The sequence below is a fragment of the Heteronotia binoei genome, chromosome 21 (genome assembly GCF_032191835.1).
Source record: "Heteronotia binoei isolate CCM8104 ecotype False Entrance Well chromosome 21, APGP_CSIRO_Hbin_v1, whole genome shotgun sequence".
In the NCBI taxonomy this organism is placed as follows: Eukaryota; Metazoa; Chordata; class Lepidosauria; order Squamata; family Gekkonidae; genus Heteronotia; species Heteronotia binoei.
The window spans coordinates 55743305-56320020 of record NC_083243.1 but is presented as its reverse complement, the minus strand read 5'-3'; the positions used below and the strand labels follow the sequence as shown (position 1 = coordinate 56320020).

General features: G+C 42.8%; 3 protein-coding genes and 1 non-coding gene across 5 annotated transcripts in view; 1 reads left to right on the top strand and 3 right to left on the bottom strand.

The window, feature by feature from the left end:
• The window catches only part of SLC25A21 (solute carrier family 25 member 21), a 588543-nt gene extending 439050 nt beyond the window's left edge, over positions 1-149493 (bottom strand). For both annotated transcript variants that reach the window (XM_060262736.1, XM_060262738.1), the window contains exon 1: positions 149202-149493. In XM_060262736.1, coding sequence (XP_060118719.1) covers positions 149202-149274 — 73 coding nt within the window. In that variant the 5' untranslated portion in view covers positions 149275-149493. The remainder of the gene's footprint in view (positions 1-149201) is intronic.
• TRNAL-AAG (transfer RNA leucine (anticodon AAG)) lies at positions 20935-21001 on the bottom strand. Its single transcript has one exon. It is a non-coding gene; the product is annotated as a tRNA-Leu (tRNA).
• Positions 149494-154999: 5506 nt separating the features above from the next.
• Positions 155000-494210, top strand: MIPOL1 (mirror-image polydactyly 1). The gene is made up of 12 exons (XM_060262096.1): positions 155000-155210; positions 160610-160738; positions 266664-266886; positions 275608-275743; positions 280343-280448; positions 301572-301701; positions 308102-308135; positions 308395-308565; positions 355722-355829; positions 410830-410924; positions 446019-446249; positions 493328-494210. The coding sequence occupies exons 1-12, from the start codon at positions 155174-155176 to the stop codon at positions 493392-493394; spliced, it is 1467 nt and encodes a 488-aa protein (XP_060118079.1). The 5' UTR covers positions 155000-155173; the 3' UTR covers positions 493395-494210.
• A 67896-nt stretch (positions 494211-562106) lies between these two features.
• FOXA1 (forkhead box A1) lies at positions 562107-567720 on the bottom strand. The gene is made up of 2 exons (XM_060262697.1): positions 567538-567720; positions 562107-564771 (listed from the first exon to the last, which is right to left on the bottom strand). The coding sequence occupies exons 1-2, from the start codon at positions 567607-567609 to the stop codon at positions 563491-563493; spliced, it is 1353 nt and encodes a 450-aa protein (XP_060118680.1). The 5' UTR covers positions 567610-567720; the 3' UTR covers positions 562107-563490.
• Positions 567721-576716: the final 8996 nt, after the last annotated feature.

Genomic DNA, 576716 nt, shown 5'->3' with positions numbered 1-576716 from the left:
ACTGCTCTCCAGATGACAGAAATCAGCTCCCCTGGAGAAAATGGCTGCTTTGCAGGGTGGAATCTGTGTCATTATACCCTGCTGAGGTCACTTCCCTCCTGCATTGGTCCTCATTGTGAAGAAGGACTGTCCTTTTCCTAGGTAGAGGTTGCAGGGAGTGGGGAGGAGATGGAAAGCTGAAGTCAGATCAATTCCCTTACAGAAAACACCTGCCTTTAAGGCACATACTCTATGGTATACCATAGTACAACCATGCCAGGCCCCCTCCCCACCAAAAAAAATCACACCACAAGCACACAGAGATGCTAAATGCCACAAGGCTGAATACAACAGGAAGATAAATGAAATGCTGGGCTTCAGTGACTGCATGATCGCTGTCATGTTATGATGCCACAGCAAATTGATCCTGTGTGCCCAAGACCAGGGCACTAGCCCAGAGTCTCTTTCTAGAGCCCATTGTATTTATTTCCACAACAGGCCTTATTCCTAGTCAGAATATAAACTTCCACATACTGTAAGGCAGATCTTGGTGAATACAGACATTTTCTTGGTTATTATGAGATAGTTTCCTGTAATGGACTCCTAAAAAAACAGAAATTCACTTACTTGCTGTAATTGTTATATATATATTTGTTATATATATATATAACAATTACAGCAAGTAAGTGAATATATATATAACTAAAATAAGTCATTCCATCATAATTGAGAGTATAAATAAGAACTTTAAAAGCATATACATTAGTAAATGCTTCCTTTTTGTTCATTACTTGGGGAAACTTGCTTTTGCCTACCTCCACACAAATATAATTTTCTGTGTGCTTATTCATTAATTTATCCACAAAACTGAGTGGATTTGATGATAAACTGGAAAGTCATGTGATACTTATGACTACACCACTTGCTCATTAATATCTCTCACCAGGAGTTGTTTTAACATTCCAAACCCCTGAGCAGTTTTGGGTAGCTGCCATTTTAAAATAAATTAATGTTCTTCCCCCTTCTCCATCTTTTAATCCTACATTCCACCACTACCAACCCACCATCACTCTTGCCTGAAGCACAGAGAGGGAAGAAAATGTATTATAGAGCATTTCTGGATGGATAAATGATATGGTTATGATCAAATATTGTGAAGCTATGAAGTGCTAGGAATGGGTGATCATCACCACTGAGTTAATGAGAAAAGAACAGGTAGTTCAATAGCACCTTTATTTATTTTTATTTATTTATTCTATAACTTATACCCCGCCCTTCCCATAAAATGGCTCAGGGAGGCTCACAGCAAACGATAAAACAAAATACAGAGTTATTACATTTAAAAAGTCGAAGCATTTAAAACCTAAAAACCTTAAATTCTTAACATTAAAACTATACAGTATAATTCACAGAGATCTAATAAGCTACATTTATCCAGTCAGGCATAGGCTAACCGGAAGAGGGTTGTCTTACAGGCCCTGCGGAACTGAGTAAGATCCCGCAGGGCCCTCACCTCTTCCGGTAGCTGGTTCCACCACGTAGGGGCCATTGTAGAAAAGGCCCTGTCTCTGGTTGTCTTGAAACGGACTTCCTTGGGCCCAGGGATGGTGAGAAGGTTTTGAGTCCCAGGCCATATAGGGCTTTAAAGGTAATGACCAGCACCTTGTACCGGACTCGGTATATTATTGGAAGCCAGTGTAAAGTCCGAAGACCCGGCCGAATGTGCCCCCACCTTGGGAGGCCCAATAACAGCCGGGCCGCGGCATTCTGCACCAGCTGCAATTTCCGGGTCCGGCACAGGGGCAGCCCCATGTAGAGGGCATTACAGTAATCCAACCTCGAGTTGACCGTAGCGTGGATCACTGTTGCTAGGTCGTCGCGGTCCAGGAAGGGGGCCAACTGCCTTGCCCGTCTAAGATGAAAAATCGCGGACTTGGCAGTGGTCGCTATCTGAGCCTCCATCTTTAGGGACGGCTCTAGTAGCACCCCCAGGCTCTTGACCCTGTCCGCCGCCATCAGTGGCGCACTGTCAAAAGCTGGCAGGGGGATTCCCCCCCCCCCGGTCCTCGACGGCCCAAACAAAGGACCTCTGTCTTTGCAGGATTCAGTCTCAGTCCACTCAGTCTGAGCCACTCAGCCACGGCCTGTAGTGCCCGGTCCAGATTTTCTGGGGCGCAGACCGGTCGGCTGTCCATAAGTAGATAGAGCTGGGTGTCATCAGCATACTGGTGACACCCCAGCCCATACCTTCGGGCAATCTGGGCAAGAGGTCGCATATAGATGTTAAATAACATCGGGCAGAGAACCGCTCCCTGGGGCACTCCACAATTAAGTGTGTGTCTTCGGGATAGTTCCCCCCCAATCACGACCATTTGTCCCCGACCTTCAAGGAAGGAGGAAAGCCACTGCAAGGCCAGACCAACACAATTTTCAGGGTATAAGCCTTTGAGAGTTAAAGCTCTCTTCATCATCATTGGCTCCTGAAAGCTCTAACCTCAAAAATCTTCTTGGTCCCTAAGATGCTGCTAGACTTGAATCTAGCTATTCCACTGCAGACCAACATGGCTAACCTCTGAAACTATCTTAATGGGAAAAGAGGTCATCTTCTTAACAGAAGTTATTCCCATTTCTATGTTTCACCAAGTTTATGTATTGCCCTTTGCTGTTCTAGGGACAGGGAAATAGTATTATGTTTTTAATAAAAGGTTCATCATTAATACGAATTCATATGGGTTCTATCATTCTTATGAATTTATATTGCCTAAATGATTATTTCAATATTTATTTCAGTTAGGAATAAAATGGATTCCTGCCCCCCCCCCCCCGACAGCAAGTTACTTTCTACCTTTGCGTAATTTAATGGAAGTTTGATGGAATTTTAACTTAAGTCAAATTTGGGTTGTCCTAATTCAACCTGTTAAATATTGTCAACTGATCAACTGTTCAACCATAATCAAATATTGAAAGTGATCCATGTAAGCTACTAGATTCTGACAGAAAATTCCAAAGTATTTTACTTAAAGAATGACAAACACAGAAATATTGGTTGCTCTAATAGTGAGGTCAGATATAGCACAGGCAATCAGCAAATCTGATGCAAAGTCTGACCAAATAATATCAATCGGACTTCATGGAAAGCTATCAATATAAGCATCATTCAAGTTTATGCCTCAACTATAGATGCTGATGAGGAAAAAGCTGAAAGCTTTTCTGCAATTGCACAGGAAGAAATATATCATAAACCTAAACAAGATGTGCTGATAATCATAAGTCACTTGAATGCAAAAGTAACAAACAAAACACAATCAAATATTGTTAGAAGATTTGGGCTAGGAGCACAAAATGAAGCAGGAGAGTGACTCAGAATTCTGTCATGCTTCAGCAGGCAACCAAACAGACGATTGTACATGTGGACATCATTGGACAGCTAATTTATAGAAATGAAATATTTAGATTACATAATTGAAAAGAGAAGATAGATTCTGTCCACTAAAATAAAACCAGGAGCTGATTGTGGTACTGACCATGAATTCAGCAATTAGAATAAAATTGAAGAAAAACACCAAAACATTCATAGTGCTAAAAACAAAAATCATCATTCCTGTAGAGTTCAAAGACCATGTAAAAACAGATCTGCTTTACTGAATTCAAGCAGACATGACCAGAAGAACTGTGGGTTGAAATGAAAGATAATACCAAGGAAGAATGCACGAAGGCTATTCCTGTGTAGACAAAAGAAAAGAAAAGAAAAGCCTTGATGGATGATTGATGAAATTCTTAAAATTACTAAAGACAGACAAGAAGAAAAAGTAAAAGGTGACAGAAACAGAATCAAAAGAGAAAATGCAGTGTTCCAGTGACTCATGTGTAGCGATGAAGAGAACTAGTATAATAACCAGTGTAAATAAAACAGAATAGAACAAAAAGTGAAAAACAAGAGGCCTGCTCCACTGATCCAAGAATTCAGAGGGAAATTTAAAGCACAATTAGGCATGCTGAAAGATCAACACAGAAATACATTAACTGAACAGAACAAAATAAAAAAAACAATGGGATCAATACATCATTCAATTCAAAAGAGATAAAATAATGCCAGATTCTTTCCTAGAAGAATCTTTTGAAGAAGAACCTGGTTTTAGAAAGCGAAGTGAAAGCTGTACAGAAAACAACGGGGAGAAACAAATCATGAGGAGTAGATGGTATAATGTCCCCCTTTGGCTGTGGGTTCCCAGGTTAGGGTACTCACTCAGGCTCCTGTTCTCAGGGCCAATCAGCACAGACAAGCTGGTGCTAAACATCATATTTATTTGCAAGAAACAACTCAAACAACTAACAACATAGAAAAACTAAAAACTGAACAAAAGTGCCACCCAAAATCACATGGATATTAGGAGCAGACTTTTGCACTACATAGATACACATGTACAATAAATATATCACATCCCCCTTCTTTCCTTTGGTGTAGTTGATACAACTCAAATACTACAACAATGTAGAGTCAGAGGTTGCCTGCTTTTGCTGACATAACTATTCATGAAGATGCAGGGCTCAGAGAGCCTGTCATTCATAGTCCATCATTGTGTGGTCTTGCAGCTGCTTTAGCAAGGAATCACTGAGTGGTTCAATACCCCAAAACTGTAAGTTACTTTGTCCTCATCAATGGGATATGGTGTAGAGGCCAGAGGGAACACAGTAGTTCTGGAACGGGTGTTTGCCACCAGCATGTCCTTGCCCTCATGCCCAATTTTCTTGATGTAAATTTAATTGATTTGACTCACCCTAAGCCTGTTTTTTGGGAAGGGTGGCATAGAAATATAAAATAAATAAACAAACAAATACATAAATAGTGTAAAGGATCTGGATGTCATATTTTTGGAGCTGTAACAGCGTCCTTTGCAGTTGCACTGGGGCCTTTCCAACAGGTTTGGCAAAAATTGCATCCAGGAGTTTGTGGTCTGACTGGTCTATCACTTGTTCACTGAGCATGTACTAGTGGAATTTAGTCACAGTGAAAAGAACCACTAGAGATTCCTTTTTGATTTGTGCAGTTTTGCTCACCCTGTGTTAGTGCTCTTGAAGCATAAGCAATAGGTTGCTTTTGTTGAAATAGGCATGCTCGCAAACCATCTTTGAATGCGTCTGTTTGTACCTCCAGTTGCTGACACCAAGCCCATGAGTAACATTTTCACACCCTTTTGTTGCTCTGAATGCTCTTCCTTCATCCTGCACACTTTAACAAAATGATTTTTCCTTGAGCATTTGTAACAAGTAACTCCAAAAGCTGGACACTGTCTAGGCTTGTATGTGTTTCCATATTTGTTGCTAATCTTCTGTAGTTCAGCTAGGGGAGGCACTTGTGGTGGGAGGTCTGCTGGAGACTTGCACACCTGGTGCAAGGGGCTGGAACAGTTTCACTTTTGCTCAACAGCATGCAATGTTCCTTCTTTAGACATAGCTCTGGCCTGTGTACTTGTAAGAGCCTTTGTTCTGCAGGTATTGTTTGCCGGCTGGAGGGTGAGATAGAGTTGCCACATCCCCTTGGTGTCATGGTGAAGGGATTTGACGGGCATTCTGGGGATGGGTGACCACATCTCTGATACAATGACATCATCTGGAAGGAATATCACATGTTGATGTCACTGCTCACAGGGGAACTTCTGCCTGGACCTGGGGGCTGGCATCCTTAGGAAAAAGTCAGGATTTTCTAGGAGTTTCTCCAGGAGTTTGCAATCAGTTATACTAAATACAGTCTTGTCCCTTAACATGAGATCTGAGAAAGACAAAACTTTTTATCTTAGCTCAAGATCATCTATTCCAGCAGCCTCATTATATTGCAATTGCCAGAAATGATATCTCTCAAATATGGGGTTCTTTCTGGATTAACAATAGGTTGGGATGGGAAAGCCATTTAAACCTCAGACAGGGTCTTATTGTTAGGGTCTGCAAAATCTGTTATGTCTGGGCTTGTTTTATTATACCTTGCTGAATAGTGACTGACTGGGGGGCATGCCTGGACTTTTTCTAAAAAAAAAAAAAAAACAGTAGGAGCTTGACGTTTAGAACAATAGACCACTAGGATTATGAAATCCGCAGGCCAATTGGATGGGCTGCCCCAGAAAGCCAAAAGGGTGCTTGAGGTCAATTTAAAACTTCCAATAGTTTGGGGAGTGGGTGGAGTTTTAGTGTATATAACCAGGCTGAAGCTTGTGTGTTGCAAGTTAGTTTTTGCTGGAATCACTAGGCTTCTCAATCCCCAGGTCCCAGTGGGGGATCCCCCGTTTTTACAGGCTTCTCCCCGCCCCCAGCCACCTGGCTGGTGGGGGAAGCCCCTCCCCCACAATCACCATGTAGTTTTAGAGCTCCTGCAGGTCCATTTTTAAAATATGTGCCTTTAAGGCTGAGCAGGAAACAGGAAGGTCTTCGGAGAGCGACCCCTCCCTTTGTTTTGCTTTTGTTTTCAGATCAAGTAAAGTTCTGCAGGAACAAGACCCAGTAAGTATTTGTGTATGAGAGAGAGCAAGGGGGCAAGGGATTCCCTGGTTTGGAGGCCCTCCCCCCACTTTAGAAAGCGTGGGGGGGAGAGAAATATCTACTGGGCACTCTATTATTCCCTATGGAGAATGATCCCCATAGGGAATAATGGGGAATTGATCCACGGGTATTGGGGGATCTGAGGGGGCTATGTTTTGAGGTAGAGGCACCAAATTTTTAGTTTAGCATCTAGTGCCTCTCCCCAAAATACCCCCCAAGTTTCAAAATGATTGGACCAGGGGGTCCAATTCTATGAGCCCCAAATGCTGGTGCCGTATCCTTCATTATTTCCTATGGAAAAAAGGCATTTAGAAAGGTGTGCTGTCCCTTTAAATGTGATGGCCAGAACTCCCTTGGAGTTCAATTATGCTTGTCACACCCTTGCTCCTGACTCTGCCCCAATGTCTCCTGGCTCCACCCCCAAAGTCCCCAGATATTTCTTGAATTGGACTTGGCAACCCTAGGAATCACAATAAAAGGAGCTGATCATTATGCTTGGTATCCTCATCCTTACCATCAAACCCAGTACATACTCCTTGCAAATTATTGTAAACTTCAAGAGTTTTGTCTCTTATGCAGTGAAGCAAGATTGCAGTCTAATAATCATCATGCTCTTTTTCAGTCTTTGTGACTGCTAGGTACAGTTGCAACTTCAACCCCTAAATTTCCACACAAAGGATTAGTTTAATGGAGGCTTGAAATGCTCCATTGCTTTATGATGGATGCAGTGTGGAACATTCCTGTTCAATGCTGGAGACCCAAAGGAGATACAGACCAGCTTCTGGCACCATGTAATGTCCCCCTCTGGCTTTGGATTCCCAGGTTAGGTTACTCAGTCAGACACCCATTATCAGATCCACTCCGCAGAGACAAGCTGGCTCAAAATACCAGCTGTTTATTTGCAAGGAGACAACTCCAACAACCAACAATTTCAGCTAACATACAAAAACTGAACAAGAGCTCCATCCAATAGGACCAAATTAAATCATATGGATATTAGGGGAGGAACAGACTTATCTATTACACACACACACAGAGACACAATAAATGTACCACAAGCACAATTGAACTCCAAAGGGAGTTCTGGCCATCCTATTTAAAGGGACCATGCTCCTTTTAAATGCCTTCCTTCCATTTGGAATAATGAAGGATGGGGCACCTTCTTTTGGAGCTCATAGAATTGGACCCCTGGTCCAATCTTTTTGAAACTTGGGGAGTATGGTATGCTGAAAATGTGGTGCCTCTACCTCAAAAAACAGCCCCCACCTCAGAGCCCCAGATACCCACGGATCAATTTTCCATTATACCCTGTGGGAATTGGTCTCCATAGGGAATAATGGAGTGCCCAGCAGACATTTTCCTCCTTCCCCCTGCTTTTTGATGACCCTGAAGTAGGGGGAGGGTCTCCAAACTAGGGGATCCCCTGCCCTCACCTGGGGATTGGCAGCCCTAAATTAAGAAGGGGGGTTGATCATTAGCCATGACAGCTGAATGACATTCTGCCTTTGATTGTCACATGTAGTCGAGAACTGTCTGGAATGTCTCAAAATATTAAGACACCTTGATCTAAAGTATCACTGTCATAACCTACAAGACATTAGAACGTGCCATTTCTAATGCATCTGGGGGTTTGGTTATTTACTCACAGAGGATAATCACAAAATCCCCCCAAGCATTTCTAAACCTTGGCATAGACCAGGCAAAATCATGTATTAAGCAGAGAGTGTTAGATATAAAAAGACAAACAGATATTCTCAGTTCCTCAGACTATTTCTCTGCAGGAAACAGTAGATACATAGTTGCTCCTGCTGCCTACCTATACTTTCTTTAATCTCACAACACTGGAAGGGCGTTTACTTTAGCTAGGAGTATGTCCCTGCCATCTGCAGTAGTAGAGGGAAGGTATAAAGGAACTCCTTATGCCGTCTTTTCCTGTTCCCAGCCTGAAATAGATTCTCTGGAGCATATATTTTTAATTGTTCTTTTCATACGGCGAGCAGAAGGGAAATTATCAGCCCGCTGTTGGAAAGGTTCCCTGGCAGATCAAATAAACTCAAATTAGTTATCTTCTGTCAGATAGGATTCACCAAACAAGACAAATGGTTAGGTTCTGTTCCCAGGTTTATAAAGAACAGGAAAAGCGAGACAAATAAGCCAAACGCTAAATAATAAAGTGACTTTTTAAAATGGTTTAAAGGGTTATGTAATAATCTTTTAGATTCTTTTTTTACTGTTAGAACCCTTAAATCATCAAATTTCAACATGCAGATTCTTTGTGGGACTTTTTATAAGGTACTTTAAAAGTTGTTCTAGATCAGGGTTTCCCAAACTTTTCCCCTCCATGGCCCGGTTTTTTCCCCATGGTCCAGGTGGAAGACGCTCAGGGAGCGCTACAGAGACTGCGCACCGGCCAGGGGCTTTCCCTGCCCTCTATGATGTTTCTGAACATCGGAGAGGGATGGGGGAGGGCTTCTGGCCAACACGCAGTCTCAGTATCACTCCTTGATCATCCTCCGGGCACAGGACGATCAGGGAGGGATACAGAGACTGTGTGCTGGTCAGGAGCTTTCCCCATCCTTCTCTGATTTTTCCAAACATCAAGAGAGTTACAGGGGAGGGCTTCTGGCCAATGCACAGTGTCTGTAGCACTCTCTGAGTGCTACTGGCGAGGGGGGCAGGGGCTGGAGCATGGCTTGGCATGCAGCACCGAAGATAAATAGAGAGGGGAGGGGGCTGTCGGGCCACCCCGGTGACCCGGTATGGAGGCTTCCATGGCCCGGAACCGGGTTGTGACCCTGCAAATGGGAAACGCTGTTCTAGATTACTAAAATGTTCTGGTCAATGACTGTAATAATAAACTGACACTGAATCACAAAATATATGTGCTGGTATGGGCTTAACACACAGCTGATGATGTTGTGAAACAATTAATGGTGTTAAGTAGAAGAAAATTACCCAATAAATAAATAAATAAATAAATAAATAAATATATTCAGAGATATAGAGACACAGAGTATTTATAAGGTTCCAGTAGGATTATAGGAAGGAACACAAATAGTGCAAAGGAACTGAAGGTTGGAAGAAAAAGTAGACTGAAGTCACTGTTAAGCTAAAATGCATGGAGGAAAGTGATAAATGTATTAGGAGTTAAGCAGAAGAATCCTAAATGCATACAAAGATCAGATTTTATTATCTGAAAACTGTGAAAAAATGTGCAGACAGAAAACATTACTGCAGTTACCTCTCCTCTGCATGATCAGCAAACTACTCACTTTTAACATCAGTAAAGGGCTGGCAAACAAGATATGTGCAATTTACCACAATGAATCTCAAAAAGCACATGATGTCAGAGTTTTCATGTAGGTGGTCTCTGAAGGCAATATGTGGATTTCATATAACACAGATTTAATTTAAAATGTATATGGAAAGATGCAGCACATATGCACAGCACAAACCACAAAGATACAACCTCTGTATACAGATGTTTAACCTGTAACAGGACACATTCCTGAAAATTAAAGTTTAAATTATTCCCAGAGGAACAGCTGTCTGGTCAATCCCACAACTGAATTACAATATTGGGTTGCTATTAGGCATTTCTGGAGGGGAACTACTGGCCTCAAAAATATCTTTTCTCTTTTAACATGATTCTGATTAGCAATACTGCATGTCCCATAAAACCTACACTTGATGGGTAGATAGCCATCAAATGAGTTAGAGGACACTTTTGTCATTATTTAGTGCCATTGTGCTTTCTACAATTAAATGCTCTTCATTATACATGCAGGGAATTTTATAATAATAGGATGCATTCAGGAGATCAAACTAACCTTGTTTGGCGCTCTGCTCTAGCGTTCTCTCCCTCCATCCCTCAAACATGGAGTGTAATTTAAGGCTTTAAAGCAAGGGTGTCAAACTCATTTGTTATGAGGGCCAGATCTGATATAAATGAGACCTTCTCAGGTCAGGCCATATGTGACATAAAACATGCTGCCAGGTACCAGCGATAACACCTTTGCAAAGGACACTGACAAACACAATTAAAGATTAGGGTTTGTAGAGTCTTTCGGGATCAAGTGCCATGTTCTACTGGAGAAAGTCTTCCTTCCAGACGTTTCGTTCTCAGCTGCGGAGAACATCCTCAGTGGTGTTGCAGCCGGAGCAGGCGCTCAGACCTTCTTGGCTGCTGTGCATTGAGTGGGGCTCAATGCACAGCAGCCAAGAAGGTCTGAGCGCCTGCTCCGGCTGCAACACCACTGAGGATGTTCTCCGCAGCTGAGAACGAAACGTCTGGAAGGAAAACTTTCTCCAGTAGAATACGGCACTTGATCCCGAAAGACTCTACAAACCCTAATGATGTTACCAGCCGTGAAAACCTGAATTCTTTGATAACAATTAAAGATGTTTTTAAAAACTTAAAATAAAATATGCTTAACATATTAGCACTCTTGCAATATTTTGTTTATTTCTGGTAATTGACACCTCTTGCTCTGAATTATTGCATCAAAATCTGGAGATGATGTCTGTGCTGTATGTAGCAATCTTGAATATGCTGTTCATGTGTGTGCGTGTGTAAGTTGAAAACCAACTTTTGATTTATTGACATTCATTACAGAAGTCTCATGGCCAATGCTTTGAGCCTAAGACCCAGGGGAAAACATGAAATGGCTGGGCATTGTGAGCTTTTGTACATAGGGCTTTTTAATAGAAAAAGCCCAGTAGGAATTAATTTGCATATTAGGCCACACCACCTGATGCCAAGCCAGCTGGAACTGAATTCCTGTGTGTTCCTGCTCAAAACCCCCCCTGTTTGTACACAAGTTGCTTCATGTGTTGGTCAGCCAGTGGAGAAAATAGAGGCTTTGCTCTGTAGCTCCTGTCTGATTGAGCAAGCCTGGCAAAGCAAGCTGTGAGGCAAAAGGAAGCAAGAGAGAGAGGGAAGCAGGTGACATTGAGTTGCTTGTGGGCCTGATAGGAGCCCTCTGGGGGCCTAATCCATTCCATAGGCCACAGATTTGACACCCCTGCTTTAAGGCCTTGAATCAATTCCAGTTTGCCACAATATCCAAAGGCAGGTGCCTGGACAATTTGGAGTTTGGTTCCTTCCTACAAACTGGTTTTTAAACCACAGTATAGCACCAACTTAGAACCCTGATTTATGGAAGGAAATAAACCTCATTTTGCACAGTCACCTGCCAAGATCAACTCCATCCTTTCAGATTCCCTAAGTGAATTGCCTTCTGTGCCACCCTGGGAAGGGAAGGGCGGCAGCAGTGGCAACATGGACAAGGTGAATCCCCTCTGCCTGTCTTTACTGCCATTCTTGTGGGCTGTAGGGTGCAGCTTTGCATTTTTAAAATAGCTGCATCTGAAGCCTGTCCTGGGCCCCAGATGGGTGGAAGCAAGGACAGGAGAATGCTTCTGTCCCTGCCCACACTCACCATTCAGACCCAGGAAAAGCTAGACTTAGATTTTCCATTCAAAAGAACTGTCTTCTCTAGCAATTATTGTTCCTTGTTGCCTCCTCCCCTTACTCCAATTATAATTGTAGGGACACATTTGGGAAATAATACTGTGCCCCAATGATCAAGATGATGTGGTCTCTCCTCCCAAGAACCTGTGGGTCACAGAAAGGAAGAAAATGGATAGAAACTGGCTAGAGATGGCCTTACTTTAAAACAAACAAAAACACTGTTTCTCAGCCTGCTTTCAACTGTTCTCCTCTGCTCTTCCTTTCCTCTCCCTGTTTGCAATCAGATGTGCTCCACTTTAATTATTCTAAAGACATTTGATCCCTTATCTGATTACAGCTAGGGGAAGGGAGGGAAAGATAGGATGGCTGCTGGGGAAAGGAAAAGATGAGATGGCCAAGGAGCCTGAAGGCTACTGCAGTGAAAGCACTGTCCAATTATCAAGTTGCCATTTTTGCCAAACCAGCCCTGGAACTGGCATTTGCATGTTATGGAATTTGATTCAAGGACAACTGGAATTTGATTCAAGGCTTCCAAAGCCAAAATCCTGTTATAGTCTTAGACCCTCCACTGCAACAGATCAGGAATTAAACTAGTCTTACAGTCTGTGATGCCTAATCTGAATAGATATAGAAGTGGTGGGGGGTGTATTTTATTCTGAAATGTACATATCTATTTAAAAAGAAGACACAGAGGGGCAAAACCCCCAAGCTTTGCCAACCTGTTTTTTCCTACACTACCAATGCCCATTGACTTCAATGGATTTAGAAGGGTATATTTAGGGTTGCCAAGTCCAATTCAAAAAATATCTGGGGACTTTGGGGGTGGAGCCAGGAGCAAGGGTGTGACAAGCATAATTGAACTCCAAAGGGAGTTTTGGCCATCACATTTCATGGGACTGCACATCTTTTAAATGCCTTCCTTCCATAGGAAATAATGAAGGATAGGGGCACCTTCTTTGGGGGCTCATAGAATTGGACCCCCTAGTCCAATCTTTTTGAAACTTAGGGAGTATTTTGGGGAGAGCCACTGGATACTATATTGAAAATTTGGTGCCTCTACCTCAAAAAACACGGCCCCCCAGAGCCCCAGATACCCATGGATAAATTCTCCATTATTTTCTATAGGAATAAGTCTCCATAGGGAATCATGAGTACCCAGCAGACATTTCCCTTCCCTCCCCTTGCTTTCTGATGACCCTGAAGCGGGGGGGGGGGGGGGGAAGGTCTCCAAATTGGGGGATCCCTTGTCCCCACCTGGGGATTGGCAACCCTAGGTATACTTCAGCTTAAAATGGCACTATGAATTATCCAAAAGAGATTATAAAAATTCTGCCCACTTTTGCAAGCAAGGATTTTTTAAAAAACCCTCTTGTACCTTTATTTTACAGCTCTGCACTGGGCGGTGTGTGTGTGTGGAGTTTAAGCTCTAGCATCATATTTTGCTGGCCTGTTCCGAGCTGCTCCCCCAAGTCTAAATCAGGGGTATTTCTGTGCTATTCCAGCTCCAGCTTGCCACCCAAATCAGCTTTTAAAACACTCTTTGGCCAAACAGAGGCTATGGGATATAAACTATGGTTATTAGCTAATGTTTTCATAACTTAAAATATAAATATTATCTTTAACAATACATTTCACAAAAAAGAAATATAATGATGATTAGTCTCACTTATGGTAAAGGAAGAGGTAGTAGATCTACTCCAGAATTCTACTTATACTTTGCCACATTTTTGTAAACACAAAAACTGATGAGACATTTAGCATCTATCTTTTGACTAAATTTTTCTCTGGAGTTTAGAATTCTAGGTTTCCCTGTGCTTCATTCTAGGATTCCCTGTGCTGGAAAATCAAATTAAATGTCATTATATAACAAAAGACATTAGAGTATGTTAAATGTTGCCTTCTTAGATTCTCTTATTATGCAGGCAATGAAAATAAAGGCTCTAGGCATATCCACATTCCCAATTCATTTTGAGACTGTTTCTAATATTTAGTTGGTGCTCATTTTAATGGGGGAAAATAACTGGCAATTATTATATAATCCAGCCAATCAGTAGAAAGGATTTTAAGCTTTATATGTTTTTTTGTTTCTGCAAACAGCTGTATTTCATTTTTTGTAGGTTTTTGTTTTCCAAAATAACTTTTAAGGCATCTTTTTGTCCAAGAACTATTTAGTGCTATGTGGTCAGCAAATTAACAAAATCAGGAAAAAATACCACCAATCACATTTTGTTTTGTATTTTATATACATACATTCCCATTACATATGTATACATGGGCAGTCACCTCAATCCAGCAAGGACACACTGGATCCAGATTACTATTAAAGGCTGTTGAGATTTTTAAAAATGCTGTTGCACATGGATTCATATCGAGCACCCATGATGGCACACATGCATGTCTGTCCTGCTCTGCACAAGCACAGAGTTTTGCCATGTCACTGCTAAGGCTACCAACCATCTGTTTGGGACTTGGAAAATCAATCCTGGATTATCAGCACTATCATAGCTTTAGCTGTGATGTATGTTGAGTGGGGAGGAGACAATCCTTTATTACAATGACCAACAGGTAAGTAGTAGTGGCAAAGATACCTAGGACTTCTTTAATGGTTCAGACTTTGTAAATTAAATAATTTCACACTACTATCCATGGTGCTCCCCCAGATTTGTATCAGAATAGCATTTAAGAATTTCCTTTCTTAAATATACAAACTAATAGATTTCTTTTTATTTTACAGGAATTCACTGTTCCCAAGAGAACAGCAAGTTTACAAACACTTAAACCAAGAGGATGTACAAGCCTGGAGGCTGTAACCGGCCTACTAACAGCTTTCTTCCTGAAAACATCTCATTCCCACACTACAACTTTTCCAAGTAAAAACTCTTGATGGCCTGGAAGTCTTATGTTACTTGTGTTACTCATGTAATTCCCAGGAATCTTCTCCCCCCTCCCCCCCCCCCCGCCATCTCAGGCTGCACCAGAGACTTTGAGAACTGTGCTTCAGAATCCTTTGCAACATGGTAAGGTATCCTAAATTACCCTGCCCCTAAAAATATTGCTTCCCATAACAAGCGCTTGGATTGCTTGTATGGGAGGACTGAGATGTAACAATGATCAGTCAAAAGGAATTGAGTAGCTAGTTTAAGACTAGACAGGATTACTTGGGTAGCATCAGGTAGGCATAAGAGTTCAAGTTATATGAACTGGGGGCTGTGTTCTGTTGGGGCAAGTATACCAGTTGCATACAGAACTGTCCCCCACACCAAGTTTCCTTGGGGGGAGGGGGAAACTATCCATTGGCAGTATCCTTTCTTTAAACATTTCTAATGCCCAATTCACAAACTTTTTTCTCAGATACACTAGTAACATTTAATCAGGGATTTTTGAATAACCTTCTGACAATGTCTGGGGAAAAGATATGGAACACACTTGGAATATGTGCACACGTTTCTGGATGCCAACCACCACATTATATTGGAATGTATAAATGAAGAGTTTTAGAAAATAATATCAGCACATGGCCTATAGTGACTATAAAGTTCAATGTATAACCTATATGTTCAGCTTTGTGGCTTGCTACCTTTGTTCAGAAAAATAGAAGAAATCTAGTTAAGACTGCAAGGAACAATCGCTTTCTTTGATTAACTTCCATATTTTGGCAGTTGGCTGAACTGTCCCATGCATTGCACTGGATTCAACTAATCTGAATTGAATAACTCTGGTTTCATAATTGATTAGGTTCTATGTAAAATTGATTCTTCCCAGTTCTAAAATGCTATGAAAAAATAAAAATAAAACATTTTAAGCATACAAAAAGAGTAGAACTACTTCATTCCAAAGGCCACATCCTGTGGCATATGCATTTTCATCAGTATGTTTGTCTTGCAGACAAAATGAATATCAGATGGTGGGTTTGAAAAAGGGCAGACCTAACATGAGGTGATTAGTTTCAAAAACAGATTTTATTTTTGATAAATTATTACCAAATACAATCATCTGTTGATTGAGGACATAAAACAGATTGGTCATAGTATAACTCATTGGTTAAATGAAAAACGGAAATAATACGTTTATTTAACATGGTCTGGCATTAAGCTCCCAGAAGTACAAATTTAAGGCCAATAATTAAATTTTCAATATAAAGAAATGCATTTTTAAACAAAATGCATTTCTTTATATTGAGGTCACCTATTTCATCGTGGTTACTCTCTCTCTCTCTCTCTCTCTCTCTCACATACACACATTCTTTGAGTACATTGTTACATAATGCAATGTCATTTGCTATCTTTATTTCCCTCCCCTCAAAAAAAACAACAACAACAACTTGGGACCTCTGAGAAACATTTTGAATTCAGAGGTCCCTAGTGGGAAAAAATTAAAGACAGCCAATGACAGTACAAAATTTAATAATACTTATTAAATACATAACAATAATGTTATGTAACAATAATACTTACTCTGTAACAAAAGTAATGGGTTGGACCTTCTTTTCATGAAAGTTCCATTTCTCCTAGTGTGAGAGGATTTCTAACATCTGCCCTCTCTCATTGCAATCTCCTTATGGCGCATACCACTTTCACCACCTCTGAGGGCCCACCAGACTGTTTGGACTGTATTTCAAAAAGCGCAGACTCAGGGAGAAGGGGTGTTCCCCTCCATCACCAATGATGTGTTGTAGTTCTTAGGAGCCTCCCATTATATTACTAACTAGGAATAAGGCCTGTTGTGAAGGAAAATATAACAGGCTCTAGAAAGAGACTCTGGGCAAGTGCCCTCCCACCCTTTCTGTCTTCCCACCCACACAAGTTAAGGCATTCATTCCACCCCACCCTTGGTGTCTTCCCACCTCCAACATTCCATCACCACTCCTCATTCTAATACCACCCCCCAACCACCTCTTCCTCTCAACTACCCCCACTCCCTTGGCATGCCACTACCCCCACCTGTGACATTCAGTCACCTGCACCATTGCTGTCTTCCCAGTCCCCCCCCCCCATGATATTCATTCACTCCCCTTTGCTATCTTCCCACCCACCCCACAGCTGAAACAGATGCTGGCTTCCCCACCCCCGCATGCGTGCATGTGTGTTTGTGCCCCTGTGTCTGTGGTGGCTCAAAGCCCTGAAAGAGGCCCAGAATGGAAATAAAGAATAATAATTTTGGGAAGTGTGTGGGGGCATGACCACAGTCATACAGACGCTGAAGCTCAGCATTCCTTTTGTTTACAGTGAATTTTTGTAGCCTTTCCCTGTCATATTCAGCCTTGTGGCATTTAGCATCAGTGTGAACTTGTGGCATGATCTGGGTTTTTTTGCATGGCTTGGTTGTGTTATGATATACCATAGAGTATGCACCTAAAGGTGGCTACTTTCTATAGGGGAATTGATCTGACTCCAGCTTTCCATCCCCTCCCTGCAGTCTCTATGTAGGAAAAGGACAGTCCTTCTCTACAGTGGAGACCAAAGCAGGAGGGAAGCAGCCTAAGCTGGTTAAAATGACACAAAGCCCACCCTGCAAAGCAGCCATTTTCTCCAGAGGAGCTGATCACTGCCATCTGGAGAGCAGTTGTAATTCTGAGTGATCTCCAGCCCTCACTTGGAGGTTGGTAACCGTGGTTTCCCATGAGGAAATGAGATTTTACCTGTCTGAGGTCCCATTCCTCCTCAAACCTCACCCTCTCCTGGGTCCATCCCTTAAATCTCCAGGAATTTCCTAACCTGGAGTTGGCAACCCTATCTCCTCCCATTTATCTTCCCCTCTGACTTCAGTTGATCATCACCTTCCCCTTCCCTGAAGTCTCTATGTAGGAAAGGACAGTCTTTCTCCACAGTGGGAGGGGAACCAAAGCAAATTATGTCACTCTCTTACAACCCTGTTTGGTGCCAGTTTGGTGTAGTGGTTAAGTGTGTGGACTTTTATCTGGGAGAACCAGGTTTGATTCCCCACTCCTCCATTTGCACCTGCTGGAATGGCCTTGGGTTGGCCATAGCTCTCACAGGAGTTGTCCTTGAAAGGGCAGCTGCTGTCAGAGCCCTACCCACCTCACAGGGTGTCTGTTGTGGAGGGAGAAGATATAGGAGATTCTAAGCCACTCTGAGACTCTGATTCAGAGAGAAGGGCGGGGTATAAATCTGCAGTCTTCTTCTTCCGTGAGATGGGTTAGGCTGGAAGTCTGTGACTGGTCCAAAATTACTGTCACCCTATGACATGACTATATGTCATATAATCAACTGCTAAAGATTCAAGGTGATAGTTGAATTAAAATCTGCAGAAGAGTTAAATAATAAGTATGACTGGTTTCAAATGCAACAAATAAAAAGCTTGATGGAAAATGATATTAAATCTGATGGAATTAGATGTGAGCAAACGGAATTGGAAAGGGTTCTGCTTGGAGATAACGAAAAATTAATATTGAAAGTATATAAATTACTATTGAAATGGTCTACAGAAGAAGTAGTAAAATCTCAAATGATTAAATGGGCAATTAATGTGAACAGAGAAATACAAATGGATACATGGGAGTATCTTTGGAAGAACTCGATGAAAATATCAACATGTCAGAATATTAAAGAGAACTGTTTTAAGATGATGTATAGGTGGTATATGACTCCGAAAAAAACGGCAAAGATGAGTAAAAAGATGTCGAATAGATGTTGGAAATGTAAAAATCATGAAGATTCTTTTTTTCATATGTGGTGGACTTGTGAAAAAGCAAAAAAGTTTTGGCAGATGATACAACAAGAAATTTCTAAAATTTTGGGATAAGACTTTAAGAAAGTTGCAGAGACTTTTCTGCTGGGACTACAAATGGAATAATTTCCAAAAGAAGATAGGACCCTAATTTAGTATTTGCTCTCAGCTGCTAGGACATTGTATGCGCAGTTGTGGAAGCAAGAAAAAATACCAGAGAAATGGGATTGGATTGTGAAAGTTTTATCGTGGAGTGAGATGGACAAATTAACAAGAACTTTAAGAGACGATGATTTGGATGTGTTTAAAAAGGAGTGGAAGAAATTTAGAGGATACATAGAGAAAGAGTGGAATGTAAAAAGACATTGGACAATTTTTTAATATGAATATGAGAAAAGAAAGATATTGAACTTTGATTGGTTAAGGGTACCTTTATAACTGAACTTAAGTATATAACCTCGGCGGGGGTCTAGTAACGGAGGGAGGGGGGATTGGAAAATATCATATGGGTTAGAGATAGTAATGACATAATTAGATATTGTTACCATATGTTATCAATAAAATTGTTTAAACACAAAATTACTGTCACCCTGAACCAACTTGTCTCACCTGGTTTCTCAGTCATCCATCAGTCTTGAACAACTGGGGGTGGGGGGTGGGGGGGAAGGAATTGCAATGCTCATCCGAAAATCCTTTTCCTTTAGGGCACTCCCTGCCCCAAGGATCTCTGGCATTGAATGTGCCAGCTTAATGTGGAAGGCCAAGGAGAGTTTGGCTATCTGGGTGGTGTACTGACTGCCTGATGCACCACCAAATACCCTGCCTGCCCTGATAGATGTTGCATTGGCCTGGGCATTGAGCTATCCCAGGCTGATGATCCTGGGGGATTTCAATGTCCATGTTGATGATGTGGCATCTTCTCAGGCTCTAGTGTCCATGGAAGCACTGGGACTCTCCCAGTTTGTATCAGCCCCCACACACATCAGGCAGGCCATACACTGGATTTGACTTTTGGGATGGGGATACATAGGGATCTGATCATGCAGATGCAGTCCCATGATCAGACCATTTCACCCTGAAGGTCCAATTAGACATGCAAAACCATTCCTGCTTAGGCAGCGAGCATATTTATGCTTGCCTAAGCAGGGAGCCAAATGGACCCTGATTGGCTTCAGGAAGCTCTGGAGGATCTGATTCTCCTAGTGGGTCATTAGATGTGCTGCTCACAACTCTCCACAGTCATCGATGACATCACCCACCGGCAGCCTCACCACTGTTGCACCAAAGCAGCCCCATGTTATATTTTGGAGCTGTGGAGAATGAAGCACATCTATTAGAGTGAGTGGCAGCATAGTAGTGATGGAGAGGCAGGAGCTTCTTATAGAACATTTATGAAGGTCTATGAGATGGCAATAATGTCTGCTAAGAAGTTCTATGCAGCCTCTATTGCATCTACAAAGTCACGCCCAACTCAAAGTAATTAGAACTCAAGTAATTAGTAATTTGATCTTTAACTATATTGCTATCTGCCAAGCAAAATGCAGATAGCAAAATATTGGCTGTGAGGCTTTTGCAACCTATTTCACAGATAAAATCTTGTCTCTCCATCAGAACCTCCTGGCCACATTTGATACTGTGAGGGAACTGGAAGCCACTTGTCTGTTTTCAGGTCCAATTTTGGACCACTTCAGCTGACTCTCCTGGGAAAATGTTGAAAGGATCCTATCAGCTGTGAAGCCAACCACATGTCTCCTCAACCTGTGTCCATCCTGGCTGATCAAAACTTGTGGGGATGGCATTTGGAACCCTCTGGGTGAAATTGTCAATGTGTCCCTTTGAGGACTTTTCCAGAAGACTTGAAGGAGGCAACACTGGACCCTACAGTCCTGGCAAACTACCGCCTGGTGTCCAACCTTCCATTCCTCTGCAAGGTGGTTGAGAAAGTGGTGGCTGAAGACACATCTATCCTTGATCCATTCCAGTTTGGTTTCCTCCCAGGCCACAGGATGGAGACTGTATTAATTGACCAGTAGGGGATCAGAGGAATTGCCAGGAAAAAGAAGGCCCAGGTCATAGAAAGTGATATCATCACACTCCAACATCAGTGCAATTCTCTGGTATTTGAACATATATGAACATATGAAGCTGCCTTATACTGAATCAGACCTTTGGTCCATCAAGTCAGTACTGTCTACTCAGACTGGCAGCGGCTCTCTGGGGTCTCAAGCTGAGGTTTTTCACACCTATTTGCTTGGACCCTGTTTTGGAGATGCCAGGGATTGAAACTGGGACCTTCTGCTTCTTAAGCAGATGCTCTACCACTGAGCCACCGTCCCTTTTATAGGGTTGCCAATCGCCAGTTAGGGGCATGGGTTTCCCTGGTTTGGAGGCCCTCCCCCCACTTCAGGGTTATCAGGAAGGGGGTGTGTGAATCTCTGCTGGCCACTCCATTGTACCTTATAGTCCTCATAGAGTATAATGGAAAATTGATTCATGGGTGTTTGGGGCTCGTGGGGCTGTTCTTTGAGGTAGAAGCACCAAATTTTTAACTGGTGCCTCACCTCAACTCCCCCCCCCCATGTCAAAAAGATAGACCAGAGGATCCATTCTTATGAGCCCCAAAAGAAGGTGCCCCCATCCTCTATTATTTCTAATGAAGGAAAGGCATTTAAAAGGAATGTGGTTCCTTTAAATATGATGGCCTGGACTCCCCCAATCATGCTTGCCACAACCTTGCTTCTGAAGTCCACTCCCAAATTCTCCTGGGTCCACCCCCAAAGTCTCCTGGCTTCATCCCCAAAATCCCCAGATATTTTTCTGAGTTGGACCTGGCAACCCTAACTGTACATTGCCCAGAGCCCTGCTATAGCAGGGATGGGCAACTCATAAATCCAATAATAAAATAAAAATAAATAAAAATTTGGGCATAAACTCTATGGTAAATATGGCTTCTACCATAGAGTTTTTGCCCAGATACCAAAGCATCACCTGGATGTTGCTTGTGTGATTACAGCATTTCCTGTGCGATGGTGGTGATGTGGCCTTCCTTTTTCTCCTGGTAAGTCTCTCCTGCTGGCCAGCTGATCAACAGAAGGAGGCAGGGCCTAGTGACAGGAGACACCCCCCCCCGCCAATCTCTACCTGGGATTCTTACAACCTTAGATGCCTCTCTCCCTATCCCAGTGGACATTTTAAGATGGTTTTGTGATTTTATAATAGCTTCCTTTCTTTTTTCACCTCTGTTTCAAGTAGAATTACCAGCTCTGTGTTGGGAAATTCTTGGAGATTTTGAGGCTGGAGTATATAGAGGAAGGGTTTTGGGGAGGTGAAGGACTTCAGTACAGGTATAATACCATAATGACCAACTTCCAAAGCAGCCATTTTCTCCACAGGGACTGATCTCTCCCATCTGGAGATCTCCAGGCCCCATGTGGATTAGGGTTGCCAAGTCCAATTCAAGAAATATCTGGGGACTTTGGGGGTGGAGCCAGGAGACATCGGGGCAGAGCAAGGAACAAGGGTGTGACAAGTATATTTAAAGGATCACATTTAAAGGAACCACACACCTTTTTAAATGTCTTCCTTCCATAGGAAATAATGAAGGATAGGGGCACCTTCTTTTGGGGCTCATAGAATGGGACCCCCTGGTCCAATCATTTTGAAACTTGGGAGATACTTTGGGGAGAGTCACTAGATACTATACTGAAAATGTGGTGCCTCTACCTCAAAAAACAGTTCCCCCAGAGCCCCCGAAACCTCCGGATCAATTCCCCATTATACCCTATGAGAATCAATCTCCACATAGAGAATAATGCTCAGCAGACGTGAGAGGATGCAAGGACTACAAGTCCCAGCATGCACCTCGCAAAGGGAGACCAGACTGGAGCGAATAGCAGGCCAGCGGTGGGCGGGTCTTTGTAACTCGGAGGAAGGGAGAATCCTGAAGCCAGGCAAGGAAAGAGACACGATGCCGTTCCACCCCCCCACCCCCCACATCAGATTTTTAGGGAGTGGGAGATTAGGCTGCTAAACCAGGGGTCCCCCGGCAGGGCAGGGGGGTTGGGAAGCCTAATGTGGATGTTGGCAACCTTAAAGGCAGTAATCAAGGTTAGATTGAGCACTTCCTTTCCTTTCATCCATTCTGCTGCTCTTTGTACAATTGCCAGTCTCCAGGTGGGGCCTGGAGAGCTTCCAGAATGACAAGTGATCTCCAGACTACAAAGATCACTCCTGGAGAAAATAGCAGCTCTGGAGTCTATGACATTATGCCCTGCTGAGATCTCCCCAAACTCTTCCCTCCACAGGCTCCACCTCACAAATTTCCAGGAATTTCTTAACCCAGACTTGGCAACCATAGCTCTTAGTAGTGCCTTCCTTCCAGCTACATCATTCCTCTCCTCTCTCTCTCCTTTTGTCCACAATGAAGGCTGGGCATGCTGTCTACAATCTCTCTCCATCCTAGCTTAGATTGATAGCTGGAAATCTTTATCTTTCCAGGCTGTCAAGCATACAGTTCCTTTACAATAAAGAACTTTTTATTTCCCTTCTAATATAACAAACTGCAGTTTTGAACAGTTTCTGTTCCTCAGCAGATGGGCAACCATTCTGGACCATTATAACTTCTAAGACTTTTGTAAAAGTAGTTCCATATATGGACTATCACAGTAGTCCAGTATGGAACTCAAGGGAGCATGTGGAACTTTTGCCAGATCAGAGTTGTTTATTTTCTCTTTCTTTTCATGTAACAGATAAATAGTTCATTATCCACAAATCATTGCACATTGATCGATTCACATTTACTGTAGATCTTATTGTCAAAAACGGAGAATGCTCAGAATCACCAATTACAAATATTTAAAAATATTACATGTAAATTAGGACAGTTCAATCTCTCTTCTCTAAATCAGCATAATCTTGAAATAAAATTCAAACTAGGACTATACAGAGACAGAGGTGGGTCTAAGCAGTTCAGAACTGGCTTGATTTCCAAAAGCTTGAAGAGAAGACCTCTTTTCCTCAAGACCTCTTTTCCTCAGGCAGCTGGGGTCTCTAGGCTACCATTTACCTGCACTGTAAAAATGGCATGCTGCCCTTGGGGACACTGATATATATCAGGGTAAAATGTGTACTCTTTCTGACAGTAGATGCTTGGCCTTTGTGGAATCTGATCTTTAGAGAAATGCAGCATGAGACACCCAGGTGTCCCTGAAACATACTGGTCTTATTTCCATCCTTATCACCCAACCAGTTATAAAGAGGAACATTTAATATACATTTCAAGATGTAAGCATCAGATTTTTGGCTTCAACACAGTCCTCAGCTGTTTTGCATACTATAGTTATCTTCACCTCTGCTATTAATTTTTCAGAAAGTCAGAAGAGAAACATTGTGATGCCTGAATCTTACATTCAAATCACATTTTTATTTATGCAAGGCATAAACAGTTTAAAAATTAAACCTGATAAATTAGAACTACTAGGAACTCAATTTTCAATAATGAAATCTCAGATGATGGGAGAAGACCCACTTAGGCAAGCTTCCAGGCAGGGCCTTTTTTGTAGAAAAAGCCCAGCAGGAACTAATTTACATATTAGGCCACACCCCCTTATGCCAAGCCAGCCAGAACTGTGTTCCTGTGCGTTCCTGCTCAAAAAAAGGCCCTGATCCCAGGTAAATCCTTCAGTTGAGGAAAACAAGACAGCTACTGGCTTTCTCCGGGGATTGTGAGCTGATTTCCATGTCCATCTCTTTTAGCAAAAATTAATAGCAGAGGTGAAGATAACTATAGTATGCAAAACAGCTGAGGACTGTGTTGAAACCAAAAATCTGATGCTTACATCTTGAAATGTATATGAAATACGCAGACTGAGTTTGGGTCTCCACTCTTTTTTTAGTAAGTAAGACATGAACTGTGGGCCATCCTCAACTCCTAGTGCATATTGTACCATATTCAGATCACAGCTGTGGCACAGTTTCTAATATGAAATTGCATGTTTCCCAGAATTTTTCAGCCCTTATAACTGGAGTTCCTTTCCATTAAACATAGAATCATAGAGTTGGAAGGGACCTCCAGGGTGATCTAGTCCAACCCTGGGAATTCACAAATACCTTCCCCTAAATTCACAGGATCCTCATTTGCTGTCAGATGGCCATCTAGTCTCTGTTTAAAAACCTCCAAGGAAAAAAAAGCCCACCACCTCCTGAGGAAGCCTGTTACACTGAGGAACCACTCTAATGGTCAAGAAGTTCTTCCTAATGTTGAGCCAGAAACTCTTTTGATTTAATTTCAACCTGTTGGTTCTGGTCCTACCATCTGGCGCCACAGAAAACAATTCTGCACCATCGTCTATATGACAGCCCTTCAAGTACTTGAAGATGGTGATCATATCACCTCACACCTCTCAGATGGTGATCGTATCACTTCTCAGGGATTCAATCTTTCCTATTCTGGATGAGGTTGTTGTTATGCCTGGACCACTCTTCCCTTGAAGGACTTGTCTGGTAGCTTGCAAAAGATGACAGCAGGCAACCTTCTCTCTTAACATCTCACCTCTAGACTTTCACCTGGTATGCAAATACGATCAAAAGAGGTGTCATCAAATATTGCCCAGAGGCTTGTCTAGGGAAACTGATGCTGAAGGTGGAAATGTCTGGTTTTTGGCCATTCTCTTCCCTCTTTTAAATCCAACAATGCCAAAGATTAATTTACAGAAAAGGCAGTACAACTAACCCAGGGGTGGCCAAACTGTGGCTCAGAAGCCATACTGTGTGACTCTCAAAGCCCCCATTGCCCCATTGGCTGGCTTGTAGAAGGCATTTAAAGTTTAAGTTGCTTTCACAAATACCTCCCCACCACCACCACACACACACACCCTTCCTGCCTTCCTTCTGATGATCTGCCTAATTCACAGAATCAGCATTGCTGTCAGATGGCCATCTAGCCTCAGTTTAAAAACCTCCACGGAAGGAAAGCCCACCACCTCCCAAGGAACCTGTTCCATTGAGGAACCATTCCAACTGTCAGGAAGTTCTCCTAATATTTAGTCAAAAATTCTTCTGATTTAATTTCAACCCATTGGTTCTGGACCAACCTTCTGGGACAATAGAAAACAATTCTACACCATCCTCTATATGACAGCCCTTCAAGTACTTGATGATGGTGATCATATCACTTCTCAATCGTCTTGTCTCCAGGCTAAACTGGTTTATCCTATGTGAGTCCATAGTCAAAACTGTTTTAATCCCATAACACCCCTTTGTAATAGTTTTCTGCCATGTCTATTAGAGGTCACCAAACACAATAGACATTTTCACATGAACATTAATTTGCATTCACAACCCATGGGAAAACTAAGCAGCTTCCCTAGCTCAAATACATTGTTTCATTCACAACATCACAGCATTGTTCTAGGAACAATCACATCATAGTTCAAAGGGTATATCCATACACACTCAGGCTCTTCTCAGGCTCTCTCTGTAAGACTGTGAGACTGTGTGAGTCTGTCTATCTGTGTGTGCACAAGCATGTGTGTGTACATTATCTAGACATCCACTAAATTATACTCCCAACACAAAATTTGGTACAACTTCTTATTTGAGTGGAATGCTGGTTCATTCTGCTCATCTTTCTCCTTGAACCTCTGTTCTGGAATAGGTAAATATAGTCCCATCCAAGGCTTTTTTTGTAGCAGGAATTCCTTTGCATATTAGGCCACACTCCCCTGATGCAGCCAATCCTCCATGAGCTTACAGGACTCTTAGTACAGGGCCTACTGTAAGCTCCAGGAGGACTGGCTACATCAGGGGCATGTGGCCTAATATGCAAAAGAGTTCCTGCTACAAAAAAGCCCTGCATCTAATATAAGTTCCCTTCTTGTCTCTATAAGATGCTACCTTTATTTTCTGAACTTGTATGAGTGTTTATAGAGTGCTTAATGTTTGATTTTATTTCTTTTAATTTTTTTAAATAAAAACTATTTCATTAATTAAGGCCTGGTTCATGAGAATTATCTGAGGGAAAAATCCCCATAAACATAGGTGGAGATTAGGGTTGCCAATCCCTAGGTGGGGGCAGGGGATCCCCCAGTGTGGAGGCCCTTCCCCTGCTTCAGGGTCATCAGAAAGTGGGGGGGATGTCTGCTGGGCACTCAATTATTCCCTATGGAGACCGATTCCCATAGGGTATAATGGAGAATTGATCTGTGGGTATCTGAGGCTCTGGGGTGTGTGTTTTGATATAGGGGCACCAAATGTGCAGCATAGCATCCAATGCCTCTCCCCAAAATACCCTCCAAGTTTCAAAAAGATTGGACTAGGGGGTCCAATCCTATGAGCCCCCCAAAAAGATGCCCCTATCCTTCATTATTGCCAATGGAGGGAAGGCATTTAAAAGGTGATGTGATGGCCAGAACTCCCTTTGGAGTTCAATTTTGCTTGTCACAACCTTGTACCTGGCTCCACCCACAGTGTCTCCTGACTCCACCCCCAAAGTCCCAAGATATTTCTTGAATTGGACTTGGCAACCTTAGTGGAGATCCTGCTTGTTGACCCCTCTGCATAGCCTAGGGGTCTCCTGGTTAATTCCTTAACACACTCAGGAGATCCTTTTTAGATAGGTTTCTATCAATTTTTAGCAATTTTAATCAATCATCTGAATTGTTTCAGCAATATGACACTCTTGTACTGCAACTTTTTGATGTTTTTAGACAAGTGGTGCAAAAACAGTGAACTAAGTTTGGAGATAGGAGTAGTTGGTTTGATAATGAATGCCACCAAATGAAGTCTCATATCCGTGCTATCTATCATCAGTATAGGGCATCTGGGTCAGTTAAAAATTCAATTGAATCAACTGTATAAATCTAAGCAAGTGTCCTTTACACAGAAATGTTGGGAACCTCTTATCCACGCTACACTAAATAATGATACCAGGAAATTTGGGGCAGTGGTATCTGGGTCCTTGGGTCACAAGCATATTTCTTACAGTCTGCTTTCACCTCATGACTGGTTTGATTGTTTTTCAGACATTTTTAGGGAGACCAGAGTTAGCCCCACTGAGGACTCTGACCTTAATCTGGCTGATTGCCCAGAGTGGTCACAAGTTCAGCTTCAGGAGGCTGAGCTATTAATCAAGAGCATAAACCAGGGAAGGCCCCTGGGCCAGATGTTATTCCTCCTGAGCTGATCCAAGTGTTCCCTGAGTGGTGGGCCCCTTTCCTTGCTGCCTTGTTTATGATCATAAATATGACAGGTGTAATAGCTGAAGCCTGGACTAATGCAGTAATGGTCCCCGTATATAAAAACGGTGATTGCCATCTTCCATGTAACTATAGGCTTATCAGCTTGCCTTCCACTGTAGGGAAACTATATGCAAGATATCTGAACATAAGAACATAAGAGAAGTCATGTTGGATCAGGCCAATGGCCCATCCAGTCCAACACTTTGTGTCACACAGTGGCCAATATGTGTGTGTGTGTGTGTATATATATATCTGGCCAATAAACTCAATGTATCGATATCTGAATGACAAATCATGGATATACAGCAAATTGGTTTCTGTAGAGGAAAATCGACCCTTGGTCATTGTGTAGTGTTAAGCCACTTAGTGGGTAAATATAGGGAAGGGAAGGGCCCTAAGTTATTTGCAGCTTTCTTGGACTTCAAGGGTGCCTTTGATTCCATCCCAAGAGACTTGCTCTGGAAGAAACTTAGGAATCAAGGAATTGATTTGAGACTCCTCCTTCTAATAAAAAATGTACATGCTAATACAACCTACCAAATGCAATGCTCAAAGGAAGGTGATTTAACTCAAAAGATTCCAATTAGGCGTGGAGTTAAACAAGAATGCATTATAGCACCTTTACTATTCAACCTTTTTATTAATGATTTGGCTCCCTTTTTGAACACCATAGATGGGCATGGGAGGGGGAGGGGGTGGGCTCCCTCTTGGGTATCCTGCCCCCCTAAGGAAAGTGTATGCTCAATACATAGCCTCTCCTTTCCTGGTGTAGTGAACGCCGCGTGGTCACTGTCCGGCTATGCCTGGCAGATGGTCACTGCAATGGCCTATCCTGCATTACTGCATCCGTGGCAACACCTTCCCGCTGGTCCCCCCCGTTTCTCATAGAGTTTGCCACGTCATGGTGCGACCGAATGTCCGGCGGTATAACCGGATGGGCAGGCTGGGCTCACCAACCTCGCCAGCCAAGAGAAGGAAAACTCTAACATCAAACCCGGGCAGATAGAGCTAGTTAATGTAACACCTACCACCTGGAGGACTCGCTGCCGGTGTCCCGGCTTATTGGGCCATGGCAGATGACCCCAAGGTGAAAGGGTGGAGCCAGTACCGCGCACACTGTGCTTCACCTAAAAATTCCTCTGCGCAGGCCTGAAGAGCATATCCACATCCACAACCCACAACACACCAAGTCCTGCAGCAATGGGCAAGGGGCGAAACGGCAGGTGGAAGATGCCACTGGAAGCCGCAGTCCTGATCCTGCATGTAGGCGGTTCAGGGTATTGGTCGCCTGATGCTGACCTGGAGATGAAAGCAGTTTTCGGCAGCACCCTGAACGACCAAGCAGCCTTATCTAGGGACAGCACTGCTTGCTCCACACAGAGAGGGGCCTAGAAAAGGTGGCCTAAACAAAACTCATCTCCCCCACTCCAGTTAGCTAGCCGCGGTCAATGGGAATCCTTACTTGCGGTCGAAAAATAACAACAAAGAAAAGGCATGCACCTGCCTCACAAAGTGTGCAAAGACTAAAGCTTGAGTGTTGGAACATCAGAACCATGCTTGACACAGTAGACAGTGGTCGCCCTGAACGATGTTCTGCTCTAGTTGCCCATGAACTTCTCAGGTTGAATATTGACATAGCAGCTCTCAGTGAGGTCCGTTTCCCTGAGGAAGGTAGTCTTCAAGAACATGGTGCTGGCTATACCCTCTACTGGTCGGGTAAGTCAAAGGTTGAGAGCCGCCTTTCTGGCGTTGGCTTCATGGTCAGGAACCCCATTGCCTCCAAACTCGAAAACCTGCCAACAGGTCACTCAGATCGCATCATGTCCATGCGCATCCCACTTCAAAACAAGCAGCATGCAACACTCTTCAGTGTGTATGCCCCAACCCTTCAAGCAGATCCTGCAGAAAAGAACAAGTTCTATGCTGATCTACGCAACCTCATACGGAAGACCCCTACAGAGGACAAGGTGATCATCCTTGGCGACTTCAATGCCAGAGTAGGTAAAGACTCGGAAGCCTGGAAAGGAGTACTTGGCAAACACGGCATTGGCAACTGCAATGGTAACGGGCGCCTCCTGCTAGAATTCTGCACAGAGCACCAGCTCACCATCACCAACACTATCTTTCAGCAAAACAACAGCCTGAAGACAACCTGGATGCACCCACGGTCCAAGCACTGGCACCTTATCGACTACATTCTGGTGCGCCAGAGAGACCTTCGAGATGTCTTACACACCCGAGTAATGCCCAGTGCGGAATGTCATACAGATCATCGTCTTGTACGCTGCAATCTCCGTCTTCACTTTAAACCCACACCCAGGAGAGGAGGTATCCCTCGGAGGAAGCTTCAGGTTGGCAGCTTTCAGTCAGCCGAAGTTAAAGCTGCCTTCCAGGCAAAACTCCAGTCAAGAATTGAGGACCCCAGTTGCCCCACAGACCCTTCTCCAGAAGCACTCTGGGAACACCTAAAAACTACCATCCTGTTGATCTCTGAAGAAGTCCTCAGGTTCTCCACAAGGAAGAACAAGGACTGGTTTGACGAGAACAATCAAGAGATCCAAGAATTACTAGCGAAAAAGAGATCTGCCTACCAAGCACATCTTGCTCAGCCCTCCTGTCCCGGGAAAAAAGCAATCTTTCGCGCTGCATGTAGCAACCTCCAGCGCAAGCTTCGAGACATTCAGAACGAGTGGTGGACCAAGGTTGCAGAGAGAACCCAGCTGTGTGCAGACACTGGTGATTTAAGAGAGTTCTACGAAGCCCTGAAGGCAGTATATGGCCCATCATATCAGGCTCAGAGTCCCTTGCGTAGTACAGACGGCCAAGTGCTCCTCACAGACAAGGCATCCATACTGAACCGGTGGTCAGAGTATTTTCAGGTTCTCTTCAGTGCCAACCGCGTAGTTCAAGATTCAGCAATCCACCTCACCCCACTTCAACCAGTGAAAACAGAGTTGGATGAGATCCCCACCCTAGAAGAGACTGTTAAAGCCATCAAGCAACTGAAAAGTGGCAAGGCAGCGGGAGTTGATGGAATCCCACCAGAGATCTGGAAGCATGGGGGCACAGTACTACATAGCACACTTCACAAAGTACTTGTCACCTGCTGGGAACAAGGCAAACTACCACAGGACTTTCGCAATGCAATCATCATCACTCTACACAAGAACAAAGGGGAAAAGTTAGACTGCTCCAACTACCGGGGGATAACCCTGCTCTCCATCGCAGGCAAAATCCTTGCCAGAATACTCCTGAACAGACTGGTGCCCACCATTGTAGAAGAACTCCTCCCAGAGAGCCAGTGCGGCTTCAGAGCTAACAGGAGCACCACCGACATGGTATTTGTTCTCAGGCAGCTCCAAGAGAAATGCAGGGAACAGAACAAGGGTCTATATGTGACTTTTGTCGACCTTACCAAAGCTTTCAATACCATTAGCAAGAAAGGCCTGTGGCAAATCTTGGAACGTTTAGGATGTCCCCCAAGGTTCCTCAGCATGATCATCCAGCTACATGAAGACCAGCGAGGCCAAGTCAGACACTGCAATGACCTCTCGGAGCCCTTCCCAATGGGCACAGGTGTAAAGCAAGGCTGCGTTCTCGCGCCAACTCTCTTTACGATCTTCTTTAGCATGATGCTTCAAAGAACCGCAGTAGATCTAGATGATGACGATGGTGTCTACATCCACTATCGCACCGATGGCAGCCTGTTCAACCTGAGGCGACTAAAGGCTCACTCCAAGACAATGGAAAAACTTATCCGCGAGCTACTGTTTGCTGATGATGCTGCACTCGTCTCCCACTCGGTATCAGCTCTGCAGCATATGACGTCCTGCTTTGCAGAGGCTGCCAAGCTATTCGGCCTGGAAGTTAGTCTGAAGAAGACAGAAGTTCTCCACCAGCCTGCACCCCAGGAAGATTATCACCCTCCCTGCATCACTGTGGGTGAATCAGTTCTGAAGACAGTCCAGCAGTTCAGCTACCTGGGGTGCATCATCTCCTCAGATGCCAAGATCGACAAGGAGATTGACAACAGGCTGGCAAAGGCAAACCGTGCATTTGGCCGACTGCACAAAAGAGTGTGGAGCAACAAGCCCTCTTTTGCTTTATGCTGATGATGCTGTACTACTTACCCTCTTGTGCATAGGTCTGAAAAGGTTACTTTATCGTTTTATGGACTATTTTGAGTTAAACTCATTGACCTTAAATTTTCAGAAGTCCAAAATCATTGTCTTTGGGAAAGTGTGGAAACCATCTAAGTGGACTATAAGGGGGCATCATATTGAGCAAGTTAAAACCTTTAGATACTTAGGAGTGCTCTTCCACTGTAACGCTAGATGGGCTGCTCATAAAAAGGGAGTGATGAAATCTATGAATAATGACATATTAGCGATTACCCGGTTTCATTACTCTAAGGGCAACCAATATGTCCCAGCAGCCCTACAAGTTTTTAATCACAAATTAGTTGCTAAAATGCTCTACGGGGTACCAATCTGGATTGGTGCTGTTAATAAGGAAATAGAAAAAATTCAGTCTATCTTCCTTTGGAAAATCTTAGGACTTCCAATGTGTGTTTCCTACGCTGCAATGTGTCTTGAAACCAACCAAAGACTGTTAGAGTCTAGAGCATACTTAATGACATTTAAATTCTGGTTAAAATTGCATTTTAAAACCACTACTTATCCCAACTGTCTTGTTTCTCTAGTCATAATGGAGTTTCATTAGTCTTCTTGGCTGACAGAAAAGAAGAAAGCTATTATGGGGACAAACTTTGATGAGCTGATTTCCCTGTCAGAAAAACCTGCTTTTGTTTTACTTAAACAAAGACTCCTGGATATTGAGTTGCAAGAACTGCGTAGCCGTGTCTCTGGTAGATGTTCTCCTTTGAGAGTAGGGATTCGTCCTGTAGGGGCGATAGCAATGTACCTTTTCTCCCTTAGTGATCCATATATCTGCAGAGCCTCTAGTGGAATCTTGGCAACATCTCTTTCTTGCTTGATTTCCCCTAACCTTCGTAGCGTCTTCATGTTAGCTTGCTTTGGTGTCCTTCCTTCTGTTGTGCTGTATGGGAGGTTCAAGAAAATTCTATATTCCAACAGATTTTGTGGTTGTGGTTCAAGGGATATAGAAAATGCTGAACATGTTCTCCTGCATTATACATTTTACTGTGATATCTGTGCCATTTACTTAGATCCTCTTCTTCGAAATTATGAGGGACAATCTGATGGTGGTAAGACTCTTTTCCTATTGTCCTCTCATAACCCTAAGATTATTGAGACTGTGGCAAAATATCTGTTTTGTGCTTCTAAGAGGAGAGGAATGTTTCGAATGTTGGGGTAATATATGTTTTCTCCCTTGCTGATTGTGCTGTTACGCCAATAAAGGTTGTTGTTGTTGGGTGCCAAAACAAGTAGCCACCTTCTCAGTCATGGCACCAAAATTTTAGAACTCCCTCCCAGGAAGACTCATTTTTCTCCTTCTATTGTTGTCTTCCACCAGTGGGTAAAGATTTTCTTTGTTTTTTTTCATTTGTTTTTGGCATTTCCTCACAAATTCTGAGTAGCCCGCCTTTTTAATGTGTTTTTATAATTTTACTTGTGTTTGTATGTCTGTGTGCCTTCAAGTTGCAGCTGACATGTTCACCTCAGCAAGGGGCTTTCAAGGCAAGCAAGAAGTAGAGGTGGTTTGCCTTGTTTTTCTCTGCAGAGTCTTGTCTGGTGGTCTCCCTTCTTTCCTTGGTGGTCTCCCAGGTACTCCTTGTAGCTTCCAAGGAGTTACACAATCGAGTTATACCATGCTGCCTTCCCTCCATGTGTTTTCATATTATGTCTTGTTTAAAATATTTTACATCTATTTGTATTTTAAATACTTTTTAATCTCTCAAATGTTTTAAGGTTGGCTGCCTTGGGTACTTCAAAAAGGCCATATAGAAATGCTTTATATAAAACAAACAAACAAATAAAATATGCCATTTTGGGATAATATCACAAAAAATATTCCAATTTAAAATATGGAAAATATATTATTATGTTGAATCAAGAGCCCTGTGGCACAGAGTATTAAAGCTGCAGTACTGCAGTCCTAAACTCTGCTCATGACCTGAGTTTGATCCCCGGCGGAAGCTGGGTTTTCAGGTAGCTGGCTCGAGGTTGACTCAGCCTTCCATCCTTCCGAGGTCGGTAAAATGAGTACCCAGCTTGCTGGGGAGAAAGTGTAAAAGACTGGGGAAGGCAATGGCAAACCACCCCGTAAAAAGTCTGCCGTGAAAACATTGTGAAAGCAAAGTCACCCCAGAGTCGGAAATGACTGGTGCTTGCACAGGGGACCTTTCCCTTCCTTTCCTGAATTCACCACATCAAGATTTGTTGTGTAAAAACAATTTAATCTTTTCATCTTCCAAATCAATGGCTTCCAAGTATTCAATGTGGTTAATTTACAAATGAATCTTTGTCTTGATTTAAAGTGCCATACTAATCAAAGTGTTGCAGATGCCCCCAAACTTAACTCCAGGAGACTGTAAGCCACATCGAAGGTGTAATGCATCAGTACACCTCAAAGTTGAGGGAGTTGTCTGCCAGGCTGAAGCAGGGTATGGTCTTGACTAAGTTTACTTGGGAGTCAGCCAGCTTGAAGAAGCCCAGCTGGCTCATAGCAGCATGCTCAGCAGCAGAAGCCAACCCAGCCCAGTTTCTACCAGAAGGGGCCTTGACACTGAGACCCAGAAAGCTCTACAGGGGGCAGGAACAGCAAGCAGCAATCACCTTTTTAGAGGAGGTCAGGCAGGGAAGCCAGTTCTTTAAAGTTCAGGGGCAAGGGCCAGTGAGCAAGTATCCTTTGACCTAGGGCTCTTCCACTCCCCAGGACTGGGTTGGGGAGAGAGGACTGGCTGAGCTCTGGGTTGGACCTCCCTTGGGGAAGCTTTTAAAAGGTGTGCCCAGGAGCAGCCAGGGAGGAAGAATCAGACCCATTCCCTAGCAGGTGGCACTTGGCAGTTCAGTGTAGGGAAAGGAAACCCCCTTCTCTTGCTCTGTTTCAAGGCTGTATCCTGGAGCATTTGCCCAACAAAAAGCAACCCTGGAGAGTGAGATAGTTCTGGACACAGACCCAGCTCCAGTGGATGCTGACACAGTTACATCCTTCTAAGGCCATTGACTTCAATAGCCTTAGAAGGGTGTAACTCTGCTTAGGATTGCACTGTATCAATCTATGCTATCCAGCTTACCCATTAATATGGAAAATATTCTTCCAGTGAAATGAAATGTAGTAGATATATGGCTTTAGTATTGGCTGTATAACATAATCTGAACGGTATGATGGCTAATTGGCCATTTTGGTTTCATTTTGGAGCTTCAGTCACATAGAACCAAATATACACATAGTCTTAACATACAATCTTTGCCTCATGACAACACCACACATTACAATAGGAATTCATAAACAGATTTTCCTTCAAAAGCAGCCAAGAGGGAAAGACATTGTCAAGGCCACAACATAGGGAGGGGTGCACGGAGGGGTGCAAAATATTTCTTGCCAATGCCATATCCCCCACTAAAAATCAGTCTCCTGATAACTATTAGTTCCCAAAGGAAAACCTATAAGCATCAATTACATCAGCCTCCCCCGTCCCACACACACACCAAGGCTAAAAGCATCTAGAGGGGTTGATTTCTATTATTAAAGTTACATTCTGCAACGGTTCCTGATGGCGCTACGGGATCCCTGGCCCCCTGGCGATTCCTTGGATGATCTGGTGGAGTCTTGGAATGATAGGCTCTCCAGAGCCATCGATGAGATCGCACCTAGGCGTCCTCTGCGCCCATATTTAAAGCCGACACCTTGGTATAACCAAGAGTTGCGGCAATTAAAACAGGGACTCAGACAACTAGAGAGGCAATGATGGCGTACTCGAGACGAAGCGACTCGAACATCTTATAGAGAGATTATGAAGTCCTATGAGATGGCAGTCAAAACCGCAAAGAAAACATACTTTGCGGCTAAGATTGCATCGGCAATTTCGCGCCTGGCACAACTATTCAATATAATTCGGAATCTTACAACGCTGCCACAAGGCAGACCAAATTTTAACAAATTGGAGATTGGCTGTGAGGCTTTTGCGAATTTTTTTGCAGATAAGACTGCGTCGCTCCGCCGCGACCTCCCTGCCATATTAGAGACAGTTTGCGAACCCGAGGCACCGTGCCTGTCTTCGGATCATGCTCTGGATGGTTTCAGTGCTCTCAGCCTGGAGGAAGTTGACAGGATCCTCTTATCTGCACACCCAACAACTTGCAATTTGGACCCATGCCCTTCCTGGCTGATTAAATCCTGCCAGAGGGAGCTTAGATATCCTGTACGGGATATCATAAATAGATCCCTGAGGGAGGGGCACTTTCCAACACCGCTTAAAGAGGCGGTGGTCCGCCCCCTCTTGAAAAACACAACATCAGACCCGGCCGAATTGGCACACTACCGGCCGGTCTCGAACTTGCCCTTTTTGGGCAAACTTATCGAGAGGGCAGTGGCGATGCAGCTACAGAGTTTCCTGGAGGATGCTTCCGTCCTTGATCCCCTTCAGTCTGGCTTTCGCCTGGGCCATGGGACAGAGACGGTGTTGGTTGCCCTGATAGATTACCTTCAACGGCATCTGGACTGGGGCGGCTCGGCGGTGCTGATGTTGTTGGACCTATCGGCAGCGTTCGACACGGTCGACCATCAGCTACTGACCTGCCACCTCGCCGATGCGGGGATTCAGGGGTTGGCCTTACAATGGCTTTCCTCTTTCCTTGAGGGTAGGGGACAAAGGGTCGCGATTGGGGGTGAGCTGTCCCGGAGACACACGCTTGATTGCGGAGTGCCTCAGGGAGTGGTTCTCTCCCCGATGTTATTTAACATCTATATGCGCCCCCTTGCCCAGATTGCCCGAAGGTATGGGCTGGGTTGTCACCAGTACACTGATGACACCCAGCTCTATCTGCTTATGGACGGCCGGCCTGCATCCTAGAAAACTTGAACCGGGTGTTACAAGCCATGGCCAGGTGGCTCAGGCTGAGCAGGCTGAGGCTAACTCCAGCGAAGACAGAGGTCCTTTGCTTGGGTCGTCGTGGTCTGGGAGGGGAAATCCCCCTGCCAGTTTTTGACAGTGCGCCACTGACAGCGGCGCACAAGGTCAGGAGTTTGGGGGTACTATTGGAGCCTTCCTTAACGATGGATGCTCAGATAGCAGCCACTGCTAAATCCACATTTTTTCATCTTAGGCGGGCGAGGCAGATGGCTCCTTTCCTGGAGCGCGACGACCTAGCAATGGTGATCCATGCAATGGTCACCTTGAGGTTGGACTACTGTAATGCCCTCTACATGGGGCTGCCCTTGTGCCAAACCTGGAAGTTGCAGTTAGTGCAGAATGCCGCGGCCCGGTTGTTATTGGGGCTCCCAAGATGGGAGCACATTTGGCCAGGGCTCCGGCACTGGCTGCCAATAATATACCGAGTTCGGTACAAGGTGCTGGTTATTACCTTTAAAGCCCTATATGGCCTAGGACCTGCCTACCTTAGGGACCGTCTCTCCCCACATGTTCCCCAGAGAGTACTGAGATCGGGATCTCAAAATCTGCTTGTTATCCCCGGGCCAAAGGAGTCCTGCCTGCATTCCACCAAGGACAGGGCCTTCTCCATAACGGCTCCTTTCTGGTGGAACCAACTGCCTGAAGAGGTGAGGGCCCTGAGGGACCCTCTTCCGGCTGGCTTATAATTAACTGGCATTAGAAGCTGAGTGTAGTTCTGATAGACCACCGTTATATGTTTTATATGTTTTATTATTCTACTGTTTTAACTGTGTAAGTTGTTTTAAATTCAAATTATGTTAGATTTTTATGTGTTGTGAGCCGCCCTGAGCCACTTCGGTGGGAAGGCTGGGATATAAATAAACTTGAACTTGAACATTCTCTCCTTCTATGTGCCGTAGTCCCCAACCCAAATTGAAGAGTTCTGGCTGTTTTTTTAAAGTGACAGTATTTGTTGAGGAATCTACCTGTGGATCATCAATGTAAGTTCATGTAGCTTTGTTCTTTACAGCTCAAGTCTGTAGTGTGAACTACAGAATAAAAAACCTCTTTGGAGTTTTCGCATACAAATGATAATTGTGGTAAGATTGAGTATTATGTAATCTTGCAAGCTGCTACCCTTTCTAGGGAGATGTGAGCAGGACTGTCAACTTGAATCTCCAGACTGCCTGGCATAAGAAGAGCTTCTAACACTTAATTTCCATTTTCTCTTGATGTATCTTTGGATTTGCTTGAACAGCTGATATCTTTTAATCAATAATAATGCTTTTAATAACAACTTGGTAACCTCAATGTCTACCTTCTAAAAACCAGCATCCATCCACAATGCAACAGTAGCACCCTAGCATGCTGAATGGCTCTGACAGTTCAAGCATGCAATTTTATAGCAGTCTGCAAACAACACTGGGAATTCAGGGTTAAAAACCAAGCTGAAGTTTTGTCTTATATAGTAATGAAAGCTGACCAAGAGAGTAAATCAAATGGATCTCCTAACAAACTGAAAACAGCTGTTTGGCTAGCCTTGTCTCTGATTTAGGTTAGGTAATTATTGCTCCAGTGTGGTTCAAGGTTGTTCTGTTACTGAAATAGGATAGCATATGAAAAGCATCCAACTTCTTAATTTACTGTAGCATCAGAAATTCCACTGTATGCATCTAAAAGTATCTAGAAACATAATCGTCTATAGATATACCTACAGGCTTTTCTAAATGCCAATTTATTTTGCCTTTCAAGACACAATTACACAACACTTACTTATGTCATACTAAGGTAGAAGTACTAAGGAAATGATATTTTAAGTCTAAAATGCTAAGCCATTCCAGTTGTATTTTTGCATTATGCATCACATATGGACAATCACTTTTTTAAAGAGTGCACTAGTTGGACTTTGCAAACTAGTGATTGAATACCTACTTTCAACATTAATTCTGCAGAAAAAAACGACACTGGCTCCTGGAGTAAATCACGTTTTCTAGTTTAGCATGCAAACAGAGACCTGCGGATTTGAAGCTATTAAAATATTCAATGTTGGCAAGCCATTCTTTTAATAAAAACAGTTACATAGCATTTCTGTAAAATGAGTTATTCCACTAAATTCCTGATACTTCACAATCTTCACAATGATACTTCAGGCTGCTCTAATAAATAAATAATAATAATGTTTTAAAGAATGCCATTGACTAGTGGATGCCACAGAGTGAAGAAATACATATGGAAAAGATTTTTTTTTAAGGTATCCTAGCCAATTAATAATCTAAACAGTCAAGGAACTCTCTGCATTCTCAGTTTGCTTTATTAGCATTTTAGTTCTGGAAAGTTAGCAATGTTGGCTCCTGGTCTCACGCTGGTTACAGATTCTGAGTCACTTTCAGTTTACTAACCATTGCTGGAGTGAAGAATTTATTTAAAACATGAGTGAAAGCTGCTTAAGAAATACAGTATAGTTCCTCCCAGGAAAGGGCTACAAAATGCTCATTGCTCTGAAGATCTGGTTCAAGAATCAGAAGTTTCCAGTGGTAAGACTGGTGACAAATTATGATTACTAATAGGTTGTCTCCTACCTCTCCACTCAGCTAGCAGTGGTGTCTTCTTCTACCACAAGGAAGGTTAATCTAAAAGTCTCTCATGCTTTAGGAGGGTGCCATTGTTAGCTCAGTGGTACAGTTGGTACAATACTATATCATCATCATCACTATCACTTTTAGGGCATTCAGTATTCTTCACATACACAAGCACTTTATGTTGCATTCTTTACAACAACTAGAATCATAGAGTTGGAAGGGATCGCCGGGGTCCAACCCCCTGCACAATGCTGGAAACTCACAAATAACCCCCTAAATTCACAGGACCTTCAGTGCTATCAGATGGTCATCTAGCCTCTGCAAGGCTGGTCAGTATTGTTACCCACATATGTCACTGGGAGGGTGGGGGATGGGGGTGGACTTTTTCCTGTGCAAAGCTCTATAGTGAGTTCATCACAGAGGCAATCTCTGATCCCAGAATAGATTCAGGCTGAAATACTAAGCACACTTATTGGCAGCAAATCCCATTCAGTTTACTTCTGAAGTCAATGCAGTTTACTTCTTAGTATAAAGGCTCTGTCAGCCTATTAGCAGCTACTCTGCTCTGTTGGTCCTAGACAGCCAGCCCAGATCAAACAATGAACTGACTTTAAAATTAAAATGGAGCTATTACAAACATGCAGATTATACCTTCTGCACTGTACCCAATTCAGCATTTTACTTTATTTCCAATATTATGCTTTCTCCAAGATTTGATAAATTCAAATAGCTTCTCAGACAAAACACAAAGGAAAAAAGCCAACAATTTTTCTTCAACATAAACGTTTTAAAATTTGCCTGCATTCTATCTGTGTGGTGAATTAGCATGTATGTTTTCGATTCCAATAATGCAATTAAGTGTTTCATGGAAAGTGGGGGTGGGGGAGATTCCAATGCGCTGTAGGTTATTAAAAGGATCAGACATTAACTCTTACTCAAATTCTCTTGAAATGAATCATAATCTTACCATTAATATATATGGGGCTATATTCTACTGTTTTGAAATGGAAACTTAATCCAAAACCCTCTCTGCATGACTCTCAATGTGGGAATGATTCCCAGATCCATGCTATTTAAGTACATCAAGGGGAAAGGCTAACAAATGATGTTCTCACTATCAATTGTCTTGGATTAAAACTCTCAGCCAACCATCCCCAGAAAGTACTGCTGCATCAGTGTCCAAAGACTCCTTTCCATTCTTCTGACATTGTCTCCACTGGGAGTCAAGTCCCTTCACGTCAACAGTAGTTCCACCAGATATTCTGGCTTGCAACTGACATTACTTGGCATAGAAAGGACCAAGAACAGGTGGCTCTTATACAATAAAATGGATTTGTTAATATAGTTCTTTCGTCACTGCCTGCAAGAAATGCTTATGGCTCATTCACATTTTGGGCACAACCTAGTAGACATTGAGACTCTGCTAAAAGCAGAGGGTTCTATCCAATGCACTGCAAACTGAATGCATTTGTGGGCACAGATCTGTCCACAATTTCCTTTTCCCCTGCACCCCTATGTACCCTGATAATCCATTCCTAGGTGGGGAGAGGTTGAATGAATAGAATGGGATACAATGTGGAGGGCTGTAATTACAGGGAAATTTTTCAAAAATTGTTCCTGCTCCTCTTTATAGGAACTCTTCCATGAACAGAGCAAAATCTTGCATGGGTGGTGACCAAGGACACATTACTGTCTGTTCCTTCTCCCTGCTGAAATTCCCTGCATAGCATCTATTTATGTTCCCGAGCATCCTCTAGTCAGCTTTTGGAGTTGCAGAAGACTGTAGGAGAGAGATCAATTCACTGTTAGCACCACATTAACTTGCTTTGTGCAGAATCAGACACTGGTCCATTGAGATGCTAGATTTGAGTCCAATAGCACTTCAAAGAACAAACAAGGTTTTGGGTGTATAAGTTTTCAAGAGTCAAAGATCCCTTCACTCAATATGAATTCGAATCTGATGAAGGGAGCTTTTACTTTCATATGGTTATACCATCAACATTTTGTTGATCTCTAAGGTATTGCTGGACTAGAATTTAACTGCTCTACTACACAGCTACCCTCTGAAACTGGTCCACTGAGGTCGATATTGTCCACTCAGACCATAGAGTTGCCAGGTCCAACTCAGGAAATACCTGGGAAATTTGGGGGTTGAGCTTAGAGACTTTCCCATTCCCTAAAAAAGATATAGCAGTGCAGTTCCCCTGAATAGTCTTCATTTACTCATTTTCTTTTTTTACCTTTAAAGGTTTCCCCAGCAGCTGCTCTTCCACTAAATGAAAGTTAAATTTGTCATGCCCCTACAAGTCCCTTGCCATGGCTTTATTAAGGGGACACACACACACACACTAAGAAAGCAGCCAAAATAAACACAGTTTGCAAGCCCATGCTTTGTGATCTTACTGGGGCACTTTACTCATGGGAATTGTTGAATGTAACCATCTGCTGTATTTCAACCAGCATCTTCAGGTTAACACAGGAAAACAGGTAAGGAACAAAGCAGTCTAGGGGGTGGAGTTTTCCTCCATCCCATAATCAGATTCTAGTTTACTCTTCACTATCTATTTTACTATGCAAATGACTTCTGAAATGGAGAGACTGTATTCTCTTACTTTCTCACAGCTTCACCCACCCACCAGGAAGAGCCATGGGGCTCTGCCTGCTCACCCCATCCCCATCAAGCTTTCATTCTACTGAGATATAAAGGCACACACACCTTCCACAACACAAGCAGTTGCCAAGCTTCTTCTAAGCCTGCTGAGATTTAAAGGCACAGGGTGGCTGTTGGGGCAGGGCTCCCCCCTGCTAGCCAGCTAGCTGGCAGCGGGGAGGAGCCTATAAAACCGGGAGATCCCCTGCCCAGACCTGGAAACTGACAAGCCTATCAGACCAGGAGTGGACCTCCAGGGTCTTAAATCAAGATCTTTCATGCCATCTATTATGAGTACCCAGCTTGCTGGGGGTAAAGTGTAGATGACTGGGGAAGGCAATGACAAGCCACTCCGTAAAAAGTTTGCCATGAAAACGTCGTGTTGCAATGTCACTCCAGAGTTGGAAATGACTGGTGCTTGCACAGGGGACTACATTTACCTTTTTACTTAGGGTTGCCAAGTCCAATTCAAGAAATATCTGGGGACTTTGGGGGTGGAGCCAGGAGACATTGGGGCAGAGCCAGGAACAAGGGTGTGACAAGCATAACTGAACTCCAAGGGCATTCTGGTCATCACATTTAAAGGGACAGCACACCTTTTTAAATGTCTTTCTTCCATAGGAAATAATGAAGGATAGTGGCACCTTCTTTTGGGGCTCATACAACTGGACCCCCTGGTCCAATCGTTTTGAAACTTGGGGGGGTATTTTTGGGAGAGGCACTAGATACTATAATGAAAATTTGGTGCCTCTACCTCAAATAATAGCTCCCCCAGAGCCCCCAAAACCTCCAGATCAATTCCCCATTATACCCTATGAAAAACAATCTCCACATAGGGAATAATGAAGACGTTTCCCTCTCCTCCACACACACACACCCTTCTCGCAAATCTGATGTAGGGGATTGGCCTCTCTACTCACCAGCCAGCTTCTTCACAGCAACAAAGACACAGACACAGAAAGTTGAAGCCTTTCACCACCTCCGGAGGTGCAAAGGCACATGGTCCTTTGGGGCTGGGCAGAAAGCAGCCTGGGAAAGCTCCGGCTGCTGAGATGGAACTGGGTGGGAAGGGGGGGCAAGGAGAAGCTACTGTGATCCGAGGTGAGAAGGGAAGGGAAGGGAGGAGGAGAAGCATCGGGGATCGGTGGGAAGGGGAGAGGGGAAGCTGCTGGGATCTAGGCTGCGTGGGAAGGGCCGCCATTCCCCCCCCTCGCTTTCTGGATTTTTGGCGAGCAGGGGGAGGAGGCTCCAAATCAGGGGACCCCCGCCCAGGCGGAGGATTTGGGAAGCCTATTTTTACTACCAGTAGAGTTATCAATTCTGGGTTGGGAAATTTCTGGGAATTTTGGGGGTGGAGTCTGAGGAGGGTGGGGAATGAGGAGGACTTCACCATGGTATAAAGCCATATAGTCCACTCTCTAAAGCAGCCATTTTCTCCAGGAGACTCATGTCTGTACTCTGCAGTTTAGTTCTAATGCTGGGAGATCTCCACTTAAGAACATAAGAGCCATGCTGGATCAGACCAAAGGCCCATCAAGTTTAAAATTCTGTCAACAGAGTGGCCAGTCAGCTACCTCTAGGAAGACCACAAACAGGAAGAACACAACAGCATTATCCTGCCTGTGTCACCCAGCAACTGATTTAAAGAGCCATACTGCCTCTGGTACTGGAGAGAATAGATATGCATCATGATAAGTAGCCACTGACAGCCCAGTCATCTGTAAATTTGCCCACTTCTCTTTTAAAGCTTTCCAAGTTGGCAGCTATAACCACATCCTGTGGCAATAAGTTCCACAAATTAACTATATGCTGTGTAAAGAAATGTTTCCTTTCATCTGTTCTGAATCTCCCACCCTTCAGCTTTAGTGGATGACCTGGCTTCTTGTTTTATAGAGGAAGGAGAAGAGTTTCTCCCTGCCCATTCTTTCCTCACTACTTACACTTTTATAAATCTCAATAATCTCTCTCCTTATTTGCCTTTTTAAAAAGGCTAAACAATCCTAACCATTTTACTTGATCCTCAAGGTAGCTGTTTTAGACCCCTGACCATTTTGGTTGCTCTTTGATTGCACCTTTTCAAGTTTTACCATATCTTTTTTCAAGTGCAGACCAGAACTGAACACAATATTCCAAGTGTGATCTCACTACAGATTTGTACAAGGGTGGTATGATAGTGGCAGTTTTATTATCTGTATCTGTTCTAATTATGGCCAGCATGGAATCTGCCTTTTTAGACAGCAGCTGCATGCTAGGTCAACATTTTCATTGAGCTATCCACTATTATCCCAAGACCTTGGTCTGTTGCTATCAGCTCAAATCCCATCAGTGTATATGTGAAACTGGGATTATTTGCCTCAATATGTATCTCTTTACACTTGCTCACATCAAATTTCATTTCCATTTTGATGCCCATTACCCTGGTTTGAAGAGATCCTTTTGGAGATCTTCACAGTCCATTTTTGTTTTCACCACCCTAAATAATTAGGTGTTATCTGCAAACTTGGCCACCTCACTACTCATGATAGATAGATAGATGATAGATAGATGAATTTATTGTCATTGTTCTCAGCAAAAAGAGAGCAATACCTAATTCCACATCATTTATGAACAAGTTGAAATCCACTAGTCCCAATACATATCCCTGAGGGGCCACTGCTCACATCTTTCTACTGTGAGAACTGACCATTTATTCCTACTTTCTGCTTCCTGGTTTTAGCCAGTTTGAGTCTTTGATGAGAAACTTTGTCAAAAGCCTTCTGGAAATCCAAATAAACAATGTCTACCAATTCATTTCTGTCTATGTGTTATATTGACACTTTCAAAGGTTAGTGAAATAGGATTTACCTTTGCAGAAACCATGTTGGGTATTATTCACCAGGACCTGTCCCTTTATATACTTGACAATTTTATCTTTATTAATGATTTTCATCAATTTACCTGGAACAGATGTTAAACTAACCAGTCTGTAATTTCCCAGATACCCCCTGGATCTTTTACTTAAAATTAAAAATGAGAATTACATCAACCACCCTGCAGTTCTCTGACACAGAGGCTGAACTTAGGGACAGCCTGCATATCTTAGTTGCAAGATTGGCAATTTCACATTTGAGTTCTTTAAGGACTCTAGAATGGATATGATTTGGTCTGGCGATTTGTTAGTTTGCAATTTGTCTATAAATAATAGAACTTCCTCCCTTGTCACCACTGTTTGCCTAAGCTCCACATCCTTCTCTCCTGAAAACATCCATTCAAGAACAGGTACTATTTGCCTTACATCTTCAGCAGTGAAGACAGATGGGAAGAATTCATTTAGCTTCTCAGCAATCACCTTATCCTCCTTTAGTACTCCTTTAATTCCATTCCATTCCATTAATTCCATTGTCATTGGGGTGGGGAGGGGTGGGCTCCCTCTTGGGTATCCTGCCCCCCCCCCAGGGAAAGTATATGCGCAATACATAGCCTCTCCTTTCCCGGTGTAGAGAACGCCGCATGGTCACTGTCTGGCTATGCCTGGCAGATGGTCACTGCAATGGCCTCTCCTGCATTACTGCATCCGTGGCAACACCTTCCCGCTGGTCCCCCCCATTTCTCACAGAGTTTGCCACGTCATGGTGCGACCAAATGTCCGGCGGTATAACTGGATGGGCAGGCTGGGCTCACCAACCTCACCAGCCAAGAGAAGGAAAACTCTAACATCAAACGCGGGCAGATAGAGCCCGTTAATGTAACACCTACCACCTGGAGGACTCGCTGCCGGCGTCCCGGCTTACTGGGCTATGGCAGATGACCCCAAGATGAAAGGGTGGAGCCAGTACCGCACACACTGTGCTTCACCTAAAAATTCCTCTGCACAGGCCTGAAGGGCATATATACCGTCATCACCTGCGACTCCTTGAGCGCTTTCATCAGCGCTGCCTTCGCAGTATCCTCAACATCCACTGGAGTGACTTTGTGACCAACACTGAAGTCCTCAAGAGGGCGGAGGTTACAAGCATCGAGGCACTGCTGTTGAAGACGCAGCTGCGCTGGGCAGGGCATATTTCTAGGATGGAAAACCACCGCCTTCCCAAGATTGCTCTGTATGGCGAACTTTCCACCGGCCATCGAAATAGAGGGGCACCAAAGAAGAGGTACAAGGACTCCTTGAAGAAATCCCTTGGCACCTGTCGCATCAACCATCACCAGTGGTCTGACCTAGCCTCAGATCGCAAAGCATGGAGGCACACCATCCACCAGGCTGTCTCTTCCTTTGAGAACGCACGCATAGCTGGTCTTGAGGACAAAAGGAGATTGAGGAAGAATCGCACTGCTACAGCACCAACCCCAAATCAGACTTTTCCCTGCAGTCACTGTGGCCGGATCTGCCTGTCCCGCATTGGTCTTGTCAGCCACCAGCGAGCCTGCAGCAGATGTGGACTACTGCACCCTTCATAAATCTTCGTTCGCGAAGTCAAGCCGAGAGAGAAATTCCATTGTCATCCAGTGATCAACTGCTTCCCTAGCCAATTTCCTGCTCCTAATGCATTAAAAGAATTCTTTATTGTTGGTCTTTATGCTTTTAGAGACACAGTCTTCAAAATCAATTTTTGCATCCCTAAAATGCCAGCCTCCAGGTGGGGCCTGGGAATCTCCTGGAATTACAGCTCATCTCAAGACTACAGACATCAGTTCCCCTGGAGAAAATTGATGCTTTGGAAGATGAAATGTATGGAATTGTACACCACTGTGGTCCCTGTCCTCCCCAGACATCATCCTCAAATCTCAGGAGTTTCCCAGCCTGGAGCTGGTAACCCCACCCCCACCCCACCCCCAAAACGCACACACAGGGGGGACCTGGCAAACCTATGCATCCCTAATTGTCTGCTTGCATTTCTTTTGTGCAAGTTTTAGTCAGCCTTCCAGTTTCTGAAGGAAGACCTTTCCCCCACTATAATAACTTTCCACACCCTGCTTGTTAGCCATCCTGGTGACTTCTTAAACATTCCTGACCTGTAGTATACATTCTGACTGAGCCTCTAGTGACTCCCTTTTCAAAAGATCTGACCCTCTTGACTGTTCCTTTCAACTTTTTAAACCAGATTTTTTTCATTTCAGAACAGTTTCCTCTTTTGAAGTCAAATATGACCTTAGAGTTCCATATGCATGTAAATTAAATTTGATGCCATAGTGATCACTGCTTCCAAATGGTTCAACCACTCCACAACTAGGTTCTGGGCAGTACTACTGAGGATTAAGTCCAAGGTGACTTCCCTTCTGGTTGGGTCCATGACCAGCTGTTCTAGTGTGCAGTCATTCAGGTCATCTGGAAATACTATCTCTTTGGCTTAACTGAAATACACATTTATCCAGTCAGTACGACGGTAGCTAAAGTCAGTCATTATTACAATTCTTCCTCTTTTGGATCTTCACATCCCACTGGAAGGGTGGCAATCCTAACTACTGGGTCCTTTTAACTGAAGATGCCAGAGAGTTGTATAACTAGCAAATAATCTACTGCTGAGCCAACCTCCCAGTGAACTTGTCCAACTCAGTGGGACTGGAATTATTTGCAGCTAACTGGTTCAATCAACTTCATCAGGAAATCAATAGTGGGCTTAGACTAAAGTAACTATACATAGGGTTGCATTAAAAATCACATCAAACTTATTGAACTATTTTGTCAGAATATGTCCAAAACATATTCCACTTTTGCTGCCCACTATTAGTGACTGTCACTAGTTCCAGATTAGGTGACAGACTTCACATTCCTGGGATCCAAGATCACTGCAGATGGTGACTGTAGCCATTAAATTAAAATATGTTTGCTCCTTGGGAGGACAGCTATGGCAAACCTAGGCAGTATAATAAAAAGTAGAGACATCACCCTGCCAACAAAAGTCTGTATAGTCAAAGCAAAGGTATTTCCAGTAGTAATGTATGGATGTGAGAGTTGGACCATAAGGAAGGCTGAGCACAGAAGAATAGATGCTTTCGAATTCTGATGCTGGAGAAGACCCTTGAGAGTCCCTTGGACTGCAAGAGGATTAGATCAGTCAGTCCTAAGGGAAATCAACCCTGACTGTTCCCTGGAAGGTCAGATGCTGAAGCTGAAGCTCAAATACTTTGGCCACCAAATGAGAAGGGAGCGCTCCCTGGAGAAGACCCTGATGCTGGGAAAGACAGAAGGCAAAAGAAGAAGGGGACGGCAAAAGATGAGATGGCTGGACAGCATTACTGATGTAACTAACATGAATTTGAGTGGACTTCGGAGGATGGTGGAAGACAGGAGGGTCTGGCGTGACTTGGTCCATGGGGGTGCAAAGAGTTGGACTTGACTGTGTGACTGAACAACAACAAATTTGTGACCAATTAAATAACCACTAAACATGTTTCAATCTGTCTAAAACACTTCTCATTAGAATGCAATCTTCTATGGCCAAGAGTTCTCAGTGAATGGAAGGAATCTTCGGGACTGTTTCAATTAACATAAAATGTAACTCATGAGCCTTTTCCAGATTAAGTCAGTTGCCAAACTGGTCTGGGTAAAGGCTTAAGAAAAATTGCACACTGATGTATTTTCCCCATTCCAGTTTATCCACACACCCAAGGATTGGGCCTGATTCTAAGTTATATTATTATTCATCACAGACACTAAATCAGATTCTGGCAGGATGTTTTAGATCCTGTATCATGAATGCTGTGTCAGAAAAAAAACTGGTAACAAGTCACTCAAGCATACATTTATAATTATTTTACAGTGTGTGTGTGTGTGGCATGTGTGTATGTGGCATATATATATGTGGCATATGTGTGTGTGGGGGGGGGGTAGATAAATAGACAGACAGACAGAAATAGCATATGTATCATTTGGCAGATTTATATTATTTCTTCTTGGAAACCTATTAGCAAACATCCCTGTACTCAGACAGAGATTTGGGCTACTGCATATAAAGTGGCATCACAGTACTCTTGAGCAGGTTCGCTATTAAAACCACTGGGAAGAGTCTGGTGAATTTATGGCCAACCCAGCCCAAAGAGGGGCAGGTGTGAGCCAGAGGCATGGGAAAGGAGGGCTCACTGCAGTGAGGGACACACCCACACAGTCTACCATCACCTGCTCTGGTAAAGATGGGACATGCCCACCTTGTCTGGCCTCATTGCAGTGAGGGATGGAACAGACTGCTGGTCTCACCTTGCCTGGCTACACAAATTTGGCCATGCATCTCCTGCTTGGGGGTTGACTGTACAGCCTTCCATCTCTTCTTCAAGGTGTTGGGTCAAGGTGGGTTGGGGGTGGGGCCCTTTTCCAGGGCCCTTTTCCTCTCAATCTGCCCTGATGCTGCTTTAAAGAAACAACTTCTATAAAACTGACCTATGATTGAAAAAAAACTTTGCTTTATCTTGAATCTCAGATTCTAAAGTAGCTTTGTAAGATCTGAGCCACTTGATCAAAACTTGGTCTGTACCAATTGTAACCCACCAGCCCATCAGACACATATGAAGTTCTGGTTTTTGAAGTCCATTTTTGAAGTCCTGGCCAGACAGCAGAAACATGGCAGGTTTTATATGCCTGGAGTCTGTATTTGCTGCATGGAAATAATACAGGGAAAGTGCTTTATCATCTTGAGATTAATGAAAATGAAATTTACTACATCTGAGCTTCTCTGTAGCTCTTTCAGGCATATATATTTTAACTCTTTCAGGCATATTTTTTTTAAATTTAGCATGCTATATACTGCTTTTTCTTCAAGACTGATTCAAGAAAGCCTCAGTACTGATTTAGAGAATTTATATTCAAGTTCAGAAGCATCATAGAAACCAACGTAATTTGGGGGGGTATAAGCTAAAGCTCGCTTTGTCAGATAGAGGTCAGAATCCCTGCAGATCTCTACAGGGCTCTTACTATAGGGTCTACTGTAAGCTCTTGGAAGATTGACTACATCAGGGGTGTGTGGCCTAAAATACAAAGAAGTTCCTCCTACAAAAAAAGCCCTGAGTAAAATTAAGGACAATATACCATAAAAGTACCATACATTCCTGGCATTTAGAGATGTTCAGGTTCCAAAATATGATATAAATTACAAACATTTATCAGACATTCAGAGGAGCATAAAGTCCTTGTTTGGATTGTAAAAAGAAAATAAAAAGGAAAAAAAGGAAAAAAAGAAAAAGTGGAGGCTTGAGCTCTAGCAAACTAGTTTTGCTTCTCCTCAAAAATTCCCTGTATGTTCCAGGGAGAAGGTTGCAGCCTATTGCAGCTGGTGCCCATTGGGGTTGGTAGAGCAGAGGGATTCTACTGTACAACTAATTTGTAGAATACATAAAAAATGAAAATAAACTACATCCAGATTATGCTTTTATATATTGAGTACATACACTAAAAATATGCCAACAGAACCATACAAAAAGACCAGAAATAATTTGCTACACAGCCTGAGTGAGCAGGATATCTACAGCTGTTAGGGAAAGCACCCAACTCCACAAAACAATGAAACACAAAGTCAAGGGAAATTGGAGGGAGCCATGAGTCAAAATTTGGCTAAGCAGCCATTAGTGGGGAATCAATTGCTTGATCCAAGGAAAGCGGAAACCCGGAGGCAGAGCGACTGCTAGTGAGGAATCTGTCTCAGAGAGGTGGTGGGAAAGAGGAGCTGGGGGCAGGGCTGGCAACCTTGATTGGAGTAAATCCTACCAGCTTTTCTGTTCAATTTCACCCAACTCCCATCTTCACTGCAGCTCCCCATCTCCTGTAGCTTTTGTCCTCATGGTCCTCTCAGCCCTAGCATAGTCATTTTGGTGGTCATAAAGGGCCTCCCATCTCCCACTTTCACCAATAGAAAAACTGGTAGGATCAGATGTACCTTCTGTTCCTGCAGAAATTCCACCCAGCCCAAAGAGCTTGGTAGGTTTGTTGTTATTAAATCAAGAGAAGTCATTTTAGAAGAAAATACTATAAGGGAAAAAAGGATTTGGATATTTCATTGTGAAAAGCATTTAATGATCTATTGTATGTTATAAAGGGGGAAATGTTGCACAACTTTTGACTGCTTATGTGTAGATGTCAGAAGCCATCCTTCATTAAAAAAAAAATCCACAGCTCCAAAAAAAAATCCAGTGGTATCCAGATTCAGAGGTCTGCTTCGAGGTCAGCACTAACAAACTGCAGACGTGTTGAAAGATTGACACACCCAGCTCACTTAAAATGTGCTTTTGGTGATCATGATCATCCAACTCACTAAGGAACAAATTTTATTAAATAACTGTTTAGGTTTATTATGCCACAGTCATTCCTGAAATCATTACTCATGCTGAATGGCACATAACTATGCTCCACTGAAGTACTGCAAGAGAATCAGTTCATCTCTCTGGTGAGTACTTACATGGGTGGGCCCAGTGGCTTCACTGGGAATTTTCAAGTAAGCAATGGCTCCCAAATGCATTAGAATTAAATCTGACAAGATGCCAGAATTGTATTTTTCATATGTCTGGTATGCCACAGTCTTTTTATAAAATCAATACTACTACTAATCAAGTAATAACAAATAGGTCATTTTGTTTTTTGCTTTCTAAAAATGTGTAGAATAAAACTGATTTTCTATTCTGGATTGCAAAACATCTATATTTCTTTATTTCTCCAACAGGTTTGTCTGTTGATACTTTGGCTTAAGCGAAAATATTACACAATCCTTATAAAGTAATTACATTAACATGAGTAGAACTTGTATTGACATTTATTGATGATAAGAGTTTTACTTTCTATCCTGCTGTAACACCATCTTCATTTTGCAGACAAATCACAAGTGTTTACTATGTAGAAAATTTGGTCAAGCTGGTGTTTGACCTTTGACAAAAGCCTGCCCTCTGTCCGGCTATTCCTAACAAACTAGGCCCAAGACAATAAGCGGCTTTATAGCTATTAGCTATGTCAGTGTGTTTCTCCAGGAAGACCTCAAGCTGAAAAGCCAACATGCCTGACAACCACAGCCAAGATACCAAAGGCCGAAGCACTAGACATTGGAAAACAGATGGGAAAGCACACATGGCCACATCTGGAATCCTAATGGGCCACCAATGGTTCTCAGCTTAAGGAAGAATTACCACTGTTATTTTATCATCCCTAGTGCTAACTTAGCTGTTTATGTACAGCAATAAATGATTTTTTAAAAACATATTTGGGTCATTATGTCATATACCACCAGCAAGTAGGGTTGTTTTATTGTGCTTGGAGTAAAAATACACGGCATACCCAGATGTTAAAGGGAAGTTTAAAAACCTCTGACTCTTCTGCACTCATTCCTGTTGGCCAAATGGTACATTTTTAAAAGGGAAACGGAGAACTTTATAATTCATACTCCCATTTCACCAGTAAAATTTGCACCAGTATTGTTCCTATATAAGTTTGTCCTGCCAGTGAGAACATTAAACAGTAACTTGCTAAACAAAAAGAAAAGAAACAGCAGAAAGCATTGTTGTATTATTTCACTAATTTCTCCTGCCAGGTTTATACTTTACATTAATGAAAAATCTACAGCACAATCCTAAAGACACTTTCCTAGCAGTAATCCCCATAGAATATACCTCAGCAAGATTCTGAGTAAACCTGTTTAGGATTGCTCTTCAAGTTGGATAAAAAAAAATGTTCAGAGGATGCTCTCACATGTTTCATGCTTTACCTAGGGTTGCCAGCTCTGGACTGAAAAATACGTGGAGTTTTGGGGGGAACGGAGCCTGAGGAAGGAGGGGCTTGGGGAGGGATTTCAATAGGGTATAATGCCATAGACTCCACTTTCCTCAGAGGCCATTTTCACCAGGTGAATTGATCTCTGTCACTTGGAGATTAGTTGTAATCCCAGATCCCCAGACACCACCTGGAGGTTAGTCAGCCTAGTTTTACCTGAGATTGAAATTAGAAATGGGCATTTTCTGCATCTAAACATCCTAATAAATCAGCCCTGTATCGCTCATATTGTATACATATTGGATCATCCTCACAAACATGAGGAAAATTGGGGATTTATTTTGATTTTTATAATTTGTATTGATTTTAACTACAAAAAGAAGAAGCAGGAGCAAAGATACATAAAAGGGGGGAAAGGGCATGTACAGAGTGGGAAAAACAGAAACAAAAAAAGTACAAACATATCAATTATAATTCTACCTCCAAATAAAATACCTAGTTTGTTCTAACTGAAAGTATGAAGTTCTCCAGCTATTTTACCATCTTTGTCTTTCATTATATATATATATATATATTTACTAAACTATTACTAGCAATATAAGTCTAAACAATTCTTCTTCAACACAAGTAAGTATAAACAATTCAAAGCCATCTCGACACAAGATTGGCTGATTTAGCTTAACCATGTTAAGAGCACAGACTAATTTGTTAGCTTGACAATATCCTTATTAAAATAAGCACATAAAAATTATATCTTTATCCTTAACAAGTTAAAAAATACAACATAATAATTTTTCACCTTTTCTGCTGAGGCAGCTATCATGGTGGCGGAGCCTCAGGACATGCAAGAAGAACAGGAGCAGCTACCCCTAACTTCCTGCAAAAGTCCCATGCCGAAGGAAAACCCCTCCAAGGTCTTCCTATGGGGGCGCCCTCCAGCCACCTGATTCAAAGGTGCTGCAGGAGGACAATCTGCGGACACCCCTGAAGTCAGGGCGACGTATCCCTGAAGTAAAAAATTGGGGATTTATTTCAACTGGTCTTTATTGAAATTGCTGTATGCAACCTGAACATTGCATATATTGTGAAAACATAGGACCACACAAGACATGATGGTATTTTTGCATTCACCACAAGGCTGCTGCTATTTCAAAGTGATTTAAAAATGTTGCAAGGGCCAATACTGACTGGGCCTGAAGCAGGGCAGACTGAGGCACTCTTGACCACCCCCCCCCCACCTCCCCGTGTTCCTTTTCAAATGCCTAAATGGCTGCCAGAAGGAGTAGATCTGTTTAGGCTGCGAGAGGAACAAGAGTGCTTCAGTCTACTGTACTGTGGGCCCAATCAGGCCCTTGTGGCATTTTTAAATTACTTTAAAACCACTTTCTCTGTTGTCTAGATCTCAGGTCTAGTCTGGTCTAGACTAGGTTGCAATCCTAAGAACACTTTCCTGGGAGCAGGGCTTTTTTTGAGCAGGAATGCACAGGAACGCAGTTCTGGCTGGCTTGGTGCCAGGGGTGTGGACTAATATGCAAATGAGTTTCCGCTGGGCTTTTTCTACAAAAAGTCCTATGTGAAACAATGGTGATGTCTGGGGGTGTGGCCTAATATGTAAATGAGTTCATGCTGGGCTTTGTTGACAAAGAAGGCCCTGCCTGGGAGTAACCCCCAATTAATGAAAGGGGACTTACTTCCAAGAAGACCTGATTAGTCTGCTCTTTTAGCCTCGAAATTCAGGTATGAAAGCACAGTAAGACTGATTTAATGTAGCCTATTCATCCAATAGCAATGCCAAACCTAGGGCACATGTTGCATTATCAAAACAGTCCTTTCAACTATAATTTCCACCTGGCTAATTTCAATTTTACTTTTATATTGATTAAAACAATTAAATTGCTAATCATCTGGAATGTTAAATGTACAAATAATGACCCCAATCCAGAGACTGATATCCATAAAACCTATTTGAAACTTTGGTACAAGTTTTGTCCTGTTGGTTTCAATTAGATTGAAGCACAACTAAGTTTTTTAAAAAAATGTTTCCTGACCTATATGGCCCAGGCAAGCCTAATTTTGTCACTCAGAAGCTAAACAGGGTAGGTTCTAATTAGTACTTGGATGGGAGACCACCAAATCCAGGGTTGCTATACAGAGGCAGACAATATAGCAAACCACCTCTGAATGTCTCTTGCCTTGAAAAGCCTGTGACATCACTGCACTTTACATCGACATATACAAGGTTTTTTTCCTGGATTGAGACCAGTGTTTAAAAAGTGCAAACTAATTAAAAGAATCTGAGGAAGATGTATACTATGATAAGATTCAACATCCTCTGAATATGCCTAAATCTGTTTTTTTCCCCACTATCAGTAGCTCACTCTTTTCTCATTTAATATTTACCGTACTTTTTCAATGAAACACATTTGATCTATGTGAACTTAAACTGGAACCAGTGGGGCACCAGTGGAAGACACTTTCCAACATGGATCTCTTCCCACTCCACCCTAGCAAAGGAGATACCAGAAACTGCAGGACTTGCATGGAGAAAAAGCCATGTGGTCCAAATTCCCTTTTAGTAAATCTGCAGTGATGTTATCACCACCTGGGGCTTTATCTGATCTCAAACATTGGATTTGCTTGGTAATTTTTGAAATGGATACTGGTGGCTATGTGGTCCAATAGGCAGGTTGCCAGCTCTGGATTTGGAAATACCTGGATATTTTGAGGGTGGAGCCTGTGGATGGTGGGGTTTGGGGATGGGAGGGACTTCAACAGGGTGTAACAACATACAGTCTGCCGCCCAAAGTGGCCATTTTCTCCAGGTGAACTGACTGTGGTCTTCAGGATCACCTCTTTCCATATACCCCCTGGAGAGCTTTACACTCCATGGATCAAAATCTGCTCGTAATCCCTGGCCCAAAAGAATTCCACTTAGCCTCGGTCTGGGCCAGGGCATTTTCTGTCCTGGTCCCCTACCAGGTGGAACAAGCTCCCATTGGAGATTAGGGCCCTGTGGGGGCTTTTTACAGTTCTGCAGGACCTGTAAGACAGAGCTGTTCCACCAGACCTTTGACTGAGGTGGTGGGCATTTTATCAGTCTGTGGCCTCCCTGATGGAACAGCCCTGCTGAAATGATTTTGTTGAATTGACCCACTACCTTATGGTTGTGTTATCTGTTTTATAGCAGCTGGGGGATATATAGGGGGAGTAGATGAAATCTGATACTGCAATTTGCAGAATTTAAGTTCCTTTTTAGAGTGCTATATTGTTTTTATGATAATTAATTTTAACTCTGTATATTTATTGATCGTTGCTACCTGCCCTGAGCCCATTGAGGGAAGGGCAGGTTATAAATAAAAAATAACAAATAAATAAATAAATCTGATCAATTGTAATAGCAGAAGGTCACCAGATGTTACACGGAGGGTAGCAATCCTTTTCAACTGGCTATAATGCAGTGATTTAGGCAAAATTGCCTGCATGTTGCTCTGGTACCAGGGGAGGTCTTGCACAAATGGAAGTACTGCTGGCAGAAGTTGATGTAATGATTTCACCCACTTCTTCCTCATCACTGCAGTCTCCCCACCCTTCTTGTTCATGAAGATCACACTACTAACAACATTAGTTTTTCAGAGGTCTCAGTGTTGTTGGAGGAAGTGAGAGGTGAGAATGATTCATATCTTTGTGTTTATACTTTGTTAGATCCAACCACTGGTTTTCACAGATTATAAACAAATTTCTTGTAACTTTAATGTTTATTAAAATACATCTCAGATGAAGAACTAGAGATACACCTAAAAACCTTACCAGAAAACTTCATTTATATAAACTTCAGATGTGGCACAGTTACAGAGATTTCTAATACAAATAAATCTAAAAGAAATTGGGAGGGGATTTACAATCTGTTAAAACTAAAAAAAAATTCAAACAACATAATGTACAGTTTTAATTTTTAGTTCATATTCCTGCTATCTTGTGATGTGTAATAAAGTTAAAATAAAAGAAAATGTATATTTTAGAAGATATCTTAGAAAATTGCATTTCAGTTATTCAGTTTATTTAGAGCTTAAAAGAGCTAAACATTATTGGGTCATATCTAGATTCAGAGTTCATTTTCATGGTCTGCTTTTTAGTAGAATCCTACACTTACTGATTCCAATAAATGTGCTAAGATTAGAGTAATTCTGTTTAGGATTGCACTGTAATTTTATACACACTTTTACCTGGGAGTAAGCCATACTAAATTTGTTGGATTTGCTTCCAAATAGAAAACAATTTATTTAGATTTGTACTGTTAGACATCCTGGTGGTTGTTGTTATTTACTGTTGAATCAGTATCAGCCTAAATTATGGACTGAGAAATGTGTGCTTAGGAGTCAGTTATCAATGCTGTCAGAGATCACTGACAAATATTTCAAATTTGATGTAAAATCAGATATAAAATATTAATATTGAATATTCCATACAGATTCAATATTAAATCCACTGACTGATTTTCAATGGCAAAATTGCTAACTAATCTCAGAACTTTCTGGTAGAAAATAAATGCACTGACTACTATGCATGTTATTCTTTACCTCTAGCTGTGACCATATACGATAGCAGGGCTTCCATACCTCAGGTAATAGCTTCTGTACAATATGGAGCACACACTGTTCATTAGGCTTCAGAGGTAATTTTCAAGTGGATGAGCACCAGAAGAGATATATGTCAAAAAGGAAGGTTCTCAGAACATTAACACCCATTGTGTAGCTGAATTTGTGGGTCCCCACTTAAAATACATTTTTAATTGAGGAGTCTTATTTGTCCATATTCAGTAATGAAGAAAAAGGGCAAATCAAAATAATATTTTGCAAGTTTGCCTCGTGCAAAATATTTCCCAATGGATTGCATACTTACATTGCACTATATTAAACTCAAAGACTGGAGAAAAAGACTCTAGATAAAGGAACTGGTCAATAAACTGCAGTAAAATTAAATTAGATTAACTTTGCTGGTAGACTTTGAAGTATTTCAGGAAGACTTTCCTAAGTCTGCATTCCTGCAGCCCACAACGGCATGAAAATGTGTTTAAAAAATATTCACAGTACCTTTGCTACTAAGGAACTGCTTCTCAAAACAGTTTTTTCCTTGCTTGTTTTTCCTTCATAATACTCTCTGGGTAACCCTGATGTGCCCTGGAAAAACAGACATGTAAATTTGATACTTTGTACTTGTTGATGTGTCTTTTTAAAAGAACTAGCAGAGTGTAGCATGTGAGATTTCCTTGCCTGTTTCCACATGGCAGGTTAAAAACACAACTAAGTAACTACCCTAGACATCTATCTTGACTTCCAAGAATCAATTGTTTTTTAAAAGCTTTGTTTCAGAAATGTTAACAAAATTAAGCAATTAATTGACATTGAAGATCTAAATGTGGTGGGCAATATATGTTTATAATATCTGTATTTTTACAAAATGAATTATGCTGAATGAATAAAATCAATGTCTTTCCCTCCTGCATCCAGATATATCCTCAGTTACCAAGCAAACAAAGTTGAGGAGGGTATTTAAAAAAAAATAGCTTTCCATTTACTATTGTAAAAACCCCATAATACAGAAATCTACTTTTTAAACCTGGATCACATTGCTCTGGTAGGCCTAATTCTGAGAGATTCGTAACTGGATCTTCTCAGCATTTTAAAAACAGAAACGGTCACATGGGGTATCAGTTTGGACCAGGAAGTGATGAGGTTTAACTTGCCCATCCTCAATTCCCATGTCACATACAACAGAGGTTTGCTCATGATGAGTATAAGGCTGATATGTTGCAGTGTTCTTAAACTCCTTCACTCCATCATCATGCATAGATCATAATTGATAGGGCTGCCAAGCTCCCTTTTGGGGTGAGTTTTCCCCTGGTTTGCAGACCACCAGCACAGAGCTGGCTGGTAGGGGGATCCCTGCCCCCAAAGAGCTGTATTGACATGCGACATGCCTGACACAATGACATCACCCAGATGCTCTAGCATGGAGTTTTTATCTAAATCCTAGAGCATTTCCAGCACAATGTGTCCGCGGTGATGTCATAGCACTGCACGTGCAAAGCGTGTGAGAGACGACTCCCCTGCCAAGACCAAGGTAGGACTTGCAACCCTAATAATTGAAGACCTGGTTCTGAAAGTCCTATTTGTCATGATATCTCATTTCAAGCATGGGGGAAATTTGAGGGGGGGTTCTTACCAAGTGGGAAAGAAACTCTAGTCTGCATTATGGTTGCCAGGTCCCCCTGGCTACTCTTGCGGGATGGGGGGGTAGGGTTGCTATGTCCAGCTTGGAAAACTCTTGGAGATTTGGAGATAGAGACTGGAGAGGACAGGGAACTCAGATATGATGCCTTAATGTCCACTCAAAGAATCGATCCCCCCCCCCCCCGCAGGGGAATTGATTTCTGTAATCTGGAGATGAGCTGTAATCCCAGGGGGTGTCCCCTTCCACCTGGAGGATGGCATCCCTAGTTTGTACATAAATCTTGTAATGCCTAAGCAGATGTATAGTTTTGCAAATTAGGACTGACCCTCCCCCTTTAGGCTGTTACTAGTCTTGTAAAGAAAAAGAACAGGCCAAAGTTGGTTGCCCATCTTTTTCCCTTGCAAGGCTAATGACAGAATGGAGTTAAGGGGCTTTTGGGGGGGGGGGGGCAAAACTATGCAGTGGTGCATGCCTTCTCTAGCTGGGACGCAATGCAGCCCAGATATGGCTGCTGTTTCTCTTCTCTAAACGCTGGAAAGGTCTGATCACAGATTCCCCAAAGTCTTGGCTAATATCTGAGTATAAACTATTCAAGGAGTTTAATCCCGCACAAAATCTTCACTGATCAAAGGGATTTCTGTCAGCAGAAAGAAACTTTTCTCTCTCCCATAGCAGCCCAAAATTCCCTTCAAAACGCTATTCCTGGGAAACAGTAAAATGCATGAGGGGGTGAGAATCATTCCTCTTCTGAGATTTTCAGCTGGATCCAACCCAAAGACGTTCTACACCAGGGGTATCAAACTCATTTGTTATGAGGGCCGGAACTGACATAAAAGTGTGCTTTCATACAATAGTATATGTTCAATAGCATATGTTCTGTTCAAAAGATCAGCAATATCAGGTTAACAAAAAAGCATCAAAGGTGCACCCAAAGTGCTGGATGTAGGATCTCTGGAAACATCCTACTGCATTGAGGGCTCATTCTCCCCTGTTCATGGACGATGATCTATGCATAGCTCTGAACCTCTTTATGTATCATCATTGTTGGATAAGGGAAGAAGAATGTGAAGCATTTGGTACTCTACAATAATGGCTTTCAAGCTGTGATACAGCTATGGGTTCATTGGAAGCCCAACAGGGTTTTGTCATTGAGAAGACCAGTGACACTGAGCAAGTTTCCCTGAAAGATTATTTTTTCAGTATTATTGATCTTCTCTTCCAAAACATAACTGAAACAGAGGTGAGCAATTTATTCTGGGACACACTCAGTTCATGTGGGGAAACAGTGAGGCCCAATATGACTAGCCAGTCCCTTGTTTAAACCAGGTATTCAGTCTGGAACAGGTCTGACTATACTGTGCATACACAGGTATGTACAGAAAATGTAAATGTGAAAAGGTTTCACTGAAATTAGAAAGAATATCTGTGGAAGCATGCTTAATAACAACAGGGGGCTAGAACAAAAAGAAATTGACTGAAATCACCCATAACTTCCCTTCCTGGATCAAGCTCTCAAAATAAGGAACAGTTAATACCTTTGGGAAGGGAGGGGCATGAACAGCTGATTTCTGCTTTCTTGTTGTATCCTATAAGCTGAGGATTCTCCGAACCACAAGAGAACCCTCTAGTGAGTGTGTGGCACTAGAAGATTCATGGTTCATGATAACTTCTGATAAGCAATAGAAAAGTGCAAGAGTAAAAGTGTAAATAGCGGTCATTTAGTCATTTAAACCAAAGTAAAAATCAAACACACAAGGCAGGTTCCAGCATGCAGGAAACCACACTGTGTGATACCTCCACAATGTCTCTGAAGAATGCAAAGCATGGAATGGAGAGCTGCTCAATCAACAGTTCTTCAACCACCTTCTATTTTTGCAACTGGAGTAACACATTTTTCATTTGTAGAAATCAGGCAATAACTTCCAGGTAGACAACACACGGCTGCCTGGAATTTAAAAAATGATCTTATATAATGAAATAGATTTTGAAGATACATTATTTTCCTACTGAACATGAAAATATTTTTTTCTTGGTTCAAAATATAAGGGAAAGTTTATGCTGTTAAAAATATGCTAGTAATTCTCTACTGTGGGATTTATGAACTGCACAACTAACATATCGCTACTAACAGAAAGAATCCTAAAACTATGAGTAAGACTCCCCAAATCATGAGGGACTAATTATTAGAGATCAGATTTTCACATCCATCTCTCTAAAAGCAGAGATATATACTCACAAAAGATTACTGTATTCTGCAAGCAGCAAGCGCAGTAACATGCAACCTAAGCTGCCTATGAAAATCTCCACTTCCCCCAAACCAAGCCTGATTCAAAGGGAAAAAATGGCTCAATAATGTATCCCATACATGGCTTTGCTTCCACTGTGCTAGAATGCTTGTATGATGGCCCCATCTGCTTCCCTTCCTCAGAGGCAAGTTTTTCCCCTCTGTTTTTCTTTTCCTTTCTGACTGAGCAGCCCTAGTGATCCATTTATTTCTTTCCTGAAGAAATGTGACTGTCCAACCCTGTGTCAGTAAGATGTTTTACTGCTGGCTCACTTTCTTTGAGTGTTCTCTGACTCTTGTTTGAATACCAATTTTCAGTTTTCCAGAAGACTGGTACACTCTTTCCAGTACCCAAATCCCTTACCTTGGAACACCAGTATTTGTCTTGAGTTTTTAACTGACTCTTACAATCTCTAACAATAGTTCCTAACATCAGCTCCATTCTCCAGAGCTAACTTCCTGTTTGACCGAGTAGGAAAATTCTCCTTTCACTAGAAGAGCTATCCCCTTTCTTTGACTTGAGTGGAAGTCTTTGCTTACTTCCCAAACTTCCTTGCCAACTTTCTCTCAGTTCTCCTGTCTTTGTTAAAGTACTCTCAGTCTGGGCTGAATTCCAAAACAGTCAGTACTTGACTCTGCTAAGCTAGTACTGAAATCAGGCTGAATTCAGTCAAGGCAGAAATTTGACTGACTCTCTTCTCAGCATGCAGCTCTCAAGTCTTTCTTTGCTTAACTGATGCTAACCAATTTGATTCCTTGGAGCAGCCTGTCACTGAAGGCTCTCTGGCTTTGTGAAGAAAATTAACCCTTCACAGTTCTTTATCTGTTTACACAGTACTTCTATGCTTTTAAAAAGTGCAGTCCATCACAGCTTGCTTCTGGGTTAAACAAAGTCTCTTAAGATGGAAAAATATTCAGACTTTCCTAGTAATCAGCATCTCTTAGGATGTTTAAATACCAATTTTCAGCTTTCTAGATAACTTGATAGTCTTTAGGATACATTTCTTGCCCAATTCATTTCTATAGAGAGATTCTGAGTAACCTCCCTTTATTGCTATTCTAGTAATTAGAGCAATTTTGTACTACACATGTGTCAAAATGCAGCTTCCTGGGTAGTTTGAAAGGACCTTAATTTTGTGTCTGCCATTTACAGTACAGCCATTAAGGTGATATGCTAAAATAGAAGAGCAGGAAGAGGGCACAATCTCTACTTATGATAAAGGGGATGGGAACTTGAACAATAAACCAATTGGAAATATGAGATGGAGAAAGAAGGGGGTTTACTGACAAGTGTTCAGTAGAGATGCAGGTGCTAACTAGAGGCATCCATATATTCAACTACTAAGAACTTCTGAAAACCTCTGTTATAATCTAATTATAACAAATAATCTAAACTGAGGAAAATGATGATAGTTCAGGTATGGAACCAATTCAGAAATATTCAGATATGTCAATTGTTCTGGTACCTGATCGCCTCAGAGGTTAAAAGTAATGGGACCCAATAACTTCAACAGATATGTAACTGACAGGATTGTTTTCCAAACAGCAATGATACACAGATTTTGCCACCAAAGAAGACTGCTGATAAATCAGTCCATCCAGTGTGTTCATATAAGTCATATTGCTGTCACCCCTCACACCAACGAGCAAACAGATGGAGGGAAACATTTTGGTTACACATATATACATATTTTATCTATCTATCTATCTATCTATCTATCTATCTATCTATCTATCTATCTATCTATCTATCTATCTATCTATCTGTCTGTCTGTCTGTCTGTCTGTCTGTCTGTCTGTCTGTCTGTCTGTCTCTGTCTGTCTGTCTGTCTGTCTGTCTGTCAGATTTATATCCCGCCCTCCCCCAACAAGCTCAGGGCGGCTAACAACAGTTTAAAAACATTAGCAATTTACAAACATCATATTAAAAATAAAATATATACAAATATTTCCATACATATTAAAAATCTAAGATGGCAAGCTTCTGATTTCCATTATATTAGTTCAGCAAGATTGTTGATGCTGTAAGGCAATAGCCACCTCCCCCTAACCATTGAAAGCAAGTTTGAATAATTCGGTTTTACAGGCCCTGCAGAACTGTGGCAGGTCCCGCAGGGCCCTGATGTTTTCGGGGAGGGCATTCCACAAAGTGGGGGCTGTTACTGAGAACGCTCTGGCTCTAGTGCTGGTCAATCGAGCTTCTTTCGGTCCAGGCATCTTAAGGAGATTTTGAGACCCTGAATGTAGTGCTCTCTGGGGAACATATGGGGAAAGGCGGTCCCAAAGGTAGACAGGTCCCAGGCCATATAGGGCTTTAAAGGTTATAACCAGCACCTTGAAGCGAATCCGGAATGCCACAGGCAACCAATCTAATGCTTTCAGCACAGGTTGAATGTGCTCCCGTACAGGTAGCTCCATTAACCACCTGGCTGCTGCGTTTTGCACCAGTTGCAGCCTCCGAAGTTGAGTCAAGGGCAGCCCCATGTAGAAGGCGTTACAGTAGTCTATTCTCGAGGTGACCATTGCATGGATCACTGTTGCCAAGTCGTCGCGCTCCAGGTATGGAACCAACTGCCTTACCGCCTAAGATGGTAGAATGCAGATTTGGCAGTGGCTGCTACCTGGGCCTCCATTGTCAACAAAGGCTCTAGGAGCACCCCCAAGCTCTTGACCCTCGACACTGGCGCTAATAGCATCCCATCAAAGGCTGGCAAGGGGATTTCCCGCCCATTTGTGAAGAAAAAAACCCTTACAGAACATCGTAGTCACCAGCCTGGTTGCCAGAGCACCTGGAGAAGTAACTCACACACGTCTGGCTAGAGAGTGTGGGTTTGCCTATCTAGGCATGGAAGGGGCTTGTACAGTACTAGCAGCCACACCGCTACTTTAGCACTCTTTCACCGGTGAAAGAGTGCTAACCAGGAGAACAGATGGTTTCCCCGTCACTCTGTGTGACATCCATCTTGGCCGTGAAGTGGGAGAAGTTGCGCTGCCAGGAGCTATCCAGGCGAGCGGTTTTCAGCACTGACCATAGAATCCACCATGGGAGGCTAACACCACACACAGCTATCTTCCTACCATGCCAGACTCCCTTCCAGCGAAGCGAACGACTCACGTACTCACTAGATGTCACCTTTACAGCAATCAAGCTTATCCCGGGTGTGGACAACTGTCCAACCGCCACAGTCTTTGTCCAACGGAACTCTAGACAAAGACTGGTGCCAATGGAAGACTGATGAGAAGAAAGACCATCTCCACCCTGAGCAAGTGTCTTTGTGTAGACCAGGTGTTACCTTAGGCAGCAATTTGGCCACCTATTGTCACCATTGCATCTTAGTTCAACCACTCCCATGTACCTCCACCCCAGTAGTTTCACCTTTTCTTCCCCTTGACAGCTACCCTGGAGCACCCCACCTTGGCCCATTGTTACCTAGAGGTCCAATCAGGTAACTAGTGCCAAGACCTCATTGGCCAGGAGCAGGCAGCCAATTAGGTGTCCCCTCCAAGCCAACCATTAGCTACCGCACAAGTCCAGCCCTTATGGTCACTGCGGAGCCTCCCCTTTTTCTGAGGTCATGCACCAGCTGACTACATTCCTCCTCCCTTGTACCTCCAATCTCCTGAGGGCTCAAGGTAGTCCTTATAACCTGTGGCTTAGCTACCCACAGGTGTGCTTCTAGCAGTATCCCAATTCCGCTGTCTAGATCCATCCCCGATTCTGAGGCCTAGTTTTGGGTCCCCTCTCCCTCTTCCTCGTCCTCGCTCATTGCCATTGGAGCCTTCCTTGAAGACTACGATCGGTAATTATCACCCTGTTCGTTTACCCATGTGTTTCCCTATCTCTCTATCTAATTTTCTTAGGACTGTATGTATGAGTTTATGAGTATTTTATCTTGTGTGTGAGATCTATATTTTCTACAATAAATTTTAATTAATTTTACTTAATTAGTGTCCCTGGCATATTTGAGCAATAGTTTCTGGACGTGAAGCCTGTATACCTAGGCTCTGTTCCTTGTAAAGTCAAGTGCCCACCTCTCGGTTTTGAGGGCATTTCGGCTTACACCAGGCCACTGCGACTCAGGCGCAGGACCTCTGTCTTCGCTGAATTCAATTTCAGTCAACTCTGCCTGAGCCATTTCACTATGGCTTGCAATGCCAGGCCCAAATTTTCCAGGGTGCAGTGGGACTGGCCTCCCAACAATAGATAGAACTAGGTGTCATCCGCATATTGGTGACAACTCAGCCCATATCTCTGCACAATCTGGACAATGGGGCACATGTAGATGTTAAACAACAACGGGGAGAGGACCGCCCCCTGAGGGACCCCACACATAAGAGGATGCCTCTGGGATAACTGCTTTCCTATAATGACCCTTTGTCCCCGGCCTTGGAGAAAAAAGGTAAGCCATTGAAGGGCAGACCCCTGAATCCCCACGTCAGCAAGGCAGCAGGACAGAAGCCAGTGCTCGACTGTGTCAAATGTAGCCGATAGATCTAACAACAGCGCTGCCAAGCTGCCCCAATCCAGATGTCTCAAGAGATCATCCATGAGGGTGACCAGTACCATCTCCATCCCATGGCCTGGCTGGAAGCCGGACTGAAATGGGTCTAAAACAGAAGCGCCATCCAAGAATCCCTGTAACTGTACTGCCACTGCCCTCTCAATAACTTTACCCAGAAATGGCAAGTTCAACAGTGGCCAGGTTTGTCAATACGGCTGGGTCCGAAGATGGTTTTTTGAGGAGAGGGTGTACCACCACCTCCTTAAGGGGCATGGGAAAGTCAGTCAGGCATGAATGTGTGGGGAGTAAAATCAGAGTCACATCACCAGATAGTGGCTTGTTAACCCTTCCCCCAAGTATTTTTCAGTAAATCCCTCCTTGAGGTGCTGTTAGTCCCAGTAGGGAAAAAAGCAAGCTATATTATTAACTAACAAGATGATTCTTCATTTATTTACACATATGCTTGCCTATTTGTGTAATATGAAATTGAGGGGGTGAATATCACCTTTGTTAACTTTCAGGTTTTTCCCTCTCCCAGAAATCTTTCAGTAAAGAACTTCAAGTAAGAACAGGAGAGATGGTTTAACAGGGGAAAAATTGGTCTTAAAACATTTGCACATTTTGTTGCTGGCTGTTTGAATGCTTTCAAAAAAGGCAAGCTATAAAGTTTTCATTAAAGAAATACATTAAATCTCATTCTCACCACCTGTTCTCAAGAAAAGCAGGATGTTGAAGGGAGCTGATGCTGGAAGTGAATCTGACTGGGAGAAAAATGCTAAGATAGAAACAATGCAATGAGGTAAGGTATGGATGAAAACAAGGTTTATCTCCCCCTCACTCACAAACTATGCTTAAAAACAGACTTCCCTAACCTGGCTCATATAGCTGCACTTCAAAATAAATACAAGGGGTCCCTAAACACCAAAACTCTTATACCGGTGTCACAGAATGTTGGAAAAGGCAGTGTCTGATGTACAAAAAAGAGAATAAGACCTTGAAGAGGGCAACAAGAAGAGAGATAGGATAGTGAGGACAGCACTTTCAGTCCTTTAAGTGTTATTCCTTGTCTTTCTCTAGATTGCTACTCTTAGAGCAATTTTCTCCTTCTTCTCAGAAGTTCCACACTTAGTCTTATTTCTCTCTCAAATAGAGATGTAGTTAGGAACCTATCCCCGTCTCGCCTCTTTCTTATCAAGCACATTAGTTCCTAAATAAACTTTTATCTACTCTTTAATCAGGTTGTGCACCATTGCTGTGTTAATTACTCTGTCAACAGGAGTTATGGTGACCTAGATTAAGCACATCTCTGATTAAAGGTAGAAAGATTGGCAGAGGCTCTGGCACAAGAATGTGTGAACAAAAAAAACAAAGATGGTGACCTCCTGTTGTGTATAGCATGATCACTTGATAGATAGGCTCAGAGAGAGCAACTACCCAATTTTGAGATAAAGAATAAAGACCCATCTCATTGAAAAAGGCTTGTGGGGTGGCTGTTATCCAGATTAACTACCCAGTCAAGACACAGAGCAACAGATTACCTGGGACACGATTGGACAACAGAGGCTATTATCACTATTTTAACAACCAGACAGGTATTAACATGCCAACCACAAAGGCTGTTTGGGCTGAGTTTCAAGACAAGATGTTAGAATTAGCTGAGCAACTGAGAAGTGCAGGAAAAAAAATTCCAATGAGGATATGTTCATGTTAATTTTAATCAGTTTTGCATGTCTGACTTTGATTTTTTTAATCCACCTGAGGGAAGTGCCTATATCATCCCAAATTGCCAGTGTGAATCCAACCCATATTTCTCGGGGCCAGTTTCTGAGAGAAACTGGCTAAAGATTTGTGGTTACTGGGAGGAACTCATATTTACACTGAGAAAGTCCTGAAATTGAGAGAAAGCCAATTTTCACCTCAAAAATAAAAACATGCAACTGTTTTATACATAGGGTTCCCCAGGGCTTTTGTGGTAGAAAAAGTCCAGCATGAACTCATTTGCATACTAGGCCACACCCCCTGACACTACCATCATTTCACACAGGGCTTTTTTGTAGAAAAAACCCAGCATGAACTCATTTGCATATTAGGCCACATCTCCTGGCACGAAGCCACCCGGAACTGCATTCCAGTGCTTTCCTGTTAAAAAAAAAAGCCCTGGGATTCCCAGCTCCAGGTTGGGAAATGCCTGAGGGCAGGGTTTAAGGAGATGAGAGATTTCAGTGGGGAATAATGCCATTGAGTCCACCTTCCAAAGTGGCCATTTTCTCAAGGTGTTGAACCCATCTCTGTTGTCTGGAGATCAGTTGTAAAAGCAGGAGTTGTCCAGCTACCACCTGGAGGTTGTGCAACAAACAGAGAATCACGGCAGAGAGTGACAGAAGAAAACCTTAAGGTTCCATGATAACCAACCTCCAAAGAAGCAATAAGCCAACTATACAAATTTACAAGACAAACTTCTATAATATTCAAAACACTCGCAGACAAACCATCTTATAAACATACCCTGATATACAGAACACCTAAAGTGAAAACAAAGGAAGGACTTAGTCTTTGAAAATTCATGATAAACAGTCCCACATAGACAGTTGCTCCTGAGGAGACCCCATAGTGTATCTGAATAGTTTCAATTCCAAATGTTTCATGTCCAATTAAGTACTGTTCATAATCTTTTGCATCCTGGTTAAACTTTCTATGTTTTAACTCCCTTCAGTTTAGCTTCAAATTGTTTAACCTTTCCAGAAATTTCTTGCAAATTTATATCATAGGTATTTTGCGTGGACTTTTCCTTTAATGCATTAAGCATCATCTCTATCTCGGCTTTTGTCTTAGCTGCCTCTGCCACTGATCTTTTTATAACCAAAAGCATGAGATCTAATGAGCATTTGTTTCATATTGCAGCCCATTGGGCCCTAAATTCCTCATCCATTGTAAACATAGCAGGTGGTTATTTATTTATTTATTTATTTGATTCTACTTTTATCCTGCCCTCCCCGCCGAGGCAGGCTCAGGGCAGCTCACACAGACATGCATGTGCATGATTCAACGTAATAGTACAGCATTAAAACTATAAAATATAGAGTAAAATAGACATAAAATACGTTTAAAAATGTTGCAGTGCCATGATCTTTCATTTTCCAATTTTATAATTCTCTGTATAGCAGATCTTAAGTTCTCCTCTCTGCAACAGCTATATAGCAGATTGTTGTTGGTGGTTCACATGTTGCTATAAACTGTAGTGGCCAAAAGCCTAGTTCACAAATGCCTGGTGGAAGAGTGCCATCTTACAGGCCCTGTGGAACTGTATGAGCTCTCGCAGGGCCCTGACCTCTTCTGGCAACTCATTCCACAGCTTGGGGCCACTACAGAGAAGGCTCTGGCTCTAGCTGACATGAGCCTGGCCTCCTTAGAGCCAGGTATTGTAAGTAGATTTTGTGATCCAGACCGAAGTGCTCTCTGGGGAACATGTGGGGAAAGGCGGTCCATCAGGTATGCAGGCCCCTGGCCATATAGGGCCTTAAAGGTAAGAACCAACACCTTGAAACGAACCCGGTATGCGATAGGCAACCAGTGCAGCGCTTTCAGCTCAGGTTGAATGTGTTCCCATATAGGAAGGCCCATTAACAATTGCTGCGTTCTGCACCAATTGAAGCCTCTGGGTTCGAGCCAAGGGCAGCCCCATGTAGAGGGTATTGCAGTAATCCAATTTTGAGGTGACCGTGGCATGGATCACTGTCGCCAAGTCGCTGCGTTTGAGGTAGGGGACCAACTGCCTTATCAGCCATAGATTATAGAAGGCTGATCTGGCAGTTGCTGCCACCTGGGCCTCCATATTTAAAGAGGAATCCAGGAGCACCCCTAAACTTTTGACCTTGGGCACCAGTGTAAGTGGTGCCCCATCCAAGGTCGATAGTAAGACCTTGGTTCCCAGACCACCACAACTTAGGTACAGGACCTCTGTCTTTGTCGGATTCAACTTCAGTCGACTCAGCCTGAGCCACCCTGCCACAGCTTGAAGTGCCATGGTCAGATCTTCCATGGAGGAGTTGGACTGGCCGCCCATCAGTAGATAAAGTTGGGTGTCATCCGCATATCGATGACATCCCAGCCTAAACCTCTGGACGATCTGGGCAAGGGAGCACATGTAGATGTTGAACAACATCGGAGATAGAACTGCCCCTTGTGGCACACCACACAGAAGTGGGTGCCAATGGGACATTTCCTACCCTATCACCACCCTTTGTCCCCAACCCTGAAGGAAAGAGGGGAGCCACTGTAAGGCTAACTCCCGTATTCCAGCGTCGGCAAGGTGGCAGGTCAGCAACTGATGATTGACTGTGTCAAACGCAGCCAACAGATCTAAAAGCATCAGTACTGCCGAGCCACCTCTATCCAGATGCCTCCAGAGGTCATCCATGAGAGCAACCAGAACCGTCTCCATTCCATGGCCCAGGCAGAACCCAGATTGGAAAGGGTTCAGTACGGAAGCATCATTCAGAAAGCTCTGCAACTGCACCGCAACAGCCCTCTCGATAATCTTGCCCAAAAAAGGCAAGTTTGACACCAGCTGTATATTTGCCAATACGGCCAGGTCCAGAGATGGTTTCTTTAAGAGGGGGTGGACAATTGCCTCTTTAAGAGGCTGAGGGAAGGTCTCTTCACACGGGCCTTTAAGGCATAGTGGTCCGACCATGGCACCACATCTGCAGTAATTCGGTCCACTGTCACTTCCGCTGCAAAGACCAACTCCAGCATGTGGCCAGCCTGGTGCGTGGATGTTGTTTCATATTGAGAGAGTCCCAGTGCCACCATGGATGACACCAGGTCCGTCGCCTGAGTGGAACCGGCATCATCAGCATGAACATTGAAGTCACCCAAAACTAAAATCCTTGGGTGCTCCAACATCCAGCCTGCTACGGCCTCCAGAAGGGATGATATGGCACTGGTCGGTGCACTGGGTGGTCAATACACCAGCCAGACAGCCAAACTCTCTCCCACATCACACACCATGCTGACACATTCAATGCCGGTGATCTTTGGAGATGGAAGCGCCCGGAAGGAGTAAGCCTCCCGAATGAATGCCACCACCCCTCCCCCCCGCCTGCTAGTCCATGATTGGTGAAGGACCGAGAAACCAGGTGGAGCTAACTGGGAGAGAGCAACTGTCTCCTCATCTCGCACCCAGGTCTCGGTCACGCAAGCCAGGTTCATGTTCTGCTCTAGCAGAAAGTCCCGAAGGACAGAGGTCTTATTATTAATGCACCTGGCATTACACAACACCAACGTCGGAGGCAGGTGCTTCCACTTGGCCCCACCGTCTGCAACCGTTGGGATGGGATGCTGACTGGAAGGAGGCCAAGCTTTCTGATATCTCAGACTCCTTCCCTTAGATCTATACCTGTTCCCACCGCTGTACTTCCCCCTCCCCAGGAGCACCGGAATCCCCAGCCCATTCATCATCTCGTCTGATGGTCTCTGCAGCACCTCAAACCAAGCAAGTTATGGTGATAGCAGCAGTTGCAGAGAAATACAGAGAAAGCCCCAGACTGTACTTGGTATCCCTCTAACTTGGTGGTAACTGTCGATAATAGCAATGCCTCACTAATCTGTTAAACCTAACCCAGTGTTCCAATAAATTAAATTAATCTCTATCTACTAAATTTATAAAATCCTCAGTAGTGCAATTTAATCAAAACCACTAATTAGTACTCTCAACTATCTCCCAATTAATCAGCAACCTCTAATATTTAATTCAGCAGACAATTTCTCTTAAGAAAAAGAGGGAAGGGAAAGAGAAGGGAAGGGGAGAAAATGGGGAAGGGGTGGAGGCACAGGCCAATTTCCTACCTACTAAATTAACTCTCACTGTTGCCAGTCAGATTTAAATTAATCAATTAGTACTACAAATAAATAACTGGTAATTTAAATACACTAGACTCCAGTAATTAATTCAGTAGCCAATTCAGTAGTGTCAATTAATTATTAGTACTAAGCAGAATTAATGAAATACATTCATTGTCCTATGCAATTTACATTTAAAATTTGATTGCAGTTACAGTTCATCAGGTTAGCAGCAGTTTGTTAAAAAGCAGAGGTTAATATGCAATAGGTAATATGCCCAGCTTCATGGCAATTGATTAAGATAGAGGCTGGGATTAAAACAACAGTCTTCCAAAGTGCGAAGGTGTAAAGTGCATGAAGTATAAAGTGCAGTCTGGGTGCAAAAAGCAGATTTTCCAAGTAGCTGATAAAGAAAGATTGTAGCAGTTTGTTAAGCCACAGTTCGTCCAGCTACAACTCGTCCATATCAAATGAGTTCCTTCCGCTCTCATGCACCTCTGCACGGCCCAGCAAAGCTCCACGGCCAGCTGGTCAGCCTCCTGCCTGCCTGCATTCCCAGGAAATTTTGAAGAGGCTCCAAGGGAGAGAAGACTCACCCGAAGCTCCTCTCCACCGTTCTCCTGGGCTTCGACGGCAATGAGGCTCATCGCGACCGGCAGCCAAAAACCGGGCCTGAGCTGCAAGATGGCTGTGGCAGGACCTAGCTGCGCCGCCGAAAGGAACTCACTGGGACGAACCGTCCTGTATGGCCACCGCTCTTCTCTTGTGGCCCGGCACATCCGCAGTTGACGCCGCTGCTTCGGCAGTCCTGGGCAACCGAGGCAGGCCGACTCTGTAGTGGTGAGTCCCTGGCTCGCTTCCAGTCATAGCTTTTGGAGGCGCAGTGGTCTATACTAATTTTGCTTTGCCCCAGACTGCCATATTGCCACATTTGTTGTTTTCCTTGTTTATAAATATAATTGTCTCCGTCAGGTAGAATATGGGTAAAAGGCAGTGGGAGCTCTAGCACTGACATTCTGTGCATGCCGCCATGAAGTATGTTGGTAGGAAAATGTTTTTATATCCTTAAGCCTCTGGGAATTCTGTCCGCCTTACAATAATCCCTGAGAACTACCACATGCATGTTCCTTTTAGTTTCTTTCTTCTTTAAAAATTCCAAATTGGACCATTTACTCGTACCTTCTTCCTGGTAATCACCCACGGAAGCCGTAACAGTGGCTAAAATGTCATCCTTATCAGAAAAAGCTAAATAGTCTTTCCAGGAGGACATTCTCACAGCAAGTATGTGCAACAAACAGAGAATCATGGTGGAGAATGACAGAAGAAAACCTAAGGTTCCGTGATAACAAGCCTCCAAGGAAGCAATAAGACAACTATACAAATTTGCAGGACAAACGTCTATAATATTCAAAACACTCTCAGACAAACCATCTTATAAACATACCCTTATATACAGAAGAGAAAAAGGAGAAAAATTGTTTACACGCTCAATTTGAGAGTAGAGGGTTAGAGCAGAGTCAGTGTGGGAGCACAGAAAAAAGTTAAGGCTCGCTCTAGATTCATGTTGTTTGAAAAAGACGGGTAATTAGTGACATGGAAATTATCACGTGCATCTTTCAATTTTCTATTCAGAACATTGTGAAGAAATTTTGGGTTGCAGTTAAAAACATACTGGGATGTCAAACCCCACCCAGGATGGGTTTTAGAAAAGCTAAAAGTATTGGGGATCGTTTAATTAGAACAGATTTGGGATTTGGAAGTGAGACTGGCAGTAGAACAGGTGGACACTTCCATTGTGGAAGTTGCTCTGCATGTTCAGCATGTTTGCAGATTAAAGAATACACTGACCTTTAATCTGGCTACAAGATTACTCTTAAAGATACTACCACCTGTGGAACCAACATGTGTATGTATTTAATTTTGTGCCCGAATTTAAAGATTTATGTCAGGAGTACAACATGCATGATATGTACACGCATGTTGGAACACAAATTGCGCATAAGGAATAATGTGCCTGAGACTCCCCTCCTGGAGCATTTCTGGACTTTCCAGCATGATGTGAACACTCTTAAATGTTTTGTGGTTGCTAAATTTTCACCCAATATGTATTGTAAATGTGATGCCACGAAGTGGCTGTATCAAGAAGAAATGCAGTGGATTTTTTTCTCTTATGCCATTGGGACTTAATAATGAGTGGGATCTGTCCTGTTTTCTCTGAGTTTAATACAGTTTTGTTTCTAAGAAGTAATTTATATATTGATTCAAAAGAATTGGCAATCTACATGGAACCTATATGTGATGCACTGTACCTTTGAGAACACTGTTAAATATGCACACCTGTGTTGAAGTACTTATGGAAAATAATCTATGAGCACATTGCAATACTTTTGGAAAATTGTAATTTAACTGTGTGCAAAGAATTAAAATCTTGCCATGCTCTGATAAAGTTGTTGAAAAGTTTGTATATTTATAGGTGATGTATGCAGTGAAAGTATTTTAGATATGTTATTGATCTTTGAATAGTGTTTTTATTTATACGAGGGAATATAAAGTACTACCTCGTTGCTGTGTGATGCTGTGTACTTAACATATTTGGAATTTAAACTTTTCAAATACACTATGGATTCTCCTCAGGAGCAACTGGACCGAGGATTCCTTTGAATGTGGAAGGATTTATTATTGTCTATGTGGGACTGTTTATCATGAACTTTCAAAGATTATGTCCTTCCTTTGTTTTCACTTTAGGTGTTTTGTATATCAGGGTGTGTTTATAAAATGGTTTGTCTGAGAGTGTTTTGAATATTATAGAAGTTTGTCTTGTAAATTTGTATAGTATAGTATAGTTGTCTTATTGCTTTTTTGGAGGCTGGAGAGCCAGTTTGGTGTAGTGGTTAAGTGTGCGGACTCTTATCTGGGAGAACCGGGTTTGATTCCCCACTCCTCCACTTGCACCTGCTTCTAGCATGGCCTTGGGTCAGCCATAGCTCTGGCAGAAGTTGTCCAGCCCCACCCACCTCACAGGGTGTCTGTTGTGGGGGAGGAAGGTAAAGGAGATTGTGAGCCGCTCTGAGACTCTTCGGAGTGGAGGGCGGGATATAAATCCAATATCTTCTTCATCTTCTTCTTGGTTATCACGGAACCTTAGGGTTTTCTTCTGTCACCACCTGGAGGTTGGCAACACTATCTGTATGATAACTGAAAGAGTTGACAACTGAAATAATTTAACTTATTGAGCCCAGCATAAGCTGTGCATTACATGTAAATAGTTTGACTTAATAATCTCATTTCCCTGGCAATGAATAGAAGTTGTTATCCTGTTTCCTTGATGCCTCATATGAAATAACTGCATTTAGAAGGCCATATATGATGAACTCTGTCCACTTCAGAGGCTAGATTTTCCCTCCATTTTTCTGTCCCCTTGCCGACTAAGCAGCCCTGGTAATGTGTTTACTTCTCCCCTGAAGTAATATTGGCTGACTCACCTTGTGTCAGTAATGTATATTGGCTATCTGCTCAGCCCAGAAACCTGAGGGAAGGGATAAGATTGCCCTTTTACTCAAACCCTTGAATATGGCACTTGAGCCACTTTTAAAATTCCAAAACAACAAAATGATTTATTTAACATTGAGAGGAAAGATCAGGTGAAATCAGGGGTTGAAAATACTGAGGTAAAATCAGTACAAGCACATACTAATGGAAATGAGAGGTTCTTAAATTATTCACACTTAGATCTGTATATTGAAAGGCTTTTGTTCCAGTGTTTCCCCAAACACGCTAATACACTTTGAGTAATTGCTGACTCTGTATTGAACACCAGTACTCTTTTTGAGTTGTTCACTGACTTTTAAGTCTCTACTCGCAGTTTCTAATCACACCAGACCAGGGAAATCTGTACTCCTCAGAGATAACTCTCCCTATTTGACTGGGTAGGGGATGAATTCTTCTCTCTAGAAGATCTATCCCCTTCTCAGTTAAAGTAGGAATCTGACACAATTACATCAGCATACAGCTCTCACAAGACTTTCTTTGCTCAGCTGATGCCAACCAGATTGACTGGAACAGCCTGTCACTCAAGGCTCTCTGGCTTTGTGAAGAATGAACCCCTCACAGTCCTGTAGTTGTATGTACAGCACTTTTAACTTCTTTAAAAGTGCAGTCCATCACACCATGACTTCAGTCTGTCAGGAGAAAGCTGGGGTAAAGACCATTCTGGTTGAAGTACACAGCAGGCTACCCCTGTTTAAACCGTAATTTGACCTTCACAACACCGGTACTTCAGACTTAGCCAAATGAGCTTTTGTGTCCCTTCTGCTTCCATGAAAACATGTAAATTTTATGCTCCTATGAAAACAGGTTAATGAGCATTCCTAAAATTTGGACAAACCAATTAGATACTTATGAAAGGTTCCCTGTGCGAGCACCAGTCGTTTCCGACTCCAGGGTGACGTTGCTTTCACAGCGTTTTCACGGCAGACTTTTTATGTGGTGGTTTGCCATTGCCTTCCCAGTCTTTTACACTTTCCCCTCAGCAAGCTGGGTACTCATTTTACCGACCTCGGAAGGCTGGAAGGCTGAGTCAACCTTGGGCCGGCTACTTGAACCAGCTTTCGCTGGGATAGAACTCAGGTTGTGAGCAGAGAGTTCAGGTCACAGTACTGCAGTACTGCTGCTTTACCACTCTGCGCCATGGAGCCACCAGATACCTAAAGCATCCTTCTAAAACAAAGCAAACTGATGCGCATACACTTCTGCTCTTCCTAGCCTCATTGTCCGTGCACAAAAGGGTTAAAATATGCAGCTGGAATAAAACTTTTAAAAATGTGAATATTCAGCAATATATAACCTAAGTTAGTTCTTCCCATTTTTAATAAACTATATTTGCGCAGCATCTGTCCTGGCAACCAACAATTTAGTAAGTTTGACATAGACTTTCTTGTCCTGGAGTTAAATTTGGACTCACTCAGGTTTACTATTTTCTGATCCAAGTATCTTTAGTGACATCAGAGAGAATGTACACATCTGGGAAGGGATTTAACATAACAGCTGGAGGCAACACAGAAGGGGTGCTCACATTTTGGGTGTGACCACATAAAAATGTGAAGCCTGTTAACTACTTTTTGAGAGTTCACTTCTTCTATCTCTTTCCTAATACTGTTATACTAATTTATTAGCATATATTCTTTACAAGTTACTGTGAAATATTTTTGGCCTGCAACTGGATCTGAGAAATAGTATGACTATTGAATATTATATGACACAGTTAATTTGCACTGTCAAATATGATGCATCATGCCAAAAGAACTATAGACCATAAACCTGATATTATTGCAGTGTATTCCCTGACCAGCTCTCTACAGAGCAGATGTCAGGCTCCCTTCCCAAAGCCCTGCAATGTTTACTGCCACTTTCACTTTTTCATAACCAAAATGCTGTGTTAAGCAGGTCTCCTCAGTAGCAATACACAAAAAAGCCGTAAAACACATTTTCAAATGCAGCTGCACATTCTGCTCTATCCAACCACTTGTTTCATGTTCCCCTTATGACCCAACCAGCTGCTGCGAACTGGAGGGAAGTGTGACATTTTAAAGATGGGAAATAAAGTTGAAAGCTAGGTAAGAAGGTTACTCAAATCTTGACTGAATGTCACATTCACTGCAGTGTTGAGGACTGGAAATTCACCCCAACCACTTTTTCACTATACATTTTTTAAATTATATTTTTAAAGGATTATAATTATAGAGTAGACAGACATAAGAACCTTTCTTCCAGAAAACCAGAAATTCCATCCATATTACAATACTGTCAACATTTATTACTTATTGATTTTTATTTTATTGTTACCTGCCATGATGTTTTTGTTATATATGTTGCTGATATATGTCTTCATAATGTTGTGCTGGTTTTATTGGTTAATTGCTGCTGATTTTATGCTGATTTATTATTCTTTAAAATATATATGTCCCATCTTTCTCTCAGAAAAACAGAGGTCCAGGGTTGCTCACATGTTACATAAAGAATAAAAACAAAAGGGTGAATCCCACCAAACGAGAAATCCTGGCTACAGCCCTGATAAACCGAATCTTCAAACTGCTTAACTTTGGCTAACTATGTGCATGTAACTAAAGTGTACTTACAAATTAGCTGCTCCAAGCCATTCAAAGGAGGAATGGGGTATAAATTAACAGAAATAATAAATAAATAAATTTGTCTTAAATTAACAGCTACTAGTCTACATATGCACGCACAGATCTTGAAATCTGGATTATCTGATCTGGAATAAATATTCTGAAGCAAAAGTATTCATTTTGGATTGGGTTTACCTTCTCATAATGCTGATTGTCCTTTTTGCAGCAACAGCCCAAGGGTGCCTGGTGCCCTAGGCAGGAGCCCCCCGCTGCTGCCCCCCACAGCGCTGCAACGCAGCACCGTGCTCCATTGCACCACCCGCATGCAGCATGCCACCCGTACCTCCTCTGCCAGCCAGCCGCTACTGCCACCACCCACGCCTCCTTTCCCTTCCCTTCCTTCCCATTGCCTCCTGTGTGATCACAGCACAAGCCATGCCGCAGCCTGCAGGGTTCAGACAAGGCGCGCTGTGATCGCAGGGGAGAGGCGATGGGAAGGAAAGGAGGGCTGCCAGCGGCAGTAGCAGCGGGCCAGTGGAGGAGGCACAGGCAGTGACTGGTGGGCAGCATGCTGAGGGTGTGTGAAGGGAACGGAAAGAAGGGGCGGGTGGCAGTAGCGGTGGGCTGGCAGAGGAGGCATGGACAGTGGGCAGCACACTGGGGGTGCAAATGGAAGGAGCAGGTGGGCACTGTGGGGGGGCGATGGGAAGGGATGGAAAAGGAGGGTTCGGCAGCAACTGTGGTGGCGGCAGGCGGAGGAGGCAGGCAAACTAGGCGCTTGCCTGGGGCACCAGGAGGGGGGAGCCCAATTCAGTGCCCCCACCCTTCCGGTGCCCTAGGCAACCGCCTAATTTGCCTAGTAGGCAAGCCAGCCCTGCCCTTTTGGGACAAGCTAGCACCTCCTTGAATAAAAATGACAGAGGAAGGTGGGGAAATGGATAGCACTCTCCTACTATATCTCCTTACCCCAGACAAAAGGCTCGGGTGCAGTTTTCAGGATGATAGAGAAAACAAATTATTTCCAACCTTAGCTGAGAGAGAAGACCATTGGTTCCTGGCGAGGCTTGAAAGTGGCAGAAATATGCCTTTTATTCTGTCTTGCCCCCACCTCAGGCTTTTTTTGCGTGTTGGTTTGCTGGACATCAGGGCTTTTTTAGTAATTACAATAAATGAACTGGAACTAGTAGAAAAAGCTAAGCAAAAACTCATTTGCATATTAGGCCACACCCCCTGATGTCACCAGAAGTGACATCACCCATTCATAGGTTACTTTCTGCATATTGACACAGAACAGTATAGCGCCATCAGCTGCATTTCATTGATGTGTGTTCTCACTTAGCCCAATGAGACATCTTGTTTGGCCCCCCCAAACACAGCCAGAGAGAGAAAGCCATGTGTGGTGGAGCAGGCAGTGGCAGGCCTAGCATCTCCTGGGAGGGGACACCCATGGGTGGTTCTGCTTCTCTTGCTTTCTTTGCAAGCCCATTGGAGACTGGAGGTGGCAGAGAGGATGGAGTATGCAGTCTGAGATCACATGACTGCCCAGTGCCTTCCATCTGCTGGAGATCTTTTTTTTTTTAGCTAGAATCCTGGTCAAGCCAGCCAGAACTGTGTTCCTGTGTGTTCCTGCTTGGCAGAGTTGTAAACCAAAGGGGAAAGGCTAGCGGAGGAAGCAAAAATTAAAAGGGACGGTTCCTCCTGGTAAACACACAGATGCACCTCTTTGTGACTTTAGCAGCCAGCTTAACTTACACACAGAAAACACAAATCCCTACAGCCTTTACTAGGGAGGGTGGCTGCTTATTTCCCGTAGGACAAGGTGATAGGATAAGAGCTCTGCCCATCCATGCTTGCAGCACTGGTCCCATGCAAAAATCACTTCCCTTGGGGGAATTTCTAATGACTCAGAAAGCTGGCTCGGTAAGTCCCCACTTAGGGTCCTCCATGGCAAAGCAGGCTCAGCAGAACAGGCATGCCACTCTGTAACCTAATCAATCAAGCCTGGGAAGCAAGGGCAAAAAAAGAATCCAAGCCCAGTAATATATACACACACTCACAACTTTCAGGCTCCTCTGTTATGCTTCTGCTCTTATGCTACTAGTCCCTCGCATAGCTTCAAACAATAAGGGGATGGGATTTGTGTAGGAAAAGGAAGTGGCTTTTGGCCCATTCCACTTCATTGGGGGCAGGGAGAAGAGAGCCCCAAAACATACAATCTCCTCAGCAGCCGAAGACAGCCCCAAAGCACATGGTCTCCCTCCACTTCTCTCCCTCTCCCCACTTGATTGGGGCTGGATTAAAGCCTCAGGAAGGCCAGTTCTGACCCACAGGCTATACATTTGACACCCCTGAGACTGTCTGAAGACTGTTCAGAAGCTTAAATTGTTTCAGAATATACCAGCTAGACTGAAAACGTCTACAACCACTGTTAAAATAAATAGACTGATTTACTGGACTAGGACAGAGGAAACGTATTCCAATTCCCTCTCACCTAGGAAGTTCAATGAGTAACCCTAGAAGGTCACACCCTTTAAACCTCACTTACCTCACAGGGTCCTTGCAATGATAAAACGTGGAAGAGACAACAACACATTCTTCTCTAAGCTCTTCTCATGAAGCCAGATAAAAATACTAGTCACTTCTACACAAAATTCAGAGTCCTAGTTCTTAGCTATATAAAGCCCCAAATGGCTTACTCCTATATGATCCTACAAGAAAATTCTGGAAATGAAAATTTAAGATTTATTTAGAGATATACAGTACATCTTGCCCTGCCTGGTAAGGAAACGAATGAAACTAAAAAGGGAGTTACTGTATGTTTTCTGTTAATTTATCTTATCCTTTGATGAGGCCAAGGTTTTTACTAATGAGAAGCATATCACAGCATGTCTAGACAACAATGATATTCTTAGCAAGAGATCACTGTATTTCACTTCCATTTTACTTATGGAATACTTTTCTCCGGTGACAGTATTTCAGTCTTGAACTGTTTGTCTTAAAAATAGACATTAGAAGCAGTACAGGGATACCAAACTGAAGGTTATGTCCAACTGAACAAAAACAGCAATAAGTCTACATTGGATAAAAAAGAAATCACTAAGTGCAAGTACAGTTTATGTTCCCAAATCTCCTAACCATGGTCAGAAGGCAGGCTGATTGGTTCTCCTTTCTTCTCATTCCAACCCCTTTCAGTCCATGGTTTCTTTAATAGTAATATGGTATTATGCTTACATCAGCGCAAAAACTTGGGTAATGTTAATAAGGACTGCATGTTCAGATTTTGAAATCTGCATTAGAAGTAGGTTTGCAAATCTTTGAAGAACCTCATTACTGTTAATCATGGTTAGTTTGTGTTAGCAGATAGGAAGAAGAGGAAAAGGAAGAAGAGGAGGAAGAGGAAGAAGAGAAGGAGATTAGATTTGTACCCTGCCCTTTACTTGGAGTGCCAGAGCAGCTTCCAATCTGCTTCCCTTCCTCTTCCCACAAGAAATACTCTTTGAGGTACATGGGACTGAGAGCTCTCTCAGATAACTGCTCTTGAGAGAACAGCTCTGGGAGAACTGTGGTTAACCCAAAGTCAACCAGCAGATGCATGTGGAGGTGTGGGGAATCAAACCCAGTTCTCCCAGGTTAGAGTTCGTGCACTTAACCTTACACCAAACTGTCTCTCTATACCAAACTGACTACACCATAATAAAGTCAGTATGGAAGGACAGCAGTAATTTGTGTGTGAGACAAGCAGCAGCAACATGCAAGTCCAGAGCTCAGGAACTATGGATTAGACCACATCTACTTTTTGAAATGTATGCAGGGGGTGATTTTGACAACCCCCCACATGGACTCCCACCTCCTCTCCAAGTTATGGGGGGCTGGAATGTCCCCTTCTATGATTGTTAGCTTCAATATTTAGATCCAATTTACATATTTCCCAGTACTTGATTGCCATAAAACCCTAAAACCCACCATTTACACTGAAATTGCCACTATGCTGTACAGTCACCTTTCAACAGTTTGTTAGGCTACTTTAAGGCAACTGCAAAAATTAGTGTATTTTTTGCATTTTAAAGCAGGCAAAATAGTATTGAGTTTAGTTTTGAGGAGAAAAATGGTTTCAATGGGTTTTTGTAAGTTAGCATCTTTAGTTATTGTCAGCATTTTAGCATTGTAGTTGCTAAGGGAGAGAGTTAATTGTTTAACCACGGACTAAGGTATCATTTAGTCTATAACTTAAACAAGCATTGATAAAGTTTTTTACAAAAAAGATGCTATCAGCAAAACAAACAGGGTATTTTGTATTACTTCAAAGCATATTTATAATGTGTTTAGAAAAATTCAATGGAAACAGGAAAATAATGTCTTGATTTTCTAAACTTTACAACATCTGCTTTTACTTATGTGTAGCATTGTAAAGGTCTCTGGATTTCAAATGGATATTTTTCTCCCTTTTGTCTACTACCCTATTCAGCTATCTTCACATTATGCTATACACAGACACACATGGTCTCCCATTTTCCACTTGTGAATGTAACCACAGGAAAACCTTTCTTTTTAAAGTTTTAAATAAGATGTTATATATTACAGAGCATAAATGACATTTTAGCCAAGTACATTAAAAACATGATGGAAACTATTTTATTTAGAAACGCAGTTTTTACATTCTTTTTTTCCATTTTGAACAAATGTGCATGTCATCAATTTAGCCTTCTGTTTAAAACAAGTATTCAGCTATTTATGTTGTCACTTGCTCCCCCTTTTCCAAGAGGAAAGTTGTCCATGGGTAGCTCTACAGGATATCATCCATCATCCCCTTTGGATGGATGAAGAAGAGCTCTAGACACTTGTCACATCCTTGTAATGTCTACTTTATTCACAAATAAAGAAGCTGAGCATGATGAAAACCAATGGACTCCAAATATGACATCTCAATCCCTAATCCTTCATCAGGTTCCTGAGGCAGAAACAACACCCCACATTTTTTTTCAGAAGTTTCCTGAGGTCAAGTTACATGTTACCTGGGAGATCTATGAACAAAGTTCCTGGTATTAAAACCTGCCACAATATTATCACAATATAAATCTCACATACACAAGCTACTTATGGCCCAATTAGGAACAAAGACAGGTTTCCCCCTAATTTCTCTCAGCAGGGGAAAGGTTCATCTCTCCTGATTCCCCTCCCCAAAACAACTGTTTAATACTAAACTACATGTCACAGGCTTCCATTGCAATGTATAGTTTGCTTACTCTGCACAGTGTATGGGGAAAGGCTGAAGCTGTGGTAGAGCAGTAAGAAGAATCAGGTAGTAGGTGATGTGGAAGACCACCTAAAACCCTGAAGGGTTGCTGCCAGTCAGAATAGACAATACTGATCTTGATAAACCAATGGTGATAGATCAAGTTGGGTAGCCAATGTGTGACTCAGTACTGGATAGCTTCCATATGTGTAGATGAGAAAAGACAACAGCTGCCAGTTTGAATTTGGGAACAGAATAAAAGTCAATCTCAGATCCTACCTAACCACACACAAATAAATTGTGCATTAAAGAAAACCTTAACTCTCATTAAAGAAATATGAACCGATCATTCTTGACCATAGGAATCAACTCGCCTAGACACATAAAGTTGAACTGACTCAGACCTTTGGTCTGTCAGAGGTATGTCTACTTTGACTGGCAGCAGCTCTTCAGAGTCAGCCAGAGGTCTTTCACATTTTTTCTAACTGCAAATGCCAGGGATTAAACCCAGGACCTTCTGCCTGCAATGCGGAGGCTCTACTATTGGGCCACGGCCCTTTCCCAAAAATCAGCCACTAACATTCCTGCTTACAGTAGATTGGATCTCGCAAATGATCAGCAAAAGGCACTCATGATCATAGACCATTCCCTGCATTATCTTCTCCCTTACAGGCCCATCTGCAAGCCTGGAAAAGCTGATTTTCAGAGAGAATTAACATGCAGTATGGGAGGCTACCATGGGGATCAGCAAGTGAGTGAAATTGCCCTTCCTCCATCTTCCATCAGTAAGGCTGTGCTAACAGAAGAGAGATGAGAGGGCAATTCCCCTTCCCTTTTGCAATTTCATAAAAAGTACTGCAAGCTAGGAATCAGTTTTCCCAGTCAGATAGGGACGAAAGACCTTTTGGTTCTCATGCACCTGAATCACTGTGTTTTTAGCAGAAGAAATGTTGAATGTATTTACATTTTCCTTCCTTAACTTCATGGGAGATGAGTGGGAAAAATTCTGACATAGCTTAGTGAAAGGATGCATGCTTTTCATGTGAAAGGTCCCAAGCTGAGTTCCTACCCACATTCACTTATTAAAAGATCTATGTCAGCAGTGTTGGCTTTACATAAGCCAGAGACTTTAGAGAGCTATGGACAGCTAGAGTAAACAATATGAGTATAATATGAGTTAAGATAAGACAATGCCATGGGTCTAAAACCCATGACATTGTCTTGTATTTATAAATTTTATCAGCATCCAATAACCAGAAGCTGATCATTTTCCAGTGCAAAATTTCCTACAGAGCTAACCTGTGAACTATCTTCTGTCTTCATTACTTCATATGTTACTGGTGTGGCATTTGGATTCAGGAAATATTCAGGAAATCCATTTTCCCCCGGCTCCATTATATCCTATCAGGATCATTGGTCTCCATAGGGTATAATGGAGAATAGATTTGGAGCACTGGGGGAGCTGGGGTTTTTTTTACATAGATGCACCAAATTTGCAGTATAGCTGCTGGTGCCCCCCCCCCATTTTTTTAATTGGATCAAGAGGTCCAATTCTGTGAGCCCCCATCCTCCATTACTTTCAGTGGAGGGGGGGAAGTATTTAAAGAGACTGTGGTATCTTTAAATGCCTTATTATAGCTGCAATAAAATAAAAGTTGAATAATATCAGCTTTTATTCGGGCTTAGCTATATTGGTAGCCACAAAGAAACTCTAATTTATTTTCCTCTTTAAAAAACCTGAAAAATACCAGTAAGGAAATACCAGTAAGGTATTTTTTCACGTTTTGTTTTGTTTGTGTAAACAGAGGCTGGTAATGTTCCAAACCTTGATGGGCAACCATCTGGAGCCACCATGGCCTTTCAGCCTGCCTGCTGGTGATGTAATTACAGGGCACGGCCAAACCCTCCTGTTGTGTGAGCCCAACTAAGTCCAGGTCCCTGACCATGCATGAGACCAAGTCATGCTGTAAGACAGGGTATGTTCTAGACCCAATGGGCCCCCTGTCTGGACCCACAATGGCCTTTCTGTCTGCCTGCTGGCAACGTGATTATGGGGCATGTCCAAATTTTCATGGGGTTTTGAGCCTCAAAACACATTCTAGAGCCATGCCTGGCTTCATTTTGCTTGGGCCATGTCGAGGGTCATCACTTGACTGAGTACTGTCTTCTGTTTAGTGTGAGGGGGATGGTGTGGCTCATTAGAGGCCACCTAAGTCCAGATCCCTGAATAAATCTGAGATTCCTTGTAGAATGGGCTGATAATTCATTCCATCCCAGACACAACCATTCCCTCTCACTCATCCTGCTGGCAAAGTTTTTGCTGGGCATGGGCTCCTGAACCAAGGTGACTGCAAAAGGATAGTGACACACACATGGCCAACATCTTCCTGGGAACAGGATGTTGGCAGTAGGTTTGTGCTGGAGCCACCCCTTACTGTTGTGACCTGTCCTGTCAAAGATTGCCACAGACATCCGCTTGTAAACAAACATAAGGCAGGAAGGAAGATACAGTCACATTTCTGTGCAAGCCTTCTAACTGGCTGGAGTGTGGACCTAGGGTGAGGCAGTCACCTGCTGTGCAAGTAGCTCTGGGGCCCAGGCAGGGCAGATCAGGAGGGCTGGCCTGCCCAGTAATCATGTTGTCCATCTGCAGTTGTCCATGTACTGTTTAAGAAAATTGGGGGACTTCCAGTGGTCCCAAGGTAGGGGAAGCACCCTGTGTAAATTGGCAAAACATCTTGTGATGGCATTGGGGTTTTGGTGTTGGAGGGGTACCATCCTCTTTTGTCCAGATCACTGGCATTGTGATTCTGGGGGCAGGGCAGGCACAGCAGGCCAACCGAGTCCTCATTCCCAAGGCAACATGTCTTCTTCCCCATGGCTCCTTTTACTTCCCTGGCCACACCAGCCACTCACATCAAATCCCCTTATGTCCACACTGCTGGCAGGATGACTGATTGCAGTGGCATGCCCTTGGCCAGACATTCCTGGGAACAGAATGTTGGCCAGGGTGGGTGGATTGATCCAACGTCCCCACATAATGTGATCCATCCCTTTCTCTCCATCCCTGGGCTTTGATTGTTCGTTGTTGTGGCAGTTTATGAGGGCACAGGGTCTGTCATCACTGACTACCCATCAAGGTGATTGCCATAACTGCATTACCTGAATTTCACTAGAGACTCTTTCTAAAGTCTGGGTGGTCTTTTTTGTTTCCTTTTGTTTCCATCTTTTTCTCTTAGCTCCATTTAGCCCCAACTCCTTGAGCCCCATGTACATCCCTCTTAAGCTAGCTGGAAGCTGGAGCCTGGGTAGGGGACATGACACAGTGCACAAAAGACTTGTGGGAGGGGGGCGGTGCTTTCCTCAGTTCAAGAGCCCTCATATTCAAATTTTGTCATGGGTCCTATTAGAGAGCCATACTTTTTGTTGGTAGCAGGTTTGATCTGAAGCTACCCCCTCTGTTCTCATGATTTGTTCTCTCAAATATGGCCATGGTCCAGCAGTAGTCACACTGGGTGGGCCAGGCTTCAAGCCTTCTGTAACTCACTCCACTAGGTGATCAATGGCACATAGTCACTCATGCTCACCCTTATCAGCCATCATTTTCTGAGGGTTGCCATGGGGTGGCTGTCTATGATGGACTAGGTTTAGATCTGGCACATCACGGAGAGGCATTGTTAGTGTCTGTATTTGAAGCTAACAATGCCTTTGGTGGGCTGTAACTTGGCACCCCCCATCCCCCAAGTCAGGGAATGTAGAGAGGCATCATAGATAGGCCTACCATGAGTTTGATGCCTTTAGCTCACACAAATGGTTCTCCTGAAGCCACACCTGATATCTCTAGAAACACTTTCCTGCACCACCTTGTTTGGGGGTCTGTAATTTGGACACACAAACACCCCGAATCCAATATGCTTTTTCCCAAACCAGCTTTATCTTGTAGTAAAGAATGCAGGTGAAGTGTGTTAGAACCATATCTAGAAGAAATTGCACACATTTTTACTGCCCTGCAATGGTCTCACCTACACAGGGACCATTTTCCTTACCATCAGCCCTTTTTTGCAGCACTTTTTTTTCTCTATTAGGGAGAGGAAAATATTGTAAAATATATAAATTCCATGTTGAGATAGATCCACCTTCCACTGGGGTTAAATTTGAATTAAACAAGACACTATACAGATTTTAATCTTTTACACATAAAGAACTGAAATTATATGTCATAAGAGCTACATGCATTTATGTTAAGATTCACACTGAATGAGAAATAACATATGATTTTATGTAATGATTCCAATGACTGAATAAATTGGACTATGTATGAGAGAGACATTGGGAAAGAAACTATACAAGCAATCCTTGCCATAACAACTTGTTGATATGCCAATAGTATTAAACAGATTTCAGGATTATTCTCCTATGATTTATAAAATATTATTCTATTATTTAGTGCTGGTCTCTCAGTGCTAGTCAATATTTAAGAAGAATTCTTAGTGTCTAAAGGGAATTCTTACTGGAATTTGGCACATATTATCAGCTTCTTAAAAGATGATCTTAAAAGAATCTTAAGAGACTGTTTTCAAGAGGTCAGAGAACCAATGCAGAAACCCATACAGCTGGCTACTATCTTCAACCTCACACTTAGTTGTGAACTCTTGATGTACCCTCTGCAGAACTCTCTCATTTTTGCTATTCAAACAGCTGTCTTGTCTTGCTTAGAACTAGGGGATGGATTGGCAGTCTGATTATCACCAACGAAAGAGGGAACTGTTATTTGCTGACTTCTCCTCCCACCTCCTTACATCACAATCAATAATGTGTGAGAAAGCTGGCAGCATGGGGGAAAGGAAAGGGGTTGCAGCAAGACAAGGAAGCTGTATCCCAATAATGGAGTTCACAATGCCTTGGATTCAGCCCTAAGAACTCACTGGGAGAAGTGGACACAGAAGACGTTATTTCACAGGGGATCTTTGTAATAAAAGAAGAAATAGAAGAAAATTAGAAAATTCTGACTTTTTTTATTTAGAGCATTTCCATGCTGCAAATCCAGAACAAAGCTGCTGAAGGCATTGTTTTATTGGGATTTTTTTTTGGGGGGGGGGGGAATTAATGATACTTAAATGTACATGGGGCCATAAGGCAGCATCCCCTATAAATTTGCAGTGCCCCCAATTTCCCCCTTTAACTTTATTGATTAAAAAAACAATAGGGATTGTAGCCAGCAAGGGGATTTAAGATTCAGCAAACAATCAGGGGCAGGTAATAGCTGTAGCCAGTCAGGGGGCTTTCTTTCTGCTTGGATTAGCTTCCCCCTGTGGTTCTCCTTGGCACAGCACTTCAATTCCCAGAAGTTAACAGTAAACGAATCTTGGATGACTAGCATATAGTTCTGTAAATTGGTATGTTTTTGTTTTATTATATTGTCTTGTTTGTAACTTGAATTGTTGATTTTAAAATGTTGTTAGCTGCCCTGGGGCTGTATGGGGAGGGTGGGATACAAATCTAACATAAATAAACAAATAAATAAAATTTCTGAACTCTGCAAAGCAGTGATATGCAGCTCAGGGGTGAGTTAGTGTGATCCTTTGTCTACCCAGCTGGAGGCACGCAAGGTTGAAATGGGGGCTGCATGGTGGCAGTAGCTCCCTTGCAAGGCAGTTTCTGGCTAGCGTTATGGCAGTGCTATGGGCCACAGGGGACCCAGACCCACCTAGTGAAGAGGGGTGGCCAACAGGACTGGAATATGAGCGTGAACAGAGTTTAAATTCACACTGGGAGACTTTCTCTCTCTCTCTCTCTCTCTCGGCTTGACTTCGCGAACGAAGATTTAAGAATGGTGCAGTCGTCCACGTCTGCTGCAGGCTCGCTGGTGGCTGACAAGACCAATGCGGGACAGGAAGATCTGGCCACAGTGACTGCAGAGAAAAGTCTGATTTGGGGTTGGTGCTGTAGCAGTGCGATTCTTCCTCAATCTCCTTTTGTCCTCAAGACCAGCTATGTGTGCGTTCTCAAAGGAAGAGACAGCCTGGTGGATGGTGTGCCTCCATGCTTTGCGATCTGAGGCTAGGTCAGACCACTGGTGATGGTTGATGCGACAGGTGCCAAGGGATTTCTTCAAGGAGTCCTTGTACCTCTTCTTTGGTGCCCCTCTATTTTGATGGCCGGTGGAAAGTTCGCCATACAGAGCAATCTTGGGAAGGCGGTGGTTTTCCATCCTAGAAATATGCCCTGCCCAGCGCAGCTGCGTCTTCAACAGCAGTGCCTCGATGTTTGTAACCTCCGCCCGCTTGAGGACTTCAGTGTTGGTCACAAAGTCACTCCAGTGGATATTGAGGATGGTGCGAAGGCAGCGCTGATGAAAGCGCTCAAGGAGTCGCAGGTGATGACGGTATAAAACCCACGATTCGGAGCCGTAGATGAGGGTTGTCATCACAACCGCTTTGTAAACATTGATCTTTGTGCCTTTTTTCAGATGCTTGTTGCTCCACACTCTTTTGTGCAGTCGGCCAAATGCACGGTTTGCCTTTGCCAGCCTGTTGTCAATCTCCTTGTCGATCTTGGCATCTGAAGAGATGATGCACCCCAGGTAGCTGAACTGCTGGACTGTCTTCAGAACTGATTCACCCACAGTGATGCAGGGAGGGTGATAATCTTCCTGGGGTGCAGGCTGGTGGAGAACTTCTGTCTTCTTCAGACTAACTTCTAGGCCGAATAGCTTGGCAGCCTCTGCAAAGCAGGACATCATATGCTGCAGAGCTGATACCGAGTGGGAGACGAGTGCAGCATCATCAGCAAATAGTAGCTCTCGGATAAGTTTTTCCATTGTCTTCGAGTGAGCCTTTAGTCGCCTCAGGTTGAACAGGCTGCCATCAGTGCGATAGCGGATGTAGACACCATCGTCATCATCTAGATCTACTGCGGCTCTTTGAAGCATCATGCTAAAGAAGATCGTAAAGAGAGTTGGCGCGAGAACACAGCCTTGCTTTACACCTGTGCCTATTGGGAAGGGCTCCGAGAGGTCGTTGCAGTGTCTGACTTGGCCTCGTTGGTCTTCATGTAGCTGGATGATCATGCTGAGGAACCACAGGCCTTTCCTGCTAACGGTATCAAAAGCTTTGGTAAGGTCGACAAAAGTCACATATAGAACCTTGTTCTGTTCCCTGCATTTCTCTTGGAGCTGCCTGAGAACAAATACCATGTCGGTGGTGCTCCTGTTAGCTCTGAAGCCGCACTGGCTCTCTGGGAGGAGTTCTTCTGCAATGGTGGGCACCAGTCTGTTCAGGAGTATTCAGGCAAGGATTTTGCCTGCGATGGAGAGCAGGGTTATCCCCCGGTAGTTGGAGCAGTCTGATTTTTCCCCTTTGTTCTTGTGTAGAGTGATGATGATTGCATTGCGAAAGTCCTGCGGTAGTTTGCCTTGTTCCCAGCAGGTGACAAGTACTTTGTGAAGTGTGCTATGTAGTACTGTGCCCCCATACTTCCAAATCTCTGGTGGGATTCCATCAACTTGCCACTTTTCAGTTGCTTGATGGCTTTAACAGTCTCTTCTAGGGTGGGGATCTCATCCAACTCTGTTTTCACTGGTTGAAGTGGGGTGAGGTGGATTGCTGAATCTTGAACTATGCGGTTGGCACTGAAGAGAATCTGAAAATACTCTGACCACCAGTTCAGTATGGATAACTTGTCTGTGAGGAGCACTTGGCTGTGAGGATACCTTGTCTGTGAGGAGCACTGTGAGGAGCACTATATATATATAGAAAAAAAAAACAAACCTTTCCACTGTGGTTGAGGCGCGCTAGCAGTGTGAATAGGCAACCACGGACCGCTGCCAGGATTCTGCCGCTTCAATGGCAACTGTCTGATCCCTCTGAAATGGATTAAACTCAAGTGGGTTTTTTGCTGACGGGATAAAATTGTGTCAGTTTCCCAGTGTAAAATCAACCAGAAAGAGGGAGGGAGGGAGAGAATTAAGGGCTGTCAAATTACTTCCAACTTAAGCAACCCTATGAATTAATGACCTCAAAAATGTCCTATTGTTAGCAGATTTTTTCTGTCTTGCCAATTGAGGACCATGGCTTTCTTAAGCCAATCCCTCTCATATTGGGTCTTCCTCTTTTCCTGCTACATTCAATACTTCCTAGCATTATTGTATTTTCCAATGACTATTGCCTTCTCATAATGGGCAAGACAGCAGGACTGTGGAGACAAAAAATTACTCATAGTAATTTCAGAAATAAATACAAAATATTAGAAAGTACAACAATAATCCAATATGGTAAGACAGTGTAGCAAATTAGTTTAAACAATCAAAAAAATCAAAACATCTTGCAAGGCATCCACCATCAAATATAAAGTCTTCATAAGTAATGTCCTAGGTACTGGTAACATTCATATGACTATGTTTCTTTTCAGGTACCTCAAGATCAGGAGACATTGTATCTACAAAACCTGGAGCAAGGACCACAAACCCAACAATCATTTTGGATTATTTCTTTCTCAAGACCCCTGGTCCAGCATATATAATCTCTCAAATAGAAAGATTCACAGTGGAACAATAAAACAGAACCAAGAGCCTACTGGAAATGAGCAGTTGCTGTGCATGTATTGTGAGAAGGCTTTATTGTCAGTGATTGGAGTTGAAGGCTTTATTATCTTTGGTAGCTGGAGTGGACACCTTGGAAGATGTTTTGATTTTTTGGACTGTTAAAACTAATTTGTTACACTGTGTCTTAGCAAACCAGTTGGATTATTGTTGTACTTTTTGATATTTTGTATTTATTTCTGGAATTATTATAATTATGAGTAATTTTTTGTCTCCCATGGTCCTTGTTGTCTTCCTTGTGCTATCTTTAGTGGTTCTCTGTTACTGTTTATCACTTCTCATAATGGGATCAAAGTATAATAACCTCAGTTTAGCCATTTTAGCTTCTAGGGAGAGTTCAGGCTTGATTTGATCTCGAACTCAGCTATTTGTCTTTTTGGCAGTCCATTAGATCCAGAAAACTCTTCTCCAACACCACATTCAAATGAATCAACTTTCTTCGTCATTGTCCAACTTTTACACCCATACTAAGGCATGAATTATCTTGGACCTCACCTCAGCAACACATCACACTTTTTAAAAAACACATCACACAAGAATCCTTTTTAGTATCTTCATGGCTGCCCTTCCCAGTCTCAGTCTCCTTCTGATCTCTTGACTTCAGTCTCTCTTGGAGTGAAGGAATAGAAAATCATGAACAATTTCAATTTCTTCATCATAAACCTTAAAGTTCTGTAATTCCCCAATAGTCATTACTTTGTTCTTCTTGAAGTTCACCTGTACTTGTGCTTTGGAACTTTCTGCTTTTAACTTCCATCAGGAGTCATTTCAAGTCTTCACTATTTTTGGCCAGTAATGTGGTATCATCTGCATATGTCAAATAGTTAATGTTCCTTACTGCAATTTTCATTCCACCATCTGTAAGGAAAAGCCCCCTACTTTTCATACACATGGACATTGTGATCACCAGTATGGTTGCCAGGGTGCCTGGAGTTTTAACTCGCACACATCTGCTCTAAGAAGTGGACTTTGCCCACAGTTTCTAAGGCTTATGTGGATACTATAAGCCTCAGCTTTGCAGCAGCATTCTACATCTCAGGATGGGTGTTAGCCAGAACTACAGACGAGCTTCCAGCTGTTCCTTGTGTGCCCAGTCTTGGCCGCTGCAGTGGAAGAAGCCACGCCACCATGAACTGTACAGGCAAACTGTTTCCAGCCTGTTTCCATGAACCAAAGGCTAACACCACCAGAATCCATCTTGTTTTCCTGACTCCATATCCAACAGCTGCATAAGGCAATCAAGCATATCTTAGGCGTGGATCCTGCCAGACCACTCAAGCCTTTGTCCAACAGAACTCAGGACAAAGACTGGTGCCAGGAAGAAGACTAAAGAAGAGGAAGACCATCTTCAGCCAGAGCCAAGTTCCTTTGTGTAAACTGGGTGTTACCTAGGCAATGATTTGGCTCTCTATTGTCACCCTTTCAGATAAGTCTAATAGTCCTAAGCATCTCCCCACCCAAGTAATCTCTCTATTCTTCTCCCCAACTGTCATTTTGGAGCCTCCCCCTGGTCCATTTCAACCTGAAAGTTCACTCAGGTATCCAGGATCCAGGCAAGTCCATTGGTCAAGAGCAAGCACCCAATTAGGAGCCACCAATGAACTTTCTATTGGTTGTCGCAGTAGTCCAGCCCTTATGGTCACTGTGAAACCTCCCCTTTTCATGAGGTTACGTACCAGCTGACCACCTGTCATCCACCCCTGTGCCTCCCATCCCCTAAGGGCTCAAGGTAGTCTTTATAACCTGTAACACAGCTCCCCACATGTGTGCATCTAGCAGTACCCCAGTTCCGCTGTCTACATCCATCCCCGATTCTGGCCACAGTTTTGGGTCCATTTCCCCCGTCCTCTTACGTCACCATTGGAACCTTCTTGAAGACTACGATTGGTAAATATCACCCTGTTTGTCTACCCATGTGTTGTCTCTATCTCTCTCTCTATTTTTCCTAGGACTGTATGTATGTTTCATGAGCACATTGTCTTGTAGGTATGCCTATATTTTCTAGAATAAATTTTAATTGTTTTACTTAATTAGAGTCCCTAATATTCTTAAGCATTACTTTTCTGGACGGTTAATCTTGTATACATAGGTAAAAGATCCCTAGTGAGCCAGGTGCCCACCTGACTATTCCCCAACCTCGTTTTGAGGGCATTTTGGCTTACACATCATCTAAATCTAATCCAGCTTTCCTTATGATATGTTCTGAATATAGATTGAAATAGATAAAATACATCCTTGTTTGACAGCTTTGCCAATTGGAAAACATTCTATTTCTCCATGTTCTGTCCTAACAGTAGCCTTTTGTCAGGTACAGGTTACACATCAAAACAATCAGCTGTACAAATTATCAGATGTAGCAGTTACAGAGGCATGAAAAATCTTAATGTGTTTTACAATTGAAAGGGAAGGCCATGTTCAAGTAAAGTTTGTTTGTGTGTGGGCAGAGCACTATCAAATCTCAGCCAATTGATGGCTTAGTGACCCCATTAGGGTTTCCAAGGCAAGAGACTAATCTTGACATAACCTTCTGTGATCTCCCAACCAAAAAACTAACCAGGACTTGATATCCAGAAAGACACCCCTATACTGATTCCCAAGCCATGCACCCCTGGAATGTGATATTGCAATGTAACCCTAGAATAATAATATGACACAGCAATGCCCATTTGAATTGGAATGGGCTTTCTTGCGCATAAGGGAGAAAAATCCAGTTCCTTCTAGGCCCCAGGCAGGCTGGAATGATGTCAAGTCTGGTTGACAGGCTGGACAGACGTGGTGGCCATGTTGAAAGGCTAAGGAGCATCCATCTGTCTGCTCCTGGAAATGAAGAATTCCAGGCCCAGAGAGGGACACATAGTGGGCAGAGCTGTAAAAGTCCCTTCACTTCTTTTGGCAACCTTTTAAGTGTCAAAGCCAGGACCATGGTCAGCAGATCCAAAGAACAGGAAATATAACCCAAGCATAAGGAAATGTACTATACCAATTAACAGGCCAAGGGCCAGAGCCATGGAAGAAAGCCACTGTGTAAACCTTGCTTCACTATCCTGCTACTCTTACCATCAGAGAGAGGTAAGAGACATAGCACCCTCCTATCTCTACAGTAAGTCCTCTCAGAAGTTGTTTTTTTTTTAATGGCAGTTCCACAGCAACCCAAAAGGCAGGCTGTGTGAGTTCCAACCAATGGGCCGAGGACCACTGAACTAGGCCGACTCCTTTCCCTGCATCTTCCACACTTTGCATCATTTCAACGGTGGTAAGAATCTTCCTATTCCTTTCTCATGGCCTCCACATTATCCATGAAGTAATAATTATTTCTTCTACAAATGTATCTAAGAGTTTGATTTTGCTCAGCATAATGATGACATAGATTTTAATGGATCCAGTGTACTGGAGGAATTATTTTAAACAGCTGTTGTCATTTAAATATGGAACCAGCACACAAGCCTTTTCTTTTCTACACAGAAAGCAAGCAGTTAAATAGTTTTATTTTTCATGGCTTCACTTGATGAGAGGCTGGCAGTCATGCCAAATTATCTGGTGGGTTCATAATGTACCTCAGCAACAACCAAAGATGAGACCAACAAACGTACTCTCTTTTCAGGCTCAATCTGGAATTTAAATTAATGTTCCCAGGAGTGAAAGCCTATCTAACCATACCATCTAGTAACTCCAATTACATTTTTCCTTAGCCCAATCAACATTACATTGCTTAATTTATATAATATAAGCATAATAAAGGGGTTGCTTGGGAAGGATTCAATAATTAAAAAAATATATGTTTGCGTTAAGGCACTGAAGGGCTCTTTGCTTTGGTTGGAGATATGAGTTTTGTAGCAGCCACTGCAAGCACTATTCTGAGGAAGGCATTCTAGAAGGACGAGGGACAGTTAGTGGTTGACTTGTGTACTTCACTGAGTTGCCAGGAGTATTGTCCTTTTCCGAGAATTTTCAGGCTCACTAACTCCAGAGATTCCTGAATGAAGTGGATTGTTTAGCTCCATTCCAATCTGTTTCCTGGCCTGGTTATGGGTTTAAAACAGCCTTGGTTTCCTTGGCAGATGATGTACCAGGAGATGGACAGGATGAGTGTGACCCTATTAATTCTCATAGACCTCTCAGTGGCTTCTGATACCATCAATCATGGTATCCTTCTGGATCACCCTGTGGGACTGGGAGGCATTGTTCTGCAGGAGTCTGGTCCTACCCTGAGGGCAGTTTTCAGAGTGTGGTGCTGGGTGACTGCTGCTCTGCTCTTGGCCTTTTGCCTTTGGTGTTCCACAAGGTTCCATCTGTCTCCCAATTGTTTTCAACATCTATTTAAAGCTGCTGGAATAGATCACCCAGAGATTTGTGCTGAGTTGCCATCGTTATGCAGGTGATGCTCAGTTCCATCTCATGCTACCAGCAGATTCCAGATGCTTGGAGGCAGCTTTGTAGTGGATGCTTGGAGGCAGCTTTGTGAAAAGATGCTTGGAGGCAACTATGGAGTGGATGAGGGCTAACAAGCTGAAACTTAATCCCAATAAAGCAAGGTTGGTGGGGAGGGTCTCACCCAGATAATGGGTTATCCCTTGTTTTGGATGGGATTGCACTTCCCTTAAAGCAGAAGGTTCACACTTGGGAGTGCTCCTGGTCCCAGACAAGCTCTTGGATCCAGACAAGCCTGGATAAACAGGTGACAGTGTGGCCAGAGGTGAGCCAGCTGTAGCCCTTCCTGGACAGAAATGATCTTGTCACTGTGGTGCATGCCCTAGTAACCTCAAGATTAGATTACTGCAATGCACTCTACATGGGGTTGCTCTTGAAGACTGTCTGAAAGCCATAGTTGGTACAGAATGCTGCATCCAGACCAATAACTGGAGTGGGTCCTGGAGACCTACACTGCCTTCTGGTTTGCTTCTGTGCTCAATTCAAGGCACTTGTATTGACCTTTAAAGGCCTGTGCAGCCAGGGACGAATGTAGCTTAAGGACCACCTACTCCAATATGAACCTGCCTGTACACTCCACTTACACCTTCTGGAATGGCCTTGGGTTAGCCATAGCTATCACAGAAGTTGTCCTTGAAAGGGCAGCTGCTGTGAGAGCCCTCTCAGCCCCACCCACCTCACAGGGTGTCTGTTGTGGGAGGAGAAAATATAGGAGATTGTAAGGTGCTCTGAGTTCAGAGAGAAGGGTGGGGTATAAATCTGCAGTTGTCTGCAGTCGTCATCTTTGGAGGTGAGGTGGCAAGGACACCTTGTGAGGGAAGTTAGGCTGAGAGACTTCTGAGAGAACTGTGACTGGTCCAAGGCCACCCAGCAGGTTTCATGTGGAGGAGGAGTGGAGAATCAAACCCATTTCTCCAGATTAGAATCCACTGCTGTTATCCACTATATCACTAATCTATCATTTTAGTTACCAGACTATGAATTAAAATTTTGTGTACTTTGTTCATAAAGAAATATTTATTTCTGGTATAGGCTTTTACAAAAAAGTTCAAATCAAGATTCTTACTGAACCTATAACACATTGATTGTTGAAATACGATAATTATTTAACCTCCTGAATTTAATGGTGGAGTTAATTCCCTAAATTATAGAATTAAACTGCAATGGAATTCAAAAAAACAGAACAAAAATAATTCCTTGTGTTCCTGATACCCTGATCCTAAATATGCTTACTCTAATGTAAACTAATTGAAAACAACTGAATAATGGAAACACTGAGATATGTGGAATGTTATTTCAGATAAATGTCCTTAAGATCAAGGTGTCAAACAGACAAACCAGAGTTTGTTTAACATTCCTGCTGTAAAAATATTACTATACTTTCTGATTTTATGGGATTAAGAACTGTGTTTTATTTGTTTTGTTTTTTAAGGGAGATTAGGAATGAAGAATTTAACATAATTAAGGTATTTAGATATGATTTAACACTTCAAAATTATTCTGGGAAACTGGAAATTAAAAATTAAACTCTTTCCAAACACAGAACTACATGGGCTTCCCTACTATTTTTTCTCCTGTCAAAGTTACAAATGCAAATACTTGAATAAAACTCTACTAATTTTCTTCAAATCATAATTATCATAAGATAAACAAAGAACATGTTGAAAAAGAGCAGAGTTCTAATGAGTTAATGTAAAAAAAAAAAGCAATCTGCATGAAAGCTGGCAGCTTGTACCCTGACACTCATCCATCAAACCAAAAGTCTCTTTAATAAATGCCAATTACAGGACAAATATGCACAAAACGTGGCTAGCATAAGCCATGGGATCATTTCCTTCTGAGAAAATTACTGGTGAGCAAGACTTCCATGCAGTATAAACTACCAGTCTGCCCTACAGCAGTGGTTGCTCCTGCTCGGAATACTAAGTACTAATTGCAATTTCTTTTCTTTCTTTTTGTATTTCGTTGTGCTTTACACTTTTATAATAGTTTAGAAAGACACATTTTTTATACAGAACTGCAAATTCCTTCACAATTTGTATAAAAGCTGACCTTAACTATAAAGGGAGGGGGGCACAACATGCCTATAATGTATACAGTGTCTCTGACTTCCGCTGTAAATGAGCCTTTTTCCTAACTTAATCATACTCAAATTTCACCCCTTTTAAAGATCCTGATTCAAAAATGTTCTCTCATTCGCCACAGTCCACAAATTTATTCCATCTCTTCCTGCGATATTATACGTGCATAAATTAAAAAAGAATGGTCTTAAGTAAGGTCTGGATTTGACAAGAGTAGATTTCTTGCATTAATAATAAATGTTATGAACTGCTTTGTTAAATGGGGGAGTGTGTGTGTTTGAGACCCTCTGTTGAGTTTGATCATTGAAAGTTATAACAATTGAAAAAACATAAATGTAATGAACAATTAAATATTACAGTGGCATATATACATGGCAATGCATTAATGTTCATTCTTCCTCTCTCTAGGGAATTAAGAGCAGCATACATTGGGTCAGATCTCATAGTAAGTTTCTAATAGGAGATTTTTGCCAGTTTCCCTTCCTGCTGCAGACCACCCCCTCATATTTGTGCCCAGGGAGTCCTCTGTTTCCCAAGATCCACATTTCAGGGACTATTTTGGGCTGCAGCAAGATAGGGGAGGCAAAGAAATCCCTTCTGCCAACAGATAGTTACCATGGGATCCTACCCGCAGTCTTCCACTCCCTTGCTTTATCTGCTCAGCAACCATGCTTAGGTAAATTAAGCTGAAAGACCAGGATCATCACAGAGTTTCATGCCTGAATAGAGATTTGAACTCAGGGCTTCTTGATGAAACCCTGCATTCCTTTAAAGTAGGGGTGCTGAACTAATTTGTTATGAGAACCAGATCTGACATAAATGAGACCTTGTTGGGCTGAGCCACATCGGGCCGGGTGACACCAGGACCTCAGCCTCCTCCTCATCCAAGTCTTCTGTTCTTTAACTGGTCCATAAAACGTATACCAGCTGGTCAGACTATTGGACCATCTATCCCAATATTGTGTACTCCAACTATGAACAGCTCTCCATGGACTGAGAATGGTCTTTCCCAACACCTGCTACCTGAAATCCTTCAAAGTAGAGGTTCTGGGACTTTTTGTTTTATGTAAAGCATGTGCTTTACCACTGAGCTAAGGCCTCTCCCACACCTTCCTCCTACCATCAAGTGACTTAACTCTTCCATCAGGTTTGCTTTTGCCATTGCATTTGATATGTCTCCTGATAAAGTAGCAAGTTTTCAAGTATAGAATATCACAGGCCTACGTCTTGGGATTAACATCTGAGAACAAAGAAAGAAATAATGTTAACTAGACAAAGCAGCTTTCTAAGTAGCAGTACTTTCCACCAGTGTACAGTGACAGAATTAATTTATTTGAGGGCAACATTCATGTTTGCTGTACTTAAACAAAACACAGTATTAGACCCAGGTTGATGTCTTACCTAATTGACCTCCAACATGACATCTTCCATGGCACAGGCAGGCCTGTGCTATATTCACTTATTTCCACGTTGTCTGAAATTATGATGAATGATCTGAGCTCCATTCAATTATTGAAAAAGTGCAAAGAAACAGAAACAATGAAACTGGCAAAGTGTTCTGCATTCTTAAGGAACAATTTAGGCTAATTAGCATCAACTTCTCCCCCATTCATCATACCCCTTTAGAAATATAAACAAACTGTCAGCTCTAACCTAACAAACAGATCACTGAGCTACTTAACACAAATTATTCTTACATGAAAAAGCTCCTTCTCAGGCAATATTCTCCTCTAGGGCATCTGGGAAGCTGAGCTATTAAAATTGAAGACATATGTTTCAGTCAAACTTAACTTCCAGATTGTAATGATCACTGTTGTGACAGTTTTCAGTCAGCATACCAATTGCAAGCAGGATGTCAGACAGTTAAAACAAAAATGATGAAAACAATAGAGCTAAATCAGGCCTGGTCACTTAGTACTGTATTAAACAAGGTTAATTATCACACTGAATTTCAAGGTCTCTTCATTTATCATGTGCTTCAACTTTATAAATGGTTTATTTTATTTGCTGTTGAAACATAAGGAAGTTTCAGTACACATGGAAGGTGAACAAAATAAGACAATAATCAATCACAAATGAAGAAGCAACAGGAAATCTTCCACAGGCCGTCAACAAAGGGATGCAATTATAATCTCCTCACCTTTCGGCCATATTGTTCATGTACATTACAGCCAACCAAGCAACATACTGCTCATCAGAACGGGTTTAAAACTTAACAAAAACTCCAGATCCAATGCTAACACAAATATTGTCTTTGGGCTCAATCCACCTGGAAGTTTTTCTGCTCAAGTCCAAGTGAGAGGCACACAAGAGCATGGCAGATCATATGCTGACATCCATAAAGCTTGCACAGGGTAACATCCAAGTGGCTTATTTCATTCCTTAAGTTTACTTAAAGTCACAAGTGAGCATATACAATATGGCTCTGAGTTTTCCACCTATGTATATTTTGTATTAGTTCAGTTCTTGGTCTTATTTACTTTAGCAGGAAAACCTGCCCAAATTCTCAGACTCAACGTTTTGGCAAACTACAAGATCCCTGCTATTGTTGACCAGTAAATTAGTTCCTCTCCTGCCAGTTTCTAATACTGAGGGAATGTTCTCTGGGAGAAAATTTTGAGGACAGTACAGAAAACTAAATTTCAGCAACAGGGAAGAAAGATAAGGCAGGCATTTTGGAGAGTTATCTTCCGCAATGGGGTTTACTCCTGACAGTACTTTCTGCCCTTGGAAAATCTTTCTGCATTGGCACTGCTTCCGCTTAGGACAGTGAGGGTAGGAGATGCTGCTACATAAGTGTGTTTTGTACAGTAGTTGGAAAGGAACTCAGGATTTCAATCTTTTCTTCTAAGAACATAAGAACACAAGAAAAGCCATGTTGGATCAAGCCAATGGCCCATCCAGTCCAACACTCTGTGTCATACAGTGGCCAAAAAAATTATTTATATATATATATATATATATACACACACACACACACATACACTGTGGCTAATAGCTACTGATGGACCTCTGCTCCATAATTTTATCTAAACCCCTCTTGAAGCTGTCTGTATTTGTACCTGCCACCACCTCCTGTGGCAGTGAATTCCACATGTTAATCACCCTTTGGGTGAAGAAGTACTTCCTTTTATCTGTTTTAACCTGACTGTTCAGCAATTTCATTGAACGCCCACGAGTTCTTGTATTGTGAGAAAGGGAGAAAAGAACATTTCTCTACTTTCTCCATCCCATGCATTATTTTGTAAATCTCTATCATGTCACCCCGCAGTCAACGTTTCTCCAAGCTAAAGAGCCCCAAGCATTTTAACCTTTCTTCATAAGGAAAGTGTTCCAGCCCTTTAATCATTCTAGTTGCCCTTTTCTGCACTTTTTCCAATGCTATAATATCCTTTTTGAGGTGCAATGACCAGAATTGCACACAGTACTCCAAATGAGACCGCACCATCGATTTATACAGGGGCATTATGATACTGGCTGATTTGTTTTCAGTTCCCTTCCTAATAACTCACAGCATGGCATTGGCCTTTTTTATTGCAATCGCACACTGTCTTGACATTTTCAGTGAGTTATCTACCACGACCCCAAGATCTCTCTCGGTCAGTCTCTGCCAGTTCACACCCCATCAACATGTATTTGTAGCTGGGATTTTTGGCCCTAATGTGCATTACTTTGCACTTGGCCACATTGAACGTCATCTGCCACGTTGACGCCCACTCACCCAGCCTCAACAGATCCCTCTGGAGTGCCTCACAATTCTCTCTGGTTCTCACCACCCTGAACAATTTAGTGTCATCTGCAAACTTGGCCACTTCACTGCTTACTCCCAACTTCAAACCATTTATGAACAAGTTAAAGAGCACGGGACCCAGTACTGAGCCCTGTGGAACCCCACTGCTTACCGTCCTCCACTGCAAAGGCTGCCCATTTATACTCTCTGCTTCCTATTAATGAGCCAGTTTTTGATCCACAAGAGGACCTGTCCTTTTACTCCATGACTCTCGAGCTTTCTGACGAGCCTTTGATGAGGAACTTTATAAAAAGCTTTCTGGAAGTCAAGGTAAACAACATCTACTGGGTTTTCAAAGATTTCAGGTTTTCACGGCTGGTAACATCATTAGGGTTTGTAGAATCTTTCGGGCTCAAGTGCCGTGTTCTACTGGAGAAAGTTTTCCTTCCAGACGTTTCGTTCTCAGCTGCGGAGAACATCCTCAGTGGCGTTGCAGCTGGAGCAGCCAAGAAGGTCAGAGCGCCTGCTCCGGCTGCAACGCCACTGAGGATGTTCTCCGCAGCTGAGAACAAAACGTCTGGAAGGAAAACTTTCTCCAGTAGAACATGGCATTTGAGCCCGAAAGATTCTACAAACCCTAATAATCTATTGGGTTTCCTTTGTCCACATGTTTGTTCACCCCCTCAAAGAACTGTAACAGGTTAGTGAGGCAAGATCTTCCCTTATAGAACCCATGCTGAGTCTTCCTCAATAACCCGTGTTCATCAATGTGCCTACTCATTCTGTCCTTGATAATGGTTTCTACCAACTTTCCCGGTATTGAAGTCAGACTGACTGGCCTGTAATTTCCCAGATCTCCTCTGAAACCCTTTTTAAAGATAGGGGTGACGTTTGCTACCTTCCAGTCCTCAGGAACGGAGGCAGATTTCAATGAAAGATTACATATTTTTGTCAGAAGATCCACAAGTTCAACTTTGAGTTCTTTCAGAGCTCTTGGATGTATGCCATCTGGACCTGGTGACATTAGTTTTTAATTCATCTATCAGTTGTAGGACCTCCTCTCTTGTCACCTCAATCTGACTCAGGTCTTTCAACACCCCTTCCAAAATTAGTGGTTCTGGAGCGGGCAAACACTTCTCATCTTCCACAGTGAAGACGGAGGCAAAAAATGCATTCAGTTTCTCAGCCATTTCCCTATCCTCCTTCAGTAATCCTTTAACTCTTTGGTCATCCAAGGGTCCCACTGCCTCCCTGGCTGGTTTCCTGTTTCTAATATATTTGAAGAAATTTTTATTGTTGGTCTTTATGTTTTTTGCAATATGCTCCTCATAGTCCCTTTTTGCCTGCCTGATCGCAGTCTTGCATTTGATTTGCCATAGCCTGTGTTCCCTTTTATTAATCTCACTTGGAGTAGCTTTCCACCACCTAAAGGAGTCCTTACCTTTTGCAACTTCCATTACTTTGTTTGTTAACCATGCAGGCCTTTTCTTATACCTGTTTGTGCCTTTCCTAACTTGTGGTATATATTTATCTGAGCTTCTAGGATTGTAGTTTTAAATAGCCTCCAAGCTTCCCAAAGGGTTTTGACTGTATTTATCTTTCCTTTCAGTTTCCTCTTCACATGCCTCCTCATCTCAGAGAATTTACCCCTTTTAAAGTTAAACGTGGTTGTGCCGGTCTTTTGGGGCAACTCCTTATTTATACAATGGTGAAATCAATAACGTTATGGTCACTGCTCCCAAGCGGCGCGATCACTTTTACATCTCCCACCAAGTCTTGGGCATTACTTAGGATCAAATCCAGGATCGCCCCACCCCTGGTAGGTTCTGAGACCATCTGCTCCATAGCACAGTCATTGAGAGCATCAAGAAACTCAATCTCTTTCTCTTGACCAGAACACATATTGACCCAATCAATCTGCGGGTAGTTAAAATCACCTATTACAATGCAGTTTTTACATTTAGCCACTACCTTTAATCCTTCCATCATATTCTAATCGCCCTCTATCTTTTGATAGAGATAGGGTAGTTAAAATCACCTATTACAACGCAGTTTTTACATTTAGCCACTACCTTTAATCCTTCCATCATATTATAATCGCCCTCTATCTTTTGATTTGGTGGGCGATAACAAACTCCCATAGTTAAATTTCCTTTTGGGCCCTCTATTTCAACCCAAAGCATTTCTAGAAGGGAATCTAATTCTCTGACCTCAGTCTTACTGGACCATATACCCTCTCTGACATACAGAGCCACCCCACCTCCAACCCTTCCCTCCCTATCCTTCCGATATAACTTATATCCAGGAATCACCATGTCCCACTGATTCTCCTCATTCCACCAAGTTTCTGAAATTCCCACAATGTCTATGTTTTCTCCCAACACTAAACATTCCAACTCACCAATTTTACTTCAAACACTTCTAGCATTTGCATACAAACATTTATAATTTCCCAGGCAAGCTAGGCCCGCAACCTTCCTCCTGCCGCCTTGAGACTTTGGCAGACAGTCCATATTGTTTGTCACCATCTCAGTGGACAACTCTGATCCATTACCCGGTAGAAAAGTAACAGCTAACTCTTCATCTCTTTGAGATGAGTCCTCCCGAACCAGAGACATGTCATCTCCTGTCGGCTTTCCCCCAGACTGGCTTGTGAACCATGGAGGAAGGGGTCCCCACTTTTCTGTAGCTTCCACCCATTTCACTGAAGATAGAGAAGTCTTTCCATATATGTGCCCCAATTTGAATCATTATCCAAGTACGTATTCTCACATGGCTTGGAAAACCTCTACTGTGGCATAATGGAGGACTTAACAGTTGATGTCTCTGGGCTTAAAAGAAAGCAACTCTATTAAGGATTCTACTGTTAGTCTCAGATCCACAGTTAACCTTAGCGAAGCAAAATCAAGCAACAGACTTATGGCTAAATTGCTGTAATGGAGGGCTACCCTGTCTCTGTGAGCTTCCAATTTGCTGGCAAAACACAACTAGATTTTCCTTCTGCCAAAACAAGTTTCCTGCTGAGATGGGTTTAGCCTGAGGTTTTAAGTGAAATTGCCCAATAATTCCAGCTGACAGCTTCATGTACTTATTGAAACATGAACATAGTCATCTTCAGAATGGATACAAGATGTCTCAAATAATTGTAGAGATGAGGCGGGTGAGATTGTGCAGTAATCACAAAGCATTACAAAGTGGCAAGAGGGTCTTCTTACCTGCCACAAGGTGACAAAATCCATAGTTATGCAGATAGGAAGTGGAAAAACAGGTTCTCAAAAATATTGTTTGTCTTTAGAGTATTACTGGACTTGGGCCACTCACAGCCTCACAGGTTTCTTGTGAGGGCAAAATGGATGAGGGAATGTATGCCATCCTAAGCTTCTTGAAGGAATGGTAAGGTAAAAAAAAAAGGCTAAATAAATACTGAATAAAATCATGCACTATGAATTACTAAATACAGTTTAAAATCTGGCTTGAGCAGGAAGAAGAAATTCAGACTAATTTGGAACTTACTTGTGAATGTGAATCTCTTAAATTTGTGCTACCTATTGGCAAGCAAGAAAAACTGTATTTTCAAGGGTATAAGCTTTTGTGAGTGAACGCTCATTGCCAAGGGTATAAGGTGTTGTGAGTTAAAGCTCAGTGTCAGATCCACAGTTGCTGAACTAGAATTGATTAGAAGCCAGCTTCAGAGGGTAGCCATGTCAGTCTGCAGCAGAACAGCTATATTTAATTCCAGTAGTACCCCAGTAACCCAAAAACAAATGGGGGGGGGATAAACTTTTGAGAGACAAAGTTCCCTTTGTCAGATATCAGAAATTAAAAGCCAGAAATCGCTGGTCTTTAAGGCGCTACTGGACATGAATTTTGTTTTACAACTATGGATTAATACAATACCCACCTGAAACACACACCCACGGATTCTTTGCAGCAGTTGCAAAAGTGCTATAAGCCTAATTAAGTAAAAGCTGCTCTGCTGCTGATTTCTAAGCATTCTAACCCACAAACCTCTAGTCTGGCCACTTGCATTCAATTTGGTTTGGAATAACATGCCACTCAACAGCAGGAAGATGAGATGAAAGAACAGCTTGAAGTTGAAGATACTGGTTAAACATCAGCTTCCACTTCCTGGCAATGAAATCTATAGACTGTGAAGTAGTCCCTAAAGAAAGTGGTGAAATCTTGGACACTTGGGACCTTTTACATGCACTTCAAAAACTGTGATAATGAGCATAATCTTGCATAGGCAGAACCATAATAAACAAAAAGATTATTTCCATCTCTAGCCTTTATATTGGAGTAGTGGTTTAAGAACAAAGGAAATGCCGCTGGGTCAGTAGAATGATGGAAAGTCTTCCAGATTATGCTCCTGCTCTTGCTGCGTAGGAAGGCCAAGGCAGAGGCTTCTCAAGCATGGGATGAGCACTGATTCCAGAGGGACAGCTGTATCAGCATGTTTGGGCAAAAACTCACTCAAAAAATGAGTACTGTGGTCTCTTGAAAACTAGCAGATAGGGCCTAAAGGCAATGAAACACAAGAGGCAGAATTTGTCACATTTCTATGCAAGATAAATCACAGTAACCATCCAAAACAGGTGATAACACAGTATACTTAGACAGGTTTGTCAGTAGTATAGGAATTCTTTGGCTGGGACTCACTCCACAAAACTGAGAGGCTTATCCACACTCACAGCCACCTCCAACCCTTCATCCCTTACTAGATTGGCACCTTAAAAAGTTATCAGAGAACACCTTTGAGATAAAGCATAAAACATGGCTCCTTCAGTATAAAAGCTGAATTGAACAGTGGCCCCCAACCTTTTTTACGAGTATAAACAATTTTATTGGTAACATATGGTAGCAAAACTATATCAATACCTTACAACTTAAAAAGAAAAATTTATCTACCCCATATCTTACTTTTCCCCCACCCCTCCCCCCGTTATTTGACCCCCGCCAGTGTTATTAACTTAAAAAAAATATTAAAGGTACCCTTAACTATTAAGAAAACCAAAAGTTATATTCTTCTTTTAAAACTTAATCATTATCAAAAATTGTCCAATGTCCTTTTATTTTCCACTCTTTTTCTACGTATCTTCGGAACTTCTTCCACTCCATCTTAAAAACTTCCAAATCATAGTCTCTTAATATTCTTGTTAATTTGTCCATTTCACTCCATGTCATAACTTTTATAATCCAATCCCATTTTTCTGGTATTTTTTTTTGCTCCCACAACTGCGCATACAATGTCCTAGCGGCTAAGAGCAAGTGCCAGATTAAAGTTCTATCTTCTTTTGGAAATGTTTCCATTTGTAGTCCCAACAGAAAAGATTAGATTAGATTAGATTAGATAATTTTATTTATATCCCGCCCTCCCCGCCGGGGCAGGCTCAGGGCGGCTAACAGTAACAGAAAAGTCTCTGCAACTTTGTTAAACTCATATCCCAAGATCTTAGAAATCCCTTGCTGCCAAAACATTTTAGCTCTTTCACAAGTCCACCACATATGGTAGAAAGAACCTTCATGCTTTTTACATTCCCAACATCTGTCTGGCATCTTATTATTCATCTTTGCCATTTTCTTAGGAGTTATATACATCTATACATCATCTTAAAACAATTTTCTTTAATACTTTGACATGTTGCGAGTTTCATAGAGTTCTTCCACAGATATTCCCAAGATTCCATCTTTATTTCTTTATTTACATTAATTGCCCATTTAATCATTTGAGATTTCACTACTTCATCTTCTGTAGACCATTGTAAAAGTAATTTCTATACTTTTGAAATTAGTTTATCATTGTCTCCAAGCAGAACTGTTTCCATTTCTGTTTGCTCTTTCCTTATTCCTTCAGTTTTAATGGCATTCTCTACCAAGCTCTTTATTTATTGCATTTGAAACCAATCATATTTGTGACATCAAGAAGATCATCGCCGTCTAAATTATGGAACGACCCAGACAACTGGAACTGGTTTTAGATTCTTGTTTTTAAACTACTGTATAATTTAATTGTTGTTTTAATTTACCTTATATTGTATAATTTTATTGAACTGTTGTTAGCCGCCCTGAGCCTGCCTAGGCGGGGAGGGCGGGATATAAATAAAAATTATTATATTATTATTATTATTAATTCTTCAGCAGTTTTCAGTTCTATTTTTCCACTTTGTATTTTTAATAATTGATTATATGACAGCCACTTTTCTTCACCTATCTCAGCCGTTATCTTTATTACTTCAGCTGGCACTATCCATAAAGGTCTTCTCTCATCTCCATATTTCTTGTATTTTGTCCATGTATTTAATAAATTGCTTCTTATATAGTGGTGAGAGAAAAGACCATCTATCCTCTTTTTTCCATAATATAAATATGCGTGCTAGCCAAATTTATTTCGGTGACCATCCAACACTAGAATTTTTTTGCTTAACAGCGTTATCCATTCTTTCAACCACACTAAGCAAACTGCTTCATGATATAATTTTAAATCTGGTAATTGAACTCCACCTCTCTTTTGCATCTGACAGAATTTTCATTTTAATCCTTGGCTTCTTCCTAGCCCACACAAATTCTGAAATTTTCCTACACCATTTATCAAATTGTTTGGCATCCTTCACAATATGAATAGTTTGGAACAAATTCATTATCCTTGATAGAATATTCATTTTAATTGCAGCTATTCTGCCCAGCAATGACAGATTAAGCTTATCCCATTTTAGCATATCTTCATCCATTTTATGCCATAACTTCTCGTAATTATTTTTAAACAGATCAATATTTTTCATTGTTATCTCCATCCCTAGATACTTTACCTTAGAGGTAACTTCACAACCCGTTAGTCTCTGTAATTCTTGTTGTCTATTCATCTGCATATTTTTACACAGAATTTTAGATTTTTCTCTATTTATAGAGTCCCGCCAACTCCCCATATTCTTGTATTTTAATTAACAGCAAAGGTGTAACTTGTATGGGGTTTTCATTTATAAACATTATATCATCAGCAAACGCTCTGTATTTGTAAGTACATCCTTTTATTCGTAAACCTTGTATATCTTTTTCTTCTTGAATCTGCATCAATAAAATTTCAAGAGTCATTATAAACAACAGTGGTGAAAGCGGACAACCTTGTCTAGTACCTTTGCTAATTTTCATTTCTTCTGTAAGATCTGCATTAACACACAACCTTGCCCTTTGTTCAGAGTATATTGCTTTTATCATTCTTATAAAACTTTCTCCCAACTCCATTTTTTCCATTACTGTGAACATAAAGTCCCAGCTTAAATTGTCAAATGCTTTCTCTGCATCTGCAAAGAATAATGCTACTTCTTTTTCTGGATGTCTTTCATAATATTCTACAATATTTACAACAGTCCTAATATTGTCTCTTATTTGTCTTTTGGGAAGAAACCCTGCTTGATCTTCCTTTATAAAGTTTATCAAATGTTGTTTAAGCCGTTCTGCCAAGATTCTTGTAAATATTTTATAGTCATTATTTAATAACGTAATTGGTCTGTAATTTTTTACATTCGTGGCATCTCTATCTTCTTTAGGTATTAACGAAATAACAGCTTCTTTCCATGTATTTGGTACTTTCCCTTTTATTCTTATTATATTCATCAACTTCTGCAATTTTGGTATTAATTCGTCCTTAAAAGTTTTAAAATATTTAGCTGTATATCCATCTGGCCCAGGAGCTTTTCCATTTTTCATTGCGTTGATTGCTGCTTCAATTTCTATCTTTTCAATTGGATCATTCAAAACTTTTTTCATATTTTCAGTTAGGGGTTCTACTTTTAACTTTTGTAAATATTAATCCATCTTCTCTTTCTTTATTTTAACACCTTTTAACAGTTTGGCATAGTACTTGAAAAATTTTCTTTTTATTCCCTCTTGAGTAACCACTTCTCTTCCATCTACCACAGTTCTGTTAATAATTCTATTTTCTCTCTTTTTCTTCAATTGCCAAGCCAAATACTTTCCCGGTTTATTTGCTCCCTCAAAGGATTTCTGCTGAAGTCTTTTCAAACTCCATTCCACTTCTTTATTCAACAAGTGTCTCAATTGAGTTTGTAGTATTGTAATTTCCCTTAAAATTTTCTTTTTCCCTGGTCTTTTTCTCAACTCCCCTTCCTTTTTCTTTATTTCATTTTGAATGTCCAACAACTGTTTTTCTTTTCTTCTGTTGTCTTTATTATTCAAAGTAATGAACACTCCTCTCATTACTGCTTTATAAGCATCCCAGACAGTCTGCAAATCAATATCTTCTTTATCATTCACTTGGAAAAAGGCTTTAGTTTCTTTTTCTAGATATGTCACTGTTTCTTTATTCTGTAGCAAATCTTCATTCAGTTTCCATTTTCTCAATTTCTTGGACAATTTTGTAATCCACATTATTGGGTTATGGTCAGCCCCTATTTTAGGTAAAATCTCTATCTTTGTTATAAGACTTAAGTCTTTAGTTCCCGACAGCATGTCAATTCTAGAAAAACTTTTGTGTCTTGCTGGAAAAAAAAGTATAGTCCCGCACTTCAGGATTAAATTTCCTCCATATATCTTCTAAATTTTCTTGTTTAGCCAATTCAAAGAAATACTTTGGCAATTTCCCTTCTTTCCCATCATTTTTTCCCCTCCAGATCTATCCAATGAGTTCTTAACTGTTCCACTGAAGTCTCCCATTAACAATACTTGTTCATAGGTCAGTTCATCAAATTGTTGTGCAATGTCTTTGAAAAAAGCATCCTTTGCACCATTAGGCGCATACAATCCCAATAACAACTTTTTCCCCATTTAATATTGTCTCCATTGCTACAAATCTTCCGTCCTTATCTTTAAACACTAATTTTGGCTCCAATTCTTGTTTGATCTATATAATCGCTCCTCTTTTCTTCTGTTCAGCTAGTGAAAAAAATTCTACTCCCAATTGTTTATTCCATAAAAATTTATAATCCTTTTGTTTAATATGTACTTCTTGCAAACATATTATATTACAGTTTTGTTTCTTAATCCAATGAAATGTTGCCCTTCTTTTTTGTGGTGAATTTAGTCCATTAGCATTCCAAGACAATAATTTGTAATCCATCATGGTGCAAATTCTTTATTTTCTTCAAAAAATCTACGCAACTCCTGAGCATTTGTAAGTGTGACTCTTTTCCCCTGGAGTTCAAAGCTCAAACCTTCAGGTATAATCCATCTGAATCTTGTGCCATTGTCCCTCAATTTTTCTGTCAGCTTTTTATATGTTCTCCTATCGTTTACCACTTGCCTTGGCAACTCCTTCATGATTCTCACTTTACTGCCTCCCACTATCAGTGCCTTTTCAAAATTTTTATTCATGATCCTTCCCACCATTTCCTTTGTCATATATCTTATAACAACATCTCTTGGTAGATTATTTTTCTTGGCAAAAAGTGAATTCACTCTCTACATATAGTCATACATATTTTTAGTCTCTTCAGGATCTTCATCTAAAAATTCTGCAATTATTTTTATTATATATCCTTTCAAGTCACCATCCTCCACTTCAGGTACTCCTCTCAGACATATCTGAGTTTCCATCAATTTGCAGTCATGGATTGTCACTTTTTCTTGAATTTTCAACAAGGTGGAATCATATGCTTTCATTTTTCCTTCTACTTCCTGCACTTTCTTAGATGTTTCCCCAGTTTCCTTTCTGAGATCTTCCATATCTTTTTTAATCTCTGCAATAATTTCTTCTTTCGATTCATCTATCATCTTCCTTACCCCTCTCATCATTCTGGCTTCCATCGCGTCCAATTGTTCCTGCATCTTCTCCAATGAAAGAGCCCTTGTTCGGAGCCTCTTGGCTTCAGACATTTAAAAACACCAAAAATTTTAACCTCACAGATTTCGGATTTTTAAAACTTTTAAACTCTTCAAAAAACAACAAAATTTTAGATCACCGATTTTCATTTTGACTATCAGATTCAAAAGAGTAGGACTTGCCCTTTACGGCAAGCCCAATTTTGCCATCCTCTGAGCTCCCAAAGTCCAGATATTTATTTTTAAAGTTTTTAAATTTTCCAAAATGGCAGCCGCAACTTTTTATTACTTCTTGCAATTTCTTTTCCCTTTTAAAAATTTCTGAGGACCACACAAATAATATGACCAATAGTTCTTATCTTCTTACCCTGTTTTCAGTTGATTCCAACAATTTATACTGTCCCGAATTCTTTTTATAACAATGTTTATAATTTAGCCTCCCATCAATGGCCGCCGATGTTTCTCAATGGTATATATTCCTAGAGTAGGTTTTCTTTCCACTACTTCCTGTTTTTGTCACCACAAATTCACAAGGAGATCTCACGATACTTGATGTATTTCCTGTCTTGCTCAGATGTGCTGCAGGTCTGTTCCAGTATGACGATGTTGCTTTTACTTCCAAAACCGCAAGTAGACAAAACAATAAATTCCTTCTCACTTTTTAGCAGTTTTTAACACTGTCCTTTATATTTATAAAATCCAAATTTTGCCTCTTCCTTCCCTCTCTTTCTAAGCTCTCTATATTTTCTTTTCCCACCTTTTAACTTTGTCCTTTTAAGCTATAAATAGCTCCGGAATGAAAAAATAATGTTCTGTACCTTTTCTTCCAATTATCCAAGTTTCCACTGGTCTTTCAAAGCTTTAGATGTTTAGCAATGTCCAAGAAGGTTAGGATCCTGATGAGCTTATGTCAAATAAATGACTCTGGGCACTTCTGCAGACGATGACTATGCAACTTCTCCTGAGACCCCTCAAAGCCTCAAAGAAGTCACCTCCGGGGCTCCCTTTTAGCCAAGGTAAATCTCCTTAAAGTTTTCTGTGCATGTCTTGGACTATTCTCTAACTGAGAAAAGTAGGCAGTAGGCATTAATTTGCCTTCCACTACCCCAAACAGAAGTTCCAGCCTGCTCCTGTTATGAGAGACAGCTCAGCTTGGCATTTTCCTCCTCCGGAAGTCAGTGGCCCCCAACCTTTTTGACTCCAGGGACCTGTTTTGTGGAAGACAATTTTTCCATGGACCTGTGTGTAGGGGGTGCTATGCTGGGGGTTTTGTCACCCCAGGCTGCTCCCCACACCACATCCCTGCCCCCCATGGAGTCTTTAAAAGGGGGAGAGACTGGGGCTCTTTCTGCCTGACCGTCCCATTTAAAGACCCCCACCGATCTGCTGATTGGTGGAGGTCTATAAATGAGGGGTAGGCTAAAATCACAGCAGTGCTGCTCCTTCTGTTGGCCTGGGACCCTGCAAAGGGAGGCAGCCTTGGCGTGAGGCTGTGCTGCCTCTTTAGTCCAGGACTGCTCTACCTCACTCCGCAGCCCAGTTGCTGGCAGGCAACGGACCGGTACTGGTCCATGGCCCAGTGGTTGGGGATCCCTGGACTAGAGTGCCTATTTGTTTTGCATATCCATGACCATATTCATTTGTACTGCAAACACCTCATTTCCCCTTCATTTCAATGCTAAAGAAAAATCAGACATTCACAGAAGCAATTCAAGAAAGACCCAAAGGTGACTACAGCATATTAAAATACTTGCGTTAATGGTTTATTGTCTTAAAATCTTATGGACATTACCGTGAAATCTTGAATAGTGTTACATTAGTATTGCCAGACAACTTGCAGGACAGTTGGAGGTGGAAACAGCAGGGGGTTGCAACATCATCTGTACTATCAAAGATTTCAGGTTTTCACGGCTGGTAACATCATTAGGGTTTGTAGAATCTTTCAGGATCAAGTGCCGCGTTCTACTGGAGAAAGTTTTCCTTCCAGACGTTTCGTTCTCAGCTGCGGAGAACATCGTCAGTGGCGTTGCAGCCGGAGCAGGCGCTCAGACCTTCTTGGCTGCTGTGCATTGCTGCAATGCACAGCAGCCAAGAAGGTCTGAGCGCCAGCCAAGAAGGTCTGAGCGCCTGCTCCGGCTGCAACGCCACTGAGGATGTTCTCCGCAGCTGAGAACGAAACGTCTGGAAGGAAAACTTTCTCCAGTAGAACACGGCACTTGAGCCCGAAAGATTCTACAAACCCTAATCATCTGTACTGCTATGTTACTTCTGGGGAAAATCTGGAAGTAAAATATCATAGCTCTAGGAATCACTGGAAACTTTATGGTAAAGCCATAACATTTCTGGGAATCCCTAGAGCTCCCCTACATCACCTCTAGGTTTTCCCTGGAAGTGACATAATGTAGATGTTGTCGCCATGTTTAGTCCCCCCCCCCCTCCTGCTGCTGCTGCTTGGAGCAGTGACAGGCAAATAGGGCTGCCCGTGGGAGACCTCCAACCACAGCGGGAAGCCTGGCATCCACAAGTCACATGTGCCAACTGACTTCAGTGAACTAGAAAACTCTGCTTAGGACTGCATTGTTGTTATATTATAAATCAATTAGTAACTAAAGTGCCACAGTATTCTTTTATCCCTGACACTATCTTGTATCACATCCTTCCTGATGCCAGAGGTACAATGTAACCTGCCCATTCTCCACTGAACAGAGCTGTATCAATAAATCACATTAAACAAGCAAGCAAATGACCTTCTCTTTGGGCAGGCACTGCTATCTGTAACTTTCCAGAATTGCATTTTGACCAGTTCCTTTTCCAAGAACAGATAAACCATGTGCAGTTTAGGATTATGCACGTTGTTACAAATATATACAACACTTACTCAAAATTTTTGACTTTTGAATCAGAATACTTAGTAATCAGTAACAGATTCTTTCAGCTTTTCTGTTCTACAATAATATCAAATACTTTATGAGTAAACAACAGTGCAATCCTAAAGAGTGTTACATCCTTCTAAGCTCATTTGAAGTTAATGGGTTTAAAAGAGTGCAACTCTGCTTAGGATTTCTAACAAAAGGAGCTTTGACTTTCAAAAGCTTATACCTCCCAAATCTTGTTGGTTTCTAAGGTGCTCTTGGGCTCAGATCTAGCTCTTCTAATTAGGACAGCACTGTAATCATTATTGTTCACTTCATTTATATCCCACCTTTCCTCCCAAAGCTTACACAGGTCTCCTCTTCTCTATTTTATCTTCACACAGAAATGTGTGACAAAGTCAAGCAGCAGCCTTCCAAAGCAGAGTGGGAATTCAAACCCGGCTCTCCTGTTCCCTAGTCTGACACTCCAATGACTATATCACACTGGCTCTCAGTAAAAGTTGTCTTCTGAAACATGGACATACTGGTGCAACTGAAGGGGAAGTACTGGCTGTTGAATTTTGTCACAGGTTAATTTCACTGCCAGACAGTGATGTCTGTTCCTTCCCAAACGACTGAGAAAAGAACCACCCTCCCCCAAGTCTCATTTGTCTAGTCACTTGGGCAGTAACAACAAAGAGAAATAATGGTGAATGAATAAATGACATTTGTTCATTCATTGTTATTTCTGTTCCCCCACCTCCTCTCCTACTATGCCATGCAGCTGTTGCAGTAAAAGAAGGCCAGCTCCTGTTGCCAACTTTTAAGCTGTCTCTTTAATATCAATTTGATCTGTAGCAAATTCCATGCCATAAAAAGCTTCAGTTGCCCCTTTCCACACATTAAGCATCTGCTAAAGGGACAGGACATTTTTCTCCAGGCCATCTGGCAACCTTATAGTCAGCTGATGGGTTAGAATTGGATCAGGGTGGGGTGGGGGATCACCCAGCACCTTGGATAATATTTATGTGGCATCCTAGAAAATGGAAGGAGGCAGGAAAGTGTGAGGGGAGCAAGAGGGCCATTAACTACATGTCTGCCCACCCTTCACCTAACTGATGTTCTGCCACCTGGAGCCATAGAAGCCACCTAGCACAGGCTATGCAGAGGTGGGGGGGTGTAGCAGTAGGGGGTGGTGGCAGCATCAGTATCACTGTCCTTTGGAAGGAAACAAAGATGAAGGCATGGGCCTATGGCTCAGTGGCATCTGCTTGGCACACAGACAGTTCCATGTTTAATCTCCAACATTTCCAGTTCAAGGGATCTCAGGTAATAGGTGACATTCAAGACTTCTGTCTGAGACTCTAGAGAGATGCCGCTGGTCAAAGTACTGACTTTAATATATCAGTGGTCTGATTCAGTATGAGGCCAGCTTCATGTATATACAATAATGCAAACGAGCACACACAATAGTGAGCACAATTAAAACTATTTAAAACGAAAACAGAAATAATTGTAAACCTCTGTTTGACCACTGCCTATGAACAGTCAACCAAAGTTCATTGAAATGATGTAAGTGTTGTTGTGCAGAATCACTGGCCCAGATCTAGACAAGCATGCACACAAAGCCCTTCTACTCACATAAAAGGGGCTGCCATTCTGAAGTCAGCTCATTGCGCTCTCTGGGGTGCCACTGGGGAAGAATTCCTGATCTTCCAGGACTTCTTGGGGATGCAGACAAAAGGGAAGCAGACTGGGCAACATTATCAATTGCCCATAATCCACAATAGACTCTGTTTTTGTTCTTACAGCTTCTTAAATTTATCTTGTATCTCCTTAGTTAAGATAAATGCAAGATAAATGTTTCAAACATTAAACTATTCCTGAAGAATTTAAATGAGAACCCATATAAATTTAATGATCCAAATTATCTCTGTTTGAATTAGCCTGGGTCTTTCCATGGGGCGCATTTGACCGCATCTGTCCTTACCTAAGCCTCTGATTGTGGGAACATCGGGCAACTTCTGCAGTCTTGCTTAATCATCCTCTGGAGAGCAACAACTCTCATTTCCTGTCTGTGTCTCTTACCCAGCACTTTTTTTTTCTTTTGCTTTCAGGCAGAGCCTTCCTAAGAAATAGCTAAAAGGGTATTCACAAACCCATGCTAAGCACTCCAGAGTAAATCCCATTCAGTTCGGTGGACTTTAATTCCAAGCAAGTAGACATTCACATGTATTTCAAGGGCTATTTCTCAGGTGATTTTTTTTTTCATTTTGTCTATTCAGTCTTGGTTTTCACAGACTCTTGACATCCATTGCTAGCACTAGACCAACCTGTGCCCCAAACATGAGGTGCTTTTGGTACTACCTTCTAGGCAGCCAGATCTCCTATTATATCCAGCTCCCATCCTGAACTGTCTGTTCCCCACCATCAACAGGTTAATCTATAGAGTTTTTGGTGAATCCTAGAGAGTCATGCTGGCATGATGACATCACTTCCAGTTTGTGCCAGAAGTAACATTGCAGCATTGGCATGATGCAGATAATGTAGATCCCTGCCCCCATGCTCTCCCACTGGGTGTCAGCCCCATATTCATAGCTCCACATTCATAGCCCTATGTTATGTACTGAATGAGCTACCCTGAGTTTACTGCACTGAATTTATTGCTTCACAGTAGCTTTTGCGGGCATCTGGGAAATCATGGGATTTCCTATAGACTCCAATTGGTTTGAACTCTGAACAGCAACCAATGAGTGGTCTTGGCACGAAACTTGACCACCATGATTTGGTATGGGACTTGAGGGGGGACATTTCTATTGCATGGATACAAGCGGGGTCTCAGCCCCGCAGTGTTGTCTTAGAATGTTGTTACCAATAAAGCCAGTTCTGTGTGAACTCAAATGTATCGAACCCAGTACTTAACACCCCATATACCTAGCATGTGGTCTAGAACATAACAATTGTCTTGCGGGACCAGAGGTCTCTTTGCATTCTGTTTCACAAAGTGGTTAACCAGATGTCCTGGAGGATCAATGAAAAGAGCATAGAGGCCAAGGCCTTCTACTGCCATTGCCTCCTAGCACTTGTATTCAGAAGTGGTTGCCTTTGTCCTCTACCGCAGTAGCTTTTGGTGGTGCGGAACAGGAAGAAGAAGTACAGTTTGACATCACAATCATCTAGGAATCCCCCAAACTCTATGGTAAGACATCAATTGAGCTCACTCCCCGCATTTCCACTCACCACTCACTCAAGCAGTGGCAGGGGAAGGGAGGTAGTAGCAAGAGACCGCCTGATAAGTTGTCAACCAAAGGTTCACCACCTTTGGATATAGAGGCTCCCTTTAGCCTTCATGGCTAATAGCCACAGGTAGACCATGAATCTGTCTCAACCCCTTTCAAAATTATCTATGCTCATGCCTGTCCTCAGCAGCAAATTATGAACAGGTAGTTATTGCTCTACATTAGCTGTTAAATCTATATACTTTCATGAAGTTTGCCCCCACCTGCGGATAATCTGTGGATTGGGGTCACACTTACCCAAAACTGATTTTTCATACAAACTTAGGGATTCCCCTAGTTGGTAGAAAAATCTAAAATATTACCAAAAATGTATTGAGGGTTTCAATTTTCCCCAGATCAAATAACTGTCTTCGAGGGGCCCAGTGGTGGAGCCCACTTGGAGCCACACCAGGCAAGCAGCCGAAAACAGCAATGTGTGTGTATATGTGGGGAAGCCTTGGCAGGCCCACTAAGTGCTGTGCCAGATGAACCACCAAGAGTGGCAAAGTGGGAAGAAGTCTCAGTGGGCCTCCCTAAAGCTGCACTAAGTGAGCCACTGAGAGCAGCGATGTGGTATGTGTGTGTGTGAAAGAAGCCACACTGGGCCCTACTGTGGTGATGGGAGGAGTTAACCAAGGCGGTGGGCAGAAAGAGACGGTGATGGGATGGGGGGGAAGAGAGTGATGGGGGCAGGAAGGCAGAAAGAGGTAGAAAGAGTGTTACGTAGGAAGCAAAGACCCTTCTGCCTCTGGCATAACAACATTCTAGACATTCTAATAAGCTGATTTTTCTTACCTCTTACTTTATTAATTTGTGTCATATTCCATTAGTTTTCATGCAACAAATTTCTTCCCCTCCCCCAATACAAAATTAACTTCCACATCAACTTTGGTGCAGCTCCACTGCAAACAGTTCTGATTTTTGACTGGGGAGCCCTGATTCAAATGTTGGCTGAGAGAAATTAAGTGGGGCATGCAAGGGTTGAGCTAGACCTGATGCTGGGATTTCAAAGAACAGAGTTTCTGGGTGTTGTTGCTGTCTTCATTAGCAGCTGCACAAGGCCCCAATTTGGATCAGGATAATAGCATAGAGAAGAGGGGTGTTAACTCTTTCTTCTGAAATATTCTTGTCAGCCAGAAGTAATCTTGCTATTTACACACTTGAGGACAAAAATACAGGCAACAGGCAGATGGCCGGCACACTTGCCAAGTAGTAGTTCAGGTCCAGAAAATTAACACCCCATCAAACTAAGGATAGTTCCACAAGCACAAGCAATTCAGCCTTCAGGACAGAATTTCTCCATTACCCAGTCCAAGATGTCCCCCACCCCCCAAATCATGTTCTGGGGAGAAGGGGACAGTATTCTCAGAAACATTTTGGACTGCTATGGTAGGGAGGAATTATATTCTGCAGACAATCCCCAGTTGGGCAGGGGAACAAAGCAACTGCAACTGCAATTATCAACTTCCAAAAAATAAACAAGGAAACCAAAACTGATAAACTGTATCACAAAGTATTTATACACTTGAATAAAAACTAGTCATTCAATCCATTAAATTGTGCAAAAGAGAAAAAGAAAATCGGGAATCCAGAATCGGGCCGGTTCCATCACATGTCCTAACAGTACAGTTCTCATCCCCTTCAACAATCCAGTTGTTTGCTTTACTTCCAACACAACAATGAAATAAACTACAGTCACAGTGTGATGACAAATACTTCCAAGGATTTACATGTCTCTAATTATATTGATGTTCATTATTTTCTTTTTAAAGAGAAATGTAATCAAAACCTTAATGGTAAATAATACAATAAGGAGGGATATCCTGGAAAAATATATTTATAAGACATTAAGAATATTTTTGAAACTATGAAAGGGAGGGAAAGGAAAGGAAAGGAAAGGAAAGGAAAGGAAAGGAAAGGAAAGGAAAGGAAAGGAAAGGAAAGGAAAGGAAAGGAAAGGAAAGGAAAGGAAAGGAAAGGAAAGGAAAGGAAAGGAAAGGAAAGGTCCCCTTGTGCAAGTACCAGTCGTTTCCGACTCTGGGGTGAAGTTGCTTTCACAACGTTTTCATGGCAAACTTTTTACGGGGTGGTTTGCCATTGCCTAAAAAGCAGCCCCATGGCGCAGAGTGGTAAAGCAGCAGTACTGCAGTACTGTGGTCTGAACTCTCTGCTCACGACCTGAGTTCGATTCTGGCAGAAGCTGGATTCAGGTAGCCGGCCCAAGGTTGACTCAGCCTTCCATCCTTCTGAGGTCGGTACAATGAGTACCCAGCTTGCTGGGAGAAAAGTGTAAAAAGACTGGGGAAAGCAATGGCAAACCACTCTGCAAAAAGTCTGTCGTAAAAACGTTGTGAAAGCAATGTCACCCCAGAGTCGGAAACGACTGGTGCTTGCACAGGGGACCTTTCTTTTCCTTGCCATTGCCTTCCCCAGTCTTTTACACTTTTCTCCCAGCAAGCTGGGTACTCATTTTACTGACCATGGAAGGCTGAGTCAACCTTGGGCCAGCTACCTGAATCCAGCTTCCACTGGAATCAAACTCAGGTTGTGAGCAGAGAGTTCAGACCACAGTACTGCTGCTTTACCACTCTGTGCCACAGGGCCGCTTATGAAAGGGAACAGGGTATCTAACATTAAAATGATTACAAGTAAACAAGCCTAAATAAGAGCAAGAAGAAATAATAGGTGAAGTATCTTCACATGGATATGTAGGTGATATGGTGGGTTTTTTGTTTTGTTTTTATAAAGATGAATTTGATGGATTGAGGTGGATTGAGCAATTGTGTTATACAGAATTAAGTATGGGAGGAATTATGTCACTGAACAAAAGGAGAAGATATTTCACAGTAACACGGAACAAATTATTTCCATCTAAGTGGCTCAAGGCAGAATACATGTTGTCCCTCTGTATTATATATCTATACCTCTCATCAGTTACTTTTTGGATCCAACTGCAGAATGCACCAGTCCCTTACAAACAATCTATGATGAAGACTTTAAGGAAACTATGGAATTAACAGAAACTTTCCACATCATTAGGAGAAACAGTATTGTCCAACCCCTAGTAGACCCCCCAAGAGGTGTAACAAGCAGTAAAAAGGGTTTTTTTTAAAAAAAAAAAAATCTCAGATTGTTACTCTTGCCAGCCTGCCTCACCATATCCTCATCATGCCCTGCCCCAAACTAACACTCATAAGAATGTTAGCTGGGACAGTGACAGTGCACAGGACATTATAAGCAACATAATGTGCCTCAGGTCGTTTTCACACTCACCTTCCGCCGGCGCGACCCCCCTCTTCACCGTGCAGGATCTGCGCGGATTTCGCACTAAACGCTGTGGAGCACCCAGAAAAGCCGGAAGCTCCCGTCGCAAAAGCCGCGCAAACGGCAAACTGCTTTTTGGCAGTTTCAGTTTGAGCGGCTTTTGCGCCGGGAGCTTCCGGCTTTTCTGGCTGCTCCGCAGCGTTTAGTGCGAAATCCGCGCAGATCCTGCGCGGTGAAGAGGGGGGTCGCGCCGGCGGAAGGTGAGTGCGAAAACGACCTCAGTGTCATAATCCTCACTATGTAGGCTGGATTTTTCTCCCCCTTTCCACAGTACCAAACTTAATTGGGTCTTGGTATGGACAGAACTGGCTATCTTCACAAAGGTTAAAGATAAGGCAACAAAAATTACAGAAGCACAGTAACGTTAGTCTGTTGCAGTAAACACGAGGAGTCTTGTGGCATCTTCAAGACTAACAAATTTATTGTGGCATAAGTGAATGTTCATGAGTCAGAGCTCACTTCATCAGAAGTATGCCAAGGATAAATGTTACACAGTTCAAGAGAAAACGAGAAAGAAGAAGAGGTGGGAAAATGTTTCTCCAAACTGCAGTCAAAAAGGTTAGTAATAATAATAAACTTTTTATTTATACCCCGCCCTCCCCGCTTAGGCAGGCTCAGGGCGGCTAACAAGACATGGTAAAACCATGATACAAATAAAACAATATATAATATAATTAATAATTTAAACAGTAAAACCAATAAAACAATATGACATTATAATACAATCAAATTATGTGTAAGATGGCTCGGTGTTATTCTTATCAAGAGTTCCGTCTTAAAAAGCTAGCTGGAAGAGGGCAGTTTTGCAGGCCCTACAGAACTGGTTAAGATCCCGTAGGGCCCGAACCTCTTCCGGCAGTTGATTCCACCATTGGGGGGCCTTTGTAGAGAATGCCTGTTCTCTAGTAGTTTTTAATTTGGTTTCTTTTGGCCCAGGGATTTCGAGAAGATTTTTTGAGCTTGATCGCAGTGCTCTCTGGGGAACATATGGAGTGAGGCGGTCCCTAAGGTAGGCAGGTCCTCGACCATAATGGGCTTTAAAGGTGATGACCAGCACCTTGTAACGAACCCGGTAAACAATTGGCAGCCAGTGCAATTCCCGCAGCCCAGACTGCACATGTTCCCACCAAGGCAGTCCCAGTAGCAGCCTGGCTGCTGCATTTTGCACTAGCTGCAGTAGTAACTCTTACACAGAACAAAATAACCAAATATGAATCACTCCCAAGTGATGAAAAACTGACAAAGTGCTTGAGTAATATACATTGCCATCTAAAGATAGACACTTTCTGTAGTCAGTTAACCAATTCCTGTCACTAATGAGCCCAAATGCAATAGTCAAATGTACAAATTCCAGCTCCAACTTAGTGCTTTAGCACTGGAAACGCCTTGAAGCTGTGATACTTCTACAATAATACTTCAAGAAAGCCTTCATGCAGGTCTACCAAATACATATTTCTAAGAATAAAGCAGGATTCAAGTTGCACCTTTAAGACCAACCAATTTTTACTTAGAACGTAAGCTTTTGTGTGCTCTTAAGCACACTTCATCAGATGAGGAATCCAGCACAGTGAGCAAAGTGTGCTCACTGTGCTGGATTACTCATCTGATGAAGTGTGCTTAAGAGCACACGAAAGCTTATGTTCTAAATAAAAATTGGTTGGTTTTAAAGGTGCACTTGACTCCTGCTTTGTTCAACTGCTTCAGACCAACACGGCTGTCCGCTTGGATATTTCTAAGAATGTAGCTTCCCAAAGCATCTCTCTCTCTCTCAATTAAAGTACTTTCAGTTGGATCCTATGATCTGGGAATGCAAGGATCATGGATTTTTTGCCACCTTCCCCTCCCCAGCAATCCCACATGGATTAATAGTCCAAACCATCAGAGCTTTAAAGGTAAAAATCAACATTTTGCATATGCAGAAAATTTCTTAAAAGCCAATGTAGTTGGAAAAATTGCTCCTTCCAGCATACCCCCACATTTGCATTCTGGCTGCTGAGGTCTGAACCTGTTGAAGCGTCCAGACCATCTTCAAAGGCTAACCCATGATAGAGCTTCCTAAACCACTTTTCCAAAGCATATAAAACTGCAATCTAGGAGAGAGCTGCAGTTATAAAATATAACTAATCACACTGGCAGGAAAGCTATTGCATGCTTTTTTCATATGAAATCAGCCATATTAACAGGGACTTAACAAAATATGCACTACCAAAGCAGTTTTGCCATATACTGCACGCTCCACGACTTGTGATCTGGACCCTTGCCCCTCCTGGCTAATTAAGGCCTGCCAGGAGGAACTAAGATATCCTATACGGGATATTATAAATCGATCCCTTTCAGAAGGTGTTTTCCCAACACCTCTGAAAGAGGCATTGGTCCGCCCTCTCCTGAAAAAACCGTCATCAGACCCGGCCGAATTGGCACACTACCGGCCGGTCTCAAATTTGCCCTTTTTAGGCAAAATTATCGAGAGGGCCGTGGCAGTGCAGTTACAGGAATTTCTGGAGGACGCTTCCGTCCTAGACCCATGCCAGTCCGGCTTCCGCCCGGGCCATGGGACAGAAACAGTCCTGGTCGCCCTCATGGATGACCTCCGACGGCAACTGGATCGAGGCGGCTCGGCAGTATTGCTGTTGTTAGACCTATCGGCGGCGTTCGATATGGTCGACCACCGGCTGCTGACCCGCCGCCTCGCCGACGCAGGAATTCGGGGGCTAGCCTTACAGTGGCTCTCCTCCTTTCTTGAGGGTCGGGGACAAAGGGTGGCAATTGGGGGGGAACTGTCCCAGAGGTACCCACTCGATTGCGGAGTGCCTCAGGGAGCAGTCCTCTCCCCGATGCTGTTTAACATCTTTATGCGCCCCCTTGCCCAGATTGCACGGAGGTATGGGCTGGGTTGCCATCAATATGCAGATGACACTCAGCTCTATCTATTGATGGGCGACCGGGCTGGTGATGTCCCAGCAAATTTGGACCGGGCACTACAAGCCGTGGCTGACTGGCTCAGGCTGAGCGGGCTGAAGTTGAATCCGGCGAAGACTGAGGTCCTTTGCGTGGGCCGCGGCGGACCGGGAGGGGAGATTACTTTACTGGCCTTTGACGGAGCGCCACTGGTACCGGTGCGCAAAGTCAAGAGCCTGGGAGTGCTACTGGAGTCCTCCTATCAATGGAGGCCCAAGTAGCTGCCACTGCTAGATCCGCCTTCTTCCATCTTAAGAGGGCGAGGCAGCTGGCTCCCTTCCTGGAGCGCGTCGACCTAGCAACTGTAATCCACGCAACGGTCACTTCGAGGTTAGACTACTGCAATGCCCTCTACATGGGGCTGCCCTTGTACCGAACATGGAGACTCCAGGTAGTCCAGAACGCGGCGGCCAGGCTGTTGGAGGGACTACCACGGTGGGAGCCTGCACGGCCTGGGCTGCGCAACCTGCACTGGCTGCCGGTTGTCTACCGTGTTCGCTATAAGGTGCTGGTTATTACCTTTAAAGCCCTATATGGCCGAGGACCTGCCTACCTAAAGGACCGCCTCTCCCCATATGTACCCCGGAGAGCACTGAGGTCTGGTTCCCAGAATTTATTAACAATCCCTGGGCCAAAAGAAGTTAGGCTGAAGGCCACTAGGGAGCAGGCCTTCTCGGTGATAGCCCCTCGCTGGTGGAATGACCTTCCAGAGATGGTGCGAGCTCTGCGGGACCTGAATCAATTCCGCAGGGCTTGCAAAACATTTCTTTTTCAGTTGGCATCTGAGACATCTTGTGGTATTTGAGACAGAACCTGATAACGAACGAACAGATATTTAGCCATCTCATATACATCAGGACTATATTATTTTAGCACCTATTTTATATGTTTTATGTATTTTAAATAACTTATTTGTAATTAATGTTTAAATTGCTATGTTTTATGTGAATCATGGGACTCCCATGCCTGTTATATTGTTTAGTGTGAATCATGGGACCCCATGTCTGTTAGCCGCCCTGAGCCCGCTTGGCGGGGAGGGCGGGATATAAAAATAAAATATTATTATTATTATTATTATTATTATTACTTGCAGGGTGGACAATTTCTACCCCCAGCAGCTGTTCCCTGCTGACATTGCAGCAGCCAGAGGGAGAAAAAATAATAATTGCCATCAATGACAAATGTGACATCACTTCATGGAAAAATATGGAAATGACATCATGCCTTTCTAGGAATTACTGGAAACCCTATGGGGAAAACCCTATCACTTTGGGGTTTTCCTCTGAAATGTCAACAAACTGTCACTGATGGCATCCCCATATCTTTTTGCCCTCCCAGACTCCCACCTGTCTGGGCATAACCTGGCTACCCTGTGAGGAAAAGCCCCCTTTTCCCCGAACATCATAGTCACCAGTATGGTTGCCAGGGCGCCTGGAGAAGTGAGCTCGCACACGTCTGGCCAGAGGGTGTGGGCAAAGCCATCCAGGAACCTAAAGGGACTCATGTGTACAAACAGCCCAAGTTTGCAGGCATTCTAAACCGGTACAGAGTGCTTGCTAACGCGCACGGACGTTTCCCCGTCACTGCATGGGTCCGCCATGGAACGGAAGAAGCTGCATCGCCACGGATCTATCCAGGCGACCGGTGATGAAGCGCTGAACATGGAATCCACTGTGTATCGCTAACACCACTTGTAGCCATCTTCCTGCCAGGCTGGACTTCATTTCTTCATAGTGGGAAGCTCATGTACACACCCTGTGTCACCCTTAGCCCGCAAGCAACCCATTTGCCCCATGAATGGATTAACAGCTCAACTGTTGGTCCTGATTGTCTGGCAAAATCCTAGACAATGGTTCCTGCCCAGAAGATGATGGGATAAGAGGAAGAACATCTCCTGTCACAACCAAGTCTTTTGTCTACACCGGGGATACCTAGGTCAATATTTGATTCCCTATTGTCACCTTCCCAGATAATCCCATGTAATCTTAAGTATCCAGCCATTTCCATTCTTACCCTAGTCTAACACCTTGGAGCCGCCTCAGGCCATGTTGCAACCTGGAAATTTCCAGGTTCACAGGACTAAGGCGAAGTTCATTGGTCAAAAGCAAACACCCAATTAGGTGTCACCAAGGGACTCGCCATTGGCTCTGCTAATGTCCAGCCTTCATGGTCATCACAGAGCCTCCCCTTTTTCCTCCCCGTTGCCTCCCATCCCCTGAGGGCTCAGGTGAGTCCTTATAACCTGTGGACTAGCTACCCACAGGTGTGCTTCTATCAGCAGCCTACCTTCTGCTGCACAGATCCATCCCCGATTCCTGATCAGTTTCGGGTCCTTTCCCATTCCCTCTATTGTCACCACCGGAGCCTTCCTCGAAGACTACGAGAGGTAATATCGCCCTGTCTGTCTACCCTTATATGTTCCCCTATCGATCTATCTGTATTTCTTAGGACTGTGTGAATGTGTGATTGTATTGTATTTTTATCTTGTATGAAAGAACTATATTTTTCTAAATAAATTACAATTGGGTTTTATTAAATTAGAGTCCTTTTATTCAGCTGGTTGAGCCTTGTATACATTTGGTAAAAAGATTCCTAGTGAGCCAGGTGCCTACCTAACTAATTCCCCAACCTCATTTTGAGGGCATTTCGGCTTACAACCCTATCCCAATCAACTTCATTTTATTTAAAGAAAATATAATGTACAGACTGTTTGATGATTTAAAAACCAGACTGTATGTATTTTACCCAATCGAGCACCAATGCACTCCAATATAAGAACAGTTAAATTCAAGTCCAGTAGCGCCTTAGAAACCAACAAGAATTTTGGGGTATAAGCTTTTGCAATTCAGTTAACTTCCAGTTGTTTTTCAGCGACTTCCTCGTGTACAAGAGGACTACAGGTAAGCATGTTTGAATCAAATTCCAATGATGACAGAAGGAAAAAAACAACTACCAAAATAGACATACCAATGTATCTGAAATGACAATGAAAAAGTAATATTTTCCCCCTTTCGCACAAAGGCAAGGATATTCCAGTTGAAAAGAGAAAGAAAACTCAGAGATAATGAAACAGGATAAGAATACGGTATCACCTGTTAAGTTTCAATTTAATATTATTCAGGGATGTAGGCTAAAGAAACACCTGCACCCATAAACACAGTCTCAGCCACTAGAGAAACAAATAGATAGTATAAACTGAACAAAAACATAATCGCACACATGTTATTTCAGGCTTACATACTTCTTCAGAATGTTGTAAGTGTCAAAGATTTCACTTGCAAGGTAAAATAAGCACATTTTGGCAGTAACATAAACTGTTCGCATAATCACTTGGGGCTATGCTCTTGAAACTCCGGTTTGATGCCCTTGGAAAGTTCAAGAGAAATGCCTAGTTCTAAAATCAGATGCCATTTTACAAATATGCAACACATTAATCATATATACTGTTGGCATTTCTCAGCATTTCTAAAATATTCAACCTTATAGGTAATCTTACTCATGATCTGATATTGCTTTCTAAGTAAGGCTCTCTTCATTGGAAGCTTTTTAAAGTGATGCATTTCAAAGCTACAAGAACATATCCTTCCAATAAAAAGAACGTGTTCTCATTTTTAAAGTTAGGGATTAATATGTACAGTGAGCAACTACAGCTGTGAAGAATTTTGCTTTCAAAAAAACATATTAAATTTATCCCAGAGCACTATGAAATCAAAGTACCTCACCATGATTCACAAAACAGCAAAGCTGGAACAACCATACTTGGCCCCGCTGGAATCAATTGCTATAAAATACATAAATTCTAGCTGAATTCAACTCTTGAACCTTTTGCATTTCCAAGTGGCATAAGCCAATTGAACTCACTCAGCAGAGGTCATGGAAGAATAAACCCAATAATGAGCAGACTAAAGCATTTGAAGATAGACAGACACACAGACAGACAGATAGGATGTATACACAGAGACACTAAAGCTTCCTCGCCAACTTACAGACAAACTCAACACTATTTTGCAACAGCACACTATTACGCATTTGGGACTTAGTTATTTAATGATTATAAATCTTGTTGGAAAGGCCTGCCCACTTTACATGATGCAGTTATGCTGGTGGAGAAGTCAATAAAAATTAGATGGAACTACAATCAATAATGGTAATGCCTCTATTTAAAGAACATCTGGGCAAGGGCATAGCAATTGCCTTTTTAGGATACTTTTTAAATATCACAGAGCACAGAGAAGATGGGCTCTCCCCACAGAAAAACAATGCAGAAACATACAGCTCTACTGTCAGATTCCATAAGAGAGAATGGCCTCCTGTGAAATAGTATACTACACACAACAGTGGCACACTGATCATAAAAGAAGCCCTGGGTGGGGAGGCTGCTTCCCTTGTGAGTGAATTTGGATTATATAGATTGTACTGGAGACCATTCAACTGGAGAGAGGAATCAGTCCACATAGAGCGGCATAATGCATAAAATGGAGGGTTGCCAACTCCAGATTGAGAAATATCTGAAGATTTTTGAGATGGAGCCTCAAAAGGAGAAGGGTGAGGTGCAGGGAGGGATCTCAGCATAATATGGTGCCACAGAGTCAACCTTCCAAAGTGGCCTTTTTCTCCAGGTGAACTGATCTCTGTCGCACAGAAATCAGTTGTAATCCCAGGTTTTGGGATTACAACTGGAAGTTGGCAACTCTAGTAAAATGCTTGAAGTCAACAAGAGGCTGGGTCGTCTTTGGTTTATGCAAAATCAGATTACTTCAAAGGAACTAAGCGCCTGACTGACATTCTGCAGGACAATATGACCATTAAAGAAGTCTGACCTGCAGCTGCATTGAAACTGGAACCTCATCCTATTCAGTACATTATTTGCCGGTGCCTTTTAAGGTTTTATACATCCAACTTGTTTTTAAGTGTTTTATGATTGTGCTTAAATTTTGTACTCTGTTTAAATTTAGTATGGTTTTAAGAATGTTGTAACCTGCCCTGAGCCTGCTTGCGGGGGAAGGCAGGATAAAAGTCAAACAAAACAAACAAATAAATATGTTTCTCTTCTCTCACTTGGAAGTTAGTATGGGAGAGCATTTTGAAAAAGGAAGCAGGGCTGTACTATAATGGAGTAGTTCAGGTGGGCACTTTAATAAAGGGAATAGGATGGTAGTCCATTCTACTGTTTGTTGTCTATATTGTCTTGCTTTTGTTGCATTGTGTTCTGCTTTTGTAGTTCCATTTTCTGCACTGTTTATTGTACATCATACTGGTTTTGTTTGCACTGTTTTTTCAGTTTTCTAATTTTAGTTCCATTGCATTGTTTATTAGATGTCACATTTAATTTTTTATATTTTGAAATCTGTCTTGAATCTCTGTGAGAAAGGTGGGCTATAAATAAAGTAAGTAAATAAATAGTATGTGTTCTTTCAGCTTTCCAAACCTTTCCTTTTCTTAAGTGTGAGAAAAAGACCTCTAATTTCAGAACATCGTAGTCACCCGTTTGGTTGCCAGGGTGCCTGAAGACTCAACTCACACTCATCTGCCAGGAAAACGTGGGTTTTGTCTACCAGACTGTAAGGGGCTTATGTGAGTCCTAACAGCCACAATGTTGCAGCAGCACTCCGTGTCTCTGGAAGAGTGTTTACCAGGAGGAAAGATGGGTTTCCAGTTGCTCTGTGCGCTCACCATCTTGGCCTTTGCAGCGGAATAAGTTGTGCCGCCAGGAACTGTCCAGGCAAGTGGATTCCAGCCTTGACCATAGAATCCATATGGGAAGGCTAACATTACCAGCAACTATCTTCCTGCAGTGCCAGACTCCATTACAGCGAAGCGGAAGGCTCATGTACTCAACAGATGTCACCCATGCATAAGGCCATCAAGCTTATCTTAGGCATGGATCCTGTCAGACTGCCTAAGCCTTTGTCCAATGGAACCCAAGACAAAGGATGGTGCCAATAGAAGAGTGAAGAAGAGGAAGAACATCTTCATCTAGAGCCAAGTGTCTTTGTATAGATCGGGTGTTACCTTAGGTAGCAATTTGACCCTCTATTGTCACCTTTAGATAAGTTTTGATAGCCTTTTAATCACTTCCACTCCAATAATTTCACCAATTCTTTCCCTTAATTGTCATCCTGGAGCCTCCCCCTTTGGCCCATTGTTACCTGGAAGTCCAATCAGATAACCAGGGCCAGGTCTGCTCATTGGCCAGGTATGGGCATCCAATCAGGTGCCCCCAATAAACTGGCTATTGGCTACTGCATAAGTCAGCCCTTATGGTCATTGTGGAGCCTCCCCTTTTTCTGAGGTCATGTACCAGCTGACTACCTGTCATCCGCCCCTGTACCTCCCATCCCCTAAGGGCTCAAGGTAGTCCTTATAATCACTGTCTCAACTCCCCACAGGTGTGCATCTAGCAGCACCCCATTCCTGCTGTTTAGATACATCCCCGATTCTTGGCCAGTTGAGGGTCCCCTTCCCCATGGTCCTCGTTTGTCGCCATTGGAGCCTTCCTTGAAGACTACAATCGGTAATTATCACCCTGTTTGTCCATCCTTATGTTACCTCTATGCATTTCTCTCTATTTTTATTAGAACTGTGTGTGTGTTGTATGTATCCATTACCTTGTATGTATGTTCTATAATTTCTGTAATAAATTTTTAATTGTTTTACTTAATTAGTGTCCTTGGTAAATTTAGCAATAATTTCTGGAAGTGGAATCCTGTATACATAGATTCTAGATCCTTTTTAAGCCAAAGGTGCCCATCTGTCAAATTTCCCAACCTCTTTTGAGGGCATTTTGGCTTACATAAGTAAGTGGAAAAGATAACAGAAAGGCATATATCTGCTGAAAAGCAGGGCTTTTTTTCTGGGGGAACATGGTGGAATGGAGTTCTGGAACCTCTTTCTGGAAATAAAATTCTCAAAAAAAAGTTTAAAAATTCATGAGGAGCACCTGTGTGTTTCTCCTTCATCTCCCTCAAGAGTTCTGAAACCTCTTTTTCCAGAAAAAAACCCTGCTGAAAAGTGAAATATTGCAAACACAAAGATTATTGTTTTATACTAAATGTCAGTTGATTTAGAGTGCAGAAAAAAGATAGATGGCTGATATGGCTTACAATGACCATATCTTGCCAGTAGTAAAAAAACAACAACAACACGTCTACTAGTATGGCTACCATATCTGACTTCCCTAAAATATGGGCTAATTTGCATATTATGCAAATCAAGCATGTTAATTGATGTGTTATCTACCAGTTGGTTTACATCGCTTGTAGTTGTTGTTACAAAAAAAAAAGTTGGAGGCAGATCTTTAAAAAGTATCATTACCTGACCGTTTGTGATGCCAGGCTTTGCACAGGCTCTCTTCTGAGACAAAAGCAAACCTTGCATTGGAGAGAGAAAAGACTGAGAAAAGCCATACATTCTAAGGTCTCCAGTTCTGGTGCTCCCTCAGTACATGGTTCTGATACTGGTCATTTGATATCTAAGTAGTAGTTCCTATGTTCTTGTTACTTTTTATCCAAATCTTGAACCTTTGAAAGTTAAAACACACACACCACTGCCCTTAGCAAATGGAAATAGATAGTCTTCACAGTCAACTGAAGTAAAATTTGGACTGATGTTTTGTGAATACCTGCTTCCTGTTGATGTCAGTAGGGTTTCACTGGTTTCCATAAAAGTTACTGTCACTAAAGTGTGAACAGGACTGTGGCCCTAAAATTTAATACTAATTTAGTAAATCCTATCTAATTAAATGTGATTAACTTCCAAATAAGTATGTACATAAAAATTAAGCCTTAAAATCTTGAATGTCGAACAGCTAGGGGTGGCTTCCAACATAATACATTAAGACCATATAGAATAAATACAATTAAACACAATTAAAATAATAAAATATACCATAAAATGGGCGTCAAAGCTCTACAGGCTATAGGCGGCAGTCGTGGCTACGTGTCATATCAACATAAATGGTTCTTATTTACAGTAACATCAGTAGGCGCTCAGCAGTCACTGCTCCCCATAGCACCTTACCATCAAGGTGCCTTACCACAGCCTACATACCACCTTACCACAGCCTACATGCTGTTGTGTGGTCTGTTGCCAATTGCATGGACTACTGCTCTTGGATCTGACTTGACATATCTGTAGGTATGATGTTGTATCATTTTTGATGTGCTTCATTTTAATGTTGTTTTAATGCTGTAAGCAGCCCTGAGCCTGCTTGCAGGATAAAGTGGCATATAAATTGAAAAATTAAATTAAATTAAATTAAATTAAATTAAATTAGGGAGCTAGATCACTCTTGCTGGTGGCCTCAAGATATTAACCAAAAGCCATCCAGAAAAGCTCAGTGTTTTACAGGCCCTGTGGAAGTGTAGCAGTGTTCAGACTTGCTCAATGAAAATTTGCATGATGAAGATAATCAACTAATAGGGAATAATGCTCTTTCTTCAAAGTATTTAACATACAGCTATTAGAGTCCTACTACTCAGAAAGGTTAGTCTGAATTCTCAAGGTTTTTTTTTTTTTTTTTTTGAGAATTCAGATAGTTACTGAATCGTGATCCTGTCTTAAAGGAGTTTTAGATAGTACTAAGTAAAAAGAAAATAAGGCACTTTTATTTCGGTTTTTGGATAAATCAAATTCTTCCCAGTCTCCACAGCTTCCACAAAGACTAGAATTACCTGCCCTCTATCTACAAGTTAGCACCACTGAAGTTAGCTCTCTGTGACTTGCTCATGCACCAACAATTACTTTTTGGTTTTGAAAATATAAAGCTAACTTTGCTTTTCTGTTACTTTCATCTCTACAGGGCTGCTTCATTCGGTAAGGGTTTGCAGTTCCAGTCATAAGTTTTTTCTGTGGTTGGCCTAGTCCTTTTGAATGACCTACCAGAGTAGGCAAAGAAGGAGTCCTTACTAACTACTACAGTATTAAGAAGGCATGTAAGCCTGTTTTAGGATTGCCAGGCTCAGCAGAAGACTAAATGGGGTGGTGTAGGGGCAGCCATCAGTGACTCCATTACACCACTTCTGGGAAACCTCAGAAGTGATTTCACCCCCCTCTAGGAATCAACATTATTTCCTATCAATTGAGGGGTGACTTCACTTCTTGGGTTTCATGGAAGTGATGCACACTGTCACCAATAGCAAGGGACATTGTCTCTTTCTGGCATGGTCCACTGAGCGCAGGAGATGTCCCACCATCAAAAGGCACAATGAAACCCTATTGATGGAGGGTAAATTATTTCAGTAGATTTGTTGGTGCTAGTTCCAATGCTATGTATGTTTGTTATCCTGTGTGGTTTTAAATGTTTTGTGTTTTAAAATTTGTAACGTGTGTATTTTAATCTCTGTTTTAATTTGTTGATTTAGACTGTTATAATTTGTCTTTGCAACCCTCTTGTTGCATTGTTAACTATATTGAGCTTGAAGAATCAAGGCAGGATAAGTTTTAAATAAATAAAATAAGCTTTAAATGGTTTCTAAAAGTAATTTTAATGAATAGTATCTTCTAAACTATTTGAAACAAAAAAACCCAACCCTATTATACAATCATAACTGGATCTCTTACAGGCATGGCAGCTTCTGAGTGGGAATCCAAGCATTTCCTTAAGCATTCCATATATATCAATCACAGCTATGATTCCTCTGATTGGACAAAACAAAAGGAAAGTGGCCTGTAGCATTTTCAGTAAAATCCTAAACAGAGTTGCACTATTTTAAATCCGTAGGCTTAGAAGAGCATAATTTGTTTGGGATGACATTATTTGTTTTTATGTATGCAAATTTTATGAGTTTTTTTAAAATCAGATACTTATCTCTTCATTCAACCAAGAAGCTCAGCAAGTGTTGACAACTCCAGGTTGGGAAATTCCTGGAGATTGGGGGTACAGCCTGAGTGGGGGGGATTTAGGGAGGGGAGGGAGCTCAGTGGGGTATAATGCTTTAGACTCCACCCTCCAAAGCAGCCATTTCCTTCATAGGAACTGCTCTCTGTAGTCTGAAGATCTGTAGTAAATCCAGAAGAACTCCAGTACCCATCTGGAAGTTGGCAACCCTATGCATCAACCTAGGACAATGAGAACAGGAAAAAGTGATGGTATGGAAGCTGCCAGGAGAAGGCAAATAATAGTATGGGCATGGGAATATTGGGAGAAGTGTGGTGCCCCCCACAAGCCCTTGTAAGTTCCCCACAGTGCAACTGGGCCATAGCTTTCCTGGGAGAGAGTAGCCAGGAAAGCTGAAGATAGAGACAGATCAGCTGGCGTGTGAGAAGGTGAGACGGAAGCAGGAAAAGGAGAAGGGCTGTGGGGCTTTCAGGGAAGCTCCTTCAACCTTTACTCATAGGAGACCAAGTCCTATGAGGAAAGGCTGAAGGAGCTGGGAATCTTTAGCCTGGAGAGGAAGCGACTGAGAGGTGATGTGATCTCCATCTTCAAGTACTTGAAGGGTTGTCATAGAGAGGATGGTGTGGAATTGTTTTCCGTGGCCCCAGAAGGTAGGACCAGAACCAATGGGTTGAAATTAAATCAAAAGAGTTTCTGGCTCAACATTAGGAAGAACTTCCTGACCATTAGAGCAATTAGGGTTTGTAGAATCTTTCGGGCTCAAGTGCCGTGTTCTACTGGAGAAAGTTTTTCTTCCAGATGTTTCATTCTCAGCTGCAGAGAACATCCTCAGTGGCATTACAGCCGGAGGAGGCGCTCTGACCTTCTTGGCTGCTGTGCATTGAGTGAGTATATTGGGAATATATATTCCTTACTCAATGCACAGCAGCCAAGAAGGTCAGAGCATCTGCTCCGGCTGCAACGCCACTGAGGATGTTCTCCGCAGCTGAGAATGAAAACGTCTGGAAGAAAAACTTTCTCCAGTAGAACACAGCACTTGAGCCCGAAAGATTCTACAAACCCTAATGATGTTACCAGCCGTGAAAACCTGAAATCTTTCATTAGAGCAATTCCTCAGTGGAACAGGCTTCCTCAGGAGGTGGTGGGCTTTCCTTCCTTGGAGGTTTTTAAACAGAGGCTAGATGGCCATCTGACAGCAAAGAAGATCCTGTGAATTTGGGGTAGGTATTTGTGGGTTTCCTGCATTGTGCAGGGGGTTGGACTAGATGACCCTGGAGGTCCCTCCCAACTCTATGATTCTATAAGGGAAAGAATAGTGAGGGAGGGGGAAAGGTGATAGCCTCCAGAAGTTCTTGAGGGTTTCCTGCTTGTTAGCATATAATGGGTTTTTTTAAAAAAAATTACCGAGAAAATAGTCAATACTATGACACTAAGAACTTACATGAGAACAGTAGAATAAGAATTGTATGTAATCTAAATGCCAACCTTTGAAACAAAAATCATACATAGTTGCAAAGCAGTTATTGTATAACCGCTATGCCAGTTTTGTGAATAAATGTTATACCAGACATATTCAGTACCTCAAGTCAAATTCCTATATATCTTGGGCCAGACAAATGTGTCCCCCCCACTAAAAACACACACTAGTTTCACTGGAGAAGATCCTAATGCTGGGAAAGACAGAAAGCAAAAGAAGAAGGGAACGGCAAAAGATGAGATGGCAGGACAGTGTTACTAATGTAACACAAATTTGAGCAGACTTCAGAGGATGGTGGAAGACAGGAGGGCCTGGCGTGACTTTGTCCATGGGGTCGCAAAGGGTCAGACTCAACTGTGCGACTGAACAACAACAACAAAGTTTTGGTGAAAACAGTAGGTATATTTCATTGCACCCACAATCTGAGTCAAACACCCAAAGCCTAAGTACACACTGTCACATGAGGCAGAATGCGGCGTTGCTTAGATCCCACCCCTCTTTTTTGCAGCTTTAATATTATTTATAAGGAATGTTATCGGGTCATCTTTCTGTGAAATGAGGGAGTGGCTGCTTGTCTCCAAAGCATCTAAGCATGCTTGCTCCCTGGATCACTGTTTTCTAGGTCCTCCCTAGCCAGTGGCAGGGCATGTGTGGTAGGGTTGCCAGATCCAGGTTGGGAAAACTCCTACAGATTTGGAGATGGAGTCTGGAAAGGACAGGCACATCAGTAGGGTACAATGCCATAGAGTCTATCCTCCAAAGCATCCATTTTCTCCATGAGAACTGAGCTCTGTAGTCTGATTATGAGCTGTAATTCCAAAAGATCCCTAGGTCCCATCTGGAGGTTGGCATCCCTAAGAGTTTTCTAGGAAAAAAGATCATAGAATATTTTTTTGCCCAGTACTTCCAACACTTTAAATTCCATGTAGCAAAAGAACAACTCAATCACAAAAAGTTGATTTTTAATCCAGGGGGGTTTTGGGGGTTAAAGCAGTAAGTGACTGCATTTTGCACTAACATGAAGTTGACAAAGTCCTAGTACAGCCACTTCTCTGAGCATTGCACCAAAATAAACCCACACATGCATCAGAGAAGAAATTTAATCTCAGAACACTGACATATAGTTCTTAAAATTTCAAAATAAAGCACCTACCGCAGATGGTACAGCATTTCAAATGAAGATTAGCACTTTCAATTAATATGACTATGTATTTTCAACCAACTAATTATTATAATTGCTACGTACTGAAATATTTAAAAATACCTGTCTACTACTACTATAATCTTTAGAGGTCAGTTACATGACTGCTTGAAATCTTAATCACAGCTTATTTGGAAATCTCATTGAAATCAATAGGACTTACTTCAAAGTAAACATGGTCAGGTTTAGCCTGTTTGTTCAAATTAGAGAGTCTTCTACTACCAGTACTATTAAAAGCTTATTGAAGCCTTTTTCCAAATTGGGGGAGGGGGAGGTATAAATGACATGGCAAATTTACATTCAAATTCATGTGACTTCAACAATCTGGTTCTAATTTAACCCTGCAGTCAGAAACATTATTTTCATATGTAAACAACTGTTGCATAATTAGAACTTTTGTAGCATATAGGTTCCTGTAAAAAAAAAATCTACAAAAAGTTAAGAATGCCATTTAACAATGTGGTATGCTTCTAACATAAATCATTGATTAGTTTCTGCACTCCAACAGTCTCACTTATAAGGAAAGATTTTAAGGAAAATTTAATCTGGTGTCCAAATATAACATTACTTTAAACATGAGGTCATCTAAACATCTGTCTCCAATATATCCATAGGGATTTAAATCAAAAGTCTGCTAAACATGTACAATCATTTAGAAAATAAATAACAGAACAAATTTAGTCTTGATTATGATTATCATGCATTTTAAGAGGAAACATTTATTCTAATAAGAAAAGTCTGAATTTAAAGTTTATTGACATTAAAGTAAAATAGTTTCATATCAAGAATACAATGTTGATTTATATTTACTCTAATCTAGAGCAATATCCACTGTTTGATACTTGAGAAACAGGACTTGAGCTTTGACCATTTCAGTTTATATTCTGCATTATTATTATTTGAGTGAGAAGGCATTTTGCAAAAGAAGACTGAGCAAAGTTAAGCACTTTAACAGCCATAACATGTAGCACCAATCTGTCTCCACTTCTTCATTCCATGCACTACACCAGAGCCATTATCCGACAGAACACAATGTGTGAGCAGGGTCTGCCACCAGCAACAGCAGTCACATCTTCAGTTCACCACTCCTCAGTCCAAACTCTCATTCAACAATGTCATGAAAAGAGCCTTCTGAAAGATGGCAAAAGTCCTTATTCAGAAAGGCATTTTGGATTGTGAGGTGCTTGCTAATAGGATTTCTACTCGCTGTTGAACTATTTTCCTATTTTTTTTCTTGTATGAGTTTGAAGATGTACGTGCTTTATATTGAAGGATGTTAGCCACCCACTGACGGCTAATTTGGCAGGATACAGTTTAAAATAAATTTAATTCACTTGCAAACAATGTACAAGTGCCCTCACGTTCAAATTACTCAGGTAGTCCTAAACAGTTACACCTTTCCAAATGTGTCAGTTTTAACAAATTGAAAAGCATATAATTCTATTTAGAAATACACTCAAGTATATTAAATATGTGAGGTTTAACGATTAATCACAAACTTTTTGCAAGAACTATTATTCATACAGGGCAGTCCTGAACAAAGTTATGCTTTCTAAATCCATTGACTTTAGTGAATTTTCACTGGTAGCTGTGTAATATTAAGGAGAGTTAGACTTTGTGCTGGCTTGGATGCCAATGTACATTGCCAGGGCTTTTTTCCCCGGGGTAATGCACCAAAACAGAGTTCCAGAACCTCTTCATGGAATTCTTAAGAAATGTCTAAAAGTTCATGAGGGGCACCAGAGAGCATGACAGTCTTTCATCCAACAAAGTATGTTAAAACACGGTTGTCTCAAGGTCATCATTCAGAGTTAGGCACCAAAAGCAAGACCTGAAAAAGAACTGAGGAAGTTGGTGACATGTCTAAAGTTTGGTAACTGGTTTAAAGTAGAGGTAAGTTTGCAGCACATGAAAATAATACTGTTACAAAGAAGCCCATGTGCTTCTTCTTCATTTTCCTCTTGAGAGTTCTGGCACCTCTTTTTCCAGAAAAAAAGCCCTGTACACTGCCATCCTAAGTAGAGTTATACTCTAAGCCACTGACTTCCATAGTATATATAATATGAATGTGATTTTAAAAACAACAACAAATGAATCAGAACACTGGATGCATAAAAGCTTATGAGAACAACAAAGAATAAAGAAAAATCCACAGATATCTACAGAAACCTGTTATGGTGATCTAGAAGGTTGGAAGTTTGCCATTCCAGAAAAGTTAAGAACTTTTACGTGACAAGTGTAACAATTTGGCTGTGTTTATTACTAGCTTTAACAGGATTCTCTTCTTCTGCCAATAGTTACTGAGGATTTGACTTTCTGCTTTCTCCACTGCTTCCAAGTTTCATATTGTTTGTTTTAATTATTTCTGTCCTGCTATTTTATCACAGGTGCCAGAGGCACAATTAAAACAATTGAAATATGCCAGCATTTAATACATACGCAAAAAGTAACTTGGGATATTAAGTATCTTCTTAGCTGGCCTTAGAAATTTAGTACACCTTGAGCCATCTGAATATCTGCTGGGAGGACTTTCCATATATCAGCCTCCATTTCCCCCTTAAAGCCTCATGTCTGATGACCACCTGCTTTTATTTTAGATAATAGGGGGATACAGAGTAGGGCTTCAAATTATGATTGTAGTAATTGGGCACTTTTATATTGGAACAGGTGGCCTTTCAAATACTCATTTCACATGAAGTTGATTTTTTTTCACCCCTTTCTTTCCTAAAGGCTGGGTTGCAGAACTGCAGCCTTCAAACACAGGCTAACCTAATCACTGCCAAATCCATGCTAAGCTGTTTTTATGGACTCCCCATTGCTTGGAATCACAATTTGAACCATCACCTTCATGCAGTGCTATTGAGCTTCACCACCACTCAAAGGTTCCAGCTTTATAGCAACTTTAATCCTCTACCAGTTTCCACACAGTCCAACAACCAGCAGTGACATCAGCAAGCCTCCATACCATTGCCTCCACAAGGACAAGATCAATGGATTCATTTGTACTTATGCCTTGCTTTCATTTCTTTGCTGATTTGGATTTAGTGCTTAGCAACCAACTGAAATGTGATTTTTTTCTTGTATAAAGTACTGAATTGTTTGTCATGTGAGTGCACATTCCCCAGTATCCTTTCTGTAGCCAAGTCAGTCCCATTGTGGCAGGCACCTCAGATAAAGCCTAGGAATCCAAGATCTCCCCTTAAAAAGCCATATACCTCCCAGCAGCTTGACACCTATCTGACTTTCCTCAGTATAGTGTGCTAAAACAATGCCATTTGAGTATGATTACAGAGAGAAGGGAGTATTTGTTGCCCTGAAGTCCCCTTGGGGAGAAGCCACCCAGGAGGCCCCCGCCATTGCCATCTTGTACCTCTGATATATTAGACACAGGAAAATGGCAACTGGGGTCCCTCCCTCATTTTGAAAAGCATATTTTCTGCCTTTAAAGATAACTTTAAAACTAGCCATACATACAGGCAAAATACACTGCTAGCCAAGCCCAGAAGAGCCCCAAGGCACCTGTCAAGGGCCTGCCTTGGATGCCTGGTGATGATTTTAACTCCACCCAGCTGATACCTGTGACTGATGCACTCCCCTCCCAAAGTGATCAAGTAATCAAATGCACCCAGCATTTAAGCAGGCCTCCTGCCTGGTCCAGAGAAGCAAGGCATTAACTAGGTCAATTTCTACCACCATCCAAGCTAGGCTTTTACAAATTATTGTAATTCAGTCAAGTTCCCCCCACACCCTGCCAATCTCTCAGCAGCTCTACTCTACCAAAACAACTGGATTTCCCCCACCCAAATTTAAGCCCCAATTGTTCACCAGACAAAAAAACCTGCTGTTATTTGTTTTATTTATTTTGGATTTTATTCTTTGTATATTAGTTTAATGTAAAATCCCTGCCTGCAGATTGTAATGATCTGAGTCAAAACCAAAATTCATTGCCAATACAGGCAGCCTTTTCATCACAAAGACAGCGCATTTTCTGTGAAGATAGTTTTGAGCCAGTAGCCATGTTGGTCTTAGCAGAAATGCTAGGTTCAAGTGCAGTAGCATCTTAAGAGTCCCACAAGATTTCTGACATATAAACTTTCAAGAGTCAATATAAGACAAGACACAGGGAACTTGGACTCTTAGAAACTTGTGCTCCAAAAATCTTGTTGTCTCCAAGGTGCTACTGGGCTCGAATCTAGTTCCACATTTTCTGTGTTAACACTTTTCATTCCTAAACTCTTAAAAATCTTTTATATTTATTCAAATTATCTACTAAAAGCATATGGTAAAAGAGCGGGGAAGTAAAGACAAATTGTATAATTAACTAAATATATAGTTATAGTTCTAAAAAAAATTACAAGGATGTATTTCCATAGGTTCTTAGCATGTGATGGAGGAGGAAGAGGGGTTGAATATGACTCCTGTGTAAATAAAATTTGGTGGGTTAATTTTTCTCATAGGCCTTTATATTATGTGCTGTCATAGAGCTGAGAGACAATTCATTGCACTGTTAGTAAAAGAAAAAGGCTGTGTGCCAAAAAAATTATTTTGCTCTGTAAATGTGTTAGAGTCATTTTTCATCAAAGTTGGGATAAATCTCATATTCACCTGTAAAGGCAACAGGATTAAAACACAACTCTTGTTCTTTTCTCCATGGCTATTTAACATATTAGAGCAGCATTACACTGCCATCCAGTGGCTTATTTTATTCATTAGAGCACTTTTCTGTATGTGTGCCAGTATGTGTGCTAAGGTAAAGCAATATCTTAAATCAAAGAATATTAAACTATTGTGTACTGTTATTAATTTAATAGAGAGCTCATGGCCAAAATTCAAATTTGACCCATTACCTGTATACAATATTATTTTTTAAAAAAATGAGAAAGACCCTTAGATGGGGAAGCTTGTTCACACAAACTGGACAATCAAATGGACAGATTTAGTTAGCAAATAAGCTAGTGTTGAAACACTATCTCTCCTTCCACAGCAATATATTACTTCTCAGATAGAGACCAACTGTATAGCATCCAAAGCCACCATGCAGTTATCATTACTCAAAGATCCAATTTTGTAATACAATAAATAGTATAAATAGCAACATGAGACATACCATGTAATAATAAGCAGAGATATACCCTTCCATGTCCACTGAAGGCTTAGGTGGGTGTAACCAGGGCTTTGGGGTAGGAAAAAAAGCAGGAACTCATTTGCATATTAGGCCACAACTCCCTGATGTCACCATTGTTTTGCACAGAGCTTTTTTGTAGAATATTAGGTGCATATTAGGCCACACCCTATTTATTTATTTATTTTTCATATTTATATCCCGCCCTACCCGCCAAAGCAGGCTCAGGGCAGCTAACAGCATCATATCATCAACAATAAAATATAAAACAATCACCATCATATATCAATTAAAAATTAAGACAGGTTACGGTTTAAAATTTTGTACAGTACAGTCATAAAACAATAGTTTAGTGCTAAATCAGGCCATGACACCAAGCCAGCCAGAACTGTGTTCCTGCTCAAAAAAAGCCCTGGGTGTAATACTGCCCAGGATAATACTGTGTCTGTCCTTAAAGTATTGCCCATCAACTTTAGCAGATACTGAATTTTAAGTGTTACAGAAGGAGGAGAAAAAGTTCTCTGTCTCCATTTTCTCCTAAAAATCTCTGTTTTCCTTTAGTCATTTATTTTTCGAAACTGAAAAGCCAACAGGCTTTAGTCTTTCCTCATTGAACAGGTGTTCTAACTTCTTAATCATCTTGGTTGTCCTCTTCTGCACTTGTTCTAGCTCTGCAGTATCACTCTTTTAGATATAGTGACCAAAATTGTATGCAGTATTCCAGATGAGGCCACAATATAGATCTACACAAGGGCACTTTAACACTGGCCACCTTATTTTCAGTCCTGTTCCTAATGATCTCCAAAATGGAGCTTGTCTTTTTCACTTCTGCTTTTGAAGAGAAGATCCATTGAAAATGTACAGCATAAAAAGTCTGAATATTTCTTTTTTTTAAAAAATCCAATGGAAGAATGGGATGATTTGATGGAGCAACAGAAAAAGAAACGATTGTGAAATCCTCCCCCCCCCCCCCAACATACACACACTCACTTTGGAAGGAGTGAAATTATTGTGAAGATGTTCACTCCCAAACATCCTATTGTTAACAGCCATTCTCATTTCATTTCATTTCATTTTCATTTCATTTTATTCTCAGGTCTTGCATACTGAGGGCTGTGGTTTTCTTTACATAGTCAATCCATCTCATGTTGCATCTTCCTCTTTTCCTCATGCCTTCAATTGTTTCTAGGATGATTATCTTTTCTGTTGATTTTTGTCTTCTCATAGAGTGACCAAAGTACAATAGCTTCAGTTTAGTCATTTTAGGGAGAACTCAGGATTGATTTGATCTAATCCAGGGGTGTCGGATGTCCAGATTCTTTTCTTCCCCCCTCCCCTCCTGTCCTCACCCTTTGAAGCTCCAAGTTCCCAGCTCTTTCTTTTTCTTTGCAGGCTGAAGCAGGAAGCAATTCTGGGCTTGCAAAGCTGCAAAGAAAATGTGGAATGGACTTCCCATTAAGGTCTCTGTGTCCAAATAGACTACTCTGGGAATAGTCGATCTGGGCATAGAGACTTTAATGGAAAATCCATTCCATGTTTTTCTTGCAGCTTTGTCTGTGCTGCAATGTATTTTAACGGAGTAGAGTTCCGTTTCACTTTTCAGCATTTATATGGTCAGTTAGAAGCTGTTCCTTGCTGGAGTTGTGTGACCCGGCAAAAAAAGGGTTGATGCTTTGAGCCAACATGTCTTTGCTGAATGGATCTTAGAACAGGTGCCTAGTGAGTATTCTTACCTGGGAACCCACAGCCAAAAGGGGGTATTACACTGGAGAGCCATTGCCAATCTGAGTAGATCTGGGGGCACGGGGAAAAGTTTACAGTGCTCAGCCATTTCATGATTTCTTAAGCCCAGAGCATTTTATATTTTTGGTTTATATTTTTAGTTTCTGTTTTAAGCATATTTGTATTTTAAATAAAAAATAATGTATTTGATTGCATTTCTCTGTATCCTTCATAAAGTTTATATCTTCACTACCTGGCATTACATGTTATGATAATCATGGCCTGGCCCCACAAAGTCCAATTTATGTCAGGTTTGGCCCTCGTAAAAAATGAATTTGACACCCCTGATCTAATCTTTCTAGTGGGTAAACTGGGTAACTGGAAAATTTTAGGGAACATAGAGAAAACACCTTTTTTAAATGAATGGAATGTGCTAAGATAGCACACAGTGCAGGAGTTTGCAGCTTCTCTTTCACTCTTAGTGTATTTTCAGTTTTACTGGTAGAAAATGATGGCTTTTAGAGTGCAATTTTGGGAGGAGGAAGGAAGAGCCAACTGGACAGCACGCTGGCATATCTTGGATATACACGAGCGTAACCAGGAAATACATCAGCACAGTGGCCCATTGCTACTGCTCTGGCAGCACAGCAATTTGTCAGCTCCCTGTGCTGTTCCTGGAACCAAGTTATTCCAGAAAACTCATTGGCTTCTGAAAAAGACACCCCTTACCACACAGCTGCTAAACCCCTGGTGCCCCAAGAACCACAGGAAGCTGATGAGCACCATGCCTAGCACCAATTGGCCCCTGGATGAATGGCCTCTTCTCCAGCATGGACAATGGCAGCACCTGGTGGACAATATAAACTCTAGTCTGTTTGTGGGTAGGCAAAAGTCATGCAGCTTAGAACCTGGCCAGAGGCGGCCATCAGCTCCAGGACTGCAATATTGCCCATTGATGTCTCAGATGTGCTGACTGTACCCATCAAGGATAAGCTGATGAGAATGAAGGAGCCCACCCCTGATATGATCCCATAAGGCTCTGCTTGATCCAACAATCCATACCCACCTTGTGGAGCACTCAGAGTCCAAACTGACCTCGCCCCCCTGCTCATGGAGTACAGTTTTTTCCTGTGGTGGGGGGCTAGACAGCAGAGGTGGAGACACTGCCTTCTTGGTCCATCCCTGGTGTGGCCCATGGGTGTTGGTGGGAGGGATTATGTGGGTTGGGAAAGGAGGGGTTCCATGGAAGCACATCTTCAGTTGGCTGATGACCATGCAGATCAGAGAGTGGGCCTAGTTGTAGATGGCAGTTAGTTGGCTTGTCCAATGGTTGGGAAGAGGGAAAGCTGGTTAGAGGGATGGTTTGTATAGGGATGCCCTGCACCCCAGGGCCCACAACCATTCTCCCCTCCCCACAGACCTTGCCCTGCCACCTACTAGCATCCCTGGGTGATCTTTGCCCAGTAGGTACCCTGATGATGCTCCACACCTATCCTGTGGCTGGTGGGTATGGAGTTGCACTCTATAGGCCAGTGGTTCCCACAATGCATAGCCCCACCCTTGCATTCTTTAGAGATATGTTGGCATGGTTGTACTGGGCCATGCAGGTGGCAGTGCCAACCACCAGCCCAATTGGACCAAGGTGGAAAAGATGCTGCTGTGTTGGCTGGTTGTGGAGCATGTCAGAGTGGCTCTTGCCACCACCACGAGCAGCTCCACTATTTATTTTATTTATTTATTTTTATTTACATTATATTTATATCCCGCCCATTCTATACAGACTCAAGGCGGCTAACAGCATAACACAGACAGTAAACAAAAGTAATATTAAAACAATAAAACAATCAGATAAATGGCAATTGTGCTACTTCAGGCGGATCATGTAATATTTTCTTTCTCATGCACACAGATCCTAGGCAGTTAGTACTAGCGCGATGGATCCAGATGTGGTGGCAGCCCTCTCCCATTAGATGTTATATGCCATCTGAAACAGTTCAGTCTTGAAGGCCCTGCAGAACTACGATAAGTCCTGCAGGGCCCTGATTGCTTCCGGGAGGGTGTTCCAAAGTATTGGGGCTGCAACTGAGAAGGCTCTGGCTCTGGTGGAATTGAGCCTCTATTGGCCCAGGGACAGGCATAAGATTTTGAGATGTCCAGATTTTTCAGTGCTCTCAGGGAACATGTGGGGCAAGGCGGTCCCGTCGATAGGTAGGTCTTAGGCCATATAAGGCTTTGAAGGTTAATACCAGGACCTTGAAACGGATTCGGTACACAACAAGAAGCCAATAACTACTGCTTGTTGCCATGCCTTACAGTGCATAGCTGTGGAGGTCTGCCCTGGGCCAGTCACTGTGTGCATTCGGGGAGAGGGGTTTTCATGGCAGAGTTAGGCCTGGCTCACGAGGAGGATGCTCCTGCTTAGGTTCTGTGCTGTGTTAACGATGTGTGGGTGGGTGGCGGGGTTGGTAACTGTTCAGTGGCTTCCAGTATCAGGAGAGATTTTTACTTATAATCTATGTTGGATGCAGCTGGTAAAACCAGGGCCTACATCCAATATTCCTGATAAGAGACATTGTTCATCTACCAGTGTTGTGCATTTGTGAAAACTGGTCTGTATATTTCATTAATAATTTCCTGTAAGAGGAAAACAACATGCAAAATGCTGGGGTAGAACTTTGTAAGAAAAAGCCCCCTAGGAAAGTGCAATAATGTACATTCTAAAAGCACTGCTATTTTAGTGTAATAAAAAAGAAGACAAAGATATTACTCCAGATAACTTTGCTTCATCAGTATTTGTGGTTTATTGGAACTTAAAAAAAAAATACAGGATCATCATTGTATTGTACAAAAGCGCTTTGTATTGTGCCATAGTTTTGAACTTTAGGATAAAAAAAACTTGTGGAGACAGTGATCTGGTCTTTAAAATGAGTCTTTTCAGTATAATGTCTGACTATAGACATTGCCTTTAATATCTGTTGGAAAGGAAAGGTCCAGATTTTTCAGCCTTTAATTGTATGTTTCCCTTTCCTTGTTTACATAGGGAACAATGTTTATAGTTCTGTGTACAGTATACAAAAAGAAGTGTATATTTTAAAACATTTTTCAATGACTTAACAATTTTTCTGTAAATCATTTTTGGGCTTCTGCAGCTGTAGATTCTCTTTGTTAATTCCCTTGCTTGCTCATGCATAAGTGTATTTGCAATACCAAAATATACAGGTTTAGTATTTTTGCCTGTGATTGTTTTACATGTGTAACATTTTGGCTGAGATGTTAAACGGTGGACAAATACTATGGATGTGAATGTGGGAAGTAACTTTAATAATGTGTAACTGGTCCCAGGACCTAAGTTGCAATAATTACCTTCTTGCAGATTTATTTAACAATGATTTGTTGCTTTGTATGCAATAACGTTGGGTACAAAGATTGCGTGTAAAATCCAACAGGGAGCCACAGTATCCTATTGGCCAACCTAATGTTACAACTCCTTTGAGTTGGCCAAATGTAAACATCCTTAACTGAAAGTGTTGCGATGCAAGGGCTTGCATTACAGCTTCCTATAACTGAATGTGTTTGTGTAATAGTTCAATAAAGTTAGCAGTGTTAAAATATTCATTTTGGTGTTACCTGGAGTACCAGGGGAGGGGAGCCTGCCAGAAGTTAGCCTTGCCTAGGGTGCCAGATAATCTAGGGCTGGCTCTGGTTAGACTGGTAAAAGCACATTTCTTCATGCAAATAGCAGCAGCATAACACTCTAATGGTGGCAGAAGATAGGCTTGAGGGAACAATGCAGGCAAAAACTTAAGATTTACCAAGACTACAATACAGGGTTGCTGTAAACTCTCAGCCCCCTCCATACTCCAAACTGCTATGGGGGGGGGGGGACGGGACAAAAGCAGATTTCACATTTCTCCATTCTATTAAGAAGCAGCTTGAAACAACCAGTAAATCCAGTCTACAAACACAAGTATTCTTAAGAATCAATGACCAGTCAGTGCAGTTCTATGGTTCAGCCAAGATAGCAACCATTACGCCAGTGTCTGATAGCTATTATGAACACATATGACTGCTCTATACAAAGTCAAGTCATTCGTTCATGTAGCTCTGTACTGGTAGTGGCTCTTTGGCATATAAAGGTCTTTCCTAACACCTGCTACAGAAGCTTTCTACTGGGACTCTTTACATGCAAAGTACATACTCTGTTACTGATGACATCATCTAACAGTGCTCCTACCAGCACCTTCAATAACACAGTATAATTAGAGAAAGAGGTTGTATAGTGATGGCTGTTACTCCCATAGAACCTTTAACTCTACTACCAGCCACCACAATCATAACATCACTCCTTATGATGCCCTCATTATTTGTGGATGACAGACACAGAGATTGTATGATAGCATCACATACCCCATCCACACTCTCTTCTGTACACAAGGAACAAACACAATCCCAGGAAGAATCCATACTCTTTACTTCAGCACAATAGTTAAGCATCTGAAATTTACAAGTACCAATCTCTCTTTTAGACAGGATCCTCTTGGTAAGTCATGCACGAATTATATGGGGAATTACTAGGAATAAAGCTGTGGTTGGTGTTAAATGATATAATCATTCAAGAATTTGGGGAGGGACTTCTTCAGTAAACAAAGTATAATTTTGTTCAGAATAAAACAAAGAAAGGAAGGAACACAAAGCCTATCAGAGTCTTCAAAATAGCTCACCTAGCCAGCTTACTTACAGCTCTAAGTAAAATCTGACCTGGAACTACTCCAAATTCCAGTACCCTGGAACTGTAACAAAACATTAAGTAGACTTCTGACTATTACAATTGGTGATGAAATCACCACATCTATTAATACATTGCTTCTCTGCAACTGGTATTTTGAGAAGAGAATTTCCACTAGCTACACCATGGCCATCTTAGCTGAATCATACAATTGCACCAATATTCTTTTTGAAATATTTGACACTTTCTCTAGCACAGCACATTTGTGGCATTGATGAGCAGCAAAACTTTCTTGCAAAGCAAGTATCTGTCTCATTTGCACAAAGGGCAATTTCACAAGATTCTTTTCATTCATGAAAATATGGAGGCTAGAAAGTAACAGCAAGATTTCACATTGTTAGTAGTCTCTTTCTACAAAGGTAAACTAGAATGTGATTTAGATATAATTTTGCAATAATGTAATTTTTGACTTTACAACATATGCAACATAAATACAACTTGCAATTATAATAGCCACTGTATACCTAAGAAATTCATAATATTAATTATCTCTACGAAATTAAATAAAGGAGAATACTATCCTAATACTTTAAATACAATTATACAGGATGCACTTCTAGAGAGACTACTGTTCATTACAGGATTTGCAATGCAAACACGGGGAGAGGGAGCGTCAAAAGAAAACAGCCCATTAAGATCGCTGTACACAGAGTCTATTATACAGAAAATTCTCTTTTCCCAAAATGAAGCCAAACAAGGAACCACTGTATACAGGAACCAAATAACGACAAGCACGCCGTACTTCTGTGATACACAAAGTGGGAGGAGCAGGCATGAGAAGTCCGGGAAGAAAGCCCCATCGCTGCGAGCAGGCGGGCCTAACTCAATGAGCGACGAAGAGGGAGGCAGTGGGAAATGACCAGACTCTGGACTAAGTTTCGTAACAGGGAAAGTAGCGGGGGTGGAGCGGAAGCAGTCAGGCTTACTAAAAACACGGTCGTGGGCGGAAGAGCGAGTAGCTCGCGGGCTGGAAGAGGCTAACTTACCTGCCGAGCCTCCTGCAAGAATCTGGTGCGACGACTCGCGCCAAAAGCTTCTCGGGCGTCCGGGCTGGGTCATCTTCACGCTGGGGAAGACAGGCTGAGAAGAAACGTAAAGTGGGCCAGACCTCGTGCCTGACACGGAAAGTGTCGGGCCGGTGTAGGGAAGGGGATGCCTTCAGTAGAAGAGAAACATCCCTGAATTCGCACACAGCGACCGGGCGGAAGAAGGAAGGGAAGTGGAGAAAGCTGCTTTGAGCCCTACCCTTCGAAAAATCTGTCTGCTTGATCTCTTTCCAGAACCGGCCCCTCGGCGCTGTAACCTTTATACTATGCGGACAGAGGGCGCCTGGGACCCAAGCCAAAAGCAGTCCAATAGTCGGAACCTCTGCCCTGGAAAATAAACTTGTGGCACCTTAGTTTTGCCTAGTTTCTTGAACAAAAGCAGAGAGCGTAGAAGCGTTTGGCAGATATTCTTATATAGCAATAAGTCTTTTACTCAGCCAGTTATTAAATGGTCCAGTGTCAGTCAGTGTAGGGATAGCTGCTAATTTTTATTTTTCAGATTTATATTCTGCCCTCCCTGCAAGCAGTCTCAGGGCCTATCACAGACAAATAGTTGGGCCATTCAGCATCACATCAACAATAGATAAATAAATAATTAAAATTTAATTAATTAATAATTAAAACACATCAAAAGAGAAGAAATTAAAAAAAACAAACCAGATTGTACTATTTGTCATGTACACGGTTCCAAAACTGGTGCTGCTGGACTCTGTTTAATCTGGGCCATGTGGAAGTGGTGTCTTCAGCACAATATAAGCTGTTTTTTAAAGGTCTGAATCCCTCACTCTGTCATGGAAGCTTCCTGGGCTGTCTCAGTCTAACCTACCTCAGAGGGCTGTTGTGAGGACAAACAGAAGAGTGAACTGTAAGTCACTTTGATCCCCATTGGGGGCAGCAACAGGATATAAATAGCTATTTAAAATTTAAATATAAATCGAATGAAATAATAATAAAAATACTGGATGTAATAACTAAAGGGAGCTCCATCTTCAGAGCTAGTGAACCTCTGAATGCCTGTGGGGGGTGGCGTGCTTGATCTCTGCTCTGCTTTTGGTCCCACCTAGTTGACACTGGATGAAGCAGCAAGGTGATCTAGGTGAACCACTGGTCTGATACAGCAGGGCACTCTTTGTGTTTTTAACTGAAGTTACAAATGGGTGAAGAAGAGCAGAAGTTGTGAAAGGCCCCTGCCCCATTATCTGTGCTTATTAAAGTGCTTGCTAAATGATTATATATTCTGCACACTCAATGAAATGCAATTAACAAATGAAAGCTTGTGTCGAAATAAAATTTATAGTACCAATACTAAATGGAGTTAGACCCTTCTAATTATATAGGTTTAGAAAAGTATACCCCTGCTTAGGATGGCACGGTAAGCCTTAAGGTGGCACAAGTCTCCTGTTTAATTTTACTGTGCCAGGCTAACAGGGAGTGATCTGCCGAAAAGAATGCAGTTCCTCACTGCAATTTCATGCAGCCAGATTTTCTACTCCTCCCCACAGATCTCGTTTTGTCTAGGATTCTCATATGAGATAAGTGAAGGATGTGATGTATTCCTCCCTTGCCTCTCTCTTCTTTGCTGCAGTACTACAAAACAAACCACTGCAACTCCTTTACCCTTCCATTTTAAACAATGGCCCAAGAATACCAAGAACATATTGCTATAATCTTCAGCCAGAGTGGTTTTTCTAGTTTGTTATTTGCCCAAAGGAATTGTTTCCCTGAGGTTCATGGCTGGCCATCCATCTTCATATCTAAATGGACATACAATGATAGCTGTGAGGAAACTAGAATAAAAATAAGCTCTTTGCATCATAACCAGTGTCTCGACTGTGGTCAAATGCAGCCTTAAAGAACTATATATAGAAAGGTTTGATTATTTAACTAAGAACTGATTACTTAGTTAAGAAATGAATGCTGCTTGAAATTGAAGACACTTGCACCAGCAGGTAGATTCAATTTTAAGCTACATTTGTGCTGCTTATTGGTTGTAAAAAGTGGAACTAATGGAGCTGTGGGCCACTGCAGATAGGTAGATCAGGGGATAGATGCTCTTTACCCACACAAATGTTCCTATGCTGCTTCTGACCACTGGTGGGAATATTTTGTTGCAGCATGGAAAGGACTGATCTTTGTGGTAAGATTCTGCACATAAACCATAGCTGACTGGAACACTTACCACACCAATATGTTAGTGGCTCATGCTGTTCATTTATGTGACCTAGCCCTCTTTCCACACCATCTGAACCAAACTGGCATTTTCAAAATGCCTGGCTCAAGGAGGTTTCCCAGTGAAAACTTTGAAAACACCTGTTACTGGAATTCATAGTTAAAGAGGGCTTACAGGCAGCCTCTTTAGAGGCAGAACCTAAAAGTGGAGAAACCTCTGTATTGCTATTTCCTTAAGAGCAAAAGCATCCTCTTTGGAATTCTCTAAACTGATTGTATCTTCCAATGGGTTGGACACCTGAGTATACTATCTGTGTCAGTTTCTACAAAATGGTGGGAGGGAAACAGAGAAGTGGGAAAAGGAGAGATTATGAGGGCTTCAGTGAAGGGAAAGAGGAAATAGAGAGGAAGATGAATTGAGATCCCCCCAAGGCATTGAAAGACCCAGTCTTATCATCACTATGTCTGATGAATTCTTTCTACAAAACTGAGAAAAGCCCCAGGCTTGCAGAAAAATCTGGAAAAAAATACATTGGGAGGCTAAAACACTCCAAATAGTAAAAGCAGCACCTGTGCCTTTAAGAAATTGTACTCTGTTTTTAGGCAACCATAACACTATGCCAGCCTTGACTAGAGATGTAAAATTTCTGGAAATTTTGAAGCTTGTAAAAAAACTCCAATTTCTTCTCTTTTTTTGGGAAAAATTGAAAAAAATGCTACATTTTTGCTTTTTTCTTTAAGATTGAAAATCATTGTTACTTTAGAAACATAAAATATAACTATGGACATTTTTACTTGGCATGAAATTACCACAACTAGCATATTAAAAATATAGTGTATCCACATAATTATTACAAATAGAATTTACTTTTTAATAATAATATTTATTTGTAACTGTAACAAATGGAGCAACAATCTCTTGAACTGTTTACTAGTTTATGTGGAACAGACAAAAAAACCCCTCCACAAAACAATTTTAAAAATCCAGAAGTAACAGTTATTCATATTTCCTATCCACAGTATTAAATAAAAATTAAAAAACTCATTCTCATAAAAAGAATTGAAGGGGGGAAGTGTATAGAAGGGAGTGTAGGACTACATTTCAATGAATGGGCATGACTCAGGATTTGCTTGTCCTCAGTGCACAGAAATTAGAATAATCTGATACCATACATATTTTAGAAGTGATCTGGAAGATATTTGAACACCTTGTCTTAAAATATTTTATTCATCATGTTAAAATAAAATGTTCCATATTTTTGTTCTCTTTTTTTCAATTTTTTGGAAAAAAACAAAAAGGCTTCAGGAAAAAAACGGGAAAATATTTTTTTGCAGGCCTTCACATCTCTAGCCTTGACTGGTTTCTGTCAGTAAAAGGGCTACCTTGGCTTCCCAGTCCCATTCCTTTATCTTGCCCTAGAGAGAAGACTTATGGAGCCAGATCTGATAGCAACCAACAAGTGATTTACTACCATTCACTCAGTGGCAATCACCTGGTGACTTACACCTATTCCACAGAAGCCCCTGCATGAAAGCTACTGTGATGTAATAGTATCAGACAAGGATCTGGCCCTGCCATTAGGCAAACTAGGTGATTGCCTAGGGCACTGGCCTTCTGGTGCCCCCCCATGTGACTCAGTAACGTTATCTGTGCAGGGTGTGTGTGCCAGAAGTTAGCCTTGCCTAGAGTTCCAGACAGTCTAGGGCTGGCCCTGGATCTGGGAGATGCAGGTGTCACGAATGGATAACCTTGGGCCAGTCACTTAGTCTCAGCACCTGCTTTCTCAAAGGGTTGTTGTGACGATAACATGGAGGCAAGGGGAATGATATAAGCTGGTTAGGGTCCCCATTTGGGAGAAAGGCAGGGTATAAATGAAGCAAATAAAAATAGAGTTGAAGACGTGATGGATAAAGGGTGGGGGTTGAGGAGAGAAAAGGGCAAGGGAAAATGAGGATATGGGGGTTGCCAAGAGGAGGGGAAAGGGTTGAGGAGAGGGATACGAGGGAAAGTCCTGATCTTGTAGGTCCCCTACCATGCAACTTGCCTGGGCCTGGCCCAACACCTCAAAACTGGGTCATAATTTCCCTAGGTACATGCTGTCTGGGGATGGAGGAAAGAAAGCTCAATATTTGGAGGGGGGAAGATAAAGGTAGGTTGGTGGGTGGGTAGGAAGAAGAAAAGGAAGCAGAAAATATGGGGGGATGTTAAGGGGAGGGAAAGAGGAAATCATCTGGAGAGGGAATATGGGGAAAGTGAGGTGTGTTGCAAGTCCTTGAGGCTGTGCAACTAGTCCAGCAGCCTGTTCCATGTACCCAGGCCTGGTTTAGCAGCTGGAACCAAGCAGAATTTTCCCAGAGAGCAGCTGCCAGGAGGAAGGAAACAGGGAAAGCTGAAGATGGGACATATAAAGGGAGGTTAGCTGATGAGTGGTGGGAAGGAAGCTAAAAAGGGGGGAAAGCCTAAAGGGTCTTTCAGGGAAGGGAAACAGGAAGAAATCAGACGCCCTTAGTCCTCTATTTCTAAAGTGTGCTGTTTGTATTTAGACATTTCAGAGGGAAGCAGGGCATAAGTGGGGTCTCATCCATGTGCGGGGGGCAGGGAGAACTATACTTTCAGGATACCTCTCTCTCCATCGCCATGGGTTAAGACAGCATGCTTCTCATCTGCCTTGGAGAATATCCCCAAAAGCACATGACAGGAGGCATACAAGTTTGCGGATGGAGGAGAAAATCTGTGGCTAAACAGTATAGAATCTGGTCAGTCAATATCATGAGCTGTCCTGTAGAATGACTCTAAGGAGGAACCATCTCTTGAGTCTTACACCTGGCTGGTGGAATAAGTGGCTGAGCCCTCATCTGAAATGGGGAGGGGTGGCAAAGACCTCAAAATAATTATTCTGGGAAGTGCAAATCCCAGGGACTTGTTCCCAGATAAATAGATAGCAATAGCATTATACCTGAAAGCCAAATACAGCTTAATTTTGCCTCCCCCCCTCAAAAACTAGGTCACTAGAGTTCATATTTGTCCGAAGGTAATTTGTTAAATCTGTAACTTGTTCATGTATGTAAAGTATCTCTAAATCAACCTATGTTTCAGGCTCTGTGAACTCGGAACATGCGTTTTTAAAAATCACTTTTAAAAAGTGCTAATGTCATTAAAACATCTGGTACACAAAAAGGCATACATTCCCCTCTTACCCAGCTCTTTAATAATTCAGTACATTACCGCCTTTGTCTATTGTCCAGAAAAATCTACCAAATTGATATAGATAGAAAGACAAATTGATAATCCTCAATTTTTGCCAAGCGTTGACTAGTCTCTTCTTGCTTGAACAATAGGTTGTTTTTCCAATGAAAAGGCGCTTTTGTTTTTATCACTAGAGCCCGATCATGACACAGAAAGTTCTGTCGGAGGGCCCCAGCTGAGATTCATCGCAAATTTCAGCATTCTCTGTTCCTTAGAGGCACCTAAGGACAGGCCGGTGCAAATACCACCCGCCCCTCCAGTGTTGCCAAATGTCCCACCCCCTTACTGACCCAAAAGCCCCAGCAGTCTGTGCGGTCAGCCGACGAAATTCTCTGTTCCGCTCAGCTCCGGCGTGCTCCACTAGAGTCTCGGGAGCGCGCACCGGGATTCCCCGCCTCTCGACTCGTTCCGGTCTTGGACTTTTGTTGTGCCCGGCTGAGCAGCAGCGGCTGCTGGCACACGTGCAAGTACGCAGAGCTGTACCCTTCCCTGTTGTATGTTTGGCTTGGCAGGGTACCGGGTGACGCAGACAGGTAAACGGCTGCATTTCCACCAGGGCTGTAGCCAGAATTTGGAAGGTGTGTGTGTGGGGGGGACATTTACATTTTTGGGGGGACACTGATGCCCCGCCCAGTGCCTCAAACAACCTTCCCTCTAGTGGCTCCCTCCCTGCCTGCCTCTCTCTCTTGCCACCGCCCTCCCCCCCACAACCAACTTGCTGGGGCTGGGGGCAGAAGCAGAGCCCAGCCTAGTTAAAGGACCCGTGGATCAGCTGTTTCGCAGGCCCTTTAATTTGTGCAAGGGCTGGGGACTGCTTCTGCTGCTAGCCCATGCACTGTTTTAGTGGCCGGGAAGGGAGGGCTGTAGCGAGCTAACCACCGCCCTCTCTTCCCCACCAGTAAAATACCGTGAGGGCCGGCAGCAGAAGCAGGCCCCTGCACAAGTTATGGGCCCGCGAAACAGCTGATCCAGAGGCCCTTTTAAGTAGCAGGGGGGCTGAAGGCTGCTTCTGCTGCCAGGAGCAGCTCTAGGGCGAAGAAACCCTAGGCAGGCGACCCTCCCCCCAGTGCCCCCAGTCGCCGCACTCCGCTCACCCCCACCCGCTGCCGTAGCATTCCGCTTGTTTGCCCCACTGCAGCCACCCACCACCCCCGCCGCCACACTTTGCTTGCCCGCTGCCACTGTGGCGCTCCCCCACTAACTAGCCCTCCTCCCCCTGCTCGCCGCAACTGCTGCCAGCCCACGCACTGTTTTTGTGTCAGGGAAGGGAAGGAAGGGCTGTGGTGAGCTCACCAGTAAAATAACATGCGGGCCAGCAGCAGAAGCAGCCGACCCCTTCCCCGGTGCCCCCCAGCTGACATGCTCCACTCGCTCGCCCCCCACTGCCACCCCCTGCCACCATGCTCTGCTGGCCCGCCACTGCTGCGGTGCTCCTCCCACTCACTGCCCCTCCTCTCCCCCCTTGCCACGACTGCTGCCAGCCTGTGGCAGGGAAGGGAGGACTGTGGCGAGCTCACCACTGCCCTCTCTTCCTCACCAGTAGAATAACGTGTGGGCCGGCAGCAGAAGCAGGCCCCCATGCGAGTTAAGGGCCCGCAAAACAGCTGATCTACGGGCCCTTTAAGTAGCGGGGGGGGAGTGGCTGTAGGGTGAATAGGTCCTAGGCAGGCAACCCCCCCCCCAGCGCCCCTCAGCCGCCACGCTCTGCTTGTCCCGACTCGCTGCCGTGGTGCTCCGCTTGCTCCCCCCCACCACTACACTCTGCTCGCCCGCCACTACAGCACTCCCCCCGTGACTGCTGCCAGTCTACACGCTGTTTTAGTGGCAGGGAATAGAGGGCTGTGGTGAGCTCACTGCTGCTCTCTCTTCCCCACTAGTAAAATAATGTGTGGTCTGGCATCAGAAGCAGTCCCCAGCCAGTTAAAGGGCCTGCGGATCAGCTGTTTCACGGGCCCTTAACTCGCGCAGGGCTGGGGGCTGCTTCTGTTGCTGGCCTGCGCGTTATTTTACTGGTGGGGAAGAGAGGGCAGTGGTTAGCTCACCACAGCCCTCCCTTCCCTGCCACTAAAACAGCAGAAGGGGCCCCGAGCCCCCTCAAGCTAAAGGGCCTGCGAAACAGCTGATCGGTGGGCTCTTTAACTCAGGCCGGAGGTTGGGACTGTTTATTCCCCCCCCCCCACTCCCCGCTCCAGAAGCGACCTCTCCACTGCCCTGGAGCCATGGCAGAGGCCTCAGGTGCTGGTTGGGGCCCCAGAGTCATGTGCCCCCACAGGCCCACTCATAGCTATGGGCCTGATTTCCATCCAGACAGGGTCACTGGAGGGGCCATTGTCATGCATGGGATGTTACCACTCTTAGTAGCGGCTGGAGGATTATTTGGGACCTGCTTGCTGGTTCTTTGGAGGACAGCATGGAGCAGCTCCTCATGGGATGGTGTTTTACTCTTCAGCGAGGAAGGAAAGAGAACATCGACTTATTCCTGCCACCAGTTTCAATAATAAAAGCAAGCCTATATGACTTTCCTACTGTATGGTGTCTTGTTCCTATGTGGACTTTACTGCCAAAAATTGTGGGGATAGCTTGAAAAGGGGCTTAGACAAGTTCAAGAAAGCCAGGTTTGTCAGTCTATAATGGGTAAATGGAACCTCCATGTTTATAGATTCAGGTGCGTAGCCATGTAAATTTGAGTTCAGTGGCACCTTTTAGACCAATAAAGTTTTAGTCATGGTATAAGCTTTTGTGTAAATTGATGAAGTGTGGGTGCCCATGAAAGCTTATACCTCAAATAAAACTTCATTGGTCTTAAAGGTGCCACTGAACTTGAATTTTGTTCTTCATGTTTATAGGCAGTGTACATTGCACTGCTGGTTGCCAGTAGGTCTGATCCAGCTGTAAAAGGTAAAGGTAATCCCCTGTGCAAGCACCAGTCATTTTTTACTCTGGGGTGATGTCACATCACGTTTTCATGGCAGACTTTTATGGGGTGGTTTGCCATTGCCTTCCCCAGTCATCTACACTTTCCCCCCAGCAAGCTGGGTACTCATTTTACTGACTTCAGAAGGCTGGAAGGCTGAGACAACCTTGAGCCAGCTACCTGAACCCAGCTTCTGCCGGGATTGAACTCAGGTCATAAGCAGAGAGTTCGCTCTACCACTCTGCAGCTATACTTTTCCTCATTTCCTGTCACACTCCTTCCTAATGGGAGTTAGATGGACAAGTTTATGGTGGTTTGGACTACTTTAGAGTAAATTTTCAAGGGCAATGGGTGACATAATTCTGCTACTTTAAACATTTATATACACAAATGTATGGATAAACATATGGAGCAGATGTCCATCAGTGGTTATTAGCCTCAGTGTATTGTTGAAACTCTGTCTGGGGCAGTGATGCTCTGAATTCTTGGTGCTTGGGGGGCAACAGTGGGAAGGTTTCTAGTGTCCTGATCCCACTGATGGACCTCCTGATGGACCTGTTGTTTTTTTTGCCAGTGTGAGAGTGTTGGACTGGATGGGCCATTGGCCTGATCCAACATGGCTTCTCTTATGTTCTTGTTCCTAATTAAAATGGTAAAAGAGAAAAGAATAGTCCCGTGGCACACAGTGGTAAGCTGCAGTACTGCAGTCCAAGCTCTGCTCACAACCTGAGTTTGATCCCGGTGGAAGCTGGGTTCAAGTAGGTAGCCAGCCTATGGTTGATTCAGCCTTCCATCCTTGCTGGAGGTAAAGTGTAAATGACTGGGGAAGGCAATGCCAAACCACCCCGTAAAAAGTCTGCCATGAAAACATTGTGAAAGCAACGTCACCCCAGAGTTGAAAATGGCTGGTGTTTGCACAGGGGATTACCTCTACCTTAAAAGAGAAAATAGAGGGGAAATTCCTCCTCCCTCTTTCCACAAAACACATACTCTTTTTAAGCCCGACAGTGAGGAATGATGTTTGATGGTGTTGATTCAGATGTTACCTTTTTCACATACAAAGAGCCCAATGTGAATTAGTGACTTCTCTTTACCAGTCTCAGTTATTAATAGATTTATCAAAAACAGGCTTAGAGTTGCAAAGATCTGCTTGCAGATATGACAGTGGTCCCCTTCCCTGGCCACTTTGCTCAGTGTCACAGAAATAGGTTCCATATCCATATTAAAAACTAACATTTTAAATGATTGTGAGAACCATTAGGCTATGATAGACTTTACAGGCTGCTGCAAGCATTATTGTGGAGAACCAGATGGCTATTTAATAACTTTCTACATTGCAGTGTTACTGAATCTGCACTAGGGCTACAGTGGTGGGGATGAAGTTAATGTATCAGGCAGCACTTAGTTCCAAAGTAGAGCAACAATTGCCAGTGTTCAGTGTGGTCTAGACTTCAGTGTGGCCTAGACATCCAAGTCAATTACTCATTGTAAAACTAAATGCACTATTTAGAGCCACATGGAAGTTTTTTAAAAACACAATCCTGTTCATTGTAGAATTTGTATATAGCAAAGAATAAATAAAGAAAATTCATTTCATTCTATTGCACCTGGAATAATGATTTTTTAAATATCCATTTTCATGTATTGGGCTTTTGATAATGTGATGACTTTGTTTCTTTTGTTTTTGAGAGCAGGAGACAGGGTACCAGATGGCAGGATTTGCTTTGATCAGATTATTGAAAAAGATCAAAGAACCTCTTGAAAACACCTAAGAGGAATGAAGGAAAGGGTAGGGAAAGGAAGGGGGAAAGAACAGAAACAGGTACTTCTTTCTTTAACCCCCCCCCCCCATATTTTCTCCCATTTCCAGACTGCCAGTTTTATTTGGTCTTTTTCTAGAATAATAAAGTAGCAGACGTTCCATTTTGAAAGTGCTATTAGTATATACTTCTGTGCTCTGGAAGTCTCACTCCAGGTAGTTTATTATGTTGGTCTGTCTGTGAGTGACAGAGGCTGTCCAGACCAGGCAATCCACAGAAAAGATAGGGGTGTCTGTATTCTCTCTAAATGACTTTCCAAATATGCAGGAAATACGGTATGTACTTACAGAGTAATAAAAACAAGTCTCCCCCCCCCCACAATGAAAAATAACCTGAACTGATGTACAGAATGTTGAGAACAGTTAAAGGGTGAGGTGGATGAGATGACAAAATGGGCTTTGAAAGTGTACAGAATATGGAGGGCAGGGAGGATATATTGCACCTGGAATATATTTGCATTATTATTTGTTTTGGTAGAGACGTGTTTCATAATTAAGCAAAATATCCTGTTGCCATGATTTTCAAAGTGATTACTTAAAAACCTGAGGTCAGTGCTATAGACAATGTTAATCCTTGAATCTTCTTCCAGTCCAGTTTCTTCATGCTGGATAAAGTAGTAGGCCTCTTGGCTGAGCTCTGCCACTCTCGGTTGGTGTTTTGCTTTGAAAGTGCAGGAGAAGTGAGAGATTTTCTGGACATTTTTGGATTGAAATGTTTTTCAGTATAGTGTAGTGGCTAGAGAGTTGGACTAGAGACTAGGAGACCCAGGTTTGAATCACCACTCTGCCAGGGGAGTTTGCTGGGTGACCTTGTCCAGTGATATTTCAGTCAAACCTATCTCACAGGGTGGTTGTTAGAATAAAACAGTGGATAAAAGAACAGTGTTGCAAGTCATTTTGTGTGTCTCCAATGGGACACAAAATTCTGCTTAGAAAAATGGATTTTCACGAAAGGCAAACTTCTTTCTCCACATATAGTTCTACAGGAGCCGGTGGAAAAACAAGAACAAAATCAGGAAAAACAAGCACAAGGCCTCTGTAAAATAGGTGTTATACCTATTTTACAAAGGCCTTGTGCTTGTTTTTCCTGTATGCATTTTAAACCATAATGCATGTTCTAATGGGGGGGGGGGGTCCTCATTTTCTTTCCTTCTGTCAAACCAGTATAAGCATGTTCTTTGCTATATCTTGCTTTTTAGCTAACCTCAGGGAGAAATTCTCCCCTCATCCCTTGATTCAAGCTTTCTTGCTAGGAACTCAAGTGAACTACTTTGAATGGAATTATCTCTGTGTTCTTCAGTGTGGCCATCCATCCACCAGTAATTCAGGTAAGGACCAGAAATACCCTGAATGCTGCATGACAAGATAGTGTATTATTTTCTCTCCTGTCTGGATGAATATTTCAGCCATGGGTGTTCTCATATAGAAGACAGGGCTTAATGGGGTTTCTGGGTGCAAATGTTCTAACCCAGTGCAAGGTTGAGAGGTAGTGTCTTTGACCTTTAAGATGTATGATAGTTTAATTGAAATGTGCTGTGATTTGTGGGGAGGGAGAGTAGAAGGGAAACAAAGTGCAGCAGTAATTGTTAGGCCATGCAGTACAATAAATATGTTCTTCTGAAAACTAGGTGTATTGAATTCAACTGCTGGTCTCCCTGAAAAGATCAATTCATTACCTTTAAAGTGGAATATTAACATTAGGCCAAGCCAATAGTTCAATATTTCCTCAGTCTATTCATCTATCTCCATTAGCTAGGAATAATGTGAGAGCAAGATACAAAAATGTACAGTTATAGTATATAATTAACTTACTATATTTGGTATTTTTCCTTTTGGTTAAATCTGGGCTTTCTAGACATTTATGGTTGGAAACCTCTTATTTATCTTAGTGGTACCATTTTATTCTGGATGCTAAGGAAAATGTGTGTATGAAATTAATGTGGTCACTGAGAGTCATATATTTCATTTTGCAGCTGCTTCTCTGTACCATACAAAATGAACACCATAGTTAAAAATGCATAACTCTCAAGTAATCTATTCTTTCACCATCTTGTTATTGCTCAGAAACTGAGGTGCTTAATAGTAGTAATTTAAACACATAATTTGCTGCCTTTCCTAGTGTAAAAGGGCTTGAACCTCTCAAAAATGTTTTCTTGCTATATTTCAAAGCAAAGTTTAGATTTGGAGAGATTTTTCAGGTATACCATTTAAGGTTATTTTTCTTCTTCAGCAGTACTTTGGACCAAATAGAGATGTAAAATAGCATAATCAGTTATGCACTGAAGTTTTACATCCAAAGAATGGGCCTGCATTATAGTCTTTAGTGATATTTTCAAATGTTGTTCTTTTGCATATTAATGTATTTACTGATAACAGTAACTGCTATTTTCAAAGAGAAGCTTAATTTTGCATAAATTCTGCATATCTTGCACTTGTTTGCTTGCTTTGCACAATTTATTCTGCTCCTGTTATGGCGGGGTCGGGGGGAGGTACAGAAAGCTTCTGTAAGTTCTGCTGTTCTGCCCATTTATAAGGCTTCTTCTAATGTTTTCAAGACTATTTCCCATCCTGGTAGGCTGCAGACATTAAAAATGCATTTATTAGTGTGTATGTGCCCAATGCCAATGCATCCATATACCCACTATGCCTCTTCATGCACATTTTAGTTGTCATAATGAAATGTGATGGGTTGTTGGTTTGGTATTTGCATGTGCAATCTTTCACAGGCATAATCAAGTGTTGGGGGCCTTAAGTGCAAGCAAAGAACTAATTTGGACTACTAGTGATTGGATTAGATTACCTCTTTGGCAGCTATAAATTTGTAAATGAGCCTAATACACCGTCCTGTTGTAATCTCTTATGTTCAAAGCTTCCCCTGAGAATGGCTGCTTCCTGTGGTTTTCTGAAATGATGCTTGGTTAATCTGTAACTAGTCTAATAACAGTTGGTTGAGTGGATTGAATTTCTAAAATATCTGTATGCACAAGTTGGGGGAGTGATTTTTGCTTATTCCCCTCATCTGGGGCAGTCATCCAAATTTCCCTAAGCTTTTTCTGAATCCTGTCTAAAATATTCCATGGGAGCAGCATTTCATGGTACATTTTGGGCTGCATTGGGTGGCAGAGAGTTATGCTTCCATGAATGAAAATCCTTCCATCCATGGAAATGTGAGGTGGTATCCAAGTAATGATTTATTAATGAAAATTTAGAATGATCCTTGTCCTCAAGCTCTGCAGTTAAATACTACTTTTAAAATATAAAACATTAACTATTACAGCAGAAACACATCACTGATACTTAGCTTCCTCAGTAAATGCTTATAGATGGAAACTTATTCTGTTGTGATCAAGTTGCCCAATTTGATAGAAAATTCTAAAGATGAAGAGCCATTATTGACAACATTTTTCATACCCTTGTAGGAAATTGCAGTGCAAGTGCTAGGAGTTGATATTGCAAGCTGTAGTGAGTTCTAGGGTAGGGCAGAGAGAGACATGGCCTGCTAAATATATAGAATACAAGCTATTTATTGCTCTATCCAAAATAACAGCTGGGAAATTTATTGGCTGCTGAAGTACTGGTATCATCTGCTTCTGGTATTCCATCCCTACTGGAAAAACAGTCACTTTATTTAAAAATGGTTAAGGTATTTGTATACATTTCCTATTAGATCAAAGCAGCATACATGCAATATTGAAATAACTGAAACATTATAGATAAAAACAAAGTAAAATAACAAATGCCAACTATCTTTCCTCCAAAAGAGAGCCAGGGCTGTATAGTAGTTAGAGCAGGGGGGTCAAACATATAGCCCACAGGCTGCATCTGGCCTGTGCAGGGCTCAAATCTGATCCCAAACAACTTCCTTGCAAACTTGCTTCCTTTTCCAGGGCTGCTGATGACAAGTACAACGTACATTGAGGAAATTATTTTGGCTTATTCTGAAAAGTTTAAAAAAAAAAAAAAGATTGGATTTCTCTGTTCCTATCTGGATTTATTTTTTCCCAAAAGACCCTGATTAGGAATAAGAACACTTGGATTGGCTCTTATATCTTGCAGAGTGGAATGATTTCGGATGCCAAATGGTAATAGCACACATTGGTGAGGAGACAGGAAAACAAGCTCTCAAATCAGTCCAGGAAGTTGTATTGTCTTAAGCTTCATTATCAGTTGCAATTCAGCAGTCTCTCTTTCTAATGTCCCTTTGAAATTCCTTTGTAAAAGAAGAAGAATATGATGATGATATTGGATTAATACCCTACCCTACACTCTGAATCTCAGAGCAGTTTACAATCTCCTTTACCTACCCCCCCCGACACACACACACACAACAGACACCCTGTGAGGTAGGTGGGGCTGAGAGAGCTCTCCCAGAAGCTGCCCTTTGAAGAACAGCTTTGAGATAGCTATAGCTGACCCAAGACCATTCCAGCAGCAGCAAGTGGAGGAGTGGGGAATCAAACCTGGTTCTCCCGGATAAGAATCTGAACACTTAACCACTACACCAAACTGGCTCTCGATTGCACTGGTATTCTTAGGTCAGCAACTGATTGTTGTGGTTTCTAATTGCAGGTTTACGACAATCTATTCTTTGCATCCTGCTGGACTGAATCCTCCTGGATAGAGTTAAGACCTAGGTTTCCTGTTTCATTACCAATGCTGATATCTCTATGTCTGCTATCCTTCTGTATATCACATCTAATCCAATCAAGCCTGCTATTGTCATTCACATGCTATTGCCGTGTGGTATCTGAAATCACCTTTATAAAGTTTATATCTCTGGTACTTTGTGTTACATTTTATGGAGTACATGGCACAGTCCAACAAATGACATTTATGTCAGATCTGTCCCTCCTAACAAATAAGTTTGACACCTCTGGGTTAGAGTGTCTGACTAGGATCTGGAAGAGTCAGTTTCAAATCCCCACTCTGCCATGGAAGCTTTCTGAGTGACTTCGGTCCAGTTGCACACACTCAGCCTAACCTACCTCACAGAATTATTATGAGAATAAAATGGAGGAGAGGAGAATGATGTAAGCTGTCTTGGGGTCCTATTGGGGAGATATGAAGGGAATAAATAAATGAGTCCTGCTCAGAAGCCCAGAAAACAACTTCCTGAAGGCTTGGGATTCCCTGTACATTTTCAAGGAGCTTGTTCCACACAGTGAGAGCCACAACGGATAAGGCCCAAGCTGTGATTGATAGTAGGTGAGCCATCTTGAGTTGAGGAACAGCCAGCAGGTAGCAGACTGCAGAGCAATGTTGGTGCATGAGAACATAAGAGAGAAGATGGTCCTTCACAGTGCGTACAATTGTCACAGGATCTCTCTGTTATAAAGAGAGACTTAATCTAAAAGGAAGGGTTCACAGACTTTACATCATGAAGATGGCAAAATGTTTCAGAAAAAATATTTCTATTTCAGCATTAGTTTTTCTTTCAAATGCAGATGATGATAAGTTATAGAAGATTGCTACTGCAGTCTATGCTTGTTTGTAAGATGTAAGCATCTATATCTTACAGTTTGATGTAGTGCTTAAGTGTGTGGGCTCTTATCTGGGAGAACTGGGTTTGATTCCCCACTCCTCCATTTGCAGCTGCTGGAATGGCCTTGGGTCAGCCACAGCTTTTGCAGAGCTTTCCTTGAAAGGGCAACCTCTGTGAGAGCTCTCTCAGCCCCACCTACCTCACAGGGTGCCTGTTGTGGGGGAGGTAGGTAAAGGAGATTGTAAGCCACTCTGAGATTCAGAATGAAGGGCAGGGTATAAATCCAATATCACAGGGGTGGCCAACGGGAGCTCTCCAGATGTTTTTTTGCCTACAACTCCCATCAGCCCCAGCCAGCATGGCCAATGGCTGGGGCTGATGGGAGCTGTAGGCAAAAAAAACATCTGGAGAGCTACCATAGGCCACCCCTGCAATATCATCATCCATAATCATCATCATCATCTAGCTATCATTAATATTGTGGAATATGGTTGTTAATTTTTAAAAAATCACAATGTTCCATTGCCAGTAATTTTCACCTATAAAAAAGGGGGATTATAAATTTATATTCTTGATTTTTATATACAAAGCAGGTTTTTAAAATTAGCCTACGAGTATTTTAAGTTTCTACATTTGTATGTAACCATATATTAGAGGTGTCAAATCTCTGGCCCATCCAGAACTTTAATCATCCCCGGCTCTTTTCTCCCCCTTTCCCCTCCTGTTCTCACCTTTTGAAGCTCTGAGGCTGCTGAAGTTCCCAGCTCCTTCTTCCTTGTCTTTGTCTGCTTCAGCAGGAAGCTCTTCTGGGCTTGCAAAGCTGCAAAGAAAATGTGGAATGGATTTTCCATTGAGGTTTCTGTGGCCAGATAGATAGTTTATCTGGGCCCAGATACCTTAATGGGAAATCCATTCCATGTTTTCTTTATGACTTTGTCTGTGCTGCAATGTGTTTCAATGGAGTGGAGCTTAGTTTCATTATCCAGCTTTCCTGTGGCCAGCTGAAGCTTCTCGGAGCTGTGTCCTTGCTTTGTCACTGGTGCCTAGTGAGTACTCTAACCTGAGAGCTCAAAGCCAAAGGGGGATATTACACTGGCGAGCCATTGCCAATCTGAGTAGACCTGGGGGAGGGAGAAGCTTACAATGCCCAGCCACTTCATGTTTTCATACACTCACGGTATTATATATTTTTGGTTTCTGCTGTGATTCTTGTACTTTTTCTTAATGTTTTATTTTTTAAATTGCATTGCCAAATCTCACTATTCCCCCACCTTTCCATTTTAAACACAATCCTGCAAGAGCTTTTAAATAAAAAAAAATCTTTACTTGTGTTTGTGTCCTTAATAAAGTTTATATCTCTGCTACCTGGCATTACATTTTATGACACACACGGCCCAGCCTCACAAAGTCCCATTTGTGTCAGATTTGGACCTCCTAACAAATGAGTTCAACATTCCTGTTTATAAAAATGAATGGGGGTCCACACCTATGTTCTTATCAAATGGAAGATATTCTTATTTCATTGTGCTATTTAAAACTAATAAAACTGTATATACTCTATTATTGTTAGAACAAACCAATGGTGATAAAAGGCTAATGGAAGTACTTGAATGTGACTTTGCAGTGGGATGTGAAGGAGTTTTGATATCTATGTTAGGAAAATTTTGTATGCTTCCCTAACATAATTTTCTTGTGCACTTTTTGGTTTCCTGTCTTTGCACTGCTAGTGCATTTCCTCATTAGACTGGGAGCCAATTCACACAATATAGAAAACACAGGTTTGTTCTGGTATTCCATCTTGTGTTGGACATGAGTTGTAGGTTTATTTCTTCGCAGTAGGTCAGACAGCTCCACTAGGATTGTTTCAGGTTGGGAAAATGGTGCCTCTTCTCCATGCCTGATATGGGCCCAGTCCAAGTCAGATGCAACGTATGCAGGAACTGAGAACCTGAAGCTCATGAAAGACACAGGGTGGTAGGTTCTCATAATGATGGAATCTGCACCTGTCAAGCCCAAACTTGACACCATGGTGTTCTGAGACTGAAATCCAGATGTGTCATTTGGCCTCTAAAAAGCCTGATGCAAACAGATTAAAACTGCAGTGATTAAGATGGTGAGAAATGCTAATGGCAAAAATATGTAATCTTTCATTGAAATCTGCCTCCATTCCTGAGGACTGGAAGGTAGCAAATTTCACCCCCATCTTTAAAAAGGGTTCCAGAGGAGATCCGGGTAACTACAGGCCAGTCATTCTGATTTCAATACCGGGAAAGTTGGTAGAAACCATTATCAAGGACAGAATGAGTAGACACATTGATGAACACGAGTTATTGAGGAAGACTCAGCATGGGTTCTGTAAGGGAAGATCTTGCCTCACTAACCTATTACATTTCTTTGAGGGGGTGAACAAACATGTGGACAAAGGAGATCCGATAGATATTGTTTACCTTGACTTCCAGAAAGCTTTTGATAAAGTTCCTCATCAAAGGCTCCTTAGTAAGCTCGAGAGTCATGGAGTAAAAGGACAGGTCCTCTTGTGGATCAAAAACTGGCTAATTAATAGGAAGCAGAGAGAGAGTATAAATGGGCAGTCTTCACAGTGGAGGACGGTAAGCAGTGGAGTGCCGCAGGGCTCAGTACTGGGTCCCATGCTCTTTAACTTGTTCATAAATGATTTGGAGTTGAGAGTAAGCAGTGAAGTGGCCAAGTTTGCGGATGACACTAAATTGTTCAGGGTGGTAAGAACCAGAGAGGACTCCAAAGGGATCTGTTGAGGCTGGGTGAGTGGGTGTCAACGTGGCAGATGAGGTTCAATGTGGCCAAGTGCAAAGTAATGCACATTGGGGCCAAGAATCCCAGCTGCAAATACAAGTTGATGGGGGTGTGAACTGGCAGAGACTGACCAAGAGAGAGATCTTGGGGTCATGGTAGATAACTCACTGAAAATGTCAAGACAGTGTGCGATTGCAATAAATAAGGCCAACGCCATGCTGGGTATTATTAGGAAGGGAATTGAAAACAAATCAGCCAGTATCATAATGCCCCGGTATAAATCGATGGTGCAGTCTCATTTGGAATACTGTGTGCAATTCTGGTCACCACATCTCAAAAAGGATATTATAGCATTGGAAAAAGTGCAGAAAAGGGCAACTATGATTACGGGTTTGGAACACTTTCCCTAGAATGATTAGGGGTTTGGAACACTTTCCCTATGAAGAAAGGTTAAAACGCTTGGGGCTCTTTAGCTTGGAGAAACGTCGACTGCGGGGTGACATGATAGAGGTTTACAAGATTATGCATGGAATGGAGAAGGTAGAGAAAGAAGTACTTTTTTCCCTTTCTCACAATACAAGAACTTGTGGGCATTCAATGAAATTGCTGAGCAGTCGGGTTAGAACAGATAAAAGGAGGTACTTCTTCACCCAAAGGGTGATTAACATGTGGAATTCACTGCCACAGGAGGTGGTGGCAGCTACAAGCATAGCCAGCTTCAAGAGGGGGTTAGATAATATATATATATATATATATATATATATATATATATATATATATATATATATATATATATATATATATATATATATATATATATATATATATATATATATATATATAAATAAATTTTTGGCCACTGTGTGATACAGAGTGTTGGACTGGATGAGCCATTGGCCTGATCCAACATGGCTTCTCTTATGTTCTAATGGCAGGTTTAAGGTGTGATATAAAGGGTTTTTAGTATTTTTATCAGTAAGATCTTATCTGTGCCCCAGATTTCTCCCTGTGGCTTTGGAAGAAGAAGAGTTGGTTTTTATAGTTCACTGTTCTCTACTTTAAGGAGTCTCAAAGTGGCTTACAGTTACTTTTCCCTTCTCCCCACAACTGACATCTTGTGAGGTAGGTGGGGCTGACAGTTCTGTGACTGGTCCAAGGTCACCCAGCAGGCTTCTGTGTACATGTATTTGTTGGGTGGGTGGGTGGGAAGAGAATCTTCAATGTCCCCTTCCTTTGTACTGCAGCTATGATTTACATTGCCGCTCGCCCTAGAACTGCATTTTCAGGAGTCTGTCTCAAAACATTGAACACTTCTTTTTTACACTATTTTAGTTGGAAAGGAGATCTTCATTCCAAAGCAAAACATGAAAAATAGTGGGGAAAGTTCTATTCAGTTTCTGTAGTATTTGTTGCCACTAGATGGAGCTCTGTGCCAACAGTGGATGTCTTACCAGAGGTCATGTGTTTGAAGTATACCCATCAGAATCTAATGTTCTTGTAATAAACATTTTTAGGAGCAGAGTGTGAGAATATAGCTGGACCAAGTTAGAATGTTTCGGAAGAATTATATGGAGGGAATATGAGCTGAATAGAGTGTGTTCATAAACACTGGTTAACCTATGTATGTTAGCTTAAACATTTATGGATTGGAGCCCACTTCATCAGAAGCAAGTGAGCTCTAGCCCATAATAGCTTATAGTTTAATAAATCTGCTAGGCTACACCACTGAAATACACACAGAGAAAAGTTTGTAAATATAAAAAAATCCTTCAGAGAAACTAGCATTCACTGATTCAGTTTTGGTCTGTTTTTATGCTGGGTTGGGTTTTAAATACTGGATATTCCCACGGACGCATGAAGCTGTGTTACACTGAATCAAACCGTTGGGCAGACAAAGTCAGTATTGTCTACTCAGACTGGAAGTGGCTCTGCAGGGTCTCAGGCAGAGGTCTTTCATAGCACCTACTCCCAGATTTTTTTTAACTGGAGATGCCACAGATCGAAGCTGCAACTTTTTGCATGCTGAACAGATGCTCTACCACTAAGCCACAGTCCTTCCCCATTTTATTAATATCTTTTAACATTTTGTTTTTTTATTATTTTATATTTTGTAAGTCATCTCAGGCATGTTAGGGCGTATTAGGCATGAGAGGTTGTATAATTTTTTTCTAAATAAATGTCATGGTTAGTTCAGAAGGAATGTCTTCTAACTGTTGGTTTTTAAATGTCATTGCTAATGTCCAATGTGATGCCTTTAATATGAGACTTGAGTAATCCATTTCTAATACAAAAAAAAAAACCCTTACAAATCCTTGGTGACCTAGATTTGACTAGCACCATTATAGTATAATTATGCTGCTGAGCAATATCTGATACCACAGAAGAAAGGTGTAAAGTTTGTTTTCAAAGGTTGTGCATTTGGTTGAGTCATGTCATTGTGCGACACGCAGAACAGGACCCTGCACAAGTCTTCAGTGATATTTATGCAAGTATAAATTAACACATTCAGGCTTCAAGGAACAGTGTTAAATTAAGGCAGGGAGAGGTAATGTTTTGACATTTGTCAAAGTGATTGAACAAAACAACTTAGGATTCTACTGAAATCATACCTTTTCCCTTGTTCGGTTCGTTCTTTGATGGATGAAATGTATTTGAGCTGCTTATTTATTGGTTTGTAGAGATTAGCCATATGGGATTGTTTTTCCCTCTACATTTTGAATGCCATGGTATTATACAACTATTGTGCAACTATTTAATTGGCAAATTATAAGGGTAATGAAAAATAAATGGGAGAAGAGCTGCTGCCTAAGCTAATGCATAACAATAAAGAAAAGCTGTGTTTATTTGTATGTGTGTTTCATGTTTGAGGCTTAAGTGATACAACAGAAAATAAGTTGGTAAAAGTGTTAAAACGTACGGCTTCAGATGTGTGAGATAGCCATAGTTGAATATTCTCCCTTGAGAACATGTTTGAGGGCAGGGCTTTTTTTGAGCAGCAACACACAGGAACGCCGTTCCAGCTGGCTTGGCATCAGGGGATGTGGCCTAATATACAAATGAATTCCTGCTGGAATGGTGACATCAAGGAGGAGTGGCCTAATATGCAAATGAGTTCCTGCTGGGCTTTTTCTACCCAAAAAGCCCTGTTTGAGGGTATAGAGAGCTAGCATATGTGGGAGAAAGCTAAGCCAGAATTGTTTGCCTTGACAAGAAGTTCCTTTGGAAAACTTTTTAAAACAACAAAAAAATGGCGGAACATTAAGTCATTCATTCCCACATATGAAGTTGTGCAGCCCAAGAATGCTTTTACCACCTGTTCTATTTTTATGTTGTTCTTAATTAAATTTCATAGATTGCTCTTCCCCAAAGGGCTCAGTGTGGTGCACAACAAGTTTAAATACACAGGATAATTGATTTCAATTTACAATAAAAACAACAGAACTTTAAAATGACATAAAATTGTGCTTTTCTCCCTCCCAAGGGTGGATCAGAGACTGGTCATTGAGAAGGCCATATTGAAAGCCATTGCTATCCTCAGCCATAGGCATGGTAGTTTAGACCTAAAAGAGATTTACACATATAGCAGAATGAGGTAGGGAATCAGAGTGTACATTCGGTGTTACCCAAGCTGAAAAAGTAGCCGGAAAATAACTTATCAGTATTTATCAGCTGTTGTTTTTTTTCAGCTGGATGTAGAAGGGGATGTATTTTCAACTGTCAATCATGGCCAATCCCAGATAACCCCAAAAACATTTGGGATAATGCAGGAAAACAGGATAGCTGCAGTTAAATGGCATTTAAAGAGAGTGCCCTGCCTTTAAACACCATTATGGGTGAAGCTGCAGCTTCACAAACACGTTTAAAGGGACCGCAACATCTTTAAATGCTTTTGGCTCCATTATAGCCTATGGGAACCATTATAGTCAGGGCTCCCCATAGGCTATAATGGGGAATCTACCTGGGAATATCTGGGACTTTGGGGGGGGGTCTGTTTTTTGAGGTAGATGCACCAAAAATTCCCCAAGTTTCAAAAAGGTTGGGCCAGAGGGTCCAATTCTACAGCCCCACCCCCCAAAAGATCCCCCATCCTCTGTTATTCCCAATGGAGGGGGGGACCAGCAAAAAAGCAGGGACTGATGTCAAACCAGAAATTACCTGCAGTAGATTTTGAGTCCACAGAGTATCTGCAGTAGAAACTGAAGGGGGGGATTTTTGCAGAATCAGTGCCAGCTCAGGAAATCCAAGCCGGGGGAGGGGGCAGGGTTAGCAAGCCAGTGCATGCACAGAGTACCCAGCAGAACCAGTGCTTATACCCAACAGAACCAATGCCACTGAGGGAGGGGGCTCTTGGTAGTTGGTGATTTGATCCTTTGGCATGTAGATAGATGGCTTGCGAACCCACGTAATGACTGCATGGTGACTTGCCTGCCTGGTGTATTGTTTAGATAGGCTGGTGGACAGTGCTTGGGAGGAGCCAGTGGTCATGGTACATGTTGGCACCAAAAATGTGGGGAAATGTAGTTGTGTGATCCTGGAGGAAAAAAATTAGGCTGCTGGGCAGGAGATTCAAGTACAGGACCTCTAAGGTAGCCTTCTCAGAATTACTGTCTGTTCCATGCACAGGGCCAGCTAGGGCTAAGCAGGCACAAATTAGGACTCTCGATGTGTGGATGAGATGATGGTGTGGAAAGGAAGGGTTTAAGATTGTTAGGCAGTGGGATTTTTTTTTTGAACAAGCAGGATCTGTACAAAAGAGATGGTCTCCATTTGTCCCAAGAAGGAACCATGCTGGTGCTTAAAATTTAAAAAATGGCAGAGCGGTGTTTAAACTAAATCTTGGGAGGAAACGAAAAGGAGATGAAATTTTTGGGATGGCTCATCTCTAAGAGATGAAGGGGTAGGTGTTACTATTATAAAGGGAAATGAATTAGGATTGGCCACTGAGAGGGTGACAAACAACATTGACTGCCTGGCAAGGTCTAGAGCTGGAGTGTCAAACTCATGAAGGCAGGATCTGACATAAATGGGACTTCGTGAGGCCAGGCCATGTGTGTTATAAAAAGGAAGTTTGGGCAGCAGAAATATAAACTTTACAAATGACACAGACAAACACAACAAAAGATTTTTATTTTTTTTATCATTTGGAGAAGGCTACCCCTTTCAGTGGCTTGGATGGGAAGAGGGGGTTTCACTGCACTTAAATAAACAGACTGGAGAGCCAACAGTGCAGCACAGGGCTGATAAACTTGTGCTGCCTGGAGTGGGGAGCAAATCCTTTCCGCAGTCCACTCTCATGATCAGTGCACTGAACCTAGCACCCAGGAGAAAACATGAAATGCCTGGACATTATGAGCTCCCCCCTCCCCCCATTGAAGTGGCTGTCAGAGTCTCAGGCTGAAGTTTTTCTCATAAGCCACAGTCTGGTCCTTTGGAGATGCCAGGGAAAGAACCTGGAACTGTCTGCATGCCAAGCAGAAGCTCTTCAACTGAGCCACAACTTCTCTCCCCCAATCTAACAATCCCAACAAAGAAACCTAAACAAACACACCCCACTGTAGCAAGGCAAGGGGGAGAATTACAACTGATCAGCAAACAATAGCAATTGCTTCCCCTGGAGGAAATATCAGCATGGGATGAAGGAATTAACAGCACCACATCCCCACTGAGCTCCCACTTCCCTACTGAGGACTGATGTTTAAAGGAAATATTTAAAGGTGGTGCAGATTAAGCAGGGAATGGAAGGTGTAGATAGGAGCAGGTGGGCAGTAGGGAGGGTAGGGTCTGAGTGCTCATTTGTTCCAAATATATCTTCACTTTCCCCCCTCCTCTTGAGAAGGAGGGAAGCTGCTCCATGCAAACCAAGGAAATCAGCCAAAAAGGAGGAAGAGGTGGAGGTGGGATAGCATGGAGAGATGGGTAATCAAGCAAGCTGGTGTAAATCCAAAGACTTTTGCGAAGGGGAAGAAGATGAGCAGCTTCAGCAGCCCAGGGCTGCCTGTGCAACTGAGGCAAGCCGGCACTTTCATAACTTCCTCTGTATTACAGTTCGGGTTCCACCAGCCTATCTGTTTGCTGGTATGGTTAAATTTTTATTGCTGCAGCCATGGGGGAGATGATGACCCAAGGAAGGAGGGAGGGAAGGAAAGGGGGGGGTGGAATGTATGCCTGGTTAGCGAGGAAAGAGACATAGGTGAGGGAAGGGAGTTGTTGGCACATGCAAGCTGCTTCTTTTCTAGAAGAGGGTATAGTGTTCACACACACACACAGAGTGAGAGAGGAAACACCACCTTCCCCAGCACGCGCAACCTTTACAGCTGCTTCAGACAAGATGGAAAAAGAAATGTTTGCAACCAGAAGCAGAATAGCAGAGTCATTCTCTCTCTCCCCCCTCCCTAAATGTGTGAAAGAGACAAGTGTCTGCAGACAGTCCTAGAGCCCTGGGAGTGTATGATATCTCTACAAGCTGGGATCTCCGTCCCTAGCAAAAAAGATAAATAACTGGAGTGCAAAGCTGTATGGAAAGACCCATCTTTTGCTCCTCCAGACACCTTTCTCTCTACTCCTGGGACTCAGTAATAGCATTTTTGCTCTGCAGACAAAAGCCTGCTTGCAAGAGGCATGGCTCCTTCATCCTCAACAGCATTGTTGCCTCCTTATTCTCCCTTTCACCTTCCAGGGACCAGCTTAGGGTCCACCAAGCTTCCTCTCCCCTCTCTCTTCCTCTCCCCTGCCATGCTGACCCTGAGCTCCATCCATAGTCAGCCCTTCCATTGGCAAATTAGACATTTGCTTAGGGCACCGGGCTGGGGGGTGCCAAATTGGGCGCTCGCCCCCCAGTGCCCTAGGCAAATGCCTTGCCGGGTTGAGCAGTGGCCAGCTACACTTCTCTTCTGATCAGAAGGGAGATGAAGCAAAGCCAGCCAGCCAATGTGCAACTGCTGGCTTTGCTCCACCTCCCTTGGGAAGCAGAGCAAAGCCAACAGTTGTGCTCCACCTCCCTTCTGATTGGAAGGGAAGCAGGGCAAAGCCAGCAGTTGTGCACCGGCTGGCAGGTGCACAACTGCTGGCTTCACTCCAACTCCCTTCCTGGGTGCTTTCCCCACCCTTCCTTGCTGTGCGGGTGGTGGGGCACAGCCCCACAGGGCAGCACCTCAGAGCAGGGCAGCAGAAGGCAGAGAGTCTGCCTGGGGTGCTACACGCCCTAGGGCCAGCCCTGGCTCCAGCAACATGAAGTGCCACCAAACCTGCAGGAATGGAAAGGCAACCAACTGAAGCATGAGGGCAGAGAGTGGAAACTGAGTCCAACACAGCTGCTCACCTTTTAGGTTTGTCATTCTCATAAGAACATAAGAGAAGCCATGTTGGATCAGGCCAACGGCCCATCTAGTCCAACACTCTGTGTCACACAGTGGCAAAAAATTTTATATACACACATACACTGTGGCTAATAGCCACTGATGGACCTGTGCTCCATATTTTTATCTAAACCCCTCTTGAAGGTGGCTATACTTGTGGCCGCCACCACCTCCTGTGGCAGTGAATTCCACATGTTAATCACCCTTTGGGTGAAGAAGTACTTCCTTTTATCCGTTTTAACCTTTCTGCTCAGCAATTTTATCGAATGCCCACGAGTTCTTGTATTGTGAGAAAGGGAGAAAAGTACTTCTTTCTCTACTTTCTCCATCCCATGCATTATCTTGTAAACCTCTATCATGTCACCCCGCAGTCTACGTTTCTCCAAGCTAAAGAGTCCCAAGCGTTTCAACCTTTCTTCATAGGAAAAGTGCTCCAGCCCTTTAATCATTCTAGTTGCCCTTCTCTGGACTTTCTCCAATGCTATAATATCCTTTTTGAGGTGCGGCGACCAGAACTGCACACAGTACTCCAAATGAGACCGCACCATCGATTTATACAGGGGCATTATGATACTGGCTGATTTGTTTTCAATTCCCTTCCTAATAATTCCCAGCATGGCGTTGGCCTTTTTTATTGCAGACGCACACTGTCTTGACATTTTCAGTGAGTTATCTACCACGACCCCAAGATCTCTCTCTTGGTCAGTCTCTGCCAGTTCACACCCCATCAACTTATATTTGTAGCTGGGATTCTTGGCCCCAATGTGCATTACTTTGCACTTGGCCACATTGAACCGCATCTGCCACGTTGACGCCCACTCACCCAGCCTCAACAGATCCCTTTGGAGTTCCTCACAATCCTCTCTGGTTCTCACCACCCTGAACAATTTAGTGTCATCCGCAAACTTGGCCACTTCACTGCTCACTCCCAACTCTAAATCATTTATGAACAAGTTAAAGAGCATGGGACCCAGTACCGAGCCCTGCGGCACCCCACTGCTTACCGTCCTCCACTGCGAAGACTGCCCATTTATACTGACTCTCTGCTTCCTATTACTAAGCCAGTTTTTGATCCACAAGAGGACCTGTCCTTTTACTCCATGACTCTCAAGTTTTCTAAGGAGCCTTTGATGAGGAACTTTATCAAAAGCTTTCTGGAAGTCAAGGTAAACAACATCTATCGGGTCGCCTTTGTCCACATGTTTGTTCACCCCCTCAAAGAAATGTAACAGGTTAGTGAGGCAAGATCTTCCCTTGCAGAACCCATGCTGAGTCTTCCTCAATAACCCGTGTTCATCAATGTGCCTACTCATTCTGTCCTTGATAATGGTTTCTACCAACTTTCCCGGTATTGAAGTCAGACTGACTGGCCTGTAATTTCCCGGATCTCCTCTGGAACCCTTTTTAAAGATGGGGGTGACATTTGCTACCTTCCAGTCCTCAGGAACGGAGGCAGATTTCAATGAAAGATTACAGATTTTTGTTAGAAGATCCACAAGTTCAACTTTGAGTTCTTTCAGAACTCTCGGATGTATGCCATCCGGACCCGGTGACTTATTAGTTTTTAATTTGTCTATCAGTTGTAGGACCTCCTCTTTTGTCACCACAATCTGACTCAGGTCTTTCAACACCCCTTCCAAAATTAGTGGTTCTGGGGCGGGCAAAAAGTTCTCGTCTTCCACAGTGAAGATGGAGGCAAAAAATTCATTTAGCTTCTCAGCCATTTCCCTATCCTCCTTCAGTAATCCTTTCACCCCATGGTCATCCAAGGGCCCCACTGCCTCCCTGGCTGGTTTCCTACTTCTAATATATTTGAAGAAATTTTTATTGTTGGTCTTTATGTTTTTTGCAATATGCTCCTCATAGTCCCTTTTTGCCTGTCTGATCACAGTCTTGCATTTGATTTGCCACAGCCTGTGTTCCCTTTTACTAATCTCACTTGGACTGGTTTTCCACCGCTTAAAGGAGTCCTTCTTACCTTTTACAGCTTCCATTACTTTATTTGTTAACCACGCAGGCCTTTTCTTATGCCTGTTTGTGCCTTTCCTAACTTGTGGTATGTATTTTATCTGAGCTTCTAGGATTATAGTTTTAAATAGCGTCCAAGCTTCCCCAAGGGTTTTGACCGTATGTACCTTTCCTTTCAGTTTCCTCCTCACATGCCTCCTCATCTCAGTGTATTTACTCCTTTTAAAGTTAAACGTGGTTGTGGCGGTCTTTTTGGACAACTCCCTATTTATACAAACGGTGAAATCAATAACATTATGGTCACTGCTCCCAAGCGGCGCAATCACTTTTACATCTCTCACCAAGTCTTGGGCATTACTTAGGACCAAATCCAGGATCACCCCACCCCTGGTAGGTTCTGAGACCATCTGCTCCATAGCACAGTCATTGAGAGCATCAAGAAACTCAATCTCTTTCTCTCGACCAGAACACATATTGACCCAATCAATCTGCGGGTAGTTAAAATCACCTATTACGACACAGTTTTTACGTTTAGCCGCTATCTTTAAGCCTTCCATCATATTATAATCGTCCTCTCTCTTTTGATTTGGTGGGTGATAACAAACTCCCATAGTTAAATTTCCTTTTGGGCCCTCTATTTCAACCCAAAGCATTTCTAGAAGGGAATCTAATTCTCTGACCTCAGTCTTACTGGACTGTATATCCTCTCTGACATACAGAGCCACCCCACCTCCAACCCTTCCCTCCCTATCCTTCCGATATAGCTTATATCCAGGAATCACCGTGTCCCACTGATTCTCCTCATTCCACCAAGTTTCTGAAATTCCCACAATGTCTATGTTTTCTCCCAACACTAAACATTCCAATTCACCAATTTTACTTCGAACACTTCTAGCATTTGCATACAAACATCTATAATTTCCCAGGCGAGCTAGGCCCGCAACCTTCCTCCTGCCACCTCGAGACTCTGGCAGACAGTCCATATTGTTTGTCGCCTTCACAGTGGACAACTCTGGTCTGTTACCCGGTAGAAAAATAGCAGCTAACCCTTCATCTCTTTGAGACGAGTCCTCCCGAACCAGAGACATTTCATCTCCTGTCGGCTTTCCCCCAAGATTTAGTTTAAAAACTGCTCTGCCACCTTTTTGATTTTAAGCGCCAGCAGCCTGGTTCCATCCGGGGACAAGTGGAGACCATCTCTTTTGTACAGCTCCCGCTTGTTCCAGAAAGCATCCCAGTGCCTAACAAACTTAAACCCTTCCTCCTTACACCATCGTCTCATCCACACATTGAGACTTCTAATTTGTGCCTGTCTCTCCTGCCCTGCACGTGGAACAGGTAGCACTTCAGAGAAGGCTACCTTGGAGGTCCTGGCGTTAAGTCTCCCACCTAGCAGCCTAAATTTTTCCTCCAGGACCTCACGACTGCATTTCCCCACATCGTTGGTGCCAACATGCACCACGACCACAGGCTCCTCCCCAGCACTGTCTATTAGTCTATCTACTACACGTGTAATGTCCGCTACCTTCGCACCAGGCAGGCAAGTCACCATACGGTCAGTACGCGGTTTTGCCACCCAGCTGTCTACTTGCCTAAGGATCGAATCACCAACTACCAAAACCCCCCCTCTCCCCCTGCTCAGGGATGGTTCCTTGGCGCGAAAGGATTCCTGCTCACCAACCGAAGAAGAGGTCCCTTCTGAGGGCGCATTCCCCTTGTCCTCAGCACGGTGCCCTGTTCCCTCTCGACCCTCTCGCTCTCTGACAGCAACGGGGCTGCTACGTTCAGAGCGGGGCTCATCTAATACGCCCCCGAGAGTCTTCCCCAAGTGCCTAACTGAGCGTCTCTGCTTCTCCAGGGCAGTCACCTCGGCCTCAAGGGTACAAACTCGTTCCCTGAGGACCAGGAGCTCCTTGCATCGAGCACACACCCAAGACTTCTGTCCTTTGGGCAGATAGTCATACATGTGACACTCAGTGCAAAACACTGGAAAGCCCCCAACCCCCTGCTGGCATTCTATCTTCATGATATATATATATTAAAATATACAGTCCTCTTTAAATGCTGTTTGTTTAAGTGGCTCCCCTTCTGGAGGGTTGACTTACCTTACCTCAACTTACCTTATTGGGAACTTACCTTATTTGGAGAACAAGGAAATCAGGGATCTGGGTTCCTGGCCCTTAGAGAGCCCCTAGGCGAAGAGCCACAGGCCAAGAGCCCTTTAGCTCTCGCCTTTGGCAAGGCGCAGCTTAAAATGCAAAGAGGGTGGAGTAGAGGCACTCCTCAGCAATCAGCAGCAATCACTCTTAATCTCTTTCACCCTTAGGCCAGTCAACCAAACAAAGAGCAGTCAACCAAACAAAGAGCAGTTCCCCAGCTATCACACCTTAGAATTTTAGGCAGCCCCACAAACCTTAGAATGAAGTCCTTAGAATGAAGTCCTTCAAAACTCAGAAATTCTCAGCAATTTCTCCAGCTGTCTCAGCTATCAGAGCTGCTCTGCTCCTCTGTGAGACCTCTGTGACCTCTCGTTTGTGCCATTCTTGCCGCTCATCCCTCCTGCAGCTCCAAATAACAACGGGGGTGGGATGGGATCTGTGTGGGAAGGAGTGGCTTTTGGCCCCATCCATTTCAAGAGGGGAGGGCAGAAGAGATCAAGTGCAGGCTCCACTTGGCAGCTGAAATGATGGTTCCCTCCATCACTCTCTCCACCCCTCCCTCCCCACTTGCTCAGGGGCCATATTAGAAACTTTGGCACGATGGTTCTGGCCCACGGACTATACATTTGACACCTCTGGTCTAGAGGCCACACAGGATAAAGGTTGCAGGCCTAATGTTTCTGGAAGATTAAAGATGTTTATATACAAATGCTAGAAGTGTCCGAGGTAACATGGAAGAGCTGGAATGTTTACTGTCAGAGGAGAACATAGACACTGTGGGCATTTCAGAAATTTGGTAGGATGAGAATAATCAGTGGGATATAGTGATTCCTTGATATAATTATAAGTTATACTAGAAGGATGGGACAAGAAGGATCAGAGGTGGAGTAGCTCTGTATGTCAGAGAGGGTATACAGTCCAATAAGATTGAGAGTGTAAAAGAAATAGATTCACTTACAGAAACATTGCTTACTGGGTGTAGATAGTGTGCCCAAAAGGAAGGTTAGTTCTGGGAGTTTACCACCCATCAGATCAAAGGTTAGAGAATGATTTAAAAGTAACAAAATAATTAAGGAAAGCACACAAACAAAATAATTATGTCCTAGTAGATGATTGTAACTACCCACACATTGGTTGGGTCAATATTTGTTCGTCAGGATAAAGAGATGGGGTTTCTACATACCCTCAGTGTTTGTGCCATGGAGCAGATAGTCACAGAACCTACCAGGGGGAGATGATCCTGGACTTGGTCCAGAGTAATGCCTAAGACCTGGTGAGAGATGTAAATGTCAGCACTGGTTGGGAACAGTGACCATAACATTTATGTAAATAGGGAGCTACCAACACAATCACATACAAATTTAGAAGGGATAACTTCTCTCAAATGAAGGGACTTGTGATGAAGAAAGTGAAAGGAAAGGTAAGGAGAGCCAAATCCCTTCAGGAGGCATGGAGACTATTTAAAACTACAATCATAGAAGTTGAGATAAAATTTATATCACAGGTTAGGAAAGGTACAGGTAGTTACAAAAAAGGCCTGCATGATTAACAAACAAAATAATGGAAGCAATAAAAGATAAGAAGGATTTCTTTAAATGGTGGAAGGCTAGTCCAAGTGAGGTAAATAAAAGACTTTGGCAAATAAAATGCAGTCAGTTGATCAGACAGGCAAAAAGGGGACTGTGAGGAACATATTGCAGAGAATATAAAAACCAACAATAAAATGTTTTCAAATAAATTAGTAGCAGAAAACCACCCAGGGAGTCAATAGGACCTTTGGATGACCAAGGAGTTAAAGAATTACTAAAGGATTATGGGGAATTGGCAGAGAAGCTGAATTATTTTTTTTTTACTTTGTCTTCACTATGGAAGATGGGAGGTGATTGTCCACTCCAAAACTGTCAATTTTGGTAGGAGTGTTAAAAGACCTAAATCAGATTGAGATGACAAGAGAGGACTATGATTGACGGACAAATTAAAAACTGACAGTTCACCAGGTCCAGATGGCATACACCCAAGAGTTCTGAAAGAACCCTAATGTGGATCTCCTGACAAAAATAAGCAATCACTAAAATCTGCCTCTATTCCAAGGACTAAAAAGGTAGTCCCCTGTGCAAGCACCAGTCATTTTTGACTCTGGGGTGACACTGCTTTCACAACGTTTTCATGGCAGACTTTTTACGGGGTGATTTGCCATTGCCTTCCCCAGTCATCTACACTTTCCCCCCAGCAAGCTGGGTACTCATTTTACTGACCTCAGAAGGATGGAAGGCTGAGTCAGCCTCGAGCCGGCTACCTGAACCAGCTTTCGCTGGGATCGAACTCAGGTTGTGAGCAGAGGGCTCCGACTGCAGCTTTACCACTCTGCGCTACGGGGCTCTTCTTTAGTGATAAGCAATCACTAAAATCTGCCTCCATTCCCAAGGACTAGAAGGTAGCTAATGTAATCTCCATTAAAAAAAAAAAAAGGTTCCTGAGAAGAGTAGGGCAATTACAGGCCAGTCTGTCTAATATCAATACTGGTAAGTTGGTGGAATATGTTGTTAGAGATAGTAGGTACATTGATGAACAAAAGCTATTGAAGAAGAATCAACATGAATTCTGGAAGGGAAGATCTTGTCTCACTAACCTTTTAAAGTTCTTTGAATGATTAAACAAGCATGTGGACATGGGTGTCCCAAAATATGTTGTTTACCTAGACTTCCAGAAAGTTTTTGAACGTATGAACATATGAAGCTGCCTTATACTGAATCAGACCTTTGGTCCATCAAAGTCAGTATTGTCTTCTCAGACTGGCAGCGGCTCCCCAGGGTCTCAAGCTGAGGTTTTTCACACCTATTTGCCTGGACCCTTTTTTGGAGATGCCAGGGATTGAACCTGGGACCTTCTGCTTCCCAAGCAAATGCTCTACCACTGAGCCACCGTCCCTTTTTGATTAAGTTCCTCATCAAAGGCTCCTAAGTAGACTTGGCAGTCATGGGATAAGATTACAAGTCTTCTTGTGGATTAAAAACTGTTTAATTAAAAGGAAACAGAGTGAGTATAAATGCAAAGTTATCATAGTGGAAGGTGGTAAGCAGTGGCTCAGTTCTAGGTCCAGTGCTTTTTAACTTGTTCATTAATGATTTGGAGTTGGGAGTAAGCAGAGAAGTGGCTACATTTGCCATGACATGAAGTTGTTCAGAGCAGTGAAAACCAGGGAGGCACTCCAGAGAGATCTGTTGAGGCTGGACATCGGAATGGAAAATGAGATTCAACGTGGGCAAGTGCAAAGTAATGCACATTGGAGCCAAAAATCCCAACTATAAATACATATTGATGGGATCTAAATTGGCTGTAACTGACCTAGAGAGAGATCTTGAAGTCAAAGTAGATAACTCATTGAAAATGTTGACTCAGTGTACAACTGCAGAAAAAAAAAGCAAATGCTATGCTTGGGATCATTAGGAGAGGAACTGAAAACAAACCAGTTAGTGTCATAGTCCCTGTATTAATCTATGGTGCAGCCTCGTTTGGAATGCTCTATATAGCTCTGGTCACTGTACCTCAAAAAGATACTATAACACAAATGGCAACTAAAATCATTAAGGGAATGGAACACTTTCCCTATGAAGAAAGGTTAAAGTGGTTAGGGCTCTTTAGCTTGGAGAAAGGATAACTGAGGGGTGACATGATAGAGGTTTACAGACTTATGTATGGGATACAGAAAGTAGAGAAAGAAGTATTTTTCTTCCTTTCTTACAATATAAGAACTCGTGGGCACTCAATGCAGTTGATGAGCAGTAGGTGTACAACAGATAAAAGGAAGTATTTCTTCACGCAAAGAGTAATTAACATGTGGAATTCAGTGCTGCAGGAAATGGTGGCAGCTACAAGCATAGACAACTTCAAGAGGGAATTGGATAAACATATGGCGCAGAGGTCCACCAGTGGTTATTAGCCAGAAGGTATAGATGGAAGGCTGTGTCTGGGGCAGTGATGCTGTGTATTCTTGGTTCTTTGGAATACTGCAGTGTTAGTCCCTGAGTTGTCAGGAGAGAGGGAGGCTTATAAATGTGCATGAAGAGAAGTTTCATAATGGTATATTTGCTCTGTTTATTCTCACACATTTATAGGCCAGGCCTTACTCATTAACAATCTTTTTGCAATATGTTCACTTGCATATTTTTCTTGGAATGCACACTACCATATCATATTTATTGTTGGCAAAGCCTTGTCATGTATTAATCCCAATAAATATGTATATAATCAGTATTGCATATTTTGTTTTCAGAAACTTGGCTCAGCAAAGGATAACATTGATCTAGACTTCAATGTTTCATGCATTCTAAATAGTGGTAAATATCTTCCTGTGGACCACCCAATTTCATGTGATCATTGCTTTACAGAGATGGGCATTAACTGGCTGACAAACTAACATTGATCATGAATTTTGGCCTTTTCAGGGTTCACATGATGAAATTCATGAACTAAAGGACTGAAATGAAACTACCATGAATTTTGGTGCAGTTTTGTGATTGCTAATGACAGTTTCATGGAAAACAGATGAGCAGCTAGGAGCTCCCCACTGCTCTATTTGACTGGCCTCCTTGAACAACTTGACAGGGTATCCAGAGAGCATGACCTAGTAGTTATGGGTGACTTCAGCTTCCCTGATGTGTGCCTGGAGACAAACTCTGCAAAGCGTCCATAGTCATGCACATTCCTGATTTGTCTGGCCACCAACTTCCTTCAACAAATGGTGGGGAAAGCTATGAGAGGCTCACCCATACTTGACTTAATATTGACCAACAGGCAAGAGATGGTAGGTGGGGTGAAGGTGGTAGGGACCTTAGGGGGAAATGACCATGTCCTGCTAGAATTCCTTTTGCTGTGGGGGACCAAGGAAGTTCATAGCCACATAGGTTTGTTAGATTTCAGTAGGGCAGACTTTAATAAACTCAGAGGCACAATAAGAATCATTCCACGGGCAAGACTGTTGGAAGGGAAAGGAGCAACTGAGAGGTGGGCTCTCCTGAAATAAGAGCTCTTGCAAGCTCAAGCCATCACTATTCCAACAAGAAGGAAACATGGAACGGGATCCAAAAAGCTAGTGTGGATGAACAGAGAACTCTGTGGTGTGCTAAGGGAGAAAAAGAAAATGTTCAAGAAATGGAGGCAAGGATATATCCCTAAAAAAAGAGTGTCTGCAAGTTGCTGGGCACTGTAGGTCAGTCATCAGAGAGGCCAAAGCTCAGTCAGCTAAAGCTGGCCGGAGAGGTTCGCTACAACAAGAAAATCTTCAGATATGTGAGGAGCAAATACAAGATAGAAGAGGTGATGGGCTCACTGTTTGATGAAAATGAAGAAACCCCGACAGAGAACAGGGAGAAAGCAGAAAGACTTAATGCCTATTTTGTCTTTTTTTTTTTGCCTGAAGAAGAGAACAGGCTCATCCAGAGATGGTCGTAGGCTAGGCATGGCATCTGGGCTGCTGGTTGACATGGACAGAGCGGTACCTGAGTAGCACCTGGCTGTGTTGAATAAGGACAACCCACCCACCCCCGTCCAGATTTTGTGCACCCAAGAGTGTTCAAAGAATTTTATAGAGAGCTTGCAGAGCCTTTGTCCATCATCTTCCAAACCTTTTGGAGGATGGGGGATCTGCTACAACACTGGATGAGGGCAGATGTTATCCCAATTTTCAAAAAAGGGAGGAGGGATGACCCAGGAAACTACAGGCCAGTCAGTCTGACTTCTGTCCCAGGCAAGATACTGGAACAGATTTTAAAGGGATCAGTCTACAAGCACCTAGAGAACAACTTTGTGATCCAGGGAAGTCATTTTTCCCCAACAAGTCCAGTCAAACCAACCTCATTTCCTTCTTTGATTGAGTGATGAGCTTACTGGATCAAGGGAATGCTGTTGATGTTGCTTACCTGGATTTCAATAAAGCTTTTGACAGGTTTCCCTATTATGTTCTGATGGGTAAACTAGAGCAGGGGTACCCAACCCCTGGGCCGGGGACCGGTACCGGGCCGCGGTCACCATCCCACCCCCCTGTGGCGCCTGTTTGAAAAGGGCCGCACAGCCTCACTGTCCCACCCCCCCCACGCAGCCTTGCCACACACACATCCCCGCGGCGCCTCCTCTTCCCCCCATTTTCACCATTTTAAGGGCTGGGGAAGGGAAGGAGGCAAGGGAGGCACTTCACGGCCCCTTCCCCAGCCTTAAAATGGTGAAAAGGGGGGGGGAAAGGAGAAGGCAAGGCTGCACAGGGGGTGGCGGCAAAGGAGGGAGGAGGAAACGGAGGAAAATGGGAGTAGGTGGCGAGGCTGCACGGGGTCAAAGGAGGGAGGAGGAAACACCATGGGATGGGGGGGGAGGTTGAATTGGGTGCCCCCACCCTGTTGGCTCTGGAGCTGTGGTCTGCAGGCTGCCCCTGGGATCGGTCCCCAGGGCCAAAAAGGTTGGGGACCACTGAACTAGAGGACTGTGGATAATCAGATGGATAGGGAGCTGGTTGGAGAACCAAATACTTGTCAGTGGCATTTGTCCAAGAATAATTGTCAATGGCATTTCATCTGACTGGAAAGAGGTATCCAGTAGGGTGCCCACAGGGCTCAGTTCTGGGCCCAGTACTTTTCAGTATTTTTAGTGATCTGGTTGGAGAGGCTACTCATTAAATTGGCAAATAACACCAAACTGGGAGGAACACCAAACACATCAGATGATAGAGATAGGGTTCAACAAGATCTAGTTTGAGAGCCAGTTTGGTGTAGTGGTTTTATCTGGGAGTTTACCAGTTTGGTGTAGTGGTTTTATCTGGGAGAACCAAGTTTGATTCCCACTTCTCCACTTGCACTTGCTGGAATGGCCATGGGTTAGCCATAGCTCTGGCAGAGGTTGTCCTTGAAATGGCAGCTGCTGTGGCTTCTGGTCTGAGAATCCAGCTGGGCTACAGTCTCCTGAATAAGGGGAAACTTAATTCTCAGTTCAGGGTAGTAAAAAGCCTTTCTTTTAGCTTTCTGCCTACATTTCTCAGATAGAGATTTGTCCAGGATACGTATGGCAACTTTGAGACAGTTAACCTTGGCTAAAAATTAATCTTGGAGGAGATCTTTTTGAGGCTTTGAGGACCGCCGAGGAAGAGTGGCGTTTGCAGCATCTACAGAGGATTATAGAGCCATTTAATTGGCATAAGCCTGTCAGGATCTCATTCTCTTTTGGAACTGATAAACATCTGAAAACTGAGAAGACCGAAGTTGAAGCTGCATACTTGCTCCGAGGCTTTTTTAAGCTAATCTAAATAACATTGGAAGGTGGGAAAGACCAAATTAAAAGAAGGGGAGGTGAGGAAAATTTTAAAACTTGGACTCTGTTAAATTAAGGACTTTTAAAGAAACTGTGAAAGAAAAGATTTGTTTTGAATACCTGTGGTGGCTGACGTATGCATTGGTGTCATAGCTCTGCACTTGCAATCAACATAACAAGCACTCCAAGGATCGCGATAATTGGAGAACGTGAACTGGGGCCTAGTGAACCAGGAAGTAAAAGCTGAAACGGGACTAACAAAGAAGGTGAGAGGAGCAAGAAGGCGGCCTATGCTAGGAATTTTAACCATAGAGAAATTACGATCGCCATTTTGAAGAAATGAAAATGGTCAAAAACTGTTAAAAATCAATATTTAAGCTCAGGAAGGTCGGAGAATGGCGAAATTAGTCTCATTTTAAAGGGCAAGTTCTAAGCTATTAGATTTGGTGTTGGACTTTAGAATTGGAGATTTTTGAAGGTTTTTTTTATGTCAGAAGAAAGACAAACTCGGGCAAGAGCCCACTCTTTGGACAAAATGCAAAGTCAATTTGATGCTATGGAGGCTAGGATTATGAAGGGTGTGGAAAAGATGTTAACAGCTTGTAAAAAAGAACTTAAGAAGGACATTGGAGAAGTTGAAGCTGCATACTTTCTTTAAAAGCCCTTAAAAAAGAAATTGAAGATTTCAAAATTGAGGTGGTTGTCGTGACAAACAGAGTCAAGGATGTTGAAGAGAAAGTTAATGTACATGCTTCCACCTTATTAAAGCTACAAGAGAAGGTAACAGTTCATGACTGCAAGTTAATGGAAACCCAAGTGCGTCTGAGAGGAGTACCTGAAGGGGAGGAAACTGATTTAATGGAATATATGGTGAAAATAATTGCTGACTTTTTAGAGGAAGATCCTGAAAGGTCCAGGAACATGTTTGACAGTATGTACAGAGTCAATTCATCATATGCAAAAGACAAAGGCCAACCAAGAGATATAGTTATAAAATTAAGGACAAAAGACATGGCAGGGAAAATTCTGAATAAAAACTTTCAAAAGGCTCTGATAGTGGAAGGGAGCAAAGTCAAAATAATGAAAGAGCTGCCAAGACAAGTGATAAATGACAGGAAGAAATACAAGAGACTGACAGAGAAGTTACGTGCTGAGGGAACGAGATACAGATGGATACTACCTGAAGGTTTGGGTTTTGAGCTACGTGGAAGAAGGATTACAATAAGGAATGAGCAGGAGATGTGTAGCTTTTTTGAAGAAAATAAAGACTCTGCACCATAATGGATTACAAATTACTATCTTGGAATATAAATGGACTAAATTCACCACAAAAAAGAAAAGCAACATTTCATTGGATTAAAAAACAAAAATGTAATATAATTTGTTTACAGGAAGTTCATATACAACAAAAGGATTACAAATTTTTATGGAATAAACAATTGGGGTTGGAATTCTTTTCACTGGCAGAACAAAAGGAAAGGGGTGTGGTTTTTTATATTAAGAAACAATTAGAGCCAAAATTGATATTTAAAGACAAAGATGGAAGATATGTAGCAGTGGAAGTAATGATTGATGCAAAGAAAACGTTATTAGGACTATATGCACCAAATGGTGCAAAAGATTTTTTTTTTAAAAGATATCAGTCAACAGTTGGATGAAGTGTCCAAAACAATATAGATAGGTCTGGCCAAAAGGGCAATAACAAAGAAGGGAAATTACCAAAATCTTTTTTTTTGTTGGTTAAACAAGAAAGCTTGGAAGATATTTGGAGAAAATTTAACCCTGAAGTAAGAGACTATACCTTTTTTTCAGCAAGACATAATACTTTTTCTAGAATTGATATGTTATGGGGCTTTAAAAATTTGGGCCTCATAACTAGAAAAGTAGAGATTCTACCAAAGATATGTGCAGATCATAATCCAATATTGTGGACTACAAAATTGCAAAAGAAAACAAGAAGATGGAGAATAAATGAGGATTTGCTACAAGATAAAGAGACTGTGACATTTCTAGAAAAGGAAACCATAGCTTTTTTCCAAATAAATGATACTGATGATATAGATTTCCAGACGGTTTGGGATACTTACAAAGCTTTAATGAGAGGAATATTGATTACATTGAATAATAAAGATAAGAGGGCAAAAGAAAAACAGATGTTGGACATTCAAAATGAAATAAAGAAAAAAGAAGGGGAACTGAGAAAAAGACCAGGGAAAAAGAAAATAATAAGGGAAATTATTATTATTATAATTCCCTTATTATATTATAATAAGGGAAATTATATTACAAACTCAAGTGAGACATTTGTTGAATAAAGAACTGGAATGGAATTTGAAAAGTTTGCAACAGAAATCGTTTGAAAGTGCGAACAAACCTGGGAAGTACTTAGCTTGGCAATTGAAGAAAAAGAAAGCAAATAAAATTATTAACAAAATTGTGGCTAATAGAAAAGAGATAGTAGATCAAGAAGGAATTTAAAGGGAATTTTTTAAATATTATGCAAATTTATTCAAAGGTGTGAAAATAAAAGAAAAAATGGAAGAGTATTTACGAAATATTAAAATAGCACCCTTGACTGAATATATGAAAAAGATTTTGAATGATCCAATAGAAAAAACTGAAATCGAAGCAGCAATCAATGTAATGAAAGTAGGTAAGGCTCCTGGGCCGGATGGATATACAACTAAATTTTATAAAATTCTTAAAGAAGAGATAGTACCAAAATTACAAAAATTGATGAATACGATAAGAACAAAAGGGAAAATTCCAAATACTTGGAAAGAAGCTGTAATCTCATTGATTCCTAAGGAAGATAGAGATGTCACAAATGTAAAGAATTATAGACCAATTTCATTATTAAACAATGACTATAAGATATATACAAGAATTCTGGCAGAACGACTCAAGCAATATTTGATTAACTTTATAAAGGAAGATCAAGCGGGATTTCTTCCTAGAAGGCAAATAAGAGACAACATAAGAACTGTTGTAAATATTGTAGAATATTATGAGAAACATCCAGAAAAGGAGGTGGCATTATTATTTGTCCATGCAGAGAAAGCCTTTGATAATCTGAACTGGGACTTTATGTTTGCAGTAATGGAAAAGATAAATCTTGGAGAGCATTTTATAAGAATGACAAAAGCAATTTATATAGAACAACAAGCAAAATTGTGTATAAATGCAGATCTTACAAATGAAATGAAGGTGAGCAAAGGTACAAGACAAGGATGTCCACTTTCACCATTGCTGTTTATAATGACTCTTGAAATTTTGCTAAGGCAAATACAAGATGATAAAGAAATAGAAGGACTGAAAATTAGAGGATTCTCTTATAAATATAGAGCATTTGTGGACGATATTGTGTTTATAACTGAAAATCCGATACAAGTGATACCTTTGTTGCTAGCTAAGATAAAAAAATATTGAGACATGGCAGGACTTTATATAAATAAAGAAAAATCGAAATTTCTATGTAAAAATATGCAACTAAATAAACAGAAAGAATTGCAGAGTTTGACGGGATATGAAGTTACCACTAAAGTTAAATATTTAGGTTTAGAAATAACAATGAAGACTATTGATTTGTACAAAAATAATTATGAAAAGTTATGGCGTAAGATGGATGAAGACATGGTGAAATGGAATAGACTTAATCTGTTTTTGTTGGGTAGGATTGTTGCAATTAAGATGAACATTTTGCCAAGAATAATGTATTTATTTCAAACTATTCCGATTGTGAAAGATAGTGAACAATTTAATAAATGGCAAAGGAAGATCTCAGAATTTGTATGGGCTGGGAAAAAACCAAGGATAATGATGAGAATTTTAACAGATGCTAAAGAGAGGGGAGGATTTCAGCTTCCAGATCTAAGATTATATCATGATGCAGTTTGTTTGGCATGGATAAAGGATTGGATGATGTTGTTAATAAAAAACTCTTATTGCTAGAAGCTCATGGAAACAAATTCAGCTGGCATGCTTATATGTACTATGGGGGGAAAAAGATGGATTTTTTTTTCTCACCAGTATATTAGAAATAATTTGTTAAATACATGGATAAAGTACAAGAAATATGGTGATGAAAGAAAGCCGTTATGGATAGTTCCAGCAGAAGTAATAAAAATAACGGTTGAATCTGATGAAGAGAGAGGGTTGTCATATAATCAATTACTAAAGATCCAAGGTGATAAAGTTGAATTAAAATCTGCTGAAGAGCTGAACAATAAGTATGACTGGTTTCAAATGCAACAAATAAAAAGTTTGATGGAAAATGATATTAAATCTGAAGGAATTAGACGCGAACAAACTGAAATGGAAAAAGTTCTGCTTGGAGATAATGAAAAATTAATATCGAAAATATATGTTATTGTTGAAATGGTCTACAGAAGAAGAAGTAGTAAAATCTCAAATGATTAAATGGGCAATCAATGCAAACAAGGAAATACAGATGGAGACATGGGAGTATTTTTTTGAAGAACTCTATGAGAATATCAACATGTCAGAGTATTAAAGAGAATTGTTTTAAGATGATGTATAGGTGGTATATGTCTCCTAAAAAACTGGCAAAGATGAGTAAAAAGATGTCAGATAGATGTTGGAAATGTAAGAAACATGAAGGTTCTTCTTATCATATGTGTGGACATGTGAAAGAGCGAAAAAGTTCTGGCAGATGATACAACAAGAAATATCTAAGATTCTGGGATATGACTTCAAGAAAGTAGCAGAGACTTTTCTGTTGGGATTACAAATGGAAAAATTTCCAAAAGAAGATGGAACTTTAATTTGGTACTTGCTCTCAGCTGCTAGGACAATGTATGCGCAGTTGTGGAAGCAAGAAAAAATACCAGAGAAATGGGATTGGATTGTGAAAGTTTTATCGTGGAGTGAGATGGATAAACTAACAAGAATTCTAAGAGACTATGATTTAGAAGTGTTTAAAAGGGATTGGAAGGAATTTAGAGGTTATGTAGATAAAGAATGGAACGTAAAAAGACATTGGACGATTTTTTAATAATGAGTATTAGAAAAAGGTAGAATATGAATTTAGATTGTTATAGCTAAAGGTACCTTTACAAGTGAACTTGAAGTATATAACTTTGGCGGGAGTCTAGAAATGGAGGGAGGGGGGACTAGAAAATATCATATGGATTAGGAATAGAGATGATATAAATGGATATTGTTACCATATGCTATTAATAAAAGAAATGGCAGCTGCTGTGAGAGCCCTCTCAGCCCCACCCACCTCACAGGGTGTCTGTTGTGGAGGGAGAAGATATAGGAGATTGTAAGCCGCTCTGAGTCTCTGATTCAGGGAGAAGGGCGGGGTATAAATCTGCAATTCTTCTTCCTCATTTAAACACACTGAAAAAGTGGGCAGAAGTGAACAAGATGCAATTTAACAAAGATAAGTGCCAAGTTTTACATCTGGGTAACAAAAATGAGGAACACACGTACTGGATGGGGGATACACTTCTGAGTAGCAGTGTGTGTGAACAAGATCTGGGGGTAAGGATGGATCATAAATTAAATATGAGCAACCAGTGTGATGCAGCGAGAAAAAGGGCTGATGCCATCTTGGGGAGTATCAACAGAGGCATAACATTCAAATTACAAGATATCCTAGACCCAGTGTACACTGCATTAGTTTGACCACACCTGGAGTATTGTGTGCAGTTCTGGAGGCCTCACTTCAAAAAGGATGTGGGCAGAATGGTGTGAGTGCAGAGGAGAGTGATGAGGATGATCAGAGGCCTGGAGATTGTGTTATGAAAAAAGACTGAGGGACTTGGGAATGTTCAGTCTGGAGAAAAGGAGGTTGAGGGTGGATGTGATTGCTCTAAGTATTTGAAGGGGGCTGTCCAATATCTTCATATTTAAAGCCCTAAATGGGCGAGGTCCTGCCTACCTTAGGGACCATCTCTCCCCATATATTCCCCATAGGGTACTGAGATCTGGATCACAAAACCTATTAGAAATCCCCGGGCCGACAGAGGCGAGACTGAAGGCTACCAGAGAGCGAGCCTTCTCTATTGCGGTCCCCCACTGGTGGAACCAACTTCCTGATGATGTTAGAGCCTTGTGGGACCTTGCCCAATTCCGCAAGGCTTGTAAAACACTTTTTGGTCTGGTTTTCAACTGAAGTACAGAGCTGCTTAACATCATGGTATGGAACTTAGCACCAAAACTGTTTAAAAAATTGTTCAATATTTAAAGTACAGTTGTTAATTTTAATTGATCTTACTGTAATTGTTTTTATTGTATGGTTTATTGTTTTATTGTGGATTTAATGTTGTTGTTAGCCGCCCTGAGCCTGCTTCGATGGGGAGGGCGGGATATAAATGCGAAATAATAATAATAATAATAACAACAACAACAACAATAACAATAATATAGAGGAGGGCGGGGAGCTGTTCCTGTTGGCAGCAGAGGAGAGGACTTACAATAATGGATTTAAATTAAGGGCAGGAAGGTACCAGCTGGATGATAGGAAAACCATTTTTTACAGTAAAACCTGTTCAACAGTGGAATTAGCTACTGAGGGAGGTGGTGAGCTCCTCGTTACTGACAGTTTTTAAGCAGCAGCTGGACAAACACTTGTCAGGAATACTCTAGGCTGATTCTGCATGGAGCAGGGGGCTGGACTGGATGGTCTGTATGACCCCTTTCAACTCTTTGATTCTATTATTCTGTGAAACCACTGCTGATTTCTAATCCCTGTGACTTCCCATGCGAAGCAGAAAATGGGTTTAAATAGTCCTTTCTGCTGCCCATGAAAAACCACAAAGAACAGAAGGGAGAGTGTAAATGGAAGAGATGATGTGCCTTCTTGGAAGCATTTCACCCTCACCTTTCTGCTGCCCATGGCCAGCAGATAGGAGGGGTTGAAATGCCCCCTGGGAAGCACTTCACTGCCATATTTAACCCTTTGGTTTTGTTCCCCACCTTCAAAGCAGTGGGGAAGAAAACTGCAATGTTAAATTGCTGCAAGGCATTTAAATGCTCCTGATCTGCTCCTAGTGCTTCGAGGGGAGGAGCAGAACCAGAGCCATTTAATCAGGGGTCGTTTTATAGAAAAATAGGTGGTGGAGCTCATCCAGGGATTGTTATACAGCTGTACCTACTATTCAATGGACAAGGAGGTGGAACTCTCAGAAGGAGGAGGTGGAACTCAGAAAGGTTCAGGAGCTATGCTCCTATGAGCTCCCACTGAATCCAAGGCCTGCATTTAACCTTCTGATTTTTCTCCCCACTGCTTCAAAGTGGTGGGGAGCAGAACTTGAGGGTTCGAATGTCTTAGCTCTATTTCAATCCCTGCTATCTGCTCCATTTCAGAAAATGGATACAAACCACTTTTGCAGGGAGCAGAAATCAGGCATTTAAATTCTTTGTACAATAGTATGATATTCTTTAAAGATTTATTAGATCAGTTATAATCATGGGTGGAATTCTAGTAGGAGCTCCTTTGAATATTAAGCCACACACCCCTGATGTAGCCAATCCTCCAAGAGCTTACAAAAAAAGACCCCTGTAAGTTCTTGAAGGATTGGCTCCATCAGGGGTGTGTGGCCTAATATGCAAAGGAGCTCTTGCTAGAATTCCACCCCTGGTTACAATTTAAATTTTATTTAGTAATGCTTAACTATAATATGATGGTATATATTTTGTTATTATGGCTGAAGTTATAATTGTGAAGTTTAAAAGTATAAATAAAAAAAGATAAATCAAGTTTAAATGGCTCACAAGCCTATGTAAAATATTCAGTTCATGAACTGGCATGTCAGTTTGTGTAGGGTTATGATTGGGTTCATGGTTCAACCATAAACTGAACCGCAAATATACAGTTCATGCCCATCCCTATTGCTTTAGTCTTTCCCCCATTACAGAAAATTAACCACCCTGCCTATATGTATGTATGATCCATAAATTTTTAAATACCCTTGGGCTTGTTGCTGTGTGGTGATGTCATTCATGTTAACCACTAACCACTGATGAAAGTGGACGGGGCTTAGCATACATTAAGATGAATATAGCTCTAGCTTAAGGAGGTAAAAAGCTGTAAGAAACCCCCTTACTGCGCATGAATTTACAGTAACATTCATGTATTAGTGACATGTAAACTAAATTAACATGTATGTCCATCAATATTATCTATAGTAATAATTTTCTCATCGCCATGGCCAAATGGAGGATGACCATTCGCTAATATTTCTGGAACAAACGATTGGCCCATCAGACATCAGTAAGTGTTTCTGACTTCACTGCCCCGCCTACTCAGGCCCAGGAATGTTGAACAAACTGCCAGAAGCAGTCTTACCTCAGAAACAGCCACATCTCTTAGCTCTTCTCTGTCAACCAGCCTCAGAAAAGGCTACAGAGCTCCTGCGGCCTCAGGAAAGCCCCTATCAATAGCCCACACAGATGGCCTCCCAGTACATGCAGCTTCCAAAGGCCACTGCAATAGCCAGGGAGCCTGTGCCGCCTCAGATGACATAGCTGTCCCACCTTTACTGTCTTTCACTCCCTCTCTCCCTCCTCCCCTCAGTCTCACCCCAGGATGGTTGCCTGAGAAGGAGATAGGGAAGCCTCATTGGGATGTTGTTCAGATCAAAGGGGAAAGAGGAATGACGAGAATTTTGTAAGCTGCTTTGGTTCCCCCATACACACACACTGTGAAGAAAGACGGTCCTTTTCCTATCTAGAGGCTGCAGGCATGCCTGGCGTGTGGGAGCAGGCAAGGTAGATGGTGGCCTGGGGCGCTGTTGAAAGCCCCTGCCCCCACCTGCTCTCTCCTTAAAGGGGAAAGCAACCAGGTGGTGCAGCTTCTCTGAGCTTGGCTTCCCGTGGAAGTCGAGCTCAGAAAACACCCACACACACCTGCTCTCACCTTAAAGGGGTTAGTAGCCAGGCGGGGTGGCTCACCCACAGCCCCTGCTCAGCTTTCTCAGGTCTTCCCAAGATGGCTGAACAGGGGCTGCGGGTGAGCTGTTCCAGTGCAACACAGTCTCGGAGGTGTTCTGAGACTGCACTGTGCAGGCACCAGTAGCCCACCCAGCCCTCGTCTAATGCACTGCTGCACCTGCCCTCGTCTGCGGGCGGGGGTTTGCGGGGCCAGTTCAGACCTGGGGCACCTGAGGCCCTAGTGCCGGGCCAGGCTGCAGGGTTGCCAACTCCAGGTTAAGAAATTACAGATGGCACAGATAACCTCCCCTTGAGGTGTGTGTGGAGGGAATTAATGCCTTCACTTGGGTGGATGGGAAGACAGCAAGGCTGGGAGGCCACTCACCCAGAGGCCTTTAGTGGTACCTTTCCAGGTTGGTGGGAAATTCCTGGAGATTCTGTGGTGGAGTTTTAGAAGGACATATGAGTTAGGCCTTCAGAGTGGGATCTGCCAGACACAGGTTCTTGCTGTGGAAGCTGACTGGGTGATTTCAGACCAATCACAGACTTCCAGCTTAACCTGCCTCCCATGGTTGTTGTTCAGATCAAAGAGAGGAGAGGAGAATGATGTAAGCTGCTTTGGTCTCCCCTACACTGTAAAGAAAGATTGTCCTTTATCTATGTAGAGGCTACAGGGAGGGGGAAGGTGATGGAAACCTAAAGTCAGAGGGGCAGATAAAGGGATGGCTCCACCTAGGGGTTGGCTGCCTTACACCTGACTGCTTGCTACTGTTAAGCAGCAGCCACCCTGTGACAGCCACTGTGGTATAGAAGTTAGGGCTTCAGAGTGGGATCTGCCAGACCCAGGTTCTTGCTGTTGAATCTGACTGGGTGATTTCAGACCAGTCATAGACTTCCAGCCTAACCTGCCTCACAGGGTTGTTGTTCAGATCACATGAGGGGAGAGGAGAATGATGTAAACTGCTTTGGTCCCCTCCCTCCCACTGTGAAGAAAGATTGTCATTTTCCTGTGTAGTGGCTACAGGGAGGGGGAAGGCAATGGAAAGACAGCAGATGGTGGCTCAGTGGTAGAGCATCTGCTTGGTAAGCAGAAGATCCCAGGTTCAATCCCCAGCATCTCCAACTAAAAAGCGTCCAGACAAATAGGCGTGAAAAACCTCAGCTTGAGACCCTGAAGAGCCACTGCCAGTCTGAGTAGACAATACTGACACTGATGGACCAATGGTCTGATTCAGTGTAAGGCACCTTCATATGTTCATAAAGCTGAAGTCAGAGTGGCAGATAAAGGGAAGGAGATAGAGTTGCCAACTCCAGGTTAGGAAATTCCTGGAGATTTAAGGAGTGGGGCATGGAGAGGGTGGGGTTTGAGGAGGGTTGGACCTCAAACAGGTACAATGCCATTTCCTCCTGGGGAACCACTGGAGATAATTTGAGGTGGGGGGAGTAAATGCCTTCACTTGGGTGGGTGGAAAGACAGCAAGGGTGGCCAGCACTTGCCCAGAGCCGCCTCCTAGAGCCCGTTGTATTTTTCTTTATAACAGGCCTTTCTCATAGTAATTATAATAATACACATTTCCCTAGTTTGTGCCTGGTTCAATCCAACCTTTTCATGAATATAGCAAGTCTGTGGAATGAATCTCCACCTTCTTGCCTTCTACGGCAATAACATAGAACACAATATGAGGAGATGAGATGTGAATGTTATCTGACTGCAACTAGGGATAGGCACGAGCCAGGAAAATGGAGGTTCATTTTGTTTTGTGGTTTGTGGGGCTGCATGAACCACAAATCTTTATGAGATTCTCTGGTTACCTAACTGGTTTGTTTCATGAGGTTTGTGACTGGGTGATCTTGCCACTTGGACTTCACTTATGATGGTATGTGCCTTGCAAAAGTCATTTAAAAGGACTTTTGTAAGACACACTGCACGAGTGAAGTCCAAGTGGTGAGTTCACTTTCAGGTGAGCTCATCACTTAGACTTCACTCATGCACAGTGAACCTTGCAAAAACCATTTAAAGGGAACAGTCCTTTAAATGACTTTCCCAAGGCACGCCATTGCAGCCTCAGCTGGAACTCTTCTGGGCAGCCTGGTTCAAATTGGACTGCCCAACAGAGCCTGTAAGGGAGCTGTTCCTGCAGGGAGAACTTTCTGCTCAGGCTGGGCTGGAGCTCCACTGGACAGCCTGGTTCAAACAAGACTGCCCAACAAATCACTTCAGCAGTCCGTTGCAAGCAGGGGAGAGTGCAATGGATTGCTAAAATGGCTTGTATATATTTCAGCCTAACAGCTGACAGCACGCCAACCCTGCTGTTAGGTGAAAATGGAAGCAAGCCATTTCAGTGATCTGTCTAACCGCCCCCACCCCTTTCCCACCACAAGCCCCATGAACCACATGGAGCCTCATGCTTAGGGATGGGCATGAACCTCGGTTCACAAGTCATAACCTGGTGATTTTTGTGAGAAATTTAGGGTCATGGAGAAGTTTGTGTTCATCCTTACCTGCGACATATGTCACCCCATTGATCACCAGCGTTGATCTAATTGGCTAGACCAGTGTCCTCTTCCTCAGTCAAGACTTCAGGTGCATCCCTCTCAAAACTGCATGCTTGGTGGAAGAGGATGACTGTCCAAGATAGAAGAAGTATACTGTTCTTCAATCAAGAGTATATGATTTCCTTGCTAGAATCTCCAGTTTGAGGAGATCCACCAAGCAAGGAGAATTGGCAGAAATCTCCCTCACCCCACAGTTTTGTAGGAACAGAGAAAGCTGTGGGAATGGAGTAAAAACTCTTCCAAGAAGGGGTAATGATTTCTGCTTGCTTGAGATACACCTGTGTCATATCCCCTGCTGCTTCAAAGGGTTCCATTGCCACTGGGAGCAGCTTGGACATGGGAGCATGAGGGATTGCACTGGAAAGAGGAAGGTGGCAAAGATCCATTCTGCTAATTTGCTTTGTTTTGCTAAGGGTTGGACCCAGATCAATGACTAAAGCTGCTAAGGAACACATGGGTAATAATGCACTGGTGTCTTCCACCACAGTATGAGGAGGTAGACTTTGGTAGACTTCTAATTAAGAAAATTCAAGTATACATATTATTATTTGTTGCAAAGCCTGGAATTCTCTTTGTGGGATGAAAGTAGGAAATAACTGCAAAGATTTCCCTCTAGTTTTGGATTATCAGTACTCAGGGCTTTTTTTGTAGAACAAGTCCACCAGGACCTCATTTGCATATTAGGCCACGCCCTCTGACACCAAGCTAGCTGGAACTGTATTCCTGTGTGTTCCTGCTTAAAAAAAAAAAAGCCCTGTCAATACTGAATGAGACTGGAGTGCCTGTTTTTATTATTAAATTGCAACAATTGGAACAAACCTATTGATTGAATAGGCTATAGTGAGATTTTATTAAGAAAAGCTTTACTGGGTTCAAGGTAGTGGAAAAAATGCTTTCAGTATGTCCTAGTAAAGATCCTGTTTAAAACAAATGACACTATGTCATGTTCAGTAATATATCACTCATCAGCTTTATTCTAATTCTTTAAACTGAACAATTTCATTCAAGCTTGAAGCTTGTCTTTTCAAGCAACCAAGAGCTTCAGAACTTTGCCATCAAGCGTTGAGTTACACCAGCTGTTAATAAATTCTTGTGAAGTTCTATTTTAATTCTGTTTCTTCAGTTAACTGCTTGGTGTATGTATGGATGCAGGCCAGTTTTATATTTGTTTTTGAGGATGATGTTTGAGAAGCTCTAGAACTTTCTTCCTATTTTTAAAGATCTGGACTGACACTGAAGGTATAATAATGCTCCTCAACTTCTCTTAAGAATACTGGCATCTCAGTTCTGTTCTGTAGCACTATTTGGCTGTATGGTTTGCAATGGCTTACTTGATACTGTGCAGATAGACCACCTGTCAATAGCAATCCTGTTTCATTGATGCAGAGCAATATTAAGCATTTAACAGTTATGCGAATGTATTTGCTTATGATTGCCAAAAGGCTTTTTTATTGATAGAGGTAAGTAATTTTTTTCTCTCTTACATATTGTACCATTTGGCAGCTTTGTGTAAGATGTGAAATTGCCTCTTCTGATGATGGCTGTTGAAAGAATGGTGACATAGACTAACCTGGAGCATACTCTAGCCAAATAGTTGCTAACTTGGTTTTAGTAGTAGTAAATCTCTCCACCTAATCTATGGTACGCTAGCCCGTAATTTATTTATGATTAGGGATGGACATGAACCTAAAAAGGGCCGTATGGGGCAATCCATGAACCAAACCCCAAACAAGACTGAACCAATCTAGCAAGTTCAATTCCATCTTTCTTCCAATACAGTACAGTTTATTTATATGGTACCAAGCCAACAAAAAAGCAAAATAATTAAACAAATTTAAACATTGAAAGGCAAAATTATCCATGGTTAAAATAGAATAGTAAAATTAATAAAAGTATCAATGAAATCAATAAATATATGCATTTCTAAGACAAAGACAAGCATTACAAAACTTAGCTACCTTTTTGTGATATTCTGATTGTCATCTGAGAGGAGACAGACTACCTGAGCAGACTCTGTTAGCCCTTGCTTAGCCTTAACACAAGGGAAAATGTATTTAGCATGGGCTAAACTATACCAAGGACATCTTAGAAGCACATGTTTGATTGTTTCTATTTCTTGTAACTCACACTGGAAAAGTCTCTGAGCAAATGCCGTTTTCTTATACCTTCCTTCAAGAACACCAGAAGGGAGGGTTGGACATCTTGCCAGGGAGAAAGCTTTCCTCATCTTGTGATCCTTTAGGTTAGTAAGATAGGGGAAAGGATCTTTTTCCCAGCCAGGGCTTACTGTGGCCAGGAGAAAGGTGGTTGGGCCAGGACTTCCTGGAAAAGACTTTCCTTCCACATTTCTCCTGCCAATGGCTCACTGTGGCTGGGAGAAAGGAGGCAGGAACCACTTGAAATCACTATTTGATTTTGCTCCTTTCGACTTCAAAAAGGGGTAGCAAAACTGAAGTGTTAAACAGATCTCAGCCATTTAAACCTAACTGCAGTGTAGGTCTGCCTCTGAGCTGTTAGATTTAAATGGCTATGAGCCAGTTAACCTTTCAATTTTCCTTCCCCCTGGTCAAAGGGGGGGAGCAAAACCAAAGGACTAAATGGCTTGCAAACATTTAAATTTAACAGCTCAGTGGGTTCACCTTTGAAGCAAAACTGAAGGGTTAAATGGTTGCCAGCCAGCCATTTAATCCTAACAGCTGAGCAGCTCTACTCTGCTGTTAAGTTTAAATGGCTGGCCTCAAACAGCTGAACCAGCCAAAAGTCTAGTAAATGGTTGGGGAAGGTGCCTTCCCAAAACATAAGTTCCTGAATTCCAAACCAGCCCAAGTTCATACCAAATTTTGGCTTATGTGCTGGTTTGTGCCCTACCCTATAGAGAGCCCCATATATTGAACTGATAAGAGAAACTGAACTGAAATCAGATTTATGCATTGTGGAGTTTTGTCTTGTTTTTTGAAGAAAGATGCCTTATTGATTAGTGGATTATCAATAGCTTGCTGTTCTCTCCTTACCCCAGTTTCAGTGGGACAGCTAACTTGCTTAATGATAAGCTTTCAAGACCAAAAATCGGAAGATATAAAGGTTAAGTTACAAAGGGAATTGAAAGAGGCTTCTTCCAAGGGCTTGGTTATTCACTTGATTGCCAGCAAATGGTAGAGCCAGTGAATGCCAGAATCAGAAAGATGTATAGTCCTTGGATTGTTGACATGCAACACAATAAATTCCCCATGAATCTCACTTTACATTACAGCAAAGCCTTTTCTGTTTCATTATGCTATGAATTTTTGTTCATAAAAGTGAAATGCTTCTTTAACAAATATATCCCTTAAATAGATATTCTGGAAGTGAGCCATATGCATGGCTGGGGGGGGGGGAAATCAACTGTATGAGGTGGAAGCTTTAGATTAAGCTAAAGCCTGCATATGTTAAAAAAAGAAAGTTAAAATATAAAGGTAAGAAAAGTCAGAAAATAAATTATAGCTGTTATTAATTTTGAATTGTATTCAAACAGACATTTGTAGCATAGACAAAAGCTTATTACTAAGAGATAAAATTCAATTTTATTCTAGGATAATTGTTTTATGTATTTTACATTTATTTATAAGATTAGGATAAAGGCTTGGAATTCTCAATATAAATCACAGTATGGTCCCAATGGATGCCAAGGTCGGAGCATGAAAAGCCTGTCACTTAGAAAGCACATTATTTTTGAGGGAAATAAGAAGTGCATAAAATGAGATCTAAATCCATTGCCCTCCTCATAGCATACACTTAAGTTTTTTCGTGACTTCTGGGATGAGGTGGTTAAGTATATATGATTTCAAAGTAGGGCTATTCATATTTGTAATCAGAGACTCATCTTCTGCATTGTTAAGCACTGGTGGAACGTTTCCTGAGGCATCTTCAGGTTGCCCTGCACCTAAAAGGTAATGCCAGCATATGGTGGTTCTGTGCACATCATTCCTTTTCTAGATTCTTCTCCCATACTTTTGGTTGGATACTAAATCACCAAACTGAGAAAATATCATGAGCATCAGAATATTTCAAATAATTCTCTGTCTCTAGTTCTTTTGCATAAATACATTCAGCTGATATGAGTAATTTTGTCCATATATAGGTTTGTTTCAGTTATCTTTAAATTTCAATTATCTTTAAATATTCTCATTTGAAAACATCTCTGAGTACCTTGAGACTATTAGTATACTGGCTATCTTGCTCAGTTATGAACACACACATAATGCTGCTATATACGGAATCAGACCCTTGGTCCATCAAATTCAGTATTGTCTACTCAGACTGGCAGCAGTTCTCCAGGATCTCAGGCAGAGGTCTTTCATATCACCTACAAAAGATGGGTACTATAAAATGACATGCATTTAAGTACCTGCTTAATGCAGCCTTTTGAGAGAAGTACTTTGAGGCCCATAGAGAGAATTCAGGTTGTTGGGTTTTTTTCCGTTTCCCTTGAAAACTTAAACATGAAACTAGTCATTAATTTAGTATGGTTCTATCTTTTGGAAGTTTGAATCTTGTCTGACTTGTTGGTTTCAGAACCTCTTCTAATGTTAATTTTACATCTTCAAGGTTATCCAGTTACTTTTACTGAACTGAGGTGATATCTGAGACAAGGAGAATGCAAATATTCTTATGGTCATCATAACAACATTTCCTTTTGGGAATTATTTTCACTCTCCATGTTGCAGGATAAAGCCAGCAATAATGGTGGGATGTAACTATTATTCCCATGCTGCACTGAAGGTGACTGCTGTGTGAAAGCACCAGGTAGTGCTAATTAAAATACAGTTTTCCCCTTCAAATGTAATTTGATCCATTCCTTTGCCATCCTGGTAAGGCTAATATTTATCTCTACCCTGTTTTTAAGGATTTGAAGAAGTATTAGAGGCTCTGAAGGTTACTAAATAATGGAAGAATTAGGATTCTATTCTTTTTTTCTTTTTAAATCTATTTTATATTCCAAAAAGTTCTTCCATGTAATGGCAAATTCTTCTCTTTGTCATGTTTAATTTTACATCAAAACAGAGAAATGTTGAGCTTCATGCTACAAACTGTGCTTTAAAACCCATTAAAATTATTATTTCTGCTGTAAAGAAGCTGTTGTGGTTTACTGCTTGACCTTAACTTACCATATTATCCTTGGATATAGTTTGTACCAGCATTTCCAAAGTTGAGTTTCAGGACCTCTGGGGGTTCTGGAGGGTGCTTCAGGGAATCAGGTCCTTGGACAAAGGCATATCCTTCTCATTCTCAATTGACATTGCTCAACTTGGAATGGGGCAAAGACTCTTATTTGGGAAGATTTATTATTCATTTAAAACATTTATGTTCCTTTCCCCCACCCAAATATTTATTTATTTATTTATTTATTTATTTATTTAATTCGATTTATATCCCGCCCTCCCCACCGAGGCGGGCTCAGGGCGGCTTACAACAGAAAAAAGCTAACAAAAATCAATTTAAATACGTTAATAATTATACAATAAAATACATAAAAACCTAAAAATACATAAAACTCGCATCGATATACACTATGCTACGTTTCCTTAAATCAGTCTTTCAAATTTTCCAGTATTCAATAATCTGATGTTCGAGATTTAATATTCAGGCATTCCGATCACAATTAATTATATGCCAACCGGAAGAGAGTTGTTTTACAGGCCCTGCGGAACTGTTCAAGGTTCCGCAGGGCCCTTACCTCCTCCGGGAGCTGATTCCACCAACAGGGAGCTGCAATTGAGAAGGCCCTGTCCCTGGTCGCTTTCAGACGGGCCTCCTTTGGCCCAGGGATTGTAAGGAGGTTCTGAGACCCCGACCTCAGCACTCTCTGGGGAACATGTGGGGAGAGACGGTCCCTAAGGTAGGCAGGTCCCAGACCATAAAGGGCTTTAAAGGTCATGACCAGCACCTTGTACCGAACTCGGTATGTTATCGGCAGCCAGTGCAGTCCCCGAAGCCTCGGCTGAATGTGCTCCCATCTAGGGAGCCCTAACAACAGCCGGGCAGCGGCATTCTGCACTAGCTGCAACTTCCGGGTTCGGCACAGGGGCAGCCCCATGTAGAGGGCATTGCAGTAGTCCAGCCTCGAGGTGACCATTGCATGGATCACTGTTGCCAGGTCGCCATCCTCCAGGAAAGGGGCCAACTGCCTTGCCCGCCTGAGATGAAAAAATGCGGACTTGGCAGTGGCTGCTATCTGGGCCTCCATAGTTAAAGTAGGCTCCAGTAGCACCCCCAGGCTCCTAACCCTGTGCGCCGCTGACAGAGGCACACCGTCGAGGGCCGGTAAGGGAATCTCCCTCCCCAGACCATGGCAACCCAGGCAAAGGACCTCTGTCTTCGTTGGATTTAGCTTCAGCCCACTCAGCCTGAGCCATCTGGACACGGCCTGCAATGCCAGGTCCAGGTTTTCTGGGACACAGGCAGGCCGGCCGTCCATAAGTAGATAGAGCTGGGTGTCATCAGCGTACTGGTGGCAACCCAGCCCATATCTCCGGGCAATCTGGGTAAGAGGGCGCATATAGATGTTAAACAACATCGGGGATAGAACTGCTCCCTGAGGAACCCCGCAATCCAGCGGGTACCTCCGGGACAATTCACCCCCAATCGCCACTCTTTGTCCCCGACCCTTGAGGAAAGAGGTAAGCCATTGTAAAGCCGACCCCTGAATCCCCACGTCGGCGAGACGGCAAGTCAGCAACCGATGGTCGACCGTATCGAACGCTGCCAACAGGTCTAACAACATCAGTACCGCCGAGCCACCTCGATCCAGATCCTAAGGTTCCTCAGGAAGCAAACATCAAAACAGTAAAATATTTCAACATTAAAATAGCATTTAAGAAAGAATATGCATGAAACAAATCAATAAAAACATAAATTAATACACATAACTCCACAACCATGGAGATGGTCCAGTAACAGTTATTTGGGGGGTATACCAAATAAAAGAAGTTTTCAACCATGGCAGAAGACAACAGAGGGAGACAGAGAAATCTCCCTGGGAATGGAGCGCCAAAGTTTTGGCACCACAACCAAGAAGGCCCTTTCTCAGATTGACACTCACCTAGCCTTAAATGGTGGTGGCACCTGAAGTAGGGCCTCCATTGATGAATGGAGTGAATGAATAGGTTCATATGGAAGAAGACAGTCCTTAAGGTATTCGGATCCCAAGCTGTATAGGGGTTTAAAGATCAATACCATCATGGCCCTGGAAATGTATTAAAACCAGTGCACGTGGGACAAGACTATGTGATGTGGTCCTTACAGCCCAGTCAGCATTCTGACTGCAACATTCTGTACCAACTGTAGCTTCCAGACAGTCCTCAAGGGCAGCCTTGAGGTAGTAATCTAATCAAGATGTTACCAGGGCATGCATCACAATGGTAATATATTTTCTGCCCAGGAAAATCCATCCCACTGCCACCCATTTATCCATCAGAAGACCCAGATCCAGCAGCACTCTCAAATTACAGACCTGCTTCTTTAGGGGAAGTGTAACCCCAGAACAAGAGATAAACCATTTCCTCGGTCAGACTTACCCCCAACATACACACCAATAATAGCACCTCCATTTTGTCAGGGTTAAGTTACAGTTTGTTAGCCCTCATCAATCCATCCTACAACTGCCTCCTGGCACAGCCTCCCTGGAAGTTGCTGGTAGCCTGAGGTAGAGCTGAGTGTCATCTGCATATTGGTGGCAGCCCAGATTTTTGGAGGGCTTCTTCCATGAGTTTTACATGGATGGTGAAAAGCATAGAGTGCAAGATAGAACCTTTCAAGACCCAATAAGCCAGAGGCCAAGGGGCAGAGCTGCAGTCCTCCAGGACTGAATTCTGAAATCTATCTTTGAGGCAGGACCAAAACTACCACCACAGAACAGTGTCTCCCACCCAACTCTGCAAAGTGGTCCAGAAGAATACAGTGATCAATAGTATCAAAAGCTGCCAAGGGATTAAGAAGAATTAAGGGGGTCACATGTGGCCCGGAGGCCAATTCAGGCCCCCGAGGGCTCCTATCAGGCCCCTGAGCAACTGGCTGTCATTTGCTTCCTTCTCTCTATCTCTTGCTTCCTTCTGCATAACAGCTTGCTTTGCAAGGCTTGCTCAATCACACAAGAGCTACAGAGCAAAACCTCTATTTTCTCCATTGGCTGAGGCTCCTCCCTTGGAGAGGAAGAGGGGATGTCAGAGCATGTTTTTCCAGTCTCTCTCAATCGCACAACAGAGCTACTGAGCCAAGCCTCTCTTCCTTTTCCCTCCTGATCCCCTGGGGAAGGAAGGAGTGAGCCAGAACTTCCTTTGCCCATTTCCCTGTATCCCATAGAAGAGATGCAAAGAAAGCACCTTTAATACCAACAAGTGCTAATGTTTTAAGTATGTTTTAAGGATTTTTAAAATATATATATATTTGTGTTTGTCTGTGTTCTTTAGAAAGTTTATATCTCTGCTACCTAATCTTATATAGGTATACACATGGCCTGGCCTGTCATGGCCCATCCCAACCTGACATGCCCCAGCCCAGCAAGGTCACATTTATATCAGATCTGGCCCTCATAACAAAGGGGTTCAACACCCCTGCACTAGAGTGACCTAGGGTATTTCAGTGCCATAATGAGTCCTGAAACCAGATTGGAAGGAATCAAAACCATATGCTTCATTCAGGAATCCCTGAATGCCCAGCCCCCACTTGTTCAGTTATCTTACTCAAGAACAGTACATTTGATACTAGATAGTAGTTATTCAACTCTCCTGGGTCCAGAGTAGTGTTCCTTAAGAATGGACACACTACTGCCATTTCAAGGCAGGAGCAACAGAGCCAGTTTGGTGTAGTGGTTAAGTGTGTAGACTTTTATCTGGGAGAACCAGGTTTGATTCCCCACTCCTCCACTTGCACCTGCTGGAACGGCCTTGGATTAGCCATAGCTCTGGCAGAGGTTGTCCTTGAAAGGGCAGCTGCTGCAAGAGCCCTCTCAGCCCCACCCCCTCACAGGGTGTCTGTTGTGGGGGAAGAAGATAAAGACGATTGTAAGCCACTCTGAGACTCTGATTCAGAGAGAAGGGCAGGGTATAAATCTACGGTCTTCTCTCTTAGGGAGGCACTTACTGTCTCCCAGACCCAGGCTGCCAGCCCTCCCCCAACAGATTTAAGCTGCCAAGAGGGGGAAGGGTTGTACAAGCAGTTAGCAAGTCTTAAACTTCCAAGAATTCAGATTTGACAAGCTGTACAGTATCCCACACAACTGGACAAATTGGTATCCAATCCTATCACTGCTAATGAAAAGTCCAAATTGGAACAGATGTAAGAGATTTTAATCTGCAAAGCATTTAGCAATAGATAGACCAAAACCCAGTAGGCTCTTGGCCACTTGGAAGAGTTACTCATGTCTATACTGTGCAGATGCAGTGGTGGTGGAAAATACTGAGCTCTATCATATGCCTTGTTAGATTAATCCCAAGTGTCACTTTGCTGTTGTTCTAGCTATCTCTCTTGTCTTTCTATCATCTGTTGCCTCTCAGTAAACCAGGGGGCTGCCCAGGCTCTTTAAAAGGGCCTTGCCCAGCAGATGTGTCATGTGCCTGGGGCATTTCTTCATTATAGAGATCAACCAAGGCATTAACAGGAGTGCTGACCATATCCACAGAAAAATGGAATGGAATCTGCCCTCCCCCTTTCAAAGGGCTTGAATTCATAGAGCCACTGTTGCCCACAGTCTTTGATCTTTCAGATCAAATGAGAGTGATAGCCTGAAATCATGCTGATTAGTTTTCAGGATCTAGCAGTTTAGCTTTAGGAACCCTAATTGGTTGTGTGGTTCTAAGGAGGTACAGCCCTAACACAGTCATCATAATTACTTCAGGTATCAACTGAACTGGTTTTCAGTGCCAGTTGTCTGGAAAAATGAACTGCAAAAATGAACCACCAAGGAAAAAGGTGGTTCATTTTCCAGTTCCGGCATGGCGTGAGCAAACAAACTGGCTCAGTTTATGCACAGATGGCAGTTTGTGGATCGGTTCCTGCCCATTCTTAGAATAAATATATCAGAATTGGAGGTGGATGGACACTGAGCAGATATGCTCTTCTTAATTGTGGAATGTGAAGAGTAATTAACTGAGACCCTGTTATCATGTTTCATCTGTCTCCTATCAAGTGTCCGGTGTTTGGGGGGAAGGGGGGGAGGTTGTTTTTGTTTTTGTGATGCTGGTCCTTTTCTTATCTCTATGAGCAGCTCTGAAACATTTTCTCCTTCCCACCCCTTGCTGTCTTTAGCATAGTGTCTTCTCTAATACATTTACTGTAATTTGGATCAATGCCTCTTCAGTTGTTATATATAATCTGTTGTCCCATGAGATCAAATCTTTTAACCCATATGTAGACTGTGGAAATATTTTAAAGAACATTTGTGTAGCTGATGGTTCTCACTGCATTGTTTTGAGGACAGTGGAGGATAGAGGGCTTTGATGTTAAGCTTACCAGTTCCAGCTTGGGAAATCCCTGGATATTTGGGGCCAATTTCTGGGGAAGTTGGAGTTTGGGGAGGGGAGGGATTTCTTTGGGGATTTGATGCCAGAGTCCCCCCTCTGAAATTGCCATTTTTTCCAGGGAAATTGATCTAGGGGAGCTTATCTATGTCATCTAGAGATCAGTGTACGTAATTTTGTGAAATATCCCTACTTGAAGGCTGGCAACCATGCTGTATGGGGCTGTTCAGCATATGGCAGATCCTGGTGAGGGAGCGAGGGCTGAGGGGGGGGGGGGGTCACTATGTTGGACACTTTATTATATTTTCTGCTGTAATTTTATTTCCAGTCCTTGCTAACTGTGGGTGTATATTTGGGAGGGGTGCTTGTAAATTACATTGCTGAGTTGTGTCAGCTTGAAATATTAATGCCCAATTGATGCAGTATTAATAATTAGTCTGGAATTTGATCATTATGTTATACATTGCCAGCTGTCAACCTTTGGCTGTGTTGGCTTCTATGCACTACATCATCAATTAGTATTGAACTGTGCTTAAAAAATAATGGGGGCGTGTGGTTCTGGTCAGAAGATTCTATGCTCAGCAGGTTTTTCCTTTAGGTGTATTTTTTCCAGCAAGTTCTGCAATGGGAATTCTGCCAGAAACATCTCATAAAATGACATTTAAAATAGTTATGTTTTTTAAAAATTCTATGTTTTGTGTCTGTACTTCAGTGGAAATGTTAAATGGGTTTGTTGGTCAAATAAAGTTTTTTGAGTAATCAGTTATCAAAGTTTGGGTAGACATTTAAATAAAGCGTTTTTTAAAATATATATATATAGTCTAAATGTGAGAGTGTGTGCCATGCCTCAGCAAGAACCCTTTTTTCCTCTGATGAGTAGTTTTAGTATATCACTTTTTGTCAGAGATCTATTTTGGGAGTTTTGAACTACAATAAGAAATTTCTTAGCAATAGTTTGACCTTAAATTTACCTGAACTCCTCCCAAGTATGCATTCTGTAAAGAACTGCTTTACAAACAGTTCTGTCCTAATGAATGCTCACTTCTATTTTCTTTTGTTGTCTGGGGTAATACAATATGTTTTATGTCACACATGTCATTTTTATGCAGGCTTGCAGCTGATCCTTATTTGAGCTATAGAACAAAGCCAGATAAATTCATCTTTCTGGCCTTAATTTTCACTTCTTAAGTAAAGGAGACAAGTAATGGATTTAAAAAGAGGAATTCCTTACATTTTGAAAGAAAATGAGGATAGTCAGTACCATCTGCCATCAGTACCACTTGCAGGAAAGGCAAAATAGAAATCAAATAAATAAAATAACATATTTGTCATACATAGCTTTAAAATACAATCTATCTATATTTAGCAAACATTTGGGTTTCTGCAACAAATATTGCAACATAATTAACTCTTCTAGAGAAAGAACTCTGATGAGGTGGGCTTTAGTTCATGGAAGCTTATACCAAAAAGATTTTTGGTCAGTCTTGGGCTCAGATGTTGTTCTGCTACTACCGGCAATATAGGTTATTCATTGCATTCAAACTACTATCCTCCAGCAACTACTTTCTAGAATAACTGTTTCAGTTGCACAATTACAAGTGTATTTTCAGTTCCAGGGGGTTTGCATCTCTGTATATGTTTCCATATACTTTTTTTCCACAAGAGTAACCAAGTTTAACTGCTGAGTGAGTGCCAAATAGAGATGCCCTCAGGTTGTTGCCCAAGTTGCTTCATGCTGTTTTATACAGAAAAGATGAAGAAAATTATTCATCTAGCCTGCAGGAGGTAGCAATCAGTTGTTAACGGGCAGGACCACCATCCTCTCTGTGTTCAAACTTCCCAGGGTGAGAAGTTGTATGTAAAACTAGGGCTGCTGTATAAGTGTGAGATAAAATGTAAACAGTTACCAGGTCAGGCAAAACCTCCTCTGTATGTGTTTCAGTCCCTCCTGGAGCCACTTCAAATTGGAAGCCACTTCATAGAGGCTTTGTATTCTCTTCCTTGTGTCACCATTGCTTGAGGCACCTCTCTTTCTGCTTTCCCCACTCTCATGGTCTCAGTCCTGCTTTTGGCTAGGAGGGTATGTGCTCAAGATAAAGCGAGTTTCTCTGACACTGGGAATTTGAGCAGAAAACGAAATAGTGAATTGTTGTGTTAAGTGCTGTAACACATGTTTAGTAGTAACATTCTGAATGCCTGATATGGCATGGAAGTACATGTTATCCGACAATTCTATGATAATGTTGATGAGTATCTGCTCAGTTTGATCAGTCAGAAGTGTTTCTGAATAGTGGTGCAGTGGTTAGAGAGTCAAGTAAGACCGGGGGAAATCTGGTCTGAAATTGTCTATTGGCCTATGTGATATTGGGCTAACCAATCTCATTGGGGGTTTTTTGAGGATAAGATAATTGTATGCCGCACTGAGTTCTTTGGAATAAAGTTGGAATAAAAATGAGATAGATTAGACATACGTGGAGCAGACCATACTATGTTTCATTGACTCTGAGAGTGTCACTTCAGAACAGAGGACTAATGGTGAAATCTTGGAAGGATATAACTCATATAACTCTATTTAGGATTGTGCTCTAAATGGCATGGATAGCAGCTGTCTGTCTACTTACAAGATGTGAAAGGACTGAATATCCATCAGGGTAATAGATAATTGGCTATTTGTGGCTTTCTTAAGCCATCTTTCTTCAAAAATAGGATGCAAAGCAGGTATATACAGGGTCAGCTGTCAAAACATATCTGTTGAGAGAAGGCAACCCACATCTTCTTTTCAACTCCTGGGTGACAAACTTTGCAAACTGAGCCTCCAGTGTATTTCCTGATTTAATCATTATTGAACTTGTTTTTTGGGGTGGGTGGGGGGGATAACCCCAAAAGAAAAATTATTTCCAAAAACATTTGCTTAAAGATTTGAGAATGATAGTTGCCATGATGTTGCTTTTTAGACTCGCATTGAACCCTCTTCATTTTTTCTCATTCATAGTCCTGCCTCTTTTGGGGGGGGGGGGGGGGAAATAGTTGCTTATTTCGCTATTGATTGCACGTGGCATGGAGAAAGCCCTTAGGCCAACTAAGTGTCTTTCTACTGTCTATTAAATCCCATGTCACATTGACCTGAGTTGTAAAGTTTAAATTACTGTTCTTCAGTTCTGGCATGATTCCAGAAATAACTCCACATTTACTGTTTTTAAGCCACACAAACAGCAGGACACTCTGCCAGGAACAGTTGGAAGCTGCAAGAGCAGCTGTAGTCCATGGTTAGAGAACAAGGCTGGACTTTCCCAGCTAAAGCCCCTTGAGCCCCCTTTCAAGTCTCCAGAATTCATGTCCACACATGTACAGAGAGGATAACACACAAGGCAAAAGTTTTCAGGCCAGAAATATCTCTCCACACCATTACCTGACTCACCTTTAGACACCCCCCAGTGGGGGGAAAAATAATTCTGCCAACAACATGGGGAATAAGGTAGATAATGCTGCATTTGATGCCCAAGTTCATAGCTGTTTGTGTGTGACTTTTCTTCATAGCTGCAGCCTTTACAGTTATTTGTGTTTCTCTAAGTAATCTTCTTCCTTGTATATACTGTCATTGACAAGATGTTTTTTTTAGAACCCAGAAAAGGAAAAAATTACAGTAGCTCCACACTTTTCACATACATCTGAATCATTTCCAGCCATTACAACTGTTAGGAATGTAGCACTGGTTAGCCTATAATCTAATAAACAGTGATACCCTCCCCTCTAGATTTTCCACTCCAGTTGAAAACAGTGTGTATAGATGGTCAAAGAAAAATGGGAATAAATCCTCAAATGGAAAGGAACTATACGAATATGTAAGGAGTGACTGATAGCATTTTATGGCTTTTGTGAAAGGAGAGGCAAGAAATTGATGAACAAAACAGTACAATGGTTACAGTGTACATTATTCATCAAGGCAAGAAGTGTTACTAGAGAACAGAAAGAAGGTGGGACAATCATGATTTTTTATTGGGAAATGCTCAATGCAGCTGTGTCTTAGAATAGCTTCAGTTCCGAGTTGTAGTGATGATTAAAGAGGTGATTCAAATATGTCTGAAATGTAGGATCTTCTGTTTTAAGGTTGGTAGATTCCAGTCCAGTAGCAATTCAGAGACCAACAAGATTTTGGAGGGTATGATCTTTAAAGAGTCAAAGCTCTCTTCCTCAGATACCTGACTGGAATCCAGCTGTTCTGCTACATACCAACACAGCTATGCTCTGAAACTGTTTTAAGGTAGTCATTTTTTACTGTTTTAAGGTTGTCATTAAGTACCTTTTAGTCCTTTCTGCAATATAGGTCTCAAAATATCTGTTCTAGGCTAAGCTGAATCTTCTTTGGTTCATTTTTTGACCTTTTGATTTGCCTATAATTTTTTCTCATTCTATGGAAATACAACTCCTTTTGTGGAAGGGTTTGTCATTGCATCAAAACTTGGCACGAATCTGAGTGCTAAGAAAACAGGCTGTTTGTTCCCTCGGGAAACTATTCTATAAGCTAACCTTGCTTTTATATGGAGTACCCTCCTAGATTAAGTTATTTAGTTTAGCTTGCCCTGGGGCAAAACGTTTCAGGATATTTTAAAAGATTCTGGTATCTGATTAACATCAGGAATATAGTGGTTGGTTTTGGGTCCCCCCCCCCCCAGTCTCCACTTTCTTATCTGTTGATTTTGATATCTCTATAATACTTTATATAGTTCAAACACCACCTCAACATGGGAGGAATGGAAAAACATTTATTAGTCTGTGTACTACATTCCATGGTTGATAAATTATCATTTCTGTCAATGCTTCTATTGAATGAAGATAAAATAAATACACATTTTTAATCTACTTAACATTCACATGCTGAACCCTTAGATCCATACTAATAGACATGTCTTTATCTCATGGTTTAGTTTTCCTCTGCCTTTAATTGGTTCATGTTACAAGATGGCACAATATGACTTGATTGCTTGATAACAAAATGTGATCAAGATAACTGTACTATTGAAACTTCTCTTGCAAAGTATAGCAAAAAGCTATCACCCTTTTTTCTTTGTCAGTTCAAAAATCTAAATTCCAAATAGTCGCTAGTAATGTTAAAATTAGAATCCAGAAAGGATGCAAATTGGGTTTCTCATTCTCTTTCTATTTGTGCCATAATGTGTTTAGTCCATTTTTCTTGCCTATACCAGTTAGTTCCTTCAGCTGTACTGCATTTGGACTTTAACTTAGCAAAAGCATCTTTCTGTGCCTGCCTATTTGCTCCCTTTTAGACAGTGGTGAATATGGAGAGCCAGATCTTCTTTGTGGTGTCTGTGCATCACACTGATGGGAGAAGGTGCCAACGCCGATCACGATCGGTAAATTCAAAAGCTGCAGATTTCCGCGGACACGTCCCAGTGCGCATGCCCAGAAGCCCCACTGCGCATGCCCACTGAGACAGGAGTGGACATCGCGCCAGTTCTCTTCTGACCGCCGTTTGGATCAGTCGATCATCGCTATGGTCGGTGAACTTTTCTTCATATTCAGGATTTTCCTAGGATTTCCAAAGGCTTTCTTAGTATTATCTTTTGTTGTTTTCTTTAATTTTACTCCATGGGGTGAAAGGTGAAAAAAGAATTTTTCCCGCCCATTTCCCATTTTCTCCTCCCCCCCCTCCCCTTCACATGGAAAAGTGCTGGGGATTTTTCAAGAGGTGTGCAAAGTGGGGGAGTAAAATCACCCCACCAGCCGGCCACGCAGTCTGTTTACTTTGCCTTGGAGAGTCGCATAGAATGGACTCGTGCACACATTGTGCCAGATTTTCCAAGCATACCAGGAAGAATAGAGCGGCTCGTCTCGCAGCTGCCCTGATGGAACAGGCATTGTCTCCATGAAAAGCGTCTGCTCCAATGGAGCGAACCCACAAGCTGTCGACATTGGAGTCGGTCGATACCGACAGGCCCCTTTCCAATGCCAATTACCCCACTAAAAGAGCGGGCTCGGCCTCTAAGTCGAACTCCTCCACTCCTGCAAAGAGGCTAAAGGAGGATAAGGGAGCTCATTCGGAAGCAAAGAAGAGGAAGAAGACGGACAAGCTGAGACACAGCAAACCCGTTTCTCTCTGCTCTCCGGCATCGCCATTGGACCCGGCGGCTCCTATCATTCCGCCATTGAATCTTTTTGCCTCACCGGGTCGTCGGCTAAGCCCTCCAATGCTTGCTTCCATGTCCACCCAGATTGCTGTCTCTTCTGATTCCGATCGCGACTTGGATCTGATGCAGCGCTCCGGCGCGGAAGACAGTCCCCCCGAGCTGATCCACACTGTGGCTGAGACCCTTCAATCCCGAAGCCCACATCGAGATCAATCGGGAAGTCCTCATTGTGGCCGATCTCGAAGCCCTCATCGAGGTTGATCCCGAAGCCCTTGAGATCGATCCCGGAGTCTTCTATCTGATTGATCCAGAAGCCTTCAACGAGACCGATCCCAGAGCCCTCGGCATCGACGTCGATCCCGGGAATTGGGAAGAGAAAAGTCACCCAGGTTGAGACCAAAGGAGGACTCTCCATCTTGGTGTTTACCACCTCCATTACCATGAGATCAGCATCAATGGCAATATCTATATGGGTCATACCCGATGCCTTCGGTTTTTCCCTGGTTCCCCCCATGACAGATGGAATGGGACCAATACTCAGAAGCCTCCTGTAGATCCCGGACATCGTACAGACCTTCGAAGCAAGCTCCATCTGCTTCAGTGTCTAAACCACCCGACGCCGAACCGTCCCATCAGCAAAAGGACTCTGAGCATCTTCAGGCTTCTGAACGAGTCTCAGTGACGGACCCGGTTCCAGATCCACCAACACTCCCTTCCGAACACTCGGAATCTCCCACAGGTTCCCCAAGGTCCGTAGAGGGATCGATCCCGGAGGAACAAGGGGCTTCATCATCACCTGAAGAACATAAGAACATAAGAGAAGCCATGTTAGATCAGGCCAATGGCCCATCCAGTCCAACATTCTGTGTCACACAGCGGCCAAATATATATATATATATATATATACACACACACACACACACTGTGGCTAATAGCCACTGATGGACCTCTGCTCCATATTTTTATCTAACCCCTTCTTGAAGGTGGCTATGCTTGTGGACGCCACCACCTCCTGTGGCAGTGAATTCCACATGTTAATCACCCTTTGGGTGAAGAAGTACTTCCTTTTATCCGTTTTAACCTGTCTGCTCAGCAATTTCATCGAATGCCCACGAGTTCTTGTATTGTGAGAAAGGGAGAAAAGTACTTCTTTCTCTACTTTCTCCATCCCATGCATTATCTTGTAAACTTCCATCATGTCACCCCTCAGTCGACGTTTCTCCAAGCTAAAGAGCCCTAAGCGTTTCAACCTTTCTTAATAGGGAAGGTGTTCCAGCCCTTTAATCATTTTAGTTGCCCTTTTCTGAACTTTCTCCAATGCTATAATATCCTTTTTGAGGTGCGGCGACCAGAACTGCACACAGTACTCCAAATGAGACCGCACCATCGATTTATACAGAGGCATTATGATACTGGCTGATTTGTTTTCAATTCCCTTCCTAATAATTCCCAGCATGGCGTTGGCCTTTTTTATTGCAAACGCACACTGTCTTGACATTTTCAGTGAATTATCTACCATGACCCCGAGATCTCTCTCTTGGTCTGTCTCTGCCAGTTCACACCCCATCAACTTGTATTTGTAGCTGGGATTCTTGGCCCCAATGTGCATTACTTTGCACTTGGCCACATTGAACCGCATCTGCCACGTTGACGCCCACTCACCCAGCCTCAACAGATCCCTTTGGAGTTCCTCACAATCCTCTCTGGTTCTCACCACCCTGAACAATTTAGTGTCATCCGCAAATTTGGCCACTTCACTGCTCACTCCCAACTCTAAATCATTTATGAACAAGTTAAAGAGGATGGGACCCAGTACCGAGCCCTGCGGCACCCCACTGCTTACCGTCCTCCACTGCGAAGACTGCCCATTTATACTCACTCTCTGCTTCCTATTACTCAGCCAGTTTTTGATCCACAAGAGGACCTGTCCTTTTACTCCATGACTCTCAAGCTTTCTAAGAAGCCTTTGATGAGGAACTTTATCAAAAGCTTTCTGGAAGTCAAGGTAAACAACATCTATCGGGTCTCCTTTGTCCACATGTTTGTTCACCCCCTCAAAGAAATGCAACAGGTTAGTGAGGCAAGATCTTCCCTTGCAGAACCCATGCTGAGTCTTCCTCAATAACCCGTGTTCATCAATGTGCCTACTCATTCTGTCCTTGATAATGGTTTCTACCAACTTTCCCGGTATTGAAGTCAGACTGACTGGCCTGTAATTTCCCGGATCTCCTCTGGAACCCTTTTTAAAGATGGGGGTGACATTTGCTACCTTCCAGTCCTCAGGAACGGAGGCAGATTTCAATGAAAGATTACAGATTTTTGTTAGAAGATCCACAAGTTCAACTTTGAATTCTTTCAGAACTCTCGGATGTATGCCATCCGGACCCGGTGACTTATTAGTTTTTAATTTGTCTATTAGTTGTAGGACCTCCTCTTTTGTCACCTCAATCTGACTCAGGTCTTTCAACACCCCTTCCAATATTAGTGGTTCTGGGGCGGGCAAACACTTCTCATCTTCCACGGTGAAGACGGAGGCAAAAAATGCATTCAGCTTCTCAGCCATTTCCCCATCCTCCTTCAGTAATCCTTTTACCCCATGGTCATCCAAGGGCCCCACTGCTTCCCTGGCTGGTTTCCTACTTCTAATATATTTGAAGAAATTTTTATTGTTGGTCTTTATGTTTTTTGCAATATGCTCCTCATAGTCCCTTTTTGCCTGCCTGATCACAGTCTTGCATTTGATTTGCCACTGCCTGTGTTCCCTTTTATTAATCTCTCTTGGACTGGTTTTCCACCGCTTAAAGGAGTCCTTCTTACCTTTTACAGCTTCCATTACTTTGTTTGTTAACCATGCTGGCCTCTTCTTATACCTGTTTGTGCCTTTCCTAACTTGTGGTATGTATTTTATCTGAGCTTCTAGGATTATAGTTTTAAATAGTCTCCAAGCTTCCCCAAGGGTTTTGACCGTATTTACCTTTCCTTTCAGTTTCCTCCTCACATGCCTCCTCATCTCAGAGAATTTACCCCTTTTAAAGTTAAATGTGGTTGTGGCGGTCTTTTTGGGCAACTCCCTATTTATACAAATGGTGAAATCAATAACATTATGGTCACTGTTCCCAAGCGGCGCAATCACTTTTACATCTCTCACCAAGTCTTGGGCATTACTTAGGACCAGATCCAGGATCGCCCCACTCCTGGTAGGTTCTGAGACCATCTGCTCCATAGCACAGTCATTGAGAGCATCAAGAAACTCAATCTCTTTCTCTCGACCAGAACACATATTGACCCAATCAATCTGCGGGTAGTTAAAATCACCTATTACGACACAGTTTTTACATTTAGCCGCTATCTTTAATCCCTCCATCATATTATAATCGTCCTCTCTCTTTTGATTTGGTGGGCGATAACAAACTCCCATAGTTAAATTTCCTTTTGGGCCCTCTATTTCAACCCAAAGCATTTCTAAAAGGGAATCTAATTCTCTGACCTCAGTCTTACTGGACCGTATATCCTCTCTGACATACAGAGCCACCCCACCTCCAACCCTTCCCTCCCTATCCTTCCGATATAACTTATATCCAGGAATCACCGTGTCCCACTGATTCTCCTCATTCCACCAAGTTTCTGAAATTCCCACAATGTCTATGTTTTCTCCCAACACTAAACATTCCAATTCACCAATTTTACTTTGGACACTTCTAGCATTTGCATACAAACATTTATAATTTCCCAAGCAAGCTAGGCCCGCCACCTCTCTCCTGCCGCCTCGAGACTCTAGCAGACAGTCCATACTGTTTGTCACCATCACAGTGGACAACTCTGATCCGTTACTCGGTAGAAAAATAGAAGCCAACCCTTCATCTCTTTGAGACGAGTCCTCCCGAACCAGAGACATTCCATCTCCTGTTGGCTTTCCCCCAAGATTTAGTTTAAAAACTGCTCTGCCACCTTTTTGATTTTAAGCGCCAGCAGCCTGGTTCCATCCGGAGACAAGTGGAGACCGTCTCTTTTGTACAGCTCCGGCTTGTTCCAGAAAGCATCCCAGTGCCTAACAAACTTAAACCCTTCCTCCTTACACCATCGTCTCATCCACACATTGAGACTTCTAATTTGCGCCTGTCTCTCCTGCCCTGCACGTGGAACAGGTAGCACTTCCGAGAAGGCCACCTTGGAGGTCCTGGCCTTAAGTCTCCCACCTAGCAGCCTAAATTTCTCCTCCAGGACCTCACGACTGCATTTTCCCACATCGTTGGTGCCAACATGCACCACGACCACAGGCTCCTCCCCAGCACTGTCTATCAGCCTATCTACTACACGCGTAATGTCCGCTACCTTCGCACCAGGCAGGCAAGTCACCATACGGTCAATACGCGGTTTCGCCACCCAGCTGTCTACTTGCCTAAGGATCGAATCACCAACTACCAAGACCCCCCCTCTCCCCCTGCCCAGGGATGGTTCCTTGGCGTGAAAGGATACCCGCTCACCAACTGAAGAAGAGGTCCCTTCTGAGGGCGCATTCCCCTTATCCTCAGCAAGGTGCCCTGTTCCCTCTAGACCCTCACGCTCTCTGGCAGCAACGGGGCTGCCACATTCAGAGTGGGGCTCATCTAATATGCCCCCAAGAGTCTTCCCCAATTGCCTAACTGACCGTCTCTGCTTCTCCAGGGCAGTCACCTCGGCCTCAAGGGTACGAACTCGTTCTCTGAGGACCAGGAGCTCCTTGCATCGAGCACACACCCAAGACTTCTGTCTTGAACCCTCACCCTCTCACAGAGTAGCTGAGGAACAACCCAGCTCTCCGTCTGAGGACCTCAAATCTTATGGTGACCTCATTAGACGCATGGCACAGTCCTTATCGCTCCCCACGGTCCAACCTCAACCCATAATCACGGATAGCATTTTTGATATTGTTCAAATGGACACATCCACTGCTATAGATCTGCTATTGACCACAGTTATGTTACACACAGCTAAAGCTTCGTGGGATAAGCCTGCGTCCACACCTATTTCATCAAGCAGACTTGACCACATGTACAGAATACAGGAATCCACGGCCGACTTCCTCTTTAACGACCCCAAACCTAACTCTGTGGTGGTGGCCTCGTCATCGAAAGCAAGAAAGACGCATGCTTCTCCCCCTGATAAGGAGGGGAAGAAATTAAACAACCTAAGAAGGAATCTTTACTCGGCGGGCTCACAAGGGTTGAAAGTTGCAAATTACTCAGCCTGTATGGGGCGCTATCAATATGCTCTATGGGAGCAGCTTTCCACCATTCTGCCCAACCTTCCAGAACAGAGCAGGAACTCCATTAAGAAGATCCAAAAAGAGGGTATGACTTTGGCCAAACAGCAATTAAACTCAGCCAAACGCTTAGGCGATATAGGGGCGAAGACACTAACCGCTGCTATCACCTTAAGAAGGCACTCTTGGCTTAGATCCACCGCATTGCAGCCGGATATGCAGCCTTACATAGAGGATTTGCCCTTTGATGGGAACGGGTTATTCAGTGCCAATTCGGACTCCCTGTTGCAAGAGATGGATAAAAGCATCCGAACCTCCAGGAATCTCGGAGTTCCCACCTCATCCCGCCCGCAGAACAAACGCCCTTGGCCTAAACCATGGAACAAGAAGCCATTCTCGAAACCACCGATGGAGCAACAATGGAGGCCTAAAAGCACAACATCTTTTTCTAAACCTCCTTACAATCCTAAACCCAAGTACTCTTCTTCCTCTTCTCAATCTTCTCACCAGAAGGGGAACAGACCATCTAAACAGGGACTTTGACTGCCTTCCCCCCTGTACCTCTTCCCTCCCTTCTGCGTCGGACCATACCCGTCTTTTCTCTTTCTTTCAGGCATGGTCCAGAATAACCACAGATCAGTGGGTCCTATCCATAATCCGGAGGGGTTATATGATAGAATTCCATCTAGATCCACCAGTTCCGACATTCATCTCCACCAACCCATCTCACACACTGCGAGAAGAGGTCCAATCACTCCTTCACAAACACGCCATAGAACCAGTTCCAGCAAATCAAGAAGGACTAGGTTTTTATTCTCGGTATTTCACAATCCCAAAGCAAGATGGAGGTCTTCGACCAATCATGGACCTTCGAGCTCTAAATCTGTTCATCACCCATCACAAATTCAGAATGACCTCCTTACCCAACATCCTTCCCCTTCTCAATCAGGGAGATTGGATGGCCACTCTGGATTTACAGGACGCATACTTCCACATCAGCATACACCCATCCCACAGGAAGTTTCTCAGATTCACCATTGGGACTGCCTATTACCAGTATAAGGCCTTGCCTTTCGGTCTTTCCACGGCCCCCAGGGTTTTTACAAAAACAATGGTTGTCATTGCAGCCCATCTGAGATTGCAGGGTATTACTCTGTTCCCATACATAGATATTTGGCTCCTGGTAGCGGAGTCAGAATCTCGCCTAGTACAACACATCAACACCATTCTTGCCCTCCTGCAGGAGTTGGGTTTGCAGGTCAACAAGAAGAAATCTTGTCTTCAACCCTCTCAGAAGGTGCAGTTTATAGGAGCAATCATAGATACCCTGTCATGCAAGGCCTTCTTGCCAGCAAAGCGAGCAGACGACATTGTAGCTCTTGTACAAGTTTTTCTTCACAATCCCACGGTCACGGCTCTTCAAGTTCAACGCCTACTGGGCCTGATGGCTGCAACCATGACAGTTCTAGTATTTGCCAGATTCCACATGAGGATTTTACAATTGTGGTTTCTCAGACATTTCAAATGCAATGTAGACCTTCCCTCTTGCAAGATGTCCATTCCACAGTCAGTTTTATCCAACCGCACTTGGTGGTAACAGAGACATCACTTGCTAGATGGAGCTTCCTTCCACAAACCAAGCCCGACAATAACTATAACTTCAGATGTGTCCCTGTGGGGCTGGGGGGCGCATATGAATGGTCTCTGTGTGGGAGACAGGTGGCCCAAATGCCATATTACAGCATCACATAAACTTTCTGGAGTTATTGGTGATCCATCATGCCATTCTCTCCTTTCAGCCGTTACTCGTGAACAAGACAGTGGCAATTCTGACGGACAACACCATAGCAATGTCCTACATAAACAGACAAGGGGGCACAGTATCACGAAAACTGTGTCTGCTAGCTCTGCGCATTTGGGAGATTTGCAGAGAGATGGGCACGTCTCTGACAGCAATACATCTTCCCGGCAACCAGAACTCTAGTGCAGACTTTCAGTCGCAGGGGAGCCTCACTCCACGAATGGGAGCTCAATTGGGAATTTCTCCAACCCATCTTCCAGAAATGGGGGATGCCAGAGGTGGATATATTCGCCACTCGCAACAACAGGAAGTGCCAGCTTTTCTGTTGCAGGGGAGGAGTAGATCCTCTATCTCTGGGGGACGGCCTTCTGTTCCCTTGGCACCAGCAGCATGTGTACATGTTTCCTCCCATTCCATTAATCACCAGAGTAGTACAAAAAAATATAAAGGAAACACCCAAGAAGAATTCTCGTCACCCCTTGGTGGCCCAGACAACAATGGTTCCCTCCAATTCTTCGGCTATCCAAGGGTCTCTTCCATCATTTTCCCGTGGTTCCGAACCTTCTCCTATCTCATCAAGGACTAGTGGTGAACCACGATGTTCCTCATCTGAAATTAACGGCATGGAGGTTTGTGTAAATTTGTTATCTGTGAGGGCTCAATATGTCATCCTGAATAGCAGGAAGCCATTACACTCATAAATCCTATGCCTATAAATGGTCGCATTTCGTACAATTCACTTCAGCTTCTTCTGTTGACCCGAGTGTAGCAGGCCTTCCTATGATTCTTGATTTTCTGCTTACTCTACTCGACAAAGGGCTGTCGGTATCTTCGATACGAGTGCATTTGACTGCCATTTCGGCCAACCATGCACAGATAGAGGGGCATTCAGTCTTCACGCATTCTAACACCAAGAGGTTTTTACGTGGGCTTGTTAGATTATATCCTTCTACTAAGCACCCTACTCCGGCCTGGGATCTCCCGGGAGTTCCGCATGCTCTCACAGGGAAAACTTTTGAGCCAATGGCAACCTGTTCCCTCCAACTGCTGGCATGGAAGACAGCTTTCTTGGTGGCAATTACTTCCACGAGAAGAGTGGGGGAACTCGCAGCACTAAAATGTGACAATCCATATTTGCGTTTCACTAACGAGAGAGTTTTGTTGTGTCCGGATATCAAGTTCCTTCCCAAGGTGATTTCTTCTATCCACTTAAATATACAAATTTATTTGCCTGTTTATTTTCCTAACCCAGCTACTGAGTCTGAGCGGAGACTCCATGCTTTGGATGTTAACAGGCACTTTCCTTTTACTTACATCGAGTAGGTCCCTCTCGGAAGGACCCTAGGCTTTTTGTCTCTTATGCTCCAGCTTTACTGGGCCAAAGGATTTCATCTCAAAGACTTTCCAAATGGATAACTGACACCATAAAACTTTGTTATCTGTTGAACAAGAGACCCCTTCCAGGGCCTATCCGAGCTCACTCTACTAGAGCTATGGCCACTTCTGCAGCTTTCATGAAAGGTGTTCCTCTGCAGGACACTTGCAAGGCTGCCACTTGGTCCTCTCTGCATACCTTCATTAGGCACTATGCACTGGACCTTCATTTGTATTAGAGTACATCGGTGGGCCATGCTGTTCTTCATTCTCTTCCTTGCTGATGAACTGTTGCATCCTCCTCCAGGTAGGCTTTTAGCTTGCTATTCTCCCATCAGTGTGATGCACAGAGACCACGAAGAAGATAAACAGGTTTCTTACCTTTAACTGATGATCTTCGAGTGGTCATCCGTGCAGTCACACTACCCGCCCTCCTTCCCCACTGCTTCCAGTCCATTCTCAGAATCATGCAGTGGTCAGAAGGAACTGACGAGATGTCCGCTCCCATCTCAGTGCGCATGCGCAGTGGGCATGTGCACTGGGACATGTCCGTGGAAATCCGCAGCTTTTGAGTTTACCGATCGTGATCGGCGTTGGCGCCTTCTCCCATCAGTGTGACTGCACAGATGACCACTCGAAGATCATCAGTTACAGGTAAGAAACCTGTTTTTCGATATAGTGATTAAGAGCAGCAGAATCTAATCTAGAGAATTGGGTTTGTTTCCCCACTTCTCCACATGCAGCTGCAGGGTGATCTTGGGTCAGTCACAGTTCTCTCAGAGCTGTTCTCAAAAAGAAAGTTCTTGAAGAGCTCTCTCAGCCCCACATACCTCACAGGGTGTCTGTTGTGGGGAAGGAAAGGGAAGGAGATTGTAAGATGCTGTGACACTCCAAGTGAAGAGTGGGGTAAAAATCCAGTCTCTTCTTATCTTCTCTCTTTTTTTACTTTTCAATATAATATTCCTTCCTTCCTTCCCGTCTTTCGGCGCTCAGACATCTGACATTCATGTCTTTCGGCTCTCAAACATCTGATATTTCTTCTGTGTGTCTCTTATGCTAAGCAAGTTTGGCTTCCCCTATACTAGAGTTTAAAGACAATGTAAAGAACATTTGCATTACTAAGTTCAAATGAATGAGAACCAGAAGAACCATGCAGTGAAACCAGAGATACTATGAAGAAACAATGCACTAAGACTATTTCTGTAGCCCATAGAAATGAAAAGCCTGATGAATGGCTGATGAAACTCTTAATATTGCTGAAGGTAGACCAGAAGCAAATGTGAAAGGTAACAGAAATAGAACCAGAAGTTTAAATGCAGTGTTCCAGCATCTTGCACATAGATACACAGAGAAGTATTCTAATGGCCAGTGTAAAGAAGAGAGCAACAAAACAGGAACAAGAGATCTGTTCCACAAGATCCATCAAGTGGAAATTTAAAACATTATTAGACACACTGAAGGATTAACACAGAAATACATTAATTGAACAGGACAAAATAAAGAAAAGATAGGAACAATAAACTCAGGAAGTCTACAGAAGAGGTTAAAATATATCAGATTCCTTCAGAGAAAAACTCTTTCTAGAAGAAATTGCAGTTTTAGAAAGCTGTAGTGAAAGCTATTGGGATAAACACAGGGCAGGCTCTGCCACTAGGCAAATTAGGCATTTGCCTAGGTGCTGGCCTCCCAGGGGCACTGAATTGGCCACCACCCACGCAGCCTTGTAGCCAGGATTTGGGCAGTTGGGGACCTCAAATATTTTCAGGGGGCATTGCACTGAGGGGCAGTTGAGGCAGCCTCTGGCATGATTCCCTTCCCCTCCTGCTGCCTCTCACCACCACCTGCCCTTCCCCACCACTCAAATTGTGTGTGGGGCAGGCAGCAGAAATAGCCCTGGCCACCCCGCCAATCAGCTGGCTTTTTAACTCATGTGGGAGGCCGAGGCTGCTTTTGCTGCCAGCCCTGCACGCAATTTGAGGAGCAGGGAAGGGAGGGCAGCAGCAGTGAGGGCAGCAGAGAGGGAAGAGAAGGGACCCTTCTCTTCTCTCCCTGCTGCTCTTGCCACTGCTACCCTCCTCCCTTCCCCATCACACAAATTGCACTCGGGGCTGTTAGCAGTAGCAGCCCCGGCCTCCCAAGTGATTTGAGTGGCAGGGAAGGGAGGGTGAAGGTGGGCATGGTAGTAGGAATGATGGTAGATTGGGGGTCCTGACTTGGGGCCCCAGGGCCTGCCATAAGTCAGGGGCTGTGCCCCCACAGGCCCCCTCAAAGCTACAGGCCTGCACCCACAAGAACATGAACACAGTAGTGTAGGCGGCATGCTGCAGCGGCTAAATGGGATCCTGAGGCCAAATCTTGCCACTTTCTTCTCTGTAGCCAGAGAGGGCGCCAGCAAGGGGTGGCCATGCTGAAGCAGACAGAGTACATGTTGCTGGCTGGCACTGCCTTCAATCAACTCTGCTTCCCGCTGGCTCGGCGCAGCACCCTGCCACTTGCTGCAGTGCCTGCCTACCCAGCTGGCTTTTTCTGGGGTAAGCAGTCATCAGTTTGGTGTGAGGGAAGTAAAAATTCACTCAGAAGCGCTCTCCTCAACAGAAATAGAAGGTTGCTGCAGCACAGACCCGCAGCCTGCACACTGCCTTTCTTGGACACTCAGGCACCTTCCTTATACCAGGCAAAAAAGCAGGAAGACGTTGCTGGGATCCCAGCAGAGCCGTGCACTGGCTCCTACTGGCCTTACCTTCACTGAACCAGAGCAACTTCACCGCCCCAGTGCCAACAGACAGCCCTGGCCATAGTAAGGGCAGGCATGAGACAAGTTGTGGGATGGCTGTATGATGGCAGGAAAGCTGAGTGGGTGACATGATAGAGGTTTACAAGATAATGCATGGGATGGAGAAAGTAGAGAAAGAAGTACTTTTTTCCCTTTCTCACAATACAAGAACTCGTGGGCATTCGATGAAATTGCTGAGCAGACAGATTAAAATGGATAAAGGAAGTACTTCTTCACCCAAAGGGTGATTAACATGTGGAATTCACTGCCACAGGAGGTGAATTCCACATGTTAATCTAAGGCGCAGATGCCATAGAAGATCCTGCAAATAGAGGAAATAGGAAATGCAGTTAAAACTCTCAAGCCTTGTAAAATACTCCAACCAGAGAGCTGGTTATAAATGTTATAAAATCTTCATTGGACTGCTGGTCCCACAGCTAGCTATCTTATGTCTAACAAATAAACCTCATCAGGCATATAGATAGGTTTCTGTCCTTGTCCTGTGAAGACACATAGTAGGACTCACTCCATAGTTTCTGTTTGTGCTTCTCTGAGTGATCAGGCAGTGATTGTGCAAAGCAAAGGGATCATGTGTGTCTAGATAGCACTACCTACTGTTAGAGTGTACTACTTGATGCTCATTCAGATGTGGCTGTGTTCCCTGTTGCCCTCACCAGTGTCTGAGGGAAGGTTACAAGCCTGCAGATACATGGACTGTGCCTGCTGTATGGGAAATCCTACTGTTTAGAAAAAAGGTTGTTAACTGAGCAGTGGAAATCTTTGCAATTGGTGTCTACAGTGGGAGCAGGAGGTTATTCTTTGCCAAAATATTTCACTTTCAAGAGAACTTTCAGGAAATGGAAAAGAGGTTGTGCCAGCAGCTCAAGGCTGCTTTTGTTCTTGCCTGATGCTCATTCTGTGATTCTTACAAGATTATGTTTATGTTTATCTTTTATGTTTGTGTGTTATCAGTTGGCTATCAGTGCGGGGGGGGGGGGCACCAGAAGTTAGCCTTGCCTAGGGCACCAGATAGTCTAGGGCTGGCCCTGGATAAACAAATCACCAGGAGTATATAGGATATCAATAGAACTATTCCAAACCACATAAATGGAATCCATCAAAATCTTAACAAGAATATGCTAACAAATATGAAAAACAAAACAATGGTCCATAAACTGGAAATGCTGAATCTGCTTTCCAACTCTGAAAAGGGGGGATGTCAAAGACTGTAGCAACTATCAGACCATATTCATAATTTTTCACATGAGTAGTGAGGCATGACTAGTGATGCTCAAAATCTTACAACAAAAACTGTTACTGTATGTTGAACAAGAAATTCCAGATGATCATTCTGAATTCAGAAAAGGAAGAGGATCTAGAGATCATATTGCAAATTTATGTTGGTTGCTGGAGCATATGAAAGAATTGCAGAAGAAGAATTTCAGAAGCTTGTATTTTCAAGGATTACAACAAAACTTCTGACTGTGTGGATCATGAAAAGCTGTTGGCTTTAAAACAAATGAGTGTGCTACAACATTAATTGTTTTGATGTGCAACCTAGCCTCTGGACAAGAAGCTAGTGTTAGGACAGAATAAGGAGAAACAAAATGGTTCTCAATTGGCAAGTGGCAGACACTGATGTATTTTATCTCACTATCTGTCCAGTCTGGATAAAGAACATTTCATAAGGAAAGCTGGATCAGATTTAGATGAAGATGGACTGAAAACTGTGGGGAAGGAAGATTTGAGATATGAGATATACATTACCAGTAAAGAACTGAACCAACAACTGCTGCAGAGCAGAAGGTGCCAAAGCAGGTTTACAGGTGAACATCAATCAGTGATTGCGGAGGAAATTCATAATTAAAAGCTGACAATGAAGAGATTGAAACTGTTAAAATTTTCCATTCATTGGATCGATTAGCTGAAAGGAAGACTGCAACCAAGAGATCAGAAGGATACTGAGACTGGGAAGGGCAGCCATGAAGGAGGTTGAAAAGATTCTAGAGTGTAAGGATGTGTTGCTGGCAACTAAGGTCAAGTTAATTCATCCTATAATATTCCCCATGGATGTGAAATATGAACAGTGAAGTAAACTGAAAGGAAGAAAGTTGATTCATTTGAAATGTGGTGTTGAAAGAGAATTTTACAGATACCGTGGGCCGCCAGAAAGACAAATAAGTGAGTTCTAAATTAAATCAAGCCTGAACAGTGTCTGGAAATGAATCAGATCACAAACCAGCATGAACCTCCACAAACATCTTGAAAGTTTGTGTAAAGTTCATGCTGGTTGACCTGCCATGAACTTGACTTTGCAAAACATGAACCAGCCAAAATTAATAATGAACTTTAGTTCGTGAGCCAGTTTGTGCCCATCCATACCGGTGCTTGACATGCACCAGGATATGGGCAGGGGGAATGCAGCCATATCAATTCTCTTGGACTTCTTGATAGGTTTCAATATTTATTTATTTCGGTCAATTTGTAGGCCGCCCTTTCCCATGGTGGGCTCAGGGCAGATTTCAACATAGTAAACCATTAAAACTAACAATAAGCAGTCTTAACAGATAAATAGTAAAACAATCAAACAGAAAACAGATTAAAAGATTAAGCCGCAGCTCAGAGTTAGTTCAAGGCAGGATGGATGGCGATTCAGTCATGGAAGGTGTGGACACATCAACTGAGGCATACTTGTCCCAGCCTAGATGTCCAAAAATGTCAGCTGTATCAGCCCAATTTTAAGCAATCAGTGCAAGGAGACCAATTTAGATGGAATAATAGGATAAGGACATTCGCTTGCCTCAGCCATAGGCATCGCAGAACAGGTCCATCTTACAGGCCCTCCGGAATGGCAACAAATCTGGTAGGGCCTGCACCTCTACAGGGAGCTGATTCCACCAGGTCGGGGCCCTGGTCGAGGCAAGCCAGATGTCCCTTGGGCCAGGGATGGTCAGGAGATGTTGACTGGTCGACCATAACTACCTCCGGGGCTCATATGGAAAGAGACGGTCCCACAGGTATGCAGGTCCCAGGCCGCATAAGGCTTTAAATGAAAATACTAAAACCTTGAAGCAGATCCGGTACTCAATGGGTAGCCATGGATCACAGAATATTGATAACCATGGATCATGGTATCCTCCTAGATCATCTTTTGGAACTGGAACTGGGGGGGGGGCACTATTATGTAGTGGGTAGTCCTGAGAGTATGGTGCTGTAGGCAGGCCCATAGCCATGGACCTTTATGTCCCCCAACCCCCCTTGGACCTTTATGGCCCCTCCTTTCCCCAACCCCTGCTCTCTCTGCCACCACTTTTCTCCCTGTAGCTCTGGCGGCCCCCCTCGGTGCAGCACCTCCCCCTCCCTCCCACCCACTCACCCACCAGGTGAAACTGTAAACAGCAGGCTCCTGGAGCTCTTGCAAAGTGCCCCCTGCCAATCACATGTTCGGCTGAAAAAGCTGCGCCAAAGCTGGCAGTTCCTACACCAGCTTTCCGGCACGACCAGCAAGTATAGCGCTGGCCACCCCAGCGCTGAACTTGCTGATCGCGCCGGAAAGCCAGCTTAGATACCGCCAGCTTTGGAGCAGCTTTTCCAGCCGATCACATGATAGGCAGAGGGGGCACCTTGCAAGAGCCCCAGGAGCCCTCCTCTTCACAGTTTCTCCCGGTGGGTGGCTGGGTGGGAGGGATGGAGGAGAAGGTGCCACACAGAGGAAAGCGGGGCCACCAGAGCTGCGGGGAGAAAAGTGAGGGCCACCAGAGGGGGGCCCTCCATCCAAAAAAATTTTCCGTGGGCCCCCCCCAACTGGAATTTTCTGGCTACGGGCCTGGCTGTAAGGCTGCTGCTCTGCCCCTTTGCGTTTGACCTGTTTGGTCCCCCAAGGTTCCGTCTTGTCCCCCATGCTTTTCAGTATCTATGTAAAGTTACTGGGATAGGCCATCTGTAGATTTGGGCTGAGCTGGAACCAAATACGTAGATGACTCTCAGCTCTATTTTAAACTTCCTGCAGCTCCTTGGGAGGCTGTGGAAACAGTGAACAAGTGCTTGGAGGCACTTATGGAATGAGTGAGGGCTAACAAGCTAAAACTTAATCCCAAATAAACTGAGGTACTACTGGTGTGGGGTGCTCCTTGAAATAGGTTATCCTCTGTTTTGGATGAGGTTGCAGTCCCCTTAAAGGAGCAGGTTTATAGCTTGGGGGTGCTCCTGAAACTGGGCCTCTTGTTGGATAAACAAGTGGCAGTGGTGGCCAGGGGTGCCTTTTAGCAGCTTCAAGTGATGAAGCAGTTGTGGCCCTTCCTGTACAGAAAAGTTCTTGCCACTGTGGTGCATGCCCTAGTATCATCTAGATTAAATTACTTTAATGAATTCTACATGGGGCTGCCTCTGGAAGCTAGTTTTATATAGAACGTTGTGGCCAGAGTGGCGATTGGAGTGAATCATATGGACAATATCATTCCAATCTTGTTCCACCTAAACTTCCAGTTTGCTTCTGGGTTCAATTCAAGGTGTTGGTATTGATTTTTAAAGCTTCATACGGTCTGGTAACTACATGCTTTAAGGACTGTCTTCTCTTATACAAACCTTCCCACTCACTCCAGTCACACTTGGAGGCTCTGCTTTGGTTGCCCCTGTCATCTGAGGCTAGACAGGTGACAACCTGAGAATGGGCCTTCTCCATTGTGGCACCAAAACTTTGGAAGTCCTTCTCCAGGAGGACCTATCTGCATTCATCTATCAGTGTCTTTTGTCAGAAAATGAAGACATTTTTTGTTTTCTCTAGCATACCCTCATAATGGTTATTGGCCCTCCTACCAGTGTTATTTGCCTATGTGTTTTTACTGGAATTCTATATTTTAACTGTATTTTAATTGTTTAAATGTTTTATATTTGTCACCTTGTGGATCCTGATCGGGTAGAAACATGACATAAAAATGTTTTAAATAAATGAAGTGAGAGTATGAGATACACACCAACCAGAATACACTAGGAAAATGGGATCACTTTGTGAAAGTTTTTCCCTATTCTTTCTCAATATAAATGATCATCCGTTAATCAATCGATAAATCCCTTACTATTAGGGCTTCCATTTCCGCTGGGATGTTTTGAGTCTAACAGTCATCAAAGAACAACTACATTCTATAATGCTTTTCGATATCCTACACAGTTCAATCCTGTGCATGGTTACTCAGATGTAACTCCCTTTGAATTTGTTGGGGCTTTCAGCCAAGTAAGTATGCATAGGATTTCTGTTTCAATCTGTTTTGTTTCATTTTGGCCCTTATCCCTTTGTTCCACATACTGTGACAAATACAGAAGGTGAAGAAGACCAGCTGCAAAGAAGAGGGATAGATTTCATTTCTTCACTCTCAGTGGCATGGAACACTTGCAGCTATAAATTAATCCGTGTTGATACACATTTTAAACTAAGAGTTCAAAATTTGTTCAGGATGAACAGGGTGAATACAGAGCATTGGTATGTAACCATGTGACCTTGCTTTCTAAATTACATTCTCTTCCTTGCAATTGCTTATTACTTTTATTCTACTGTGCTTCTATATTACAAGTTATCTTTCTGCAGCTAGAACTGGTGGTCCAGGGAACTATGCAAAATTTGATATAAAAAAATGGATGACTTTTACCAACCACTGAGTGTATAGCTGTGGACCATATGAATAGTTAGGATCAATGTTCCCTCAAAGCTGCAGAGTCTTGTGAGCAAAAATTCTACTTTGTGAGCTATTGGCATTAAAGTGGTGAGCTACTGCATAAATGATTGTGCTCTGAGGCCATTTTTTCTGAGCTAAGACAAAAATGTGTGAGCTGGAGGTTAAAAATCTGTGAGCTAGCTCACACTAACTCAGCTTAGAGGGAACACTGGTTAGGATAACTACTGAAAAGGTTTGGCTTGCAACTGTTCCATAGCATATGTGACAGGAAAAATTGGTAATTGGATTATATTTCATTGGAAAGTTTTGTTCACAGGTATCCCATCTACTTTTGCTTTGAAGATATCATAAGAATGTTTAGAGCAGGGGTGTCAAATGTCCAGCCTGCGGGCCAGAACCGGACTGCCCAGGGCTTTTATCAGGCCTCCGGGGTTCTTTCTCTCCCTTCCTCCCCCTCTTGTCCTCACTGTTTGAAGCTCCAAGGCTGATTGGAGCTCCAGATAGCTCCAGATAGATAGGGCCCAGAGACTTTAATGGAAAATTCATTCCACATTTTCCTTGCAACTTTGTGCTGCAATGTGTTTCAGTGGAGTAGAGATCAGTTTCACTTTCAGCATTCTTAAGTAGACAGTTGAAGCTCATGCTCCCTGGAGTTGTGTGCTTGCTTTGAGCAAGCTTGTCTCTGCTGAATGGACCTCACCTAGTGAGTACTCTAACCTGGGAACCCTCAGTCAATAGGGGATATTGCACTGGCGATCCATTGCCAATCTGAGCAGACCCCGGGTGGGGAAAGAAGCTTGCAATGCTGTTTCATTGTTTTTCCAGACTCAGAGCATTTTATATTTTTAGTTTCTGCTGTGTTCCTTGGGTTTTTTCTTGATGTTTTATTTTAAAAATTGCATTGCCAAACCTCACTATTCCCCACCTTTTCATTTTAAATAAAATACTGCAAGAGTTTTAAGCATGTTTGTATTTTAAGTTAAATCATAATCTCTTTGTGTTTGTCTATGAGCCAGTTTGGTGTAGTGGTTAAGTGCACAGACTCTTATCTGGGAAAAACAAGTTTGATTCCCCACTCTTCCACTTGCAGCTGTTGGAATGGCCTTGGGTCAGCCATGGCTTTTGCAGGAGTTGTCCTTGAAAGGGCAGCTTCTGTGAGAGCTCTCTCAGCCCCACTCACCTCACAGGGTGTTTGTTGTGAGGGAGGAAGGTAAAAGAGATTGAGACCTCTCTGAGATTCAGTGAAGGGTGGGATATAAATCCAATATCATCATCATCATCATCATCATCATCATCATCTTTATAAAGTTTAAATCTCCACTGCCTCATATTATATTTTGTGACACACATAGCCTGGTCTCACAAAGTCTTATTTGTGTCAGATCTGAGTTTGACACTCCGGTTTAGAGCATCTACTGAACAAATGTTTCTTTCAGGAGAAAAGTATAATAAAAGTTGCTCTGTGATGTTTTGGAGGCAGCAGGTTCCATCATAGCTCAAATGCAGCAATGGGGGACCATTTTTGCCATTTAATTTCTTTTCTTTCATTGTATACCTCTGGTTCTCACTCATTCTGTTTCTGGGGACCCCATCCCACAAGAGCAGCATTTTGGGCTTCAGTAGGAGAAGGCAGATTTCTTCTGACTGAAATCCCTTCCATCAGTAGAGATTTTCCAGAGAATCCAAGCCATACTAAATAAATTTGATCTTTATATAAAATAAATATTTGGAGTTCTGCAATTAATTCTTGCATAAATAATGCCATACCTACTTTCATTTATTAAATTCATATATGGAACATATAATTTTTGAAGCTGAAATGCAACTTCAAAGTATTGGAATTTATGGAGAATTCTTCCCTGTGAGTACTGCAAGCTATGAGACTGGTAGTCAATGAAGTATTTGTCCTAAAAGTAATAACTAACTTTATTTAGGTCATTATGTGGTGAAAACTAGCTTATCCAGTGATAAAAAGAATTTGAAGCAGATGACTGCCCTCAGTGGGGCTGAGTCATGCTCTCTCCACCATGTGTAAAAAGGAGGCCAGTATTGTTATAAATGGAATAAGTATTGTAGAGCATTGGACTCACTAGCAGATGTATCCTTCTACTGGGCTGTTAATTCCTAGAGTACCATGAAATGAAAGCTATACACCTTACAGCATCTTGGAGTGGTATTCAGGAGGTACATATTACACAAATGTATGTTGTTTCTGCTACATTTCTGATTGCCCTCTCTCCTTTCTGCAAGGTACTTGAATGGCACTGGCATCAATAAAGTGTGGAAAGGGGGAAGGGAATCAGAATAGCAGCCATGCACAGCACCCATTCACCCTTACTGTCACTGTAGATCGTGTTGCTTCCTTTAAAATATGGCTAAATATATATATACTGCTTTACATTTTTAAATAGTCTTTAAAGAAGTACAACCCCTAAAATACTAAAATAAATAGAGTCACACGTCATACAACAATAAATGCCATAAAAACAAGGGGAAATGCAGTTGCAGTAAAAGCAGTCATCAGTGTGACAGTTCCTTGCATGATCCTCCCACAAATGTTTTTATCAACCCCCCAGATGAGATTACTGAAGGGGATAGGTGAATAACATGGGGAGAGCATTCTGTCAAGTTAACGCAACCACTAAAAAGTCCCTGCTCCTCCACTTGCAGCTACTGGAATGGTCTTGGGTCAGTCATAGCTGTTGCAGAGATGTGTAGCAGGGAAATAACGAGGTGCACACTTACTGATTGAAAACGAGGTATTTTACTATTTGGCACCAATAGCAAGGTTCATTTGAGCATCAAGGCTCCCAAAAATAGTGAACCCCACACACTTCTCAGACCATCCACTTTAAGCAAAAGTAAGCCTGCAGGCTGGCCCCTTACACGTTATCTGATTCACTTCCCCCTTCCCCTTTCTCCCTGGTAGTTTTCCAGTGTGTCTGCTTATCTATTCAGCAAGGAGTTTCCTTATAGAAACGTGTCTGCCATCAATACACATCTTGGACTCACATCCATTTGGGCTGCCTGGTTTTAACATTTTAGCAGAAGCTCCTCTGAGGGGCCTCTTAACAGTCACTCTAAATGTTGCATCAGACATTCTCTTTTGAAGGCACAAAACCATATTTTCATTTATTATTATTATTATTATTATAGGGGTGTTCATAATTATTCAGGGGTCTCCCCTTCAATGTCCTTGTGAGAGCTCTCAGCCCCACCTACCTCACAGGGTGTCTGTTTTGGGTGAGGAAGGTAAAGGAGATTGTAAACTGTTCTGAGATTCAGAGTAGAGGGTGGGGTATAAATCCAATTTCTTCTTCTAATGTTTATTTGTAGTATCTTAAGCAGGGCCTTACCTACAGAACTTAGAGAGTGGGAATGTTCACACAGGAACAGCTATGGCTTAAACTGGTCACTTCTTTAAAGATCAGAAACAGCACCCAGTGTCTGTGCTCTGTTCACCTGGCCTAGACTGATGTAACTGAAGACATTCACATAGAAGTATGGGTTCAAGTACAATCCCACAAAGTATACTTATAGTGGAGTAAGTTCTATTTGAAGGAGTCAGGAATCTCAAGAAATATGTCAAGGACTGCAACAGAAGCCTGAATACTTGAACATTGTATTGCCTGTGAGTATGCATTATTTTTGTTCAGCAAGACATTTTAATACTAAATTTGTTCAGGTATTCAGTCAGGTTTTGAAAACTACTAGTTTGTTTGTCTAATAAACACTAATGATAAGTACGTGGAGGCTACTTTTGAAGTAACAGTATGATCTGAACAAATTACATATATACCTGTTGTATTTAAGGTGAATGTGAGGACAGACTTTAGTATTATTTTAGAATAGATTTCCAATCCTTTGTTCTCGAAGATGCTGAAGTTTCCATTAGAGTTAAAATATGTTGTATATTTACGGAAAGAATGAAGCCTTAAGATGTAGACGTGTCTCTTTTAATTGTTTGAATTATGAGACGATCTCATTTTTGCTTAAGGATACACAAATGTACCATTAGATCTGTTTTTAAAGATTTCTTCCAGTATAATGTCTGAATCCAAATTCATAAAGAGTTGGAAAAATGAGATGTCTGAGCTATAGGATTCACAGGGATTTCATATGAAGCCTATTTAATCAGAATAACACTGTTATTAATATTCATAAAGTCAGCTGGAACACAGATGACAGACTATGGGGCCTAAAAATTTTTACTTGGTGAATTTATTAAAAGCAGCTTAAAAAATTAATGGAATTTAACTAAAGTTGGTGAAAATGAAAATCTTAATGTTAGCAAAAAAAAGTATTTATTGGAACTTTCTTTAAGACCATCTTTCACTGATATCTTTGACAGATTTCATCAGTATTTAAAGGAGAAGGATTCATGAATGGTCATTTAAAAGGATTTAAACACATTGGCACATTAATTTTTGCATGAATAATAAGTAGTTTCCAAAAGCAATTAACTTACAGTGTACAAGATTTGAATAGAAAAATAAGACCATGACATTAAAGGGCAAAGCAAATGTGCTATACATTTTAAAATTAGTAATATGACTACTAACAAAATAATTGAATTCATATCTACAAGGGGTGTAATCCTGATTCAGATATTTTATGTTTAAAAACATTTCAAGATTAATGATAAGAGTATTTTGTTGCCAAAACTTATTGATAAAGAATGACTGAACCATATAGCATTAACATTCATGTTCTCCCCCCCCCCCAAAAAACTGTACATTCTCTCTCTCTCTCTCTCTCTCTCTCTCTCTCTCTCTCTCTATATATATATATATATATATATATATATATATATATATATATATATATATATATAGTTAGCTTTTAGTGTGTTTGGAGAACAGATTGTATCTTTCTTGTGTTTTATGTTCTTGTTTTGCTTAAAACTTCCTAAAATTCTAGCAAATTTAACCATACCCCTTTGGAAAGGTTCTATGGTTTCACAGCCATATATAAATCCTGGTACTTTCTCAGTGTTCTTTCTTTACAAAAATAATATTAGTACTATGGATAAATATTATGCAGCTGAAAAATATATCATGGCAAGTATAATTAAAGTGCTTCAGTTATTGATCAAGACCAAAATACATCTGATTTTAGCTTGAGTCCAACTCAGGATAGTTTTGGCTAGATCCCATATATCAAAGAGATGCCCAACTACCTGGTTCATCAGTTCTGTGTGTTTTAAGGAAGCTTATCTTGATGTGAATTGTAACATTATCAATAAAATAATTTAATATCCTTTTAGGTCTGCTCCTAAAATTGCCTACTCTGGTGTTTACAGTATTTCATTTTTATAATACTTAACAGTGCATTCCTTTAATTAAAATCTTGACCACTATTAAAGATAACTTTGAGTAATAAAATATACAATATGATATTTATCTTACATCTTGTACAGATTTATTACTGATTAGAACTGGATGCTTGACTCTTTAAACATCAAAACTAAAGCTTTTTGAGTATATAAAATATGAATCCTCATTTTGTGAGAAAGGTACAGGGCAGTGTTGATGTAAAGCTGTGTGTGTGTTTGTGTATGTGTATGTTCTAGAACAGGCTGAAGTCCTTTGTTCATTTTGATAGGCCATACTTCAGATGTGGATATAATCTCTGTGAGAAAAAGCACGTCTGTCATCCGGTGTGATAATTGAACATCTATATTTTCATGGGTACCAACATTGAGAAGCCAGTTCCTAATGCATATACATTCTGCCCAGATCCTTGTATGTTTTTCTTACATGACAACATAAATGTGTATTTTTCTAAGCAGAGGTTATATCTGTGGAGGGAAAACGTTGTGAGCAAAGCAGTCCTAGTCCTTATTAGATCTTTAGGACTCATTTTCATGCAAGGCAGTGATCATTTGGAAATTAGCTAATTCTTGCCAGCCGTTTACTAGGGCTGAGGCTGTATTTGTATATGCAAAATGCAAGACTGTCTTTTAACCTCCAAGGGTTCTAATGTTTTCTCACCTTGTGTTTTGCCATTCTTCAAACTAGTGTGGCTATTTGAATGGATATTCATAGTACATATCCAGGAGAGGGCAGCATTTTCCTATACCAGGTGTATAAAAGAGCATGCCCTGCTTAGACTGCCAATATTTCTTATAATTACTCCCAGTATATTTGTTGCTTGCTTATGAATTAACTTGCATTTATGGAACTAAATCATTCCAATCATTTAATTACACCTGAGGAGCTGAACTATAATTGCTTGCTTCCAAGTAGGATCTGATATGGCTTGAGCAGTATTAATTTGGTGTTTACTTTTCTGAGTGCTAAAAGCATTAAACTGATTGTGCAGTGGGATTACATTTTACTAATTGCTGGCATTCATTAGCTGGGTAAATGGCGAGGAAGTATGACTGTATATTGTGGAGGGATAAAATTGTGGTTTTAAATAGTATATTACTAGGCGCATTAAGGCCCTAAGACATGTTTTAAAATACTCCAGAGGTTATTAAAGACTGTATTTTCTTCATCTCTTGCTATGTGAATACCTTATTAAAAGACTGCAATTATTGTGGACCTTTTTGTGCAATATGTAGAGAAAAGGGTTCATTGACTTAAACATATTTCTTTGATATTAATAATAACCTTCTATATTTTCAGCTAATCCAAAAGTAAATGAGGAACCAGGGGGGAGGGGATTGCCAACCCCAAATCAGCACAGTTAAAGAAATTAAAGAAAAGAGAGAGACAAAGTTACAGCTTCATTTGAGAACTTTTGTAAGGAACTTGGATTGCTGGGTATGAGGTAATCCCCCCCTTCACTCACTTAAGAAATGAAAGCCCCTTAAAAACACTTGTCCTGCTTTCATCATGTACTCTTATAGTTCAAACAAACACCAGCTGCAGTAGCTATTAATTCTTGACTTAATTTTTTTTTTAAAGGTTTTGCATGTTGAAAATGAACTCATTGTGAAATGCGGTAGACCGTATTAATCTAGACCCAACTTGTGACCTCTCTAATTTTTTTATTTGGCTTTGCTTCTTTAGGATGTTCATTACTAATATGAAAAAAGTTTTCTTTTTTACCTTCATATTAATAATGTAGCAAAGTCAAGGACAAATTTAAATGGATTTCAGTGAAAATAATGTTACACATTAGACAGGTTGACATGTTTATATAACAGAAAAATTACTGTTTGAATATATTGTAAGAATTTTTATCTTGTGTTGATTTGCATATATGCCAAAGGGTTGTACCAACCAAAACCATGATATGACATAATCCTGCAAGCATACAGTACCATGGGTAAAGGGGAAAGTAATATTAGTTGCTTTAGCGGACCTACTCATTTTTAGTCGTTGTCAGGATTAAGCTTGGATAGCTTATATGTTTTTAGCACCAGCATGAAATACAACAGAGAGCTGAATAAATCACTATATAAACTAAAAGTGTGAACAAAAAAATATTTTACGGTGAAAGTCAATTTAGTGTAAACTGTTAAAATAAACAGGTTTTATTGTCCTACTATAAACATTTTTAGTCATTTGTCTTGTAAATTCCCTGACAAATAAGGGCAAGGTATAGGTGTGTTCTGATATATTGTTTTAAGTTTATTTATCTAGACTTGGCTTTATTTTAGCTGTGAAATCTTGCAGCAAGATGCAGAGTTCTTGCCAGCTCAAACAAGTTCAGAAATACAAATGAAAGACTGGTCAAAAGGTAAAGACTACTGAGGTACAGAACCCTTGGTAGGGGTTACACCAATGTTAGGTGTGGTTTGGAATGTATTTGTTCTTGTTGGTAAGTAATTCTTTAAAAACCTATTCCACCCCCCCCCTCCCCGCCCTTGAAACTAGCATAGCTGCCAATATATTCCTTCAAAACAGATTTTTAAAACTTTCTGTGATATAATACATGCAGCACCATTTTTCCTTCCACTCTTTATTTCTGTAGGAACTTTCCACTGTGTTTCAAATATGTTAGAAGTCAATGATACATATTCCTTGGCTACTTGCTGTCACAATCCAACATCTTTGGGTAGACCGGCATATCTTTAGACATTTCTCTGTGTAATATTTTGCCTCCTAGATTTTCTTCTATAATACCAAATGAAATAGTGTGCAGCCAAGCTCTTTTATACAAGTCTTCTAGCTCTGCTTTTCCTACTATATATGGCAGCAGCTCTCTAGTGTCTTGGAAGAGAAAGATATTTCCCAGCAGCTGGTAACTGAATGTACCAGAGATTGAACCTGAGATCTTTTCACACGTGTTCTGCTACTCTGAGCCAAAGTCCCTCTTGTTCAGCTATGTGCAATACAGGGAGCTCCTTTACAAAAGACATAATTTACTGATCACTAGGTGAACTAACTGCAGATACATATTCCTTGGGAGCTTACTCTATGGGAGCTGGTTGATGCAATTGTAGCTTATCCAAGGGCTCTATCTGAGATACCTGACAGTTGAATGAAGGATGAGATGAAACATATGATGTATCTGTTTGCCTATGTGGTTCCTTGTCTTCTTTTTGCAGTGGTACAGCCTCCAGCTAGACCTCAGTGCAGAATTATTTTCCAAGGGGTTTCTCTTTCTTGCTCAATACTCTATGCAGCAGAAAAGGGATTAAAACCTGATTATTATAAAGTTATACAAATAGAGGTCTGGAAACTTGGGAAAGTGGCCTTGTTATCTTCCAAACATCAGACAGTCAAATTGGTTGTTCACTGAAGATGGACTTTAGGTATCCAGAACTGTTAGTATCTCCATTTTTCTGTAGTGGCCAGGGTGGGATGGAAATAAGAGAAAGTATATCAACACTATTGTTGTCTCCTTTTTGTTCACCATCAAGCAGCAGTTTTTCAGATTTGTAGACATAGGGTTGATGGGTGAATTTCTCCCTAAAGTATGTCCATGCAAATCAAAATGGAACCAAACCATAAGATCATAAATGGGAATACAGAGAACTGATGTTGAATAATACAAATGCTTTATTTTAAAAAAGGATTTTTTGTTACCTGTTTTTAAATCCTCTTTAGGATATACATTTTGCTTTAATATTGACTCCCTTTACTGATGTTGATAGTGGGACTCGCTGTCTGGAGATCTGTCCACAGTATTTCTTTGGGTTATAGCTGTCCATTGAATGGTCTCCTTCTATGAGATTCCAGATCACAGAAAACTGGATCAGTGTAACACAAAGTCTGAAGGTGTACCTCAGTTCTTCTCTTTTCCTGTCCACGTCAATGCTCTTGCACTCTACTGTGTTTCCAGACCTCTACAACCAGTTCAACATTAGTACCTTTAGGGGTCACTATACCCTAAGAAAGGTTCAAAAGGTTAACTATTTCAAAAGCCAATTGAAAGTATTAAATTTGATTATATATTGTCTGCTAGGTTCCATTAATGTTTCATTTTCTTGGTTTGCATAATCCTTTCACATAATGAGACACAAAATCAGTTGGCTAATGTGAACTTTGTGTGTTCATACGATTCTCAAAGTTGTGAGTTGCTATAGAATGGATATTATATTGTGTGCTCATTGATAATACAGATCTGAAATTAATGCTGACAAGAACAAATGTTTTTACAGTGCTAAGGGGAGGGGCAATGTAAGTCAGTGCATTTATTGTGCTCTTAGAAATTTGTGTTACAAATATCTTAATCATTGGAATAGTGGAATGCTGTACATTGAAGTATTGGAAAATGTACAGTGGACTTCTGAATTCAGTGTGATTAAGCCTACCTCCCTATTTCAGTATAACTTAGCCATTGGTAAGAGATACTAAGTTGATTATGGGAATACTGAGATCAGATTGATTCTGCATTCAGAATATGTTCTTTTTTGTGGCTTCTGAATCAAGCATGAGCCTAGCCTAAAATAGGAGAAAGACTCATTCTAATGCAGTGAGCTGCATCCCTTTCCAAATCTTCTCTATCACCTGTAAACAAGAAAAACTGTTTTATAAATCAGTTTAATGGGAATCTGGCCAAAAAGGTTGGCCTCTCCTAAGAATCTGGCATCTGCTAATCTGTACTCATCTTTTTTAGATTAAAGTAAGCTAATTTATTTCTGAAGTCCATTTTATACATTTATGTTTTTTCCCTAATCTCATTGATTAGTATCTCTATTAGTGTCTAATTCAGGTTTGAGATATACTCAACTTCTCATTATCCTGCTTCTTTTCATTACCTACAGGTTTTTTTTTAATGAAGAACGTTGCTTGCTTTTCAGGTTTGTCTGCTGCTTCTCATAGAAGCACAGAATCGAATCAAAAGAAATGTGGCGTGTAATTTTTTTTAAAAAATGAGTTCTGTAATTGTGTGGGGTTTTTTAAAAAAATAAAACCTGTAAACTATATTGTGTCTCTACTAGAAGCTTTTCTTCTGTGGGCTAGGCTGTCTGACTTGAGTCACGCTAATTCATTGTAATAATATGGCATGATTCATTGAAATCAAACACTTAAAAATGAAATTTAGAACTATTAGAATTAAATTGAATTTACAAAACAGTTCTATAATCATTTATTTAAATGCTTTGATATAAAATTCCATAATATAATACAAAACATAATAAATTCTGCATTCATAACATCTTGAAATTGAATCTGTGTTCTTTTATCAAATGCACAAATGGTTAAATAACTTGAGTTAAGGCCTCTTTTTCTGTGTATAAGACTGAACTGGTAAAAATGTGATGTTTTACAAATAATGCATTATGAAACAATAGATCATGTACTGTTTTCATTGTGGTACAAAGTAAGAGATTCTTAATATGATCCTAAACAGAGTTATACCCTTTTAAGCCGAGTGACTTCAGTGGATTTAGGAAGGGATAATTCTGCTTAGAAGGGTACTGTCTGTCACCCATAGACATTAACATTAATTTCAATTTCCAGGGACCCGCTGGTTTGTCCTGCAGAAGAAAACCTACTAGTACTATATATGTTCCTGTGTGTCTCTTCCCATCCAAGGCAAAGAGCAGCTCCAGGGTGGTGGTGGTAGTGTTATTCAGATCAAGAAAATAGCATTTCAGAAAGAAAGCTCCTTCTCACCCACTGTGGCTCTGACCCATATCACTCCATTGTACACATCCTGTTTTAGTATTTAAAAAAACATGGAATATCCTGATCACACATCTTTCATATAATGTGCAGATTTTTTCCTTTGTTACTCCTATGAGACAACCAAAGAGAAATTACTGCTTTCATAATTAGTCCCCCAAGCACATCAGAATTCTGCCATGCAAACATTATATGAGCTGCAAGCGTAAAGGCTCTCAACAGTCCTAGGTAATACGAAAGTTCTATTTAATTGCAAACGTTTATATTCTAATTGTTACATGCATTCCCTTTTCTTCTTTTAGTAAATATATTATTTGGGAAGCTAGAAATAGTGTTTATCTGGGGATTTTAAATTCATCTATGCAACAGAGTACAATATGCTATGCCATTCTTATTTCTTTATCAGTAAAAGTAAAGGTAGTCCCCTGTGCAAGCACCAGTCATTTTCGACTCTGGGGTGATGTTGCTTTCACAATGTTTTCACAACAGACTTTTTACGGGGTGGTTTGCTATTGCCTTCCCCAGTCATCTACACTTTCCCTCCAGCAAGCTGGGTACTCATTTTACCGACCTCGGAAGGATGGAAGGCTGAGTCAGCTACCTGAACCACGGGGATCGAACTCAGGTTGTGAGCAGAGGACTCTGACTGCAGTATTGCAGCTTTACCACTCTGCGCCACGTACAATGAGTTTAATCCCACAGTTCCTGTATACAAGCAGAAGCTCTTTAGTTCCACAAAAGGAGCTTTCCCCTGATGCAAGATGCTCTCTGCCATTAGAAGAACCCTTGCATTAGGGGAAGGCCCCTTGTGCTAGAAAGAAGTGTCTGTATTAGCACAGCCAATTGGCAGACTCAACTCTCTCGTTAGGAAGACTGGTTTAAAAAACAGTACCTTTATCAAGGATTACAGTCAGTTTCATAGCTGAGTTTATGGTTCTTACTTTCCACTAAAGATTGTTCATAATTCCACATTGAACCATTAATAAGCACAGAAATGCAAAGCTGGAACATTCAGAATTCCACTTTTATCAAATGAATTTGGTTAGCCAACTTGCCATGCCAACATCTAACAGTGCATAAGTTGCATTCTTCTTTCTCTTTCTTAACTTTTAATTTAGCACTTTCCTTTCTGCTTACAGTGTCTGGTTCAGTTATATTGTCTGCACATACCACAGATGTCCAACTTGGAGCTGAATAGTGTTTAGACTTCCTAGGTGCTGGATAGCACAGGCTAGCCAGATCTTATCAGATCCTGGAAGCTAAGCAGGGTTGGCCTTCATCAGTATTTGGGTGGGAGACCACCAAGGAACACCAGGGTCACTACTCAGAGACAAGCAATGGCAAACCACCCCTGAAGATTTCTTGCCTTGAAAACCCTGTGGGGTTGCCATAAATTGACTGTTACTTGATAGCACTTTTTGCCACCACCAGCTGCTGGAAGCAACAGTGGAAATGGCCATGAACATGAACAGAAGATGGAGAGCTTGTTGGATACAGCTGTAGTGTAGTCAAAGTCTGTATTAATGTGGTCATAGACCATCAGAAGTCTCAGCAAAATTCCCTACCACAGTAGTGGGTAAGAGAAAAATTAAAACTAACTCTTACACATAAATTAGCTTATAATGTGAAGGGAAGTACAAGTTAAATAAAATGTTAGATAAAATTATTAAAATTCTGTAATATATATAGATAAAAACTTAAGCCATCAGTATTTGGCAGATTTTACAAACTGGCCAGATATTGATGACTTAGAGTTTTGTTTGGTTTTTTTAAAAAAGTTTAGCTTCCATCTAATATTTTTATCCTTCCTTCTATCTCAGGAACTTGAAATAGTTTTCATTTATTTAGATATGTATGCTGGGCTCTCCAGATATCTGTCAGGATGGCTCCATAAGTAAGCACAATGCTATAATAATAAAAACAATATAGATTATCGGTATTAAAAATGTGCATACCTTGCTGATTCTCCTCCAGTTTATCCTGACAACAATACTGTGAGATAAGCTAGCCTGAGAATGTATAAATGACCAAAGGTCACACAGTTACCTTCATGGCTGAGCAGGGACTTGAACCCAGGGCCCTCCAGTCCTTGCCAGGCACTAATTACTGCTCCGCATTAGCTTTGACACTTAACATTCTAAGGATCCAAAGTACATGTTGTTACAGCCTACTAAGACCCCAAAGGCTTGCATGCTTCACCTGGTTGTTGGTCAGATTCCCTGGCAATAATTATTCACATTGTAAATAGGGAGGGGGGGGGAATTATTTTAAAACAATTGCAGATCAATATCCTGTATCCTAATAGCAGTCAGGGTATCTTTGGATATTTAAATCTGGTGAATGGAGCTGTGAACAGGTAGGGCAGATCTTTCTACAAACTTGAAAAGGTCCCTAGGTTTGCAGAGAAATGTGAAATCTAAAAATCTGGGCAGCATAAAAAATCCAAAAGTAATGAAAGGAGCACATTTAGCTTTATGTAACATCTGGGCTTTTTATGGAAAAAGTCCAGCAGGGACTCATTTGCATATTAGGCCACACCCCCTGACTTCACCATTGTTTCGTGCAGGGCTTTTTTTGTAGAAAAACTCCAAAGGAACTCATTTATATATCAGGCCACACCTAGGGTTGCCAATCCCCAGGTGCAGGCAGAGGTTCCCCCACTTTGGAGGCCCTCCTCCCGCTTCAGGGTCATCAGAAAGCTGGGGGAGGGAAGGGAAATGTCTGCTGGGAACTCTATTATTCCCTATGGAGACTTATTCCCATAGGAAATAATGGAGAATTGCTCCATGGGTATCTGGGGCTCAGCGGAGGCTGTGATAGCCAGCACTTCCTTTGGAGTTCAGTTATGGTTGTCACATTCTTTCTCCTGGCTCCACCCCCAAAGTCCCCAGATATTTCTTGAATTGGACTTGGCAACCCTAGCCACATCCCTGATGCCAAGCCAGCTAGAACTGCATTCCTGTGCATTCCTGCTCAAAAAAAGCGCTGTAACAGATTTCCTCAGTGGCTGTTGCTAGGCGTTCACAGCATTCCAAACTTGGCTCTGTCAGTAGTAGCTGATGGGAGGGATTAGGGCCTTTGAGAACTCATTGGAGCCAGGCCTGGGTTGGGCTGCCAGCTCCAGGTGGGGAAGTTCCTGGAGATTTTGTAATGAAGTATGCAGAGTGCAGAGTTTGGGAGAGAAGAGGCCTCAGCATGGTATAACACCTCAGAGTCCACCATCCAAAGCTATTTTCTTCAGGTAACAGATCTGTGTTGTCTGGAGTTAAATTGTAATTCTTGGGGATCTCCAGGTTCCAACTGGAGACTGACAACCCTAGGCTTGGCAGCAGCCCCTGGGAGACTTGATATCACCTGACCTGTATGACTTTGGGCCTGGCTGTTTGCTACTGTTCAACAGCATAGGGAGGCCAATATGAAAGCCAGGTTGTATAGCAGAGCTTCAGATTAGGGTCTGTGAGATCCATGTTCAGATTCCAATCTTGCCATGGAATCCAACTGGGTGACTTCGGACCAGTCACATACCAGTCTAACAGGGTTGTTGTGTAGAGGGAGAAAATAATGAAAGCTGCTTTGGTCCCCAATGTGGGGAAAGGTGGTGTATAAATGAAGTAAATAAAGAGTGAATATAGCTGAAGATGAGAAGTAGATAAAAGGTAGATTGGTGAATGGCTGAAAAGGAGATAATGAGGCATGGAGAGGATATGGAGATTGCCATATGAGGCATGGGGAGGAGGAAGAGATCAGGAAATTCCTAGACATTTGAGGGGGGAAGCCTCAGGAAATTGGGTTTTGAAGAGGGAAGGGACCCCAGAGGGGTATAATGTCATAGACTCCACCTTCCAAAGCATCCATTCCCTCCAGGGAAACTAAGGTTGCCAGCCTCCAGGTAGGGCTAGAGATCATCTGCTTTCCAGATGACAGATCAGTTCCCTGGAAGAAAATGGCTATTTTGGCATTATATCCTGCTTTATGGCATTATACCCTGCTGATGTTCTTCTCTCCCCAAACCAAACCCTCCCAGTGTGCCATCCCTAAATCTTCAGGGATTTTCCAACCTCTGCCTGACAACCCTAAGTGGGAATTGATCTCTGTAGTTGGAAGATACATTGTGATTCCAGGAGATCCCCACCTAGAGGTTGGCAAGCCTAGAAGGTCAGAAGGGAGCCAAAAAAGGGAAGAGACTATGGAGACTTTCAGGAAAAGGGAAGAGGAAATAGTGAGAGAGGGGAAAGTGAAATGCCTCATGCAAATCTTTGCAAGTTCCCACTTGTGTATGCCAATTTATGCGCTCTGTCCCTTGGTAAAGGACTGTTCTCAAGGTGTTGTCAAATAGTCACTCTCCCCATATTAAAAAGTACAGATTTCCCTGTTCCTCCACCTCAGCCAGTATTTCATAGGGTTATTACTGAAACATATCCTGATTGGCCTGGCAGTTCCCTGTTGATGCTGATAGAGGACTGCTTTGGGCTGCATCACAGTATTCTCCCTGGTCTTGCTGAGGCACTGTTTTCATCTTGTCAGATGTACTTAGCCTCCTCCTAGGCTGGTTGTGCTCTTTCTGGTTCTTGATGGTGAATTCTTAATTTCAGCCTCTCTCTCATCTAGTTTTTAGAAGGCCTCAGCTAGTACCTTTCTTGGCTGCTGCTTCCTGTAGATCTTTGGGCCTCCAAACACCTTCTAGTTGCTTCTCTGCTGCTTCTATTTTCTCTGCCTCTCTCAACTGCCATTTAAATACTCTCTCAGGAAGGTTCCATCCAAACAACTGTGGCCCAGGCAGTCTTATAATTCCAGACTCAGGCGTTCTGCTTATGGTCAGAATGCCATGACAACCCTTTCACTTGAATATCTGTCTTCTAGACTTGCAGCAGCATTCAGTACGCTTCCTCCTCATCTTTGCAATATGAGTACTTGGGTTGCCAAGGGAAAAAGTGATGGACAAACCCATAGCCATGGAGGACCTGCGGGGGCCCTGCACCCTGACTTCCTGTCACGGTGCCCTTACTCAAAACCCACAATCTTCTCTCGTTCCCCCTGCTGCTGCTTGAGGAACTGCTGGGGTGAAAATTTTGCAGGAGGGGTGTGCAGGAGCATCCACCATCCCTTCGGTGCCATTTAAAGGGTAAGCTGATCAGTGATCCCTTTAAATCATGCTGGAGGCCAGCGGCTGCTCCTGCCATGCTTCCTGCTTGATTTAAACAGTCCTCCACCCTCCATTCACATGTGGAGTACCCAGGAGCAAGTGGGGTGGGGGATCACTGCCCAGGGATCATTCTCAAGGGCTGCTGTGGTGCCTTCTCCTACCGACAAGACCAGGCCACCACTGCAGGCCACGGGGACTTTTCTGGGACATCTGCAACAGCAGCACCAGCACTCAAGAGAGGTGGTAGTGGTGGCTGCAGCTGCCCAGGTAGGCTCCAGGGAGAGTTGGGTACATCTGGGGCCAGAAGGGGGAAAGTCTCAAGCCAGCATCAGGGAGGGGGCAGCCAGAGTGGACTGCCCAGGGAGGCAGGGAGGGAGAGAGGAGAACTTGACAGCATAATCCTCCACAGCTCTCCTGGGGGAGGTTCCCACTTCCCAGGCACCCTCTACCCACCTTTGCTCAGGCAAGAGCCTCTCTGGCTGCTGTCACTCGTACCCTAGGCAGGCCACCCATCAGGAGCAGCAGGGCCCTAGTGGGCTGTGTGGGAACCCCCTCTTCAACTCGGGTAGGCAGGAGTCCAAGCAGCTTGGAGATATCTATGCAGCCCAGACTTGAGAGAGTCAAGAGTCAGATGCCTCAATGCCTGAGGGTGGGAGGGCTGGACTTGTTTCAAACTTTTCTTTTCTTTAGGGGTTTTTGTTGTTGTATTGTGTGTGTGTGTGTGTGTGTGTGTGCGCGAGCCTTGCCTGTGTTTTCCTGGAAATCCTGGCTGACTTCTGGTAAGTCATTGTGCCCTCTGACCATTCTTCATGCCCTCCCAGCCTTAGAAATCCTGGCTATAGCCCTCGCCTTGGAGTACTGGAATACTCCTACCCCACAGCAGTAACCTCCTTTTTTTAAAGCTATTCTCATAGAGCTGCGTAAAATCTGGAGCGTAACATCATGGTTGATCCTTCTGGGGGTACTAGTATGTGAATAAGCTTTGGCTTTGACCCTGCTTTCTGTCATGATGGTATATGGCTATTTTATTTAAATTTAAACTGGAAAACTGTTTCACTTACATAGACATCAGTCGGGAAATGTATGGTTCTACCTATGGTTAAGCGTATGTAAAACGTTCCTTGCATTCACATTCAAGCTCAAAGAAGGGTGAAGGAAAAAGAACACTGAAAGGATTCTAGGGAAGGGAAGAAAATATCACATTCTAATTTAAGTGTGGCAGAATGTACCTGCTCTAGCCTGCTGGCCCTATTCCATCTTAGAATCATAGAGTTGGAAGGGATCTCTAGGGTCATCTAGTCCAACCCCCTGCACAATGCAGGAAAACCACAAATACCTACCCCAAATTCACAGGATCTTCATTGCTGTCAGATGGCCATCTAGCCTCTATTTAAAAACCTCCAAGGAAGGAGAGCCCACCACCTCTCGAGGAAGCCTGTTCCACTGAGGAATCGCTCTAACGGTCAGGAAGTTCTTCCTAATGTTGAGCCGGAAACTCTTTTGATTTAATTTCAATCCATTGGTCCTGGTCCTACCTTCTCGGGCCACAGAAAACAATTTCACACCATCCTCTAGATGACAGCCCTTCAAGTACTTGAAGATAGTGATCATATCACCTCTCAGCCGCCTCCTTTCCAGGATAAACATCCCCAGCTCCTTCAACCTTTCCTCATAGGACTTGGTCTCCAGACCCCTCACCATCTTCATCACCCTCCTCTGGACCCGTTCCAGCTTGTCTATATCCTTCTTAAAATGTGGTGCCCAAAACTGAACACAATACTCCAGGTGAGGTCTTACCAGAGCAGAGTAAAGCGATACTATCACATCACGTGATCTGGACACTATACTTCTGTTGATACAGCCCAAAATTCCTTTTGCCTTTTTAGCCACCGCATCACACTGCTGACTCATGTTCAGCGTATGATCCACTAAGACCCCTAGACCTTGCCCTCCTAGAGGTTCCCAACTCCTTGGAAGGGCTTTTCTTCCACTCTTGGTTAGCCCACCTCCACCACATGATAGTTGTTGGGATTTCCCACTAGGAGGATCAGGACTCCCAGCTTCCCTTCCAAGTTCAGAAGCCCTCCCTCAGTGTCACCCACTGCCCAGTGCCTGGTCACCATGAGGACAGTTTTAATGCTTTGGGCACCCTTGGAGGAATAGCCGCTTGCCAACTGACTGCTTTGCCCCTGGCTCCCCTTTTCAGATAGCATGTTTGAGATGGTGGTGGTCTATGTGGTACTGAGAACTACTCCCAGCATCAAAAGTTATAAAATATTTATTAAAAAGAAAGTGTTTACAATCATACTTATAGCACAGCACCAGACTAAGCAAGGAATCCAAAAGACATTGGTAAAAATGCAAACCCTCTCTCCCTTTCATCATCATCATAATCTTGCCCAATCCCTGGTACTGCTGGACTCTGGGTGATGTACAAGTCTATAAGCAAACCTACAAGTCAAACATTAACTTTAAAACATCCTAAAATCAAATGGCAATAATTAATCCCAGTTCAGACTGCCAACTATTTTGCAGGCGGGGGAGGAGGCAAGTCATCTAGAGCAGGGGTCTCAGAGTGGCCCACAATCTCCTTTACCTTCCTCCCCCACTACAGACACCCTGTGAGGTGGATGGGGCTGAGAGAACTCTCCCAGAGGCAAAACTTAGAGGCATAATGAGAAGTATTCTATGGGCAAAACTGCTAGAAGGGAAAGGAGCAAATAAGAGGTGGGCTCTCCTAAAACAAGAGCTCTTGCAAGTTCAAGCCATCACTATTCCAACAAGGAGGAAATGTGAAAGGGGATCCAAAAAGCCAATGTGGATGAACAGAGAACTCCAGTATCTGAAAAGGGAGAAAAAGGAAATGTTCAAGAAGTGGAGGCAGGGACTTGCCTATAAATAAGAGTATCTGTGGGTTGCTAAGCACTGTAGGTCAGCCATCAGAGTGGCCAAAGCTCATGGTGAGCTAAAGCTGGCCAGGGAGGCTCACTACAACAAGAAAAACGTATTGCAGATATGTGAGGAGCAAACAAGATAAATGAGGCTTTGGGCCCACTATTGGGTGAAAATGGAGAAACTGACAGAGGACAGAGAGAAAGAAGAAAGACTTAACACCTATTTTACCTCAGTTTTTTTCCTGAAGAAGAGTACAGGCTCATCTAGTGATGGTAGTAGGCAAGGCATGGCGCTGTTTGACATGGACAGAGTGGTAGTTAAGAAGCACCTGGCTGCGTTGAATGACTACAAATCCCGGGCCAGATAGCATCCAAGAGTGCTCAAAGAACTTTCTAGAGAGCTTTGTTAATTGTCTTCCAGATGTCTTGGAGGACAGGAGATGTGCCTCAAGCCTGGAGGAGGGCAAATGTCATCCCAATTTTAAAAAAAGGGAGGAGGGATGACCCAGGGAACTATAAGCTAGTAAGTCTGACCTTTGTCCCAGGCAAGATACTGGAGCAGATTTTGAAGGGATCAATCTGCAAGCACCTAAAGAACAACGCAGTCCAGGGAAATCAACACAGATTTGTCCCCAACAAGTCCTGCCAGACCAACCTCATTTCCTTCTTTGGAGTGACGAGCTTACTGGATCAAGGGAATGTTGTTGATGTTGTTTATCTGGATTTCAGTAAAGCTTTTGGCAAGGTTCCTCATGATGTTCTGATGAGTAAACTAGAGGACTGTGGACTGGACTTTAGAATAGTTAGGTGGATAGGGAACTGGTTGGAGAACTGCACTCTTAGAGTAGTTCACAATGGCATTTCATTTGAATGGAGGGAAGTATCCAGTGGGGTGCCACAGGGCTCAGTTTTGGGCCGGTACTTTTCAGTATTTTTATCAGTGATCTGGATGAGGGTGTGGAGGGCCTATTTTTTACATTTGCAGATGACACCGAATTGGGAGGAGTAGCAAATACACCAGAAGATAGAGTTAGAATGTAACAAGATCTGAACATACTGGAAAAGTGGGTGGAAGTGAACAAGATACAATTTAACAAGGATAAGTGCCAAATTCTACATTTCAATTAAAAAAATGAGAAATATGCATACCTGGTGGGGGATACACTTCTTAGTAGCATTGTATGGGAGCAAGATCTTGAGATGTGGTTGGACCATATAAGCAACCAGTGTGATGCAATGACAAAAAAGGCAAATGTCATCTTGGAGTATTCAACAGAGGCATAACATCCATATCACGGTAATAGTTCTGCTGTACACTGCATTAATCAATCCACACCTGAAGTATTGTGTGCAGTTCTGGAGGCCTCACTTCAAGAAGAATTTGGAAAAACTGAGTGGGTGCAGAGGAGAGCAATGAGTATGATCAGGGGCCTGGAGACCAAGCCCTATGAGGAAAGCCTGAGGGGCTTGGGAATGTTCAGACTGGAGAAGAGGAGGTTGAGGGTGGACATGATTGCTCTCTATAAGTATTTGCAGGGCTGTCACTTGGTGGAGGGCAAGGAGTTGTTCCTGTTCAGAGCAGAGGAGAGGACTTGTAATAATGCATTTAAATTAAGGGTGGGAAACTATCGACTGAATATTGGGGAAAACTTTTTTACAGCAATTGTTGTTCAACAGTGAAATCAGCTACTGAGGGAGGTGCTGGGCTTCCCTTCACTGGCAATCTTTAAGCAGCAACTGGATGAACACTTATCAGGGATGCTGTAAGCTGATTCTGCATTGAACATGGGGTTGGACTAGATGGCCTCTATGGCCCATTCCAACTCGATGATTCTGGTTCTCTACAGAGTTCCCCTACCTTAAAGATTTCTCCAGCTCTCCCAGGCAAGTACATGGTCAATGGCTGCCTGCTTGCAGCCCGCAGCTAAGAATTCTCATGCATACAGCATCCCAAAGAAAAGGATTTTCTTCCTCCTGCAAGACGTTTTTGTCATCTCTACTACAGTGGTAGAGCCACCCACTTGACCACAATCAGCCCAAGTCAAGGAAGCTTTTCCTATAATCTTCAGAAAGTTCCTTGCTCCAGCCTCTTTAGAATTTAGCACCCCCCAACTCTCTGTTCCCTGCTTGAAGATGGGGGGGAGGGAGAAAGGGGGAAGTTGAGCATTCCATTGTCTAGACCCATTAGCATTTGCATAAAGGTGGGGTGAGGTAAAAGCAAACTGACTTCCTCCTCTGCCTAGAGGGGGGGAAACCGTTAGAATGCCAAGTATAGACTTTGTCCCTTGCTAGCCTCCCAGGAGAGCATGCATTTCTTCACAATAAGATATACTTCAATGAGGATATGGGAGGGATGGTGGCTCAGTGGTAGAGCATCTGCTTGGTAAGCAGAAGGTTCCAGGTTCAATCCCCAGCATCTTCCAACTAAAAAGGGTCCAGGCCAATAGGCTTGAAAAACCTCAGCTTGAGACCCTGGAGAGCCGCTGCCACCCCGAGTAGACAATACTGACTTTGATGGACCGAGGGTCTGATTCAATATAAGGCAGCTTCACATGTTCATATCAATTAATTTCCAATGATTTTACCACCCTTAACTACTTTGGGTTCCCATTGTGGAGAAAAGTGGAGTATAAATGAAGTGATTTTAAAAAAAATTAAAATGAGTATATAAAAAGGTGACAGCAAAATTTTGAAAAATTAAGAATGGTATGATTTTATATATCTAAAGGTCTGGTCAAAGTTCTTGCTTGCTCTTGGAAACCAAACAACATGGCTGCACCTTTGGAATTATAGTTAGTATTTTTAGGTTAAATTGTTTTTGTTCTTTTACATATTTAGGTTTCCCCCATATTTCCTCCAAGCAACTCAGGGCAACTTAAATAATCTTCTTTTCCCTATTTTATCCTTTATAGCTTGGTTGGTCTGAAACAATGACTGGTCCAAGGTTACCCTGTTAGTTTTCAAGGTGGAATAGGGATTTGAACACAGGTCTCCCTAGTCGAGGTCTAGCAATGTAATCACTATACCAAGTGGCTCTTTTCCACTCTCTGCCCTCCATAGTCTTCCTTTTCCAGCCCCACCACTCCACAAAACACCTTTGAATCTTTCAGAATATTATGAGGGATGAGGAGACTAATAACTTCTTCCCAATCTGGAGCACTGCAATACTGAAAGATTTAAAAAAAAAAAAAATTATGCAGCATATTGAAAAGAGAGGAGCCGTGTATTACCAGTTCTAGCTGCTTATTCCCATGATTTATGTAAGATTATATTCTTTATTGCTCTGTCCACCATTATTTTTCATTTGGGCTATATGGCTCTGAACTGCCATTATTGTTTCTCTTTAGACTCTCACATATTGCGTGCTTCCAAATAAGGTTTAAAAAAATTATTGTGTAGAATACAAACATCTGGCTTTTGCTTATAAACCTTCACTAATAGTATTTTAAGATCTAGAAGCATAATCAGTCCAGCTTTAGTACAGTTACGATGAGCAAAGACATAACAAATTTTTCATTAAAAACCAGTTCATGTCCCCTAGGGAGATGCCTTAGAAATGAGATGAGGATCCGAGATTTCTCCTGCATTTTTAATAGACTGTTTTCACCAGAATGATGTTTGTTGGTTCATTATTGTCTAAAGTAGCCTTAATTTTATTATGATGCATGCTTAAAAGTACAGTAGTTCTCATATTTTTGGTCACTTCCCATATTCTACCTACACATGGTAAAATTTTATATCAAAATGTTAATATATGAATAAATTTGCGTAACAGAGGATTTCTGTTTAATTAAAGGGTCTCTAGAGACATGACCTTGCTCCAGATTAAAAAGAAAGAAATTTATCTAATTAAGATTTGGATAAATGATGAGAACATATATAACATGAGTGTGGACTGCCTACTGACACAGTAGCAAAACCAAACCAAAATATAATAGGTATTACTCTCTTCCTCCTATGCTTATTTAGACAACTGAAATGCTAGTTTGTCTGAATAAAAGTCCACCAGCCGTTGTGCTCTCAGATTATGTAATAAATCCATATTGATTGTAATGATAGCTTGAACCCCCTATTTAGACTAACCTGAATTACAACAAGAGATAAACAGAATATTTACTCATCCCTTATGAGCTGCTGCTGATATGTAAATTTATTCTTTGACTTTGCACAAATATACTTTTGAGCTACTGCTTAAACACTTCAAGGTCCTTAACCAAACAATTTTAATGATGCCTCCAATAATATGAAAGTGTGACATTTGGTTGAATACCTTGTGCAGTTGTGATACTGCAAGAAAGTGTAAACAACCCCCACACCCCACCCTGAGACACATCAAGACATTGTGCAACACCTAGATAATTTATAATTTTACTGTTTATATCCATCTTGACATTTTTTATCTGCCAAAGGCAGGTTTCATTTGGATTCTTAATCTGAGATTTATTTGGTGGATCTGGAAGTCATAGCTGGAGTTCCCACAGGAAATGGTCCATCTACCAACAGATTAAATGGCAGTCCTGCAGTTGTTAAGGGAGCTCTCCGTTTAACACGCATGCATACTCATTCAGTCAGCACTGTGGAGAAAAATTAAAGTAGTAACCCAGGTTTAGGAACAATGTAGCTAAAAAGTCCCATATTTGCTAAATGACAAAGGGTTATACAGCAGCATTTTCATTTTATTATTCGTACTTGAATTTCTTGTTTGCTTTGTTGAGTCTGCTGACGAATACTAATAAATGCCTGCAACAATCCAGACGGGAGATGCCTGGCAACAAAGCTATGCGGTGGACCTCCCTGATCTTCTCCAGTTCACAACCTGACCTTTTGAAAAATTGCCTGGGCTAAGCTGCAGAATTTGGGTGTAATGGTTATTGTTAACTCCAGCTTTAGGATTTATTAATTTGTGTGATCAAGACTTACCTATACTTCAAAGTTTCAAAAGACCAAACACAATCATCCATCCATTAGAACTAACATTGTGTTTCATTGAAATCCCCCTTTACTATCTGTCTAGCAATCCTGCTGTTTGGGGGGGGGGGGGGCAGAATCTCAAACATGTCTTTAGAGCACAGGCAAAAATATATGTCCAAGTCAAACTGATTTATATTTCAAAATCTATGGCTTGAAAATAATAGCATGTGCAGAATTTTAAACAAATACCTAAGGAATCCAGTGATATTTACACAGTGGGTGCTTAATGATCACAGCTGACATTGAGTACCATATTATGATTAACTATCTATGAGAAGTGGTTATCTAATGCCGTATCTGCCAAAATGGAAAAAACAAACAAACATTTTTTCTGGAGTAGGAGAAAAATTATTATTAAACTAAAGTCTTTAGGGGATTCTTTGCAATGCCTTTCTGTTGTTTTCCCAACAGCTTATAGATGCACTTCATTTGCATTACTGTGCATGGGTAGCAAAATAAAAACATGAACAACATTAGCATCAAAGAAAGGTTTGATGTACACCTTCAAGAGTACACAAATCAAAATTTCAAAAAGGTAGACAAGACAGGGAGAAGCAAGTGGATGAATGTGAACAGATGAAGTCACAAAACTTGTTGGTGACAAACATTCAGATTAAGTACTGGCAAAAGACAGAAGGACCAAAATAGAGCACTACAGGTACATTTAGTTTGCAGAAGATTGTATCTATTCAAAACACACATTTGGGATTAACTGTTGGAAAACATCCTCTGACAAAGTGGCTTGGATATGCAGCTGTACATCAGATAGAAAGTTCATGTACACATTTTTATTGTGTAGATGGGTTTTTATATAGGGGCATTTCAAACAAGCAGTTCTGTTTACATATTCTTATGTGGTATCACTGGATAGTAGACTCGTGTGTGACTTTTGTTATTAAGAAAATGGGGTGTTTTGTAACTATTATACTAAACTGAAAAAGTTAAACAAATTCTCCATCTAAAAGGCCTATAACAAAAAATAGCCTATGATTTTCCTTCATTTTGGTCTCTTTCTTTCATTATTGCTATCTTGCCTCTCTCCGATTCTACTGATTAAACTTTTACAAGTGCCTTTAATTGCCTCAAAATTGTCTTTAATCTTTCTGTCATTTGATATGTGAATGTCTCACAATGTGCTACAGTCCCCATGAGATTCATCTAGTTTGGGTGGAAAAGCATAAAGGTATAGACCAATGAGATTGGGGCAGGGGGACTTCCTTTGAAATCAGTGATAAAAAACAATTAAATAGAGCTATGAAAGTGAAACAATAATAAAAAAAACCTAATAACAAAAAAGACCCTTTTAAAATTAATAACAAAAATGAAAAGAAATTAAAAACAAAGTCCCCATGCGCAAATCTAATGGGTAATGTCAGAGATCCCAAGGTGGGGGGAGGATGTAATTCAGGGGTGTCAAACTCATTTGTTATGAGGGTTGGATCTGACATAAATGAGACCTTGTTGGGTCGGCCCATGTTGTGCTGGGCCATATGTTTACCTATTTAAGATTAGGTAGCAGAGATATAAACTTTATAAAGGTCACAGAAAACACAAAGATTTTTTTAACAAAAAATAAAAATAAAACATGCTTAAAACATTAGCACTCTTTGAAAGTGCTTTCTTTGTATTTCTCCCATATGATCCGGGGAACTGGGCAAAAGAAGCTCTGGCTGTTTCCTTCCTTCCCCAAAGGAACAGGAGGGAGAGGAGCCTCAGTCAATAAAAGGAAGAGAGGCTTGGATCAGTAGCTCTGCTGTGAAATTGAGAGAGCCTGGCAAAGTGAACTCTCCCCCCCCCCACTTCCTCCGCAAGGGAGGAGCCCCCGTCAATGCAGAAAATAGATGTTTTGCTCTGTAACTCCTGTGTGATTGAGCAAGTGTTGCAAAGTAAGCTGTTATGCAGAAGGAAGCAAGAGAAAAGGAGAAGGAAGCAGATAACAGCCAGTTGCTTGGGGGCCTGATAGCCCTCCAGGTGCCTGATTTGGCCCCCGGACTGCATGTTTGACACCCTTGATGAATTACTGGAAAACATGATCAGAGTTCCAGAAAAACATAATCTACTTTCATAATTGAGTGATACAATTCTGTGGGATGGCTCTATAACATGCTAGTTTGAACATTTGAATTGATTCAGAGTTCTTTGTATGGCATGTCAGAAGTTAAGGAAGACTCAGCATGGGTTGATGAACACAAGTTATTGAGGAAGACTCAGCATGGGTTCTGTAAGGGAAAATCTTGTCTCGCTAACCTGTTAGAGTTCTTTGAGGGGGTGAGCAAATATGTGGACAAAGGGGACGCAATAGATGTTGTTTGCCTTGACTTCCAGAAAGCTTTTAACAAGTTCCTCATAAAGGCTCCTTAGTAAGCTCGAGAGTCATGGAGTAAAAGGACAAGTCCTCTTGTGGATCAAAAACTGGCTAATTAATAGGGAGCAGAGAGTGAGTATAAATGGGCAATTTTCGCAGTGGAAGATGGTAAGCAGTGGGGTGCCACAGGGCTCAATACTGAGTCCCATGCTCTTTAACTTGTTCATTAATGATTTGGAGTTGGGAGTAAGCAGTGAAGTGGCTAAGTTTGCAGAAGACAGTAAATTGTTCAGGGTGGTGAAAACCAGAGAGGATTGTGAGGCACTCCAAAGGGATCTGTTGAGGCTGGGTGAATGGGTGTCAGCGTGGCAGTTGAGGTTCAGTGTGGCCAACTGCAAAGTAATGCACATTGGGGCCAAAAATCCTAGCTATAAATACAAATTGATGGGGTGTGAACTGGCAGAGACTGACCAAGAGAGATATCTTGGAGTCGTGGTAGATAACTCACTGAAAATGTCGAGACAGTGTGCAATTGCAATAAAAAAGGCCAATGCCATGCTGGGAATTATTAGAAAGGGAATTGAAAACAAATCAGCCAGTATCATAATGCCCCTGTATAAATCGATAGTGCGGCCTCATTTGGAATACTGTGTACAATACTGTGTACTGAACCTCAAAAAAGATGTTATAGTATTGGAAAAGTGTAGAAAAGGGCAACTAGAATGATTAAAGGATTGGAACACTTTCCCTTTGAAGGAAGGTTAAAATGCTTGGGGCTCTTTAGCGTGGAGAAACATCGACTGCGGGGTGACATGTCTGATAGAAGTTTACAAGATTATGCATGGGATAGAGAAGGTAGAAAAAGAAGTACTTTTCTCCCTTTCTCACAATACAAGAACTCGTGGGCATTCAATGAAATTGCTGAGCAGTCGGGTTAGAATTGATAAAAGGAAGTACTTCTTCACCCAAAGGGTGATTAACATGTAGAATTCACTGCCACAGGAGGTGGTGGAAGCTATAAGCATAGACAGCTTCAAGAGGTGAATAGGCGTATGAAGCAGAGGTTCATCAGTGGCTATTAACCTCAGCTTATTGTTGGAACTCTCCGTCAGGGGCAGTAATGCTCTGTATTTTTGTGCTGGGGGGCACAGTGGAAGGGCTTCTAGCCCCACTGGTGGATCTCTTGATGGTTTTTGTTTGTTTTTTTGCCACTGTGTGACACAGAGTGTTGGACTGGATCGGCCATTGGCCTGATCCAACATGGCATTTCTTATGTTCCTAATGTTCTAAGTGTTATAAAATTACGCATCTCTCCATAACTGTTTCTATCTTTTGGAGGAACTCTGTGAAAGGGTATCTTATGCAGAATTAAACCTACAGAGAATGTCTTCTCATGGTCGACCAAACTTGAAACAAAAAGTTGGAGAATTTACACATGGCCATGTTTGATACAATTGCAATATGACCCAATTCATTTTTGTATAATTGGAATTGCATCTTAGAATCACATTTCAGTGCTTTAATGACAAATAAGAATCTTGTCAATCTATTTTGCATTTTCTTTTTTTACTTTCTGGTTGATGACATACCTATACTGATTAGTCCTGTTCAACAGATTCTTTTTTTCATATTACCTACCTAAACCCAGCGCTTACCTGATAGCATAGAAGGCTGAAGAAATACAGCAAGCAAGAGAGAGAGAAACATGATGCACAAAAGACATCTATGACTAAGAAAACTTGCTATTCAAAGACTTGTCAGTAGTGGGGGGTGGGGAAGCAGATTTAGTAAATGTTATACACCATAAGTGTCTTCAAGAGATGCAGAAAATATTGCTTTTCTCTTTTACCTGAGTGTCAGACTGATCATGATAATACATGGACAAAAGCATGTCCTATGTGTATCTGCAATTAAATAGTGAAAGGAAGACAGTCCTTCTTTACTTCTTACTGTTTTTACAACCAAAGTTATTAACAACAGACCCTTATCCCACATAAAAACCTTGAATTAGTTATCATGTAGTTTAATGGCAGCTGCCAGGAATTTTGCCACACAGAGAGTAGTTTGTTTATCTTTAGGGGGGAGGGCAGTCCATATTGTCATAGTTCATATCATTTTTGTAAGGGTTGACTTATCAAGGAAGAATCCAGGCAGACAAGGGGTATTTACAACAAATGATCATGTATAAATCTACTGAATATATTACTCATTTCCATTTCCATTATGTCTATAATATAGAGAACATAGCCTGAGAAAAATTTTTTGTCATAGTGCTAGAAGAGCGTTAGTAGCAGGGGTGGGGGGTGTCATTGCTATTCCTCCCTCAGGAAAACAGAGCACAACTACTTCAAGTAGATTTTTGAGGAATTCTGAGTATTCTTGGATTAGCATTTGATTGTCTGCTTTGCTTGCAGAGAACTGCCCTGCAGCTGTTTAATGTGTATCCTAAACTAACACTCATGAAGGATAATATCCTCATGTATCTGTTAGGGGAAAACCATTGAGTTATTCCTCCCTCAGGAGTTGCATCCATATAGTAAAAACTACATAAAAGACAAACACACAGCCTTGTACATTTTCCTTTGAGATAACTTTAAAATTTTCAAGTAATGTTTGGAGATCAGCAAGATTTGAGTCTAGTAGCACCTTAAAGGCCAACAAGATTTTCAGGGTATAAGCTTTTAATAGTCAATTTGATATCTGCAATAAGTAAATCAAATTAAAATTAAAGCAAAATAGGCTTGCTTTGTTATCCCTAAACTGCCAGTCACTCTTGATACAGTACATGAACTGTAGGTCCCTTGGCTCCTGTCCGGTCTGTATTGGACCATTTTTTTTTTAATTTTGAAATAATTATTTTTAACATACACCAAACCAATATGTCAATACATTAAAACAGCTTATGGAATGACAAATACAAACGTTGATAACAGAATGCAGAGAACGATATGTGCTACAGATAAGATATAAATAAGGAATGACATGTATTGGACCATGTTCAGTAACTCAGGAAGAGGTTGACAGGATTCTGGCTGCTGTAAAGCCCACCACTTGCCTTCTGGATCCTTGTACCACATGGCTGGTGAAGGCTGGCAGAGATGGTGATGGTATATGGGTCACCTGGGAAATATTATCAAGTTATCTCTTTCAGGGAGGTTTCCCAGTTCTTTAAAGGGAGCTGTGGTGGGACCACTCTTGAAGAACATAAGAGAAGCCATGTTGGATCAGGCCAATGGCCCATCCAGTCCAACACTCTGTGTCACACAGTGGCCAAAAAAAAAAAAGGTGCCATCAGAAGAAAATATCATCTTCAATAAACTAATAAGTCACCGGGTCCGGATGGCATACATCCGAGAGTTCTGAAGGAACTCAAAGTTGAACTTGTGGATCTTCTAACAAAAATCTGTAATCTTTCATTGAAATCTGCCTCCATTCCTGAGGACTGGAAGGTAGCAAATGTCACCCCCATCTTTAAAAAAGGTTCCAGAGGAGATCCGGGAAATTACAGGCCAGTCAGTCTGACTTCAATACCGGGAAAGTTGGTAGAAACCATTATCAAGGACAGAATGAGTAGGCACATTGATGAACACGGGTTATTGAGGAAGACTCAGCATGGGTTCTGCAAGGGAAGATCTTGCCTCACTAACCTGTTGCATTTCTTTGAGGGGGTGAACAAACATGTGGACAAAGGAGACCCGATAGATGTTGTTTACCTTGACTTCCAGAAAGCTTTTGATAAAGTTCCTCATCAAAGGCTCCTTAGAAAGCTTGAGAATCATGGAGTAAAAGGACAGGTCCTCTTGTGGATCAAAAACTGGCTGAGTAATAGGAAGCAGAGAGTGAGTATAAATGGGCAGTCTTCGCAGTGGAGGACAGTAAGCAGTGGGGTGCCACAGGGCTCGGTACTGGGTCCCATGCTCTTTAACTTGTTCATAAATGATTTAGAGTTGGGAGTGAGCAGTGAAGTGGCCAAGTTTGCGGATGACACTAAATTGTTCAGGGTGGTGAGAACCAGAGAGGATTGTGAGGAACTCCAAAGGGATCCGTTGAGGCTGGGTGAGTGGGCGTCAACGTGGCAGATGCGGTTCAATGTGGCCAAGTGCAAAGTAATGCACATTGGGGCTAAGAATCCCAGCTACAAATACAAGTTGATGGGGTGTGAACTGGCAGAGACTGATCAAGAGAGAGATCTTGGGGTCATGATAGATAACTCACTGAAAGTGTCAAGACAGTGTGCGTTTGCAATAAAAAAGGCCAACGCCATGCTGGGAATTATTAGGAAGGGAATTGAAAACAAATCAGCCAGTATCATAATGCCCCTGTATAAATCGATGGTGCGGTCTCATTTGGAGTACTGTGTGCAGTTCTGGTCGCCACACCTCAAAAAGGATATTATAGCTTTAGAGAAGGTGCAGAGAAGGGCAACTAGAATGATTAAAGGGCTGGAGCACTTTCCCTATGAAGAAAGGTTGAAACGCTTGGGACTCTTTAGCTTGGAGAAACGTCGACTGCGGGGTGACATGATAGAGGTTTACAAGATAATGCATGGAATGGAGAAAGTAGAGAAAGAAGTACTTTTCTCCCTTTCTCACAATACAAGAACTCGTGGGCATTCGATGAAATTGCTGAGCAGACAGGTTAAAACGGATAAAAGGAAGTACTTCTTCACCCAAAGGGTGATTAACATGTGGAATTCACTGCCACAGGAGGTGGTGGCGGCCACAAGTATAGCCACCTTCAAGAGGGGTTTAGATAAAAATATGGAGCACAGGTCCATCAGTGGCTATTAGCCACAGTGTATGTGTGTATATAAAATTTTTTGCCACTGTGTGACACAGAGTGTTGGACTTGATGGGCCGTTGGCCTGATCCAACATGGCTTCTCTTATGTTCTTATGTTCTTATCCTTGGATCCTGCAGATCCAGCCAACTATTGCCCAGCCTCAAAACTCCCATTCCTGGGTAAGGTAGTTGAGTGAGCTGTCCAGGCTTTCCTGAATGACTCCTCTCTTGGATCCATTTTAGTCTTACTTTCACTCTGGCTATGGGAGTGACAGTGCTTGTCGCCCTCACAGATGACCTTCAGAGACACCTGGATTGAGACAGATCATTGCCGCTGTTGTTACTTGATCTAACAGTAGTGTTTGACATGGTCAATTATAGTTTTATGACCCACTGCCTTGCTGATGTGGAGATACAAGGAACTGCCTTGTAGTAGCTCATCTCTTTTCCCCAAGCTTGGGGAAAGAGGGTGGTGCTTGGGGAGCGGGTTTCACCATGTTACCTTCTGGTATGTGGCATCCTCCAGGGGGCAATCCTTCCCCCTATGTTCCTTAACATCTATATGTACTCTCTCTCCCAGTTGGCCAAGAGCTTTTGGCTGGGTTGTCACCAGTATGTTGATGACACCCAGCTATATCTGTTGATGGATGGCTGCCTGTATAATTTCCCAGAGGTTCTGGCCACGAAACTGGAGGCCATGGCTGACTGGTTAAAGCAGAGCCAACTGAAATCAAATTAATCTAAGATGGAGGTCCTGTGCCTGAGCTGCAGGGGAATAGAATTAAAGATCCAGTTCCCCACCCTTGATGGAATGTTTTTAATGCATCTGTGCCAATGGTGAGAAGTTTAGGCATGGTCCTGGATGCCTTACTTTCAGTGGAGGCCAAGGTCATAAACATCACCAGATCAGCCTTTTATCATCTCCAGCTTGTCAAGCAATTGGCTTCATACGTCTCCCCTTGTGACTCAGCCACAGTGATTTATGCAATGTTCACTTTCCAGCTAGCCTGCTCTGTGTAGGGCTGCCCTTAAGACTGACCCAGAAACTTCAGCTGGTTCAAAATGCAGCTGTGTGTATCCTTACAGCTCACCTGTGTGAGCACATGTACAACCAGTGCTATGCCAGCTGCATTGGCTTCCAGTAGAGTACCAGATCAAGTTTAAGGTTATGGTATTAACCTTCAAGGTCCTATGCAGTCTGGGACCACCATATTTGCAGGACTGTTCCCACTATGTCCCCCAAAGAGCCCTGTGTTCTTTAGATCAACATCCACTGGTGATCCCCAGCCCAAGAGATATCTGCTTAGCCTTGACCAAAGCCAGAGCTTTTGGTGCTCTGGCCTGATGGAACACTCTCCCAAGTGAAATGAGTACACTGAGGGTTTTGTTACAATTCCATAGGGCCTATAAAATGAACTTTTGGTTGATTTGGCAGATAAAATGCCAGGCCTCTGGTTGAAAAGGCGGATATTAAATTGCACTCCACCCATGTGTTCCCTCTACTGGCACTATCTGTAAACATTAATTTTATGCTGCTACTGGTGGTAGTCTTACCACTTGTTAAAATCCAAAACATCTGAGTATGGAAATTCCTTGAAAACACTTTAACCACATTGAAGCCATCTTGTAATTTATGTTATAGTGGTATTATATTAAATTTTATTGTATTATGTTTTTAAAAAATTAAACTTTTTATATTTATATAATAAGCCCTACTTGCAGGAGAGGGTGAGATAAAAAGCAAATAAATAAATAATGTATATGAATTATATATTCTGAAGCTGTAGTTGTTACCTGTGGGGCATCTCCCTAATGATGCAGGGCTACTGGGTGGAAGAGGGGAGTCACAATGTGTGATGTATATATCTTTCATCCTGACAGTGCTCCCTTTGCCCAGTTCACATATCATAACCTGATTTCTGTCTAGGTAACACTATGCACATATGCTGCTAGATAACCAGAGCTGGGCAACAAATGGATTTCTTCCTACTAATGAGTATGTTCAGATGGTCATGAAATGGTATCCCTTAAGGTTGCAATTGATTCAGTGGGACTTGTGTAGAAGAACTTTCTGGTTAATTGTGACATTAACAGGGTTTTTTTTTTTTTTGTAGTAGGAATTGCTTTGCATGTTAAGCCTCACCCCTTGATGCAGTCAATTCTCCAAGAGTTTACAGGGCTACAGAGGATTGGTTACATCAAGGGTGTATCCAATCCTCTGATGGACGGCCGACCTGGCAGTGTTGCAGCCAGTCTGGGCCTAGCGCTGCAAGCCGTGGCAGGTTGGCTCAGGCTAAGTTGAAGTTGAATCCAGCAAAGACAGAGGTCCTCTGCCTGAGCCATGGCGGGTTGGGAAGGGAAATCCCCCTACCAGTTTTTAATGGTGCATCATTGGATACAATGCGCAAGGTCAAGAGCTTGGGGGTGCTACTGGAACCTTCCTTGTCAATGGAGGCCCAGATAGCAGCCACTGCTAAATCCGCCTTTTTTCATCTTAGGCGGGCGAGGCAGTTGGCTCCCTTCCTGGAGTGTGATGACCTGGCAACAGTGATCCATGCAATGGTCACCTCGAGGTTAGACTACTGTAATGCCCTCTACATGGGGCTGCTCCTGTGCCGAACCTGGAAATTGCAGCTAGTGCAGAACGTGGCAGCCAGGCTGTTATTGGGACTCCCTAAGTGGGAGCACATATAGCCAAGGGTACTGGCTGCCAATTGTGTATCGGATTCATTACAAGGTGCTGGTTATTATCTTTAAAGCCCTATATGGCCGAGGACCTGCATACCTTAGGGACCGTCTCTCCTAGGGTTGCCAAGTCCAATTCAAGAAATATCTGGGGACTTTGGGGTGGAGCCAGGAAACATTGGGGTGGAGCCAGGAGCAAGGGTGTGACAAGCATAATTGTCCCCCGAAAGAGCCCCCGAAACCTCCAGATCAATTCCCCATTATACCCTATGAGAATCGATCTCCACACAGGGAATAATGAAGTGCTCAGCAGATGTCCCCCGCCCCCCCACCCCATTTCTGGTGACTCTGAAGTGAGGAATTGGCCTCTCTACTCACGAGTTGTGGTCAACTTCTTCCGAGTAACACAGACACACCATCCCAAGAGGAAGCCTTTCCAATCAGAGACTGGAATCTCCAGAGGGGGAAAGTCACATGGTGGCTTTGGGGGCGGGGCTTCCCCCTGCTGGCCAGCTGAATGGGGGTGGGAAGGAACTGGGAAAGTGGAAGAACCCCTGCTGGGACCTGGGGATTGGCAAGCCTAGTCTCTCCCCATATGTTCCCCAGAGGGTACTGAGATCTGGCTCGCAAAACCTATTGACAGTCCCTTTGCCGAAGGAGGCCAAACTGAAAGTTATGAAAGAAAGGGCCTTTTCGATCACAGCTCCCCACTGGTGGAACCAATTACCAGAAGAGGTGTGGGCCTTGCAGAACCTTAACCAGTTCTGCAGGGCCTGCAAGACTACCCTCTTTCAGCTGGCTTTTTCTTAATGTGGAATTTATTGTGCCGTCATGTAAAATTGTGTCAAGATGAGTAACATCGAGATTGTAGCACCGAATTTGTTGGTTTTAAATTTGATGGTTTTAATGTAAATTTAATTGAGTAATATATAATTGCTATGTAATTCGTGTATTTTTAAGATACTGAAATGGGCGTTTGAGAGAGACCTTGGCTGGAAATTTCAGTTGGCTTATGAGGAAGGTGCAGGAGCAGTGGAATGCAATTAAAAACCGGTGGTTGCGTGAAGGCAAGAATTTTTCCTTCGGAAGCCAACAAGCAACAGAGGGACTCCTTTGGAACTTTGTTGTTGAGTCTTAGTACTCTCTTTGTGAAATTAAGAGACTTTGAGGGGTCCTCCCTGAAATATTACATTTGAGACTTTTGTTTGGCTAAAATGTTCTGAATTTATGATGACCTTTGTATGTTCTTCATAATATATTTAATTTGTACTAACTATTTAAGAGAGTGATTTGCACAATATTTTTGGCATATTTGTATTTTGTATATTGTGCTGCCATTGTCTTTTTCATTTTTCATATGACAGTTAAGCTGGCATTAAAAAAAAATCATTTTCAACAGTAGATAGCCTTGGTTATATGCTCTTTAATTAAACAGTAAAATGTTGCTGTTTTCGAAATAGGGAGTCTTGACCTGGAGCAGAATTCCAAAGAAAGGAAAGGCGGATCTTTTCTTGATTACCTGCATTTTCAAAGTTCTTCAGCAAGATCTCAGCAAAGAAGAGAACTGGCTACAAACTGTGAACAAACACAACTGTTAGGTCAGATGACTGCAAGCTTAAGTAGCATGCAAACTACTGACCAAACTTTGCATCTGAATAATATTACTACCCCTTCAGGGTCAAGGTAAGCAAACTGTTCGTTCTAGATCTTTAAAAATATTCAGCTTGTTTCACTGTCATAAGCAAGGCTTGTCAAGAGAAGTTAATGGAAATCTGTCACCATTTATAGTGCATTAAAAAGGTTTACTGTAGATTAGAAGTAGTTGTACCATTGTTATACAGTAGGGACCTGCAAACTGTGGCTTTAGAACCAAACGGTTCTTTAAAAAAGAAAATTAAATCTTTGGGTTGTTATATTGGAGAGTAGGTGGGATGCTAGAATAACCTATGTGAAGGGAAGAGCATGAAAAGTTTTCTATAAGTAGAAATGGGCATGAACTGGCTCATGAACTAAAGTACATGATGAATTTTTGCCAATTGGTGGTTCCTGAACTGCCATTAACTTTTAGTGCTGTTCATAGTGGTACTTGGCAGTTCATGAATGGATACTTTTTCAGACAGACTTGTGCTGCTTAGTGGAACTATTTACAAAACTCCAAGGCAACGGGGGGGGGGGGGGGGGCAGAATTCTCCAGCCTTTTGAAATACCAGTAGGAGCCCTCCAAAGCTTAATAGGCACTGCCGGCTGCCAATCACAAGAGTTCCCATTCAGCTCGGCTCTGCAGGCTCAGAATGCTATATATTCAGTCACCTCCCTTCTCACATTTTCCTTTGTTGACTGGTAACAGTAAAAGGAGAGGCACCAAACTTGTTAAATTAATTGCTTTCTGTTTGTAATCTGCTCTCTGCTGCTGAGGTTTGGGTGTAGGTTGACTCTGCTTAAACCAAGAAGTGGGGCTTAGCTATTGCGTTTCTCAGCTGAGGACTCAGATATTATGCCCCCACCCCTCCTGATTGTGAGCTTCACTCTGCTGCTGGGGTTTGGGTGTAGGTGGACTCAGGACTCTGAGCCACCCAGTCTCTCTGCTCATGCTAAGCATTGGGGCTTAGCTACTAGGTTCTTCAGCTGAGGACCCAGATTTTATATCACCCAGCCCTCCTGATTCTGATCTCTTCTGCTGAGGGTTGGGTGTATGTGTATTCTGAGCCGCCCAGTCTGTCTGTTCCAATCGAGCACAGAGGCTTAGCTGGTGGATTCCCCAGCTGAGGGCCCACATTTTTATACCCTCCCAGGAGTTGGGTGTCAGGGGTGGTCTTAGAGAGACTGATCCAACCAGTCTCTCTGTTCCAGCAGATCACAGGGGCTTAGCTGGTGGATTCCTTGGTCAAAGGCCCACATTAATATTCACCCCTTCTTATTGTGAACATCATGATGGTAAAAGTGGGTGCAAGGGGTATTCATCATGGGGGAAGAAGACCTCCCCCATGTACTAGATGCCCTTGTACCCAGGCACCAAACCCAGCCTGCCTTTACCCAGAACCCTGCCCCAGCAGAGCTTCACAAGGAGTCTCAAAGCCTCCTTCCTCTGCTTTATCTGTGAGGGTCCCCCAAGAGGAAAAAGAGTTTTTAGCAGTACTGCCCAGACACTAGCAGTTGCTAAAAGACTTCGGATAAAACTCTGATGGCCGTGGTTCAGAGAAGAATGGAGGGGAGAAACATCCCTCCATCCCACATCCCAACTCCCTGCTGCTCCTGCTGCATTAACTACACCCCCTCTGGTGCCTCCCAATCTAGCACCAGAAGGCAGTTGTGCCTCTCACCTGTTGCAATTGTGGGCTCCTGTTTCCAGGCCACTATGTGGAAACATTTCCACACCCTCCCCAGTGACCCTTGTGTGGCAGAGTGCCAGGTGTGCCACACCCATTTCCAGAGGGGCACAAATACCCAACACCTGTCTTCCTCCAGCAGGGAGGAGTGGTAGGGTTTGTGTGTAGCTTGCAGGGGGTCCATTCTATTTACACTTTTGAACCTGCACCTGACATTTCCCAAAAAAGCACTTTTCCTGAGGTCATTTTCTTTGGGGGGCCATAATTCCCTGTCCAGTTGGCACATAACTTGTAAGGCATGTAGAAGAGCATTGGGGGATGGGGGCAGTCCTCTGCAAGTTTGATGTCTCTAGTATGCCAGAAGGCTAGTCTGCCATGTCACAAACTTCATGAACTGGTTTGCTTTGTATGAAGTTTTTTAGTCCACGATGGTTCGTGAATCCAGCACAAACCAATGTGAACCGAATTTTCATGGTTTCATATCCATCCCTTTATGAGTCAAAAGGACTTTGTAAAGATGATTCACAAAAAGATAAAGAGTAGAAGTGAAAAGCTGCTAGTAATCCTAGTAAGAACCATATAAAGGTTTATGCCATTTCAGTCAATCTTACAAATGCTCCTGTATATATTTACTACTTACTGTGAAACCTTGGTGTTCTATCTCCTAGTTAGGGTGGCCAGACCGTCCCGGTCTCCCGGGACTTTCCGGTTCTGGCCCACCAATTCCCGGCTCCCGGGCTGGCTATACCGGGACCATTAGAAGTCCCGGTATAGCCAGTGGGGAGCCGGTGGGCCACAGCGCGCGGGGAAGGCAGCGAGTGAGGGAGCCAGCGTCCCTGCGCGTGCGCACGGCGGTGTGCGCATGCGCAAGGACGCTGGCTCCCTCACTCGCCGCCTTCCCCGCCTGCACGCGGGACCCGGCGGGTGGTGGCGGAGGCCGGGGAGGCCGCCGCGGGTCCCTGGAGGCCCTCCAGAGGCCCGCGGAGGTCGCGGGAGAGGCCACTGCGGGTCCCTGGAGGGGCCTCCAGAGGCCCGTGGGAGGTCACGGAGAGGCCGCCGCGGGTCCCCTGGAGGGCCTCCAGAGGCCAGCGGAGGCCGCGGAGAGGCCGGCGCTGGTCCCTGGAGGGCCCCCAGAGGCCAGCGGAGGCCGCGGAGAGGCCGGCGCTGGTCCCTGGAGGGCCTCCAGGAGGCCAGCGGAGGCCGCGGAGAGGCCGGCGCTGGTCCCTGGGAGGGCCCCCCAGAGGCCAGCGGGAGGCCGCGGAGAGGCCGCGCTGGTCCCTGGAGGCCCTCCAGAGACCAGCGCCGGCCTCTCCGCCGCCAGCCCCGCCAGCAGCACCGGCCGCCCGGAACAAGGTAAGCCAGGGGGGGGCCGAAAGCGGGGGGGGCGGCGGGGCGGGAGGGGGGCGGCCGGCCTCCTTCCGTCCTGCCCTCCCTCCCCTCTTCCTTCCATCCTTCCTTCCTCCCTTCCTTCCTTCCTTCCTTCCTTCCTTCCTTCCTTCCCCTCCCTTCCTCCCTTCCCTCTCCCCTCCCCCTTTCTCTTCCCTTCCCCCCCTCCCTCCTCCCTTCCTTCCCTCCCCTACCTCCTCCCTGCCTTTCCTTCCCTCCTTCCTTCTTCCTTCCTTCCTTCCTCCCTCCCTCCTCCCTCCTTCCTTCCTTTCGTCCTTCCCTCCCTCCCTCCTTCCCTCTCTCCTCCCTCCCTCCCTCCCTCCCTCCTTCCTTCCTTCCTTCCTTCCTTCCTTCCGTTCCCTCCCTCCCGCCCTCCCTCCCTTCCCTCCGGCCTTCCTTCTTCCTCCCTCCCTCCCTCCTTCTTCCTTCCCTCCTCCTTCCTCCCTCCTTCCTCCTCCTCCTTCCTTCCTTCTTCCTTCCTTCCTTCCCTCCCTCCCTCCCTCCCTCCTCCCTTCCTTCTTCTTCCTTCCCTCCCTCCCTCCTCTTCCCTCCCTCCCCCTCCCTCTCCCCTTCCTCCCGCCTCATTCCTTCCTTTCTTCCTTCCTTCCCTCCCTCCCTCCCTCCTCCCTCCCCTTCCTTTCTTCCTTCCCTCCTTCCCTTTCCCTCCCTCCCCTCCCTCCCTTCCCCTCCCTCCCTCCTCCCTTCCCTCCTTCCTTCCTCCTTCCTTCCTTCCTCTTCCTTCCTTCCCTCCCTCCTCCCTTCCTTCCTTTCTTTCCTTCCCTCCTTCCTCCCTCCCTCCCTCCCTCCTTCCTTCCTTCCTTCCTTCCTTCCTTCTTCCTTCCTTCCTCCCTCCCCCTTCCCTCCCTCTCCTTCCTTCCTTCCTTCCTTCCTTCCTTCCTCCTTCCTTCTTCCTTCCTCCTTCCTCCCTCCCTCCTTCCTTCCTTCCTTCCTTCCTTTCTTCCTTCCCTCCCTCCTCCCTTCCTCCTTCCTTCCCTTCCTTCCCTCCCTCCCTCCCTCCTTCCCCTCCCTCCTCCCTTCCTTCCTTCCTTCCTCCTTCCTTCCCTCCCTCCTTCCCTCCCTTCCCTCCCTCCTTCCCTCCTTCCCCCCCTCCCTCCCTCCTTCCTTCCTTCCTTCCCTTCCCTCCCTCCTCCCTTCCTTCCCTCCCTCCTTCCTCCCTCCCTCCCTCCCTCCTTCCTTCCTTCCTTCCTTCCTTCCTTCCTTCCTTCCTTACTTACTTACTTCCCCTTCCTTCCCTTCCTTCCCTCCCTCCTTCCTCCCTCCCTCCTTCCTTCCTTCCCTCTCTCCCTCCTCCCTTCCTTCCTTTCTTCCTTCCCTCCCCCTCCCTCCTCCCACCTCCCTCCTTCCTTCCTCCCTCCCTCCCTCCCTCTGGCCACCCCTGGAGTAGACAATACTGACTTTCGTGGACCCAAGCACTGATTCAGTGTAAGGGAGCTTTGTGTTTGTGACTGGACTAGACAATACTGACTTTCGTGGACCCAAGCACTGATTCAGTGTAAGGGAGCTTTGTGTTTGCGTCTTCTGGTGCAATTTTGTTCTCAGATCCTGTATTTACTTCATCAGTACATGGGATAAGGTACTTTCTCAACTGTGCTGCATAATGCAGCGTATTTATTTTGTCCTGTTTGCTCTGTTGGCTCTATCTGCGCCACCTTCATCACTTTCGGGGTGTGATCCCCAGTGGGGTGGTCTCCCGACTTCCCTCCGCCAGCTGTTTCTGATAGCCCTGCGCCCCCTCTTTCATTTGATATGTGTCCCGTGCGGGTGCCACCCTCCCGCCGGGAGATGCCGCAAAATGAGCCCCTTGAGGCTTATGGCGGGCAGGGGCTTGGGGGAAGCGAGCTAGACTGCTGTTCTTTTGAGGGGTTATAGAGTGTTTCGAGCCCGTCCCTGTGGCATCGGTCCCATCGTTGTGGGCCCAGGGGGCCAGCGCAGCGGCACGCTGAAGCAGCCTGTCGGTCACTTCCGGGTTCCTGTCCTGCATCTCGACCTGTGTTATTAGTGACAGGCTGCTTCGGCGTGCCGCTGCGCCGGCCCCCTGGGTCCCACAACGATGGGACCGATGCCACAGGGACGGGCTCGAAACACTCTATAACCCTTCAAAAGAACAGCAGTCTAGCTCGCTTCCCCCGAGCCCTGCCGCCATAAGCCTCAAGGGGGCTCATTTTGCGGCATCTCCCGGCAGGAGGGTGGCACCCGCACGGGACACATATCAAATGAAAGAGGGAGCGCAGGGCTATCATAAACAGCCGACGGAGGGGAGTCGGGAGACCACCCCACTGGGGGATCCACACCCCGAAAGTGATGAAGGTGGCGCAGATAGAGCCAACAGAGCAAACAGGACAAAATAAATAGGCTGCATTATGCAGCACAGTCTCACTGGAATCTCACTGGAATCTGACTGGCTTCTCAGCGTGGAACCCGTTCTCTCTAGTCTTCTCACTTTGAAAAAGTAAAAAAAGAGTTTTATTTAACTTTATTTCCCCCTTTCCCTCTCTATAATCTTGGTGTTTCCGGCGGTGATATTTGGGGGATTTTTGGGGACGTCACAGGAAGTGCTGTGAAGTCACTTCCTGTTTCCGGCAGTGGCATTTGGGGGAAATGATGTCATTTGGGGGAAATGAGGTCACAGGAAGTGATGTCACTTCTGCTTCGGGCAGGTGGCGCGGGGGAAATGATATCACAGGAAGTGATGTCACTTCCTGTTTCCGGCGGTGGCATGACATCACCGGAAGTGACGTCACAGGAAGTGATGTCGCATCCTGTTTCTGGCGGTGGCATGGCATCACCAGAAGTGACGTCACTTCCTGTTTCCGGCGGCACGCGCGCTCGCGCGCACGCACCCCTACCTTCCCCCTCCCAAAGGTGTCCCTGGCTGGCCTTCAGACATTATGGCCACCCTACTCCTAGTAAAGGACTTGTAACAACCAGTGTTTGGGCTGTGGAAACTTTATGATTATTAATCAGCATGTTAATTATCAATAATATTAAATTTATGTTTACAATGATATACAAATGAGCTTTCTTATACTGGCTGTTTTTAAAATCTCTGCTGACATACTTTATTATTTATTTATATATATATATATCCCGCCCTACTTCACCGAGGTGGGTATAAACTTGTGTTTATACCCCGCCTTTGGCTCTTCAATTATAAAATTTGCTGAACCTTGTTATAGGCTGCTTTTGGGGTATAAAGATATGTATCCTTTATAACTTCAAAAAGTGAAATGAGGTGATGGAATTGTATAATAAATAACAAAAATTAAGTGTGGAAAATGTTCATACTGGATTGCAAAGGTAATTTATCTGTGCAAGCTGTATTAAAGAAGGTTACCTATAAAACATAAGGAGCCCCATGGCACAGAGTGGTAAAGCTGCAGTACTGCAGTCCAAGCTCTCTGCTCATGACCTGAGTTCGATCCCGGTGGAAACTGGGTTCAAGTAGCCAGCTCAAGGTTGACTCAGTCTTCCATCCTTATGAGGTCGGTAAAATGAGTACTCAGCTTGCTTGGGGGGGAAGTGTAGATGACTGGGGAAGGCAATGGCAAACCGCCCTGTAAAAAAAGTCTGCCATGAAAAAATCTTGATGTGATGTCATTTCAAAGTCGGAAACTACTGGTGCTTGCACAGGGGACTACCTTTACCTTTTTTACTTATAAAACAAGTTCCAAAGAGTGCACAGATTGAATGGGTTTTGGTTTGGGGGACAGGTAATTATTTGGTAAACACACGTGTGAGAGAGTTCTGTTGTCTGTCACTAATGATCCCTGGGAGAAAAGAATACTATGTTTTAATAGATGTATTACAAATGATAACATTTGATGCATCTACATATCTGAATATGTTAAATTGAATTGAAGGTGAAAGTTTTAGATAATTAAATCTGCTTCCAACTCTTTTTGATCTTCTGAACATTCTGGTACACTATTCTGCAGTTATAATTATTGTAATCAAGTTTCTATTCTGAATCATTTCGGATTTATATGTTTGCTTTTTAAAGTATCTACATAAAATTAGCCACATGTGACTGCCATCTGCGGATCAAGGCAACATGGAGGTTAAACAAATCATTTTTCAAACTTGAGGTCTCAGAAATTAAATAAAAAAGTAAAGGGAGGTTTAAATCCCTCCCCAAAATAGACTTGTGTTGTCTGTGTATAAGCAGAACAATGGAGTTAGGGAGCCAAAACTGAGTACAGTACCTCAAGTGAAAGCTTACCGAGCAATCACTTTCATATGGGAAATTTTGTAAATCCTACACATACACATTGTCATATCTCATGACAATGCAGATACGTTATCATATTTTAGTAAATGCTCAGATGCACATTTCTCTAAGATGTCTCATTGTCAGTGGTTCTCACTTTACTCCAACCTCAATACAATAAATACTTAAAATCTTTTTAGCTGTTTTAAATAAACTAAGGATGCCTTCTAGTCAGATACTGTTTGTTAATTCCTTGAGATGAATGGCTTTAAACTGCATGTTAAATTTTATCCATTCATACTGAAATTATTGTAGGCCTAATGGGAAGGAAACCAAGTATTTTGAGAGAAAGGTTACTCCCCTTTCACCCATTTTTGCTACCTTATACTATGTTTGGCATTCTGTGTCACTGTGAACAGCCAGACTTAAAATCACATTTGATGTGCTCTTAAAATCATCCAAAGTGTTTTCATTAAACTCACTGTAGTAGTCTGGGTTTAGTAGTTTATCTTGTTTGTTTTAACTGAGTTTGACATTTGTTAGTCATGGCATCAAATCTGTGTTGAGAGAAATTTGCAGACAGGATGGTGGAGCAGTGTATCTGCAGTCTACTCTGAATTGATAAATCCTGGCTCTCTGCTTCGTCTATGGTAGCCCTTAATCAAGCATCATTCTGATCCATAGATTTTCTCTTCAAGCTAGTTCCAGTTTTGCAATATCTTCTTTTCTTTCCTACAAATATACTTTGTATCCTATTAATTTCCACGTTTGTTGGACATTTATAACACATTGGGGTGCACACATTTTAAGAAGTATGATTTGCTTTGTACTACTTAGTTTTTAGATTTATACAGCAAGGGGGGGCAACATTGAGAGGGCTTCTAGTGTCCTGACCCCACTGATGGACCTCCTGATGGCACCTGTTTTTTTGGCCACTGAGTGACACAGTGTTGGACTGGATGGGCCATTGGCCTGATCCAACATGGCTTCTCTTATGTTCTTAAGTCACAACATAAAATATTTATTTGATGTATTTATCTACCACCTTTCTGTATTCAAGGTGGTTTACAACTAGAAATAACTTTCTGTGATATAATACAGTGCTAAGAGAGAAAGGAAGCTGAAGGCAAATTCAGACACTCGTTATTTGTTAGCTTACATAACTGTTCTATAATGACTATGTGGAATGGCCACTGAAGGACAGAGTTCTGGGAGAGGGTGGAGCTAAATGACAACTGATCCTGGGCACATTGTCTTATCTCATCCTCTGTTGCAGCAAGATGAAATTGAATCAATGCTGCAACTGACCCATACTTTTCTCTGACTGGCAAGCGTACCTGGGAGCATCATCTCAAATGCAAAGCATATGTTCTATCACTGGGTTATGAATGAATATAGCAGACATCTGCTTGAATGAAAACTCATTTGCAAAACTGACCCATGATACCTTGTTCCTTATTATAGATCTGTTGAAAAGCAAGAAGGAGAAGATTCATCTGAATTTGTGAATCCTTTTCATGTTGCAGAAGACCTAAATAAGGAACAGCGGGCTGCATTCCTCTTAAAAGAGCTGGACATTCTAAAAGCAAGCAATAAGAAGGTACAACAGAAATATTCAGCTTTACTTACTGATGCAGCTATTATTTATGATAATTGTAGGAATTTTTTGTTTGCCTAGACATTTTGATCACTGGCATCACTGATTATTTTTACAAAAATATGAAGGCATGTAGATTTTTGTCTTGCTTGGAGAACCTTAGAATATTTGGAAAACTTGAACCTGCTGTGGCTTAATTAAATACTCCAAATAAATTAAATAGATTTAGAGGGAAGCCATCTTCTGGGCATGGAGCAGGGGTCACTGGGTGTGTGAGGGGTATTTGTGAATTTTCATCATTGTGAAGGGGGTTCTATTGTGAAGGATTCTATGAGCAATAACACTGGCTAAAAACAACCCTACAATGACACATAGCCTGGATTCAGCAAGTGGTTATCCAAGTAGGGCCAATTTTGTTGTTGTTGTTGCTATCATATTGTTTTCATTTGTCTCTTTGTGTATGTTGTAATTATAGTTTTCTCTGTCTCTGAATTCCATTTTCTGCCAACAGAGTTATGATGGTTTCACCTTCCCTCGCAAGATTTCCCTTTATATTGTTCTTAGCTGAGTAGCCTCTTTTTCTTTCTTCTTTGTTTTTTTCTTGCTGTCCCAGCTAGTCATTTGAATGTATATTGGTAAATGCTGACTCAGCTTACTGAACTGGGGGAAGAAACTAAAATTCTTCTTTTATGGTTTTATAATGGCATACAAGAGGCTGATGGTAAATTAAAACTAAAACTTTGTATTTCACTTTGATGGGAAATGGTCCAGTAGGAATCAGTTTTAGAATTTATGAGGTGAACAGGCAACAAGAATGAGGTAACTTTATAAAAATAAACACCAGATTATTTGCCACAAACAAGTAACTGATTCTTTTATTCAAACAGCTCTTAAAATGTGAGGAAAATGATTTCTTGGCAGTCTCTGCATACATAAACAAGCATAGGTTTCTTGGTCTCACAGACGTTAAAGTTGGTGAGGGAAGGAACATTCACACAAGTTCCAGTTTCCTTCCTTCTCTGTTGGCTAGGAATTACTCCTGTCTTTAGGAGCTATTTCCCTCAGATTTTATAGGATCACCCCTTACACCACTTGGAGCCATTTCCCACTTCCCTAACTCAGGATCTTTCTTCATCCTCTCACAGTCTGTTTCACTGTCTCATTGTTAATTGTCAACTTCCAGCTCCTAACTGACACTCTCAACTGAATAATTCCATTTGAATCCCATCACTCAAGGTTCTCAGACTGGGTTACAGTATTAATCATTTACTGGCAATCACAGTAGTAACACCAAGAATTAGCAAAAGCAAGGGAGACCAATAACAAAATGCTTAGTTCTTAGTTTGGTTTACTTCTTAAATATCAAAAGCAAACACCACAACTTATACTTGATTGTCACAGAAATCGCTATTGTGCAAAATCCTACCCTAAGTTTGAAGTTCGTGTCATCCACTTGGCTGGTTCCTTGCCTCCTTTAGAAATTAATGCTGTTAACTACCCAGTACATTCCTAACTGAAAAGGTAGGAGAGAATGAAAGAACCTATACCAAGGAAACTTAAGGAGGATGTACAATTCCAGAAAATACAACAATTCAAAGGCCTGGCAAGTATACAGTGCCCAGTCTTGGACATCCAGTGTTCTTAGTCAGTGTTCCATAAATCTGTTGGGCAAAGTTGTAACAGAATTTCTCCCCCCCTCCCCCGCCATGCACAGTTCTGCCCCAGATCACTTGTCATGCTGAACTTTGTATAAAGTAGATGCCTTGGCCTACTTCTAGTACAGCGCTAGAATTCTCATTCCATTCTGTGCAGAGGCAGTGGAGCAATTCTCTCTGTTCCTTGCTACTTCTGTCTTTTTCAAAGACTGGTGCAGCAAGAGAGATCCAAGCTGTTGGGGAAAAGGAAGGATTGATGACTACCAAACACCATAGTTCACTGAACCAAAGCAGGTTGATTCATACTCTTCTGTGACCCTTACTAGCCTTCCTCCCTGTCTGTGTTTTTATGTGCTTATTTGTTTATATTATGTGTTAGTTGTTTGGAAATGAGCCAGTTATCAGATCCCCCACAAGCCTGAGTGAGCAGCTGCTCAGAAAAAGGATTGGGCCCATACCAAACCCTGAGTCTCCAGACTTACTAGGGCTGCCACTCTGGGAGTCATCTGTGAAACTGGAGCCTGGGATGTCAGGAACTGAGCAAAGAGCCAGGAGCCACCCGCAGCCGCCGAGACCTGTGGAGGACCAAGTTGGGTCATCACCGTGCAGGGCCACCACAGCAAGTGCAGGGCCAGGAAGTCAGGCAGGGGCACAGGGAGTGGCTGCACTCACCGCAGTCCAGACAGGGCTTACTTTTGGCCTGTCACAGGAGAAATCAGTGGTGGCATGTTTAACTGCTGTCGCCACTGCCAACTGACAAAAGCATCTTCTGGTGCACCAGGGAAGCATTCTGGACACCAGAACAGGCTGGTGACATCTGAGGCAGCAAGGAGCTGCACCTTGACTCTGGGCCACTGTTGTTGTTCAGTCGCACAGCCGAGCCTGACCCTTTGTGACCCCATGGACAAAGTCATGCCAGGCCCTCCTGTCTTCTACCATCCTCCGAAGTCTGCTCAAATCCATGTTAGTTACATCAGTAACGCTGTGCAGCCATCTCATCTTTTGCTGTCCCCTTCTTCTTTTGCCTGTCTTTCCCAGCATCAGGGTCTTCTCCACGGAGTGCTCCCTTCTCATTTGGTGGCCAAAGTATTTGAGCTTCAGCTTCAGCATCTGACCTTCCAGGGAACAGTCTGGGTTGAGGGTCACTGGGTACCCATGTTGAAAGCTGGTCTTCGCAAAGGGGTCAGGACAGCAGCAATGGAGTGCCCTGCTTCAGCTGTGGAGCTGCACCAGAAACGGTGGGAGCAGGCCCAGTGGGCCCACCCCATGCCAAGAGCCAGGCAGGGAAAGCACAGGACTTTAACCTTTAACCCCTCAGTAGAGACCCAATGGCTGTGGCCTGCTGTTGACAGGTGGGTACTGGCTCCAATAAAAAGGATGAGAGTGGAGCTTGAGGCAAGGGAGGAAAGTTTAAAAGAAGACTCTGAAAAGCACCCCTAGGGAGGATTAGACTGGAAACTAGGCTGTATAGAGGAAGTTCCCAGCTGAGAAGATGATGATGTGGATGGATTGAACCATCTCCCCTCTCGTTCTGAGGCCTGCTGGAGTGTCCTGTCCTTCCTATTGAGATGACAGAAGGTGGCATCCCCCAAGACACATCCTCCAGGTGTGACAGTTGTCACGTACATCCCATTGGCATGACAGCCCCTTGCATCTGTTTTCTCACTCAGCATCTTAACTGTGTCCACTGTGCATGTGACTATAGCACCTTTGTTTTTGCCACTTCTCCCTGGATCCTAGTGCAGCTATCATCTCCTTTTGATTCCCAGTTGAAAAGGATGTTCTTTAAGTGCCATTAATTCCTTTAGTTCACTTAATTGTTGCTATATTGTGTAATATATTGTGTAATATTCAACTACTTTAGTTGGGTGAATTCTTCATTCCTTCTGTGAGGAGTGAATTCTTCTCTCATAGCATCACGCTTTTAAACAATTAATAGTGGAGTATTGTTCTTCATGATGATATAGCCTTAGCTGTACATTATACTGTAACTGTGAGTTAAATATAGTTTATAAGTATGCATATAAATATTCACGGATCATGTTGGTGTTCCTTGTCTTTTGAAAGACATAAAGTGAAAACTCTGCTGTTGTCAATTCTTACAAAAGCAAACAAACAAATGAAACTGTGCACTGGTCAGGAAAGTTAGTCTTGTTCTGTTCTTACTTTTGATGGCCAATGAGCCTCCTGTGCAACAGCCAGTAGAAAAATGATTTCTGGAAATTGTCGTCAGGAGGACCTGCCCCTCCCAAAAAAACCCCAACATTAAATATTCCCAAGGGTTTGTACATGCTCACTGAAAGTTAGCTTTTTTAAAAATCAGTCTCCTGTACTTGCAATGCCAGGTCCTGATAGAGCTCACTTGGGGCAACCCCAAACCAAACTGGATACTTTAAGTTCATGCCTATCCCTATTTGTCATCCTTGTATGTATGTAGTCATCCCATAGGTGTTATCATTTGAATCTGTAAAATTAAACTGGCCCATAAACAACCATTTGTGTTTTTAGACAACATGAAAACAAGTTGAATGAAAATGGATGAAGTAACTTTTTAGCAATGATAGCTAAGTGTTTGGATGTGTTAGCAAAAGAGAGTTGACATTGTGCAAAAATATAAGGTTGGCTCCTACAGACTTCATTCCCCTTGTGCCTCTGTCCAGCTTTTGCAGAGGCATTCCTCTGCTCTGGCTCTTGCTGCCTCTGTCCCTAGCACTTCTGCATGCACACAGGCTCCTCAAAAAACATATATCTTGTCCATAGGCATGGGCTGGTGGCAGAGGAGACAAATGCTGCATTGGAGGAAAGCCTCTTCAGTGGCTGGAAAGAAGGTCAAGAGGAACAAAGTCATAGGATCCAAGTTTGAATGCATATATTTGTTATAGGCTAATATAATGTCTATGCACTTTAAATGTAGATAGCAAACTTACTGTCTGTTTCTTCAATTCAGCTTCAAGAGAAGCTGTCTGAAAAGGATAAGGAGCTGAAGACAATAAAACTGGACTTAGAACTGCGTGACAGAGCTACAGAAGCTAAGATTGCAGAGAGAACTGCAGGTATAGTAGGTGATCCTTTAACAGATGGCCATATGGTTCATACAGTCAGCTTGGTTGCTATATGACGTGGCCTTAATGAACATTAGATATATTTGCTAAAGGAGGGACAGTTTGACTTTTTTAAATGTGAGGCTGTTTAAAGTTGCTTAGAAAATAGGTGGCTTTAACATCCTGGTACTGGTATTAGTGAGAGCTTTATACTGATTTGGGCATTAGATGCATTGTTAACACCATGTCAATCCAATCACAAAAAGGTTGTTTGTTTTATTGGAAGGTCCTGAACAAACAAAGGAAATAATGATTATCACTGCCACTACCCTTCAACCAGCAATTCAAATACCCTCTTATTGTTTTAGCTTCTTTAGAGCAATGCTACTCCCTCTTTCCACACACCTTTGTATGGAGATGTTTATATGTTCACTTCAGTCCTGAAGTTCAGGTTGGGGAGCGGGGAAAAGCAAAAATTGAGAGCTTGAATGAAATGTTGTCTAATGATGATCAGAATTCTAAATAATTGCACAATGGAAAACTTGTTACATTTGAAATAGACTAATACTTTAGAAGGTTGTTGTTACAGATCTTTAATAAAGATTGCAAGGAGGGATTTCCTTTTTAATTACTTCAAAAAATATGGGAAGAAGTTAAATCTTCAAATTGTAAAAATTTGGATTGAAACTCTGTTATATTGTATAGTAGTTAGGGTATAAGACTAAGGCTCTGGGAGATATGTTCAGATCCTTGGTTTTTTAAGAAGTTCACAGTGTGGTTTGGAGCCACAGCGTAACATCTCATGGGTGCTTTTCATGATAAACTGGAAAGGGAAAAACCACATACGTGGCAATAAGCTCACTAGAGAAATAGTGGGATAAAATGTGATGGATTGTTCTCAGCAATATTAAATTCAGTACTGGGGTTTTAAAACATCCAAGGACAATGCTCTCGATCTGAGTATGTCAGTCAGTACCTTTACTGGCATAAATTAAAATCAAACAAAGCCAGAATTTAAATATACAGAGTGCAATCAAAAATCAAGAGTATGTAAGTTATACTATTCCCATCTCAGTGTTGATAAAAGGGGGGATCATTTTAAAAATCAAATGGAAAAAGAGAACTTCTTCAATTGTAAAAGCAGATGGTTACAGTGTCATATTTCTAAGAATACGATAATTTATGTATATGCATGCTTGAACATGAGAGAAAGCTTGCTAATATTGTAAGGTACATTGATCATTTGTTTGGCAGAGTACTAAGTATTTACAACACAAATTTTTGAAAATGTTTTAAAGGAAAGCATATGGATTTTTTAAAAAACACATAATACACTTGCCTAGATCATGGTTACATCTTGATTATCTACCAACAGAGCATTTACAGTATGTGAACTGTTTGGATTAAATTCCAAGTTATATGTTTGTTTTGGAGGTGTTTGCACAGTGTTTTACCTTTGTGTATATAATAGAATAGAGAATATTTTATTCAACATAGACTTTCCTTGCTCACCAAAGGCCATGGAGGAAAACTGGATAAAAATTGCATGTACCTTGACCTGGTGCAAGTGGTTCATGTGTAGAAATGGATGCCTCATGATGGATCACTTTTTGTGTGCTGGTGGGGCAGGACACACATCCTGCACTTGAAGGGACTCATGTTATGTCATTTCCCTGGACAAGGGCTTTGGCAAAATTTATAGAGCTTACTCTGTCAATACAATTTTCAAAAGTAGCTTTGTTCTACATATTTGGATTACATTAGGTTGTTCTCAGGGTTTTTTTTTTCCTTGAAAAGATCTTTGTATGTCAGGAGTATTGTATGATTAGCTAGTGTCAATTACCACATCTTAACATATGAAAAAGAGAAGCCAGAGGTTTATAATGTATTTATTTATCATATTTGCATTTCCTTTTCCCTTCAGATAGAAAGCCCCTAATTTATGTGATCTGTATTATTGTATAAGACCTACATCATTATAGTTTTTTACCTTATGTATAATAGTGTTACAGCAGAGTATATCAAAACACACATTGTGAGATGACGTTAGAAAACCTTACCATTTACTTTGGGGTGGGGTCAAATAAAGTAAGTTCTCATTTTTTAAAAAACAGAATGAGTATGTGTGCACAGAATTCAGGAGAAAACTTGGTCATTTACCAATGAAGTTACATGTGTGCATAAAGTGCAGATGGGTATTTTAATTGTAGTTTATCACACTTTTGAAGATATAGGTTGCATGTGAAATTTAAAAGGGTGTGTTCATTTCCATAGTGCAATGGGCACACCAAAGAAACTTCCAGCTGTGTGTGCAGCTTCGCACAACATTTGTTCTAGTTACAGCTTTGTTAGGTCACTGCTGACGTTTGGGAAGAAATTAAGAGGCAGAGACAGTATGAGTGAACATATGGAGGATTTCATTGTTGAAATGAAGAAAAAAGACTCCTCTACTAGTGATGATGCCAATCTGCAGTTGGCATATGCAGGAAGAATACTTAGGTCTAGTGTGGTTTTTAGTGAATGGGGTATTGTACATAGGTGCAGGGCTTTTTTTGTAGCAGGAACTCCTTTGCATATTAGGCCACATACCCTAGATGTAGCCAGTCCTCCAAGAGCTTACAGGGATCTTCTTACAGACTCTTGGAGGATGGGTTACATCAGGGGCTTGTGGCCTAATATGCAAAGGAGTTCCTGCTACAGAAAAAGCCCTGACAAGGGAAACCTGCATTTAGGCCTTATCTCACCTAAGGAGTTCAGTGAATGTATGAGCCACAGCTTTGTATGTTTGTTTAGCACAGAGTAACAGTGACCCCTGTGGGGGTCAGTTCCAGATGGGTTTAAGGTGCTATGGAATTTCTGCTTTATTCCACTGTGAAGTGAAAAATTACAAGGATTCAGTACTTCCACATTAAAAGAGCTGAATCAGAATGAATATACTATTATAAATGTTTTCAATCCTTCATGTTAATTTCTACTTTACATTGGAGCATCTATGTTTTTGGGCATCTGTGTCCCCAGAAATACTGGGAATTGTTATAGGATTGTTGATTTTTTTTTTACTGTGACCAGCTGTCAGTTCTCTGGCCACTAGAGGCTGCTGTTCATATTCATGTATTGTTGATACAGGTTACTTTCTTGGAAGTCTCATCATAGTATTTAAGGAAGGGAAAGAGAGATGTACTAAAGATGCCATTTCTGTAACTTGGGACAGTAGAGTGTTCTAAAAATGTAAACTGAGAAATCATAAAAAATATCTGAGGAAAGATCTATTCAGAGATGCTGCTTAGGGGTGTGAGGTGGGAGAATAACATCAATATGCCGTGTACTAAAGTTGATGAATAAGACTGATAAATTCTTGGAGATGAATGGTAGAATATTTTTTGTACAATAATGTTTCCAAGTTGTTAGGCTACAGAAATCTCTCTAATAGTTATAGGTAAGAGGAACCCTGGTGGATCAGTCTAATGATCTGTATGTTCCAGCATGCAGTGGCCAACCAGTTGCCTTGAAGGACCAATGAACAGGCCATAGCAATCAGTGTTGTTTCCTGACTCTGGTATTCAGCGGTTTGCTGTCTGGGGAAATGAAGGTTCACTTTACTTATCGTTGCTAGTAGCCACTGATGGGCCTATCTGAACCCTTTATAAACCCTATATGCTTGTGGCCATCACTACATACCCCGGCAGTGAATTCTGAAGTGTAATTACTCACTAAGAGAATAATCTGAAAATATTTAAGCATTTCTTAAATCCATGCAATAAATGTTTTATAAAATGATGTTATGCCATAATTTTGAGCTCCCACCACCTTGATGCCCAGATAATGAATAGGAACTGCAGTACAATTCTCTATCCTTTCTTCTGATGTTATGACTTAACTCTCCATTTGAAACTGCCTCCATTTTAATATTAATCTGACACTTATAAGCATGACAGTTAACCCACCGAAGATTGACAGTCTGATCCCTGGAGCCAGCACTCATGTGTAAGCAACAAAAGTAGGATTGGTTTTAAAGGGTATGTGTAATGAAGGGCTAAAATGCTGATTACAAATCTGAAATCCCTAGTTTAAATCAAATTGTTTGAGACTATTTGTCCCAAAATAGTAAGTTCCAAAAAACAATTAATTGGATCCACCAGAGTGCTTTCATGAAGGACTTCCGCAAGTGTAGCAAACAACTTTAACCGATTTCTCACTCAGCTTATCCCGAGGTCACGTTCCTCTTCTCTACGCAGCATCCATCGGATTTCCCACTATCTTCGCCGGAGTTACAGGAAGTGTCATGGCTTTTGTGCAGCAAATGGAAATTGCTAAAAACAAATTTCCGTTTGCTGTGTGAAAGCCGCAACACTTCCTGTAACTCTGGCGCAGATGGTGGGAAATCCGACGGACGCTGCGCATAGAAGAGGAACGTGACCGCAGGGTAAACTGAGTGCGAAATCCGTCTTTCTTTCCTCCCCCTTCCACTACAGCTAGAAATACCCTCAAATGGTGCTGCTGTGTCTTTTAGTGAATCAGTAACAATATTTTCTCAGTGTTTTAAAAATGTTGGCTTTGACCTCCTTGAGTTCAGTCAATCCCATAACCATGTGAGACTGATTTTTGCCAGGTATTACTCTGCTTCATGCCATGCCTATGATCTGGAAGTGACATTGAATCAAGCAACATGTCACCAAGATAGTAAAAAAACCCATAGTGGCAAGCATATGGGTTGTTGTCTTTTGTCAATAAAGTACACCAAAAGACATGTATTCTGTCCCCTGTTCCTAATGTCCTCAGTCATAGGAAAATGAGAAAAGTCCTGCTGCATCAGACCAGTGGTTCATCTGGTGTAGCATTCCATCTCACACAGTCATCCACCAGTTCCTCTGGAGGGCCGAAAACAGACATAGAGGCTGAGGCCCTCTCCTGATGTTGCCTCCTGGCACTGATATTTAGAGGTTTACTACTTCTGGGTGTAGAGATTCCCTATAGTTACCATGGCTAGTAACCACTGATAGACCTGTCCTCCATGAATCTGTCTAATCCTTTTTAGAAGCCATCTGTGCTTGTGGCCTTTACCACATTATCTGGGAGTGAATTCCAGTTTTACTTATGTTGCTTAATTGAGGAACACAGACCTGGACTTCAACTGTAAAATGTGGGGGGGGGGGGTTCAGAGAACTTTTTGCTCTTAGATTTCCACATCAAAATTTACCCATGACTTTCAAATATGTGAATATATGTCATGAGTATATAAGTCAGATGGGATGCACAAAAGTCAGAGAGTCCTGCACTTGCCATTTTTTCACCGTTTCCCCAATACCAACCTGCTTTATCCTAGATTTCCCACTTCTAATACTGGCATTCAGCTGAGGAGTAAAAATGGACTGAGTAAGGAAAGTGGGAACAGAGTTTCTTGCCTGCCTGCTCCATTTAGGTGTGGGAAGGCGACACAAACAATGGGCATTTCAAATCCACACAGGAAGGTTCAAATAGGCAGGGAAAGAGCTGCAGTTGAACTCAAGTCCTCACATTGTGCAGGTCGGTTGCAAACACCTGCTTGGATGAATCTTGTAAACCACCTTAAAACTCCTTTTAGCTCAATCAACCTATGCGTGTCGGGCGGGGTGTTCTATACTAACACTGCCTGACAGTTAATATTTGATGTTTTATTAAGGTTCTTGGCTGTTGGCCATGTTGCAATTGACAAAGACTAATAATTGCTGCTGACTTAAACAGAAATTTCTATTGGGCAAATAACATTAAACAATAATTTTAAAAAGGGGTTTTCTGTATAATATATAGACATATTTCTTTATGCTGGAGACCAAGACTGACTGTCGTTTGTGCAGTTAATGGAACTGAAGAGTAAACCAGAGCAACAGCCTGCACAAATCTTAAGTGGAAAGAAAATAGGCATGAGGAATAACAGAACAACCTGAAAGATAAGCGTTATCTAACATACTAACTGGCATAGAAGAATTTACATTCGGGAGTTCAGGTTCCAAATTGCAGTTTGAAAATAAGTCTTTGCTTTTGCAGTTCTGATGGGTTTAAAATAAACAATCTCTAGAAGATATACTTGCTAAATTTTCACTAAGCCACAGACCCAAAATGTTTTAAGTGAAAGTGGTGAGAATCTTAGTTAGTTTTTAAACTCTGAAGTTCATACAGATCTGCCAGTTGCTTTTTTAACATTACAAAATGCCAGCTTGGTTTTATTTAGCAATAAATAATAGCCAAGATCTAACTCTTCATTTGTCAAGTATTTGTGACTTTAGTGTATGGTGATGGCAGCGATGTTATCGGGTAAGGTTTTCCCAGTTTCTTTCCTGCATTATGTGTCAGATCATGTTTCTTTACATGCTTCCTGGTATATCTTGTTGAAATTGCGTGCAGTTTTTTTTTCCATTAAAACCTTCAAATGAGAGTATTTAAAATGGGATATATAACACAAAATGTACAAAAAATTTTAAATGTTCCTGAAGGAAGGTGAACAAGTTGTCACCACCAATATGTAACAATTCAGATTACTTTGGGAAATATTTACCCAATCTGAGACAGGAAATAAAAGCTATATTTAGGATTAGATCATTTCCTTTTACCCTTTTTTTAAAGTGGCCTCTTTTGCCTTGTCAAGGAAGAAAAAATCTACTATTTGTGAAAAAGCTCACTTTGGAGACTTCTTTTTATACGGTTTTTTTCCCATTCTTGCATGTCATCCATTAAAGATTAGCTGTGGAAGGTTGAAGCATGGAGAGATTATGAATGACGGAACAACTCCTGTAGAATAATAATCAGTTTTTGATATTTAATGCTGTTTGACTTTTGCAGACACATTTCTTATTAACCTTTGATACAAAGAGAAATCCAGGTTCCTGATATCTCATGGAGAAGATGAATCTGAGATCCTCTTCCAATTAAACTGAAATAAGGCCAATATTGGGCTTTAGCCAAAAGATCTCAGTAGTTCCCAACCCTTATGTTTAGTAATCTAAATATGTGTGACATTCTGTTTTTAAAAGTAGGTAATGAACATAGTTCTACCAATAATCAGTGCTAAAATTATTCTTTCTGTGTACAGTGTGTACTTAGTTTTAGTTTTGTTGCAAGATTGTTACATTATGTAACTATTTTCTAAACCTTTTATTAGATGATGTCTTGGTGCATGCAAAAGCCTGAATAGATTGTTAGTTGTATTCAGTACCACTGAATCAGCATTTTCTGAGCAGGAACGCAGTTCCGGTTGGCTTGGTGTTAGGAGGTATGGCCTAATATGCAAATGAGTTCCTGCTGGGCTTTTTCTACAAAAAAAAGCCCTGACTGAAATTACGTAGGGTTTTGCAGTGGACATCTATGAGATGTCCTGAAGTTGCTGAAGTTAGAAGAAAGATTAAAACAATCAAGCTGTTTTGTTCCTCTTAGTATTAGCCATATGCACAGGGCAGAAAGGTTTGCTTGCTTTTGTTTTTGCTAAAAATGTTTCTTATACACTGTGGCTAGCTGGTACAATAATGTGTATCTTATGAGTGCAGAATCACAAGTTTCTTTGCTTAAAGTGATTTTAATGCACCATTCTCTTAGATCAGGGCACATCTACTGAAATAGTTATGAAATAGCCCTGCCACTGGGCAAACTAAGCAATTGCCTAGAGCACTGGCCTTCTGGGAGCACTGAATCGGGCACCCCCCATTTGAATCAGTGACTTTATCAGTGCAGGGAGGGGGCACCAGAAGTTAGCCTTGGTTAGGGTGACAGACAGTCTAGGGCAGGCCCTCTCTGTGATTTGGTCATTAATCTAGCTGTGATTTTGATTAAATCTAGGGTTACCATATTATGACAAACAAAAAAGAGGACATATTTCCTGACAGACTACCCCAAAGAAATGACCACTATGACAAACCTCCCCCCTCCACTATTTAAGCTGTGATAATTGCTAGAAACTTGGAATACTCCTAACCTTTGAACTCAAAAAGAGGACATTTTTGTCAGTTTTTTAAAAAAAGAGCCCAGAAGATGACAGACACCAAAAAGAACAGGACATGTCCTCTAAAAAGGGGACATCTGGTAACCATATTAAATCTGAACACTTTGATCTAATATTTAACTACACACACACATGTACATATTTTCATTCTTGCTCATAGTAAATCCTGTGTGCTCAAAAGAATCCCAGTTTCCTATCTAAGAAATGTAGGAACGTGGTGAGAGTTACCCTTGTGCACACAATCCAGTACTCTTGAATTTTACAATTAAGTGAGAGTTTCCAAGTGTGTATGCATGGATAATTCTCTTTGAGAACCAGTATTGCAGGGGGGTTTCAAAGTCCTCTGTACAAAATTTAGTATTTTGGAAACAGAAGGGGTATGTTTAACTGATGGGGATTACTTTTGACAAAAGACACTGATAGGTAGGTACAAGTGGAAGGCAATGTATATGTTCTCATTTGCAATCTCTCTCTCTCTGGATCCAAGTAAACATGAACACTGCAGTTCAGGTTTGTTTGTTTGTTTTTCTCATTTGCCTATTGCTAATGCCTTGGTATCTGAACATTTCCAGTACATTTCCAACCAGAAATTTAGGAGCATATGAGCACCTTAAACGAAATACATACAACAGAAAAAGTAACAAAGGTGTCAGCATATTCTGTCTGTGTTTGCACACATTGCTTTATCTGCAGAGTCACATTTATATGTAAATGACGTTTAGTCTGTAATTCCTTGTACTGACCTGTTAAAATTGTCTACTTTATTTTATTCCTGCATCTCTGTTACCGCTGCATCTTCTGATTCATTCTAATGATGATAGAGTGCTGCCATTTTTTTAACATGAAGCGTTTTAGAACTACTGATACTCATTTTAACAAGGCCTTGCAATGAGTTTTAAATTGAGAATATTTCCAGGGATTATCAGCATTTTACAATTTGCATGTACAAGTGGATAAGTAGCATGTTGTAATTACTCTAGCACTAAGGCATTACATCTATTTCAGTTAACAAGTTTTTAATATATATAGATTAGTTGCACAAGCACAATACATAAGTATATTAATATAAGATACATACAGGTTCTCAAGCGTTTCAGGTCAGGACCTTTGCTAAACACAGAAAAGCTGTGAAGGAGCTTGCTTCCCTCAGAATCTAACTTGCTCACTCACTGCTCCCCCAGCCCCAGCCCCAGCCCCAGCCCCAGCCCCAGCTACCTTTCTCCTTTGAAGAAAAAGAATGACACAATTAGGAAAAATACAAACAAATTATTACTGCAATAAAATGGTAAGAATGTATTTGGTCGTCTCCTCCTTCTTTAAAAGAGGAAATAAATATAGAAAATATAGTATTTCACGTTTTCCCATTTTTATGACACATGTCAAGTTCTGCCTTGACAGAGTAGTCAGGCTTCATCTTTACTAGAACTTGTTCTAAACGTAAGAAATATCCTCTCATATTAACCATTGTGTGAGAGAAAACATCTGTGCATTAGATGTATTGTGATCATTCCTTCACCGGCTCTAAGGAAAATCCTAGGTCACAGAGAGTTCAACAGCCACTAATCCTGAATACCAAATCCAAAATCACACAAAAAAGCCCCACAGCCATCTCCCTATTGCAGCAAAATTTCTTTCTTTCTTTCTTTCTTTCTTTCTTTCTTTCTTTCTTTCTTTCTTTCTTTCTTTCTTTCTTTCTTTCTTTCTTTCTTTCTTTCTTTCTTTCTTTCTTTCTTTCCTCCTTTCTTTCCTCCTTTCTTTCCTCCTTTCTTTCTTTTTTTCTTTCTTTTTTTCTTTCTTTCTTTCTTTCTCTCTCTCTCTCTCTCTCTCTCTCTCTCGCTCATTAGATTTGCTGGATATACTAAGAAATGATTGCAAGCCAAAATTAGCAAGAAAGCCTAGGGAAATGTGTACCCTCCCCTCAAAAAAAACCCCCACACAACCCAAAGCATTGTATTTGAAGAGTCTGTAAAGTTTATTTTTGTTTTAGTTTTTATTGTTACACTTTCTTGATGGGAAAAAATAGATATTCTCCTCATTATAGAAAAATTGTAAGGTAATGTTAGTAAATATTGATTCTACAATCTTTTTTTCAGAATTACATATCACAGTGTAGCATAATACAGATCATAATACAATGCTGAGAGTAATCATTATGTTTAGCATAACATATATGTTATCTGCATTTTTATACATGTGCTGTGAGTTCTATGGTAGACGTTTTAAAACTCCTAACATATTTTTTCCTTTCTTGGGTTTACTATTCAGTTTCTGTATTTACACAGATGACCTCTAGGAAATCAGCAAACAGATGTCTTTTCTCGGGAATGCCCTCTCTTCCTCATACCCACCAAGGTTCCGTTGTTTGGAGACTCGTGAATCAATGTTTAAACTAGAATGATTTCTAACACCCTTTCTTGCTACTACTGTATTTTAAAGGTAGTTTTAAAAGTGTAGTGGGAAGGTTTGCCAACAGAATCAGGTTTAACTAAGAAAATATGTACACGGCTTTGACTCAGTAAACTCATACTCAGAATGGTTCAGCTTCTTCATATTTGTTCTCTCCCATATTAGAAAACAATTAGCTTACTAAACAAATTTGAGTATTTCGGGGAGGGAAATCTACTTTGAGTCTCTCTCATTTGACAAAGAATTACAGGATATTTGATAAGCTTGTTTAAAAATGGACATATCCAAATATTATCGTAAACACCCGATGATTTGTTTTACCTGCAATATAAGTATTTTACTTAGTTAGCTTACATAGTAGCTAATAATATTTGTTAATGTAATTTAACTGCTGTGAACCTTTACTGAACAAATATTGAAATTTATACAAGTCAAAGAATGAGGATCTCTAATGACTTTTGTAAAGACTTCCGTTTAATAGTTGAAAAGAAAAGTTTATATGACATAGCCAGTGTAATTAACAGCAGATTTTACATTTAATAAAAAAAAGGAAGAGGCATATGTATTTGCTTTACTCATTCCAACATAATTTGCATTACAGTTATGGGTATTTAATGAGCAAATTCCAGCTAAAATGCTATGTTGATTTTCTAAGTGAACATTGAAATAGGTATGTACCTTACAAAAACTGTCTGTTTACCCTTATCTGTCTACGACTACAAGTATTTTAGACTTAATGGATTTAATACAATTATCTTTCTAGGGTAAAATAATGTAGTCTAACTATAGGATGGTTCTGTTATTGCATTCTAATATGGACAGTTTAATTTTGTATCAAGGAACCTAAATATGTCTTTTATAATGGCAAACATATATTTATGTAGTTCATGAAAAAAGTGCTTATACTGAGTAAAAAGATTTAGTTTGTAAGAATTGTGGGCACATTTAACTGTTTGAAATTATTGGGCTGAAACATGTTTAACTTTGGCAGGTACAATCCTTATCTCTTTTTTTCTCCCTTGCGTATCATGGCACTCTGACATTAAATATGCACATTTAATTCAATAAGCTTCACATTTCAATTAAAATGTCATTTAAAAAAAAAAACCTTAGGCACACTAGGCTTGGTGGAAACAGTCTTGCCAAGGTAAACTTGGTATTCCAGGAAATAGTAAAAGTGACATTGGAGCCATAACCCTGGAAGTCCTTGGAAATGGTCTGAAGTCAGATAGGCTGCACAGAGAGAATTGTTTGAAAATTAGCAGTAGCTTTCTCTGTTCTCTCCAGTTATTCACTGCAGCAACTAAAATCATTCTGGTTTCCACTGAAAGATGATGCTCATCATTTTGAGAATGTATTCAAAAGTTGCTTCTGCCTTGGCAGAGGAAACTTTTTCAAACCTGACCACTGGGATCACAGCCTCTGTCTCTTAATAATGTATTCTGTTCCATTCAGCACTTAGAATGAAGAATAAACATCTTAAGGTGGAAACCCAAATTTTCCTTTGCTTTGGGGATTAGAATTCAGACAGCCCTAATACAAGTTTATTCTGTGCCTGAAACATAAGGGTCTGCTCCTTTACCTAACCCTGGTAGGAACAACGTTTTTTTAGCAGGAATGCAGTTCCAGTTGGCTTGGCATCAGTGGGTGTGGCCTAATATGCAAATGAGTTCCTACTGAGCTTTTTCCTATAAAAAATCAGGACCAGATCTAGAGGGAGCAGAGGGGGCACTTGTCCCACACGCCGCCAGAGGAGGGGCGCCAAATTGGGTATGGAGTCCATTCTATTCTATGGGCCCATAAGATAGAATGGGCCCATAACGGGGCATCATTTTTTAATTGAGCCTGCCGAGGCTCAATTAAACTGAGCCTGCCGAGGTGGGGGAGGGCGGGATATAAATTAAATAAATAAATAAATAAATAAATAAATAAATAAATAAATAAATAAATAAATAAATAAATAATTTTGCCCCTGCCTCAAAAAACATGTAGATCCAGTCCTGAGGGGGAAAAAAAGCTCTGTGTGAAACAATGGTTATGTCAGGAGGTGTGGTCTAATATGCAAATGAGTTCCTGCTGGGCTTTGTCTACAAAAAAAAGCCCTGGGCAGGAACATTGTTTTGCAGTTCTATTAGGAACAGTACTTTTGCAAAACCATGTCACACTTTGGATTTAGAACAAGAGTAGCATTTATTAAATATGTGAGGGAATGCAATTCAGAAAAAGCAAAAGGCTTTAACATAAGCAAAATAGACTCTGGACTTAGACCTGGTTCAGATCTAATGCATGTTCCAACAACCTGCTGTTTCAGCCTCTGTGGTGAACTAATTAATTGCTTTTGCTACTGTAGCAAACACTAATTTGCCATTGCTTCCAAATTGGAGAATGATGGTTTGTGCTTGCCTGTAAACCAGGATTTTCACTTGCAAACAAACCAGAGTTTGGAATCTTATCAGATGCAAACCATTATTATTTCATTTTTTCTCTGGCTGTTCCTAAAAGGAGTCCAGGGTAGCATAGAGTTCTCTGCTTCTCCATTTCACCCTCACATCAACCCAAGTTGACCTTCATTACTTAGTAGGAATTTATACCTGGCACACCCTGGCTTTACCCCTACACTGTATCCACCACCACCACCACCCCTTCAGATATAACAGCAGGCTATAGCTTGCTGAAGAGAAATAATAATAATAATAATAATAATAATAATAATATTTTATTTTTATATCCCGCCCTCCCCGCCAGGCGGGCTCAGGGCGGCTAACAGACATGGGGATCCCATGATTCACATAAGACAAGATAAACAGTTTTAAATATATCAGTCACAAATAAATTATTTAAAATAGTTAAAATATATAAAATGGTGCTAAAATACTGTATCATAGTGTACGCAAGATGGCTAGATGTCCATTCGTTGGATTAATCAAGTTCTATCTCAAAAGCCAGCTGGAAAAGAAATGTTTTGCAAGCCCTGCGGAACTGGTTCAGGTCCCGCAGGGCTCGCACCATCTCAGGAAGGTCGTTCCACCAACGAGGGGCTATCACCGAGAAGGCCTGCTCCCTGGTAGCCTTCAACCTAGCTTCTCTTGGCCCAGGGATTGTTAGTAAGTTCTGAGAACCGGATCTCAGCGCTCTCTGGGGCACATATGGGGAGAGGCGGTCCTTTAGGTAGGCAGGTCCTCGGCCATATAGGGCTTTAAAGGTGATGACCAGCACCTTATAGCGAACACGGTAGACAACCGGCAGCCAATGCAGATCCCGCAGCCCAGGCCGCGCAGGTTCCCACCGTGGTAGTCCCTCCAGTAGCCTGGCCGCCGCGTTCTGGACTACCTGAAGTCTCCGTGTTCGGTATAGGGGCAGCCCCATGTAGAGGGCATTGCAGTAGTCCAATCTCGAAGTGACCGTTGCGTGGATCACAGTTGCTAGGTCGGTGCGCTCCAAGAAGGGAGCCAACTGCCTCGCCCTCTTAAGGTGAAAGAAGGCGGATCTAGCAGTGGCGGCTACCTGGGCCTCCATTGATAAAGAGGATTCCAGTAGCACTCCCAGGCTCTTGACTTTGCGCACTGGTACCAGTGGCGCACCGTCAAAGGCCGGTAAAGTGATCTCCCCTCCCGGTCCGCCGCGGCCCACGCAAAGGACCTCAGTCTTCGCCGGATTCAACTTCAGCCCGCTCAGCCTGAGCCAGTCAGCCACGGCTTGTAATGCCCGGTCCAAATTTGTAGGGACATCGCCAGCCCGGCCGTCCATCAATAGATAGAGCTGGGTGTCATCTGCGTATTGATGACAACCCAGCCCATACCTCCGTGCAATCTGGGCAAGGGGGCGCATAAAGATGTTAAACAACATCGGGGAGAGAACTGCCCCCTGAGGCACACCACAATGAAGTGGGTATCTCTGAGACAGCTCCCCCCCAATTGCCACCCTTTGTCCCCGACCATCAAGAAAGGAGGAGAGCCACTGTAAGGCTAGCCCCCGAATTCCTGCGTCGGCGAGGCGGCGGGTCAGCAGCTGATGGTCGACCATATCGAACGCAGCCGATAGGTCTAGCAACAGCAATACCGCCGAGCCGCCTCGATCCAGTTGTCGTCGGAGGTCATCCATGAGGGCGACCAGGACTGTTTCCGTCCCATGGCCCGGGCGGAAGCCGGACTGGCATGGGTCTAGGACGGAAGCGTCCTCCAGAAATTCCTGTAACTGCACCGCCACAGCCCTCTCGATAATTTTGCCCAAAAAGGGCAAGTTTGAGACTGGCCGGTAGTGTGCCAATTCGGCCGGGTCTGATGACGGTTTTTTCAGGAGAGGGCGGACCAATGCCTCTTTCAGGGGTGTTGGAAAAACGCCTTCTGAAAGGGATCGATTTATAATATCCCGTATAGGATATCTTAATTCCTCCTGGCAGGCCTTAATTAGCCAGGAGGGGCATGGGTCCAGATCACAAGTTGTGGATCGTGCAGTGCCAAGAATTCTGTCAACTTCCTCCAAGCTGAGCGGGTCGAAGCAATCCAGAGTTAACTCAGAAGACACGCATTGGGTTTCGAGTCCACTTACTGCCTCAAAATTGGCGGGGCAGTCCTGGCGGAGCGATTGGACCTTATCCGCAAAGAATTTTGCAAAAGCCTCACAGCCAATCTCCAATTCCTTAGCTTTTGAATTGCCTTGAGGCAATGTAGTCAGATTCCGAATTATTCTGAATAATTGGGCTGGGCGCGAATTTGCGGATGCAATCTTAGCCGCAAAGTATGTTTTCTTTGCGGCCTTGATTGCCATCTCATAGGACTTCATAAACTTCCTGTAAGATGTTCTAATCGCCTCGTCACGAGTACGTCGCCATTGCCTCTCTAGCCGTCTAAGGCCTTGTTTCAGCTGGCGTAATTCCGGGGTATACCACGGAGCCAGCTTAGTCCGAGGTCGCAGAGGGCGCCGAGGTGCGATTTCCTCGATGGCCCTAGAGAGCCGGCTATTCCAGGTCTCAATCAGGCCATCGAGGGAATCGCCAGAGGGCCAGGGGTCCCGTAGAGCCATCTGGAACCGTTCCGGGTCCATTTGGCTCCGCGGGCGAGCCATATTCGGCTCCTCGCCTAAACAGGTTTGGGGGGGCATATTTACACGGGCCTTGAGAGCGAAGTGATCCGACCATGGCACTACCTCTGCGGTTATGTCGCTCACTACAATCCCGGCCGCGAAGATCAGGTCTAACATGTGTCCGGCCTGGTGAGTGGGGGTTACAACAAATTGAGAGAGTCCCAGTGTCGCCATGGAAGACACTAGGTCCGTCGCCTGACTGGAGGACGGGTCATCAGCATGGACGTTGAAGTCACCCAGGATTATCAGCCTTGGGTGCTCCAGCGCCCAGCCTGTCGCCGCCTCAAGCAGGGACGGTAAGGCGTTGGCCGGTGCGTTAGGCGTACGGTACACCAGCCAAATCGCCAACCCCTCTTCATCCCCCCACGCCAGACCGGCACATTCAATGCCCTCAATCTTTGGGGCCGGGAGCGCCCTGAAGGAGTAAGCCTCCCGTGCAAATATTGCCACTCCTCCCCCCCGCCCACTAGTCCGCGATTGGTGGAAGACTGAGTAACCTGGGGGAGCTGTTTGCGAGAGGGCTACTGTATCACCCTCCCGGATCCAGGTCTCAGTCACGCAAGCCAGGTCCATATTCTGCTCGAGCATAAACTCTCAGAGAATTGAGGTCTTATTGTTAATGGACCTGGCGTTGCATAACACCAATGACGGAGGCGGGTTACTCCTGGCCCTACTACCTGTCACCCTTGGGATGGGCCGCAGATTGGAGGGGGGCCGAGCACCGACTTGTCTCTGTCTTCCTCCCTTATAATATCTGCTCCCACTGCCATACCTCCCCCTCCCCAGGAGCACTGGAATCCCTGAGCCGGCCATTCCTCGTTGGCAGCAGCTGCAATAAGACCACTATCAAGGCTGGTATCTGGTTATACTAGTTATAGTGGTATACTAGTACTGGACAGCTTCACCCCCCCACCACCAGGTTCTCCCAACCTACAGTTGATTCGCACCCCACCAGCCACTCTGGTCTCCCAATTACAGACCCACTACCTATTCCCTAGTTTAATTAATTAATATGGAAAGCCCTCCCACAATACTCCCTCAATTGATTAGTTAAAAACCTAATAACTTCAATTCTAGCATCACTAACAAAATAATACCCTAACAATCTTCCCAGTTAATGAGCTAAATAGTAACTAATTAGTCCACACTGCATGAGAATAAAAGTATTAATTTGAGAATGCCTAAACTACCTTCCAGCATCATTTACATAGTACCAGATCATGATTATGTTTGAGTCAAGCCATAAGGTCTCACAGCTGAAACCAGAGAAAACCTGGGGTCTCTTCCCACCCACCCCCCAAACAACAATTTCAAGTTGAAGAAATCTGCCAGTGGGCAAGTTCATCATATTCTCATTCAGTTGCGAAACCGTATCATCAACTCTTTTATGAATTAGTGGGCATTTTGTTTCCATCGCCTTTCATGTGGTATCATGTAATGTTCTACAGTTCTCATTTTATGAAGTTCCTATTAATATTAGTCTAAGTATGTAATTCTGTAAAGCAGTTCTGTCTTCTTCTGTGCTCTGTGTATAGCATCAAGAGTTTGTGCTTCTTTCTGAAAAACTTTTATGTACTCAGCCCCTCTTAAACTTTACATGTCAAATATTTTAGCTGTCTTTATTAACTGATTTCATTTGTGAATAGGATTGCCATGCCTGGGTTGGAAAATGCTGGAGATTTTGGGAATGGATCCAGGAGTGGACAGGGTTTGGGGAGGGGAGGGGCCTCAGCAGGACACAATGCCGTAGAGTCCACCCTTCAAAGCAGCCATTTTCTCCAGAGGAGCTGCCAGCTGGAGATCAGTTGTAAAAGCAGGAGATTTCCATGCCCCACTTGGAAGCTAGCAATCCAATTTGTGAATCTTCCTCCAAATCCCTTCCAAGTTGTTGATGCACTTGAACTATAAGTATCCAAAAGCAAACCATTCCCAAAGAGAAAGCTGTTAATCTGCTGCAGTAAAAATAAACAGGAATCTTGTGGGCTACTAAAAGCTAACATGTTTTTGTTCTGTCATAAGCTTTCATTGACTGGAGCCCAGAACCAGCCCAGAACCAGCTTCCTAGTCTATGAACACTTGTGTGGAAGTGCACAAAATAATCCCATGTGTGGTCTTAGCAATATTGACCAGTGTTCCCACCAAACTGCACTAGTATGCATTGGTACAAACCTTTTTAGCCCTTAGTGCCCAGATATTTGCATCTGCATGGGGCGATGAATACAGAATACAGGAACAGAAGCTGCTTGGGGGGAACAAGCAGGCATGGAGCCACATGTGTACATGGTCACTGGAGCCATGTGGATTGAGCCACAGAGACTGAAAGGGGCTCCAGAAGGATGGGATCACTCCCTAGTCAGTGTGCAAAGAAGGTGCACTTGGAAGCAGAAGTGACAGACTTTCAACATGGTGGTATTACAGCCAGTAGTAATAGATTTAGGCGGTTAGCCATATTGTGAGAAGGCCATCCAAAGAAGAAGGGGCAGGAGAAGAAGAGCTGCTCAGTTCCTTTTTTGTGATGTTAATCTGTTTCTTTTTTTGAGTATAAACAATTTTATTAGTAACATATGGTAGCAGAACTATATCGACAACTTATAAAAGCTTAAAGTAAAAGAAAGATCTTTCTACCCCATATCTTACTTTCCCCCCACCCCTCCCTCCGTTACTTGACCCCCGCCATTGTTATTTTCTTTAAAAAAGCAAATATTAAAGGTACCCTTAACTATTAAGAAAAAACAAAAAAAAAACCCAAAAGTTATATTCTTATTTTAAAAATCTTAATCATCATCAAAGATTGTCCAATGTCCTTTTATTTTCCACTCTTAATCTGTTTCCTTAGAGCCAGGAGCTGGCCTGCTTTCCACCCCCTTTTCTTCCCTCTCTATTGTTTCCCTGCAGCCTGACCTGGGTACAGAGGTAGGCAGGGCAGAAACTTTTGCAGTCAATACTAAAATCTGCCATGCCCATCTCATTCTCCCTTTCCTGGGTGGGAGGAAGTTGTGGACAAGTGGGAAAAAGTTTCAGGCTGGGCAGGCGGGTGAGCTGCAAAGTCCTCCACATTGGGTTAGCTGGGAAATACAGCCCCCCCCCAAGAGGTCACTGGTGCTTGTGTTGCTGCAAGCCTTCCCCATGCCTTGGTGCTTGTGGGAATGGCAGTCAGAAAGAATCCACATTGAGAATGTCCAAAACATGGTCTCCTGAGGACAAAGTATCCCCCACCTCCATATCAGCCCAGAGAAGAAGATGGTCAGTTCCTCCTTCCCCTCCCCTGTTTAAGAGCTTCTGCTTGGCAAGCAGAAGGTTCAGCCCCTGGCATCTCTAGCTTTAAAAGGAGGGCGGGGAGGACCAGACAGGTGATGTGAAAGCTCTCTACCTCATACCCGGTGAGTCCCCGTCAGTCTGAGTAGACAATATTGACCTTGATATTGATCATGGGTGGTCTACAGTTCCAATATTGACTATGGGTGGTCTACTGTTCCTTCCAGTAACAAAAGGTATTTCAATAAGGTAGTCTGAAATCATTATACACTAGTGTTAAATTACAAGGTAGATTTGTCAAGTTCTTTTGGACAAGGAAGGGGCCAAGGCTCAGGGGCAGAGCTTCTGGTTGGCACGCAGAAGGTCTCAGGTTCAGTCCCCAATATCTCCAGTTAAAATGATCAAGTAGAAGGTTATATGAGTGACCCTGGAGAGCCACTGACAGTCTGACTAAACAATACTGATTCTATTCTTATTTATAATGTTTAACTCATTTTCAAAATATAGTTTAAAAGATTTCATTCTGAGATTTTTACAGGGTTATTGTAATAATTTTTTAAAAACCCTAATTTACATGAGTCATATATAGGCTCGCTCACAACTTCAATGCTAGTAGCTTTTTTGGCTCACAAAGTAGAATTTTTGCTCACTCCACAGCTTAGAGCAGGGGTGGCAAAAAAGCTCACTTATTGGAGCAAACCAGTTTTAAACCTCTTATCTTACCAGATGCACAAGCCTTCTGGATTTTCTGACCAAATGCTCTCTACAGTTTTCATATATATGGAGCAAGCCATTCCTGTTTGGTCTTAGTGCTCTCAATGAACATTTAAGTGTATAATATTGGAGCAATATTTTCTGGGCTAATATAAAGCCTTCTAAATTGTGCTAGCAAAGGAACGGCTTGCTCTTATAAACAGGGCAAGAGAGCATTCTGCCAGCAAACTCCCAGAAGGCTTTTGCATCTAGTTAAAGAAAAAAATGGACTGGCTTGTTGCTCCCACTATAAATATAAACACTTGAGTGATGCTGAAAGGATGAGAATTTTTGAAGAAAGCAAAGACGCTGCAGAAAGCATTAATAATAAATTGTAAAAAGAGACTGATACCCTTGAAAAAAATAAGAATACTCCTTAGGAAGTCTTTGGACATAACAAAATGAGCTTATAACTGGATGCTCATTGGGGATGGACTTTCTTGTAATGTTGTGGATGCACCTTTTTGTAATGTTGTAAAGTTGTACTTCTTTATAATGTATACAACGGATTTCTAAGTTTTACTAAACATTGTAGCCTGTTTTTTGTATTGCCTTCAATAATGAACTGTTATCCGAAGTTGTTAGTTATGTTTTGCTGGTAATGCCGAAGGGAAGGGAAGGGAAGGGAGGGAGGGAGGGAGGAAGGAAGGAAGGAAGGAAGGAAGGAAGGAAGGAAGGAAGGAAGGAAGGAAGGAAGGAAGGAAGGAAGGAAGGAACGAAGGAAGGAAATGTTAATTTTAGCCATAATGTATTCCATCTACATATCCCTACAGCATTACCTTTAAAACCAAAGACCAAAATGTAAAACATTGTGTTGCCCCCAATGTATCAGTGTTAAAATTCTATTTCAGTTACATAAAACAAAATGCATGATGTTACATAATTATACTCAGAGTTCCCATCCTCTTCCAAGTGGCATCCAGGCAAATAGAGGAAGTATGGAGATTCTGAACACACTGAAGATGTGTCATGTATTGTCTGCCTCAGGTGACACTAGAAGAAATTAAAAGCTATTTCTCCTAACTTCAGCCCCATAACTCTCATAACATCCAGATCCTCCCCCAAGCCCTGCTCTATGTGCCCATGGCTTGCTGATGTGAAGGATGGCAACCAGAGACAAGGGTTTTTTCAGCTTGCCCTTGAAATTTGCATAATGCTTGTTTTGCCATTTTTTATTGTGCCATGCCAAAACATTTCTCTTTTAATGAAAGAGTTGTCCATATTTTTAGTAGATGTTTTTATGGCCTGTTTCTAAGCTGAGGGCTGTTTTACACGTACTATTTTATGTTTCTTATTATTTCTGTGAGTATTGCTTTATGCTGCTTTTTTGTCTCTGGTAGTCTCCTTGTTCGTTTAATTGCTGATTTTAATATAATGTTTAATGTTTTGTACTGTTGACCTTGTGAGTTACTTCAAGAGGTCACTGGAGATGGTATATGAATTTTCTAAATAAATAATAGGGAATGATGTTATTGAATGTTTCTTTGGTATCTGTTCCTCAAATGTTGCTTCTCTGGATTGTATCCATGGGTTAGTATGTTTAACAGACTACAGGAACCAGTTGTTTCCAAATTATATTGCAAAGCAGAAATAGCATTTTTTCAGTGTGAATAGATTGTACCAAAAGGGGATTCATCATGTTCATATGTTAAATTTGTGCTGTATTGCAGCTCTAGTAGAAGAAATTCATTCTGCTCAACGGGAACGTGATGAGGCAATAATGGCAAGATTGAAGTTGGCTAATGAAGAAAGAGATGAAGTATGTAAACAAATGAAACTACTGGAGCAATCTTTTGAGATGTATGTAGACATTTCCTGCTGTATTTATTTATTTACTTTGTTTAGATCCCACCTTTTTCCTCAATGGGGACCTAAAGCAGCATACATTTTTCTCCTCTCTTTCATTTTATCCTCACAACAACCCTGTGAGGCAGGTTAGGTTGAGAGCATGTGACTGTCCCAAGCTCATCCAGCAAGCTTCCACGGCACAAGTGGAGATTTGAACTGGAGTATCCTAGATCCTAGTCCGATACTATATATGAAATGGTTGCTATTTCTGCAAGTGCCATAGGCAAGAACTTGTCTGACATCCTTTTCTCTATATTATAGATATGCACTCTATATGTGTGTGCACACATGCAGAGATTTTTTTACCTAGGTCCCGCATAGGGATAGACTTACATAGTTTCCATGTTGCTGCTACAGTTGCTGCTACAGCAGTGTCAGTGGGGCTTCCACATAGCAGGTTTCCCCATAGGTTCTCTGCCCTAGTATCAGACAGCCTAATGCCACCAGGGCTTTTTTAAAAAATCAGCAGTTATGAATATCATTATAAGAAACTGTTTATAAGGTTCTCTGAGTACCCAGCTTTCAGTTTTCAAAAAAGAGTAAACCTCTACCCCCCTTCCTGTGGAGATATGCCTGTGCCTTTATATCTCCCTAATGAAAGGTCAGAAATGAACTGGATTTTTAAAACCACGAAAATTTGGAATTCTGAGAGTCTGATATAAAGATATTCAATTGCATTTTGTAAAAAGAAGACAAAACCCAGGAAAATCCAAACTTTTGCACTCACACAGCAGCTATCCAGGCTTTGCTGTGTTCCTCTGCAGCAAAGCAGTTTTGGGGGAAATCAGTGAAAAGCTGGGGAGGAACTCAGGAGGCACATGAATGTACTACATTTGGGGTTGCCGGCTGAGCACTGGGAACTACAGAACAGATAACCAATTGTAGCTCTGAACGCCTCTGAGGAGAACAAACAAGCCATGTCACATGCCCCACTCATCCCCCTCCAGACCCAGAAGGGGTTGGGCAGGGCACATGGTGCATTTGCTCAGCTCAGAGGTGTTCGAAGCTGCTCTGAACACCTTGGAGGCGAGTGAACATGCTGTGAGCCACCCCCACCCAGGTCTGGGTAGGGGATGGTACACAACGAGGAGGGGGAGGGAGCATCCACCCCCCACTCCCTGACCCTGTGGCCAGGTGGCAACCTAGGAAGCCACCTACCTGGCGTACTTTTGCATGCCAACCCTGCATGGGACACCCAAAGACCACCTCCTACGTTGCTCGCTAGCTAGTCAGGGTGTTTCAGTCGGACCTTCCTCATGGAGGGGTTGATAAGTTGTCCAAATATTTTAATAAGTTCCCAACCTACATACACAATACAACAATACTTACTATCCCAACTATATATATTTCACAGATAAAAAAAAGACTCACCACTTCAGTACATTCAAAACTCACATCAAGCACAGAAATGGAGAAAAACTCTCAGAACTCCAACCATAAAGGAACATCTAATTAATCTCATACACCTGGTGTTCCAATTTAAAGGGACAAAACAAGCATATAGTGATATGAAACATATATTGAAAGATGTTACAAAGTTCAAAAATAAGAAAAATTAATTACACTTATTGAAGCCATCAAAAGTAAACTTCAAGAGCATTTACAAGAAGAAAGAAAACCAGTCACACTATTGAGGCCTTTTGGGGCTAGAGTATCTAATTTGTATGTCCAAAAGGACTCCTCACATAATAATGTTTTACGTATGTCTACTGCAATCCCAGGATACACTACTACAAATTTCATGTTTTCAAGAGAGTGATGAGTTTCCTTATAGTGCAAAGTGAAAGGTGCTTCAAGAATATCGCTGTGCACCTTCACCCGGTATTCCAACACATGGACCTGTTTGGGGGTGTATTGCGCTGCCTACATACATTTTTTAACAGTCTCCTCATACTAGAATGTAGATCATACCATGGATGTTGCAATTACTATAAAACTTCAAAAGAATATTGAAATTAGTTCCCGGTGGAGTGAACTCTCTCATTTCAATTGCCATATGGCAGATAGTGTAGTTCCCACAAGGGAGGTGTCCTGGGCAGTTAAAGAATCTGCTCTGTCAGAAACCAAGTTCACATGGACTAATTTTTTATTTATTTATGTGTCTCCCAAATTTATTTATTTATGTGTCTCCCAAATATTTATTTATTTATGTGTCTCCCAAATTCCTAGTGCATCTAAGCCCAATGGACAGGCAGGACCTTATATCCAGGTACTTCCGACAATAAGTGCCAATGTTACACAACACCCGTAGTAGTGTACAGGTACAAAGGTCAGAAGTACCTGCAGAACTTTTCAACCCCTCCATGAGGAAGGTCTGACTGAAATGCCGTGAATTGCTAGCAAGTGATGTAGGAGGTGGTCTTGGGGTGTCCCATATAAGATTCCAGATTTTGCACCACTATTTGAGAATAAATACAAACATTTTATTGGACTGGACAAGTTTATTAGAGCAGTGAACAGATTTACATTTTTGTTTTCAACTTTTGTATGAACAATGGACTATGAATGTTTATGATATTTATTAATTATATTGAAGAATATTTTTGTCAATAATCAGATCATGCTCTACTTTTGTGGAATTGGAGCACTGGGAACTAGCAGGAGCTTTAGGGGGTTTGGGGACATGCAAAAAGTTGTTGCATCCACCGTGTCATTCCCAGCGTGAACATGGAAATGTTGCCATTGTGTTGGCTCTAGAGGGGATTCTAGACTGCCACATCAGTACAATGACATCACCTCCAGGTCACAATACCTATTTCCCCTCCTATTTGTGCTAAGTATGAATGAGTGTTATGTTCATGCTACATTGGGCAACTGGAGTCTCATAAACAGACCACTGATTTATTTGTTACTGTTTTTATCATTGGTGGAGGTTTTTTGTATCAAGGGCCGATTTTGCTCCTAAGACAGAAATCAAAGTGGATGTTAGGAGAGAAAAACTTGAGTATTGATTTTATTCAGGAGCAAATCAAGGGAATGTGACATTTCATACAAGAGTTCAGTGCTTGGACTCTCGATCAGAAGTTTCACTGTATAGAAAATCAATCTGTCCTTTGTGGCATTAGACACTTTCCATCAGAAAAATTGGTTATTAAGGAGCAGCAATCAAATCCAATACCTTCCTCTCCCACAACATCCTTTGCAAATAAAAAACATTTTTAAAACAAATTAAATTGAACCCTTCCTTTGAAATAACAGCCTATATTTTCTTCTACAGAATTTGGGGCAGGGTGGTTTAAGTGAAATTCACTACTTAACTAACCATATCATCCCACATTTGTTGTTCAGATTCTGTTTCAGTGAATCCTATTGTATTCTTGCTCAGTGTGTTAAAGTACCATGTCTGTCAAACTGTGAACATAAAAGACAAAACGGTGTGGACTGTACAGCTAATCTTTCCACCAGTGGTGTAAACAAACAACTTCTCAAACTCTAAAAACACTTTGTTCAGATTACACAGCCACGCTTATTAGTTATTGTCTATTGCTACTGTGTCACAGCTTAGTTACCAGATATTTTAGAAACTTATTTTGAAGTATATTCCACATTCACTGATGGAAACAATGAATTATCATTTGATAATTTATATCCCAACCAGTCATGAATGGGATCTTCTCATTATTGTAGAATGTTAAATGCAAAATTAGGTATAACCTATTCATCCCAGAGGGGGAAAATTAACCAATAGAAATTGCATATTTCTTATTTGAAGTGCACCTCATGGTTTAAAACTGTACTTCCTCAGGAAGACCACCTTACCTATTTTGTCCAGAGAATTCAAATTCATATATTTGTAAATATGCCTTTATCCATAGCTCTCATATTTCCTCATCAAATTTTAAGTAACTTTAATTCACTTACTATTAGGACCAGACTAGATACAAGGATATCCCTCACTGAAGCCTTTAGATCATGAATGTAGCCACAGAGGGCCAGTTCACTCCAGATTATTAACCCTCCCCCTCCCACAGATTTCATTGTGTAAATCTCACACATACAGCCTGCAGAGTGGCTGCTCGTTTCATGCACCATTAAATGATTTTCTTTCAGGACTGTGGGAGTGATCTGCAGGAAACCTTTCTACAAGCTAGGCCTGGGTTAAACCATTTTATGCATTTGTTGGTGGTATTTTTAGGTCAAATTTGTCTACATATAGAACTGAAAGGTGGCTTTGCATATGTCTTAGTTTTAAGTTGATATATTGATATTTAATTTCTTATTTAAACATTTGTGTTCTACGTCATCAGCCAGTGCTCTCCAAGTGTCCAGCCATTTATTTAAAATGCAGTAATTAAAGCAAAACACAGCCACACTAAAAAGACAAGTGTAGAAAGATGTTTAAAATGAACGTTTGTCACACATAAAGGTCAATATGGAACAATTAAATCACAAGGGAGCAATAAAGCCATTGAGACAGCAAACCAAACTAAAATCTGCCAAAAATAATAATAAAACCATACATTCTAGGAAGCGGGTGGGCAGAGTAGAAGAACAAAACAGACGATCACAAAGTAACAGGGTAGGGTGAAAGAATGTTTTCACTTAATGTCTAAATCTTAAGATGCTCAGTGTGCTGTTTTCCACTCTGCCAAGAGATTTGGGGAGCAGTGTCAGGGAGGGTGGAGTTTGGAAAGGATGTGATTTCACATCTGGGGAGGGTGCTCTAAAGACCATGCAAAAAGAAGGGAGGTAGTGCCAATGGAAAAGTCACTGTCCACCATGTTTTTTAAGCTATTGGCTTCAGTGTCCAGTGTCAGAAGGTGCCACTGAAAGAAGTTTCAAGGTTCTTTCCTACCTAGGATTGCCAAGTCCAGTTCAAGAAATATCTGGGGACTTTGGGGGTGGAGCCAGGAGACATTGGGGTGGAGCCAAGATCAAGGCTGTGACAAGCATAATTGAACTCCAAAGGTAGTTCTGGCCATCACATTTAAAGGGACGGCACACCTTTCAATTCCTTCCTTCCATAGGAAATAATGAAGGATAGGGACACCTCCTTTTGGGGCTTATAGAATTGGACCCCCTAGTCCAATCTTTTTGAAACTTGGGGGGTATTTTGGGGAGAGGCACTAGATGCTATACTGAAAATTTGGTGCCTCTACCCCAAAAAACAGCCCCCCCCCCAGAGCCCCAGATACCTGCAGATCAGTTCTCCATGATTTTCTATGGGAATAATAGAGTTCCCAGCAGACATTTCCCTCCCCTCCCCTCGCTTTCTGACGACCCTGAAGCAGGGGGAGGGTCTCCAAACCGGGGGGGTCCCCTTCCCCCACCTGGGGATTGGCAACCCTATTCCTACACCACTCTCATATGATACACCTGTTCCAGTAAACTAGAAAATTTTCAAGAGCGTCTTCAAATTCAGTGAGAGTTACAATCAAAAGTGGGAACTGGAAATGGTACAAGGAAATTTCCTGGATTTTTTTTAAGGCCTGCTAATGATTCAGCATCATAATTATTAGTTACCATCAGTTATTAATGAGTATCTACTTTTCAGAAGCTATTAACCTATGTTTAAAATGCAGTTAACTTTTCATTAAGGTTTCTAAATAATGAAGATTACTTGTTTATCCCACTGTTACAGAGTTAGTACAATATTAATCAGTACATTTACAGTTCTATCAGAATTATTCTGTAAATTTATAAAGGAATCACTCACAGACAATTTCATAGAAATGAGCAAGGCTGTTGTATCTTTGTTTCAGAATTGAGGGATGGAGACCCTAGTGGCTTGGCTGCATGCAGATACCTTCTAGGGGGAGAACAGGAAGAGTTTTAAATAAAATTTATCTGATTTTCTGACCTTCTGTTCAGAATTAGAAGTTGTGTTTGTAAATCCAGCCTCTTACCACCTCCATAAACTCATAAGTGCAAGGCTAACCAAACTTACTTGAAAGTAAGCTCCATTGAAGGCAGCAACACTTACTTCCAAGTAAATATGTTTAGGATCGGACTGCTAGTGTGTTCTTTCATTTAGGGATGCAACAAACAAAAACTAAAATACATAATTTCAGATGAAACTTGTAAGTCCAGAAATAAATAAATAAAACAGAATCTGTGCTCTCCCATCGCTGGGGAACTTTCTTCATCTAAGCACATATGAACAATTGATCCTTGTAGTCATATATAGTAGTAAACATTAATAACTTAACATTCTGAAGTCGGTACTGAAGATATGGAGCATTATTGAAAGATGGAATCGAGCAGGTGGCACTTTAATATGTTCAGTGTCATGGTTGACTCTAAAGACTACTAGAATGAAATTACTTGAGGTTCTAAAGATTTAAAAAGCGAACTCATTTTGCTGCACTAAGGAAATGCTACTGATCAGGCTTTCTGTGTCCCTTTTTTCTAGGCTAGAAAATATTAACCCTGAAGAAAATGACATGGTAAGCCATTCTCTGAGGAGATTTCTTGATGTCAGTCTTATATCTTAGAGGCTTAAGTTCAATTGAGTGGGTTTCAGGAACTAAGATGTGGGGAAAAGAAGAATTGACACACTAATAATGTACATCTTTGCCGCAGTATGAAAATTCAATAACTTCACTCAGTCAATTTACAATTCACCTGTGCCTATTAATTAAAACCCTATATTAAATAAAATATATTAAAACTTCTTGTCTGACTAACATATAATGCTGTTGGTAGACATTACAGGAATTACTGAACAGAATAAACAATGCAGACTCAGGGGTGGCTATACGAAGGACTGGAGCTGTAATTGTCGATCGAATATACAGGACTCAGGAGCGCAAAAAGAAAATAACAGCTGAAGAAATGAATGCAGTCATAGAAGAACGAGATGCTGCTTTGGCTCAAGTAAGTCCATGTGATTTTACAAAAGCTTCATTGGCAGATACTCCCCTCCCCTTCTCTTCACTACTGGGAAATGAATTGTTTTCCTGTTGAACATGCCGCGTTTTTGAAAACTTTCATACACATAAAACAATCCTAGGAATTATTGCAGAGAAGTAACAACAATATATTAAAACACTTTTCAAAATAATTATAGGGTCATGATGTATAAAATTGCAGTATTGGGAAATATACTGGCATTAATTATTAAAAACTGAGAGAAGGAAACTCCCAAACACTTGGGAGATAAGGTTGAAATCTAAGATGACCTTGATAATTTTAAGGTAGAAGACATAAGGCCTACAATGAAAATTACTAGCAGAAGATGTAAAGTAACATGTGCCGGGAGGGAGAGGACTAGAAAATGGCAACTGTGTGTAGAAGTATTACAAATACAAAACATGATTAGGACAGTTGGGTGCAAATGTTACTATGAAAAACTGATGGTTATAGGGAATCATAATCTGAATGTAATTCTTTAGGTAAAAGTATGTTTATTTCCACAAAAAGTTCCTTTACTATATAAAGCAACAGAGGTAGGGAATGGAAAAAGGAATGGGTAGAAATGGCAAGCCCGTTTGTAGCTTGTCAGGAGATTATAAAATGGCTTAAAGAATATCCAAGAGTGTATATTTTCCAAGGTGACATGACATTTCATAAAATTTAAATGTAACAGCTTTGCAGCCACCAGTGTAACTGAGACACAACTGCTCTGAATCTAGCAACCTTTCTCAATACAGAATCCTCAGTACCTTTGAAAAATGGTACTCTGAACAGGCAAATCCCAACAGCTGGTGCCCAGGAAAGTGAAAAAAGAGAAAGGCCAAAGTAGTCACTTAAAGACATGCAGGAGGCTTTCTTCTATTGTGTGCTCTGCAGCGGCTCCTCCAGTTGTACATGATAAGTTCTTTCTTTCTTTCTTTCTTTCTTTCTTTCTTTCTTTCTTTCTTTCTTTCTTTCTTTCTTTCTTTCTTTCTTTCTTTCTTTCTTTCTTCCTCTCTTCCTCTCTTCCTCTCTTCCTCTCTTCCTCTCTTTCTTTCTTTCTTTCTTTCTTTCTTTCTTTCTTTCTTTCTTTCTTTCTTTCTTTCTTTCTTTCTTTCTTCTTTGCCTGCCTGCCAAGTAATTAGCAGGCCCCTCAAATTAAGCTCCAGGCCTCCTCTCTCTATACCAGTCTACCTCGGGTAATGATTTATGCACCCTTTTAAATGAAGTCTTAACTATAAGTTGACTTTGAAATCCATTTGCTTTATAATATGTCCTAAAATGGGAAATTATAATTTATATCTTTTCTTTTCTTTTCTTTTCTTTGTGGGGGGGGGGGGGGCTGCTACTGCACACCAGAAAATAAATTAGCAGTTGCTTCAAATCAAGGTCCAGGCCTTCTCTCTCCTTCTACTGGGCATACTGATTGAAGAGTAAGAGCAGTTCCCCATGTTCCATGACATTTGCTCCCTGGCCACAGACTGATTGGATCAATCTCTCTAAATTCCAACTTTTAAAACAGAAATACAGTAACTTCTTACAGGGAAAGTAACATGGGTCTTACGATCTGAAGAAGTGAGCTGTGACTCACAAAAGCTCATAGCTTGCCACAACTATTGTTAGTCTTTAAGGTGCTACTGGACTCTACTACTACTGGACTCTTCTACTACTACAGACAGACTAACATGGCTACCCATCTTGATGGGTCACACATGCATGCAACAGTATAACACTGCCCAAAGAGTCTTTATGTGATCATGTGTCTTACCACATCAAGCTTGTTTTTGCAGTGTTTTATCAGTGTGCACACATGTATTAATTATGTGAAGGGGCGGTGATGAAAGTGAGCTGAAAGATGCAACAAACTATGTACTCCTATTCCAGTCCTTGTTTTAGAAATTCACCACAAGCCTGAATGAAAAAACAAAGAAAAGTAATGTTATGTGCAGTTCAGGAAAACTAAAGGAACAGAGTGAAGAGATCTGTTCATCCACTAGAACAGGAGAGTCTTCCACTTGTACAATGAGATCCTTTGAATGAACCTAAATCCTTTATGTTGGTCTTCAGTTTCCCAGAATGTGAATGCAAGACATTTCTGCTCACATGAGGTGTATTGTGAGTTAAAGATTATGACTGGTCTGAAGTCCCCTCAAAACATACTCTGGAAAATTTGTATGGGGTGCTGCAAAGTCTTATTCAGCTGTATTTTAGCTCCCTTTGCTATATATCTAGGGTTGCCAGATCTGCAGCCTGGGAATGGTGGGGTTTAGGGAAAGGAGAGACCTCAGCAGGGTAGAATACCATAGCATCTACTCTCTGAAGCAGCCATTTTCTCCAGGGCAACTGATCTTGGTCACCTGGAGATCAATTGTAATAGTGGGAGATCACCAGGTGCCACCTAGAAACCAGCAACTCCATCCATGTGCTATTTGTTATGGAGAGTTTTTTGCCTTCAGCAGTGGTTTTCCAGGAGTCTGGAGAATCAGGAAGGCATGCTTTCAGTTTATGGGAGTTCATATCCAACACTATTAGTGACTGATATTTTTGTCTATGCCGCCTTACAACCAAAGGTTGAGGTGGTTAAAAGGTAAAATACATTGTGCAAAAATAGACACTTATCACCACAAAAATCAGCTACCTATTTGAAAGTCTTTCTATTACTTCCTTTATGTGGCTCTGGTTTGCTATTGGGAATAATCCAAAGTATTTTTTGGAACTTTTTTCTTACATATCTTATTTTTAAAACAGAACACTGAAACTAACCAAGAAGATGTCAGCAAACGAAGAGAGAATTTTTATACTTGGTTTGTGGCAATTTTGATTTGTTTAACATTTCTATCACAATGTGGTCTTCACTGAGATTTGCGAAATATGTGTCTTTTTAACAATTTGCAGTGTCTGTGCAGAGTTATTCCAGCCAAAGCTAAGTGAAATCAATGCGCTCTGGAATAATTCTGCATAGAATTGAATAGCTTGTGTTTAAATTGTGGATTTCTACTCCACTTGCTTGAGTATATTGCTCCTTGTACCTACCTTATACCATTATCAGTGCAGCACATGGGTTGAGTTTCAAGTAGATAGTGTGGGCCATAAAATGCTACTTTTATCTTAAGTATAGTGCACTACAAATATTTGATTCCCAGCAGTACTAGTCTGCTTGATACACATTCTGTTACAGAGTGAGATGCAGTTTATTGATTGCTCATTTGTACAAAGCCACACTATTTTTGTTCCTAGCACAGGTACTCTCAAAATCTAGCAAATAAATATATAAATATAAACTTATTTGGTTTCCATTTCTGTCTTGATTGATCTTTAGAAACTTTTAATTTTAACTACCCTGTAGATTACCTGAAAAAAATGAAGGTGATTTATACCATGACTGAAAAATAAAGTCCTCTGTGTTTAAATGGCATTCTCTTCATTATGCTGATTCTCTTTATAGTGAATTGAGTTTGAACTGGCTGTGCTACATTGAGAATTGATATCCTTAGTGGCAGAAAACAGCTTCTGGCCTTGGCATTTGATCCTCTAAGAAGAGAATCAGCATAATAAGATGGTCCCTTACTTGCAGCATCTGAAAAATAAGCTTTTCACAACTGAACCGAAAGTAGAGCATAGACATAGAGCTTGTTCTCATGCAGATTTATGCAGTGAAGGCCCATTGAAAACAGTGTGCTTACAGTAGGATTGTTCTGATAGTCTGGTTTGTTTTTTTGAATGCACATGGATGGTTCTTGCCTGTGGAAGCATAAACATCTTAGGTGCTTGAAGGAGGTTCACTTATGGTCATGCCCTTAAATGTTTATTTAAATATTTAAAGATGCTAAAATAAAATAGGCTTTGGTGGCCTGCCTAAGATTTTTATGTGACATCTGACAAGTTATCATCGGTTACTTATAATAATGCTCAGTTTGGATACTGGTTCTTTAGCCCCTGTGGTATCTGCCAGCACTGAATAACATGATGTTGGTTGAGGCTGTCGCAGAATTATGCTGGGATCTATAGTTCCAGTAGGTTTTTGAGGCTCATGGGAAAATGTAGTAACAAAGGTTATCATAAGCCACTTGCACCTACCTCTGGATAGGCCACTTGCACCTCTGGTATCAAAGTGCCTGATCATAGTGTTTGACAAAAAGGAAGTAAAACCCTAGGGAGCTATACAACTGTCACTTTAATTTGGTTTCCACAGACAGTGAATTGATAATCTTTAATAATAATTGTATGTTATCTGTGAATATGCAGTTATAGCTTAGCAGTCTGTATTTTAGTTAGTCTTTAAAATGTGGTTTGGAATTCCATTGTTAACATTTTTATTAGGCCATAATGAGCATGCAGTTATGCACTTGCATATCTTAAATCCTAATTTTATTTGAATATAACTCTGTTAAAAAAATTAAACAGTGAGTGAGAGGGTTGTGAAAGTTCTAACAGAGCCCCAGGCAACTATATGTGCATATGTCATATGAGATTTTAAATATAACCACAGTGTCTTTACAGAATGATGGGCATTATCATCACTGGGTTGAATGGTACATGTGTATGTAATCTGAGATCATTCAGTAGATTGCTCAGCAAATATGCAAACTACTTTTTGTAAGTGCAAAAACAAATAAAATGGTATTTAAACGCAAATATTTGATACTACTTTTCATATGTTTTTTCAAGTGAATAAAACAACAAACAACCAAGAGTGTAGCTAAACATTGACAGTAGTATCTCTTCTAACTCTCAGGGCTTTTAAAACTATTTACTTTCAACTGCCAAGGCTTCTGAAAGCAAAGGCATCTTAAGTTATCGTGTGCAACTTTCTTTGTGACTTTATTCCTTGTGACAGAAATAGCAACATGAGTTCATAAAAAACAATGGAAATATATATTAAAAACCCATATCTTCATTTTTAATGCCATGCAATAAAAAAGAATTGGAAATTGGTTTGGTTGGTTTATTCGATTTATATCCCGCCCTCTCCGCCAAGCAGGTTCAAGGCAGCTTACAATTCATAATAATAAAACAACATCAACATAAAAACATTAAGCTAAAAATAGCTATCAGGTGCTAATTACAGTACAATTGGATAAATAGATAATTAGGCACTATTTGAATAGTATTAATAGACATCCTTCACATCTAGTGTCTAAGTGATGGTATAGCAGGTTTGAGCACTGTTTCTAATTAAGTGTTAACATTAACCGCTAATGTTTAAAGAAATGTATTTGCCAGCAGTGGGCAGTATGATGAAATATCTCAGAGCAGCTGCTGGCCCTTTGCCATTTACACCTTCTGGACAAGAATGTTAAGGTGAAAGAAGTTTGGCAGCCGAAACTAGGTAGCTAAGGAAGGGACAGCTAGCTTTCTCTTACCTTTTGCTGGGGCAAGGTAATGGATAGTTTCAGTTCTAGCAGGGGCTCTAAATACTTTTGCTTAGGTGTTCTTCTTTCAGCAGTCTGTTACTTTTTTACTGCTAATTATGGTACAATCCAGCCAAAGGGCCAAAGATGTAGAATCTGTTGTAAAAGGGAAACAATTGTTTCATGACTGGTATGGGGCTGTCTGTTTAATACTCTGCACTGAAGCAATAATGTCATTGGCAAACAAACCTGGTTTTCCAGCTCTGAATAGTTTGATCACATCCTGCTTTGCAGGAACATGCTTATGCTTTTTCATGAACAAAACTGGCACTTGCCCAATAGCTCATCTGAAACGAGTTCCAGGATCACTTCTCGTGTTTGTGGCACTACTTGGCAACAGAACTGCTGCTGCGTCGTTGTTGAGAGAACAAAAGCTTAGAAGCCCTGTACTTGACAAGCCATCTTGTCAGATAAAGCAGATCATTGGTGACCAGTAAAACATTGATTAGGCTTGTGGGTCACCTCAAAACAAACTTAGTTTACCAAGGAGAGGCTGAAGAAATCACTGTTTTCCTCCAATTCAGAAAGCATTCAAGCATTCTCGCCACAGGCGAGTGAGCATTTCCCATTGAATGGCTACACCTGTGAGGAGCAGCAAGGAATTTTTCTTTAAAAGCTGTTAGATTTTTTTTTGGGGGGGGGGGGAGAATTAGAGACTGCTTCACTTGGATTTAGTAATCTGTGAGTTTCACTAGTAAAAGGACACATGCTGTTATAACAATCTTATTATTCTTGGAAGTAATTAAAAATGGAATGTAAGCATAATACTGCTAAAATATATTTTTAAAGGTTTTGGAAAAGATGTTCTTCAACTTTTAGTTATTGAATTTCACAACATTGGTTTACTATGTAATAAACGTCAGTATGTAGGTGTCTTGGACCAAAAGGTTGACGTCCGTGTTCTGTCACCATTAAATATACTTACCTTGTGTATTGGCCCATTTGCAGATTAACGTGCCAGCATTTTATGTCCTGGGCAGGTGTGCCATTGTTGTGCTTGCATGAGCTGGCATGTGTGGTAAGAATGGTTGAGTATGAAAAGAAAAGCTTTCATAGGTATGAACTTCTTTCCATGGTCCATGTGCTGTGTTAATGAGGCCTTCTATAAGCCAACATTTATTTTAATTAGACTGTCTGGGCACCAAGTCCCATTTTGTTGTTGTTATTGGGCATGCTGCTAAATGCTGCAAGTGATTGTAAATATAAGATTGCTTCTGTAATGTGTATTTTTTCCACTGTGACTGTAATTTTGTATTTGCTTGTAAGCTTGCCAATGAAAGTGAAGTATTTAGAGTTTTCACATGACATAAACAAACAAATATGAACAGAGCACATAATGGGGCACACCTTCTACAAGAGACCTATTTCAACACTTTCTGCTTTTCTTCCACTATAGAGACTCAAAGCAAGTTACTTACAAAATATACTGATCCCCTCCATTTAAGCCAGGGGTGGGGAATGTCAGGCCTGAGGGCCGTTTATGGCCCTCGAGATCACTTGGTCTGGCCCTCCGGGATTGCTGGGCTGGCCCCCTCCCCCCCTCTCATGGGCATTGTGAAGGACTGCTGCTGGGGTATGTGGGTGCCTTTAAAGGTCTGCTGGGAGCAGCTGAAGGGAGGGAGGGCTGGCAGGGGTGGGAGCCAGCTACCACCAGTTCAATTTGCACACAATTATCCAGGATGGTGTGGTCTAATATGCTAATGAGTGTGTGACCTAATATGCTGATATTAGGGGATAGGGTCTAATATGCCTGGACCTAGGCATTTGCCTGGGGCGGCAGGCTGGTGTGTGTGTGTGCTGAATTAGGCTCTCCCCACATGGCTTCAAATAGAAAAACAATTATTTGCATTAATTTTGCTGGGCTGAATCATTCTTCCTCGGCGGAACACTGTTTTTTAAGCCAATAATTTTGTACGGTCCACGAATGATATTATAAATATCCAAATGGCCCTTGGCAGAAAAAACGGTCCCCCACTTCTGATTTAAGCAGATATATATAAATGGGCACTAGGGACAGTCTTCCAGGAGGGCAATGTGATATAAGTCCCAAGCTGATGCTGACCCTTTGGCTCTTGCCCTTGAGGCTCATACCAATTCTTATGCTTTTGTACAATCCCAGGCTTGCTCTATTGTATGGCAGAGTTACACACAGGAAGTATATAATAATATAAAATATGTCACCAAGTTGATACAACAGGTATGCAGACTGATTGGGCAGTCCCCCTAAATACTAATATCTAGGTTTTTAATCCACTCAATTGCAGCTCGGGATAGTTCAAAGAGCTCCATTGCATTTCCCTAGAAAACACTACACTCACATTCCTGTGACAGATGGGAAATAGTTTGGCAGGCTACAGCACAATCACATTCAGGCCCTGGTATTTTACCTCATTTAAACAACAGGTCTGCACAACTGCCAAAGCCTGATCACATTCTATTAGCCATCTTCCATACTTTACATGGCAAGACAAATCCTGAGAGCTTCTCATTGATGTTTATCAGATTATGGATATTGGGTGGAACTGATTGCATCCATGTTTGCAACCTTTCATTCCCTAGAATTAAATTTTGTGATTGCAGGATTTGTACAGATCTTATTGCTGGGTGTCAGGATCTTAGTCTGGATGGTCTTATGTCAGCCATGTCTTTGTGGATGGACACTCTCTGTTTTCAGTTATCTTTCTATATTCATGAATAAGAGCATCTTGTATTTGGAGATGCAGAGGAGCGATGTGGCACAATGTGGGTACCCAATAGGTTGGAGTGGATTTCATATATCCACTGATCGTTCTTAGTTTTGTGTTGAATTGGACATCAAGTGTGTGGATATGGGGGCTGCTGAGTCACCATATTCTGCAGTATTATACACTAACCTCAAAGATGAGCTCCTAAGTGTTGTAACAGATGCGCCCCAAGTTGTATCACATAATTTTTGGAGAATGTTACTTTGCATGGGTACTTTCACCACTACATTGGTAAGATGGTATCTATAGCCCAAGGTCTGTCCAGGGTAATGACAAATTTGGAGCCTTTTTTCATCAAATAAAATTAGTTTTTACTGATGTTTCTCTGTTTGTTCTACTTCGTTTGAAAAGATTGATTGAAGCTAAAAGTGCCCTTTGGGTTTAGCTCCATAATTTGGATCTGTCCACTCAACACTTGGAATGGAAGGGAGTGGGCTAGAAATACAGAGAAGTGAGTGGTTGGCTGCTTGCACCCTAATCTGTCCTACAACTACTCTATCAACCCCCGCCCCCCAAATTTTACAGCACAAGCAATCTCTCTATTCTGCTGATAGTTTCCTGGTATTACAGAATATGGGTGAAGGCTAAATAGTAGGCATGGTAGGCTGTGAATGCAGTAGAGCAGCTCAAAGATATTTCCTTAGAAAAATCCCTCCTTGTCTGATATTCCTGTGAGTCATTCGTGCCCTTAAAGTGGAATGTAGGTGAAAAGGAAACATTCTCTAAAATTAAAATGCCAACCCCAGTGTGACTAGAAGCTGCCAGTGATTAAGGATGGGTACCAGACATTTTCTCAAAAAATGGCAATAGGAAAACCTTGGTCCCTGTTGTGTATGGAAGACTATCTGGGAAGCTTAACACACATGTTTAACATAATCAGACCATATTTTCAATGAAGATTGACCTTTAAAATGGTGTAAAAGGAATTGTTGTACAAGTTCTAAAAGAATAAGCATTGCAAAATAATGAGACCAATCAAGGTTAATGAGGTAATCCGTGATACTGTGATGGTTTGGATATGGAAACTTTAATGTGTAGAACATGCTTTCTTACCTGTCAGGACGAATACATTGTTTTGTGTACATGAATCATCCTTCATTAAATGCATGTGCACGCAATGACATTCTGGAATTCTGTGCATATATTCAAATCAGCTCTGGAACTGGTATGTATGAAACCTCAAGTATGGAATCTGGGAACATACAAAGTTGCCTGAGTAACCATTGGCTCACCAATCCAGGCACTGTCCATTCTGCCTTAGCTCTGCTAACCAAGATCATTGAACTAGCAATACACTGAACACGTATTCTGTAATTGAGCAACATCCCCTTTGCTAGCCAGAATAAATAATAAAGTTCCAGGGAGGGCATGCTCACCTTTAAAATGAAGTTCATTTTATAGAAATAGGATTTATATTTGAATTGATTTGTATCTTTTGTAGATAAATTGGGCCTATAATCCAATCACAACTACTCTAGTCATTTGCTTGCTGTTGTCATTCGGCATCTGAAAACACTTCAGTTCCCAAGGTATAAGGACAGATGGACTCACATTCTAGTTGTATCTGAAGAAGTGAGCAATGACTCACAAAAGCTTATACCCTGCCACAAATATTGTTTAAGGTGCTACAAGACTCTTGCTCTTTTCTACTGCTACAGACTAACACAGCTACCCATCTTGAGCATAGGAACTCACTGTAGTTATAGTCCTAATGAGGTACAAAATAATGTGGTTGTTTAACTTGAGCCTACACAGGATCTATGACCCCAGGAAACTTTTTCAGGGTTGGAAGGTATTGCTAGGGAGAGAGGAGTGCAGCAAAAATCTGCTGATGAATTGTTGGATCCAGCATTGTAGGTTAAAAGTCTCTTTTTAAATAAGTTTAGGGAAGAAGATGATGATGATATTGGATTTATGCCCTGCCCTTTACTCAGAATCTCAGAGTAGCTTACAATCTCCTTTACCTTCCTCCCCCACAACAGACACCTTGTGAGGTAGGTGGGGCTGAGAGAGGACAGCTCTCCAACTGCTATGACTGACCCAAGGTCATTCCAGCAGCTACAAGTGGAGGAGTGGGGATTCAAACCTGGTTCTCCCAGATAAGAGTCTGCATACTTAACTACTACACCAAACTGGCTCTCAGTGCATATCATAAGACAGTCCATCCACAAATGCAAGGATATATGTTAGAATCCTGGAGGAAGGCGTAATCCCCTCTTTATAATATTTAAATCTTATAGTCATGAATGTAGACATGAGTAATATTTTTAAAATTGATCACATTTTTAATGAATCTTCCATTTAAAGTGACAAATTTTGATTTAGTATGTTTGTTTGTATTATAAAATCACCTGTTGTGGTTGTTCAAACAATGGCATTGTATAGAATTTGCAAAATCCATTTCTATATAGTATTTGAGGATACATTTAAGCCATATATTTAATTACAAGTATTAATTAATTTTTAACATGAAAGATTTCATCTCTCCAATACTGAAGGGCCTCTCCCCTTTTGAAAATGACTCAAGGTAATGTCCCTAAATTTGCATGAACGATTGTTAGATTAATTGCTATTTGACTTTTCTGTAATGGTGCTAAGCTCTAAGTTCACAAGGTTCAGAATTCCTAACCATTTTTTGGAATCTATTTAAATATTTAATGTCAGTCTTAGGAGGAAACTGAAAATGGTTTATATTACTGGCAGCTTACATCAGTGTGTTTAGAGGTAGCACCCACGATATTATAGCTCAAAGCAAAAATGTATATTGTTAATCCTTTTGTATATTGTTAGCCTTCCATAGGGCCTGTAAAACGGAGCTGTTCCACCAAGCTTTTAGTTGAGACTGCGGGTGTCTATTCTTGATCTGGTTGGCCTCCCATATCAGCACTGTCACCTGTACTATAAAATGGAATAACATCTGCCATCTCTATTGAGGAAGACTCAGCATGGGTTCTGCAAGGGAAGATCTTGCCTCACTAACCTGTTACATTTCTTTGAGGGGGTGAACAAACATGTGGACAAAGGCGACCCGATAGATGTTGTTTACCTTGACTTCCAGAAAGCTTTTGATAAAGTTCCTCATCAAAGGCTCCTTAGAAAACTTGAGAGTCATGGAGTAAAAGGACAGGTCCTCTTGTGGATCAAAAACTGGCTTAGTAATAGGAAGCAGAGAGTCAGTATAAATGGGCAGTCTTCGCAGTGGAGGATGGTAAGCAGTGGGGTGCCGCAGGGCTCGGTACTGGGTCCCATGCTCTTTAACTTGTTCATAAATGATTTAGAGTTGGGAGTGAGCAGTGAAGTGGCCAAGTTTGCGGATGACACTAAATTGTTCAAGGTGGTGAGAACCAGAGAGGATTGTGAGGAACTCCAAAGGGATCTGTTGAGGCTGGGTGAGTGGGCGTCAATGTGGCAGATGCGGTTCAATGTGGCCAAGTGCAAAGTAATGCACATTGGGGCCAAGAATCCCAGCTACAAATACAAGTTGATGGGGTGTGAACTGGCAGAGACTGACCAAGAGAGAGATCTTGGGGTCGTGGTAGATAACTCACTGAAAATGTCAAGACAGTGTGCGTCTGCAATAAAAAAGGCCAACGCCATGCTGGGAATTATTAGGAAGGGAATTGAAAACAAATCAGCCAGTATCATAATGCCCCTGTATAAATCGATGGTGCGGTCTCATTTGGAGTACTGTGTGCAGTTCTGGTCGCCGCACCTCAAAAAGGATATTATAGCATTGGAGAAAGTCCAGAGAAGGGCAACTAGAATGATTAAAGGGCTGGAGCACTTTCCCTATGAAGAAAGGTTGAAACGCTTGGGACTCTTTAGCTTGGAGAAACGTCGACTGCGGGGTGACATGATAGAGGTTTACAAGATAATGCATGGGATGGAGAAAGTAGAGAAAGAAGTACTTTTCTCCCTTTCTCACAATACAAGAACTCATGGGCATTCGATGAAATTGCTGAGCAGAAAGGTTAAAACGGATAAAAGGAAGTACTTCTTCACCCAAAGGGTGATTAACATGTGGAATTCACTGCCACAGGAGGTGGTGGCGGCCACAAGTATAGCCACCTTCAAGAGGGGTTTAGATAAAAATATGGAGCACAGGTCCATCAGTGGCTATTAGCCACAGTGTATATGTGTATATAAAATTTTTTGCCACTGTGTGACACAGAGTGTTGGACTTGATGGGCCGTTGGCCTGATCCAACATGGCTTCTCTTATGTTCTTATGTTCTCTATGAGATATCTCTATGAGAAGTCTAACTTGCCATTCTTAGGCAAGATTATTGAAAGGGCAGTGGTGGTGCAGTTTCAGAGTTTTCTGGATGATGCTTCTGTGCTCAACCCGCATCAATCCAGCTTTCATCCAGGTCATGGGACAGAGACCATTCTGGTTGCCCTCACAGATGACCTCCAGAGGCACCTGGATAGAGGTGGCTCAGCGGTGTTGATGCTATTGGACCTGTTGGCGGTGTTCTACATGTTCAATCATCAGCTGCTGACCCGTTGCCTCGCCGACGCTGGGATCCAGGGGTTGGCCTTGAAGTGGCTTTCCTCCTTTCTCCGGGGTCAAGGACAGAGGGTGGTGGTTGGGGATGAACTATCCCGATGACACCCACTTATGTGTGGTGTGCCGCAGGGAGCGGGTCTTTCCCCAATGTTATTTAACATCTACATGCACCCCCTCACCCAGGTTGCCCAGAGGCATGGGTTGGGTTGTCACCAGTATGCAGTTGACACCCATCTCTATCTAGAGGTGGCCAGTCCAGCTCCACTCCAGATGATCTTTCCATGGTGCTACAAGCTGTAGCGGGATGGCTCAAGCTGAGTAGACTGAAATTAAATCCGACAAAGATGGAGGTCCTGTATCTAAGCCATCGCAGTCCGGAGGTCCATTTACTGACCCTTGATGGAGCTCAGCTTATGCTGGCACCCAAAGTTAAAAGCTTAGGGGTGCTCTTGAATCACTCTAACAATGGAGGCCCAAGTAGCTGCCACTGCCAAGCCAGCTTTCTAGCATCTATGGATGGTGAGGCAGTTGATCCCCTTTCTCAAACGTGATGACTTGGCAACTGCGATCCATACTATGGTCACCTCAAGGCTGGATTACTGTAATGCCCTCTATATGGGGCTGCCCTTGTCCCAAATCTGGTGACTCCAGTTAGTGCAGAATGCCACTGCCAGGCTGTTAATGGGAGTTCCTTTACAGGAACACATTCAGCCTGTGCTGAAAGCGCTGCACTGGCTACCAATAATGTACCGGATTCGCTTCAAGTTACTGGTTTTAACCTTTAAAGCCCTATATGGCCAGGGTCCTGCATACCTTAGGGACCGCCTTTTCCCACACATGCCCCAGCGAGCACTTCGGTCCGGGTCTCAAAACCTGTTGACAATCCCCAGCATCAGTGAAGTTAGGCTTCAGTCAACTAGAGCCAGGGCCTCTTCCACTGCTGCACCTAGCTGGTGGAATGAGTTGCCAGAGGACATTATGGCCCTGTGAGAGCTCCCACAGTTCTGCAGGGCCTGTAAAACGGCACTCTTCCACACTGCTTTCCCGTAATGGCAACTTCTACAGCAACAGATTAGGCCCATAAAGCAGAAATTTAACACCATTCTGGACTTCCTACCATGCTATGGCGATCTGGGGTCCCTTTGGAACACCTAATACTGACCATTCAGTTTTATGCTATCATTGAAATTAACTGTTTCATGAATTAATGCACTAGCACCTACTGATATGTTGTTTTATAATTCATGTTTTGTATTGTTTTTATGTTCTTATGTTTTATCGATGTTTTATCATGTTCGGTCATTCTTTGACCCCAACCTGTGAGCCGTCCTGAGCCTGCCTTCGGTGGGGAGGGTGGGATATAAATTAAATTAAATAAATAAAAATCATGATGTGAGACTGCCAGGCTGGGCAATATGTGATGATATGGTAAATTTTCTGAGTGCTGTTGAGTTGTTAGTTTATAAAATGTTTTTTATTGCATTTTATTGTTTTATCATATGTTGTACTCTGCCCTGAGCCCTACAGGGAATGGGCATAAGAACATAAGAGAAGCCATGTTAGATCAGGCTAATGGCCCATCCAGTCCAACATTCTGTGTCACACAGCGGCCAAATATATATATATATATATATATATATATATATATATATATATATATAAAAACACACACACTGTGGCTAATAGCCACTGATGGACCTCTGCTCCATATTTTTATCTAACCCCCTCTTGAAGGTGGCCATGCTTGTGGCCGCCACCACCTCCTGTGGCAGTGAATTCCACATGTTAATCACCCTTTGGGTGAAGAAGTACTTCCTTTTATCCGTTAGAATCCGGCAGAATAGAAATATACTAAAATAAAATAAATAATCCTGTATGCAACTAACAAGCCCCATATAACTATATTGTGGGAGTTATTGGCATATGTAGAAGCTCTAATGCATGTACAACTCATGTGCAGTTGACCTCCTTGGTCACTTCAATGGAGATGGTACTTTGCCCATGTCAGTTGCTCTGTTGGATTAATTAAGAATTTATCAAGCATTGAAGACTGCATAATAAACCACCATTCAATATTAATGTTTTGAACAAAATCCTGAATACTTCCTCCTTCTCCCCTCACCCTGGGATTTTGTTTTCCTGTATATGAAAACGTTTCATAAATGACTCATGTTCTTGCTGAGTTCCTTTTTCTTTTGTCATTCACATTATGGGAATAGGAAGATACTTCATAATTTAAAGCAGAGGTCCATAAAGCATTTCCTTATTGTGATCATGTGTTTGAATAACTGCTTTGTTTTAAAACTTCCAGTTTTTGAAGACCAGATGACATCAGATGAAGAAAACCTAATTCTGTGCAAGTGAGAATGGGGGGAATGGTTCAGAGAAGTTAATTTTCTTTCTTTCTTTCTGATAGCCTTCAGCCCAAATGACTTTTTAAAAAATCTGCTGAAGGCAGATGAAGACCATTCCAGGTTGCTTTGGAATACTAGAATGTTAATAGAATCAATAGATACTGCAAAGGAGTCTGTAAATGGAAAAAATGAGTTAAGGTGAGATAAAACTTTTTTAGAAATTTCACTTTTTAATTTTAGAATCCCAGTCTATAAATGGCTTCTTTCTTGCCTTTAAACTTGGAGAGTCAGAGGGAAGAAAAAGATATTTAGCTGGATCTATAACTTCTGTTGCTAGTAGTGATTTTTTTTTATTATTGAACTACAAAACCTGCTTTAATATTAAGGATGGAGATGAAACTTGAAGGGATATTTACTAAGTTGAAAATCAAGCCTAGGACCTCACCTGGAGTTTATACCAGTTTACCTAGCCAGTATTCTATGCTCTCTTAGCAGAGTGAAAAAATTCCTAAAGATACCCACCCAACTCAGAAATTCTTAAAGAGACATGATGCACAGACTTCCTATACCCACTAAAAGTGGAAATAGCCACCTGTAGCAGTGAACTATGAGGGAATGTCATTTGTGAAACTACTGTTGTCTGCACACTTCAAGAGAGCAAAGAGCTCAAAATGTCGGTTAAAGAAACTTGTATTTCTAGAAATGCTTCCCCAGTGCATTCAAGAATGCTAAAACAATAAACCACCTGTAATACAGAGCCCCGTGGCACAGAGTGGTAAAACTGCAGTACTGCAGTCCAAAGCTCTGCTTATGATCTGAGTTTGATCCCAGCGGAAGCTGGGTTTTCAAGTAGCTGGCTCAAGGTTGACTCAGCCTTCCATCCTTCTGATGTTGATAAAATGAGTACCCAGCTTGCTGGGGGGAAAGTGTAGATGACTGTAATGTAATGTAATGTAATGTAAAATTTTATTTATATCCCGCCCTCCCCCGCCGGAGCAGGCTCAGGGCGGCTGGGGAAGGCAATGGCAACCACCCCGTAAAAAAAAGTCTGCCGTGAAAACGTTGTGAAAGGAACATCACCCCAGAGTCAGAAATGACTGGTGCTTGCACAGGGGACTAGCTTTACCTTTACTTAATCTGAAATGGCACATCCGGGAAAAAAAATTACCATGTGGTTCTGGGGAATGAATAAACTAACCCTAATGTCCACAAATCCATAAGAAACACTGAAGTAATTGTCAACACAACTAAAAACATAATGTGTAAAAAAAAAAAAGGCAAACAGATACTTGTGTATTAGCATCTCAAACCTCCTGTTCTGAAAACAAATAATACAATTCTGTGGTGACTGTGACATCAGGATCTGTGATACTTGTTTCCTGAACTAATGTGGCAGTAGTTTGCAACATGCCTGTCCTTTTGTATTTTAACTGTCTATTTAACATTTAGGCAATAGTCTTGTTTGCATATGGATTTCAAGAAAATCCATTGAAGCTTATTTGAAAACCAGCTCATTATAATGACAGATTGTTTACAGAATTTTGTTTTCCTGTCCATCAATTTGTACTAGTGGCATTCAACCAAACAAGAAGATAGAGTTATAAACACCCACCCCCTGCCTTATAACCATGTCAGTTCCCACTACATGAACTGAAGGTATATCTATTTCATGGCTAAGGAATGGTTTGAGAAGAAACATATTAAGTTGAATGTTCTCTCTGAAGTAACTGTAAACTAAGAAAGGCTATAGCATTTTCTGTGCTGATTGAGCTCTAGAGCATTACACATTTCTCTTCCACAACTCATTCTGCACTATGCATAAGCAGTGCTGATGCAGTAGTATACTTATTCACACAAATGGATTGCAGTGAGTAACTAGCCAAAAGAGTTTGCTATTCCTCTTTTCAAGTGCCTTCAATCCAAGACAACAGAGTCCTAAAAAGGGGGAAAATAAACTGACTATTCCATGCTTGGTTGCCTGGAGGCAAACAGGTAATTGACTGTTTACAAACCTGACTTATGTATCACACTTTATGTATCTAAATGGCCTTGGAAACACCCAGAATGTAACTGTGTGTTCTAATGTTCACAATGCATAAGAAGAAGAATTAGTTTTATACCCCATTCTTCACAACCCAAAGGAGTTTTGGAGCCGCTTACAATTGCCTTGCCTTGCCTTCCTCTTCCCACAACAGACACCCTGGGAGATAGGTGGGGCTAAGAGAACTCTGAAAGAGATATAACTGAACCAAGGTAGCTGGAGTGGGGAACCAAACCTTGTTCTCCAGATTAGAGTCCTGCCACTCAACCACTACACCAAACTATCTCTCATTGTGACACCATATAAATGTGACGCTACATGGAAGAGGGAGAGAGTGAACTCTGATTAACAGGATTTATATAAGGGTTCTTTTTTTGTGTCAATAAACAATTTTATTGGTAACATATGGTAGCAAATCTATATATCTTACAACTTAAAAAAGGAAAGATTTATCTACCCCATATGTTATTTTTTCCCCACCCCTCCCCCCGTTACTTGACCCCCGCCAGTGTTATTTACTTAAAGAAAAACAAATATTAAAGGCACCCTTAACTGTTAAAAAACCAAAAGTTATATTCTTGTTTTAAAAAACTTAATTATTATCAAAGATTGTCCAATGTCCTTTTATTTTCCACTCTTTTTCTACGTATCTTCTGAACTTCTTCCACTCCATCTTAAAAACTTCTAAATTATAGTCTCTTAATATTCTTGTTAATTTGTCCATTTCACTCCATGACATAACTTTTATAATCCAATCCCATTTCTCTGGTATTTTTTCTTGCTTCCACAACTGTGCATATAATGTCCTAGCAGCTGAGAGCAAATACCAGATTAAAGTTCTATCTTCTTTTGGAAATTTTTCCATTTGTAATCCCAACAGAAAAGTCTCTGCAACTTTGTTAAACTCATATCCCAAGATATTAGACATCTCTTACTGGATCATCTGCCAAAACATTTTAGCTCTTTCACAAGTCCACCACATATGGTAGAAAGAACCTTCATGCTTTTTACATTTCCAACACCTGTCTGGCATCTTGTTATTCATCTTTGCTAATTTTTTAGGAGTCATATACCATCTATACATCATCTTAAAACAATTTTCTTTAATACTTTGACATGTTGCGAGTTTCATAGAGTTCTTCCACAAATATTCCCAAGATTCCATCTTTATTTCTTTATTTACATTAATTGCCCATTTTATCATTTGAGATTTCACTACTTCATCTTCTGTAGACCATTGTAAAAGTAATTTGTATACCTTTGAAATTAGTTTCTCATTGTCTCCAAGCAGAACTTTTTCCATTTCTGTTTGTTCTTTCCTTATTCCTTCAGTTTTGATATCATTCTCCACCAAGCTTTTTATTTGTTGCATTTGAAACCAATCATATTTATGACTCAATTCTTCAGCAGTTTTCAGTTCTATTTTTCCACTTCAGATTTTTAATAATTGATTATATGACAGCCACTTTTTTTCGCCTGTCTTAGCCGTTATCTTTATCACTTCAGCTGGCACTATCCATAAAGGTCTTCTCTCATCTCCATATTTCTTATATTTTATCCATGTATTTAATAGGTTGCTTCTTATATAATGGTGAGAGAAAAGACAATCCATCCTCTTTTTCCATAATATAAATATGCGTGCCAGCCAAATTTATTTCCGTGACCTTCCAACACTAAAAGTTTTTTGTTTAACAATGTTATCCATTCTTTCATCCATACTAAACAAACTGCTTCATGATATAATTTTAAATCTGGTAGTTGAAATCCGCCTCTCTCTTTTGCATCTGACAGAATTTTCATTTTAATCCTTGGCTTCTTCCCAGCCCACACAAATTCTGAAATTTTCCTACGCCATTTATCAAATTGTTTGGCATCCTTCACAATAGGAATAGTTTGAAACAAATACATTATCCTTGGTAGAATATTCATTTTTATTGCAGCTATTCTGCCCAGCAATGACAAATTAAGCTTGTTCCATTTTAGCATATTTTCATCCATTTTATGCCATAACTTCTCATAATTATTTTTAAACAGATCAATGTTTTTCATTGTTATCTCCACCCCTAGGTACTTTACCTTGGAGGTAACTTCACAGCCCGTTAGTCTTTGTAATTCTTGTTGTCTGTTCATCTGCATATTCTTACACAGAATTTTAGATTTTTCTCTATTTATAGAAAGTCCCACCAGCTCCCTATATTCTTGTATTTTTGTTAACAACAAAGGTGTAACTTGTATGGGGTTTTCATTTATAAACATTATATCATCAGCAAATGCTCTATATTTGTAAGTACATCCTTTTATTTGTAAGCCTTCTATATCTTTTTCTTCTTGAATCTGCATCAATAAAATTTCAAGAGTCATTATAAACAACAATGGTGGGAGCGGACAACCTTGTCTAGTACCTTTACTAATTTTCATTTCTTCTGTGAGATCTGCATTAACACACAGCCTTGCCCTTTGTTCAGAGTATATTGCTTTTATCATTCTTATAAAACTTTCTCCCAGATCCATCTTATCCATTACCGCAAACATAAAGTCCCAGCTTAAATTGTCAAATGCTTTCTCTGCATCTGCAAAGAATAATGCTACTTCGTTTTCTGGATGTCTTTCATAGTATTCTACAATATTTACAACAGTCCTAATATTGTCTCTTATTTGTCTTTTGGGAAGAAAGCCTGCTTGATCTTCCTTTATAAAGTTTATCAAATGTTGTTTAAGCCGTTCTGCCAAGATTCTTGTAAATATTTTATAGTCATTATTTAATAACGAAATTGGTCTGTAATTTTTTACATTCGTGGCATCTCTATCTTCTTTAGGTATCAAGAAAATAACAGCTTCTTTCCATGTATTTGGTACATTCCCTTTTATTCTTATTATATTCATCAACTTCTGCAATTTTGGTATTAATTCGTCCTTAAAAGTTTTAAAATATTTAGCTGTATATCCATCTGGCCTGGGAGCTTTCCCATTTTTCATTGCGTTGATTGCTACTTCAGTTTCTATCTTTTCAATTGGATCATTCAAAACTTATTACATATTTTCAATTAGGGGCTCTATTTTTAACTTTGGTAAATATTCATCCATCTTCTCTTTCTTTACTTTAACACCTTTAAACAGTTTGGCATAGTACTTAAAAAATTCTCTTTTTATTCCCTCTTGAGTAATCACTTCTCTTCCATCTATCACAATTCTATTAATAATTTTATTTTTTCTCTTTTTCTTCAGTTGCCAAGCCAAATACTCTCCCGCTTTATTTGCCACTTCAAACGATTTCTGCTGAAGTCTTTTCAAATTCCATTCCACTTCTTTATTTAACAAATGTCTCAATTGAGTTTGTAATATTGAAATTTCCCTTAGAATTTTCTTTTCCCCTGGTCTTTTTCTCAGCTCTCCTTCTTTTTTCTTTATTTCATTTTGAATGTCCAAGAACTGTTTTTATTTTTTTCTTTTGTCTTTATTATTCAAAGTAATCAACACCCCTCTCATTACTGCTTTATAAGTATCCCAGACCGTCTGAAAATCAATATCTTCTTTATCATTCACTTGGAAAAAGGCTTTAGTTTCCTTTTCTAGAAATGTCACTGTTACAGGCCAGTCAGTCTGACTTCAATACCGGGAAAGTTGGTAGAAACCATTATCAAGGACAGAATGAGTAGGCACATTGATGAACACGGGTTATTGAGGAAGACTCAGCATGGGTTCTGCAAGGGAAGATCTTGCCTCACTAACCTGTTACATTTCTTTGAGGGGGTGAACAAACATGTGGACAAAGGAGACCCGATAGATGTTGTTTACCTTGACTTCCAGAAAGCTTTTGATAAAGTTCCTCATCAAAGGCTCCTTAGAAAGCTTGAGAGTCATGGAGTAAAAGGACAGGTCCTCTTGTGGATCAAAAACTGGCTGAGTAATAGGAAGCAGAGAGTCAGTATAAATGGGCAGTCTTCGCAGTGGAGGACGGTAAGCAGTGGGGTGCCGCAGGGCTCGGTACTGGGTCCCATCCTCTTTAACTTGTTCATAAATGATTTAGAGTTGGGAGTGAGCAGTGAAGTGGCCAAATTTGCGGATGACACTAAATTGTTCAGGGTGGTGAGAACCAGAGAGGATTGTGAGGAACTCCAAAGGGATCTGTTGAGGCTGGGTGAGTGGGCGTCAATGTGGCAGATGCGGTTCAATGTGGCCAAGTGCAAAGTAATGCACATTGGGGCCAAGAATCCCAGCTACAAATACAAGTTGATGGGGTGTGAACTGGCAGAGACTGACCAAGAGAGAGATCTTGGGGTCATGGTAGATAACTCACTGAAAATGTCAAGACAGTGTGCGATTGCAATAAATAAGGCCAACGCCATGCTGGGAATTATTAGGAAGGGAATTGAAAACAAATCAGCCAGTATCATAATGCCTCTGTATAAATCGATGGTGCGGTCTCATTTGGAGTACTGTGTGCAGTTCTGGTCGCCGCACCTCAAAAAGGATATTATAGCATTGGAGAAAGTTCAGAAAAGGGCAACTAAAATGATTAAAGAGCTGGAACACCTTCCCTATGAAGAAAGGTTGAAACGCTTAGGGCTCTTTAGCTTGGAGAAACGTCGACTGAGGGGTGACATGATAGAAGTTTACAAGATAATGCATGGGATGGAGAAAGTAGAGAAAGAAGTACTTTTCTCCCTTTCTCACAATACAAGAACTCGTGGGCATTCGATGAAATTGCTGAGCAGACAGGTTAAAACGGATAAAAGGAAGTACTTCTTCACCCAAAGGGTGATTAACATGTGGAATTCACTGCCACAGGAGGTGGTGGCGTCCACAAGCATAGCCACCTTCAAGAAGGGGTTAGATAAAAATATGGAGCAGAGGTCCATCAGTGGCTATTAGCCACAGTGTGTGTGTGTGTGTGTGTGTATATATATATATTTGGCCGCTGTGTGACACAGAATGTTGGACTGGATGGGCCATTGGCCTGATCTAACATGGCTTCTCTTATGTTCTTATGTTCTTTATTCTGTAGCAAATCTTCATTCAATCTCCATCTTCTCAGTTTCTTGGACAATTTTGTAATCCACATTATTGGGTTATGGTCAGCCCCAATTTTAGGTAAAATCTCTCTATCTTCCTTGTTATAAGACTTAAGTCTTTAGTTCCCCACAGCATGTCAATTCTGGAAAAAGTTTTATGTCTTGCTGAAAAAAAAGTGTAATCCCGTACTTCTGGATTAAATTTCCTCCATATATCTTCTAACTTTTCTTGTTTAGCCAATTCAAAGAAAGACTTTGGCAATTTCCCTTCTTTCCCATCATTTTTTTCCCTCCAGTTCTATCCAATGAGTTCTTAACTGTTCCATTAAAGTCTCCCATTAACAATACTTGATCATAAGTCAGCTCATCCAACTGTTGTGTAATGTCTTTAAAAAAGGCATCCTTTGCACCATTAGGTGCATAAAGTCCCAATAACAACGTTTTTTCCCCATTTAATATTATCTCCGCTGCTACAAATCTTCCATCCTTATCTTTAAATACTAATTTTGGCAACAATTCTTGTTTAATATATAAAACCACTCCCCTTTTCTTCTGTTCAGCTAGTGAAAAAAACTCTACTCCCAATTGTTTGTTCCATAAAAATTTATAATCCTTTTGTTTAATGTGTACTTCTTGCAAACAAATTATATTACAATTTTGTTTCTTAATCCAATGAAATGTTGCCCTTCTTTTTTGTGGTGAATTTAGTCCATTAACATTCCAAGACAATAATTTGTAATCCATCATGGTGCAAATTCTTTATTTTCTTCAAAAAATCTATGCAACTCCTGAGCATTTGTAATTGTGACTCTTTTCCCCTGGAGTTCAAAGCTCAAACCTTCAGGTATAATCCATCTGAATCTTGTGCCAACTGTCTCTCAGTTTTTCTGTCAACTTTTTGTATGTTCTCCTATCGTTTATCACTTGCCTTGGCAACTCCTTCATGATTCTCACTTTACTGCCTCCCACTATCAATGCCTTTTCAAAATTTTTATTCACGATCCTTCCCACCATTTCCTTTGTCATATATCTTATAACAACATCTCTTGGTAGATTTTTTTTTTTTTTTTGCAAAAAGTGAATTCACTCTGTACATATAGTCATACATATTTTTAGTCTCATCAGGATCTTCTTCTAGGAATTCTGCAATTATTTTTATTATATATCCTTTCAGATCACCATCCTCCACTTCAGGTACTCCTCTCAGACGTATCTGAGTTTCCATCAATTTGCAGACATGAATGGTTACTTTTTCTTGAATTTTCAACAAGGTAGAATCATATACTTTCATTTTTCCTTCTACTTCCTGCACTTTCTTAACTGTTTCCCCAGTTTCCTTTCCTTCCATGTCTTTTTTAATCTCTGCAATAATTTCTTCTTTTGATTCATCTATCATCTTCCTGACCCCTCTCATCATTCTGGCTTCCATTGCATCCAATTGTTCCTGCATTTTCTTCATTGAAAGAGCCCTTGTTCGGGGCTGCTTGGCTTCAGACATTTTAAAAAAAACCCACCAAAAATTTTAATCTCACAAATTTCATATTCAGCTATCAGATTCAAGAGATTTGGGCTTACTTTTTATATTAAACTTTATTTCATCTTCCTCGGAGCTTCCTAGGCCAAGATATGAATTTTTAAAACTTTTAAACCCTTTAAAAAATAATGAAATTTTTGACCTCACCAATTTTCAATTTGACTATCAAGTTCAATAGATTAGGACTTGCCCTTTATGGCAAGCCCAATTTCGCCGTCCTTTGAGCCCCCAAAGTTCAGTTATTTATTTTTAAAATCTTTAAATTTTCCAAAATGGCAGCCGCAACTTTTTATTATTTTTTATAATTTCTTTTTCCTTTTAAAAAATTTTGAGGGGCCCACAAATAATATAACCAATAGTACTTATCTTCTTACCCTCTTTTCAGTTGATTCCAACAATTTTTAATGTCCCAAATTCTTTTAAAAACAATGTTTTTAATTTAGCCTCCCAGCAATGGCCACCGATGTTTCTCAATGGTATATATTCCTAGAGTAGGTTTTCTTTCTACTGCTTCCTGTTTTTGTTGCCACCAATTCACAAGGAGATCTCACGATACTTGACGTATTTCCTGTCTTGCTCAGATGTGCTGCAGGTCTGTTCCAGTATGACAATGTTGCTTTTACTTCCAAACTGCAAGTAGACAAAACAATAAATTCCTTCTCACTTTTTAGCAGTTTTTAACACTGTCCTTTATATTTATAAAATCCAAATTTCGCCTCTTCCTTCTCTCTTCTTCCAAGCTTTCTATACTTTCTTTTCCCACCTTTTAATTTTGTCCCTTTAAGCTATAAATAGCTCCAGAATGAAAAAATAATCTTCTGTACCTTTTCTTCCAATTATCCAACTTTCCACTGGTCTTTCAAAGCTTTAGATGTTTAGCAATGTCCAAGAAGGTTAGGATCCTGACGAGCTTATGTCAAATAAATGACTCTGGGCACTTCTGCAGACGATGACTATGCAACTTCCCCTGAGACCTCGCAAAGCCTCAAAGAAGTCCCCCTCCGGGGCTCCCTTTAAGCCAAGGTAAATCTCCTTAAAGTTTTCCGTGCATGTCTTGGACTATTCTCTAACTGAGAAAAGTAGGCAGTAGGCATTAATTTGCCTTCCACTACCCCGAACAGAAGTTCCAGCCTGCTCCCGTTATGAGAGACCGCTCAGCTCGGCATTTTCCTCCCCCGGAAGTCCCATAAGTAAGGGTTCTTTTAAAAGAATAAATAATATCTGACTGTTGTCTGTCATTGGATGCTTAGTTAAGCATGTGAATGGAGAGTAAATTCAGTAGATAGACAACCAGACACCATAGTCATGCATATAGTAAAATAACTAAAATGTATTCAAACACCGGCTTTTACTGGAAAAATAGGTAGTCAGGTTTTAATTTTAGAAGAATCCTGTTACAGAAGATCAAATATTGGTAAGAGTAGCTGGGGGGGGGGGGGGGGGTGAGTTGCCTCTATTGGTCTGGATCTTCTTTCCATTTTTATCCTGCCCTTCCTCTAAGGAGACCAGGGCAGTACCCATGTGATATGGGGTTAGTACATCTGCAAAATGATTAGCTGTTAATGAGCAAAGGTAATCATACCAGCAAACAAGTAATAGTGCTATCCCCAACTATACTTGTCAGGGAATTTGAGGCTGTTAAAAGCATTTAGCTTTTAGGAATTTCGTTGGGCTTAGGAGAAAAAGTTTATGTGATTAATAAGCATCCTGGTAAAAGCCAGAAGCACCAAGTCTACCTAAGCCATTTGCAAGAACCAGAGACTGTGAGATGAAAGGAGGGAACTTGTATTTTGGTAACCAAGTCCAGTAAGCCTGAGGTAAATGTTCTGGGGAAAGGAAGCCAGAATCTTGTCTCAGTGTTTATTTTCTGCAGTTTGGCACACATACAATGTATCCATTCCTTGAGGGAAAGATTATAACTGCTGAGTGGCAGCTGAAAGGTTTTTTTATGCATTTAAGCTGAAACATTTCACTCACAACACACTGCTGAATACCTCCCCCCCCCCCCCCCGGGTTGAATAAAACATGTTGTTTTGCCTCCACCCTTGTTTTATTAGTCCCATTGAATATTTAGTAAAAAGGGAACTAAATTTCCCTGATAAGTACATCCAATATTGTTATAAAAGTATTAGAAGAAGTCTGAGGGGGAACACAGTTTACATGCCAACACTTCATCAACTTGTGTCACACCTTCTAATGAATGTGGATTGCTGGTAAGTCAAATACATGTCTCAGAACCAAATTCTGAAACTGAAAATAGCTTCAGCTTGCCCTCAGCGGTGCTAATGGATATACTTTCACAGCCAGTACACTTAAGTGTTTCCTGGTGCAGTCTTTCTGTACCCATGCCGGAAATAATTTTGGATTATTTCCCCAATTTTCTCCAGCCTTTTAGCAAAATAATTTAAATCCCAAATAACATCAAGCACATATTGCATATTGTTTGATGAAGTTCTCAGCGAAAATGCTTTCCATTCAATCTCTTCCCTTTTGTTGCATAGAGAGTGTGTGTGTGGCAGGTGCAGTAATAGGTTTCCTTTTACTCCCTAGTTGCGAAGTCTAGAGATGGGAGAAACCATGAAAGATGGAAATTTTACCAAAATCATGCTGAAATAGCAATTCAGAGTTATTGACAATCACAGGAAATCTGGGCACTGTGGCTCCTGATGTCTCTGAACATTGGGGGATAGACACAAATAGTAACAAGGGATCCAGAGGGCAGGACAAACTGGATCCATTTAGGATTGGCCTAGAATCTAGACAAGGTTACAGTACATAAGAGTCTGTGTGGTGTAGCAATTAGAGCGGGGGTATCAAACAATGGCCTGCAGGACACTACTGAGCTGCTTAGGACTTTAATCAGGCCTGTAGCTCTTTTCTCTTCCCTCCTCCCCCTCCTGTCCTCAACCTTGGATGCTCTGAGGCTGCCAAAGTTCCCAACTCCTTCTGCCTTGTCTTTGCCGGGTTCAGCAGTTAGGTCTCCTGGGCTTTCAAAGCTTCATAGTAAATGTGGAATGGATTTTCCATTGAAGTCTCAGCACCCAGACAGATTTCTCTAGGGAGTATTCTATCTGGGCCCAGAGATCTTGATGCTGATGATAGAATCATGGAATTGGAAGGGACCTCCAGGATCATCTAGTCCAACCCCCTGCACAATGCAGGAAACTCACAAATACCTCCCCCTAAATTCACAGGATCTTCATTGCTGTCAGATGGCCATCTAACCTCTGTTTAAAAATCTCCAAGGAAGGAGAGCCCACCACCTCCTGAGGAAGTCTGTTCCACTGAGGAACTGCTCTAACGGTCAGAATGTTCTTCCTAATGTTGAGCTGAAAACTCTTTTGACTTAATTTCAACCCATTGGTTCTGGTCCTACCTTCTGGGGCCACAGAAAACCATTCCACACCACCCTCTATATGACAGCCCTTCAAGTACTTGAGGATGGTGATCATATCACCTCTCAGCTGCCTCCTCTCCAGGCTAAACATCCCCAGCTCCTTCAACCTTTCTTCATAGGACTTGGTCTCCAGACCCCTCACCATCTTCGTCACCCTCCTCTGGACCCATTCCAGCTTGTCTATATACTTCTTAAAATGTGGTGTCCAAAACTGAACACAATACTCCAGGTGAGGTCTTACCAGAGCAGAGAAAAGTGATACCGTCACCTCAAATGATCTGGACACTATACTTCTGTTGATAAAACCCAAAATTGCATTTGCCTTTTCAGCCAACACATCACACTGTTGACTCATGTACAGCGTATGGTCCACTAAGACCTCTAGATCCTTTTCACACATTCTACTGCTAAGACAAGTCTCCCCCCAACTATGCATGGGATTTTTCCTACCTAAATGCAGAACTTTACATTGATCCCTGTTAAAATTCATTTTATTGGTTTTAGCCCAGTTTTCCAGCCTGTCAAGGTCATCCTGGATCCTGTTTCTGTCTTCTACTGTATTTGCAACCCCTCCCAATTTAGTATCATCTGCAAATTTAATAAGCATTCCCTCTATTCCTTCATCCAAATCATTGATAAAGATGTTGAACAAAACAGGTTCCAGGACAGATCCTTGAGGCACTCCGCTTGTCACTCCTCTCCAAGAGGATGACGAACCATTCATAAACACTCTTTGGGTGCAATCTGTCAACCAGTTACAGATAGGTCTGTAGCCAGAAAATTCTGGTTGGGGGGGCCCACGGAAAAAAATATTGGATGGAGTGGCCCCCACCCAGTGGCCCTCTCTCAGCCACCACTTTTCTCCCCATGGCTCTGCCCCCTCTGTGTGGCACCTCCCCCTCCCTCTCTCCCTCCCACCCAGCCACCCACTCACCCACCAGGTGAAACTGTAAACAGCGGGTTCCTGGGGCTTTTGCAAGGTGTCCCCCCTGCCGATCACATGATCGGCTTGAAAAGCTACTCCGATGCTGGCGGTATCTACACCCGCTTTCCAGCGCAATCAGCAAGTTCAGCTCTTGGGGGGGGGGGGCAGCGCTGAACTTGCTGATCACACCGGAAAGCCAGCATAGATACCACCAGCTTCAGAGTAGCTTTTCCAGCCAATCATGTGATTGGCAGGGGTGGAGGGTGCCTTGCAAGAGCCCCAGGAAGGAGCTCGCTCTTTACTCTTTTGCCCGGTGGGTGGCTGGGTGCGAGGGAGGGAGGGGAAGGTGCCACGCAGAGGGGGGCCACCAGAGCCGCTGGGAGAAAAGTGCCAGTAGAGAGAGCAGGGGCCAGGGAAAGGAAGGGCCATAAAGGTCCGAGGGGGGGCTGAGTGGAGGGGCCAGGCTCCCCGCCCTCCGTGGCTACGGGCCCGGTTACAGATCCACCTAATGGTAACAGGATCCAAACCACATTTTACCAACTTGTCAACAAGGATAATATATGGAACTTTATCAAAAGCCTTACTGAAATCAAGATAAACGATGTCTACAGCATTCCCCTGATCCAGCAAGGTAGTCATTTTCTCAAAAAAAGAGATCAGGTTAGTCTGACATGACTTGTTCTTGAGAAACCCATGCTGACTCTTAGTAATCACAGCCATCCTTTCTAAATATTTCAGGACACTTTCTAGATGATGATGATGACAATGACGACAACGATGATATTGGATTTATATCCCACCCTTCACTCCTATGTTAGAGTCTCAGAGTGGCTGACAATCTCCTTAACCTTCCTGCCCCATAACAGACACCCTGTGAGATGGGTGGGGCTGAGAGACAACTCTGCAAGAGCTATGACTGATCAAAGGCCATTCCAGCAGCTGCAAGTGGAGGAATGGGGAATCAAACCCGGTTCTCCCAGATAAGAGTCTGCACATTAAACCACTACCCCAAACTGGCTCTATTCCATGTTTCCTTGCAGCTTTGTCTGTGCTGCAATGTGTTTCAATGGTGTGGAGGTCTAGCAGTTTCACTTTCCAGCATTTGTATTGCCAGTTGAAGCTGTTGCTTGCTGGAGTTTTCTCCTTGCAAATAAAGGATTGATGTCTTGAGCCAGCTTGTCTCTGTTGAATGGACCTGAGAACTGATGCCTAGTGAGTACTCTAACCTGGGAACCCATAGCCAAAGGAGAATATTACATTGGAGAGCCATCGCCAATCTGAGTAGATGGGAGGGAGGAGCTTGCAATGCCTAGCTATTTCATGTTTTCCTAGGCTCAGAGCATTTTATATTTTTAGTTTATATTTTTAGTTTCTTCTGTGATCCTTGTGCTTTTTCTTGATGTTTAAAAATTGCATTGCCTAATCCCACTATACCCCCACATTTCAATTTAAACAACAATCACAAGAATTTTAAGTGTGTTGGTATTTTAAGTAAAAAAAAAATATTGAATTGCATTTGCATCCTTATAAAGCTTATATCTCTGCTACGTGGCATTACATTACAAAGTCTCATTTATGTCAGATCCAACTGACTTTGAAGCCCCTGAATTAGAGAGTCAGATCAGGGACTAAGAGATCCATGTTTGAATCCCTCCACCACCATGGAAGCTCACTAAGTGACCTTTGACCAGTCTCTCAGCCTAACCTACCTCATAGTTTGAAGATAAAATGGAGAGAAGAACAATGCTGTAAGCAACTTAGGGTTTCCCTTTTGGAGAAAAAGAACAGAGCAAGAGTCCAGTAAAAGAAAAGACGGGTACTAGCCATATCAGTCTGTAGCAGTAGAAAAGAGCAAGAGTCCAGTAGCAACTTAAAGACTAACAAAATTTGTGGCAGGGCATGAGCTTTTGTGAGACTCACAACAAATGGACTAACATGGCTACTCATATTGATCTACCTTTGGTAGAAAAGCAAGGTAAAAAAATAAGCCAGAATTTGAAGCCATCGTTTGAAATAGGATTTTTAAATTCAGCTAGTCTTTATTTGTGGTTATATGGTACATAAATGGAGACAATCTGGCTTGTTCCCTGGGTCCCCCTTTATCTGATCTCCGAACTACAGACACCCCTGGTCAGAGCTGCTCAAAACCATCTTGTTTTTCACTACTGGCAGTCTCCCTGACTTTGTATTTGTCATGGCAGTATTGTCATGGCAAGTCAGGTTTTGAATTATTATCTGTCAGTCAAATCCTGATTTTAATTCACCAGCTATAGTTAAAATCATGGTGTTACATTATTTCAGAAAAAAAAACAAGTAAGATAGGAGAAAAACAATAGGTTAAGATAGGAAGGCTATATAGTTGATATTGATGGATAAGCATTCCAAATTTAGATAGAAGAGAAAGAAGAAAAAATGGATATCACAAAAAGAGAACATGAAAGTGAAGACGTAGTATGCATGGCAGGCCTTTATCCTTCAGTTCCCATATTAAAAAAACAAATTGAAGTTCTTCATACACATTAGCTGTTAATTATCTTGCATTCTGCAAAATTCTTCCAGGTAGTTTAATTTATTTGCTTTTACAACTTTGCAAATCTAGAAACTTAGATTATTTTTATCCAGATGCATGGCTCTTGCTCCACTGCTAGTGCAGCAGTAGGATGTTCCAACGATCTTTAAGGACAGGCCAGCATGATTAGATCACCATAGGGTCTTTGCCTCCCAACTGTGTGGCTCATTGATCTTGCCCATGCTCCCAAGTTCAAGATGCAAGAATTGGACAGCCAATGCCCAGTTAGGACATTTAATGTTCTTAATGAGTGACCTCTGTTTTATGTACTGGGAATTCTGTTGATACTGTTTATATTCCCCAACTGGTGACAAGAGTGCTGCAGACCTCTTTAGATAATTGTTGTTATTTGTCCTAGCATAAGAACTGCAAAATGTTCAAGATAATAACTTGTCTTGAATACACTTTATGTCTTCTGTCAGGGATGGAGGCTTGGCATAGTTAAGAACGGAACTGTGCTGGATCAGACCAGTGTTTCCTCTACCTCAGTGTCCTGTTTCAGGCAATGGCCAGCCAGTTGCCTGGAGGATCAATACAAGAGATTATGGAAGCCAAGGCATTGCTATGATGTTGCCATGTAGGACTGGTATTCAGAGGTTTGCTGCCTCTGAATATGGAGATGTCCTTTAGTCACCATTCCTGGTAGCCATTGATCAACTGGTCTTCCATGAATCCATCCATGGATAGCCATCTCTGCTGGTGGCCATCTTTATATCCACTGGCATTGTATTCCACAATTTGCAAGTAACAACCCATAATTCCTTCCTATGGGTGGCTATGCTATATATAATTCACTGATGTAACTTTTTTGTGAATTGCAGCAATAAATACTTTAGGGAATGTTTATGGTTTTCAGTCATGCTGTACCCTGAATCTTTTAAAGCCTAATCTATCACACTAGTTCCTGTTGTTTAACAACTCAACAAAAGTGCTTTATACCAGGTTTATAAAGCGTGCATGAGCATACTAATCTACTACCTTGAGTACTATTTATCATCTTACATGCTTTGTTGATAAATAATTGATATGAATAAGAGGAATGAAATTAGAAAAATGAATGAATAATAGAAATTCCATGTAAAACAGAGGTCTCATTTATATATGAGCTGCATTTTTCAAAATGAATCTTGAGGTAAATTAATTTTAAGTCCAGTATGAAATCACATACAAATGTCTGCTCTTGCTTAAAAATAATGAGAATTTTGTTCTGATTAGATAGGCATAATGGAAATAAGAGAGAGGACATAGGAAATCTAGTAAAAACAATGTACTGGAAAAGCAAGGAAGAATATCAAGCTATAAACATAAAAGATGGCCACTCAAGAAATGCCAGTATACCAAATGTCATGGACTGCTCATTTCATTTGGTTCTTAGTTCAATCATTGCTCCATTAAAACTTTTTTTGGGGGGGAGGGTGCTTGCATAAATGTGCCTAATAAGATCACAGGCTCCATTAACCTTCACAGAAATCAAATTATATTCAGTTGAATTTGTGCTTCTAAGTGAGATTCATATTTGAAAATCCCACCCTTGACCCATTTTAATGAAATGACGCTTTGTACATTTCTTCATCCTATTCATAAATTGATATTTATTAAGCAGGAACCAAATATATTACATTCTCTTTGACTCCTTGGTGGATTCAAATTCTGACAGGCTTATAGCCGTAAGAACAGGAAGAGTTTCATCAGTATTTTTATGGTACTTGGTTGGCAAGACATTGGAACTGCATTGCAATCCTCCTCCCTCCCAGCTGAAATGTTTCTCTTACTAATCAAATAAAAAAAAATTTAAATGCAGATGTTCCTAGGGCCTGACCTCTTCCAAAGTTCTTTTCTCCCCCCCACCCCCAAAATCCAGGAGGTTGGAAACTGCTGGGCATTGTAAAAATAATCATTCAAGCACTGTTGTTGACTGTTTGCCAGAACTGTGAACAAAGATTTCACATTTTTAAAAGAAATGCTTTAATTCAAAATTATGGCATGATTAAATAAATTCACAAAGACCTTCATTTGAAAAAAAATAATCTTTTAAATGGAAAAGAAAGGAATAACATCAATTTAGATAAATATAAGTGCTTCCAAACATCTGCTGTTCAAAGTACATAACTCACATTGACACCAAAGGTTGGTTTGTGTTTTGACTGGAAGAGTTTGATATTATTTTTGTCTGCAAAGGAAGGAGTTGTGTAGCATCCAAGTGGTGAGATATTTGCCTCTCAAGCAATCATGATAAATTTGGGACAAGGTGGGAGACCGTTGGGGGAGGGGAAATCACAGTGAAAAACTGCTTGCTTTCCTTGAGGAATCTTTTGGGTTGAGAGCCATCCTCATGTGCAGATCTTCCAAAGGAAAATAAAATAAAGTAGAATAGAATAAAAAAATAATTTTTAAATCTGTTAAACAGTTTTTGCTTGGGTTTTATCATTGTATTTCAACATGTATATTGACTTTATGTTTTGGTGGGGAAGCAGAATATAAATGTATAAAAAATACAAATGTAACTGAAAGACCATAGCTAAAAATCAGCTTCAGGAACAGGGAAATGTTCAGCTCTGCATGTGCATCAGGGCTACTGGTAAGTTCTAGAAGGCAGTGGCAAGTGAAAGCTGGTTATTGAAAGAGCTTGGTACATAGATAGTGAAGGGGAGATCCCTGAATAATTAATGAATACCTCTATAATAATAATAAATGAAAATATGGTTTTTGTGCCTTCAGAAGAGAATGTCTGATGCAAAATTTGAAGCAGCTGTAACTATTAAAACCGACAGGCTAAGGGTGGAATCCAAGGTTGTAAAATAGATAACAGACAGGGGCCCCGCAGAGAAGGAGCATCTTGCTGAAAGCTGATAGCAGACTCATACAGAAAGGTGGGGCATTTGAATAGATAAGCAGAGACACACTGGAAAACTACCAGGGAGAAAGGGGAGTGGGGAAGTGAATCACATAACGTGTAAAGGGCCAGCCTGCAGGCTTGCTTTTGCTTAAAGCGGATGGTTTGAGAAGTGTGTGGGGGTTCATTATTTTTGGGAGCCTTGCTGCTCAAATGAACCTTGCTATTGGTGCCAAATAGTAAAATACCTCGTTTTCAATCAGTAAGTGTGCGCCTCATTATTTCCCTGCTACATAACATGGTGGCATCGGCCGAGGAATAGCGGGGAGGATTTTTCCTACCCTTAGGCGGCCTGAATAACCGTTTGCCTTCCACCCTCGTGGCGGAAACAGCAGACTAAGCGCCAGAGTCATATTTTTGACTGAGTCCAGCTCTCTCCGCCTCGGTGGGGAAAGGTATTCGGTCGGCCAACCAAGATCCCGCGCCTGATTGAACCGACGTGTGTAGGGAATTGGAAGATCTTCAGGATTGTGAGTATGAAATGTTTGGAAATTTGGATTACCTCTCCTTAGTAGGGAAGAAGGGCCTGATCATCCCCTAAACCCTCTTCAGTAGGCTCCATTCTGGCGCTGAAGCACAAAGGCTAGGAACTGGGAGGATTTCTGTGGTGTGTGTGAATGAGAGGAGGCATAGCCTCCAAGCGATTTTTGTACCCACCGGTACCGAGGTTCTCAGCCACGCGAGTGCGTCTGAGCCAGGAAAGTGGGGAAGCGGTTGGATAAGGCTTTCTTTGAGTCTGGAGCTGTCAGAATCCCACTGGCAGCTCACCCTCCCTATCCTCTATGTTTCAAAGTGTGTCTTGTCTAAATGTTTGGTGCCATGGGGAACTTAAAAGCCAGAATTCTGGGAAATGTCAGAGAATGGTAGTTCCACATGGGCAGGCAAGGCTCCTTTGTCCCTAAACCTCCCTTTCAAGAAAGAAAAAATCTAACTTTTGGATTTGAATGTCTTTTAGAATGGAGAAACCTGGCTTTGTAAGGTAACAAAGACCTCTCCCCCCTTAATAAAATAAAGAACAGAAGAGCAATTATTTGGACTAAAATTAGATGAGGCCAGTTCTCAGGGGAAGGCCTGGAGATCTCCTGGAATCACAGCACAAAGTTCCAAGCTGCAGACTCAGTTTTCTCTGCAGGGTAATGGAAGTTTGGTGTGAGTGAGAGCTCAGAGCCTGGTTCCCTTGGGATCTCATCTTTCTTTAGACTTCCATTTTAGATCTCTAGATCTCTGTCCTGTCTAGATATGGCAACCCCATTCAGGAAATAAAACTAACTGTAGAGAATGTGGTCTTGCCCAAAAGATCAGATCTCTGTTAGTGTGAAGAAGTCTGCCACCTGTCTGGCCAAGGTGGGTCAGCAGACTTGCCAACTGATAGTCTAACACAGGTCCAAAGTCTGATATTTCCCCCAGAAACACCAGGAAAGTAGATTGCCACCAGACTGGATAAATCCTGTAGCACAGAGGCCATAGTCAAGCCTCTGCCTATTAGGAAAACTCTAGAGAAAACCAAGCCACACCACTGCAGCAAGGGGTTCCCCAAGTCAGTTTTCACAAATTGGTAGTAGGTACTTCTAAAGGCTAGTTGATAAGTTGGGCTCAGATTGTGGTGGCCCTGAAAGCAAATAACCACACAAATAAACTTAAAGAAAGTTTATTTTACAAAATAGGCATGAAAGCATTGGTTTTAGAGAGTTCTATGTAATTAGCTAACTGGGTATAAATTCAGAGAGCTAGATATTATCATACAGAGTTCAAATGTCCAGATGGAATCCAAGGGTTTCCCCGAATGGAATTATGTCAGGAGGCTGTTTAGTAAAATAGGCTTTAGTCTAGGTTAGGCTAGGCAAAGAAATGTACTCATTATGTTATTTTATGCCTCCCAGACCCTCGTGGTGTATCCAGTTAAGGCTATTTAGCTATTTCAGTATTAAAATTTAGTTGGTGCATGGATACTGCATTACAGTCATCCCAAAATAACTTAGGTTCAGCTCCTTTAAAATGCAGCCAGGATGCAAATTAAATAAATACAATTTATTGCCATAATTGAGAAAGAGATTTAGAAAGTTGTACCTTTATTTTCACCTTTAAAATGCCAGAACTAAATATCTCTGAGAAAGAGAGGTTAAACTAGTTTTGTTAAATATTTACTGCTTCAGTTCTATAAATTTCAGGCTCAAGGGAAGGCCTTTGAGCATGTACAGAGAGTGCCTAAATCAGCCCCAAATTGGAGCCTGGCTTAGGGAAGTTAAAGATTGCAACTTTGCAGTCCTCCTGCCTTCCCCCCCCCCCCACAAGAACACCGTGGCACAGAGTGTTAGAGCTGCAGTATTGCAGTCCTAAGCTCTGCTCACGACCTGAGTTCGATCCCCAGTGGAAGCAGGGTTTTCAGGTAGACGGCTCCAGGTTGACTCAGCCTTCCATCCTTCCAAAGTCGGTAAAATGAGTACCCAGCTCGCTGGGGGGAAAGTGTAGATGACTGGGGAAGGTAATGGCAAACCACCCCGTAGAAAAAAAGGTATGCTGTGAAAACGTTGTGAAGTTGTGAAAGCAATGTTGCCCCAGAGTCGGAAACGACTGGTGCTTGCACAGGGGACTTTTCCCTTCCTGTCCTCCCCCCATTGGGAAGGAATGTTAATCCTCTTCTCTTTTCTCAATCTGAAATCTTCAACAGAACCAGAAAAGGGTAAAAGGAATAATAATTTTTAGGATGCAGTGCCCTGAGATATTAAGAAGGAAAGAAAATTTTCACCTCAAGTCTCTCCTCTTGAAGGCACAAGCAACCAGGTGTCTTTACAGAAAGAGACCTGTCTTTTTATAAATCAGATCCATAACCAGAAAAGGTACATAGCCAAATTTAGTCTTAATTTAGTCTTCCTCTGCCTACAAACGCCGCGCAACACAGCCGGTTTAGCAACCTGGGTACTTCCCAACAAAGAAGCCCTGTACGGGGTTCAGGGGAGCTCAGGCCTTGCGCCGAACCGTAAAAGATCGGAGGCGACGTGGATGGAGGCTGAGCGTCTTGCCCGGAGTCAAGAGGGGTGGCTGAACAGCTGACTAGCCGAGAGACCACAGGAGGGATTTCTCCCCTTCCCTCCCTCTCCCCCCCCCCCCAGATTGCCAGGCTACAGATGCCTCGAGTCATTGAACTGCACCCGAAGCTGTCATCACCTGCACTTGCACTTTAGTAACAACGATCTATGAATAACACCTATGGACAGTGCAATACTCACCCAAGAGAACATCCAGACTCACACCCCACTGATTGACCGACGGCTAGATCACTAATAGAATTTGTTATTACTACTGTTAATTAATTATTGGATCATTTTAATCAATCAATTGGTAACTGAATTATTATAATATATTTATATATTAGATTATATATATCTATATTTATAATCTTTTTAGTTTATTAATTAGGATCAGGTGGGAGGGATTATATCTTTTAATAATGCTAGGAATGAATGAATTATAGAAATTTTTAACTAATTGATTGGAAAGTGGACAGGGACGGGTAATTAAATTAAATTAATTAATTTAAGATACAAGTAGTGGGTCTAGCGGTTGGGAATTGGAGGGGTTGGTGGGGGGGGGTAAGTTGGAACAGCAGGTGGAGATAAACTGGGAAGTGATACCAGTGAAGTTTTTATCTTGGGCTGGTACAGATGTCCGGCCAAGGGATTCCAGTGCTCCTGGGGAGGGGAAGATATGACGGTGGGAATAGACAGAAATATAAAGGAAGGAGACAGAGACAAAATGGGGCTCGGCCACCTTCCAGTCTACTTCCCATCCCAACGGTGGCAGGTAGTGGGGCCAAGAGGAATTGCTCGCCTCTGTCATTGGTGTTATGCAATGCCAGGTCCATAAATAATAAGACCATGACCCTTAGGGAGTTTCTGCTCCGGCAGGACGTGGACCTGGCTTGCGTGACCGAGACCTGGGTGAAGGACGGGGAGACAGTAGCTCTCTCCCAGATGTCCCCCCTGGGGTACTCGGTCTTTCACCAATCACGGATTAGCGGGCGGGTGGGAGGGGTAGCGCTACTCATACGGGAGGGTTACTCCTTCTGGGCTCTCCAGGACCCAAAGATTGATGGTATCGAATGCGCCGGTCTGGCGTGGGATGTTGGAGAGGGGTTGGCAGTCTGGCAGGTGTACCGTCTGCCTAACACACCAGCCAACGCCTTACCATCACTATTGGAGGCAGTGGCGGGCTGGGCGTTGGATTTCCCAGGGCTTATGATCCTGGGTGACTTTAACGTCCCTGCTGACGACACAGCCTCCACTCAGGCGATGGACCTAGTGTCTTCCATGGTGACACTGGGACTCTCTCAATTTGTCACGACTCCCACGCATCAGGCCGGGCACACATTGGACCTGATCTTTGCATCTGGGATTTTGGTGAACGATATCGCCGTAGAAGCGGTTCCATGGTCGGATCACCTAGCCCTTAAGGCCCGTGTGGGGACACCGCCCCAACCCTGTAGGGGCGGAGAGCCTATTTTGGCTCGCCCTCGGGGCCTGATGGACCTGGAACGGTTCCAAATGGCCCTGAGGGATCCCTGGCCCACTGGCGGTTCCCTCGATGACCTGGTGGAGACCTGGCAAGGCCAGCTATCCAGGGCCATCGATGAAATTGCACCTCAGCACCCTCTGAGCCCTCGTATAAGGCTGGCTCCATGGTACACCTTGGGACTGCGCCAGCTGAAACAAGGGCTCAGACGACTAGAGAGGCAGTGGAGGCATATTCGGGACGAAGCAATGAGAACATCCTATAGAACGTTTATGAAGTCTTATGAGATGGCAGTCAAGGCTGCAAAGAAAGATTACTTTGCAGCCAAGATTGCATCTGCAAATTCGTGCCCAGCACAATTGTTTAGAATAATTGGAGATCTTTTTTTTTGTTCAAAAGAGAAATTTTATTTACAACATCAAAAGACAAAAAAACAAATAAACAGTAAAACAACAAATCAACAACAACAACAACAACAAAAAGAAAAGGCATTATTAGTGAACCTATATACATTTTATCTAGTGGAGCGAAATTACTAAGACTAATACAAATAATGTTATTTTATCCATTCAAATCCCAATTGTTTAGCCCATTCATACATTGGATACCAAGTTTTCTTACACTCTTCCAAATTACCATCTTTCAACCTATAAGTTAACGTATCCATTTCTGCAGCATCAAGAAGGTATATAGGTTCACTAATAATGCCTTTTCTTTTTGTTGTTGTTGTTGATTTGTTGTTTTACTGTTTATTTGTTTTTTGTCTTTTGATGTTGTAAATAAAATTTCTCTTTTGAACAAAAAAAAAAAAGAATAATTGGAGATCTTATAACACTGCCACAAGGCAAACCAAATGTTAGAGAATTAGAGATTGGCTGTGAGGCATTTGTGAAATATTTTGCAGATAAAATCTCATTGCTCCGCCAAGACCTGCCTACCACATTAGATACAGTAAGTGAAATTGAGGCTCCGTGCCTGTCTTCGGGTTTGGTGCTGGACCACTTCGACCCACTCAGCCTGGAGGAAGTCGATAGAGTCCTCTCTGCTGCTCGCCCGACAACATATGATCTGGACCCCTGCCCCTCTTGGCTGATTAAATCTTGCCAGAGGGAGCTTAGGTGTCCTTTGCGGGACATCATAAATAGATCCCTCGCTGAGGGGCATTTTCCAACACCTCTGAAAGAGGCATTGGTCCGCCCTCTCTTGAAAAAATGTACAGAAGACCCGGCTGAATTGGCGAATTATCGTCCGGTGTCTAATTTACCGTTTCTAGGTAAAATTATTGAGAGGGCAGTGGCGCTGCAGCTACAGAGGTTTCTGGATGACGCTTCCATCCTGGACCCGTGCCAGTCTGGTTTCCAGCCGGGCCATGGGACAGAGACGGTGCTGGTCGCCTTGGTAGATGACCTCCAGCGGCAACTGGATCGAGGCGGCGTTGCGGTGCTGATGCTGTTAGACCTGTTGGCGGCCTTTGACACAGTCGACCACCAACTACTGACGCGCCGCCTCGCCGACATTGGGGTTAGGGGGTCGGCCTTGCAGTGGCTTTCCTCCTTCCTCCTAGGCCGAGGACAAAGGGTGCTATTGGGGATGAGCTGTCCCAGAGGCGCACACTAGACTGTGGGGTGCCTCAGGGAGCAGTTCTTTCCCCGATGTTGTTTAACATCTCTATGCGCCCCCTTGCCCAGATTGCTCGGAGGTTTGGGCTGGGTTGCCATCAATATGCAGATGACACCCAGCTCTATCTGTTAATGGACGGACGGCCCGACTCCGCCCCAGGGAATCTGAACTGGGCCCTACAGGCTGTTGCGACGTGGCTTAGGCTGAGTGGGCTGAAGTTGAATCCAGCGAAGACAGAGGTCCTTTGTGTGGGTCGCGGCGCTCTGGGAGGGGAAATAGCTCTCCCGGCCTTCGACAGCGCGCCATTGAAAGCAGCGCGCCAGGTAAAGAGCCTGGGTGTTTTACTGGAGCCTTCATTATCAATGGAGGCCCAGATAGCAGCCACTGCCAAGTCAGCATTCTTCCATCTGAGGTGGGCAAGGCAGTTGGCCCCCTTCCTAGAGCGTCGGGACCTCGCAACAGTGATCCATGCAACGGTCACCTCAAGATTAGACTACTTTAATGCCCTCTACTTGGGGCTACCTTTGTGCCGGACCCGGAAGTTGCAGCTAGTGCAGGCTATTGTTGGGACTTCCGAGAGGGGTGCACATACGGCCGGGGCTACGTGGACTGCACTGGCTGCCAATTACATACCGGATCCAGTACAAAGTGTTGGTCATTACCTTTAAAGCCTTATATGGCCAAGGACCGGCCTACCTGAGGGACCGTCTCTCCCCATATGAACCCCAGAGGGCACTGAGGTCAGCCGGAAAAAATATGATGACTATCCCTGGGCCGAAAGAGATCAAGCTCCAGAACACCCGAGCATGGGCCTTTTCAATCGCGGCCCCCGCCCTATGGAATCAGCTCCCTGAGGAGGTACGGGCCCTGCGGAACCTGGATCAGTTCCGCAGGGCCTGCAAGACCACCCTCTTCAAATTAGCATATACGGACTGCTGAATAATGCTGTTAATCAATGGATCCTCAACACGGCCCTGTCTAAGGACCTATGGCATCATGAAAATTATGCAAACTGACAGAAATTAGCATCAAAATGCCATCATTACTGTCAGATTAAATTATATAATTTTAATTACATTGACTGGTTTTTAAAGAATGTTAAATGTAAATGTTTTATGGTTAATTCAAAGTTTTATATTATTATTGTGTTTGTATGAAATGTTGTTAGCCGCCCTGAGCCTGCCTCGGCGGGGAGGGCGGGATACAAATAAAATTTTACTTACTTACTTACTTAATTGTAGAAATAAGAAGTGTAAAATCTGAACCCCCACCAGGCAGATATCTCATCACCTTCCCCATCTTGTGTTTATATATATATGCCCCATGGTATCAAAGGGGGGAGGCACAATTGAGATATTTTTCTGAATTCTCATATTCTCCTGATTTTGGGTCTAAGGATACAAATTCAAACTTTTGAAACTCTTCAAGAATGTCTCCACAAACAAAATGAGTAATTTTAGATGCCTGGAAGGAAGATGTGTATATTTTAAAACAAGCAAGTCAGTTTGAAAGCTCCTTGGCTTGCTCAAAACACTACTATGTTTTGCAAGGGTGCCAGTCTCCTGGTAGAACCTGGAGATCACTCTCAAAAATATAATGTAATGCCCCAGAACATTAAGGCAAGTGCCTCTGGGAGAGCAAGAAAATGGACTGCATGCCTTGTAATCTTCAAATTTAATTCAGCCGATTGTTTAAATTCTCTAATCCAGTTCTCTAATCATTTTTGGGTCTGATCCCTGGCATACATGTATCATACATGTATGATAAAAGCTGGCATTGTTCTATTGAGGCCTCAGTTTTGTTTTGTGTTTGTTTTTGATGTTTTTCTTCCCTTTTTGTGACCATTTTCATAATCCAGGGGTAACTTCAACTCTGGTAATCTCTTTTTGGAGCTCCAAATTTTGTGCACAATTTCATGTTTTCTTTTTAAGATTCATATCTCTTGCAACAAAATAAAAAGCCTCTCATGAACCTCTAGGTGCTCGTTTTATATATGGATATGCACTAGCCTGAATCATGAGAAGTGATGCATGAGTTATATTGTGGATTTGCGTTCTGCATAATGTATGGTGTATGAAATCTGTCCTTTAACATTGGAAGGGTAGAGACCTTGTCAAACTGAAACACCATATGAGGAGGAAGTCTCCTGTCCAAAGCAAGTATGTTAATTTAGATAATATGTGTGCAACCCTATCTCAAAAGGGTTGGACTCAAGTCCTGGCAATTTGTGGACAGCCAAGGAAAGCTTTAAAGGGGGAAAAAAACTATTATTGCTGTTTTACTTGTTTGTTTCTCTAAGTATGTTTTCCAGGCTCTTCCATATATACCTAGAGGTCCTGAAATTCATGCCTCATTGATGTTGGAAGGAAGGCCTCCCTGAGAACCCCATCCAAATTGAGTTGTGGAGAAAACTTATTTCCAGGGAAATTCCTCTGCCTAGCAAAAGGCTGGTTGCCTCAGCTGATCATAACAGCAGTCCATTGCCACTTCCAAGTTGTGCTTCCAGGAAAAGGAATTCCTTTTGGCTGCAACAGAAACAGATTTCCCTGCGAAAATATTGTCATGCATAAAGCACGCAAACTCTCCATGAACTCAGGAAAGAAGACCTTTTGTTAGACTAAGGGAGAAGGGGAGCAAGGAATTAGTCAGGAAATGGTTTTTGTATTGTAATAATGTGGCCAAGTGTGCAATGCCCACAACTGGCAATGTTTCCAAGTATGTCTGAATGTGTGTATCTTAATCACCTAGGCTACAACAAGGTGTTTGCCATTAAGGCACATGAATTGATTATAGCATGTCATTTGCATATGTCCCTTATGGTTTTTTTAGAAATTGAGATGAGTTCTTGTATTCTTGCATCATAACTAGTAATGTTTTATTGATAAAGAAATAAGTTCTTAGGATCCTTCCAAGATCTATGTTCACAAATTTAGACTGGACATGTGTCATTATTCAATGCATATACCATGAATAGATTATTTTATATTTTTTAACTCAGGCATAGCCTATTTTTGGTAATTGACATTCCTAAAACCCTTTCCCTTTGTCCCAATTGTGTCACAACCCTGGTTGTTTGAAGTCTGATCAGCAGTGCACCATGAAATGTGACACACTCTCCAAGGACTGGATGGTGCCAAAGAGGAGGAATTAATACCAGAGTGCTGCCAAATAAAGACGGTAGCCTCAAAAGACATGGGGGGCCCTCTCAAGCTAGTCTGTGTGCCCAGAAAGGCCCCATGATGGAGATCAGGAAAACTCCACATTGGAAGGCTGGGCTGCATAGCCAAGGCATGCCTCTGAGTGACCTTCTTCCCCACACACACCTTCTCTAGATGGACAATACTGGGATGTGCCAGTGTGAATGGATAATCCCAACACTGTCTCTCTCCTCCTGTGACCCATCTATACCCCATCTCTGTCAATATACTATTTCATTACCCCATTGTAGTGTCATTTCAGTCTTTCTTGGGAATGTCAAAAACCAAATTGTCACCTAGCTGCCCTTCTTGAGTGGGCATACAAAATTGATTTGTTTAATAATGATGGTCAGTCTCCTTCAGATTTTAAAATAATAAAAAAGCTTTCAGAAGACTGAAAGGGGGGAATGAAGGGGAGACCCCTGATTAATTAATGAATACCTCTATAATAATAATAAATGAAAATATGATTTTTGTGCCTTCAGAAGAGAATTTCTGATACAATATTTGAAGCAGCTGTAACTGTTAAAACCAACAGGCTAAGGGAGGAATCCAAGGTTGTAAAACAGATAACAGACAGGAGAAAGCTGAAAGCTGATAGCATACAGGAAGGTAGGGCATTTGAATAGATAAGCAGAGACACACTGGAAAACTACCAGGGAGAAAGGGGAGGGGGAAAGTGAATCAGATAACGTGTAAAGGGCCAGCCTGCAGGCTTGCTTTTGCTTAAAACAGATGGTTTGAGAAGTGTGCGGAGGTTCATTACTTTTGGGAGCCTTGCTGCTCAAATGAACCTTGCTATTGGTGCCAAATAGTAAAATACCTCGTTTTCAATCAGTAAGTGTGCGCCTTATTTCCCTGCTACAATAGTTATATTATTATGTTAGTCAATTGCCAGTTTTTAAATGGGGTTGGAAAAAATGCCAGCTGTGGGGACAGGGACAAGGAAAATGGCTGCTGCATGGGTGGGACCAAGAAATCCAAACTTCTCGCTCTAGTGGCAGCCATACAGGCTTTGCTGTGATCTTTTCCAAAACATCATAGCAAAGCAGATTTGGGAAAGACTGGAGAAAAGTCAGGGAAAGCCCATGAATTGCACAAATGTATCATAATGCTGTGGAGAAACTGCTTACCAACAGCATCAAACCTGGCACAAATAACCCGTGTGGAAATAGCCATAATGCATACTTTTGCCATTAGCAACTGTTGGTGGATGGCAATCCTGGTCTCAGAGGTTTGCTGGTACCTGAGAATACTGCTTAGCAACAGTGGAGATGCACCAGACCATATGGCATCCTATCCGTGTGCTAGCCCTGGAAATTATTTAGCTGTGTCCAGAAGAGCACATGCCAATGATGCTCATCCTAGTGTGTGTCTCAGTTCATTCAAACAGTATCTCATCTGCCTCAATTCAGATGAGAAACAGTCCAAATTTTCTCACATATAGATCAGCTTGAAAATAAGTCCTTACTATATAATAATTCTTGGGTTCTTTAACTTTATCAACAATCACTCATGTGATATACCCAGAAACTAGAATGCAGTTTGCTATGTGAATGTGGAGAGACGGGCATTCCATTGCATGGATCACTGTAGCAAGGTCTTGGGTAATTAGATTGGGAACCAATTGACTGTTCAATTGCTTGAACAGTCAAAGATGATAAAAGGCTGATCTTCCAACCAAGCTAACTTGGGCATCCATAGACAGGGAGGGATCCAGGATAATCCCTAGGCTCTTCACCTTCGCCAAAAGCACCCAGTTGGGAGTTGAGAACCAGATTCCCAATCCTAAATCTCCATGACCAATGTACCAGGACCTCTATCTTCACTGGAATAAGTTTCAGGTGGCTCTGTTTAAGCCAATCTGCCACTGCCTGTAATGCCCTGGCCAACACCTCTGGGCAGAGGCCATCCATCCATCTGCCAGGGAGGCAGTGGGGCCCTTGGATGACCAAGGGGTAAAAGGATTACTGAAGGAAGACAGGAAAATGGCTGAGAAGCTGAATGCACTTTATGCATCTGTCTTCACTGTGGAAGATGAGAAGTGTTTGCCCACTCCAGAACCACTAATTTTGGAAGGGGGGTTGAAAGACCTGAGTCAGATTGAAGTGACAAAAGAGGAGGTCCTACAACTGATTGACAAATTAAAAACTAATAAGTCACCAGGTTCAGATTGCATACATCCAAGGGTTCTGAAAGAACTCAAAGGTGAACTTCTGGATCTCCTGACAAAAATATGTAATCTTTCATTGAAATCTGCCTCCGCTCCTGAGGACTGGAAGGAAGCAAATGTCACCCCCCATCTTTAAAAAGGGTTCCAGAGGAGATCCAGAAAACTACAGGGCAGTCAGTCTGACTTCAATACCGGAAAAGTTGGTAGAAACCATTATCAAGGACGGAATGAATAGGCACATTGATGAACACAAGTTATTGAGGAAGACTCAGCATGGGTTCTGTAAGGGAAGATCTTGCCTCACTAACCTGTTACAGTTCTTTGAGGGGGTGAACAAACATGTGGACAAAGGGGACCCAATAGATGTTGTTTATCTTGACTTCCAGAAAGCTTTTGATAAAGTTCCTCATCAAAGGCTCCTTAGTAAGCTCAAGAGTCATGGAGTAAAAGGACAGGTCCTCTTGTGGATCAAAAACTGGCTAATTTCATTGAATGCCCATGAGTTTTTGTATTGTGAGAAAGGGAGAAAAGTACTTCTTTCTCTGCTTTCTCCATTCCATGCATAATCTTGTAAACTTTTATCATGTCACCCCACAGTCCATGTTTCTCCAAGCTAAAGAGCCCCAAGTGTTTTAACCTGTCTTCATAGAGAAAGTGTTCTGAACCTTTAATCATTTTAGTTGCCCTTTTCTGGACTTTTTCCAGCGCTATACCATTGTCCTGGGCATCATGGAGAAAAGGTGGCTGTTGTGTACCTAGGTGGGGGAAGGATATCATGAACCCCTGGGCTATTTGTTTTAGATAGCATTCTCCATGCATGTGTGTGTGTTCATGAAGCAGTATCTGAATAGGCCCTCAAATATATTACCATTGTCTTTATTAAAAAAGAGTTAGCCTTCTCAATCTAGGTTCAGAATAATATTAGACGTGTTTCTCCTATGCCTATTATAGTAAGGTTCAGAAGATAGGTTTCAACTGTACTGCCTATTGTGGAGGACAGTCACAAAAACAGAAGCTCATTGGCATAGAGAATATCTACCACATAAGCTTCTCTTCTTTTTAGGTGAAAGAAGCTTTTCCTAGAAGAGAGACTGGGGAAACAAAATATTCATGCCCCATTGTTCACTGCTTTTCTTTACCAATATGGAACTGTTAGTATGAATAACTTTTTGGGAGGGAAGTCACCAATCTTTCACATGTTTATTCCTCCCTTCCTCTTAACAGTTCACGGAGGAATATGTTGTTTGTCTTACTATGTGGTTTTCTGTTCTGAGGTTATGGTGCTATGTTTGAAATAGGAAATATTTACAGTGGCTTAACTGCTGATATTCTATCTCTAGTTTCCATTAATTTCATACTTTATGGTCTGTTTCCAGCAATTACAGAAACTTCCCTTCACATAATATTATTATTAGCATCAATAATTTATACTATTTTACCATTTCTATGGTGTTCCTGATATACAAAGTGTTTTACAGTGTTGATGTGCTTTTAGATATTCCCTTCTCTTATTTTAACTGTAGTGATTATTCTCTTACTTATCATAGATAGCTTGTGAATGGTTGGTCTTGACTTCTTTGGGCTTAGTAAGATATTTTTTTTCTGCAAACTACTTTCTTCTTAAAGCAGAATGCCAAGAGATTGCACATCATGACCTTTAACATTGATTTGACCGTTTCAATTCATTCAATTTCCTGAATCTTGATGTAATTTTTAAAATGTGTTCCCTTCCATATATAAAATTAACAGTTCTTTCCCATAGCCAATTGTTAAGCATGTTTATAGCTATTCCCTTTAGTGGGTTGAGATATGTTCTGCAATCTATTTAATTGTTTTTAATAAGCCACACATGAGATTGTTTCCATATCTTCTGGGTCAGTGTTTTAAGATGCAATGTGCTATTCGTATATATTTTTATTTTTAATGATGTAATGTCTTCATTCATACTTAGAAGATGATTTTTCTCATTAAATTATACATCACCTTCAAATATTTTGCATTCCTCCTTGAAATATTAAATTTGCATTTTTATCTATGAATAATTGTACCCCAAGAGAATGCATAAACCAAGAGCTGTGTTATATGGTTTCTCCTAGACCATTCACAACATGTTTAACTTTGAAGGTTGATTCAATGCAATATTTTTTTGCAAAAAAATGGTAGTTATATTTACATTAATTTATTTGGCCTGCTGGAAAAAAATGATATGCCCCAGCTCCTTTACTTAATGGGATTCTTTCCTCGTTGCAGTGCAAACGGCTGGAGCAGGAGCTTCATCATATGAAAGAGCAGAACCAGACTTCTGCAAACAACACGAGACATCTGACTGCTGAAAACAATCAAGAACGTGCTCTGAAGGTAAATCTCCATTCCTTCTTGCAGGCAAATTAAGGTTGTAAGCCCTGGGTGCCAGCTTTCTGTGCCGCATATATCAGTTGTGTACATTTCGGCAGAAGTGAGCTGCGCTGTTTGCCAACAACCCCTTCTTTAAACACAGATACAGCACCCTTCTGTTATGGTATTATTTTGTGGTGTGTGTGTATGTCCGTAAGCACAAGATAAAAACAACGTATTCTCCAAATTGGCTAAGTGTGTTTTGGTAACTAATATTAAATTCATGCAGATTCAGTTCTGGCAATATTTTATAATATTTGGCGGATAATTGCTGTTCGTCCATTGGTAACAGTACAAAATGAATTTTGTTAAAAGTCTCTGTTTGATATGCTTCAGGTAATGTGTGCCGTATTAATAAGATTGTTGACCTATCCTAGTAGTGACCACATAGCTGATACTGCTATTTGCAAAAAGGAGCTTATTATTCCTCTTCCCAGTTCCAGGTGAAAAATGTCTTGTCAAAAAGGATAAAGGGGAGGAAGCAGACAAAAGAGTGAGAGTATGAAGAGGTTTATACTTGGGTTTTTAGAAAATGTATATCATGGCACCCCTGGATTCCTTTGATATTTCTCTTTAGAGATCCAAAAATTAACAGAGGGATAGATATCACAAAATACTCAAGTATGTCCACTTAACCACATTATGTATAACAGGGAGCAGAGAAAAATCTTACCAGGAGTCAGAATTGTTCTGTGAGTTGAAACTGTTTTTCACTTTTTAAACTAAAAAACCCCCTAAGGATGAAATTTCTGCTATCTTTGTTACTTTTGAAATATATAAATTATTGCTAAATGAACTTGAGATAATTCATTAAACTGGGCTTATTCTTTCCATATCCCTAGTCTGAGCTTGCTCCATGCAACTTTCACAAGGCACAAAGATGAAGCTGATCCTTGGTTGGTTGTCATGGGATGCATGAAAAGCACTTGGAAAGGAAATTAGAGTCAGCTGTCAAATAAAATGCAGTTACCCCCAAGCTGCTCCACATGCTTGTTTTACCTATTCTTTGGTTGTCAAAATCAAACCAGCTTTTATCTCTCTGACCACACAAAGAGAGACTTGTAAACTGGTGTTCAGTCCTAAGTATTTGTGCCAGTGGATCCATCTACAACATTGGACTAACATCTCTCAGTGTTGCCACATCAGACATTTTAAAGTTACAACCAATTGTACTTGTTTACGTACTGTGCTTCTAGTCTCAGAATTGGGCTAAAAATATGCATATACTTTGCATGTGTACACATTTGAATCACTATTCATTTAAAGTTCTGTGCAAACAAGCCCAAACCTAAATAAAACATATAGTTTACATTATATAGATTTGAATCCCATGGATTCACTACCTGAAACAGACTGAAATTCACTGATTTCTTTCTTCTGCTGCAGACCTTTGACTCCCACCTCATAATGTTCCTAGAGTCAAAGCAGCAATTTTTGGGGGAGGGGGGAGCTTTTGGACTCCAGGAGGGAGAGTCAAAAGTCCCATCCTGATGATGAAATTTCCTTCATTCACTGAAGATTTAACACAGGTTTCAAACCATGGAGTATTCAAGGGGATATCTCACTCAAGACACAGGCCCTGTATTGTATGGCACACAATTATCAGGGGTACCTGACCATCAGAAGCAGCTTTTAGGTGGTGCAGGGGGATGAAGCAGACAGGAAATATCTTTCTATGAGTGGGGCAGAACTCAAAGATCTAACTATAATATTGGTCTTTGAAATTTTAAAAGTAATTTTCAGTGCAGATGACAGTAGTATCAGCACAATGTTGTTTGTTCTTATGCTGCTTTTTCAGTACTGAATGAGCTTTACAATTGTTTCTACATCTTCCCTTGGGGTTCCCCTCCCCTCCCCCATTTTTTTCCAGCAAAGGCAAGTATATATCCTTCTGCTGGAGCAGTAGTGTAAACTGATTAGGATTTAGAATATTGCTCTTTGATTACTTTACTTTCACTTTTACTTTCAGTGTTCACTTTCAGCTCTGCAAATGTAACTAATTTTACTGCAGATTTACAGATATTGGTCACATTACTGTCTATAATATCTAAAATAAAATATCATAGACTTTTCCACCCCTGAAAATAATTTAGTTCTTGAAACACATACTACACAGGTCACATTAGTAGACCATGTGTGAATGGAGAGAACTTCAGAATATAGTCATATGTATATAGCCACCTGGCTACTAAGAATTGCAAAAGTTGATTGTACTGGAATGAAACATGATTCTTATGCAGAAACTGTCAGCCAAGAATTGGCAAGCAGTTCTGCCATTTTTTTCCTTCCAAAGCAGAAGAACACACAAAATTTTAGAAATAGCATGCAGCTTTGCACAATGATCCATTTACATACGTGGTTATCTTTACACAAATAGTACTTTTGTTGACTTATTTCTATAAGTAATTTTAATTGTGTGCCTGAGTGTCTGTTTCAGTGGAATGAAAGCACATATTAGCAATACTTTTCTTTAGCTTGTTACTAAAGACAAAGAGATTGAGAATAGAACAACCTTATTCCTTATGGTTAAGAGAAGCGGACAGTTGGTCAAGGAAAATCGATTTCCAGAAACAAAATAGATTATATGAAAGTGTGGAGTTAATCTCAGCAAACATTTAGGCCCGAAGGGAGGGAGTGCAATATAAAGATTTTATAATATCTGCTTAGTTCAGTTATGCAAGGAATTATATCAGTCTGGGAATTTAATGGAGGACAGCATCACATTTTTAGGTATCGGGTTTTCTAGCAGTCTAGAGAACTTTCACATCACATATGAAACCCTGAACAGGAGTAGATAGGAGAAGGCTGAAAAACTGCATACTATTTAACAATTTTTCAGAATTCTTCTCAACCACACCGTATGTAATTTCTATGCCTGTAATAAAATCTGTAAGCAACCAGTTTTGTATACAAAAGTGAAATGCCCCTCCAACAGAAAGGTGAATTAGTGACCAGCTTTAGGATTGCTAAAAAAAAAATCCTATGAAATCTTGTTCCTTGTGCATGGCTCCTGGTGTAAATAAAATAAATAAATGTGTAGGCTACCAAAGGTGGGATCTTAAACATGCCCTCTTAAGTCCACACTTAGATTCTGCTTAGGATGATGCTGTGAACATGTGCTGTACTTAGAAGAGGAATTTGAAGAATTAGCTAAATTAAAAGTATCGGAGCAGAGTGTGGACTTACTTGTGGAAAGGAGAAAGTCCATGATTTCTGTGACTATCATCCTCCAGATGTAGTTGTCCACATGGGAGTGGCTTTTGAGGTGCACATGTGCTGCAGCAAGAAGACAAACATGAAACATCCACAAGCAGAATTCCACTTGTACTTCTTGGGGTCCGATCTCCTTGTAGTTTTATAGGATTAGTACAACTGACCCCATTGTGACAGAACTGGATGTGATTGTATATTCCCTCCCCATAAAAACACTAGTACCCCTTGTCCACGGGCAGATCTGCATTATGTATTTTCATTGAGCAGAAGTAACCATGGGACTTACTCCACCCACTTTCAAAGTTGTTCATTGGAAGTGGATCTTTTAAATGACTCCCAGGGGCAAATAGTAAAGTCACCAAGTTTGCCGTTGACAGCAAATAGCTCAGAAGGGTAAAATCCAAAGTGAACAGCAAAGAACCCTGCAACGCCCCCCCCCCAAAAAAAACCCTCCTCAAACCAGGTGAACAGTTGATAGAATGGCAGAGGAGGTTTGAGCTAAATGCCAAGTTCTGCAACAAAATAATTCTAATCACACATAACTTGCATGTGGCTACCTAGGAAAATGTTTGTGAGCTCATAGTGAAAATAATATATAACTGAAAATAGTATTTCCACATGCAAATAGCATGTTCAGTATGAGTAGATATTAAGACAGAATAAGTAGTGAAACAATTGTAATTTTGATTTCCCTTCCTATTCTGAGTACATAATGTTCCAATTTCATATAACCCCTCACCTCAAAAGCCATAGAAAGCTCTAAATAGCAAAGGTCTTTCTGTGATCCATCCATGATCCCCTTATCTGAAATGCTGCTCCAAGTTAATAGAAACCACTTTCTGTTGATCATAGACACTGAGGAGACATAGGTGGGGCAAGTACTATATAAATATTTCTGACATTTGTGCTCCCCCCCCCAAAAAAAAATGGTACCAGGGCCCCTTTACCTGAAAGAGCCCAGTTCTTTTGTGTAGCTTGAAATCTGTAGCTAGCATGAATGAGTGAATTTTTCTAGAGACATGGAGACAAAAGCAGGTAAGGCCTTAATGTGTTCTCAAGGCTACAAACTAACCTTGGCTTGGCAGATTGGATATGTTTGCACTCATCAACTCGCCTTTCATGCTTAATCTAAAGATCTTGATGGTGTTGCTGTGACCAATGGGGACATGCCTTGGGCTAAGAATACCAAAATTTGTAGCTGTTTCCCAAAAGCTACTTACCTGTAGAATTAGAGAGCATCCTAGTAGTTTTCTATGTTTAATTCCCACCCTCCTTATTCGAAGAACATTGGATATAATTTATGGAAAATATAAAATTCTTCCAACACAATGTTCAAAGAACAAAAACTCTAAATTCTAAAGCAAGACTAAAATATGTTCAACTTTCCGGTTTTATCCAGTTTGCACAGTTCTACAATTTAAATTTGGAATTTTGCTTTCAGTGGAAATGTACTAGATACATACACACACTTGAATTGGGGGGGGGGGGGAAGCTTGTAGGTACACAAAATAAAGAAATATCCATAAAAAATTTCCCCTCTCCCACTGTCCAAGAAATAATTTCTATTTTCTGTTTTTAGCAGAAATTAACAAAAAAAAAAATTATAGATTTTGCTCTCAAGTCATGAAGGTTAAAAATTACCAAAACATCTTAAAAACAACTAAGACTCTTGTGGGACCTTAAGAGCTAACATGTTTACAATTAAATCTATGTAAAGTTAGTCAAGTCTAAGCCCACTGAGGCACAGGCTTCAATGTACTACTAGTCATCAGAGCAGTAAATAATACCACTATAAATTTGTTGGCCTTTAGAATGCTGCAAGATCTTTGCTGTTTTTACTAGAGATAATATGGATATTCCTCTGGAAGTAAACATTCTTTGAGTTTGTCAGCATTATGATTACAGGAAGGGTTGGCAGGGTTCTTATATCTTAAATAACTGCATGGCAGGTTACAATTTAAAAAATCACATATTTTCTTTGAGAGGTGCAATTCAGGGCAAAGCTGCATTTGTTGAATGCTGGATAGAGGTCAGCAGAGAATCCCTTACTGAAAATGGTAACAGCCTCAGAGACCATGATATTATTCATCTAGATTGCTTTAGAACCTCTTCTCTTTCACCTCACATCTTGACTTTTAAGTACAGGATCTATCCAATTTAAATAGCTCTCTCTGCATTAAAAAGAACAACAACAATATAATCAAAAGCATGTGACTACCAGTCCGATGGCTAGTGTACTGGATAGGACTAGGGATACAAAGATTCAAAACCCACTTGACCAGATGATTTGGGGGCAATGGTTCACTCTCAGCCTCTTCTACCACACACAGTTCTTGTGAGGATAACATGGCTTCTTAGAGGAAGAGTGGGATAAAAATGCTCTAAATATTTTTTTTTTCATTTAAAAAAAGTTTCTGTCCATTCTGCTGCATATTCAGGGATACTTTGTGGCAAGCTACTAGTTAGGTCAACCCATTTATATTTTCACTCCACTTAATCATGGGGGGTCATTTCTATTGACTTTGATCAAACAATATGCCTGTGTCTGTGACAAAAAAAAAAAGGATTTGCCAGTAGCAGTGCAGATGGATCTTTATTTTCAGAACTTTGAAATGTGTTGAAGCAATTGACATAAATACTTTTCCACCACATTGTTCCTGGCAGCTGCTTTTTGTCAGAACACTGTTGCACACTGAATTTTATCAGTGAACAATAGATTTCTGTTGTATATACAGTATGTCACAGAAGTGAGTACACCCCTCACATTTTGTAAATATTTAAGTATATCTTTTCATGTGACAACACTGAAGAAATGATACTTGGTTACAATGTAAAGCAGTGAGTCTACAGCTTGTATAACAGTGTAAATGTGCTGTCCCCTCAAAATTACGTAACTCACAGCCATTAATGTCAAAACTGCTGGCAACAAAAGTGAGTACACCCCTAAGTGATAATGTCCAAATGGGGCCCAAAGTGTCAATATTTTGTGTGGACACCATTATTTTCCAGCACTGCCTTAACCCTCTTGGGCATAGAGTTCACCAGAGTTTCACAGGTTGCCACTGGAGTCTTCTTCCACTCCTCCATGACGATGTCATGTAGCTGGTGGATGTTAGAGACCTTGCACACCTCCACCTTCCATTTCAGGATGCTCCACAGATGCTCAATAGGGTTTAGATCTGGAGACATTCTTGGCCAGTCCATCACCTTTACCCTCAGCTTCTTTAGCAAGATCTTACTCAGTTCCGCAGGGCCTGTAAGACAACCCTCTTCCGGTTAGCCTACGCCTGACTGGATAAATGTAGCCTGCTAAACTGCTGTGTTTTATACTGTGTAGTTTTAATGTTATAATGTTATAGTTTTTAGGTTTTTGAATGCTTAACTTTTAAATGTAATAACTTTGCTTCTGTTTTATTGTTTTATTGTTTTGTCGTTGTTGTGAGCCGCCCTGAGCCATTCTGTGGGAAGGGCGGGATATAAATTATGGAATAAATAAATAAATAAATAAATAAATAAATAAATAAATAAATAAATAAATAAATAAATAAGTGGTCGTTTTGGAGGTGTGTTTGGGGTTGTTATCATGTTGGAATACTGCCCTGCGGCCCAGTCTCTGAAGAGAGGGGATCATGCTCTGCTTTAGTATGTCACAGTACATATTGGCATTCATGGTTCCCTCAATGAATTGCAGCTCCGCAGTGAAGGCAGCACTCGTTCAGCCCCAGACCATGACATTCCCACCACCATGCTTGACTGTAGGCAAGTCTTTGTACTCCTCACCTGGTTTCTGCCACACACGCTTGACACCATCTGCACCAAACAAGTTTATCTTGTTCTCATCGGACCACAGAACATGGTTCCAGAAATCCATGTCCTTAGTCTGCTTGTCTGCAGCAAACCGTTTGTGGACTTTCTTGTGCATCATCTTTAGAAGAGGCTTCCTTCTGGGATGGCAGCCCTGCAGATCAATTTGATGCAGCGTGCGGCATATGGTCTGAGCACTGACAGGCTGACCCCCCACTCCTTCAACCTCTGTAGCAATGCTGGCAGCACTCATACGTCTATTTCCCAAAGCCAGACTCTGGATATGACGCTGAGCACGGCCACTCATCTTCTTTGGTCGACCATGGCAAGGCCTGTTCTGAGTGGAACCTGTCCTGTTAAACCGCTATATGGTCTTCGCTACCGTGCTGCAGCTTGGTTTCAGGGTCTTGGCAATCTTCTTATAGCCTAGGCCATCTTTATGTAGAGCAACAATTTATTTTTTCAGATCCTCAGGGAGTTCATTGCCATGAGGTGCCATGTGGAACTTCCAGTGACCAGTATGAGGGAGTGAGAGCAATAACCTGCTCCCCCTTCACACCTGATACCTTGTACCACTAACGAGTCACATGACACCAGGGAGGGAAAACGGCTACTTGGGCCCCATTTGGACATTATCACTTAGGGGTGTACTCACTTTTGTTGCCAGTAGTTTAGACGTTAATGGCTGTGTGTTGCGTAATTTTGAGGGATCAGCACATTTACACTGTTATACAAGCTGTAGATTCACTACTTTACATTGTAGCCAAGTGTTATTTCTTCAGTGTTGTCACATGAAAAGATATACTTAAATATTTACAAAATGTGAGGGGGTGTACTCACTTCTGTGACATACTGTATTTCCTTTATAGGTTCTTGGTATTTTAGAGCCATTGCTATACCCATGCACCCATTGCTGCAACGGTATTGAAGTACCCTTCTCCTGTATTTTTCCAGTAGCTTTCCAAAAAAGTTATATATCAAAACAGTTTGGGCAGGGAGAATGACATTGTTTCTTCCTATGTGAGTATCACAGTTTTTGGGGATTGGACACCATTTATCTGCAAAAGAACTACAAACTGGAGAGCCAGTTTGGTGTAGTGGTTAAGTGTGTGGACTCTTATCTGGGAGAACCAGGTTTGATTCCCCACTCCTCCACTTGCACCTGCTAGCATGGCCTTGGGTCAGCCATAGCTCTGGCAGAGGTTGTCCTTGAAAGGGCAGCTGCTGTGAGAGCCCTCTCCAGCCCCACCCACCTCACAGGGTGTCTGTTGTGGGGGAGGAAGGTAAAGGAGATTGTGAGCCTCTCTGAGACTCTTCTGACTCTGAGACTCTTCTGAGTGGAGAGCGGGATATAAATCCAATATCTTCTTCTTCTTCTTCTTCTTCTTCTTCTTCTTCTTCTTCTTCTTCTTCTTCTTCTTCTTCTTCTTCTTCTTCCTACCATATGAGTGAGATCATGTGGTAATTACTGTTATGCTGCACATCCCTAGATTAGGGATGGGAATGAACCAAACCACAAAGCTAAATTCACCATGAATTTTGCCCTGTTCATGATTTCAAACAGAAGTTCGTGAAAGGAGTTCCTGGAGGTTCATGGTGGTTCATGGATGGAGCAGAAAGCGGGTTTAAAAGGACTCTGAGTCCCTTTAAACCCCTGCTTTCTGTTCCCCTTGACAGCTGCAAAAAACAGTTGAACTGTTTGGGGTTGTCTTGTGCAGTCTTTTTAAACTTTAAAGGGACTGCAGAAGATAGCTTGAAAAACAGCTGCATGGCAGAGGGGCAAACTGCTCCCTGTCACTCATCTTTTTTTCCAGGCTTTCTGCAAAACCAATTTAAAGAGACTGCAGTCCCTTTCAACAGTGTTTGCAGGACCACAAACCACTTTGGTTCAAGAATTCACCTCCTGGTTCAGTTTGTGGTTCTGCCATTAATTGAACTACATTTTCTTGGTTCATGCCTAGATGTAAAGAGCCTCCACTATTGTGATAAATAATGTTATTGTATACCGGGTTCGTTACAAGGTGCTGGTTATCACCTTTAAAGCCCTATATGGCCGAGGACCTGCCTACCTTAGGGACCGCCTCTTTCCATATGTTCCCCAGAGAGCACTGCGTTCCAGCTCACAAAATCTTCTGGAAATCCCAGGGCCTAAGGAGGCCAAATTAAAAACAACCAGGGAACAGGCCTTCTCTATAAAGGCACCCCAATGGTGGAATCAGCTACCAAAAGAGGTGCGGGCCCTACGGGATTTTAATCAGTTCCGTAGGGCTTGCAAAACAGCCCTCTTCCAACTAGCCTTTTAAGATGAACCAGAATTAATATCAAGCCATTTTGTACAAACAGAGATTGTAGCACCATTGTATGGTTTTTAGATTAATTTTAACGTTAACTTATATATTGTATTTATTTATGTCACCTGTTTGTTGATTGTATTTCTTAGTTTTATTGCTATATCATGATATTTATATAATGCTTTGTAAGCCGCCCTGAGCCTGCCTTGGCGAGGAGGGCGGGGTATAAATAAAAACTTATTATTATTATAAAGATCAGTGTTTACAAAGCGGTTGTGATGACAACCCTCATCTACAGCTCCGAATCATGGGTTTTATACCGTCATCACCTGCGACTCCTTGAGCGCTTTCATCAGCGCTGCCTTCGCACCATCCTCAACATCCACTGGAGTGACTTTGTGACCAACACTGAAGTCCTCAAGAGGGCGGAGGTTACAAGCATCGAAGCACTGCTGTTGAAGACGCAGCTGCGCTGGGCAGGGCATATTTCTAGGATGGAAAACCACCGCCTTCCCAAGATTGCTCTGTATGGCGAACTTTCCACCGGCCATCGAAATAGAGGGGCACCAAAGAAGAGGTACAAGGACTCCTTGAAGAAATCCCTTGGCACCTGTCACATCAACCATCACCAGTGGTCCGACCTAGCCTCAGATCGCAAAGCATGGAGGCACACCATCCACCATGCTGTCTCTTCCTTTGAGAACACACGCATAGCTGGTCTTGAGGACAAAAGGAGATTGAGGAAGAATCGCACTGCTGCAGCATCAACCCCGGATCAGACTTTTCCCTGCGGCCACTGTGGCCGGACCTGCCTGTCCCGCATTGGTCTTGTCAGCCACCAGCGAGCCTGCAGCAGACGTGGACTACTGCACCCTTCCTGAATCTTCGTTCGCAAAGTCAAGCCGAGAGAGAGAGAGAGAGATTATTATACTTTGACCATGAAGAGTAGTTGTGATAGATAGATGACACAACTAAGAAGAAGAAGAATTGCAGATTTATATCCCGCCCTTCTCCCTGAATCAGAGACTCAGAGCGGCTTACAATCTCCTATGTCTTCTCCCCTCAAAACAGACACCCTGTGAGGTGGGTGGGGCTGGAGAGGGCTCTCACAGCAGCTGCCCTTTCAAGGACAACCTCTGCCACAGCTATGGCTGACCCAAGGCCATTCCAGCAGGTGCAAGTGGAGGAGTGGGGAATCAAACCCGGTTCTCCCAGATAAGAGTCCGCACACTTCACCACTACACCAAACTAGGATTTAATTCAGCCAGTTTACCAGGCTAGCATGAATCTTCATGTAGTAAAGGAATTGATGGGTTCCTCCACTTCAGTCACCATGCAGATAACATCACAGATGATATGGAGGTGCCATGTGGAGGTTTGATTGCTTAAAATTAAACTAAATGAGATGAGCATCATGGATCTCTCCCCATTCTATGGGGAGAATGGTCAAATTTAATTTTTTCCACTACTGCATTATTTTATTTATTTACTTACTTACTTACTTTCAATTTATATCCCGCCCATTCCAAACGGATTGATTTTAACAATCAAAAGTGGATCTCCCCACACTGTTATTAGACCTTTAAAGGGTGAAAAAAATGATGGGTACCTGATCCATGAAGCTGTAATTTTAAGGACAAATGAAGATCTGTGATGTCCATCACTGTCACACTTGGTCCTTATAGTGGCATTCTTTTTCATTTTTCAAAAAAACTGATTACATTCAACTTAAAATAGGTATGATAGATACAAATTCCTCAGCATTGTATAATACAAGTGTGGGCCTGTGATATTCTTGGTGGGGATTTCCTTCCCTCCCCCCCCCCAGTTTTGCATTGGGCCCAGGGCCACCACGTTTGTCAGGCTCTATAGCTGCTGCTGGTGGGCCCTGCACAGCTCCCAGGCCACAGCATGGCTTTTGGGTTATGCAGCTGCTGCACAGAGCCCCAGGCTGCCCAGCCACTATCAGGCCCAGTGCAAAGCCTCAGGCTTCATGGCTGCCACCAGGCCTGGCATGGAGCTTCAGGCTGCACGGCCATCACTGCCACTGGGCCCTGGGCTGCACTGCTGCTGCAGCCATCAGGCCCAGCATGGAGCCCCAGCAGGCCTGTAGCTATGAGAGGGCTCTCACCAGGCAATGCCACTTCCCTAGTTTGTCTAGCCCAGTCAAGCCAGAAGATTGTTTGTGTCATGTCTGCACTGGTAGGAAAAACAGAGAGACTGAGGAGGGGGAAATCCCTGTTGCTGGTAAAAGCTGTTTTCATTTCACTGCTAGCTGACAGCTTATAGCTGGAGGTGTGAAAACTGACAATTTCCTTGCCTGGCCAGGGAGGTCATTAGCATTTCCAAAGTGCTGTTGGACTGGAGATTAGGTGAGAACTGTCCATGCCATTGTCTCTGGCCAGGAAGGTCATTAACATTTCTAAAACATTTCTAAAGACCATATGCCATAATGAATCAGTTATTACCCATGTCTTCACTCTTCTGAAGGGCAATTAACCATATATAATATAATAGTCTTTGACCTTTTCCATAAATGATCTTCTTGATGGTATTTTCTTTCATTTCCAGAGTTTGGCTACTGTCAATCAAGCTGCGGTTATAATATATTACAAAATCACTCTAAGTAGCAATGAAGTTCAGTAAGAATAATTCAGGTGAAAATTCAATGCTTTGTTTAGTACCTTTTAGTAACATTATGACCATCATCATCTACCATTTAATTGTTGTAACACATTTCCACCATATGTGGAGAAAGTCAGTGAGAGTCACCACAGTACCATCAGCGATTACTAATACCATTGTACATTCTGGTCAAACATGCCGACTTAAAATGCCATTAATCTTAATGGCATTCTCCCTTAAATTTAGGCTAAAAGAGAAGGAGAGGCATGTAGACAAGAATTTCCAAACATAGTCATGTGCCTCCTAGCCAAGTGCCTGATTCCATTTTCTGTATGTATTTACCCTTGAGCAGATCCCCAGGTAATACATAATATGTTATACATGACAGAGAGAAGATTTCATTCTTAGAGACAATAATTGTTTCAAAGGGGGTCAATTTCCTGTTAAGCTATCCCATTATACTGGCATTTTAAGCAAAGTTGCACCCTTTTAAGCCTACTTACTGCTAATTCAACAACTATATCAGTCCCCAACCTACCCTACAGAATACATGCTGCTATCTGGGAAGACAGGACAGGGAAAGCACATGTTCTGTTTCTTTGTGAAGGCTCTTGACACAAACTGGAATTATGTAGATCCATGATTCGTGTCCACAAAGATGTGAATGTACACTTGGACATAAAACATTGTGTCTGTCTCAGAATCTTAAGTTTTCTCTTACTTTCCAGGGGGTCTATTTTCATAGATACTAGATGACTCTTGTGTTCCAGTCTTAACAATCAAGCCAATCCATACACAAGATAAAAGTGTGGTTGTATGTCCAGAAGCAGTTCCAAAGACTTCAAAATGAATCAACAATGCAGACCTAGTATTTCCCCAATGCTTTAGAAAGTCATTGTTTTAGCAAGCAACCAAATGGTGTGCAGAAGTCTTGATTTGCTTTATATTTGTTGAACGTAAGGGGTCCAGGAACAAATACTAAACATACTGCTCACAAGCAAGTCAAACTGAATGCATTCCCAGTCTGTGGAAGATATTAAAGCAGTGCAAACACTTGGAGATCTCAGCAGAGACTATATTAGGATGTGTCATCCTTGCAGAACCTGATTGCTCAGTCCTGGCGTGTACCTCAATTTGAGTATTTCATTATACTTATACAAAAATGAATTATTCAGTAGGAAGCAATAACCTTAGAGAAGTTCTTCTCTTTTATAGCGATAAATACAGTGTCCTGGCATTTCCAGTTAGAAATTCAATCTCCAGTGAATATTCACTTAACAAAGTTGTGTTTTCAAAGTTTTACTTTTTATTAAAGAAAAATGTAACTAATAGATGAAGCATACAGGAGGTTAACATTACCGACACTAAATATCATTGATTTGTTTGAAAGCAAACTTCAGTGAACACCACATGTTCAAGCCAGTCATAAATATAGTTTCATGAATGAAATTTGCAACAAAGGGCTCAATCTGCAGACCACTTAACCTGAAGTATTTGGTCTGTTTACAGTGCAATCCTATGCATGTTTATTCACATTTTATTCAGTAGACTTACTCTAGCTAAGTGAGCAGTGGATTGCAGCCTTAGAAGATTTACAGCCCAATCCTTACTTCCATGGCAGCTGGCCGTGGTGTAAGTGCAGCACTGCTCGTCCACTTCCTAAGGGCTTAGTTCTGCTCGGGCGGGGGGAAAGAAGAAGCGTAGCGCACCGCAAGGGAGACCATCACCATGGCAACTCTGCTGTAGTACGGACATGCTGCTGAGGCATTGGAGGCAGTAGGGGGAGAGGGGCTTCCTTGGGCCCCCGGTTTGGCCAGTCCCAGTGCAGGCGCCAGGGCACATGACTGTCGAGGGTGGGGAGATGCAGCCCCGGAGAGGCTGATCACCTGTCCCTCCCCCCACCTGACAGAGAACTGTGCCAATTACAGGCAGATGGGCACAGTCAAAGCAGGGAAGTTCCACCAATACGGGGAGGAGAAAGGAGTGAGGCTGGGCATGTGTGAGAGAGAAGCGTGGTTTGCTGCCGTGGGGGTGGGGGTGGGAAGGGGAAGGGGAAGTGCAGAGCTGCAAAATTGCCCAGTCCCACGGCCGAGCCCACCCTCTGTCAAAGACTTGTGCCAATAGCAGGCAGATGAGTGGAGGCATGTGACCTCCCAACCAGACATAAACAAACAAGAAAGACATAGTACAGAAATCTGCATGCAAAGACCCCAGACAAAATGTGTGCATCGGGATGAGCAGACAGAGTCCTGGCATACCACCAAGTCCCCACAGGGAAGCTCTCCCCGGCATGGACTCGGAGTACCTCCGGGATGCCATGACACTCCCCATTACTTGCGGGGAAGTCCCCCCCCCCGGGGCAGCAGAAGACAGAGTGTAAGGCATCAGATATACATCCACTCCATTCGTGTGCTCCCTGCCCACTGAAGGTTGTGCCATGGGTACAGCAGCCCCATGGGGTTGGGCAGGCTGTTGGACCAGCCAGGCTGAGGTACAGCCCTTGGCCCCCCTCCCTCTCATGGGATGAGTGGGGCAAAGACCCCCCTCCCGCATCCACCCTTGCAGTGGCAAGGTGACTCATAGCCCCCTCCCCAAGAAACAAGCGAGCCCGTGTTCCAAGACAGTCCCTCGGGGAGCCCACTGACAGAGTGGCAGAGGGGAGGGGGAGGGGCACAGGAAAGGGGCAGCAGACGCCAAGCAGGAGAGACAAAGTAGAACACATATCAGACTTTACTGTGCTGGAACCAAGTGCGGAAATATCCCAGGTACAACTCGGACAATCTTGCAAGGGGGGGCACTCAGGAGGACAGGAACAGCTGCCTGAGTGGGTGGGGGGGTGAATTGCAACACATGGAAACCTCTCTGTTGATTTCCCACCTGCAAAACAGAGACAGAGATCAAAAGCACCCAAAGGGGCAGCACCTGCACCATGAGGCTGTATTTCAGCCAGGGACTCTTTTAGGCAGTCTCCGACCCACATCCCCACAGGCATCAGGGCAGCTGCCAGCCCCCCACACACATGGTGCCCTGCTGGGGGGGAAGAGGCAGAGGACGGACTAAGGGGGGAGTGCTGCAACTCCCCCCTGCCTGAGCTCACTGCCCAGATCAAGTGCTGGAATGTTGTCATACCACCTAGCCTTGACCAAAGGGAGGGGGAGGAACATTGGGGTGCACAGCCACACTTACCCATCCATGTGCGGACGCCCTTTCACACTGAGCCTCTGGTGGCTGGGGACATGTTGAAACTTGGAAATGACACAGGTTAACCACAGAAGAGAGACCTCGCTCTCCTCCTCGAAAGTCAAAGAGCTCGCCCTGTGCTGCCCTCACTGTGCACCGTCCACCGCCAGAGTGCCCCGACCCTAGCTTTAAGTCCATGCGGCAGGGAACTCAGTGGCAGAGTCCCATGCTGTGCACCCTACCCTACCTAAAGAGTTCTGCAGTGCCAGAGAAAAAGGCTTTGTAGAAGGGGGGGCTGTGATTGGATGCTAGAGAGGGGGCTCGTTCCCATCCAGGGTGTGCAGGGATTGGTGCGCCATTTAGTCAGCTCCCTAAAGGGTTTCGTGGCTGCACTGGGAGGAGCAACAAATTTGTTTTCTGGATACATGGGTCTCTATGGGATACGCCAGCATTTGCCCTGTCATAACTTTGTGCCTCTCATGGGGGGGCATTCCCAGGCTGGAAGGTCTTTAGAGCCACACCCCTCAGGTTGCCCCCTCCTGCGCCAGCATGGCTTTCTCCACCCCAGTTGTGGGCATACGCTGAGGCACCCGGAGACTGGTGCAAGTCCCATTTGTACCAGTGGGGAGGGAGTTAGAATGGCACAGGTCCTTAGGCAAGACCGTATTGGCGGATCCTTTTGTTAACAACCGTATTCAGCAGTCCGTATATGCTAACTTGAAGAGGGTGGTCTTGCAGGCCCTGCGGAACTGATCAAGGTTCCGCAGGGCCCGCACCTCCTCAGGGAGCTGATTCCATAGGGCAGGGGCCGCGATTGAGAAGGCCCGTGCTCGGGTGTTCTGAAGTTTAATCTCTTTCGGCCCAGGGATAGTCATTTTATTTTTCCCGGCTGACCTCAGTGCTCTCTGGGGTTCATATGGGGAAAGACGGTCCCTCAGGTAGGCCGGTCCTCGGCCATATAAGGCTTTAAAGGTGATGACCAACACTTTGTACTGGACCCAGTATGTAATTGGCAGCCAGTGCAGTCCGCGTAGCCCCGGCTGTATATGCTCCCACCTCGGGAGTCCTAGCAACAACCTAGCCGCCGCGTTCTGCACTAGCTGCAACCTCCGGGTCCGGCACAAAGGTAGCCCCAAGTAGAGGGCATTACAGTAGTCTAATCTTGAGGTGACCGTCGCGTGGATCACTGTTGCGAGGTCCCAACGTTCTAGGAAAGGGGCCAACTGCCTTGCCCGCCTCAGGTGGAAGAATGCTGACTTGGCAGTGGTTGCTATCTGGGCCTCCATCAATAATGAAGGCTCCAGTAAAACACCCAAGCTCTTTACCTGGCGCGCTGCTTTCAATGGCATGCCGTCGAAGGCTGGGAGAGCTATTTCCCTTCTCAGGGCGCCGCGACCCACACAAAGGACCTCTGTCTTCGCTGGGTTCAGCTTCAGCCCACTCACCCTAAGCCACGTCACAACAGCCTGTAAAGTCTGGTCCAGATTCCCTGGGACGGAGTCGGGCCGGCCGTCCATTAGTAGATAGAGCTGGGTGTCATCTGCATATTGATGGCAACCCAGCCCAAATCTCCGGGCAATCTGGGCAAGGGGGCTCATATAGATGTTAAACAACATCGGGGAGAGAACTGCTCCCTGAGGCACTCCACAATCTAGTGTGCGCCTCTGGGACCTCTCACCCCCAATCGCCACCCTTTGTTCCCGACCCGTGAGGAAGGAGGAAAGCCATTGTAAGGCCGACCCCCTAACCCCAATGTCGGCGAGGCGGCGCGTCAGTAGCTGATGGTCGACTGTATCAAATGCCGCCGACAGGTCTAACAGCATCAGCACCGCAGCGCCGCCTCGATTCCAGTTGCCGCTGGAGGTCATCCACCAGGAGCCCACCAGGAGCTCCATGTACAGGAGCCCAAAATCATACTGAAGAACACAGAGAAAACACAGAAAGTCTATCACAGAACTGAAAGGGAGGCAGTAACTAAACTACCAGGTACATTCTGCAAACCATGCCACTTTTAAAACTCCAGTGACCAGGTGCAAAGGGACCATGAACTCTGTGTAGGCAAAGGAACTGGGACAAATGGTTGTTTTGCATATATCATGACAAATTGCAATTGCTAAAATTCCTTCTTTTAAGCAACAGGATACAGGTATAGGATCCCTGTCCTTTTTGGCTATGGTCACCCTCTGATACACTGAAATCCCTAACATCAGGATCATGATTGTAAACTGCCCAGATATTAAACCATGAAATCCTATGTCTATAAACATCAAGTATTTCTGATGGTTCCTAGAAACATGATTGGGGTAAATTCAAACAGAATATAGGCGTGATTGTGTTTGTGTGTGTTGCCTGGTTCTTTTGTTAGAGTATTACAACAGATATTAAATTTTATCATTAATGCAGTGCATGGTCTCTCTTTAAATCCCCTTAATTACAGATTGACTCCAAGGATTAGGCAGCATGGATTTTAATTTTAACTGAAACAAAAAAGAAAGAAAGAAAAGCTCCTTAAAAATTATTCCTGCGGATCAATTGTCAAGTCACAAAACAATTTAAACATCTTTGACATGTGAGCCTGTCAGATTCAAAACATTAAAATAAAGTTAAGTGAACCTTTAAACCTAAATTGTGTCATGTTGTCTTCCAAATGTTTTATTAGCTATGACCTCGCAGAGGAATGTCTACCTTTCTCAGTTTTGTTTTTTCAGTTTTTCTTCAGAAAAATACATTCATGCTCTTGCTGGGTTTTGTTTATGTTCAAAAGAAAATGACATCAGCTTTCATTTTTTCTTTAGTTTCTTTTTTTTTTAACAAAACTTGCCCAGCAGAGTTGACATTGTAGTAGTACCAAAGGCAGCTTGTCACACCATTCTAGCTTCCTATCTACAGAATTTTAAAACAACAATACAAACTTCATTCCTGCCTGTGTTTCAGCAGATGTGATTCTAGAAAAAACATTTCCCACAAACTGGAGCCTCATCGTGCGATTAATTCAGTGACAGGTAGAAATGAAGTTTTGTTGTTTCAAATATATGTGTCTGGAGATTTTCTAAGGACAAAAAAATCAGACTTGCTGTTCTTGATGTATTAAATATAAAATAAACATGACTTCTTAAACGATACATACATTTTGAAATAGTATCTTGTACACAGATCCTTACTGTTAATTATTTTAAAATAATTTACTTGCTTCTATCTCTGGTAAAAGATTCTCAAGCTGATTTCCATCACCTTGTTCAGTAGAATTAAACCTTAATAATAAACCCAATCAAACACAAAATTCACACACACCAGTTTATAGGGAAAAGAGTACTTTAAAACATCCAACATTAAATACCAAGTAAAATAGCCATAGAAATAATCAAAATATTGAAAATGTTAATAGCAGCAGCAATTACAACCAATTAGAATTAAAACACTACTTATTAAAGAGCCTGTAAAAATAAAACAGTTGGTACTAGAACTCTATCGGGTGGACAGGAGAAAGGAGTTCCATAGACAAATTGCCACGATGGAAAGGGCCTTAACCCTTATGGTCCCGTCTTGACAGATGATGGACACAACTGTCAGCCTGGTTCATTCTTCTATCTTGATAGGCATGTATAATGCAAAACTGACATCAGCTGTACTTATAAAAGTTAACAGAAATAATGCATACATATGCAAGTGCTATCAGGTTGCAACCAATTTATGACAACTTCAGCAAGGAGCTTTTACAGCAGGTGAGAAGCAGAGGTGGTTTTCCATTGCCTTCCCCTGCAGGGTCTTCCTCGGTGTTCTCCCATCCAAATACTGATTAGCTTCCAAGATCTGAAAAGATAGGGCTATACTATACTGCCTTCCTTCCTGAAGTAGTACATACTCAGCACATAATCTATCATTTATTGTTTTAATTTTTTTCAATTGAACATGTGAGGAGGTGGCCCAGGGCTAGCAGTACAAAGGGAAGGCCGCCTGACAATCCATGGCTGGCACAGTGTTGCCCACCCACCAAGTCAGAGGTGAGGCCACCAGAGGGCATACAAATTCATCCTCCATCCTTGCAAAGGCCTCAGACTGGGAGCATGTTCAGTCTTCACACTGGTCTACATCCTCCCATTGGGACTCTCCCTTCACTCTCCTGTCCTTCTGTCTTAGCTAGTACTGTGGAGAGAAAAGTAGTCCTGGCCATGCCCTCATTGGCTCTGGGCTGGATGAGTCTAAATTGCTTCTCACCATTTCTGCAAGTCCTTTGCTTTTCCTCTGGTTTCTGGAGAACCAGCCAGTCCTGGATGTTGCCTCCCATACTAGGTTTATAATATAAGTAACATCAAATACTCACGTGACATGCTATCGTTTGGTGATGTATTTATTTTTGCATTACTCTCACTATACTTTATGTACTCTTAAATATTACAATATATGTTACAAAAATGGTTGGGTCAATCTATGGAATATAAGTTAGTGCATAGCCTCATGGCATTATTGCATCAGTTCTGGCCCCAGACTGAGGATGTGCATTCAGATATTTTCGGTGTCTATATTTATCTGAAAAAGAACTTACCAGTATTTTTCAGGTATATATGAGTATCCAAGGCATATTCAGGATTCTCAGAAATACTGGATATCAATTCCCAAAGAATTCCATAAATATTTGAGGACATCCAAAAATATTTGTGGCTGGCATTTTAAGGCTCCCAGGCCTGTTTTGATTTTACTAGCTTTTGGGGCAATAGGAGGAAAAAGGGGGGGAGGAAGCTCTCCCAAACAATAGAATCACATGTTAGGGGGAAGCACTTTTATGCAGGAAATAAAGTGTCATCTTTCCACTTGTAAAAAACAACCACCACCATGAATATCATTGGAACAGGAGAGGTTAGAAAAGTGGATGAGTATCTCAATTTAAAACAAGCATGAGTTGATCACACAAAAGCACCTAAAATGAAGCTAATGTATGCTGCATTGGTGTTGTTTTACAAGTGTGGGAGGGAACAAGAGTGCCAATGATGAAGGGCTATTTGTTCTGTAAGGCTATATGATGCTGGGATTCTCTGGTTTGACATAGGTTATGGTGGGCTTCCCATATCGGCTTGTGACTCTGCTGGAATTATCTGGTTTGGCTTTGGTTACATTGCATTTGTTAGTTCTGTTTGCATTTGGAGGCTTTTGGTCAGTGGTTGGTCTTTTTTCCTTGGTTACTGGCTTATTTCAGGGGTGGCCAACAGTAGCTCTCCAGATGTTTTTTGCCTACAACTCCCATCAGCCCCAGCCAGGAGAACTACCATGGGCCATCTCTGGCTTATTTGATTCCCCCCCCCCTCATAGTAGGGGAGAGACTAGTAGGATGGCTGGGGCACCTTGGGCCGCAGAATTGGATCCCTTGGTCCACTTTGCTTGAAGCTTAAGTAGCTTTAGTGGACAGGCATCACTTGGTCTCCTGCAATTTAAGTGTCATTTGTTTGAAAGTTCACTTACAAATCCAACCAGTGATTGTGGTCATTTGTTTTCAATACCCATCTTCCATCTAATACTCTTACTACTCCTTGGGTAAAGTGAGGCATATTAAATGCTGAATGGGTAAGATTATAGAAGCTTAATAATACTACATTTACTATTCAGTACAGTCTGTTGCATGTTATAGTGTAAATAGAGTATAGCTTAAGAAGTATAGCCTCTTCAAGATTGTAATTAATACATTTGATATAGATTCCTAGCCTTTGAATCAGTAGACCATCAGTTTCATATTTCAAGAATGAATTGCGCTGACTTCAGCAGGTTTTGCAGATTTGGATAATTGTTGACATTGTGCAGATATAACTTGTGACTTGCTCATCTGCAGGGCACATCACTGTGAAGTGGGAAATGATAATTGAAGGCCTCTCCAACAAATGTTTGAATCGAGGGCGCAAAAGGATGCAGTAATCTTGACGTAAGGGCACATGGCCCCTTGGGAATTTGATCATAGATAGGTCTGCTGTAGTTCTAAAATTGCTGTCTATTTCAAAACATAATTTTTTAGAAGCCTGATTAGCAGTATGATAAGCAGTCATCAGTATATGTTTTGCAACCTATGGGCCATCTAGTCTAGTATATTAACTCAGTGAATGTCTAGATGCTCTCAGAAGGGTTGAAGTAGGACATGGATGCCAAAGCCACCCCATGTTGCTGCTCCCAGCACTGACATGCTGTGTGTTTCTACATGATGGGAAACATGGGGAACATTTGTGGGGCAAGTGTTTTACCCATAGCTATCATATCATTAAGTAGAATAGGGATGAGAAATTAGGAAAACCGCTCTGGTCACAATTTAGAGAGCTTTAAGTTTTGTGCTTAGAATTTCCATTTGCTACAACATTTGAAAATTACCATCTCTCAAGTGGATTGCTATATAGCTTCTGGGCAGCATTATCAGACCCTCATCAGCACAGATTCTGTCTGGGCTTCCTTCTCACCATCTAGACCCAACCCATGTGGCACTAAATGATATTACTTGTCCAGCTCCATGAGCTCAGGGTTACCAAAGCTCCTGGAATGTTGTCTCCCTCTCTTGGTTGGCAGCTCTGTATGGTGGGTTAAAAAGTAAAATTAGTCAGCATTCCTACTGGGTTCATGGCTTTAGCTGGGTGACTCTCTAGATGGTGTTTTCTGTGTATACTAACTATAATGCTTTCCAATAAACTTGAAAAAAATCTCTTCCAAATAAAGCAATTAGCAAAAAAAAAAAAGAGAGAGGGAGGGGGAGAAGAATTTTACATTACTAATTCTATCTTGGCTACATTTTAAAAGATATTTTTAAAAAATAAGTATTTGTTTGAGATTTCCTAGACAATACTTTAAGCTCTGAGTTATTTTGAGGTGTTGAAAGGTGAAACATTTGACATTTTCTTTATAAGCTCTCCTTTTAAAACGAGGGCGGGCAAGATGCACAGCCACACTAGAGCGAAGGGTGTTTGTGGTTGTCCCTGACAGCAGCTCCAGTTTTAAAACACCTGTGTTTACTTTCCAGCTTTTCTCAATCTGCCTGGAAGTGGCCAAAGAATGACACAGAGAGACCTGCATGATGTGTTGCCTTTGCAATTCAAAAGAGACAGAGAGAGAAGTCAGGCCTTTAATGGAGCTAATCATTAACAGCACTTCTGACCTGAGTTCACAACATTTTGATCTTTTCTCATGTTTAGGGAACACTAAATGTCCATATTCCCAAATGCTCCAAGAAACCCAATGCAGTGCAACTGTAGAATCTTTTTTATAAAATGGAAATTTCACAAGCATGTCTAATTTAGCTGTTTGTTGCTAATTTCAGTATTTAAAACATATCATTTTAATTGTTAATATATTTATATTTTTGGGATAAGATTTTTTTTCCCATTGGACTTTGCTTAAAATATTGCAGCAGGCACTGTTTAGCTAAGTGTGGTCATATTGATCAAATCATGCTGCAAGTTATCTGATAAGTCTGAAATTCAGTTTTTAGCAGATCATTGTAGGTTATCACTGCTTTTCAGTAGTTTATTGCTGCTGGTATATAAACAGTATTTATATAAAATCTGCATACTAGAACATGTTATGTGTTATAATAAACAATTGTGTATTTCTTTAAAGTCATGAAATGAAAAAAAATGCTTTCATTTTGTAAACGGATAGAACTCTATTCCAGGTTTTCTCTGCCACCCATATCAAATCTAAAGGTGCTGTTCCACCACTGAATGGTATTTTCATTAGCAGAGAACAAAAAAATGCCAGTCACTTTGCCTCCACACTGTTTTTAAGGGTCTCTTGAATCACAGGATCTAATTTTGGGGGATTTAGTGTAGCAAAAAGGGAAGATGACAAAGCCCCCTGTACCAGTTTCATTTTGCAGATAGAGCTCTGCTGGGACTGCAGGATGCTGACAACTGGGTGTGGAAAGTGCCATTAAGTTGTAGCCAATTTATGGTGACACTGGAGGATTTTCAATGCAAGAGATGAACAGAGGTGCTCTGCCATTGTCAACAACCCCGGACTTCTCTAGTGGGTTCCCATCCCAGGGCTGACCCTGCATAGCTTCTGAGATCTAGTGAGACTGGGCTAGCCTGGGCCATCCAAGTCAGGGTGTGCTGCCCATTACCAGAAGTAAATTCAAGACCAAGCCCTGGGTTATAGAGGAACTCAGTTGTATGGAAAACTGGAAAACGTGGGATTCACTGCCACAGGAGGTGGTGGCAGCTACAATCATAGACAGCTTCAAGAGGGGATTGGATAAGCATATAGAGCAGAGGTCCATCAGTGGCTATTAGCCACAGCTTATCATTGGAACTCTCTTTCTGGGGCAGTGATGCTCTGTATTCTTGGTGCTTTGGGGAGCACAGTGGGAGGGCTTCTAGTGTCCTGGCGCCACTGATGGACCTCCTGATGGCACTTGGGTTTTTTGGCCACTGTTTGACACAGAGTGTTGGACTGGATGGGCCATTGGCCTGATCCAACATGGCTTCTCTTATGTTCTTATGTTCACTTTGACCTCCCATTCCTAGTAATGTACACCGAGCTCTATTTCTGATGAAATAGAGGATGCCTTAAAGAACAGTAACTTGTCTATCTTCACTGGTCACTGTGGTCATTGTGCTTCACACCCTTGGGCACCTGCACCTGCACTTACTCCAACTGTGGTAGAAAGCTCCAGAATAAAGATTCTGCATCCTCCCACTGGGCATGCTCAGAAACTCCACTGAGCATGTCCAGGGGAGGGCACCAGAAGCCTTCCAGTTTCTTTCTGACTGCACGCACTGCAAGATGTCTTTCTGAGGCTCCTGTCGGTGTATTTTTCTCTTGCTCTTTAGCTCCTACATTTTTTAAAAATTAGTATTAGTTATTAGCTAATAGTTTATACTGTAGATTAATAGTTTATAGATTAATAGTGTAAATTAATAGTTTATAGTGTAGTTTATAGATTGTTGATATCCAAGTTTTATTCCCTGGGTTCCTCACCACCATCTTCCTAAGCCCCTGGCCTATGTGGGGCTGCTTCAGATGTTGTTCCCACTGTGTGAGCAAGCTTACCCCCTCCGCTGAACACTCACTGTGCCTTCTTTGCTTGGAGGAAACTCACAGCATGGACACTTGCCCACACTGTTTAAAATTTAGACTCACAAGAACCACTCTGCGAGACTTTGCATGGCTCTCCTTACATCCGCTCTAACTCCTCAGCGGGAAATGTCCTCAGGAGCGGATGCATCTTTAGTGCTGGTAGTAGCTACTCCCCCCCTACAGATATCATCGAAATCAACCCTGTCAGCATCAACCTCAACCGCCATCAACACCACTGTGTCCAGTTCAAAGCAGCCACTATCTGCCTTCCAATCTTCCTTGACATCTCCTGTACAGAAAAGGAAGAAAGAGAAACATCAAGTGGAGACAAGTCCTCTCACTTGCATAAGAAAAAGTTGAGAAGCTCTTCCTTGTAGCTCAGTGACCCTTTGAACGGCACCCTCCTCCCCACCTCCAGATCTGACCTTCTCGCTGTCGGTACCCCTCAAAATCTTGCAAACACCAATGCATTGGGTGAACTCCCTGGAATGGCAACAATCAGGTGACACCACTGACTCTGCTGCAGTCAATACAGACCACATTGACATGCAGCAAAGCAGTGATGACTGATTTTGTGTCTGCCAGGGTGGGTAGCACACCTACCCATGCCCTCATCAATATGGACACTTCCCAGTGTCCACCTGACCAACCAGCTCCATCACATCCAGATCCGTTCTGAGCTTATCCACCAGTCCCAGATGACCATTCTCTGTCCCCTCTACCTTGGGACCAAAAGCAATGACAATACCTTTATGGCTCATAAGCTCCCATCTTACTGCAAACAGCCAAGGCTACCTGGGAAAAGCCAGCTTTTACAGCCTTTTCCTCCAGGCATCTCAGCCATATGTATAAAGTACAGGAATCAGGAGCCAAATTTCTCTTTTGCCACCCTAAACCCAACTCTCTGGCAGTGATATTGTCTTCTAAAGGAAAGCATGCCCTTCAACTCTAGTAGACAAGGAAGATAAGAAGTTAGATGGCTTTGGGAGGAAATTCTACTCCAAGGCTGCCTTGGGCATAAAAAATGCCAACTACCAGGCATGCTTCAGCAGATACCAGTATGCACTGTGGGGGCAGGTATCTGATCTCCTACCTGCCCTCCCAGAGGATGTTAGAACCAAACTCAAGAAAATACAGAAGAAGGCTATGATGGTTGCCAGGCAACAGGATAATTTAAACAAGCATAACCTGGATACATTTGCTGAAACCCTCACCTCTGCAATCACTCTCATGCGACACTCCTGGCTATGTTCTGTGTTTCTCACTTCAGACATGAAGGCTGCCATTGAGGACCTCCCGTTTGATGGAGTGGGGTTGTTCCACTCCACAACAGATACAGTTCTCCAGGATATTGAAAAAGGCCTGGAGGCCTCTAGAAACCTGAGCATCTCCTCCTCTACCAAGCAATACAAATCTAGAGCATGGTCCAGGTCTTGGTCATGACACAGTTCCAACAGGAGTTCTCCAGATGACTCTTGGAGATCCAAATCATATGCCAACTCTCAACGACCTACCTACCAACAAACATCTAAGTTCCAAGGGTTAGAACCAAGGGCTCCAAGCAAGGTCTTTGACTGCCAACCCATTGGCTCACCAGACATTCCATCCCCTATTCATCTCTACCCCTTTTTGACATCATGGCAGCATGTTACTTTAGACAACTGGGTGCTCTGTCTTATTGCCAAGGGTATACAATCAAGTTCAATCACCTCCCACCAGATTCATGGGTCATCATCACTCTACCCTCCCCAGTACTTCAGGAGGAAGTTTGTTCCCTACTGGCCAAGAGCACGATAGAATCAGTTCCCAAGGACCAACAGGGTCATGGCTTCTGCTCCCATGGTACCCAAAAAAGATGGAGGACTCAGACCCATTATAGATCTCAGAGCCCTCAGCACCTTCATTCCATGACCACCTTGACCCATGTATTACCACTCCTGTCCAAAGGTTGCTGGATGGCTACCATGGACCTTCCAAGATGCATATTTCCATCTAAGCATCGAACCCAATCACAAACACTCCCTCCAATTCACAATTGGAGACACCCACTTTCAGTATATAGCACTACCATTCAGGATATCCACTGCCCCAAGGGTTTTCACCAAAACCATGCTGGTGATTGCTGCACATCTCAAGGACATTGCACTATTCCCATACATGGACAACTGGCTCCTGGTGGCCAACTCAGAAGCTCAATTGACTTGGGACATTCACATCACACTCACACTTCTGACCCAGCTGAGTTTTTGTGTAAACCTCAAAAATGCTTTCTCCAAAACAGAGAGTGCAATTCGTAGGAGCCATTCTAGACTCCACAATGACCAGAGCCTTCCTCCCACCTGCATTGGCTGAAACATTCCATTATCTTGTAAAACAGTTTGTCTCTATGAAGCAAATGATAGCTCTCACCATACAGTGCCTACTTGGCTTTATGGCCACTACCACATCAGTAATACCCTTCAGCAAACTACAAATGAGACCTCTGCAATTGTGGTTTCTGAAGCACTTCAACCCACTTCAACACCTACAACACAAAGCCCTCACTTTACCTCAGCACCTCCTCCCATCCCTACTCTGGTGGGATCAGGATCCCAACTTTCTAGAGGGAGCACCATTCCAACAACTGGTGCCAACAGAGACTCTGACAACAGACACCTCCTTCATGGGTTGGGGGCCCCATCTTCATTGCATATCTGTCAGCTCAGTTTGGTATGATATTCATTGCCCCCACCATATCAACCTTTTTGGAACTGATGGCAATCAAATTCACTCTCCAATCCTTCCTACCTCTTCTTCAGGGCATAGTAGGAGCTGTTCTTAGCTACATAGACAGACAGGGGGCACAGTGTTCAAGAGTCTATGCACTCTGGCCATCGATCTTTGGAACTTGTGCATTCAGCATCCCACTTTGCAGGGAATATTAATTCCCCGGCAGACTACCTCAGTTGTGGAGGAGCCATTCTCCATGAATGGGAGCTGAACAACCTCTACCTGGACCCAATTTTCAATTTGTGTGGACAACCAGAGATAGATACGTTTGCAACCAGACAGAACAGGAAGTGTCATCTATTCTGTTCACGCAATGGCAGAGACACACTTTCTCTTGTGGATGGACCCCTTGTTCCCTGGATGAACAAGTTCCTGTTCCCTGGATGAACAAGTTCCTGTTCCCTCCCATTCCATTAATCACCTGAGTGATTCACAAGATTCTTCGGAATAAACCAACATACATACCGGTGACTCGCTGGTGGCCTCAGTAATTGTGGGGTTTGGTTCTAATCTACTTAAGCCAGGGAAATTTCATCATTTTTCCTCAGATCTGGACCTTTATATAGACCAAGGGGGCCAGATATACCATCACGGTGTTCCTCATTTGAAGCTAATGGCATGGGAGATCAAATAACTCAATTTTCTGCATTGATTCAGGAAGTCTTCGTGAACAGGAAATAGGAAGCTCTCCACTAGACAATCATATGCTGGCAAGTGGAAGAAATTCCTTGCTTTCACCACAAATATGGGGACACTGGCAGTCTCAGCTCCCCTTTCAACAGCAGAAATGTTAAGCCAATTAAGATGATTTTGTTTGGAATTAAGTCTACTGGTTACACATTGTAATTCTCAGGTTCATATATGCTAATATCCTAGCACTTAATAAGACTGCTAGGTATGTCTACGCTAGGTCAGAAGTCTAGGGAAGTAGGCAAGTGGTAAAATTATTTCAACATTTAGAGATAATCAGCTTTACAACTTGTTATATGTATCTACTTGGAACATTCCACTTGTACATTTCCACTTGGAAAATACACTCGCCATGAATTTCCATTCACAACATGGAAACAGCCCATTTCCTGAATGCCTTGAATTAAGATGTCAAATGTAGCCTTGTTTTCAATCTGTTTCCTTTCTGCCTGGCAGGCACCACTTCTGCTCCAACAATGTGATATGGTTATTACTCAGATAAGGAGATTGCCTTACTTGATAAAGACTAGCTGTTCACTTGAATTGAACTGAAGAGGTATGTCTAATAGGCTATATCTTTCAATGATTGTTAAACAATCAAAGGATTGATATCATGCCTCATAATTCAAGCTGAAGCAAACATAGGGAATCATGGTAAATAAGTATTTATACCTTAATCATAAAACCTTTATCAGTTGGTAAAGATATCCAGTTCTGTAAAGGATCTACTACAAGACAGCAACCTTTAAAACATTATCATTCACTGTTCATATCTTGTGAGATTCAAGAAGATCAGAGGAATATGCTAGAGTACAAAAGGGCCTTAAATTAATTGAGTTCTGAAAGTGTTTTTAAATCATGACATATGTGATTTCCTTGGTCTTGTGAGTCTTAGAAATATATTTCACAGAAAACAAAATAAAATCCAAATTAGCATTCCAGCATTCATGCTAGAAAGCTTGGTTGGGAATAATTTTCCATAGTCTTTCAAATGCAATAACCTTAAGTAGCTTTAAAAAAAACCTCTGCAGATACAAGAGCCATATTCTATACAGTTAATTAATTAGGGCATGATCCAGATAAAGCTAAGCACTTTGGGCAGCCCAATCCAGACATAAGTGGCAGCCGGCCATGGCATAGCTGCTGTGCTGCTAGTAGACTTCCTGAGGACTTCGGCACACTGGGGTGTAGGGAGGGGAGAGGTGTAGCTTGCCATGAGGGAGATGGTCGCCATGGCAATGCCACTGGCGTAGGCATGCAAGGGAGGCGGAGGCAGCCGAAGGAGAGGGCCAGCCCACCCACCCCATTGGCCAGTCAGGGCGCATGTGCCGCTGCTCATGACAGTCAGGGATGGGGAGAGGTGGCCCCAGAGAGGCTGATAGCCATCCCCAACCCGCCCCCAAACAGAGAACAGAGCCAATGATGGGCAGACCATCAAAGGCAAAGGAGAGACATCCCACCAACACGGGGAGGGAACAGGAGTGAGGCTGGGCATGCGCGCACAAGAAGCCTGCCTTGGTGGTGAGGTGGGGGTGGGGGTGAGACAGACCCACACGGGACCATGGAGAAGTCGTCAATCCCCTCACACCCTCCCACTGTTAGAGACTCTGCCAATTGCATGCAGACAAGCAATGGCTGGAATGTGTGTCTGGGAATGAGCAGCCCAGCAGCAGACCCTCCCCACCCAGAGACCCCCTGTGTTGCCCTGACACCCCCTCCCATGTGCTCGTAATGCCTCCCCCGGGAATTGCAGAACTCAGAGTGCGATTGCATCAGCCGCAGAACTCTGAGTCCACTTCAGTGCCCAGGGAACGTGCAGCAGATGCCAAGCAAGAGAGACAATAGAGGGGACAGCTCAGACTTTATTTTTCCGGAACAGAATGCAACAGTCTCCCTGGAGCGCACTGGGCAGTCTTGCTGTGGGCAGGGCTCTGTTCTGAGCAGTGGGCAGAAACAGCTGAGGGAGTGGGGGGGTGGAGCGACACACACGGAAGCCTCTGTGTTGGAGTCCCACCTGCAAAACAGAGATAGAGATCAAGAGCACCTGCAGGGGCAGCGGCTGAAAGAGCAGGCTGCATTTCAGCTGGGTACTCTCTTAAAGGGACAGTCTCTGACCCACCTCCCCGCAACAGGGCAGCTGCCACACACACACACACCGTGCCCTGCCAGGGGTTGGGAATGCAGCAGAGAACAGACCAAGGGAAGGGAGCAGGCAGCAGCACAGGGGAGCGGGGTCAGCAAATTCCCCCTGCCGGAGCCCACTACCTGGTTCAAGTGCCAGAGACACTCACACACCAAGTGGTTGAGAGTGAGGGGAAGAGGCTGGGGGGAGCAGTGGAATTTACCCAGCCATGGGCGACAGTCCTCGCATGCAGAGCCTCCGGAAGCCCAGAACATGTGGAGACCTGGAAACAAGAGCAGTTAGCCCCAGGGGAGAGACCTCTCTCTCTCCCTCGCAAGTCAAAGATACTGTCAAAGCAACCGCGCAGTGCAAAACCCATCACCAACGTGCCTGCCTGTTCCTCACTCTAAGTCTGTATGGCAGGGAGCTTGCCGGCAGAACTTCCTGCCACATGCTCCTCTCCCTAACAACTGAGTTGTACGAGGCCAGAGTGGAAGTATTTCTAGGATTGGGGAGACCGCGATTGGGTGCTTGGGAGGGGACTCATCAGCCCGAGGCACGAGGGGATTGGCGAGGCAATCACGCCACTTCCTAAGGGGTTTGCGAGCTTCTGCAGCGGTGGAGGCAACCTTTGTTTTTGGTTTCAATGAGTGCCTATTGGACATGCCACTATTTTTGCCGGCATAACATTGCGCCTCTTGGGGGGGCATGTCATGGGTCAAACTGCTCAGGAAGCTGCCTAAGCCTGGCCACGCCCCCAGCTTAGCTCCCTCCACCACCTGAATGCCGTGCTCCGCCTCACTTTTGTCCACACTCAGGCACAGCCCTCAGGCACCGCTGTCCTCGGGCGAAACAGCGCTTGGGCGGCCCCCCCGTTCATGTAACTCCCCTCCGCTGTGGCGGTGCCAGTCATATGTCAGTGCAAACCCTTCCTGAACCCACATAGCAGCTTGTCTGCTCCCAAAAGACTTACCGCCTCCACTCTCTGGATTGTGCTGTAAGTCTCATTAATTTCAATGAAAGAATGAAATCAATGGGACTGGAAACAACTTCTATTTAGCTCAATTGTATTTTTCATCTGACTTTTTGATCCTTCATTAGTGAAATGTATTGTTTATGCTAATGGGTTCAGTGGTTGCATCAACAAGTTTGTGAATACTGTATCTCATTCTAGGGCTGTAAGTCCTATTGAACTTAGTGGGATTTTCTTCTGAGTAAACATTATACAGTGACACTCCACAGCCTGCTGGAATCCTCAGTGTGGTTACTTTGAAGAACATTCCATTGGAAGCAATACATATGTTCAGGATTAAGAGTTAGAGAATGAACATTGTTAGTTCTTAAAGCCAAGTTAGTAATAGTGGAATTTATCAGAACATTCAGTACTTGGATATCAAATATGTTGAATGATGCTAAACTTGAGAATATTAAGGGTTCCCGCACCCCCTGGAATCAGTTGTTCTTGTTAGCATTAGTAGTAATCAGTAATTAGTAAATGCTCTACAAGTTCCTACCCGTTTCTCAGAGTACACTGTTTACAATTCGACATGTAACATATTCCCACTGAACTGGAAACAATTGAACTAGAAGGTTTCACTAGGCAGTTGTTCTTATGATTATTATTCGGAATGAATAATCGCTTTCTTTCATTTGTGATGGAATATATTCGTTCCTGGCACTTCAGATTTAGTTTTGAAAACTAGCTTGGAAACATCATACAAAGGAATGTATATTGGTTTGCAAAAATTACTTTGTGGGACCAGTGAATAGTTCATATTAAACAATGTAACATCTACTTTGTAGCAAATATTATATAAATATTCACATTGCACCTGCAAAATAAAAACTGCACTTAAAACAACCATAACTAAAGGTACCAAGGTACTGTCACCAGGGTATATAGTTTTCTTTCTTTTTCATGATGAAGCCCTTAAGAACCTGATGCTGATGTTCAACAGGATTCTTGAAAGAAATGGTGCAAATGGATTAGGAAAGATCTTATTCTACCGGTATGACTGCAAGCAGGAAAATAACATCAATAGGAGCAAAACCATGTGAACTTCTGGGTTATGTTCACAAATATTCAGTTTTCATTTAATACCACCTTTGGAAGAACTAACTTTTGTTGGACTTCCAAACTGCTTCATCATCTATTTAAGGATTCTTTTTTAAAGAATAGAACTGATTTCTCAAGCAGGGGTTGAATGAAGCCTGACTAAATTCTACCTTGTAAGGACAGAAAGGCTGGGTATACATTTTGTAAATAAATAAATAGTCTCTTTTGATGCAGAATCAAAGGAACCAGCAACTTCTTTACCAACAGGATTGGTAGCCTTTTGTTTAGCTGTGAGGGGAATTCTACTTTAATTGGAATGCATCTTCAAGGCCTAGGACTTACAGATAATGCTTCAGAACTTTTGCTTTTATTTGCATGTTATTTTGTTGGTCTAATTTTTTAAAGTGGACTTATGTTGTTACCTTTAATATGAGCATGTATTTATTGTGATATAACAATATATATTGTGCTATATAAATACATGCACACACCCTCTCCTTACTCTAACTCAAGTACAACATGTATTGTAGGCCTCAATGTACCAGGTTTTATATATACATATAAAAATAATGTAATTGCAACCTGGGAAATCAATGTTTCTATATATTTGTGTACCAGAGGAACAAAGAATCACTATGAACAGCACCCCTGGTTTGATTCTGCTCTGACTGGGCTGTGCTTTGTTAATTTCTTCTTCTTAAGAATTCTGCACTGTAATGCCTCCAGCAATAGTCACCATGGATGTTAGCACAACAGTGAAATTTACCCTGGCCTGTTGATAAGTCATGCAGATCACATTAATCTCAACTATGGCACTTGGATCTTGTTCCTCTCTTGAAAAGAAGTACCTTTTGATAGATTGATTTAAATCCAGCATGCCTGCTGCCGATTCCTCTTGTAACCTTTCAAATGTGACTCAACCACCTACCTTTTATTTCCTTAGAAACTCTAAACAGTGTGTGCTACTGTTCCGGCATTATCTTGAGTTTCTGCATTACATCAATTGAGGGAAGAAACCAATTAGTGGGGGTTTTACAGAGAAATTATGCGTTTCTTATTTTGGTGATGAAATTAGCAAATGGAACGTGGACATCTTTGTCTCATGATTATAAAAAAGAGGGTAAAATTATATATCAAGTTTGCTTACATTATAGCATGACATTGACTCAAACTTCATTTCAGTCTCAGTTTGATTGATCGCTTGCTGGAATAAGTTTATACTAAGATCTTTCCTTTGTCCTTTTTATCCCTTGCTCACCGTTTCATTCTTTTCATGTCAATTATTAACAGAATGACGTTGCTTGTTGCTGCAGTAACTTTGTTTCAATGCAACTGTTGCCAGGTGAATGTTGTTGAGAGCCTGATTGGAGCCTTTACTGGTGTTCTATGAGATATATCAAGAAGGAAGTGTTGTAAATAGCGTGTAGTAGTTTAAAATTTTATTAGAATCCTGCGTTTATTTTTTTCCTTTGTAATGTCTTCCAAACACTACCCATAGCTTAAACCATAACATTGAGGCCTATGGTACATGTTGCACTTGAGTTAGAGTAAGGAGTGGAGGTGTTTATATGGCACAAACAAAGCAATTATGAGTGTAATCCGTAGCAATTAAAATCTATGGGAGTTTCCCAACCCATTTCTATTATGCATATGTGAAGATGGGTAGCTGTGTTAGTCTCTCTGCAGCAATAGAAAAGAGTAAGAGTCCAGTAGCACCTTAAAGACTAACAAACTTTGTGGTAGGGTATGAGCTTCTCTGAATCACTCTTGAAAACTCAAACCCTACCACAAATTTTGTTAGTCTTTAAGCAGCTACTGGACTCTTACTCTTTTCTAATGATACATATGTGGCATGGAAGAAAGCTGCAACTTTGAATCAATCACACACACACACACACACCACTGCCTTTGTCTACATAGGACTAAGAAAGAGTTATCTGGCGATTATTCTGCTTGAATGTTGGAAGATTGACCATTTTACACTTCCGTTCCACCAGCAAGGATCCATGGCAAATAAGTGCAAAATTAATCTTATTCTTCTAAACATAGCAGATCTATTCATATTTTATCTGTAAGGCACAAATTGTTGCTGGTAACTCTGTTTCTTCCTGGTTCTTCCTGGGTCAAAGTCCACATGTTTTCAGATGTCCACATAATGCATCATCCACATGATATAATACTCAGTTTGGCAGCAATTGCAAAGCTCCAGAAGTAAATCATGGGTCAAAGGTTATACCTGAATCAACCCAGATATCTCCATTCTCAGCAACCACTAGCCCCAAGTTTTCTTCTTACAATGGCCAATGATCAGGAAGATTAAGACTCATGCAGAGAGTAATTGGGTGGGTGTGGGGGGGAACTCACATCTTTAGTATTATTGATCGATGTAGATTATAAGTATGAAAGAATAGTTAATATGTATACTGGCGGTTATCTTGAGAGCAGAAACTACGTTTCTCCTTTTTGTTTTTCACTAGTATATCATGGTAGTTTATTTTGTGAAAGTTTCTTTTTTACATTTAACTTCAAAGGATGACTTTAAAGGATATGTGAATTGATATTTTTGTCCATTAGGGTTGCCAGGTCAGTGTTGGAAAATAACTGAAGACTTTGGGGGTGGATCTGGGAGACAGCAGAGTTTGGGAAGGGGAAAGGGCTCAGCATGGTACCGTGCCAAAGAGTCCACCCTTCAAAGCTGCTATTTTCTCCAGGGGAGTTGATCTCTACCAGCTGGAGACCTGTTGTAAAAGTGGGAGTTCTCCAGGTCCCACCTGGAGGCTGGCAACCCTATCATGTGACAATACCATTCTGGATATTGTCATGACAGTTCTGGTGACAGTTGATTTCTTTATTGGTTTTCTTTTAATTGCTACATGTCATTTGTTCACAACAACACTTAAATGTTCATAAAGCTGACAACAGAAGAGAATAAGTAGCTTGGGTAGGAAGGTAATAGAAATCTGATACAAATGTTGTATCTAATGTTTGCTTTTGTTTTTAATTGTGATTTTAACTCATGCTAAAGATATAACAGTGTTTTAGGTAATCACTGAAGTTGTTATTTCTTGCATGGTACTTGCAAGTTGGTGATGGGTGTGATTTTTGAGATATCCAATGAGCTGTGCTTTGAATAATAATGATGTAGTGAGTTTAAAGCACAGTACAGTTTTAAAAATCCACTTTTCATGAGCCCATGGCTTTTGCATTTCTGATTCCTTTGCTTTCCCTGCAATGTCTGTTAATTGATCCTGTCCCTTCTAATGAACAGTGGCCTGATTATTGTCAGGCTTCTCAACATACATGCTAACTGAACAGGCTTTTTGCAGTGATTGTATAGAGGCATAAGGAAGGGGGGCATATGAAAGAGTGACTATTTAGCCTAACTTAATCCTTGTTTTCAGCAAAATGGTGTCTTTAAGTGTGGACTAATTAGTAAGTAGATTTACAGTACAATCCTAAACAGAGCTGCACCTCTTCAATGGATTTTTCAGGATGCAACTGTTTAGAACTCCACTGTTAAATTTCTACAGATATGTCTTTTGTTAGGCTCTGATGAACTGCTTTGCTTATATAAGGGATTCAAAATTCTAAGAATAATATTAATGTGATTTTAATAACAACAAATTTGAAGTAAATCATGGATAATGTGACTAAATGACCCTGTGTGAAAAAAATAGTCCATAATACATTTGTGTTGATAGTTCAACTGTGTTCACCTATGTTGAAGTTGTTCCCAATTATATTACTGCCTGTCCCAAATAAAGGCGCGGGGGTGGGGGGAGAGAAAGGTAATCTAGATATTTCAATGAATGTCTAGAATGTGGCGATGAAAAGTTGCCAATGGATAGACAATATCATTAGCAGCATCTACTTTTCTGTATCAAAAAAGCAAGGGAAATAAAATCCACTTCCAGTCATTCACAACCTATATCTAGGATGCTATTATTGTCCATTTTCACCAAATTTTGGACATTAACTGAAACATGGCTGTATTAAGGTCATTTTAAAAGTGCTTTGTGCAGTAGAATAGAAGATATTTTAATATTTTGCTTGTTCTAAAAATTATCTTGTAACATTTTGACATTTATATGCTGGAAGCTTTCAGTAAAAATTTTAAAATAGTTTTAATCTTCAGAAGAAAATTAATATCTTAGTTTTTATGTGCTTCATATTGTAGAATTGAGTTCTCTACTGTCTGAATTAATTCAACACTTTTTAAAAAAAAGAATATGAAATGCTTAGGTTAAACCATATTGAATTAACAATGTCATCCTATGCGGAATTATATGCTTCTAAGCCCATTGACTTCAATGAATTTGAAGGATGTGACTATACTCAGGATTGCACTGTAAATCATGACAAATTCTAGTTACAGATACTCCTGGGAGGTAAACATAGGCAATATAATTTATAATATGCCCAATAAGTTTTAAGTTTTCGAATGATAAAACGTAATGTAATATTATTTCCTTGGGCACATGGGATATGTGTAAAAGAGTGCCAACTTTCAAGATACACAGAATGTTTTGTCAGAATTTTATAAAACATCCAACTCAAATCCTCTTGTACATAGTTCAGTAGAAACAACAACCTTTTCAATTTTGCATGTGTAATTTTTTGGTTTAACTCAAGAACACTTAGAACAGCCCACATTCACCAAACCTTACTTAATGCATGCATGTCGTTTCAACCCAATTCCTAGTCCTGCTGCACTAGCACATAAATGTTTAGACTGGCCTTCACTACTGCAAACAGTGTAATATCACAAACCTTCCAGGAAGGTATATCAGCTCAAATGTTTAGGATTGGGAGGGGATGATTTGACACTGAAACCGAAAATAAAAAATTTATATATGCAGTTACTGTGCTTTTGTTGTTGGAACTCATGGATAGAAGCTTTACTGCATTTATCACCTGTGTTATTGATAGGAGATAATTACTGCAAAACAGCTGGTTGTTGGTTTTAGGGAGCATCAATTGTTCTCTTGCCCCAGCTGTGGGCTAATAAGAACAGTCAACACATCTGTTTCAACAGCTGGTAATTAACAAAAGCCTAATTGCTGCAACTCTTTTAACATCCAATCTGTGAAAAGAGTAAAGATGTGGAGGAATATTATTGACTTTGTACTCTGCACTTTCTGTGACCAGTTTCGTTTTCTTTCCCTTCCTTTCTCTCTTCCTTTTACTTTGAACACCACTGCCTTTGTCTGATGCATTGAATGGCATGAGAACACAATATGGTAATCCAGAGCTTAAGATTTTCAGAGCTTTGTTGGTGCTTCTTATTGCAACATTTCTTTGCTAAATTGCAAGATAAAATGGATCAAAAGCATTTTGTGTCATTCTACACAACAACCCAAACCCGTAGAGGTATGTCTGGAGCAACAGGATGCCTAGAAATGGCAGCTAATGACAATGTCGTCCACTTTATATAGTTTGTATATATTTTGGAGCTCTCCTTAAATAAAATTGGCAGGTCATGGTGAATTCTATTATTGGCCATCTTTGAACAGAAGTCACCATCATATAAAATTAAAATGTGATTGGGTCAGTTATTTTATCCTTTTTGAGACTGTAAAAAGTTTTCAGTTTTATGTTTGAATGTATAGGCACTGAGAATTTGTTCATTCATTAGAAACTGCTTTCCTTGGCACTGCTTAGAAAGCATTAATCTACAATATGTCATTCAAGAACCCGTGATGGATAAACAACCATTATATGATTGGCTCTATCAAAAAGATGTTCATTGTGTTAGAATTCCTCTTCTAAGGTTTGGTTCAGCCTTCTCAGTACTGAATTACCTAAACCTGGACTGACTGCCCACTTTGTAATGTCAGAGTACAACTAGCCATGATAGGTTATATATCCTTTTGCTCCATTGTGTCTTCCTCTCATGCATGGAGCCTTTCTGCTTGAGGCTGTTGCATCAGAGGAGGGCATGGGCCAGAGAAAAGCACATATGTGGAGTGGACTGTACAGTCCAATCCAGAGCTCACAAATTCCGTTTGAAACATGAATGGGGAAGGAGGAATTAAACATGCAACACAGGTGGATAGAATGGGGGACTGAACTCTTCTTTTGCCCCCCTTTTTCCACCATCAATGTTTTCTTTTCAGCAATTTTTCCTTCAGGAGTTTCAGGAGCCCAGTGTGTAAAAATGAATTAAAGAGCAGTTTGTATAGGAAGTTTTAGCAGTATGACCCCCTCCCCCAATCCATGCATTTGGCTTTATAGGGAGTACATCCAGTTCTGCACATGAACATGCCACCTCTAAGTCTAATTCGTCTCTCTGACTGATCCGTAGCCAGGATATTAAAAGTTAGGGGGCATGTATAAAAGTCAGGGGCACTTAACTCCGCTCCCCTGTCTTCCACTGCCATGACTCAGGACACCCAACTCAGGGTACCTGACCTTCCTTCACACACCCACCATCACTTGAGGGTCCTTTAAATGGCATGGGAGGGGCAGCAGCTGCTCCTGGGTACCCCTCCTGTTCATTTTACATCATGGAGAGAGGGGGCAGCCCCCAGCCTCTCAGCTTTCACCCCCATGGTGGTGGCAGAGGGGAAGGAGGGAAGGTCAGGGGTACCTGAGTTAGGGCACCCAACAGGAAGTCAGGGGGCAGGGCCCCCACAGACCCCCTTGTAGCTACAGACCAGCTCTCTGAGCATCTCAGGTTGCAATCCAAATCACACCTACTAGAAAGTGAGACCCATTGACGGCAAGGAGACTCGTTGAGTAAGCATGCTTTAGGAGTGTACTGTAAGAATGGGAGGAACAGTGGCTGTGACCTATCTGTGACATCACAGCAGATATGCTATTGATCTCTAGAATAGCAGGGCAGACAGAGAAGTCCTTGATCTAAGAGGAGATTGCAAGAGTCCATTTTAGAAAGCAACGATAGCACTTCAGGGACAATTAGGAAGACTCCAAGAGCATGTGAATCTGTTCGTTCTCAAGCCGCCCTGAGCCTGCTTTGGCGGGGAGGGCGGGATATAAATCCAATAAACCTTAAACTTTTCTGTGATCTAATATTGTGAAATGCCATTTTTTGGTCATCTGTGATTTGTCCATACACAGTGAATGAGCACAGTACATGCTAGCAGTTCATATGAGCACACAGATAACTAAAGAAGGGGTTCAACCATATTCTTGTCCTTCTGTTTAGGAAATGTGAAAAATAATTTGTTGACAATATTTACAGGAAATGCTTAATTAGAATGCTTAAGGGAAAAACTAGATATTATAAAAGACTCAGAATGCCTGGTTAGTGTTTTCTTGTAATATCCAGTTAACACAGCAAAATGTGTGTGCTGCCCCCTTACTGTGCGTGATTGGATGGTGGGAGGTTTAGCACAATGATGTCATATCACATGTTGTTATGCAACATTACAAGAAAAAGAAAGCAAAGCAGTGGTAATTAATTTTGTCACATAAGGTCTCATTTCTGTCCTGAAATTTTGTCCCTGGCACTATACTGATGCAGCCCATATGCCAGAGCTTAGCTGGGTTTACAATTCAGTCAGTCTGTGCATCTAAGACCTAACTTTAAAAAAAATTAAACTAAGCTCAAGTCTTTGATCTTCTGCTGAATACACGCACAAATATCAATGAACTTTGTGCCTAATAAAGTATAATGAAAGGCAAGTCCGTATTATAGATTCTTCCTTTTCATTAACTGGGCAATGTAATGAAATATTTTCCATTTACCAATATTGAAGTTTAAATCTAGTAAATTATGTTTAATGCTTTCATTTTGTTTTTTGCCAGAAATGCAGGCGTTCTTAGCTACCCAAGATTACTTGATTAAACTTGCTTCAATAACATTTCAGTTGGCAAATATTTCTGTACAGTCAGTTCTTCAATTGTCTGTTGGCTATGTTGAAAGGTATAAAGGAAACAGAACCCAAATGCTTGTCACTGAATGGAGATTGCCTAACTTCAGAAATGTTTCAGGTACACTTCAGCAGGTGTTCAGGGGCTGAACTGTAAGGTAGTCACAGTGACAGTGTATGAGATCCCTTGAACAAACAAAAACAAAAGTACTGGCAAAGCTTCCAACGGCAAAGGGACATTGGCATGTAGGGGAAAGTTTACCGTTTGATTTTAACAGACTGTGAGTTTCCATATGGCAGCTTGGTCTGCAGCATCTGCCAGGACCTTGCAAGCATAGTTCCATGCAAAATTTGTCTGCAGAATTCTTCAAAAAGTGTTGGGGGAAATGGCTATCAGCTCTTGGGAATTTTCTCTGTCTGCTGGATGCAATCCTGCTTTGCTACAAGGCAATAACAAACATAGTAATCTTAATGGAGCAGGATTACAGCGTGATATTGGTTGGTTTGTTTTCTAGGTCTGTTAATTCATTACTTTTTTGCCCTGTTTATTTAGCTATTTATTTGCCAGCTCACCTTTTTATTAGCATACTCAAAGCAGTTAGCCAAATGAGCACCACCTAGAGTAATTACATTCAATAACTACAGAACAACAGGTCTAAAAATCTTTTGATGTCACTCATTATAACAGTTGAAGATGAAATTAGATACGCTATGGAAAGATAGCTATTTGTCATCATTAAATTTATTATCATTTTAAGATTGTTGTTATAGCACCTGTATTATCTTAATTTTTAATTTATTATTGTCTACATCTGTTTTAATTGGTTTTATGTAACGTTTTATTGGTATGTAAGCCACCCTGAGCCTGCTTTGGTAGGGAGGGTGGGATTTAAGTCTAATAAATAAATAATAATGTCAGTGCTTTCTTTCTGCGGGAGCCCACCAGAGTACAGCTCCGTCTGGGCTGGCCAGGACTCCAGCTGGGCTCCCATCTCCCAGTTTCCCCTATAGCAGGCACATTGTTCTGGATCATAGAGAGTGCAGCTTGCAGTTTACTGATTATAGAAATCAACTTGTGAGGAAGAACAGTGGAAAGATTAAAATTTTTGGAAATTTTTTTGTCATGTGCACACATGGGCCTTTTGGCCTCTCACTTGTGGAGGGACCTGCACCTGCTGGAGTTTGCCCATCCCTGGAATCAATAGCACAGTCTGCTCATTGTGTGCTCCTCCTTCTCCAACAGAGGGGGCAATGCGATCTTACCAGAGAGCCTGGCAGCCACACAAAAGGCATTGGAGAGTTAACCACCTCAGCCTCTCTCTCCCCCCACCCGCTCCAAATGAACAAGGAGAGACAAAGCTCTGTAGAAACAATTCAGCCTAGCCTGAGGACTTCAGCATAGGAAAAAGATGGGCGGGAGCCAGTCAGGCTAGCCCAGAGCCTTAGAGACTCTGCAATGACTTGGAGGCACCTATGAAGGAAGAAGAAAGTGGGCTTTCCAGAGCAGTCTTGTGTGGCAGTGAGATGGAGAACGAGTCCCTGGATTTTTGTCCCCCCCCTTCCCACTTATTTCTTGGGAGTTCCTCCCTGGAGGGAAAAGTGCTGCCCCCCCACCAAAGAGGCAGGCGAAGCTTCTGCTCCATATTGCACTCACACACTCCCAGTGTGAGTCTCTCTCTCTTCCCCACTCTGCTCTCATTGAGAAATCCATGCTTCTGTTTTTCAGGATGCTGGGAAGTGAAATCTAAGTGAGAAATTTTACCTGTTTTATTTGTTTGTTTGACAGAGTAGTCGCTCTTCATCCTGCAATGTATGTTCACACACACATATTGCAGCCAGCATGCTCCCATTGTGCAAGGGTGGCCAACGGTAGCTTTCCAGATGTTTTTTGCCTACAACTCCCATCAGCCCCAGCCATTGGCCATGCTGGCTGGGGCTGATGGGAGTTGTAGGCAAAAAACATCTGGAGAGCTACCGTTGGCCACCCCTGGTTGGTTTGTTACACTGTTTTTTTTAATGTTGTGGTCTGTATTTGCAATATAATTTTATTGCATTGCTTGTATGTGCATTGTATTGCTTATATTGCTGTTACTCTTTCTAATTCTGGAATCCATTTAAGTCACCACAAGAAAGACTTAAGACAGGAAGGAAGGAAGGAAGGCCCTGAATAACACAATAGAAAATTGAGAGCTTTCTAGTGCTGCTAGTAGCTGATGATGCTGAGTGATCTCACCGTTGGTGGCCATGGTTGGAAAGAGGTCTAGAGGGAACCTCAGACTTTTCTTATTTGCAATCTAGCAAATCTAGTCCAGGGGTGGTTTGTTAGCTCAAAAATGAATAACCAGGTAGCATTCACCATTTTTCTTAATATGAAGACTGCTATGCTTTTCCTTTGCTCTCATCCAAGGGTCTTGAAGATTCTGTTCAGCATTAGAGAGGCATTCGATGAACTCTTAGTTATTATATTTTCAACTGGGTGCCCTTTTAAAAAAACTTGTTCCCAGCATGCCAAGGGAGCAGCAACCTGATAGCAGCCAGCCACACCCTGTGCCTGTTTAAGCCAGCAAAATATTCTACATGGGGATGTTGACAAAGAGGCCTTCAGATCAGGGCCTGATAGATTCCAACCCCCCCCCCCCTTTAACATCCAGTCTGATGAGGAGTTCTGGATGCAAGTGAAAAGCTTGCAAAGTGTTTTTTGTAATTTTGGTTGCTTTTTTATTATTACATGGCTTTGGATTTGGATTTTGCTATGGACTAGCCTACTGGTCCAGCATTTTAACTAACGCTTTTCCTTAAAAATTCAGTTGCTTGCTAGGGAGTAGAGAAGTTAAAATGCCATTTTTTATTTTTTTTTTGCAACAGAAGGTGCTTGAATGAATGACTTGGTAATCCATCATGCTTTCCCAGAGAAAACAAATGCATACAATTGGCTTCTGTCTGAATAGAAACATTTCCTACAAAATGTTAAGCTGGACAGACAGTTTGTTGAATTGTTTAGGATAGCACATATAAATAGTGTGACAATGAAAGCTGTGTCAGAGGAATCCCTTCCCACATGTAAACCCAGCATCATGGCAATGAAAATCATCTCCCAAATAAAAAATTAAATGTGGAAAGGATTTATATAGGGGTCTGCACCACTGGAGTGGTTGTGTGGACTCTTATCTGGGAGAACCAGGTTTGATTCAAGCAGCTGCTGGGATGGTCTTGAGTCAGCTATGCTCTCGCAGAGGTATCCTAGGAAGGGGAGCTTCTGTGAGAGCTCTCTCAGCCCCACCTACCTCACAGGGTGTTTATTGTGGGGGAGGAAAGTAAAGGAGATAGTGAACCTCTCTGAGATTCAAAGTGGAGGGTGGGATACAAATCTGATGTCGTCGTCTTCATTTCCTTCTCCCATGAATAAGAATAGCATTGAAAAGACATGAGGTTGCATCCAAAAAAACTGTGAGTAGAACTGTACTTGCAGAACAGAATTGTCCTCCCCCTACTGCAGTGTACTGTCCCTGGGGTTGCCAGCTCTGGGCTAGGAAATACCTGGAAGGGGTTTTTTGGGGAGGGGGGGGGGAGTCTAAGAAGGATAGGGTTTGGAGAGGGGAGGGACCTCCATGGGGTATAATGTGATAGAGTTCACTTTCCAAAGCAGTGATTTTTCCAGGTGAACTATCCCTGTTACCTGGAGATCTCCAGCCACCAGCTGCAGGTTGGCAGCCCTAACTGCACCCCATCTGCAAGCACTGCCCTGGAATTCAGGTAGCTACAAGAAAAATGCTGGCAGGGAAATGAATATTTTAAAATTTCACCCATTGACAGAAATGCTCTGTGTTTGGTAAAAAAAGCAAGCCCTGGACCCAACCCATGGTGTTTTTCCTTAAGAGTCCAGTAGCACCTTAAAGACTAACAAAATTTGTGGTAGGGTATGAGCTTTTGTGAGTCACTGCTCACTTCTTCAGATACTCATGACTCATGAAGACTCAAATCCTGCCACAAATGTTGTTAGTCTTTAAAGTGCTACTGGACTCTTACTCTTTTTTACTGCTGCATGTCTACTGATCTTAATCAATTAAGACTGAAGGAGTTTTTTTTTTTTTAATTTCAAAGCTAATTAAAGAAGTACCTAAACATGACCTGAAAACCCTCTGGATTCACAGTTTCCCTTGGCCATAAAACTCACTTGGTGCTGTTAGATAGGCCACCTGCAGCTGTGTATTTGCAATGTGGACCTCTGAGACACTTAGATTAGCCCAGAAATCATTGCTGTCCATCTCCCCTCATCAGGAAACAGGATTTTAGGGAGAGAGAATGGACATTTTCTACTGTAGCCCATCAGCTATGAAATAGCATCCCAGAGGAGATTTGGCAGCTCCCAACCCTTTTGGCTTTTAATGAAACCTTTTGGAAGCGTTTTCTGGGCATAATCATGTGAGGTAGTATATAATATGGTGATGTCTGCTGGATTTTGTTGGATTGGGTGGATTTGACAGAGGATTTTGTCAAGTGCTTTTATCTGAGGTTCTTAGCTGCTTTGAGCTTTCTGAGTCAGTGTGACAGAATTGTTTTAAAATAAAAATAAGTAAACACAGACTTGCCGTATACATTCAGTACCTTTTTAGACATGACAATCATGAGTGCTGACAGCCACGCGTAAGAGGAGTGCACATTACCCAGATCCTCCCTATATGCTTGGTTACCATGTGGCATGTTATTATACCATGTGGCATGGATAGGGACTATACACATATTTTCCATGTGTGCACAGTCTGAGCATATGTGAATGTGAACCTTATGTGTACAAAATTGTATGTGTATGTTAAATATGTGCAGTGCCCCTGTTCACATGTGACAACTGCACCAATCAGTAGGATTATGGATAGCTCACACTCCTGTTATGTGGTTGGTAGGTTTCTGGTATGCATGAATGTAACCTGAATGGGACTTCAGTGAACCTCTAATGTTTGAAACAGCTACACATTTTTTTAAATCTGCAAGCATTATTTGATCATATACTGTACTGATGTACAACCACTTCAGATGTTACAGTTTTAGCAGGTACATAGAGTGGGTTTATATTGTGTACCCAATGAAATGTAATGTAAGAGAGTCCCAAAATATGCAAGGTAAATGAGTACCATGCACATTAATTAGGAGCTGAAATTGCTGTTGTAGGGGGGAAGTTGTGAACATTTTTGGCAATGGAGAAGAAATCTTCTCTTTCTTTAAACAGTTTTTTTAAATACTTGTGAAAATGTTGATCTGTTTATTTATAATGCCTTCTCCTCTCGGTTAACTCCACTTGCCTGAATTACTACACAACATTGTGATGTCTTCCTGTACACTGTAGCTGGTCAGTATAAATGACCTAGGAAGCATTTCCCTTATTGATGCAATTACAATGGCAAATATGGTTGGATACATAGCAATATGACTATGACCTTGGGATCACCAATATGACTAACCCAAGACAAGGAAAGACAGCAGCAGTCAAGAAAACACAACAGACCAAAGCAACATCAACTAAGGAACAATGGTACTGAATAGCAATTGTTGCTGATGAGTGTATAGTGAGAGACAGTAGAGCTGTAAATAGATTAGATTAAAATGTTCAAGAAGGTTTCTAACTGAAAGATTAAGTAATAGAAACTTGTCAGCAGAATTTTTGAAGAAGACTATAGATAAACATTGGTCAGGCATTCTTTCAGTATAGTGATTCCTATCTTTTAATGCTGGGGTTTGAACTGGATAATCCTTGAGATTCTTTCCCACACTGAGTTCCAGGTAAAGTAACACTGCTGTTTAGCGCTCCTATAGTAATCTATCCAATAAAATGTCTTCCTGTAGACTCTTCTGCATGACAGTCACACTTAAAATTCCTTTAGTTACCTCATTGCTAGATCACTTGCAAAATTCCTAATTATTTATAACATGAAATAGTATGAACAAATGCAATGGGTATATTCTTCCCTATACAAAAGCACAGCACCAATGAGAGGAGTTATTCTTAAAGGATTCAATAGATGCTTGCTTCTTTACTCCTCCTGATTCAGCATATGGATGGAAGATGCAGATAAGGAACTTCCAGGAAATGGAAGGTCTATGAATCCCAGGTTCCCAAAATTTGGATCTTGAGTATCTTGAGGAACTCAGAAATGGTAGGCTAATAGGGGAGAGATACACAATATTGTTTTCTGTAATGTCATGTCAGGCTGTTTGAAGACACACATCAAGATAGCGGCTTGTAGGATTATATAAATGCATTGTTCAAAAACGGAACTCACTGCAGAACTGAGGCAGTTGGAGAAGATAAAATAAGAGTACAATGTCTTCCCTTTTAGGCTCTCTAGATGGGTTGGCGTCTCTTGAATCAGCATTGGTGATTACTTGTTAGACTACAGCAAGAAGCCAAAAATAATAAATACATGTCTTACTGTGACACTTAGAGTGCTTAACTACACAAGTCAGACACTGTCTACAAAAAGAATTGTCTCAAAAAAAAATCAACACAATCAAGAAATCCCATTTGCCCTTTTTAAAAGCACCGTTAGTCTCACCTACATACCAGAAGGGAATAAGCCTTCTTCATCCTCTCAGGAGGGTAGGGGTTACTGAAAAGGATTGCTGATATTGTTTGTTTGCATCTGCTGGCAAAAGATGATAAGTATAAATTGCTCAGAATAGAGTTGCCTTAGCAAGGAGGCTGTGTATGTTATAGTGTTGTAGGATTAGAATACTGCCAGTGGCACCTGATAGTGTGATGTGTTGTAGAAATGTGCAACACAGTTGAGCAGGACTTTTTTGTAGAAATGACTTAGCAGGAACTCATTTGCATATTAGGTCACACCTCCTGACGTCGCCATTGTTTCACACAAGGCTTTTTTTTTAGAAAAAGCCCAGCAGGAATATTTGCATATTAGGCCACAGCCCCTGATGCCAATCCAGCATTCCTGTGCATTCCTGCTCAGAAAAAGCCCTGCTGTTGAGTCAGGACATGGGTAAATTGCTCTAGATGGAATTAAAATTGTAGCTTCCACTTAACGTCATAAGAAGCTCTGCTGATAATGCATATCTGAATATAGAAATGTTACAAGAAGCACATGACTAGATACAAATAAATATCCTAAAAGGAGTATGGGCAGGCTAATATGCAACACTGCTATAACATGTAACTGTGGCCGAAAGAATTTGCTTGCAAACTACCTCAGCAGTACTCACTGTGCTTCTAAATTTTAACAAGGCAAACCTAAATACCTGGAATTTGCCATTTAAAACTCTCTGCCATAGGTTGGGCCATTTATGCCTGGAATTTGGTGCAGCTTTAAAATCTATTCAGGACTCTGAAGTACATTATTGCCAAAGATTTTTAGGAAGACTTGATAAATAAAACCAACAGAATCTAAGAATGTTAGCAAAACCAAAGGCTTTTCTGTAATTACACCATACTGCTGGCAAAACAACCGTCTTAAATATTAGAGGAAAGCCTGCTGGATCCAACGACAGTGAGTTGTTTGAGAGGCCAATAATTAACATCTTTGACAATTTTCAGTGTGCTGTGAAGTGCAATTGAAATGGCAGACTGGAAGGAAATGTTAGTTACAGACACACCCACTCACTGAGAGATTAGCAGCTAGGCTCCTTAGAGAGGTATCACACCTGATATCCTTTTAGGACAAAGGTCAGTAGACATGGGTCCTGATTCTTGCCCTTATCCCTCCTCTGCTTTTCTGGCTTGGCATTGTGTCAGAAGAATTGCTTCTAGTGTATGAATCACCATAAGTGGATTTAACAAAAAAGAAAAGGAAAATGAGGATTGTAGCTAATCTCCTCTATAATGTACATATTGGGAGTAAAACAATGGTAAAGCAGGAAAATAACAAACATTCCAGTCTGGAATTCAGGAACTTGTTAGGTGCAGTTATTTTGAAGTAAAGGCCTACTTCCCAGGGTGGATTGCTATGAGATTGAATTCACAGCAACTCCAGACCCAAGGCATATGCCACTTGTATATTCTCCTCTGTTCCTGGCATGTGCAGCTCCTGCTGTGTTTGAGACCATGGGAGCATATGGAAGGAGCTTTAGTCACACACAACATATGCCAGGGGTTCCACCATGGTGCCCACAGACACCTTTCTTCGCACCCAGCAAGAGGTTTTAGAAAGTGGCCAGGGCCAGATGGAACTTTTGTGCTTCGCCCTACCTCTTGCAGCAGCCATTTTGGGGCTGTGCCCATGACCTAGGGTTGCCATGTCCCTCTAAGTCTCCAGTGGGGGACTTTGGGGGGGGGTCCGAGAGGGGGAGTGGGGACAGCTCAAATGTAATGACATCACACAGAAGTGTCATCATCACATTGGGGAGTGAGGGCACATGTGTTTGCAGCTTGGATTGGAGGCACACACTGCCCCTTGCTCCCCCAAAGTATTTAAAGGCATGCACCTGCAATCCAGCCTGCAAAATCACAGCTTGGTGTGCAAACATGTGCACAAACCTCCTTTATTCCCAAAAGCATTTAAAAGAATCTTTTAAATGCTTTTGAGAAGTAGGGGGATGCGTTTTGCAGGTGCACACCACCTCTGCTTCTTCCCCATAGAAAGTGGTGCCTGCCCCTCTTCCTCACCCCCTGCAAGATTTAAAGGGCTCTCCATCTCCCTGCCGATCAGCTGAAGGACCCTTTAAATCTTGCAGGTGGGGAGTCAGAGGGGTGGCCACCAGCAGTCAGCCTTGGAGGCAGGGCTTCCCCCCCTCCCACCAGCCGGCTGGGAGAATCCCCACTGGGACCTGTGTTAGAATCCCAGAGGTGCCTGCAGACTGAAAAATGTTTAGGACTCTTGGCCTATGTCGTTACCCAAAATTAAAGCAGTCTGGGGAAGGAGGTATTTGGCCTGCTGTCTGCAAACTTCAGCTGAGAGCACACATGACCAAACATTCATCCATATGTCAAAATCTCCACAGATTGTAAAACTAGATGCTAGGAAAAAGGCTATAGAACTTTTTGGATGGAGGCACAAATTGATGCCCTATGTAAGTCTAAAAGGGTTGCTTACCTCCTTGGCCTACAAAATGTCAGCAAATTGTCTTGTTTTTGTCAGCAGATGTACCTTGGTGGTATAGTATTTTCCCACAATATCAGTTGCTGCTCTGGACATTTGTTTGTTTGCCTCCTGTGGCATCCTTTAAAAAAAAAAACACCAAGATTTTGAAGTGTCAGCCATGTCAAGAAGGGTTTGAGTGCCAACAATAATACTGCATCCATAGTGCATTTCTTGATGCATGAGTCATCTTTTTTTAGATTGCTTATGATTCAAAAGTTTTTGGTCCTGTGTTCCAGAGGGGAAGTTGCATATAAAATTCTAAATAAATAACAAGTTGAGGAGGCTGGGTTTTCAGTAAGTTGCAGTTGACTTACGGTGACTATGAGGAGCATATTGCAAAAAACATAAAGACCAACAATAAAATTTTCTTCAAATACATTAGAAGCAGGAAACCAACCAGGGAGGCTGTGGGGCCCTTGGATGACCAAGGGGTAAAAGGATTACTGAAGGATGATAGGGAAATGGCTGAGAAGCTGAATGCATTTTTTTTCCTCCGTCTTCACTGTGGAAGATTAGAAGTGTTTGCACACTCCAGAACTGCTGATTTCAGGAGGGGAGTTGTAAGATCTGAGTCAGATTGAGGTGATGAGAGAGGACTGATAGACAATTTAAAAACTGATAAGTCACCAGGCCTAGATGGCATACATCCAAGAGTTCTGACAGAACTCAAAGGTGAAATTGTGGATCTCCTGACAAAAATATGTAATATTTCATTAAAATCTGCCTCCATTCCTGAGGACTGGAAGATAACCAATGTCATCCCCATCTTTAAAAAAGGTTCCATCTGGGAAATTACAGGCCAGTCAGTCTGACTTCAATACCAGGAAAGTTAGTGGAAGCTGTTATTAAAGAGAGAATTAGTAGGCACATTGATGAACAAAAATTATTGAGGAAGACTCAGCATGAGTTCTGTAAGGGAAGATCTTGTCTCACTAACCTGTTAGAGTTCTTTGAGGGGGTGAACAAACATGTGGAAAAAGGAGACCCAATAGATGTTGTTTACCTTGACTTCCAGAAAGCTTTTGATAAAGTTCCTCATCAAAGGCTCCTAAGTAAGCTCGGGAGTCATGAGATAAAAGGACAAGTCCTCTTGTGGATCAAAAACTGGCTAGTTAATAGGGAACAGAGAGTGAGTATAAATGGGCAATTTTCTCAATGGAGGGTGGTAAACAATGGGGTGCCACAGGGCTCAGTACTGGGTCGGATGCTTTTTAACTTGTTCATTAATGATTTGGAGTTGGAGTTGGGAATAAGCAGTGAAGTGGCTAAGTTTGCGGATGATACTAAATTGTTCAGGGTGGTGAGAACCAGAGATGATTGTGAGATACTCTAAAGGGATCTGTTAAGACTGGGTGAATGGGCATCAATATGGCAAATGAGGTTCAGCATGGCCAAGTATAAGGTAAAGCACATTGGGACCAAAATCCTAACTATAAATGCAAGTTGATGGGGTGTGAGCTGGAGGAGACTGACCAAGAGAGAGATCTTGGGGTCATGGTAGATAACTCACTGAAAATGTCGAGACAGTGTGCGACTGCAATAAAAAAGGCCAATGCTATGCTGGGAATTATTAGGAAGGGAATTGAAAACAAATCAGCCAGTATCATAATGCTCCTGTATAAATCAATGGCGCAGCCTCATTTGGAGTACTGTGTACAGTTCTGGTCACCACACCTCAAAAAAGATACTATAGCATTGGAAAAAGTCCAGAAAAGGGCAACTAGAATGTTTAAAGGATTCAGGGTTGGAACACTTTCCCTATGAAGAAAGGTTAAAATGCTTGGGGCTCTTTAGCTTGGAGAAACATTGACTGAGGAATGACATGATAGAGGTTTACAAGATTATGCATGGGATAGAGAAGGTAGAGAAGGAAGTACTTTTCTCTCTTTCTCACAATACAAGAACTCATGGGCACGCAATGAAATTGCTAAGCAGTCAGGTTAGAACGGATAAAAGGAAGTACTTCTTCACTCAAAGGGTGATTAATATGTGGAATTTACTGCCACAGGAGGTGTTTGTGGCTGCAAACATAGATAGCTTCAAGAGGGGATTGGATAAACATATGGAGCAAAGGTCCATCAGTGGCTATTAGCCACAGCATATTGTTGGAACTCTCTGTCTTGGGCAAGTGATGCTCTATATTCTTGGTGCTTGGGAGGGACAACAGTGTGAGGGCTTCTGGTGTCTTATCCCCACTGATGGACCTCCTGATGGTACCTGAGTTTTTTGGCCACTGTGTGACACAGAGTGTTGGATTGGATGGGCCATTGGCCTGATCCAACATGGCTTCTCTTATGTTCTTATATTGTTATGACCCTGTGGGGTTGTCAAGGTATGCAACAAATGATGGTGGTTTGCCATTGCTTGCCTCTGCAGCGCAACGCTGGCCCTCCTCGCCTCCCATCCAAGTACTAAATAGGGCCAGCCCTGCTTCTGAGATCTCATGAGATCTGACTAGTGTAGGTTATCTAGATTAGGGCAAATATGAGGTATAACCTAGCTATAAATATAACTCTTCAGTGATGGATAGTTTTTTTAAAAAGCTTGAACAATGATATAGCATGATCATGGGATTAGCAATTGTGACTGTTTGCCAAGTTTTCCCATACTTGCCATGCTGGAGCTGTTGTACTTGTTTTGTAAATTAATGCAATGGTATTACTTGAAGGATGAAAAAACAGATTTCCTTTCTAACCAAGAGGGAATGAATGGGGAAGAGATGACAGAAGAAGACAGCAAGCTTTTGACAAATTTTCTATAAAATACAAATTATTAAACATTATCCTTTCTATAATATTACTTAGAACAGGGGTTCCCAAACCCCGTGTTGTGGACCGGTCCTGGTCCGGGGCATGTTTGCAACCCGGCCACCACTCCCTGCACTCTGACACTCCCTCCTGTTGCCACTGCCCTGCCCTCGCAACGCTGCAACAAGCCACTCCGTCACCCCCCCCTCCCAGCATGACAAAGCTCGGCTCGCTGCCATTGCCTGTCCCCTCTCTTCCTTTCCCCAGCACCATGCTCCCCCCCTTTCCTCCACCCGTGCGATCAGAGAAAGCTCAGAGGACCTACCCACTTTGACAGGGCCCACCCTCATTTGACGTTGTTTGAAGAGCAGGCTGGAGGAGGAGGAGTTTTGCCCCTCCCTCACTTCCTTCAGTGCGCTATTCAAATCAGCCCAGCCCTGCCGAAGCGGCTTGAGCCTCCTCACAGTGTCCCTCTGATCCCGGGGGGAGAGGCTGGCGATGAGGCTCAGCTCTACCCACTGCAGCAGCAGAGCCCTTTCAGGACAAGGTTGGTTCCTGCTGCCGCTGGCCTGCTCGGACTGAATGAGCTCTGGTTTCCCAACGATCAGGTGATGGGGGGTCGCCTTTACACAGCCCTGCTCAGCTCCCTTCCGGACATTGTAATTGACTAGGCGTGACACGGGGGGAGGCAAATGCCTAGTCTCCCCCCACCTCCTCCTCCCTCCCTTCCCCACCCCAGGTCAATTTCAGCATCTGGAAGGGCACCAGAAGGCAACCCTATTTGCTTTATTTTCCACCACCACCACCACCCTCTCTCTCTCTCTCTCTCTCTCTCTCTCTCTCTCTCTCTCTCTTTCTTTCTTTCTTTCTTTCTTTCTTCTTTCTTTCTTTCTTTCTTTCTTTCTTTCTTTCTTTCTTTCTTTCTTTCTTTCTTCCTTCCTTTCCTTTCCTTTCCTTTCCTTTCCTTTCCTTTCCTTTCCTTTCCTTTCCTTTCCTTTCCTTTCCTTTCCTTTCCTTTCCTTTCCTTTCCTTTCCTTTCCTTTCCTTTCCTTTCCTTTCCTTTCCTTTCCTTTCCTTTCCTTTCCTTTCCTTTCCTTTCCTTTCCTTTCCTTTCCTTTCCTTTCTTCCTTCCTGACTGTCTTTCTTTCCTTCTGGCTCTCTCTCTCTCATTCTTTCTGGCTCTCTCTCTCTCTCTCCCCTTCCTTTCTTCCTTCCTGACTGTCTTTCTTTCTTTCTGGCTCTCTCTCTCATTCTTTCTGGCTCTCTCTCTCTCTCCTTCCTTCCTTCCTGCCATTTCATGTTTTCCTAGGCTGAGAGCATTTTATATTTTGAGTTTTCTGCTGTGTGATCCTTGTGCTTTTTCTTTGTTTTATTTTTAAAATTACATTGCAAAATCCCACTATTCTCCTACCTTTTCTAAACAAAATATTGCAAGGGTTTTAAGCATGTTTGTACATAATTTCCTATCTCCTGGCTCCACCCCCAAATTTTAGTGGGCCATGAAGGAGAAGTGTAAAAATAACCGGGCCACAGGGTGGGGGGAAGTTTGGGAAACCCTGACTTAGTATATCGGTGTGTATAGTGTGTTTTAGGATGCTCAAAGGGCTTCACTCATATTTCCAGTTTATAATGAATCACATACCATTTTTATTAACACGGTACACTGAAGTCATCTTACCATCTCCGGCTTTCACTCTACCAACAGATATACTCATTAGATAGAAGTGGCTTATTTCAGGCAGTCATGTCTTAATCCTGGCTGTGACTTCAACTCTTTGTCTAGATGGTTGCAATATGCTTCAGATATTGCTCTGTTTCTGAGCATGCTGATAAGAATGTAACTGCTTTGCTACATCAGACTGAAGGACCATCTAGTCTGGCACCATGTTTCCCATGATGGCAGCCCCACCCCTGCACTTAACTGTTCCAAATGAGATGCCAGAGGGAAATGGCCCCATCCAGGCACTGAGGCAAACAGCACTACCAGAGGCTGTGAGGAAGGGCCAGGCCACTCCTAAGTTATTCTGGGAGAGGCCCTTAGCAAGAGAAAGGGGAGGAGCAGGGCAGTGGCGTAGGGAGGGGGGCAGGGGGGCGGATCGCCCCAGGTCTGGGGGATCTGGGGGGCCCCCACATTGCCAAGGGGGGTCCCTCCCCTCCCCGGCAGGGCTCCGGAGCGTCGCACAGACCTTCCGGCCACAGTCCCAGCTCGGGGCGGGGGAAGCGGCATCCGACCCTCACCTGCTCGAGGCTTCTCCTGCTGTTCCACGTGCCGCGGGCAGCAGGAGGAGGAGGAGGTGGCGGCGTTGCGCGCCCAGTGGCCGCATCCCCACACTTGGCAGCAGCGCCCCGGAGCTCTCCGGCCCCCTCAACTCCCAGGCGCCGACGACTCAGCCGCTCCTGGCCCCGGCCGCGGCGGTGCGCCAGAAAGAGGAACTTCGGGCGTGCGTGAGGCAGGCTGCGGGGGTGGAGGGATGTGGGGAGGGCCGCGCGCCGCTCGGCGTCTTAAGGCAGGGAAGCCCCTCCCCTCCCCTCCGCCACACACATAGGGGGGCCCACATAAATCTTGCGCCCCAGGCCCCCGAAGCCCTAGCTACGCCCCTGGAGCAGGGTAAAAGAAGGAGATCCGTCAATAACTCTAGACTGAAGCTGTTCTCAGACTTGGCCAAAGAAAGGGATACTGGAGGGTGCTGCAACACCAGACTCTATCCTGACACTAGGAAAGTCTGACAGCAGCTAATTGGACTCCCCTAAGAAACCGACAAAGGACTTAAAGGCAGTAGTCCTACCCCACTGTTGTCCTCTAGAAATGGGTGATTACTCTCATGCTGCTTTTGAAACTTAGAGCTTCCACTTGACTCTCATGACTAATAGTAATTGGTAAGCCTTATCCTCCATGAATTTCTCTAATCCCCTTTTGACGATTGCAAGATCAATGGCCATAACCATGCATTGGGATTTCTTACCATCAGCAATACACCCTGCAGCATGGGCCACTGTAGTCTCAGTATCTGCTGTTACAGCTGGCACAGAAATGTGTTAGTGAATAGTAAGTGTTACTACCATTGCACCTTTTCTATACCAACGGAAGTAGCAGCACTTCAGAGACTCCTATGAATATCTTTGCTACCTCTTTCTAAACGTGTTCCCACATCAAATTTAGCAGAGGTCTCATGAGCTTTTGCACTGTATGAGTGAGGAGCTATCAAGTAACCAGTCTTGGAATTGAGGAAATACTGTTCATGATGCTGTAGTGACTTTGGGCACTCTGGGTTGGTCAGAGAGTCAGTCATTCTGGGAAGAACATGAGAGGGTTTGGACTGGACTAAGAAAAGTACCCTCAAAACTCTCTGAAGCCAATGGAATCATACAATTCCATTGTTAAAGCAGCAGTGTTGTAAATTAATAATGCTTCAGATACCTAAATAGAAGTGTTCGTAGAGGAATGCACATTTTCTGTTGTTCTGGAAAATGGAAGAAAAGAAAATTTAACCAACTATCTGTTTATAGGAAAAATTGCTGGTGATGCAACGAGAAAGAGAGGCTGCTGTTCATCAATACCAAAAGTTAGAAGAAGAGCTCCAGACCCTTCGTGTTTATTACAGGTAAAATCAGTTGTATTACTGAAAATATATTATCCAGTAGAGGAACTGTTTAGAGCCCAGTGGTGCAGAGTGGTAAAGCTGCAGTACTGCAATCCTAAACTCTGCTCACGACCTGAGTTCGATCCTGGTGAAAGCTGGATTCAGGTAGCTGGCTCCCAGGTTGACTCAGCCTTCCATCCTTCCGAGGTCGGTAAAATGAGTACCCAGCTTGCTGGGGGGAAGTCTAGATGACTGGGAAAGGCAATGGCAAACCAGCCTGTAAAAAGTCTGCCGTGAAAACGTTGTGAAAGCAGCATCACCCCAAAGTCGGAAACAACTGGTGCTTGCACAGGGGACTACCTTTACCTTTAGAGGAACTGTTTCTGCATTTGTTTTTTCCCGAAGATAACAGCTGCATGCAAAAAACAGAGGTAATGATATGCCTAGATTCTAGTGTATCAGACACAATTTTTAGCCCTTTATTGCCTAAGCATCTTCCATCTGTATAACCAAAAAGAAAGTGAAACCTGCATCATTATTATTGCTGATATTTCTGAGACTTAGGTGTAGTGACTCAACCAGGACTAGGGTTGCCAGGTCCAACTCAAGAAATATCTGGGGACTTTGGAGTGGAGCCAGGAGCAAGGGCATTGACAAGCATGATTAAACTCCAAAGGGAGTTCTGACCATGACATTTAAAGGGACTGCATGCCTTTTAAATGCCTTCCCTCCATTTAGAAATAATGAAGGCAAGGGGCACCGTCTTTTGGGGCTCATAGATTTGGACCCACTGGTCCAATATTTTTGAAACTTGGGGGTATTTTGAGGAGAGGCACTAGATGCTATGCAGAAAATTTGATGCCTCTAATACCCATGGATCAATTTTCCATTATACCCTATGGGAACCAGTCTCCACAATGTATAAGGAGCACCCCACAGACTCCCCCCCCCACACTTTCTGAAAATCTTGAAGTGAGGGGAGGGCCTCCAAACTGGGGATCCCCTTCCCCCAATTTGGGATTGGCAACCCTATTTTGACTGACCTGGACTAGAGTCTAACCTAAAGTGGATGCTTAATCCACAGGCTTTAGGGGCTTTGTTTAAATTGACTGCTAAGCTACCATAAGAACATAAGAGAAATCACGTTGAATTAGGCCAGTAGCCCATCCAGTCCAACACTCTGTGTCACACAGTAGCAAAAAACCCCAGGTGCCATCAGGAGGTCCATCAGTGGGTCCTGTAAGCCAAAATGCCCTCAAAACGAGGTTGGGGAATTGTCAGTTGGGCACCTGGCTCACTCAGGATGTTTTTACCTGTGTATACAGGATTCCACGTCCAGAAAAGTAATGCTTAAAATATTAGGGACTCTAATTAAGTAAAGCAATTATAATTTATTAAGGAAAATAGAGGCTTCCATACAAGATAAAATACTCATCAAAACACACATTCAGTCCTAGGAAACATAGATAGAGAGATAGGGGAACACATGGGTAGACAAACAGGGCGATATTTACCTATCATAGTCTTCAAGGAAAGCTCCAATGTCGATGAGCAAGGGAGAAGGGACCCGAAACTTGGCCTTAGAATCAGGGATGGATCTATGCAGCAGAAATTGGGATACTGATAGAAGCACACCTGTGGGTAGCTAGTCCACAGATTATAAGGACTCTCTTGAGCCCTTAGGGGATGGGAGGTATGAGGGAGGAGGAAGGTGGTCAGCTGGTGCGTTACCTCACAAAAAGGGGAGGTTTCGCAGTGACCATAAGGGCTGGACTACTGCGACAACCAATAGGAAGTTCATTGGTGGCACCTAATTGGGTGCTTGCTCTTGACCAATAGACTTGCCTGGATCCTGGATACCTGAGTAAACTTTCAGGTTGAAATGGACCAGGGGGAGGCTCCAAAATGACAGTTGGGAAGAAGAATAGAAAGATTACTTGGGTGGGGAGATGCTTAGGACTATTAGACTTATCTAGAAGGGTGACAATAGAGAGTCAAATCATGGCCTAGGTAACACCCAGTTTGTACAAAGGAACTTGGCTCTGGCTGAAGATGGTCTTCCTCTTCTTCTGTCTTCTTCTGGGCACCAGTCTTTGTCTTGAGTTCCGTCAAACAAAGAAAGTGGCGGTTGGACGATTAACCACTCCTGGGGTGGGTAGGTTGCTTGCAGGCATAGGTGACATCTGTTGTGTACGTGAGCCATCCGCTTCACTGGAATGGAGTCAAGCCTGGTAGGAAGACGGCTGCGTGTGGTGTTAGCCCTCCACAGTGGATTCCATGGTCAGCGCTTCAAAACCATTCACCTGGATAGCTCCTGGTGGTGCAGTTTCCTCCGTTCCATGACTTGGGATGGACGTCATACGGAATGACGGGGGAACCATCTGTTCTCCTGGTGGGCACTCTTGTACCAGTTTAGAGTGCCTTTGTAGTGTTGTGGCTGCTTGTACTGCATAAGTCCCTTTTGCCCCTGGATAGGTTTACCCACACTCTCTGGCCAGACGTGTGTGAGTCACTTCTCCAGGTGCTCTGGCTACCAAGCTGGTAATCACAATGTTCTGTAAGGTGGTTTTTCCTTACAGTCCAGGACACTAGAAGCCCTCCCACCGTGCCCTTCCCGCAAGCACCAAGAATACAGAGCATCACTGCCCCAGACAGAGAGTTCCAACAATACGCTGCAGCTAATAGCCACTGGTGGACCTCTGCTTCATATGTTTATCCAATCCCCTCTTAAAGCTGTCTACACTTGTACTGCCACCACCTCCTGTGGCAGTGAATTCCATGTGTTAATCACTCTTTGGGCGAAGAAGAACTTCCTTTTATCTGTTCTAACCCAACTGCTCAGCAATTTCATTGAGTCCCCACAAGTTCTTGCATTGTGAGAAAGAGAGAAAAGTACTTCCTTCTCTACCTTCTCTGTCCAATGCATAATCTCATAAACCTCTATCATGTCACTCCTCAGTTGACATTTCTCCAGGCTAAAGAGCCCCCTCGTGTTTTATCCTTTCTTCATAGGGAAGGTGTTCCAATGCTTTAATCATTCTAGTTGCCTTTCTCTGGACTTTTTCCAATGCTATAATATCTTTTTATAGAAATGCCTGGGTTTTGAAATTTGACCATCCAGCTAACAAAATGCCTTGCTTTTGATAGATGAGGTGTATGTGTAGAACAAAGTCTTATATCCTGCAAGGTCCTCAGAGGAGGATGCAGTGTGGATGTGATACCCCTGCCTTCTGAGGGTGGCTGCTGAAGAAAATACCATCCCTGTTGCGGCACTGAGGAACTCCCTTCCCTCAGCTATTAGTTCAACACTAACATTGTTAAGATTTCAGCACAAAATTAAGACATATTTGTTTACTCAGGCCTTTGCTTAGTTTTGTTAGTTCTGCTGCTATTTTAGACTGCTTTTACTGCAAGTTATTTTATTATTTTTTCTATCTCTTGCTGTTTTTAAAATTATTTATTTTTCAAAGACCTGACCTGGATAGCCTAGGCTAACCTGATCTCGTCAGATCTCAAAAGCTAAGTAGGGTTGACCTCGGCTAGTATTTGGAAAGGTGATGTTGAAGAAATACCAGGGTCATGATGCAGAGGCAGGCAATGGGAAACCACCTCTGAAATGTCTCTTGCCTTAAAAACAAGTCTAGCTTGCCACCTAGTGGTGCATAACGCTAAAAGAGCTAGAACTTTTTTTCTGCCAGACAATCTTAGGATCTCCTGGCTATTCTACATACAATGCCATACAATAATTAATTCTTCTCCAAAGGCTGATTCACACATGACAGTCTACACAGTTTGTGTCTGTGTTCCCTGATCACTGTTTCCATCAGATGTGAGTTAGGAGTTTCCCTGAGTTCTTGCATGCACAGTGTCAGTTTAGATTAGTCAGTCCAAATCCAAATACCTTTATTGGCATGGAAATAAAAAGTACAGCATGGCAAATGTACAGAGAGTTTCAGTTATAAAAACCAATAAAAAATCAAGGAGAGCTAATTTTTTGCTCCCTGATTGTTATGGCAGCCAAAAGGTACTTTGCTACTAGGCTTGTAATATGGGAACATTGGTCAGATAATATAAAGAAAACTAATTTCACCTCAAGTAATCCATAAAGGTTAGGCAGGATAGGTTTGATTATACAGTCCTGGACTTCTCCATAAAAACTGCAATGAAGTAAGACATGGGTGACCGTTTTGAGATACCTTCCGTTGCATGGGCAAAATCTTTCCTGATAAGGGATGTTAGCAAACCTCCCAGACAGTACCACTGAGGGTAAAACATTGAATCAGTTTAGATTAGTACCACAGCCTGCAGGGAAAAGGAGCTTCACTTCTGCACAGTTTTCTCAGCCTGAAATGGTCCTAGGGCTACCATTTGCCTTATTAGGGAAACCCACATGTATCCTGAAGGCTGTGTCAGAAGAGGTTCAAGTGCAAAATATATCACACTGTGCCAGCTGTGTGGTGCATGTCCCATGGATTGTTGTTGTTGTTGCTATACCCTTTAAAATACAAAGTGATGACAAAGAAAGGATTTAACCCTGCTGTGCTATAAAGGGCCAGGGGCTAAAAAATACATGGACATACATTTTGCAACTGCCACAGCCCATAAGTCCAAAGACGATTCCATGAGATTAACCACAGAAGGTTCCCTGAGCATGCTTTTATCCAGTCACTATTTCATATAAATTTGATTTTTCCTCTTAGAAAGAGGCTCTTAAAATAATAAACATCTATTTAATAAGACAGGGAAAGCTGAGGGTGGAGAAGAAATAAAAAGGAATCTAGCTTAGTCCCATGAGCCAAGAAAATGTTGGCTGAGAATGAAGACAGGCAAGTTCTTTCTTTGTCCTGTGATTCAGGAGAAGTTGCCATTTATCCTGTTTCAATATCTGAAAATCATTCCTGAAACAAAACTTTGCATAACAGTTAGAAGTTACAGTCTTGCCAGTTTAACTATTCTAATTTTCTAACCGCTGTGCTCCCTAGGTGATGATTAATGCAAATCATAAAAACCTGGATAATGTGCAAAGGTTGTACAAGTATTAGAATAATCCATTCCGATGTGTAATGAAAACACAAAAGGTACCATTAAATTGAGCAGGCATCAAGAGGATATTACTAACAGTGCCATCCTAAGCAGAATGACTCTCTTTTAAGCCAATTGACTTGAGCTCTGCCTAGGATGGCACTGTAAATAGCAGTATGCAGTAGCATAAAGTAGCTTTTTAACCAATCCAAATGCTGAATTGTTCATATTCACTTGGATCCTATGACATGGGTCTCCTTGCACTTTTCTTTAGCTGCTGCAAAGGCTTTCCTCTACTATGGCACTTGCTTCCACTACCACTTGCACTTCCATGTACAGAAGGGCTCCTTGAAAAACATCCATATGGTGCACGCAGAAGTGCTAGTGGCAGATGATGCAGGTGCCATAGCAGATTAAAGTCTCTGCTGTGGCCAGAGAGAAGCATGAGGGGGAACAATGTCATAAGATCCATGCCACTGTTCTTAATTAATCCTTAATAATGTGGGATTATCTAGTGTCAACCCCTTGCTACAATGCACTTTGGATTTAGTTGCATTTGAACTTCCTCATACTTCCATTATGTGATAGTTGGACTTGCCTGGTTTCTTCTGCCTTTGGTAATATTTCTGTGTTATGTGACCCTTTCATTTTTTGTGGTAGTAGTTGAGAGTCTGGGTTTTAAGTGAGCTGATTTCCAAACCTTTCCATATCAAGAAATACCTGAGAGCATATTTAAATTCCTTTCTTTTCCATTTTTTTATGCTGTCTGGGATGAGGAGCAGGTTTTGGCTACGCCATGGACTATAATAACGAGATAATAGCTCCCAAATGCAAATATCCTGGAACCGAGAAGTATGCCGGATGGGGTTCCTAGAAGTTAAACTGAAATTATGTTTAGGAAATAAAGCACAGAACATAAGAGGCTTCATTACTTGACCGTGGCCAGCATTATGCCCTTAGGTTTATAAACAACTTAGCTTTTCTGACTGACAGCTGTCTCCTCCATTTTATTCTTTTGGATACAGTAAAGCCAAAAGTCATGAGGACAGAACTGGTATTCTGTAAGTCCACTTGTGGAAGTGCTGCTTTGCTATTTCTTTCTGATTAGAACTCATTAGCCATTATGGATATATGGCTTTAGTTGGACTATGAATGTCTGCCTCAGAAAAATATAAAATACATATACATATAATACTTTCCTCACAAAACACAAACTGCTATCCATTTGTGCCCCCCTCCCCGAATTAAAGGGAGTACTTCCAAATTTCAGAATCCTGATATGGATTCATATCTTGGCCACTATAAGAGTGTGAAGGTAGCCAGGAAACAGCTCTCCTGAGGAATGTGAAAGGAGATTAAATTTATAAATGTAAAAAAGGGGCATGGACCAACAACGGGTTAGGTGTTGAATGCTCTGTTTGGTTTACTGCAAGGTTGTCCAACCTGCGGCCCAAAGGCTACATGTAGCCCAGTATGGCTTTGAATGCAGCCCCAACACAAACTCATAAACTTTCTTAAAACAGCACCTGGAACTGTGTGCTGCAGAGGCAGCAGATCATGGGACTGAGGCTATATCTGGTTGCTTTTTCCTCCTGCTTGCTTTCCCCTCCTACCACTAGAGAGGGTGCCAGAGCTGACTCAGAGCATGTGTGTATGAGTGCTCTTCCTTTGCTCCTGGGTGCTCTCCAGCTCTTCTTTCTTCCTGCTGTGGCCCCTCTGGATCTCCCACCCAGGACAAAGAGCCCTTGGCTGTGCTCTGGAGGTATCAGGGGTGGCTGTGAGCTCCTCTCTGGGAAAGCTGGGGAGTAGCAGAGCTAGCCTTCCAAGCTCCTGGGCAGGCTTGTGGGGTGGGGTGGGAGTTTTCCCCTGTTGGGGGACTGCTGGCCCCTCTCTGTGAAAGTTGGAGGTGTGGTGTGTGCAGTGGAGCTGGGCTTGCTGTCCCCAAAATGGAGATGCTCCACTGCCTCGGGTGGATTCTGTTGCATTACCCCTCCATCTCTTCACTGTGGGAGTTCCAGAATCCCCTTATCCTTCTCTGTAGCTGGAACTGGAAAAGAGACACACAGAAACAGGTGGGGTTCCCCCCCCCCCAGAAGTTTCTGGAGAGAGGTTTTTTTTAAAAGCATGTAGAAAAAACAGGCCTCCTGCTTTAAAAACAAATCAAGGAACCCACTCACCCCCTTTTTTTTTTGCTCCTGACAGTGAGTCTTCTGTGCTCAGGACAGCTTTAAAAGCAAGCCTGTGCCTGTCAGCAAAAAGCAAGCTTCAGTTGGGAAGCAGGGGCTGGTGTGAAAATGAAAAAAAATCTGCCTACTCCCTCCCCCTGTTCTGCTCCAAGCTTCTGAGGGAGGGCATGGAGAGGGAGCAATGATTTCCCTTCCCTCTCTATTGGTAATTTAGAAGCATGGTTTGGGAACAGAGCAAAACCAACCTCTCTTCCACCCAACCCCATAGCTACCAAGGGGCCTTCCTGCCTAGCAGTTTTTATAGGCCCCCTCTGCAGCCTCAGTTTTTCCAGCCCCCTCTTGACCCCTCATTTGTATCACCTGTTGGTGCTAAGCAGACTGAATACTGGATAAATTGGGCTGGGACAGGCTGTAGGGAGGATGGCAATTCAGGAAGAAGGAGGAGCAGAGCCTGAGTCCCTCACAGACTACCTCACATCTTCAAATGGGCAATTTGCTCCTCCCTTTGTTCCTGCTAACCAAACTGCCCACTGATACTTTGTGTAAGGAACCCATTCTCACCTATCTGAAAGAAACAAACAGTGCAGAGAGAAGCATGCAGCTACAGAATATGGGATCAGGCAAAGGAAACCAAACAAACACTAATTTCTCTGGAAAGCAAAGGATGTTTAAAGGTTACTTGCTTGCTGTGCTTGAAACTTAAGTTCCCTCCCGGCTCTGCTCTCCATTTCTCAATTACCATTCTTAAAGGAAACGGGAATCAGAAAGCCAGGCATTTTCCTGAGAACAGTGGGGGGGGGGCGGGGTTTGGGAGTTTAAGCAGTAGGTGGGCTATAGGGTTGCCAAGTCCAATTCAAGAAATATCTGGGGACTTTGGGGGTGGAGCCAGGAGATCAAGGCTGTGACAAGCATAATTGAACTCCAAAAGGAGTTCTGGCCATCACATTTAAAGGGATCGCACACCTTTTCACTTCCTTCCTTCCTTCCATAGGAAATAATGGATAGGGGCACCTTCTTTTGGGGCTCATAGAATTGGACATCTTGGTCCAATCTTTTTGAAACTTGGGGGGTATTTTGGGGAGAGGCATTAGATGCTATACTGAAAATTTGGTGTCTCTACCCCAAAAAACAGCCCCCCCAGAGCCCAAGATACCCGCGGATCAATTCTCCATGATTTTCTATGGGAATAAATCTCCATAGGGAATAACAGAGTTTCCAGCAGACATTTCCCTCCCCTCCCCTCCCCTCCCCCTGCTTTCTGATGACCCTGAAGCGGGGGGAAGGCCTCCAAACCGGGGGATCCCCTGCCCCCACCTGGGGATTGGCAACCCTAGTGGGCTATGCTGGCTGGGAGGGGAAGATTCAGGGTAGGGAGGAAGGCAGAGTGGGTGACCCCCCATTTTCCTCCTGGATCTATCCCCATTTGTTGGTGTAAAGTGCTGTCATAGTGGATCAGGCTCTCAATTGGGCAGTTTTAAGAGTAGGCGGGCTCTACATGTAGAGGCTCACCAGATACAGACATTCTACTAGTAGTAGTGAGAGCACTGCAGACTTGTTGAGCCTCTCTTATTTGCCGGCCAGCAGAGCCTGTTTCACATTTTCAGTGCTCCTATTCTTCTGTGTGCAGCCTGCAGTAAGCCTCTCTGGACTCCAGGTAGAAGCACTTGATCAGAGATTTGATAAGTGATATAATGGAGAAATCCTGGAAAAATACAAGGCCTGCTCACTACATTGTCGATTGTACTTTTTTTTCACAAGGTCAGTGCACTTGGACCTTCCTTCATGTTTCCTATCATCAGTACCACTTAAGTAACACTCAGTGAGGGCAGTAAACTTACATAGAATCAAAATAACCATGACTTCATATTACGCCTAGAATACCTAACATGTACTAAGAGCTCTACAGATAGCTCAAGGTATATAATTTATCATCAGTTATTGCTTCGTAGTAGGGTTGCCAGGTCTGAATTGGAAAATACCTGGAGACTTTGTGGGGGGGAGTTGGAAAAGGGCAGGGTTTGGGGAGGGGAGGGGAGGGGCTTCAGCATGGTACTGTGCCATAGAGTCCACCCTCCAAAGCAGCCATTTCCTCCAGGGGAGCTGATCTTTGCCAGATGCAAAAGTGGGAGATCTCCAGGCCCCACCTGGAGGCTGGCAACCCTATTTCATAGCCTTTTTCACAGATGATGTTTCTGAAGGAGAACAGTTGAAATCAGAGAGTAGCAATGTCAATATAGTTTGATATAGGGGATGGTGGTCTAGAAATTTAATTAATAAATTCCATAATTCCCCACATTAAGATGTTTTAAATATTATCATCAGACACCTTTGTATTCACATGTCCTGTTACAAGGATCTGCATGACTGGCTTGTAGGTACTTCTTATAACAGTGTTGAAGGAGTGAGAACCTGAAGCAAACTTTGGAATCCTGAGAATTTTGGTTGGGCTTTGAATGGCAAATGGATAAAAAGTATTTGCAAACTTCCTAGCATTCCTCTGGGCTCTAGTGCCCGCCCTTAAACTCTTAATGGTTCCTTTTATATAACTCAGATCCACCTTCCCTTTCTGCTATCCCAATCATTGCAAAAGCAAGCGCCCCCCTTCAGAAACCCAAAATATTACAATAGAATAAAACTCAACTAGATACAAGTTTTACAAAACTAATTCTCAGTGCAGAATTTTTAATTTTTTCCTCGAGTTCTTTGCCACTTAATTCACACATCTCTCCTCATAAACACTATCCCAATAAGCAGAGTATTCTAAATAAGAATATATGGATGGAGTTTGAGCCAGATGAATTTTTTTCTCTTGGTGGAATCAGGGCCAGCCCTAGCCCTTCTGGCTCCCTAGGCAGCAGAGCTCCGCCCCCGCCGCAGTCACCGGGCCTGCTGCCTACTGGTGAGTAGCCCTGCGGCTGCTGCCTACTTGTGAGTAAGCGCGGGGCTACTCATGAGTAGCCCCGCATCTACTTGTGAGTAGGCGGCAGCCACAGGAATATGCTAGAAGAGCTAGGGCCGACCCTGAGGGAAGGAAAGGTGCGGCGGCAGCAGTGACTGGGAGGGGGTAGGGCAAAAAGGGAGGGAAGGAAAGGAAAAGTGCAGCAGTGGTGGTGATGGAGGGGGAGTCGAGAAGAAAGGGAGAGGAGGGAAGGGAAGAAAAGGAAAAGTGCAGTGGCAGCAATGGGGGACGGGCGGGAAGGGAAGGAAAAGTGCAATGGTGGTGATCTGGGGGGGCAGGCAGGGAGGGAAGGGAAGGAAAAGGGCGGCGGCAGTGATGGAGGGTGGGCAGGAAGGGAAGGAAAAGTATGGCAGTGGCAGCAATCCAGGGGGGACAGGAAGGGAGGGAAGGGAAGGAGAAGAGCAGCGGCGGCAATGGGTGGGTGGACAGAAAGGGAGGGAAGGGGGGAAAAAGTGTGGCAGCAACGATGGGGGGGCAGGTGGGCAGGAAAAGTGCGGCAGCGGTGGCAATGGGAGGGCAGGAAGGGAGAGAAGGAAAGGAAAAGAGCGGTGGTGGCGATGGGGGGGGCGGGCAGAAAGGGAGGGAAGGGAAGGAAAAGTGCAGCGACAGCAGAGGGGAGAGAGGCAGGCAGGCAAACTAGGCATTTGTCATAGGCAGGGGAAGCCCAATTTGGCGACCCCTCCCTCCCGGTGCCCTAGGCAAGTGCCTAGTTTGCCTAGTGGGTGAGCTGGCCCCGGGTGGAATGGAGCTTTCTTGCCTTCCTACTTCCCACTGCTGCGCACTGATCTCCATGAAATAATGCTTATAATGAACAATGTGGTTAAACTGCAGTGGAAAAGATAATTGGTGGAAAGTGCCACATTAGTCCGGATCAAACCCAAGATGTGCAAATGTAGTACCAATAGGGGGGGGGTCTTTCTTCTTATAGCCCCAGTCTAGCTCTTATTGCCCCCTCTCCTTTTTATTTCTGCATGCAGATTTGACAGGCGCATAAAATAGCGAGAGCAAGTTTTAAATAAATCATTTGAAGTCAGTATTTTGAATAAATTGTTTAATCTCCCTAATCATCATACCTGCAGACCTGTGCCATATAACTTAGAAGTATTATAAATAAAGGAAATGTGCGCTGACAAAAACTATGCAGTATTTTAATCCTGCCAATGATGCTTACTTTCATACTACATTTCTGGTTATTTTCTGTTTATTTACTATTATGTTAATGAGAGCTGCTGGCTGCATGTTTTGTTCTCAGGCACTCAGAACAGAAACATATATAAGGCTGACATACTCGTTCAGACGGCCTGCTCCACAAAAGAACCATCTAATGTGTTCAGAGTGGGAGGCTAGAGGTGGGGAAGGAATTATCTTTTTCTGTTTTTCTATAAAGAAGAGATCTTTGTTTACCTGCTCCATGCTGTGGAACACAATGTGGCTTGTCTCAATTTATTCTTATTGTATGAAAGAATCTAACCTGATGCAACCTGATATAGAACAACTCAAATGGAGCAAGGAAAAAAGTAAAGAAATGCCAAGTGTGTTCTTTGCACTTCATTATTTAAAAATCATTGCCCCATTTATGCCCCCCACTTCAATGTATCTCTAGCTTTATGATGCACAACGTGAATCTGAGTCTACAGTCATACATTCTGCTCATTTATTGATGTGTTTTTATTAAAAGCCTAATTTAATACAAAATTATTTACAAAATATCCATTAAAATGAACATTTTGTCATCTCATGTTTTCAAAAAGGAAAGAGAAAAGATTATTCTCCCTCCCCAAAGACAAGAAGGTGCTTTTTATTACTAGGCTTTATTGCTTCTATTAATGAAGGTGGTTAAGATGAAACTAGATGTCATAAGGGAAATGCTGGGAGCATTTGCAGGGGAAGGAAGTGACTCTACCCTACCCACTGATTTTTCTCCAGCAAATGCCTCCCAACAATTGTAAATACTTGTCTACACAGAGAAAGAGAGTTCAAAACCTAGTTAGTCTAAGTAGGGGGGATAGTCTCCAGAGGGACCCATACAAAAGAGAATCAACAGCTGTGGGAGGGGTTAAGCACACCTTCCTTTCACCAATCTTACCTGCATGTATCCTGCATTATCACTATATCCTTGTTATCTTGGCAAATGCAGGGTCAGGGTTACATGTTTGCCCACATAACATTAAGTTCCATTCTTAGTTTAATTTGTTTGTAGGTACTGCATTTAGAGATTCTGTTAAACATTCGCTGTGACTCAAGGATGTGCTCTCATGGCTTTCAATAAGTGCATGGCTTATAACAACAAACAAGTTCTTTTTCAGATGGGCATGATTTACAACCATCCTGCCTAGGATGGCTATAATGTATCATGTTGGATGGGAACATGTATCCCATGTTGTCAACAGATAGCTGCTCTTGCTGTAACAAGAAGGAACTGGATTCAAGAGTCCACTTTCTTATTCCCTATGCCAAGAATTCACTTTTTAAAAACCAGAAAAGGATGGTTAAGAATACTTTGAAATTCTTTTTGGGAGAAAACATTTCTCTCCACCTCCATTACAGTCCAAGATGCGAGTCTACAACAAATTGTCCTCCATCTAATAAGCGGAATTAATTAGCCACCATAAAAATAATTAAGGAGTGAGAGATTATTACATCAGTTAATATTTATTTATTTATTTTATTTGCCTTATATTATGTCTTTCTCACTGAGACTCAAGGCAGATTAAAGAGAAAAAAAAGAGAAGAGAAAATATAATTATACATGAGACATCAAGTGAACAATAAATAGGACTAGGAATAAATTCAAAGACTATACTAGCAATTAGAACAGCAAATTGCATAAGGCAAAGGTACTGTGTGAACAATGCAGAATATGTAATTACATGATATAAGGTAATGCAGTAAGGCTGATGATACATAACATAATAGATGAAAACAACAATAGTAATTACTTTGGACTACAGCCCTTATTTCCATATGAATGTGTCTTTCTGGACTGTTCCATCTCAAAACAGTTCTGATTTCATTATAAAAATGTCCTCTTGAACATTTCTCTTTTGCACATTTTACAGAATCATATAACTATGGGCAGGGCTTTTTTTGTAGCTGGAACTCCTTTGCATATTAGGCCACACACCCCTGATGGAGCCAATCCTCCAAGAGTTTACAGGGCTGTTAATACAGGGCCTACTGTAAGTTTCAGGAGGATTGGCTATATCAGGGGTGTGTGACCTAATATGCAAAGGAGTTCCTGCTACAAAAAAAGCTCTGGCTATGGGAGCCCTCCTGACCACCTCAGGGGATGCCTTGTAGTGATATATTTGTGAAGGGTATCACAGAGAATGTGCGTGAATATCCATTTGTAAGGAGGAACCTTCAGTAGGCTTTGCTCTGGTGGGCAGTCCCAGGCCATGAAGTCCCAGCTTATGTGGGTCCCAGGCCATGAAGGGCTTTGTAAGCAATAATCAGTGCCTTGAATTGAATTTGTTAACTGATCAGTAGCCAGTGGAGTCACAACAAGATTGGTGGAACGGCTCCTGTTAGTAACCAGGTTACTACATTCTGAACCAACTGGAATTTCCAAATTAACTTTAAGGGCAGACCCAAATAGAGTGCATCACAGTAATCTAGTATTGAGTGACCATAGCATGAAAACCAACATAGCAAGTTCAGCTGAGTCAAACTAGGGGGCCACCTTCCAGGTTACGTGAAACTGGTAGAAAGTTTTCCTTGCAGCTGCATTAGCTTGCATCTCCAGCAGTAATGCCAGATCCAGAATGACCCCTAGGATTATAACCAAGTCAAAAAAATGTCTGCTTGAACACAAACACACACACCCCTGAAAAGTGGGGAGCACAGTATCCTTCAGGATCCCAGTCTTCCCAACCAGCATGACTTCCATCTTGTCAGAATTCATCTTCAGCTTAACCAACTAACCACAACAGTAAAGCACTGGTTCAGTATATCTGTAATATAATACAGTGTATAATACTTGAAATGATATCATATTTGATCCATTTTTATGGAGTTGATTTTAAAGTACATTAACTCACCTCTGCCCCAAACCTTCTCCCAACAAAATTCTGCAGCTAGGAGGTATCAGTATTCCTACTTGGGGGGAGGGGGGACGGTTGCAGGAACTTTTTTAAAAAATCCAAGGAATACCTTACCTTGACCTGCCATTTATTTTTAACCAGAGTAATTTTTGAATATTCTCATTGGATAGCAACATGCTTTCCAGCTATTCTGTAGCATTAAATGAGAGCCAGTGTGGTATGCTGGTGAAGAATTCTGGACTAGTAATTGGGAGACCAGGGTTTGAATTCCCACTCATGCCATGGAAGCCCTCTGAGTGACCTTGGGCCAGTCACACTATCTCAGCCTAACCTACCTCACAGGGTTGTTGTGTGAATAAAATGGAGAAGAGAAGAACAATGTAAGCCACTTTGAGTCCCTCTTGAGAATAAATGTGGGGTACAAATTAATTAAATAAATACAAAAAAATAAAAAGCAGCTATGATATCCAGTTTCACCATGTGTACCTTCTGCCATGTCTTATCAGAAGCAATCTACCAGGCAGATTTTGAGTGCCAAACCTTGATTCTGCAAAGAGAAGGATACATACCAAAAGCCAATATCTGCACTAAAATTTACTCTGAACATCAAATATCAATCAGTTTACTATTCACAATATTTGGCATGGTTTTCTGTCCAATGCAAGTACGTATATTACACTTCAATATAAATAGTGGTTGAAACACTATGTGAAAAGAATGAAAATGCCACATGCATCTCACAACTTTCTGGTCTAGGGTTGCCAGCTCTGGCTGGGAAATACCTGGGTATTGGGTGGGTGGAGCCTGGGGAGGGCAGGGTTTGTGGAGGGGAGGGACCTCAGCAGGATACAATGCCACAGAGTCTACCCTCCAAATCAGCCATTTTCTGCAGGAGAACTCATCTCTGTCATCTAGAGATCAATTGTAATAGAGGGAAATCTCCAGGCCCCACTTGAATGTTGGCAACCCTACTCTACTTGTATCTCATACTGAAAAAACTAAATTGCATATCATATTTAGTGTTTGCTAATGTTGACATGATGTGGGAACTTAACAGACAACCAAAAATATAACCCTTGTTTTTTGGACATTACATTACATTTGGGGGTTGTCCAACTGCATATACCGAAAGCATGTGCTACCCACAAACATATACCTAGCCATCATTAAATACACAAACATATACCTAGCCATCATTAAAGAACTGTTGGCTTGAGTAGTAACTGTATCTATCCTTGAAATCTTTAACAGATGGTAAAGATAGCAATTTTTGCTAAATTAAGTAGAATGAACCAGTACTAAATTATGCAGTCAATACAATAGATCACAGACTATCCCTGTGTACCTCTTCCATACTTTGAGGGATCTGTTTTTAACTGCTACAGAGTAACACAGCTACCCATCTTGATCTAACTGCATATTGTTGGGTTGGAACCTCAGATTTGTTCATATTGACTTTATGTGGTATTTCATTTACTTGCATCAGAAAAAAGCTTCTTTAAGTTCTTTAGCCTATTCTTTGAGAGAATAATAGTAAGAAAGAGGACCAGTGTTTAGAAGCAAACCAGTGTGAAGTCACAATAGGATGCCCACTGTTACAAGATAGAACATAACAATAGTATCTCAAAAGCTTATCTATGTTTAACCACTACTGGTATTAAAACTAATGATGTTGCAGATAATGCAAGTAATCTTATCAGATCTTCAGTTTCCAGGACGGAGCTCGCTGACCCAGGTTTTACTGAGTGGCCTCAAAGATGTTTCATTTCCCAGGGTCTTCATGGCCTTAGCCAAATTTACAAAATTATATTTTTATATGCATGTACTTTACATAAAGCTCCTTATGTACATTAAACAGACAAATGGGTTACTGGGAGATTGGGTTCAGAATTGTCATGAAATCCACCTGTAGGTTTTAATTTCTGTTAAAGTTTGAGGTCATTTTTTTGCTGCGAGTGTGATTTATGAGACTTCCTGTGTACTTGCAGCAAATGTGTGAAAGACCATCAGACAAAATATTCAGTCTAAATGTAGGTTTCATGATAAATCTTATACATAATTGTCTTTTTGTGTAAGAACTTAGTAGTGTAAAGTATAGTGTAAGTAACTTGTAAACTAGTTACAACATATGCTGACTAAACTGTGGGGTTGCAGCTTCCCTAGAAAACAAAATATATTACCAATATAGTACCAATATATTACCAATGTTGCAATGTTTGGGGCCTGTGTTTTTAATCCACTGTCATAAGGACTACAATACCCTGTATAGATTGCTGTAAAGCAGGCTCTTACTGTGTAATTTTTGCATCATTTATTGGGTCATATTAATACTTAAGTTTTGCTTGTTCTGTTTTTTAGATTTCTGATTGGTTCTACAACCCTAATTCTTATTGCATTGTTTATTGAATGTCCCATCCTGTTGATTGTACTCACTCACTCTGTATAGTCTACGTTGAAGCCAAGAGAGAAAGGCAGAGTATAAATAATGTAAATAAGTAATAAACTAGTTCGATCCACACAAAAAGTGTATAGCCTCCAGAGCAGGTTTAAGCATTAACCTTTTAACATAGAAACACATACGAAGTTCCCTTGAAATCAGAGGGGCATGTTCCTGTTTTAATGTGTTTTGGAAGTGTAATCTCAATGTGCCCTGTGTAATAAATGGGGAAATTCAAGAGTTTTACAAGGACTTATTTTCAAGTTCATAATACCATTTTCTACATTTCAGTGCAGTTCATAGTAAGGAAGTACCCCATGGAGGAGCAAGTGGGCAGGAATGGACAAGCACAGAACTTTGGCGAAGCTCTTTACCCACATTCATCATTGAGCTTAAAAAGACTGGCAGCGCATTATGGGAGTTCTAGCAAAACATATCTCAACAGGCAGATTGAGGCTGCCGTTCTAACCACACTCACTAGTCAGTGAGTCCTGCTGTACAGATTTGCATTTTTTCCCCCAAGTAAACATGAGCAAAATTGAACCGCAAGTGTTTTGTTATTTTGCTCATAGTTTTCCATCACCAGCTTTCCTTGCTTGAACTTTTCAAATTCAGAGGAGTTTAAGCAGGAGGGGGGGAAATGTATATGGGGCTTGAATGAGAAGAGGTGAAAGGGAAGCTGCCTCCAGCCTGCGTGTTCTGTTTTTACAGGGACATGTTTTTGAGGGACTTTTCTTTTTGTCCTACAACTTTTAAAGTATGTGGATGCGTTTAAATGCCTTGCAGTTCTCCAAACCTGTCATGGCCGACTGCTAGTGAATATCTAAATAAAAGAAACTACCTTAAAATAACATTAGCGTTTTGACATATGCGCACAGAAGCTGAGCAAGTCAGAGTGATCCCATTAGCTCAATGTGATCCCATTAGCTGAATTGTTCAGTCTGCCTCCTTTCATCTAAGGAACAGTTCTCACATTCCATTTGTCAGTACTTGATGAGGCAGGCTGCTGAAATTCTTCTCCCGTAGCTAGTTACTTGACGTAATATATTTTAACTTTTGTCCTCCTGGATTTTCCCATTCTTTAGCATGACCCACATAATCTTGGGTTGCATTTCAGATCTGAACAGTGGTTTTTTTTATTACTTACTGCATAGTGGCTTTGCAGTGTATGCCACAAAGCTTTGCAAAGCATTTAACAATCTCATTATTTGTGTGGTTCTGATTCCTCTATTAAAAAATAAAATCTTGGAGTGATGTTTGTTGCATATCTGCCCTTTGGAGTCTTCTTGTTTTTCTCCAAATGATTTCATTCTTCTTTGTCTTCTAAAGACCAAGCCTGTATTAAAGATTCACTTCCCAGAAATTGAGAGGCAATGTTAGAAGAGAAACAGCTTACCAGAAGTTTGTGACCCTTTCACAGTTCCTCTAGATCTAGAAGAATGTATCTCAATATTCATTTCTTATGTTCCTTACTGAAATGTGTTGACCTGTGAATGAACAAAATATTTTGCATTTGGTGACTACGTTTGCTCTGAGAATGGAATGGTATTATCTGACGGACGTGAACTTAGACTGAGGCCACTGATCTAGAATTGAAGTAGTAGAAACAAGCCATACCCTAAACTAAATGTAAATGTTCTTTTTCTATATTCAATATTTAACCAGTGATCATAAACAAAAAAAAAATAAATAAATTTAGAGTTCATTTCCTATTCATGTCATTCATTTTCTGCCCGCTGATGCTGAACACTCCAGGACAAAAGCAGGTTGTTTAGTTCCCAGAATTCTTCTTTCACTTTGAGAATTTCCACCTCTGTTCCATTAAGAGGAAACCTTTTTCAAATAAACTGCATTTCAGTTTGCAGTTATTTGATGCTGATAGATATGCTATAGGAAATATTATTAATTTAAGAGCTCTGCTTCGACTTTACTACAAGACTTGCCACTAACCAAAAATATGTCACAGTGCAACTTTAGCATAATGCAGAATTTATTTAAGTGGCAGATAAATAGAGGTAGGTTTTCAAATTAGGGCCAGTTCAGACACAGCCTGGACATGTAGGTTATACACATTGTGCTGGTGCAGCCTCATCCATCATGTGGATAAACTTCAATGTATATTTTTTAATTTGAACCACAATTTATGTCTCTAAATGCCAGTGTGAGTACTCACACTCTGTGTTTGTCTCTATACTGCAGTGATTGTTATGATAAAGAGACAGCACCCCAGCAGTTGTAGAATGATATTTGGAAAATTTACTACCTTATTTTTATGAGCCTCTCAAGATAAGCTGTTTCCCTATGGGAAAAGACATCTGCCACCCCAATTCAAGACATCTTTTGAACAAGACACTCTTGGGGAGTGGTTGTGGCTCAGTGGTAGAGAATCTGCTTTGTATGCAGAAAAGTCCCAGATACAGTTTTTTACATCTGTACTTAAAAGAATCAGGCAGTAAGTAATGTGAAAGATGCCTACCTACTTGAAACCCTAGAGTTGCTGCCAGTCAGAGTGGACAATATTTTCCTTGTTAAACCAGTGGTCTGTCTTGGTGTAAAGCAGCATCATATGTTTACTTTGATCCTCCGTGTTCCAAGTCTTACCCAGCATCTAAGCTTTCTCAGATGTTTTGGACTTGCCCTAGACTTGGGAGAAAGACACTCTATAAATGGCTGTAGGATCAGAAACTCCCTGGGTTTCATGCCTTTTGATATTAAGTTCAGAGAGTGAAGGGCATTGAGCACTCCATAGTCAGCTGCTTTTGTAAATGAACCATCTGCCAGGAAATTGGAGTTATCAGAAGGATTCTCTTGATATTTTTTGAAGGTTCCACCTTCAGTTTTACATGAGTGTGTGTGTATATAACTATATCTATATATAACTGTCTATATCTGTACGTACATACATGCATATGTACATACATACATAAACAGCATACAAGGTCTCCTAATGTTAATGGAAATGTATCCAGAAAACCTACCCTACCATACCCTGAACTGGATGGCCCAGGCTAGCCCCATCTCATCAGATCGCAAAAGCTAAGCAGGATCAAGCCTGTTTTGTGTTTGGATGGGAGACTACCAAAGAAGTCCAGGATCACTATGCAAAGGCAGGCAATGGAAAACCATCTCTAAATGTCTCTTCCCTTGAAAATAGGGCTGCCAGGTCCCTCCAAGACCCCAGTGGGGGACTTGGGGGCATTACTGGAGGGAGCAGGACAACTGCAATGCAATGACATCACACAAAAGTGACATCATCACTTTGGAAATTGTTGCCCCCCCCTACTTCTTCCCAACCCTTAAAATGCTGTTGGGAAGAACGTGGGGGGAACTGTGTGCACCTGCAGTCCAACTGTGGCCCCCGCTTCTTCCTGACAGTATTTAAATAGTCTCTTTAAATGCTGTTAGGAAGAACCAGGGGAGAAAGCCATGCACCCAAGCCTTGGAGTGCAGGTACACAGCCTCGTTTCTTCCCAACAGCATTTAAAGGGGAGTGCATACTCCTGCATGTCAAGCTGCAGATTTGCAGCTTGGTGTGCATGCATGTTCAGCTCCGCCTCTTCCTCCTGCAAGATTTAAAGGACCATCCAGCTGATCAGCAGCCATCTGCTCCCGTCAGTCAGCTGGAGGGCTTTTTATATCTTGCAGTAAGGGTGGTTGCTCTTGGGACAGAGCATGGGGTGGGGCTTCCCCCAACCAGCCAGTTGGCTGATGGCAGGAAGGCGCCCCCAAAATCAGGGGAACCCCTGTGGGGACTGGAGGTCTGGCAACCCCACTTGAAAACCCTATAGAGATGCCCTAAGTCAGCTGCAGCTGAAAGGCTTCCTATTGCCACCATCCACAAAACCAGTCTGAGCATAAATCAGAATGGAGTCTTCTGTAAAGGGACATGATTGCTGCTGAGATAACTTGCATGGCACAAACCATTCTTCCATTTAAGAGACTTTCACTTTCATGTTTCATTTAAATAAAAAGAACATTTGCCTCATGGTTTTTCATGAGGCATAGTACTGTAGGGGGGTGGGACTGGGGGAAATTAAAATGTAGAGACCCTGCTATAACACTGCCCTTACAGAAGACAGGTCACAGGGGAATGAGTGGACTGCCTCTTTGTTGTGTTACTCTTGACATTAACTGTTGTTTTAATTAAATCATTTTAAACAATAGACAATGTTGAGGACTAATGAAGCCAAACATAATTAACCCCGTTCAAATTATTTCATCTGTTCATTCACTGTAAAAGTAAACTTTGTGAAAGGTGACTTTTCAAAGCTTTCTCCTCTAGGGGCGTCGGAGGCATTTCTGAACCATGCTTTTGTCTTCCTGGCAGCTTTAGTTTTATAACAGCTTTTAGTACAAGTTATTACAATTCTTTTTTTTGCATAAAGCAGGTCATTTGAAGTTCATCTGTAGGTGGGGCAGGCAAGGTGGATTGGGGGACAGTCCTGATAGATCTATTTCAATAATTAAGTCATGCATTTTTTTTTCCCCCTCCACAAAACCTGTATGTCAGGTTTAGCCAGGTGGGAACTGTTTTCATGGCTGTTATCTTTGTCAAAAGGAATATTATGAAAATACAGAATTACTGTGCATATTTTAACTCTTGGTTAAACAGTGGAATTGTACCATTTTTACTGCATCCTATTAAATGATAATACAGGAGTAATTATTACTTAAATGTAATAAGGTGTCTGTGGATTACCCCTCCATTCATCCTGCACAAGAAGCTTTTAGAAAATCCTACTAAGAAAATTAGCCAAAGTAATATGAGAATAACATCAAATTCATACTGACGTAGCATATTCTCCCAGCAGTTAACCTATACACCTGATCAATGATGTCTCGTTGCTCCATTTTCCAAAACTGTTTTTAAAACACCAAATCCCCCTTGCCGCAACTATTTTACTAAGAACTGTTTCAAGACAGGAGTCAGAGCTGCTCAAACAAATAGTGGGAAAATGGGACCGGACTACTCCACTCAATGTAGTGCAAAGTCTTCCATCTTTTCCGCTGGAGGAAGGCTCTGCATGTTGTCTAGTGGAGTAACAAAATCCAAGCCATGATTCCTGAACAGAAAGGATGCCTTAATTTACCTCCACTATGTGACTCTATCTTGAAGATAGTTTTAGGGGGGTACCCATGTTGGTCTGCACTAGAAGAGCTAGATTTGAGTCCAGTAGCATCTTAGAGACCAACAAGATTTCCAGAGTATGAACTTTTGAGAGTCAAGGCCTTTCTGGAAGAAAGGCAAAAAGATGCTTAATCCATTTGCACTTCTTTCCACATTTGTACTGTAATATGGGATGTGTGGATCATTGATCTGCCTTGCACTAAGATCTAGGTTAAAACATTGCCATGGTTGGGGAAACCCATATGAGCAACATCTTATATTCCAGCGTAGTGAAAAGGAAACACAAATTTTCCTTTTTGCACTGTGTATTGGTGGCAATATAGGAAGCAGCCTTAACGACCTAGTTTCATGTTCTGTATCAAAGCATGTTGCTAGGAAGAAGCAATTATAAGAGGGAGTGGAGTTTGGCTGGGATGAAGTAAGTGCTGGACTCTTTCCTTGCACACGTCATTAAAAATTTCTCTCTACCAGTTACTTTTCACTCCAGAGGTTTCCAAATGTGCTTGGAGAAGATACCTTAACAAAAGAAAAGCAGTGTTGTGGCATAATTTGATGCAGATGGGCAGAATAAGAGCCAGCATGGTGTAGTGGTTATTGTTAGACTAGGATCAGGGGAGACCCAGGTGTGAATCCCCACTCTCTGTGGAAGCTTGTTGAGTGACCTTGGCTAGTCACACACTCTGGGTTTAACCTATCTCACAGGGTTGTTGTGAGGATAAAATGAAGGCCAGGAGAATGATCTAAGCTGCTTTGGATCCCCATTGGCAGGGTATAAAAGAAGTAAATAAATAAAATAAGATTTAAACACCCCCATGGCTTGTCACCTCTCTGACTATTTGCCTCTTCCCTGAGAAAAGCACTTATTGATTTTTGTTCCTTGCATTTGCCTGTAAAAGGTCAGTGGGTTACAAGCCATAGAACCATGCTATTGACTCTCTAAAACTTAAGGGACTTTGTAACATGATATAGAAACTTGGTCCTAGAAAAAAGATAAGTCCTGGATATATTCAGATCTCTGACCTTTCATCAAGAATATGGCAGGGATATTATCATTTTTAAACTCTATGGAGTGCTTGGATCCAATACTAAATCAATATATAGTAATGATTAGGGATGGGCATAAATCAGGAAAATGTTGGTTCATGGTGGTATGTGGTTCATGGGTTTATGAACCTCCACGGACTTATTTGTTTGCTGAACCAGTTTATGGTTCATTACATTCTTGACTGAGCATCCAAAAGTTGCTCCTGGGTACCCTCTCCAATAATGGGGGGTCTGCTTCCCAACCTCCCTTGCTGCTGCTTCAAACAAAATGTCAACTTTTTTGCCTTCTGCCCCCTGGACCTGCACCTGCCCAAGGTGCTGAAGACCCTATTCTTTCACTGCTCACACCTCCTGGCCTTCCTCTATCACTTCCAGGGGTTGGCCAGCTGGCATAACCCCCTCAACCACTATAAAATCTATTATACCCTTTTTTCCTTTTTGACAGCTTCCTTCCCCTGTGTCTTACCCCAATCCTCCCCCCCCCCCCCATGGAAGCTGCCACAGCTTTCACAAGTGAATTCAGAAGGCACTTAAATGCCTTCTGCATTCACTGGAGAGTTGTGCCACCACGGTGGTGTGGCCCACCATTATTTTGGGCATCAGTATGTCTGGCCCACAAACCCAAACTGAAATGAACCAAAACTCAAGCTGGTTCATGGGCAGCTTGTAAACAATGCAATTGCCTGAACTGCAGTTTGTGATCCAACAAACCGGCCTGGTTTGTCACAAAATTCAGTTCATGTCCATGCCTAGTAAAGCTAGTAAGACAAAGTTAGGATATGTAAAGTAGATTCAGATGGCCAGCACAAACCCTACATGCTAGGATATAACTGTGTTTACCTGAAAAGAAGACAACCCTGAATGTAAGGCAATCTCTCTCAAAAAAGATGATACATAATTTTTTTTTTAAATTATTGTACATGTCTTTCAACTTATATGTGGATTCAAGACAACCTTCTTTTTGTTTGAAAGCAGGTGGTGGTGGGGACAAAGTCTTCCTTTCAGGTAAATTGGTAGGCTACCAGATCATTTCCTCACCTTGATTTAATCACATTTTCCATTGAAAGAGCTCTCACGAGGCATAAGGCAAAGAAAAATAATAGGGCCAGAGTTACTACTAGAATTAATTTTGCCAGATGTCAGTATCTCCAAACCTTTACAGTATGCTTGAACCCATGGATTTCAGGATGGACCAAATTGGCAAATTCAGCTTTAACTTGCAACTTTAACAATGCTGTGGAACTTCCACAAGAGTAACTACATTTCTTTGTTTCAGGATACATTATGTTGCTAAAGAGAATCTTATGCTTGCAGACTGCAGTGTAGCTGCTAGGCTGCATGAGCAGAGTTTGCTTCCCTGGATGGGAAGAGTCAGGGGGCACCCGTTTCGGCGTGCAGAGAAAAAGGCGGGATCTGACACCCTCCCACCCACCCTGGCCCTCCCACCAACCCTGCATGTTATGTGGGCAATTTGCTGGTTGCCTCCTTGGAGGAGTGGGGTAGGAAATTTTTACACCTTGGCTGATTGGCAGTGGCTAGGGTGCGTTTTTTGCCTACCCTACATAGCAATGCAGTGGATTGAGGATTTGGCTATCGGGAGGCGCTGTTAAATAGGCGGTCACTTTAGTGGCAGGTTTTTGGGGTTTAGGGCACTATGCGGCTAGGGGAGGACTGCGAAGCATCCCCCTTTTGGGGAATTTGGGGTCTGGCATGATCAGGCTTCGGGTTTGAAGACCAGGGTTTGGAGAATGCAGACTGTCCAGGAGGCTCAGCTAGAGGGTGCCTTTCTGGCGAGATGTGCGTCTGGGTTGGGCCCTGCTGGGCCTGTCTGGAGGGAGCTAAGTAACACTCAGCTCTGGCTGGGGGGCTGGGTCTCTCGCCCGTTAATTGCAGAGGAGCGGTCGCGGTGACCCCTAGCCCTGGCTAGGCCGTTGGTGGGGTACCCTTGATGTTTATTACAATATTGAATAAAGTGGCCCAATTTTATACCAATACTCTGTGTCTGACTCTTTATTCCGTCCTTGGGGAGCAATAGCAGAAGAGAAAAATAAGGACACACTCCAGCCTTATTTTTTCCCCCTGTTCCTTATGCCTCATGAGAACTCTATAGTGGGGGATAGGGCTGTTTGTTTGAAGAAGTATCTCTGTTCATTAGATAAAGGAAACTGTACCCTATCATTCCCCATTAACCTACCATAGACATGAGCTCCAGAGAGGATTACATTTTATGCATGCTAGTGTAATTTTATACATTCTTTGTCTCAGATTAACATTCAAAAGTGTTGAGTTACACAGATTTTGTTGATAAAGATGAAGAATGAGGCACCTGAAATTGTCAGAGGATCATGTTTACGAAAAACATGCTTATGAAATCATGTTTATGAGGAGAAGGCTTCAACAGGTGGAATGTTTTAGTACACACACAAAGTATTGATAGGAAAGACATAATTCTATATGAAAGTTTGAGGAGTCTGGATTAGATGCTTCATATAGCAGTGCTATTCAGCAACTAGTGCTCTATATTAAAGTGAAAGATGAAGGGTGACAAAAGCAAGTACTTATTTACACAGTATGTAATTTACCTATGTTTTAATGACAGTTACTATAAAAGGCATTTTTAAACTAAATACATATACAGTGATGTCTATGAGCCAGTGTCCTGCTTGTAGACATCCTAGTAGCATTTGTGGTCATCCCAGTAGCAGTTGTTGAATATTGGAGTAGATGTACCATCACAAGAATATCATTTATTTATTTTTATTTATTTATTTTATGATTTATATCCCACCCTTCCCAGCAAGTGGCTCAGGGCGGCTATTAATCATAGCTATTACTCATTTTTAAAGAGATATTTTGCTATCCTAGACTGTGACATGCTTCATTATTTTTTCGCCTGCTATTGGAAGAGGCTTTGGCCTTATCAGCCCCATCTGTTGTGCTTGTTCTCCTCCTGTATCTAAGGAAGTCATTTTGAAGACTCAGCCCATATTATTAGCAGAGCACTGTCATGAGAGCAGGGTGGCCACCAGCAGGGGAGGAGGGGTAGAGTTGCCAAATCCAGATTGGGAAAGTCCTGGAGATATGTGGATGGAGCCTGGCAAAGACAGAGACCACAGTGGGGTACAATAGAATCCACCCTCCAAAGCATCCATTTTCTCCATAGGAACTAACTTCTGTAGTCTGCAGATGAGCTGTTATTCTGGGGAAATCCCAAGGTCCTACTATAGGGTTGCCAAGTCCAATTCAAGAAACATCTGGGGAGTTTGGGGGTGGAGCCAGGAGACATTGGGGCGGAGCCAGGAACAAGGGTGTGACAAGCATAATTGAACTGCAACGGAATTCTGGCAATCACATCTAAAGGGACCGCACACCTTTTTAAATGTCTTCCTTCCATAGGAAATAATGAAGGATAGGGGCACCTTCTTTTGGGGATCATAGAATTGGACCCCATGGTCCAATCGTTTTGAAACTTGGGGGATACTTTGGGGAGAGTCACTAGATACTATACTGAAAAACTGGTGCCTCTATCTCAAAAAACAGCACCCCCAGAGCCCCTGAAACCTCCAGATCAATTTCCCATTATACCCTATGAGAATCGATCTCCACATAGAGAATAATGAAGTACTCAGCAGACTTCCCGCCCCCCATTTCTGGCAACACTGAAGGGGGATTGGCCTCTCTACTCATGAGTTGCTGCCAACTTCTTCAAAGTAACACAGACACCCCATCCCAAGAGGAAGCCTTTCAATCAGTGACTGAAACCTCCGGAGGTAGAAACACACATGGTCCTCTGGGGGCGGAGCTCCCCCCCCCTCCGCCGGCCAGACTCCCCAAGGAGATGCCTGTGGCAGCCAGAGAGGATGCAAGGACTACGAGTCCCAGCATGCACCTCGCAAAGGGAGGCTGGACTGGAGCGAATAGCAGGTCTTTGTGACCCGGAGGAAGGGAGACACCTAAAGACTGCGAGGGAGGGAGGCAGGCAGGGAAAGAGACACTGCGCCGTTTCCCCCCCCCCCCGCGCTTTTACGTTTTTGGAGAGCGGGGGAGGAGGCTGCTAATCCAGGGGTCCCCCGACAGGGCGGGGGGGGGGGTTGGAAAGCCTATCTTACTATGAGGCTGGCATCCCTACATGAGACACTTATACTGCCCATGACTTCTTTGTTCTGTCCAAACCTCCTTGGTACCAAGGCTCTAGGCCCACTATACATGTATCTGAGGTCTAGCAGCTCCAGCATGGTGATGTAATTAGAATGCTGGGTTAGGCTTGGAGAGACCTGGATTCTATTCTTTGCTCATCCATGACCTAGGACTAATTGTTCTTTGTTAGCCTTCTTCACGGGGGTGTTGTAAGGATAAACGGAGGTGAGGAGAACCTTAGAAGTATAAAAATGCATTGAAATAAAGACACACACCCCATACTGAACCCTACCCTGACCTGGATATCCCAGGGTAGCCTGATCTCATCAGATCTCAGAAGCTAAACAGTGTCAACCCTGGCTAGCATTTGGAGGTGGGACCTTCAAGGAATACCAGGGTTGTGGCATGACGGCAGGCAATGGCAAACCACCTCTGAATGTCTCTTGCTTTGAAAATCCCATAGGGGGTTGCCATGTCAGTCTGACTTGAAGGCAAACAACAACAAAAACATACTGAACCCTGCCTGCTGCCATCCTTAATTGCAATTGGACATAGCATTTTATGGAATACTAGTAAATTAGGGTGTGTGGCCTAATATGCAAATGAGTTCCTGCTGGGCTTTTTCTACCAAGAAAATTCCTCCATTTAGCTATCATAACCCAGTAAAGTGAATAACAGGCCTATCTTCCATACAGTTCTCTAATCTATTTGTGTAGCCATCAAAACCAGAAACCATTGCCATATCTCATGACAGCAAATGCATATGTAATAGTGGTCTTATTTTGTTGGCTCTCTACCTACAGCCTATCAATTTAATTGAGGGACTCTCAAGTTCTAGTAGTGTCAGTGAAAGACAGAGAAAAAATTCTCCAATCACTTCTTTAAAGTAATAAATTTTATACACCTGTGCCAGCAGCACCAGGTATCCTATTTCTAAATTCCGAAGCGCCAGCAACTTTTGCTTTTTTGTGGGGGAGAAGGAGCTCCCTATGATGTGTTGACTCATCTATACTTGTGCATCAGTGCTCTATCAAGGAAACACGAGTGTCCAAAAGATTTCTCTGTGTTCTTTTGTAAGTATTTTCTGTTTAACACACACACACGGAGCTGAATATCCTCCATTTGAAGGCTGAATTGAAATACATTCTTTTAAGCACTTTGCATCAGGGCTGTATAATAAATGAACAAATTATGCAGAAAGAGGAAAGATAAAGTTTCTTTTAAGAGTTCTTTAAAGGTATCAGTTCGATAACAACCAAAACACCTTTTACTGCCATTAAATATTTACCAAGACTTGGCGTTTGGGAGAGGGGTAGTTCAGAGCAGTGTGCTTGGCTCCATGCAATGCTATTGATTAGCTATCAGAAGGACATTGTTAATGGATAACTTTAGGCATTACTGAGCACTCCACATTCTTGTCCACGCATTTTTTTTAATCTGAAGATGACCTAAACTAAAGTCAGTTGGAACTGACACTCACCCTGCCATGCATTGCTCAAGAATACCTACAGTATGAACAAAAGGTTCAGACAAATCAGTTGATCAGTGCTTTAAGCAATCCATTCTAGTGGCTGTTGTCATCGCTGCTGGACTTTAGAACTGAATGTGTTTACATTTAATTAGAAAGAACACACAGTTTACATCGCACGGTAGCTATCAATATCGAATTGGAATTGATTTCCACTCTGTCTCCTAAATCACTATTCCCTTCAAACTAATTTTGAAAAAGCAGCTTGCAAAATGAGTCATATAAATTTTAAAACAGGGTAAACAGCATTCCCTAGAGACGATAATAAAAGTAAATGGCATAAAGCACAGCCATTAAGTTGAACTTGTTTGGAGGTGATTCTAATGCCCGAGTCGTGTTCCAGTGCTATGAGATTGCTGTTATCAAATAAGTGTCACTTCTAACTGAATGGGCACTCTACAGAATTCTTCACTTTGCAGAAATGGCCCACTGAGTCCTTTAAACATCTAAGATCCAGCAAAATATCATATCATGTTATCAGAATGTTTTTTAAATGAGCCCTCCTGTCATTTGGTTTTGTTTTTTAAAAAAAAAACGTTTAAATTCTACAGGAAATTAGGATTCTTATGCTGTTGAGTCTTTTTACACAAATTCTTGATGGACATCATAGTAAATATCCCCTCCCCAGGTCACAGTAGATTTCAGTTTGGCTTCTGCACAACATTGGTATGCTTCCATCAGTCTACTGGATTGCATCAGCTCCTCTGTGATTTTTCCTGGCACATTACACCCAAACCAAGTTTAGGAAAGCATGGAAGGGAAGGTAAAGATTTCTGCACTTTACATTCACATCTAGCACTATGTCCACTTCCACCCAGTTTCCACCCACTGAAATACACATATTGAACTTTTTGCTGGTTTGCAGTATCTTTAGTAATATATAGCTATCATATGTTAACGCTATATGTACCAACTACCAGTTTTCTTGAATGGCAGCAGGGAAGGCTTGAATGGCAAGCAAGGAGGATGCAGCATTATTTTTACAAATGTCTCTGCATTCTCAGTGGATGTCAGAGAACAGGGCATTGTGCCACATGGAAGCAACTTTAAAGTGAAAAAAATCATACAGAGACAGATTAAATCAATGTGTGTGGATTTTGCAGGGTAACGTGCTGTGGTGAACTATTGAGAACATCTCCCTTTATCACTCTGGTAAAATTGTCTCAGAACTGTCATGTCAATTTGGCTAGTGATATAATTGTTTCAAAAGGCTGTCATGTTTGGAACCCTGCCATCGTGAAGCCCCAATGTCAGTTTTAAAACTGCTATTTTAACAACTGTTTAAATAGGAGTGGTGTGAGATGTTATTTATTTATTAGATTTATATCCCGTCCTATCCCAAAAATGGGCTCATTGAGGCTCACAACAAATATAAACAAAATAGCAAAAACTTATAAGAACCAAGTTTAAAAACGAACAGAACAATCAAAACAAGATGGCAGCAAACAAAGACAACTCCAGAACAGTCATAGTGCCTCCTGCCAGATTTTGGTCAGATAATGTATTTCTGTAAGCGAGGGAGGCCAAGATGGATTGAACATCCACTGCTACAGCCAAAGACCTGGTGGAACAGCTCCATTTTACAGGCCCTACGGCACTGTAACAAGTCCTGCAGGGCCCTGATCTCACATTAGAGTATGTTTCACTAGGCCAGGACTGAAACAGAGAAAGCTCTGGCCTTGGTTGAGGCTAAGCAGATGTCTTTCAGGCCAGGGACTACCGGGAGGTGTTGATCAGCAAAGTGCAAGACTCTCCAGGACACATACAGGAAGAGACAATCCTGTAGGTATGTTGGTCCCAGCCACATAGGTCAATACCATAACCTTGAACTGGATCAGGTACTTATATAGCAGCTCATGCAGTTGGCATAGCAACAGCTGAATCTGTGCCCACACAGACATTGCCACCAGCAAGTGCACCACCACATTCTGCACTAGCTACAGTTTCAGGGTCGGGTTCAAGGGCAGCCCCACACAGTGAGTTACAGTGATTTAGCTTGTAAGTGACCATTGCATGGACCACTGTAGCTAAATCCCAAGAAGTGAGATAGGGAACCATTTGCCTGACCAGCTGGAGGTGATAAACAGTTGACCTGCCAATAGTGGTGACCTGGGCCTCTGTGAGAGTGAGGCATCCAGGATCACCCCAAGGCTTCTCACCCTTGGTGCTGGGGTCAACAATGCCCTGCTGAGCGTTGGAAGCTGGATCCCAGTCCCAAGGCTCCATAACTCAGGTACAGGGCCTCCATCTTCATTGGATTTAATCTCAGCTGGCTCTGCAGTAACTATCCAGCCCCTAATACCCTGTACAGAATATCTGGGGTGGAGTCTGGCCAGCTGTCCATCAACAGATAAAGCTGAGTGTCATCAACATGGTTGATGGCAACTTAGCCCCCAAACTTCCAGACCAGGGGTGTCAAATGTCCAGCCCATGAACCACACCTGGCCTACCCAGGGCTTTAATCAGGCCCCATGGGGCTTTTTTCTCCCCCCTCCTGTCCTCACCCTTCAAAGCTACCAGGCTGCTAAAGTTCCCAGCTCCTTCCTTGTCTTTGTAGGCTGAAGCAGGAAGCAACTCTGGGCCTGCAAAGCTGCAAAGAAAATGCAGAATGAACTTTTCCATTAAAATCTCTGGGAGTAGTCTATCTGGCCACAGAGACCTTAATGGAAAATCCATTCCATTTTTTCCTTGCAGCTTTGTCTGTGCTGCTATATATTTTAATGGTGTGGAGTTCAGTTTCACTTTCCAGCGTTTATATGGCCAGTTAGAAGTTGTTCCTTGCTGAAGTTGTGTGACCTTGCAAATAAAGAGCCAGCATGTTTCTGCTGAATGGATTTTAGAACAGGTGTCTAGTGAGTACTCTAACCTGGAAACCCACAGCCAAATGGGGATATTACACTGGAGAGCCATTGACAATCTGAGAAGACCTGGGGGCAGGGGGAGAAGCGTGCAATGCCCAGCCATTTCATGTTTTCCTAAACCCAGAGCACTTTATATTTTGGTTTCTATTTTTAGTTTCTTCTTTGATCCTTGTGCTTTTTCTTGATGTTTTATTTTTAAAATTGCATTGCCAAATCCCACTATTCCCCCACCATTCTATTTTAGACAAAACATCATAAGAGTTTAAAGCATGTTTGAATTTTAAGTAAAAAATATTATCTTTAATTGTATTTCTCTGTATCCTTTATAAAACTTATTTCTTCACTACCTGGCATTACATTTTATGGCACACATGGCCTGGCCCCACAAAGTCCTATATATGTCCGATCCAGCCATCATAACAAATGAGTTTGAAACCCCTGCCGCAGACCAACTGGGCAAGAGAGCACATAGAGAAACTTAACATGGTCAGCAACCTTATGCGCTGTGCAGTGGAGTCTTATTAAAATGAAATTTGGGTTTGATTTCTATTTTTGTCCAGTGTCTTAGATTATATTACAATAAACAGGATGGTTTGCATAGCAGATTTTATAAGCACAAAATGCTACCTTAGAAAAAGCTACAACTGAATGCATTCTTTTCATATAACGTTGCTAGCAGCACAGACCAGATTTTAACTCTTGGATGTTAAAATAAGTTGGATGAGCATTTCAATCCTATACATATTTACTCAGAAGTAAATGCCACTAAATATAGGGCTGTAACTATTAGAAGTCTAGCAGTGCAATGTTTAAGAACACTTTCCTGGGATCAAGGCCCATTGAAGGGACCTGAGTAGGGTTCAGTAGTCCTGCTCAGGATTTTGTACTCTAGGATTCTGTTTGTAAGAACTCACAGTGTTTTCATTCATGCCTATTAAATGGGATAGTGAATTCTTTGGCTTACAATTTTTATTCTTAACTTGAAATGTTTGAAGATTTCCCCCCCTCTATACATAGCGAAATCAGAGTCTGTATCTTTTATCTGCTACTCTTCCAGTGATTTTTGGAGTTCCTTTGCTTTGTGGATTTTTCATGTCTCTTTATACATTATTTATATTTTCAAAATGTCTTTATTTAATTGAATAGGTACTTCTCAGCGTTTTCAAACAACCTCAGGTGGTAGGTGTAATGACATACCAATATTCTGACCTTTCACTTTTAGATTTCTATTAAATCAGCCATACTTTACTTATGCATGTAGGGTGAGTTTTAATTTCTATATGATATGGCTATGTGGTGATATGGTCATATCATCTGCAGAAGGGAAAGAAAAGGACTGTGTAAGCCAGTAGTCTTGACTCAGAGCTTGTTTATTATCCCATGTTTATTTTTCAGCGATTAAAACAGGAAAAACAGTTTATACTTCATTTCTTATTTGGACTGTAATCATTCTGGAGTATGTTTATTCATGTGCATTTCATCATTATGTCTTTTACTCATCTAGCATTTGCACCAAAAAATTCTTCCCAAACAATGGTTGCAAACAAACTATTTTATATATCAAGTATCAATTTTAAAACAAGTGTTTCAATATGAAAAAACCTCTGCTATTAAACTAGGCTAGGATTGCCAATCCCCAGTTGGGAGCAGAGAATCCCCTTGTCTGGAGGCCTTCTCCCTGATCGGGGTTATCAGAAAGTGGATGGGGGAGGAGGAAATGTCCACTAAGCACTCCATTATACCCTATAGAGAACAGTCCCCATAGGGTATAATGGAGAATTGGGGCTCAGGGTGGGCAGGCTGGTTTTTTGTTTTTGTTTTTTAGGTTGAGGCACCAAATTTTCTGCATAGTATCTCCTCAAGTTTCCAGGGGGTCCAATTCTATGAGCAGCCAAAAGAAGGTTCCTTCCATCCTCCATTATTTCTAATGGAAAGAAGGCATTTAAAAGGAATGTGGTCCCTTTAAATGTGATGGCCAGAACTCTCTTTGGAGTTCAGTCATGTTTGTCACAACCTTGCTCCTGGCTCCACCCGCAAAATCTCTTGGCTCCATCTCCAATGTCTCTGGATATTTCCTGAATTAGACCAGGCAATCCTAACTAGATTGCTATTTCTCAGTAGAATTTTCCTTGGTGTGTTGTTATGAAGAAAAATGTATGGCTAATTATTCAGAATCATAATAATTTGGAAGAAGAATGAACTAAAAATCTAATCAATAAATGTTGCAAATATTGTCTTGTTTTCTAGTTTCCTGTAGTTGCTACATGCTTAAATGGTAATGAGGTTGTCCCAGGCTTGACCTTAATAAAACAGGAGTTCAGGGACATCTCACAGTGCAATCCTGGACAGTTATGTCATTTTAAGTCTATTGAAGTGAATGGGTTTACAAGGCTTGACTTAGGATATCCTAAGAATCATAGCATCATAGAGTTGGAAAAGACCTCCAGGGTCATCTAGTCCAACCCCCTGCACAATGCAGGAAACTCACAAACACCTCCACCTAAATTCACAGGATCTTCATTGCTGTCAGATGGCCATCTAGCCTCTGTTTAAAAACCTCCAAGGAAGCCTCTCCAGGAACCATCTCCTGAGGAAGCCTGTTCCACTGAAAAACCACTCTAACAGTCAGGATGTTCTTCCTAATGTTGAGCCAGAAACTTGTGATTTAATCTCAACCCATTGGCTCTGGTCCTACAGAAAACAATTCCACATCATCCTCTACATGACAGCCCTTCAAGTACTTGAAGATGGTGATCATATCACCTCTCAGTCGCCTCCTCTCCAAGCTAAACATGCCCAACTCCTTCAGCCTTTCCTCATAGAACTTGGTCTCCAAGTTCGACTAACAAAACTTAGTGAAGCAAGATGGGCCTTTCGCACATAGGGAGGGGTTTGTCTGAACCAGTTTCTATGTGAAAATCCTCTAAACAATCACCACATCCTTCAAAGTGACATATGTTCTTTTAAGGCACTGTGGTAGTATCATTTCCCCATATATTTCCCAGTTCATTTGAAACCCAGAAACATGGGGAAAGGAAATCCAAATACACTTCCTCAGTCATTCTTTCAAGGGAAAGTTCTTGACTAAAATGGAAATGATAGCACCTTGTAAGTTTTTTGCGAAGAACAAACACTGAATTATTTTGTGCATTAAAATTGCTATGTTGTTGTTAATGATAATGATAATGATGATGATGATGATAACAACAGCAGCAGCAGCAACAATATGTTTAGAAGCCTATTGAAACCAAGCAGGTCTAGGTCTGGTCAGATCCTGGGAGATCTCATGGGACCATCTGTATATACCATCTTGAGTTTCCTAATGGAAGAAAGGTGACATATAAAAGTAATAAATTAAGTAATAGTAAACATTGGTTCAACCTTGTATGATTTTTCTGTTTGTGAAACTTTGTGTCAACATTTCAGATCTTGGGTTGATGGGCTTAGGGATGCCAGCCTCCAGGCAGGGCCAGGTGATCTACCCAGAATTACAGCTTACCTCTACCTCCACCCCCAAATCTTCAGGAGTTTCCCAACCAGGAGAACACAACCCTACCCCACCCTCTGCCAGTGGCCAGAGGGGACCTGGCAACCCTAACAGTCTTCCTTTGGCCATTTTTTTAAACATTTTTGAAAACTTTTTCATTTTACATTTTTTAATCAGACCCTCTAGGTATTGTCCTATCTCCTTTGACTGTAAGTACAGGCTAGAGATCACTCAAACAAACAAACATTGTGCATCACTTGATCATGTGTCTTTGTTTTCATAGCCTACACCAGTCTTTGTCTCAAGAAGCGAATCTGAAGGATCAGCTCAGCTCTGCTCTGACGACATATGAAAAAGCTCTGAAAAACAGAGAGGAGATTGTCTCCATGCTTCTTCTTCAAAATGAAGAACTGGCAACCCAGCTTCAGCAAACGGTAGAGGAGAGAGCAAACATGGAATTAAAGTTTCAGGATGCTTCAGAGGCATCACAAGAGGCCAGCAAAAAAATTCAAAAGTATGTCACTTTCTTTCTTAAAATGTTGTTTGTCAACTAATGGATCCTTATTTCTTTTTAGATAGTATAACATAGAGACTGAAGTTCTTGTTATTGCTTTTTTAAAAAATAAGTTATTGGAGTTTTTAAAAGGGACTTAAACCCTGTTTAAACAATTCAACAGATTTAGTAACATTGTTATTCCATTTCTACCTTCACCAACAAAAGATTAATTCTTTGTCAGTCATAAATAATTTGATACCACATGCTCACACTATCTACTGGTGGGAGAGGATTTACTGTTTTTATCCATATAAAATATTTTTCTAATAGCTGATTCACACATTGATTTTATTTTTCATCCATTTTTGTGACCACAACTATTTATTATAGTCACAACTACAAAGGGAAAGTACCATGGGAAAAAAATAGGGAGAGTACCATGGCATTGATCCAGTTAATCTCTTTTCTTCTGCATGACTGATATTAAAACTGTTTGAAACAGCAGGAGATATCCTCATGGATCTGACTTACCCTAATGGACAGCTTCAGACATTCAGGTGAACAGGGAAAGTACCTTCTACTTTGCACTTACTCAACCCTTCTATTAAAAACATAAGAAGAGCCTTGCTGGAACAGATCCATGGTCCATCTAGTCCAGCATCTTGTCTCACACAGTGACCAATCAGTTCCCCTGGCTAGCCAACAACAGGGCATAGAGGAAGAGGCCTTCATCTCCTGGCTTTGGGATTCTGAGGCTTTGTGCCTCTGAATGTGGAGGTTCCCCTCAGTCACCATAGCTAGTAGCCATTGATGGAGTTAACTTCCATGAATCTATCTAATCCCTTTGAAAGCTATTTATTTCTGTGACCATCACTACATCCTCTGGCAGTGAATTCCATATTTTAATCACTTTCTGTGTATTTCCTACTACATACACTCTCTATGTCCATCCTGAATCTACTCCCCATCAGCTTCATTGGATGCCTTTGAAATCTAGTATTTTGAGAGAGGAAGAAAATTTCTCTTTGTCAACACTCTCTACCCCATGCAAAATTTTATGAACCTCTGTCATGCCCCCGTTAGTCACCTCTTTTCTAAACTGAAAAGTTCCAGACTCTTCAGCCTTTTCCCATAGGGATGATGTTCCAGCCCCCTCATAATCTTGGTTGCCCTGCTCTGCCATAACCAAAGCAGAGTTGCACATGCTGTGAAGTGCAGTTACTGACACAATGACCATGTGTACCTCTTACCAAGAATAAATAAAAAACCTCAACAGAGCTTTGTGAGGAGGGGTACGCATGTTAAGTTTAACCATGACCTGTTTTAGCCATCATTGAACTTCCCAAAACCTCTGACACAGCTACTGTTCTGGAATAAAAATAGCAGCAATCAAAAATAGCTGTTTTTAAAGTGTATTTCCCATTAAACCAAAATACTGTATTGAATAAGTTAGAATAGATGAATAGATGGGTGAAAATGGAAGATAAAATTGGAATTATTTGAAACTACTCAGTAAGATGGCATTTAGTATATAAAGGCTTATCAATTACTCCCAGATTCCCTAGCTATGATTGCTGCACTGGATTACAGTATATCAATTATTCTTGGCTCTTCTTCAAAATGAAGAGTTCTTCTTACACTGTAGTTGATGAATGAAGAGCCCACTTCCATTGCTGATCTGTGGACTTACAGATTGCACTTGGTAGACAACAAAGTTTTTCTCTGGGTTCCTGGGAAATACAGTCACAGCAGGCAACCAGCTTTAAAAGAGAGCCAATTTGGTGTAGTGGTTAAGTGTACGGACTTATCAGGGAGAACTGGGTTTGATTCCCCACTCCTCCACTTGCAGCTGCTGGAATGGCCTTGGGTCAGCCATAGCTCTCATAGGAGTTGTTCTTGAAAGGGCAGCTGCTGTAAGAGTTCTCTCAGCCTCACCTGCCTCACAGGGTGTCTGTTGTGGGGGGGAGGGAAGTTAAAGGAGACTGTGACTGCTCTGATACTTTGAGATTCTTCTTCTCTCCCCAGCCAAGGTTGAGTCCTCACCTCTTGATGTGCCTTGGCTCTTACCTGCCATACCAGAATTCCTTTCTTCTCCTTACATAGAAGAGAATGGGTCACTTCACATACACTTGCACAATTTTAGAACTTGATTACATGAAGAATGGTTGTAAGTAGAAGGAGAGCCTTGTTCTAGTGTGGTAGCCTCATGCCTTCCGGCAATTTCAAGGCCCAGCATCTCTCATATTATTCTTCCATTTAATAACCAGCTCTCATTGCCAAAATATCCAGATGGAATCAAAATGAATGAATGTAGATTTTTATCCTCATGGAAGACTCAAGTGGAATAATATGAACGTTAATGTCACTTTAAATTTATGTGTGTGCAGCCTCCCTGCAAAAGAACTCAGCCTGCTTACCAGAATAACCAAGTTTAATCAAAAGCCAGGTTTTTATTGGCTAGCTTGCAGCTAGATTAATAACAAGCCTTGAATACAAGTTCATCACAATTCTTGTCTTTCGGTTGTTCAGTGTCATGGAGAGAGATTGCGAAACAGGAAAACTGAATGCCAAAAAGGTCATCATCTTTTGACAGATTTCTCACAGAAAGTCTCTAATCTGAACTTCCTGAAAAGCCCTGGCTTTACAGGAAGCTCAAAAGTTGGCAATCAGTTTGTACTGAAACTCATTCTCCTTTGCTTGGCTTATGCACTGAAACCCACAGCATTTAAATTTTCGTATTGTGGTATATGTGAATTGAGACACACCATTGTTTTTTCCCAAATGGAATTAAAATGACTGAAAACTAGTTTCTGTTCAATGACAAATTGTACTGAAGTGTGGCATTGTTTGAAATTAGACTGGCAGTTTGCTGCCCAATCCTATGTATGTTTGCTCAGAAGCAAATCCTGCTGTGGGCAAAGGATAGCAGTGGTAGTGTCCCTGGCATTTTTACAGCTTGTGCTATGATTTTTGCAAAAGTCAAGCAAGAGATGGAGAAGACTGGCCAGGCATCCCATGAGCTCTGCCACAAATAAAATTTTCAAAGCATTTGCATTACCCTGCTTCAATCCCTGTTGTGTGGCCACTCAGCATTCCTGCTTTTCCTCTAAAAGAACTGTGATAACCAATGATGCTCCTCCTCCCAAATAATTTTAAAAGAATCACAGTACAAGAAAGTATCTAGAACATTATTTGTCCCTTTCTAATGAAGTGACACTCAACTGCTTATTCAAAATAAAAGTTTTTAAAGGAACAGTGGAGGAGGAGGAGAAGGAAGAAGAAGAAGAAGAAATTGGACTTATATTCCACTCTTCACTCTGAATCTCAGCTCTGTGAGAGCTATGACTGACCCAAGACCATTCCAGCAGCTGCAAGTGGAGGAATGGGGAATCAAACCCAGTTCTCCCAGATAAGAGTCCACACACTTAACCATTACACCAAACTGGGTGTTGGATCCTATCTAAAACTTCTCTGCCTCCCACCTTCCATGGCAACCCAGTGTAGTTGTATAAAGTGTATGATAGAAAGAAAGAAAGAAAGAAAGAAAGAAAGAAAGAAAGAAAGAAAGAAAGAAAGAAAGAAAGAAAGAAAGAAAGAAAGAAAGAAATTCTCCTTGAGCGCATAGATTTTTTTCCAACAGGATCCAACCTGATTTCTGTCAGTTTCTTACCTACCCACTTGCTTAGAGCCAGATTTGCTTCTGGAAATCCTGTAAATTTAGTAATTCCTTCTTGGTACAGCAACAAAGGGGAAAACATAGTATACAGTCAGTTCTATAATGCTGTTCTATTATGCTATTATGCAATGACAGTCATTTAGATATTGGTTAATTCCCTGTGATAGTCATCTGAATATGGGCTAATTTTACAACAGCGGAAACAAAAGCCTTGTTTTGAGTCTTCACATTGCTTTCTGACAGCCTTTCTTTTTCTGATGTTTTACTGACTATTATGAAACAGTTTCTGAATTTCTCTGATCATTTTGTGGCAGCAATCCTAAGAACACTTTTCTGGGCGTAAACCCTATTGAGTTGACCATGTGAAGTGATAATATCGCTTTACTCTGCTCTGGTTAGATCTCACCTAGAGTATTCTGTTCAGTTTCGGGTGCCACAATTTAAGAAGGATATAGACAAGATGGATTGTGCCCAGAGGAGGTCAACAAAGATGGTGAAGGATTTGGAGACCAAGTCCTATGAGGAAAGACTGAAGGAGCTGGGTATGTTTAGCCTGGAGAGGAGACAACTGAGAGGTGATATGATTACCATCTTCAAGTACTTGAAGGGCTGTCATATAGAGGATGGTGTGGAGTTGTTTTCTACAGCCCTAGAACTAGTTGAAATTAAATCAGAAGAGTTTTTCAACTAAACATTAGCAAGAACTTCCTGACAGCAGTTCCTCAGTGGAACAGGCTTCCTTGAGAGGCGGTGGGCTCTTCTTTGGAAGTTTTTAAGAAGAGGCTAGATGGCTATCTGACAGCAATGCTGATTCTGTAAACTTTAGGCAGATCATAAGAAGGAAGCCAGGAAGGGTTGCATCGATGCTTTGTTCTCATGCCCCCTTCTTACATGCCCAGGAAAGTGCAGATTGACTCTTCGGGGTCAGTCAGCCATTTTTCTCCAGGCCAGTTTTGCCAGGGATCCTGGAGGGGTTTTTATTTTTATTTTTTGCCATCTTCTGGACATGGAGCAGATATTACAATTTGCATTCCACAGTTCAGAGTGCAGCCTTGCATATGGGAAGGAAGGACCAGGAAGAAACAGAACAGATACCAGGAGAGAGCAAAGCCATCAAGACCATGTGTCATGACACAGGCCTTTATTTGGTTAGAAAGTAATCTTAAACCCAAAATTTAGGATCTGCTTCACAACAGTGTGAGGAGAGCTGATATATATCTTGTAAACCTGATGCTAAATCTGGCAGAAAGCAAAGCCTCTTACAATATGCTTGAAAGAATGTTTTATCTTATGCACCAATATCCATCTTCTCCATACCATACCAGCAATTGCCATGGATGTGATGCATGCATGGAAATGCTGCACATGCTGAGGGCTACTGGTTTTTCAGTGTTTCACCTGTCATGTAATGTCACAGTCAAGTATTTCTGGCCAGACCCCAGGAAGCTGTGATGTTTACACCAACACACAGCCTCCCAGGAAGCTTCAAAAGATGGGATGGGTGGAAATCTGAGGAGTAAGAATGGTTTGAGTCTGCCAGTCCCCAAGAAAACAGTTGGTTCATGGAAGCATGTCATTCACATTTTGAAGTAGTTCTAGTATACAAGAAATGGGAGCAGTTTCAAACCACATTTAACTTATTGCCGTTTTCATGTGTATAAATAGGATTAATATGTGTTCTCTGTCTGTACATTCACATGGATGTGGACATGTTTGTATGTGCACTGAGACTACATTGGATCCAATAGAACATTTCTGAAGTGATTTCTGCCCTCAAAGTGGAACTTTCACACTTCTTTCCTCCCACTGTGGCCCTAAGTGCTCCCCAAAATTCTGTTCCCAAAAGCAGGAGGGGGCAAACCAGACATTTGCATTTCAGAGATGGAAACTATTCCATCTACAGAAATATTCTATTGAATCTGCCATACACAGAGTGTAATATGCATATTATTTTACTTTATTTGCCTACCTGTGAAGAATATTATAGATGCTTTAATGGTGTTACAAGGAAAATTTCCATAGTCTAGGACCCATTATACACACACATCTTACTGCAGATTTTCAGAGCAGAAAACTTTTAATCTGGACTTCAGATTCTGTGTCCATCTTACATACCATTTTTTCCTCCAGTGTATTTATTCTGTAGCTGCTTTTTAAAACACACTTTTCTAAATTGGGATTGAATGTCACTTTTGACATGTGGGTGGTGATGTCCAAAGGTTGTTGTTTTTTTAATTTACACAATTATCCTATCATAGAACATAAGAAAACATGAGATGCTGTATTGGATCAGGCCAGTGTGGTTCAGGTTTTGCACTTGCATTTTAGTGTTAGTTCCTTGAATGAAAGGGAACAGAAAAGAATGCAGGCAAAGGGGGGAAACCCAATGTTGAAATACCAACACTTTTTAAAAAACTAACTAGCAGCTGAGAAGCCCCATTTTCCATATTGCTGAGCACTAGGGAATTCTCTGCTGTGTTATCAGCCACAGTGAAAAACAGGAGTAACACAGTCTCATGTGGATCACATGGGGGAACATGTTGGGTGTACAGAATGCATGGTAGAACCCACTGACACTGGCATTGCAAGCTGTGATTGTTGGCAATATGTGTGTGTGTATGTGCATATGAGCATATGTGCCTATGCAGTGTTGACTGCAACTCCATCACACTATACTCAGGACTGCAATTTGGATGGAGGAGGAGTCATCTGGCAGAAGTTCTGGAGAGCTTTTAAATGTTATGGCACTAACTTTTAAAGGGGGTGTGTGTTTTTACCAGTGCCCTAGCACAGCTGCAGAGTAACGCTAATTTCCTGCCCTTCATTGCAAATTCTCATGGTTTTCTCTTTGTGATTCTCTAATTTGATCCTGCACACTGGTTGTGATCTTGGCAGTGTTTAATAGCCTGTCCTGTGCTTTTACACTCTGTCCTCCAAAGGATTACACTCTGTACAATAAAGGATCAGTCTCAAGCAATTCTTAAGTTTAGCGATTTGCAGAAAGTCTGTGTGGTTCAGTCACCATTTTAATGTTAGACTTCCAGAGACTGCCAAAATGGTCTGCCCCCCCCTCCAAAAAAACATTTGTTCACTAAAGCATTAAATGTTTTCAAAGCTTTAGGCTTCAAATCCCCCTATCTGTCTCTCTTTACATTTCATGTCAATTTTATTCCACACTAACGATCTCACCCCATTATTTGGTGTGCATGCAGCATCAGGGGAATAATTTTTGCACTGGGGATGCTGCCATTTGCCTCCTCTCTGATCCCCCTTTCAAGTCAATACCAGCAAGGAACTAAACCTTGCACAGCTCCTTTTAAACTTTCCCTTATCATTTTTTTAAAAAATTATTCAGACAAGACAAGCAATAATTTAATATCATTAAATTCATGCTGCTTGTCAAAAGAAATGAAAAATTTTAAATTGAGGGGGGAAATGGAGCTTATACACCGATGAAAGGGGAAAGATGGCAGAAGGTGCAGAGCAGGGCATTTTTTGTAGAAAAAGCCCAGCAGAAACTAATTTGCATATTAGGCCACATCCCCTGACATCACCATTGTTTCACTCAGGGCTTTCTTGTTAAAAAACAAACAAACAACCTAGCAGGAACTCATATTGGGCCATACCCCCTGACACCAAGCCAGCCAGAACTGCTCAAAAAAAGCCCTAGTGCAGAGTGGGTGAACAATCTCGATGTGCATGGGGGGAGTGACCTTTGAGGCAGCAAAAGGTCAGGGGAAATCCAAAGGAATCTGTACACTTTTGAATTACCTTCAGCTTGGAAGTGAAACAAGGGGGAAATTGCCACAAAAGCACTCTCACGAAACCTGGAGAAACAGCAACTAGAAAGCTAAGCAGGGTTGACTCTGGTTAGTACTTGGATGGGAGACCTTGAAATACCAAGTCAGGAGGACAGAGGCAGGCTTTATTCTGCCACCTCTCTGAATATCCTCCAGGCCCCCCAGTAGGGGTTGGTCACCAGAGGTCGACATGACTTCCAGGTGCACATGCACAGGCACGCACATGCATACACACACACACAATACAAAAATACCCCCAAAAGGGAGGGAAATCAATGCAGAATAACAAAGAAAACCCAACAGACATGCATAATGAAAGCGAGGAAAAGCACCCATGCATAATAGGCCTAGGAATGCAACCACAGATCCAAGACCAAAAGCAACCCATATTGCTTAGAAACCAAAATCATTTCATTGGTGCAAAAATGCAATGTGAGTAACAGTGCTATCCTAAGTAGAATTATAACACTATTCTAAGTAGAATCCCATTGATTTCAACTGCATTATAATGGTATAACACTTTCTACAATTACACTGTGAATCTGCTTGGGGTTTGATTGAATCTGACTAATAAATTTTATATGAGACATGAAAGATAAATTTGCTGCCTATGTAGGAGCAAAATATTATCAAAAAGAGGGTGAAGACATCTTGGTTTAGTGGGTAAGTAGACTGTGAATACAGGTGGATAACTGTGTTGCCAGACTTACCTAAGTAGCCTACATCAGTTCTTTTGAATTTGTACAAAAATAATTTGCTGCTATAATAGTCTTGTATGGGCTGGGATTACTAAAGAGGAAATTTTCTAGCTTTGCTGTAATCCTCCCCCCCCCTGAAAAAATTATGTAATCAGTCCACAAAATATAACTTAAACCATGCTAACTTTAATATCAACTTTTATGAAAAGAATTAACTCAATTCGACGTGCTTAACTATGTTGGAAAATGTCTGCCAGGTAAGTGAATGCTAAAGTTGGCCTTCTGAGCCTGTAGCAAAATTAAACAGCTGGATAAAGTCTTTTGACAACAACAGCATGCCCTTTTTATCAAGAAACTGTGGAAATGCTCACTGCCTCTTCCCAGCACCCACTGTCAGCCACACCATCTTATAATTCAACCTGCAAACAGATTAAGCAGCTGAGTTTGTGGAATGTGTGTTTACTTTGAGCTCAGAACCCTTGTGTGCCACTATAGAGATTCCACTGACACCTCCAGGACAGCCACACAGTCAGTTCTTACTCATCAGCAGGGAAACTTGGCTGAGAATTCACAATTCTTTTGTAACCTCAACTGCTTCATACAGATCAGCCATTTGCAATTAAGTAAGACCTAGTCTTTTTTCAACACAGAGAAAGAGGGGGGGGGGAGATAAAATATTTTGCATTTTAAGAAGAAACTGACAGATTCCTGTCCTGAAAGCTGCTGCTGTTGCTGCTTCATCATCTTCTTTTTCCTACCCCATGATAGGGTAAAATCTTCTAGCCGCACTCAAGTAAAACATATAGACTTTGCTTTGAATAAGAAATCAAGAAAAGCAAACCACACAAGCAGCATTTTCTAATGCCCTAATTTTCTGTCATATTTCACTGTTAGGGCTGCATTCAGACGTCCTACTTAAGTAAAAGGTATGCATGAACCTGACTTATTGCCAGGATTTGGCTTACATAGCGTAGTCCTTTTTCCCCTTCATTCTTCCATTATCCTTAGTGGTTAAAAGTGAACTCCAGTTCCCTGCAATATATGAATACAGATGCAAATGTTTACAGTATACGTGATAGTATTCGGCAAAGGTTACATCCACGTCTTTTCAGAGTATATCTATAATGTCTCTTTATGACACTAGTCAGGACTGTTTCACACCATTTCTGGGATCAGAGCTTCTGCTTTTGTCATGGAAGTGCCCTGTTCAGGGCCAGAAGGTCATGTGTCACAGAACTTCACAAATACTGAGCAAAACCCTTCTTGTGGCAGTGCAAGAAACTCTCTGCTAGCCCAAGAATGGGGGGGGGGGGGAATTGTAGGATTTCGTCCAGTTCTCTCTCCATTTTTCCAGACCCAAGGGCTGTTCATTGTTCATCATTAGCTTTTGGGTGTGAGAAAGCATGCTGAAAGAAGATTCCCTTCTGAAAACTCCTTATGCTGCTGGTGTGTATGACTGAATCCAAATTATAGAATGAAATAGTGTGCAGGATTACTAAAGATTAATGAATTGGTGATAGATATTTTCATACACCAGAGACTATCCAAGGCAAGTATGTTTTCACCAGTCTATGGTTTTCCAGTTAATGGGAAATTAATGGGACAATTTAATTATCTAGGGATGAAATTCTAACGTTAATGGCAGCCACCAAGAACACTCTGTTTCTGGAACTTATTTCCAGCAAAGTGACAATAAACCCTGACTGTAAATGACTCCAGATTGCAACTAACTCTAACATCAGAGTAATTCCAAGATACCAGTCAGGAGAAGGACCAGTTTATCTGTAGCCAATCACAGCTCTCCTAAGTAAGAACATAAGAGAAGCCATGTTGGATCAGGCCAATGGCGCATCCAGTCCAACACTCTGTGTCACACAGTGGCCAATTTTTTTTATTTATACACACACACACACACATATATATACACACTGTGGCTAATAGCCAGTGATGGACCTCTGCTCCATATTTTTATCTAACCCCCTCTTGGAGCTGTCTATGCTTGTAGCCGCCACCACCTCCTGTGGCAGTGAATTCCACATGTTAATCACCCTTTGGGTGAAGAAGTATTTCCTTTTATCCGTTTTAACCTGACTGCTCAGCAATTTCATTGAATGCCCACGAGTTCTTGTATTGTGAGAAAGGGAGAAAAGTACTTCTTTCTCTACTTTCTCCATCCCATGAATTATCTTGTAAACCTCTACAAGTACAGTATAAACTCCAGACAGGACACTCATCTTTCAGCTGATAGGCATGCAGCATAAGCCTCCATCTCTCTGGCCTCATATCAGGCACATCTATTCTAGCCTGCCTAATGCACCTTTGCAAACTGCTTAATAGACAGGTATAAGATGAAGGAGGCTGTGGCTCAGTGGTGGAGCACTTTTGGCATGTTGAAGGTCCCAAGTTCAGTCCTAGGAATGCCATTCCTCAGGTGGGGGCAGAGGATCCCCCGATTTCACTTACTCCAGCTCACCACCAGCCAGGTGGCCATCAAGGGAGACTCCACTCCTGGACAGCCACCCCTCTCCCAGCCCTTCTGCAGTGAAAGAAAAGAGTGGGTGCTGCACTCACCTGCCCTGCAAGTAGCAAATTTCAGAGCAGGTGCACGCTGCACCCATACTTTCTGAGTGGGGGCTGCTGGCTCCTGCCCTGCAAGAGGTGAGCCCTCCTCTTTCAGGGCAGGTGCACATGGTGTGCCCACTCTTTCCAAACAGGGGCTGCCAGCTCCTGTCCTGCAAGAGGCAAGCTTGGCTCTTACAGAGCAGGCACACGTGGCCCTTGCTTTCCCCCCTCCCAGTCCTTTAAGGGAAAATTTCCTTAAAATGGTTGGGGAAAGTGTGCATGCGCTGCAATCAGGATGTGATATGTCATTCTGCATGACATCATCATACTGGGGGTGGTCATGCCCCTCCTGAAATGCCCCCAAATCCCCCTGCCGGGGAGAAGATTGGACCTTGCAACCCTATTCATTCCCCAGTATCTTCAGTTAGAAGATCTGGCAGTAGGTGATATGAAAGACCTCTGCCTGAGACCCTGGAGAGCTGCTGCCCGTCTGAGTAGACAATACTGCCTTTGATGGACCGAGGGTCTAATTCAGTAGAAGGCAGCTTTATGTGTTCATGAGGCTGTGTATCTGCTTTTACATTGTGGGGTGCTGAGGGAAGAAAGCAGTTGCTTCTCTGGGTGAGGACTCAATATTTTTGTATAATACATAAATGTACTTCTTTTGTATAAAGTCCTAATCAGTGAAAATATTGGAAATGTGTCATTTTTTTCAGCAATCGCCAATCTAAATATTTGCTTGAAATATAATTGTGTTGTTGAAAAAAGTAATATAACTATGGAAAATCATTACTTTCAGATTAATTATTTCTGAAACCCAATGCAGGAGACTATTGGATTTGTTTAAAAAATTGGTGTCTGTAATTCTTTTTGTAAACACATTAGCATCAAAGTGAGGCCAACTTTACTAATTTTAGTAAAACATTCCTAACTAGAGATTATTATTGTGGCTTTAATTTTAATGTTCATGCAATGTATAGTATAAACTATTTGGTGTCCCTGTATACAGTCATCTATCTATAAAGATGCTTCATTCAACAAAAATTAACAGGCAAATTATTGATACAACAGAATGATAGGGTTTGAGATAGAGCTTTTCTCATTGGCTTGTGATTTGCACAAAATATTTCACAGCTTAAAATGTAAGATTGTAGAAGTAGCAAAATATATGGAATATATCCCATTTAAGCATTGAAGGAAATGCTTGGAGTTATTTCAAATAGTTCGAACTCTTTTTATTAATTTTGGAGACATTAGATACTGCATGAATATCTTTTACTGGTCTTTTGGAGTAGTGTGTCAGATAACTTTCAGTAAATTAAAAAGAATAAGATTAGATTTAGCAGAAAATAAGATCTTATTTTATCAGGATATACATTTTGTGAGGCAGAGCATTAACTGTAATGTAAAACAAGATAAAGTTCATTTTCATATATATCACATATTTTCATATACATCACAATGCCTGCTTAACTATTTTGCTGTAATAGTGTGTGTGTGTTGCACTATTAGTATGAAAACATCAGACAGTTGCAGCTATCTTCCCTTGGAATGTTTCATTTCATGTGCATAACTGCTAATATGGTTGGTGAATAAATCTCTGTTTTCATGTGATGCTGCCATTTGACACACATGCAGTATGCAAGACAAATCATATTTGAATGGATGATTAAATAGGTGTCAGAATCTTCTTCCTCTCAAAGTAAAACTAATCTGCCTTCTGAGTGTAGGAATTGTGTGCATTTCACACCAATGTCCAAGACATTCTCCAGCGCCCACTGGAGGGTATAATCTTTCCCAGAATGTTCTGAGCAGTGCCGTTCAAGAGCAAGAATGAATAATTGAATAATCACACCACAATGTGAGGTGACCCTCAGACAGGGGACTGACCAGTTACCCATATGGGTTTGGGGAAAGATGCTCTGATGTTCTTTTTTGACACAGCTGTGAGAAGAATGTGGTTAAGACCCGGTAGTCTTTCTGGAGTATAGCTGGTAAAGGAAGCCATGAGTGGAAGAGAATTTAACACATGGGTGTAAGAGCTTCAGCTTCATTGATTCAATCTGAGGGGAATGCCTAATGACTGGAAGAATCAACCTTGGCAATGAAAACACAAAGCTCTTTTCATCAATTCAAACTCCGACTCTAAAGCTGCAGATGGTTACCTCCAACATTGCCTATTCAGTGCAAGGTTTTATAAAATGGCACTTTGCTGAATACTAATAGATCAAAACAAAGATTTAATTACATAAAGATGGGTTGCTTATTTTTAAATGAAGATACAGGTCAGTGTCTCAGAAAAGGATAATATGAGTATCTTTTATATGTAGGTCTAAAGTCTTTTTTTGAGATTTTTAACTGCAAACATCATATCATTAACTACAGAATGTATTCTGTAGTGCACAGTGTCTATTAAACAGAAAGCTGACTTGGAGCTGGGATTGTGGATATATGTACCAGACAGTTCATTTCCCCCCCTCTGTGTGATACCATGGCCGAAGTGAATTATTCAGAAATAAATTTGCTAGAAGTTATTATGAAGAGTAGTGCATATCTTTCATCTTTCTTTAAAAATCATAATGAGCCTGGCAAAGAGAACTATAATTAGTAATACTAAATCTATTAAATAGATGTATAAAAATAACTTTTTAAAGGTAACAACAAGAACTAACATTTGACAACTTCCTCTTTTTTATTTACAGAAATAGAAATTATTTTATTTCTCATCCTTCAGTGTGTTATATCAATATTACTTGAATACTTTTTGTTTTATGTTTAATATATTTAAACTCTTCATTTTAGGTGGATGTCAAATTTTTAGGCCTGAATTGTCCACTGTCTCATTAAAAAATGCCACTTACATTAGTAACTAGTTTTGTTCTTCATGTTAAGGATGTACCTCAATTTCCTTTGAAGCATCATGTTGTCATTCAAATGAGAAGACAAAAATAATTATTTCAGAGAGCTGCTTAAAACTATTGTCCTCGTCCTTTGTTTGCCTCAGGGCCCTATCTAGCTGTAAAGTCAAATGACTCACTATGTGTATAAAAGTCTTTGGCAAATCTATAATAATGTTCTAGACTGTGACCTCCCTTCTCAGATGAGTTTGTAACAATATTTTCAAAAAATGCTTGAATTACTAACCATGGAATATAAAGTAAATTCAATTTATTGTTTTTATATCTCTGATAATTACAAGTTTATAAATACATTAGTTTATAATAATAATAATAACTTTTATTTATATCCCGCCCTCCCCGCCGAGGCAGGCTCAGGGCGGCTCACAGATATGGCATGTGCCATGATTACAATAAATACATTATACAATAAAATACATTCAAATAAATTAAGAAACTTGTTTAGAAACTTGCTGTAGGTATATGTATATATAGAGATGTGTGTGTGTGTGTGTGTGTGTTAGGGTATTTTGTGAGGAAGTCACCACTTTGTGAGTATAAAGGACGCAGCAAGAAGCTGAATGACCTAAGTACCTCTGTCAATTTAATAGAAAGGTTGATCCTGAGCCTGCTTCGGCGGGGAGGGCGGGATACAAATGATGATGATGATCCTGGAAGTAAATATTCTTCAAAACTTTAAGCTTGATAACAAAGCTCACCTAACCTCAAAATGCAGGACTTTGACAATAATTATTCAGCCTAAAAAAAGCAGGGGTATGGAGGGCTGCTGTCTAAAGAATCCAGCACATGACTATCTGCTTCTTATGCCAAAGTCAAGGAGTTAGCAAGTTAGGCATGCACTCCTAGCATTTAAGGACAAACTACATGAGACATTTTTCAACAAATTGACTGTAGGTTCCCATACTTTCCCCAGGATCTCTACCACACCACACCTCACTTCCTTTTTCTACTTTCTCTGAGCAGCTGTAGGTAGGGTGGCCAACTCTAACTTGGGAAATACTTAGAGATTTTGGTGGTAGAGCCTGAGAAGGATGGGGTTTGGAGAGGGGAATGATTTCAATGGAATATAAATAGGGTTGCCAGGTCTTACCTGGGTGCTGGTGGGGGACTTCAGTTCTCTGAAAGTACATGCACCACAGTGACATCACCAGGAAGTGACATCATGATACTGGGCACATCACGCAGAGGATACTCTTATCATTTGTGGGGGGTGGACTCTGTTGTCACCATAGAAGTTATTCCCAGATGATAGACCTCTGGGTGCACATTGGGCGCAAATGAGCTCTTTGGGGGTGGGCCAGCTCTGTGCCAGCAGATTGGACTCAAAAGTAGGTATAAAGCAATAGAGTCTACCTTCCAAAGTGGTGATTTTCTCCAGTGGAATTGATCTCTGTTGCCTGGAGATCAGTTGTAATCCCCAAAGATCTCCAGACAACCACCTGGAGGTAGCAAATGTAGCTATAGGGTACATGGTTTTAAAAGTTGCTGAGGGCCTGATTTGGCAGCAAAGGGGTCCTGCTTTTCCCCTGTGCTATTTTTCTGAGCCAAACTGGCCTTGGAGGGAATTACTTGCTCCACTTTGGAACTGCATTGTGCATGGAATACTGCACATACAGCTCCAAAGTGGGACAAGTAACTTCTGACTAGGATCATTTTGGCTAGAGAAAGCAGCATGCAAGGAAGGCAGGAGCCACGGTCTTGCACTGAATTGGACTCCTACAGACTTTTAAAATCATGTTTCCCTCAGGTGCTGTGTTGCTGCAGAGAAAGCAAGGTCTCCAGACGCAACTGTTGTGTGGCTTATCCCTAAGGGAAAACATCTGCTTCATGAGAAAAGGGTAGGACCTCCAAGTAGAGCCTGGAGATCTCCCAGAATTACAACTGATCTCCAGATTAGAGAGATCAGTTCCCGTGGAGAAAATAGCCACTTTGGAGAGTGAATTCTATGGTATTATACACCACTGGGATCCCTCCCGGCCCCAGCCCTATCCATCTCATGCTTCTTCCCCAGATCACCAAGAATTTCCCAGCCTGGAGCTGGCAACCCTAGGAGAAGGTGGTTGACCCAAAGAAGAAGAATGTGCTGTCAAGTTGTGACAGATTGATACTGTCCCTGTCCATGAAGCATTCAAGGCAAGAGACAAGCGGAGTCATTGTTTCCAATCACATAGCAACCCTTGTCTTCCTTGAGCCAGTTTGGTGTAGTAGTTAAGTGCACAGACTCTAATCTGGGAGAATAAGATTTGATTCCCCATTCCTCCACTTGCATCTACTGGGTGACCTTGGGTCAGTCATAACTTTCTCAGAGCTGTTTCTCTCAAGATCAATTCTCAGAGAGCTCTCTCAGCCCCACCTGTCTCACAGGGTGTCTGTTGTGAGGAGGGGAAGTGGAAGGAGATTGTAAACTGCTCTGAGACGCCAAGTGAAGGGCAGGGTATAAATCCAATCTCTTCTTCTTTTTCTTCCTCTTCTTTTCTTCTTCTTCTTGATGGTTCCCTAAAAATACGATGGTGTCAAATCCAAGTGGTGTCGCTATCTCGTGGGGGAAGTGGGAGTGCCAGATGTAAACTGTAGCTGTCCTTAGCAAAATACCTGGTGGAACACCTCTGCTGTGCAGGCCCTGTGGGATGAAAGTACATAAGAACATAAGAGGAGAAGCCATGTTAGATCAGGCCAATGGCCCATCCAGTCCAACACTCTGTGTCACACAGTGGCCCCAAAAATTATATATATATATATATATATATATATATACACACACACACACACACACACACACACACACACTGTGGCTAATAGCCACTGATGGACCTCTGCTCCATATTTTTATCTAACCCCCTCTTGAAGGTGGCCATGCTTGTGGCCGCCACCACCTCCTGTGGCAGTGAATTCCACATGTTAATCACCCTTTGGGTGAAGAAGTACTTCCTTTTATCCGTTTTAACCTGTCTGCTCAGCAATTTCATCGAATGCCCACGAGTTCTTGTATTGTGGGAAAGGGAGAAAAGTACTTCTTTCTCTACTTTCTCCATCCCATGCATTATCTTGTAAACCTCTATCATGTCACCCAGCAGTCAACGTTTCTCCAAGCTAAAGAGTCCCAAGCGTTTCAACCTTTCTTCATAGGGAAAGTGCTCCATCCCTTTAATCATTCTAGTTGCCCTTCTCTGGACTTTCTCCAATGCTATAATATCCTTTTTGAGGTGCGGCGACCAGAACTGCACACAGTACTCCAAATGAGACCGCACCATTGATTTATGCAGGGGCATTATGATACTGGCTGATTTGTTTTCAATTCCCTTCCTAATAATTCCCAGCATGGCGTTGGCCTTTTTTATTGCAATCGCACACTGTCTTGACATTTTCAGTGAGTTATCTACCATGACCCCAAGATCTCTCTCTTGGTCAGTCTCTGCCAGTTCACACCCCATCAACTTGTATTTGTAGCTGGGATTCTTGGCCCCAATGTGCATTACTTTGCACTTGGCCACATTGAACCGGATCTGCCACATTGACACCCAGTCACCCAGCCTCAACAGATCCCTTTGGAGTTCCTCACAATCCTCTCTGGTTCTCACCACCCTGAACAATTTAGTGTCATCCGCAAACTTGGCCACTTCACTGCTCACCCCCAACTCTAAATCATTTATGAACAAGTTAAAAAGCATGGGACCCAGTACTGAGCCCTGCAGCACCCCAGTGCTTACCGTCCTCCACTGCGAAGACTGCCCATTTATACTCACTCTCTGCTTCCTATTACTCAGCCAGTTTTTGATCCACAAGAGGACCTGTCCTTTTACTCCATGACTCTCAAGCTTTCTAAGGAGCCTTTGATGAGGAACTTTATCAAACGCTTTCTGGAAGTCAAGGTAAACAACATCTATCCTTTGTCCACATGTTTGTTCACCCCCTCAAAGAAATGTAACAGGTTAGTGAGGCAAGATCTTCCCTTGCAGAACCCATGCTGAGTCTTCCTCAGTAGTTCCTGCAGGGCCTGGATGGAAGTTGTCAGAGAGTTCCAACATGTTCGGGTCATGGCAGAAAAGGCCCTGGCCCTAGTCGAGGAAGGGCAGCTGTCTCTCAGACCAAGGACCACCAGCCAGTGTTGGTCACTGGAGCACAAGGCTCTCTTGCGAGAATGTCAGGAAAGGCGGTCCCTAAGGTATGTGAGTCCCTGCTGTTAAGGTCCTGGAAGTTTAATACCAACACCTTAAACCAAATCCGGCACTCCACCACTAGCCAATACAGCTCCCACAGTACAGGAAAGATATGAGCTGTGTGTGGCATCCCCATAAGGACCCAGCCTGCTGCATTCTGTACCAGCTGGAGTTTCTGGGTCAGCTTCAAGGGTAGATAACATAAAGTGAGTTACAGTAGTCCAGCCTGGAGGTGACCATTGTTTAGATTACAATGGCTGGATTGGGGGGAGGCAGATAGGGGACCAGCTGCCTGACTTGGGGTAGTTGGTAAAACACCAGGCTGGCAACATTGGAAACCTTTCCCCCCTGATTTTTTTTCTTTTTTCCCTGAATTATGTTTTTCATAAAATCAAGCAATTTCTTGGTTAGGAGAACTGGAGACCCATTTTCATCACAGTTTTTGTCCTAGAACAAGATGATTGCAGGGCATGTTATGTATGACTGTAACAACATTCATATTCTGTAGGCTCTGGCTTGGGTCCCATGAACAATTTCTATTAAGGGAAGGGGAGTGATCTTTAGTAGTACTGCCCTCCCATTACAAACCTCTGACTCCGCTCTCATGCTGTTCTTGGGTGGAGGCTCTCAGATCAACTTTCAGAGACCATTTTGGTCTGTAGTGGAAGAGGGTGGTAAGGAAGCCTCAAAGGGAGATTTACTGTAGGTTTCCAGCCATTGTGTGAGCTCCCACACACATACACACACACACGCGCGGCTTTTACTTCCAGAATCTCCCCCCCCCCCAAATTCGGCAACTTTTAAGGAATTCTGCAGGGTGCAGCATCGCAGGTTTAAGTTTCCTTAGAACAGGTACAGAAGAAAGTCTGAAATTGAAGAAAGGAAGGTTCCCAACACACAAGGTGGAGAGATTGTCTTTAATTGGCACATAAGCTATGGAATATGTGAATAAAGGGCACAGTAAAGTCACTGGATTTTGTGACGGTGGGTGTGCAAACTGAGTCTGCCTTAGGGATTAAGGTTTGTGTAGAATTAAGACTAATTGCAATGTATAAAGGAGTTGTGTGTGATCCAACTGAGAACTTACAGAGTTTATTTAGGTATTTAAGACTGATTGCACACATCACAGTTGTTTTAAACCCTTCAGTAATCCCAGTTATTACTCCACTCAGGAAAATTCATTTGTACAGAAAGGGCTTTTTTCCCCAGGAACAGTCTTGTACGGTGTAGTTTTAAGTTATAAGGAAAGTCAACCATCTACTTGATTAATTATCACTCAGGTATAAAATAGGCCATTTGCACACAAACAAACTTTAAATAGAAAGTCCACTAATTTCAAGGAAAGACATTCCTAAATTTTATGGATAACCTATTACCAGCATCCTGACCAAAAAAATTATCTGAATGGTCATGAAAACTGAATCCTACTGAAACAACTAAAAGCTTTACAAAACTTGAGATTTAAGCCTTCCTTTCTCAATATTTAGTCAAAACAAACTAACAATGCTAACAAGAAGAATTTATGAAGTTACCTCATACTCAGGGCTCAAATTACAGCACGGCCTACCTTTTATGACAGGCCCCCTAGCTAGATTGCTGAAAATGTAGGGGCATGATTCATAAAGGCTCCATGATTGAGAGTTGCTTATAGTGAGTCGGACTGTTCCCCTTTTTGTGCAGGGCAGGCCAGCTGGCTGGCAGGATGGTTGACTGGTTCTCCAAGGTCTTGAATGAGGCTGTAGAAAAGAGCAAGAGTTCAGTAGGACTTTAAAAACTAACAAAATTTGTGGCAGGGTATGAACTTTTGTGAATCAGTGCTCACTTCTTCAGAAACAGCCAGAATGTAGGCTTGCCAGATCCCAGCAGGGGATCCCCCTATTTTGCAGACTCCTTTTCACTGCCAGCCAGCTGGTCAATGGGAGAAGCCCTGCCCCAACAGGTTTAAGAAATCTGCAAACTTCCTGTGTTTTGGACTGCGTGGGTGCTTTAAAATCTAAGCAAGAGGAAAGCTGAATGAGCAGAGTGAATAGGCAGAACCATGTGAGTCTTCCCGGTGAGTGTGTGAACCATTTGAGAAAGAAAGAGGTGAATTGAATTCCTTTGTTTGTTTTGAGGAAAACTAGGCTGCTCTGCTTTCATTTTCCTGTTGGTCTGAAGAAGTTGGTTGAAATACAGCAGATGGTTACATTCAGTAACTCCCATGAATAAATTGCCCCAGTGAGATCACGAAAGTGTGTGCATGCTGTGAGAGTGTGTGCATATTCACTTTAATTTAGTGGAAGTGCAGTTGCTGGGGGATGAGAAAATAAGACTATATTCAAAGGAACTGCTGTGATTTTTATTTATTTATTTATTTATGAATGTATTTAATTATGAATGTCTTCTGGTTCCACCCCCAAAATCTCCTGGCTCCACCCCCAAAGTCCCCAGGTATTTTCTGTGTTCTCCTCGCCTCTCCAGTGTGGTTTCTCTGGATTGACAAGATCTTTTCCTAAAATATTGTACTTACAATTGTAAAGTGAGTTCAGTCAGCTCTGAATCAACTAAGAACACTTTATTGCAAGAGGAAACAATCACAAACAGCACAGACATTTCACTCATTATATACACTGTGGCTGAGTTAAACACGCCTCCTTTAGTCAGTGGCAATCCCTCCTATTGGTCTACTCCAGAATCCTTCATTTGCATGATGGCACGTGGGCATATGAATTCTTCAGTCCCTGGTTTCCACCCCACCAATCATAGATGAGGTGAACCTATTGGCATAGAGTTAAGAGCATTGGATCTAGGAAATTTTGGTTCAGGTCTCCATCCTGCCATGAAACATGCTAGCATGGCCAATGGCTGGGGCTGATGGGAGTTGTAAGCAAAAAAATCTGGAGAGCTTCCATTGGCCACCCCTGTGCTAGATGATCCCAGGCCAGATACCCAGTCTAACCTCAATCACAAAGATGTAGTGAAGATAAAATGAGGAAAGAAGAGCCATGTATTCCACACTGGGCTCCATGGAGAAAGGATGGAGGTAAACAAATACACTAGATCACTATTTGCTATTGGGATGGACATCTGAACCAATCCATTTTTCTTCCTAAACTGGCAGTGTAATTTTTAAGGGAGGAGTGGGTGCCAACAAGTCCCAACTGATTCATAGCAACCCCATCTTGTGACATACAAGGCAAGAGAGGAATAGAGGTAGTTTGCCATGTCTTCCTTGAGAGTCTCACATCCAGATATGAACCACAGCTGACCCAAACTAAGTTTTTGATCTCAGATGAGACCAAGCTAGCCTGGGCTACATAGGCTGCTCTTGAACAGAAATACCCTTTTAATTCAATTTATGTCAATTAGTTTAGAAGTGTGTGCTTCTAATTTGGATTTCAGTGGCACTTTCTACACATCTATACAGGTATATTCAGTTTCAGAAAAAAGGCATGAACCAGATTAAGCACAGATTTAGCCTACGATATGGCTGTCCAACTTTTTTTAAAATTGGGGGATGGGAGGGAAGAGAACAATACAAATAGGAAGCAGAAGTTACGCAATGTAGATCTAAAAATGTTGATGGGTTCAGTTATTAAAAACACATCCTGCTAAGTGACGTGACGACCTGGCAACAGTGATTCATGCTACGGTCACCTCGAGGCTGGACTACTGTAATGCCCTCTACATGGGGCTACCCTTGTGCCGGACCCGGAAACTGCAGTTAGTGCAGAACGCTGCTGCCCGGCTGTTATTAGGGCTCCCAAGACGGGAGCACATTCGGCCGGGGCTCCAGGGTCTGCACTGGCTGCCAGTAATATTCCGAGTCCGGTACAAGGTGTTGGTCATTACCTTTAAAGCCCTATATGGCCTAGGACCTGCCTACCTTAGGGACCGTCTCTCCCCACACGTTCCCCAGAGAGTACTACGCTCAGGTTCACAAAACCTGTTGGTAGTCCCCGGGCCAAAGGAGGCCCGTCTAAAATCCACCAGGGATCGGGCCTTCTCAATAACGGCACCTTATTGGTGGAACCAGCTGCTGGAAGAGGTGCGGGCCCTGCGGGATCTAGGGCAATTCCGCAGGGCCTGTAAGACAGTCCTCTTCCGGCAGGCCTATGACATTAACTGACAATGTAAAATATCTTGGATGGAACAAAATGTATCTATAGGCCGCCGGTTTTATTCTATCTTGTTTTTATTAATTTATGGTTTAATTGTATTTTTAAATGTTTTAAACTGAAGTTGTTTGAATTATTATGTTGTAAGCCGCCCTGAGACACTTGGGTGAGAAGGGCGGGGTATAAATCTTAATATAAATAAAATAAATAAATAAATAAGTGCTGTTTTGTTCGTTTTGAGACCTTTTCAGTGCACTGGAGATAGATCAAGATAGGTAGCCATGCTAGCTTTTCTGTAGCAGTAGAAAAGAGCAAGAATACAGTAGCAACTTAGTCGCTGCTCACTTCTTCTGAAGACATGAGCAGTGATTCATGAAATCTCATACCCTGCCACAAATTTGTTAGTCTTTTCAGTGCACTGTTCCAGTTAACTGTTGGATTCTGCCTTTCACAGGCATATCAATACTTCTCTACAAGATTTCTGAAGGTTGCATCTTCAACATATTCTATATACATTCAAGTATTGTAGTAATTGCTAACCTGTAGATTCTGGCATGCTAACAGGTCCAAAGCCAGTAAGAAAATATAGGATAACAAGTTGTTCCTCCTTGCCCCTCACTCTTAAAACAGGACTGTCCTTGTTTCATTCTTCTCCTGTGGTATTTCACTCCTTTGAGGTGCACTATAATTGCAATAACAATTTACTTCCTTCCTTATTTTTAGGGCTATCAACCTCCAGATGGGACCTGGAGATCTCCCAGAATTATAACTGATATCCAGAGGAACTGATCCCCATAGTCTGGAGCTCACGTAATTTCTGGAGATCTTGAGGACCTAACTAGAGGTTGGCAACCATATCCTCAACTTTACAGTGTGCTTTCCCTGCTTGGCAAGATCTTTTCCTAAAATACTGTACCAAACTGCCAGACTGCCAGAGAGGGCCTGGAGACCTCCAGAATTGCAGCTGATCTCCAGGTGACAGAGATCAGTTCATTTGAAGGAAATTGGTACTTTGGCAGGGAGGTTCTATGGCATTATACCCCACTACAGTTCCTTTCCTTTCCAAACCCCACCCCCCCCATTTCCAGGCTCCACCCCCAAGTCTCCAGGAATTTCCCAACCAAGAGTTGGCAATCCTAGCCAGCCATCTGGAGGCTGACACCTCTCTGAAACTCAACATGTATGTTAAATGTAGCAGCAGCAGCAGTAGTAGTTCCACAGTGGAACAGGCTTCCTCAGGAGGTGCTGGGCAGTCCTTCTTTGGAGGTTTTCAAACAGAGGCTAGATGGCCATCTGACAGCAATGCTGATTCTGTGAACTTGGGCAGATCATGAGAGGGACGATAAGAAGGACTGCACCAGTGCTTAGTTCTCATGGCCCCTTCTTACTTGCCCAGGGAAAATGCTGATCACCACACTGGGATCAGAAAGCAATTTTCTTTAGGCTAGTCTGACTAGGGATCCTGGATGGTTGGGGGAGGGAGGTTTGCCATCTTCTGGGTGTGGAGCAGGGATCACTGGGAGGGGGGGAAGTATTTGTGAGTTTCCTGCATTGTGCTGGGAGTTGAACTAGATGGCCCTGGAGATCCTTTCCAACTTTATGATGATGTGTTTCTGCTCTATGAAATCTGTGTCACCAAAAACACACAAGAGCTGTGTGCCGCTATCTTCAGTACCTTCCTGTTGCCTTCCAGGCACCATTCAGGGTGCTAATTTTGTGCTGTAATGCCAATATAGTGTGCCAGTGTGGTATAGTCATTAGCATATTGGACTAAGGCCGGGGCAGTTGGGGTTCAAATCTTCACTTGGCCATACAGCTGTGATCCTAATCATTCTCTAGGGTTGCCAGCTCTTGGTTGGGGGAATTCCTGGAGATTGAGAGTGGAACCCACAAAGAGCAGAAATTGGGGAAGAGATTAAGCTCAACAGATATGTCAGACCATACAGTCCACCCTCTGAAGCTTCCATTTGCTCCAGGGGACCAGATGTCTGTTATCTGAGATCAGTTGTAATTATGGGAGAACTTCAGGCCCCACCTGTAGGTTAGCAATCCTATCACAGAGATGTTGTGAGGACATAGTGAAGGGAGAGAAATCCCATCTATGTTGCCCTGAGCTTGTTGGAAGAAGAGTGGGATAAAAGTATAACAGAAAGATTTAACTGCTTGCAGCCCAGCCTACCAATTGTTCCTGCTCCATGTTCTAATCAAGCGTATCTAAGATCAGCCAAGCCATCTAGATAGCCTGAAGCATTCATAGAAGTTCTGTTCTTCTAAAGACTTACTGAAGTCCAGCTTTAGCATTACTTGGAATCCCAACAAAATTTTCTTTGAGCTGTCCTTAAGGATTTGTTGTCCTCCCAGACTTTTTGGTAGGCATTTTGTGTCATTTTTAATATGGTGCTGTTTGTCTCAAATCTTTTGAAATAGGAAAACCTAGAAATGCAAGTTAAAAATCCTTTTATAATTCATACAGAGAGAGAGAGAGAAGCTTCCACATTTTACACAGAGCCACCTACTGTGTGGCTAGTTCATGAACTTTGCCTGAGCAACGCAATCAAAATATTACTTTCTGAAAAAAGTATACAGTGTACGGATTTTACAGCTTATGGGAAAGATGAAAAGACAAAGCAGGTATTCTCTCATTATTTCCTCAAACAGCTCTTTCAGCTGTTGTAACTACCTGCAGAGGTCAAGGAAAAGCGATCCTTCCAGATGTAGCGATTAGTCACATTACTGGCTAGAAATATCAGTTTAAGGCTCTTGATTATCATGGACTTTCACACTATATCCTAATGAAAATGCACAGATGGGAAAAGGGAGCGAGGGATTAAATCAAGTCATGCTGGCAACCTGAATACCAGTATTTTCTAACTTCAAAGATCTTGTCATTTCTTATTTAAATATTATTTTGCTGTGTTTTAATGTGCAGCATTACACATCACAACCATGAGCATTTTTTCATTGTTAGTAGAATCTGATGGTGCAGGGTCTTGAAATTGCTTTGCTGTTATGAAAATTAAGATGATTAAACAATAAACCACACACCAAAAAATGGCCTGAATATGAATAATGCCTTATAATACTTTCATTGAAGTTTTCCTATCTAGGAAGATAAGGTTCTCCTCTGCCCAAAATCATGCCTCCTCGGTTGCAAGATCACTGCTGTGGAATGTTGCAGATGGGTAATTGTATTGGTCTGAATCAGCAGAACAAATACCGTTTTCGCATTCAGCTAACCTTGCAGTCACAATCCTGTTCCCTTCGCAGTGTCCGGTTGGATTTCGCACCATCTGCGCTGGAGTTACAGGAAGTGCTGCGGCTTTTGTGTAGCAAACGTAAACCACTAAAACCCAGGTGTAAGCCAAAATGCCCTCAAAACGAGGTTGGGGAATTAGTCAGGTGGGCACCTGGCTCACTAGGGATCTTTTACCAATGTATACAAGAATACACGTCCAGAAAAGTAATGCTTAAATATTTGGGACTCTAATTTAGTAAAACCAATTATAATTTATTGGAAGAAAATATAGACTTCCATACAAGATAAAATACTCATAAAATCACACATACAGTCCTAGGAAATATAGATAGATAGGGGAACAATGAAGGTAGACATACAGGGTAATATTTACCTATCGTAGCTTCCAAGGAAGACTCCAATGGCGACAAGAGAGGGTGTGGGTAAGGGGCCCGAAACTGATCAGGAATCGGGGATGGATCTATACAGTGGGGATTGGGATACTGATAGATACACACACAAGTAAAAGTTGGGTCAGAGGTTAAATAAACTATTGTTGACCCTCAGGGGATGGGAGGAGAAAGGGGCTGGACTTATGCAGTAGCCAATGGGGAGTTGATTGGTGGCACCTTATTGGGTGTTGGGGGCTGGCCAATCAACTTGCTGGGTTGGTTGTTACCTGGAGAGGCTTTCATATTGAAAAGTACCCAGGGGAGGCTCCAGAGTTACCGCTGTGTAGAAGAATGGGAAAATGACTGTAAAAGGGGCACTTCAAACTAACACTATGGTGACAATAGGTATTCAAATTGGTGCCTAGGTAACACCCGGTTTAGACAAAAGCCTTGGCACTGGCTGGAGATGGTTGTCTCTTCTCTAGCCTCCTTCTTGGCACCAGCCTTTGTTCTGGATTCCATTGATCAAAGGAAGCGACTGCTGAACATTTAAACAGTCTTTTGGGTTGATGGATCAACCAAAGGTGACATCCGATGTGTACGTGAGCCTTTAGTCCTGCTAAAATGGAAGTAAGCCTGTTGGGAAGATGTCTGCATGTGGTATTAGCCTTCTACGGTGGATTCCACGGTCAGTGCTTCATAACCGTTCGCCCAGACAGCTCCCTGGCGGCGCAGTTTCTTCCGCTCCATGGCTGATACTCTGAACGATAGGAAGACGTTCTTTTTGCTTATAGACACTCTATACCGGATTAGAGTGTCTAGTTAACTCACGGCTCTTTGTACAACACAAGTCCTGGATAGGCATACTCACATTCCCTGGCCAAACGAGCGTGAGTCGCCTTCTCCCGGTGCGCTGGCACCCATGCTGGTATCTATAATGTTCAGAAAAAGGGGGCTTTCCTCACACAGGTTACGCTTGCTACGCAGAAGCTGCGGCACTTCCTGTAACTCCGGCGCAGATGGTGGGAAATCCGACCGGACGCTGTGGAGGGAACAGGATTGTGACTGTGAGGTAAGCTGTGTGCGAAAACGGTAAAAGTATGAGTCCAATTGCACCTTTAAGACCAACAAAGTTTTATTCTGGATATAAGCTTTCATGGTCATGCAGATACATATTTGAAGAAGTATGCATGCACACAAAAGCTTATACCCAGAATAAAACTTTGTTGGTCTTAAAGGTGCAATTGGACTCAAACTTTGCTCTGCTGTGGAATGGTCTGCCAGAGAAAGTAAAGAGGACTTCTTGGCTGATCTTTGAAAAGAGCTGTGAGGCAGTGTTATTTAGCAGGAATACTTGGTGGCAGAATTGGGTAGGTGTCTGAAGAATAGGAGTGTATGCCATAGGCTAGGATCTTTAGGACCCTAATGGTTGATTAAGTGGTATGTTATAGATATCAAGAAGTTTTTGTGTTTTTATTAGTTATAGATACCATTGAGTGGAGATGGCGCAAACCTCATCATGAACCTCCCACAAACCTCCATTGTTTTTATAGAGAGGTTTCTGTGGTTCTTGTCATAGAGGTTGCAGGTGGACATAGCCACTTGGTGGCATCTTCTCTGCAACAAAAGGGAGTACATTTGCAAAACCTGTATAAAGGGCAGCATCACTCTCTGTAACACGAAGCTCCTGCTATGGAGGCAGGACCTCTGAAAAGAAGTTTGGAGGCTGCAGGCAAACCAACATGGCTAGAGAGAAGAGGGGGTGGAAGAGGAGGAGGAGGAGGAGCAGTCCAGCACCTCAGCCCCAAAAAACCCAACCAAGAAGGATCCCCAGTACTGATTCTCAGTGGTGAGCTGGGAGGTCAATGGCATTGAGGAGGCCAGGTATGCCCTGGTGGAGAACTTGACAGACATGATGGTGTAGGAGTACTTTACAGAGTCCCCCAAGCATGCTGACTCCAATCAAGCAAGGCTCCCATCTAGCCCAACCTGACCTGCATGACTATGAGTCTTCTCTTCTGTCCCCCCATGGTGTCCAGAGTGTGCGGGTGTTCTCCCACCTGGGAGACATGTTCAGCTGCCACTGCTCATGCCTGGCCCTGGTGGATGAATTGGCCTTCCTCAAGATCAACCTTCCCTTATTGGGCTACCCCTCTCTAGACCTTGGGGAGTAAAGATCCAGTATCCCTCTCCCCCCACCCCATCCTCATATCCATCTCTTCATGATTTCTGTTCACCAAGAATTGGCACTTCCAGCCTCCTTCCACATCCATCTCTTTACAATTACTGTCCCCCCAAGAAATGGTTCTTCTAGCCTTCTCCCATCCACATCCACATATCTCCAGCTTGTCTCCTTCACTGAAGACATTGTTACTGTAGATAAGCATTCCATTTCCTCTTTGGGTTCACACACTTGCTTCTGCTGTGTGGGCAGGACCCATACACAACCCAAAAAACATCCACTTCATTACAAAACACTGTCAAGTCCCCAGCAGTTCAATGATCAGAGAGAGTCCATTGCAAGAATAGCTATTTATTGATATGACAGGTCAGGGCAAGACAACCCTTGTGAAAACTAATTTTGGCGGGCGCTCTGGCCCTTCTTATAGATCAGGCTTAGACCATTAAACATTCAAAGGAAAGGCATGAAGCGAGCAGTCCCTCCCCCCAGAGTTCTTCCCAGGCCCCTTGCGAGCTTAATCAGGCAGGACGGCCTTGGCCATTCCTGAGACCAGGCAGAAAGGAATGTTTCACTCATTACACAAAGATAGTGATGGTGCAAAGCAGTGACAGTGGAAAGTGAAAGTACTCCCTGTTAATGGCAAGAGTCCTCCTGACAAACACCTGCCTCACACCTAATGGACCAATATCTACTTCATACAACACCCACGTCATAAACTATAATCTACCTCATAGTGCAATATCCACCTCATGAATCAAGATCTACCTCATAGCACAACACCCACCTCAAGGACCACAATCTACTTCATAGCACAAAACCCACCTTGTGGACTGACAAACAAACCTCTACTTCATCAAACATCTACCTGTACAAGCAAGCACGTTTGATTGCAACCAAGATTTCCCCATCTAGAGCAACAATATCTACTATAAGGAGGTGGGCAGGTGGCCACCTCCCAGCCCAAGGGATGGGTTGGCCACCAGCCCCCCCCCCAAAAAAAAAACACTGTCACCCATGGGGGGCTGCTGGGTGACCACCTTCTGGCCCCAAGGAGAAGGATTGCCCACCTACAGCAATAATGTCTATTATAAGGAAGTAGGCACTTCTTCTCCTTCCCACCACCAAGCCAATCCTCACCAAACTTGGAGGGAAGGTAGAGAGGCATTCTGGGGAAGTCCTTTGCAAGTTTGATGCTTGCAGCTTGCAGAGTGTCCATTCAACACACTCCTGAATCTGCAGCTGTGATTTCTCCAGAGAGCACTTTTCTGGGGGCACATTTTTTTTGGGGGGGGCACTATAACTTGCTCCCCTAAATTCAATCCTCACCAAACCTGGAGAGCAGATAGAGGAGAGTCAGCTGAAAGCTTGCTGTGAGTTTGACATCTCTAGTCCACCGGGTGGGGGGAGGATTCTGCTGCATCACAACCTTCACAAAATGAGCCAGTTTGATAAATATGAAGGTTCGTGATTTGTGAGACCTGACAAACCATGACCTAGGATGAACTTCCATTTTCCCAGCTTGTGCCCATCCCTACCACTAAGTATTCTTTTATGAGCTGCCCTTCAGTAGAAAAGCAAGATAGTATCTAGTATATGTGGGACTGATTTGAAAATGGGCTGAATCCTGTGCAAAATCTCTACAGGTGGAAAGGATTTCTGTAAGTGTAGGGATACTTCTCAACCCTTCACCTGTTACAGCCTAGATACCCCTACTGCTTTGGGGGAGAGTATGATTCTGGGACAGAATTGGTGGAAATTACCCTCTCCTTCCATCAGTGGAAATTTTCTGTTGAATCCAGTTGAATGCCTGAACAGAATCTGATGAAATCTCAAAAATTTAGGTGAACATAGAATTGAGCAGTTGTGGAATAGCGCTTGTGTTTTTTAATTCCTTGTTCCTGATTCATGACTGCTAAAAGTAAAATAAATCATATTAAATAAGAAACTCAGCATGGGCTTATATTCAGGTCATAAATCTGGCATTTCTTAGCATGTACAAGAAGTAAACAAGAATGCTGTGAGCCAAATTTTCAAGTGAGGGGTCTGGAGACCAAGTCCTATGAGGAAAGGTTGAAGGAGCCGGGGATGTTTAGCCTGGAGAGGAGGCAGCTGAGAGGTGATATGATCACCATCTTCAAGTACTTGAAGGGCTGTCATATAGAGGATGGTGTGGAATTGTTTTCTGTGGCCCCGGAAGGTAGGACCAGAACCAATGGGTTGAAATTAAATCTAAAGAGTTTCCGGCTCAACATTAGGAAGAACTTCCTGACTGTTAGAGCGATTCCTCAGTGAAACAGGCTTCCTCGGGAGGTTGTGGGTTCTCCTTCCTTGGAGGTTTTTAAACAGAGGCTAGATGGCCATCTGGCAGCAATGAAGATCCTGTGAATTTAGGGGGAAGTGTTTGTGAGTTTCCTGCATTGTGCAGGGGGTTGGACTAGATGACCCTAGAGGTCCATTCCAACTCTATGATTCTATGAAATAAGTCCTCGCATGCATGGCTTCCCATTCTTTTATAAGGGAAGAGAAGCTCAGAGGTCTTTCTCACTGTGCAAACTGTAGTTTCTCTTCTTAAACAAGGGGGATCCTAAATTTTGATTAAGGACGTTATTTTTTTCCCTGTGATACGACACAGTTACTTGTGATACGACACAGTTACTATCCCTGAAGCAATTGCCCCTTTTATATTTCTTGAGAAAGTATGCAGTGCTGCAACATTTTTTACCCCCAAACAACAAACTGTATTCTATGAAAGTCAAATGTTTTCAGAGTCAACATAATCACAGCATCTCTCTCTCTTTTTTTAACCTGAGTGTTCATTTACAGTTTGCTTAGAACTGCTGCAGAGAGATGGGAGTTTGTACACTGGCTGATTTATCAATGGCAAAATATACTAAGCATACTCAGTAAACTGGAAAAGCTAGCTTAGGGCTACTGTTGTATAATGTCAACTTGTTGCGGAATACATCAGAGCAAACCTGGATGTTGGCATAGCAAAGTTAGATGTTGTAAAACCAGTGGGGGGGGACTCTTATTTAATTAGACCAATGGGACAAATAAATGAGATCATAGAGTTGTATACTTGGTCCAAAACCGAGAACTGTGTTTATCTAGTGTTTTAAAATCCACAATACCTGTTCTATAGCAAACTATTAGATTACCTTTTTGAAAACAGTATTAGCTGCTTGAACAACTGCAAGTCAATTCTTTTTTGTAAGACCTGCTTTTATATTTTCAAAGTGACTAGACTTTAAGGAATGATTGTTTGCTTATATCACTTCTTTCCAGATACAATAAATCCACACAATAATGGGTTGTGGTTTTTTAAAAATGGCTTTTACTTTCCTATGTAAAATGTCATTCTTAAACTGTACCAAAACTTGGCTGCAGGAATATTATTTAAATGCTAAAATGGTTTGAAAAAATATGCAGAAAGGCCCTTCAAAATTGTTGTAGCTAAAAAAACTTAACTATGCTAAGTTTCTTTTAACGCTATGTGTTAATTATAAAGTTCTACCAGATGCTTAGCTTGGGCTGTCTGTTGGAGATGTACTTTTGTCATTCTCAAATGAAATATGTCTACGTGAAAAAAATCTTTCCTGCAGACCATTTGAAATCAATTCTACATTTGAATTGGGTGAATAATCCTAGAGAGGCCACAGATAATTTGATCTGTGTTTAGAGTTCTTGGATCAAATAGAGTTCTGCACATTAACAACAAGGCTTGGAATACTTCCCCAAGTTCTGGCCTAATTTTATGAAGTAAAAATTGAACTATTTCAGTGCTATCCATAATGAAGTTGTTGCCATCTTTTTGCAAAATACTGTTTTCAGTTGTTTGGCTGACAAGCAGTGGTACATGCTTGAGCCTAGAACCAAAGAGTCCCTAGAGTTTGTTCTCCAACCTCAGGTGCACCACCTTGCATTTTTTCCTCAGTTTGCTTTTTGTGCCATTTATCCTTTCAGATGTCACTTGACTTATTGATGGCAGCAATTAATCAGGAAGCACAGTTTCCAGAGTGGTTACAAGTCTTTTCAGTTGTGGTCCAAGTTTTTGGAATGGCCAGTCAGAAATATGTGAGCATGTATGTATTGCGTTGCTTCCAAAGCTGGATTCATGGACATTTTGGTGAGTTGGTGAACGGAGTCACAGTGTTGGTGGCCTGCTTGAACTGTGTACAGAAAGTTGATTGTGGTTATTGTCTTCATGGTTGTTAAGCATCTTATATGCTTATCCATATTGTATAGCCACAACTTGGTATAGAAGAGGAGGAGGTTGGATTTATACCAAACCCTTCATACAGAGTCTCAAAGCAGTTTACTATCTCCTTCCCTTCCTCTCCCCACAACAAATACCCTGTGAGGTAGATGGGACTGAGAGAGCTCTGAGAGAACAGCTCTGAGAAAACTGTGACTGAACCAGCAACTGCATATGGTGGAGTGGGAAATCCAACCCAGTTCTTCATATCAGAGTCCGCTGCTCTTAACCTGGAAGTATCATCTCTGCACGAACTCAGACCATCAAGGCCATAACATATTTGAGGGTCTCAACCCATGAACTGAAGACCACTAACTTAGTTAATAGTATTTTGGGCTTTACGGTGATATTACTGTGAAATCTTGGTTGATTCCACACAATAATTTTTCCGGGTTGTGCAGTCATGGTTACGTGGATATAGAGCCATTTGCAGCAACAGTGGAGCATCCACCTGAGCAGCTGCTCCATCCTTTTACTTGGTCATTCCCTTGTACCCCTTGCATTCCTACCTCTCTGCTGTATCATCAGAGGTCTTTTTTTAAAAAAATCCATGCTTGCTATATTACTACAGTAATTTTCTTTGTAAAAGATCAGCAAAGAAGCTCTCCAAAGGTATAAAAAGAAATGGCAGGCGCAAGGGGATTGTGATGGATGGCCTGTATGGGTGGAAGGTCCAACAGAGTGTATTTTCTTGTCCATATGCCTGCAAATGAGACTGTTCCATCTGATTTTTTTAATAAAGAGCATATCAGAAGAGGTATGGGAATGTCCAGAGCAAAGTAGAAGGAAACCCAGAAAGTGAACAAAATCAGAAAGACATCATGTAAATACTTTTTTAAAAAACTGCCCAAATGGTCTTTGAACCACAAGCAAAAGCTGTGTATGGAAGTAACCCTTATTATTCATTGTTCTGTACTGATGTATAGACTTGCTTAAGTACTAGTTTTCAGTACTTCATGTAACCATCTTGAAGCACTGGGTTGGTGGTAAAAGAAACCCATTCTGCCGCATAAGCCCCTTCATACTCACATCTTGTCATGTCCATTGAAGCAATGCAACAGAAGGCTGAGAAATTAACTAAAAAATAAGCCAGCCTATGTTTTCAAGGGTTTGGTTGCTTTAAGGATATCTGGTTGCTTGTAAGAACAAACTAGCAGTCAATCATCAGCATAATGAGAGAGAGTAAAACTTTAATGTCTAAGGTCAGATATACAATATAGAATGGAGAAGTAAGAACATCTTGCCGGTATGACTTACAATGCCATGAAGATGCTTGGTATTTTAACAGGGACTGCCAATGTATGTTTAGTTAGGGTGTGCTTGAAAAACAATCTCGCGGTGCTAGTGATATTTTCAGCTTTACAGTCTTCATTGTAAACAATCACAGGGCACACACAAGAGAGGTGGAGCTGACAAGTATTTAACCTGACAAGCAGTGCTTGTTTAGAACATGTCAAAGTTAAAATATGATACTAAGAGACTGACACCATTAACGTTAAAAGTTCATGGACTCGGCATCAGTATTTTTTTAATCATTCCAGAGGAATAGCTCTGTTAGTCTGTTATAGCAGCAACAAACAACCTAAGGCTGGCCTGGCTTTTATTCTAGCTCTTGTCATGGACTTAGAACCCACCTGGTCAGAGGCATGCATCTGATAAACTGGGTTCAAGTCCACAAAATCTTATACTAGGATAAAAATTTGGTAGCCTTCACAATACTTTGAGAGATCTGCTTAATATTTTGGAAACTCACATCCTGCCACAAAACACCATGATTGTATTTTCTTTCCTTCAAATGATCCTAATGCAAATCCTGTAGCAATTATAATACTTTTATAAGCACTTGCCATTTGATATAAATTGTAGGAGAGAAAGCAACTTGCTACAGGCAATATAACCTTGCAAAAGGAAACTTGTGCTGCTTTCTCTTTTTTTCCTAAAGGAGAGGGATGACCTGTGCTCCAGCAGTGGAGGGGATGACATTTGACTACTGCATTTCCTGTCCTTAAGGATTTAGTAGTTCAGCTGTGGTTGCAAGGGAGTAGGGTAGAAACCAGTGGAAAAGATATTTTTTGGGGGGCGGGGGGTTCCCCAGTTTTCCATGGCAGTTTCCAAAGCTAATTTATATCTTCAAAAGTGGGTAAATGAAATTGACAGGTCTCATTCAGGCGTTGAGTGATATAACAATGTTCATTCACAGTCCTGGGAATAGGGACAGCAAAATGCACAGATAAAAAAAACAGGGGAACAAAAAAGATCACAAAATAGGGTGCATGCACAATTCAAGCGAGTTGATCTCCACAAGCAGAGAACCACCCCAGGGAGAAAAAAAAGAATGCCCATTATATGATATATCAGACCACAGCTTTACTGTGGCCAAGCCAGATGTGACAAAGATCACAGATTTTCTTCCATCTGTGTATGTGTGCAGCTTCAGTTCAGAACAGGGTCATGCCAAGAGGGAAGAAGGAAATTAATCCTTCCAACTTCCACTTAGTTGCTGAACAAAACTGAGTTCCCTGTGCTGTTCTTAACAATTTAAGGAGGTGTGTATGTTTTCTGTTAAAATGCTAATCAAATTAAGGGATGCCTAATTTCTGTTGTGGCACAGAATGTCAAAGCTGCAGTACTGCAGTCCTAAACTCTGCTTACAACCTGAGTTCGATCCCCGGTGGAAGCTGGGTTTTCAGGTAGCTGGCTCGAGGTTGACTCAGCTTTCCATCCTTCCGAGGTTGGTAAAATGAGTACCCAGCTTGCTGGGGGGGAAGTGTAGATGACTGGGGAAGGCAATGGCAAACCACCCCGTAAAAAGTCTGCCATGAAAATGTTGTGAAAGCAACATCACCCCAAAGTCGGAAATGACTGGTGCTTGCACAGGGGACCTTTCCTTTCCTATTTCTGTTGGTAAAACTGAGTGTGGTTGAAGGGTTAAATCTGCTCCCCTCTTTCAAAATTGTCCCAATATGGAGTGCACAGTTCACTTTTACAGAATGCCAGACAACCATGATCTTTGTCAGATCTCTTTGTCCCTTACAGCTTCAACCGTTTCTAGCAACACTGAATTATTTTCTAGACTAGCAGTGGCACATAAAAGTAATCAAATGCTACAACTACTAAATTAATATGGCTGTGTAAACCCTTCCCATAAGAATTATACCATCACCTTTCTCCTTCTATATTGTGGTTCCTGTTCACATGTATAAACCTAGACTCAGGTCTGATCTATCTTTACGATAGACAACATGTGGGCCAAGCTGTTTATTAGTTTGGAGGGAGGAGAAGCTGTCTGCTTCCTGAAGAGTACTGGAGGAACACGGACTCTTTTTCCCCCTAAGAAGTCATGAACTTCATCAAGATTCATACTTTCTCCCAACACTTTGCCAGCCTCTTCTAAACAGCAGCTGGTCTAGAGAAAAGGAGTATTCAGTATTATGCACACATTTAGCATAGGAGTTAGAACCAAAACCTCATGTTGTCAGTTGAATGTCTAGACAGCTCCTAGGGTTTAAGGTACCTAAATTCAGATTTATTATATAATAGCTCCTTTTTGTGCTGGGGTTTGGGGGGCTTCTTTGTCCAACATAAAACCATTCCAGATTAAAGGACTAGTGTCAGAGACGTATTTATGCATACAAACAAGACCTTTACTATGCTTTATGTTGCAAAACCATTCTGAATTATTCTATTTTTTTTTTTCATTAAATGCTCAGTCATTTCTCATTTGTGGTTCACAGCCCACATATTTTCCTTAGGGCTGCACATGTGCTGTGATGCTACCACATTTTCCCACAATACAGTTTGGACTGTATTGCCATTGAGGTGGTGCAATTCCCAGCACAACCCCAAATAGCATAGCTAGCAGTTTCTTCATTCATTAGCTTTATACCTACCTTTTAGACCCCTACAATACTTGCAAGGATAATAGTAAGTGAATGCATTGCAATTTCTGTGTGCTACATGGTTATATAAGTGTTCTGGGCCTCTACTAGCCCCATGCTGTTACATTAGTAGAGAAACAACCAACAACAACTTATCTTCAAGCCTGCACCATTTTAAAGTTTTCATTCATTTTTTTAATGAGTCTGTACTGCAATATAGTATATGACTCTGCGACTGTTACAGGCTGTTATTGGACAGAGCACAAAGCTGAAATGGAGGCTCCAGTAAATCCTCCAAAGTATACAAATCTCCCCACAAGATCTGTTAAATCTGTTCTACCAAGAAACACCATGTGTCAATTATGTAGAAAAACTGCGCTCATTTAGGATGGTGACGAAGAAATAAAATGTCTCAAGTAATGGAGGAAGAGTTATTTAGGATATTCTTAAATAGTGGGGGTTTGGAAAATTGATTGGCTATGATTTAAGATTAATCATTACCCATATATTTTCTCTTGGATCAATATTAAGGTGTAATTCCAAAATGTCTATATGAGCCAGCCTTAGACTATAGAGGGTGAACGCAGTGAGATATACAAGAAGAAGGAGCATGTTACATAGAGAAAAGCTTTACCCCATAATAAGGGGACACAAATTTGCGTGAAATATTAAGAAGGAAGGAAGGAAGGAAGGAAGGAAGGAAGGAAGGAAGGAAGGAAGGAAGGAAGGAAGGAAGGAAGAAAGAAAGAAAGAAAGAAAGAAAGAAAGAAAGAAAGAAAGAAAGAAAGAAAGAAAGAAAGAAAGAAAGAAAGAAAGAAAGAAAGAAAGAAAGAAAGAAAGAAAGAAAGAAAGATGAAGAGGGAGAAGAGGTGGAAAGACAGCAACTTTGACTTTAAATGCATTCTCCAATCCTCCAGCTGGCTTGGCTTAGAGAAGTGAGAAGAAGAGTGCTTTATCCTGCCCTTTGCTACCCGAAGGAGTTTCAGAGTGGTTTATAATCTCCTTCACTTTCCCTCCCCACAACAGACACCCTGTGAGGTTGGTGGAGCTGAGAGAGCTCTGACAGAAACTGCTCTTGAGAGGAACAGCTCTGCGAGAACTTGTGAATAACTCAAGGTGACATCAACAGGTGCATGTGAAGAAGTGGGGAATCAAACCCAGTTCTTCCAGATAAGAGTCCATGCATTTAACCATTACCCTAAACTGACAGATAGCTTTTCCAAGTTGGCCGATGAGGCACTGGGGGCTTCAAGCAGCACACAGTATGTGTGAAAGAGCCACTTGTGATGCCTGAGCCACAATTTGGCCACCTTTGGAATATAGTGTGATCATTATTATTGCATAGGGCCTCTAACAAATAAAAAGTATAGTTGTACTTATGTACTTGTTAAAACATTTATATGAACGTTTGTAGACTCTTTCGGGATCAAGTGCCCTTTCGGGATCAAGTGCCCTTGATCCCGAAAGATTCTACAAACCCTAATGATGTTACCAGCCGTGAAAACCTGAAATATATGAATGTTGTTGCCACTGAGCAGATACCCATACTCCTACAATCCCTTGAAAATTTGAGAAAGCTGGGCTGTCATTTATTTATTAAGAGAATGTTTATTCCACCTCTATAGAGAACCTGCCATTTTCACACAGCCAGAGTTCTTTAGTGGGTAGAATAACCACATGCAAGGTCTATAAGCAGTAGGATTGCCAGCCCCCTGTTCCAGCCAGGAATTCCCTGCTTTTGGGGGGGGGGGCTTTGATGTGCAGCTGGCCAGCTGGGGAAACCCCAATCCCAAACAGGGATATTGCTGCATGATATCACCAATGTGATGATGTCACATGTGAGTGACATCATCATGACATCCCACCCAGCCCCAAAACAGCCCCCAAATCCCCCTACCATGATGGTGAGGGGATCTGGCAACCCTAATAAGCAACAACAACAAGGGCTCACAGCACCTCAATGTATAAGCAGTTACCTAATAAGCAGTCACCACACAGAATGGTCTCATTTGAAACCTCCCTTCAAAGTATCTCATTGGACATACACCCTTTTGAGAATTTATGGTGAATGGTTTTGGTGGGGCTGGAACCCCTATGACTAGAAGAGTATGAAAGAAGTGTGCTGGCCCCAGTACCTAAATATGACACAGGAAATAGAAGCTTTTGTTTCATTTGGATGACCTCCTGCAACAACAGAGAAGTTGACCCTAGAAACAGACTAGGTCTTTCATTTGTTGTGCATATTCATTAGAAATTCTGACATTCAGTATAACAAGAAGTACAATACACTTCACAAGGAACCAGGAAGCATCCACTTGATTGGTCAAACCCAGCATGAGGAACATTTTATGGAGCCAGGCCTTCCTTGTCTACCATAGCAGATGGGTATCATAGGGTTGCCAAATCCAGGCTGGGAAACTCCTGGAAATTTGGACAAAGAGCCTGGGGAGGATGGGGTACAATACCATAGAGTTCACCCTCCAAAGCAGCCATTTTCTCCAGGAAAGCTTACCTCTGTAGTCTGAAGATGAGCTGTAATTCCAGGGGATCCTCAGTTCCCACCTAGAGGGAGGTATCCCTATCTGAGAGAGTTTTTGTCTTGTTAAACTATTATCAACATCTGCAGGGGGGGAGCCATTGATTCTGTCTTTTCTTAGGCACTATTGTACAGTCAGAAGGTACTTCTGGATTAAAGGGTTTACAAACATCAAAAGTTGTTCAAAAATTCACATTCCACTCTCTGAAGTGAAGAAGCCACAGTATTAAAAACATTTTGCTACAGGATTACATCATTGCATCCAGTGGCCCATCTTTGAAATGAGAAGAACAGCCAGAAAATGTGACTTCAGAAGTAATGTTATTTTCATTTTACTGTAATGAAGAGCTGAAGTCACACTATGCTGGATCTTTCAGTGAGGAGCACTTAATAAAATTTGAAGTATTTTAATGAAATAAAAATATTTTAAGAAAAAATAAACTTTTAAATAAAAAATACTTTTCTCTTCCAGTGAAACTTGCATAGAATCAGGCACTAGCCATGCTTTTGGGGGCTGGTATGTACTTTCAGTCTTCAGTTCTTCTGGTAAGAAATTGAATACATATATAGTTTACTGTCCTACTTATAGAAAAAGTAAAGCAAAAAGCACAGTGGTCTTGCATTCCTTATGTATGGTGTGGTCTACCTCATTTCGATGATAGCCGTCATCATTCATTTGAAGAGCAAGAGCCATGATTGTTAAGCCTCATTATTTTCAATGAGCCCTGACAGTTTCAAAGTTAAATAGAAGACAGCAACTTTCATCCTATGGGTATTTCTTTTCAAGCATGGGCAACTCTTCATTGACTTGTCAGTTGTGCTGTTCCCTAGTGCTGGTTGGTCACATCCTCCCAAGGCTTGTAAAAAAATCTCCCCACCCATTGTATTCTCCACGTGTCACCATTTTCAGTATTTATTTTTTAACTGAAGGTGGACAAACATTTCAATGCACTGACAAATGTTTCTTCTGTTACAAAAGGAGAGCCCATGAAAAATTTGGTATAGGAAAAAATGTTTCATTAGTGAATAGCTTTCCAGTATACTTTCTTCACACACATTGATGACTGTGGATGGACATCATGAGAGGAATTTGCTTGGGTGATTAAAATGACAGAGAAGACCGACTACAGAGCTGAAACCTGACAGGGGTGTAGGGTGTGGGAGCATTACAGGCACCACGGTTATGGCAAGGGCTTGGGTCTATGTAGCAGCAGGATGCATAACTGTGCTTCAAATATGTGATGAGGTTTAGAGCACTTGTCTGCTGTGCATTAGGACTAATGATGGGGATGATAATTTCACAAGAGGAGATACTAGAGAGTTGTTGTCCACTTCTGTGAGGTGAAGTTTGGCAGGGGTAGGCTGATTCAATTAGAATGCCATTAGTTTAAAAGAAGCTGAATGAAAAAATATTGGGAACTGCTAGTGCAGAATGTGGCTTTCTATTGTCTGTCCCTAGAGAATAAAAAGCAGAACTACAGTAGGGAGTACCTTCATGGGATCAACTTCCAAGAGTAAAAGAGAATATAAAGTTCAGTGCTCATACAGTCATTCCCCTTGATGAATTCCAAGGTGTTTAAATATTTGCATCCTCTTTCACAATGAAAACTTAGAAGGAGCACAGTGTTATGCCTGTATTGTCAAATCCCATGCATACTATGTATTTATAGCATTTATATCATCTGTTCTTCTGCCATGGGATTAGAGATAGCATACTTTGGCTCCCAGGGGAACTCACATCCTAGCCCTTATCAGGTTTGCTGTGCAGTCCTAAACAAAATTACACCCTTCTAGACTTCAGTAGACTTAGAGGAGTATAACTTTGTTTAGGATTGCACTGTTGGACCTACTGAACCTCAGTATCCTTAACCTAATGACCATACCTTAAGATGCAATACTTTCTGAGCCGCCCTGAGCCTGCTTTGGCGGGGGGGGCGAGATATAAATTAAAAATTATTATTATTGTTATTTCTGTGTTTTCAATGACATATACAACAACAAGCTTATAAACACTACTCACCTGTCCCAGGGTGAAATCATCTGAGGGTTTCTTGACAACCCATTTCAACCTGCTAAGTGGTATACAGAATGTTATCACACATGAATTCCAGATGTATGGTAGAATGCGTACAGAAAAAAATAATTTTAACATGGGAGGAGAATCTTGGGGATATGTTTGACAGCTGAATTTCTTTTTCTCTCCCAGTTACATAAATTTAAGTCAGGATATGGTCAAAAAGGCAAAGTTTTTTGGCAAGAGCAACATGCTCTTGATCTTTAGCTTTTAGACCATGACTTAGAGCACTGAGTGAGCCAGCCCAGTGTAACCAGAACAGAGTTGCCCTCCATTTTTTCTCTTTGTCTAAATTATATTTTTTATGTTTCTTTTAAAACTATTTTCATCCCAATGGGGAGAAATGTGAAATAAAAATACTGAAATAATCATGTTGAAATAATTGTTAAGTAAGACCCTACATGCCCTGACCTGGGCAGCCCAGGCTGCCCTGATCTCATCAGATTTTGGAACCTAAGCAAGTTTGGCCCTAGCTAGTATTTGGATGGGAGACCTCCAAGAAATACCAGGGTCATGATGCAGAGGCAGGCAATAGAAAACAATTTCTGAACATCTCTTGCCTTGAGAACCCTACAGGGTTGCCATAAGTAATCTGTGGTTTGACAGCACTTTCCACCACCGCCAAGATCCTTCATGGAGCTAGCTTTCTTTAGATTGGATCCTATGAACCATAAATCGGATGAGTTCACAGAATGATCTCTCAACCTACAGTCTGCAGGGCCCACTAAAAAGCTGCCTCAGAAGGTTAAGGATCCCTAGGAAACAGAGTGGGAGGCCCTGAAGGAGTAATCAGATTAAATTATTGCTCAGTTTCTTACATGAGCACTGGCTCCATTCACAGAAGAGCTCCCACAGGGCATCTGGAGCTTTAGGTGAGGCCCCACCCCCATCCTCCTTCTGCCCCTGGGCAAAGCCCGAAGGCAGTGACAGAGCACATGTCAAGGCTCTGAGTAGTACAGAGAAGTCATGCTTCCCAGTTGCCATTGCTCTGCTTCCAGGGTGGACATTGTGGAGGAGGCTGGACAGCAGCCAGGCAACTTGCAGCCCAATTTGCCCCCCAGCCCATGGGCCACCTCTGCACAGGAGGGAAGGAGATTATTTCTGTCTGTTTTTCCCAATACTATATCCTACCTTTTTCAGGAGTACTGGAAGTAAAGGAAAGTGATTTTTTTGATGAGCTCCATACATTTACAATTCATTAGATCTATATACCTTTTTCAGTGCACAAAATCATCTTTTCACTGGTTTATTGCATTCATGCATTGCATAATACTTTAGGAATAGGATTGCTAGGTCCAACTCAGAAAATACCTGGGGACTTTGGGGGTGGAGCCAGGAGCAAGGTTGTGACAAGCATGATTGAACTCCGAAGGGACTTCTGGCCATCACATTAAAAGGGACCACACTCTTTACTTTACTTATTTTACTTTATTTGATTTATATCCCGCCATCCCCGCTGGAGCAAGCTCAGGGTGGCTCACAATATAAAACCACAACAGACAATTAAAATCCACAACAATGTTATAACTCCTTTTAAAGGCCTTCCCCTCATTGGAAATAATGGAGGATGGGAACCTTCTTTTGGGGCTCATAGATTTGACCCCCTGGTCCAATCTTTTTTCAAATTTGGGAAATGTTTTAAGGAGAGGCACCAGATGCAATGCTGAAAATTTGGTGCCTCTTATCTCAAAAAAAATTCCCTCAGAGCCCCAGATACCCACAGATTGATTCTGCATTATACCCTATGGGGACCAGTCTCCATAGGGAATAATGGAGTGCCCAGTGGACATTTCAAACCCCCCCCCCCCACACACACACTTCTGATAACCGTGAAGTGGATGGTGGGCCTCCAAATCAGGGGATCCCCTGCCCCCAACTGGGAATTGGCTACCCTACTTAGGAATATAATGAACTAATGAAAAACAAATTATTTAAACGTAAGCACCCTCCACTTTGACAGATCTATTAATATTCCAAAAGAAGCTTTTTTCCCCTTCACAGTGTGATGCTCAGTATGCTACTGCTTGGGACAAATAAATCTATGTCCAGCATTTAGATAACACCAGGGGTCATTTTGTAGAAAAATAGGTGGTGGAGCTCATCCAGGGATTGTTATGCAGCTGCACATACTATTCAATGGACAAGGAGGTGGAACTCTCACGAGGAGGTGGAACTCTAAGAAAGGTTCAGGAGCTGTGCTCCTGTGAGACCTGGATAACACACATAGCCTCACATAGTTATACTTCCTTCCCCCAACTCTTATGTAGGCAGCAGGAGGTTCTGAGTAGCTGCTAGGACAGCAGTTTGCACGCAGCCTTCTGTTGTGGTTCCTAAAAGGATCATGAAAAATGAAGATAATAGTATTTTATTCTCTCTGGCTTCATTTCCTGGTTATTGCTGAAAAGTCCTTCTTGCTTCCCCTCCCCTAATTGTTTTTGGATAGATAATCTAGTTTCAGGGATGAAGCTGTCTGAATAGCATAATAAAAAGGAGGGGACCTACCTATAGGCTCCTGGAAAATGTGAGACTTTCGATACCCATTGTGCACCTTTGTCTTTATCAGATCTCTCAGCTAATGTTAGTAAAGCTGAAACACAAGTATCTCAAAGCTACAGAGATCTCTTTCCATCTAGTAGAGTAAAAGTACTTGTACTTAAAATTCTTCAGCTGGCACATATGATGGAACGTCTCCCTCCCACCCACACACACACACTATATTTATAACAGGCAATTCCCAATTCCCAATGGTAACAAGTACACTGTGTACTTAACATGCTGTGTATAGCAATGCATATGCTCCCCTTTTCTCTTGTATACCTTTGTGCCATGTTTGTTTGTGGGAGAAACTTCAGAAAATGTTGGATAAAACACAGATAAACTAAGAAAATGGCTCAAATATACTCTTAGTGGAATAGCAGCAAAAACAAAACAAAACAAAAGGTATGCAGATGGAAATCCATGATACATTTAAATCTCTCCACTAGCCAGGATGAAAGAAACAAAGGAGCACCCATTACAGGAAATACCACAAGGAAGATACTTCCTTCCTAAATTGCCGCATCTCTATCCATAGGTGTAAACTCCACGCAAAGGTGTTGAATCTCCCCTGGGCAATCCATGCCCCAGGCAGTATTGACAAACTTACATGAGGGGCTCAGTTACAATGGAAGGCAGCTGAAGCACAGGACCAGCCACCCTTCTTGTATCATATTGTATCATATTACAGTTTCCATAATTCTTTCAGGCTTTGTTGCTGTTTGCTAGTATTTATTTGTGTGTTGATTAAGAATTTGTAATGAAAAAAAGGAGACACGGTTTATATAAACAATTTACAAATAAATGAATTAAGAGACTCTGAAGGAAGATACACGATTTTGAAAATCAGGCTCCCCGAAGGCAAGATTTACACACTACCAACTACTACCAGAATTATCTAAACTTATCAGAATAGGTCTTACCATACCTCTTTCCTTCTGCATTTCTGAAAGGTCGTTCTCATGTCTTTTTAGAATAAAGACCTTTCTGTGGTCCAGCACGAGACTGGCAAGGCTCAACCACATGGCTCTTCTTCATGGACATAAACAGACCTCTCAGGAAAATAATCTTAATGTCATACCTCATGAGGTCATTCAAAGAACATCAATTAGAACAAACACATTCTGTGTCATTTTAAGTATAGGGTTGTACTTAGATGAGGCCACTAATCATACCAACACATGCCAACTATTGGAGTGGAGAGGTGAAGGGAAATTGGGAAGGATAGGTGGCATATGGCAGGAGAGGGTGCTTGTAGGAGCAGGAGAAGAGGAGAAGAAGAGGGCATGAGGAGAATATTTGATTGTATTGTAATTTTAAAAGCATAATAGTTTGTATTGTTAATTAAAGCTGAAAGTTGTATTCCAGCTGTCTGAAGATCATTTGCTGAAGCCAAATGTGTTTTGCAAGTTGTACCTAAAGAGCAGAAATTAACCATGCACTGGAATGGAGTCATTTCCCAGACATTAAATTATATGACTTTTATTAATAATTTGTTCTGAATATCTGTATTTCTAATTTTTAAACAGTGTGCTAAGAAGGCAAGGTGTATATAATTGTAGGTGGCATAGCTATGAGTTTTCTTTGGGGTCATGGCTATGGACGCTGTTCTGAATTGCCTCACTTGTAGGATATCGGTTTGAAGTGAGAAGATTTCTGCTACTCTGAACTCTGTACATTGTTCAGAAATTGAGTGCACAGCAGCTGTTTTGTATTCTGTCCTGGCTCAGAGACTTCAGCCATGCATTTACCAAACAAAGACATCTGTGATGCCATAATTTAGTAAATTTTGGTACTAAGTCACCCTTATGAATAAGGCAGAAACAAGACTCCTGCAAATGAACACCCAAGAAAACTTTTTAAGAATTTTCCCCTACAGGCTTTTCTGTGTTGCCTTTCTTAGTGTCAAATTTGGGTAATTAGCTTGCCCTATGCACATGGTATTATATTTGCAGATCTTAAAGTGACTATTTTAAGAGTTAATTTCAAAAACAGGACACAGCAGATCACTGAGATACCACTATAGCCACAAGCCAATTCTCACCTTTTCCTAGGCTCAGCCCAGGCCAGGGGCATTGTTAGGGGATGCCCAGGCCCCCTTAACTTTCTGGGGAGACCCTCAAATCCTCCATGGTTGCATCTCCATGGATAGTGGCAGTGGAAGCCCTCCCTGTGATGTCACTGACTCCTCCCTATGATGTCACTGAGCTCTGATTCTTTTAAGGACCTAGCATAGCAATGTGTCAAGACCTCAGTAACTCAATTAACGCAAACAGTCCACTTTGATGAATGGCAGTTTTATTTATTCACTGATGCTACTGGTAGCAAAACGAGTTTTGCTAAGACTGGCGAGCCAGGGCAGTGGCCCCCTTATATATACTTTAACTGTTACACTTTCAAAGCAAGGTGGGAAGCAAAGCGCGGGCAAGCATAACCCCTCCCCAGTTGTCCAGTCCTTTCTCAAAACAGCTATCAGTGGTCTGGCCTTGAAGTTCTGTCTTCAGCCAGAGGAAAGGAATCTTGCTACTTGTTACAAATATAAAGAAGCAAAGCGGCAGTGCAAGGCATAGCACAATTAACAATTGGTACAGAAGCATGATTCATGGCAAGGCACTTGACACAATGTCTCTGGCTCAGCTCCAGCACTGCCCCCCCCTGGGAAATGGAAAGTCTTCATTCTTGTCTCCATCCCAGAAAAAGTATTCATTTCATTTTGAGAATATGGGCTACTTCCCCCATAAAATGGCACGGGAGCATGGACATTTGGGATGTCCCAATCGATGGGGTGAGGATTTTTATGTGTTATATTGTGTCCAAGCATCCCTGTGCAAGTATTTGGTATCTTTGTGTCAAAAAGTAATTTATTTATATTTATTTATATTTCGATTTGTATCTCGCCCTTCCCACCGGAGTGGGAAGTATCCCATCTCCAGGTGTCCCTTTTTAAGGTCTTGAGAGTAGTTATTCCTGTTACCATGGATTTTAAGAAAATTCATGACACTTTGAAGAAACTGAACTTCTCTGTATTTTTTCAGTCCAGCAAATTCTCTGAACTGAGAAGCAATGCTGTGGACTGCTGAGAGGGGTTGAAGTATTGGCGAGAATTGTTATTGGAGGGCCTGTTTTATCAATATCATTTTAGACTGCTTTATTTGTTTTATGTTTTTTATGCCCTAGAATTGTTTTTATTGGCTTGACATGGTTTATTTTTGTTTTTATTAGCTAACTGGTTTTTATGGACTTGTGGGTGTTGTCTTATTATTTTTATTGTTAGACACCTTGAGCAAATTCTGGAGAGGCAGTGGGCAATTTTTTAAATAAATAATTGCACCTGTTTTAGTTTTTCTTATATGCAGATTCACATCTGCTGACACTGTATAGACTGAATAGGCATGTAGTTGTGCTTTGAAGTTTCTGGGTCTAGTTGGCAATATCTGGTGATGGTTTACACATTTATGGGCCTTCCTAGCAAATGGCATCAGGTTCTTTGCAGTGCGCCATGACAGATAGACTGAGGAGACCTAATGAAGGGCTTCTAATTCCCTAAGGCTAACTAGCCAATGTGACTCATCATCTGTTTTGTAAACAAATGTCTACATTCCATACATATGGAGAAACATACAGTGTTCATCCAACCCATACACAGCTGAAATAGAATCGAGTGCAGGGGTGTTTTCAGAGACCAAAGAGAATTAGCTATTCCATTTAATGAGAGCAGCAGACACACAGCAAGCTTTCTTCCCACCCTCCATGAGGCAAATGTGCTGGCTGTGTAATGGCATCTCAGTAAGAAGACTCACACACAAACTGTCAAAGTACTGTGTAAACTTGGGAGACATGAGGCCCTCAGATATTGTATTTACAACGAAGTGGGAGATGAGTTAACACACTCTTCTGACTGCGACAGGGACGAGTTGTAGGTTAAAAGTTTCTCTCAAATTGTCTGCATTCTGCCCCGGGAGCCTGTCTCTGTTACAGTAATGCTTTGTTTCTTAGCTTGACCACCCCTGGGAGTATTGGTCCAGGGCAAACACTGTCTCTTTCAGCCAGGACATTCCTAATATTAGTTTCCTTCTCTCTCCTCCCTTCCCCCCATCCCAGGTTGCAAAGGCTGGTGGACGTTCTGAGGAAGAAGATTGGCGCAGGGACTATTAGGACAGTGATCTGACTGAAAACTCCAGTCTGGGGAAGCATTCACATCTGGTGACCAGGCTGCTTCATTCAGCGCTGTGTAAACACTAAAGCCTTAACTTAGCAAACAGTTGTTAGAAGTGGGACACTCCAACGACATTCCAAGCCGAGATAAAAATCAAATCATAAATGTTTAACCACTTGGCTGCTGAGTTGGGTGATTCGTCCAGCAATATCTTTACAAACATGTATTTACTTTGTAGCAGATCCATTTTGGTATAGTTAGCAAGCCCGTGGAAAAGGCATATAATTCTGTGTGCATATAATTCTGTGGACAATTGTTTCTCCACTAAGTCTGTAGTCTGCTACAAAAAAACAGTCCATCTTTGTGGCTGCATAGAGTACAAAATCTTGCAGACTGTGAGGTTGAATAGAAATATTTACATTAGTCAATGCTGCTGGAATTCAAGATGTATGGAACTGATAAGGGACACCCTGAATCAGAAATGAGTTGTGGCTAGTATCATGTAAATGTCATGTTTTTTTTCTTCAAGCGTACTTATTTTCTGCCAGCACTGCATTGGTTAATAGAAATTAAGACATGCAAACATACTGAAAAGAAAGCATATATATTGTATTCAGAAGAATTTAAGTAGTTGTATTTCAAGTAACAGGAGGCATTTCCAGTCAAATTAACAAATTATTTCAGTTCCCCTCTTAATTTGAATGTAGTAAGACCCTCGAGTTGTATATTGTTCTCTGTGTCTTACCACATGCATATAAAATAGTCCTTAGTGTGATTAACCTGCTCAATAAAGGCAAACAAGTTGGCATTACTCTCAACTAAGAAAAATACTCCAAGCCAGTTTCCTGTCATTTAGAACAGCTCCTGTAATTTCTTCCTCCAATTAACCCACTACTCATAGGCTGCAATTCTCTACATATTTATATGAAAATAAGCCCCAGTGAACAGAGTGTGGCTAACTTCCAAGTAAGCCAGCACAGGATTCAGGTGGTAATTATATTACAGACGGGTTTAAGAAGCTGATAGCAGATGAAAAGAAGTTAGAATAAGGAGAAAACGTAGTGGATAAAATGCCTATTTACTGTGACTCACTAGTTCCTGTTACCTGTAATTCTTGCCTTGCTAACTGGAGTTATCTGTCATAGTATGTCTGCGTGTGTGCATGCATATGTGCATATGTACCTGAACACACATTTTATATGTGTCATTGTACACCTTCTCACACCCATTCATTCTCCACCCACCACCACACCATAAGTTGTTTGTTAATTGTTTCTCAGTCAGGATGCTTGTGGGCATCAGCCAGTTTTCAAGCATGCTTCTAGTTTTTACTTTTGTTTTTTGAGTTATAGTACATCAAAGTTATGCTCATCCAATTGTCATTCCTGGAAGACTGTAAAGGAGAATGCTTAGATTAGCTGAGACAATAACAACAAGCAGACCTAACATAAAATGATTTGTTACATAACTGCAATAGATGATATCTTTTGTATAGTAATAGATTTTTATGTAGGACATTTATAGCAGAATTACATACTTCTAATCCCAGTGGCCCTGACCTGGATAACCCATGCTAGCCCAATCTAAGACGCTAAGGAGGGTCAACCCTGGTAAGTATTTGGATGGGAGACTACCAAGGAATACCAGGGTTCCTATGCAGAGGCAAGCAGTGGCAAACTACCCCTGTACATCTCTTGCTTTGAAATTCCTATGGGGTTGCTGTAAAATGGCTGTAACTTGACGGCAAAAAATTAAAAAAAAACCCACAGATGTCAATGGAGAAGGTGTGACTCTGTTTCGGATGGCGCCATTAATGTGTTGGAAGTACTTTGTATACATTGTCATTAATCCATGGTACAGCCCTGTCAGGTAGGCCAGCATTTTCCCCATATGGGGAGGTAAGACTAAGACATGGTGGATTACCTAAGAGTACCTAGTGAGTTCTTTGCTGAAGGGAAAATTGGAGAACTTCCAGCTCACTGCACACACTCAGTCACAACACTATTTCATAATCCATGTCTTGGGGTGGTCCTGTAGATCCCAACAAGAACTTTTGGTTAAAATTGAGGCTCAACCTGAGAGCCCTTGGATTTCTGTCAGCTGAAGAATTCCACTGGCAGACAGATGGCCCAGGCAGTTTTGTCACCTGCTTGACAAGGTAGAGTGAACCCAGTACAAAAAGTGATTGTACAAAAATAGCCTTTGATTAAGGTCTCTGTGTCTTGATTTATAAGAACTGTGAGATGATTTCAAATTGATCCTTCTTCTTCCTTCTCAGGGCTCAAAGGAAGAGGATCTTTTCCACCAGCAGAGAACAAATTTAATTACTACCATGAATAGTTTCACTATTGCTTCAGTGTTACATGGAGATAACTGTATTTTTTCTGCAGGATTGCACAGCAAGCTGTGAGCCGTTCATGGTCCATGTCGTGGTAAAATATGTAAACAGCATCACGTTGTCTTGGAATAAGAACATTATTAAAGCTTTTCAGCACGGTAATTAGATTCATAGTAAGCCTTCCCTAAGCCCTTGCTAATTAACTGTATTGCAACAAGTCAACTTGAAGAGAAAGGAACGGAGGACCTTTACAGCGCAATCCTAAAGCAAAGGGATACCCTCCTAAGCCCACTGAAGTCAATGGGTTTAGAAGGGTGTAACTTTGCTTAGGACTCCACCATTAGTCACCCAGCAGTGTTTTCCATTCAACCCCAAATCACAGACTGACCTTGGTGTATTGGACAGTAGAAATCCATCCCTTGACACTTGCATCCACTTATATCTGCTCCCTCCTAAAGAGGACAAGCAGGGGTGCAGAGACTCCCCCAGCCCATGGTCAGGGCACTATGGGCTTTAGATTTCTCTCTCATTAGACACTCTGGACAATGACAGAAGTACCCAGGATAAACAGCTCTGCTTAGGTCATTTTATTGGCTTCTCCCAGTTTAAACTGCAGTATTCCTGATGAAACAGTATCTTCAGTGAAGACTTACTGCTGAGTTGCTAGTGGCCAAATAATCTTTCATTCTTGGTCCCATGTCTGCTGCAGAGCTGAACCACTGCTCTGTTTCATTATTGTGGAGTTCATGCTATTTGCTATTTGAACCCTGTTCATAAGAAGACTGAAAAATCCATACCTGTGTTCTTCTTAAGAGGAAAAAAATTCCTAGACAATACAGCACAAGCTGTATGTTAGCCCATTTTTTAGAAAGGAGTGGATTTTGAGGGAAGATGCAAAATTCAAGAAGGTCACCTGGATAGAAGACCTTCTTATCTTTTAACTTCTAGGTGAAGAGGCCCTAGGGAGTGTCAGAATTTTGCCTTCTTGGAGCTAGATGTGCATGGTTCCTCTTTAACTGCTAGTTCCCTCTTTTGCATGCATGGGTGTGAACTTTAGTTGCTTATCTGTCCCTAAGTGGAGCAACTATTACACAAGTTCCCCAGACAAAGATTCCCTCTGAGTCCCTACGCACACCACAGCTGGACCCCCCTTCATGTTCAGAAGAAGGTACACAAGATTCTTGTAGGCATGCTGTTACTCCCTACCACCTCTATACTGCTCAGTCCCAACCCAAGTGACCTTCCTAGTCCTCCCACATCTCCACAGCCCTGTCTAAGTTCTCAGTAGCAGATCCACACTGTCAGCTTCAAAGGTTTGACTGGAGGCCCAAACCTTTCAGTGGTGAATGGAAAAAGGGAAGTGGGGAATGGATTCAGGTTCTGCCTTCATAAGCTGCTCTTTACCATTGGACATCTGTCCTGTTCTATGCATGTTTTTTGCAATGCCCTCAAGTGCTAAGATCTAGCAACTAATCACAAATGCATGGTTCCCAATCAAAAAGCAGTTAATATGCAAACAGAACTTGTTTCTGTATACCCTTTGAATTCTTAAAACATCTGTGTCTGTTTGTCTCTGCATCCAAACACAAGGGATAGAAGAAATTACAGATCTTCAGAATTAAAATGTCAGATTTTGCCAAATTGCAATATTGTGTTGATTGAGTGCTCATTGATTCTTATTTAGCATAAAGTCTGTGTAAAAATCCTAAAATTCCTGTTTTTGTTCCCTTTCCATATTGAGGTACTAATGAAACTCTCCATGGTTTCTTACTTGTTTTATTTTGATGGTAAGTTAGCTTGTAATCTTCAGCAGTCTAGACTTTTCAGTCTTCAGTTTTCTTGGAGGTGCACGTGTTCCAGGAGGCTTTTAAACAAATAGTTGGAATGGTTGAATGATTTACATTGCCAGTGCCCAGCTAAATATGCAGTCTTTAGAAAAGATGTGGTTTATTTTGGCACAGTTTTAAAAACTCAAATATTTTAAACATTTGTTAAGTTCAAGCCTGCACATTTGAACTAGCGGTGTACGTTCCAAAACTGCATCTCGGGTTACCTGTCTCTTACTCTTTTGTAGATTGTAATCCTTTTATTAAAATAGTCTTTGTGAAGGTTGCTTTAAAAAACATTTTGATGTGAAGGATTGTCTCTGCATGAATAAGAGTAAAAAATTAACTACAAAATCTGAAATGGAAAAATTAAAAACTTCATATCAATGTCCAGATTTTTTCCCCTCCTGCAGAATAAATAAAAGTTTTTACTGAGGTTTGCAGAAACCAGAAAGCTTCTTCTAGCAAAGAGAACATCTCTAAGTAAATCAGAGACTCCTGCTAAGGGCAAAGGAATCCCTCCAGCGTGTGACCCCTAGGAAGCACCACAAGCTTTTTAATGCATGCATACGCACACCCTAGCAGCAGCGTTACTCAAGTTTCCTCTCTATGCACTCTAAGCTGTATATGAAAGCCAGTCCAGACAGGGAAAGCGGCTTCCCTGCTTGGATGTATGGGTCCCTACACAGCTGCTCTACAGCTTGCCAGGGAGGTATGCTCTTCGTATGCTGCAGGGGATCCATACATATGATCACTCATGTGGTCCAGAAGCTCATGACAAGATGTTAATCCCTCAGAGATATCAAAATAAATGTCCTCAGGAAATACCTACATTTTTACTGGCAGTTACACCTCTTTCATCTCTTGCTTTTGTTACTGGAGTTACGGTACATTAGTAACATTTCTATTACAACACTCAGATAGATTGATTGGTGAATTATGACTAAAAGCAATGGATTTCCTGACCTGTCAGATGGCTTTTCTTGGAATAGCACCTCAGAAAAGTAGAAGCATGCTCTATTTTTCCTTCCCAGATAAAATAATTCTGTCCTATAGAAAGTCATAGAATCATAGAGTTGGAAGGGACCTCCAGGGTCATCTAGTCCAACCCCCTGCACAATGCAAGAAACTCACAAATACCTCCCCCTAAATTCACAGGATCTTCATTGCTGTCAGGTGGCCATCTAGCCTCAGTTTAAAAACCTCTAAGGAAGGAGAGCCCACCACCTCCTGAGGACGCTTGTTCCATCGAGGAATCGCTCTAGCAGTCAGGAAGTTCTTCCTAATGTTGATCTGGAAACTCTTTAGATCTAATTTCAACCCATTGGTTCTGGTCCTACCTTCTGGGACCACAGAAAACAATTCCACACCACCCTCTATATGACTTGACCACACCACCCTCTATACTTGAAGATGGTGATCATATCACCTCTCAGCTCCAGGCTAAACATGCCCAGCTCCTTCAACCTTTCTTCATACGACTTGGTCTCCAGACCCATCACTATCTTCATCAGATAGTATACCCTTTAGACACGAATACTAAAGTCCTAAACAGTTACCCTTTTAAAGCCCATTGACTCCAAGGGATTCAAAAGGCTGTAAATCTGTATAGGATCGCTCTGAACATTCCTGGTGCATTTCCAGAATGCAGACCAGCAGTTTCCAAAGCAAAACAACTGAAAATGAATTCCAAAAATTAAGATACATGATACAAAATTGTCTGGGAACTGCTCAAACATGCATAGACCCAGAGCTTTGTTCAGCAGTATTTGACATTCACAGATGTTGCTTTATTGTTTTGTAAGTTCTTTGTGTAGCATGGTGGGTGTGTTCTCTCTTTACTATTTATAAAAATCAGCTTCTGAAATATGAGGCCAGAACAAGCAGGATCTTAAGCGCTTTCAATAGGTTGGAATCCCCTTCTTTTTCTGCAAATAAAATTAGCAGTTCTTAATGGGGCCATCGAGGTTTCTTGGCAAGTACATCAGTCAGTGAAGAAGCAGCCTCCATTCATGTATGTTACTTTGCAAACACAAAACATTATTTCATAACAAATGCAAAGGCTACATCACTCCTGTTTTTTTTCCATCCTCGGTGTGTGTGGTGAATGCAGTCTGAATGAATCCATGCCAAATAATGAAACCTGGTTCAAACCAGGTTCCTGTTGGAACATGCCCAAGAATGGAGATCATATGCAGGTAGCCTATGTTAGGTGCATCAGATATGTGACCACCCAAAATATGGCCTTTTCTGTGGTGGCACTTCACCTGCAATATGTCCTCTTACAGATATTTTCCATTTCCGGCACCAGGCCAAGACTAATTTACTCAAGCCTCTGATTAATTGTCTCATCTTACTATCAACTTGTTTTTAATGTTACTGTATTGATTTTACTTGTGTTTTAGTATTTTGTGTTTAATTGAACTGATTCTTTGTTGAATAGTGACTTTATGCATTTTACTTGGAAGTCTATGGCTGAGAGGTATAAATTTAAAAAATGTGTTATATTGCAATGAAATGTAATGTAGCATACTGACTGTTCCAGAATGGGAGCTTTCTATGCAAGAATCTCAGAAACCAGCAGGTACTGCATGAGTCACTAGAAAATGGACACCAGAAAATGACTAGCATTTACTCTGCCCTTGCCAACCCAGCCTGTTTTAGGCAAGCATACATATGTGTGATGTTTGTCTAGTAATCCACTAGCAAGATACCTTTAGCTTGGGTGGGAAAGAAGGATTGACCTGCTATATGAATTATCTCTTGCTCTGAATAAGTTTGCACTCCCTTGAAGGAGTAGATCCATAGTTTGGGGGTACTCTTGGACTCAGGCCTGCTGCTGGGTAAGCAGGTGGCATCAGTGCTTAGTGGTGCCTTTTATTGGCAACCAACTGCAGCCTTTTCTGGGCAGAAAAGATCTGGCCACTATGGGTCATGCCATGGTAACATCTAGTTAGATTACTGGAATCTACTCTATGTAGGGCTGCCCTTTAAAAGCATTCAGAAACGTCAATTGGTACAGAGTGCTGCAGCCAGGATGTTGACTGGAGTGAGTCATAGGGACCATATCATTTCAGTTTTAGCTCATCTAGACTGACTCCCAATTTGTTTCTGGACCCAATTCAAGGTGCCATTGTTGATCTTAAAAGCCCTATACAATTTGTGGTCAGCATACCTTAAAGACCACCTGCTCCTGTACAAACCTACCCAACTTCTATAGTCATCCTCTGAGGATGTGCTTCATGTACATCAATTTCTGAGGCTAGATGGGTGGCAACCTGTGAAAGGGCCTTCTCAACAAGGGGACCAAAAATATTCAACTCTTTCCCCAGAGATATTCATTTCTCCCCATCTATTACTGTCTTCTGTTAGTGAGTGAAGGCCTTTTTTCCCTCTGGTGTTCCCTCAGTGATAACCATCTTCCAGCCTTCTGTTTTAATTTGCTGTCTTTTGCTTTATATATGTGGTTTGGGGTATGTTTTTAATTTATTTTATGACGTATTTTATGATGCTATTTCAGTTATTAGCCACCTTGGTGGCCCTGATTGTGCAGAAAGACATGTTGCAAATAAATAAATGGAAATAAATGATGGTACCTAATAAAGATTTATAAAGCCTCAAGTGGTAAGAATGAATAGGGCAGAAATGTCTTGTTCTCCTAGTACAAGGAATCAGGATCATCCAAATGGTATGCATCTGTCGCTACCTATTCTAAGCATGCTTGCTAGAAAATATGTCACAGTGAATTCAGCGGAAATTACTCCCATGTACAAATATAGAGGATAAGGAATATATTGCTACAAAGTGAATGATAACCACAAACAGAACATAATAATGCCCATGGAATACTCCATCTAGCTCAGCATTCTGTCTTCTGCTAATTGACCATCTAAGTGTTCAGTCACAAGGTGGAATGCTAACATTGTACAAAAATCTGTCCACCAAGAGATACAGCCTGAGTTTGTATTTTTACTAGCATAACTAATAGCCACCAAGTGATATATCTTCTTTGAATTCATCTTTTACAAATCCTGTTATATATTGATGAGTACCAGATTAGTATAAAGTGATTATTCTAGTTCTGTACAAGCATATATATACTGGTGTAGAGAATCAGACCAAGAGCTATGAGAGGAACAATTTTTCCTCCCTGTTTGTATGGATTAGTTTCAGTTGATGTTGCCCTCATTCAAAAAGAGGACTTGCTTGAAGGGATACAAGCAATTTATCGAATATATGCCTTCCTAATACCATTCAGGCCTGGGTGAGTTTGTCAGTGACTTCTTTAACAATGGCAAAGGCCAGAAAACTTTCATTTACACCTCTGAAAGGGGAGGGACTCCAGTGCGTTCATTCACCACATCCAGGCCTCAGATTCAGTGGGAGCTCACAGAAGCGCAGTTCTGAACCTTTCTGAGAGTTCCTCCTCCTCCTCCTGAGAGTTCCACCTCCTTGTCCATTGAATAGTATGTGCGACTGCATAACAATCTCTGGATGAATCCACCACTTATTTTTCTACAAAATGACCCCTGACCACATCCCATATCTGCAGACCTTAATATCCATAGATAATAGATTTCCCCACTAGCGATACATGGCAGGAAATCCTGAGTGGTGCAGCCAACATCATGGAAGGAGTGGCATGGATGTGTAACCCCTCCATCACATCTTGCATTTTTCTCCCTGCAGGTCCTATTCCCTTCCTTCCAGTTGTATGCTAAGTACAAAAAGCTTCAAAATAGACATGTCTCAGTCACTGTGCAGCCAGCATTTAATTTTTATTCCCCAGCTACTTAGTTAGAGCTGTCAGCCTCCAAGTGATCTCCCACCTTTACAACTGATCTCCAGCTAGCAGAGATATGCTCCCTTGGAGAAAATGGCTGTTTTGAAGGATGGATTCTATGGCATTGTACCATGCTGAGGCAGCCCCTCCCCTCTCCTGGGTCCACCCTCAAACTGTCCAGGTATTCTTCAACACAGACTTGGCAATCCTATATAGTAGTATCATTTCTGTATTTATTTAACCCTCCTTTTCTCCCTGATGGAGACCCAAAACAGCTTACAACATCATTCCCCCATCTTCCATTTTGCCTTCATAAGTAACAATGTGAGGTAGGTTAGACTGAGGCAGAATGATTTGTCCAAGATCTCCCAGTGAGTTTCCATGGCACAGGAAAGATTAAAACATGAATGTCCAATATCCTAATTTGCTACTCTGACTGCTGCATCACATTAGGATGGTGAGCTCCTGGTTGGGAAATTCCTACAGATTCCAGGATGGAGCCTGGAGAGAGCAGGGTTTGGGACAGGAAGGACATCAGCAGAATATAATGCCACCATCCAAAGCTTCCACTTTCTCTAGGGGAACTGTAGTCTGGAGATGAGACCCCACATAGCACTAGGAGGCAGATGTATATATTCATTTGGTTTCATTTATACCCCTGAGCAGTTCCTGCCATTTGCTCAGGGCACACGGTATTACCTTGCTCAGTTCTTTTTTAGTACAGTTTGGTATCCTTTGTTTCTACGTCTTGAAAAAGGCCATCTATTTTCACAGAACCAAAGTTTGGTCCTCCAAGGACTGATACTAGAGCATGACTGTTACAGTTCACCATCTAGTTGGTCTACACAGGTAACTTTTTGTGCAACAGACTTTGTGGGGATGGGAGCTACCACAGATATGCTGCCCACATGGAAGGACCAGTTCACCCGATGGTATTTTCATGCAAGTCCAGGAGTCTCAGCACAAGAGACACGTGTATGATTTGGCCTTTTTCTCTAACACTTATTTCATGTATAGGATAATGGATCTGGAATTCCAGCAAAAGATTAGCTTTTCTTGGCAGCTGTAGAAAGGAACTAAGTTATGTACAGGAATTTGTATGGATACATTCAATGTTTTATGATTTTGTCAAGATTTAAGGCAAACACAGATGCAATGTGACATTTCTGCACCAACTTATTGATCCAGCTTGACTTTTTTTTATTACAGTCCCCCCCTGCAACCTTACATGCACTATCATGCACAAGTGCCAGTTTCCAGTCAGTTTCCCCCCATGTTTTATCAAACCTCCTTTGCTCTGATTTTTCCCAAAGGAACACATGCACCCAAGAGTTCTTAAGTAACTCAGATGTGAGATAGTTGATCTACTAATCCTATCACAAAATTCAGCTGCTGTACCAGATGACTAAAGAGTAGCAAATGTGACACCAACTTTTAACTTTACTAAGAGATAAGAGAGGGAAGGGTACATTGGAATTGAAAATAACAAGGCATAAACAGACTAACTAGCTCCTGCTGATCTAAACTCCATTTTAGCAGAAACGTTTGTGTCTAGAACAGAGCAAAAAAAAAATTCCCCCAAAGCAGGTAACTGTCTCTAAAACCATTGATTAGCCAATAGGGAAACTTAGATCCCCTTTTTAAGAATACCACCTCCTCTTCCTCTAGCCAGAAAATCTACATGATGTCTAATAGTCTGTATCCTAATTAGTTACTGGTTGTAAACACAAACAACAAATCAACTGTTTCATGATGCAAGTGGAGGCACTTGTATGTTCCAACACAAACCCAATGGTTTCAGATGCTTTTGCTTCCCTACTTTTTCCTGCAAAGAATGCAAGGTGCCAGGCTGAGTTAACATGCAGAAGACCCTGCTGCCCAGGGTGCTGGCTTCACCCAGGTTCTGCTCCACCAATCAGCCACCTCCCCAGCCTTGACTGATGCCAGTGGCTGTGTGTTGAGTCCCCTGATGGTGGCGTTTCTTCAGGAGCAGCAGCAGCATCCTGGTGAGGAAGAGCTACAGCCGAAGTAGCTGCAGTGGCACCACTCTCCTTCCAGCTGGTTCCTGCCAGTCATTCAGTGGCTGCTTAGCTGTGCCTTGAGCGGGTGCAGAGTGCATATGACTGGGGGGAAGGGTCTTAGTGCAGGGCCAGTAAAAAAAAAAGTTACCAATCTTATGAGGCAGAGTGGCTTGACTGTGGCACCTGATCCAAGCTGGCTTTTGCTGTGGGATGTGAGAACTTTGACCTGAAGATTTCTTACAGCCCTTGAAGCTCTGGATGCTGTGATGGAAAGTTTCCAAGGCCACCATCCAGGGTCTGAACTCTTATAAAAAGAATCTGGACACAAAGGAGTCTGTTCAGAGGTTGCTATTAAGATAATTTCCCCTGCATTTTAAATGTCTGGAAGCATCTGGGCACCCACCACAACAAGAATTGCTGAGATCCAAGTAAAATCTTCCTGCCTTTGAAGCAGAATCTCATGTGCAAACAAAGGGTGAAGGGCAGCATGTCACTGTCTCAGCAGTGATGCAAGCATCGATATAAAAGAATTGTGATCCTTCTCAGGTTCCAGTATGTAAAGGAAAACCCAGCTTAACATCTTACAAAAAACAGAGACAGCTATCCACTGTTTTTGAAAATGCTTCAGCCAGAAGAACGTCAGAAACAGAAAAAAACAAAGCAAAGCATTTCGTATTCAGAGAACAGGATAACTAGTTGTGAATTGTGGAGGCATAGGAGAGGCATGACCATATAAATAGGGTTCCTGGCTCCATGACTGAACATATCTGGGAATTTTGGATGGATCCTGGGGAAATTGGAACTTGTAGGGGGAGATACTTCAGTGGGATATAATGCCACAGAGTTCACCTCCAAAGCAGCCATTTTCTTCAAGGGAACTGATATCTGAATTCTGGAGAACAGTTTTATTCCAGGACATCTCTGGGTCCCACCTGGAAGCTAACAACCATAAATAAGAGTCATCTCCACGGCCCAAGCCCCCTCTTATACTATCCATTGTGATTTAGCAGTTGAGAGGGTTGGAAAATGACTGGGGAAACCATGGGCCAAATCTTCACTCAGCTGTAAAGCTAAGGGCAGTTATTCTCTTGCTTACCCCAGGTTACCCACACACAGCTGTTGTGAGGAAGGGAGAAGCTTGTGTGCCACTGCAAGAAGCTTGTATGCCACTTGGGAGAAAGGGGATATAAATAATTAAAATGTTAGCCATTTCTATATCATTCTGGGCTTATCTATCATTACAAAGACCTTGTGGTCATTGGGGGAGAACAGGAAGACTTTGTGTCAAATTTGCATTGGAAGTTTTCCACACACATATACTGGCTCTTTTCTACCTGGGAATAAAACAGGTAAAGAGAAAACAGCTGTGACCTCTTCCTCTCCCTGCTGTTTTCACATTTGCAAACTTCCAGGTGGAGCTAAGCCCCTGTTGGCCCCCAGGATACTTATGTGGCTACATGTGATTTTAACAATGTCCGCAGAATGGTTTGCAAATGCAAAAACAGCAGGGGGAGAGGCTACAGTTGCTTTTCCCCTGCCTGTCCTTCTCACAAACCATGGGGGAGCATGGGTGGAAGACAAAAAACTCCCGGCACACTTCTGCTGCAAAGACCTCATGTTCTTCCCCAATAAGCACTAGGACTTTGCAATGTGTAGATAAGCTTTTGGTGGTCATCACAGATAGAGTCAATCATATGTCCCTGTTGGCTAACAGCAGTTGATAAGTATTTTCTCTGGAGAAGGTAAGAAGGGCTGGAAAAAAAGTAATGATGGGAAGACAAAAAGAGGCAGAGTTTGAAAATCGTCATAGGATCTTAGAATGAATTCCTAAAGCTTACAAGAAACAAATTCCAAATGGCAACAAATGGTTTATACAGATTTATTAACTACACTGGGAATAAAGGTCTGTTGTGAGGAAAAGTACAATGGGCTCTAGAAAAAGTGTGCCCTCCCACACTTGCTGTCTTTCCACCCACCCAAGTGAAGGCATTCACTCCCCCCATCCTTGGTGTTTTCCTACCCCCACCCCCAACTCACTCCCCTCCAACTACCACTCACTCCCAACCACGTCTTCCTTTCAACCACCCTTGCACCCTTGGCACTCCACTATTCCCCCACCCATGACATTCATGCACCCTCCACCCTTGCTGTCTTCCTACCCACCCTGCAGCTGAAACAGGATGCTGGCTTCCCACTCCCCGCACCCCCCGCATGTGTGTGTCCCCATGTCTGTGGTGGCTCAAAGACCTGAAAAAGGTCCAGAATGGAGAAAAGGAAGAATAGTTATGGGGAGTGTGGAGGGACATGACAATGGTCACACAAATGCTGAAGTTCAGCATTTCCTTTTGTTTGCCACCTTTTCCTGTCATATTCAGCCTTGTGGGATTTAGCATCAGCATGAACTTGTGGTGTGATCTGTGTTTTTTGGCCTGGCATAGTTGTAGTGTGATATACCATATAGCAGGGGTAGCCAGACTGCACCTAGGGAGCCACATGTGACTCTTTGCCACATGGTGTATAGTTTTCAAAGCCCCTACCACGCCATCAGCTGGCTTAGAGAAGGCACTTATCTTTTAAAATCACTTCTCCAAGTCTATCCAGCTGGCAGCTTGGAGCAAGTTTGGCCACCCCTGCCATAGAGTATGCCTTTCAAGATAGCCATTTTCTGTAGAGGACTTGATCTGACTTCAGCTTTCCATCTCCTTCGCCCTCTCTACAGACTCTACCTAGGGAAAGTGCAGTTTTTCTCCACAGTGGGAACTAAAGCAGTTTTCATCATTCTCATCTCCCCCTTTTGATCTGCAGAACAACCCTGTGAGGTAAGTTAGGTTGAAATTCTGTGACCTGGTTGCCTAACAACAGCCTCTGGCTAGCAGCTTCCCCAGTGGCCCAATCCTCATCTGTCCTGGGGTGAGTCTGAAGGGAGGAGGGAAAGAAGGAGTGACAGGAAAGAGGTGGCAGTCATGGCCTCTGAGGAAACACTACCAGTGAGGCCTGGCCTTGCTGCCTAGTCGCATTATGGTGTGGGGAGAAGAAGAAGAAGAAGAAGAAGAAGAAGAAGAAGAAGAAGAAGAAGAAGAAGAATTGCAGATTTATACCCTGCCCTTCTCTCTGAATCAGAGACTCAGAGCGGCTTACAATCTCCTATATCTTCTCCCCCCACAACAGACACCCTGTGAGGTGGGTGGGGCTGAGAGGGCTCTCACAGCAGCTGCCCTTTCAAGGACAACCTCTGCCAGAGCTATGGCTGACCCAAGGCCATTCCAGCAGGTGCAAGTGGAGGAGTGGGGAATCAAACCCGGTTCTCCCAGATAAGAGTCCACTCACTTAACCACTACACCAAACTGGCGGCTCCCTGGCTGTTTCTGTGGTCTTTGGAGGCTGTGTGTACTGGGAGGCCATCTATGTGGGCCACTGATGGACCAGCAGAGGTCTGTTGCCAGCAGTGGCCATGACACCTTTCATGAGGCTGCAGTAGAGTGGCAGGCCTTTTGTGTGGCCAAATGGAATTCTCCCATTGGCTGAGGGGTGCATTCCATGCACTCCATAAACCATTGGCTCATCATGGCTCAGTCAGTGTCTCTGGACTCCCATTGGCTAACTCCCCTGCCCCCACCTACTGCAGGTTCAGGAATGTTGAACAAATTGCCAAACAGTCTTACCTCAGAGACAGACACATCTCTGATGCTTCTCTCTGTCCTCTTTGTCAACCATTCTCACAAAGGCCTGCCACTCTACTGAGGCCTCACAAAAAGGCATCACAGCCGCCATCAGCAACAGACCTCTGCTGCCCCATCAACAGACATCCTCCCAGCACACACAGCCTCTGAAGGTTGCCAAAATAGCCAAGGAGTCACTGCCCTGCCATAATACCACTAGGTGGCAATACCTGCCACCACCAAGAGCGTTTTCTCAGAGGGCATGGCTGTCCCACCTTTACTCTCTTTCCTGTCACTCCTTCCTCCCCTCAGCCTTGTCCCAGGATGGTTGGCTGAGAAGGAGATAGAGTTGCCAATTCCAGGTTGGGAAATTCCTGGAGATTTGAGGGATGGCACCTGGAGGGTGGGGTTTGAGGAGGGGTGGGCCTTCAGGCAGGTGCAATGTCATAGACTCCAAACCAACCATTTCCTCCCGGGGAACCATTGCTGCCAATCTCCAGGTGAGGGCTGGAGATCACTCAGGATTACAATTAATCTTCAGATGGTAGAGATCATTTCCACTGGATAAAATGGTTACTTTGCAGGGTGAACTCTGTGTCATTATACTCAGCTGAGGTTGTTTCCCTTCTGCTTTGGTGTCCACTGTGGAGAAAGACTGTCCTTTTCCTAGGTAGAGTCTGAAGGGAGGGGGAGGAGATGAAAAGCTAAAGTCAGATAAATTCCCCTAGAGAAAACAGCCACCTTGAGGTGCATACTCTATGGTATACCATAACACAACCAAGTCAGGCAAAACACCCTAGATCATGTCACAAGCTCTTGCTGATGCTAAACACGACAAGACTGCATATGAAGGAAAATGCACTGCAAACAAAAGCAATGCTGAGCTTCAGTGTCTGTGTGACTAAGGTAATGCCCCCCACACCCCATAATTATTCTTCCTTTTTTCCCATTCTGGGCCTCTTTGAGGGCTTTGAGCTGCCACAGACATGGAAACACATACACACATTCGGGGTGGGGGGTGGGGTCAGCATCTGTTTCAGCTGCAGGGTGGCTGGGAAGACAGCAAGGGTGCGGGTGACTAAATGTCACAGCTGGGGGGTATTGATGCACCAAGGGTGAAGGGGTAGTTGAGAGGAAGAGGTGGTTGGAGGTGGGTGGCATTAGGATGGGGGTGGAGTTAGGAAGTTGGGGGATGGGGAGAAACCAAGGGTAGGTAGAATGAATGCTTTGACTTGGGCGGATGGATGGGAAGACAGCAAGGGGGGGGGGGTACTCACCCAGAGCCTCTTTCTAGAGCCCATTTTATTTTTCTTCACAACTGGCCTTATGCCTAGTTTAAATATAAAATAAAATACATGTAAAACCACCACTTGGAAAACATCCTCCACACATATTTCCAGTGGCTAAAACTCAGTCTGTTTCAAATGCATTTGTACCATCCTGTACCATCCTAATAGGACTTTACCAAATGATTTCACTATATAAATAGATCAGCCCTGAAGACAGTTAATAAGTTCTACATCTGGGTAGGTATTAGATATAAAACCTTTAGCCATTATGTAGTATGTCAGCTGATATTTCACTTATTTGGCTTCAAGCAATATATGCTGCAGACAGTATCTTTATTGGAGCTTTTCCTGAAACTTGCTGCCATATTATGCCCAAATCCCTTGTCCCTGACCAGTGTTTTAATTGCTGATATGTACATATTTTAGTTCTGTTTTTGTTTTAATTGTGTATGTTTGAGGGGAATTTATTTCAGTGGTCTTAAAATGTGGTTTTATCATGTATGTTTTAAATTGTTAGCCGCCTAAATTGCCCTTGTGAAGGCAGAAAAGCAGGATTGAAATTCTGTAAATAAAGAATAAATATTGTCTTATGGATGGCCATGGGCATATCAATCACTCTGGAGGGCTCAAATAATGTAGTGGATTGAGAGCTGGCCTAGGAAGACCAACAAGTCCTAAATGCAAAGCTCTGCCCAGCAGTGAAGCTCACTGAGTAATCCTGGGCAAATTGTTAACAGTTATCTAACTGTGTGGATGACAGGGGGAGGAAGAAGCGTTGGATGTTGCCTATGCTCATTGGAATTTATTGGTTTTTGTTTTATTTTCTCTGTTTGTAGACCAGTTTATGATAGAAGACACAAGATGAATTATAAAAAAAATTAAAAGCCAACAATAAAGACAATTAAGAAAACATTTATAAACTTCTAGCAGGCATTAAAAACTACACCAATATCCCCTTTATAGACATATGGCCCTAAAATGTTCCATTTTTGTATTTTATTAGGAATAGAAGACGTATAATCATGTGCTAGGGCTTCAGACCCATGTCTAGTTACTTGAGAGTAAACCCTGATAAGAAAAAGTGTGACTTTTAAGCATGAATAGGATCAGGTTATAAAATATTTTTTCTCCAGCCCCTGTTCAGTGTACAAAACAGTACTTGAGGAGGAAATTAATTTACCATGGGTCTTTAAAGACATATCAACAGATATCTAGCTCCCTGTCCCAAAGAGCTTACAGCTCAAGCAGACAATGTCTAGGAGACTGAGGGTGAAAGGCTGCCACATAAAAGCAAAGTAGTTAATCTTGTTAGCTTCGCTTTTTATTTTGTTGCTTTTAATTATACTGTAATGTGAGCTAAATCAAAGGATTACCAGATCTTATAAGAGCAATGGATGGGTGGTTTGTCGTGGAATGCTGGCTGGAAGCTGTATTTTAGCAGAGATCCTGATAGGGGGAAGTGATGTTACTTGGCTCTGAGCAGGGAGTTGGTGGGAAGCTGTTTCTGGCTCAGAGAGAGCAGATTGAAAAAATCATGATGAAGGAGCTGGTTGGTTTGGCTCAGCATGTGACACTTGGAGCTTTCTATAAGGAATCTGAACAAGAAAGGGCTGTGTCATACAATGCTTTGGGATGAGAACAAATGTAGTGCTCCCAGTACACTACAACAAAGCTGCATAGGATAGATGTTTGGGGGTGCATTGTGATGGGGGCCTCCATTGCTGGTGCTGGTGCAGCCACTTTGAGGACTATGCCATGCAAAGGTGAAATACAAATTAAAATATAAATATAAATAAATTGGGCAATCTGCAGATGTCTCTGGGAAATATCTTCCTGTGCCCGTTTTAGTCAGCCATTCATATTGATGATACTTTAAGCAGTATTCCTGATCTTCCAAATTAAAGCTATCTGGTTTGTCTACACCTCAGCAAACATCAGTTGTACGTCACTTTTAAAGGTCTAAAAGAATCCTAGTATTAGTAGCTTGCTGCTGGTGCTGACAGTTCTCCAGTTCCTTAGAGTTCCTTAGCATTCTTCAAAGAACAAAATTTTTCAGGATTCCCTTGAGCTCAGGATAAAACTGCTGCTCAAGGGTATCTTAAAGACTGACAAAACATATGCCTCATATTCTTGTGAGTCAGATATAGCGGACTGTAAATCCATCAGGACAATTTATACTCCCAAATAAATTACTGTTAAACTGTGTTTACGTTTGTTGTGTTAATATGACCACTAAAATATGTCCTGGGAGAAGATACCAGCCAGCAAGTGAATTCCCTGGTGGATAAAACATGATATGATAGTAACAACAATGTTGTTTGATTTAATCAAGACCAATGTTATGAAATTAGCACAGCATACCTAGGAAGCCTGTTTTTCACCAATTTCTACTGTAACTTGTAAAGGGTCACTATACTTATTTATTGCTGTTTTTCATTTTTACACCACCTTTCTCTCCAATGGGGACCCAAAGCTTATATCATTTACTTTTCCACATTTTATCCTGACAACAACCCTGTGAGGCAGATTAGGCTGAGAGTATGTGACTAGCCCAAGGTAGGGTTGCCAGTTCCTCCCTGTCACAAGCAGGGGGCAGGGGCAGTAGAATTGCCAGCTCCTGGAGATTTGCAGATGGGGTCTGAAGATGACAGGGACCTCAGTGGAATACAATGCCATAGAGTCCACCCTCCAAAGCATCAATTTTCTCCAAGGAAACTGATCTTTGTAGTAGGGCTGCCAAGCCCCCGGTCTAGGCAGGGATTTCCCCACCCAGGAGGTTCCCAACCCATGGGCCCACATTGGACCAGCAGGAGGAACCTCCCCCTATGTTGCTGGCGCGATGACACCACCTAGAAGTGATGTCATTGCACCAGCGACATCCCCGCGAGGCTGCTCTAGGTGTTTCCAGGAAAACTATGGTTTTCCTGAACACTCTAGCCATTTGGGAGGAAAAACACTATGTTACAATAGGTACCATAGAGTCTTTCCCTCCCAAATAGCTAGAGCATCTGGGAAAACCATAAAGTTTTCCTGGAAACACCTAGAACTGCCATGTGGGGACGTTGCTGGCATGATGACGTCACTTCCGATTAATGTCCCCCGTGGCGCATTGAATATACCCCACTACAGAATGTGGCAGACTTGGCAACGCTACTTTGTAGTCTGGAGATGAGCTGTAATTCTGGGAGATCTCTGGAGGCTGGCATCCTTAGCCAAAGGTCATTCAACAAGCTTACATGGAAAATGACAATTCAAACCTGGGTCTCCCAGATCCTAGTACAACTACACCTTACTTGCTCAGTAGGTATGTGTTACTAATTGTGCGCTTTTGAACTTTACATAGAAATATTATAGGTTCTTCAATATCTTCAATATTTTTTCCTGATACTGGAGACCCTTTATACAATTGTTTATAAAATTGCAACATTATTTGTGAAATATTGGCAGAAAGAATTATGGTAAGTTTTTCCTGAAGAGTCCTTTAATTCATAGATACTTCTAGCTTACCTCTTTTGCTTTACCCTCCATGTCAGTAATTTAAGATTTTTAGCAGAGTGCATCCAGAATTTTTGTTTTATATAAATCAAGTGCTTCTGAATTTTGGTAATTTCAACAGAATCTAAAATTGTATGTGTTGCACAGAGGTTTTTTAATAAACTTTTTACTACAAATATTTTTGTTTTATTTCCAATTGGTGAATGTAATTTAATAAAACTTTATCATTTTTTTCTCTTTTCAGATAAGAGGATAAAGAAATCAGGCAACCTCAAAGCACAGCTTTAAGTGCTTCCCACAAATTTATTGGGAATATCTTGCCATTATCATTGTCCCTCAAATACAATTGAATTGTCTTTTAGATTTCCTCCTTCACATCCTCTCGCAATAAAAGGGATTTATTAAAATGCCAATTAATTTTTGTTTTCATTCTATCTGCAAAATTCACTATACATATAACTGGAGAGTGGTCTGTCCAATGTTTTATCCCAATCTTAGAAGTAATGATTTTATGGGCTGCAGAAGAAGACACTAACAAATAATCAATTCTAGTATGAACTGAGAATCTATGAGAAAAATAAGTGTAATCCTTCTCATTTTGATGAGTGGATCTCCAGAGGTTGCAAAGGTGAAATTTAACAAGTAAATCATGCAACTCTGTTTTATTTTTCTGTCTTTCCCCCTTCTTATTGCCATTACAGGGTCTACATCTGTCTAATTGATGGTTCACTTTTTTATGTTTGCCATATTACTGACACTGAGATTTTAAAAATAAAAGTTAGAGTCCAGTAGCATCTTTAAGATCAACAAAGTTTTATTCAAGGTATGAGTTTTCATGTGCACATGCACTTTTTCAGATACAATGAAATGGAAGAAAACCATTCAAACTTATAGACAGGGTTGAAAACAGATTAGCATGTAACATGATGTAGACATTTTGAGACAAACCAGGAAAAACAAGCCAAGTGTATAGGATCAACAGCTGTATGGATCCAATTAAGGGGGTACAATGTTCTATTTTATTAGTGCTGGAGTTCTATTGTGTATGGAATGGGGGTCACCAGATCAAAAATTATCTAGGTGAATATCTGCTATTGAGGCTTAAGGTGGGAGAAATTCCTCCAGGGGGCATGTTATAAAATCCAAAGATTGCAGTCCTGAGCAACTGACAAGAAGAAAGTCCCATTACACTCACTGGGACTGCCTTCTGAGGAAATATTCCCAGGATCATGCCACGACAATCATTTCAATGGCCAAAGGCTTTTATTCTTTGAAATCTTTTTAGCAGACAAAAGGAGAACCTGCTGTCTGTTGACTGAAGCTCTATCTGGAGAAATCAGGAATGGAGTGGCCAGAACTGAGGGAACAGTTTATCCTTGGCCAAGGCTTTTCAGTTTACATTACATGATATCTTAAGAGGAAGTGCAGAACAGTGAATAGAACAGCAAGTTGTGATTTTAGAAAATCTGAACTGAAGTCCCAGTTTTTAGCTTTAGTTTCCTGAATGGACTTGGACTGGTCATGACATTTCTTTGCCAGTTTAATCTTAAGAATGTTTACTTGAAAGTAAATCTCACTGACTTCAGCGGAACTTATTCTCAAGTAAGTATGCATAGGGTTGTAGTCTATGTCTCCTCACAGGAATATTAGGGAGGGATGTCACAGCATTTCTCTACCTCCAAAAACTTTTAGAGAACAAAGACACTGGTTTGTTTTACCTCAGAAAATGGTTCATGGCCCAGATTATATTTCTTAGACTGGAAAATACTGTAAAATTCTGAGGCATTAGAGCCAAACTAAATGGCAATAGATCTGGATTTAAATATGGATTTGTCCCAGTAATACACAATAAGGATGGTGTCCACTATTAACAGCTAAAGGGACACAAAGAGCAGAAATGTTCCCCCTCCTGCCCACTGGTTGCCTCCTTGCCAGCCTTTTGATGGAGTCCTTTTCTCCTAGCCAAGCATATTTCCTCCGTCAAAGGTCTTATGGGGGGGAAAGTGCCTGGGGAAACAAGGATGGAGGGCATGTATAATTCTTCCCCTCTTCAGCAACTAATTTCACTTGACTGTGGCAGATTCATACCAATGGACAATATATAACATACAAAGAGCCCAGTTGGATCAGACTAGTGGTCCATTTAGTCCAGAATCCTGTCTCACACAGTGGCCAACCAGTTCCTCTGTACAGCCAAAAACAGGGCATAGAGACTGAGGCCTTCCTCTGATATTACTTCCTGCCTATGGGTGGGGCTGGTACCTGGATTTTTGGTGCCCTAGGCAAGGCTACCTACTTGCGCCCCCCTCCGACCAATTTTTAAAAACAGAAGAAATGTAGGGAAAATGAAAAGCACAAAACTTGAAACTTTTTACATTTTTAATTTATTGTTTTTTAATTTTTAATTTAATTTTTTTTAAAAAAATTGTGAGAATAAGTAATATAACATCATCAATCTTTGATTTTGTTTCTCAAACAGACAACAGTTTTAGCACACAAATCACAAATAACTTTGAAAGATGGGGAGAAGGGAAGGAATGGAGTGAGGGAGGGAGCACTTGTCACAACACTGATTTTAATTCAATTCTATTAAAATATTTATATCTATTTCTTCTTCTCCAGAAAGAATATAATAAAAAGCATAAACAACCAACATCAATACAGGTATAGCCAGCCAATGATAACTTCATTTTCTTTATAAAGCAGCCATCAACATCAGACATAAAGAACAGTCAAAAAGCCAACTGAAAGATGATGGCCTTGCAGAACATCCTAAAAAGACGTAAGGAGAGTATCTGCTGAACCTCCTCTAGAACATTTCCACTATAAGAGCTAACAATATCAAGCAAAACAGCAAACAAACAGAAGGAAAGCAGTCTGGTGCAATCCGGAACAGGTCTACACAGAACCCTATTGAATCAATGAGCCTGTTCCCACGAAGAAGTTCTCGTAGCATTGCACTATAAATTCAAGAAACTTAAGAAGCAGCTTGTGCTCCCTGGTATGGCTTCTTCTTTTTTTTGTATTTATAATTTTTATTGATTTTAACTATAAAAGGAAAAAGCATAAGCATAGAAACAGAAACATTAAAGAGGGGAGGGGTGGATACAGAGTGGGAGACCAGAAACAAAGAAAAATGCAAATATATCAGTTACATTTCTACCTCCAAATGAAATACCCAATTCTTTCTACCTGCAAGTATTAAATTTTCCCCTTATATTTTACCCTCTTTAGCTTTCGTTATACACTTTTTACTAAACTATTACTTAAAATACAAGTCTAAACTATTCTTCTTCAGCACATATAAGTATAAAAAAGTCAGAGAAGTCTCAACACAGAAGTAACTGGCTAAGCTTAACCATATTAAAAATACAGACTAACTTGTTATTTTAACAATGCCATTAAAATGAGCATAAGAAACAAATATCTTTACCCTTCTAACTTGCTTATTTCAAATGGAAAGAAAAAAAATCAGATTTAAAATATCATAAAACTTAGAGAGAGAGAAAAGTAATAAGCAGGGGGAAAGCATAGTAAATTATCTGTCTCAGCATAAACAATTTCTCCAAACAAACATATTAAGAGCAGATCTACCAGATTATAGAATAATTGTGTTGTCTGCCTTCTTAAAAATTGATCCAAGTTAACTATTTATTTATATAAAATTCTTTTCAAAACTTTTCAATCCTTTAACTCTTAAATTCATATTGCTCTAGGAGGAATAACTTAATATGACCCAAAAATTTCACTTGGCCTTTTAAAATCGCATGTCAGTTCTTGTTGAGAATTCCATATCCAATTACCCACAGAGAGAGAAACAGTTCAAAGACCCTTCTTCCTGAAAGTTTTCCACATCTTGATTTTTTTGCTAAGATGTACCTTCTCTCTCCTTAGTGCAGTCATCCCTCTCGGTAAAAATAGTAAGGATCCCACGCCACTTGTTATCCTCTCAAAAAAACTTCAATCAGTCTCAATTTCCGGTCCTTCTTTTTAACTGCACAATAAGGTTCCATTTTGGTTTTCTTCTGTTCGTTTCCCAGCTAATCACTCTCCATTTCCAATTCCACAGACATCACCAAGATCTCTTTAACACTCTGCTCATGTAGATTTGAAATTTCGCTAGCTTTCAACATAAAAGCTCCCATTTGCTTTTTTTTATCAACTCTGTTAATGAACCAAGATCTTGCTTTAGAGAAGTTATGGTGACCATTATATCTTTTTTATAAAACATTTTGCTTGGTAATGCCATTTTTCTCTACCAAATAACTCAGTCTATTAATCCAAGTTGAAAAGTAACTCAGAGACCCAGTAAGTTTGTCTCTCCAAATCTCCTCCAGCCGTGTGTTTTGATTGTTGCCATTTCAGTTGCACTCAGGCGGCAAAGACAAATCTCTCTAAAACATATCTCGTTTTTGTTCAGACCATATTATAGCCAGATAATAGTCTCATTAACACATATTCAATTATAATGCGGGTCGATTTGAATACCTATATTCAGTCTAATTCAAATTGTTGCCAATGCTCAAAGTTGTTCTTTGTCTTTTCAAAGCCACATTCACGGGAAAGTGTGGGGGGGAATTCGCCTCTTTCCCTTCCTTTGAACTGACCCGTTTGTTGTTATGTAGAACTACCTATTTGCCAGTGGTATTGGAAACAAATTTACTTGCCGAGTAGAATTGCCGTGCTTGAGGTAGGAAAGCGATGCATCAGAAGCTTAAGAAAAAAAAGAGCAAGAGGTCGGGTGTTCACCTCTTACTACCATAATGGCGATCATGGTGACAGACCTTCAGGGCATACAAGAAGGACATGAACAGCCACCGCTATGCCCCTGGCTTCTTGCAAAGTCCCATGCTGAAAGGAAACCCCTTCAGGGTCTCCCTGGAGATGCCATGTCTGTGGCACCTCTCCAACTGCCTGATTCAGGGGGGCCACTAGAGACAAGCTCCACGGACCCCCACTGAGCTCAAGGCGACATAACCCGGAAGTCTCTCCCTGGTATGGCTTCTGTACTGCCAAGAGAACCAAGCTCCCAGTCTTCTCAAAAAGAACTCATAGAAAAACTGGAGACTCTCCCCACCCACCACCCACCCTAGCCTGTCATATGGCTCTGCTGAGTGGCAGGCAGCCAGCCAGCCAGCACTGCCGTGCGTCAGTCATGGCAGGGCAGCATGGTATGTACCCAGCAGCAGGGTCTTTTTTGTAGCAGGAACTCCTTTGCATATTAGGCCACACACACCCTGATGTAGCCAGTCTTCCTGGAGTTTACAGTAGGCCCTGTACTAAGAGCCATGTAAGCTCTTGGAGGATTGGCTACATCAGGGAGTGTGGCCTAATATACAAAGGAGTTCCTGCTACAAAAAAGCCTGGTCCAGCAGCAGGAAGCGATGGATCTGCTCATATTCATGCTTTTGCTGCTTGAATGCCCAGTCAATGCTCTTGCTGACTTTGTCTGCCTCCTTCTCTGCCTCACGTTTCTCCAGGCACTGCTTCTCCCAATGTAATTGCAGTGCCAGGAACTGGGGCTTGGCAGCTGCCATGCCCAAGGCAGGCTTGGCCTGAGGGGGCAAGCAGCTGCAGTCCCCAGTGCTGCCGCTTCTCCACAGGAGCCACCCTATTCCCCCCACTGTTTTGCAGGAGTAGTAGTGGCCTGTCCACCTCCCCCAGGTGCAACTTCTCACTGTCGCTTTCATTCTCCCTGCTGCCACCATTGCCTCTGCTCATGCATCTTCCTCTTCCTCCTCCAGCCTGGACTGCTGGCTGTGGCATCTGAGCAATAGACTCGGTGCCAGGCAACAGCTATTGCTCCATCTCCAAGGTGGTGATGGTGGTGCTGGAGTCTCTGAACATGAGCACACAGCACAGCAAAAAGACGACAGCAATGACTCTGAGGCAAGGTGAGGGTGGACACACGTGCAGCATGTGAGAGGGGACAAGGGGCTTTTGTGTGCATGCAGGAGTCTGCCCCTGTGGACAGATGGCACTCTAGGCCTACCTCACCAACTTCCTAGCCCTGGCCCTGCCTACAGGATTCAAAGGCTTACTGCCTTTGAACATGGAGGTTCTCCTCAGTCACCATGGCTAGTAGCCATTGATAGACTTACCCTCCATGAATCTCCCTAATCTCCTTTTAAAGCTGTTTATTCCTTTTTTGTTTCAAACAATTTTATTAGTAACATATGGTAATAAATTTCAATTTCTTACTTCATTAATAATTAATTTTTTAAAAAATCTATCCCATATATTACTTTCTACCCACCCCTCCCCCGTTACTTGACCCCCGCCAATGTTATATACTTAAAATCTTAATATTAAAGGTACCCTTAATTAATAAGAACCAAAATTAATATCCTCCTCCCTCTTGTACTTAGTCATTATCAAAAAATGTCCAATGTCCTTTTATTTTCCACTCTTTTTCTATGTATCTTCTGAACTTTTTCCTCTCCATCTTAAATACTTCTAAATCATAGTCTCTTAAGGTCCTTGTTAACTTGTCCATTTCACTCCATGTCATAACTTTTACAATCCAATCCCATTTCTCTGGTATTTTTTCTTGCTTCCACAACTGTGCATACAATGTCCTAGCAGCTGAAAGCAAGTGCCAAATTAAAGTTCTATCTTCTTTTGGAAATTTTTCCATTTGTAATCCCAACAGAAAAATCTCTGCAACTTTGTTAAATTCGTATCCCAAGATCTTAGAAATCTCTTGTTGAATCATCTGCCAGTACTTTTTCGCTCCTTCACAAGTCCACCACATATGGTAGAAAGAACCTTCACGTTTTTTACATTTCCAACATCTATCTGGCATCTTATTGTTCATCTTTGCCAACTTTTTAGGAGTCATATACCATCTGTACATCATCTTAAAACAGTTTTCTTTAATACTCTGACATGTTGAGAGTTTCATAGAGTTCTTCCACAAATATTCCCATGTATCCATCTGTATTTCTTTATTTACATTAATTGCCCACTTAATCATTTGAGATTTTACTACTTCATCTTCCGTAGACCATTTTAAAAGTGACTTATAGATTTTCGAAATTAATTTTTCATTATCTCCAAGCAGAACTTTTTCCATTTCTGTTTGTTTTCGTCTTATTCCTTCAGTTTTAACATCGCTTTCCACCAAACTTTTTATTTGTTGCATTTGAAACCAATCATACTTATTATTCAACTCTTCAGCAGTTTTCAATTCTATTTTACCACTTTGTATTTTTAATAATTGACTATATGACATCCCTTTTTCCTCTCCTGTCTCAGCTGTTATTCTTATTACTTCTGCTGGCACTATCCATAGTGGTTTTCTCTCATCGCCATATTTCTTATACTTCATCCAAACATTTAGTAGATTATTTCTTATATAATGGTGAGAAAAAAAACCATCCGACTTTTTCTTTCCATAGTACATATAAGCGTGCCAGCCGAATTTATTTCCATGACCTTCCAACGTTATAAGTTTTTTATTCAACAGTGTCACCCAATCTTTTAGCCACACTAGACAAACTGCTTCATGATATAATCTTAAATCTGGTAGTTGAAATCCTCCTCTTTCTTTAGCATCTGTTAAAACTTTCATTTTAATCCTTGGTTTTTTCCCGGCCCATACAAATTCTGAAATCTTTCTTTGCCATTTATTAAATTTACTGTCTTTCACAATCGGAATAGTCTGAAACAAATACATTATTCTCGGCAAAATGTTCATCTTAATTGCAGCTATTCTACCAAGCAGTGACAAATTAAGCTTGTTCCATTTTATCATATCTTCGTCCATTTTACACCATAACTTTTCATAATTGTTTTTAAACAAATCAATATTCTTCATTGTTATTTCCACGCCCAAATATTTTACTTTAGGGGTAACTTCACATCCCGTTAATCTCTGCAATTCTTTTTGTTTACTTACTTGCATATTTTTACACAAAATTTTTGACTTTTCTTTATTAACATAAAGTCCCACCAATTCTCCAAAATCTTGTATTTTGGCTAACAACAAAGGTGTTACTTGCATAGGATTTTCATTTATAAACATTATATCATCTGCAAATGCTCTATATTTATAGGAAAATCCTTTAATTCTCGTTCCTTCAATTTCTTCATCATCTTGTATTTGCATCAATAAGATTTCAAGAGTCATTATAAACAACAATGGTGAAAGCGGACAACCTTGCCTTGTACCTTTGCTGATTATCATTTCTTCTGTAAGATCTGGATTCATACATAACCTTGCATGTTGTTCGGTATAAATTGCTTTTATCATTCTTATAAAGTTTTCCCCCAACTTTATTTTCTCCATTACTGCAAACATAAAGTCCCAATTCAAATTATCAAAAGCTTTCTCTGTGTCCACAAAGAATAATGCAACTTCCTTCTCTGGATGTCTTTCATAGTATTCTACAATATTTACAACAGTTCTAATATTGTCTCTTATTTGCCTTTTAGGGAGAAAACCCGCTTGGTCTTCCTTTATAAAATTTATTAGATATTGTTTAAGCCGTTCTGCTAAGATTCTTGTGTATATCTTATAATCATTGTTTAATAATGAGATTGGTCTATAGTTCTTTACATTAGTGACATCTCTATCTTCCTTTGGAATCAACGAAATTACTGCTTCCTTCCATGTATTTGGTATTTTCCCATTTATTCTTATCACATTCATTAATTTTTGAAGTTTCGGTATTAAATCTTCTTTAAACGTTTTTAAAAATTTTGCCGTAAATCCATCTGGTCCAGGAGCCTTTCCAATTTTCATTGCATTAATCGCTACTTCGATTTCTATTTTTTCAGTTGGATCATTCAAAACTTTTTCCATATAGTCAGTTAAGGGTGCTATTTTAATCTTCTTAAAATACACTTCCATCTTTTCCTTCTTTACTTTAACACCCTTAAATAGTTTAGCATAATATTTTAAAAATTCTCTCTTTATTCCTTCTTGATCTACCATCTCTCTTCCATCAGCCACAATTTTATAATAATTTTACTTTCTCTCTTTTTCTTCATGCCAGGCCAAATGTTTTCCAGGTTTATTCGCTCCCTTGAAAGATTTGTGTTTTAATTTTTTCAAATTCCATTCCAATTCTTTATTTAACAGATGTTTCATTTGTGCTTGCAATATTGTAATCTCCCTTATAATTTTCTTTTTTCCTGGCCTTTTCCTTAATTCACCTTCTTTTTTCTTAATTTCATTTTGAATGTCCAACATCTGTTTATCTTTTGCTCTCTTGTCTTTATTATTCAATGTTATTAGTAATCCTCTCATTACTGCCTTGTAGGCATCCCATACCATCTGAAATTCTATATCCTCTCCGTCATTTACTTGGAAGTACGCTTTGGTTTCATTTTCTAGAGATGTCATTATTTCTTTATTTTGTAGTAAATCTTCATTTAATCTCCATCTTCTTGACTTTTTCGACAGTTTTGTAATCCACATTATTGCGTCATGATCAGCTCCTATTTTAGGTAATATCTCTATTTTCTTTGTTATAAGCCCCAAATCATTAGTACCCCACAACATGTCAATTCTAGAGAAAGAGTTTTGTCTAGCTGAAAAAAAGGTCTAGTCCCGTACTTAAGGATTAAACTTCCTCCATATATCTTCCAAACTCTCCTGTTTGACCAATTTAAAAAAAGACTTTGGCAATTTCCCTTCTTTATCATTTTTTTTCTTCCCAGAACTATCTATCGTATTCTGAAATGTTCCGTTAAAGTCCCCCAACAATAAAATTTGCTCATAGGTCACTTCATCAAGATGTTGTGTAATATTTTTAAAGAAAATGTCTTTAGCACCATTTGGAGCATAAAGTCCCAACAACAACTTTTTTGGGCATTCAAAGTAATTTCTACCGCTATATATCTTCCATCCTTATCTTTAAATACCAATTTTGGGTCTAATTCTTGTTTAATATAAAAGACTACTCCTCTCTTCTTCTGTTCAGCCAATGCAAAAAATTCTAGTCCCAATTGTTTATTCCATAAAAATATATAATCCTTTTGTATAATATGCACTTCTGGCAAACACACTATATTACAATTTTGGCTTTTTATCCAATGAAACATTGCCTTTCTTCAAATCTTCTTATCTACTATCCAACAGTAGTAATTTTTTAATTGCCAAATCTGTTAACTCTACCAATTTTTAATGTCCCAATCACTTTAAAAACAATGTTAAAACTTAGTCTTCCCAACAACAATGGCCACCGATGTTTCTCTCTGGTATTATAATCCTAGAGTAAGCTGTTTGCTTCGTTGACTTCCTTCTTCCTCCTCCAATACTTCCTGCTTTTCTTGCCTTCAAATCTTGTTTCACTGGTAGAGAAATCTCATGATATCTGACGTATTTCCTGTGTTGACTGTGAGAACTGCAGGTCTGTGACGATGGTGCTGCCTCCTCAACCACAGATAGACTAAACAATAAATGCCTTTCTTCTTTTAACACTGTCTTTTAAGTTTACAAAGTTCAAATTTAGCCCCTTATCTTCTTCTCCTTTCAGGCTTTCAGTATTTCCAACTCCCACCTTTTACTTCTGTTTTGTTTAACTTTAATTAGTCCCGGAATGAAGAGATAGCAAATGGTACCTTTTTTCCGTAGTTTATCCAAATCAACACCAGTCCTTTGCAGATTAGATGTTTAAAACTGTAAAAGAAGGTTTGGATCGTGCCAAATTTATGCCAAATTGATGACTGTGGAAACTTCTGCAGATGATGAATATGCAACTTCTCTTTGGAGATCCCTCAAAGCCTCAAAAGAGTCTCCCCCCCCCCAGGACTCCCTTTCAGCCAAGGTAAGTCTCCTCAAAGTATCTGTGCATATCTTGGACAATTCTCTAGCTGAGAAATGTAGGCAGAAGGCATTAATTTGCCATTTACTACCCTGAACAGAAGTGCCAGCCTGCCCCCGTTAGGGAAAGCAACTCAGCTCGCCATTTTCCAACCCCGGAAGTCTCTAAAGCTGTTTATTCCTTTGCCCATGCCCATGTTTATTCCTGTGGCCTTCACTACATACTCTGGCAGTGAATTCCACATTTTAATCACTCTGTGTAAAGTAGTATTTTCTTTTGTTTGTCCTGAATATACTGCCTATCAGTTTCAATGGATGTCCTCAAGTTCTAGTATTTTGGAAGAGAGAGCAAAATTTCTCTTTGTCAGCTCTCTCCACCTGATGCATAATTTATAAACCTCTATCATGTCCCCCTGCCTTAGTCATCTCTTTTCTAAACTAAAAAGTCTGACTCTTCAACCTAATCATCTTGGTTGTCATCCTCTGCACTTTTTCCAGCTCTGCAATTTCTTTTCTGAGATATGAGGTGGGAACCAGCTCTGTATACAGTATTCCAAATGAGGCTGTATCATAGATCTATAAAAGATTGTCAGGTCTCTCCTGACCTCCAGCAGGGGATGGGGTTCCAGATCCAGGTTGGGAAACTACTGGAGATTTGGGGATGGAGTCTGGGGGGGGACAGAGACCTCAGTGGGGTACAATGCCATAGACTTCACTTCAAAAGCATTCATTCCTAAGCATCATAAATGACTGTGCATTTGAACAGTTAAGTCACAGATCTAACCTGATCTTAGACTTGTTTCTGAGTGGATCTCAAGACTTGGTGAGAGATGTCGAGGTTGTTACATCAGTTGGAAACAGTGACTACAATGCTATTAAATTCAGTATTTAGGTCAATGGAAAGTTACTCCTAAAGTCCAAAACTGTAACATTTGATTTCAAAGAGGGAACTTTACAAAAAATGAGGGAAATACCAAAAAAGAAGCTGAAGGGGAAACACAAGATATTTAAAACCACACTACTTGAAGCCCAAATAGAATGCATTTCACAGGTTAGGAAAGCAACTGTCAAGTCTAAAAGAAGGCCTGAATGGTTAACAGACAAATTAAGAAAGCTATACAAAGTAAAGAGACTTCTTTTACAAAGTGGGAAGTCTGTCCCAATGAATTGAACAGGAGGAACTACAGGCTCTGGCAAAAGAATGTAGGTTAATAATAGAGAGACGGGCATGAACCAAACAATGAAGCAAAATTCTTCTTTAATTTTGCCCTGTTCATGGTTTCCAAACCAAAGTTCATGGCAGGTCTACCATCACGAACTTCCAAGAATTTTTACAGCAGTTCATGGTGGTTCAGTTTGGTGTAGTGGTTAAGTGTGTGGACTCTTATCTGGGAGAACCGGGTTTGATTCCCCACTCTTCCACTTGCACCTGCTGGCATGGCCTTGGGTCAGCCATAGCTCTGGCAGAGGTTGTCCTTGAAAGGGCAGCTGCTGTGAGAGCCCTCTCCAGCCCCATCCACCTCACAGGGTGTCTGTTGTGAGGGAGGGAGATAAAGGAGATTGTGAGCCGCTCTGAGACTCTTCGGAGTGGAGGGCGGGATATAAATCCAATATCTTCTTCATCTTCTTCATGGATGGAGCAGAAAGCAGGGGTTTAAAGGGACTTGAGTCCCTTTAAAAAAGAAATCTCTGCTTTCTGTTCCCTGCAAAGGCCACCAAAAAAAGTGGCTTTAAAGAGAATTCACAAGAAAGCCCAAAATGCTGAATGGCAGGGAGCAGGCCATTCAGTTGTTTTTTTGGGCTTTCTTCAGATCCCATTCAAAGCAACTTCAGTCTCTTTCAATGGGGTTTGCAGGGCACAAACCCATTCAGTTCATGAACAAACCTCCTAGTTTGATTCAGTTTGTGGTTTGTCCATGAACCAACAAGAACTGCACTTTTTCAGTTCATGCTCACCACTTGTCAGTAATTAGACATGCAAAAAGAGATTTTGAGAAGTGGGTTGCTAAAAGCATCAAGACAAACTTTTTTAAAATATGGAGAGAGAGCAGGAAACCAGTCAGAGAAGCAGTGGGATCTTTGGATGACCAAGGAATAAAGGGATTGCTAAAGAAAGATGGGGAGATGGCAGAGCAGCTCAATGGCTTTTTTGCTTTTGTGTTCATTATGGAAAGAGTGAGGCATGTACCCATGCCATAGGCCCTATTTTCAGGAAGGGAGTCTGAAGAACTAAGTCAAATTGAGGTGACCAGGGATGGAATTCTGGACATACTGGGGAAATTAAAAACCAGTAAGTCACCATGTCCTGATGGCATACATCCAAGAGTTCTTAAAGAACTCAGATGTGAGATTGCTGAACTACTAACCCGTATATGTAACCTATCTCTAAATTCAGCTGCTGCACCAGAAGACTGGAAAGTAGCAAATGTAACAGCAGTTTTTAGAACGGGATCCAGAGGGAAACAGGAAATTGCAGGCCAGTCATCCTAATGTATGTCCCAGGCATATAGGTAGAAACTGTAATCAAAGATAGAGTTGTTAGGCACTTAGAGGGACAAAGCTTCTGCAAAGGCAAGTCCTGCCTCAGCAACCTTTTGGAGTTTTCTGAGAAAGTGAACAAGCATGTAGACAATGATCCCGGAGCTGCAGAGCATCCTCTTACTTTACACTACTGTCTACTTGACACACATTATGGAGTATGCAGGCTGGGTCTGGGTTTCGCATTCCAGCAGACAGGAGTGCTGAGTTTCCCCAGTGGGTCAAATAGTGCCTCTTTGACTGCTTCAGGTTAGGCTAACAGTAGTGGCAGTGGGATTGAAGCGTCTTCTCCATAGAAGCTGTGGTCCCAATCTGAAGAGGGCACTTTGTGAGCCAGAATGGAAGAGAATCTCAGACTCTCATCTGACTGACAGGGATTTCCATTGCTACTTATAACTGACAAAGGGAGCTTTAGCTTTCAAAAACTCATGTTTTTTGGTCTCTAAGGCACTACTGGACTCAAATCTAGCTATTATACTGCAGGCTAACATGGCAACTTTCTGAAAGTCATATCTAACTGTTCCACAGGATAGTGATCCCAGAACAAATGCACAAATTGCCACACAGGAAGGTTTGTGCTGGGAATGAGGGGAAACCAAGGTAACCAAGGTAAGTTGAAGTGGCCAAATCATAGGAACATAAGAACATAGAGAAGCCATGTTGGATCAGGCCAATGGCCCATCCAGTCCAACACTCTGTGTCACACAGTGGCCAAAAATTTTATATATATATACACACACACACATATATATATACACACTGTGGCTAATAGCCACTGATGGACCTCTGCTCCATATTATTATCTAACCCCCTCTTGAAGCTGGCTATGCTTGTATCCGCCACCACCTCCTGTGGCAGTGAATTCCACATGTTAATCACCCTTTGGGTGAAGAAGTACCTCCTTTTATCCATTCTAACCTGACTGCTCAACAATTTTATTGAATGCCCACGAGTTCTTGTATTGTGAGAAAGGGAGAAAAGTACTTCTTTCTCTACCTTCTCCATCCCATGCATTATCTTGTAAACCTCTATCATGTCACCCCACAGTTGACGTTTCTCCAAGCTAAAGAGCCCTAAGCGTTTTAACCTTTCTTCGTAGGGAAAGTGTTCCAAACCTTTAATCATTCTAGTCGCCCTTTTCTGCACTTTTTTCAATGCTATAATATCCTTTTTGAGGTGCGGTGACCTGTGTGCAGAATTGCACACAGTATTCCAAATGAGACCACACCATCGATTTAAACAGGGGCATTATGATACTGGCTGATTTGTTTTCAATTCCCTTCCTTATAATTCCCAGCATGGCCTTTTTTATTGCAATCGCACACTGTCTTGACATTTTCAGTGAGTTATCTACCATGATCCCAAGATCTCTCTCTTGGTCAGTCTCTGCCAATTCACACCCCATCAACTTGTATTTGTAGCTGGGATTCTTGGCTCCAATGTGCATTACTTTGCAGTTGGCCACATTGAACCTCATCTGCCACGTTGACACCCACTCACCCAGCCTCAAAAGATCCCTTTGGAGTTCCTCACAATCCTCTCTGGTTCTTACCACCCTGAACAATTTAGTGCCATCCACAAACTTGGCCACTTCACTGCTTACTCTCAACTCCAAATCATTTATGAACAAGTTAAAGAGCATGGGACCCAGTACTGAGCCCTGCGGCACTCCACTGCTTACCGTCCTCCACTGCGAAGACTGCCCATTTATACTGACTCTCTGCTTCCTATTAATTAGCCAGCTTTTGATCCACAAGAGGACCTGTCCTTTTACTCCATGACTTTCAAGCTTACTAAGGAGCCTTTGATGAGGAACTTTATCAAAAGCTTTCTGGAAGTCAAGGTAAACAATATCTATTGGGTCTCCTTTGTCCACATGTTTGTTCGCCCCCTCAAATCAAATCAAGCAACAAATTATGGGTGTCCCCAACAGGGAACTCTATTCACTAGGAACTTCTTCTGGGCAGTGGGAACTATGAAATAGCAGTACCTTCTTTGCAGAGCTGTCACTCTCTGCAGTATGCTTTGCCCAGGAGAACTGTTTGGTAGATTGTTTGCCATGTGCAGAAACTGGAGGGGTACCATTCTGCCTTAGGCACTGATAACGTCTTGGGCTGGCTCTGAGCAGCCATAATTTCTGCCTCAGCAGATGCAGTCCTCAAACTCCTTGACCAGAAGGCTCTTTGTCTCCCTGGAGATCAGGCCCATGCGCGCGTGCACACACACACAAAAAATCAGGGGGCCGGTTTAAGAAAGGCCAATGTATATTATTAAAGCTAGAAACCACAATGCATTTAGACAGAAATGTTCCATTGGGTGTATAAATTGCAGTGTAATCCAATGATACTTATCAGCAGGACAAGCTATGCAAGTGTTGCCAAAGAGCAGAAGAGGCCTGACCCCTGGGCTCCATAACTAAGGGGGTGGGTATATATAAGCTGGAGAGGGTGAGGCACAAATGCACACACACAAGGCTTTTAACTGGTAAAAGCTGAAGTTTACAGCTGCAAAAGTTACAAAGCTACAGGCAGTAATGACTCAGGTTAGATAAGGGATTGGATGGGTGGAGCAAGGGAACAATACACCAAAGTGCTTTTCTTTCAGCAACCCTGGTTCAAATGAAGGTTAAATTCCTAGGGGAGTGTACCTTTCTTTTTTCAAGGAAAGGATTTAAAGGCCCCTATTTTTAGTCCTGAAATGGCTATGAAGAACATGGGGCAGTTTTCTGAATCAGAAGAAATGCAACAGCATACTGAGTTCTCAAGAAGAATCATCTGGTGCTGAACACCCTTCAGTTCAAAACCAGTCACTGAACAGGGCAAAACAGCCCCCTTGAAGAGATAGCCCAGTGGCAGCCACAGTTTGTAGGAATATGTCCCAGGAAAGGGTCAATGGGCTGGATCCAGCACTTTGCTTATTGTAGTGAAATCTGTTTGGCTGCAAAATCTCCTCCACAGGAAGGTGTCTGTGTGCATGAGTGATAGGTTATACAGAATCCATTGTCAGTTCTGCAGCCCTGGCAGTTGTCCACATTAACTTTGTCCAGCTATGGATGCCAGCCTCCAAGTTGGACCTGGGAGCTCATCTCCAGACTTAAAAAGATCAGTTCCCCTGGAGAAAATAAGACTATAAGAAGAGCCCTGCTTGTTATTAAAAATACAAAGTGGAAAAATAGAACTGAAAACTGCTGAAGAATTGAGTCACAAATATGATTGGTTTCAAATGCAACAAATAAAGAGCTTGGTAGAGAATGACATTAAAACTGAAGGAATAAGGAAAGAGCAAACAGAAATGGAAAAAGTTCTGCTTGGAGACAATGATAAACTAATTTCAAAAGTATACAAATTACTTTTACAATGGTCTACAGAAGATGAAGTAGTGAAATCTCAAATGATTAAATGGGCAATTAATGTAAATAAAGAAATAAAGATGGAATCTTGGGAATATCTGTGGAAGAACTCTATGAAACTCGCAACATGTCAAAGTATTAAAGAAAATTGTTTTAAGATGATGTATAGATGGTATATAACTCCTAAAAAATTGGCAAGGATGAATAATAAGATGCCAGACAGATGTTGGAAATGTAAAAAGCATGAAGGTTCTTTCTACCATATGTAGTGGACTTGTGAAAGAGCTAAAATGTTTTGGCAGCAAGAGATTTCTAAGATCTTGGGATATGAGTTTAACAAAGTTGCAGAGACTTTTCTGTTGGGACTACAAATGGAAACATTTCCAAGAGAAGATAGAACTTTAATCTGGTACTTGCTCTCAGCCGCTAGGACATTGTATGTGCAGTTGTGGAAGCAAGAAAAAATACCAGAGAAATGGGATTGGATTGTAAAAGTTATGACATGGAGTGAAATGGACAAATTAACAAGAATATTAAGAGACTATGATTTGGAAGTTTTTAAGATGGAGTGGAAGAAGTTCAGAAGATACGTAGAAAAAGAGTGGAAAATAAAAGGACATTGGACAATTTTTGATAATGATTAAGTTTTAAAAGAATATAACTTTTGGTTTTCTTAATAGTTAAGGGTACCTTTAATATTTGTTTTTTTTAAGTAAATAAAAGTAATAAAACTTCCCCTGATGTTGCTTCCTGCCTATGGGATTCAGAAGATTAGTGCCTCTGAAGGTGGAAGTGCCCTTCAGTCACAATGACTAATAGCCATTGATAGACTTATCTTCCATGAATCTATCTAATCCCTTTTAAAGATGTTTATTCCCACCACTGTCACAACATCCTCTGGCAGCAAATTCCACATTTTAATCATTCTCTGTTCTTTTGTCCATCCTGAACCTACTGCCCATCAGCTTCATTGGATGCCTTCAAGTTCTAGTACTTTGGGAGAGGGAGAAAAATTTCTTTTTGTCAACTCAGAATCATAGAATCACAGAGTTAGAAGGGGCCAACCCCCTGCTCAATGCAGAAACCGCTTAGTGCAGGGTTGTCAAACATGTGTCCCAGGGGCCAAATAAGGCCCCTGGAGGACTCCTATCAGGTCCCACAGCAACTGTCTGTTGTCTGCTTCCTTTTTCCTCTCTTGCTTCCTTCTTCATAGCAACTTGCTCTTCAAGACTTGCTCAATCACACAGAAGCTACAGAGCAAAACCTCTGTTTTCTCCATTGGCTGAGGCTCCTCCCTTGGGGAGGAAGCGGGGAGGGAGAGCTTGCTTTGCAAGGCTATCTCAATTGCACAGCAGAGCTATTGAGTCAAGCTTCTCTTCTTTCTATTGGCTGAGGCTCCTCCCCCTCCCAGTCCCCTGGAGAAGGAAGGAAAGAGCCAGAGCTTACTTTCCCAGTTCCCTGGATCCCGTGGGAGAAATACAAAGAAATCACCTTTAAGAACAATGAGTGCTGTTTTAAGCATGTTTAATTTTAAGGGGTTTTTTTTAAAAAAAAATAAAACCTTTAATTGTGTTTGTCTGTGTCCTTTATAAAGTTTATATCTCTGCTACCTGGCATTACATTTTATGATGCATGTGGTCTAGCCTGACAAGGTCTCATGTCCGATCCGGCCCTCATAACAAAAGAGTTTGACACCCCTGGCTTAGAGCATCCCTGACAAGTGTTTCTTCAGCCACTGCTTAAAGACTGCCAGTGAAGGGGAGCTCACAACCTCCCTCAGTGGCTGATTCCACTGTTGAACAACTCTTACTATAAAGAAGCTTTTCCTAATATCCAGCTGATGCCTTCCTGCCCTTAATTTAAACCCATTATTGTGAGTCCTCTTCTCTGCTGCCAACTGGAACAGCTCCTTGCCTTCTCTGACAGCCCTTCAAGCTCTGTCCCCCCTCAACCTCCTATTCTGCAGACTGAACATTCCCAAGTTCCTCAGTCTTTCTGCATAGGGCTTGGTTTCCAGGCCATTGATCATCCTCACTGCTCTCCTCGGCACCCACTCCGTTCTGTCCACATTCTTCTTGAAGTGAGGCCTCCAAAACCGCACACAATACTCCAGGTGCAGCCTGACCAATGTAGGACTATGGCATTGGCCTGTTAGCTGCCCTGACTCCATTTGCAGAGAGGGTGGGATATAAATATGATGTAATAAATAATAATAATAAATAACCTTGCAATTTGGATGTTATGCCTCTGTTGATATACCCCAAGATTGCCTTATCCTTTTTTGTCACTGCATCAAACTGGCTGCTCATATTTAACTTATAGTCCAGGGGTGGCCAAAGGTAGCTCTCCAGATGTTTCTTGCCTACAACTCCCATCATCCCCAGCCATTGGCCATGCTGGCTGGGGCTGATGGGAGTTGTAGGCAAAAAACATCTGGAGAGCTACCATTGGCCACCCCTGTTATAGTCCCCAAAATCTTGTTCACACACACTGCTACCCAGAAGTGTGCCCCTCATCCAGTATGCACATTACTCATGTTTGTTACTCAGATGTAGAACATGGCACTTATATTTGTTAAATTGCATCTTGTTCACTTCCACCCAGTTTTCCAGCATGTTCAGATCTCATTGAATTCTATCTCTGTCTTCTGGTATGTTCACTGCTGCTCTCCATTTGGTGTCATCTGCAAATTTAATGAATAGGCCCTCCACACCCTCATCCAGATCATTTATAAAAATACTGAAAAGTACCAGGCCCAGAACTGAGCCCTGTGACACCCCCTTCCATTCAGATGACAACTGAATGCCATTGACAACTACTCTTTAAGTGAGGTTCTCTGACCAGTTCTCTATCCACCTAACTATCCTGGAGTCCAGTCCATAGCCCTTTAGTTTACCCATCAGAACATCATGGGGAACCTTGTCAAAAGCTTTACTGAAATCCAGATAAACAACATCAACAGCATTCCCCCAGTCCAGTAAACTCATCTCTCAATCAAAGAAGGAAATGAGGTTGGTCTGGCAGGACCTGTTGGGGACAAATCCAAGCCGATTTCTTTGGATCACCAAGTTATCCTTTAGATGCTCATAGATAGGTCAGTCCCTATAAAATCTGCTCCTGTATCTTCCTTGGTCAGACTGACTGGCCTGCAGTTTCCTGGGTTATCCCTCCTCCCTTTTTTAAAATTGGGATAACATCTGCCCTCCTCCAGCCTTGTGGCACATCTCCCATTCTCCAAGAATTCTGGAAGATGATTGCAAAGGCTCTATAAGCTCTCCAGAAAGTTCTTTGAGTGCTCTTTGGTGCATACCATCTGGTCCGGGGGATCTGCACTCATTCAGTGCAGTCAGGAGTTTTCAACTACCTCTCTGTCATGACAAACAGCAGCCTGGACAGAGGTCAGAGAGAAAGCTGAAAGCCTTGCCTACTACCATCCCTAGATGAGCCTGTTCTCTTTTCAGGGAAAAAAAACTAAGGCAAAATAGGCATTAAGCCTTTCAGCTTTCTCTCTGACCTCTGTCGGAGTTTCTCAATTCTCATCCAATAGTGGGCCCATCGCCTCTTTTTTTTCTTGCATTTGCTCCTCACATATCTGTCTCCACCTGATGCATAATTTTATAAACCTCTATCGTGTCCCCCCTTAGTCACCTCTTTTCTAAACTGTAAAAGTCCCACACTCATAGTTCCTTATAGGGAAGATGTTCCAACCCCCTAATCACTTTGGTTGCCCTCCTCTATACTTTTTCCAGCTCTGCAATGTCATTTTGCAGATATGATGACCAGAACTTTTCACAATATCCCAAATGAGGCCACACCATAGGTCTATACAGGGGCATTACAATATTGGCCATTTTATTCTCAGTCTCCTTCCTAATAATCCCTAATATAGAGTTTGCCTTTTTCACCCAGGGCTAGATTAACAATTAGGCCAAGTAGGCACTGACCTATGGGCCCCCACACCTTTAGGGGCCTCAGGCTGGCTCCCCGCCCCCCAGCCTCCCCCCTGCTTGCAGCCCTCCCAGCCTGCATGAGCAGCCAACAACTGAGCTGCTCTTTGCCCAACTTGCTTGGTGCTGCTGCTGGTATCACCAAGTTTGGCTCTCTCTGCCTCTCCCCCACAGCTTTGTCAAAGAGGCTTTTGAGAAGATGCCTGCAAACTACAGTGGGAGCCATGGGTGGAGAGGCGGGCACTCTGACTCAGATCATTTGCAAGGGAGCCCCCAAGATTTTTACTGCCTAGGGGCTTCCACAGGGTTTAATCTGACACAGTTTTCACTGCTGCAGCATGCTGGGTTGACACTTCCTTTGAGCTATCCACTTTGACCCCCAAGATCCTTTCCCCTCTCAGTCTCAGCAAGTTCAGACCCCATTAGTCTATACTTTAAGTTGGGATTTTTTTTTGTCCCAATTGGCATCATGTTACACTTACCAACACTGAACCCTACTTGCCACATTGTTGTCCACTTACCCAGTGTGTAGAGGTCCTCTTGGAGCTCTTCACAGTCAGTCTTGGTTTTCACCCATCCTGAATAATTTGGTGTAATCTGCAAACTTGGTCAGTACATACTCAGCCCTAGATCCAGGCCATTTATGAATAAATTAAGTAATACTGGCTACAATACTGGTCCTTGTGGGACCCCACTACTTACTTCCCTCCATTGACTGATATTGGGATACAGGGAACCGCTTTACAGGAATCTGCTTTTTCTTCCTTTTTCCAGGGTCGGGACAGAGCGTGGTGCTAGGGGAGAGGATGTTCCCATGTTACCTGCTTAAATGTGGGATGCCACAGGGGGCAAACCTCTCTCCATTGTTACTTAACATCTATATGACCCCTTCGCCCAGTTGGTCTGGGGGTTTGGGCTGGGATGTCATCAGTATGCAGATGACACCCAGTTCTATCTGTTGATGGATGGCCGGCTGGACTCTGACCCAGATATTTTGGACATAGCTGGATAGTTACAGCTGTGTGGCTGGAGTAGAATCCAGTTAAGATGGAGGTTCTGTGCCTGAGATGTGGGGGAATGGGGCTGGGAATCAGACTCCTGGTCTTCAGAGGAGCACCATTGGTGTTAGTGCTGAGGGTAAGGAGACCTGATGTGATGCTGAATTCCTCCCTCTCCATGAATGTCCAGGTCACTTCAGTTGCCAGATAAGCCTTTTATCATCTTTGGTTTGGCAGGCAACTGCTTCCCTATCTTATCCCCCTCCCCGGGACTTAGCTACAGTGAACCATGCAATGGTCACTTCCAGGTTGGATTACCATAACTTGCTCTATCATGGGGTTACCCTTGAACCTAGCCCAGAAATTGAAGCTAGTGCAAAATGTGGTTCCTGCCTGCTGATGGCAACACCTCTGCAGGTGTGCATTCAGCCAGTGTTGTGCCAACAGCATTGGCTGCTGATTGAATACCAGATCTGGTTCAAGGTAATAGTTTTGACCTTTGAAGTCATCAGGACCCCAGAGTTACAGGCTTTCCTTGGTGAACATTTTTGTTATGCCAAAGGGCATTTTCAGCAGCATCAGCCCACGCTGTGATAGAAGTTCACCACGAACAAGACAGAAGGCTCGAAGAGGAAGGAAGAACTTCCATATTCTCTTGCTGGTTCCACTAGGTGGCAACCAAGGGGAAAGAGGATCTAGTCTAGGCAGATATGACCTTGCTGATGGCTAAAGGGTGTCCTTTAGTGTCCCCACCTGTTCAATGTCATTTCACCAACACACTGGCATGTTTATTACCATAATCCAATGTGGTCAGACTTCATGTCCTTCCTCTTAATGACAGATGAACAGAAAGGCAGAGTGGCAAAAGTAACCCTTCCCAGGTTCTTATTCCAACATTCAAAGCCATGGAGAATAAAGCATAGATATCCCTCAACAGTGTTCAGGGTGTACACTGGAAACATGAAAAGTCTATGTATGAGTCACATCTGCTTGATACCACATGCTGTCATCTTCAGCAGTGTCCATATAAGAATGAGATGGGTGTGTGTGTGAGACAGAGAGGGAGGGAGGGGGAGAGAGAGAACAAGGGAGACTGCCATCTTTGTTGGCAAGTTAGTCCTGCTAATGGAGGCTAAATCTGGATCAGTCCTATCTACTAAAAAACTCTAGTACCTCTAGTTGCAGGTTTTTGGCTGTAAGAAGAAAATATTAATAAGCTCCTACCATTTCACTTGAATTTCTGAGCAACCCTTGGAGTTACTGCATGGCCACAAGCCACAGTGGCTTGTGTTTCAGAAAACTGTTGAGCACATCTGGTGGTTCCTAATTGCCTCTTTCTACCCCAAGGAGTTACTGCCTAACTAGACTTCTATGGTGACCACCTGATCAGACCACCAGCTGATCAATGTGTGAAATGAGGAAATCCCAACACAGAGACTATAGGGGACAGAGAAGGATGGGGGGAAGGGGGGCATCGCATACTGTTACTTCTGATGTCAAATTGCAACTGCTTTGAACTCGTAAGTTTTGTGATTAAATAACTAAGGGCCAAAGTCATCAAGCCTTCCCCTAGTTGCTTGAGTGCTGATAGTTTTCCTGTTAGTGATCCTGATTGAGAGATAACTCTCCCTGCATCCATCTTAGATAGCCGTTCTGTGCCCTTATGCTTCCCTGAGCTTCAAAAGGAGATGATGCTTGATTAACCATTTTAAAACTGATCGGATGAGGGGACACCTTACAAAACAACTTTTTTATTCGCTTTACTTAAAAACGTGTTCTGGCAGCCCAAGGTGAAAGGGCTTTAGAGGGCAAAGAAGAGACAGGGACTGATTTGGTTGCTATAACTACCCCAAATCTTTTCAGACCTTGCTTTCCTTCAGCACGCTCCAGCCGACTCTTTCAGGTCATTAATTTACAAGTATATCCATCTGTCAAACTTCAGTCTGTCCATCCATTCACACTTTAAACAAGATTTTCTGCTGTTTAAGCTACCCATTGCACTTTCTTTGACAGTTCTTCCTATAAGGCCTCATCCTGAGAACTGATAAGCGCTTTCAAATTTGACCAGTGACCTCAGACTTTGACCAAGATCCTGAATAGTTTTGTCCTTCTCTCTTCTCCTTACCAAATAAACAGATTTATATCCTTCGGATCAGAGTTTCCCAGAAATAACTGGTGCACACTTTTTTCTGAATTAAAATTAGAAACACAAGGCATGCTTCATCTGAGCCAGCATCGTGTCATGGTTCATGTGTCAGACTGAGAATGAGGAGGTGAGAGTTCAAATTCTCACATCATCCCTGAAACTCACTGGGTGATGATGGGCCAGTCACATTCTGTCTCACAGAAGCATGTTGAGAGGATAAAATGAAAGAGGGAATTCCATGGAGAAAGAGCAGGATGAAAGTGTTATAGATTTGAAGAAAAGGTTTATTTTCTGAGTGTACTAAAAGAGTTACTGGCCCACAGGGGAACTGACTCCCAGCCTTTCAATGTGAGTCACTGTTCTGGGCCTATCTCCTGAATGGCATGCATGACTGCTGAGAGGACTGCCTATGGGAACAAAACTTTAAGGCCCTCATTGCCATTGAGGAATAATAGCATCATACCGGTGCTAATTATGCATCTTGTGCTTATGAATGTGAGAAGGGCCCACATGTGATACAAGTGGGGGGAAAGGAATATTTGTCCAAGGGTCCATGGTTCCCTTGCCAGCTTTCAAGCAGACATGCCTTGGATGGTGGATCATGCAGAGATACAACAAGCATCCTTCTTTGCAGGCATTTAATTCTGATGCATCTCAACCGCAGGAATAAAGGAATGGTTCAGTCGCATCCAATGAAAAGAAACAATAGAGAGTAGGGATGGGGCACAAATTGGCTCGCAAACGAAAGTTAATTACAAATTTAGGCTCGTTTGTGGTTCATGAACTGAAGTTTGTGGCAGGTCAATGGGCATGAACTTGCCACAAACTTTCAAGCTGTTTGTGAAAGTGTAGTTCAGTTCCTCATGCAGAAATTGTCCCCATAGTAATTCTAAATAATGCAACCATTTTTATCAGTTTGAAAGGAGGAGCTTTCATTTCCAAAACAATATTGCCCTGGTGTACTAATTATAGCCATTGGCATCTGTTGCGAAAAAAGGGAAAGGAGTCTGATGGCATCTCAAATACTAATAGATGTATTATAGCATCAGTTTTTGTGGGCCTACAAAAACTAAGTCTGTTGGTCTTTCTGTTGCCAGGAGATTTGTTTTGGTATTATTCATGCATATTATTCAGTTCCTAAAATGCCCTGACCTGGATAGCATAGGCTAGCCCAATCCCATCAGATCTTGGAAGCTAAGGAGAGTCAATCCTGGCTAGTATTTGGGTGGGCGATCTCCAAGGAATACCAGGGGCCTGATACAAAGGCAGGCTATGGCAAAACCACCTCTGAAATGTTGCTTGCCTTAAAAATAAGCCAAGCTCGCCACCTAAAGGTGCATAATGTTAAAAGAGCTGGAACGTCTGGCTGCCAGACAATCTGAGGATCTCCTGGCTATACTACACATGCTGCCATATGATAATTAATTAGTTGCTAAAATTAGCATTCAACAAATATTCTGTTTTTAAATAAGTAAAAACCCTTTATTTTATGTACAACAACTAGGTTTACAGATTATTGGGGGGGGGGGGGTGTTCTTGTTTATCAAATCTCCTATCAATGTATTTTAGACATGCTAGACTTCCTGGAATTTAAGTTGTAAATATGGCCTAGATTAAAAAGTACATCAACATGGAAATGCTCTGGTTTAAATATTAACTATTCCACAGCATCAGCATCTCGCCAAAAGACAGTTCAGGTCAAAGACACTAAAGGGTGATCAGGGCTGCCAAGAGCTGCCATGTGCCCCAGATGGAGTATCCATTTGAGAACCCACCTGGTGTCACCCAGACCCAAAAATGTATCATCTGAAAAATCATGAATTACCTGTCTCTCAGGGCCCCAGGTTGACCAGGGCCCCCTGAACATTGTCCCCCACCCTTTAGTAACCCTTAGGATTGTAAAGGAAGCAGGTTATGGATGAAGTAGGTGGATATGGATGAAGTAGCCTACATACACTGTACACATATATGTGGACATGGGAAGCCCAGGCTGACCTGAGGAGGCCAGCCATGAGATTGGGTAAGCAATTCCTCTTGCTTCACCTTTTTCAGGACATGTTTCTTGGGTTAACTGATGATAAGCATGGTGCTCACCACTGTAAGTACACATGGTGGGGGAGCTGCACGCAGTGCTTAAGGCCCTACCTACACATACAATAGAATGAGATGGGAAAATACTGAGTTGGAAGATTGGGCTAAATCATTTCAGATTGCAAATGGAAGATCACACTTTTACTGCTCTCCTGTGTTTCAAAAACCCACCCTGCAAATAAAAAGAATAAGATATTGGATTTATACCCTGCCCTTCACTCTGAATCTCAGAGTGGCCTACAATCTTCTTTACCTTCCTCTCCCACAACAGACACCATGTGAGGTAGGTGGGGCTGAGAGCTTTCACAGAAGCTGCCCTTTCAAAGACAGCTCTATGAGAGCTATAGCTGACCCAAGACCATTCCAGCAGCTGCAACTAGAGGAGTGGGGAATCAAACCTGGTTCTCCAGATAAGAATCTGCGCACTTAACTACTACACCAAACACCAAATCAGCAGAGCAAGCAAAATGTTAAAAGCCTTTGCCCCATTTAGCTAAGTCTCTAGTTGCAGAGAGGGCAGGTGTGGGAGCAGCATTTGAAAGTGCTGATCTCTCACTTCAGTGCTACAGTTCATTTGGTCATAGCAGTCCTTTTGCAGGGATTCATGACCATCTGGAAACATCAGCCTCTGACCTGGAAACCCTTCTTCCTAATCCCTGTCATGTGATGTGGTGAAAAAAAATACATTCTGCCTTTGTTGAGAGGCACTTTCATCTGTTTTTTTTATTTCACACTTTCTAGGGCTGAGCCCTGGCACTAGAGACAGATGCCAGAGCTGAAGCATGGTTAGCCCTGCCTCAGTTTAAGCCCTGGCTGAAGAAAATTCCAACACATGGATACAAATGTGCCTAGATAACACATCTTTTGTTATGTGTATTTGTTACACAGATAGATTCCATTTCGCATATGTATATATGTGAGTCTGTGTTGTGGTCATGGTAATATGCAGTACTTGCCATGATGGTGAGACATGGGTTACCATCATATGCATGTTTATACAGAAGTAAGTCGCATATTCCAGGGGTGGCCAGCGGCAGCTCTCCAGATATTTTTTGCCTACAACTCCCATCAGCCCCAGCCAGCATGGCCAATGGCTGTGGCAGATGGGAGTTGTAGGCAGAAAACATCTGGAGAGCTACCGTTGCCCACCCCTGACATATTCTACAACAGGGTTTGCTCCCAGGTAAGCCACCACAGGATTGCAGCCTGAGCCTACTTTCTTGAAAGCACCTATCATTGGATTTCATAGAATTTGCTTCCAAACAAAGATGCTTGAAAATAGAATGGAACTCAATTCAATATTGTGAGGTACATAGCTCACCAAAAAGGGTGATGGAACTAAATTATAACAGAAACAAGCCACTGGAATTGTTTTTACTTACAGAACTGTACAGGAACAGAATTTCCCCCCCAAAGCTTTCCTACCCCATTCTATTGATCAGTGTTGAGTGATGGCAAACCTAGCAACTTCTTCCAACACATCAACAAGGACATGTTGTATGTATGAATTGTTGTGATGCTTAGTTCTAAAGCTACTTTACAGTGCTGTCCTAAGCAGCGCTACTAGCCCGATAGCTTGGGACTGCACTCTCTGGTGCCAAGGATACACTGGAGAACTGGGGTACTGCAGAAGCCCTTAATGGGGTGGGGCATAAAGTGCAGTCCAGGTGGGTGGGAGAAGTATTCTTTATCTCCCTGGGCTCACCATTCTGCGAGGCAAGGCAACACTGAAACATTTATATGAGTAACAAAAAAAATGTCCTGAAAGTTTCTGTTGCCTATGTGTTGTTTCCTGCTTGAAAATACTCCACTCTGATATTTTCCTCTCAGGGTGGGATTTTGAGACCAGATATTATCTCTGCCAAGAGGAAAAAAGGCCTTGTGTGAGGGAGGGACAATTTCAGAGAAAAAACGTGAGCAGGGAAAGTGGTCACAACCCACCTCCAATGGCATCTCTGCTTAAAATCCCCTCCCTACTTCATAGCAGTTCAGCATAACCAAAGCTGAGCTGTGTCACCATCATGCTGGAGTAGCTCTCACTGTCCTCAGCTTACTCAGCCCCACCCCCTGAAATAACAGCTTGTGTCCAACTATTTTCATTTGTGGAGAGGGAGCAGTGATTTCTGCCAATTCTCCCCTCGCAATGCCAATCCCAAAGTTTGCTTTCCCCCACCCCCATGTTGTTCCTGAGGGCCTGCTGGTCCTCAGGAAGAAAATTTCAGGGGTTCAGTGAGATACAGCAGGAGGTGGGAGCAGAAAAGTCCATCTTTGTGAAGCTGCCTGCCTGCCAATATGAATCATTATTCACAATTACATTTTTATCCCACCCTTTTGCCCAAGAGCTCCAGTGGCATATATGGTTCTCTCTCCTATTTTATCTTCATAACAAGGCCGTGGGTGAGCCTGCAAGACACTGAGTCTCCCCCTCCCCAGTCATCTCTCTGACCTTCATAGCAGAATTGAGAGGAACTGCCTTTGGGGTGTCCAAAATACCTTTGGGATGCATGAAATGGAGGCATGTTGTCCTCAGTCCCAAGTTCTTGCTCCGCCTTGTACTATATAACAGCTCCAGGATTTCTGCTAACCAGATCTGCCTACTGCTGGTCATCTGGTGCAAGTCTCCTGAAGAGTAACTGAAAAGTGTCCAGGACAGCCTGCTCAATGGACATAATCTTCTTTGGGACTGTGTTGATCAACAGAAGCAAAGGTAATCAGGGATGCAGATGATCGTGGAAGGTGCTGTCAAGTTGCAGCCAATTTGTGATGATCCTTGTAGGGTTTTCAATGCAAAAGATATTCAGAGGTGGTTTGCCATTGCCTGTTTCTGTGCAGCGACCCCAGATACTTAGACTGAAAACTGAGGAAGTAAACCTCACTAAATAAAGTGAGAATTATATCTGATGCACAAGATCACACTATTAGCATCTTTTAAAGTTCCTAAAAGAAACCTTTGTCATGGAAGCAACAAAACAATCCCTGCAGAGAGACATGCTCTCCCCCATCACTGTCAATCAGCAGGACAGACCAAGAGAGACTAGGCCTCCTCCGTAGTATGCTGGAAGGGGTGTGTGTGGAATGGCACTTTGTCTCCTAATACAATTAAGGCAGTCACAAATTCTTTGTTGCTGATATAATGGAGTTTAGTCCTCCTTGGAGATATTTACCTCAAAGAATCTTAATCACACAGGACAGTTGGTTTTACAACATTTTCCTTTTAAAATATGGAAGTCCCCATTTTTAAGTGTTTAACATTTTCTTAACTTGTCCATCAGCTTTTGCCACTAAAAATAGTTCAGGAATCAGTAAGCAGACAAATAGGTTTCAGTCTGATTTGCTAATAGGATCTTCTAGATCAGTTCTGCTTCAATCCAGTGGACTGGAGGAGCTATCCTTCTGGGTCCTTTCTGATGCATGACTAATTAACAGCTTCAGGTCTAACAAGTATCCCATCCTGCGGCTGCTTTCACAACTGTAATCCAGATAAAGTGAAAGACAACCGATGTATAGAAGCAACACTGACTGCTAACTGTTTTGCAGGAGATGAGAGAGTCTGTCACCTTCAGCTCAACATAATCCGAGAAACCCACGCAGTGATTGCCTCCTTCCAAAATCACTTCTGGCTGGATTTATGAGAATCTCCAAAACAACAGCTATGCCCACTCAACAGCAACTTCATTTTCTAACTGCTGGTGGTTGGTTACATCCCAGGATTTTTTAAAAAAAACCTTGCAAACAGATGCATAATAGCTAGCATCCCAGTTCAGCATCATAAAACAAGGCATTTATGTTAGTGCAGCAGAGATGTTACAGTGTCAGAACACAAAACTACATTTTAAAACCAGAAACCCATATTAATGATTTGGCTTTCTTTACACAATAGACCTGTGCCAATCACAGATTCCTGAATCATGGTTTCATTTCTTTTATTTGTGGTCCATCATTTGTATGTGTGACTATACAGAGGCTAGATGGCCATGTGACAGCAATGAAGATCCTGTTAATTTGGAGTGTATTCGTGTGTTTCCTGCATTGTGCAGGGGGTTGGACTAGATGATCCTGGAGGTCCCTTCCAACTCTATGATTCTATGGTCTCTGGACCATTTTAACTCCCACAGTGCTGACATTGTATTAATTGAATCATTAAATTTTGCAGGCAATTCAGGTTTGTCAATATCAGGAGGCAGAAGAACTCCCTGTATTCACAGATTCTGCCATTCACAATGATTTTAGGAATGGATCCTCTGTGAATGACAATAGTCTTCTGTAACTGTAGTTTTGCCTACTGTTTGGAGAAAGGGGGCAGTTTTGAAAAGCAAGCCCATTGTTTTAGTTTTGCTTACACCTAAAGAAGTCTGGAAAGTGGGAAGATTATAATTCAGAATTCATAGCATTCATTGCATTCATGAGATAGAAGTACTGCCTTGGATAGTACAAACTGCTGGGAATTATGGGTAAGCTCCTGGTTGCCCAACATGGAGTTTGGCCAAGAGGGGTCTTGTGAAACATTGTCAGGTGCTTGTAGTGCCTGCAAGAGGCTTTGGACCTTGGCTTTACGTTTTATCTGACGGACAAGTTAGTCAAAAATGTTAGGGGAGAGTGTCCTCACTCTAAATCTCATAGGGTTTATACACTCTGGTGAAATACTTCAATTACAAATGGCTGTTTCTCCCATTCTGCCTTTAAACACTAGAATAAAAATAAAAATATTTGTGGCTACATCTGAGATATAACAAGACTACAATAAACTCACCAAGTAGAGTTTCACCTTGTCTCCTCAGTTCCTTGCCTGGAAGTTTCTGTTCTAAATTCTCCAAAGGTGTGCATGAAGGTAACAGAATTAGGCCAATGTATTAACAGCCCAGATATTGAGGAGCCAGCATGGAACCAATTTTAAGCCTCTTCTCCAGCACCCAAAACATAATCCTTGAAAGTTCAGGAGATAGCCTGCTGTCTCATTTCCTTCCTTCTTTAAGATTTAGATCTAACAATTGATCAAGCATCTGCACTTAGAACCTTGGAGCCAAATGAAATTTCATTGGGAGCAAAGGCACTCAAAACAATATTATTTCATATGAGTCAGCAGTAGAGTGGACACCCTTCTCCTCAAGGCTCCTCAAGGCAGGGACCCAGAGAACTGCCTTGTCACCACATGCCAGATGCTAGCACAGGGTAAAATTGGTTTCTTTCATTTTAAGAAACACACCACACCACGACCTTTTCTCCTAGTTTTAGATGTTAGAGTGGTGGGAACTTGTTGATGTTACTTGTCGATGAGAAGATCAAATATACTCTGCCTATACTCAGAGTCCTTCTCATGATTGACCAGCATTACAGATGAGCTGGAGGTTGAGCCTGGCAAGCCCAGTAATAGTTTGAAGAGTCACTGGAGTATTTTGACTTCTCCTACCCAAAATGGAACAATGCAGATGTGAATTGGATGGATCCAGTGCAAAAACTGGCAAGTGGCAAAGGAGAATTATGTTTGTTTCAGCAGGCAGTCCACCTACAAAGCAAGCCCCCTTCACTGCTTACCCTGTTTTGAGATGTTCTGTGGTATTTGTTGAGTTAGGAGAAGAGTAAAGCAGAGACAGGAAGGCCTCCTTCAAGTTTTGGAGTTGTGTGCACTCCATTTCTGCCTGCTTTATAAATCCACTATGGTGCTCGTGTGGATCTATTTAGTCCTCCAGCAGTGTTCCTTCAGGTGCTACCCCAGAGATCACCGGTAGGGACACTGAAGATGTGGGTTGCATTGGTGCTGGATTTTATTTGGGATTAAGCATTGCATAAATATTTCTAAATAGGGTTATATTTTCATTGTCTCCATCTAAAACATGCTTATTTGTAGCTACAGAAGGCCTACAACTCTAAATCATTTCAGATTCCAACTCTTCAGACAGTGTGGTTCCTTTCCTTTCCTGTTTCATAAACACAGATATATTTATGATTTAGGATTAATTATAATAATTAATTTTCTCAGAACCTTTTCCTGCATAGATGCAAATGTCTGTAATTCTGGAGCAATTCACCTTGACAGAGGTAAATGCTGTGGATTGCAGTAAAGGTGGCTTTGAAAGGAAATGATTATTTTAAAAAACTGTTTCTCCAAAGACAGCCTAACGGTGTTTTCTGTTCACATGATGAAGGTGGTTAAAGAAAGATAAAACTGTGGAGTTTCTCATTACCTTAATCTACGATGATGTTTGGGGGGGAGGGGGGTGGGTTAAGGCCATATTGGTGACTGACTGAGCCAGGAATTGGTATTTGTCCTAGATTCATTAATCTGGTTTTAAGACAAGACAAACAGACAGAGCCTAAACATCTTGTGTGGAAGTCCTATTGAAATCAATGGCGCTTATTTTCAATAAGGTGTTTTAGGGCAGGGTGAAAGAAAGGATACAATCCGCACCCTGGGAAAATCCCTAGCAACCTCCCATTGATTGAAATAAGAAAAAGCGGTGACATCGGTGCAGGGCAAAATAGCTGTAATTTACACCCTTGTCCGAAACATCCTGAGGCGGTGGCGATCCGACCTGCCCAAAGACTAAGCCCTCCGTCTCCTGCCTGCCTCGGACTCCCTAAACTCAACAGGGCGACGCTTCCTTCTCATCTAAGCCCTTCCTGTGCAATCGTGTGTGAGTGTGTGAGTGTGTGTGTGTGTCTCCCCATCTTTATTTCCTGCCTTGCAATCAGGGGATCTTGCTAGTCGCGGGGGCAGTACCTGGTCAAGCGTCGGTGTTTGTTTACCATCTTGGTGGCTCTTGTGGAACGGTCAATAAGATTTCATGTCCTGGCAGATGCTCGCTTTGCCACCCCCCCCCCCCCACACACACGCCCCTGATCTCTTTGGGCACACTCCGGAACCGCCCCTGCCTGCCTCAATGGAGCCGCGGGTTTGGACAGAGTCCACTTCAGCCGGGAGGGCGAGGGCTGGGTGACTCGCCCTCTGTGCAGCGCGGGCGCGCTTCGTCAAGGCGCAAGTCCGGCCCACCCACCTGCCCAGCCCAGGCCCTGGCCATTGCAGGGAATGTGGAAGGAAGCCGCGCTCGGGGTCAGGAGAAGAGGGGCTCTCTGGCGGGTCGCTTCCTCTCCCCAACCCTGATTGGGGGGGGGGGGGAGCGTGCGGCGATGGCTTCCTTGAAGCTCCGGCCAAAGGTCGCCTTCGGTGCTGTGCCACAGTCAGGATGCAGCCCTCAGCAGCCCTGGTCTCGAGGGCGGGGGGGAGGGGGCTGTGGAGCCTTAAGAATATTTGGGGGGGGGGGGAGTAAAACGCGGCGGCAGCCCCGCTTAGGAGAGCTCCCCGAAGCGCCCAGCCCTGCACGCCAAGAAGTCTGCGAGAGGTTCTCTCTGGGGCTCGGGCGCACTTGATCCGTTTTGTTCTTTCAGCCCCAGCTGAAATACATTTACTTGCAAATGAGGGAGAGGCACCTTCTCCCCCCCCCCCCCGCCCGGGTCGGAAACCTCTCTTCTTCAAAGGTTGATTCCTGGAGTCGCTCGACGCTCACTTCTCCTGTAAAGGGGTGGGTGGGTGGGTGGGTGTCTGCTTTGCATCCCGCAGTTAAGCTCCGGGCAGGACCATCTCTCCTCCCCACCCCCACCCCCACCCCGCCCCTGCTGCTGAGGCCGGGGCTCCGGGGCGACGACTAAGGCATTCCGCTCCGAGGGAGGCGTTGTGTCCATTCCCGCGGCTCGGCCGGGCCCGGTGCTCGCAAAGAAGCCACCTCGCTTGGGCCCGGCCATCTCAGCCTTTGGGATGGGAAGGAAGGGAAGGCGCTGCTCGACTTCACTCTGCTCCTGCAGCCCCGCAGGGCGACTCCTCTCTGAACCTCTCCTCGGCCCAGAGACGCGAAAGCAGGAGCTTCCCAGTCGAGGAGGCCCGATGGGGCAAAGGCTTCCTTCTTTGCCCTTGAGGAAGGCAGCCCCGCGGCGGGCTCTCTCCCTCCTCTGGCCTGCCCCCTTGGCATCTGCTGGCCCTCCGCGTTCACCGGCTATGGGTTGGGGAGCCGGCGGGCGGGCTGGGGGCAGGGGAGGAGGAGGGGGCTGCCCAAGCCCTCTGTCTCGGGGAAAGGAAATGTCAAGACCCCGGTCTTGTTCGCCTCGCCTTGGCCGGCCCAGCCAGGAATGCGCAGTCGGAGACCACCAACGTGCCTTGATCCCTCCAACGGGCCACTTAATACACTTCTGTGCTTTAGACAGGGGGGACCCCCTCGGCCAAGCCGATTGTCCGGCTAGGTGTTTTCTCATTTTTCGCCCCTGCTCCCTTTGAAATGGCCCCTCCGTCCTCTTGCGGCTGAGCCCCTCGCTCTAATTCTAGATGAGTATTACTTTGCTCTTTTCGTTGGCCAAGCACAATTGTGTTATTGGAGATAATGAATTCAATCCCCATCAAAGCGTATTAGCAGCGCCCTGGCCCTGGCGTGGCTTTTTCTCCTCCTTTCCAAGCGGGGAATGAAAGGCAGGCAGAGAAATTCGCCCCGGAGCCTCCCTGATAGCGGCTTTTGAAGTGAAGGGGGCCGAGGGGGGCGGGATCACATTTTTTTGCCCGTAAGGCTGAAGAAAGACCGGCCGCTTTTGATGGGAAGATGAAAACCGCTTCCTCATTCGAGCAACAAGTCTGACTTGCGCTGCCTGCGGCTTGGGCTTGCCACACATCCCGCTCGAGGGGTCGGGTCCGAGGGCGGGGGGTACCCTGATCCGGGCTCTGGGGTTTGGCGGGGGGGAGGGGTGTTTACGATGGCATCGGTCGAGAAGGTTGGCTGGGCGCCTCCGTTCACACATGCATTTAACCTCGGCCGAGTTCTCAGGGTTCTTTTGGGGACGGGCAGGCTGGTTCACACGCGCATGCTCCTCGCTTTGCCGATTTGCAGGAGTGAAAGCTCTGTCCAACACTTAACATTTTGGAGACCTCATCCCCACATTCAAATGTCAGCCGCAGAAGGTCGAGTCCCGCAGGTGGTGGCAAGAACTTCATTAACAGGAAACCTCTCTTAGAGTCTCTGCTGAGGATTTGCAACTAAGCTTGCATCCATCCCGTGAGGAACACATCTGTATGTGTGAACAGGGTTATGTACACGGGTTAAAAGCCAGGTTTACTCGTGGACACCCCACCTCCGTTTGTTTTAACTGGAAGACAGGCATCCAGTCCTTGACTCCACTAAGGCATACCATGCATCGCTCGGACGTGATTGCAGTTGAAGGCAACAAGGGACTCTTTCGTGATGATAACCAGAAACCGAACTTGCAATTTTTTAAATCTGTTTAAAACATTTTCACTATTTGGCATACTAATTCACTGCCCACTCTCTATTCGTGTAGGACTGCTAATTCAAGTGTGTTTGGTACACCGAAGTTCACACCTTGGATAAAACTTCCTTGGTATTAAAGGTGCCACTAGACTCCAACTCTGTTTAGACCAACGAGGCTGCCCACCCAGATCTTCTTTGTCCTGCGTCAGTTTCACCTGCCTGTGGATTGTCGACATACGGATGTTTCCTTGCTGTGCCGCTTTGAATGGTTCCCGCCTTCCATTAGGAGAAAGACTTAGGCTGCGATCACACACACTAAACAAGGCACTTTCAATCCACTTTCAGTGCACTTTCCAGCTGGGTTTTACTGTGTGAACTGGCAAAATCCAGAGGGAAAGTACATTGAAACTGGACTGGAAGTACATTTTTAGTGTGCGTGATTGCAACCAGAGTGGTCAAATCCTTCCGGTTGGAGTGACTAGTGGCTCCCACTAAATTAGCCAGGGAATAAAATGGTCTAATCTGCCAGGTTCTTCTGCTGCACCCCAATCTTCAGTCCTCAAACCCAGCGGTGTGCGTGATTCCCGGACTGTGGTCGCACGGACTTCCACCAGAGCAACTCCTAAGCAAGGGCTCCCAACACCGAGAAGGGCCAGGAGGGAGGGAGAGCGCCAGTCTGAAGACCGAGCTGTGGCCTAACGGAGCAAATGTGTTCGGGAGGATCAGAGAGACGGTTTTCGATGGGTGATGATTCAGTCCCGAAGCCCGGCAAGCCTCCTCCACTGCCTCTAGAAAACCTGGCAGCGTCCGAAGACCCTCTGAGTCGAAGGCTTGCCAGCTATTCCGGGGTAGGCCCGGAGGAGCATTCACAAGACTTCCTGTTCAAAGAAAGCTCCCGTCGTCATTGTTTGTGGGCTGTTATCAAGGCTCCAAAGCACAGCCAGAAACCACCGGTGACTACAGCTCAGTTTCATGCAACTCCCGCGGACTTATTTCCGGGCAAACTCTTTCTAGAATGGGACTGAAAGGCTGACCTCCTGGGGCCTCTGAGAGTAGGCCTCCTGGGGCCTGGTGGGGTTTGCTGCAAAAGGAGCGAGCGGCATGCCTCCGAGCCGCACTTGCTCCCCTTGCAAATGTGTTTCGGGTGGCAGAGGAAGATGCAGGCCATTGAAGTACTGCAAGCAATGCGAATTGCCTCGGGAGCGGCTTCAGATTGCTCAGTCCGGGTGTAATTTAGATCGTGTTCAACTCGAGGACAGTTTTGCCCCTGGCCACATTCACACGCCATGTCCCCTCATCCTTGCTGGCCAGCTGGGGTGTTGCAGTGTGGCCGAATCCTGTTCTTGCAGTGCTGCGGAAGGCGAGTTGGCTGCCTCCACTCCACCAGCTAAGCAGCTGTCGGGGGAGCGGCGCTGGGTGGCGCCTTACAAAGCTGCCTGTGAGGGAGGGAGGCGGAAGCCAAAGGGACCGAAGCCCGGGGAAGGGACAGGAAGGATGGGTTCACGTCATCAGGATCCGAACTGATTGTTTCTGCGCCTCCTTTCCAAAACGGACAACCGCTCAAGGCGGCTAACAAAAAGAAAAGAGGCGAATGCAAAGTCATGATAAATCAACCACAGACCAGCCAGGAATAAAACCCGGAGACAAAACAAAAGTAAGGTTTTTCTTACTGATTCCGTTCAAAAAACAAGACAGAGTTGCTGCTTGGATACGGGCAGGGGGTAGAATTGCTGCTGCGGGGAAAGGTTGCTTGGGCTCGACTCCCGTCCCAACTGCAAGCCTATCCTGGCCTAGGCAGGGTAGCTGTAAGCCGCCTGGAGCAGGACGCTGAAAAGGCGGCACAGAAATTTCCTAAATAATAGCCCCGGCTAGCCCGAATTCGTCAGAGCACGGAAGCAAAGCAGGGTCGGCCCTGGCTACTATTTGGAAGGGAGACCTCCAGGGAATCTCGGAGTCGTGAGGCGGAGGCAGGCAACGAAAAACTACATCTCTTGCCTTGAAAATCCTGCGGGGTCGCCATAAGACGACACTTCTCACCCTCCCCCCCGCCGTCACCGATTGCGGTGGGGATCCTGGAGGTGCCGCCTGACAGGGAGAAGAGATGGGACAAGCAGCCTACGGGTAGCCAGTGGCGAGGAAGAGGGCGTCCACGTCGGGCCCCGATCCAGGCCGTTACTTGCTTGGGAGACAGACGCCTGTCTCGATGAGACTCGCTGAGGGTCACAAGATATAAATAGTGCAATCCAATCGGACGTCATAAAACTCCCATAGGCAGTTCAACAGTAGGAGAAACGATGAGAAAAGGAACCGCTATCAGCCATCATAAGGAATGCTGAAAATGGGAATTGCTAAAGTAGAAGACAATGCAGTAAGAACGCAATAAAACGCACAGTAAGCTTTGGAACAGACTGTAGATTTGCATTAAAAAAAACCCGCAAACGGGGCGCATCATGCAGTTTTCCCCTAGATTGGGATGTTCTAGAGCGGGGGGGGGGGGCGAATTTGATAGTAAGAGCAATGTGATTAACGTCAGATGCTTGGGAAGGGAAGGAGAGAGGGGTGAAAAGAAAGCAACTTTTAACTTTAAATGCATTCTCCAAGCTGTTGGCTGGTTTGGCTTGGAGAAGTGATTTAAAAAGAGAAATGCCTTCTCCAAGCAGGCCGACAGGGCGATGGGGGCTTCGAGAGCCCCACAATATGTGTGAAAGAGCTACATGTGGCTCCCGAGCCACAGTTTGGTTACCCTATTCTACAGAAAGCTGTTTCGCCTTCCACCTCTTGTAAGGCCCCTATGCATCAGCAGAAGAGATCTGTGGTCAAATGGGGTGCGTGTTGATGGGACCAACTACCTCTTCACAAAGCGTCTGGTCTCTCCAGTGGAGGCGTCTGGATCTGCCTCCTTCTCTCCATCCGCTGGAGCCTGAGGTAAAGGATGCGCTGGAATGTGAGGGTTTGTTTACATGGGAATAGTTAACCTTAGCAGGGTTGCTGAGACTGAGTTCCTCTCACTGCACAGCAGAGGCTGCAACTGAGCTTACTTGAGAGGAAGCCCAATAGATGTCAGTGGAATTTACTTGCAACATGCATCGGGTCCTTCAGCAAATGCGATTTTCCCCAGTCCCCTGAAGCATCCAAACCGGACAGGGCAGGGAACTACTGGGGAGAAAACATCACCTGGCGCATATTCATCAAACCACATTCCAGATCTCGAATAAATAGCCACTGACTGGGCAATCCTGAAAGTGCTTTCCCGGGAGGAAGACCCCATAAATATATTCCAGTAGGATTCTGAGTAAACCTGTTTAGGATTCCACTCTCCGTCGCTAAACAAATGATTTACAAAGGGGGGTGGGATTCCTCTCTCACCCTTTAATGTACTAATCCCATTGGATCACCAGGAAAGTTGGCTCAGATACCAGGTAACGAGTGTGGATTTGTTGATTCTGAATAGTAAGCCTCGAAAACTGAAGTCCCGGCCCTAATTGCACTTACTCTGGAGTAAGTCCCGTTCATTTCGACGGGACTTCCAACCATTCAGCAACAGTTATTTGAAGCCCAGTTGTGTTCGTGGCAGAGAGAAGCGTATGCGGAACTGTGGAGCGCCTGACTTTCGCTAGATCGCACCCAGAGTTTTCCAGAGCGGTGGCCAGAAGGCGACCTGAGCAGCTGACCGGCTCTTCAGCGCGGACTTTCCGAGGGCGTCTTCCTAGCGAAGACCACTGTGGCTTTTGTGCTGTTGTGCTGTGGGGGCGGGGCAGGCGGCGAGGGCTTAGCTTTTCCCGATTGCTTTGGAAGCAGCACAATGAAGTCCCCGCGGCCCTCAAATGCTGTTTCCGGGAGCTGTGGGATGCTGGGGTCCCAGCCGGGCTTGCTCTCCATTCTGTGTGTCTATTACACTGCCGTCTTTGGGCCTAACCTCAAATCTGGTTTGACTCTCCGTGCACTTCTCTCCTTTCTCTTTATTTAGAGATGCGCGGATCCTTACGCTCCACCGTTACCTTACTCTCCTTCTGGAATGCATCTCTCAGTCAGCGCCAGTTTATGCCTGCGGCAGAATCCAGCCGCAAAGTTTTTCTTCAAGCATTGCCCTTCTGGCGGAAAGGAGGGAGTGTGGAGGGGTTGGCCAGCCTCCCACCGGAACACCTCCCCCCTACACACACTCCCCCCCCCTCCTTGCACATGCAAGAGCAGAAACATCTTTCCCGCTGGATTCTGCAGGAGGCAGAGACCGGCCCTTAGACCTGCAAGGTTGCCTTCATTCCCTGGCGTCCAGCCCTCTTCCCGCGGAGGGGCGTTCTAGAATTCTCCCCGGAGCCAGAAAAAAACGGCATAAAGCAAATATCCGCCTGGCTCGATTTGCATAACCCAGGGGTGGCCAACGGTAGCTCTCCAGATGTTTTTTGCCTACAACTTCCATCAGCCCCAGCCAGCAAGGCCAATGGCTGGGGCTGATGGGAGTTGTAGGCAAAAAACATCTGGAGAACTACCGTTGGTCACCCCTAGCATAGCCCATACAGGTCGGCTACGGGACTCGTGCTGGTACGGAATTTTGATTGGCTAAAGCAGCTTTTAACAAGAAGAACTAATAGGGCCGTTCGGTTGCCTAGGGCGTGTCCTGCAGCTGCCTGCCCGGGCCTTTTCAGTGGCTGCCCCCGAACGCTTCTGCCTCCTGGCCTTTTCGGCTGGCTCTAAAACGGAACAATTCCTTACAGCTTTTGAAGCAGTTTGAATCAGGGGCAGAGGGGAAGGTATTTTTCTGACTGTAAATCAAGAACTCCTATACAGGTCGTTTTAATATGTGGGTATGTATTGTATGTTGTTACCTGCCTCGGTTCCTGAATTATCAGGAGAAAGGCGGGCTTAATATAAATAGGTTAAATGCCGAGTAGGCTGCAGTCTAGATCCGTTATAATTAATTCACATTTGCTGGCTCATTTGGAAAGTGAATACACCTTCCTAGCTTTGCTGTCCAAGGTTTTGTTGATTCTTTCTCGCTCCCCGCCCCCCCCCCCCATCCCGTAGTTACCATCTCAGAGCCATTCAGAATCGCTCTGTTGGCCTCACCCATATACTTCAAGCGGACGGAGTGGACTGAGAATTATGAACTGCGATTCGTAGCGGTGGACGACTGAATTGAAGACGTTCTAGATAGAATGCAAAGGTTTTCTAGTGGAGATGCTTACAGGAACCGCTCCACCGCAATGGATTCTTTTTTTTCTTTTGCTGCTCTCTGCACCTGAAGAAGTGTTGCACCGCCCTTCGCGCGACCTGCTGCAGCAGCAGCCCGTTCCAGTTCATATCCTCCCCACCCGTCTACCCTCCCTAAGATAATTCCTCATCCCAAATGAAACCCTGAAAACCTCTCACACCCGCCCCCCGGTGAGCCTGGCTGAAGCTCCTCTCTCCCCGTGGGATCAGTTGCATCTCACCGTGGTGTTACCAGGCGGTTTAAACGCGGGGTGGGTTTCACATTCCAGAGAGCCATGACGCGGCCTGGATAAAGTTGCAGGGCCTTTTGCGAGGTTTGGAGATGGTGCATTCTACGGGCTCGGCAGTCGGATGCCAGCAACCTTTACTCGAAAAATAACAACAGTGCGATCCTAAGAAGAGTTACATTCTTCCACTTCTTCTGAAGTCGACAGGCATAGGAAGGCATCGCTCTGTTTAGAATCACGCAGTTCAACAGCCGCTCCTCAGGGTACCTTAAAGACCAAGGAAACGTATCCCTGGGCCAGCTCGCCTGTAGCAGAGCTCAAGTCATCAGAAGCAACGTCGAGTGCAGCCATCAGGTCTGGACGGTTATAGATTCGTAACAGCGTCAGTCAAAGGGGTGTAACTGAAGCGGAGTCGACGCTCTGGCGCGCCTATGCTGGAATATATTTTGTTGGTCTTAAAGGTGCCACTGGACTCCTGATTGCTTGCGCTACTACAGTGTCTTACTACAGAGTGGCTACCCATGTGGAATTTACTCCTAAGTAAGTCCCACTGGTTTACTCCCAATGCATGAGACGTTAGCTCGAGCTTGCTGAGCAGCTTTCCTTCCCAGTTACACCCTCCATGCCATTCTTTTGTGTTTGGTCTCCAGCTGCTACAACGCTCCCACTCGACATGGTCTCCAGTAGTAACGCCGAAAAGTTGCAAAGCATTCCATGCGGCAGTTGAATATACTTTCCAAGCATTCTCATTCTCATTCTCTCTCCCTCTCCCCCCCCCCCACTCCGGGGAGAGACTATAGTAGTTCTTCGGGTTCGGTGTTCTGCAAAGGGCACCCCGTTTTGAAAGCGTTGTAATGGGGCTCCTCAGTAAATGCACACTAGATGGGTCGGGCACCCTGCTGCCAAAAATATTTCATTGGAAGTAAACCAATAGACCTTACTTCCAAAGAAAATGCATCTAGAGCCTGGCTGGATCGCCACCATTTCCAGCACTGCATTGAATCAGAGCCTTTTTGGCTGCTAATCCAGCAGAGAATACCGCTATAGTTTTTGCTCTCTGAATTTTTAGCATTTTTAAAAGTTGTAGTTTCACAACTTTTGTATATCAGGATTGCAGAACAGCGCTGACAGCGAATCCAGGATGTAAATAGTAGGGTAATTCCTTTGCAGTCTATCCCCTGTGTTGATTTTTTCCAATAATTAGAAAATTTGATTAGAAGAAAAGGAAAGATCTGATAAGTTTCTTTTCTAAGCTTCTCCAGCAGGCTAGGAAATCACTGAAGAGCCCCACCAAGTCCTAAGCCCACCGATTTGGAGTGCATTCTATGGAAACCAAGGCAACTGACTTTCAAATCAGTTTGTTTAAGCTGAGCTGAACCAAACGAACGTGCATTGCTTGGCACTTGAACCGGGAAAGAAAACCCTAGATCTCAGCTGGACATGTAGTGCAATCTTACGCATGTTTACTCAGAAACAAGTGCTCCTTTGTTCCATGGGGCTTACTCCCAGGTAAATTGGTATAGGATTGCAGTCCGACTGATTGAGATCGGAGCAGATTATTAAAAACAAGTCAAACTGATTGATGCGGAATCGGTTTCCAAGGAAGAGCAGCTCCATGCCCCAGTCACTGAAGCATTAGGATTTGGGTGTTCTTGGTAGCTCTCCTAAACGCGCTTATTAGGGAGTAAATAAATCTCTGGGATTTACTTCCCATTCAACAAAGTGAGCTCCTACTAAGGAACACTGATGCTGGAATAAACTTTATGAGTCTTTGAAGCGCGCCCCTGGACTCCTGATTAACGAGGCTCGAGTTATTATAGCGCCATTAGGCTGCAGCCCGAAACACTGTTATGAGCAGAGCTCCATCTAGGAATTCGGAGAAGCTGACAGAAAGTCTAACAGCCCTATCCTAAACATGTTTGCTCAGCAGTAAGTTGCTTTGTTTTCAGTGGCGTTTACTACCCAGCAAGTAGGCACGGCTTTGCAGCCTAAAACCACCTTGGCCTATTTTACGCCTGTAGAAGCACTTCGAGAGTGCAGCCGCTGCATGCATCACGTGGTTTCCACCCCCTTCCCCTCAAGTCGCAGCTGACTTAGGACAATTCCCCTAAGGTTTTCAAGGCGGGAGATATTCAGAGGTGGGTTGCCATTGCCTGCCTCGGCGTCGGGACCTCTTGGACATCCTTGAGGTCTCCCATCCAAAGAGTAACCAGGGCCGAGATCTGACAAGGTTGGGCTCGCCTGGGCCGAGCTATTGCATAACTACCTGAACTTTCACCTGCATCCCTTAGGAAGAAAAGACCACCGTGACAGTGAAGTTCCCTGCAGTGTATGAAGTCCCTGCTTTACAGGAAATACTCCCGGTTGAAATGAGTGAAAGTCTCTTGCGAATAAGGTTGCTTGCCAGTCTTTTGTGGGAATGGGAAGGGGATGTAAACAGGGAGGTGAGTTTCAATGGCGCCTGCTTCCCTTCCGCTGCCAGCCCGGGCTAAACAGCCGCTTGGGAGCCAATGCCGTGCATGGGCTGCTGCCAGTTCTGCCACTTCGATGCCCTTTGGTTGTGCATCTGCGGGTCAAAGGGAGAAAGTGGGCGGGAGGGAGGCAGAAGGCGCTACCTGGAGCCTTTATCGCTGGACTGAAACCTGCAGCGAAGGGGAGGCCCTGCTCGTTTGGTCGGTCCAAAGTTCAGCGGCGTGAAATCCCCGGGCGGTTCTGTTTGGAAGCCAGAAGGAAAACACAACGCTCAGGCCTCGCCCAGAAAAAGGCCCTCGGCTGGGCTTCCTTCTGCTCCTCTGTCCTGAAGGGCTACCTTGGCGCCGAGGTTAGGAAAGAGCAGCGAGAGAACAAAGGCGCCTTCCTCCTCTCCTCCCCCCCCCCCCGCGTCGGAGTGACACAGTTTGCCTTTGCTGGGAGGAGACGGTTGAGTCCGACCCGGGGGGGGGGGGGAAGAGACCCCTCGCGTGGTGCAAGCTGATCCTAAGCACGTTCACTCAGAAGGAAGCTCCATTCAGTGCAATGGCTCTTACTCCCAAGAAGGAAGGGGTGGACTGCGACTTCCGGGGTACAGACGAGAAGGAGGAAGCGGTCTTGCGTTTTACCGCCTCTCATGCAGGCATTTGGCCCTACAGCCAGTTCACTGAGTTCAATGGCAGACTGGGTCTAAAAATATTGGTTGCCAGGAGATGAAGAACGTCTATTATATTTTCAAGCTACTTAAAAGGTCGTTAACATTTTAAGCATATTGTCTAATGTTTAAGGGGGACACTTCATCAGGGCCCCACAGGGCAGTCCGCCACTGTGCCAGTTCACTTCCGCAGGAGCATTGCCGACAGCTAGGCGGAGGGTGCGATCTTGTGCAGGCCGACTCGAGAGGAGGTCCCACTGAATTCCTGGTGGGAATTGACCTCTCAGCAAACACGCTTAGCAGCAGATCACGCTGCGATCCAGACCAGGCCCCGCACCTCTGCCCCTGCAGCCAGCGCGCCTGACTCGCCCTTCCCAGCGACTCTTGTCGGTACTGACGGCTTTGTGGGCTCTGCCATCTCAGGAGCTGCGTGTGAGGGTTGAGGGGAGGGGGGAATCAATACATAACTGTATTCGTAACAATTCGTGCTACTTCTGGCACCTGGGTTTGTTTTCTTTGTAAATACAGGGGAAAGGCCTTTTGGATTCAGAGCACACTCATTAGAAGCAATGCAAATCCATTCAAATCAATGACAGGTTTACCGTTGACCTCAATAGGATGTGGATTGCATCCAACCAACCTCAATAAATTCATCCCAACATGAGGACTGAGAATCTGTCGTGCGACTTTTGAAAAAGCGGGTGGGGACTAATTTTGCAGGCATTTGTTTATGTTTAATTCGATTTATACCCCGCCCTCCCCGATTTGCCCATCTAAGCATAGATTCAGCGAGAAGGAAATGGGCAGCATCAACTTAGCCTCCGGCTCAAACCCACCTCCCAACCTGAATCAAATGGTGTGTATTTTTCAGGTCTGTATCTGGTCGTGTTATAATTGTGTGACTGGAAACAGATGCTGCCTGGATCCCGCAACTTAACCACACTATAAGGTAAATTGAGTGCAGGTCAGCACGGAGTTCTACTCCAGTCTCCTCAGTGGAGTTTATTCCCAGGCAAGATTGCACCTTTGGGGTGTATACTCAGAAATAAGTCCCTTTGAGTTCAATGGGACTTACTCCCTAGCAAGCCTGCTTAGGACTCGCAGGTTCAAACTACAACTTTGATGAATTAAAATGGCGCCCAGGATCTCAGATAACTTCAACTCTTTTTTTTTTTTTGCCACTTCCTTAATCTTTGTTGCAGGGGAAGGCGGAAGTCATCAGAAACGGATTCTAACCCGAGCAAAAGACCCGTCAGTCAGCCGGGATCGTTGATTGGGCCTGTTGCCATTAGAAGCCCCGTGAAACGCTTTGCTAGAGGCCAGAGGTGCTTAACGCAGCCTCTTGAACCCACCTAAGCACTTTCGCTTTCCTGAAATTAATTCACACGAGTTTAGGAGTCATTGATATATTGTCTGAAGAAATGATTAAATTGTTTTTATTCCTTCTCCTAGGGAAAATAATTTTATCCATTAAACAAACAAAAAATAAATCAAATCCTAGAGCTGTCAACGCTGAGTCCACCCATCACAATAAATCGGCGGGGGAGGGGGGCAGGCACCGGATAGGAGAAGATGATAAACGACAACCTCCTCCCCCCTCCACACACATAATTGTTCTTCGAGTTTCTGAGTCATTAATTACCTGGGGGGAATGGCACCGAAGTGACCCTCCTGGGGCCTGCCTGTGGAATGGCGCAGAGGCTCTTCCAGCTCCCCCCCCCCTTTGGGTCTTTTACACCAGACCAAATCCAGTTAGTTCCCTTAAAAGCTTCAATCATATGTTGAATTCCACCCAGCTTGAGTTTAATAGAGTTAAATGAAGCCGAACGATGGCAACAGTTTTAGCCCGTCTGGCACGTGGCTTATTAAAGAAGGTAATTGCATTTGAAAAGGAAAGACATTTCCTGGATCCGCTTGGAAGAAGGGAATGAAGTTAAAGCGTCCTTTCCTCCACACACCCCTCTGATCTTTCAGAGCACCTCCCTGCCTGGACTCCTCCTTTTGGCCTTTGTCTCCCCAAGTTTTTTTGCACAAAATGTAAAGATCATTAAAACACCAGAAATGCGAGAGGCTGATAGCTGAGGCTTGACTGAACAACTAACAGTTTTGCTTTCCTTCTGCTGGCTCTGGAGAGAAATTAACATCGAATCTTAAGGCGGCAGCTTTTGAGCCCCGCAAGTTATCTTGGCTGGAGTGTGCTACTCTCTGACCTTGCTCCCCTGCCCATTGCCAGCCCTAGCTCTGCCGCGTCACTTATTTTTGCCACAAGGGATAAAAAGAGAGACAGAAAGAATGGCAGCATCTATCACCCTGCAGCCCATTTCTTTGGGCCCCGACATTTAGCTGGGCAGCTGGTGCCCTGGAAATCGACGTCATTTTCCAGGCAAACCTGTGAAACCATAAAATCTGCAGGTGTGTTCGGGTCTACGGATACCAATGTGCGTAAATACTCCAGCTCCACTGAGAAGAATAAAGGTCACAGCCCCCCCCCCCCGCCCCCAAGTGCCAGTCATTAACCCGCTGCGCGGAAGCCCCGGTGCTGCTTCATTATGCGTCGCACCAGGAGGACAATCGAAGCCTCGCAGGGCGGGGGAATAGACTTTATTACACGGGAGCCCAGGGCCGAGCCCACCTTGCCTTTCTCCGTCGGAGCGGGGCTTGAGGGGCCTCTCAGCTGCGGCGAGTAAGGCAGTCTGGCAGCCCTCAATCTCTGGCCCCAGATTCCCGCCTGCTTTCTCTGGAGCCCCTCTTGCGGATCTGGCCACACAGGCGGCTGCGTAGGTTCTGCACGGCTCCACAGCTGCTCCCCGTACATGACGGGGTGCCGCGGAGGAGGAGGATGGGAAAGAATCGCCAAGGAGGAGGCGAGTGGTTTTGCTGAATCCGCCTGCCTTAGGGCTCTGCGGCCTAGAAGGGACCGAGTCCAGCCTCTCCTGCCTTTCCCTGCACCGGCTCCGCTCCCAAATCAGTACCACAACCCGAGACTTAGCAAATCTCCCAGGAGCCGACCAGGGGCCTGCTCAGCCCCAAAGCTTCCCCACCCCCACCCCCACACGCACACTCCCCAACGCTAGACAACTCGGCTAATTAGGCGGGTAATTCCCACCGTCTGTTGTGAGGGGGGGGTCTCCTCCAGGGTTCCCCTCCCTCCAGTTCCAACAGATCAGCCTCGGCCTCCTTTCTGGCAGCTTCGAAAAGATCTCTAGGTGGGGAACCACTTGGGCACTCACACGTTTAGACTGTGCAAATGCACCGGCAGTTAAACCTTAGGTCCCGTTGAATTGAATGGCACTGGCACAACATGGCAGTGCAGATACTCGACGCTGTTTACGTTTACTGGAAAGTAAGTCCGGCTGAATTCATTGCGGGCTTCTTCCTAAGTAAATGTACAGAGGTTTGCACCCTTAGGATCGTTGGAGGGATCGACCGTTTTTCGACCCTGGGCCGCCTTTGAATATTATTTCCGTTCTGTCCGCTGCAAGAAAACTTCTGCGGAATAGCCAGCTTTAGATTTTGCGGTGTGGGGGAAAAGCCTGGCTGAGGGTGACTCCCGCCCTCTAACCTGTCACTCCCTGTCCTAAAGGCGCTGCTGGGGGATCCGCCCCATAGATTTGACTGAGCCAGACGACTCCGGTCCAAACTATAGACCATGATCAGCAGCTGGCAGGCTAGACGGTTGTGCCTTTTCCAGGCCGGTGGCTTTTGAGGGAGAGCAAAGAGGCCAGGCCTTTTTCTCCAGCTGCCGCGTGCTGATCCAAGAGCAACAGACTCGGTTTCCCGCAAGCCCCGTCGGCCCCAGCCTTGTCCGCCGGCCCGCGGCTGCTGCGCGCTGGTTATTCTCGGTGCCCGTCGGAGCAGGGCAGGCGAGGAAACAGGGGAGGAAGGGAGCCGGCCCGCAGCAAGGCGGCAGGTGGGTCAGCTGGCCGGATTCGAGCTCCCTGCCTGGGAAGCTGACACCCTCGCCCCAACCATGGGGTTAAGCTAGGATCCCGGAGCGCGCAGAGCCTTTCCGGTCTGTTGAGCAGCCTGTTGAGCAGCCAGCTATACCGTCTGTCAAGCAACAGGCTCACATTAATAATAACAATAATAACAACAACAGCAACAACAACAAAAATAATAATTTTAAAATGCAGGTTATATTTGTAAGTGCATTTAGGGCTACGAAGTGTTCTTCACCGCAACCAAGCCAGGCAGTTCGCAAGTACATTACAAGCTGTTCCTTCCTGTTTCTGAGCTCTTCGGGGTGTTTTTGGGGGGCGAGGGAGCGGCGGAATAGCTTTGAAGGGAAGGCTTCAGCGCCGAGTCCCATTGAACTGAGTGCCACTTAGGTCCGAGGCAGCATGCAAGGGATAATCGGGCTGCGTCAGGAACTGCCTGCCTTCTTCGAAAAGAAATCTTACTGAATTCAATCAGTAAGTGCAAGTGCATGCTTGCTCGGAAGTAAACCACATGGAATTCAATGGGACTCCTCCAAGGGAGGCACATCAGGGGAGACATACTTGGGGGGGGGGAGTCTTCCTTGAAAGGGGTGAGAATTATATTCTTTGGAGAAGTGACCTGGCTGTCACCGGTGCCCCTGTGAAGGGGCAGGGAATGCACTATACAGCTCCAGTCTTACACAGAGGCAGGGCCGCGGGATCTCTGGGTCGGGGGCCAGAGGAGTTGGCCGCCCCCCAAAGCCGTCGGCGTGCAGCTGCGGTTGCCATGAGCTTTGCTCGCTCGGGGCCGCCGGGGCTTCAGGAGAAGTGGCCGTCGTTAGGCTGTGCCTCTGCAAAGACTGGGCTGCGACGAGAAAGCCCTGCCGCCGTCGCCAGGGTGGAAGGCGAGATGGCATTCAGAAGAACAACCAGAGCCCGGCAGAGGCTCGGGCTACAAAAGACTCTGGCAGACTTCCTTTCTTTTCTTTTAAACAAAATATAACTGGAAATGCTCTTCCAGATCACCGCTCTGGGCTGCAAAGCGAACACCGACCTCCGGACAAAAGAACCAATCTGAGTCACCCACGACCTACCTATATTTTTAAAAACTGGCCCACCAGACTCGCGACAATGGCAACACACTGCTTGAACTGGACGCGGCAGACTTTCAGTCCCACACAGCAGTAGCGGGTTCTGCCTGCCCCCCACCGCAAAACATCAACAAGAACAACAACCTCCTGTGCCTACAGCCAACCCCAGCCCTGCCCCCTTGTTGCCCAGGCTGAAACCAGCATTTCTCGATGGGGAGAAATGAAGCGCCTTCTCCCGGGGCAAGTGAAGAGGGACAGGAATTGCGCTGCCTTTCCATTCGCGATTCAGTTCTCGACAGGAGGACCCCACCGCTGGTTAAATATTCAATAAATATTTAATAGGCCACGTCTAAGGCCTCCGCGCTCCTTAATAAATCAGAACAGCCTCCAAGCCCTTCCAATTCGTTAGTCAGCAATACAAAGAAATCTTTAATTTACCCCTCCCTCCCTTTGGCTTCTTCAGATAATTTTTTTTTAAAAAAATCCACATGGTCATTCTTCCAACAGTGCACACCCACAAAAAACAACCCCCCTCCGAATAGCTTGTTGGTAATATCTGATTCTTTTAAAGTTCTTAACTGCAAATGAGAGAGAAAAGACTTAATTCAAGGCTGTTATTGCAATTATATTGTTTGTTTGTTTGTTTAAAAAAAAATCAAAACGCTTTCTCCATTACAATCACATTTATTATAAAATTAACATTTTAATTTTTTTTCTTTAAAATGGTATGACTCATTTTAAAACCGTCATTTAAAGCAATTTCAAGCTGAAAAGAAAGAAAAAGTATAAACCATGCAAATAAATTAAGAACAATGAGAAAGCCAACAGAAGAAATAAGAAGAAAACTTAAAACAAAACAAAAAACAAAAACAAAAAACCACCCGTCTGGCTATGCTAAAAACATCGTGTAAAAACAGTGGAAAGTGCATTAACACTGGATGAACGTGCTAACAACGGCAATAATTAAGCGGCCACAACAAATCCGGGGAGGGGGTGGGGGGGTCAGGGGGAATCAGTAGGACTTCCCCGTTATGCATTGATCTGGGGGGGGGTCTCCCGCGGGCTTAGAATGGGTTGCGGGGGAGACTGGAAAAACCGCAATCCCCCCCCCCCCCAAGGGAAAGGCTGGGGACGTTGAAGAGCCAGAAGGTTTCCTGCAGGAGAAGACTTCTCAGTAACAGCATGTTTTGAGGGGGCGGGGGGGGGGTAGGAAGACGCCCTTCAATGGCTTCAGTGACCTGTATGACTCTGTATCAAAGGCCGCTCTTTGGGCCTGTGGGGAAGGCGGGAGTCCCACCTGGAAGGCCACCTTCCGCCTCTGGCTTCCGTACTGAGCAAGAGGCTTCAGCCCTCGGCCCCGGCAGAAAAGGAGCTCACGGCATGCCCGAGATGTCGGACCAGGCGGGGAGGGAGAGGGTGCCTGCTCAGCTGCGCCCACCACCCCTTGGACGTCGGGCTGTCGGTTTCCAGCGAAGGCTTCCTGAATTTCATGTAACCTAAATGTCTAGCTTTGGTTCTTTCTCTCCACGGTTAAAATACTGCCACGAACCTATAAATCTGGTGAGGTTACACCAAAGGGGAAGTAGTAGGAGAAATCCACTTTCTTTCTTTCTTTCTTTCTTTCTTTCTTTCTTTCTTTCTTTCTTTCTTTCTTTCTTTCTTTCTTTCTTTCTTTCTTTCTTTCTTTCTTTCTTTCTTTCTTTCTTTCTTTCTTTCTTTCCTCTACAGTGGTCATGCGGTGGGGCGGACAAGGCTGATATATACAGTGTGTGTGTGTGTGATTGTGTGTGGGCTGAGCGGGAGCTGTTGGACTTTCCAGTTCAGAACAGAATCAACACGATGTATCAGGATACAATAATAAAGTAACAGTCCTTCCCCCCCCCTTCTTTCCGCCCCCTCCCGCGTTCCGCAGGGCTTGCCCGGTTGGGGGGGGGGCGGGGTTGCCTGGTCAGTCTGGCTAGAGAGCTCGAGAGGCGACTCAGACCCAGGCGAGGCGGCTTGCGGCTGGCTGGCTCGGCCCCCGCGAGAGAGTCCCCGCCGCCGGCCGGCTAGGAGGTGTTTAGGACGGGTCTGGAATACACACCTTGGTAATAGGAGGGCTCGAGGGCGGAGGGCTCGATGCCCCCTCGTCCGCCCATGGAGGCGCTGCTGAGGGGCAGGCCGCTGGGCAAGGCGGCGCCGTAGGAGGAATATTGCAGCGCCTGCTCGTAGGCCTTGAAGTCCAGCTTGTGCTGCTGCTGTTCCGAGGAGGACATGAGGTTGTTGATGGAGAAGGGGTGGTTGAAGGAGTAGTGCGGGTCGCCCTTGAGGTGCAGCTGCGACTCGTGGGGGTGGCCCAGCGAGTGGGCCGGGTGGGCCAGCGAGGCCAAGGCCGGGCCCGTCTGCACCGAGGCCGCTGCTGCTGCAGCCGCCGCCGCCGCCGCTGCAGCCGCTGCAGCAGCCGCCACGGAAGGCTTCAGCTCCGGGCCGTTGCCGTTGTGGTCCAGGGCGGGGGAGCTGCCTGCGTTGGACGGGGCGGCCTCGAGCTGGCCGGCCTTGGGCTGGCCGCGGTGCAGAGGCGAGCCGGCGCCGGCGGGATCCTTCCTGCCCTCCCCTCCTCCGCCGCCGCCTCCCCCTCCGGGGCCGGCTTTGGCGCCGGCTTGCTTGTCGCACTTGAAGCGCTTCTGGCGCCGGAGGTAGCAGCCGTTCTCGAACATGTTGCCCGAGTCGGGGTGCAGCGTCCAGTAGGAGCCCTTGCCGGGCTTGTCGGGCGAGCGGGCCACCTTGACGAAGCAGTCGTTGAAGGAGAGCGAGTGGCGGATGGAGTTCTGCCAGCGCTGCTGGTTCTGGCGGTAGTAGGGGAAGAGGTCCATGATCCACTGGTAGATCTCGCTGAGCGTCAGCATCTTGCTGGGCGCCTGCTGGATGGCCATGGTGATGAGCGAGATGTACGAGTAGGGCGGCTTGGCGTGCGGGTAGCTGCGCTTGAAGCTCTTGGCGTCGCGGCCGCGGCTCAGGTTGGAGGGCGCGTAGCCCATGGGGCTCATGCAGGGCGCCATGGCCCCGTGGTAGGCGGCGCTCAGGCCGTTCAGCGAGGCCTGCGGGGCCCCCATGGCGCTCATGCCCCCCGGGCTCAGCGCCGAGCCCATGGCCGACATGCTGTTCATGGCGCCGCCAGTCCCGCCGGGGCTCAGGCTCAGGCCGCTGGGGTTGCCGTAGGACATGTTGAAGGAGCCCGACGTCGTCATGTTGCCGCTCGTGCTCATGGCGTTCATGCTCATGTACGTATTCATGGAGTTCATGGAGCCCAGGCCCGAGTTCATATTGCTCACCGGCACCGTCGAATAGGCCTGCGGAGCAAGGGGACAAGGCGTTAGAGACCGCAGAGGAAGGACCGCGGGCCGCCGCCCTCCCCGCCCCGGTCCCGCCAACTCGAGTCCCTCGCACACAAGCCCCGGCCAGGCTGCCCCATCCGCGTCCCCAGCACTCGCCAGCCGCAGGCACACACCGGCTCCATCCTCACAACCAACAATCCATAGGGAGTGGGGGGGGGGAGACCCAACTCTTAAACACCCGCCCCACCCGGTGTCGCGTAGGAATGGGCCCTAAACCCCCGAACCCCGCTATTACACATTCTCGGGAATCTTGGCTTGGGGGCAGGATGTGACCCACCAAGGGATGGGAACTTCTTGCCCTCGAAGGGCAGCTACACCCGCAGCTGGGGCGGAGGTGGGGGGGAGAGCGGGATCGCAGGCAGTCCCCTCTGGGCATTTTCGCTGGGGAGGAGATGCCTCTTTGTCCAAACGAATTGATTACCCAACAACTGGGCTGCAGCCACAGACTCTCCGGATCTCGGGAAGCGGCGGTTTTCCTCGGAAGCTCCCCTGAAATCCACACGACCGGTCGCGCTTCCCAGCTCTCCTGGAGCCGCGCAGCAGAGACCCCGGCGGGGGGGGGGGGGAGAAGAAGCCCTCCGCCCCGACTGGAAGGCAGGCGGGAAGAGGCCGACCCCACAGCCCCACTTCGGGGGCAGGCGAAGGGGGAGGCGGCCGGGGTCACGCCAGGCAGGCAGCGGAGCTCAGCGCCCAGCAAGAGACTGCCAGCCCCTTCACGGCGCTCCCAGGAAGGCCCGGCAGGCTCGGGCGCCTTGGCGCTGCTCTTCCTCGGCCTCTCGGGCAGCCCAGCAGCACTTCGGAGGCCTCCAGAAGGTTCAGGCCGGAGAAGCGCTCGTTGACCTGGCCCGGCCCGGCTGCCTCCCTGCCCCAAGCCCGGCCAGCGGCCCTAGGGCCAAGGCGGCTCTCCCGCTTCCAGGCAGGCCCGGCCCTGCCGCGGCCTTTCCTGAGCCTTTCGGCTGGCCCCGAAACAAGCCCTGCCGCCCAGCCCAGGCAGCAGCAGCAGCAGCGGGGCGCTGGGCATTCGCGCGCCAAAGCCCGGAGGCAGCGGGAGAACCGAGCGGCGAGCAGGGGCGCCTTCCCTTCAGGGAAATCTCCCGATGGAAAACAGGGATGCGAAAGGGAGCCGCGGAGAGCCCGGCCTGAGCCTTACCCTGCCCGAGGTTCCCTCCCTCGGTGGAAAAAGAAGAAACTGACCCGCTAGTTGCAGGCCGCCTGGTTCGCTCAAAAGAGAAGCGCCCAGCTTCTCCAGGGCAGCGGTTTCCCGCGTGGCGGAGGAGGACTCACGCCTTGCCCGTTATTTGCAAATCGTCATGAAGCAGCGCCAGCCTCCGCAGTCAAAACGGCATGCAAAACTTTGGCTGGAAAGGATCACACAGGCCCTAAATAGAAATCTCCCCCGGGGTCCTCCTCTTTCGGGCGCAGTGATTTTAAGAACACGGAAGGATTCGAGAGACTTAACTGAAGGCTTTTGTTTGGGGGGGGGGCATGTATTTTAAACGCGAGAGATGAATTATGAACAGCAAGCATGCAATCTTTATTTAATTTGTTTTTAACGCCAGTGCCATGGAGTCGGGAAGAGGCATACATTTCCTCTAAACTCTGCTTTGCCCCCTGTTGACCCTGCAGTATGAAAGAACAGGCCCGACGAGGAGCGCCTACGCAAACACATATGTTGCCCTGGAGCCTGCCGCCTGCCTTTTGCAGCGCCTGAACCCGGACATTGACTCTGGTAAGAGACCGCGAAGGAAATATATCTGCTCTTTGTCCTTGCAGCCGGGTCCCAGTCTCCCTCCGTCCCTTCCTTTTTATTCATTTCATCTCGCTGCTTCTCTTTTTACGTTTGTTTTTTTTTTAAAGCGATCTTTGCAGAGTTGAAGATTTATTTTTGTTGTGATTCTTATTATCGCCTCCCCCTTCTCTATGCATTGAGACAGCCCATTCACTCCGCGGTCGAGGTTTTGCTTGCCCCTCCACCCATTATTGTTCTTTTGCCTGTCTTTGATCTTTTCCTTCAGTTCTTTGGAGCATATTGTAAAATAAGGGACGAGGATATGAATGGACAATGAAAAAAAAAAAAAGCAAGTTCCTGGTATAGAGTCAGATCCTACTCTCGGCAGCGCCACCCTCCTGTCATAGAGGGAATGGCTCCCAAATTGCTTTTTTTAATCACTCCCCCACACACCCGAAACGTGTTGCGAAGTACACGCAAATTATTATTTCGCCCAATCTACCGTATTAAGATTAACACAGGAGAGAAGTAGAGGAAGGGGCCAAGACAACAGACAGCTGTCCCCAACAGTGGAGGAAAGACTGGTTACCCACGACCCGCTTTAAAAACATACATTAAGGCCCCAAAAGGAGGGGCGGGGGAGAGAGAGACTGGCGGGTTGGTCGGGAGGAAGAGGAGTTAAAGGGACGCCTGCGAAAGCGGAGCCGCGATCCTAGCAAGGGATCGATCATTCTCCCTCCCACCCGCAGAGCAGCTCGATTGCTACTGATACACACACACACACACACTCTCTTGGTGGGGGGCGCTATCGGAAATTAGGGGGGGGGAGGTTGCTTCCTGGCTGGGCGGCCAGCTGGAATGTTGAAATCGGTTGATTCCCCCCCCACACACACACACACCGCCGGGATCGGGAGCTGATCCCGCTTCTGCCCGACGCCCCCCTCTCAGTCAGTCCCAGCGTCGGTGCCCCTGGGCGGGCTGGGCGCGCTCACCTCCTGCGTGTCGGCGTAGTAGCTGTTCCAGTCGCTGGTCTCATGCCCTTCCATTTTCACAGCCCCTAGCATCCTGGAGCCAGCCTGCCCGGCGCAACCATCCAGCCTCTTCTGGCGGCACGCGAGGGAGCCCCCCCAGCCTAGCCGGAAGCCGCCCCTCGGGGAGGGAGGGAGGGAGGCAGGCAGCGCGGCCAGGCGAGGCGAGGCGAGGCGAGGAGCCGCCAGCAGCCACTTGAGAAAGTGAGGAAGTGCCGGCTGGGATGGGAGCGGAGTTGAGCTGAGGTGGATCTTACGTCGCAACAGCGCCCACCTCCTCTGCCGCCGCTCCTCATTTGTCCGCCGCACAAAGACGCGCTCGCACCTACCAAGTCCGCCGATGCACCTGCAAACACGCCACTTCCACGCCGCTCGCAACTCCCCCGGGGCGGCCCTTTATTTGCAAAGCGGTGTAATTGGTTTAAGCGGGCGGGGGTGGGGGAGAGCGGGGGGTGGGGTGGGGAGGAGGCGGTAAAGAGTCAGAAACCCAGGAGGGAGGGAGGGAGAGTGCGGGAAAACACCCTCCTGGTTATTTCTTTATTTCTTCCCAAAGGCCATCGATCGGAAAGGCCGGCGGGGCAAGGGGGGAAGGGGGACGATGCGAGGAAAGCAGATCCAAGAAGGCAGCTCGGTTGGAAGCGCAGGCGGCAAAGGCCAGCCCAGATCTCGGGCAGAGACTTGCGGGGGCGGGGGGGGGGGAGGGGAGGGGGGGTCTGACTGCAGTGCGGAGTTTTTTCGACTTGTGGAAGCTTCCCGAGGGAGAGAGAAAGTGTGTTTCTCGCCCCCCTCCCCAAGAACCAATAGTATTGACCCCACACAATCCACAGACAGACACCCCACCCAGTATCCTCGGTTTCGGCGGCCCCTTTGCTCCCGGGCTTCTTTCCCCCTGCTCTGCCACCCTGGAGCCCCAGCCCGGCGAATGAGTCACAAGCGTGACGTTCAGGCAGCCCAGGGCCCCATGAATAGACGGTTGAATGCGGATCTCCTCCGGGCCTGAAACCTCCGCTTGGCAAGCAGCCCCGGTGAGTCACGCCGCCGGCCAGGTTGGCTGCTTTCTCCTCCTCCCTCCCTCCCTGCGCCTTGCCTGGAAATAGTCGCCTTAGGAACGGCCGGGGCGAGGCATTCTGGCCAAGTGATGCTGCCGGAGCGAGCTGGGCGGTAGCTTATCCTGCCCCCCTCCCCCGCGCAAGGGCACAGGGCTGCCACCCAGGGCTTGCCAGGCCTACGGGGAGTCCAGCTCGTCCAACTCCGCGGGGTTTTCTGCCAAGGCCCTGCAGGGGCACACGAGGGGGCGACGAGGCCTGCCGCTCAGCCCCACGCTCAGCCTTGCACTGGACCCTCCACTTGAACGGGGCGCTGGACCGAAGCGAATGGCAGGCTCGACTTCTAGAAGCAAATGCCCCACAGTCGAGCAGGTTGCGGTCCGGCGGGCTTCGAAGTCAAGACCGCAGATGCTCCTCCGGCGTTATCCGTGGGCATCGGGGCCAGTCGCTGCAGTGCTGCGTACATTGCCCGTCAGAAACATGGGAAACACGCGTAGTGGACTCCGGGGCAGGTCCGGATAAAACGCCTGGGGCTTGTTCTTGGCTCCAATGCAATCTTTTCGCATCCCAGACGGCTCCTTCCTTCCCTTCCTGCCTGGGCTGCAGGATCCCTGCCCTTAAAAGAAGGCAGAGTCGGGCATGCTGCCCTGTCCTTTCTTTTAGACACGGTGCTGAGCCTCGGCCTCGGTTGGTGGAAACCTTGAGGCTTCCCAGAGCCTGAAAATGTCCCGTGGGCAATAAGGCAGGGGGAACTGCCGAATGACTGCATAGCCAGGCTGACCAGGGGGGATCAGACCCTTCCTCACACGGAGCACAGAGAAGCCCCATCCACAACCCACTCAGGGTCTGCATCGGGCTCATTCCAGTTCCTTTAATGAGCCCCAAGTCATGTAATATAAAGAAATGACCCCCCCCCATGTAAAGTAATGTCGCCCAAGCTCAAGCTTAGACCTGCGTGCCGTTCCTTCCCCTTCGTGGAAGCACTAAAGACGTTTAAATCCAGACCAACTCCTTCCATTTAACAAGAGTTATGGGTCTACCTATTAGTTTCCTCCACATTCCTGACATGTATCTAATTTGTCTAGACCCGTGTCTATGTTCGTTTGTACGTAGTTCTCTGGATATATTTCAAGGTGTTGATGAAATTCTTAATAATAAGCTAATAAATAATTCTGCGATTAGAAAAACAAGACAAAACTAACATGCCTGCCTTTAAGAAATACACTTTTGCACATCAGGCGGCATCTCTTATCCCTTCCTTCCTTTGTTCTGTCCCCTGTCCTCCGCCTTAAATCTGACAACAGAATTAAGTTAAATCCTTGAAACAAACAAATGGCTGAAATCAGCAGGAGAGGACAAGGGATGAAAATGTGGCGTTAAGGAAATAAAAGATGAAAGCAACTGGAGGACAAACCGTTCCTAAATATGTCCCACACTGTAAATTAAAGACTTCTTTCGCAATGGAAGACCTATGGAACGCGTCGCCATAGAATATAGCTCAATGGAGAAGAGAGGCTAAGCTTAGCGGTTTGTATTTTTAGCTGCCAATAGGCAGAGTGGGAGGTAGGCTGTGGATAGATTCGGTTTGCAATTACGTATTTGCTAATGTTTGCATTTTCAGAGGAACACTTCGATCCGAATCGCATCGTATGGAGTAAATTCCATTCAAATCAACTTCGTCGTCCCTGGCAAAACCAAGCACACTCTCTGAGCCCCTGATTTAATTTAGTTTCGGGGCTGCCCCGCGCTGGAATCCTAAACATTTTTTCTCCCCTCGCTTAATCCTGTTTGTTGGGAAGCCGGTTCTCTGATTGCTAATTCACTTGGAATTAAATTCTATAGAAATCGAATAGTTTTATTTTCAAGCAAATGCGTACAGGAGTCCGGGCGCTAGTTCTCTTTGAAAGTCATTCTAGCAAATCGATTGGAAACACACTTCCTTAGAAGACAGTTCCATTTATTCCAATGGGATAAAATTTAAAACAAACAGAGGGGCAGTCAAATTACCGAAGCGTTATAGTGAAGTAAGGGGGTGTGCTGTGGCATTATCTCAGCAAACTTCATACTTCTTGCTGGTTTCCTCAACAGTTCTGTGAATAATAATGATAATTACATTAATATTTAATAATAATTAATAGTTGATAGCAAGAGGAGGAGCATTTTATTTCTCATATAGATCAGAAACCTTTCCAAAGCTCTCAAGTCAAAGCAATATATTTATCCGCTAAATAAAGCAAATGGTGTTACCCTATAAACGTTTAGAAAGGTGCTGGCAGTCGCAACCCCTCTCCATTAACATTAATAACCGTATCCCTTTTGCCTTTTTTAAATGCGAGAGATTCTGCGTACAGAGGCTGTGGAGAGATTTGGGGTCGTGCGCGCCAAGGCAACCGAGCTGTCTCTGGGGGAGCTGCCGGCTTGCGCAAAGTCGCAGCGCCTCCTGTTGTCCAGCAGAAGCCGAAAGTGCACACACCTGTCTCCGCCGCCGGTCCTGCTGCTCCCGCGGCTCCCAAGATACCAGCTCGGAAATGGTCTCTACGAGCCAGGCAGGGCATTCAGAGTCCCTCGGGGGCAGTTTTGCGGCGGACTCCGGGGCGGAGGGGGCGGGGCAGTGGACCCCGCGACTCTCCGAGCCCTCCCTCGATTTGCTGAAGGCCACCCAAGCAAACCCACTGGCTCCACTGCTGGGAATGGCCCTTCCTCCCCAGCGCTGCGGTTTCCCGGGAGGGCTCTTTGAGGCCAGAGGTGGAAACAGAAGTGTGGGGCTGCAAATTGGCCCTCGCGTCTTGGTGTTTGCCCTTTCGGCCGGTCTCTTTGGAGTTCCACCCACACACCTCTTTTGACAGATTGGCCGGACTCATTCATTCCGCACCTTCTTCGCCACACTTTCAAATGCAGCTGCGCAGGAAGGAGCCTCGTCCCGAGGCGGGGAAGGGTGGGGGGCAGCTCTCGCTAAGCACTTTCGGATGCCTCTAAAGGCCTGGGAAGCGGGGAGGGCGCTAGACAGCCGAGCCTCTCCACCCCCCACATCGCAAATCCTTAACGCCCGGGGAGAGATGCTGTTTGCCCTCACGTATTCAGCAGCTGGCGGATTCCTTTCTGCATGTTCCTTTTCCTCTGGAGGATACCTAGAAATGCGTCTGGGGGTGAGAATTTAATCGCTTCTCTGCAGAGGCGAATAATAGGGGTGAATGGGAGGGTGGACGGAATTCTTCTTAAGAAAGGAAGGAGGTTCCAGACAATCTTTTGAGGAGCCAGTCAACCACTCGTCCCGCGATTTTCATTTACCGTACTTCCTCCCATGTCTCTTCCGCTCTCTGCCAAGACACTAGGTTATTGCCGCCAGGCCTCTGAGAGCAAGAACGCGGTAAACTGCTTTGTTTCTGCTCTTGCAATGAGTCCAGGATTTCCAAGACTTACTTTCTTTCTTTCTTTCTTTCTTTCTTTCTTTCTTTCTTTCTTTCTTTCTTTCTTTCTTTCTTTCTTTCTTTCTTTCTTTCTTTCTTTCTTTCTTTCTTTCTTTCTTCTCTCTCTCTCTCTCTCTCTCTCTCTCTCTCTCTCTCTCTCTCTCTCTCTGACTTCCCCTTGAGATCCGGGTTTGTTCTCACCTAGACGTTTCAGATCTCCAGTTAAGTACCCGAATACTAAGGCTGGCACCGGCTGTCATGTACACACCGGCTGAAGTGTACATATACGGGAGGGGGAACAGGCTCCTTCCATCTAGCATAAGGTTTTAATATTTCCTCTCCTTAAATTTCACTGATAAGACAGTCCTACAAAGTGCGGACTTCGAGGAGTCTTCTTAGGATTCGGTTGCAATCCTAAAAGGATGGCCTCCTTAGCAGAGGGTTTGGGGGATCTAAAACTGTTTTACCGTTTTCGCACACAGCTTACCTCGCAGTCATAATCCTGTTCCCTCTGCAGCGTCCGGTCGGATTTCCCACCATCTGGGCCAGAGTTACAGGAAGTGCCGCAGCTTCTGCCTAGCAAACGTAAACTGGGTTTTACCCAATAATGGTGTTCGGATGCCCGGAATTTCGCTCTCCTCTACAGAAGCCTTAAGAAGAGCTGGATGGCTCTCAGCAAAGATCTGTTTCTCATGGTAGATTCCCCTCCCGCGATGCCCGGAAGAATGTCACTGCAAGGTTTAAAGAAGGAGGTTTTCGCTCATCCCCCCGCCCGCCCCCATATCTCAATTTTTCTGTGTTTAGCGCTGAACACTATCCTTGTTCCTTCTGAAGCGGCCGATTCGCCGATGTCTTTTTGCAAGAGATTCCCCCGGTTCAGAACTGCCCTCTCTCTCATGAGGACACAAATAAAGGCGAAAGGGAAGGCTGCGGCGCTGCCAGCAGAAAACATGAGGCCAAAAGTCTCCAAAGAACCGCACACAGAGCGAAGCCCGAGGGAGTTTGTACAGAAGCAAGCCCGGCTAAATTCAAGAGGGCTTGCTCCCAGACAAATGGCCACCGGACACAGCTCGCCCCCTCCCCCCAGTGATTCTCAGTCAAACAACGAGGAAAGGGGAGAGATCCTCTGGTCACGCGCGTCTCATAGCCAAGAGAGATGTTTCTATTTTGCAACGTCCCCTAAACTGGAAAGATTCCTGGAGCTGTTGCCAGTGGTCCCAGAAAGTGCCACAGTTAACTGGAAGCCTGCTGGCAATTACTCGGTTAATTCGAAACAATATGAAATCCAGCTCCTCTCACCAGTCCCTCTCTCGCTTTTCTGTCTGTTGCCAATTGTGCACTTTTCAACCAGCAACTTTGCCTCTGGTCTCCCTGGCCCCTAGCCTCGGGATCTCCAGGAAGGGAAGTTCCTTGGTTTTCTACCACCATCACCACCACCACTCGGGAGTCCTACGAAGTTACTCCTGTTCCTAGGGTCTACCTGAGGCTGCAGTCTCAGCCAAACTAATCTTTCTTTTGCTTCCTAGGTAGTGGACCTCAGGCATTATTAACTTTGCGACCCAAGCGCCTTGGAATGTTAGTGAGCAGAGCATTCTGAGCTCATCCTCTTCGTGTAGCTCAAAAGCAAAGAATGGGACCAGCTTTCAAAACCTATACCTCCGGGACTGAGCAAAATGACGAACACAAAAGACAGAAGCAGGCTGCTTTTATCATGCTGCTGTCTTCCGTTTACCTGCATAGACAAGTAAAGTCACTTCATTGAGTCAACAGTTTTCTCCACCTGAACTTTTCATGCCTTTTCGGATTGAGTTCAGAACCAAGAGTGCAGCCCTATTTCACACACGCTTATTCAGACGCAGCTCTTACTTAGTTCCCAAGCAGTTGTGCACAGGCAGAACCCTGAATGACCAAACGCAGGTCCTGAATGACCAAACGCAGACGCAACAGTTTCACAGAGAGCCAAGTGTCCTGGATTTGGATTGTTTGAGCGAGGACAGCGAGGACACAGTACTGGGCAGCCTGATCCCGGGCATGTCGTTGTGTACTGCAGCAGTCTCACTGAGTTTAGTGGGACCTCCCCAAGCCAGTGGCGTCTTCAGCCTTAATCGGTGGCCGCCCTTATGCAGGGAGAGACAGATACTACTGATGGTATGCCTATGAATGGTAATAATGAGAGTGTTCCGTAAAGCGTTCAAAGAGGCTTCATGGACATACTGGGAAGTAACCAGCAGTTGTTATTCTGTGCATATACCCGCAAAGGGACAGGTGAGGCTGACATGCCACGCAGAGATTCTCTGGCCTCCGGAAACTTCTCTGTATTCTCTGTAGCTACGATCCTTTCCCCTGAATATATTTCAGAAGCCCTGGCAGATCGTTTTCTATTTTACTGCTGCAAGGGCTGTAATAGCCCATATCCTGGGGGTGAGAATGCAAGCCCCGGTCAGCCTCTGTCCCTCCCCACCCCTGACCCATCCGGAGGCCGGCAGGACGCTGGGCTTCTGTCCGTGAGAGCCTGGGCCGCAGACTTCTACTCAGATCGCGCTGAGAAAGGGGAAACGATGTCTTCTCGATTAAAGGACTTAGGGATCAATCCTAGACGGTCCATTAGGAAGTAAGGCCCAAGTTATTTAACAGAGGTTACCCCCTAGGAAAGTGTATGTAGGATTGCAAAACAGAATAGAAACCCAGAGACCTCTTAAGGACTATCACCATTTATTCTGGGAAATCCAGGTGGGCAGCCGCGTTGGTTTGAAGCAGGAGAACAAAGCAGAAGTCCAGTAGCACCTTTAAGACCAACAAAGTTTTATTCAGAAAGCGTACATTCCGAATAAAACTTGGTTGGTCTTAAAGGTGCTACTGGACTCCTACTTTGTACCATTTATTCTGGGATGAGCTTTCCTGAGGCAAGAGTTTATCAGTTGAACAAAGCAGGAGTCAAGTCGCACCTTTAAGACCAACCAATTTTTATTTAGAACGTAAGCTTTCATGTGCTCTTAAGCACACTTCATCAGACGAGGAAATGCCTCGGCCTCGGTTTTGAAGAAAAGTACAGGAGGGCGAGAGGGAAAGACCGAGGAGCTGAAGGGAGGCGGGGCGGGGGGAAGAGAGAGATTGTAGCCCCGGAGGGGACCTAAGCAGTCCGACTCGGAAGTAAGTCTCGTTTTAGTCAATAGGCCATCCTCCTCCTCAGGAAAGTGTTCTTAGCACTGCAGCCTCAGTCCGGAGAGGAAGAGAATGGGGCAGAAGTGTTCCGGTTCGGGCAGGCAGCCGTGGGTGGGCTCCTGACTCCCTGGTCACCTCGGAAGAACCCGAGTTCCTCCTTCCAGCGTCGTCAGTCCGGCTGATCTACTTTCCAGGGAGTGTCTTTTTTCCATAAAACGGTCTGGAAGTTACTTGAGCATTATTTATTTGACAATCTACAAAGCACTCCACCCAGACCCACCCCCCCAGCCCCTTCCCCCACGAAACTGGTTCTTGTGTGGGTAAGAACAGATTCAGATCTTAACTGGGGCAAACAGAACAGCGGCTCGAATGCATTTCCAGCGATAACCGCGTCGGGAGACATTCAGAAGAATCCGTTGTGTTCCAGACTGTCTTCCCTGCTGGCGCATGCAAGTATGGGAGTTGCTGCTCATTCAGAAGAGGTCCAAGCCTCTGCCCTCTCGGTCAGCCCCCTGCGCTCTGGCCACGCGGTTGGTATCCGCCAGATTAGCTGCGTTGGAGAGAAAAGAGGTGTATAAATGAAATAATTTTAAAAAATGGCATCTACTGCATTGATAGAAACACGTTCGAGCACTTTGTAACAACACGGGTGTGTAAAGTGCGGTCAAGTCGCAGCCGACTTATGGCGAGAGGGTTTTCAAGGCAAGTGAATAAGCAGAGGCGGCTTGCCATTGCCTTCCCCTGCCAAGTTGTCCTTGGGGGGCTTCCATCCAAGTAGTGCCCCTGCTTCGCTTCAAGATCTGATGAGATCGAGCTCTACTATACCGTTCCCCGTCCCGATAGTAACAGTACCAAGGTGAAAAACCGCCCAAGTTGTTAACCGATCCAGAGTCCTTCCTATCGCCGACGTGTACAATTGGGCTCTCGACAGCCTTACATCTCCGATCTGGCTAGCAGCGACTCTGCATGCAGCCAGCCGGCATTGCAGACAACGCTCCCTCTAAGCCGTGGAGTCCTGTGAGCAAATATTCTGCTTTGTGAGCTACTGGCATTGAAGTTGTGAGCGAGTGATTTGGCTGCTGCACAAATTAGTGTGCTCTGGGACCGTCCTTCCTGAGCTAAGACAAAAACGTGTGAGCTGGAGGCTAAAAAACTGTGAGCTGGCTCACACTAGCTCAGCTTAGAGGGAACCCTGATTACAGGTTCCGATCCCCAATCTGCCAGAGAAGTTCTTTAGCTCTGCCTAACCTACCTCAAAGCGGAAGAGAGATGTTGTCTCCGTGGGGGAGAAAAGTGAGAATAAAATCTCTCGGTAAATAAACAGGTGCATCCCGCGTTTCCAGAGCCGGATGTGTGACTGGACTCCCCTGAGCATCTGTGACCGAGGAGTTATGATCGCAGCAGTGATGACGGCTCTCTTCGCAGATGCTTAGGTGAACAAGGTGAGGGATATGAGCGGGTGAGCCAGTCCGAGATCGCAACGCTTAGAGGCAACTCAGCAGCATCCCTGCAACTTGTAACCAGGTAG

Coding starts and splice junctions, on each gene's coding strand:
- MIPOL1 (XM_060262096.1), top strand. CDS start 155,174: ATGTTTGGCTTGGCAGGGTACCGGGTGACGCAGACAG. Junction 160,739..266,663: donor TCCATCCACCAGTAATTCAG/GTAAGGACCAGA, acceptor TTTTCGAAATAG/GGAGTCTTGACCTGGAGCAG. Junction 275,744..280,342: donor TAAAAGCAAGCAATAAGAAG/GTACAACAGAAA, acceptor TCTTCAATTCAG/CTTCAAGAGAAGCTGTCTGA.
- FOXA1 (XM_060262697.1), bottom strand. CDS start 567,609: ATGCTAGGGGCTGTGAAAATGGAAGGGCATGAGACCAGCGACTGGAAC. Junction 564,772..567,537: donor ACTACGCCGACACGCAGGAG/GTGAGCGCGCCC, acceptor CTTGCTCCGCAG/GCCTATTCGACGGTGCCGGT.